At 37.3% G+C, this 576,716-nt stretch overlaps 1 protein-coding gene and 1 pseudogene across 15 annotated transcripts; one reads left to right on the top strand and one right to left on the bottom strand.

Annotated features, from left to right (window-relative positions):
• The first annotated feature begins 105,925 nt into the window (after positions 1–105,925).
• On the top strand, positions 105,926–420,880 carry EYA4 (EYA transcriptional coactivator and phosphatase 4). Of its 15 annotated transcripts, none has more exons than XM_063666612.1 (19): positions 105,926–106,062; positions 139,532–139,629; positions 243,792–243,841; positions 303,891–304,015; positions 313,801–313,893; positions 318,364–318,430; positions 319,651–319,793; positions 319,937–320,080; positions 322,090–322,169; positions 325,859–326,042; positions 335,683–335,819; positions 337,263–337,346; positions 361,084–361,173; positions 367,758–367,816; positions 367,915–368,075; positions 370,344–370,458; positions 374,935–375,056; positions 376,905–377,005; positions 420,813–420,880. In XM_063666612.1, exons 2-19 carry the CDS (start codon positions 139,597–139,599, stop codon positions 420,837–420,839), a joined length of 1,815 nt encoding a protein of 604 aa, XP_063522682.1. In that variant the 5' UTR covers positions 105,926–106,062; positions 139,532–139,596; the 3' UTR covers positions 420,840–420,880. The 15 variants fall into 15 exon arrangements, with proteins under 15 accessions (XP_063522682.1, XP_063522684.1, XP_063522681.1 ...); XM_063666614.1 differs by lacking the exon at positions 420,813–420,880 and adding an exon at positions 383,098–386,662; XM_063666611.1 differs by lacking the exon at positions 420,813–420,880 and adding an exon at positions 380,626–386,661.
• LOC129038239 (10 kDa heat shock protein, mitochondrial-like) lies at positions 365,408–365,772 on the bottom strand (annotated as a pseudogene).
• Positions 420,881–576,716: the final 155,836 nt, after the last annotated feature.

Consider the following 576,716-nt stretch of genomic DNA (forward strand, 5'->3'; position numbering starts at 1 on the left):
TAGGTTGCCAGGTGCAAGACTGGATAACTTAAAAGTCCCTCCCAGCAATGGACAAATGACCTCATTTAAAAATCTAATTGGAATAAACTTCACCCAGGCCAGACTCTCCTTAGCTTTAAAGGTTAACAAAAGGTGCAGAGATTGTAGTGTCTACATCCCTGCACCTCCAGAGAGTTCTCTAGTAACTCTGCCAGGAAGGTAGGTGGGCCCCTGAGCGTAAGTGAATTGGAACAGCCTGTTTTAAAACAGGCACCAGAACCTGGCTACAGAATGTTTACTGTGCAGTCTCCTGGAGTGACTAAGTGGGCAGGCATCTCCAGGAGCCCAGCCAGGAGAGCCCTGCTTTGGAGAGACACGTCCCCACCTCCCACATGCTCCCAACCATCACCCTCTCTGCCTTCCTGCCACTGGGTGTGCAATGACACAGGAGACAGAGTGAGTCCATCTGAGGTGCTATAAAATCCATCAGTGAATATGCAGAAAAAAGCTAAAACCGTGGGACCACAATTTATTTCCAAATTTTATGTCCTTCAAAATCATGTTGCACATTCCTGGTCAGAGGCAGCAGATTGTGATGTTGGTTTTCTGCTTGTGGAAAAATGCTGAGGCCCATCAGTATCATGGGAAATCCTTCTAGAGACTGCAAAGATTCTATTTTTTGGAGAGTGGGCCTTTTCCACCTGGCAAAACTGGAATTTCAAAGGTAGAACTCAGCCCTCTTCTCTGTTTTTGCTCTCAACAGACCTCAATCCTCTTCAACGTCGGGGGCTTTGGTCTGGGCTCTAAGAAATGAAACATATTCCCCAATGTGTTTTCTTTCCTTTTTAATAAAAATATCAAAGGCATACTTATCGGTGGCTGAGGAGGGAAAGCTGTGGCAAAGGCTATTTTTTAACTGGAACATGCTCCGTGTTGTGCCGCACTCATCCAGGGGCGCTGGAAGATTGATGGCTGGACATGTGGAGGGAACTGCCACTGATTGAAATCAGACAACTGCAAGCTGTGCAGGAGAGCCAGGGGAACCCATTTTAACCACAGCCGTCCAGTCTTAGCACATTTGGACAGGGCTCAGAGGAGCTGGGCAACACTAGGAGGCCAAGGGCAGAAGGAGGGGCCGGGAAAGACTCAAGGATGCACACTTCTCTGTGTCTCTAACTCATCTGAGCGTTTTAAAAAAGCACTGGGCAAGACAGAACACTCCTTGCCAATGACCAGCCATGGGCCTTGGGATTGGAAATGAAAAATAATCAGTCCGCTTGCACAAGCAGAGAAAAGAGATAAAAATGATAAAGCCTGCTGTTTCACTGACCGAAACCCCTGATGCTACTGTCCCTGAATTTTGCGCAGGATCCTTTTATTTGCTTTTCAACAGGCAGGGGCCAGGGAGGAAGCCATGGGAAATTGTCAGTGTGTTACTTAGTACCCATCACCAGGATTGTAGCCAGAGTTCAGCGTTGTTAACAATTGTGCAGCTATGCACTTGAACTGAGACATTTTTATTTCATTAGGGGTGTCGGTTTACAGCCATTAGCTAAGCAGATTGGCCAGGACCAAAAGGCTTTTTTTTTTTTTTTTTTTTTTTTTAATGTGTTATCGCCAGATCTCTCTTCTATTATTCAGGTCTTTAAAAAAAGAGAGAAAGGGAGGGAGGGCAGCTTTAAGTACATTATGTTTTGTGACTTGTCTCTATCCTCTGGCCCGAACAGTCTAAAGTAGGTTTTATTAGAAATCATTATTTAGATTCCAGCCCAGGAGCATTATCGATCGCCTGTGTATAATGGTTCCCAGATCACAGAAAGTAGCAGAGAGGGTCTCTGCTGGGCCGACATAATGTCAGTGACAATTCATTTTTTGCCAGTTAGGATGCTGGTTTAATATCCTGAAAAAGGCACTTAACACCACCCTTTCATAACATCTGTCAGGGCCCGTCCAGTGGCTTGTTTCTCACACTGTGGGCTCCCAGGCAGTTTGGGGCCTTTCTCTGAAACATGCTTCTCTCAGAGGCCTCCGAATTCCTCAGACATTCAACCATCCCCAGCCCCGGGGCCCAACACTCACAGACCAGCTGTTACAACTTTCCAGGACGCTCCTAAATTTTCTAAATGTGTGCCATATAAAAATAAAATTGAGGACGGTGAGTGTTCAGGAGCCCTGTGTGTGAAGAATATAACTCATCCGGCGGCTTGGGCCCATTATTTCCACATTCTTCTGCAGCTCTCAGTTTCATCTCGAGCCTCAGAGCAGTTCAGCGGGAAGCTCAAGGCTTGAGATTTGGGTCAAGTGATCTTTTCTTTTTTTTTACTTTTTCTGCCTTTCTTTCCTTTTAAAATCCTCCTTTTATTTGGAAACTTTTTTTAAAATACAAAAGTGTTGAAAGAAAAGTAGAAGATACTCTACACCTGAATTTAACACTTGTTAAAATTTTGTCTCTGCTGTAGTTTGTTCTCTCAGGCACACACATACACACTCAACACACTCACACGTTCTCATCCATGTTCACACACACAGTCATACTCACACACTGACACATTACCACACACACTCACACACTCACACATTCTCATCCATGTTCACACACACGGTCATGCTCACACACTGACACATTACCACACACACTCACACACTCACACATTCTCATCCATGTTCACACACACAGTCGTGCTCACACACTGACACATTACCACACACACTCACACACTCACACATTCTCATCCATGTTCACACACACGGTCATGTTCACACACTGACACATTACCACACACACTCACACACTCACACATTCTCATCCATGTTCACACACACAGTCGTGCTCACACACTCACGCATTACTACACACACACACTCACAGTTGCATGCAAAATCACATTCACATATTCTTCTTACACATACTCTTGAACTCTCTCTCACACGAACAGACACACCCATACAGTTTTTTCTTGACCATTTAAAAATAAGTGGCAGACATCCTGACACTTTAAGTACACCAGTGAGCATTTCCTAAGAACCATACAACAATACTTTATCACACCTAAGAAAATTAGCAATGATTTTGTCATATAATCTATGATTTATTTCATATTCATATATCCCCACTTGAGTCCAATAGATTTTTATAGCTATTTTTCCCGTAATCCGCAATCTAGTCAAAATGCATTAATTGCATTTGGTTGGTCTTTGTGGGTTGTGTTTTTTTTGCATGCGTTTTTCTTAACGTTGCCTTTTTAAAAACTTGAGGTTAGTTGTCTTATAGAATGTTCCTTCATTTTATTTTTGTAAGCTTTGTAAATGAAACATCACATACAGTTAAGTACTCAAATATTAAGGGAACTGTTCCAAGATTTCCTTTAACAAAGTAAAATAGACTTGTGTAACTTCTACCTAGACTGGGACATGGAATATCACCTGTATCCATAAGCATCACTCAAGCCTCCTCCCAGCCATTGCTCTCAGCAAAAAATAACACTATTCTGACTTTTATCATATAGTAGACACTTAGGAAATATTAGTTGAATGAATAGATTATCAAAGTTTTCATTATCTCCTGATGTGAATTTGGGCAAATTATACCACTTTAATGACCTGTCTTATAAAATAAAATGTTAATGGACACTTTTTAAAATCACTTCCTATTAAAAATAACTATATATTCTATGACAGTTATAGTAAATATTATCTATTATTAACATCAGTTTTATGTTTGAAAGACTGTTTCTTTACATGTTTCTATTTTGCAGTTCTCTTAATTCACTGTTTCATTTAGCATTAGTATTGAATAATAAGTTATCTCTGATAAAAGTAACAAACATATTTGTCTGAAAATATATTTACTATAATATTTTAAACACATGCATTTTTATATCCTTAAAAACAAGATATTTATTATAAAATGGCTACAGAATAAATTTCGTATTAAATCACAGTAGTGATCCTACTGCTTCAATATAAACTGCAGATCACTGTTTTCTGCAAGTGTTTCAAATACATTGTAATGTGTGGCTATTATGTGAGTTATGGAAACATCTACTGCTTCTCAGTAGTATTTAACTTCTAGGTTTGTTTGGATAGTTTGAATACTTTTTATCATTTTATGCTTTATTTCTCTTCTCTTGCTCATATAATAAATTACTAAATGGACTAAATCATTATGTAATAACCAAAAAATTGTTAGGCAGAACAATTGAAAACAGGTTCTTCATGAATAAGCAATGAAAGAACACATCGTACAGCCACAGACTTCATCTGAAGTCATCTCTTTGATGAATTACTTTTGCCAAGAAGTAAAGAATTACTTGTGTCTTTCAAAAGCAATATTCTACATTCATTTTAGTTGTTGAATCTCTGTGTTCATAACATATAGGAAGACATAAAAGGACATTTTATGCTAAAATTTTAATATTAGCGATAACATGACTGTTAAATATCCATTTTCTATTTATACTGCATATATAATGAATTTCTATCTGATTGATTTTGACTACAGAGGGATGGTAGTTATCTCTGTATTGTGACTCTTTAATACTCTGACAAATATTATTAGTGTTCTGACTCTGAATATAATTGTATTTTAGAAGCCAGCTTGTAACGCAAAGAGAAAAATTCAGAGTTGGCTTAGATTGACTCAGTCTTTGTTTGAATGCCACAAATTATAGTATCTAAGATCTGGACAAGAGGCATCATTTTGATGGAAAAAAATGACAGGGTTCGAATAAAATTGGGCAGATATTAGGATTTGATGTCACATTTTTAGAGAGAGAGTTATGAAATATGTAAAGCCCTAAGAAAGTAGGGCTTACCATCTCGTTTATGGAATGTCTAATCAACCAATTAGGGAGTTTAACCAATTTCCAACTTAAACCCAGTGGCACATGCCTATAGTCCCAGCTACTCTAGAGGCTGAGGCAGGGGGAATCACATAGATCAAGCCTGCAGTGAGCTGTGATTGTACCACTGCACTCCAGCCTGGGCAACAGAGCAAGATCCTGTCTCAAAAAGAAAAAAAAAAATCAGTGTTTCACAAACACACTCTGCTTTTCTTCGTGTATTCTTTTCATCTGGAGCATGACTTTTCTAAATGCCAACCACAGAAATCCTCCATAATCCCATGGAAATTTATCTCAAACACTCCTTCTCTCTTAGATATTTTCAGATGCTTTTTTTCAGACATAATTTCCCTCTTCTTTAAACCTGTATAGCAGTTTCTAACTCTCTCATTACAGAAATCAAATTATGCCATATAGCATAATAGCTTGTTTATTTGTCTTATTTTTACATTGAATGGAAGCTCAGGTAGTGAGTCTCACACTTAGGAATGCATAACAATTGCTAGTAAGAATTTAAACTACGCTACGTATTCCCAGGTCAAACCTCCAGAAATTTTTTTTTTTTTTTTTTTTTTTTTTCAGATGGAGTCTCACTCTGTCACCCAGGCTGGTGTGCAGTGGTGTGATATCGGCTTACTGCAACCTCCGCCTCCTGGGTTTAAGCGATTCTCCTGCATCAACCTCCCGAGTAGCTGGGATTACAGGCACCTGCCACCATGCCTGGCTAATTTTTGTATTTTTAATAAAGATGGGGTTTCACCATGTTAGACAGGCTGGTCTTGAACTCCTGATCTCAAGTGATCCACCTGCCTCAGCCTCCCAAAATGCTGGAATTACAGGCATGAACCACTGCTCCCGGCCCCTTAGAAATTCTTATTTAATAACCTGGGTGATGGCAAGGTTATTGACATACACATAAGGCTGTAGATGGTCCTAAAATCATATCTTGAAAAACACTCTCTCAGACCAGAAATCTTGTGTCTTTTTCACTGCACTCTGCATCCCTAGCACCACCTTGCATATCATAAATGCTCAGTGTGTAGTGAATAACTGGGTCAACACTGGTGCTTGACTAATCAGTCACCTATCTGCAGTAAAAGAAACTTCAAGGGTTTGCTCCCCACCTGTTGTCTACAATTCCTCAAACCTTTTCAAAACTCTCAGTGAAACTCTATGAGAAACCACCAGCAGAGACAGTTCTTTTCCAGTCTTCTTTCTTACCATGCTATTGCTATTCCCTCTCTAATGCTATTCCCATAGAAGCAAAGTACTTCCAAATCTGTTTGGTCTTATCCATGAAATAAGCTGAAAATTTCTCACAGTGAGAAACACTTGACTTTGTTACCATGCCAAAGTTCTCTGAATTAATCACACTGTCCACAGGTTGGAATAGTTCCATCAGTTTGAATTTTACAGTTATTTAAAGCTGAGCAGACAAGAATTGCTCAGCTCTGGAAAAGGAACTCACAGACTCTCTGAGGCATAATCAATTGGATTAGGAGTCTCTCTTCTGAAGCTGATTTTGTAACTTTGTCCCTTCTGAATTTTCCCAGTCATTTTGCCTTTCAAGCTCACTTGAAGAGAAGGTTCCTTTCTCAATGACTTAATAGATGAAAATAATTATGATGCAATTAACAGCAAATTTAATTGTAAACATTATATTTCTGTGCCAAATATAAACATGAAAAATTATAGATTTATTTTGCTTTCAGATTTCTTAAAGAGCAACAAAATTGTTTTCTTTGATTTAAACTAATGCTAAATACAATGCTGTGTTGTTCTTTGATATCACTAAGGCTTAGTGTGAGAATGTTTTCATTAAGGTAGAAAGCAATAAAGAAGAAAATTTGAAAAAGTGTGGCCTGATTGTATTACTACCTCTTTATCCTCTAGCAGCCCTTTCAATTAAGAAAGAAAAGCCATTTTACAAAGTCAAAGTGGAAAAACCAGGAAGCAGGAAATATTTTTAAAGTATTGTATTGTTTTTAAAAATTACCTAAAGAAAATGTGACAAAATGAATAAAAATTTAATTATACCACCACTGTTGGTTTTAAGTCAATTTTATGTCCTTATGAGAAGTTTTATAGACATTTTTCCACCTCAAAACACTGGCAATATAATAATCAAATAAATTTGTTTTAAGTTCAATAACAGGGGAGGTAGGATACTTGAGATGTTTGAACATCAAGATCTTACTGGGCTCAAAGAGAGGTACAAATCTAGGTGATGATGCCTATGGAATAATTTATTGATGGAAAATGTGATATAAACCTGTTTCTCCTTTCTATGAGAGATGCTTAGAAGGTTTCTGCAATAATTTCTATCTTCAGAACATATTTAGAACAGTCACAATAGTTGGCTCTGATGGACCATGATTTCATATACACAGTTTATTTTTTTGCCTTATTAGTCTTGAGATCATACATTCATTTAACAAAAAAAAAAAAAAAAGATTGAATTCTGCTGCCTGCCTGGAAGAAAGTCAAAGCAGAATAGCTGCCCCCAAAGGCTCAAGATCTAATGGAGAAGACTAAAAGGTAAAAAAATTCGGTCTATCAAAAGTGTAAGCAGAGTAGCTAAAACAGTGTGCCATGGGATTACAGAAAAGGCCGGCCCTCACTACTTGGTGAATTGGCGAGGAAACGACAAAAGTGATTTGAACTGAATCTCAAAGGATAAGCACGTGTCTGTCTGTTATGTAGGAGAGGTAGAGGCTTGAAACCAGGAAAAAGCAATGTTTGTCCAGTGAGCAGGCTTTAAAAGTTATGACTTTTTAGGGGGCTCCACGTTGTTCCATGTCGTGGGAACACTAGATGTATGTGGAGAAATTACAAGAGACCACATCATCAAAAACATTGTATGACATGCCAGGGAGCTGACTTTTTTCTCAGACCATAGAGGCTTTGAAGAATTTTAATCACGGAAGTGACATGATTCTATTTATTATTTTTTAAAACAGTTTTATTGAGATATTATTGGCATACAATAGACTATTTTTTACATGGAATTCTATAAATCCATATAACCACAATCATGATAATGAACATATCCATCACTCCCCTAAGTTTCCTTGAGGTTCTTTATAATCCCTTCCCCTTCTCTCTCTCCCACAATCAAACCCAGGAAACCACTGAACTACTGATCTGTTTTCTGTTGCTGTAGATTAATGAACATTTCCTAGAATTTTACGTGAGTGGAATCAGATAGTATATATGTATCAATATTATCCAGCCTCTTTAGTTTAGCACAATTATTTTATCCAGCTTCTTTAGTTTAGCACACGTCACAAAATATTAATATTTTGAGACTTGTCAGTGTTGTGTGTATCAATGTTCCACTCTCTTTTATTGCTGAGTAGTGCTGTTATATGGTTACACCACAATTTGTTTATCTATTTGCTTGTTGATGAACATGTGAGTTGTTTCCAGTTTTTAGCTATTACAAGTAAAGCTGCAATGAATGTTCATGCATAAGTCTTTGCGTAGACATGTGCTTTCTTTGTCTTAGGTATATACCTAGACATGAAATGGCTGGATCATGTGATAGGTCATGTTCAACTTTTTAAAATATTGCCAAACAGTTTTCTAAAGTGGTTATACTATTTTACATTTGCACCAATAGTGTATGAGAGTCCCAGTCTCTCTACATCCTCATCAGCACTTGGTGTGATTAGACTTTTAAATTTTAGCGGTCTTAATAAGTGTGTGGTGCTATTCATCGTGGTTTCAATGTGCATCTCCCTACTGATTGCTGATTTTGAGCATCTTTTCATGTGCTTATTTACTACCTGTATAACTTCTTTGATGATATGTCTGTTTAAATCTTTTGTCAGTTTTTAAAGTGGGTTTTCTAAAATTTTCTTATTGCTACTTTTTTAGAGTTATTTAGAAATTCTTGATACACATCTTTTGTCAGATATATGACTTACAAATCTTTTTCTCCCAGTATGAGGCTTGTTTTGTGAAAAATAAATGTTTTTAATTTTGAAGTTCAATTTATCCAGTTTTTCTTTTATGAATCATGCTTTTGGTATAATCTCTAATAAACTTTTGCCTAACCTAAGGTCAAAAAATTTTTCTGTTTCACATTTATAGTTTTAGGTTTTATATTTATGTGTGTGATCCATTTTAAATTAACTTTTTTTGTGTTGTGCCAGGTATAAATAGGAGTTCATTTTTAAAACTATATTGATATTAAATTGACCCAGCACTATTTGTTGAAAATATTATCCCTTCTCTACTGAATTGTTCTTGTCACTTTATCAAAAATCAATATTCCAACCTAACAGAAATCTAATGAATGCTCTGTTCAACAACAGCACAATACATGTTCTTCTTAAGTACACACAGAACATTTTTCAGGATAGACCACAGGTTAGGCAATGAGACAAGTTTCAATAAGTTTACAAAGATTAAAACCATGCAAAGTACCTTTTCCAACCACAATGGAATGAAACTAGAAGTTAATCACTGAAGGAAATATGGAAAATTCACAAATATGTAGAAATTAAATAACACTCTCAAATAACCAATGGTTCAAAGAAGAAATCACAACGGAAATTAGAAAATGCTTGAGACAAATGAAAACAAAAATGCAACATACCGAAATTTATGGGATGCAGCTAAGCAGTGATTGTAGAGATATTTATAGCTGTAAATGCCTATATATAAAAAGAAGATCTCAAATTAATAACCTAACTTTGTACCTTAAGGAGCTAGAAAAAGAAGAACAAACTAAACCCAAAAGTAGCAGTAGAAAAGAAATCATTGCCCAGAAAATTCTGAAAAAGAAAAAACAAAAGAGGCAGCCTGCTCTTTGACCCCCAGCATACTGGATATATTATACACTTAATGGCATCATCATAAAGAAATTTTATTGTAGGGTCAAAATAATAATAGATGTGTAGCTGTTAAGTACGGAATAAAGTTGACATTTGTATGTCATTTATTATGAAAGAAACTATGACTTTGGAGAACATCCATTTAACAGAACTTTACCTCAGAATTCTACACGCGGTGTTTCCATAGGACAGATGTTTTCTCTGAGGTTGTAGCTTATTACATAATGTACCAACGGGGAAAATATTCATTTCAACAGTATGTGGCCAATGTTTTTCACCATAAAATTCTGTCAGAGAAACAAGAAGTCTCTGAAATATACTTTTATTTGTGCATTAAAGGATAGATTGGAAGTTTTAAGGAGAAATTACAAGGCTTAATTCAGGTAGTTTTTTTTTAATACAGGCAAAGAAATTGGTTGACTTTCAACCTCATGAGTTTAAGAAATTGTGATTGTACCCAAAGTACTTTGAATTAACATAAAAATGAAAAGTCCTAGACATCTGTGGGATATGGGGAAAGCTGAGTAAAATCCAATTTTGTATGTATATGGAATGATTTTTTACTGTTCAGTTTCTGGGAAGAAAAAGGCAACTTCTATTATGGCTGATACACTGAAGAAGCTAAGTGATTATCCTAAATGAGACTGCCAGGAAAATCATTATGAGTTTTTATCATGTGCTATAAACTGTAGATAAATTTAAAACATACAAAGACATGAAAAAAGGATGAAGTTACATAACAAGTAAACAAAAATCAGATCTTTTAATTTTTCTATATACAGTCTCATTCATACAGCAGACAATGCCTAGTTATAAGTGTAACAAACTAGCTCCGCACTTTCCTCCACACCTCATTCACTGGCGGGGCTCAAAGCATCTTCAGCCACAGGGCTGGCTGTCCAGAGACATGGGCAAGAAAGGAAAAGAATCAAGACAGCAGAGGTAAGTTTGCAGGAAGGTTGTGCAGACAGGATCACAAACAGAGAATAGAACCAAAAGAGATGACTTCAAACACTGTCATGGGGAAGGGAAACTTTCTTTAAAGAGGACCATGAAGAACAAGGGTACCTGAGCAATAAGCAATGGAGATTCTAGAATTCCCTGTTATCCCAAATCTTTTCTTTTTTTTTTTTTAAACTCTAATTCCTTTGTAGATTTCTTAAAATCTTTCCCATTGACTTTCTTAAATTAAAACATGATTATCTTTTGGAAATTGATTCCTATATATTTAATTTTGCCTTCTTAGCTCCCAATTCAGTGTTTTACAAGTAGTAAGGACCTAATAATTGAGCATTTGGTGACATCCAATTTAAATGGTATGTAAATATTGTAGCAGTCAAATATATCCTTGAAATATCTGACTATGATACAACTCCTGGACATTATTGCGAGATGAATAGTCATAACTACCTGTTGCCTGGTATTAAGAATTTCTGAAGAGTCCCCGAGCTTCAGCCTGTGAGATTATGAACGCCATTCTTTGCAGGTGGTTTTTTTCTCTTATAAAATCTACACTATTGAGACATGACTTTGCAATCAGTGCACAGATTGGGCCTTCTGTAAGTGCAGCCAGGGGTTAGTGATATCTGAGCGCTTTCTGGGGTGCACCTTTCAATGCTCTGCTGCATCCACTAGGCATAGATTGCTGCATGCATTATATGGACAAAATGCATTTAAAAGTTTCTTTAATATTTTGTGACATTAAAAGTTGATGTTGTTTGGCTGTGTCCCCACCCAAATCTCATCTTGAATTGTAGTTCCCATAATTCCCACGTGTTGTGGGAGGGACCTAGTGGGAGATAATTGAATCATGGGGGCAGGTCTTTCTCGTGCTGTTCTTGTGATGGTGAATAAGTCTCACAAGATCTGATGGTTTTAGAAAGGGGAGTTCCCCCACACATGTTCTCCTGCCTGCTGCCATGTAAGACATGACTTCATTTCTTCTTTGCCTTCTGCCGTGATTGTGAGGCCTCTCCAGCCATGTGGAACTGTGAGTCCATTAAATTTCTTTCTTTTATAAATTACCCAGCCTCTGGTATGTCTTTCTTAGCAGAATGAGAACAGACTAATAGAAAAATAAACTTTAATCATACAACAGCTACCAAAAGCTTTTCTCCTAGGGGAAGTAAGGCTGATACTAAATCATCTTATTGCATATCATTGACCACAGAAGTTTTCCTACATGCACAATACTTCTCTATTCAGACTCCAAATATTATTTTTCTTTGAAATTTATTCTATCTTGTTAGATATAGAAGCTGAAACTTTCAGATCTTCTAGAAAATGTAACCAAATCATTCCAATAGATACTTATTACATTTTTAAACATGTAGACCCCATATTTATATTCAACATATAACTTCTCCCCATCTTGTGGGCATGCTTCCCCTAAATATCTACAATCACTCTTGCAAAGAGGAAAGACATAGTCTCATGCGTAGGAAAATTTATTTTAAAAGATGAATAACAAACTAAAATAGTAGTGGGCCATAAATTGTACTGATGGTGCACATGAGACTCAAGTTAGAATGACAAAGGATACATACTATAGACGAGTTCAAAAGTGTGGCATGTAATTGAGTAACTAATTTGCTTAACTGTAGCTGAATTCGATTCTCCCTTGAATGACCTAAATCCATTTTTTTCTCTTCCATCCTCTATTCCTCAACATTTCCCTCCAAAACAGAAAAGACTAAGCCCTAGCAGAATGACCAAATTGGTTTAATTATTGTTTTGTTTTGTTTTTCTAGCCTGTGACTATGGCATATAGAAATGCAAATTCAAGCCCGGGCACAGTGGCTCACACCTGTAATCCCAGCACTTTGGGAAACCAGGGCGGGCAGATCACCTGAGGTCAGGAGTTCAAGACCAGCCTGGCCAACATGGTGAAACCCTGTCTCTATTAAAAAAAAAAATACAAAAATTAGCCTGGCATGGTTGTGTGCACCTGTAGTCCCAGCTACTTCAGAGGCTGAGGCAGGAGAATTGCTTGAACCCAGGAGGCGGAAGTTGCAGTGAGCTTAGACCACGCCACTACACTCCAGCATGGGCAACAGAGCGAGACTCAATCTAAAAAAAAATAAAAATAAAAAAAAATAAAGAAAGAAAAATCTATCCAAAGCAATTCTTTGTAATCAGAAGTAATCTCTGAACCAATCGCACAGTTAAGCCTATATATCGATGTATTCTTCAAATTACTCAGGCTTAGAGACATAAAATCACTAAATTAACATAAATCCAATACTTAACCTATGTATTATCCAAGTTAATTAAACTCAAAAATATATGACCACTAATTAACGTGGAAGAGTCGTTCATTGGTTACAAGCCGTATTTGACTTTAGAATGTTGTCCTTTTGCAGCTATGCTTCATGAAAGAAGTACCTGATCATATTTGCTTTAGTAACAACAATATTTGACACCTATAGTGTTTTATATATTTTGGCAGCCCATATATAAACAAACTCTGAATCTTTGAGCACTATTATTCTGCTGGAATATACATGGCATACAAAACTCATGAAGGTGTGGCATTGATGTCCAATGCCACTGAATTGAACAAAAATATAATAAATCTTGTTATGACTTTAATGCTTCCAGAATGTTAAGACACAACAAATTTTATCCAGAATTAAACATTTTTAGAAATGCTGGCATAAATAAGGCTTTAATTCAAAAGCTTTCCTTCTCCCTTGCAGTAAATTATAGTGATTTTTTTTCCATTGTCCACTTGAAATATTTTGGTACTGAAAAACTGTTATTATACATTTCAGAAGACCACCCTCCTGGAGAGCACTTAAATTGCTTACTAGGAAAAATCAGGGGGAAGTTGATGAACCTGAGAACTTGAAGGGTGAATTATGAATTGGATGTAGGATATGTCTCGTGATGTAATATAGATGTGTCATCTACATAAATTAGAAATAAGAACATATTGGAATGCCTGGCAAGAGGTCTGGACAAAAGCAGAGAGCAGTTAGGTGTGGTCAGAGAGAAATGGAATGATAGAGGTCAGCAGGTTTTGGGATGATAGCACCCATGCTGGATCCAGATCCTGGCTTAGAGTATAAACTGAACTGCACCACCTGAAATGGAAGTTACAACTTCTGGAAAAGAAGACTGAATCATAGAGAATGAATAGAAGAGGGTAGAACATTGTAGTCACTCAAAAGGATCAAACAGAAAGGTTATCAGGATGATCCTAGAGCTAGCATTGAATCTATAAGTGACTTTGGGCAGTATGGCCATTTTCATGATATTGATTCTTCCTATCCATGAGCATGGAATGTTTTTCCATTTGTTTGTGTCTTCTCTTATTTCCTTGAACAGTGGTTTGTAGTTCTCCTTGAAGAAGTCCTTCACATCCCTTGTAAGTTGTATTCCCATGTCTACAAAGATGACAAAATTACCTTCCACCCCTACTACACAACTAAAGACATCCTAGGCCCATTTCTCCTCCCCCTCACCCTAATAACACTGGTACTATTCTCACCCAACCTTCTAGGTGACCCAGACAACTATACCCTAGTCAACCCCCTAAACATCCCACCCCACATTAAACCCGAATGATACTTTCTATTCGCCTACACAATCCTACGGTCCATTCCCAACGAACTAGGAGGTGTATTAGCCCTCCTATTATCAATTCACAATTTGTAGCAATTGTGAATGGGAGCTCACTCATGATTTGGCTCTCTGTTTGTCTGTTATTGGTGTATAGGAATGCTTGTGATTTTTTGCTCATTAATTTTTTATCCTGAGACTTTGCTGAAGTTGCTTATCAGCTTAAGAAGTTTTGAGACTGAGGCAGTGGGGTTTTCTAAATATACTATCATGTCATCTACAAACAGAGACAATTTGACTTCCTCTCTTTCTGTATGAATAGGCTTTATTTCTTTCTCTTGCCTAATTGCCCTGGTCAGAACTTCCAATACTATGCTGAATAGGAGTGGTGAGAGAGGGCATCCTTGTCTTGTGCCAGTTTTCAAAGGGAATGCTTCCAGCTTTTGCCCATTCAGTATGATACTGGCTGTGGGTTTGTAATGAATAGCTCTTATTATTTTGAGATATATTCCATCAATACCTAGTTTATTGAGTGTTTTTAGCATGAACGGGTGTTGAATTTTATCGATGGCCTTTTCTACGTCTATTAGATAATCATGTGGTTTTTGTCATTAGTTCTGTTTATGTGATGGATTACATTTATTGATTTGCATATGTTGAACCAGCCTTGCATCCCAGGGATGAAGCCGACTTGATCATGGTGGTTCAAGTCCACCATGTGCTTTTTGATGTGCTATTGGATTCGGTTTGCCAGTATTTTATTGAGGATTTTCACGTTGATGTTCATCAGGGATATTGGCCTGAAATTTTCCTTTTTTTGTTGTGTCTCTGCAGGGTTTTGGTATCAGGATGATGCTGGCCTCATAAAATGAATTAGGGAGGATTCTCTCTTTTTCTATTGATTGGAATCGTTTCAGAAGGAATGGTCCTAGCACCTCTTTGTACCTCTGGTAGAATTCAGCTGTGAATCCGTCTCGACTTGGGCATTTTTTGGTTGGTAGGCTATTAATTACTGCATCAACTTCAGAACTTATTATTGGTTTATTCAGAGATTTGATTTCTTCCTGGTTTAGTCTTGGGAGGGTGTATGTGTCCAGGAATTTATCCATTTCTTCTAGATTTTCTAGTTTATTTGCGTAGAGGTGTTTATGGTATTCTCTGATGGTAGGTTGTATTTCTGTGGTATCAGTGGTGATATCTCCTTTATCATTCTTTATTGTGTCTATTTGATTCCTCTCTCTTTTCTTATTAGTCTGGCTAGCAATCTGTCTATTTAGTTAATCTTTTCAGAAAACCAGCTCCTAGATTCATTGATTTTTTGAAGGGTTTTTTGTTTTTCTATCTCCTTCAGTTCTGCTCTGAACTTAGTTATTTCTTGTCTTCTGCTAGCTTTTGAATTTGTTTGCTCTTGCCTCTCTAGTTCTTTTAATTGTGATATTAGGGTGTCGATTTTAGATCTTTCCCCCTTTCTTATGTGGGCATTTAGTGCTATAAATTTCCCTCTAAATACTCCTTTAGCTGTGTCCCAGAGATTCTGGCATGTTGTGTCTTTGTTCTCATTGGTTTCAAAGAACTTATTTATTTCTGCCTTAATTTTGCTATTTACCTAGTAGTTATGTGGAAGCAGATTGTTCAGTTTCCATGCAGTTGTGTGGTTTTGAGTGAGTTTCTTAATCTTAGGTTCTAATTTGATTGCACTGTGGTTTGACAGACTGTTATGATTTCCGTTCTCTTGCATTTGGTGAGTAGTGTTTTACTTCCAATTATGTGGTCAATTTTAGAATAAGCATGATGTGGTGCTCAGAAGAATGTATATTCTGGTGATTTGGGGGTGGAGAGTTCTGTAGATGTCCATTAGGTCTGCTTGGTCCAGAGCTGAGTTCAAGTCCTGGATATCCTTGTTAATTTTCTGTCTCGTTGATCTGTCTAATATTGACAGTGAGGTGTTAAAGTCTCCCACAATTATTGTGTGGGAGTCTAAGTCTCTTTGTAGATCTCTAAGAACATTCTTTATGAATCTGGGTGCTCCTGTATTGGGTACATATATATTCAGAATAGTTAGCTCTTCTCTTTTTATTGATCCCTTTACCATTATGTAATGCCCTTCTTTGCCTTTTTGATCTTTGTTGGTTTAAAGTCTGTTTTATCAAAGACTAGGATTGCAACCTCTGATTTTTTTTTTGCTTTCCATTTGCTTGGTAAATATTTCTCCATCCCTTTATTTTGAGCCTGGGTGTGTCTTTGTACATGAGATGGGTCTTCTGAATATAGCATAGCAATGGGTCTTGACTCTTTATCCAATTTGCCAGTCTGTGTCTTTTAATTGGGGCATTTAGCCCACTTACATTTAAAGTTAATGTTATATGTGAATTTGATCCTGTCATCATGATGCTAGCTGGTTATTTTGCACATCAGTTGATGCCGTTTCTTCATAGTGTTATTGGTCTTTATATTTTGGTATGTTTTTGCAGTGACTGGTACTGCTCCTTCCTTTCCATATTTAGTGCTTCCTTCAGGAGCTCTTGTAAGGCAGGCCTAGTGGTGACAAAATCCCTCAGTATTTGCTTGTCTGTAAAGGATTTTATTTCTCCTTCACTTATGAAGCTTAATTTGGCTGGATCTGAAATTCTGGGTTGAAAATTCATTTCTCTAAGAATGTTGAATATTAGTCCCCACTCTCTTCTGGTTTGTAGGGTTTCTGCAGAGAGATTCACTGTTAGTCTGATGGGCTTCCCTTTGTGAGTAATCCGACCTTTCTGGCTGCCCTGAACATTTTTTTCTTCATTTCAACTCAGTGGATCCGATGATTATGTGTCTTAGGGTTGCTCTTCTTGAGGAGTGTCTTTGTGGTGTTCTCTGTATTTCCTGAATTTGAGTGTTGGCCTGTCTTGCTAGGTTAGGGAAGTTCTCCTGGATAATATCCTGAAGTGTATTTTCCAGCTTGGCTCCATGCTCCTCATCGCTTTCAGGTACCCCAATCAATTGTAGGTTTGGTCTTTTCACATAGCCCCTGTTTCTTGGAGGATTTGTTTGTTCCTTTTCATTCTTTTTTCTCTAATCTTGTCTTCATGCTTTATTTCATTAAGTTGATCTTCAATCTCTGATATCCTTTCTTCTGCTTGATTGATTTGGCTATTGATACTTGTGTATGCTTCATGAAGTTCTCATGCTGTGTTTTGCAGCTCCATCAGGTCATTTATGTTCTTCTCTAAACTGGTAATTCTAGTTAGCAGTTCCTGTAACCTTTTATCAAGGTTTTTAGCTTCCTTGCATTGAGTAAGAACATGCTCCTTTAGCTTGGAGGAGTTTGTTATTACCCACCTTCTGAAGCCTACTTCTTTCAATTCGTCAAACTCATCCTCCATCCAGTTTTATTCCCTTGCTGGAGAGGAGTTGTGATCCTTTGGAGGAGAAGAGGCATTCTGGTTTTTGGAATTTTCAGCATTTTTGCACTGGTTTTTCCTCATCTTTGTGGATTTATTTACCTTTGATCTTTGATGCCGATGACCTATGAATGGGGTTTTTGCATGGGTGTCTTTTTGTTGATGTTGATGTTATTGCTTTCTGTTTGTTAGTTTTCCTTCTAACAGTCAGGCCCCTCTTCTGCAGGTCTGCCGGAGTTTGCTGGAGGTCCACTCCAGACCCTGTTTGCCTGGGTATCACCAGTGGAGGCTGCAGAACAGCAAAGATTGCTGCCTGTTCCTTTCTCTGGAAGCTTTGTCCCAGAGGGGCACCCACCAGATGCCAGCCAGAGCTCTCCTATATGACATGTCTGTCAACCCCTGCTTGGAGATGTCTCTCCATCAGGAGGCACAGGGGCCAGGGACCCACTTGAGGAGGCAGTCTATTCCTTAGCAGTGCTCTAGTATTGTGCTGGGAGATCTGCTGCTCCCTTCAGAGCTGGCAAGCAGGAACATTTAAGTCTGCTAAAGCTGTGCCCATAGCCACCCCTTCTCCCTTGTGTTCTGTCCCAGGGGGATAGGAGTTTTATGTATAAGCTCCTGACTGGGGCTGCTGCCTTTCTTTCAGAGATGCCCTGTTCAGACATGAGGAATCTAGAGAGGCAGTCTGGCTACAGTGGCTTTACACTGCAGTGCATTCTGCCCGGTTTGAACTTCCAGGCAGCTTTGTTTACACCGTTAGGGGAAAACTGCCTACTCAAGCCTTAGCAATGGTGGGTTCCCCTCACCCCACCAAGCTTGAGCATCCCAGGTTGACTTCAGACTTCTGTGCTGGTACTGAGAATTTCAAGCCAGTGGATATTAGCTTGCTGGGTCCGTAGGTGCTGGGACCTGCTAAGCAAGACTACTTGGCTTCCTGGCTTCAGCCCCCTTTCCAGGGGAGTGAATATTTCTGTCTTGCTGGAGTTTCAGGTGCCACTGGGGTACAAAAAAACAAAACAAAACAAAACTCCTGCAGCTAGCTCAGTGTCTGCCCAAATACCTGCCCAGTTTTATGTTTGAAACCCAGGGCCCTGGTGGTATAGGCACCTGAGGGAATCTCCTGGTATGTGGGTTGCAAATCCATGGGAAAAATGTAGTATCTGGGCCAGATAGCACTGTCCCTCAGGGCACCGTCCCTCATGGCTTTCTTCGGCTAGAGGAGGGAGTTTCCCAACCCCTTGCACTTCCCGGGTGACGCAATGCCCCACCATGCTTCTGCTCACCCTCAGTAGGCTTCACCCACTGTCTAACCAATCCCAGTGAGATGAACCAGATACCTCTGTTGGAAATGCAGAAATCACCCACCTTCTGTGTTGGTCTCGCTGGGAGCTACAGACCAGAGCTCTTCCTATTCAGCCATCTTGCCAGATCCTCCCGATTTAGGATAATTTTTAAAAGCCCTAGGGTTTCTGAACTGGCAAATAAGCATTGGCTTCCACTTAAAGTTCAGCAGTGAGTTAACCCATAACAAGAGGGTCAGCTTGTCCTTTGAAGTTTCAAAGCCAAGCATTGACTTCTCTAGCTACAAAAGTCCAAAATGGCATATGCTTGCAATAGAAGGCTGTTTTGTCTACATTGAAAATCTGTTGTTTAGCATAGCCGTCTTTATTAGTGATCTTAGCTAGATCTTCTGAATAAACTTGCTGCCGTTTTTATATAAGCACTTACTGCTTCACCTTACACTTTTATGTTATGGAGACAGCTTCTTTCCATAAACCTCATGAACCAACATCTGTTAGTGTCTAACTTTTCTTCTGCTCTTACTCACCTCTCTCAGCCTTCACAGAATTGAAGAGAATTAGGCCCTGCTCTTTATTAGGTTTTGAAATGGAATGTTGTGGCTGGTTTGACCTTCTATCCAGACTACTACAACTTCCTCCGTATTAGCAATAAGGCTTTCACTTTCTTTTAATTTGCGTGTTCACTGAAGTAGCACTTTTAATGTCATTCAGGAACTTTTCCATTGCATTTACATCTTGGTTAACTGGTGCAAGAGGCCTAGCTTTCAGCCTATCTCAACTTTTGACATAGTTTCCCCACTAAGCTTAATCATTTTTGGCTTTTGATTTAAAGTGAGGGAATCTTCCTTTTGCTTAAACACTTAAAGGCCATTGTAGGGTTATTAGTTGATTTAATTTCAATTTGTTGTGTCTCTGGTAACAGAAAGAGGAGAGACAGTGGAATGAATGGCTGGGGTGGTGGAGGAATCAGAGTACACCTAACATTTATGGGTTAAGTATACCGTCTTATATGGGCACGGTTTGTAGTGCCTCAAAACAACTACAATAGCAACATCAAAGATCACTGATTACAGATCATCATAACAGATATAATAATAATGAAAAAGTTTGAAATACTGTGAAAATTACTAAAAATGTGACACAGAGACAAAATATGCAGATGCTGTTGGAAAATGGTGACGCAGGGTTGCCATACACCTTCAATTTGTAAAAAATAAAACAAAAACAATATCTGTGAAGCACAATAAAATGAGCTATGCCTGTATACATAATAACAAGAGCTTTATAGATGATCTACAAAATTGTTTGAAACACCAAGTTATCAAAAGAAGAATTGATAGCTACATGGGATGAGAACTAACATTTACTGAGGTCTTTTTATATGTTATTACATTTTTCCTAGCAACATTTGTGCAAGGTAGGTGATTAATAATGAATTTCGGAGAAAGAAACTAAAGCTACAAAAGATGATGCAACTTGTTCAAGATTTGAATTTAGATCTGTCATTTGGGTTAGCTCCAGAGTGAGAAATGCAGATGTTACCTCCCTTACTTGACGTTGATTTCCATGAAACTGTGTATGCCTCATGCCTGTTAACTCATAGTATCTATAGCTAAAAGGATAAAAGTAAAACCTTAGGAGAATGGTGTTGAAGCACTTCACTTTTCAGAGCTTTAGGAGTCCTTAGAGTTGCCTCAGAAACCATCTTAAACAGCAAAAGAAGAGCTGAGCTGATGCGGCTCTAAATCACTACCCTCACCTTAACCAGAGAAACTTCATTTTGTCTTTTTATATATTGGAATTTATGCTCATATTTTATTTGGAGGAAGGATTTCACTCCTACAAATAGTTTAAAAAATAGATACTAGGATTTCCGACAGGCAAACAACTTTCATGAATATTTTTAATGGACGATTCAACTATTGTAGAAAAAAAATCCTTTTTTTTGAAACCCAGTAATTTGCTATGGCAAGAAACAAATATTTCTTGAAAATATACATGCCATATTCTGTCAGTTGATCATAACTTTTTGTTATAATCAATGAGAGATGATCTTGTTACATAGGAGGAGACACATTTTTGAAAAACTAAGACCAAGCACCTACTGGACCCAAAGACTGGTACATGAGCACCTCTGTGAAATGCAAATGTGATCCTTCAGTTGTTGTCACAGTACTGGCTAGAAAAATGGTTAATGGTGAAAATCAGCAATAGCAGAAAAACAGGATACTGATGCAAATGTGGTGCATGATGTTGCTGCTCAAATACACTTCTTGACTACAGTGGCTTTATCTGCATGCATGGATGAATCAGAGAGGGAAATAAGACTAAGCTTCATTTCTCTGTGCAATCTAGCAAGGTATTCTCAACTGAGATTTCAAAAACATGTTGGAAGAAAGCTTACTACACTTTTATCCATTAACTCTAAAATATTAGTTTAAAACATTATATTCCAAAAATATTACATTTAGCAAATCAGCCATTTGAGTGTTTCACTTTGCCAGATTTTCTGAGCTTTGGTGACCCATCTTTCTATGTTAAATAGGAAAAAAAAGAATGATATATTTTAAGGCAGATTTTTGCTTCACTAAAAGCTAAAATGATTAACTCATGAACAAAGACCAAGTTGGACAAGAGCCTTTTTAATTTTGGAAATTTTTGTGGGAAGGCCTGGAAATAAAAAGTGACAAGTGAATGAGTTGGAAATTACAACAATAATTACACAACTTTGAACTTACCATCATAAATTGTAGATACTTGTTAGAATGCATACTACAGTTTCAACAAAGCAATGCTAATGGGGATAATAAATCTTAAAGTGAAGCAAGCAAGTATTTAAAATAAGCACTAGACTAACCAAAGAAAATATTTTAAATGAGCAATGCTAAATGAATCAAGTCCTTTCCAGGTAGCAGGAGTCTCTTGGATCTCATGGTCTGGAGTATACCAAATGGTTTTTGCATGTGCTGAAGTCCTATTTGTGAGTATTAGTAATGAAGCAAAAAGTAATAATGAGATAAAACATTAAGGAGTAATAAAAGTTCTAATACTACTTGGGCCAATGAGAAAAGGTAGAAAATTAGTAGGATGTTTTAAAATGGAACAATAAAAGAGAAAGGAATTGTAAGATACCTGGATCTTTCTTACAAATTCATCCACACGAAAGTGGACTTTTTTTTTCCTGCGACCAGTTACAGAATTAAATTTAAAAGTTTAAAAACATATAATGGCATCATCACTAAGTATTAAAGATAAATCTAAATAAACCTATAGTGTGCATATGATGTATAAATTCTTGGGCCAATGAACAATAATGAAATGATTGGTATATATAATGTGGTCATTCATTCCTTTAGAAAGAGATGTTCTTCTGTGGTTCTCTGTATTGATCCCTAACCATAAGGGAAGTAGAGCAATTGTTTTGAGAACATTAAGGTAGAACAAAAAGTAAAGTCTGCATAAGTTTTCTGCACCATTTTACAGATGTAAATAGCGCATAATTATTTAGTTTGTTTGTATTTCTCATTTTCCTTTCTCACCAAGTACAATGGAATGGCTAGTTTAAACCATTTAAGCCAATTTCTGCTATTTCCTCCATGGCATATGTTTGTGATGAGAAATCTGGCCTAGTTCAACAAGGAGGTTTACAAAGTTGGCAGACTCAGATGCTGTCTGTAAAGGGTGTGTTTAAGAGGGGGTGTCAAGTAGGGGCAGTGTGTATGCATGGGTGGAATTTACAATACTGAAAATTTTAGAAAAAAAGGGAAATGCCTTTGCTAACTCAATCATCTTCTGCTGACAGTAGCCTAGCCTTGGGGGAAAAGGAATGCATTTATGTGATTCTTTTCTCTAGTAAGCTTCAAGGTGATTCAAATGTGAATTTTCCTCTTTTACTTGACAGAATGCAATGAGCCAGATTTCCCCTTTCTCTTTGGAGGACTTGCTATTCCCAGAGCTGATGAATCTATGCAAAGCAGCCCCGCAGAACAGCAGAAGGCCATCCCAGAGCTTCTCACACACAGTCTCATTTTCAAATGCCAAGAAAGGAGAGCAGATGGTCTATCTGTACTTTGCATTTTCTTCCTCCTATAGGGGAAGTGTTCAGAGCCCAGTTCCGATTCTCTGTATTTCTACACATCAGCAAATAGTAAAGTGCATTTTAATGCCATGACTGTGACTGAGCTCATTAGAATGCTTCCTCTGTCTCTAGAGTCTTTATCTCCAGCTCAATCTATATATGCCATAGAGCCTCAAATGTTATAGCGCTGAATAAATACATATTGGATTAATAAATGAGTCTCTCAAACACCATAACCACACACAGGTTAACTGTTCAAAGATCAGCTAGGTTGCTAATCTGGTTCAGGCTCTCCCAGGACAGGTGGATCTGAACCTTTTCTCTCTGAAATACTGGAAGTAAGAAGGGTCGTTTTCCTCCATATGCATGTGATACAGGGAACTAAATACACAGGAGCAATGGGGAAGGTTTACCAGAGGGGAAGGCTGTTTGAAGAAAACCTAGGCATTACCATTCAGGACATAGGCATGGGCAAGAACTTCATGTCTAAAACACCAAAAGCAATGGCAACAAAAGCCAAAATTGACAAATGGGATCTAATTAAACTCAAGAGCTTCTGCACAGCAAAAGAAACTACCATCAGAGTGAACAGGCAACCTACGAAATGGGAGAAAATTTTTGCAACCTACTCATCTGACAAAGGGCTAATAACCAGAATCTACAATGAACTCAAATTTACAAGAAAAAAACAACCCCATCAAAAAGTGGGTGAAGGTCATGAACAGACACTTCTCAAAAGAAGACGTTTATGCAGCCAAAAAACACATAAAAATATGCTCACCGTCACTGGCCATCAGAGAAATGCAAATCAAAACCACAATGAGATACCATCTCGCACCAGTTAGAATGGCAATCATTAAAAAGTCAGGAAACAACAGGTGCTGAAGAGGATGTGGAGAAATAGGAATGCTTTTACACTGTCGGTGGGACTGTAAACTAGTTCAACCCTTGTGGAAGTCAGTGTGGCGATTCCTCAGGGATCTTGAACTAGAAATACCGTTTGATCCAGCCATCCCATTACTGGGTATATACCCAAAGGACTATAAATCATGCTGCTATAAAGACACATGCACACGTAAGTTTATTGTGGCACTATTCACAATAGCAAAGACTTGGAACTAACCCAAATGTCCAACAATGATAGACTGGATTAAGAAAATGTGGCACATATACACCATGGAATACTATGCAGCCATAAAAAATGATGAGTTCAGGTCCTTTGTAGGGACATGGATGAAATTGGAAATCATCATTCTCAGTAAACTATCGCAAGAACAAAAAACCAAACACTGCATATTCTCACTCATAGGTGGGAATTGAACAATGAGAACACATGGACACAGGAAGGGGAACATCACACTCTGGGGACTGTTGTGGAGTGGGGGGAGGGGGGAGGGATAGATTTAGGAGATATACCTAATGCTAAATGACGTGTTAATGGGTGCAGCACACCAGCATGCCACATGTATACATATGTAACTAACCTGCACATTGTGCACATGTACCCTAAAACTTAAAGTATAATAAAATAAAATAAAATAAAAAAGCACTGTGATAGCCCCTTTGGCTATTGTGAATTCATCAGAGCTAACAAGTCAGATAGGATGTGCTCAATAAGTATTTGTTGTTGATTAATGACTTGTTGATTACAGAAAATGAGCAAGGGTTTCTAGTCAGTCTGTTTGCACATTTTATTGATTTCCTTCTAAGCCTTCAATACTTGCCAAGTTAATTTTCAAGGGAACAGCAAGAAAGTCACTGATGCTCTGGGGGTTGGCACATAAATACAAAAGTTAACAGAGTTCTCCTAAGCAGTATCTTGATGTTCAGTGTTGACCTTCAAGGGAGACGGCTAGAGAGGACACTAGCAAAGCACAAGCAAATCTGTTTTCCCCTGAAGCTGGACTGTCGTCTGCAAGGCTCTTGCCATGTGTCATGTCCAAAAACCCAAATGGTTTTTGCTAGGGAGTTCTATGCAAGTGATGTCATGAGCTTATCTTGAGTCAAATTAGCAAGTGAATATATGAAGCTGTGATTTTGCAAAGTGAAACTCACTATGCGATGCTACCATTGATCATTTTCTTTTCCCTTGGGGATATGCAAATAGAAACAACAATTATTTTTGAAAGGTACATTCTTTAAAGAGCTTCTCAATGAAAAATTTACAGTAGTCCTTTGCCTTATCTGTGGTTTTCCTTTCCAAAGTTCAGTTACCAGCGGTCAACTGCAGTCCAAAAATAATGAAAAAGTCTAGAAATAAACAATTCGTATGTTTTCAATTATGCCCCATTATGAGTAGTGTGACAAAATCTCTCACCATCCCACTCTGTTCTAGGCAGGACATGAACCACTCCTTTGTCTAGTGTATCCATGTTGCATACACTATTCACCAGTTAGTCACTTGGGAACCCCCTTGCTTATTAGATTGAAAACACATAGCTTGTATAGGGTTTGGTACCATCTGAGGCTTCAGGCATCCACTGAGGCTCTTGAAACGTATCCCCTCAGATAAACGGGCACTTGTTGGATTCATAAAGTTGTAGTTTTCACATTAATGTCATAGCATTTCACATTTGTTCCTATTAATGTATTGAGTATTTAAATGAAAATGAAAGAATGGTTTAAGACCTAGAGTCCCAAATTTTGTTGTACAAAGATTTTAAGTGTCAAAAATTCCCTGTGCTGCCACATAATGTAATCAGTGATGTTTTTACTACTCCATGAATAAATTCAGAGATGCTTTTAATTATTAGTATCTAGTTAATCACAACATAAATTCATTATATGTGAAGCTAACACCGCATAAAGATAATGCTTGACTTTATTGGAAAGTGCATTGTGGACTATTCACAATAACTTGCTTGCCTGCTGGATTTTGTGGCCACAGCTAGAGACACATTAACCTAGAGCATGAACCAACCTGTGTAAGATAGATCTCATCAGTGTTTCAGGAGGCCATTAGACTGCCTTCTGTAGGAGAAACAAAGGAAATGGTGTCCCTGGATAAGTCTCCTTGCAGAATGCTGTATGTGTACACAGCAGGGCAGGATAAGACCACAGGCGCTCTGTGTGGGCATCTGAAGGCATCAGTCATGGAGTTTTCACCTCATCCATCATTGACTGTTTGCTGCCCTTACCAAAAAAAGCCACATAAACCTCTGTCCATTTACATGAATCCAAACAATTTTGGGGTTCAATTCATATTTCGGATAGGTTGATTGGAAACATTCTTCACAATAATAACTTAAAGAACATATTATATATATGTTTATTTTTATAAAGATTTTTGGAATTGTTCTAGCCTGTAAGTGAGAGTAATTAAATTTTATAAGTTATGTATATGATAACAAAACAAATATGGAATGAACAAACTTATAATCTATGTTACTTTTTTCATAGATTTAGAACAGATATTATGCTAAAGTTATGAAACACAAAGGTAAAATTTCTCTATTGATACTGACAAAAAGAAACTATTAAGAGAAATCCGAAAATGTAGAATCTCACTGACACATTGTGGAAATGTCTGATAGCTGATAGCTGGACATGTGCCCTTTGGTCCATTAGGGACCCAAAATCTTTAGCTTGCCAGCAGAATAATAAATAAGAACGTTTTACATTCCAGATTCAACTCGTTACAATAAGTTTTATACATTTATATAAGTTTCCATGAATAGGAAAAACATGAGAGAATTTAAGAAACAGAGAATGTGATTTATGATACGTAAAATGTAGATTTGAAAAATATCTCCAACAAATCTAAAAAATATAAACTTCAATACAGTTACATTGGCTCAATTATCATGAAGGTGAAAGCATTTATTAAACTATCAGCCTCAGAAATTGAAGACTAAACCGAACTACAATATATAATCTTGCCAGTTAATCGTTTTTTACTATGGCCATTGTCTTCAATCGTGACCTTAATGTCTTCAATAATAAATTCACTCGGGGAATCATTCTGGCAAAGATGTTTGGCATATATGTATACAGTCTTTGGGACTTTTTACAAGGACATCAAAGACAATTTTACAGCCAGCTATTTTTTTTTTTTTTTTTCTCAGACGGGGTCTTGCTCTGTTGCCAGGCTGGAGTGCAGCGGCGCTATCTCAGCTCACTGCAACCTCTGCCTCCTGGATTCAAGCAATTCCCCTGCCTCAGCCTCCTGAGTAACTGGGATTACAGGTGCATGCCACCTTGCCTGGCTAATTTTTTGTATTTTAGTAGAGACGGGGTTTCTCTATGCTGGCCAGGATGGTCTTGATCTCCTGACCTCGTGATCTGCTCGCCTCGGCCTCCCAAAGTGCTGGGATAACAGGCGTGAGCCACCATGCTTGGCCAGCCAGCTATTTTTAAAAACTAACCTTATTAATGTAATTTTTCACAGATTCAGAACAGTTATACATTACATATTATATGTCACATACTAAGTTCATACAACACTACATTTTATTTACAGTAAAAGTCCAAATATACATATCTTTGCATTTATTTGGTTTGAGTTTGAGTTATAAGAAATTTAGAACATAAATACAATCAAGAATCATTGAACAAAAAGTTATTTTCTTATTTCTACACTTTTTTTTCTCATTTTAAGTACCTTGTATTAACTTTATATGCATTCTGATGTATTATTATATTAGAATATAATACCTGAAAGTGGTGGAAAAATTCTAGCTCTTCAGGTATGATTGCAAAATACAAGTAAGTTATGAACTCAGTTACAAGACATTTTATACCCAAGTAATGTTGTATTTTAAATTAATTCTTTGAGAATTTAACTTGCTCTCTCAAGATATACTTATTAAATTTCTACCATAGTCTATGCATATCATAGATGGAAATATAAATAAGTCTACACCCTTATGGAGCTCAGGTCTACTAGATGAGATAAATACCCCAAGATAGCAACATATAGAAAGATAAGTTCTGACATACATGTACAAAGTGTAATGGAAGCAATGAAGATAAAACAATTATCAGTGCCAAGAGTTCAGAGATGGGACGTCTGAACAAAATAATGAATGAAGAATTTTCCTAACATGAAATAAGCTGGAGGATGGGGTGGAAGTAGGAGGTGGTAGTAGAAGTGGAGATATTCTAAGCAGAAGGCAACATTCTGAAATTATGTGTAAAGATTTCAAGGGAAAGTGCAAAATTCTGTCAATTTCAAGACTCAATTGATGGTCTCTCCCAGATCTTAAATTCTATTTCACATCTATTCATAAAAACATAAAAATTAACTTGAAAGCAGAAAATGTATTAATTTTCATGGAAAATTTTCTGAAAAATATTAGTCCATCCATAGAAAGAACATTTTAAAAACCAAACGTTTAAATAGCTGCCAACTCACCAAAGTCCAAGACTCAAGCTGATCTTATAACATGTAAGATCATGATAAAAATCTCATTTTTATTTCCCTCCATGCTATCTTAATGGGCAATGCCCTGACCTACACCAGCATGCCAGTGATTACCTGTTTCCATACTGACAAATTCTCCACAAGTGCTCAGTGTCCCAACAGGGGCTAAGATATTAGGAAATGTTCACATCCACAAAGGGATCAGAAATTCTTTTAAAACAAAAAGTGAATCACTTTAGGGACAGAGTGAGGAAGGTAAGGGAATCTTTCCAGCAGTGTGAAACGTACTTGCTAGCTAGAAAGTTGCGCTTGAAGTAACAATACTCAATCCTCCTGGAAAGGAACTGAAATCTCTCATTCAGTCTTAGTGGAATTCAATGCAAAATGGCTGAATCATGGGAAAATATAGACAGAGGAATGAACACGAGAATGGTCTTATGGTCTTCCTAGTCCTTAAAATGCCTCAGAGTCACTATGGAGCCACTCAAGACTTTGAAATTTTGTGGGCATAGAACCTTATTACAACAGGATTGGTTCCTCTTAGTCAACAGTGGTGGAGAGTGGATTCTTCTGGAGGATCATAATGTAAGCTATATTTCCAGGAGAACCAGGAAGTAATCCCACTTCCCTATGACCTCCATAGGACAGAACTTCTGATTTATCAAGGTGGCAGGCCACTGTTGCTCCCCTTTCTGTCCATCACTGTGGCCTCAGGCACAGTGGTTCTGCTCCATGCCCACCTGAGCACTACATCTTCAATCTTCTTCAAATAGAGCAACTGCTTCTACTGAGATGGCTTCTTCAATCTTCCTCTAGAGTGCCAGAGAACCAATCCTGACATTGTTTTGTCTTTCATTTTTCTTAATCTTGGGAAGATGACGAGGTGCTGAGATGCAAATAAACTAAAAACAGTCCAAAAATTGGACACAGACCAGAGAGAAGACAGAGCTTTAAAATATATAGACTAGAGATAGAAAGGAAGAAAAATAAAATTTATTCCACAGTAAAGTCTTGACTAAATCTTGATTAAAATTGTAATCCTTAATTGATCAAATTCACTTTTTGAAACTGCTTTTAAATAGGCAAATCATAACGATTAGCAAATCACAAGAAGAGTTTTAGAATGCTGCATTATTATCAATTTAAGGGTATGTACTTGAGCAAAATAAATTTATCTTACATTTCTACATTTTCTTTATCTTCTTTTACAGTTACAGCAAGAGACTTATTTGCAATTCAGAACACTGAGTAATAAAATATGTATTCATCAAAGAAAAATCATTAATATTCAGTACTATTGTGTTTATGAATATGTGGTACCACTTTTCAACATCAGTGGTTAAAATTTATAACCAAAATGTATCATTTCCCCAGGATTCCAAAGAGTTACAGTTTCACTATATGTAAAACTTGTCAAGGACACATTTAGAAGAATTTATTCTAACCCATTTTTAAGAAATAATTCAGCAATGTGATATCTATTATTATTAGAATTACATCCCTACCTCTGCCTTAGAACTTCTATTTTTCAGTCAGTCTTACTAGGCAAAGTCAAGATGATGTTTATGGTTTCAGGTTACAGAGAGTTTGGATTCCAAAAATCTCATTTATAAAAGGTTGTTCCCATTATAAATGGATCCATTCATTCTGCGAATACTTATTGAGTATCAACCGCCAGGCACTGTTCAATGTGCTCCCAGTACACCAGTGAGCACAGCAGCCTAAGTTCCATGGCCTTTGAGAATTACATTCTAGTGGTAGAGACATGATAAAACAGAATAAGGCCAAGGCAGGAGGATCACTGGAAGGCAGGAGTTTGAGGCCAGCCTGGGAAAGAGAGTGAGACCCTCATGTCTACTAAATAAATAAATTAATTTAAAAAAAAACTGGGCTTGCTGGTCCACACTTGGAAGCCCAGCTACTTGGGAGGCTGAGGCAAGAGGATCCCTATAACCTAGGATTTCGAGGCTGCAGTGAGCTATAATCACATCATTGCACTCCAGCTTGCAAGACGGACCAAGGCCCTATCTCTAAAACATCAAACAAACAAAGAAAAATATAATAAATAACAAAATTACATAGATGTTAAAAGGTGATAAGGACTATGAAAAAAAACAAAAATACTCAACATCAAGAGAAGGGTCGAGTATGCAGTGGTAGGATAGAGGGTGAGGGAGAAGTGTGGATTGAATTCTTCAGTAGGGTAGGTGGGATGAACCTCACTGAGAAGGTGAAAAGTGAGCAGAGATTTGAAGGAAGTGAGAGAGTAAGCCAAGTGGGTGTCTGAAAGAGCAGTGGCCCTGGCAGAGGAAAGAGGTAGAACAAATATACAACTCCAGCAGTTTCCTAAGGCAGCTGGAATGTCCCCAGATGATGAACATCAGAATTGGCTGCACCACTAGAAATCATATGACTGAACTTCTATTTTTCACAGATAAGGAAACCAAGGCTGAAATAAGGTCAATGACTTCTCCAGGATTCCATGTCTAGTTTATAGACGAAGCTGGTCTAGCACAGCTCCTAGCCCAGCTCTTCTGAAAGTCTACGTCGCAGACTTTCTTTCTTTTTACTTTTTCTTTTCTTTTCTTTTTTTTCCTTTTTAATTTTTATTTATTTATTTATTTTTAAGACAGAGTCTCCTCTCTCTCCCAGGCTGGAGCGCAGTGGCACGATCTCGGCTCACTGCAACCTCTGCCTCCTGGGTTCAAGTGATTCTCCTGCCTCCGCCTCCTGAATAGCTGGGACTACAGGCGCCCACCAACACGCCTGGCTTATTTTTGTATTTTTAGTAGAGACAGGGTTTCACCATATCAGCCAGGCTGGTCTCCAACTCCTGGCCTCAGGTGGTCTGGCATTTCGGCCTCCCAAAGTGCTGGAATCATAGGCATGAGCCACTGTGCCCAGCCTTCAAACTGTTATTGAACACTTCATTTATGATGCATGCTGTGTTTCCACAAAGTTGTAGATGCAGTTTTTCCTTAAAAAACTTGAAATCTAGATGTATACTTAAGATTGTATAAAATATGGGATAAAATTTAATAGTGAATAGATGAATATTAAATTGTTTCATAAAGTTTAGGCTTGAAAGAGTTTAATGATGGGAATAGTCAGTAACTGTGTGAGTCATCAGGAATGAGCCTTTTGCTGTGCTTTAAACGATAGGTCAAGTAGATGAGCAAGCATGCATAGAGGAGGAATTTCAAATAAGGAGAGCAGGGTGAAGTAAATTATTCAACACTTGGGCCCTAATACATTTCATGTGTGAAGAAGTGTGTGTTACTGGATTCAGAGATGCCTGCAATATTGTCCCTGCCCTCTCAGAACAGAGTGCATAATGGCAAGTGAAGAGGAAATACTATTCCATAAATAGGATGAGGTTTGCCTTAGTAAGACATTGACATCCAGTCACAGGTGTGATGAGTTTCAGTGCGTAGTAAGCCAGAGAAAAAGTAGACATCAATGATTTTAGAGGGAAAGGGACAACCATAGAAGCTTGGGAATTGGGAAGGAAGGATTTCATGGGCCTTCTGTGTTTATAAAGTAGGATCAATGCTTAAGATGCCAGGTAACAGGCCACTGGAAGTTAGAACCTGGAGTTACTAAACTTCTCAGTGAGGAAGTTCCAAGGGCATGGGTAAAATGTAGGAAAGCTGATAGTAGCAGATTAGGTCCTGGAGCTGTGTAAAGTTAAAATAAGAATTTTGGTAGTATTGCAATATCTGACAATGAGTTGGGAAAATTTTTCAAAGGGAACTAGCCCAGGCTAATCGTATAAAGTCCATAGATAATGGTCAGTGTACTAGCTGCACTAGAATATCCTGGACAGCAAACTTTTCAATATTGTAGATTTCTGAGCCCCAGCATCAGAGATTTTGATTGTACAGTCATGTTTAGAACCACTAGGATAGCCTATACTGGGTGTGATGGCATGAAGGAGGAAGTCAGGCTTGAAGAGTGGCATAAATCAATGGCAAGGCTGTGATGAGATGTAAAGACATGGCAGTGACCACATGCCAGAGCATCACTCTTAACTGATTTGAGTGAAGTCAATAAATGTAGAGCTCCTCAGGATGATGGCAAGTGCTACAATGTCTCGAGTGACGTTTTAATTAGGTCAAAGACCCTGCAAAAAAGATTTGGTCTTAGGTAAATTTAATAACAGTATTACAAGTGGCGATATAAAATGAACCAACAGCATTGATATTCTTTTTCATATAATTGCCCATGCTTTATATTGTCCCTTTACCCATAAAAGAACTGGCTTTAACTTATAAATCAGTCCCTCTTCTAGAAATGCCCAACTGGGCATTCCAATGTGTAAGGATGAATGTCATTGTTTCTGTTTTTAACAAATAAGTGCTAAGGAGTAATGACTGGGTTGAGTTTCTTACACGAAAATTCAGCAGCTATCTTTTCTTTGTGGGAAGAAAAGATTTAGCTAGCATGCCCAGCTAAAGAAGAATCAAAAGGAGAAAAGAGGAGTAGTCAGCACAGTGTATTATCAGTGGGACATGGGATGTTGGCTCTGAATCCACAGAATTGTCTTAAAGAGGGAGTATGTTTTTCTTCACTCACCAGGTTGAGTTACATTATGAGTATTGTGTTAGGGTTCTCCTGAGAAACAGACCAATAGGACACACACACACACACACACACACACACACACACACACATATGCATGTATATGGAGAGAAATATATATATATATTAAAGGAGAGATTATGAAAAATTGGCTCACACAATTATGGAGGCTGAGAAATCCCAGAATCTGCCTTCTGCAAGATGGAACCCCAAAGAAGCAGTGGTATAATTCATTCTGAGTTCAAAAGGTAGGGAAAGATGAGATGAGCTGTTACAGCTCAGCAGTGAAGCAGGAAAAAATGAGTGAATTCCTCACTTCTCATTTCTGCACCTTTTGTTCCACTTAGGCCCTCAGTGGATTGGATAATGCCCACCCAAACTGAGGAGGGTAGTCTACCGATTCCACCAATTCAAATGCTACTGTTATCTAGAAACACCCTCAGAAACACACCCAGAAATAATAGTTAATCTGGGCACTCTGTGACCCAGTCAAGTTGACACATACAATTAACCACTATAGCTACCCTTAATTATGAGCCTCAACAGACTTCAGAAAGTACCAATTTGAGGAGAGCCAGCCTTAGGCAAAATTGTTGTCATTAGAAAATGGCTATTAGCTACAATTAAACCCAGAAAATCATTTTTTGAAGATCTAGGCACTTGTAGGTTTACAGACTCCCACCTCTTCTTCCTGGTGCTGGTGTGACTCTATTCTTTCTTGGGCTCTGATCTCCAAACAGTCCTTAATTTCATTCACTGTTCTTGAGGTGGGATAAAATAAATGATGTAGGCTTGCTGAGTTTATTTCCAGTTAGCATCATCTTTTCTGCAGTAAAGATGCCTGAGGAGGCCCACCTTCATGCCAACGTGCAAAGTTCTACCTCCCAGGGTAGCCACCATGAGTTCTGTTGGCCAAAGTTTCTTAGACTCTACTCCAGGGCACACCAACTCTTCAAATGCCCACAAGTGGGCAGAGAGCTTATGCTATGAAGGCAACACCATGGGTTGCTTGGGTTCTATCCCACACACTGGGGGAAGTAAGTGGAGAGAGATATTTCAAGGCATGCTTAGGAGGGTAAGAGAAAAATACAATCATGTGAAAGAATGAGGCCGTCTCCCAAGTGAATTCAAAAATAAGTGCAGTGTAATGGTCTAACTACAAAGTCCACATTCCTTCCACTCCATTATACTGCCTCAGACTGTCTTCAATGCATTTGAATAGCTCTACCATGCCTCTCCTACCAAATTGTTATAACTCCATTATAACGTTAATATAATGTATATGGAAAGGACCAGCACAATGTATTACACATTTTCTTCTTTTCCTTTGATACTTTTCACACATGTCAATACTTATAGGTAGATTGATTGTAGCAAGTATTGTTTATTGCCTTTTTGAGATATAAGGGCAATTTAAATAACATTTATTTAAATTATATTATTTGTTAGGAGTGATTTGAAGTGACACAAAATTCTAACGGGACATGATTGTTCAATCTATAGTTTAAACACTTGCCACGTTCCTCTTGATATTGGCTTTCTTTGGAAAAAAAGACTGTTTCAGAAAGACCAGCTGCTTTTAGTCAAATTGGGCAAAACGGAATCTAAGTAACTTGCAAAGGCTATTGCATTTCACCATTCTTACTGAATCCTTTATTCCTATGCAAATCAAGCCAGGAAGAATCAATGAAGCACCACCTGGCAAAGATCCAAAGATTCACCACCCATTTTGGCTAACCTAGAGACTTTATTTTCTCTTGGCATGAATAGTCCAAGAACTGTAACAAATAAACCTACATCATCTAACTCTTCTGGATGTTCAGAATTAGTCTCAGGTCCAAGCTGAATTCAGGGTCATCACTCCTGAATTGCTTTTTAAAAATCACTATAGAAAAACTATTGCCAAAACCTTGGAACTTGACTAGGGAGCATGTGGGGAAAGAGTTGTTACCTAAAACACAGGAAGCTAAAATAAAAATAAACAATTTTTTTAAGGATAAGTATATTTTAAATATTACATGAGACACATGTATAATAAAAACATATTCACAGTTTATCTGAAATTATAATTTAATTGAGCTTCTTTTATTTTTATTTGGTAGCTTTGGCAATCCCAAATAGAAAGAGACACAATCTATAATGTGTTATTCTTTCAACTACAACAAATTAAGATCAGGCTTAATTTCTAGTTTTGGAGATGAAAAAAAATATTCCGAGCTGAGGTTGCTTACAATGTATCATGATACTTCATACCAACTTTGACTGTGTGGACAGCTTTCCATCAGATTCTGAGCTGATACTGATACCATCTGATGGCCTGTATAAGGCCCTTGTTAGTCATCAGGTAGGAATGAGTTCCAGCATCTCCCAGCATTGTCTGGAATAAAATCAGCTACTGTCCTCTGAGCTGAAAGGATGCCTTTTTATTATTGCCCAATCTCTTGAAGCATCCAGTCCCTACTTCCTACTGTTTATGACAGTCAGCATACAGTACTTTTTGTTCTAACAGGTGTATAATGATGTATCTGATTACTTACCACAAGGCATTTTGTTTTTCAAGACACTAACAGGATGTCAGTGTAAAGAGTTTGTTCCTACTTCAATATGAACTAATAATTTTTAAATCCTTAAACTGAGAATTTTTGCTAGATGTGTTTTGGTTTATCAGACATCCTAAGCACCAGGCACATTCTCCTTCTTTGCTTCCCTATGTTAACAGCAAAGCTAGCTTAATGTATTGAGCAGAGCCCTTGTTTAAGCTTGAACAAAAACTATCAGCTTTCTATCTGCTTAATTAAACCATAAAGTTGTACTTACATTCCATTGTGTGTAAGTGAAAAACGATTACTTCATGACATTATTCTTGTTTTTAAAAAAAACCACACACAACAAAATCTTTTCATTCAAATATCAGAGTAACAATGGTAGAAACATTTCACTACGACAAAACAGTTTTTACATTTTATGTATAGAATGTCAGTACAAGAAATACCTGTTGAAATACAAAATCAATGCTTAGCCAATGAGTGGGACAATCCCAGCATGTCTCCCGGGGCAGGATACAATACCTGACTGGAGACTCTATATAAATAACCAAACAATATTCATCATTGGGATACTGCAGTGGCCTCTTTCAAATCTCTATACTATATACACAATAAAATCTATAGTTTCATTGGATTTTTTAAAGAGTAGAGAAATACATTGTACCCAGTAAAACTTTTACAAAAGATGATGAGTACAAATCTTTTGGAATTACAAACATACATAAAATAAGATTGACTCCACTTTCAATGTCAGATATACTGTTTTTGAGAGTATTTACATAGCCTTCTTCCCACATCCTCTAAAGTTAGCAGCAAAATCACCATTGCTTTTGGAAAAAAAAATATTATTATTCTTTGTGAAACCCAACAAATATTCAGATTTTTTTAAAAATATCAATTACAAAAATTTGTACACTCAAAAAGTATATATAAAGCATATGGGCCTGTTAAAATTTGCCACTCTTCTTATGAAGTAGAATATTACTAATACTTTGAAGTCCTATACACATCTCTGAAAGATTCATTGATATTCTTCTGAATTTTAAAATTATCATTCTCTTGTATTTCTTTGTAGTTTTGATGGCAGCAGGGGCCCATCTGGAGCAGCCACTCCCATGACGCCAGCTGCAGCAGAGGAGGCATAGCCGGGGCTAAGCACTACATGGAGCTGGTGAGAGCTAAGCAGAGGTGGAAGCCCTACCCCCTTCTGAGTTGGCAGGGTGGGAGTCTTGTCCTCCCTGGGTGCAGCTGGGGCTGCCCAGCCACAGCACAGAACTGCTTGCTCCCATTGGCTGGCTTCTCCCTGCTCCCGGGACCTGCTCTGATCTCAGAGCAAAGTTGAGACCAAGCCTGGGCACTATCACAACCCGGCTGGGTGTGTGCACATCTGGGGCAGCACTGACATGCCAGCCCCCTGTGGCCTCAGCCCCCTCTGTGCTTTGGGCACTGACACGGACAGGAGGGAAGCCAAATGGGGGCACAGGGTGGCTTGGTGCTGGCCTGCAGGCACCCCTCCTCCACACCAACAGCCTGGGTGCCATGAATGTTGGCAAGAGGCAGACAGGCTCCTGGGTGGAAAGGGACGGGTCCCAGTGAAGCCCCACCTTCAAGTTGGGGAAGGTCTGAAACCTAGAGTCTGGGCTGCCAGCCCCACAGACCAGAGTGAGAACTTATGGTGCTTTTTCTAGGCCCACCCATGGCTGCCTATGGACCAATCAGCACATGTTTCCTCCTGTCTGAAGCCCATAAAAACCCTAGACTCAGCCAGACTTGGAGAGAGGATGGGATGATGACCAGCCATGGAGAGCAGTTACCCACTCCAGAGTCTCCTCTCTGCTGAGAGCTGAGCAGACATCAGGATTGCCAGCTTCAGTGAGGAGCTACCTACTCTGGGGTCTCCTCTCTACTGAGAGCTGAACACCCAACAGAATGGCCTATCTGCAGAGAACTGCTCACTCCCAGGTCTCCTCTCTACTGAGAGCTGACACTAATAGGGACACCCTGCCTGTGGAGAGGAGCTACCCAATGCAGGTCTCCACTGAGCTGTTCTGTCACTCAATAAAACTCCTCTTTGCCTTGCTCACCCTCCACTTGTTCTCAAACCTCATTCTTCCTGGACGCAAGATAAGAATTTGGGATCTGCTGAATGCCAGTGCTAAAAGAGCTGTAACACAAACAGGGCTGAAACACGCCTCTTGCTTGCCGCATTGTAGGTGACAAGAAGAAGAGAAGAAAGAAGGTGAGAAGAGCTGTGACTGTTCAGGGAACCCAGACCTAGGAGCTCTCTGAGCCAAGGCTGTAACACCTCTTTGGGGCTCTGAGGTTTCTGGCATCTTCAAGCAACTGTATTCCCCGGTGCCAGCCATGGAAGCTGCTTGTGGTATGCCTGGTCCAGCTGCAGCCTTACAGAGAGCCAGCACCTGCCCCATCACAGCCAGTGTGCCTGGCTGTGTGCAGTGGCCAGACCCCACGTTTTCTCACTCACACACCACTCACTGCTCTGCTTACCCTTGGCAGGGATGTGATCCAGGCCAATAGTGTAAGCCAAGTGCAACCTTCCAGGCCAAGTGGGCCCGGAGGGCCTGAGCAAAACTCAGGCAAAGGCACCACTGGCCACAGAGGTTTCTGACTGGTGAAACAACACCCCAAGGATCCCGTAACAATTTTACCACATATGTATACACCCTCTAAAAATATTGCTTTGTGTTTTATATATTTACCCTATTTTCTTTTTGATAGAATTTGAGTAATTTTCATATTTTGATACTTTGAGTAATTTTCATATTTTTATAACAAGGATTTTATGTACTTGGACTGGATGCAGCAGCTCATGCCTGTAATCCTAGCACTTCAGGAGGCCAAGGCAGGAGGATCACTTGAAACCAGGAATTCAAGCCAGCCTAAGCAACATAACTGGAGCCCATCTCTACAACAAAAAATTTCAAAATTAGCCAGCCCTGAGAGCAAGTGCTTTTATTCCCAGCTCCTCAAGAGGTTGAGGTGGGAGGATTGTTTGAGCCTAAAACTTTGAGGTTGTAGTGAGGCACGCTAGCACCAGTGCACTCCAACCTGGGCAACAGAACAAGATCCTGTCTCTTACAAAAAAAAATGTGTACATGATTCCCATGTATATGTGAAAACATTTATCTAGGAATGGAGATGCTCCCAGACTATGCACAGTTTAAACTCCTAGAAAATGCCCCAAAACTATCTTCCAAATGATGCATTTATTCTCTCCCTTGCAGTCTATAAAAGTTGTCATTGCATCACATTCTCACTAACCATTGATACTGTCAGATATTTTAAAATGTTTGCCATTCGGGATATAACATGACACCTCAACTGGATTTCTGGATTGCTAATGAGGTGAGCATCTTTTCCATTGTTGGTTGATCTTCTGGGAGTTTCTTTTATGAAGTGGCTATTCCAGTCTTTCCTCTTTTCTCTACTTGCCTATTTGCCTCTTTAAAAGTCAATTTGTAGAAATTCTTTATGCATTTTGAGCACTAATCCTTTGGCAAATAGAGATATTGCAGATATTGTCAACCATTTTGTAGTTTGTCTTTTCACTTTCTGTTTGCTGTTTTTGATAGTAAAATTCTCAGTTTTAATGTTGTTGAATTTATAAATATTTTACTTTTTAGTCTGTGTTCTGTATGTCATATTTAAGAAATTCTTTCCTGAATCAAAGGTACAAAGATATTCACTAATACTGTCTCCTTCTTCTTCTTCTCCTTCTCCTTTCCCTTCTCCTTCCCCTTCCCCTTCCCCTTCCCCTTCTCCTTTTTCTTCTTCTTCTTTTTTTTTTGAAACAGGGTCTTGCTCTGTCATCCAGGCTGGAATGCAATGGTGTGATCTTGGCTCACTGCAACCTCCACCTCCCAGGCTCAAGTGATCCTTCTGATTCAGTCTCCTGAGTAGCTGGGATCACAGGAGTACACCACTGCACCCAGCTAGTTTTTGTATTTTTGTAGAGATAGGGTTACCATGTCAGCCAGGCTGATCTCACTTGAACTCCTGGGCTCACCTGATCCTTCTGCTTTAGTCTCCCAAAGTGCTGGGATTACAAGTGTTAGACACCATGGCTGACCCACTAATACTGTCTTCTAAAAGTCTTGAAGGTTTATTATTTACATATGTTCAGAATCCATCTAGAATTTATTTATGGCAAAGTTAGGGAGTTTACTTAGTTTTTGTTGTCATATGAATAACCAACTGGACTTGTTTCATGTATTGAACGCTTTCCCCAGTGATCTGTTATTCAATCTTTGTTACATGTAAAGTTCCTATATATGCATGAGTTAGTCCATTGAAGTCTCTGTTCTGTGCCATTGGTCGGTTTGTTTATCCTTGCACTATATCATACTTTTAAAATTACAATTGCTTTATTATAAGTCATGATAACTATTAGTTCTTCTTGAGTACTGTCTTGACTGTATTTGCCATTTTGCTTTTCCATACATACTTTTTAAAACCAACTTGGAATTTTAATCAAATTTAAGTTAAATATCTTGATTATTTGGAGGGAATTGATATCTTCCTAATATTGAGTGTTCCTACCCATAAATATGCTTTGTCTCTCCGTTAACTTTTTAAAAACTGTCTTATATTAAAGTTTATAATTTTCTCAATAATAGTCTTGTATATATTTTGTTAGATTTATTCCTAGGTAACTATATATTATTGACAAAAATGTCTTCTTTAAATTTTTATTCTCCTATTCAACTAATAACTAGGTCAAATTGCAGCTAGATAGGAGGAATAAGTTTTAGTGTTTAATACCATTGTAGGATGACTATAGTTAGCAATATTATATTGTATTATATATATTATATTATATTATATTATATTATATTTTGAATAGCCAGAAGGAAAATATTGAATTTTCCCAAAACAAAAAAAAAAATAAATGTTTGAGATGATGGGCATGCAAATTACCCTCATTTGTCATTATACATGATATGTATGAAAATATCATTATGTATCCTTTAAATATATAGAGTTATTTTATGTCAATTTAAACAAATAATTTGAAAATACCAAAACATTTACTTTGTGTTTTGCAGTTGGTATATAGAAACGAAATTGAATTTAATTACTGATCTTACATCAGCAAAATAACATTACGATTATCAATTCTGCTAATATATCTTAAATTATTTAGGGTTTTCTATGTAGATGATCATATTATATGGGAATAATAAGAGTTTATCTCTTATTTTCCAGTCTGATATTTTATTTATTTTCCAATCTTATATTAGTCAAATCTTACAATGTACAATGCTGAATAAAATTGATCATAGCAGGTATTCTTGTTCCTGCCATTAAAGAAAATATTTAACATTTTACTATTAATATCATTTATTATAGGGTATTTTCAGATAGGATATTTACCAATTTGAGAAAGTTTGCAGAGGGATTTTGGTTTGTTTTGTTTTAAAGCATGAATAACTATTGAATTTTGTTGAGTGTTTCTAAATAACGGAGAAGTATATGTTTTTCTTTTAATCTATTAAAGTAGTGAACTACTTTAAGTCATTTTCTAATGTATTAATATTGCTTTCTTGAGATAAATACAATTAGTCATAATATAGAATCATTGCTAATTTCATATGATATTCTGTTTTAATTTTTTTCCATATTCCTGAGTTAAAATTTTAATTTCTCATACTTACTTCTGTGATTCTTTGAATCAAGTTAATTTCTTACAATACAAGTTAGGGAGTGTTCTTTCATTTTGGGGGACTCTGGGGCATCAGTGAAAATAGAGATTAACTCTTCCTTGAATATTTGCATATTTTATAGAACTCAAGATTAAAATTACTCTGTTTTGTTTTCTTCATGGTAATATTTTAAATCACTGATCAATATTCTAATATAATAGGACTTTTTAGATGTTCTTTTTTTGGCAGTTAGTTTTGGCTAGTTATATTTTCCTGGAAATTTGTTTAATTCATTTATGTTTTCAAACTTCTTGGCATAACAGTCTCTTATCTTTTCAATCTGTGCTGCACGTTAAAACATTTTTTTAGTTCCTAAATTGACTTATTCGTTGTCTTCTCCAACTCATTGATTTGCATACTATGCATGTATGTTTGTATGTATTATCTGTCTGGCAATTTAGAAGTTCTAAACTCTATTTCTATTCTGTTAGTGTTGACCCAAGAAAAGTTTAAAATATAAAGTACCTTAAGAAAGTCCACATTTCACTGCATGTTCTCACTCATAGGTGGGAATTGAACAATGGGAACACTTGGACACAGAGTGGGGAACATCACATACCAGGGACTGTTGTGGAGTGGGGGAGTGGGGAGGGATAGCATTAGGAGATATACCTAATGCTAAATGACGAGTTAATAGGTGCAGCACACCAACATGGCACATGTATACATATGTAACAAACCTGCACGTTGTGCACATGTACCCTAAAACTTAAAGTATAATAATAATAAAATAAAATAAAAAAATAAATAAAAAATAAAAATACAAAAAAGAAAGTCCACATTTAATCCATTTCTTTTCTCTTCACATGCAATTCTTAAAAATCAGAATGCACTGTAAACACCCTTCTCCCCAACTTACATGTTATACTTGTCTTGTTTTAATTCTGTTTTTTTAACCTCATATATTAGGCAATTATCATTTTATACAGTCAAATTCTGTATTGACAACCCTCCTATTTATCATTTACTTTTCCCATCATTTCTATTTGTACCACAGGATTTTCATTTTGAAACATTTTTGTTCTTAAAGTTTGGACCTTGGATGTTCCTCTAGAGTAGGTTGGTGGTAGTAAAATTCCTTAGTTTCTGTGTAAGATATTTTTATAGGCTCTTTGATATAATTCTAGATTTGCAGGTAATTCTCAGGACTTTAAAGATATTACCATGCTGTCTTCTAGATATTGTTCTTTCTATTGAGAGACCAGCCTAGTGTTCATTTCTTCATAGGTAATCTCTTTTTCCTCTCAGTTCTCTTTTAAATTGTTATTATACTTTAAGTTCTGGGGTACATGTGCAGAACATGGAGGTTAGTATACATGTGCCGTGGTGCTTTGCTGCACCCATCAACCTGTCATCTACATTAGGTATTTCTCCTAATGTTATCCTTCCCCTAGCCCCCCACCCCTCACCAGGTCCTGGTATGTGATGTTCCCCTCCCTGTGTCCATATGTTCTCATTGTTCAACTCCCACTATGAGTAAGAACATGCGGTGTTTGGTTTTCTGTTCTTGTGTTAGTTTGCTGAGAATGATGGTTTCCAGCTTCACCCATGTCCCTGCAAAGGACATGAACTCATCCTTTTTTATGGCTGCATAGTATTCCATGGTGTATATGTGCCACATTTTCTTTATCCAGTCTCTCATTGATGGGCATTTGGGTTGGTTCCAAGTCTTTGCTATTGTGAACAGTGCTGCAATAAACATACGTGTGCATGTGTCTTTATAGTAGAACGATTTCTAACTCTTTGAGTATACACCCAGTAATGGGATTGCTGGGTCAATGGTATTTCTAGTTCTAAATCCTTGAGGAATCACCACACTGTCTTTCACAATGGTTGAACTAATTTACACTCCCGCCAACAGTGTAAAAGCATTCCTGTTTCTCCACATCCTCTCCAGCATCTGTTGTTTCCTGTCTTTTTGATGATCACCATTCTAACTGGGGTGAGTTCTTTTTATCTTGAAGTTCTATTATTTTACTACAATTTGTCCAAGAGTGGACTTTTAAATATATATATCATGCTTGGGATTGTCCAAGAGTGGATTTTTAAAACTATATATCATGCTTGGGATTCATTGAATTGTCTCAATCTGAATATATTTCACTAATTATGGAAAGTCCCTGAGTACTTTATATATTGCCTTTTCCACATTTTCTCATCTTGCATTCTGGAATTCCAAACAGATACATGTTTCACATGCTTCCTTCACCTTGCATGTGTCTTAACTGATTTTAAATATTTCCTGTGTGTATCTCTGTTCTACAAACAATAATTTCTTATTCATCTTCCAGTTTACTACATCTCTCTTCAGCTGTGTCAAATCTTTCATTCAGCCTATCCACTGAATTCTATTAATTATTTTAGTTTTTATTTATAGAGATTCTATTTTTCTCCTCCACCAAAAAAAAAATTCCTGAACATTTGGGATAGTCTGGCATTCCTTTGTGATAATTTCCCTACCTTTTAAAAATGCATTAAGTATATTTATTTTATAATAAGTAAGTCTGTAGTCTTCGTGTATTTTATACTTTTGAATTGAGACCTTGTTTGTAGCACTTTACAGGGGTAATGTTTGTGGCCCTGATTTAATATGTATCCCCCACAGAAGATAAATGTTTGTTTCTGCCAGGTGGCTAAAGGCACTAGCAACCCAGGATCAATTTAAAATAAATTTTCATCTTGGGGTTTTTGGACCACACAAATAGAGTGAATTCTGGCTCAGAACCTGAGTAAATGCCTTGCTTGTGGTTACAAAATTTTCAGGCATTTTTTCCCCTATATCCGCAGCCAATTTTTTTAGTTTTTCTTTTGATATCGTATTTTTTCTAGTTAATTCTTTGCTAAAGATGTTGCCTTTTGAAGGTGCTGGCATCGTGGGGCCATGTTTAATTCAACTTCCCACCTGATCCGTCCATAGTCCTTATCATCTATATTTCATTCACTTGGTTCATTGAAAGAAAACTTTGGGTACCAGGGCCTGGCAGATGTCCCACTTGGCAGCTGTCCAATTTAGTGCTATAAAAGATCTCTACGTTTATACTTTCTTGTTCCCTTTGGCCTTTGTGAATCTGCTTCCTTTATTTCTTGCCAGAATAGTCAAGCATTTAGAAAGATATCTTTAAAAGTTTTATCTAGCACTTTTAGGATTTTTGTAACGGGGGTTGTTTGTTTGTTTTTAAAGACACTTAATCTGTGTATTGTCAGAAATGAAAGTCCAGAAACTATTCATGCAAGTAATTTAATAAGCTATTTCTTTTTTAAAATAGCTGAAGGAAACTTTATAATTTCAAGAGATATGAAAAAGGGTTACTGAATCAGGTTTTCACTAGTGCTGTGTTGCTTAAGTCACAACTGTGAAGGTTTACTCTTTCCATGTCTAAAGTTTATTTTACTGTAAATATTTTTGTCTGTGTTCCATCATGAATTGGCTTTTTCAGAAGTATATCCAGAATTCAGAATGAAATCTATTGTGTGTTCTGATTCCCACATAATTTAACTACGTAATAAGAACATATTCTCTTATCATGAAAACCAACTCATTTTTCTATCTACTCTTGAGGATTTTCATCTTTCAGTCTAAACTTTTGTGTGTGGATAGTAGACAGTTTGGTAGAAGGATGGTTATACTGGTGACTGTAGCAGTTAATAATCAGCACCCATTTGGTTAGGACTCCCAAATCACTCTTAGGACCATACTCCTGAACTTTTGAGTAGGAATAAAACATCCACATTTTTTGGTATAAATTATAATCCTTTTTTTTTTTTTCTGAGACAGAGTCTTGCTCTGTCACCCAGGCTGGAGAGCAGTGGTACGATCTCAGCTCACTGCAACCTCTGCCTCTTGGGTTCAAGCAGTTCTCCTGCCTCAGCCTCCTGAGTAGCTAAGATTATAGGCACCCATCATCACGCCTGGCTTTTTGTTTTTGTTTTTGTATTTTCAGTAGAAACGGGGTTTCACTACGTTGGCCAGGCTGGTTTTGAACTCCTGACCTCAAGTGATTCAGCCACCTCAGCCTCCCAAAGTGCTGGGATTACAGGCGTAAGCCACTGCACCCAGCCAATATAAATTATAATTCTATTAATTTTACCTGATAATTCTTTCAAGATGAATTTCTAATCTCAAACTACACATGTATTATAATCGCATGCCCCAACCTTACACAGTGGATCAGAATTTACTGTGTACTTTAAGAAAGAAAAAAAGATCTGTAACTGAAAGTAAAGATTATTAAAATGAAAATTAAGTGTTTCTCAAGTTTAGGATGAAGAATAGGACAATAGTTGAAAGGATAGGGTAGGAGAAAAATACCCCTTTTCCATCTGAGCTTTGTTTCACTGATTTATAGTAAGAAAACTGTTCTGCCAGTTGAACTGATCTGATGCAACTAAGTAATCTTTGCAGTTACTTTTACCTACTAACTTAGAGTTTTTACTAATCTTGTTATTGCATCAAAAAGCTATTGCAATCCTAATTATAAATATATTTCAACCTTCTGAAAATGGAATTAAATGTATTGTGATGTTTGTTTTGTGATTTTGATTATTTTAAAAATAACTATTATAGATGTGTCCACATTTGTAGTTAATTTGTATCCTTTGTGGGGCTTCATTTTTCCCACTAAAGAGCTTTCTTTCCTAGTAGCTAAAAGCAAACTTTTTATTTCATAGCCTATATATCCAATTTCTAATACAATACTTGGATTAAGAAAGTATTTTACAAATAAGATTTTTTTCTTCTTTAGGATAATTATCTTGGACTTTCCAGATTTAAACCATATTATTGCATCTTTTTATCCAGTTCTTAATATTTCACCCACTGGAATGATAACTCTACAAGACCAATATTAAACAATATGGGGATGGCCATCCTTCTTGCTTTATGCCTGGTTTAATTGCATTTTGTTTTACCAACAAGTATATACATTTTAACTGCATTAAAAGTATCTTTTAAATTCTAATTTATTAAAGTTTACTTTTAGTCAAAAATGAATGTAAAATATTATCAAATGATTTTTCAGAATTTATCAAAACGATCATGTAGTTTTTCCCTTTTGACTTACTACTACGAGTATTTCAGAAATGGATATCTAGGCCAGGTGTGGTGGCTCACGCCTGTAATCCCAGCCCTTTGGGAGGTCTGGAGGCAGGCAGATGGCTTGAGCTCAGGAATCTGAGATCAGCCTGGACAACATGATGAGACCCCCATCTCTACAAAAACACAAAAATTAGCTGGGCCTGGTGGCACGTGCCTGTAGTCTCAGTCACTCTGAAGGCTGAGGTGAGGGGATCACTTGAGCCCAGGGGGTGGAGATTGCAGTGATCCATGATTTTGCCACTGCATTTCAGCAAGAGTGACAAAGTGCAACCCTGTCTCAAAAAAAAAAAAAAAAAAAAAAAGCGGGTGGGGGACAGATACCTGAATTTACATCATCACTGTATTTCTGAAGTAAAACTCTTCCAGAACTGTAGTTAGCCCTTTCTTCTATAATGTCTCTTGTCCTCATTCTTAGATCAAGTTTTATCTGATATTCATACTTATAATTTACTGCCTACTTGGTATTTTACATGCCTTATCTCATTTAATTCTCACAACCACCATGAAAGTTAAATACCACTATCTTCATGCAACTATCTTAACATTTTGTGCACAGGAAATGAGGTTCAATGAAAGTAAAGCACTTGCCTGTTGTCTAATGGCTGGTTACCAAAAATGTCTGCTGCTAAAATCTGGGTTTATCCCATGACACTGACTGCTGAGCCTGGGATCAGGTCAGTGGAGATTAATATTTATTTTAAAGTTGTCTTCAGCAAGTAATGTGGCTACGAGCTCTACTGTTCTTACTTGCCAATGGCTAAACTTTATGTCACCTGGCTGTGCTGAGTGCCTTTCACCAGTGCCCTCCACCCTACAATCCACCACCCCTATCTCCAACCCTACCCTCACACAAGAATATATACAGCTATAGGGCTAAAGGGAAAATATACAAATGAAGCCAATTGATTTTTCAATGCTATAATACTTTGGGTGATTTAACATCCTGTGGAGGCTAGATAGCATCCTTGTGGCGTCACCTGCCTTCTTTTCCTAGCTTTGGCTTCATCTCTAACCCTGGCCAGACTCAGCATCCCCTGATCATATATGAGATTGCTCATTCGTATTATATTGTAGGATGTACTAACACCCATTAGTTCTTATTTTTCCAATTCTAAAAGTTCTACTACCAAAGTTACCTTAATATGACTTATTTTTATCTTCTAATTCTAAATTCCAGGAAGAGTTCTGGAAAACCAGAAATTGAAGCTAGCAACTAATTTACCCAATGTCCATGAAATTATTAATTCTGAAAAAGTTTTTTTAAGTGACTAAAAGACAAGATGTGCTTAACCAAGTGTCAAACTTACCATAAGGATATTAGATCTCTAGAAGGCAGTGGTATGTTTTATTAGCTCCATTATATATTCATCAAGTATGAAAGCAATTCTATACACTTCTTAAGGAAATGTTTGTGTGTCTATGGGAGAAATAAATAAAGTGCCTTTTAACCATTATAAATTAATCTTCTTTGAAAGGCAAAATCAAATTTGGGAGCTGATACATAATTATGTGATTTCCACTTTGAGGGTAGCATCTTGCAGTGCAATAATCTGTTTCTCAAACTTAACTATATTGTATACGTTGTCTTTGCCTGCATTGAGCTTCTAAGAAGACTGCTTCTTTCTTATGGGTTTTGGGGATAGGATGAAGAAGGACACAGAAAGGTAACAGACAACTGAAGAATTTAAAATAGAGGGGCAACACCAGAGAGAAGAAAAGCCATGTATACACTTCATTTTGATGAAAAAAAACCCTCATTTCTGTTACTTTTATGTTTTTAATGATAGAAGTGTGAAGACTACATGGATGATGGTCAACTTTTTAAGGAAACAGGATTATTCTTTTCTAGTCCTAAATTATTTGAAAACAGAGATCTTATCCTTCTCATCAACAAGCACAAGATTTTCCTCAGTAAATATGGTTTCATTTGATTTCTCTGCACATACATTTGTACAACTACAAATCAACTGCAATAGAGGCTAAGCATATAGGATGAAGGAAGGTAGTTTGATAATATGTACATGACCTCAGCATTTTGAAAGAATGTCATGTATAGAGTATGGCATTAGGGTTGTGGGATTCTGGAAAGCACTCCAACGGAAATAGGACTATCAGTAGTAGCACCTGTGAGCAGACTTCAATAGAAGCTGCATAACAAGCAGTGACAAATCAAAAACTTGCATTCAAAGCCCTGTGTTCATTGCATCTGTGTTCTTTGAAAAAAAAAGATGCGTAAAAATAGATGCACAAAATAACCCTTGCCCTCTAGGAGTTAACATACTAATTGAACTCATACATGTTATCTTCACATATCTTCAAGTATAGGGAGAAAAACCCTGTTCACCTCATAAATATAATCAATAACATCTCACGATTAATTACAGGAATGGTAGTGATAATATAAATGCTGACCAATTAATTTCCAATGAATACTAACAAATTAGTGACCAATAAATATTTTCACCAGAAAGCATACCAGAGAAATATATTTCATGTTTTTTGTGATTTCATAATAGGAGCAGGTTACCATTTTCAGCAATTACACATATCATATAAATATTTTAATAGCTGGAGGCATGTATGAAAATATAAAGACCCTATCAATATGCATTTGCTAGTTAGTTTACAAAAAATATGTGTCATCAGAAGGCGAAGAATAGTTAATTTACTGACCACGAATGTCCTCTTGTTTTCCCGAATTTCAAATTCTTATATTTTTGAACATGTTCTTAAATTACAAAAAGAACATAAAAATGTCGGGCTCAAAACAAAACACACTGCCAGAGCAGAAATAATAGAAAGATAACATATAACTGGAATTCTGCTCCTAACCCAATAATTCCCAACTATTAGTAAGAAGCCATAAACCTATACAGATCCCTTAGCATCCCTGGGTCCATTTGACCAGAGAAAGTTGGAGTTAGGTCAACGGGGTCTCTTTAGCCCTTTCCTACTTCTAAATTATACAACCTGTATGATGTCAAACTATAATACAGAGAAAACAACGCAGAGACAAACCTGTCACTCTAATTTGTCCCATGACAACAAATGTTGTTAGGCTTCAGATTCTACAAAGATAAACTGATGAACTCGAATTATCTTTTTAAAAAAAAATCCCTTAAACTTCTGAAATTTTATATTGTTTATGTATATTTGGAAGTATATTTCAGGGTACATTATGCTTTATTGTGGGTCAATAGGGGGAGCTCTCACATTGCTTTTTTATATATCCCACAACTAATAGAATTTACTTTACCTTAATTGCAAAGATTGGGCTGGATTATTTCATTACAATTAGGTACTTATAAGCCAGAGGCATCTCATTACTCACTACAGCAATATTAAGGTAGGCCATGTACTCAGCTGTGCCCCTTTAACTTTGAGGGCTTTTTAATCATCCATCAAAGCGCACGTTTGTTAGTCTGTTTAAACCATTGCAGAAGTCATTTTGTTTTCTGTTTGTTTTTTGGACTCCAGCTTCTTCAGATGAAGTTAAGGTCTATGTTTGATTTGTATTCAAACCTGTAAGAGTTAAAGGCAGGAGGAAAGGTTTATGGAGATTAAAAAGCAAGAAACCATTTCATTAGGTCTGTGCTTCTGTGGGTTGAACTTGCTACACACACAACTTGACCTGTGTACTTCAATTATTATTATTCAATTATATATTTCAGGGGTTTGGCATCTTTGTTCTTTACTGTTTTTTATTTCTTCGTGTGTTATATATAATTTACTTCCCTAGCTCACAGAGGATAAAAGCAGTTCATCACAGAATCTTTAGGAAGTTTGCCTTCTCTAATTGAAACAGATGTCCCTTATGTTAATTAGAATACGAAACATGGATTGTTAACTGTTAGCTTTCAAATGAAACTCATACATTAATGTTCAGGTAAAACGAAAATGAGACAACACAAGTTTAATAGACATTTCTTCAATAAAGTTGTGGTTTATAGTTAGGATGGAATTTTATTGCTTACTGTGATTTATACCTACTTTATCTAAAGGTTCGTGGTGGCCAACAAATAACGGCTCATATTTTTTGGCCATTTTTCCTTGAAAACACAACTACATTTTAAAATATGGAAAAGTAATTTATAAGGGAAATGAAAAAAGCTTACATGGAAGATTACATAAAATACATCTGTCTTTTCAAGCCATTGAGATATATAAACAACTCGTTAAAACCTTAAAATGCCAAGAGGAAGGACAAAAGATTCTTTTATTGCAATGAACTTTTGAAAAGATGTCTTTTTTTTTCTTTACTTTAAAGGAGTAAGCTTTTTACTTCACATCTAAAGATCTTGATTAAATTTTTTGTGTGTATATGTGCATATATTTTAAAATAATATCACTTGAGGTTCTTTCTTCCGAGGAATCAGTGATAGAGCAAATACATAAGAAAAATAAACATATTTGGCAGCCAAGAAGCTTTTTTTCAATGAAAATATAATCTTTTGTTTTTGACTGGAAAGGTTTTTCTTTTTATGTCAAATGAAATTTTAAGATCACCTATGAGTTTGGAACCAAATCCTTTACTGCCAAATCTGATTCCAATCCTTAAAATCCGTTTTTGTAATACTGCCAGCTATGCACTAACTTTAAATAGGTAGCCAGACATATTGGCAAAAATATACATGGTTAATCAAATAAAACGATGTAGCAGTTTGGAAACAATCAATCAACTTTCAGAATCTTTTAAGTATGAAGCTGCTGTGAAGACATCATGGCTTGCAGTGAAATATTGCAATAAAACTCCATAAGCAGCTGCTTTTGAATTCATCTTCTCCTTTGTTTTTAAATTTTCATAGACCTGCCTCTTAACTATGAATTTTATAAGCTTTTGAAAGAAAAAAACCTGGCAACCTACTATTACAACTAACAAAGAAACGAGAAATGGTAATACAGTTGGAAGCTGAACTCACTGCAAGCACTGCCAACTTGAACTTATCTAGTTAACTATTACTGTACAGATTGCACTTGAAACGGCTTTTGATGGCTGACGTTATTTTACTGAAAAGAATATGTGTGAAGGTACTTAAGTACTTTCTCTTGTGTTTTATAGCTTAAGTTTCTTTTCAAATAAAAGACAACATAATCTAAAAAATCCAGATATACAAACATTAGCAGATTTCATTTCTGTTACATGAGAAAACTATCACTATTCTTTAAATACACACCAATGACAAACCCACAAGACCTTCACTTATTTTTTTAAAATTTTATATTTTAAAAGAGGAACAAAAATTGCATTTCACAGATGAATTATTTATGAGATAATAATTCTAACCCTGCAGTTACATTAGAATGTTTTATTGCTTCTACTTGGTAGGCATTCTTCTTTATTGTAATCCTAAATGTAATTAATTTGTAATCTTAAGACTAGTGAACAATTTGGCTTCATCAAAACAAAATGTTTGCTATTATCAAATATTAAAATTCAATTAGAAAACACTGAAAAAACTATTTCCCCTCCTTTTCTGTGTCTGAGATCAATTTTGCTTATCTCAGTGGTGGCTAATAATGTTAGCTCCTAACAAATTGCATTTCTGTATAAGGTTTCTTTCTGTGTGTTCTTTGTGTGTTGGGGGTGGGGGTGGGTTTTCATTTTACTAAACAGTTTTAGTTTCTATTTTCTTTCTTTTTCTCATACTTGAGCTAAAATCTCTCCAGATTTGGTCATAGATGAAAATCTAAGGATGATGTCTGAAGTGTAGATGGGTATGTATTTGGAAAACACATGACTTACAGTGGTAAAATTTGTTTTTGAGCAATGTTCATAAACTATCACAGTGTTAGAAGTAATGCTGAATTCAGAACTAGAGAAAAAAAACGTGGTGAAATAGCTGATAGATAGTTTAAATATAAGAATGTCTGCATATTGAGTACTCTTGTTTTCTTTAATAAAAGCATAACCCTCATGTAAGTTAAAGAGCAGGTTATCATAAATAAATCCAAGACAAAAGAACAGAAATACCAAACCACTGGCTCACTCCCTGTTCCTCATGAGTGCCCTTGGCTGCCCCAACTCCTACATAATTTTTAAGGCCCAGCAGAGACTTCTCTGCCCAAATCTGAACCCACCCCTCTTTGTCCTCAACTTTGCCATGTCTTCCATATCCTGCCTAGGTCAGGTGACCTTCTTCTACACACTTTAATTCCCCTACCATACCTAATCATTGCACTTGCAAGTTTTATTTATGTGTTTACTTCATATCTCTTTGTTTCCAACTAAATTGTAATCTTCTTGAAGGTAGAATTGCCTTGTCATCTTTACATCCTCAGTGTTTCATATAATGCTTGTCTAAAAGTCAAGAAATGAAATAATGCATATCTAAACCACAATTTCCACTACTAAAACCTAACTACTCATAAGCGCAGACTCAAACACAGTTACGGTCGGTTTGGCTAGTGAATAGTAACCATATGAAAAGATGAGGGCTGATGAAAGAATGATAACTTGGTTATTCTAGGATCACACACTCAGGGTTCAGGGAGGAAGCAGTAAATGAGTCATGTAGCTTTGAAAAAAAGGATAGAAGCTGGATTTACAGAAAGCAGCCAATGCTCAGCTTCAGTCAGCTTTTTAGCATGAGGGGACATAAGTGGAGTGTTTGTTGCCAGAGCTGAAGACTTTTTAAGTAATTGCAAAATTTAGATTGTTTTAATGTAAAATGTTCTAGATCTTAAATTATAGCTTGATATTTCTAAAAACATCCTGTGAGCCAAGAAAATACGTGAACAAACTGTAGATGGCATGTGGGGCTATCAGTGACCTCTAAGTAGAGAGAAGATGACATAACCATCTTCCTTAGATTAAAAGGGCAACAAGAATAATGAAAACCCTTTCTGTCAAATTGGAAAAATACATTTATATTCTTATTTACATTTGCGTATGTTTAATTTTACACTCAAACTTATATGTAAACTTATAGTTATACTCTTATTTAAATGTATACTTATATTTATATGGCCAGATTTGGTAGGTTTCAGTTCAAAATGGAGAAACTGAAGGGCAGTTTAGACCTGGATGGCAACAAGAAGAGTACAATTGTAAAAATGCCGACCTTATTACTTGGGTTTCAATCCAAGTTTTTAGGCAGCTTATTTTTTCTGACCTTTAAAACCGCCTTTGAATTTCTGATAAACACAGAACGAAGCTGAAAAGAAAAGGTATTTACAACATCACCTTTGGATAACTTTAAAGCTGCTCAAGTATTTTTGCAGTGACGGATTGGGATGGAATGCTGGGAAAATAACAGCATTGGAAACAAAGCAGACGGGTTTTATCTCAACTTTTTATATCCAACTGAAGCACACTTCACCTGTGAATAGTGATTATTAAGTTTCTTTCAAGGGAAGGGGGCCTGTAATTCACAAATGCTGCAGGTGTGAACTCCTAGGAGGCTTTTCTCCAACTGAAAGGACATTAATCATTATTCATGGGTGAGATAGTCCATTTATTCCACAGCAGAGAAAGAATTCCTTTTTTATCTTCTTAAAACATGAGACCTTCAATTTTATAAGCTTCACAACAATAAAAGATTCCATCTTAGAATTACATTTATTAGAGGTTGTTCTTATATTGTGCTCGTTTTTTAAATACTTGAATTTCTTGGAGTTACTAAAATGTCAGTAAGAGTGTGTAGTTTAAATAGTAATTAATTACTTATTCAATAAAATTTCCATAGGCATCTGGTTATTCTAGACCAATATTATTAATGCCTATGCATAGGGAATAAATTTTATCAAAATGAAATCCAAGAGAGTGGTTGTATTGGATTTTGTTTGTATCAAGTGTTGCTTCAAATAAGCGAGTCACTGGCTGGAGTTTAGAAATCTTTTGGCTGCATAGAGATATTTGTTGTGAAAATCAGCTGACAGTGTAGATTCACAAACATCAGATTTCTTGACAAGCTGTTAGCGAATATTCTTATTTTATTCCTCACTCCATATATTTCACTAATTTTCTGTTCATTTTTTTGAATATTGAAAATTTATTAAGATATGTATATATTTTTACAAACATATGGCTAGTCTTCTTGCTTTCAAGCAATGGTGTGCACATGATATAAATTCTTGCAGTTCATATGTGCATCTGATTGATGGTGCAGGAAAATCAGATATTGTAAAGGTATAGAATCATTTTTAATTTGCCTTTAACACTTGTTATCATGGTAGATTCCAAAAAAAGAAAAAAAAGAAACTTTACTAACTAACTAGATTATGTTCAGAGAATATGCTGTGTAAAAAAAGAGATTATTTCTTTCCTGCTGAGGTACGGGCTACATGGAAAATATAATTGAGAAATTCAAGAAATTCAGTCATGTTAGGCAACGGATAGGTGGACAAAATTATGGCAGATATTGGAAGTTAAACTGTAAACATTAAATGAACAAATGTGACAACTAAATAGCTGCCTTATTCAATTTAGTCAGCTTGTCTACCTATATAGCAAAACCGTAAGTTAAATTTATCCAACTTTCAGTAATGTTTCACTATAAAACCAAAATGAAACTACAATTATAAATTTGGGTAGAAAAGATAGTGAGGTTATGGCTTAGGTTCATCCTGAAAAAGACAAAATCTGCTCTGTGGTTCAAATCTATAGAAATTGTATCTTGGAGTAAGCCTCATAAAAATAGAAAATCTATCTAGTTTTTATTTCTTTGGTTTTTCAATTTTATTTGGAAAATTTTCCCCAATATAGCTAATACACAAGTAAAAGTTAGGGCAAATTAGTGAGAAGATTATCAATTCTTTTCCATGGATGGGGAGAATAGGAAATATAGCTGCACAAGTACAAATAGCATACATTTTTTGTTCATTGGAAAGACATGAATCTCAGCCTTTTCTACCACGTATTGGAGTGAAACACCAACTTATTATCATGGGGGAGAATGGCTGCCTATATTCTATCAATCATCTGGGTGAAGAATTACAACATACTCCTATGGCTATGGCCAGCCATAAGGACCTAAATCTGAAGACAACTCATAAATAATAAACCATCCAATTATTTGACAAGGTCTTTCTATTTGCTAAGAAAACTTGCCCATCAAAATTTGTAGAGAATTGAACTATCTTCTCCAAAGGCAAAGAAAAGTCAGACACTGCAGACCCTCATGTGCCTCAGCTGTAAAATCCATGCAATTGCAAGGTCCATCTCAGTTGACCTCTGACTTCTTAGCTTCAAGTGGCTTCTTGTTGTCATTACTGCATTGTGGTGGTTTCTTCCTTAGCTCTGTAGTACAGCTTCTTCACTCCACATGAAACATGTTTACTGCCTCTCTCCCACTTGCTGTCTTCACTGTGTGAACTGAGTCTATTTTTAGGTCCTGCCTATTCTTCTGTCTCAGTCTTGGTCCTCAGAGAAGACCACTACCCAGGTCGGAGAGCTGTCAAAACAACTCACCAGTATCTGAGGTACACTTTCCCAGTCACTGAGAAATCGACTTCCATTAAAAAGCAAATTCGGGAAGGGAAAATGTATTTCACTGTTACATCTTTCCAAGCTTCACCATATCCCAACACAAATGAACTGGATTGTTAAATTTAAACACTGGGTCTGTATTCCTCCAGAATCGTAGGAGGAAGAGTGCCTCCCAAAAACTTTCTCAAAGTGAAGGAGAAATTGCTCTCAAATGCTAGTTATAAACGTGTAATCTGAACTCCAGCCACTCTACGGGGCAGCAGAAGAATTTACGATGTGCTAAATATTTCCTTTGTTCTTCCCAGTGGTAGCCTGCTGTAGCAATTAGAAAGCAACTGGCTCCACATAGAAACTGCTAGAGTTTTCTCAAGAATTGTTGATAACTGTTCAACAGGCTCAGTGAACAGGATTTTCTTATTGTGCAGAATTCAGATTTTTAATTTCCTTTCAAGGTCCTGTTTTCTAAAATACTTTCTAAATTTTTCTTCCTTCTTCCCTGCTGCCTTTCCATTGCCCTCTTTATAAGGAGGGAAGAGAGGTCAAGATGACTGCAGTAAACCAATGGAAGCCCAGGGTCTTCGACTTCTAACACTGCAATCCTTTTTAAAGCCATATAAAGGTCCTTTGTGTTGCTATCAAAAACACCTCTGACCTCCTCTTTCTTGTTTTCATATAAAGTGACAGCTCTGTCCCATCCTTCATAAACCCCCCCCCCCAAAAAAAAAAAAAAAAAAACCCTGCCAATACCATCCTTCTTCAGAAGCCAGACACTATTAATCATCAGCAGGAGGCAGTATGGCTTCAATTAGCTACATAGTGTTCAATAAATTCTCAGTTATTCTGAGTGTTTGTGTGTGTGTGTGTGTGTGTGTGTGTGTGTTTGGTGGCCTTAGTGCCGGACAATGTTCTAACTGCTTTACATGGATTAATTCTCTGAAGATGGTGCTATTACTATCCCCATTTCAGAACTGAAGAGATAGAAATACAGAGAAGCTAAATAACTTGTTCAAAATCACACAGCTCATTAGTGGCAGAGCTGAAAATTGTTCCAAAGTAAAGCGCCCTGACTGAGACAGCAAGTCTTTGAAAGGCAATTTGGCAGCATGGGTAAGGGCCAGATTATAACATCTGCCACTCACTCAGGCTATGTAATCCCAAGCAAGTTACATAACCTCTGTGTGCCTCAGACTCATGATCTATATAATAGGGTAACAGTAGTACCCAACTCACAGAGTTGTTGGTGAAGATTAAACGAGTAATACACATTAAGCGCTTAGAACAGTGCTAGGCATGTGTTAAGCACTATGTAGAGGTTATGTTTTATAATCCACACCAGTTTTTCAAAGAGTAATTCTTAGTATATACAGAAAATTAGCTGCCTTGGTACCTCCACTCTTTTTATTTAATAGGTATGACTCACCAAGCTAGTTGGAAGAGAGGAGATGAATGAGATACCGTATCTAACCTGCGGTGTATAATGGTTTCACGAAATAAAAATATGTACACGAATTATAGGAAAATATAATACATACTCTAATACATGCAGGTTAAGTTTTTTACATGACAGGGGGAGTGAACTCTACCTTTCAGATGGAGAGATGTTTAGGAAAGGCTTCTAAAAAGTTGGAGCCATAATCCTATGTATTATGAATGTTATTAGGACACTTTCGAAGATAAGCATTGAAGGAAGAGGAGGAATTAGCTGTAAGTGGGGTAGGAAATCCCAGGATTGGGAACAGAATAGGAAAGGCGGAAAGGAAGGAAGACATGGTGGATGCAGGAAATTGCTTGGTGACGAAGTATGTATGTGTTTGGATATTGAACAAAGCAAGGAAGATGTGACTAGAGACTTTCAGAGCCCAATTCATTCACTGTTGCCATTATTCTCCTGAAGGACCACCCTGATCAAGACCCTCCCCTATTAAAAGACCTCAGCATTTCTCCAGTGCTATGGTTTGAATTGTGTTCCCTCCAAAATTTATGTCGAAATCCTAAACCCCGGTACCTCAGAATGTGTTTGAAAATAAGGTTATTGTAGATATAATTAGTCAAGCCAGGATGAGTTCTACTGAAGCAGAGTAGATTTGTAATCCAATATGACTGCTGTCCCTATAAAAGGGAGAAATTTGAACAGAGACACACTCACAGGGAGAATGCCATATGAAGATGAAGGCAAAGATTAGGGTGAGGCATCTACAAGCCAAGGAGTGCCAAAGATTGCCAGCAAACCACAAGCAGCTAGGAGAGAAGCTAGGAACAGATTCTCCCTCAGAGCCTCCAGAAGGAACTAACCCTGTAAAAACTTAGATGTTGGACTTATAGCCTCCATAACTGTGAGGCAACAAATTTCCATTGTTTAAGTCACCTAGTTTGTGGATACTTCTTAACAGCAGTCCTAGCAAAACAATACACCCACCAGCACAACATTTATACTGCATTTTTAAATTTTTTTCCTTGGATTTTCTAAGATAACATACCAGGTTGCAAATTGTTAAGGAATGTGGGAAATTAATAGGGAGGTAAGAGGACTGTACCTACCCTAGCTTTCTTCTTGACATTCAAAACTGTTACGCTTCCTTCTCCAGCTGATGAGAAGCACTATGGCACTTACTACTCTGAGAACACACTCCTTATTCTCTTACATCCTTGCCTTTATTCTTATTTTTTTCTTACATGTAGAACATATTTTCTGTGCCCTGTAATTATTGCTCAGATTTCTTTGACTCATTCTCAAAAACCCAGCTGAAGTGTTCCCTCTTCTACAAAGCATTTATCTGAGACTGGCTCTTATATTTTCTTTTCTTTTTATGGTGCTTTAAATCATCTGTCACGTACCAGACAAATCAGCAAGTCTTCTTCTTGCCTTCTGACTCTGAACAAAATGTGCAATCCTTTAAAGCAGGGACAATAAGTATTCCATTCTTCATTTATTCTGGAAATTATTATTATGGTATTTGACTTATGGTAAATGTTTGTATATTCATTGTACTTTATAGTGAAACTCTTCTGAGCATAATTAGTGATTCATTCAGTAATTTAGTTCTGCATTATTGTGGTTGGAGTCCAATTAGACATAAGTTATTCCAGGTAACATTGTCCGTCATTTGCTGACAGCCTGTTTCTTTAATTTTATAATATCTGTTTTAATATTCTTATGTACTAATTCTGTCATCTTTTCATTGCTGGGTCTGTTTCTATTGACTGATCTTTCTCCTCGTTATGGCTTTTATTATCCTGCTACTTCGCTTGTTTGGTAAGTTTTGATTGCACGCCAAAGATTATAAATTTTATGTTTTTGAGTGCTGGATTTTTTTTGTATTTTAAAAAATGATTTAATCTCTGTTCTGGCATACAGATGAATTTTAGGAACCAGTTTTAAGATTTGCTTTTAGGCTTTACGAGTTTGGGTCCAGAATAGCTTTTAATTAGAAATACTTTATCTTCACTACTGATGCAATACCTTTGGAGGATTCTATGTCTCATGTACTAGGTCTTTGAATTCTTGCTGAAAACACAACTCATTGCCTCCCTTGTGTGAGCTTGGGAGTCATTTATCCAGATATTTCTTTCCAGTGGTTCTTTCTCTGGATTCTGGCATTTTCCTCTAATGTATGTATGGTACTCAGCCAAAGATTTAAGGAAGCTCCTCTGCAGATTTCTGGAGTTCTCTTTCTGTCCAGATTCCTTTGCTCTGAGTCTGCCACTTGAATTCTAGCTGCCTTAACCTCCTCAAACTACCAACTCTGTCTCATCTCAACAAGATCACTGGGCTCTCTTTGGGTTCATTCTCCCTGCACTATGGCCTAAAACCTCTCTTAGGCAGATAATTGGAGTCACTTCATTTGTTTTGCTTCTCCTAGGAATCACTGACTCGTGCTATGTTGTCTACCTCTTGAAAATCATGGTTTTAGAGATTTCATCTAGTTTTCTAGTTATTTTAGGCAGAAAGGTAAATTTAATCTCAGTTACTCTACAAAAGCCTACAAAATGGCTATAATGTGGTATTTGTAAACATTAATTAGAAAGTACTGTAAAGATAAACCGAAAATAAAATACTACATTTTCTTTCTTATAAGCTGAGGCTAAAAAATGGATACACATTTTCATAAAGACGGAAATAATAGACACTGGTAACTCCGAAAAAGTGGAGGGTAGGAGGGGAGCAAAGTTTGAAAAGCTACCAATTGGGTACTTTGTTCATTGTTTGGGTGATGGGTTCATTAGAAGCCCAAACCTCAATATCATGCAATATATCCATGTAATAAACCAGCACGTACATCTCATGAATCCAAAATTAAATTAAACTTAGAAGAAAGTACTGTAAAGAGTACCATGACTGAGCTAAATAAACTTGCTGTTTTGAGTGAAGATCTGCCATTATTATTGTTATTTTTTCTTTTTATTTAACTTTTATTTTAAGTTCAGGGTTACAAGTGCAGGTTTGTTGCACAGGTTAATTTGTGTCATAAAGGTCTGTTGTACAGATTATTTTATCATCCACGTATGAAGCCTACTACCCATTAGTTATTTTTCCTGATCGTCTCCCTCCTCCCACCTATCACCCTCCAAAAGGCCCCAGTGTGTGTTGTTCTCCTCTATGTGTCCATCTCTTAACTAATAGTAAACACTGTAAGAACAACATTGCGTCTGAATCTTTCACTTTATATTTGTTCCTCTGGAAGGAATATTTTTAAAAGTTTGGGTGAGAGATCTGCAAGAAATGGATAAGCATAGGGCTTTGGAGTCATACACACCTATATTCTAATCCTAATCTTCTCCCTCAAGTAACATTACCTATGGCTACTTACCCTCTCTGCCCCCTTTCTTCAATTGTGAAACAGAAGCTAACACAATAATTCTACCTGATAATAGTGAGGATTAAATGTCTACTACTTCTCTGCAGATTTTTTGGTGAATCTATTCTGAGGTCCGTGCAACATGATGGATCAAGAATTGCATGTGAGGTTCTTAGTCTAATCTACTCCATGATAGGCACAAGTAAATTTCCTTACACTTTTTCTTCCCCTCCAAATAACAGGGAATTTATTATATTTCCCTGTTGGGGAATGCAAGAGAATTGAAGTTCCAATGTCTGCCAACCTCCCAGATTTTGGGTGATTTTTCCAGACACTTCTTTGCTCAAAAGAATAGACAAATAAACTTGGTTCAACTACATTACCATTCTGGCTTAAATATGAGCCCAAAAGTACCATGATGAATTAGTCCATTTTTCATTTTGACAGGCTTTCTTCATATCATTTCTAAACTCTTCTTCCAGGAACCTAGCATATGATTTTGCTTATACTTAAGCCAATATTTCTCATACCTTTTATTCTCTGCTTTGCCAGCTCCTTCTATGAACAGATCCTTTACTGGGCTTCCCCCGGAATTCATTTGTGACACCTATGCAATATGCAAATAATTCCCAAATAGTCACTTTAGCTCTGCCTTTGAATTTTTGATAATGCTATTTAGTTACCTTTTATTGGAGGTTTATTCCTTGGTATCTCATTGCTTTCACCATTTCCACGCTATAATTTTAGTCACAGAGATTCATACTTTCTCCTTTAACATAGTTATCTAAATTCTCACACTATCATTCCATGACAATTACTCCTCTATAAGAACTCACTCATAGAAATGTTTTTCTCGCTAGTAGTGTTTATGGTAAAGTGTAAAGAGCATAGAATTTGCTGACCAAAATATTTGAGTTTGAATTCCTGTCGCAGCACATTATGGCCAGGGTGAATTCCTTAAACTCTCTCAGGGCCAATTTAGCCATCTGTAAAACAAGAATAATAATATTGAACTCATAGAGTTGTTATAAAAATTAAAATTAGATAATCTGTGAAGTGCTTAGCAGAGGAATCGTCATACAGAGGATGTTCAATGACTGTTAGCTTGCTTCCATACTGCATATTTCTAAATCCCAGAGCCTCATGCTTGCACATTGGTAAAAAATAACTTTCTGGTATTTTCTTCACTTCCAGTTTTTTTTCTTTTCTATTTTTATTAGCAGAAAATATTCTTCCTGAGCAAGGTTGTCAAGGATCGAATAGATATGTAAACATTGTTATGCATGTATATCAGTTAGGATGCCCTTGGCTATAAGTAAAACTATCCAAGCTTCAACAGTAAAGCTTAAACAGAATTAGTTGATGTAACAAAAAAGGCCAGAGATAGTGCAGGCTTCTGGGATGGCGGATTTTGTAAGTTACTTCCATATCTCTTTTTCTCCAACAACAGTGTTGATTTCATCCCAAGATAGCTCCTCTGGTGTTGGAAATTGAAGCCATGGGCTTCTCCCTCCTCCTTGTCCAACAGGAAAGAGAAATTAGTTTCCTATACCTTTATTGGCTTCCAGCAGAAATTTCCTTTCATGTAATTATCCAGAATAGGGTCATAAGCCCCTTTCTTCAAAAAACTATTGGCAAGAGAGAATAGGGTTACCATCAGCCAGGCTGACCCACTCCTTGAGCAGAGGAACATTCCTCACACTGTACTGCTGCTGTTTGGCAGAGGAAAGGCAGAAGGGTTGTTGGGAGTCCGTCGTGATGTTTACTGTCTGTCTTCATGAGGGCAGGGGCTTGTCTGCTCTGTTCACTGCTGAACTCTAGTACTCGAACAGTGACTGACATGTAGAAAGCATCCAGTAAATATTTGTTAAGTGAATATTAATTACTGCCATTGGATGACTCCATATTTCTTGGAACTCTATTGCTTCTCATATCAAATCTAATAAATAATTGCTGAATAAGCTCCCCATCAAAAACCTCCAGGTGCCCACTTATAATCTTTCCACTTATGGAGGCTCACTTTCTTCTCCATGTCTAACTTCTGTTATTTCCCATCACACACTAAGATGGGGCTCTGAACTTGACTGGAGTTTATGAATCTTTATGTGCTTTGCTTTTGTGTATTTCCAAAGTCGGAATGATTCTTGTGGCATACAGAATCATTCAAGTGGCATAGAGATTATTGAGTAGAAGAGATACTATTAATAAGCCAAATGATGTTGTTTTAATGCCAATTACATAGAATATTAAAACTCTAGCATATACCAGATAGACATGAGTAACTCACCTAACCTTCAGATTCTCCCTTTCCCAAACATTCTGATTTAGGTCTGAAGTGGTGCTGAAAAATCTTCATTTTTATTAAATGTTCCCAATTATTCTGATGAGAGTTAGATATATAAAATTTGGCTGAATGAGTAGCATTTAACTAACCTCTTCTCATTCCGTCAATATAAGAATAAAGAAGGAAGATTTAATGTCCAATGCTAAATGAATGAGTGAACGAATGTCTCTGACTCTATGAGTGACTGCTATGCAGAATTACTGGAGTATTAAAAATATATATTAAAAAGCGGCAGGCATGAACAGGTGAGGGGAAGAGCAAGGAGAAGAGGTACCAGATAGGGAGGCTGAGTTCTGATTGGGAAGGGTCTTGAATGCTGTGCTGAGGGGTTTGGATTTTTCTGAAATCCATGGAATGTCTTGAAGGTGCCTGAGCAGGAAGTAACACAATATAATTTGTGTTGTAGAAAGCTGACTTTGTCTGCATGTGATGGATTGGCCAGAAAAAGAAAGCCGTAGGCACAGAGGAGGATCACACGTGATCAAAAACCACAAATGGCTTCTTCATGACACAGGGGCAGGTGAGGCCCCTGAGGCTTGAAGGCTGCTATACTATGAATCAACATAAAGCAGGTATTGTGAGCAATTGCCTACGATTTCCACTTGGAGTCAAAATGATTCATCTCCATAAGACACTTGACCTCTAGTAGCTCAGTCCAGAAAATAAGGTTCTCAAGCATGAGACACTCTGTGTTAGGGCCCAAAATACAAAGGCAGCACAGGAAAACTTTTTTTCCCACTTATGGCATGATGAAAATTACAGATTGAACCTAGAAACTTATAAAATGCAGCAGATATTTTATATTAGCAATATGTCATTAGCATAATTTTAAAGAAAAAAAGGTCCATACACTGAAAGAATGGCTGAGACATATTATTGAAATGTGGAACTTAAATTGGAAGACAGACTGGATTCTCTGGTGCTGGCAGCATCAGGGGTCAGGTGTGAGGAAAGCCCTGGTGTTCTATACTTAGAGTGAAAGAAATAGGCCATTAAGGGTGGCCAGGAAACAGGCTTTCCCTTCATAGTGGAAATGCTCTCTGCCTTTGCCACATATCATTATTGACATTTTTCTTTTATCATCTTTCCAAAGAGTCCACTTGCTGGACAAAATGCTAGACGGTAAAATTGGTTCTTTCCTTTGGAGTGGAACCAAGGGAACGAAGCAAACTGATTCTGTACCCAGAAAGAAGTCAACGTGAAGAGCTAAAAGTTATCAGGAAGACAGAGAATATTGGATGAGACATGAGCTATTTTTCCTATCCTCTTAAAGGTTAAAGACAACTTTTTCTTGAACCCGGGAGGCAGAGGTTGAGGTGAGCCAAGATCACGTCACTGCATGCCAGCCTGGGCTACACAGTGAGACTTTGTCTCAAAAAAAAAAAAAAAAAAAAAAGACTTTCTTTTAAAATCTAACCCAATGCAGCAGTTGATTCTCTCCTCCCTCTCCCTTCCCCTACCTTCTTTATCCCCTCTTTTCTCCCCTGGCAAAACAATTCCACCCAAGCCCTCCCGCACAACTTGCACATCCAGTCACTCGAGGTTTTTACCAAAAACAAAAAGTTCTAAATTTATTATTTTTCTGAGACAGTGTCTCACTCTGTTGCCCTGGCTGGAGAGCAGTGGCATGGTGGTCACGGCTCACTGCAGCCTCAACCTCCTGGGTTCAAACGATCCTCCTGCCTCAGCATCCCAAGTAGCTGGGACTAGAGGTGCATGCCACCATACCCAGCTAATTTTTAAATTTGTTTGTAGAGATGGAGATCTCATGATGTTGCTCAGGCTGGTCCAGAATTCCTGGGCTCAAGCAATCCTCCTTCCTCTGCCTCCCAAAATGCTGGGATTATAGACGTGAGCCACCGTGCCCAGCCAGGTTCTGAATTTGAAAGGAAAGGATACTTTTTTCCTCTTACCATTGTATCTGCATAACTCTGTTATTTTACCTACTTTTCCTTTGTTTTTGCTATCAGTAAAAACAGAATTGAAAGACAGCAAAGTGGGGAGAGCATTATTTTCATAGTGATATCTGCCCCTCATGGGATTTCTTTCTCAAGTGTTCTTCAGTGTGTGTACTCCATGCTGGCTGCTGTGGTGGGGTGCTGGCACCTCTGTACTCAAAAAAGTGCACTCATCCATACATCTCACATTCTGAACGTTGAAATTTCAATTTAGCATTTCACAGGGGGTCCTTGAGCAACTTTTCCCCATGGTTCTAACAACTGTCATGTGAATATATTACCTTTAAAAATTGTTGAAAAGATGATAAATTAGGAGAATTTTTTCCAGGGTTGAACCACTTTTTTGGCTGTCTCCAGCCACGATCCTGCCTATGTCCCAATCATGAAAGAAAGCGTGCATTGAGTCTATGCCTGAAATGACTCTACCTCTAATGTGTCAAGCCACAGGGTAGAGAAGAATCTATCAAGTAGTCTTGTACTTGGGGTTTGAATAGCAAAAGCAAACCAACTGTGGAATCCAAAATGGGAGTGAGAGATAAAGAAGTGGCAGGGCCAGCTACTTAATTTGTGGGGCCCAGCATAAAATGAAAACGCAGGATCCCTTGTTCAAAAAGCAGGAAAAAGTGCCATTAAAAGGACTAAAATATAGAGCTTTTTCTTTCTTCTGTATTCTCTCTCTAGACTTACCTTGGTGTTTGTGATTTAGTGTTGTTCTAAGTAAAGTTAAAAATTTAAATTATTAACATGAATTTTGCCATGAATCTTTATAGGGTGCAATGCAAGTTTTAAATGCAAATGTAAAAGTATTTAACTCACATGCAGAATCACTGAAATAACACAGTTTGTATTTCATAGCTCTTACATGTCAGTGTATTTCATTCTTACCACAACAGTGGGAGTGCTTCACAAAACAAACACATACGCCACTAACACTGTTTTTTATTTCACTTGTTGATATGCATACATTCTTACCAACACCTTCTACCTTCAGCTTACCAATGGTACTAAGGAATCACTAGAAAGAAAAGAACGTATGGGTTTCCCCATCTTTCCCGTTTCTTCTAGGTCAGCATTTTTAGCATAAGCACTTGGTTAACACAGGGAGGAAACACAAGTAAGAAAATATATGGAAGAGTTCTTTAGCAATTGTGTTTTTTAGAACATCCTTGCCTTCTTTCTGCATTCATGTTCTGATTCTAAGGAAAACTATGCCCTCTTAGGGCTATTGAGTATAGACATAACATGCTTACCTGAGTATAGCCATAACATGCTTACCTTGTCCTCAAGAGTCTCACTGAACTCTCATGCATTGTGAATCTACTGGAATTCTTGTTCATGGGTGGCAAGGAGCAGTGTACCTGCATATTGAGCATATCTCTGCCCTGATGTGCATGTTTAATTTGTCTCATAAGACTTCATTTATAAAACATAAGTTCAAAAATAAAAGTCTTGAGAATTTCAAGATGGAGACACAGAGCATTATACTAAGTGTGGGGAACTGTGCACCTGCACAGAAGATGCTTGCCCAGGAAGCCGGCCCTGTGGGAAGCACATCCTGCCTTATCCTTCCCATTGCTGCCCCAGTTATCCTCATTGGTGGGCACCAGCTAGACCATCTCCACAGAATTGGCAGATAAATCTTGCCTTGTCTTTTCTTCCCCATTCCCATGGTTCTTCCCCACCTCCACCTGACTTTTTTTTTTAAGACAGGCTTTTGCTTTGTCCCCCAGGCTAGAGTGCAGTGGCACAATCACAGCTCACTGCAGCCTCGAATTCCTGGAGTTCATGAGCTCAAGCCATCCTCCTGCCTCAGCCTCCCGAGTAACTGGGACCACCACATGCCACCACTCCTGGCTAATATTTTTATTGATAATAAAAAATATAAATAAAATAAAATATAAATATATATAAAATATAAAAATAAAATAAAATATAAATATAAATAAAAGAAAATATTTTATTTTATTTATATTTATTTATATATATTTATAATATTTATATTTATTTTTATTTATATTATTTATATTTATATTATTTTATATTTATATAATTTATATAATTTATATTATATTTATATATAATATATAAAAATATATTTATATATAATTTATATTATTTATATTTATATTATTTATATTTATTTATAATATTTATTTATTTTATTTTATTTATATATTTTTTTTTTGTAGAGACAGAGTCTCACTATGTTGCCCAGGCTGGTCTCAAACTCCTGGCTGCAAGCAGTCCTCTCATCTCAGCCTCAGTAGTTCTTCCCACTTTTCAACACTTTTTTCCTCTTCACCCCAGAATCAGACTCTTCCTGTACTGACTGGAAAAAATCAGCTTCATCTGTACCTGCAAAAATGAGTTGTGGTGGTTTGAGGAAAAGACTCCCATGCTAGTAGACCTTCTTTGGGAGATATTTGGGAAATAGCAACTCTCATATGTTGAAGATAAAGAGTATTCTGTCATGTTTTTGGACTGTGTGCTGTGTTTGGAATCACTCCTATCAATATAGGTAATGAGGAGCTGCAAAAAAATTAAAATCGGAAAGGAAATCAAAAAGGAAATATTTCATTTTGGCAAAGTCCTTCTGGCATATAGCATGGACTTCAATTGGAGGAATTTATAATAATAAATCATAGAGGCTAGCTAAAGGGAAGCCATTGCTACAGCCCTTTGTAAAATGACAATGTTGCCCAACACTCTGGTACTAAATAACCCTATGATTCCCTGATTTCACTTATGCAGTGGGTATAGCACAGTCAAGACTTATTTGGTTAACAGCTTCAGGACTAAGGAAAATATCTCCCAAATAGAAGCAGCTGATGGCAGAAAGGAGCCAGAAGCCAGGAATCTCTTTAAGGAGCTTGAGAGAAGAGGATGCCTGAGCCAGTAGGCCTCGTCGTCACAAAATCACCTGGCAACTGTGACCCTCACGAGGTAACACAAGCTTGGGGGTGGTGCTGGAGCTTGTTGAAAAACACAGAGACTCTCCTGGGATATAAGTTTTTCAAGCCTAGCCCATCTCTGCCTCACTTCTAGATTGGGTTCTTCTGCAGTGCTTTCCCACTCCCCCAAAGTGACTCAATCTGAAGATGGGAGAAAGTTGGCAGAGAAAGCCATGACTGTTCCCTACAAAATCTGCACATCCTCATCAGTTCTTGAGAGCTTGCTTTCCTGCCCAGATGACTGAATTAATTGAATTCTTCATTCCATCCTATTTAGATCAGGGAGGAATCCTATTAGCAGAAACTTTTCCATGTAAATACGGACATAATCTACCCAGATTTTCTGTTTTTGTTCTTGGTTTGTTTGGGGGATTTTGTTTTGATTTTGGTTTTGGTTTGTTTGACAGGGTCGCACTCTCTCACTTAGGCTGGATTGCAGTAGTGTAATTGTGACTCAGTGCAGCCTTGACCTCCCGGAGTCAATTAAGCCTCCTGCCTCAGCCTCCCCAGTAGCTGTGACCACAGGTGTGCATCACCATGCCTAGCTAATTTTTAAAATTAATTTTTGTAGAGACAGGGTTCCCCTCTGTCGCCCAGTCTGGTCCTGAACTCTTGGGCTAAAGCAATCCTTCCACCTTAGCCTTCCAAAGTGCTGGGATTACAGGTGTGAGCCACCATGCCGAGCCTGTTTGGGTTTTTTTTTTTTTTTGATTTTTGTTTTGTTTAGTGTGGTTCAGTGTGTGTGTGTGTGTGTGTGTGTGACTGTGAATTATCTTCATACAGTGAATCAGGGAATTTGGAGAAATTTGAGAGGATAGTTACCTATATCCGGCTTGTGAAATTTCTTATTTGAATTAAAGCCATATGTGGAAGCCTGAGGGTTCTGTTGGGCTCTTATACCATATGTTTGGATTTTAAGAAAGTTTAGGTACTTTGTCTTAAGTAACAATGTCAGGATAAATGAAAACAAAACTGTGAATCATTATTGTTTTGTTTTATGTCAATCTTTCTTATTGTTAGCATAATGTGAAAAGTGCTAGAGGAATATCATATGCCTGCTACCTCATTTGGAAATTCCCATGTGTAAATTTCAAGTTAACATTTTTTAAATGAATAAATACAAATAAATTAAACTCTGAAAGGTAATTTGTTTTTTAATTCTACTTTTGAATGTGTAAAGGTGTCCAAGTCACTGTTCATAATTGGATGACCTAAAAACACCTTTAAAAGTTATGTTAAAGAGTTAATGTATTTAGAAAGACACAGAATGTTTTTTCCTCTAGAAGTTGATATTCTCGAATATAGAAGTAAAATTAAAATTTCAGCAGAATGAAAATGTATTCTATTCCACGGAATTATTGAAATGTATTTTATCCCATGGAATAAAATACATTTGGTGGAATATTGATGGGATTATTCCATCAATTCCACAGAATAAAGAATGAAAGGCATATACTTTTGTGAAGGTTTCCTCAAACCATGCCCCAAAGATACTGTAACTCTAGACTGCTATTAGTGATTAGATAGCAGTTGCAATTATTCCATAGTCAATTCTATTCAAATATTTCAGAACACTTTCAAAATAGTTTAACTTCAATACGTTCTTTTGACTATACCATTTTAAAATCAATATTGATTTTTAAATCCCTATGTATAGTTATTTGACAAGCAACATGACAACCAAATAACTGTAGAGGATCTCACTTCGACCACCTAGGCATCAGTAACTCAGGACACCAGGCTTCATTTTTTAAATTAGTTTGCCATATATGTCTGAAATGTCTTCTTATTTTACATGTTCTGCACAGCCCCTAGCAATGTCCCTTAGAAATTCTTAAAGATTGGTAAGTGAATAGACACTCATCCCATCTCTGTAAGAATCACAGGATCTGATAGACAGAAATGACTACCTTTCTCTCTGTCTCTGTCTCTCCCTCTCTCTCTTTAATGAAGCAGCTGCCCACTAAACTTGATCCCATATGGTCCTGTTTGAGAAAAGAAGGGGAAAAATTAAAATCAGTTCTCCCTAACTAAAGGAAAATTATATGTAAACATTTGAAAGGTCTTTTCCTACTTATGGCTGACATCTCTACCAAGGCCTTAATTGCCTGCTGGGCCTAACGGGTTATGTGCTTTTTTTAAGCTACATGTACTCTTGGCCAAGGACTCTCTGGGACATGCTGTGAGTGGTTTTAGATCACCAGTAGCTCTTGCTATTTTAGTCTGTGTCAATACTTGAAGTTGTAATTAATTTGGATGATCCTAAAAATCATAATTATTACAGTTCTGATATTTGATAAGAATAACTTACCTTCAGTTTTGGCAAGAAAGTCATGGCGCATTTAGCAGAAGGGCAAAAAAGTCTATGCAGTGACAATGAGTATCTCACATAGAAGCAGACCACAGAAGCCTTGATAGGGCTTAAATTGTCCTTGTAAATAATTTGTGGACTATTATGCACTTACTAGATTAACTGTGTTCTGCACTTTAACTGTATTTTCTATCAGTAATAATGTATGTCGCATTTATTTTGTTTTTCTTCTTAACTAAGAGTTCATTCGTGGACAATCTCTGTAGACAAAGCCAATTTTTGCTTTCTTGTATGTATACATGATATGCATAGCCACAGAATACAATATTTCACTTTTGTTCTGGACTAAACCACAGTAATAAAAACAAACTAGAATCATTGTTAGATTTTGCTCTCTCGCTCCTGATGTTTTTCCTCTTTTACTTCAGTTTCATTTGTAATGATTACATTTCTTAAAGGGTTTTCTGATTCTTCAAATTATAAAAGGAAAAAGAATATATATACAAGAGGAGAGCAGTTTGAGGAAATAATAGTAAACATCTAAGATGTTGAAGTTGGGCTTCTTGTTTGGATTTACCAGATCATTCAAATTATGAACACTGAAAGGAAAAAAAAGGCTTTTGCATGTGTAAAGAATGATCTCCGCAACACTGATAAACTTTTATAAGATCTTTCTAAAAATTAATCAAGAATTATACTTTTAGTATGTGTCCCTATTGGGGTGGCAGCAGGTTTTATAATAAATTGGTAGGAAAATATTTATTTAGATTCATTCGAATTATAAGTGCATAACGAAAGGAAAGGAAATGTAATTTAGAGCCAGAAGTTCTATATTTAAACAATAACTGTAGTCTGTGTCAGCAGCTTGACTTTTGATAAATTATTTTCTTTGAGCTTCAGGTTCTTAATCTATAAAGTGCAGGTAATAATAATAATAACAATAATCAGCTCTACAGAGTTGTAATGGGAACCAAGTAAACGCAAGAATGTTAAAGTGTATGTGTACATTTGTAAAAAATACTTAAAAAAGGATTAATATTCTACACTATAAAAATGGCTTCTTACTTAATAGAGTTAAAGGAGAAATAAATGACCACATAAGTACAGAGGGGGAAAGTATAAACTAATTTATTTTTGCTTCTTTTCTGTTTTTTCGTTATTAATTTTTTCATACTTACTTTCAAAAAGTTGATAAGCAGGAAGACTACTTTATTGTGCCTTTAATAAGTAGGTAGTAGTTGTGAAGAGGTAATGATGGCAGGATTTAAAAGACTGTGGTCTGTTTGCACCTATGGCTAACTCAGTGTGGCCAGATTGAAGTCCTTTTACTGCTCCATAACTCTGGTTGTTTCAACTATGAAATAGGAGTAGTCGGCTTAGAAAAGCTGATCACCCACATACAGGGCCCCTGACTCTCCTGAACCAGAGAGGCATACTCTCCTCTGCCTGGGACCCGCCAGACCTCTTAGAGGTCAGGCTCCCAATTGCTGGACACCTGAGCTGATCCTGGGTGCCCAGTGGCCCTAATTCACTTCCTTGGGACTGAGGGACTTGGGAGAAAAGGAAAGTTACTTGCTGGCAGCCCTTTGGCATGAAATATTTTCTCTACTACAGATGTTTCTGGCCCCATGGATGACAGTACCCATTCTTCATATTTCACAGGATGCCTTTTGTTACCCCTTGTGTATCCCCTTGATAAAACTTTTTAAATTAAAATTTGATATATTTTGGTGGCAACAATGTTATTCTAAAATATACTTTTGAATTAGTTTCTCCGGAATACTTCTCCAGAATACTCTCTAGAATATAAGCAGCCCTAGCTACAGGGGAGAGGTAGGGAGGAGACAAAAAAAAATGTTCTGGATTTAGTTGGCATTTTGGTTCTTACTTTCCAATACCTGTTATTTTTTTTAAATACTGAATTTAGATTTGTAAAATGAGTTGAGTATGGGTTGCACCTAATGTATTAGTTATGGTCTATTTTGGTTTTGTGGCATGTCCCATTGATATATGTCTTGGATATTCTCAAGTGAAAATTTAAAAGGGCATCCCATCGTTAGAAATATATCAGTGAATTTTTTCAACAATTTCCTTTTTTTAAGAGTACAATCCATACCCCTCAGTTCAATTTTATTTTCTCTAAATGTTCCATTTTTCTTTCCTCCAAATCCTATTGCTTTGTGTTTTTTCTTTCAAGCATACCTACAATAAAGCCATCTGTTGTCCAAGGGGTCATTCCTCCATGAATCACACTCTGTCAAAATTTTGAGGTTATAAATGTTCAGCTAATTGAGCAGTCTGACTAGCTGAATACTTGTAAGTGCTTTATAATATCTTTCAACACTTCAAAACCCTGACCCACTTAAACTCCAGAGTCCCAGAGCAAATGGGACAAGTTATTCACATGAATTCTCACTCTGATAAAACTAAAAACATGTTCATGAAATTTCCTCAGAATTTGGAATAAAGTGAATGTAGCTCTGCTTTTAAATATTTATTTTTGAGCTGTGTCTATATTATGCCAAACAAGTGGTTCGGAAGTAAAAAAACTTAGCCAGTCGGCCAATTATTTTGACCACCCTGTATTAAAGAATTAAAGAGCTAAATTAACTTGCTTTCCCCCTTGCCAACTTGATTGGGTGTTTTGGCATCATGGATACTTTTAGTTTCAAAGAAAGAAGTCTCCTCTCTCTCTCTCACTCTTTCCCCCCTCTCTCTCGCTCTTTCCCCTCTCTCTCTCTCGCTCTTTCCCCTCTCTCTCTCTCTCGCTCTTCCCCCCCCCCTTTCCCCTTCCAATTACTTTCATTTTCTTTATGAGTCTTCACAGAGATGAGACACTGGAAATGAATGCACAAATGCATAAACACTTACACAATTTACATGACAGCTCAAGCCACCCATCCCATGTAATTCTTAAGATTTCTGTGTGTTCCTAGGGGACTTATATTCCTGTGGTCTCTTCTGGCTTCAAGTTTCACATTTCACAGGATTCCAAGTCTCATTCCTGTATCAGTTCCATTCTCTCTGCCCTGCATGAAATCAAGCATAGAACTCAGCCCTTTTCCTTCATTCCCTCAAAAAAGTAAATCTGCTCACAAAACGTATTTTTCTTATAGCTGACTTTACTGAAAGTTTGGCGAGACTAAAGCAGTTTACAGAACAGTAACACAATTTTCAATATTGGATATTTCTAGACTTAAAGGTATGTTGGTGCCCACATCACATGGACTAGACTTCCTCTTATCCTTTACAAGAGAATCTCACTTTCTCTAATGGAATTCAAACTCAGCTCTGCATTGCCAAGGCACATGTAAAGACTAAGTGCATTTCTAAATATCTACTTCAGGACTTCCCAATTGTCTGTCCTTTGCCAGTCTCTTCAAGGGGTGTAAAAAATTTTACTGCACTCTTGAGAAATATCTGTGCTTCAACACACACACAGGTGCACATACACCACTGTCTCCACACTCACACCCCATAGAAAGTGGAAGTATTTATAGTCAGTTTAGTCAGTTTGGGTTTTAAGCAAAAATGTCTCTTGCATACACTTATATTAAATATTTAAAAGCTTATAGTTATTATAGATGGATAGTATCTTAGTGGACACTTTTGACTTACCCTCTAAGCTGGCCCTGGCTTATACCTCTGTCTTCATCCCATATCATGCCACATTAGCCTTTCTGTTCCTTGAAGGGCAAGCTCATTCCCATCGTGTAAAATTTGAACCTTGTGTCTGGAGTTGGTTCCTTCCAGTGGGTTCGTGGTCTCGCTGACTTCAAGAACGAAGCCGCAGTCCTTCACGGTGAGTGTTACAGCCCTTAAAGATGGCATGGACCCAAAGAGTGAGCGGTAGCAAGGTTTATTGTGAAGAGCAAAAGAACAAAGCTTCCACAGCGTGGAAGGGGACCAGAATGGGTTGCCACTGCAGGCTGGAGTGGCCACTGCTGGCTGGGGTGCCCAGCTTTTATTCCCTTATTGGCCCCTCCCATGTTCCATTTCTGTCCTATCAGAGTGTCCTTGTTTCAATCCTCCCTGTGATTGGCTACTTTTAGAATCCTGCTGATTGGTGTGTTTTACAGAGCGCTGGTTGGTGCATTTTACAATCCTCTTGCTAGCTACAGAGCACTGATTGGTGTATTTTACAATCCTAGCTACAGAGTGCTGATTGGTGCATTTTACAATCCTCTTGCTAGCTACAGAGTGCTGATTGGTGCATTTTTACAGAGCACTGATTGGTACATTTTACAATCCCCTTGCTAGATACAGAGGGCTGATTGGTGCATTTTACAGTCCTAGCTACAGAGTGCTGATTGGTAAGTTTTACAATCCTCTTGCTAGACAGTAAAGTTCTCCAAGTCCCCATTTGACTCAGGAAGCACAGCTGGCTTCACCTCTTACTATCTCTGTGCATCTCAGCAGACTGATGGATTCTCATGTGTTCCTTAGCTTGAATTTCTCCTTGTTAGAGGTGACTATTCAATCTATAGCAACATCTTCCCATCCCTCAGCCACTTCACCCAATATTATCTATAAAAGTCAGTTTTATTTTTTTAAAAGGAATGATCACACTCTGAGATTATCTTTAACTTGTATTGAAATAGTACCAATTCTCTCTGCCAAAAGGACAGAGAATCCTTTTCTACATACTTCTGAATATCTCTAGAATCCAGAAGTGTGGGTGATACTCTGTAAGTGCTTAATATATTTTTTAAAATAAAAAAATTATATTGTTAAGAAACAAGTAAAATTTGCTTGATAACTTTAAACCAAAACACATTAAATCTAATATATTTTAAAGTACATGTCATATTATCTGTCCCATAATTGTTAATATTGATTGAATAATGATTATTATAATAACCAGGACTTCCTGATGTTAACTTGATGATAAAGACCACCATTTACTATGTTCATATTTAGAATGTAAATGTTCAGAAGAAATAGTACTAGCCTGGGAATGAAAACAGCCTAGTTAGAGATTAGCATCATGGAATCCTAACCCAATATTCTCATTTAATGTTATGTCAACTGCAACACAGAAAAGCTATCTTGCACAATATTAGTGGCAAATTCAAGTCTAGAATCAGGTTTCTTAAATCTCAAATGACTAAACTCCTTCCTAAATTATGTCTTTAGTCCTAATCTAAGAGTAATCAGTTATTTCATGTTTTCATTTATGGAATAAGCAGGTGGAATTATATGATCTCACAGCATTTGCAGTTCAGTCATGCTCTTTCTCCCTTCTCCTTTGTTCATCAATTATTCCACAACTTTACTGGGAGCAATCTCCTTAAATTCTCATTCATATTGTGAAGCTCCTGCTCGATGATACCTGGCGTTGTCAATGGCTTTAAATGTCTGTTATTCAGGGGGCACTGGTGGCATCTGACAGCACAACAGAACTCATAGCTACTCAATCCCTAAGTAGGTAAAAAGGGATGGTTGATCATGGGCATGCATCTCTTTGGAGTACTTCCTGAATATTGCAGAATAAGGCTTATCCAATCAAATATAATGTAATAAGGTCAATTATAATCAAACCAAAGTTAAAGTTATATTTAGTATAGACCAAAGTTAAAATTACAGCACTGTAGGATGACATTGTTAGGACTTTTTGGCAATCAATGTATTTGATTTAGAATCAAATTGCCTTGTTTATCATGGGGAAAAATTTTGTCCTGTGTGTTTCCCCTGTTATCAATTGGATTTTCATTTTGCCTTCAAATGGAGCTGATTATCTATAAACATATGTATAAGAATGTCACAGACTAGAAAGAAATCATATTCACTGGTTTAAAAGCCCTTGGATGAATCAGATTTAGTCTGGTAATGCAGTATCTCACAAAAAGTTACACAACCCACCAGGTTAATTCAGTTTTCTATAGAATAAGGAAAACATTTTTTAAGAAAGAAATTGCATATAAGTAAATCTTCTAAACTATTATCTAAATTCAGAAACTTTAACTTTTCTATGGTTTGGAATTTCTAAATACACTAAGAAATTAAAAAAAATTATATGTGCTGTGTTCATACCTAAAGAGGACTTTCCTAACACTGGTTATACAAATGTGAGGAAAAAAGATAATAACTTATCTTATACACTGAGATAATTCCCTGCCTTGTACTTAGAATGGTTTTTTTGCAGATCTTAGAACATTTGACTAAATCAGTCTTGGCCTAACCACTGGCAAACCATAAAGAGGTATAGACAAGAAGAAATAGAATGGGATAAAATAATGGGACAAAAACTATGAAGTGTATTTCAGAGAAAAATAGAACAATTGAAATTTACTGTGTTTATATTATACAGTAATCAGTATTATCAAGGATCTATGGACTCTCTGGAAATATTCATGGGGGTCCATGAACTCTCAGAATTTCAAAGTAAATTTGTGAGTTGCATTTTTGGGGAGTCAAGAGACAATCTATAGTTTTCATCACATTTGTGAAGGGAATCTGTGACCCAAAGAAGGCTAAGAAGGACACACCACTGGCTCAACAGAGTATTAGAGAACATGCATCATAACGATAGAAGATAGTTAATTAAATCGGAATCTCCCTTCTTCGCATCTTCAGTTATATTTGACATTTTTCATTCCCATTTTTATATCAAGCTTAGGGATAGCTGAAGTATATGAGGATAATTTAGTGAGTGAAGACTCAGGGAAGAGCTTTAAGTAAAAAGTGAGAACATAAGATGTATTAGAAAATAAGATGTATTAGAAAAGATAAAAAAATACGGTTCAGCTCAATGGCAAAGTAATAATGGTTTTACACAAAAAAACCACAATATAAGATATGAAGCAACGGTTATTTATTCCCCTTACATTTTGTTTTCATTAGCAACAACAGCTAATTTTTACTGAGAGCTTACTATCTGCTTTAGAAGTGCTCAGCATATTTCTTTTACAACTCAGTCTTTACAACAAACCAATGGAAAAAAAAAAGAACTTTTTTCTCTCCATTTTTCAGAAGGAAACTATTAAGTTATCTTGTTGGATAAGGAAGGACATCCAAAAAGAGATGGCACTTATTTGAATCATCAAAGATCAATGTGTACATTTTTGGAATGATAATGGAGTTCAGGGTGGAAAGAAAGAAGAGCTGACAGAGAAGCCGGATAAGAAGTATAACAGCAAAGTGAGAATTCAGGTAGATATAAAGAAACCTCTTGAGACAATGTTGACTATAAGAAGAGACTGATGAGGAAGGCTTTGAAATTTTGTCTTCTAGAAGTTTTCACTAGAAGAGGGTTATGTTGCATCAGGATGAGACTCTACATGAAGGCTGAAGAATAGAGAACATTTTTTTCCCCAAGCCTCTTCCAAGTTTGATTTTTCAAAAGCTAACTCTTAAGTACCCCTAAGCAAAATAAATATTCATAATTTATAAATAGGTCAATGGTAGACTTTCTTAAGAAGCCTCTTGACTGTTGTTTTGTAAGAAGCTCTATCAATTTGAGGGCAAGGAGATATGGAGAGGAAATGTGTTGACTGGGAACACTCTAAGGGAAGGATATGGTGACATTCCTGTCCCTCAAAAGAGCAATAACCGCTTTGAAAATATGAAATGAGCCCATGGGTAGACCCAAACATGTATTAAAAATATACTGCAAAGAATCCAGCAACTCTATTTCTGGGTATATTCCCCGAAGACTTGAAAGCAGGCACTCAAACAAATACGCCCATGTTCCTAACAACATCATCACCATAGCCAAAAGGTGGAAGCAGCTCCACTGTCCATTGATGGTGGAATGGATGAATAAAATGTGGTGTATACAGACAATGGAATACAGCCCAGCCTTAGAAAGGAAGGATATTGTGACACATGCTACAACGTGGATGAACCTTGAAGACATTACACTAAGTGTAAGAAGCCAGTCAAAAAGGACAAATTCTGTATGATTCTACTCACATGAGGTACATGAAGTAGTCAAATTCATAGAGAGAGAAAGTGAAGTGGTGGTTGCCAGGGACCCGAGGGGGAAGAACATAATGGGGAGTTATCATTCAATTGGTACAGAGTTTCAGTCTGGGCTGACAAATTTCCAGAGATGGATGGTGAAGATGGTTGCAGAACCGTGTCAATGTAGTTAATGCCACTAAACCATACACTTAAATGATTAAAAGAGTAAATTTTATGTTACGCATATTTTACACCATATATAGTGAAATAAAGTATACATTTGTATATATAATAAATATAATACATATATTATGATAAATATAAAGTATATTTTATATTTATATATTAATATATTTCTATCTAAATATATACATAAATATATAATAAATATCAGATTAATATCATTAAAATATTATGTTTATAACATACACAAAATATATAACATATTTGGAAAAGAGAACAGAAGTTAAGTAAATTTATTTGATATTTTTACTCTTCAGCTAGGGTAGATTTCTAGTCCTAGGCTTCAAACAGAGATATGCAATTGAATTTCAGCCTGAAGAAGACAGGTTTAAAAATTATACATTTATAAAACATAGTAATTAATAGATTTACCTATGTCTGATCAACATAAAATTTTTACCTTAAATTCCTATATGTTATATAGCTTCATTTAAATATAGTTAAAATATTATATGAGTAATATCATATATCTCTTGTTATTTATTGAGCATAGTCAACTTAGAATTTTACTATCCAGATTGAAAATGTTGTTTGATATGGTTGAAGACTAGTGGCTTATGTGGTAGGAAAATATTTTACCAGGAACTCTTGACTAGTGGGGAGACCAATAAGAGTATTATCAACACTTTAAAATGGTGGTATAGTCACAGAGTGCACAGTCTAATAGATGGCTAACAATTTGACAAATATCATTTTTAAAAAATTAAATGCACTGGAATGTCTCCCTATAATGTTTTCCAGAAATCTAGGATTTTTTTTTTTCAGTGATATATGATCCTCTTTGGGCCCTTAGCCAGACCTTTAAAAAATGAACATTAGCTGCAGGAAAATGTTAAACGAAGGCATATTGTGATGAATTTCACTGTCTAGTATTTATTTTAAAGGGTTTAACCTAATATACAATACAGTAAAACTTTGCTTTCTCATACATAATGTATTAAAAAGTTTAGTCCCTTAGAAAACATTACCAATGAGTTACACTGAATAACAAATCCATATATACTTAGAGCTAGGATTTTGTCAGTACAGTTTATTTTTTCATAGCTGTTCTGAATGGATATTTTAAACTTAAATGGGTTTCATTTCTCCTCAGATAAAGCATCTTTAGAGAAGAAATTTTTAGGGAACAGATGAAATTTCATTACCATGCATGTGGTTACACCTTGTCAGAATTTAGGTCCTAAATTTCACTGTGATATTGATATTTGCACACATTTAAAGTGACATTATTTGGCAAAAGAACAAATATCTAGTTTGAGTTAGTGGTGCACATGGTGGTGACTAACCACGAACTACAAGGTTAAAACAATTTTTAAAATCACCTGTTAATGTGATAAGACCAGGCTCAGGTTTTCCCTAACCTCATTTTCAATTGGCCCTTTTGTTCAGCCAATAGGTGAATAAAAGTTTGCAATTGACAGATGTATTCTTTACTCAAATGAAAAGGACACAAGGGTAAAATATTAGTGGAAGTGGTTGACACCTTTGTGGACATTAATCCCTTATATTAAAATTGAGTAGTGCTTCTAGTATAACTGTACTTAGTTTGACTCCAAATCAAGGATTCCATTTACATGAATAAACTAACTGGATTGATCTTGTAAAAATCTATTTGTGGAAGAATTCTGTTCTATAGAATAATTTATTGAGTAGAAAGTGATCTTGGAATATCTCTCCATTTTGCCTATTACTCCTCTCTCAGCCCATCACTTCACATAAACGGAACACGCCAAGCTAAACAAATTCTACCAAATGCTTAGACTCACCCCTCCTTCTTATTCTCACTCTGCAGTGGTGTTCCCCACAGTTAATGAGTCTTCTGGGTCGCGAATCTAGTATTTAACATTTTCCATTTTGATTTTTCTTAAATTTTTGTGGGTTGACATTGTTGACAACCCTTAGTAATTATTTAAGACTGTTTTGGTTTTGTTTGATCCCTTGAAATTTGAAGATGGTCACGGTGTGGCACTGTTGCTATGCAATATATCCAGTCGTATCTTCTGTGCTTCAAAGGTCTTTTCTCCCTCCTTCTCCCTTTCTCCCATCCTCCCAACCCACAGAAAACTCTGAAATCTTCATTTGCCCTGTGCCTCACAGGAGCTGTTCTCTCCTAGGCCTCATGGAGCTTTACCCTGGGCATACAGAGTCCAGAAACCACAGTAGGGATGGAACCTGCATCCATACTTATTCCACCCACCTGAGTAGCTTCCTTAACACTGGAAACCTGCCTCTCAAATTTCACCTTCTTCCATGCCTCTGAAAGCAAATAACTACTGCCTCAGCAACACAAGATTACTATATTCTGTTTGGGCTCCATTCTTCATATAGTCAAGTTCAAAACAGCTCATCATTTTTCCTTTTCTCAAAAATTCTTTACCACCCATTGCCCAAAGCCTCAACAGTTTTCATGGCAAATTTTATCCATGTTTGGGATGATTACCAGTGGGAAGGCAATTCTCTTAGCAATTACTGCATCATGATCAAAGTTGAGATTTTATAGAATTCTTTAAAATTTTTAAATATAATTTACACGTAAAAATCACCTTTATAAAGTATGCAATTCAGTGGTTTATAGTATATCCACAAAGTTATGTAACCATCACCACTCCCTAATTCCAAAACATTTTCAGCATTCCCAAAAGAAACCCCAAACACATTAGCAGTCACTCCTCATCACTTTATCTCCTCAGCCTCTGGAAACTACTAATATACTTCCTGTCTCTATAGATTTGCCTATTCCAGAAATTTCTTGTACATTAAACCATACAATATGTGGTTCTTTGCGACTGGATTCTTTCATTTAGCATAATGTTTTCAAGGTTTAACCATGTCATAGCATGTATTGATTGGTACTTCATTACTTTTTATTGTGAAATAGTATTCCATCATTTGGATGTACCATATTATTTATCTAGTAATGAGTTGATGGGCATTTAGGCTGTTTCCATTTTGCAACTATTATGCCTAATGTTGCTATCAACACTCATGTACAAGTTTTGTGTGGATATATGTTTTTATTTCTCTAAATCGATCTGTGCATCCTAATTAATATATACCTAGGTGTGGCACTGCTGGGTCAAATGGTAATGCTATGCTTAAAGTTTTGAGGGACTACCAGACTGCTTTTCAAAGAAGCTACACCATTTTACATTTGCACTGCAGTGTTGAGGGTTACAATTTTTATATATTCTCACTAGCACTTGTTATGAACTGCCTTTTGATGATAGCCATCCTCGTGGTTGTGTAGTAGGATTTTGTTGAGGTTTTGATTTGCATTTTCCTGATAGCTAATAACAGTAGCATCTTTTCATGTGCTTTTATCTTCTTTGGAGGACTCTCTATTCAGATACTTTGCACATTTCTAATTTTTTTTTTTTTGCTGAGTTGTAATCATTATTTATATATTCTAGATACAAGACACTTATCCGATATATGATTTGCGAAAGTTTTCTCCTGTTCTATTTGTACTTTGTTCACCGTTTTGATCGTGTTTTTTTGGAGCACTTAAGTTTTTAATTTTTATGATATCCAGTTTATCTTTGGTTGTTGCTATTGTGCATTCATTTGGTATCATATATAAGAAATAATTGACAAATCAATTGTCGTCAAGATTTATAATTTCTTCCTTAGAGTTTCATAGTTTTAGCTTACATTTAGATCTTTCATCCATTGTGGGGTAATTTTTGTATGTGGTGTGAGTTACGGGTACAACTTTTGCATGAGGTGTCTAGTTAGTAACATTTGTTGAAGAGACTATTCTTCCCCTCATTGAAGTGTCTCACCATCTTTGTTGAAAATCAACTGATCATAACGTAAGGTTTTATTTCTGAACTCTCAGTTCTATTCCACTGATCTTTTTGTCTATCCTTGTGCCAGTACCACACTATCTTAATTACTGTAGCTTCATAGTAAGTTTTCAAATAAAGAAGTGTGAATCTGCTAACTTTGTTTTTTTTTTTTTTAAGATTGTTTTGGCTATCTGAATCAGTTGAATTTCCGTATGAATTTTAACATCAGCTTATCAGTTTATGCAAACAAAAGCTACAATTTTCTTTTTTTTCTTTTTTTGTTTTTTTGAGACGGAGTCTCGCTCTATCACCAGGCTAGAGTGCTGTGGCACGATCTCGGCTCACTGTAACCTCCAACTCCCTGGTTCAAGGGATTCTCCTGCCTCCGCCTTCCGAGTAGCTGGGATTACAGGCATGCGCCACCACGCCCAGCTAATTTTTGTATTTTTAGTAGAGATCGGGTTTCACTATGTTGGTCAGAATGGTCTCGATCTCCTGACCTCGTGATCCGCCCGCCTTGGCCTCCCAAAGTGCTGGGATTACAGGTGTAACCCACCACACCCAGCCAAAAGCTAAAATTTTCACAGGGATTATGCTGAATGTGTAATATCAAATTGGAGAGTATTGCTATTTTAAGAATATTAAGTCTCTCCATTCAGGGATGTCTTTTCATTTATTTAGGTCTTTAATTTCTTTCAACAGTGTTTCATGGCTTTCAGAGTAGAAGTTTCTGGCTTTTTTGTTGAATTTATTCCTAAGTATTTTTTGGATGTTATTGTAAATGAAATTGTTTTCTTAATTTCATTTTCAGTTTGCTCATTTCCACTATATAGCAATACAATTGGTTTTTGTATATTAATCTTGTATGCTGCAGCCTTGCTGAAATTATTAATTCTCATAGTTTTTAGTAGATTCCTTAGGATTTTCTATATACAAAGTCATGCCATTTTCAAGTAGAAATGGATATACTATGCCTCATTATTATTAGAAAAAAGGATCAACTTCATAACAATGTGCCTAGGTCCTACCTTTCCTGGCATAAGTGTAAATCTCCAGTTCTTTTCCTGCTGCTCTCCTCTTGAACTCTATTATCTGGGCAGACTGAATTTATTTTAGTTTTTTGAAAGTGCAATACAATTAATCCTCATTATTGACAGATTCTATATTTACAAATGCACTTACTGGCTGACATTTATTTGTAATTCAGAAGTCAATACCCCTGGTGCTTTCAAAGTCATTCACCAACATGCTCAGAGCAGTGAAAAATATGAGTCACCTGAAGTGCATGTTTCCAGCTGCAGATGAATGAGATGACGTTCTGTCTTCTGGTTTCAGCTCTCATACTGTGAACAAGTGTCCTTTGTGTGGTCGATTTGGTGTGACTTTTTTACACGTTTGTGGTTTTTGTTAGTGATTTTGCTATTTAAAATCATTCCCAAGCATAGTGCTGAAATGTTGCCTATCATTCTTAATATGGTTTGGCTGTGTCCCCACCCAAATCTCATCTTGAAGTATAGTTCCCATAATCCCCACATATCATGGGTGGGACCCAGTAGGAGGTAACTGAGTCATGGGGGCGGTTACCTTTATGCTGCTGTTCTCATAATAGTGAGTTCTCACGAGATCTGACGGTTTTATAAGGTGCTTTTCCCCCTTTGCTTGGCACTTCTCTTCCTGCCACCATGTGACAAAGGATGTGTTTTCTTCCTCTTCCATCATGATTATAAGTTTCCTGAGGCCTCACCAGCCCTGAAGAACTGTGAGTCAATTAAAACCTTTTCCTTTGTAAATACTCTCCCTAGGGTATCATTATTAGCAGCCTGAAAACAAACTAACGCAATTCCTAAGAGCAAGAAGACTGTGATACACCTTATGTAGGAAATACTTGTGTTAGGTAAGCTTTATTTAGGCATGAGTTATAGTGCTGTTGTCTGAGTTCAATGTTAATGAATCAACTATATATTTAAGTGTCTTTAAGCAGAAACATGCATCAACTAAAGTTATGTATTGCTTGGTTAACGAACTATTGTGACCAGAGACTTGTAGGAGTGTACTCCTGTGTTTTCCCTAGTGGCAATGATTTAGTATTTGCTAATTCAGTGTTCAAGGGGACTTTTTAGGACATAACTACTACAAATAACAAGAATCTTCTGTAAGTAAAATGATAATAATGACAATAGAAAGATAGCTAAAATTACTGAGTGTCAACTATGGACCAGGAACTATGTAAACAATTTATAGGCACTATCTTGTTTAATTCCCATTATTTTATTTAACTCATGAGACAGATATTATTATTAACCCCATCTCTTAGATAAGTTAACATTAATGTTAACACAACACAAAATTTCATTAGAGAGAATTACAGTATCTGACTAACACTGTAATTATTCATTACCTATAAACCTTCTGTGATTCGTGATGGGGAAGATGAGGGTTACATAGGGAGGAGGATTATGACTGTCCTCAAATGGAAAATGCCCTGATAGCCAATTAAAAAAAGACAGAACAAATAAATACACAATTTTCAAAGCATAATCTTATATTTCACTTAGAATTCTATCCCAGAGCTCTGTTAATTGCAATTGCAGATACCTACATAGAGCTTCCTATTGAGTTGGGGAGGGGAGAGGTGGGAGCCAGGTTAGCCCAGAAAAAAATAGGCCAGCCCTTTCTTAAGAAATATGAAGCCCTCAAACAAACATCAATTGATGGGACTTCATTTTTTAAATTCAAAACAGCCTGTTGATTTAAAGATATATGTTTAGATTTCAAATTATGAGGAGGTATGTATCTTCTTTAAAAAACGAGGGAAATTGGCTCTAGGAAGGAGAAAGAAAGGACTCACAGTATTAAATCTCTATGGAGATTAAGCAACATTTTTGTTGAAAGACAAAAGAAAGGTCTTTGGTGCCAAGAGGAACCAATCACTCAGAGAGAAAAGAAGTTGAATAGCTCTAGTTAACTTGACTTTTCAGATCTTGGTTTGAGGCCATCTCTGCTATTCTTGACTAAAAAAAGAAAAGAATCCACTGAGATTAAAAACTGCTGTGGAAACTGTGGTCTTTGTTGCAATCCAAGAGAGTAACAGGTCCCCCCAAAAAGAGATGAAAACAAATGACTTCTCAATTGCATATTCTTTCTTTAGAAACAGACAAAAATAAAAAATATAAGAGTTCCATTACAGGGCCTCAATACTCAGATCTAATACTGTTGAACATACAGAGAGAAGAAAACATTTTTAACTGGTATTAGAAACATATTCGACAGGATTTAAAGTCCAGGATATTTTATACTATTTAATTTATTTCTCAATCCTCTGCCATATTTTTTAACTCATCAGAAGGATTTCTAAAAAACACATTCTAGTTTAGGTGTCTACCATTTCTTTTATTTAAAATTTTATAATTTATATTATGATTATATTTTCAAATATTTTGAGGCATTCGTGGTTGGGACTATTTCTACAGTTCATGCTGTCATAGGTTTGAAGGGAAGTACCTAATAGTAATATATGACAGGGATTCATCAACTGTTTATGAAATAAGTGAATGAATGAATGAATTAATATAGGAAGTTGTTTTCATTAAACAAAATTAATTCTTCTATGAATAATGCTAATTAATTAAAGCTTTTGTATTTAGTATTGGAACTATGTTGACTTGCATTGAATTTATGATGACTAAAATGTTATAGTCCTCTTGGTAACACTTCACTGTTTAGAATCTCTACAGAGTGAATGTTCTATATGCATGTAATGCTCACTAACTTTCTTCCCTTCTCAGCTCCTCTCCTGGTGAATTGTTTTTGTTTCGTTTTATTTTTTAAGACAGGGAAGGTCTTGCTCTGTCACCCAGCGTGGTGCAGTGGCACAGCTGTGGCTCACTGAAGCCTCCATCTTCTGGGCTCAGGCAATCCTTTCACCTCAGCCTCCTGAGTATCTGGGACTACAGGTGGACACTCCTGTCCCTGGCAAATTTATTTTTAAGTTAGTTTTTGTAGAGACAGGGTTTCACTATGTTGTTCAGGCTGGTTTCAAACTCCTAATCTCAAGTGAACCTCCCCGCTCAGCCTCCCAAAGTGCTTGGATTTCAGGTATGAGTCTCCATGCCTGGCCTCCTAGTAAATTGTTAATAAAGAATTAATTCTTTATTCAGACCTATACCACACAACTAGCAAGGAAAGCGAGATACCATTCTGGATCATTAGAAAGAGTTCAATTAAACTCTATGAAACTTGGAATGACATCAAATTTATTTTCAGCTAAATTTAACTCTGAGTAAATTGTGAAAAAAGAGAGGTTTATTTTTAACCCTTACCCTCCAGATTTCCATTTTATGTCCCAGAATCTCTTTCTTCCATTGCCTGCTTTCACTTGCCTTGATCCAGGCCCTTTAAAGGATCCGTGTGCTACTTTCTAGAGGCAGCTACATCTACAATAGCTCTTCACCTGGGCCTAATGTGAGCTGTCCTGTGCTCAAAACCCTTTCAGATTCTCTTGCATCTTCCCATCTATATCAAAACTTTCTTCTGAGTTCCATAGTGTCAACACCCCACTCTCTGCTTTTCAAGGGGATTGCTAACTAATCTGATGAACTCAGCTTCATTGATGTGATATTCGGATTAATACATTTTGAAAGTAGTCTTCCCTTACCCCTTTGTAACAATGATTTTATTGAATAATAACATATAGTCAGAAAAAATGAATTAGTCATGAGTATATGATTCAATGAAGGTGAATACACACAAATAACCAGTACCCAAACTAAGGAACAGAATATTACCAATAGCCCAAAAGCCCTTTTCTAAGCACTATTGCCCCAAAAGTATGTATTATTCTAACTTCCCACAGCATATTGTCCATTTTTATACTTTACTTGAATTGAATCATATATATAATATATATATTTAATGATATATAATATATATTTAGTGATATATAATATATATATTTAATGATATATATAATATATATTTAGTGATATATAATATATATATTTAATGATATATAATATATATTTAGTGATATAGGTAATATATATATTTAATTTTATATATATATATATACTCTTTTGTGCTTCTTTTAACATTATGCTTGTGAGATTGCTTTATATTGTTTCATGTGTTTGTGAGGCATTCTCATTGTAAATATAGCATTCCATTGTGCGAATATTCCACAACTTAATTTATTCATTTTATTGTTAATTGGCATTTGGGTAGTTTTCTGTTTGAGGATATTATAAACAGTGCCATGAATAGTCTTCACATGTTTTATTTGTTTGTTTACTTTGTTTTGTGTTTTGGCGAACTTAACATTGCATTTCTGGTGAATATATACGTACGAGTGGAATTGTCTGTTCATAGAGTACACATATTTTCAGCTTTAGTAAAGATTTGCAAAACGTTCAAAGTTTTCCAAACTGGTTAACCAGTATATACTCCCTGTAGCAGAATGTTAGTGTGTCTGTTTTTCAAAATCCTCCCCAACACTTGTTATTGTTTGCCTTTTCCTATTAGTTATTTTTGTGTATATATAGTAATGTCTCACTATAATTTTAATTTGCTGATTGTTATTACGCTGACGGCAATGAAATTTAGCATTGTTCATGTGTTTCTTGGCTCTCAATGTGCCTTCTTTTGTGAGGTGCCTCTTGAAGACTTTTGTCTATTTTTCTATCATTGTCTTTTTTTGGCTAATTTATAGACATAATTATATTTGAGAAAGGAGCTTTAATGGTGAGAGCATGGTGGTAAGCAAGGTGTATAAAGCTGGGGAAAGATGTCTAGGCATATGGTTGTTTCTATTTCTAGGTACTTTCCTGTGTCTCAGCCTTACTGTGTACTTTCAGGTAACACAGGAACACAACTCCTGTCTTTAGCCATGTACACCCTTTGGACCAATATCCTACCTTAGAACTGATATTTACCATCCCAGTTGCACATTTATGTTTATTTTTTATCTTAAATTGGGACTGAGAAAAATCTGATTCGAAGTCAAGATTCTGCTGAGTTGGCATCAAATATCAAAATCCAAGTGGAAAAAAATTGCAGAGAACTAGAACAAGTGAGGGTAGAGTGGAATAAACATCTCAGCCTTAGCTGTCATGTCTCTTGGCCACGGATACCGCTATGGTAATGTTATCCTATGTGAGTGGTCACAGTAACCAAAAGCACAGCCTCACTGAAAGGCATCCAGAGGAATGAATTAGCCCACAGCATTTGGACCAGCTGGAGAAATTTTCCCAGCAGTGCTCCTCCAAAAAGAATGCAAACAGCAATACAGAGAATAACAATAATGCCAAACTATGAATGTTGTCAGCTGTATTTTCCATTTTTCTAAAACTTCTTACTTAGTCATGCGCCTACTATAACTTCCTAGGTTGAAAATCAATTTTTAATTCAATTGGTATAACGAATAGACCATTATACAAATGCTTGGAAAGGTGCTTGCAGGAATGCTGATTAGTGATCATTGCAGTTCATCCTGATTTAATATAACCCCAGATTCCAGGTCTTTATGCCTATGTATTTTTTACATAGTATCATCAATTCCAAGGCAATTAATTCTTTTTGGTTTTGGTTTTTGTCTGTTTTAATGTTCACTAATAGTGTGAGCCCACCACCACCAGACCACAGTAAGCCATCTCCCAGAGTTGTTTAACATTTCATCCCCAGAGTCTCATGGACCTGGGTTTGAATCTATGCTCTGTTTCCTACTTAGCAGAGTGAGTTGACTAAGTGACTGAACCTACCTAACCCTTAGTTTCTTCACCTGTAAAATGGGCTGAGGATAGTGTCTATCTTTTAGAGTTGTCAGGTTTAAAAGAGATTAACCATGTAACTCAGGATTAAGCACAGAATAAAGTTGGCTAATATTGCTGCATACTTAACTATATACAAATTACAACATACAGCTTTAACACATGGCATTTATCTGTAAACTTTGCTAGAATTTTGGTAATACTCTTCTTCATCTACTTGTATTTTAGTCATTGATCTTTTTAGAATAAGAACTTAGGAAAAGTAACTTTTATCTCTACATTAGATTTAGAGAAATCAATAAATTGATCTGTGCATCCTAATTAATAGGTGAGCAGAATTAATAAGAAAACTGCCTCACACAAGTTCCCAAGTGGCATAAATGTAAATGAAATCCTTTAAGTACTCAAAGAATCAGAGGCAACATTTTACCAAAAATATCCAAGATGTAAACATAAGCCAGCAATGGACTATAAACGCAACAGGGTGTTGACTAAGTATATGTATTTTTATCCTTGTATTTCCCCTTTTTGTTCACTTTCCTCTCCTGGGGTCCTTGGTTCTCCTGCTGATCCTTCCTGGTTTCCATTTATCTTCACCGTGATACTTCTCCCAGCCTTGTCCTTCCCAGGCCAGTCAAACACTGTATTTCCCTATCTCACATCTTTATTGTATGATATAGTCCTAAAATGTGGTCCACTTTGCTTTCACATTGGAAAGAGAAAACTTCCACTGAGTTAGTTTTAAAGATTATGGAACCACCTGTCTAAAGATATGCTCAAGTGAATAAGAAAATCTTGATTTGACTCAAAGGAACCAATTCTGAATGGTGGGGTTTGGAGAATCCTTTACAGAACTGCAAGTGAGACCATCTGGGGAAAATTCATTTTTTAATAGATCAAATCATTCAACCTATCAATGAGACTATACAGCCCGTGGCAATCCTAGTCCTGATTAAACATATCCACTAGCACATAAACATACGTATACACACACACACACACGCAGCATATTTTGTGTGAGTTCATTGAAATGCTAATACTTTTTCACTACCTGTAATTATGTCTGCTAACATGATTCCCATCTCACCCTCCCCCCATGACTTAAAAGTTGTTACGGAACACCATCTGAAAGACAGCCATATTCGCACACCCATGATAAGCTGGACCTTAAAAGTAATTATCCTGGATTAACACAGGCCCTCTCTATGCTAAATTAGCAGCCAGATCCAGGCACACAGTTGCTTCCTGACCCTCAGTTACACTTCACAGAAAACCTGAAGAAATCTGAGTAGAGCAGTCCCCATGCTATTGGTTTAATTTACTTACCATTTATAGCCCTGGCCTCAGTTGGGAAACAGATTTATTTAGTCACTAAGAAATTGATCCAACCTAGGTGCATATTAGGCAACAATTAAATGCTTATTCATTGGTTGGCAAGCAAGCAACTTTAAAAGGGGAGAAGAGGAAAATTAACACTAATGCTGGAGTAGGCCTTAGAGAGAAATCACTGACCTGCGTCCCCTTTTTCTGCGTATCGGGAAACTGAACACATGGAGATTAAATGACAACAAATGGTGACAGAAGTGAACCTTATACCCAGAGTTCTAGTGTAGTGCTCCTTCTATTATGATTTCTGGTCCATGTGTCAAAGGGAAAATACTAAGGGCAAAAGACACAGTTCGATACTAAAGCTACAAAATGTCGTCACAATCATTAGGAAGAACTGCATAGCTCATTGATAGATACATATCTTAAAATACATGTCGCTCTTTGGACTCTGTGGCTGAATAATGTTTATAATAGCCTCTACTATTACACAGTTTCCATTTATGTATTTCATCTTTGCATCTCTATTTACAAAAAAACCCCACAAATGTATTTGTTTCACAGATGGCTTACAATTGGATGATGAGATAAACCTAAATATGACATAGTGGCAGATAACCATAAAACAGTCATCACCCCCAGATTCACTTTGTTTTTATGTATGCCAGTAATACAACAACAACAACAAAAAGTTTGGAACAAAAGTTTCTCCATGATCCAAGTGGAGAATAGAAGAAGCTGTCTAATGCTATTACAGAGAATGCCTAGAGTGAGAAAATTGAGGCAATAAAACATGAAGTTATTTATCTGGTGTTAACACAAGGTTATTTATACTAAAGTAGTAGCTAAACAAGAGCTGGAAAACTTGGGAACATGGTGGAAGTAACTTTGGATGACAGATTGAAGTTAACCAATTTACATATTATTTCTTCTTTTATGTTCTTTATTCTGCTTTTTTGTAAAGCAGCAATTCATTGTCTGATGTCAGCATATTGCACTTAGTTTAGCACGGTTAACTGTATTAAACTTAGTTTAGATCTTCGTTTAGCACTTAGATCTGCTCACTGATTTAGAATCCATGGGCTTTGATATTATGTTACTTTCCATTTTGATTCAAGGGTGCTAAAATTCTGCTGTAAATCACTATTCAATTAAAAACTGATGTATGTAAACCTTCTAGTAGGAAACAAAATTGAAGCATTACAATCACTGAGAGAATACAGCCCTGTTGTCCTCTTGCACCCTTTAGAGAGTAAGTGAATCACTCCTAACCCACTCTCTTATAAACCAGACAATTCAGAGGACCAAGAGGCATTAGTCTTGCCTCTTCTTGGGAGGTTCACGTTTTCCAGTGAACACATGAGTGATCAGTCACAATCAGGCACAGATGGAATTCCCAAGACATGTGCTCCCTGCCATACTTAACCAGCACAACTTTTGCCCTTGTCCTAGGTATGCTACCATTCAAAATGACTGTATCAAAACTGAAGATGTTAGAAATGAAATGGAGAGAGTCAAAACAGGCTGCTTCCAAATGACAGAAACCCAAAGCATGGAAATTATGGGTATGGGAAAAATGTTTTCTTGGTTTATTTGATTAACAGTTTGCCACTGAGAAGAATTTTCCTTTGAGGTTTTTTATTCTGGGTAGTTTTTAATGTAATTGGTTTAAGTGATACCTTACTTAAATATATCTTAAATCTGCCACTAACTATAAAATTTTCATGTTCAGTCCAATTGACTTCAAAGTTATCCAAAATGCTTATTCCCAAGTGACACCTATCAGTATCCAGCTGTGTTCTTGATGGAGACTGACATCTGAAACCAACAATTAAAGTTACCCAATGCCAGGACTCTTTAAAGACTAAAGGGCTTTACAGTACCTATCACAGCAGCTCATAACCAACTTGTACCATTATTGCTTCTATAAGTGTGCTGGGAGGATTAATTTCTTGAAATTTATTTAGTGTTACAGAAATCATAATTTGCAGAGCCAAAAGGTCATTCTTTGCCAAATCAGTACATTCAAAGTAGTAAATTTCAATGAAAAACTAAAAGTATCATTGAATATTTGAATATTTTGTATGTATTCTCTAATCATCCTAGCCTCTTCTTTCATCTGTGTGACATCAATTAAGAGTTATTAAATTTAAAACTTGAACCGAAGTAGCATAAAAGCCAATTGTTTTATGAATACTGAGCCCTTAATAACTTTCACTTTGTGCACATACACACACACACACACACACACACACAGAGAGAGAAAGAACCACCCTCTCCCTCCCTCAAGAAACACTGCTATTCAGATTAAGGTATATCAGAGCAATTCTGTTGTTCCATGATATAGACCTCTCAAAAGGTATACAATCATGACTGCCCCAAAACATAGGAGCAGTGGCTTCAGGGAAACATAAGGAAGTATCAACACTATCAAGTTCTAAATTTGAGATTGGATTAATTTACTTATGTAACAAACATTCACTTGTTACAAATATTTTTTTTTGTACCTACTATGTACCAGGTCCTGAGCTAGTGTTAAATGACTATGGGTTATGGTTTCTGTCAAAAGAATTATTGTTAAAAGTGGGAAGTGGATATTCTTAGCTATGACTGCAACTAGAATCAGCATCTAACTACTTTATCTAACCCTACCTCCAGCTCCTTCTACCTCCTACTAATTGGGCAGTCCCCTCTCCAACTCCTCTTTCCCTTGATATGAAGCCATAAAGATAAATTACCAGGACCACACAGAATTGATTAGAGAGATTTGAAGACACTTAATAATGAAATTGGGCAATACAATTGTTGGACATAATATATCATCTCTCATTACAAACAGTTAAGGTGTTGAGTATCTGGCAGCTGTCCAATATGATTCCCAATTACTGAAAAGTTTTTTGAGGGGACTCTCAAAAGTGTAATACACTTATGAATCTCACTTCCAAATTATAAACACAAAAATGACATAAATAGCATATAAAATCACTGGTAAGGTAAATAAATGTTGAAACACAAACTAATTTGGAGAAAGAAACACCCATTTTTTTTGCTATTGCTTTTGCTTTTTATTTGTTTTAGGAGCTAAATTCTTTCTGTATCAAAGATTATATTTTAGATAATAGAACTGAAGGTTTTCTTTTGACATAGATACTAACTGATATCTAGCTGGAAAACAGAATAGGATAAATGGCACATTTAAGATTTGGTATCAAACAGGGTACTGGAATAAAGAATAGACATATAATATTTTTGAATATCTAAAGGGAGAAGTGTTCAATTAAGTATTTAATCTTTTAGGTGATATTAAGCCACTCTACTTTGTAAGATGCCAAGTAAACATTTGGAAGAATGTTTTAAGGTTGTGTGCATGAACAACTTATGCAGGTGAATTTCAGAATATAAATTGAAAGGCAGACTTAGCAGAAAGTACCACAAACAATACTTTGGGATGATGCCTTCTAAATTATTGGTTACAACCCTGGAGAAATAGCTATTGTAATGAGATGCTTTCCTGAAGACATTGGCCCAAGTGCTGGTGAAACCATCACATAGTATTTTGCTACTTCTTGACATTGTTAAGAAATATATTAGAAACATAAGAGAAACGGTTGCTATAGCCTTGCTCAGAATTATGGTTCACCTGCATCTAGAATGTGATAAGAGTTTTGGTGACCATACTTCATGAAAAATCTTAGGAGATTTGGGAAGATCCAAACAAAAGACAATTGTCTTTAAGGAGTTTTACATGTATTCATTTCTTAATGTTATACAACAGTTGAAGCTCTTCAGTTTCCTCACAAGAAAGTTCTGGAGGCCTTGTAGTAAAAGTTAATCAAGTAATAAAGTCATGAGGAAGCATTTAAGAATATTACAATGAGGGAACAGTCTTTGCAAGAAAGGAAGATTTTTGAAAGTACAGATTAACTCATATATAAGAATGGGTTATTAATAAAAAACTAGAATTTGGGGGTCAAATTAATAGGCAGAGAAGGCTGTTCTGTTTATTAGGCCATCTCAAATCTCAGGTTATACAGTAATTTTAAAAACAAGAGGAAATTCACAGATACTCATTTTCAAAATGGTGTGCATCCTTGAGAATATAAAATTCTCATAAGTACTAAGTTGAATGATCCCTTATGAGTTTTAACTTGAAAATTTACTTGTATGTTACCACTACTTTAACAGATATGCTGATGACATTAAAATAATAGTTTTGACTTTGAATGATTTAAGAGATCTAAGTGAAATATGGATTGAAAAAATAGAGACACAAAATATTATCTTTTTTGTTTGATCAAGAAAGGCACCAAGGTACAATCTGTAGACTTCATAACAAGTAGTAAAGTTAAACTAGGAATTAATCTAACTAGTTACTCATGGTGTACAGACCCGTGATAGTTATGAAAAGCTAACTCTTTCATATGAGCATACACTTCAAAGTTACAATGAAATGAAAAAGAAACTAGAGCAAGTTTTTATTTGTTTTGAAATACAACCCTCAATGAGGCATTGTTTGCACATTGAACTAAATGTATAAACAGTGCTGTTGTGGGTTTAATTTGTGAAATGTGTGTGAGCCTTGATGAGCTGTGATGTTTGCTATTTGGAAATAGAAAACTACTTTTAATTTTACGTACTCATCTGAGAATTGACCCAAACATATAGCCTGTGTAAGAGTAAATGAGACCCAGATTAAGATGGCATTAAACAGTTTATAGTAAGGAGAAACAAAACACAGCTTATTGCAGAATTGGAAACTACTGGTTTTAGCAACTGACTGGATGAACAGGGCCAAGGAATAAATGCACTTATTTCTACTTTTAGTGACTGGCACCCATTAACAAATAAAGGAACTTAGGGAGAGGAGTATCTTGTCTTGGGGAGGGTGGAGACAGACAAAAACATTCCTGTTTTTGTTATATTGAATTGTACATATTCCTAGGCATAAATACTCTTCATGATCTCAGGCCAGGTCCAAATGATACCTCCTACATTCCTTCAGCTGGAAGCAAATTCTCTCTGCTCTGAACTAAAATAGCATGTCTGTCAATGTTTCTCTTTAGGAGCTCAACACTTTCTCCCCAATGTAATGACAATTTTTAAATGTTCAATTTTCTGCTCTAGACCAAAAGTTTCTGGAAGACAGGGACTATGCGTGGTTCATCTTTGTACTTCCTTATTTCAAATAAGCATCCTTGAAGGCTAAGACCGGAATGCTAAGGAGTATCCACCTTTAAATGGCCAGAGAGGATTTAAGTGAAAAGACAAAGAAAGAATGGTCAGGAAGCTGGAATTGACTGAGGCCAGAGCAGACCCACAGAAGCCAAAGGAGAAGAAAATTCCAACATGAGACTTGTCAGCAAAGAACTGGTCCTCAAGTAGGAGAGCTGAGAAAAGGATTTGCCAGGGAAAGAAGACAGAAATTTGATATCCTGAAACCCAGGATGGAAACTAGGAAATGCATTGCCACCTGGTCCTCAAGTTCCTCTGGATTGGTGTCCCGGATGGCTTCTGTCCTGACAGTTAAAAACAACTTTTTGGCAATAGGGCCAATTTTGGGGAAAAAAGTATTAGATGTTTATGGGTTTCTTTTTTTATAAATTCAAAATTAAAATAGCTTCCTTGACTCTCATGGGGACAAATAACCTATTTTTATAATTTAGACTGCCTGCTGATTTGTTTTTGTTTTGCTTTTCCTTTTCTCTCAGAGGTTTTATTCCAAGATATGTTAGTTCCAGATAGTCCAAATTCACTTGATAGCTCAGATGAGGGAGATTATAAATGTGAAAATTCTCAAGGGATGCTCCTAGTGTAGGTAGATGAAGTAGCCATAGGTGTCAGTTGCTGTTAGTCAATTGTCTCTACCCTGGGTGGTGGTGCATGGGCTTTGCAGTGTATCGTGGGTTATGGGTTGTATGATGGTGGCAGATGTTGACACTCCATGAGCAGACAGAGCGTGGCAATACGGGGACTCAAGGCAGGGAGTTTTCATATTTGGAGTGCCTGGACTCAGATGGTGGAGCTGGCATTTGCAGAGGAGTTTTGCATTTCCTCTGTTCTTGTAGACAGAGGGAGGAAGAGGTCTGTAAGGGACTTGTAAACTTATTCTTAAGTGTGTGGCAACTACAGGGTATATAATCAGAGGAAATTTTAAGGTTTAAAAGTAGGTATAGAAGGTGAGGCTTTGGAAACCAAGAAACCGCTACTCCAGATACCAGCAAGTGGAGCCCTCTAGGGCAGGAGCTCAGACTGGCCCAGTGGCAACACAATTCCCCTTGGGAAGACTGTCCCCATTCTCTCACTCTTGGATACCTGGGTAGACCACTGCTTATCTGAACATTAATGAGAAAGAAAAATGCTACAGCAGTGTAACCACTCAAATACTCAGATGAGGCAGAACTGAGGAGCAATAAAACAATGGCCTCCCTAAAGTTTCATCTCACATGTGTATATATCTCTTTAGAAATTAAAAAGTCTCATTTCATCTTGAAATAGCAGCTTTAGGGATCATCTTCTCGTTTCAGATGGTTAACTATGGCTCACTTTAAGTTAAATCACATTAGCAAGACACTGAAGCTAGAATGAGTTCACTTGGTTCAACACAATAATAATGAGTGCTTATTATGTCCCCAGCCCTAGGCGAGGCACTGTAAATAGAGAGAGGAATTAAAGGCAGCCAACCCTAATCCTTCCTGTCTTAGTCTGTTTTGTGCTGCTATAACAGAATAGCTGAGACTGTGTAATTTATAAAGAAAGGAAATTCACTTCTTATTGTTCTAGAGGTTGGGAAGTCCAAAAGCATGGCAGCAGCATCTGGTTGGCTACTGCTGAGGGCCTTCTTGCTGTATCATAACCGTGATGGAGGGCATCACATGACAAGAGGGCAAGAGTGTGCATGTTAGCTCAGGTCTCTCTTTCTCTTCTTATAAAGCCACCAGCCCCATCATGGGGGGCCCTACCCTTATAATCTTATCTAATCCTAATTATCTTCCAGAGAACCCTTTGCCAATCAACATAGGAATTTGGGGATTAAATTTCCAACACATGAAATTTGGGGATACATATCAAACCATAGCATTCTGCCTCTGACCCCCAAAATTCATGTATTTCTCACGCAGAAAATACGTTCATTTCATCCCCATAGACCCAAAGTCTTAATTCATTACAGCATCAGCTCAAAAGTCCAAAGTCCAGTCTCATCTGTGAGCTTGTGAAATCAAGACAAATTATCTAGTTTCAAGACACAATGGTGGAACAGGCATAGGGTACACATTCCTATTTGAAAAGGAAGAAATTAGCCAGAAGAAAGAAATAACAGGCCCCAAGCAAGTTTGAAAACAAGCAGAGCAGACATTAAATTTTTAAGCTGAAAATAATTCAGCCTTAAATGAATTATTTGACCCCATGTGCCACTTCCTGGACACACTGAGGCTGGGGGTGTGTCCTCAATGCATCTGGCAACCCTACTCTTGTGACTTTGCTGGGCTCAGCCCACATGGCTGCTTTCACAGATTGGAGTCACACACTGATTCCTGCAGGTTTTCCAGGCAAGCATTGCATGTTTGCCAGTGGCCACACAGTTTTGGGGGCTTGAGGGTGGCTCCAACTCTGACCCTACACCTCCACTCAGCATTGTCTTAGTGAGGTCTCTCAGTGTGCTCTGCCCCTGTGACAAGTCTCTGCTTGGGCCCCCAGGTTTTTTCTATACATCTTTTGACATCAAGGTGGAGACTACTATGGCCCCACAGCTCTTGCATTCTGCACACCTGCAGAATTAGCATCATGTGGACACTGCCAAGGGTAACTGCTTACACCCTTTGAAGCAGCGGTATGAGCTGCATCTGGGCCAGTGGTATGAGCTGCATCTGGGTAGCAGGAGCCCTGAGCTCATTCTGAGAAACCATTCTGCCCTCGTAGGCTTCTGGGCTCTCTGGTAGGAAGGGCAGCTTTGAAGATCTCTGAAATACATTTGGGCTCTTTCTCCCATTATCCTGATGAATAGCCTCTGGCTTCCTTCTAGCAGTCTTTATTTTGTTTGTTTGAGATGGAATCTAGCTCTGTCATCCAGGCTGGAGTGCAGTGGTGAAATCTCGGCTCACTGCAACCTCCACCTCCCAGGTTCAAGTGATTCTCCTGCCTCAGCTTCTTGAGTAGCTGGGATTACAGGTGCCCACCACCATGCCTGGCTAATTTTTGTATTTTCAGAAGAGACAGGGTTTCACCATGTTGCCCAGGCTGGTTTCGAACTCCTGACCTCAAGTGATTTTCTCGTCTCAGCCTCCCAAAGTGCTGGGATTACAGGCGTGAACCACTGTGCCCAGCCCTCTAATTGTTTTTTGTATTTTGAGGCTGCAAATTTTCCAAATTTGTATGTTATTCTTCACCCTTCATAATAAATTCTGTCTTTAAACCATCTATTTGTTCTGAATCTCATCATAAGTGACCAAAAGTCACCACCCAGCATCTTGAACATTTTGCTGCTTAGAAATTTCTTCTGCTCGAAATCCTAGTTCATTGCTTTTAAGTTCCACCTTCTATAATGCCCCAGGACATGAACACAATACAGCCAATGTCTTCACTACTTTATAGCAAGGATGACCTTTGCTCCAGTTTTCAATACTTCGTTCCTCCGTTCCATCTGAGACCGTGTCAGAATTGCCTTTATTGTTCATACTTCTAGGACCATTCTGGTCATGACAACTTAAGTAATCTCTAAGAAGTTCCAGAATTTCTCCAGTCTTCTTTTCTTCTGAGCCCTCACCAGAATCTCTTTTAATGCTCCATTCATAACAAATAAGCTTTTTATAGCCTGCTCCTCCAAACTCTTTCAGCCTCTGTCCATTACCTAGTTTCAAAAACATTTCCACATTTTCATGTATTCATTATTAGCAATAGCCCCACTTCTCAGTACCAATTTTCTGCCTTACTCTGCTATAACGGAATACCTAAGACTGGGTAATTTATTAAGAAAAAATGTTATTTGGATCACTGTTCTGGAGGCTGGGAAGTCCAAGAGCATGGCACGAATATCTGGTTGACTTCTGCTGAGGGCCTTCTTACTGACTCATAACATGGTAGAGGACATCCATTGACAAAGAGGGCAAGAGTGTACTTGTCAACTCAGGTTTCTCTTTTTCTTCTTATATTGCCACTAGTTCCATCATGGGAGCCCCACCATAATAACCATATCTAATCCTAATTATCTCCCAAAGGACCCACCTTCAATCAACATATGAATATGGAATTTAAATTTCCAATATATGAAACTTGAGGGACACATGCAAACCACAGCACTTTCCCTTCTGTCTTTTTCTAATCCAGTCATCTCTCTTTTGTGCAGGTAAAGCTTTCTGTCTCAGTGGATTGTGCTCAAGCTCCCCTCTGGGCCACACACCCCCATCTTTCCATTTTCTCTTTTGAACTTATAAATTGCTTTTGAGATTATATTATGAAGCTAAAATTGCTTATCACAGATCTCAAATTATAGGACACAAGCAGACCACTTCATCTCTGCTAATGTGGAATAGTACAAAACAAAACATGGAATTGTAGAATACAAAAGAGAGACAATAAGCTTAGAGGTATAGCAAATTGCCCAAAGGGCTACATGAGTTGGCATTCTCTCAAAACAAATTAAATACCAGAGAAGGTTTCCTATCACACTAAATGTTTGCTGCTGTATTGGAATAGTGTTATAAACTGGAGTATTCAGACATCCTTCACTTAAGCAACTATTTTATTTTTCTTAAAGAAGGACCAGCAAGAAGGTCCTCACCAGATGCTGGCCCTTGATCTTGGATTTCTCAGCCCTTGTAATAAATAAATTACTTTATAAATTACCGAGTTTCAAGTATACTTGTATAAGCAACAGAAAATGGACTAAGACAGGTGGAGAGGATGGGGAGTATGTTCAGCTTGAGATGCTACCTTGACACGCAGGTAAAGATAACCAGGATTCTGGGAAGGACATTCATGTTCTTAAGTCACCTATTTAGAGGTGAAAGAAGAGATTATAGGATGAATCAAAGGAGAGAGCATTGTGAAGAAAGAGTAAAGAACCTGCATCTAGGTCCATTTTTGAGTGTCATTAAGAAAAAAGAGGCTAAGGGCATTGGCTCATGCCTGAAATCCCAGCACTTTGGGAGACCAAGATGGGAGGATTGCTTGAGAGCAGCAGTTTGAGACCAGCCTGGGCAGCATAGTGGAACCCTGCCTCAGCAAAAAAAGAAAAAAAAAAAAAAAAAAAAAAACAACAGGTGTGGTGGCATGTGCCTGTAATCCCAGCTATTCAGGAGGCTGAGTCCAAGTTAGGAACACTGATAAATTGCAACAATCTACTTGTATTGAATACTTCTGAATAAGAATATTATAATATCAATGAAAAGTATAATGAAAGCTTTTCAATGTGTCTTCTTTCCACCACATTTAATAGTACACTTGGAAACAATTTCTTCAATGGTTTTCTATTTTAAGCATATATTCTCGGCAGCCCCAACACACCTTAAAATGACTTTTCCTGTTCACCTGATTCCTTTATTCCACCACTTTCTCAAAAAAACTGATCAGCCAGTTAACAGAAGTCTGCTGTCAATAATACCAAATGCTTCCTGGACATAAAAGGCTGAAGATTCAGGAATGACTAATAGGAGACTATTGATGATACGTTAAAGACAGCAGTCTCAGTAAACGAACAGGAGCAGAAGTAAAATTTCTAGGATTAAGAAGAGTCACAAAGTAGAAGCACTGAGGGCTGATCACTTTTTTCTGAGGAAGTGGTGGAGTAAAGGAATCAGGTGACTATATGCCAATGAATTCAAAGGGACAGGAAAGTAATATTGTTCATATTTTGACTATCATTAATATTTTAAAATGTTCATTCAAAGTACTTGGGAAATTGATTAGTATGCCAAGAAGAATATTGTGTGAAGTGAAAATAGAAAAAGAAATTACATGTAAGTTGTTAGAATATGAAAATAGCATACATTGGTAGGAATTCAAAGTGAAGCAAAAATATAATGCAACCGAAGAAAAGAAATTCGGACTCATTCTAATATGTTAATGAGACCACACCTGGAACAATGCATTCAATGTGGGATACCTCTAACAAAAATGAACATCTAGGAAATTGGAAATAGTTCAGAGACAAGCAATAAGAATGATTATGGGTTTGTAAAGACTGAACTGCCACAAGATTAAAAGGCCTTCTATTTGTTTAACGTGGCTAACATGACTTAAAAGTGAGCATGATATCTGTTTATAAACATCTGAGGGCTGAGTGTAAGCATGGAAGAAGGAGTAGAGTTGCCTAATATGCTACTAAAATGATTCAACTGGAGAGAATTTTCAAGAGAAAATCTAAAAGTAAATATAATGAAGCTGTCTCCCAGAAAATGTGCATTTCCTTTCTTTTAGAGGCCCTGCCAAGAATGAGGAAATTTAGCAGGTCCCCTAAAGATTTGATTTCCTCACTTTCACAAACTAGTAGAAACCTTTTTAAGCTTGATCTGTCTGCACAAAATTACTCAGAAAGTGTGTTTATTTATAGATTTTAGAAAACCAGCAGCATAGGACTCTAGATTCTTGGGCAATCATATTTTATCTTCATTTATTCCTGTAGTCTGTCATCAGCAGAGAGGTAGATTAAAAGACTGTTCAACCTTGTTCATATTAAGGTTGGTCTTTAAAACTCCATACTTCCAAAGCTCAAATAGTTTGGCTTAGAATTTACTAAGAAACAACTGAATTATTGTATTTTTGAAAAATTGTGTATATTTCCAGCTGGAGTTCATAGATATACCAAAAGGTGCTCAACAGATTTACTTTGGGATTATTTCTACAAGCATCCAGTTCTCTGCATTCTTTTTCAATAAATGTAGTGTCTTATAGCATTTTTTAGCCTAAAATCTGTTCTTACTAAAGTGATGGCCTGGTTTTTCCCTTAAGGTTGCTTTTAAATGAAATTAAAACAAAAATTATGTTTTGGATCATGAGCTCCTAGAGCACTTTGTTTGTTTAATTTGACTTATACAAAATCTAATGCCAAAACAGTGCCATGCACGTTTGAAAAATAAACAAATAGTAAATGGTAACTGCAGAGGCATCCCATTCCAGAGGAGTTGGTTAAGGGAATTGCTAATAAGTGAATCTTATATTTCCACTGATTTACACTATAAAGTCATATTTTTTATCTCCCCACTCCTCCTAAAACACATCCCTTTTCAGACGGAGTTGAACATGTACAAATATTCTGAGAGCCTGACTTATGTCATGCAGGGCCCACTGGTGTTTTTGAATCACTTCAAGAATCTGGCAGCAGGTCTCTGACTTCAGTTTCCCCCATGTGTCTTTTTAGGCCCTTTGCGTTTCTCCCATTGTTCTACTTTCCCTCTCTTCTTCATTATCTGTACTGTATTGCACTACTGGGCTAATAGATGCTGGGGAAGGGTAATGAGTAACCGGTACAATATTTCAGGAAAGTGATTTGCTTTTTAAATGTGTATTTATGAATTGTTTGCATTTTACTACAAATAAGATAGTAAGTAAAACAATAAATAATACATGAATTTTAAAAAGACGCCTCAACTTCGGAGACTTCAAGTATATTTTAGACAAGAAAAGCAATAATTAAACAAGCACAGAATTTAAAAAGTAATACCTCAAAGTAACTTGGACTCAACATTTTGTTCCGGTAATGAAAAGGGGAGGCTTGAAAATCTCTCTTGGTGAACCTGAGGGACATATGGAATGTAATTCTTTAAACCAATGTTTCTCAAACTGTATGTGAGATAATTTTAGGTAGTACATGAGAAATAACTTTTATTTCTACAATATAGGTTCCTTTACAAGATCATCTTCTATTCATGGCGGGTTTTATTAGTTTTCCATTTATGGTGACTATAAAAAATGTCCTTTATCAGATAAACTTATTTAATAAAAATAATTTAAAGATACATATTAAGTCAATAATATTATAGGTGATATGGCTATAATTATAAAAGTGATATTCAATGTAAATGCTGGCAATAAGGCCTCATTTAAGCAAACAATACATTTTTGCCTTTATAACCCTAAAATTCTGTTTCCTATGTTAAACTTATTTCAAATGTGGACTGAAAATTGACGTTTTATCTGACACCTAGTGGTGTCCATGTTAATATATGTATATTTGAGACAACAATTAGAAGGTAGTAATATGAAGTCAAATAACTAATATATTATTCTGGATTTTAAAAATAATTTCTGTACATGTATTCTTATCTAGATGTACAAAAAACTATGCAGGAGCAAAGTGACCTTGAAAGCAAGGTCAGTGTAACTGAAAAATCTGACTTTAGAAGCGTACAAAGAAACATGCTAAGAAAACCAACCCTATATTTATGTTAACAATATGCTAAAGTATGAATTTTTATTTTATTCAAATTATGCATCTCACATCTTTATTTGTAGGTGAAACTAGCACCTAATGTTTTATGCCAAAATGAAATTCAAAATGTTGTTGCCTTTTGAGGACAGTATTAAATTCATCATTGTACTTAATCCTTACATGATATTTGCTATAGGCACAGAACATTCTTAGACACTATGATTCACAAAACATTTAAATTGCACATTTGGCTCGTAACATATTACATATTAAAAAGAATTACTATTTTTCTGAATACCATTAATACTAATAATAGTATCACAGTGACTAAGTGGACTTAAATAAAGGCTGGCTTGAAACTCAGGTCTGCCATTTATTAGCAAGCTTCTAAAAATTCTGAGCCCTTAGTTTTCTCACATGTGAAATGGAGAAAATAAATCTGCAAAGTTAATTAAATCTATCCACTGATATTTTTCTCTCCAGTGTATATTAACTGGCATTCCTCGTTAGGCCAGAATGTGCTCTCAACCATGCTCCAAATCCCCTTTGTGCCAACCCCACTGCCAGAACCCTTTCTACCTTGAGAACCAGAAAAGGAAACATTATGCCTGGCAATGCCTACACCCTCCAAAATAAATCTGCAGGAAAGAACACCCAGTAAGTGACGAGAGCAGCAACGACTGCCTTTATCATTTTAAATTTACAACACCACCTTTTCTAGAGCCTCTTAAGCATTGTAGATAATTCCCCACTCATTAAAAAATAAATTGTAACCATAAGTATTCAGGGTTGATACTGCTTTTGAATTGGACAGTGCTCATATCGGTTGCATAAGACCAACCTAAAGTAGAGGATGAAATCTTTTTTCTGAACCTTTTTCAGAACGTAACTTAGTGAATATATTAAAACTAAACTTTCTTTGAATGGGAGTAATTTCTACGGATTAATCTGTAATCTCTTAAACCACCCCTAAGGTAATGTAGAGGTTGTTGTATCATAGGGTTTGTGATTAGAGACCACTGGATTTGTCTTTGGAAAAGTCACTCATGATTCTTTGGGCTTTAGTTTCCTCATCTTTTATACCGGCTTAATAATGACCACCGTAGAGTTGTCATGGAAGTTAAATGAACTTATGTACCATAAGTGACCAATACGATGACTGACACTCAGTGATTTATCAATAAATTAAAACATTTATTATCAATATGACAGAGTGCCGCTAAAATAGACAATAGGTTTTTGGAAGAGGTGATTAAATGGATGCAAAATTTATGGACTGTTTATTCCGTCTACCTTTGCTGTGTCCCCTGGTTGTGGCATACACACGTGTGGGTATAGAATCGTAAATCCTATGTAGGCGCGTAATGCATGCGCAGAAGGCTTAGGCACGAAATGTCATTTCAGCAATGTGCCTAGAGAAGCTCTGACGCCGCCTTGGAAGTAAGTCGTTGCTGCCTGACCTTTGGGCGTCTGGGAGGGATGCCTATACCTGCACCCAGCACTGGAAGGGGCCCAGGCCCTTCCCAGCACAGCCTATCCCCAGACCGCTTAGTCCTTCATAACATATATCTCCACGGAAAAGGGTATTTCCTCCGGTCAGAAAAAGCGCCCTGGTCTGGTCTGGGTTGGTTTTTATTTCACGTTGTTGCAAGTAGGCGAAGTCCCTTCTGTCTCCTCCCTTGGGGTAAGTGGAAAGGAGTCCGGCAGGGGGCCCGCAGTGGCCTGCACAGGGGAACTGGGTAGCGAGAGAGTTCCAGGCAATTCCGGGGGCTGCCCCACAGAAGCAGGTGGGGATCGACAGTGGCTCTCCGGCCCAGGGAGGAGAGCGCGGTCGCGGGTCCCTCCCCTCAGCCTGGAGGCTGCAGCCGCTCGAGTCGACCCGGGTGGGGGCGGGGTGGGGGCGGCGCGGAGGGCACGGAGATTACGGCGGCGCCACCCGGGACATCCAGGGCCCCGAGGCCCTGGGCGGTCCCCACGCGAGATCTCAAACCATGACAATAGGCAGTCACCCGAGGTCAAATAAAAACCGAGTGGGTCCCCCGCGCGCCGCCGCCCCCCGCGTCCCTGGCGGCCTCCCCCGACGCCCCCGGCCGCCTCACGAGCCCGCAGTAGCCGGTGGCGACGTCGCCCCCGCCCCACCTCCCTGCGCAAGTGCGAGGCTGCCCGCAGCGCGGCGCACGCTCCGGCAGTTCCCGGCTTCGGCGCAAAACTTCCATCCTGTCCACGTGAAGTTGTCGCTGCCTTAGAGAGGGGGAAAGAGCTGCGGGAAAAGCTGGGGAGTGACGACTGCGGCGGCTGGGCGCGCTCTCTCTTTTTCTTTTCTTCTCCTTTCCCCCCTGTCGCAGTCCGGAGTTTTGGCTCCTCTCCTTTCCTCCTCCCCCTCGGAGCCGGCTTCTTCCCCCGCCCCGCTTCTCCCCGGCTTGTGTACGCTATTTGTTGTGGGGTGGCCGAAGGGGATGTCCTGTTTTCACCAGAGGCATAGCGCGAAGGGGAAACTTCGACACTGGAAGGAACGAGAATAAATACTTAATTACGGACGCACTGAACCGCGGCTGGGACAGACACTTCGGGAACCCGAGGCGGACCGGGCGACGAGGTGAGTGTCCCCTTCTTCCAACCCCCGCCCCAGGGCTCCCGGGGGAGCCTGAGTTGAGAGAACCCCCAAACTTTCCGGGAAAGTGCGCGAGGCTCCGCCAGGGACGCCGAGCGCTGGGTACTGAGGACGCGCAGCTGGACGGTGCGTGGGCGCCTGCGTCCCTGGGGGGCGCTTGGAGGCCGGGTGCCCCACGCCTGAGGGCCCGGGCCGCTCGGACCGCAGCGGTGCTCTCTGCCCAAGAAGACGTCCCCAAGCCCCAAGGGTCCCTTCCGAGCCTGCCTGTCCCTTCCGGGGTCGGCGCTGAGCCTGCGCGTAACGGAGTTCATCCAGCAGTCCAGCGCGCTGCTTCTACCTGCACCCCGCCTCCACCTGGCAGAGGCGCGAGCATCGGGGTCTCCCCCACATCTTTCTTATGACGTATATTATTTTCTGATGACCCCCTAGATGGTCCAGGCGCGAGGATGCTGACCCAGAGTCCTTCGGAGGGTCACAGGCGCCTGGGCTTTCCCGGTGCCGGGTGCGTGTGTACTTTAAAGGCTCGCGTTCTAATCTCCAGGCACTGATCGGACTTTTCAACTGCGGCGATCCCACTTTAATAGTTTTTATGTGGCGTGGACTGAATGTCTCCTGCAGTTTGCCAGGGTCGGTGAAATTAGAGGCGCCTTGTCAGAGCAGTCGCGTTCATTGGCTCGAGTAGCGGGTGCCATAGAAGGCTTATAACTTCTCCAAAGGAAGGGACCTGGCTGGGTAGAGCAGGTTTTTCTCTCCTTCCAAGCCTGCTGGATCTGGGGAGGCAGTGGGACTTGAAATGGTTCGGATTTTTAGTGTGGTGAAGCGAGGTTTGGAAGTAGACGTGTGTGCTTGTTTTATTCTGCGCCGCACAGCAACCCGAACTTTCGTTTGGTAGCACTTGAAAGAGTTTTCTCCCTTTGTTTGCGAGATTCTGAACAGCTCGGAGCGATTAGGGAATTTGCGGACCGAGTCCGGTGGCAGAGCTGGGGCGAAAGCGGAGAGCGCAATTTAATTTTTGTCATCTCTTCCCTGCTTGGGGGGATAGTGTCTCCCTTCACCACCACCCCTCTTTCTTCTTCCTATGAAGACAACGGATTTGCGCCTGCGGTGAGCGTGTGTGCGGGAGAGTGGTGTGGGGACTGTCCTCTCTCACCGCGTCCCCTGCGCCTCTCCCCGCCATCCCGAGCGGGCCTAGAGAGTCATTCATGAATCTTAACCTGAGGGCAGAGGAGGAAGGTGCAGGTCCCTCTGCCCTTTCTGCCAAGGTGCAGAATAGCGCCCGAGTGTGTGTTTTGGTTCCAGAGCAGTTCCACGTGGAGCAACTCCGTGTGTGTGTGTGTGTGTGTGTGTGTGTTGTGTACTTGATCTGTGAGGAGGTAACAGGAGTCTGGTGTTCAAACCCAGTGGGCCGTTGGCCATTAGTTTGCTTTCCTGGCTGTCATTACAGACACTTCCAAAATCTGATACCTAAGAGAACCAACAGGTTAGGTTTCACATTAAGGGCTCATACTTAACAGTTTTCTTTCTCCCTTACCCCTTTTGGCTTGGCACCCTGGGCTGAACGTAATTGTTGGAGCGAAATACATCTCCTGGAATATGGCATTTTGTTCCTCTTCTCATCTGCGGCCACTTTGTGAACCCTCGGATGTTTGTCAGTTTCAGTGCGGGCTCCTGCGGGATTTAGGTGGGAGTCTTAGGAGCATTTAACAACCGCGGGCTCCCCATCAACAGCTTCTGAAGTTTCACTTACACGTAGGTGACTGACAGGATTGAAAGTTGACGATGGTTTTTTTGTTTGTTGCGTTGTTTTTGTTTTTAAAACCTTAGGGAAAGGATTGTACTTGAATTCCTTTCCCGGGTACGGTTTGGTTTTAAGCAGAATCAGTGCCTCTTTTTTTTTTTTTTTCTTTTTTTTTTGTCTTTTAAAATATTGGCAAGCTTAAACCTGAAGAACCAAAAACTAGAGGGGGCGGGGAGAGAATCCCCCCAAAAAATATGTGATACGTGATACGAAGCGTTTTAGGAGACTGCATTCAAAGACATTTGTGTATTTTTAAAAATAACATTATCCCAAGAAATAAAAAGCAGTAGTAACAAGAGACAGATTGTTTTGTGTGGAGCAAGACTGCCAGAATCTGATTTTTATGGCAACAATATCGAAAGCAGATATAACTACACCCACATTTATTGTTATAAACCGTAAAAATAGTTTGTTCCACCTGATTAAAAGTTGTAAGTCATTCAGAGTTAAGCCCGTATTTAGAAATGACTGTACAAGAATGTTAAAACCTTTGACAGCTACAGCTTTGAAAGCAACATAATTAGATTTGTTGAAAATGGCTCCTTTCTCTGATTATTAGGGATATGTACTTGTCTTTCATAATAAGTAAAGGTCTACAATCAATATGGTTTTCAAAAGCCTGCTTTCCTTTGTAAATTTCCTGAAAATAGTATGTTTCAATATTTAAAGACCATTGTAACTACCGGTTGGTTCACAATTATAACTGAAATAAGATTTACTCAGTTGTTTTCTTTTTATTAGTATTTATTGAATATTTGAAATTGAATTTCTCATTTCCAAAATAAAACGTCTCACATATATGTATGTATTCACAATTAACACTTCTTTTAAGTAATATGTTTAAGTTTTAAAATTTTTAAAATCTTAAGATTTGTATAAAAAGGAGTGATTGTATAAAAAGGAATAATAATTATTATTAATTGTTAAGAAAAATAGATGCTGAATTTCAGAGGGCTTCTAGAAGCTGGAGAAAAAAATTGCATAGAAGTTTCTTTTTTGACGGGTGACTGGCAGATGAGTTACTTGTCATTTTGCTATAATTTTTTTTTTCTTTTAGTAAGGCTCTTTGGGTTAATAAAAAAGGAAAAACAAGTTCTCCATTTCTAAGAGTTTCCTTTTTGTTTATGTTGTACTTTGGGGTGTAAATAAATTTTACATAGCCACGGGAAATAGAGTATCCAATTTCATGTTTTCAATCTCTGTTGCAAGCTCTAAATGACTGATGTCGTGTCTAAAAATATATTTATATGGCTTGATATTTCATTTTGAAATTTTATGCACTGGAATTAGATTATTTAGAATTTTTAGAAAGGTAGAATGATAGAAAGACCATGACTATTGTTATAAAAAGTTAGAATGTTAGGAAGTTCACAGTCTAACTTTCAAATAATCAAACTTATTTTGCCCACAAAAACTCAGTTTTTATACAGATTTCAAGAAGAGGGGAGATAATCTTTTTCAATACTTAGTTAAGTGTTAAGTAATTTAAGAATGCAAGTATGTATTATGATTTCTCATTATCATTTTTTTCTATTAGGTAGATGCAAGAACACTGGACATTCTGTAAAAACAGGCCCCTCTTTATAAGGAGTTTATTCACCATAGTTCTGTATTGCAGCTGCTGATCATATTTCATGGAGCTGTTAAAGCACTTAAAACCTAAAATTAGGTACTGTCTGGTTGTAAATATTTCAGATCACTTATTTAAGAAATAAATAGAAAAGCGTGCTATCAAAAGTAGGAGACGTTTTAAATCCTCTCATTGAAGAGCTGAACAAACCTCTATCAAAACACCTTCTTCTTTTTTCAGTGAGAATATAATCTTGACAGTTTCTTTTTCTAAATGGATATTATTCTTACATGTACTAAATGCTAAACTCTTATAACGTGCCTCCCTGTAGAGTATCTTAAACTAATTATATTCAGAAATACAGTTGGGGGATTTTATTACAATGGTTACTAGGTGAAGGAAGTCAACACCAGGGGAATGGGGTGGCATTGCAGTGTACCTGCTTCTCTCATGAATTTTTCCTGCTGAACTAAGAAATGACATGCTGTTTCAGGCATTTGCCCTGGAGATGGGTGAGATGCAATATGTGTAATACTGCATCTTATAGTTAGATGTGTTTTAATGAAGGGGACACTGCATAGTCATTAAATCATTTTTGGAGCCAAACTTGGCGTCATTTAGCTTGAACTTAAGTGGAAGAAAATGAACAAGAGTTACACATTCAAAAGAAGTACAAGCAACTTTGATTGCTTTTAAGAGGTTTGAAGACTTTGTAAACATTACTGTCACTCAGTATTGCTTGTGGAGCTGTACATTAATATATGCCTTGGTGATATGTCATTTTACGCTTGAAATTTGTCATTCTTAGTGTTTCTCCATCCGTCTTTTTATTAGTAAAGAGATACTGAAAATGAACACCACTATTCTTACTCCCCTAACCCCTTTCACACCTCCAGAAAAAGAGATGAAACTGATTAATTTAAAACAGAAACCATTTTGTGTTATCAAAACCACATTTATATCGTGATTTGAGACAGTTTCAGAGAGTGCACCTCTGAGTCTCACTGTAACCTTTTTTGTCATTGAAAGGTGCTAATTGATCTTAGGGTACTGACACAATAGTATAGTTTGATATTTGAAACCTTTCAGAGTTGGTCTGGCCCTTTTCTTACCCTGAGATTTCAGTGCATGGATGATGAAGAAAGACACCATTCTAAAATACCAGAAATTCTCATTTTTTTCCAATATGAAATGTTTTAATACAGCATGTTCATATTTTTAAAGCTTTTATTTACATACACTAAGTAAATTTATTTTAACGTACTTTTGGACGGTAGGAGAAAGACCTATATGTTCTATTGTGTTAGAATTTTTAGTTTTTTTTTTTTCTGCACAGGTAGTTTATTTAGGTTATAATTTTTAGGCAAAGTCTGATTCCTATTATCACATGAATATTTTCAAAGTGAAATTGCATTAAACTAATGTGGAATAGCTTTCGTATCACCAAGGCATATATTAATGTAGATGTCAAATATGAGAGCATATTTTCTTGAGTATATTTATATCCTAAAGTGTATTTTTAAATAAAAGTGGTCACTTTAGTCTTTAGATAATTACAATTTGGCTGTCATTATTACTATAATATTAATCACTATCACCATCATAACATCATAGCTAGCATTTACTCAGGAATTTCGTGCAAAACACTGTTTTAAGCATTTATATAGATTAGCTAATTTTAATCTTCTTAACTATGTCATAAATTAGGTACTTTTGTTATTCCTGTTTTACAGATAAGGAAGCTGAGACCCAGTCATGCAGCACAATGGAGTCAGGATCCTAACTCCCCAGTATGAGGCCAGCACCCTTATCCTTAAGCATGTGCTGGGCACTTGCTTCCATCAGTCATATACCACCATTTTTAGGTGGTACCTGAACATTTTGTTTTAATAATACTTATGTTTTGTGTAAGGATAACTAGATATTAGAAAAATTTGTTAAATTTTGTATTAAACCTGTAATTTCATGGGCAATATTGTTTGAGACAAAACCAAAAAAAGTATTGAAGTCAAAGAAAAAAAATTAAGTATCTGAAGAAACATATTAAGTAACAGTGAATAAGAATATGGCCTAAATAAGCACAGTCATGAAGGCTGGACAGCAAATGACTGAATTTGGAGAAATGCTATATTTTGTAATGTTTCCCAATTATCGAGAACTTATGACCAGATCTTTTAAATATTTAACTCACATGTAGAATCTTCCTTTGCTTTTCAAGCCTTATCCAAATTGGTTAAACGTTATCAACTTTGTATTTTCTTTGTTTTTGTTTTATGTTGTTTTAATGCTGGTTTTGAATCTCAAATCTGCACATTTATGTTGAACCAACTAATAAGGCTTGAAGAGTTAAAGAGTGCATGATGGACTTCCGGAGGCAGGTTTAAATTATAATGGAGCTGCCCATATTTTGGAAATACATTCAATTTATCTGGTTATCGCATGTGTAAGGTTTTCTCTAGGTAAACACTTTTGTTTTGCTGTTAATAACCTGTTATACAATTTTATAGTATTTTTCCACTGAAGCAGTGGTTTTCATTTTTTTATTTACTTATATACTCAGCCACGGATCCTTTCATTTAAATGGAAACTGACGATATGCCCAGTAGAGAAATGTGCCACTGCTCTAGGTGAAGCAGGATGTAGGTGGCCTGAGAATGACTCACCAACAGTATCCTCTCACTGTGGCCGCCTCTGGAGTTCTCTCTAAGTGTCTTCAATGTACGGAAACTGCTGCAAAAATATTCAAGTCTTCTGACAAAAGGGGTTAATTCAGAGTACCTGCTCTAACATGTTCATGTGGCATCACTAAAAAACAGACTGTCAGATACTGTAAAATATCTCCCAGTGTGATATATCAGCAGAAAGGTGTGTCTACTCTCTCTTCTATAACTTGAGTATCCTTATTAACCAGTCTTCAAATTCGATTTAGCACTGAGAAAATTAAAACTGATCAAAATGTTCCCTATGTGTAGTTACAGGTCTGAATGAGGCACAAAGGACTTGTACCTGCAAAGGCTGACTTTATTAATTAGAACATCTTTCCTCCTTTAAAGACTTTAAGAAGAAACACCAGCAGTGGCCTAACTTGACATGACTTTAGATTTTCACATGTATTATTGCTACTATTTCTGTTATCCTTTCCCCTTTTGTTTTTAAAATGAAAGGGACATTTCTTGTGAAAGACTCCAATTAAATCATAAAAATTTACATTCATGTGCCATTAAGTTTAATTCTACTCACAAAAGCAACAGCACAGAGTTTGAAATTCTATCCCTAATCAAGTAGGTGTACCACATACTGGGAGGGCTCATTATCCACAAGGTCATATATACAATTCACAGACCTCTGCGTATACCCAACGGAGTGATCTATTCATTACATTTCACCTCTGACTTTGAACTCCCTAATGTTAAAAGATTTGAAAAGAGCCGAATGTTCTGATTAAGAGATTGAATATTTCTAACTTAATGTTTTCAGTATGTTGAAAGTGATGATGACTTGGGGGAATCAGCAGATCTCTACATTACCTAATTCTTTTCACTTATATTTGAATGCAAATATATATTTGTGTATGGCTATGACTCAAGTCATTCTCGCTAAATTTAATGACGTAGTAGGTGAATCACATTCAGATTTCCATTTGCAGGTTTTCCAGTAATCTCAAACAGTGCTTCTAGTAGGTAACTTAAGCATGCAAACCTCAATAAACCTGTCAAGAACGGCAATTCTACTGTTTTTTTTTGTTTTGTTTTGTTTTGCATTAACTTTAGTTGATGAGATGATGCTACTGTTATTTTTCTTAGTTGACTCATGAAGAATTTTAGTTTAGGTCTAGTTTTTTCCCTTAATTATTGACTTTAGTTTTTAAAGGTTTCATTCATGAAAATGGATAGCAAAGTTGTGGGTATTTGGTAAATGCTTGTTAAATGCTTTTTCATTATCAGTGTTGCTGAAGACTTGCAAAATTAGAGTGGGATGGATAGATTTCTTTTCTACTCTGCATAGCTTTGAAGACTTTGGAGCTTTTATTGTATCCTTATATTTTTACATACCATTCGCAGGAATATTTAGAGAGATAATCATTGTAACCAACGTCACAGGTCTAATCCTCAGGTATTCAAATTAGCTTTAGGTGGACAATTGTCCTATACACACTTGTTCATATTAATGTCTTTGTCATAACAAGTATAGTTATAATATCTTGATGCCTCTCCTGGGGGCCCATTCTGGACTGTGTTGGAGCTGTCTCTAACACTCTCTCACATCCCTAAGATATTCAACCACATTTGTTCATGATTTTTATGAGGTCCCTCCTGGACTTAAAATTCCTTAAAAAATTTGCCTGCTGCCTATAGGGCAAATTCCAAAATTCTCTGCAGGGAAGATAACCCTTCATGCTGAGAACCTTGCTCAGGTTGCTCTTCTCATCTCTTACTCCCCACTCACAACAACTCTCTTTTCCAGCTGTATGGAAGACTGCAGTTCTCAAATACACCTTGGACATTTCCACTTCATTTCTTTGTGCATGGAATGCTTTTTCTCTGGAAAACATCGCCCCTCTCCCCCTGAAAATATCTTTTCTACTGCTTTTTCAATACTTAAGGCGCAAAATGTTATCTCCTCTGGTAAGTTCCTCTGACCTCCAGAGTCTGAGTTGGATGTTTCTTTCTCGTTACTCCCAAAGCATCCAGCTTCTACATTTAACATAGCCCTTGCCACATTGAAATGTAATAGATTACATTAGTCTAAATCCTGCTTTAAGCTGAGAATTTACTGGAAGGATTAGCTGTATTTGTTATTTCTGTATTGCTAATGCACAGTGCACTGCTGGACATATAGTCAGTAGGTAGTTGTTATATTCCCATTGAATGAATGAGTAGAGGGACTGGGAACAAGAGCAGAGATTGTGACACTGAACATCCCCTCCTTGAGACTGGGAACAGTGAGAAGGGCAGTGACCATTACAAGATGGGACTACCTCAATAACAACCTCAGGGGTTTTTGGTATAAACCCAGTAGAATTGCAGCTGTGAACCCAGGCCTAGGTTATATGTATGTATACGTGAATGTAGAAATGTGTTTATTTCTTACCACTGGGAAGTCAGTGATCTGGTGGATAAGCCAAGGTTCCTGAAAATATCTGGAGATATGGTAATTTCATAGTACTTGAAATCTGAGAGACTCAGTTCTTCCTATAGCACAGTGAGTAAGTAGAAAGAATATGGGGGTTGGGCGCGGTGGCTCACACTTGTAATCCCAGCACTTTGGGAGGCCGAGGCGGACAGATCACCTGAAGTCAGGAGTTCGAGACCAGCCTGACCAACATGGCAAAACTCCGTCTCTATTAAAACTACAAAAATTAGCTGGGCGTGGTGGTGGGTGCCTGTAATCCCAACTACTCGGGAGACTGAGGCAGGAGAATCACTTGAACCCAGAAGGCAGAAGTTGCAATGAGCCGAGATCGCACCACTGCACTCCAGCCTGGACAACAGAGTGAGACTCCATCTCAAAAAAAAAAAAAAAAAAAAAGAAGAATATGGAGCCAGGCCACTTGGGTTCAGACCTCAGCTCTGATGTTGACAAGTTTGTAACATCAAGCACATTACTGAAACAGATTTTGCTTCAGTTTCTCATGTGTAACAGAACATGCCTCTTGGGGTTCTGATGAGAATTCAATGAGTAAATATATGTAAATATATTTAGAGTAGTGCTTGATATGAGTATCAGTTACTATTACTATGATTGGGTATCTTTCATTAGATTACCCCCAAATGTTCCCGAGATATTTAGAGCTGAAGGTCTTTTTTGGGGGGCTATGGATTGGTGACCGTAAATGAAGTGTCCAGTAGTCCAAGTATAAATCAGATACTGTGGGTCATCTTGGCAAATCCGAGGTTGTATTTGGAGCCTTAAGAGAAGAGAGCACTATAGGTGCTCAACAGTTGGCATTGGCCATTTACGTTGTGCAGTAGTATTTCTTTTATTAAATATTTCCGCATACAGTAATCTAGATTTTTTTAGAGCTTTAATCTGTGTGGTTCCTCAACTACTTTAAGCAATTGTAAGCACATTATATAATGGTAGTACTTTATAGCCAATATTTAAGTTTCCTCAGTTGCTTTTTTTTTAAGCCTTAAGGTACCAATTATGAGAATTTGTATAATTTTCAATAGTCAGTGGGCTTGATGAACTCAATGTCAACTTTTTAAAAGGTAGCTTTACATATTGCTATGATTCTTACCTTTAGAGAGACAGTAGGAGGTTATTAGTACCTCTACTTACAGAATTTATCACTTGGTCCTTGGATTCAGATATAATGGCTATGTGGCAGGATGGGGCTGAAGGAAAAAGGAAAGTTAAAATATTAATTTTCAAGGTCTCATTTTTACAGCTTATCTGGAACTGCTACCAGGTGTATCTGTATAGTTTTAAAAATGATAATATTAATGTTGTACCTGAATTCTTCAGTATATTTAAATAAGAGTTTTTCAAGCTCTGGTTATTGACATTTTGGGCTGGATAATTTATTCAGGGGATACTGTCCTGTGCCTGGTAGGATGCTTAGTGGCATCGCTGGATGCCAGGGAGCCTCCTTCCCCTGGGTAATGATGGTGTCTCCAGACATTGTCAGGTGTTCTTTGGGAGCAAAATTGCCTCTTCTTGAGAACCCATAACCTAAGCAGATCTTAATATCACTTGATATAGTCAAAAAACTCCCAGGGCTCTGCATAAGAGGATTGTTCTATTTCCAGTCGAGTGTGGAGAATCCTAATACCTTCCTCCCAAGTTTAAACATGAAGTCAAACAATTCTCATTAGTCTGTGTTGATAGATTAACTTTGCACAGAGGGGATTTACAGATAAGCTTCGCACAGATTGACCATCTCCAGCATATTTTCCTTTTCTGGAAATAATATGTGAGTGGGAGTAACAGAATACCTGAGAGAGAGTATGTAGGAAGTAAATATTTATTTGAATCATCTATGTGTCTGTTCTTCTGGTTATTTGTCAGTAGATACTTTGGATTTATTTTAAAATAATGACCATTACCTTTCCATTTCTGTGGGTAAATATTCAGTAATAAGAAACTTTTACTTTATTTAGTCTGTAGTGTTAGAAAAGTGAAGTTACCGATAATCACAACTGCTCAAGATTAAAATACTTAATGAGTTAAATTACTTGTTCATTTGTAATGAGAAATTTTCAAAAGAATTATGTGTAGCTTTCAGTTGTAACCACAAGTTCAAGATCTTGAGTTAATAACATTTGTATAGCTGGAAGAAAGTAAAAATAAATATATTACATGTAAAAACTCTCTTTTGTGAATTCTCAGATCCAAACTTTTAAATTCTCATTCTATGGGTTTGATGTTTACTGATACATTTTATCTATGAAATGATATATAATTGATGTAAGTAAATTTGACTGTTGTTTGGGCACCACCCTTACATAATTTAAGCGTATATGAAAGACATTTCAAAAATCACTTGAAAAGAACAAAATGGGAACAATAATGTTCACATAAAGTGAGAGAGGATAACTTTTCCCATATGAGTTTTGGGTTGAATTTCAAAATTATTCTGAAATATGAAACATTAATATTATAAATATATGATTAGACTAATTTTCTTAAGAGTTCTAAACAGTAGATAATTTTTATCTTATTAGAAATTGCAAAGATACTTGAAATTCCACACATATGCATTGTCTAATTTAGTGGTTTTACTTTAATTATATTAGGTAGATAATCATGGAAGCAGTCAAACTAACCTGGAGATTTCACGTCGTTTACTAATTGATGCCTAAGTAGGCAGGGTAGAGGTACTTGAAAACACACACACACACACACTCTCTCTCTCTCTCTCTCACTTCCTTTGATTTGTGCTTTAATTTTGAAATGTGTGCTTAGGTGGCAAAGTGGCTGCAAATACAGCATATTGTGTTTGACCAAAATATTTTTCTGTTTCCTAGGTGGAGAAGGACCCTGCATAGCTCCTTGTTAGCAGAGAGATAAAGTGGGTGCTGGGCAACCCAATGATAGGTGGGGGCTGTTCTCGGGGAGTGTTGCAGAGAATTTGAGACAGGGGTTTAAATCACAGATAGTGGAGGAGAGTTCTGCTTCATTCATGGACAGGAAGTCCAAAGAAGTCACAGCAAACTCCAGGTCCATCCAGGCACTTTATGCCAGATATTGAACAGGAAGCCTAGTAGCCCTTTAGTTACTGGAGAACGGCCAAAAACCCAGAGGTTCTATTTTTCCAAATGAGCACTTCCTGGGTTCATAAATCAAGGAACCCCGCAAAGTATTCAAGTCACATATCTCCTTTCTCAGGTTGATTCTTTGTATAGTGGATCCTAATGTGGTAAGACTTACTTATGAATGTTCTATTTCTTATAATGCCATCAGTCACTTCCTTTTTTTCTCCCTGGCATATTATTCTCACCACCCTTAACCTACTTGCCTGGTGCTCTTTTGCTGCCTACCTGGACAAAAAAAAAAATAATAATAATTTACTCATCTTTCAAGGCTTAGCTCAAATGTCACCTCCTCTGTGAAGCCTTCCTTAAGGCTCAGGCAGAATTAATTCTTTTCTCTGTGTAATACCATAGCACTTTTTTTGGACTATTAATATAACAGCACATTGTGTTGGGGCTCATTGTATGTGTGTGTCTTCTAGAGAGACTATGAACTCACAGAGGGGAGAGATCATATCTTTTTCCCTCTGTAACCTCAGCACCTGGGGATATTGATGGAAATTAAGTGACTGCATTATTCCATGCGTATCTTTAAAGGGCATTAGGTCCCAAACCAGACATCTGCAAAGGATGAATCCTGTTTACTTTTTGGAAAACTGGTTCTCTTTTGCTTGTGGTCATGAAAGCCGGTTTATTGGTTATTTTCTACTCCAACTTATTTAAAGCCTCATTTGTACCAAAGTGTTACTGATTTTCTAGTGGAAAAAAAGGTGTGTCTGGCATACATTGGTATTTTCAATAAACTGACATTTAAAAGACAGATTTCTCGTTGAGGTTTATGGTCTTCATAATTCTAGTTTTCTCCAGAAACAAACCTTGATCTCTTTGGTTGCCTTCTGCTAAGATCGATTTCATGTTATTTTGAAGAATTTTTAACCCTCAGAATTATAGATTTCATTTGAGAGAAAGCATGTTCTGTATTTGTTTGTGTCAGTGTTTCAAAATGTGAGGACCAAAAATCCCAGATGTATCTATTAAAAATATATGTGGCCTTTTGGTGAGGGAAATTACATCTTTTTTTTTTTCAGGCACAATTGAGGAAGGAAAAAAATTTTGTTTAGTTTTTAGTGGTTTGTTTTTAGACATTTTCCATACAAAGATGAGCAAGACCCTTCAAAAACCACCAATTTGCTTATTTAGGGGGGAAAATCTTCCTATGTCCAAAAATAACATTAAATTAAGATTATTGTTTCCAATAGTTTCAAAAATTGTGGTTTTATTTTCTTGTATGAGTCATTTTTTAGCATAGTGCAGTACGTGATTGCACTACATCATGACAACGCATATTTGCTCTATGTTTCAGTGGGTCACTTTATTTATCAGAGTCAGATGATCAGATGAGAAGAGAGATCTAGCCTAACCCTTCCATTTTGCAGATGAGATGCTGTATTATGCGACCTTAAGACCTTAAGTCATTTACTCAGAACAAAACAAAAAAAGAGAACTTCATGCTGGGGACACTTCATGCTCCCAACTCTACATCTTATCACTTTATTTTTATTTGTTTGTTTCTGATGAGGAGTTGAGAAAGCTGGAATCAGATTACCTTTGTGTATATCCAGGTTCTGCTACTCATCAGCTATGTGACTTTGGTCATGTAATTTTCTGAGTGGCTGTAAGCCATAGTTCCAGCATGTGTACATGGGGAATAATAACCGTACTCGCCTCATGGAGTTGTAAGGAATAATTGAATTCATGCAGGAAAGACACTTGGTTCAGTGCCTGGCCCACTATAAAAGCTCAGATTATAGTTTGAATTGATATCTTTGAATAAAATGCTGAGTGTATATGATATTCAGAGAGGGAAATTTATGCTGCTACAGCAAGTTTTTTTTAATCTGTTATTAAAAAATACAAATAAGTCATACTTTGTATAACATATTAAAACAGAGATGATAGAGGTTACTTTTGAGAGGAATGACCAGAGGGAGCAAGAGAGAGGCTTCTGGAATGCTGATTATGTCTTTTATCTTGGTTTGGTTGCCGGTCATGTGAAAGTGTTTATTCAATAAAAATTCATCAGTGATCAACTTTTGATTTACGTATTTTATTTTACTGTGCATATGTTATACTTTCTTAAAAAGTTTTAAAAATACGGATATATTTAAAGTAAAAAGTGGATTTACTCACTTCTTAATCTCTGCAAATCAGGGTAAGTTGTTATACTTAGGTGTGCATCTTTTCAGGCATTTTTTTTCTATATATGTGTAAATGTAAGAACTATGTGAGGATATAATTTATTTTCATTTTACATTTTTAACTCCAATAGGATCATTGATTTCCTTAAAACTTGCTTTTGATCTGCTGAATCTTGAATATTTTTCCACATCAGTACATATAGTTTTGGGTGCTTCTATTTAATGTATGCAGATATTTCATAATTTCACTGTTCCCCTCTTGGTGTGTCTTTACATTGCTTCCATATTTTTACTATTACTAAGTATGTTGCACTGATGATTTTTATGTCTCTTTGTACATCTGCCAAAAATATCTGTAGATAAAACTCTAGATTCAATATTAATAGATAAATATGTATGTGCATTTTCCATAGAAAATTCCAAAGTGCTTTTTAAAAAGATTTACGAATCTTGCATCTTTAAGGTAATATTCTCATCTTTCTCACAAAAACCAGGTGCAAAAATTTCAACTTAATTGAACCTTGTAATTATTTGTGCTCTGGTTAAGAAGAATGGTTATAGTAGTAAATTCCTTGAAACTCATATAGTAATTGGAATACTCCACTATGATTAGGATAAATAATTCTATTAACGATATATATTTAATATATACATATAATTTATATAATTAGTTTCTCACTTAAGAATATTTAGTATTCATTTTTATGAATGCATATTATATTTACTTATGGTTCGTAAGCCCAAATGGTAGGAAGAAATAAATCAGTAATATTATATTCACTACATTTTTTTTTACTTAGTACCATCAAATATTTACCAGAATTATTAGGAGAAATGGTTCTAACTCTCATGTGATTGGTGAGAACTTATGAGGAATGATATATTGTTATTCTAGTAAGAGCCTACTCTGTGCCAGGCACAGTTCTAAGCATCTTACATATATTACGATAGCTTTTGAACATAGAGATGAAAGGTATAGACATTGTATAAGTAATAAATGACATTACTCCATTTTAAATGTGTTGATAAATATTATTATACATGTCACAATATCAGTTATGTCATATCAATGACTAATTTATGAATGTTACTTATTATAATCTGTTTAATGTGAAAATAAAAGTTAATGCATCAAAATCCAGAAAATTGCTACTCAAGTGCTGGCTAAAGTAATCTGATAGATACAGTTTTAAAATGAAGTATATTAATCAGTTGATTTTATTGTTAGATTCTTATATGTAGAAAATTCTGTCTCCAGAATATTCAGTTCTTGTGGTTTTTGGTTAAGATTTTGATTAATCTTCAATGGTTATCTAGTGCCTTTAAAAAGTAGTCCAACTCAGAATAGCTAATGTATTCCTCTTGCATTGAATAAATATGGCTATCAATTTTTGTGGGTTTTTTTTTCCTGCAGAATTTCCTGTTATTCTAAGGGATTCAATAGGGCTTACACATATAAAACTGAAAATTATATTACTATGGGGAAGCTGCTTTGTGCCTTTGAGAAGGAACTCTCTTGCTAACTTAAGTACTGTATGTGTGTAGAATAGCTAATATTTTCCTCCCAAGAAATTTCATGTATGCAGTTAAAACACTCTTAAATTGATTAAGGATTTGTTATATATTTCCAGAAGCACTCAAGAGTACTTTTATGGTTATAAGAGTAGAGTGTATTAGAATGCCAGAAACCAATGAATACGCTAGAGGCCTTCAAAACTGTGCCCAACATTCCTGACTTTACCATATAAACATGTGGGGTAGCCTGGAAAAACAAAACAACTCTCCTTCCCCCAACGTAGGTGAGGCCTACGATGATAACGCTTCAACTGGCTTGAATATTAATTTGATACTTTTCTGTTAGAAGTAATTTTTATTACTTAGCAAATGAAATGGAGAGGTAATAAATATGACTGATATTTATTTCTCCAGTAAAGTATTATTTTACATCAGATTCGACCAGTTACCTTTATCCTTTTTGGAAAATGTATTATACAAACTACCACAGTATTTTGCCTATTAATCAGGGAAGCTAAAAAGCGTTTTATAAACATTGAATCAAAACTCTCACTGCTGTGAGGGAATTAAATTTCAAGCAATATACTCCTTTTATAGGGTGAGAAACTGAAGTATGGAGAAATTACAAGTTTTTCCCAAAGCTATACACTGAGTCATGGCAGACATAGAAATCTACAATTCTGTTTGCCTGATTCAATCTGAAACTTCATGAAACGTAATTTATCCATTTCCTGACATGTGCTTTAGAAGTATATTTCCTTATTTGCTTATTTATGCTCTTATTCATTCATTCATTCATTCATTCATTCATTCATGCATTTATGTACTATTGCCTATTTATGCACTCATTCACTCATTCATGCATTTTAAAAGAATCAGTGTTTTTGTATGATACAGTCTTGATTTAGGGACTGTGAATATTCTGAATTTATATATCTTAGATATTTCTTCAAAGAAACTCATTGCATTTTTTTCACGATCATGAAAAAGAAATTAAGACGTTAAGAAAACCAAGCTGGATTGTCCAAGTGTGGGCCATAGCAGTGTCTATGGGCAGCACCTGAAGCTAATTCAAGAGTGAATCTAGTTTGTTCAAGTGCTTGAACAAGAACTTGGCTGAAGCCCTGGAAGAGATATCCTGGGGCATAGAGTGGGGACAAGGAAAAACCATAGCACTCTTAGAGAGTACTATAAGGACTAGTATCCACATCTCTACCACCTGATGTCTTTACATTTGGTTCAGTCAAGAGAGAGGGGGCAAATTATTCTGCTTCTCATTCTGCCATCTTCCTGATTTCAGTTCTCACACTTTAAATTCTTTTTTATTGCGATCTTTTTCTTACTAGTTTAACCAGTATTTTCCCACGCTTTCTTCACCAAATTCATTTCTTTTCATAAGCTTGCGGAGTTATATTTTTTGATCGAACTGCTGGGGTTACAAATAATTTGAAATGAGGAAAATGTCTAGCAACTTCCCTCAGTCCAGTACCCTGTAACAGAGACTTCAGAGTATGCAGTGATGATACCTGCCCTCCTCCCTTTCTATAGAGAGTTTAGTGGGCAAGTTTTTTGGCTTGTTCTCTTGTTCTTTTCTTGCAGCCCCAAGACTTAGGACTCAGACTTGGTTTCTGCTTGTATGGCTCTCCATCTCTTCCCTTGGAAGAGTTCTTTCCCAGGGGGCTTTTTAGGTCCAAGAGCATTTGGACCCCTGGGAGATGAACTTGTAGATTCTACAAAGAACGTCCAAGTACCAGGCAAACCACATCTTCCTGTAGCTTAAACGTTAGTCTTTTTTTCCGCCTTCAATTTTACTGAAGAATAATTTAGTCTCCAACAAACAAGCAAACAGAACCCTAGGGTCTTTCTCAAAGGCGCATTCTTGCTGCTTTGAAGATTATCATCATTAATTTCTATTTCAGCTAATGGGTTTTCCTTTACATTTTTATTTGAGTATAAATGTGATACTTCAGTATACATTCATGTTGATCTATATTAACACGTCAATTTATAATTGAGTGATTTAAAAAAATAATGATGCACTATGACCTAGTTTGTATCTGCCTTCCACTTAATGCATTTCCTAAGCAATTATGCTTTTGTGGCTGACTGAATTCCCTCATAATTCCCTGTTGGGAAACAAAGATTTTTTTTAAATTGAAAAAATGGTCTTGTTAACCAGGGGCACCGTACTTAACTTAAGAGAAAAAGATTAGGAATGACATGAGTGACAGCATACTCCTAATATCTAACAGCCTGCCATACATGTGAAAGCAGGACACATAGCAGGGAAGCATAACGTTGAGTTGACTCAAAACACCAAATGTATTTGATACATTATATTCTGAATTCTTACAACTTCAGCCCTTTTAAAGGTCTTTGGATTTTTAGAAGCTATGAGGGCAGTTTTTGGTAAAGGTGGCCCTACTTTAAATTCAGTTACACAGTCAGTGGAATGATTTTTATATTCAAATGCTACAGGGGAATTTATTGAGAGGAAAAAGGGTACTCAAACTTTCCTGGATGCCTCAATTAAAAATCTGGATCAATAAAATTATCCTCAAGTGCCCCAAATTTAAGGAAGGCAAACAGCATCTTATTTAATTACATTCTTAATTAGTATTCACTATAGAAACAATTCAAATCAGTAACTTGGCATTAGGTGAATCAGATTTATTGCTATATTATATAACTGTCATGTTTACTTTGTTGTGTTTGGGACTCCTCCCTTCCCATAATGAAGAATATGACTCACAGGTGTCACACCTTGATTCCTGAGAAATTGATGTTATAGAAAAGTTTTTTGGAAAGATATAATTGTGATTTTGTTATTGTTTTTGTTGTCATTATTTTCTTTTATGGGGATGGGCACACACTTCTTGAGATTTACCAGATTTACCTTGTAGTTCATAAATTATTTCTTTAGATGTATCTAATTTGCTGTTTAGTTTGTTTCTTGTAAAAAAAAATTCAGTGAATATATTTTTAAAAACATTTTTATGGTTCTCTTCCAGATTTGTGTGTGTATTTTTTTCGTGTGTGGCTTTTCAATTTTATTTCTATTTCTTTTGTGTCTGTTTTAAGTATACCTATCTAGTTTTTTCCACATTGCTCTGTAGTTTCACATTCTTACATTCCTAATTTTTTGTTGTGGCTACTCTCTACTGTATTTTGTTTCTTTATGTAGCTTATAATTTTTTTTTTCTTTTTGAGATGGAGTTGTGCTCTGTTGCCCAGGCTGGAGTGCAGTGGCACGATCTTGGCTTACTGCAATCTCTGCCTCCTGGGTTCAGGCGATTCTCCTGCCTCAGCCTCCCGAATAGCTAGGATCACAGGCGCCCACCACCATGCCCAGCTAACTTTTGTATTTTTAGTAGAAAAGGGGTTTCACCATGTTAGCCAGGCTGGCCTCAAACTCCTGACCTCAAGTGGTCTGCCTGCCTGAGCCTCCCAACGTGCTGGGATTACAGGCATGAGCCACTGCACCTGGCCTGTAGTTTGTAACTTTTGGTGGATTTCTCTCTCAGAATCCTTCGTACTCTATGGAGCAATTTTGCATTCCCCATTTCAAACCTCTAGGTCAGTCTTTATTTTATTTTATTTTTCTGTCTTGAGGTTTCCATACCACAGATGCAGTAAACATTTAGAATTTACATTCTGCAAGGCTGAAGTTTTGATTTATCTCACTCAAGTGGTTATTTTCTTTTATTCTCTTCCCAAAGGCTCCATCATAGGACAGGCTTCTTTGCTGAGTCTGATGGTGGGCCGAATTTTTCTATCCCTCCTCCAATAAATGTGACAAACTTTTCAGACTCCTTCCTCTGTGGATTGCCTCTTGCTTTTGCTTCCTGCCTATTGCCATAAAAGAAGATAATGACAACAAAACAATAACAACACAAACGTAAACATACCTTTTCCTCTCAACTTTTCCATATCATCAATTTCTCATGAATTAAGGTGTGATACCTGAAAGTCACATTTGCCTTATCAGTTATATTCATATAGTTCCTTTGTCTTATTGATGTATCTCTCATATTATCCCTCATATCCACTTCTCCAGGCCTTTTTCCACCCCATGTCAGTCTAGATTCTCTTGGCTTCTCACTTGGAGCGTCACAGCAGCCTTCAAGTTGCCCCTTAACTCCACTTCTTGTTCATCTTGTTTGTCAGAAATCTGAAGTAGATGTGTTGTTGCAGTGATATCACATGTGCCATTCTTTGTTTTGGGGGTTTTAAGGCTTTTAAGTTATCAAAATATCGTAATAACCAGTTGTCTTAATTGTATTTTGTACTTATTCTCCTGCTTTTGCCAACTTAAAATGTCTTAACATCCTGTTAATAGTGAATGCTCATGCTTTCCTATTCCCTTTTTTTTCACATGTCCATCTATAATTGTTTATTGATTATATCAGTCTCTCAACACTAAAGGCACCAGTCACAACTTTGATGTTATACAGAATGACAACTAAAAGGTGACAAATCCTAATGACTTAATCGAGGTGTTGTTCATTTTTACAAGCTTAGCTGAGTTCAGAGAATTGGTAAAAGACTGGTGACTTTTGGCTACTATCTAATTATAATTGGTTAATGTAGCTCCTGGAGATCAGTTGTTAGTATGATACTCTTAGTTGAGCAGGGTTAAAAATAATTACATTTGTTTAAGGAATTGCAGATACTACTCTACTGTACAGCAAAGAATGTTAAAATGTTTTAATACAGTATATGAAGAGCAAAATATAAAAACAGGTTTTCTTCCACTCACTAGCAAGCAAAGTGGTCTATATTTTTGAAACATATTTTTTGTTTAATCATAATAAAATATAATACAAATGTTATTAAAAAGCCTATTTTATGGATGAAGACAGTGATATTTAGAGATATTAATTAGCTTTTCCAAGATCATACGTTTATCCAGTAGTAAAAGCAAGGATTCACAAGCTGATCTATTTTATTCGAGTCTTTACTTGGAATCACTAAACTTACATTCCCTTTAGCAAAACTATCCTTTACATCTCTAGGGTTTCAAGAGTTCAATGCTAAACTTGGGAGATCTATTCTTAAATTATCTCAAAGTGGAACACATTTTCCTCAGGAGGATCATAAAGTCATCAGATGTGTGGTAAGCAATATATACAGTCATATACTCTTCATCAAAAAAGGTTTCCAGGTTACACAGAAGAGAGATTTATGGCTGAGAAAAAGGCAGACTGCTTCTAAGAAAGGCTTCAAATATATTCTCTTATAGCAGGCTACAGGAGAGCCAGCTAGATGAACCATTACAGTGTGTACAAAATGCTCAGCAGAATAATTTCTCAGTACTGGTAGGGAAGAGCAATAGGAGTAACACAAGAGAAGGAAAGTCGGTCTGCAGAGTCTGCCTTAGTATCTGTAGGGGTGATGAGGTTGCTTGGGCTAAGAATTCTTTCACATGTCTCCCTGGGACAATTCACTCATAATTCTGTGTTTTCTAGGCTATCTAGGCAACCATCACCAATTAGTAAACACAAACAAAATAGAACACCTTGTTTGGACCTGCTTGTCAAAAATCAAGTGACCATAATTTATAATTCCAGGAAGACTTGCCATCGAATGAACTTATGACAAATGACCCAAATGATTGTCACAAAGTAGAGCTTGTTGTAATTTTTAGCATGAGAAGTATGAACCCCATTATCATTTTTTAAACATTTTGAGTTAAATGGACCGTTTTGCAAAGTCCATGTTCTATCTTTATAGACAGTTCAAAAATAGCTCAGCATCTAGTTTGTAGATTGGCTCCATTTAAGGAGCTTGAAGTCAGGCAAGGTGCTCATTACTATTCACCCAGATCTGTTTCTTGGATACCTCAGCTGTTTTTCTTTTCTACGGCCAGGGAGGAGAGTCATGTGCATAGTCCAAGAATGTGCATCTCCATGTCTCTGAACAGTTGGCCATAGAATTGGAGCTAGGTGTTCTTTGTTTGTGCCATTGGCTTTCCTCTCTGGCATGCTTCCCGGGTGGTTGGAGCCAGCCAGTGCCTGACCCAGCTTCACAGACCCAGTAATGAAATTTGGAGGGCAGAGTAGGTAACTAGGTACACAGGAACTGTAAAGCAATGCCCATCTGGACAGGTGATCACAGCTATAACTTCTCAATAATGTAACAGGAATATAAACTGTTAGACTTCCTATACCATTGTAGTGTAAAGAAGATAATTGCGGCACTATTCACAATAGCAAAGACTTGCAACCAACCCAAATGTCCAACAATGATAGACTGGATTAAGAAAATGTCGCACATATACACCATGGAATACTATGCAGCCATAAAAAATGATGAGTTCATGTCCTTTGTAGGGACATGGATGAAATTGGAAATCATCATTCTCAGTAAACTATTGCAAGGACAAAAAACCAAACACTGCATGTTCTCACTTATAGATGGGAATTGAACAATGAGAATACATGGACACAGGAAGGGGAACATCACACTCTGGGGACTGTTGTGGGGTGGGGGGAGGGGGGAGGGATAGCATTAGGAGATATACCTAATGCTAAATGGCGAGTTAATGGGTGCAGCACACCAGCATGGCACATGTATACATATGTAACTAACCTGCACATTGTGCACATGTACCCTAAAACTTAGAGTATTATAATAATAATAATAATAATAATAATAATAAAAGATAATTGAAGGCTGTGAGGATAGCTCACGAAATGCAAGGAAGAATTGGACAACTAAGCAACAGGAAGAGCAGAGAAACAGTGAGACTTTGGGAGTCACAAGATCTGGGTGCCTAAATTCTGCCGGGACTTTCTTGCCATCTTCATTTTTGCTCCTCTTTCTCGGTCAGTTCTCTTCTGTCTTTCCCTACAGACCAGCTTTTTTCCACATGGATATGAAATGTTTCCAAGTTTTATATCCTAGGGGTTTTGCCACTGAAGGAGGACTAGCCTGATATTTTCCCAGACTCATGCTAAGGAAGATGAATCATTAGGTCCAAGTAATTTGGTGTAACTGGAGAAGACTTGCAGACCCTACCTAATGGGTTAAGCTGGATATGCATCTGTGGGAGGGAGGTATGTTGTATGTGTGTAATACACATGCAAGCAAACCTTAATATTGTACAAGATATGCTTCTGAAAATTTACTTGCAGTTTGAAAATCTGGAAGCCAAACAATAGATCAACTGTTGTGAGTGTTAGAATTTAGTGTAGTGGCACTTTCTGTGGCCCAGGCAACTCTGCATAGGTAGAAAGATTCTTGAAAGCCCCACCCAGGTTGGAAAGGGTCTGTGTCAGAGGTCATGTGTGGGACTCTTCAGGCACCTGTTTCCCCATCCCAGGGTCTGCACATGGACTGGAACAAAAGTTTTGGCAGCTGCAACTTTTAAATCTTTTCCCAAGGATATGCTAGGGATTTAAAGCAGTAGGGAATGTACTCCCCCACTTTCCCTTGTTTTCCTTTTCACTGCAGCAAGAGGCAAGTATAGCCCTCAGCCGCGATTGTACCCTCACAGGTGACTCATGTACAGGTCCCAGGCTCTGGTTGCAGGACAGTGTGAGGCTGGTGACAGGGTGAGAGAATGCCGAGAGAATGGCGGGAACAATGGAACAGGACTGAGGGAGAAGGAAGAGGAATCGTCCCCAGAATTCCTACTTGGGACAGTGGTCCCAGGGAGCAAAAATCACCCCTGGAGCCCCTTCAAGGGGCCTTTTGGCAGAGCGGTACTACCGCTAGACGCTGCCATGGCTGCAGGTAGGACTGATTAAAGAATTTCTGTTTTTTTTCTAAGGACAGGGTAAAGCTCTGAATTGTTTTTAGAGACTACATTCAGATCTATACTTCGGAACCATCACTCTGGTTGCACTGTGAACAGTAACGTCCAGGGAGCAGGACTGGAGGGAAGGAGACCATTACGTGGCTGTTGCTCCTGCCCAAGCAGAGAACAATGATGGCGGAACTCCTGTACTGGCAGAGAGGAGAGAGAGGAGGGATTTGGCGAACTTTTGGAGGTATTGATAGGACTTGGTAATATATTGAATGTGGAGAGCAAATGGGCAGGGAGTCAGTGACAAAGCCTAGGTGTTTGACTTTGATGACTGGCTAAGCCTGTGCCTGTTGTGTACAGAATCTGGAGGTTTCGCAGCGTTGGTCCTCATTCCATGCCAGCCTGGTGTGGAGTTGAGATCTGTCCCCTCCACTCCATGTTCACGTTTCTTTAGCCGGAGCAAAGCATGCCTGGACAACCTAGGTTTCTTTCTTTCTTTCTTTTTTTTTTTTTTTTTCTCTAGAGAGATAGGGTCTCTGCTCTGTCACCTAGAAGAAGTGCAGTGTCGTGATCATAGCTCACTGCAGCCTTGAACTCCTGGCCTCAAGTGATCAGAGGATTAGGTGTATGTCTCTACAAACTTCTCAAACCTCCTTCAGCATCTCATTCCTTAAGGGACCTTACAGTCTCTCCCACCTGGACGGGGCCATGGTGCCTCATTCCATTTCTGAGAGTTGTCCTAAAACTTTATATAGAAACTTGATATTATGTATTTAAATAAGAAGAAATGTTGAATTTGTAATTCTGATTTTCTAAGACAAGAGTTTGTAGCTCACTTCTAGCAGAGTTAAAGAAAAAGATATGATGAATGGTCTATATTTAGAAAACTGCGGAAGAAATAATCTAATATGGAATGGGTGAGGTTGCTACAGGTTGGTGCAAAAATAATTGCGGTTTCTGCCATTACTTTCAGTGGCAAAAACCGCAATTGTTTTTGCACCAACCTAATAATACTGTTTGAAATTCTTCTTTTCTGGTGGAACAGTCTTGAGATAGAGCGGGAACTAGATTATTGCCTCATAAAACAGCATGCGGTTACTGTTATTCCTTAATCTTATATCTTTATTATGAGGTAATGCTTCTCTTACTTGATTTGGAGAATGTTCCCATCTTTTTCTCATATATTTGTGAAAACTAAATGTTAAAGGATTTAACATAACAACCATTGCTAAATTATGATGTAAAATAATACTGTGTCTGCAATTAGCCTAGGTAGTTTTACTTGGTTCAATAATATAAAATCACTAGGCTCATAATATTTTAGTACCTTAGTGTGATTGGCCAAGAAAAAAATTCACGTTACCATAAAAAGTCAAACTAAGTAACAATTAATCTAAATTTCAAGGAAATATAAAGCAAAGTATTATGTTGTAACATGGAACATTAATGTAAATAACTCCCCAACAGTTCATGAAATAGATTCCGAACTGGCAGTTGATAAAGAAAGGCTAGTTTTGGCTTAATTCTCTTATGCTCCAATATCTTTCCTGAAGTCTTATTTAATTTCACTTGCATTAGCAACAGTACTCTGAGATGGTGGTGCATGTGGAAAATTATCACTTCTTTCCTGACAATCAGTATCTTTAATTTAATTCTTCCATGTGCTCTCTGGAAATAATACATTCATACTTTGATGACATCTTAAAAATAATTTCAATGTAATAATTATACACGTGTGGTGAGTAAATTGTGTTCCCTAAAAGATACTTTTAGGTCCTAATGTCTGTATTTGGGAATGTGACCTCATTTGGAAACAGGGTCTTTGCAGATGTAATCAAGTTAAAATGAGATTTTACTGGATTAGGATGGGTCCTAATACAATGACTGTTGTACTTAAGAGGAAAATTTTTACAGAGACATATACACACACACAAAAGAAGGCCATGTAACGTTAGGCACGGAGGACATCATGTGACAATGAAGGCAGAGATTGGAGTGATGCATCTATGAGCCAAGGATGGCCAGCAACCCCCAGAAGCCGGGGAGAGACCAAAGGATGCTTCCCTAGGATCTCCAGAGCAAGCATAAATCTGCCAGCACCTTGATTTAGGACTTCTTGCCTCCAGAACTGTGAGAATAGATTTCTGTTCTAAGCCACCCAGTTTGTGATACTTTGTTATAGGAGTCCTAGGAAACGAATGCAACATGATATGTTGTAAATAAACAGTAGTTCTAAATGGTATAAATAATAATTTTAAGTATATTTTATTATTAGGCCAGGTGAGTAGGAAATTGCCTGGTAGACTAATTATCAATGTTGTATTTTCTGAAAAGTTAAAATATTCCCATTCAGTAAATAATACTTGTCTAAAAGTTTCTATCTGTATTGTCCTAAAACAAAGCAAAAATTAAAATGGAGTCAGTTATGTACCTGAAAAATGTGAAAAAGGAAAGAAAAATCTTTTAGGAAAGATTTTTCCTAAAATGGCTATACATTTGGGAAACAATTTTAAAGCTTAAATCATCTGGCTATTTGTTCCATTTTTTTGTTTACATTATCAGATACATTATGTATGATTTCATACATTATGTATGTTTCATTCAATCAATATTTATTAAATACCTAAAATTTTCTAGGCCCTGAGCTAGGTACTGTAGATAGGTAAATAAGACAAACATTCCCTTCCCCTAAAGAGATTATTTTGGCATGAAATTTAATCTTTAGAAGAAGCGAAAGAGGCCACTTGCAGAGTCTACTATGAAAATTCATTTTCACTATCTGCTGTAGTTTTACCTGATCCTGTGAAACCATTTTAGCATCATTTGGTTTTACTTTGTGCTTCTGTATTATATTGGAGAAAATAAAATTTTACTTATTGCACAGACAACATAAAATTAACAATTAAAGTATGTGAAACCAAAAATGTAATTGTTTATCAAATTTTTTTTAGTGTTTCCCATTCATCAGTATCCAAATACATTCTTAGTTTTGCATCCATGTTAGCATAGCTAAAATGTGGTGTTCTTATTTTTTCACCTAATTCACAATCAACAATGTTCACTTTTCCACTTTTTTTTTTTTTTTGAGACAGAGTCTCGCTCTGTTACACCCAGGCTGGAGTGCAGTGGCATGATCTTGGCATACTGCAACCTCCACCTCCTGGGTTCAAGTGATTCTCCTGCCTCAGCCTCCCGAGTAGTTGGGATTACAGGTGCCCGCCACCATGCTCGGCTAATTTTTTGTATTTTAGTAGAGACAGGGTTTCACCATGTTGGTCAGGCTGGTCTCGAACTCCTGACCTCAGGTGATCCGCCCACCTCGGCCTCCCAAAGTGCTGGGATTACAGGCATAAACCACCACGCCTGGACCCTCATCATTTTTATAATTACTTTTTTGATAATTAAATTTTATTATACAACTGACCATAATTTGTTTAATCCACTACAAAAATGAGGCTGTTTCTAGTTTTCATTGTCATGAATTATTCCGTAGTTTAAATTTTGCGGGTTTTTTTGGGGAAAGGTTACTTAGGAAAGTTAATACTGGGTAAAAGGGCTTAAACATATTTATAGCTTTTAAAGTACAGAGATGGATTGCTTTCTAAAAATATTAGAAAACTTGACATTGTTACTAGTTGAGGACACCGTGTTCACAGTGTTTCTGATATTAAGTATTATCAATATATAAATAGTTTGGACATTGAATATGTATACAATAATCCAAGAAACGTATACTTGTTGCTCAGATTTATGTATTTCAGTAACTGTGAAAGTGAACACTTTTCCATATATTAGTTTATTATTTATATTTTCTTATAATGAATTGTGTTCTCCTACTCTTTCCTAATCATTTAATGGGCATTTAAACTTCGCCTCACTAGTTTTTATGTCCTCAGTAAGTGTATATATAGTCACATTTATTTACTAAAGACATTTTCCATAATCTGTTGTATCCTTTTACTTCTGGGGCTGTTTTTCTTTATTCAGAAATGCAAAGGTTCTGCTTTGTTTTGTTTATGTAGGCAATCAATTGTATGGTCTCTTTGCAATCCAATGCAGTATTTTTGCCATTTGTGTAATCCATGTATCTATCAGAGTAAGAAGGAACATCAGATTTTCCTTGGAAAGAGAGCACTTGGCTAATTTGTTATCAAGGCAGTGAGGAGAAAATGGCTCTAAAGGAGGTGGCCAACCACAGTTCAGTCTGGGAGAATAGAGGGATTGACATGAGGTGGGCAGGTGTCAAGTCTTGGGCAGCTCTGTGCCTGCTGACCAGTGGCCAGCACTTACTATTTGCATGCATCATTTCCAAGGTGAACCTGAGCCAGAGTGGTCTTGGTTACTTGGGCCAGGGGACAGTTCACAGGACCAAGGATCAATGGGTCAGCTAGGAAAGGATAAGCAAGAAAGGGATTAGCAGGAATCAGGACCAGGCTGGGAGACCCAGATTTGATGGGAGGAACCAGTGCATCAGGAGGAGAAGAGGGAGAGTGGCAGGAGGAAGGTGGGCGTGTGAGCTAAGAGGCAAAAAGCTGGGCTTTTCCATCACGGTTTCTTAGCCTCCACACCCCATGCTGTCCCAACACAAAAACACCACCTTAAATCTAGAACTCTCTGCCTGCTTATCCTCCTGAATTCAAATGTGTACTGGTGGCTGGATACAGTGGCTCATGCCTGTAATCCCAGCACTTTGAGAGGCTGAGGCAGGCAGATCACCTGAGACCAGGGGTTCGAGAGCAGCCTGGCCAACATGGTGAGACCCTATCTCTACTAAAAATGCAAAAATTAGCCAGGCGTGGTGGCGCGCTCCTGTAGTCCCAGCTACTTGGGAGGCTGAGTCACGGCAGTCACTTGAACCCAGGAGGCAGAGGTCGCAGTGAGCTGAGATTGTGCCACTGCACTACAACCTGGGCGGCAGAGCAGGACTTCATCTCAAAAACACAAAACAAACAAAAAAAACCAAATGTGTACTGCATCAACTTTCAGTGTGCTTGATAATCCACCATATCCTATACACCCTCCCTTCCCTTTTCATATGCGGTTTAAAATTGTACTTTTCTTCAAAATGATGCTTTCCTAGTTTTGGAGTATTTTAAATCAGTATCTCACTGAAACTGTCACATTATATACATGTGTTATTATTATTTTCTGACTTTTAACTTTTAAGAATGAAAAAACATACCTTTGATCTGTGTCTCTGTTTATATATGCATAAAACTTTTGCAATTTACATTTTAAATTTCTCTTGTAATTTTTAAAACATCTTGTAATCTAATAAGGAAAGTAACGTGTACTTTGGAAAATATTGCAAAGCATAAAAGAAATTGAAGAAATTAAGACCATGCCTACTTGGATGCAGTAGGGAATATGTGACTGGATATATGTAAAACTGAGCAAAACATCTACTGATATTGAATATTCAGTAAACTGAATTGGCATCTGTATTAGGGTTCTCTAGAGGGACAGAACTAATAGGATATATATATATATATATAAAGGGGAGTTTATTAAGTGTTAACTTACACTTATTATTAACTTAACTTACCCTTAACGATCACAAGGTCCTCCAATAGGCTGTCTGCAAGCTGAGGAGCAAGGAGAGGCATTGCGAGTCCCAAAACTGAAGAACTTGGAGCCTGATGTTCAAGGACAGGAAGCATCCAGCATGGGAGAAAGATATAGGCTGGGAGGCTAGGCTAGTCTCTGTTTTTCACATTTTTCTACCTGCTTTATATTCACTGGCAGTGGATTAGATTGTACCCACCAGATTAAGGGTGGATCTGCCTTCTTCAGCCCACTGACTCAAATGTTAATCTCTTTGGCAACACCCTCGCAGACACACCAGGGTCAATACTTTTTATCCTTCAATCCAATCAAGTTGACACTCAGTATTAACCATCACAAGTCCACCCCTTGTCAACTTGAACCCATATACATCTCCTGAGATCATACATCATCTTCAAATAAAGACAATAGTAAGGTCATAATTATGCCTAACGTAATACAACTGTCCTTTGTATAACCGGAAATGCACCAATCCCCAACCCAAATACTATTACATAAAGTTAACAATATTTAAATATCGATATGAAGTCAATAAATCGTATGTCACATGATAAAGGAAAAGGAAATAAAGATATTTTCTTAGTACAAGTGTATACATGCACAAACATGTTTTTAACAAAAGAAGGAGGAAATACTCATGACAATTACAGTCCCCGTTTCTGCAGTGGTCTCGTGGTCGTAGCTGCTATTGATGACTAACTTCTTCTACTACCCATTCTGTATTCCCTTTGCCTTCAGCAAGCACCTCAACACATCATGTTTTTTTTTCCTTGTGGAGTGACCCAAACCTTCATTCCTGGGGGGTCTGGGCCATTTCTTGTCCTGCCTGGCTTGGGCTGTTGTAGTTTCCCATTGACCTTAATGATAGGGCATGGTAATACTAAGAGACACCCTAATGGATCTCCTGTATTCCATGCATACTCTTCCTTACCTCCGTTGTGGAGTAATAGACTGATTTCATCTTGAAAATCTGGGTCAGTCAGTCACCCCAGCCAACACTGTAACTCCCCTCTTAGCCTGCTGACTTAAAGGTAGGAGGAGCCCAAAGTGTCCCGGTGGCAATGTTAACATCCAGTTTAATGGAATTGCTGTTGTCTCTCCTGGTGGTAGTGTTCCTCCCTCTGGAACTAAGACCTCTAGGCCAGCAGAAGGTAATGTCGTGGGAACATTTTGCTAGCGGAAGGAAAAATTTTGCTAGTGAATCATTAGGGGTGATGGTGAGTGGTGCCACTTCCACTTTCACCCTTGATTCCTGAACCCGTGAATCTTGGCTATGGGAGAGACAGTGCCGTATATTGGATGCTGATTCAGAGCGTACATGGCCTTCTAGAGAACTTTGCCCCAGCCCTGCAAAGTATTGTCACTTAGTTGGCATTGTAATTGTTACTTCAAAAGGCCATTCCACCATTCTGTCAATCCAGCTGCCTCAGGATGATGGGGAACATGGTGAGACCAGTGAATTCTGTGAGCATGAGCCCATTGTCCCACTTCTTTATCCATAAAGTGAGTGCCTCGGTCAGAGGCAATGCTGTGTGGAATACCAAGATGGTGGAAAAGGCATTCCATGAGTCCATGGATGGTAGTCTTGGCAGAAGCATTGCGTGCAGAATAGGCAGACCCATATCCACAGTAAGTGTCTATTCCAGTGAGGACAAACCTCTTCCCTTTCCATGATGGAAGAGGTCCAATATAATCAACCTGCCACCAGGTAGCTGGCTGATCACCCTGAGGAATGGTGCCACATCAAGGGCTCAGTGTTTCTCTCTGCTACTGGCAAATTGGGCACTCAGCAGTGGCCATAGCCAGTTTAGCCTTGGAGGATGGAAGTCCATGTTGCTGAGCCCATATGTAACCTCCATCCCTGCCACCATGGCCACTTTGTTCATGGGCCCATTGGGCGATGACAGGGGTGGCTGGGGAAAGAGGCTGAGTGGTATCCACAGAATGGGTCATCCTATCCACTTGATTATTGAAATCCTCCTCTGCTGAAGTAACCCATTTGTGAGCACTCATATGGAATACAAATACCTTCCTGGTTTTTGATCACTCCGAGAGGTCCATTCACATATCTTTTCCCCAGATTTCTTTGTCACCAGTTTTCCAATCCTGCTTCTTCCAAGTCTCTGACCATCCAGCCAAAAACCATTGGCTACAGCCCATGAATCAGTATATAATCACACATCTGGGCATTTCTCCTTCATGCAAAGTGCGCAACGAGGTGCACTGCTCAAAGTTCTACCAACTGGGAAGATTTCCCTTCAGCGCTGTCCTTCAGAGATGTCCCAGAAAGGGGCTGTAGTGCTGCAGCTGTCCACCTTAGAGGGGTGCCTCCATATCATGCAGAACCATCTGTGAATCAGGCCCCAGTCTTCTCTTCCTCTGTCAACTGATCATAGGGAACTCCTGATAAGGGCATCAATGCAGCCTTGGGGAGAGAAGGTAGGGTGGCAGGAGTGGAGACCATGGACATTTGAGCCACTTCCTCGTGAACTTACCTGTGCCTTCAGGACCTGCTCAAACCTGATCACATATATGCTACTTTCATTTGATGATAGAATGCTACTCTGTACGACCCTCTTTATGGCCAGATGGGTCAGAAAGCTCCCAGTTCATGATAGCCAGTTCAGGTTGCATGGTGACTTGATGACTCGTTGTCAAACCTTCAGTTTCCACCAAAGCCCGGTAATGGGCCAAGAGCTGTCTCTCAAAAGGAAGATAGTTATCTGTAGAAGATGGCTGGGCCTTCCTCCAAAATCCTAGAGGCCTTTGCTGTGATTCACCTATGGGGGCCTGGCAAAGGCTCCAAACAGCATCCCTATCTGCTACTGGCACCTCAAGCACCATTGGATCTGCTGGATCATATGGCCCAAGCGGCAGAACAGCTTGCACAGCAGCCTAGACCTGTTGCAGAGCCTTCTCCTGTTCTGGACCCTAGGCAGTTTTATTTGGTAAAGTGAATGATTAAAGGTCTTGGGGCCAAAATGATCTCAACCTATTCTTAAACTTTAAATGGGTTAGAAGCCTGGCTCGCTGGCATAGAGCCGGGCGTGGAATATGAGTCCATAGTGGGCCACTTTTGGTAAGCAGAACTGGCACTGTGGGAGGAACTGAACGCCGGGTTAAGGCACCCAATGTTGATGCTCATTAGACACCCCACTCTTGGTACCAAAATCTGTATTAGGGTTCTCTAGAGGGACAGAACTAATAGGAGATAGATATATAAATATAAAGGGAAGTTTATTAAATATTAACTCACATGTTCACAAGGTTTCACAATAGGCTGCCTGCAAGCTGAGGAGCAAGGAGAGCCAGCCCGATTCCCCAAACTGAAGCACCTGGAGTCCAGTGTTTGAGGGCAGGAAGCATCTAGCACGGGAGAAAGTTGTAGGCTGGGAGGCTAGGCCCATCTCTCTTTTTCACACTTTTCTGCCTGCTTTATATTCGCTGGCAGCTGATTAGATTGTGCCTGCCAGATTAAGGGTGGATCTGCCTTCCCCAGCCCACTGACTCAAATGTTAATCTCTTTTGGCAGCACCCTCACAGACATACCTAGGATCAATACTTCGTATCCTTCAATCCGATCAAGTCGACACTCAGTATTAACCACCACAGTGTCCGATTGTTTCTTTAGATTGTAATGCTCTTTTCCATTTAAATTGTATTTTCAGAAATATTTAATGTCAGTAGATATTTCTTGAAATGTGACTTCGATGATTATGTTCATCTATGATGAACAACTTTTTAAATCTAAATTGTTTTTATTATAATCTTTTAATTTTTCTTTTTTAGAATTAGAATGTGAACACCAGAAATGTATCATTGCAATTTTAAATTACATTTCATTTTCTTGTGAATTTGAACACGGTTTTATGATGATTGAACATATTTCTATAGGGTGTGTGCCTTTCTGTTTGAATTGTAAGAGCTCTTTATATGTTAAGAACATCAGCCCATTGTGTTTGATATTTGCACAGGTATGTCTAGATTTTTCTGTGCCTTTTAATTTTCATTATTGTGTGTGCGTGTGTGTGTGTGTGTGCGCGTGTGTGTGTGTGCGTGTGTGTGCGTGTATGTGTTTTAAAAGAGAGAGCAAGAGAGAGGATTCAGGGTTACTTGGGTTTTTGGTGTGTCTTCTATTGCTACTATGATAAAATCCTCTATCTAGGGATTTAAAAATATATGCCTATTTTTCTTAGAGTTTTTCCACTTTAATTCATTTGAAAATATTTTAAGGTATTGTATGGAGTAAAGATATTTTTTGAATAGTTAACCAGTTATCTCACCATAGTGTATTACAAATTATCTTTCCCATGTTTATTTGTAATACATTCTTTAACACATTGTCTTTTTAAGGTTGGTCATGTATTTTATATTTTTAAAAAGTGAAGAGTAATTATTTTTCAGAAGAATAATCATCTGATAATTCAGACAAATTTTCCTGTAAGAGAAAGTTGTCATATTAAAATGCACACTAACTTTTTCAAATTATTTTATGTACTTTTGAAAGTAAATGGTTAATTCAAACTCTTGATTGTTAATCTATCAATTGCTTGATGACATACCTCCCTCAGCAGATAGTGTATTAACTGTTTATTGCAGACTGTGTTTATTGCAGACTATGGATATTTTTGTTGATCTGTAGGATTCCTGACTAGCTGTTCACATACCCCACTTTTTACCATGACACTATTTTCAAGATCGTTAATTGCATCAGATATGGAGACAATATTAGTGGATTTTCTTCTTGAAAGAATGCTCCTACAAGTTACTAATTACCATGCTATGTCTTGATATGTCTTTGTAACTTTACAAATGAATATAAAGATAACCTTTTTCCCCTTTGTTTCCATCTTCTTGTTTTAGATAGTCATTTTTACTTGAAGGAAGCTGCTTCTACTTGGGAGTGGCGGGAGAAGTGAGAAAACCACATGGAAGACTCCCAGGATTTAAATGAACAATCAGTAAGTCTTCATTCTCAGTTTTGCTGAAAAAAGTTGCGATAACACTACTGAAAATCATATGTAAAAGGGATATATTGTAAGAAGTAAGTTTTTCATTAAATATATTTTTAAATGATTTTTGAATTTTCTTTCAAAGACTGTGAAACAGACCTTTGGAGATTTATGCTGTTTCTGCTTAATGATGATGTCACATTTTGATGTCTGCCTTAATTTTCTACGTGGAAAACTAGTGGTGGAAAGACTAAGGCATTGAAATCATGATGCATGTTTTAAACAGTCTAAACAATTTTATATACTTCCTTTATTATTTTGTTTCAGATATGCTGGACATTGTTGAATATCAGAAGTATAAAAGGAGAAAGTATATTATTAGCATGCTTGTTAGTCATTTTAAGGAGGAAAGAAACCATAGTTCTCAAGGGCTTTTAGTATTTTATTAGATTCATTGCAGGACCAAGAATGCACCAGCTTGATGGCAATCCTTTTAAGATTCTGATTTCCCAAAGGGAAAGGCTCTTTGCAACCTTTCCTCCTAGCTTGTTAGTGGTGTCTCTGTGACAGTAGTTCTTTAGCGTGTGGAACTAGAGGCAGTGGGAGGGCTTCCCTCACACCCCCACGCCTTCACACTACTGGAAGCTGTCGTTTGAGCTGTTTTGCATACAGACAACTCATGACGTTACAAGTAGCAAGATGTGTGCTTACTGAGAGTGTTTTATGCAGTTTGATGCTGTTCCTTTTTTTTTTTTTTTTCTGATGCTGTTCTTTATTAGCTTATGTGATCATGACTTGATCTTACAGTCAAATGTTTCTCCATCAGGCAACTGAGGAAAAGATACTTATATATAATAATGTGGTTCTAGAAAAGGTATATGTGATGAGTTTAATTTTAAGAGGGATGTATGTTCTGGTGCCATTTGAAGTTAATTTGATTTGCTTTCTAGTGGATATTTTATTTAAAAGAAATGATAGCCATGCCTTTAATTTGGATAGACATGACCTTAGTCTAATTTCAATATATATTATATTATGATTTATTTCACATGGCATCATAGGAAAAATGTAACAAAAAATTATAAAGTGAAAAAACTATGAAATCTGTCAAATGGTAGAGATATATTCCTCTGGAATTGTGTGACTTCTTTAGTAAGGTAAACAGAAATGGCTATGGGAAGGCAAGGGCTTTAAAACTTAAAAATGCTGGTTATTGACTGTAAATATTCATAGCATGGACTCTAGCAAAATGGAGGTTAGTCATCATGACTGTTGGAATCAGAAGTCTGTCTTTGTGACTATGGTGGACTTGAATAGTTAGTAGTAAATGTTGACAACATCTTAGTGGTGATGCTTCATTAAATGAGTGCTGTTGATCTGAACTTTGTTCTAATACACCGAGGGTCACATACAAGTGTGTGTGTATATGCAAATGTGTGTATGTAAGTGTGTGTATATGTTAGAGTGACCAACGGTTTTTGTTTCCAGAGACTGAGGATTTTCTAGGGACATAGAACTTCCAGTGCTAAAGCAGGCAAAGTTTGGGGAAAACCAGGATGGTTGATTCTGTTAATTACTATAGAGTGTGTATATACTCAAGAAAGAATTTTGTTTTCAATGCAGTTGAGAATATATTTTTATGTTTAACACTAAAGTGATGTGTTACTAAAGATGCGTCATATCACCATTCACAAAACAAAGCACAGAACTTGTAAATCAGATATGGTGTCCTTCTAGTGATATTTTAAGGTCATGGAGCTCAATATTTCTTTTTAAAGTATGTTTTTAAAAGTTTCCAGTGATGCTAGTGAGCAGTCAGGTTTGAGAACAAGAAATCTAGGGAGACCTGCCTACCCTCTCAGCTTGAACCCATTTACTGAATTTAAATTTAAAACATGTAGACCAATGTATTCATCTCATAAATGTGCAAAGAGATGCTTAGAACTGTTAAATGACTTGCCCATGTTGGCATAGCTGGTAAGAGGCAGAGTTAGGACTTCACACAGTTCTTCTGACTCCAAGTCCAAAGCTCTCTCCATAACATCAACATGCCTCATTGCTTTTGGGTTATGCATATTGTGGCATTTATAGAAATGTCAAAAAAAAAGAAAAGAAAAAGAATCAGCCCCTTTACATGGAAATGATTTCTCTTTGAATGAAGTCTTTATATGACCCTAAACTTTGTGGAGTATATTAATGTCTCAAAGTATTTTGAAAAATGATAGCATTTATTAAGATATAGAACAAGTAGGGGTGGAATTAAAATAAAGTTCATAGTTAGATGAAAGTGAATTTACTCATATCATTGCTGTTTTAGTTCAAGGGGGATTCTTTGGGTGTAGACATAGCAATAGGAGTCATTTGTGGCATATGCGCCCTGCATCTAGCATTTTCCATATACTCGCTCCAATTCTTACCATGTATTCCTTCATTGCAATTTTTAAGGCCACCATTTTATAGATGAAACTATGACCTAGGGAGTGTCAAGTTCAAACAGCTGTTGAGTAGCAGAGATCAGAATTAAACCAACTTCTCTCTGGCCCCAAAACTTTTAATGGATTTTGCATGATACAACATAATATGGTAGTTAAGGGGGTGAGCTATAAATCAGACTTCCCTGTCACTTGAATGCTTTAAAACCTTTGGGAAATTACTTAAACTCTTCCTCCTCTATGGAGTGGAAGGATAATAAAAAGATGTCTTATGAAGTGCTTGCATATGCCTCACTTAGAGTAAACATTCAATAAATGTTAGCTGCTATCACAAATACCTGAGATTTTCAGATGCTCTTTAATGAGTATTCATTCATTCTAGCATATCCAGCTACTGACCAGACATCCCTTCCTGGAAATTCACAGGTCCACACACTCAGCAAATGAAAAATAAATTCACCAGCTCTCCTCCCCTCTCCCAGCTTTTCTTCCTTTGTCCTCTATGCCAGTATTACTCATCTCAGTGAATGGCATCATCAGCTACTGAATGGGTTATGGCAGAAAAGAGGTAGTAATCCTCCTTTTCTTCATCCCCCATCTCAAAGCTTTGTCCACTCTTAATGTTTAATGTCATTCAAAGCTATTCTTTTTGCTCGACCTCCCTTAGTTTAGTTGAGATCTTTATTTTATCTCTTGACTTTGTTTTACTTTAAGTTGCTTCTAGAGTTGTCTTCCTAAAATACAACCCTGATCACATCACTTCCCTCCTTTTTATCCTTCACAAGCCCTTTCTTGCCTTCAAAGGAGAGGCTCAAGTGTGTCATCAAGCATACAGAGCTTAATGCTTATGTATTTCTTCAGTTTTTTTTTTTTCTGGTTTCTGTCAGTTTCTGAATCTCCCAGGTTCTCTCAGGTCTCTATGCATTTGCAAGTGCTTTAACGTCTTCCCAGAGGGGTCTCTTTCCCACCAGGATAACCTGTAATTCTTGAAGACTCAGTTTAGGTTTCCATCCCTCTGAGCAGCCCTCTCAGACTACCTCCTTTCTTCTCACTCAATCAGCCCTACTGGTCAGGGTCGTCTGCAGTGTGCTGCCATAACCCTTTGGCATTTACCCCTAGCCCAGCACTTACCTGACAGGACTGAAACCCTATCTGTTTACTTGCCTATCTCACCACTAGATTATAAACTACTTAAGAGTAATGGTGAATCTCGTTCATCTTGTACTCTTACTTCTTAGCATGATTCTTGCCAGTGTTCAGTAAATGTTTTCTTCAATAGCTTTTATATACTTTTAGTGAGGTATGTTAATGAGTAGCCTGACAAATTTTAGAAAGCCAAAATGTTATTCTCAGAGTAGATTACTGACTCATGAATTTATATTCGACTCACTTAAAAAATTGCATAGAAGGTCGAACATGAATTTAACTGCATATGACCAAAATAAAGTTCAGTCCTTCATTTTTCCTCTAGTATATCTGGCTCCTATTTGACATTCTGGCTTAGAGGATGTAGAGAATTTTAAGAGATAAGCAACTAAAAAGAATATTTAACTTTCATAAATTTATCTGCAGTTCTATTTTAGAGCTTCATAATTCTTTAGAATTGGTTTAAGTTATAGCCAGTTACAGCTTATTACAGTTTTTAATGAAATGTTCTTGATAATAGAAATGGCTATGAATGTAGGTTATACCTAGCAATAGCTCCCTTCATACTGTGAAATACATTGTATTTTTGTATTCAAGCGGAGAATGAGCAATATTTATTATTTTTATAGCTTCTATAATATCTTTATAGATCAAGGTATTTTATAATCCTATTTTGGTGGTCCCGTATATTACTTCAGATTTTTTCTCATCCAAAACATTCATATCAACATGAGATGGAGTCTGGCCTAAATTAATGATCAAGCCAGCAGGTTTGAAAAGAAATATATTTTATTAATGTTAAGTATTGTATGTTATAAAGTAAAACATTCGTGAATATTAAGTAAAACTAAGTAAAATGAATAAGTTACGGTAGGATTGCTTTCCCTAAATGTTATGCATTAAGGGCCTGAACATTTGTATGTATTTCCACATTGTTACTAAATCAATTCACTTATATTGTTGGTGGCATGATTTTATTAGTGACATCTAAATTAACTCACATTCATTGGATTATGTTACATAGTGTAATGATTCTTTAATACTTCTGGAAATTCATTTCTATGTCCATTTGTAAATATAATACATTTCATATTTCAAAGCTATTCTATTCATTTTTATGAAACATATTCATAGACATGTTTCAGTAATACTTTTGGAAATTTGTTTCTACATACATTTGTAGATATGAATTGTATTTATTTGCCTGCACCAACCATGCTAATTTAATAATGTCTATTAAAATTCTAGAGCTAGTTTAGTAAATTAATTTATTTTTATCTCTCTCTTGTTTTTCCTTAGAGTACTCATGACTTTGATTAGTCCTCAGATCTTTGTTCCTAGAGATCCTACAGTATTATCTTCGATTATAGCCACTAGCCCATCTTTAAAATGTGTGCTCCTCTCTGTGTCAGATTTTTAACTATTGTATAGAGTTGAATTTGCCATTAAACTTATCATCTAGACATAGAACTTCAGAACCACCAATTTCTGACAGTGTTTAACCAGTATGCTAGAATATAATTATTTTGATTAATTTTTGTTTAAATCATTTTTGTATTTTTATAATGTGACATTATCAAAATCCTAAAATCCTATTATTCTATTGCTTTATTCTTGGGTACTCTAAACCCATTCGACAAGCAGGCATACTTGTACTGAATATCTTAAATATATTTTATTTAGATCTAAACAATGTTGGATTATTCTTTTTCAGGATCCAATTCTGTATCGAAGAACTTGACCTTTAAACTAGTTAAAAGAGTCTTGTTTACAACATGTAATTTTTATACTATCCAACTGAATAACATACTTCAGAGTTCTGTGGAATTCTCTTCAAAGCTCAATCAGTTTCAGAATTACTGTTAACTCCAAATTGCCAATTACAGCTTGACTTTGCAGTTATGTAATAGAGTACCTAAACTGAAGTTACAAAGTAGATGCATTCAGTATATTTTAATATTTCATAGTCATTAAGGCTTACTCTTCCTTTTTAAGCATTTTTAAAATAATGGTTTTTCTTTTTTCTTTTTCTTTTTTTGAGATGGAGTCTCGCTCTGTTGAGTACGGTGGTACAATCTTGGCTCACTGCAACCTCCGCCTCCTGGGTTCAAGCGATTCTCCTGCCTCAGCCTCCTGAGTAGCTGGGACTACAGGCACGTGCCACGGCGCCCAGATAATTTTTTGTATTTTTAGTAGAGATGGGGTTTCACCCTTTTAGCCAGGATGGTCTCAATCTCCTGACCTCATGATCTGCCTCCTCGGCCTCCCAAAGTGCTGGGATTACAGGTGTGAGCCACCACGCCCGGCCAATAGTAGTTTTATTGAGATGTCATTTTCATGCAATATAGCTCACCCACTTAAAGTGTACAATTCAGTGATTTCTAGGGTATTCATAGAGTTGTACAATTATTACCACAGTCACTTTTAGAGGATTTTTAATCAGTTGAGAAAGAGATCCCATGCCCATTAGCACACTCCCCATTCACCCGACGAGCACCCCTCAGCCCTAGACAAGCACCAATCCACTTCCTATCTCTATGGATTTGCCTATTCTGGACCTTTCATATGAATTGAGTCATACAGTATGAGAACTTTTGTGGCTTGCTTTTTATACGTGACATAATGTTTGCAAGGTTCATCTATGTTGTAGCATGAATCAGTACTTTATTCCTTTGTATGGCCAAATAATGTTCCATTGTATGGAGACACTTCTATTTATACTCTTTAAATAGAAAGAATATAAATTTGCCCCTGTTTTATGAGGTTACTTCTTTATTTACAATTATGTTTTAAGAGTCATTTCTGTATTCTAGATAAAAGTCCTTCACCAGATCTACACATTTCAAAGGATATCTCCCATTTTGTGGGTTGTCTTTTCACTCTTGATGGTGTCCTTTGATGCACAGAAGTTTTAAATTTGAGTCCAGTTTATCTATTTTTTTCTTTTGTCACTTGCGCTTTTAGTGTTGTGTATAAGAAATCTTTGCCTAACCCCGGGTCACAAAGATTTACTCCTATGATTTCATTTCTCTATGATTTCTCATCTGTAAGCCAGAACATGTGATATTGGACTTTCTATTTCTGAGTTGCTTCAGTTAAGATAATGACCTTCACAAATATTTACTCCTATGATTTCTTATATGAATTTTATAGTTTTCTGTAGTTTTAGCTCTTACATTTAGGTCTTTAGTTCGTTTTGAATTAAATTTTATTGAGGAAGATTTTTTTTTAAATTTCAACTTTTATTTTAGATTTCAGGGGTACGTGTGCAGGTTTTTGTCATGGGTATATTGTGTGACACTGAGGTTTGGGGTATGATTTATGCCAGCACCTAGGTAGTGAGAATAATACCCAACCGGTAGTTGTTCATCCTTTGTTCCTCTTCCTCCCTGCCACTTCCGGTAGTTCCCACTGTCTGTTGTTTCTGTCTCTATGTCCGTGTTTCCTCACTGCTCAGCTCTCACATCTAAGTGAGAACATGTGGTATTTGGTTTTTTGTTCCTGTGTTGTTTCACTTAGGATAATGGCCTCCAGCTGCAACCATGTGGCTGCAAAGGAGATGATTTCATTTTTTTTATGGCTGTATAGTATCCCATGGTGTATATAAACCACATTTTCTTTATCCATTCCATTGTTGTGGGCACCTAAGTTGGTTCCGTGTCTTTGCTATTGTGAATAATGTCTTTTTGATAGAATGGTTTCTTTTCCTTTGGGTCTATAACCAGTAGCAGGATTGCTGGGTCAAATGGTAGTTCTGTTTAAAGTTCTTTGAGAAATCTCCAACCTGCTTCCATAGTGGCTGAACTAATTTACATTCCCACCAGCAGTATATAAGTGTTTCCTTTTTTTCTGCAGCCTTGCCAACATCTGTTATGTTTTGACTTGTTAATAATAGCCATTCTGACTGGTGTGAGATGGTATTTCATTGTGGTTCTGATTTGCACTTCTCTGATCATTAGTGATGTTAAGCGTTTGTTCATGTTTGTTGGCCGCTTGTACGTCCTCTTTTGAGAAGTGTCTGTTCGTATCCTTTTCCCACTTTTAAATATTTTTTAAACTCTGAATTTTTATATTTTTGTGTGAGTTTATGAAGATTCAGCACAAGATTTCATTAATTATTATCTTCTATGGCCTTCTAAAATTATAATTTGATTTGTTAAAATTTTTTCTCAAATCTTAGACTATATATGACACATATATGTGTGTGTGTATATATATATGTATATATGGAGAGCCTCATATTATACAGAATATGGAGTGTGATTCTATGTCATTTGCCAAGATCTGGAGACGAAATATTACGTTTTCTTCTGTCAACTGTGATCAGCTGGTAACAGCTGTTTGTGTTAAGAAGGAACCTGTGGCTACATCCGAGCTCATTGGAAAAGTAATGTTATCAATTTGGTGTGATTTGCCATGGACTTGGTAAGGAAGAAGGGTAGCACCAAGCCTCATAACTGCTAATTCTGGTCTAGTGAGTTGTCAAGATCCCTGGGCAGTTGGTTTGGATAGTATAGATATAGATAAGAGCTATGATATCTTGTATCATAAGTCTTGTATCTCAACTTACAATTTACATATTGTTATCTAATAATTCTACCTTATAAATTAAAATGAAAATAATTTAGGCTGGGCGCAGTGGCTCACTCCTGTAATCCCGGCACCTTGGGAGGCTGAGGCGGGTGGATCACCTGAGGTCAGGAGTTCGAGACCAGCCTGGCCAACATGGTGAAACCCTATATCTACTAAAAATACAAAAATTATCTGGGCATGGTGATTCATGCCTGTAGTCCCAGCTACTTAGAAGGCTGAGGCATGAGAATTGCTTGAAACCGGGAAGCGGAGGTTGCAGTGAGCCGAGATTGTGCCACTGTGCTCCACACTAAGCGACAGAGCAAGATTCTGTCTCAATAATAATAATATAAAAAATAAAATGAAAATAATTTTTATGATAGAAATATAATCTATTTCTTTCATGGTTTAATACTCTTGATAAATAGAAAACATTAATAAATATAATGCAATGTCTGCTATAAGGTATATAACAAATGGAAAAATTCACTGCTGAAAAAAGTTAATGTTCATTTACCATGCCAAGTGCTTTATGCAACTCATCTCACTAAATCTCATAACGGCCCTTTGTGGAGGCTCTGTCATAACCTTAGTCTGAAGAAGAGTACACTGAAGCAGAGTTTAGGTATCTTATTCAGGGTTGTGCCAGCTTGGAAGCTATGCTGATGGAATATGAACTCACATAGTCTTTATTCCAGAATCCATACTGTTTTTTTAAATATGTAAGTTTAAGGGGTACAAGTGTGGTTTTGTTACATGGATATATTGCATGGTGATGAAGTCTGGGCTTTCAGTGTAACCATCATTTGAATAGTGTATATTGTAACCATTAAGTAATTTCTCATCCCTCACTCCCTCCCACCTGCCCACCCTTCTCCAGTGGTCTCCAAGGGTCTCCAGTGACTATTATTCCTCTCTGTTTCCATGTGTACATATTATTTAGGTCCCATTTATAAGTGAGAACATGTGATATTGGACTTTCTGTATCTGAGTTGTTTCACTTAAGATAATGGCCTTCAGTTCCATCCATGCTGCTGCTAAAGACATGATTTCATGTTAAACACATGAACTCACCTGCTTCCATCAACTTACATGATTTTCAGACCCTTCAGTCAACTTGGTGTCATAAAGTATGTATTAAAACTCAACTTGATCTTAGATTATTTATATGAAGATCAAATAACTTTAAATATCATGGGTTTGAGTGAGAAATTTAAATTATTCCACCGTGATTACAGATTAATTGTACAATCTTCGTTAATCACATATCTTGGCTCACTGCAACCTCCGCCTCCTGAGTTAAGTGATTCTCCTTTCTCAGCCTCCCGAGTAGAGTAACTGGGACTACAGGTGCACACCACCACAACAGGATAATTTTTGTATTTTTAGTGGAGACGGGGTTTTGCAACATTGGCTAGGCTGGTTTTGAACTCCTGGCCTCATGTGATCCACCTGCCTTGACCTCCCATAGTGCTAGGATTACAGGCATGAGCCACCGCACCTGACCCTATTGTAAATATTTTAACAGGCAGTCATAAGATAGCAGAATGTATGGAAATTGAATGGTAGTTCAGCAAATTCAATTAAGTAAGCATTTCAAGACTTCTTGCTATCCTCTAGAAACTTTGCTAAACTAGGGATTAAAAGATGAATATAATAATTCCTATTCTCCCCCTAAATTTTCATTTAGCATAAGATTATATGATACTGTGTAAGTTCTATTCTCAGTTCTTTCAAAACGAGACTTGGATAGTTAGTACTAATTCATTCAGTGAATATTTGTGGAGCACTGCTATATTTGAAGCATGGTTTTCATTGTTGGAAATACTTGGTGGACAAAATGGACGCATATTACTGTTCTTGTGGAACTTATTGTGGGAGGGGGAGACAAACAGTAAACAAATATAGTATGTCAGATAGTAATAAGTGCAAGGAGAAAAACCAAATAAAGCAGGGAGGAGGATAGGAAGTGTTGCGGGCAGCGTAGGTAGGTGAAGGGACAGCTGTGGTTTTCTGTTTTGTTTTTTCGTTTGTTTGTTTTTTGAGATGGAGTCTCACTCTGTCCCCCAAGCTGGAGTGCAGTGGCATGATCTCGGCTCACTGCAAGCTCCGCCTCCCGGGTTCACGCCGTTCTCCTGCCTCAGCCTCCCGAGTAGCTGGGACTACAGGTGCCCACCACCACACCCGGCTAATTTTTTGTATTTTTAGTAGAGACAGGGTTTCACTGTGTTAGCCAAGATGGTCTCCATCTCCTGCCCTCGTGATCTGCCTGCCTCGGCCTCCCAAGCTGCGGTTTTTGGAGAGTAGTTAGGGAGGCCTCACTGAGAAGATGTTGTGCAAAGACTCAAGAGAGGCAAGGAAGTGAGCCATGTGGATATCTGGGGAAAGTGGGTTTTAATTAGAGGGAACAGCAACCATGGGGTGGTAGCATGCAGGGTAGGTTCAAGGAATAGAAAGGATGTCAGTGTTTGTGGTAGTGATGAGCAGAACAAGGCAGAAATAAGGCTACAAAGGTAATCAGCATGGGCATGTGAGGGTGGAGGAATACATATTGTGTAGAGGTTTCCAGACCATTGTAAAGCTTAAACTTTTTCTCTTAGTGACATATAAAGCAATTGGAGGGTTTTGAGCTTGAGTATTGTGTGATGTGACTAAAGTTTTTAAATAACCACTCTGGCTTTTATTTTGAAAATAGACTATGATGACAAGAGCAGAGACTGGCTATTGTAAGTATCCAGATGAAAAATCGACAAAGTAGCATTGGAGGTAGTAAGTGGTTGCATTGGGGTTGATCTAAGATGACTTGCTGATGTATTGGATATGGATTATGATAGAAAGAAAGGTGTCAGAGATAACTTCAAGGTCTTTGTGCAGAGAAATGGGAAGGATGGAGCTGGCATTGACTGAGATAGGATGACTGGGGAAGAACAGGTTGGGGGTGCAGATCAGGAGGTCAGTTTTAGACACGATGGCAGAGGCATTGCTGTGTTTTCATCAACCCTCTTACCCTTCTTTTCTGGTGCATCTCAGTTTCCTTACAGTTCAGCAGGGCCATATAACTAGTGCTGGCCCATGAAATGTAAGGAGAAGTGATAATGTGGATCATTTTGAGAATGAGGCAGTGAGAAGCCCTGGAATGATTCTTTGGTCTCTGTGTTCTCCTAGGGTGACGAAGGAGGAGGAGGCCTCAGGGAAACAATGGGGATCCCCAGTTACGAAGAACACTGGATTGCTGGTGCACTGCATGGGGGGCACATTCTGAGGGGAGTGTTAACCAACTAAGCTAATAAACGCATGTGAAATTTTACTTTCTCTTAGGCATATGCGTCAGATGTAACCATTGGGAGCTCAGGGAAATGAGTTGAACTTGAAATATAAATTTGGGAGGCTTCAAGATATCAATGGTATTTCAAAACATTATATTTGTTGAAATCTCCAAAAGAATAAGTCTAGCTAGGGACAAATTAAAAGGACTAAGCCCTGGGCACCCCAGTTTAGAGAGCAAGGAGATGCTAGTTTACATAGATAGCTGCTTGATCGTAATACCCATAAGCAATGAGTTATGTCATAGACTGTATGTGGCCACATTCAGTGAATTTTCCTTCGAGGTGCTTTTTTCCAAATTTCCAAAAACACATATCCGGGTCACTGATTACTGGATTCACCTCTATCATAGCAGAAAGAGCACCATAAGCTATGAATAGGTATTGAGACAGTTGATTCACTTATTTGAGATTTCCATCAAAGTAACCAAAATCATGAAATATTTAGAAGAAAATTCAGTCAACAAATAGTTTTCATTTTTTCATTGCTTTGTTTGTAGATGTGATGTTTCTAGGCACTTCAGGTTAGGAAAGAATTAATCTAATTAGAGTTTTTTAATCTCAGCATTGTTGACATTTTGGGCCACAAAATTGTAGTGTTGGGGAGGGGTGCTGTCCTGTACATTGTGTTATTTAGCAGCATCTCTGGTATCTACCCACTAGATGTCAGTAGCACCCCCCTTCCTTTGTTGTGACAATAAAAAATGTCTTGAGACATTGCCAAATGTTTTCTCTGTGTGTGTCGGGGGGACCACAGATCTACATTACATCTGTTTCCAATGAGTTTTTTATTTATATACTTACTGCCTGCAAAACATTTGAGAAAGTTTACCTGAACATTTAATATAATATATACTATGCTAGGATATATTACTGAGGGAACTGCAATGAAAAGCCAAAAACATAATACAGAATTTAAGCAAGAAAGCAAAATAATATTGCAAAGGTAACAGTACTATGCTATCAGCATGGAAAATGTGTTCAATAAAAGACAAGAAAGGAATTATAGATAGATTAGGTTACACCTTCACTGGGTCTTGAAAGGCAGAATGAATTTGTATGGACAGAAGAGAACTTATCCTGGCCTGGGGAATATCAGGCATAAAAGCTCAGAGGTACCAAATATAAGGTGATAAGGCCTGCCTAGGACTGTGGCTAGGTTAGAATTACTGAATCAGAAGCTCTGTGGGCATGAGGATGTGAGGCAGTGGGAAATCTGGCTGAGAAGCACTGAGACTAGACTGAAAAGGACTTTGAAGCCAAGCTGAGATGTTTTCGTGTTCTTGGGTGGCCACCATGATGCTCATTACTGCACAAAAGACAGAGATGTATAAGATACAGTCCTGTATTTCTGGACTTTCTAACCTGGACATAATGGAAAATTACATATAATTTTTCAGCAAGAGATTAATATATTTAAAATGATGTTTTAGGAAAATTAACCAGATGGTAGGGAGATTACTGAAGGTGGGAAATTGAGAGTACGAGAGATGGCTTAGGGGATCTTGGAGGAGTTTGCGCATGAACTCAGAAAGGCTTAAGCCAAGTGGCTGGGCACGGTGGCTCATGCCTGTAATCCTAGCACTTTGGGAGGCTGAGGTGGGCGGATCACCTGAGGTCAGGTGACCAGCCTGGCCAACATGGTGAAACCCCATCTCTACTAAAAATACGAAAATTAGCCGGATGTGGTGGCACACACCTGTAATCCCAGCTACTCGGGAGGCTGAGGTAGAAGAATCGCTGGAACCCAGGAGGCGGAGGTGGCAGTGAGCCAAGATCGTGCCACTGCACTGCACTCCAGCCTGGGCGACAGAGTGAGACTCCATTTCAATAAAAAAAAGGCTTAAGTCAGGGATTGGCAATTTTTTTGAAATGTGAAAACAGCTGTAGACATTAAGTAAATGAATGGGTATGGTTGTGTTCCAACAAAATTTTATTTACAAAAGCATGTGGCAGGTGGTGGGCCATACTTTGACAACCCCTGGCCTAAACTTATGACATGATGGTGGAAAGAAAGACACCGAGGAAAGAATCAATAAAAGGAACTTGAAAATAAAGCTTTGCTGAACTTGGTAACTAAACCAAATAGAGTTAGTAGGAAGAAGGGCAAGGGGTGGACTTGGAGGAGGAAAAAGATTATCCTGGAGTTTCAAGCCTAGAAGATGTCATTAATAGAGTTTAGGAGCAGGTATCAATGACTTAAGGAAAGAGAAAGATGCGTTTGAATTGAGGACTTTTGAGAACATGTAAAACTAGCAATTGAAGAAGGCCTGCTGGGCCGTGGGGGAGAAGTCTGGGCTGGTTGTGTGGAACACAACAGTATTTTCCTTGAGGTGACGCTTTTAAGGGGAGATGGTATCTGAGGAAGGGCAGAAGGATGAAGATAAACATAGGAGACCAGCATGTTTGTGAAGTGCAAGGAGGAAGATGAACTGTAAGAAACTGAGAAAAGATAGGGACATGAGAACCAGTAGGATAATAGTGTCTTCAGAGCCGTGGCCAGGCTAACTCTCAGGAGGAATTGGTCATTACTGTCTAACGTTCCAAGAGGTCAAGCAGAATGGCACTGAGAAAGAGATTGTTTCATTTCTTGACCAGAAGGTTACTGGTGGCCCTTCAAAAGGAAGTCCCAAGAGAGTTGTGGTAAGAAAAGGCATCCCAGAGATTCAATTTAGAGAAGATAATGAGGAATTAAGAGAAAGTTTGTAAGTTTAAAGAAGAGAAACAGAACAGCAATTGAATGGAGCACCTTCTTCCAAGGGGAGGCTTGCTTGTGTTTGATGACAGATTTTGAGAAGGATTCAGTGGAGAATAGACTTCAAGTTGTTGCAGAAGGGATGATGAGGTTAATGGAGAACAGAAAGAAGGTGAACTAGCTGGAGAGGAGTGATACACTCTGACTCTGGAAATTGAAGAGAACGTGGATATCTTGGAATTTTCCAAAGTGCTCTTCCTTGATGCATTCTTTTTACAGGAGGCAAATACCTTTGTCCAGGCAAGATCAGGAAGTAGATGGAAGCAGGGTTAGCATTAAGGGCTTAAGTAGTATAAAGAAGATTTGCAGTAGCCATTGTCTTAAAAAAAAATAGTAGGTGATCTCCTAGAACTCAATACTTGGATTATTGAGACATACTCAGTTTTCTTTTAGCAAAATATCTCTCATTGACTAGGACTTAAGGCTGTAGTGCTAGCATTGAAAATTTATTTTATTTTGTATTGAAACAATTAAGAAGAGAAAGGGGAAAAATAAACACTTCTAAGATAAATGAATATACCTCTCATTATCTTTGGAAGAAACTATGTGGCCTGTTTTCCTTGGATATTAGCATCTCCAACAAATAGAAGAGCCTATGTTCGTAAATATGATTGGGTCAAATTTGACAATAGAGTCAGACTAAAGTTAGCTGACATTGACTTTAAAAGTACTTGCCTCAAAGTACTTGAAATTCAGTGATTTCATGTTTTCTTGGATTAGGGATTGATTTCTCTGCTCAGACTTCTTCAGAATACAAATAACTTTGTAAGGGCTAATCTGTTAAAAAGTTTGTGTTAACTCTCTTGGCAGGAGCTAGGATAGCAGGGTAGAAGGAGAACTGCGAAAACAAACAAACAAAGGAGAGTTAAAAATGAACGGGCAAACACTCCCTACTTACTTTGCTTTGCTTTCATTATTTTGCCTAAACTGTTGTGGTTGACACACGTGGACAGTAGATTATAACTAGGTTCTGAGCCCCAGATGCCCACAGCTAACACTTATGTTGTGCTCATTGTGTGCCATGGGCTAAGTGCTATAAATGAATGTATATATAATATAAATGCATTAACTCATTTAATTCTCATGACGATTTGATGAGGTGAGCTCTATCTCCCAGTTTCTAGATGAGGGATCGCCCAACTTGTGGGTAGGGGAGCAGGATCTTACCCCAGGAAGTGTGGCTTCAGAGTTGGCAATTGTAACTGCTGGACAAATTTGTTAGAAAAATGCCTTATTTATTTTTCAGTCCTCCACCTGACTTGTGCCTTCATCAAAAAAGTTTGAAATGTTTTCAGTTCATACATAAGAAGAAAAAAAAATTGATATGGGTTTGTTTTCCCCTATTAACATTTTCTTTAATTTACAATCTGTTGTATCAGACATGATGTGAAAGGAGGGGTAGACAACAACCTAGACTATATTTATTTTTCAACCTGCTGATGTGAAGAAAAAAGGGGAGGAGTTAGGTGAGATTTGGAGTATGTAATGGTTTTTCTACACTAGGGTTTTTAGGGAGATTCTAAATAGAGTACACTCTCATTTGTTTCACATTAAATGCCTTGCCCACTTAATCTCCTTTTCATATTGCCGTGCTTGATACAGAGGGCTCCAGGACTCGTTTGCTAGGTGGTAGGACCTTTAGAGATTACACTGTCCAAATCCGTTACTTTAACAGATGCAAAAATGGAGACTGAAAGGGTTTAAGCAGAGTGAGGACATTAACAACAACACTTTGTTTTGAAATGAGGTTTTTTGATTCATTCCAACCTTCACACAAATTTGAAAGCATACTTTTGTGTACAGTTTCTTAATATTTGGAAACTAACATCAGCCCCAGCCTCCCTGAAAACTGTGGTGAATTATTACTATATATAAAGATAAATGAAATAATTGCTTTTGAGTTTCTACTACAATTGGTGGATCAGGGTCATCTAAAAAAACTCAAGCAAAGGTGTGAAAACTTTATTTTGCATGTTTGTTTTTCTCCTAGTTATTATTTACTGCTCAATCAGCATTAACAGAAGAAAAATAATTTGGCTGCTAAGTTACTCTAGTATAGGATTTCAAAGGACCTTGTTAGAGAGAGATGTAATTTCATCCCCTGGGCCTTTTATATAACCGAGTGCATATTTGGGTTACTTCATTTTGACCCGGAATTAAACAATAGACTTAAGTTGTATTCAGGAAGTTAAAATATTTATTCAACAAAGATTTAAAAGCGTTTTACAGTTATTTCCAAATTCCTAAGGATATCTTTATAGCTTTATTTTCTTATTTTAGCTAACTCTTGTCTGAATAGCTCCTTCGTCAAAGAATTTTCTGTTTATTTCATAAATCTTATAAGATGTATGTATTTGATAACTACTGCGTATAATCAGTGTTTTTTAAATAAACATCTTTGGCAAATTGATATAAACATGATTTTGTATATTGCTTAACTACATATATAGGCCATAGTTTCGTTATGGTGCTCAGTAATGAAAAATATGGAGTAGATGTTACAAGTGGTAATAAAGCTAATATTAAAGAAAGTAAGGCTGAAGATGCCTAAGTTTAAAATAAAAAGGCTTTGCAGCTTCAGTTTTAGGAGGATTTTCAAAAAATGAAAGAGGCAAATAGTGCCAAGGTACTACCAACTCCAGCTTCCTAGCAATGCAAGGATTCTTCCTTTAGCCTCTTTAAAAAGTGGTCACCTCAGCTCACTCTCTCTAGGACTGACTGCTTCCCCTTTCTTCTGTGATTTGCATAGTATTATCCACATTGATTCATGTTTGGGGTGATTGTTTCCATCCTCACTGTGAGATTGGGAACTTCTTATTTTCTTTCCATGAAATAAAGTTTTCATTGGCTGGGATCCCAGCTAGACTGATTTTTTTTTCCTTATTTCGTTTGTTTGCTTAATATTTTAGATTTTGAAAGTCCTTCAAAATTAAAGTACTTACATACTATCCTAGGGCAATAATTTGTGACTGAAAATCTTTGTGAAAAATCCTAAGAGGTATTTAAAAGTTTATGTTAAGTCAGTTGTTATCAGTGGTTAAGAGGCCTTTCCAGAGTGCTTGTCCACTGAACATTTATATGAAACTTACTGTAATAGTATCTGCTTAATTTTTGGATGATGCAGACACATTCCGTTGCACAAAATTACTCTGCAAAAGTAAATCAGGAATCACTAATGATAATTTCAGGTTATGCATACTTATTTTAGAATGTTGAATCAATTTGCTAATCTTCAAAGGAGTAAATTTTACACCAATTGTGTCTGGTTTAATAGGCTTAATATTTTAATAATGCTAGAGTAATTTTTCTTCTTAGTTTTATTCTTACATAGTTGTTGGAATTATGTGTACATTGTTTTAATTCTTGAGCCTTTAATATCAAATAGCTTGAGCATTAAGGGAATTAATTGAAGGCCTTAGGATATGGGTGTTTATTACATGAACATGGATTGAATGTTGATGTTGGGATTTTAAATGGGAAGTTGCTTTGCTGTTAGATTCCATCACATTGAATGTATCAACATTTATCAAGGAAATTGGGAAGAAATGTACTCTCAGTCCCTGGTTGCTCTTTGTTTGTGAAAAGTAACAAATTTAGGAGTTGATCTAAAAGGAAAATTTTTGTGTTAATGTTTTTAAAACGTTAAAGCATCTTTAAACAATATTTTTGTCTCAGATGTCTAGGTGCATATTTATACCCCCAGAAATTTGAATAAGTCTGTTTAAATATTTTTGTCCTTTTCCTGAATGTCAACCCTTTGGCACAGTGTTTATATGTTAAAGCTTGAAGAGCAAGTAGAGATCACACAGTCCAACTCTGTCATTTCATAGATGTAATTAGAGTAAACTAAGGATCAGTCTGAGTATAATGAAGTATAAAAAAGAACTTGACACTCACTGTCACACAACACAGTTGATAGAAATTTGTTGGTCATTCATTGGCCACTGGTCATCTTCCCCCAGGGGTCTCTGGCTTGCACTGTATTCCCGTGGTCTCTTTCTCTGATCCCCTCTTGGATCTCCTCCTCTTCCTTAGGTGTTTTGAATTTCTCTTCTTTGTCTTCAGCATCCTCAATTCCTCCTACTTCATTTTGCAGAAATTTAGCTGTCTTTGTTATGCCCTCACCATCCAGTGTATGCCCATATAACTATGCCTTTTTCATCCAAAGACCCACTAAAAGATGACAGTGTTTTTATTTTTTATGAGACACATCACCTGCAGAATGATTTTTTTTCTATTACAGTTGACACATAGAAATGCATTTTAATTCACATGTAGACAAACATTTGATGAATTCCTTTTTTTGTATACTTGGGAAATAGGTAAATTTTCTGCTATCAATAATCTCTCAGAAACACTTGACGACTGAATACTAGAGTTAAAAATTATGAATGAGAATAAGAAAGGCAACATAGTATTTTAGGAGGGACATTATCCCACTCATTGAATTACCATATAACCTGTCATAGCACCTTAACTGCTCTGAACCTCTTTCCTCGTCTATAACCTTCATCCTGGCCTGCACTGGAGTCAGAGTTAAACTGTGTCTTGTAAAACATAAAGTTCTTTATAAATATAACCATTAGGGCCTGGGCGTATGCCTGTAATCCCAGCATTTTGGGAGGCTGAGGCCGGTGGATTGCTTGAGCCCAGGAGTTCGACACCAGCCTGGGTAACATGGTGAAACCCCATCTCTACAAAAACATACAAAAATTAGACAGGCATGGTGGCACGCACCTGTAGACCCAGCTACTTGGGAGGCTGAGGTTGGAGGATCACCTGAGCCCAGGAAGTGGAGGCTATGGTGAGTTGTGATCAAGCCACTGCACTCCATCCTTGGAGACAGGAATGTTTTATATGTATAAATATAGATATTATTTTTTATATATATATATTATATATATGTAATTCCTGTGCTCCCTAGGGTGATGAGATATATATATATATACACATAGGGTGATGAGATATATATATATATATATACATATATAACATTCTACTCTAGATATATATTTTAAAAAACTGTTAGATATTATGATATTATGAGTTGTGACAGTGATGATAATCATTATCTAAACTAGAAAGGTCTCTTTTTCCCTGGAAAACTATTCACAGGTAGGCTACTCACATGCTTATCCTCCTAAGTAGTGTGTTTATATGTACTTGAAATAACTACATAGGACACAATGTATATACTTTAGTCCACTGAGGAAAGATAAAGAAAAAGGATATTCTTGGTCTCTTGCTCTTTCTGTTTTTTTGTTTTTTTGTTTTTTTTTTAAGAGATGATCTTACTTCATTGCCCAGGCTGGAGTGCAATGGCTATTCACAGATGCAATCATAACTCCTGGGCTCAGGTGGTCCTCCCGCCTCAGCCTCCTGAGTAGCTGGTGTGTGTCACCACTCCCGGCTCAGTCTCTTGTCCTTTGTGTTGTCATTCAACATCGAAATACATTTCTTCTTCTTTTTTTAATTTTATTTGAGATGGAGTCTTGCTCTGTCACCCAAGCTGGAGTGCAGTGGTGTGACCTCGATTCACTGCAACCTCCTCCTCCTGAGTTCAAGTGATTCTCCTGCCTCAGCCCCCAGAGTACCTGGAACTACAGGCATGAACCACCATGCCTGGCTAATTTTTGTTATTTTATTTTATTTTTTTAGTAGAGATGGGGTTTCACCACGTTGGCCAGACTTGTCTCAAGCTCCTAACCTCAAGTAATCCACCTGCCTTGGCCTCCCAAAGTGCTGGGATTACAGGTGCAAGCCACCACAGCCAGCCAATTTCTTCTTATTGAAATGTAGATGTCAACATTGCATTTGTTAGATATTTCTTAACTTTCTCTCTTATTTGAGTATCTAACATATTGTATTTCTTTTGCTCTAGTGTAATATAGCTAAATTGCTAGACTCTGAATTAATATCAATAAACATTTATATCACACAAGATAGTAAGTGTTATACTAAATACATTTAAATGTTTTAAATGGTTTCAAAGTTAATATTTTGAGTAATATGCTATGGATGGAAAGCTTATTCATGACCAGTATAAGTTATACAAAATTAATGTTATACAAAATTAATGTTTCAAAGGATGTCTGAATTTCAAAAGGACTCTTCAAATGATCAGCTCCATAATTATATTTTTCATCTAATTTTATGTACAAGTGCTCCCCTAGGGTGGTGATAAGTGAAATCATCGATTAATGCTAGGACTCTAAGCTGACCTAGAAAAACAACATTTGAAGCTGTATTCAAAGAATTTCATTTAGCCTTACTAGGACAACTGTCATTCTCATGTAACATTTTAAAGTTTTGCATTGAGATTGGGCTTGAAATAAATGCCTGCATTTGCTCAGAGACTGTTAAGGAGGGAGATAGAGTAGGAAGTTGTCTCCAGAAATAAAATGATAAATGAAACCTATTGTTTATTGAGTACCTGCTAATTATAAACCACAGTGATTATATATGACATAATTTTTCATAGACAGTATATGTATGTATATTTGCAATTTTTATCCTTGCAAAAATGACAAGTATAATTGGGGTATTTACATTCTCTTTTTAAAGACAGGACAATAAAATCTAGTAAGGTTAGGATTTTGCCCAAACTCCTATAGAAATTAGCAAACATGAGATCCAAATCCAGGTCTGTCAGACCGCAGGGTCTTTGTTTACTCTGCTATATCATATTTATTATTCATTGATGGATGTATTAAACAAAGATTAATTCAACCCTTGCCATTGCCAGGAACTGTTATAGATGCTGAAAATACTGCAGTGAAAAAAGACACCAAGTTCTTGCTTTCAAATAATTTATATTCTAGTGAAGGAAACAGAATATACAAATTTGTCTAGTGGTGTTAAGTGCTACAGAGAAAAGAGCAAAGCAATGTAACAGGATCGAAAGTGATGGTGTAAGAGGTATTTGTACTGTATTGCTATGGAGGTCGGTGATCAGGGAAGGCTCCTTCTGTAAAACTGACATTTGAGCACAGACCTGAAGGAGGTAAAAGCGTGAGCTTATGGGAATACATGAGGAAACAGCCTACAAGCAAAAGGAAGAGCTCATGCAGTGCTCCTCAAGTGGGGACTTGGTGGCATGATCATGGAACAGAAACGAGGCCAGTGTATCTGAAGCAGAGTGAGTGTTGGGGAGAGAGTAGAGCACAAGGTCCGAGAGGTGGTGTGGTGTCAAAACCTGTAGACCTCGGTCAGGACGTTGGCTTTTACTCTAAGGGAGAAGTCAAGTCACTGGAAGGCTTTGGGCAAATGTCTGACATAGTGTGCCTTGTGTTTTAGATGGAGAATAGACTGTAGGACAATGGGGAAGGATCCAGGAGACCACTTAGGAGGCTGTTGCAGTAGTTCAGGCATGAGATGGTGGTGGCTTGAGCTGGGGCTGTACCTGTGGAAGTAACGAGGAGTGGTAGAATTCTGGATTTATTTCAGAGGTAGAGCCAACAAAATAAGCTGATGATGGATATGGGGTCTGAGGAAAAGGAAGGGTCAGTAATGACTGTCAGTTTTTGAGAAACTTTTCCTGAGGGAAGATGGGGAAAAAAGAGTTCAGTTTTTGTATGAGGTGGAGTAGGTTTTTTTTCTCCTCTATATGGCAAACGATTCCCAGCACATTTCTTAGCCTTTCTCCCTTTTCATTTATCATCTATTTTTTTTTTTATTTATCGTCTATCAGGTGTCCATTTATGTCCATGAAAATAGGTTTACCAATAGTCTTGTTCAAAGCTTCCATCTTACTGATCTTTATCACTTGACCTGTAAAATATTTTGTTGTTGTCATTGAATGTATCAACTAGCAAGACAGGTGTGTTAAATCTCCCACTGTGATGGTGGATTTATCAGTTTATCTTACAATTCTATTGTTGTTATATACATAATTGAAATTATGATACTGGATGCATGCACTAATTCTTGCGTTCATTCTTTCTGGTGAGTTCATGCATTAATTCTTCCTGGTGAATTAAACTTTTCTCAATATGTAATGCTCTTTATCAAATACCCTTTGTTTTAAGGTCCTTTTTGTTTTTTATGAATGTGTCTACACACATGATTTCTTTGGATAGCATTTGTGTTTCTGTTTTTGAGCTCCTATTGTCTTGAACTTTATTTGTGGGAATCCCTGGGGTCTGAATTCAGATTCACTTTTGTCAGATACTTGGAAACCCTATCATCTGGGGTTAGCTTAAAGTTTGATTTAGTACTTGTTTGGCTTCACAGATGGCATGAATTTTGATCCCAAATTGAATATTGTGGGCTTGTGGTTAGGAATTGTCAGGAACAGTGTTTCTTCTTTTCCTCCTCCCTCTGAGCCAAGGTCAAAACAGGCTTGTATCCCCATCATTGCCCTTTGCAAGATGGGGCTTTTCTAGTTTATCACTGAGAGTGCAGCCCTTCAAGGAATCCACTGTGATGTGACCATCCCACTTTTAATATCTGAAGTTGGACTCCTGGTTTTGCCTTACTAACAACCAAGTTTGAGTCCAGGGCAAACACAGCCTGTGCTTGCTCACCCTACAGAATTTTCAAGTCTTTTCGTTTTTGTTCTCTGAGATATTCCTTATTTTCCTGCCATCCCCACCAGGCATTAAAAGATACTTCATTTTTATATAATATTTTTCATCTGTTGTACTAACAAAGGTTTCTCTGAACATCTGATTCAAAGTAGTTCTTGCTAACATGCAATGTTGTAAACATAGGAGAGTTTGAAGCCAAACCTAGCACTGTGGTATCTGTTCAGCAGCTTCGTGGGGTGGATATTTTCAGGTTGCATGAAGATCCTGTTCTTCACAACCATTCACTCAGTGGTTTTAGCCTCCACTAATGATTATTGCGTGAATTAATTATTACACCGAGGCTACAATATGGTGATTTTCAAATTCTATTATTTCTTTTACATTTATTAGTTGCCATTTTTTTCTGTAAAGAAAAGAGTTTTTCCCCAACATCTCTTTACTTTTTTCTTGTCTTGTGGTCTCATGGATGATTTTTTAATTTGATCTGTTGTACTTCTTTACTATGATAATTATTGTGATACTCAAATTGTCTTGAATTTTAGGGTGGAGTCCCCTGAAGCCAACTCCTGTGCCCTTTTGCTGTGCTTCACCCAAGTCTTTGAGTCTATCTTTGCTTTTTGGCAGAATAAGATGTCCCAGGCTGCCTTTATACTTTCTCTGCTCCAGATCTGATGAATCCTGCTTTTTCTGATGGGAAGCAACATTTAGAAACCAAAATCAGAGTTCTGGATGTACCCGTTCCTACAAGTGCCATTGTATTTGGGCCCTTTTAGTGGAAAGAACAAGAAAATCTGTGCGTGTGTATGTATGTGTGTGTGTGTGTGTGTGTGTGTGTGTGTGTGTGTGTTTAAATCATAAGTCTGTATTGGTATTCTCAGCTGAGAGTTTATTTTCTCTAAAAAAGTAGTGTCAGAAATTATAGCATAGAGGTAAACAATCCCAGTTTTTTGATGTACTTTTGACTGTTTGACCTTGGACAATTTACTTAATTTCACTGTCTTTCTTAGTTTCCACATCTCCAAAATCAGAATAATAAAAATACCTCAAGGATAGTTGTGAGAAGTAAGTGTGTGGATTTATATAAAGTGCTCACAGCAGTTCCTGGCTCAGAGGATATACTTTTAAATTATTTGCTAAAAATATGAGGTCGGACCATGTGAAACTGCCACTATTTGACCGTCTTTAACCTACAGAAATAATTTCATGCAGTTCATCCTGATAAATGTGAACACCTTCATTGACCGAATGCCTTTTAGGGGCAGCACCGTTTGCTTTAAGGTCCATTTTGCTTGTATCCACAGCTCTGCTGTGGATAAAGATAAGTAAAAGAGTCTCTGCCTTGAAGAAGCTGAGAGATTAATAATAGAGCTATAAATAAAGTTTCCTAGCACTGTAGTGCTTCTGCCTGTGGTGGGGGAATGAAGCAGGACTCTTCTTAGGTTACCACAAGGAACTTGGGGGAAGGAGACAAAATCTGGCAGTCTGCTGAACAGGGCGGAATTTTAGATTGAAGACCTTAGAATTAAGGTGGGACTCCAAGTGGATGTCCTCAGGGAGTCACTTAGGAAAATGATGAACCACATGTGTGCAATAATGTGTGCAATTTGACACACAGTTTTAATGCAGACAAAAATCTTTAATAATCATGAAGCTATTTCCATAATATGAAGAAATTTAATATATGTTAAAATTCTATGTATTTCTTTGTTGTTTTTCATTTTTAGAATTTTCTCTGTGTCTTTCTTATGTGCCAGAAACCCAACCTCAGAGCGGTATTTTCACCATTGAGATGGTGCCATTAAACACTTAAAATCGGCTGGGCGTGGTGTCTCACGCCTGTGATTCCAGGACTTTGGGAGGCCGAGGCGGGTGGATCACAAGGTCAGGAGATCGAGACCATTCTAGCTAACACGGTGAAACCCCGTCTCTACTAAAAATACAAAAAAATTAGCCAGGCGTGGTGGCGGGCGCCTGTGGTCCCAGCTACTTGGGCGGCTGAAGCAGGACAATGGCGTGAACCTGGGAGGTGGAGCTTGCAGTGAGCCGAGATCGTGCCACTGCACTCCAGCCTGGGCAACAGAGCGAGACTCCGTCTCAAATAAGATAAGATAAGATAAGATAAGATAAAAAAATAATAAAATAAAATAAAATAAAATGAATAGAATAAAATAAAATAACTTAAAATCAAGCTAATGTGATTATCCTTCACAATAGCACCGCAATTAGAAGTTTATATGATGATCATGTTAAGATGAACATGGGGATTAGGGGTGCTAACTTTATATATATACACACACACATATACACATATACATATGTATATGTAAAGAGCACTATATATATATATATATATATATATCTTTTGACTACCCCACAACCCAACTACTAATAACCTACTGTTGACCAGAAATCTTACTGATAACGTAAACTGTTTGTTAACACGTTTTTTGGTGTTACGTACATTATGTACTGTATGTAAGCTAAAGAAAAGAAAATATTAAGAAAATCATAAGGAAGAGCAAGTAGATTTACTGTTCATTAAGTGAAAATGTATTATTGTAAAGGTCTTCATCTTCATAATCTTCACATTGAATAGGCTGAGGAGGAGGAGAAAGAGGAGGGGTTGGTCTTGCTGTCTCAGGGATGGCAGAGATGAAAGAAAATCCACAAGTGAGTAGACCCACACAATTTAAACTCATGTTGTTCAAGGATCCACTGTAGTTTATTCCATGATTCTGTCATCGTCTACTGTTAAATATTAATGTAATGAGAGTAACACAGAATTAACACAAATATGTGGCTGAAGATACCTGATCTTCCTTCAGAAGTTAGTTTCTTTTACTGGCCAGTATTTAATCTCTGTATTAATCACAAATATTTGTAAAAAATATGTTGTTGTTATTATTATTATTATTATTAGAGATGGAGTCTTGCCCTGTCACCAGGCTGGAGTGCAGTGGCACAATCTCAGCTCACTGCAACCTCTGCCTCCTGGGTTCAAGCAATTCCCCTGCCTCAGCCTCCTGAGTTGGTGGGACTACAGACGTGTGCCACCACGCCTGGCTAATTTTTCGTATTTTAGTAGAGACAGGGTTTCACCATTTTGGGCAGGCAAAATGTATTATAACTTTGTTTCTTGTAGGCATGTTGCATTCTTATACTGGCTGTAATTATTTTCAGAAGTGCTTTAATTGACGAAAGTGTCAGAATGGAGAAATATTATGAAACTCTTCTCATAAAGTGCCTTTTATAACTTTTAATGAGCACAATAGTTAGATGGTTACCACAGCTGGTCTGCTTCCCTACTGTATTCCATGTGTCCAGTTATTTTCCCAGTCCTTATGAAATTAAAAGCAAAGTTTTTGCAAAGTACTAAGAAACATCTTGCTAAAGGCCAACTCTAGCCAGGCCTTGACTTTTCGTATCATGTGTTTCATATTTTACACACTTTGACTGTAATGAGACTGGCATATCGATGTGAGTCACGCTGATGAACAGGATGTGTGTTTGTGTTTATGTTCTGTATGAGGATTTTTTGGAATATGTGAATTATTATAATCATAAGAGTATATTAAACCATCTTGATAAGAAATTTTAAACATGTAAACTATTCATTCAAAAAAACATTTACAGAGAATTTCCTTAAGGAAAACATGATGAATGGATGTTTATCTTTTAAACATTGTATGATTGTATTAATCACACATGATGAAAATTCTATCCACTGTTATCTTTGGCTGGTGAGTTTTTCCTTTGTGTACATTCTGAATTTCCAGGTTTTTCCCTTGATGCACCAGTATGACTTTTATGATTATCAAGATTTTAGTGGATTCCCGGATGCCTTTTATTTGGTGAAGAAAACAATGTTCTAATACAAAGTGAATGAAAATAGCTGCACATGTGATATTAATAGCCAGCATTTATCAAGGAATTACTGCACATTAAGCACCTGTTAAGTATTCTACATGCGTTATTTAATTTAATCTTCACACAATTGTATAAAGAAGATGCTATTTTTATTTCTATTTTATAGGGAAATTGGAACTTGGTGATGTTTAATAACTTGTACAATATGAGAGCTACTAAGTGTCGGAACTGGGATTTGGACCTACCTTCAGAACCCAAGCTCTTATCTACTGTGTTACACTTGATTTATTCTGATGGTTTTCATTGATGCTTTCATTTATGTGACATATTTTTGCTGGGCTTCAGGAGCAGAAGAATGAATGTGACATATCCCATGCTCTGAAGGAGCTTGCAGTCTACTTGATTAGACGGTCATGGAGCTGTGGGCAGGCACATCTGCCTGGGACGAAGAGAGAGGAAGCATCAGGTTGACTTCTTGGAGAGTGATATTTAGGCTTAGCTGGTATAGAAAGGGAGAAGGGTATTCCAGATATTCGGGGAAGTGAGGACAGAATTTGCGAAGCAGCAGTTTTTGCAAATGACTCAGAAACCAGATTTTGAAAAGCCTTGGATGCCTAGTGAAGGAGTTCTGGGTTTTGCAGTGTGAACACTGGGGAACCATTAAAAGAGTGTAAGCAATAATAGAGTGAGATTTCCTTTTCTGTTTTATTTTTTGCTGTTTTTTTAATAAATAAATAAATAAACCAAAGATTTCTCTAGCAATGGTGAAGAAGTTCTGTTTTAGAGTGGAGAGTTTCCAGTTAGGAAGACCATATTGAAGGCTGTCTGTCAGGAGTCCAAGGTCAAAGTCCTTATGGGATAGGAAGAGATAAAAAGGTTTGAGTGCCTGGGATTTCAATCTAATACTAAAGTTGTACAAAAATTCATAACACTTTTGGCAGTATATTCATTAATAATCATTTCTCAATTGAATGTGTTTGGAACTCATTCAGCCAGAAACTTTGATATTCTAGAAACAAAATTGTTTACAGCAAACAATCGGTTATGCTTGTTTTTGTAGTCTAGCTCTTAGCTTCTGCAATGAAGTTAAGACTTTTAAGAAAATATATACACAGTAGACACAAACACACACATGCTTACACACAACTTACTATTTATCAGCTTACACTAAGTCTCAAATTGGTATAAGTTTTAAAAGTTAAGATCTTAAATCTTCATGAACAGATGATAGTATTATTATAATGTGACAATAATAAATTTATTTTTATTAAATGAAAACCTTTTTGAAAAGTTTGTAGAATTTTAAATGTTTGCTATAGTCAAGAAATATTACATTAGCAACATCAACCACAGATAAAAGTTTTCTATTATTTGCCTAATCCAGGGGTTTGCAGATTTTTTTCTTTAACACGACAGAAAGTAAATATTTCAGGCTTCACGGGCCATGCAGTCTCAGTTGCAGCTGCTTAACTCTGCTATTGCAGGATGAAAACATCCACAGCCAATATGTTAATGAACAGATGTTACTGTGTTCTAATAAAACTTTATTTCCAAACACAAATGGCAGGATTGATTTGGTATATGGGCAGTTATTTGCTCTATAGTTTTGTTTGTTTACTTGTTCTTGATTCTTAATTTTATAATGATGCAGGCTTACACCGAACAATACTGTGTTTGGTTCTAGTAGATGCTTATTTTAACCATATTGGTATTCAGTGTATTCTCCGTGATGCTTTTCCCCTTAGTGACATACATTAATTTTATATTTGATAGGACTAGATACATTAATTTATTTGTTTTGGCCTTTATGTCTTCTTGTCATTTGGATTTCATGGTGACTTGACTGTGGTTTGTTCTTTGTAATTATTTCAGATATTCACTTAACTAGAGAGGTTGTTCTGTCTATCAGAAGGCTGATTGGAGGCATGTGCTGGAGCTAGACCAGTGTTTTGCAGCCAGTGGTATGAACCTGGAGAGACCAAAGTTTATAGCCTCCCTCTCCACTGCCTCCAAGATAGTGACTGTGACTGGGCTCCTTTCTTTCCTTCTTTTCTGCCTTCCTCTGTTTCTGGGGTTAGTTGTAGATATTTTGAATACTGATACACAGTAAAATTTTAGTTTAGAAACACAAAATTTTGGGGGTTCATTTAATTGATGGAAAAGAGAATATTTCACTTTATCCTTTAATACTTGGTTTAGGAATAATATTTGTTCTCTGTAATAAAAATCACATGTTACAATATAACAGTTTCTCCTACTTTAAACTCACTTGATTCATGCCATCTTTCCTTATTGCCTCAGCCTGAAGTGGTATCTCATGTGCCATGGTTCTGTTAGTACTTTTTTCATATCACTCCTATGAAATTTCTATGGCACTAAATTTAATATGAGATTATTAGCTCCTGGCTGGAGGTGAAGGTGGGGGTGGAGTGGTGGGTACAGGGGTCAGACAGGGAAGACTTGCCTCCTTTATCTTCAGCCGTTCCTGGAGTCTAATGCGTTGCTTCACATGCAGAAGGTTCAGATCAGTATGTGATGATGGAATGAATGGATAGATATTCCACTTGAAGGAACAAGGGTGATGAGTGTGATATTGTTGCTAGCAGTAAATTTCCCTCATATGCCTTAAACACATAAAACTTCCTAGTGGGTTTTTGTGGCCATCATTTAGCTCACCCTTAACTAAGCATCAATCCTGTCCTAAGTATTATTTTAGATTCTGGGGGTACATACTCAATTACTTAATTATCTAGTGGGGAAGACAAACATTAACATATTATTTTAATAAAATGTGGCAGGTGCAACTCTGGGAGCTGTGCAGGATTCTCTGGAGTCTAAAGGAGGGCACCCCACTCTGTTTCAGGAAGATGGACAGTCTTTTCTGTCTCCTACATTCCCAGCCAAATCCTGAAATATGCGCATAGGCAAGCTAGGGAAATAACAGGAAGAAGAGCAGAAGAAAATTTAGGCTGAAGGGCTGGCTTTAACAGAGGTGGGTGAGACAATGAGGTACAGACAAGGAATCTCAAGCTGTGTTGTTGGAGGATAAGTCTGGAGAAATACACTGGGGTCAGCTTCTGGAGGGTTATGTGTATCATGGTAAGGAGACTTGAACTTTATCTTGAGAGGAGGTAGAGCATACAGTGGTCAAGTGGCCATTGTAGAGTTTCACCCTTGCCTCTACATTTTCTGAATGTCAGACACTTTTTCTGTTTTTCTCACATAAAATGGGGATACAAATGATCTATCTTCCAGGGTTTGTGTATTCATTCAACAGTGAATTTATGAATGCCTACCATGCTCCAGGACTCTCTAGGCCTTGGGAATACAGCACTAAACATGAGATAAATCCTTTTTCCAAAGAGCTTATATTTCTGAGTGTAGTGGGGAAATAGATAAGAAACAATATCAGTGAAATATATAGTCTGTTAAATGGTGGGTGGAGGATAAAGAATCCTGGGACTAGGTTAGGAGCGAGGAAGAGGGAAGGCTGCAATTTTAAATAACATTGTCTGGAAAGAATTATTTGAGATGACAATTGAATGAAGACCTGAGGACATAGAGGTCCAGTTAATTGAGGGTATTTGAGGGAAGAGCGTTTTAGAGGGAAGAGCAAATGCAAAGACCCCAAATTTAATGCCTGACATGTTTGAGAAATGCAAAGAGTCACTAAAGTTGGGGCAGTGGGAGTTATAGTAAGTGATGGGGTCAGGCTAGTAGTGGGGGCCAGAGTTTGTAGGTCTTTATTGGTCATTGTTAGGATTTGGAGTGAGATAAAGCCACTGGAGAGTTTTGGGCAAGTAATAACATAATATGTTTCATAAAGACACCTTGGCTGCTGTTTTGAGAATAGCCTAGCTAGGGCGAGAGCACGAGGAAGACCGGTTACAAGGCCAGTTTTTAGGAATGGAGTGGTGAGCAGTGGTGCTTGTAAGGAATTAAATAACTTGTAAATCACTTCATATTTACCATGTGCCTGGCAAATGGTAAGGAATTAATAAATGTCAGCTAGCATTTGACTGTTAAAGCTTCTATCTGTGCTCAGCAAACAGGGTTTAATTCTTTTTTAATCTTTGAGTTTCACTTGTAAGGATAGGAACTTCGCTGGCTAAGATAATAATTGCTATCATTTAGCAAGAGCATTCATGGTGAGTTAGCATTGTACAGCCTCCTTAGCATGTTTTCTCCTAATCTTCTCACTAACCCAAGGTGGTAGCTCTCTTTATACCAAGATCTATGCTACATGTGATACCACTGGCGAAGTTGAAGGTATTCGGGACCACAGAATTGCTAACTGGAAACTAGGTCTGTCTTTTTCAACTATGTCCATTAGATTGCATCTGATATTCAAAATTTCAAGTAGATTCTATCAAGGAATAAAATATGTAAGGAAAGAAGCATATGAAGGACATGTCTGTTGTATTTCTGCCATTATTGGTAACTCTTAAGTAATAGTGATTATATATGTGCTTAATAGATGTCATTGTGTGTGTGTGTGTATTTGTTCTTCTAAATGGTATGTTTCATATGATCACAGACGACATTGGGCCAAATGTAACCACTTTTCCTGGCAGTTTTAATGGTGTTGCAAGAGTCTGTGATGCTTCTGGGTCCTTTTCTGTCTGATGTAGACAATGCATTCATATTGCGTGATGATTAGTACAAAGTACAAACAAGGAGACTAGAGAAAAGAGAGGCTAAATGACCAAAGATACTTACCGAGGTAAGTGGCAGAGTTCCTTTGAGAATTCAACAGATTGGCTCCAGAGCCCGTGTTCTTGCTGAGTACATCACCCCAAAGGAAAACTATAGGCACAGGGTATTAGAAGGGACCTTATAGACAGAGCTCTTCATTTTGCATGTGAAAAACTGGGGTTCTGTTAAGTAGAATCTGTAGCCAGTAACTGGTAGAGCCAGTACTGTAATCTGTGCCTCTCACTTCCATTACCCGGCACAGCCTTAATTTGATCAGCTGTTTTTCCAGATGAAAAGTGTATTCTCCAAGGGAAGAAACAAATACTTTCTTTATTCTCTTAAAGTTTGTGAGTGGCTGAATGTTTTAATGTGAAGATTTATTAAAAATTGAATCTTTAATTTGAAAATCGGATTTGTATCTTTCAGTTGTTTTATATTTAATCATATTGAAAAATCAGCAAATTTAGATTCTCTCATTTGTTTCATGTTCATTTATGATAGCTAACATTTTTAAAAACCTGATATTGTAGCCATATTTAAATAGTTATTTCTACAAATCAAATATAAGGAATAAAATATGTCTTATTTATAACTCACAAAAATTTAAATCATAGAAGAATTGAACTTGACAGAGATCCTCAGTAAGAACTTTAAAAAAAATAAGTGTCACATGTATTTAATCCATACTTCCCAGTCATTGCAACAAAGCAGGGAATGATTTATGTAGAAGGAAAACATTTTTTTGTTATTTTTGTAGTGGGGCATTTATTGCACACACAGTAAGTGTTATAACCAAAACAAATATACAATTGGGACACTGTGTTTAAGTTATCTTCTGTCATGTACTATATAAACCAACAATAGTTTGAAATGTATTTAAGCCACCATCTGGGACAAAGCAAAAGCTGTTCCAGGATCCAGCACATGATGAATGTGAGGCGAGTTTCATTAGGAGCCTCCTAGCACGTTTCTGCATCCTGAATCATTTCTTCCATGGTTTGAAAGAATTCCAACATCCGTCCTAGCTCCCTGAGGTTTTGAGTGTTTTTAATAGATCATGACATTTTTTGTGGCCTCCTAAAGAACTAAATCAGTGAAGTTAAACATTATTGCATTTAGATTTCCTTTTAGTCTGGAGAGATAAAATTCAAGTTTGTATCTTTTAAAAGCTTCAGCAGAAATGCCCCATCTGTTGGGAAAAATTCTTACTGGGATTTGACAGTTTGAAAGGAACAATTTCTCTTTTAAAGATGACTCACCTTAATTGAGAACCTATTGCCATGATAACAGGTAGCTATTTAATCAAGTACCCATTAAGTGCTATGGGCTGGAGGCAGTTCAAGCTTTAATACTAATCTGGCATTCTAATCCAGATTTGACTGGCTGTAAAGTTTATGTGAGTGTTTTTCTTTCAGGAAACTGTTTGCTGCCTTATCCCTATATAATGACAATAGTACAAGTAGTGATAGTTACTGAAGCCTTACCATGTACAGGCATGGTTCTAAGCACTTTCTAAAAATTATCTCACTTATTCATAAGAACAGTCTTAAGAAGTAGATACATTTATAATTCCCATTTTACCCGTGAGGAAATTGAAGATTTGAAAGGCTGTAGAACCTGCTGGAGGTTACATGGCTAGTGATATGGTTTTGCTGTGTCACGACCCAAATCTTATCTTGAATTGCAGCTCCCTCCCATAATCCCCGTGTGTTGTGGGAGGGACCTGATAGGAGGTGATTGAATCATGGGGGTGGGTTTTTCCTGTGCTGTTCTCATGATAGAGGATAAGTCTCATGAGATCTGATGGTTTTTATAAAGGGCAGTTCCCCTGCACACGTTCTCTTGCCTACTGCCATGTAAGATGTGCCTTTGCTCCTTCTTTGCCTTCCATCATGATTGTGAGGCCTACCCAGCCATGTGGAACTGTGAGTCAGTTAAACTTCTTTTTCTTTATAGATTCCCCAGTCTCAGGTATTTCTTCATTAGTCCATGAAAATGGACTAATACAGCTAGTGAGTTCTAGCCTTCTAATTTAACTTTCATGCCAATGCAGGCATTATTCCTGTTTTTACAGATGATATAGCTAGGATCAGAGAGGTTAAATAACTCACCTAAATCACATATGTAATAAATAGAAAAAGAAGCTGAATCAATGACTTCTAATTCCAAATTCAGTAATTTAAAAGAACTTCAACTTTTATTTTAGATTTGGGGTACGTGTGTAAGTTTGTGACATGGATATACTGTTTGATGCTGAGGTTTGGGGTCTGATTGATCCACTCACTCAGGTAGTAAGCATAGTACTTCAATCATTCTCTCTCCCTCCTTCCCCTTTCTAATGGCTCCCAGTGTCTGTTGTTACCATCTTTGTGTCCAGGAGTACTCAGTGTTTAGCTCCCACTTGTAAGTGACAGTATTTGGTTTTACCACTTATAAGATGCGGTATTTGGTTTTCTGTTACTGCATTAATTTGCTTAGGATTATGGCCTCCAGCCACATCCATGTTGCTGCAAAGGACATGATTTTGTCTTTTTTATATCTGCATTGTATCTCATGGTATATGTGTACCACATTTTTTTATGCAAATTCAATAATTTTTAAAACTAAAACATGTTCCTTCATTTTCAACAATTATATGTGTTTTTATGCATAGAAACTTAAATACAACTATGTAAAATATTTAAATGTTTAATATATAACTTAAAAATTTTTCAGAGAGGTATTTTTTTGAATTTTTTTTAATCTAAATTGAATCAGAGAGGAAGCAAGGTTGTGACTGTGGATATGACTTTTCATAACTACCAAACTTTCTGTAGGTGGACTAGAATATTATGTTCACTTTTTAAAACAAAATATAACAAAAAAATAACAAACACAGAAAAGCACTTGAAATATTGTGTTTTAAGAGATTTATGTACAATTTTGCTATGCTATTGTCCAATATGATACAGTTTCCTTTAGTAGTTACTTTAAATATATTTTTTATTATTAAAACAATATAATATTCTTTTATAGGTTATGAAAAAAAACCCCTAAATGGTGAAGTTAAAGATATTGAAGTTGAGGTTTAATGCAGAACTGCACTTGTTTTCAGGGAACAAATGTCAATATATTAAAGAGTTTTAGTAGAGTCTGATAATGGTTATATGGTGATCCAGAAGTACAGTAATGATTCTCTTAAAATATTCAATTTTAACTTATTAGGCAGTTATGGCTTCTTATATATACTATAAGCAAATGTGGTAGAAACATATTTTGTTTTCATAAAAAATTTCTGTTTTAAAGCCTTCTAAGACATTTCAAACAAATCCTTGTTCCCTATTCTGATTAAGGCAGTACTACTCCAAAATATTTAGGAGTGGTTTTCATTAATTTGCTATTAATCTTACCATTCTGGCTTTCTTTCCTCAATAGAAGACTAATAAAACCATGTACTCCAGTAAGATAATGTACTAACATGCCAACATGCCTCCTTATTTGAAACCAGATCTCTTTTTCTCGTTTGAAAGTTGTGGATCTTAAAGTTCTCTGGCACAAGGAAGGCAAGCGAGGTTAGCTATGGAAAGAAGATTGCACAATTAAACCCCATTGTAATGTAGAGTCTGTCTGGCCTAGAGCTTCATCTTATTCTTGTAATTATGAAACAGTATTCTGTCCTGATGAAGAAGGTAGCGGGGAGAAGTTTCTGGGATTTGTAGGAGAGTAGAAAAGAAGGATATTTGGGAAGGATATTTTTTAAAAAGAAGGATATCTCTATGATTTGCTGACAATTAACAAGTCTTAAACAGACAATCTTCCCTTAATATGAGGTTTTATGTGATGTTGTGAGGGAGCCTGGTATTCACACCAGTGGCCTCAGTTATCACACAACAGCGAAAGTGAGGAGGTCAATTTTACTTATTTGGCAATTTAACGTGAAAGCACTGGGTTGTGTTTTGATAATTCCTGCCTTATAAGGATGGTCAATAATTTCTACTTGCAAAAGGAAAGGAAGCCTTTTTCTTAGCAAAATATTGATTGGTGAACAGGAAGAGATCTTAGTGCCTTGTTATTTCTCATCTGTGTATTTGTCGTCTTATTCTGACTTGAAAACTACTTCACTATCTATATGATTATTTTGGATTCTGAGTAGTTACTCATTTATCTCCCACCAATATGTTATTGCAACATGTGTCTTCTGTTACCCTCCCCACATCAGCTAATCATTTGACATATAATTTTAATATAGTATGCTAAGATACAGATTTAGTTTGAAGTTTAATATTTTTCTTTTAGCTTTGGTGAGTGAATTATTAATTGCCATTTTAAAGAAAAATGTATCATGTAACTGACATGAGAAATGATCATCAAATATTTGATGATAGTTTTTTGAGGACTTACGAACTTGAATATGGCACTAAGATTTGGTTAACAGTATTTCCATTGATTTCAAGACTTCAGTGACTAAAAGATATTTGGAGGAGTCCTGGGGAAAACTAAATTGGGAAAAATGCTGAAAAGAAATTTGAAGCATTGCAGATTGTAGCAGAGTTATATGATTTAGATGTCTTGTGTTTGGCCAAATCAAAAATTCAAAAATAGATTTCTGAATACTAAAGTATTAGGATAATTTAACAACATGCCTACCGTTAATTTTCTAGGAAACAACTTCATGTGTTATGTTTTGAACTTTCCTTTGTATTAGATTTCCAGAAGGACTTATATTATTCTTGTTTAGTTTCCATTTTTTAGAATGTTTCTTTTGATGATCCTGTAACTCTCATAAGAGCTCAGACTTTTTCCCTATACCTATATTTGAAGTTGTCTTGTTGTCTCTCTAGTATTTCAAGCCTAAACCTAGGTTTCACTATTTTCTTCTTGCTTATTCTCCACATACATTCTCTTAGTATTACCATTAGCCAGGCTTGTCCATTTATCCCTCAGTCTGTTCCAAGCCTGTTCACACCTTTCCAGTTCTACTGGCTTCACATCTGCTACTGCCAGCTTGTGATAATCCCTCTCTGGACCATGGTAGTTGCTTCTGGCAGTGTCCCTTCCTTCCCCTCTTTCCTGTGGCATCTCTTCTTTATACAATGGAAGTAGTAATTTTTAAAATTTAATTTAATTTTTATTTATTTATTTATTTATTTTTAGACAGGGTCTCATGCTGTTGCCCAGGCTGGATTGCAGTGATGCGATCATGGCTGACTGCAGCCTCTACCTTCCAGGCCCAAGCAATCCTCCCACCTCAGCCTCCCAAGTAGCTGTGACTACAGGTGTATGCCAGCACGCCTGGCTAATTTTTGGTAGAGACGGGAGTCTCCCAGTGTTGCCCAGGCTGGTCTCAAACACCTGGGCTCAAGCAATCCTCTTGCCTCAGCTTCCCAAAATGCTGAGATTACAGGTCCGAGCCACCGCACTCGGCTTAAATTTTAGATTAGATAACATCTACCTCACCTCCAAAGCCCTTCAGTAGCTAGCTCCCTGTTGGACTCTAAAAATCCCAAATCCTTACTGTGGCCGGCAAACCCTGCATGGCCTGCTTCTCCTGGATTGTAAGCTCCACAAGGACATTCATTATCATTCAGGAATGTTCATTAAAACACTTGTGTCCAACACCGGCACTGTGCTGAGTACTGGATTGTAAGCTCCACGAGGACATTCATTATCATTCAAGAATGTTCATTAAAACACTTGTGTCCAACACCGGCACTGTGCTGAGTACTGGGACATAGTAATAAATTAATAAATAAGAATGAGAGAAGAAAAAGAAATGGAAAACAGGAACACCTGTGGACTCTAGTCATGGAACTTCATCTACTGGTAGAATAGATATTATCCACATGATTGCAGAAAGATCTGTTAAAAGTACAACACTGATAAATGCTGTGAAGAATAGGTTCATGATTTTATGAAAGCAGGTAACAGTGAAGTCTTACTGAGATAGTCATGACTGAGGTGATGAGTGGGAGTACAGGAGGATGGGGTGTTTGTGTGAGTGGGGAGAGGAGAGAATATGCAGGGAGGGGGTTTTCTAGAGGAAAAATCTGCATGTTCAAAGCCTGTGGGGGCAGGAGCAGACTGTGGCTAGAAGGCAGGAGCAGTGGTGGTTACCTGCTGTTAAGGATTTCTAATAAGCTGAATGTGGAGAGGGGTGAGGAAAAGGGAGGAATTAGTTGGCTTTTGGTTAAGCACTTGGGTGGATCTTGGCAAACATTAACATTTGGAGAGGTTCAAGTCTTAGTGGTACTTGTGTGTGTGTGAGAGAGAGAGAGACGCACACACACACACACACACACACAGAGATAAAGCAAGAGAATATGAGATCTACCTTAGGCAAATCACTTAACCTTTTGAATTGCAGATTCCTATCTCATTTGAAAAACACACCTAAAAATGCCTAACTCATTATGGTGAAAGTCAAATGGAATTGTAAAAATACGTTATAAACTGTGAGTTGGTATTGGTATACATGTAGATGATTGTAGTTACTATTTCTCAGATATTTCCTTGTATTCCTCAATATTGGTTTGCAGCCATTCAAGCTGGACTATCATTTTGATATTCTTCCTCACCATATAGCTTTGCTCAAGACTCCACCCTCAACAACGAAGTAAATGTTTTAACTGGAGCTCTAACTCTTTAATAGCTTCTTTGCTTCCATCCTCTTTTTCTGCTTCTAAGAAATTTATCTTCTCTTCTTAGTCTTTTTCTTACCACCCTTCTCATTTTTTTTTTCCATTCCTTCCATCTTGGGCTATATTTCACTTTCAGAATAGGACTTTCTTCCATTCCCCTGTAGCACTGAGCCTAAGACTATGCCCTCTTATGTTTACTTTGCCTTTCCTTGTTGGGGAGAAGGGTTTAGGATTAAGCATAGGTGTATCCACATCTCCTAAGATCTTTTAAGATTATATTTTATTTTCATTTTCTTTTTAGTAAGCAGGTTCTCTTATTTAAAACCTCTCCCCAAACTCATGTCGATAACATTTTATTACTTTTTTAAAGATAGAAGTTACATATTGGACTTATAAGGTATGGGAGTGCGAGGTTGTGGGAGAGCTTGATTTGTTAACTTTTTGGTTTACAATGAAGGAGATGCTTCCTTTTTTTATGGATAGAAGGACATTGCTCCTCCTCCTGTGGAGTAGGAAAGTTTGCTCCAAGCCAAGTATGCCTCCTTCCTGAGGACTGAGGAATAGCTATCTGCCTGTGTCTATTCTTCACATTGCCTGTGTCTGTTCTTCACATTGAAAGTTAGAATAGAGGTGGAGATTGAGTATCTAGCCACATGAAGTGATTCTTACTGTCATTCATATTTAACATTTATTGCCTTTATTTTGGGGAAAAATCATTTAGATGGAAGACTCCTCTCTTTTTAATTTTATCTCCCATTCCAGCTGATCTACAGTATATTTTCTAGGAGAAAATAGATTTAGATACTGATTAGGATAATTTAATGAAATATAAAATCTGTGTGAGGTTAGTTGTTGCTATTCCAATAGGAAAATCAAACTGGATTCAGTTATCTTATTGCTAAAATATGCTAACCAAGATTCAGCTATTCAGATAACTTTAGAGCTGTAAAATATATTTTATAACTCTGTTTTTCATTCTTTCATTAATAATACCTGCAGTAATTCCCTGGCTTCTTTTCCTTACACAGTTGTTAGAGTAGGACTTTGTCTTCTGTCAGTTTCATTCATTTCATTATTGTATTTAAGCTGACTATAGAGGAATCATGTTAGCAAATGTATATGAATTATTTCTCCCTTTCCATGAGGATCTTTCTGATGTCTTATTTTTTTTCTGAGAGAGGCTGTGCATTGACTTTGGTTAGAAATGGTCTGTCTTTTCAAAATAACTTTTATGTAATTAAAAATGGCTAAACCCTAATATGAAGCTGTTATCTTGAAAGCTATTTCTATATTTAAAAAACCTTATTTTAAGTTGTAGAAAGCTTGTATGTTTTATGTTAGTATCTGAGTAAAGCTATCAATGGAGGTACATATGTGGTTAAAGTGATGAAAATATCACTACGGTTAAATCATTCATCTGTTGCAAATTACTTATGACTTCTGATATAGATTAAATGAAATGCTAGAAAAAAATATAGATGAGAAAAATATAAGTAGCACCGTATGTGCCAATGTATGACTGTATGCTTGTATATGTTATACACAAAAGTTGTTAACTTCTGCAAAACTTTGACCATTTTCAGTTTACATTGTTAATTTTCATTTATTTGATTTAGAAAGCCCATTTAAATATGTTCTTAAATGAAACCTAGTGACAAAATGTGTGGAAAAATAATGGAAACATCTCACAGTTAAATATTTTTGTTTTTAGATTAGTCATGCATGTCTTCTTTCCTGTAGTGTGAATGGCAGAAAGTTAACTATTCATGGTGTAATTTGTGTGAAAACATCTATACTTGCATATTTATTTTTATTATTCTATTTTATAGGTAGCATTAATTGTCCAACATGGTAATAAAACATGTTTTTCCTTCAGGTACACTGGTATAACTTGCCTTCTGCATGAAAATATTTCAGTTTATCAAATCATACTTTTCAACTAAAATTTGGTTAACATAGAAATGTTACAACCATAAAAATCAAGCGCTAGTATTAAAAAAGGTTAATTTTGCTTTTGATTTTTACTGTCTTTATTATCTTTAACTGTCAAAACATGTTTAGCCCATAAAATATTTAATAGGGTAATATAAAGTACTGTATAGTACCCTCCTTTTAGTAGCTGGTGGTAGGAACTCCAAACCAATGGAAATTTCTAGCTGAAATTGGAATCCATGAAGAACCAAACTCAGGATCCACCTTGTTTTCCTTTCTCATCTAATATGGATGTGTAACTTGGGGTAGTGACTGACTTTTTAATACAACTTTAAGAGAACATTCTATATAAACTGTTGCGTCTCCCCAGCTACCCTCAGTGAAAACCACATGTCTAAGCTGAGGGGAAATTCACCCGCTGGAATGGAGCCAGTCTTGGAGAACATGGTTGATGGAACCCCTGAACAATAAAGATCTGTGATTACTGAAGCAGCTCAGAATTTCATTTTTGAGGCCACGAAATCACACTTGGCCTACACAGCTCTGTAGTCAGGGGAGGCTGCAGATATTATTCAAGGCAGCAACCACAGAGTCTGTTTTTTATAGAATATTTTCCCAGTGCTTTTGGAAACTCATCAAGTGTTAAAACTCAGTATTTTCTGGGAAAGTTGAAGATTTTTCTCTCCTTTTATGGCAATTTCAACCTCAAGGTGAAATATTTCTTTAATTATGTGTAAACTTTATTTTTTAAGTGAGAAAATTACATTAAAATTACAATTTTGTGGGACATTATTAAGCAAGAGGGGAAAAATCTACCTTTATGTGAGGTTGGGTTGTCAGATATTTTTAAATTCAGGAAATTTGCTGAGAATTCTCCTTCCAAAATAGTAAAAGAAAATTAGTGCAAGAAAAGTGCTGCTAAAAGAAAAGTGGGAAGATACTGAAGCAATGTTGGGAACAGAAATGATTAGGGTGACTGAAGCAAAGTCATAGAGCCTTGAAATAGACGTAAAAATGTAAACCACGGAGACAAACAGGAAGCTTGTGGAAGTGAATGATGGTGAGAAATGTGTTCTACGGTAAGATCATGAGGTATATGGATGCTTATTTTACATTCATTTTAAAAGCATTTTTCCAACTGCTAAGATTTATATTATTGGAAAAATGTTTTGCATCTTCTAATAGAAATTCATATTGGAATAGAGTGGCAGCCACAGTGTGGTAACTTCAAAAAAGGGGGTGATGTAAAATCAACAGGCACAGAGTGTTTTTTGAAGTGTCAGCAGCAAGGTCTGGCTAATGGGAGCAGGCTGTGACACTAGGCAGCGTGTACTCCAGAAAGCACTTCTGCTTTCCCGTAGGGCATCCCGCAGACCCTGGCTGGGCTCAGCACCACCTTCTTGTTGATGTCCCTGTGTAGGTGGGTATACAATACGTATTCTGGTCAAGAGGCTGTCCCTAATTCTCACTTCAGTAAGCTGAAAACTCCCTAATTCTCTTAAAAGCCTGAAAGCTTTACGTTTTTCTCAGCAAATAGTTGATATTAGTGAAGGCCTATTTAGAGATTTCTTTCATATTATAAAGTATGCTGATGATCATAGAAAAAAAAATAAGCTGCATTTATTTGTTCCCTAAATTCTTAGGTACAGTCCTCCCTGTGCATAATTACAGTCCCCAAGGTAAAAATCTGACAGTTCTACTTACATAATAGTTACATAATCAGCTGCTTAAATAGGTTTTAGCTATTAGCTAAAATAAATAAATGCTAGAGCAGATTTTTCTGGGCAGTGAAGTTGTCTTTTTGTAGCTGTTGAGTACTAGAGTTCTTTTTAGATAACCTGATAGTTTAGAAAATTAATACTGAAACAATTAATTGAAATTGACTTCAACCTACCAATTCCACAACTGTCGTTTTCTTCTTTAGTTACTTTCCATTAATTGACTACGCTACCCCTCTTTGGCCCTGCTGTGCTTGTGTATGGCTATTTATTCATACTGTGTTTTGCCTCTCATTCATGCCACACCAACAGATGTAGAAAGTGTCCATCTCTCTATTTTCCTCTGAAAACACGATTTTGATGCATCTGGCATGGCCTTCTTTTTCCTTGTGCATATTAGTTGAAGGTACCTGTCAGCTGGAGCTAGGGCTCTTACCACTTCCTAACTGCCTTGTGTTGGCGGAGGGATGCTCTGGAGCCTTCCCTGGGTCCTAGTGGCTTACTAGGACCTAGTAGTTTCTTCCTTTGGCCTGCATAGAAGCCTAGCTTAGCATAGAAGCCTTCCTTCAGCCTGCATAGAAGCAAAGCTTTACTCATTTTGGACCACTGAGGCCTCATGTGAATTCTTTGTCCATTTTGGATCAAAAAAGGGAATGACAAAGAGAGACAGAAATAGAGGTTAGAGAGACAAGAGTCTACACCAGATAGTGTTCTCACCTTCAAACAGCTGCTCAAAACTGTACAGCTCCATATGTTCTCTTGGCTTATCAAAAAGTTAGAAGGCTCTGAGACATTAAGAAAGAGATACTTGTGGGCAGCTCATTTCAATAGCTCATAGCACAAACCTGTAATTACCGAAGGACAGGTGTGTGCAGATCTTCATGATGCTTTGAAGAATCTCAAGTTCATTCGAGAACATTGTTATAATGACCCATATAAATAAACAGCCAAAGATTAATTTAGCTGCCAGGTAAGCAGTGACCAAATTGAGTTTTCAGTAACAAACCCAGTCATCATTTCTCCTGGGTAAGCACTGGAACCAACATACTTATGATTTTGTTATGAATTATTTGTGTATGTAATTAATAATAATGTATTTCTGCTCTCTTTGGTTTTGTATAGGAACTATTCAACTTTAACACAATTCTAAGTTAATATTTATTCTTGTTATATCATTATTTGGAAAATGTGCTTAGATTAATAAATGTAAAAATAATCATAAAATAATACATCTCAATATTCTGGAGTAAAATTGTTATTAAGTGTATGAAATAAAAAACAAGTTATGTCTTCTCTTCATCATGTCCTTTCTATTCCCAAGGTAATAATCACCTAATAGTTGGGTATCTGAATTTCTATATGATCATTCTCAATCTCACTCTCAATCATCTCCCCTTTTGTCCATCCATCTAGCCCCCCATTCATCCATCCATCCATAGATTCACCAGTTCCCCCATCCTCCCATGCCCCCATCCAGGCATCCACAGATTCACCCATCCCTCCATCCTCCGGTGCCCCATCCACCCACCCATCCACCCATTCCCTCATCCATCCATCCACCCTCCTTCCATTGATCCATCTACCCACCCATCCATCCACCCTCTTATACAAGTGCAGCCTTTATCTCATAATGAAACTTGCTTTTTAAATGTAGTTTTGAAGATAAATAATACATATTTGTAGAAGTCACTTGTAATTGTTTATTGACCTACAATTCAGGGAAATGATGTCCTGGTGCTTTATTTCTTAGCATGTAGTTATTTAGTTGGGACTTTTTATTTTTCCTGAAGCATGGCAATTTGTGAGCAATTTAAGTCTCTGTCTTGTGGTAGGGGTTGGACCCTTCTGTGGGTGTGACTGTTCTTTTTTATTGACTTCGCTGAGGATAGAACTTAGGGGAAAATTATGAGAGGAATTACCACAAGTGTAGAATCGGAATTTTAAATCTGAAAAGGCGTGGAGATTGTTCAGAATTTGATGTAAACATTTTTCTGGCAGTGAATGAACTGTTAAAACTGTGGTTTGCTGGTGGAGGTAAACAAAAACCAAAGACTTTCTCTTTGCTTGTCCTAATTTCAGATCCTAGTTCGCTTGGTGCCTGCGTCTTCATCTTCATATCTATTCTGTCCTTCCCATCTGATAAAACTTGAGGTTGGTTTATTCTGTTTCCAGATGCTCTTTTTATTCTGCTACCCAGAACCCTCTTGGTTGAAAAAGTAATTTTAAGCCATTCTTTTTTTTTTTTTTTTTTTTTTTAAATCATCCAGAGTCTCCTGAGCTAATTTAGTTCCTTTGGCAGCTTTGACTGCCCTTTTAAACATACACCATACCTGAATGGGTTCTGTACCTCTATAGATGTTGCTGACACATATCACTCATATTTATTTTTGCCTGGTACTCTCATTTGTATGTAAGTGTGTTCCTAATGTTGAGTTTCCTTCCAAGTCCTGAACTGTGTTTTCTACTTTCTTCTTCCACATCCTTTGTACTATTCATGCTTTTTACGCATGCACTATATTAATGCAATGATCTGAGCATAAAGTACTATTTTTCTAAAGCTCATATGAATCTGTGGAGTTGTGTCCAAGCAGTGAATCTGGTTATAGGAGGCCACATTTACAGCATTTCTGCTTAACAGCCTGTCCAGCAGGCAGCTCCGTGCTGTCTAGTAAGTCCTCATTCTGATTTGTATGGTGTAGATCCATCTGTGCAGAATAAAACTTCATCCCTTCTTTCCCTCTCCCACCTCTTCTATCAGATTTTAGACCTCAGAAAACCTCTCTTCACTGCTATAAGAGAAGAGGGAAAAATTCATCCCCAGGGCTTTTCTCCAAGCTTTGAGGATATTCACATGGTGGTATCTTTTAAAAGATAGAGAATTTCAGAACAAGGCATAAGGCGGAAGTTGTGACTCTGCACACAGAATTAGCAGTCAGAATTTAGAGGTGCATAAGTATCTGTAATTGCCAGGAAACTAGATGAGTAAAAATCTTCCCTATGATTGCACCTTTTTTTCTTACTTCATAGCTCTGTCAGTTTTTACTTTGTATATTTTGAGGTCATGCCACTTATGCATACAAGTTCATAATTATTACATCTTGGTGGACTTCTCTTTGCTTGTTGGATAGTGTCCCTTTTTTTTTTTACCAGTATTAATGATTATTTTTAATTAAACTTTATTTTTTTCATATCAACATTGCTGTATCAGCTTTCTTTTGGCTAGTATTACTTTGATATTCTTTCTAACCCCATGTTCTCACTTAAAAAAATTGTTTTGCGTGGTTTTGTTTTAAGGGTGTCTCATCTAAGCAGAATATGTCTTACTTCTAATTTTTTTCTTTTCTTTTTTTTTTTTTTTTTTTTTTGAGATATTGCTTCACTCTGTCACTCAGGCTGGAGTACAGTGGTACGATCAGAGCTCACTGCAGCCTCAATCTCCCAGCTCAAGCGATCCTCCCATCTCAGCACCCCAGAGTAGCTGGGACTATAGGTGTGTGCCACCATGCCTAGCTAATTTTTTTGTATTTTTAGTAGAGACAGAGTTTTGTAGCCCAGCTGGTCTTGAACTCCTGAGCTCAAGCAATCCACCCACCTCAGCCTTCCAAAGTGCTAGGATTACAGGTGTGAGCCACCATGCCCAGCCTACTTCATAATTTTAAAAATAGCTCTGATAATTTCTGTATTTGAATAGCGAGTTTGTTATTTATATTTATTGTATTTGTGTGTATGTATTCATATTCTATTGAGTTTTTGATGACCATTCCTTTTTTTTTTTTTTTTTTTTTTTTTTTTTTGCTCCTTTTTTCCCCAACTTCTTGCTTTCTATTGGATTGTTAGGGATTTCTGTTTTTCACTTTATTTCTCTCTGCTTATTTGAAAACTATACAGCATGGTTTTCTTTCTTTAGGGGTCACTTTTCCACCTTTTAAATATGGATAAATTTTATACATTTAAAAAATTTAATCTGTATTTATGTCTTCTTCCTGAGTGGACCTTAGCATGTTATAAATGCTCACTGAATGATTCTCATTGTTAATTAGAGTTTGGTTTTATCTTTTTAAATGCAATGTAATTACTTATTTTAGAGTAAACAGTTAATTAAATCTATATTTTACTTGTTTTTTTTCTCTTTTATCTTGTTGCATTCTTATGGATTCATTTTTCTTTTTTGTTATTATAAATTCAGGGAGTACATGTGCAAGTTTATTACATAGACATATTGTATAATGATGAGGTCTGGGCTTCCAGCATACCCATCACCCAAACAGTGAACATTGAACCTAATAGGTAATTTTTCAGTCTTTACCCTCCTTTAACCCTCCCCTCTTTTTGGATTTCCCATGTCTATTAATTTCATCTTTATGTTCATGTGTACCCATTGTTCAGGTCCCACTTAAAAGTAAAAACATGCCATATTTGATTTTCGGGGTTATTTCACTTAGGATAATGACCTCCAGCTCCATCCGTGTTGCTGCAGGAGACATGATTTCACTCTCTTTTATGGCCTCCTAGTATCCTGGACTCATTTTTCTACATACTGAGGTGTATCCTCAAGTAATTGATTCAACAGTGGTCTAAGGGTGGGTGGCTTTCTTTTAATTTTAGTTTTGAATAGAACTAAATCTAGACATAACAGTCTAGATTACAATTTGTTTTCTTCTCGGCACTTTAAAGATATTGTCCTATTGTCTTCCGCCTAGGACACAATAAACAAAAATATTTTTGAATGAATGACATGTTGTTGCTAATAAGAATCTGCTGTCAGTCTGTCGGTTGGTCCTTTGTTAGTAACCTGTTTTTCTCCCTAGTAGCTTTTGCTACTTACTTAACTTTGTTTATAGTCTATTATGTTGTATCTAAGTATTGATTCAGCTTTATTTGTCCTGAATCCTGTGTAGGACAAATAAATTCTTGATGTCAAGAATTCTAACTTTATTAAAATTCTCAACTTTTATATCTCCAAATAGGGTTGCCTTGTCTTTATGTGCAGTCCCCTTTTCTGCAATTTTTATCAGATAGATGATGGAGCCTCTCAGTTGTTCTGTGCTGTCTGCTCATTTCAGCAGCTTTAAATTTCCTTTCTCATGTTTTAAATTTATAATGCTTATATCTCCTATTCTTTTTACATTTCTGCCAGTTGTTGTTTGCAGAAGTTTTACTTTTGAGGGAGGAAGACAAGGAACTTTCCCCCTAACTACCTATTTGAAAATCCTAAACAAACTTCCATAAAAATAATTTCATGTGGAGAAAAATTCATGTTTTAATTGTTTAAATCGGTTGATCTTGTTCACTGTATTTCTTGGGATTAGAATGTATTTCTGTGTGTTTTGAAATTTTGGTATGCCAGCTTGTATTTGAGTTGGAGGATTCCAGCAAAAGTCTTTTCTTTCCCCCACAGCATCTTTTCACATTAGATGAAATTGGGTATGAGATGGGAAAAGGAGCACCACACGAGTTCAGTTTCATGGAGTCATCCTAGGTGTGTCCTCTCTACTGTTTGAGCTCCCTTAGCCTCATGGTCTCAGGAGCCAGATTCTTTCCTGCTCTGGACATAGAGGCCCGAGGGCCCATGGTCTCTCCTCTCTTACCGCTTTCCCACTTCCTGCCTAAAGATGTTTGCCATATTTAAAAGATATCAGTTACAGCCCTATGACTTTGTATATTTTCAGATTGTGTTTATCATTGCTATGGATTTTGAGCCAGAGGGCTTATGTCAGTGATCAAATGTGTCATCTTGTTTGGAAGCAACTTGACTGGAAGTTGAGGCTAGACTTGGGAAACAACTGCTGAGAAAAAATTTAAAAGGGTTAGCATTGATTATTGATCAAATGACTATATCATTTAATATTCACACTCAGATACTTTTGAGAGTGACAGAAGACATTATTAGTAGTGATATAGGATTATAAGTGTAAGCCAGAGCTATTACAGGAATGTAGAATTGTGTGGTCATTGTGCTATAAAAGGACTATCCTCTTTAAATTTTTAGAAAGGAATATTTATGATTCAATATCACAGTTATTTTTACTGATGTCTGTATGCTACCTAGAGTTACAAGACAGCTTTTTCTATAAGAAACACATGATTATTATATAAATATAAAGGCCAAGAGTCTTTGAAAACATGGAATATGGAGCCGAGAAAGAAATGTGGGTATGAGTAAATCTGAAACTAATGTTAGTCATGAAGTTTTTCAGCAATATGTACCATTCCCTCTTTAAAATATTTATAGTATTACATCTCATAGTAGCTGAGCCTAATTTTCCAAAAAACAGCCAGAGGAAGAATGTCAGCAGTAGGAGTTAATTTTGAGGTAAAGTTGATGGGCACATTGTATCATAAGACTATGTCTTAACTACTATAACCTACTATAATTCCTAATAAATCTTGTAAATAAGCATATATGAAAAATTTATAGTGGTTATGCCTTGCAAATACAGAATGAACCAATATGTAGAATTTTAATTACCCCTAGTAAAAGTAAAGGTTCATGTTATGCAAACACATTTCAGACTTTCTTTGAGTTGCAAAACTTACACGTGTACCACACCTGCCTACATGTTTTGTCACTGGTGAGATGTGACAAAATGATCTCTACTTACCCTATCTTTGAAAGCCCATGATTCTAGTGATTGTTTCTAAATATAAATATTATCAGCTTCTCAAGACAAAATTCATTTTATTCTCTATATCTATATCAGTATAAAATCCATGTGTGTGTGTGTGTTTGTGTGTGTGTGTGAGGATTAAAAACTCATGATGAATAACAGGCTTTAAATTTTTTTATTCATTAGCATATTTCCCCAAGCCAACATAATTCTTGTTTTTCTCTTTTTAGAATAAGCTCCTGCCATCATGTTGGTCAGATAGAAGAAGAGCCATCTCAACTTTTGTTTGTTAGAGGGTTTCAATTATTTAATAAGTGCAAGTAATTAAGACATTAAGAATTAAAGTGGCTCCAAGAAGAGCTCTGAGACTCAGAACTGCAGAATGTTGCCTAGGTTTCTGAGTTTGAATTTCAACAGAAGTGTGAAAAGTTTCTGCTGCTGCTTCCTTCAAAAATTTTTAATAAGATGTAGTATTTTGACATATTAATCTGAATTGAGACTGAAAAAATACATAAACTTTGGTTAATCAGATCAATTGTCAAATCCAGCTATATTGCTGTTTCATTTTCTACTAAAATTTGAGTTATTCATATCACCAAATAGCTCAGCAAAAATGTTTAGGTTTTGCATATATGTAATAAAAATAGTTGATAATAAGGTTCTAGGGGAAGCAAGGATTTTGGGTGTGTGTACATATGTGCGAGAGAATGAGAGAAGGAATAGGAATGTATCAGGATAGAATGCTTCTAAAACCTCATTTTCCAGTAACAGGTTTGATATGCTAATGCGGTCAAAAATAATAAAGAAACTATAATAGCTATTTCTGTATTGTTATAAATGCTCAATAGTCCTGCTCTCAGATTACAAGATACGCCTCAAGGAAGAAGTAGTACAAACACAAAGTTCTTAATATAGGTCCATAAGAAGTGGCATGATGTAATATCTGGATATCTAGGTGGCCACTCTTATTTCTCACACAATAATAATGAACTTTTTGGGATTAAAACCCACTCTCCATTAAATTTTTAGAATTTCCATCTCCATGTGAAGAAGTTTGAGTATTACTGATTTCTTCTTCTTTGGAAAATCAGCCCTTCAGCTTTTCAAAGACAACTTGAAAATTGGACACCAATTCATATATAATGCATATATATTCTCCACTGCTGTCCAAACAGTCATTTTGTAGCTTCATAGTAGAAATATAGTTAAAATTCTTAAATTAGGGAAAGCACATGAATTATTATATAGTGCATCTCTTTATATGACCAAAAATTATGCTGTATTCTAGCAATCTGGTTATATTTTTGAATAGTATCCATAATTACAGTATTTATTTAAAATTCCATTTAAGCTTCTGTAATTTTTAAGGAAATGGAAGAAATTTAGAATCTTGGAAGATCTTAAACTTCTGGTTTTGTTGGTTGTTTGTTTTCTGGGGTTACTTTTGGCCAGGAGGCAGAGGGAAGTGTTATATAGTACTTGATTCAGCAACATTCTATTTTCAAGTATTTTTTATTTTAAAAGTTTTTTTATGTATTATGTACAATATATAACTGCAATTCCTATTTTGGTTTTATGAATTCTTTTTTCTATTTTTATGAAGTAAATCTATAAAGTTATTCTATTATGTGTCTGAAATATTGAGAAAGAGGATCCTTGTAAAAGTGGAAAGATAGGAGACCAATACCAGGTTGTTTCTCTGATCCAGGCTGGTTCTCAGCATAGCTCAGGACCCTCAGTAAATGCTTCTTGAGTGGAAGGTTGCATGAACTTCATCGAGTATGGATTCTTAAAAATAATAATAAATTAAAAGAAAGCTTTTCATTGGGAAATCGGTATTTCAAAAACTCAGATTAATAAATCCAGTCTTTTCTTTCAAATTTTGTTAGTTTTTCTTGAAAATTTATGGAGTATATTTCAAAAGCAATTTTTTTTTTTTTTTTTTTTTTTTTTTTTTTTTTTTTTTTTTTGAGACAGAGTCTCTCTCTGTCCCCCAGGCTGGAGTGCAGTGGCACAATCTCGGCTCACTGCAAGCTCCACCTCCTGGGTTCACGCCATTTTCCTGCCTCAGCCTCCTGAGTAGCTGGGACTACAGGCGCCCACCACCATGCCTGGCTAATTTTGTGTATTTTTAGTAGAGACGAGGTTTCACTGTGTTAGCCAGGATGGTCTCAATCTCCTGACCTCGTGATCCGCCCGCTTTTGCTTGAGCCACCGTGCCCAGCCTCAAAAGCTATTTTGATAGAGGTGGTGTAATCTTCTAAAGCCAGCTGGCATATTTATAGGATGCCAGGCTAGCCCATCAGATGAAGTGTCCATTGTGGCAGCCACAGATCCACATCAGATGGGAAGAGTGTGATCAGTGCGGCATGCATGTTTAGTCAGGTAACAATGGGAGCTGTACAGGAAGAGGATTATTATTCCAAGAAGAAAGGACCTATATGATCTTGTGGAAGGTAAACATATCCATAGGGAGGGAAAAATAATATATACGTAGGGAGAGAGAACTGAAATATCATCTTATTGGTGTAAACCATTTTGTTAGTATCAGCATTATTATTGTTGATATTCACATCTGTATGATCCATCTGATCAGGATGGGTTAGCTGTCAAGTCATCAAGATTGACTTTATGACATTTTTATTATCTGTCCTTTCAAACCTTACGGTTCTAAATTTTCACTGTTTGCATGCACTTTCATGTATAAATCTGCATCTGGAAAGACTGATATTTCTCTAAGGCAGGGGTCAGCAGATGTTTTTTGTAAGGGGCAAGGTAGTAAATGTTTTCGACCATAGAGCCATGGCTGCAGTTACCCAGCCCTACCATTGCAATGAAAAAGCAGCCATCCACGAGGTGCAAACGAAAGGTGTAGCTGTTAGCTTCCTGTTGGCTCAGCTGCACAAATAGGAGCATGAAGCAGGCTGTCGTTTGCCGGCCGCTCCTTGCCACATCCTCCTCTGTCATTAGCTACCGGTCTTGGGGTTCGTTCTGCTGTATGCTGCATCTACAGGTTCCTGTTTGGTGGTCTGCCTCTTTGCTTCTTATGCCTCACTGACCTTCTTGTAGGAGAAGCTCGTGGGGACTTCCATACATCTTTCAAGTTCAGATTTGGGAAGATGTGTGTCACCTCTGCCCTTCTTTCCTGTTCCTCACATATGGAGGCAGTGATGCCTTTCACCCTTCTGGCCAGAGCAGCCTGGTTCCAGAGCCAGCCTTGACCAGAGCTTGACCCATACTGGGGGAACTTAGCTCTGGAAGCTCGCAGGGTGTGGGATGAGTGACTGGTGCCAGGTAGGTCTGGGGAGATAGAGAGATAGTTTGATAATCCCAGATCCCAAAACTGAAATGCTCCAAAATCTGAAACTCTTTGAGCATCAATATGACTGTCAAAATAAATGCTCTTTGGAGCATTTCAGATTTTGGATTTGGGATGCTCAACTGGTATAATGCAAATATTCCAAAATCTGAAGAAAATTGGAAATCTGAAACACTTCTGGTCTCAAGCCTTTTGGATAAGGGACAACCTGTATATACAGAAAGAGAACTGAAATAATGTGTCTTTTTGGTGTGTGTTATTGGTGAGGACCATTTTATTGGTTATCAGTGTTACTATTGTTGACACCCACATCTGGGCAAGGCTGTGTAACTGGCAAACCGGACCCTCCACCCTCTCGGGTTCACAGGCCTTTCTTCCTCTGCAGGGAGTGGGACCTTGCCGGCTTGCCTGGACACAGGGCCTGATTGTTCCCCAGAGTCCTGGATTCCCTTCCTCATCCCTTCACCATGACTGAAGTGCTGCTTTTAATGGGCAGATTGCCGTCAACTGACTCTGTTCTTTAAGTACTGCTGACGTCGTCATCTTCCGTGTGCTGCCCAATTACATGATTCCATCTCTTGGACGTTACTAGGCTCTCAGAACTGGCCTGACCCAAACCTCTTTGCACTTTCTTGCCACCTTCCATCCCTCCTGCCCCTGTGCCTTGACCTCTCACTGACCCTTGTTCCTGAGGGCTCTTGCCTTCGCTGTCAGACCTGCATGAGTTTTGCCAAAATACAGATTCTTTTCAGTGGAGTGATATATAATTTGATTTTTTTGTTTAAACTCCTACATTTTATAGTCATTGGTAGTTAAATTACAAATAAATCTTACACTAAAATTTATTTTATTTTATTTTTATTTTTTTGAGACAGAGTCTCGCTTTTTCACCCAGGCTAGAGTGCAGTGGCATAGTCTTAGCTCACTGCGACCTCTCCCTCTCAGTTTCAAGTAGTCCTCCTGCCTCACCCTCCCCAGTAGCTGAGATTACAGGTGCCTGCCGCCATGCCAGTCTAATTTTTTGAGTAGAGACGGGGTTTCACCATGTTGTCTAGGCTGGTCTCAAACTCCTGTCCTCAGGTGATCTGTCCGCGTTGACCTCCCAAAGTGCTGGGATTACGGGTGTGAGCCACAGCACCTGGTCTTTAAAATATTTTTTTAAGGAACCTAATCATCAATGCTCAAAGATAGTCAAAATAAATTAAAGCCATAGAAAAGGACCAGTGGGGCCTCAAATTGGTCATGGAACATAGGGAGAAATTTGAAATTAACAAAATAAAACTAATGCTAATTGGATTGTTTCTCCCGGAGTAACAAAGACGTATTAGGAGGATTTCTGCTCCTAAATTGCCTTTTACCATCCTAGAGTCAAAATGCTTGATCCAATTCAGTAAGTGGAATTGTACAAGGGATTAGTGATGCTTTACCTTTTTATATCAGAAAAATTCTCAGAAATACACGTAAGTGGAATTTATTCTTTTATTATAAAATCAGTCTATAGAGACTCCTTCCTATGTTTACGGATGAGAGAGAGGAAATGATAGATGCTTAAAAGATTAGTTAGGAAGCCACTGTGATTGTCCAGATGATAGCCTGGGCAGGATAGTACAAGCGAAATGGAAAAAATTCTTAGAGACTATAGAGTCGTCAGTGTCACTTTCATATGGGCCAAGTTGATAAACTTTTAATAAAGCTAAGGATTATTTACATAACCAATGTAATTCTCTGGGATAAAGGTCTGAATAAGTTAGAGTCTTTGGGAAAGCAATCTTAGAGCAGAGGCTAAGAGCGGTGCCAAGAAGTCAGGGTACCTGATGTTAAAGCCTAGTTCTATACCTTAGTATGGGAAGATTATTTAACCTCTCTGTGCTTAGTTTTCTCATCTTTAAAATAGTGCAGTGAAGAATCAACAATATCATAGAGTTGATTATGTGAGGATTAAATGAAACAATACAAATAAGACACTTAGAACACTTAAAATATGTTATCATTATTATTGTTATTATTTGGAGTCACATACACATGGTTTTAAATCACTCCTCCACCATTTACTGGCTGTACGGCTGTGAGAAAATTAAATAAACTCTCTAAGTACCCTTCTCTTTATTGTGGGGTTGATTGCATAGGATGGCTTTAGGGATTTGTTTAGATCAGTGTAGGTAATCTTCTAACACATAGAATATGCTCAATAAATGGCAGCAGTAATTTTCATTTCCTAAAGAGAAAAACACTTGGTTTAAATAACCTGATTGATTTTAGGGAGAGAATAAAATATATGTAGAAGTGAAATCTATCTACTATATGTCATTTATTCAAAATTAATTTAAGATTTCCTTCCACTGGCAAATATATTTAAATGTACTGACTAATTAAATTCTGTTTAGTATTTTGTGTGGATAGACAAATAGATACAAACAAACAAACAAACAAACCAGACAAATGCATATATAAAGGATTGTCTCTCCAAACCCAATATTGATAAATTTTTAAATCTTGAAGATGGATCATTTTGATGAAAACACAGGTTTGCAGAAGATACTAGATTGTTATGGGTAAATGTATGGCTTATAAAAATGGTACTGGATATTCATGCAAAAGCTCCCATCTAATATTAACTTAAACAAATCGAAATTAAATTCATTTCAACAAATAGAGGGCCACCTGAGTGCAAAGAAATTTTCCCACTCAGTGTATTTCTGTGTATCTTTTATTAATTTGTCTAAATCTTTTTAAAACTTTTAAGCAGAAGCCTCTCTTAGAGTAATATGATCCTTCACTTTAAATCTGAAGTTAAATTTCCTTTTATTTGCTCCAACTGTACATTTCTCTGGTGTCAACAACAATTAATTCTAGTAAAATATGATTTGATGATTCTTAGGTCTGTTTTTATATCATCCAAACTTTTTAAAGTTGTTAAGTTTTTCTGAACTTATTTTTTCCAATGTGTATTTTCCCAACATAAATAGGATCCACATTAATAGTCTTATTATGTGCTAGCAAATCCATGCCCAGTCTAGAGTGCAATACTCCCAGTCTGTTGAGCAACTACTATGCCATTTTTGCTATAGAGGAATAAAGAAGAAATTATAATGTGTAATCTCTCATGAAAGAGCTGAAATTCTGGCCAGAGAATTTGAAATCAAATGCCAATTTTTGTTGCATAGTTTTGTTTTGTTTTTGCAGTTTTGGTAAACCTTTGATACCATGAGTATTTACTACGAGTGAACAAGTCACAAGCCTCAGTTAATACAAAAATCTCAGAAATAGTCATTATTGGTTGAATAATTAACCTAGATTATTTCTGTGAGAAATGTGAATGCCCATGAGTGATGTTACATTGCATATGTCTTCTAGTAAAACTGTTTCTAGTTCATACTGATAAAATGAAATATAATGGTGCCTGGTATTTCTCAAAAGGCCTCATATTTCCCCATAAATAACCTGAGTCTAACATACTTGACATCTGCTGTTGTAGTAGTGTACAATATATACTTACATATAAATTGGCATGGTACAAATCACATAAGAACTAATAGGAATTATTTATAGAAGTGAATGGTGACGTGATGTCAAATAATTCTGAAGTGGTGTGTTTGGGATCAATTCTAAAGGAGAAGGAACATGATTTGTCAAAAAAGGAACTCAGGTTGCATAGGAGTGAACAAGAGTTGTCTAAGAAAGATGATTGATTTGGGCCAGAGTCAGGAACTTGACCATTTAATGAAACAATGTACAGTGAGGCAGGAGAGCAGGAGAGAAAAAAGAAAAGGAATGGAAGGTCTCAAGAGAGTTGGAAAGGTTATCTATAAGAACTTCCTAATTGTAGCAGCTGACTAAAAGTGGAACGAGCTTCCTAGCAAAGTTGTGATATCCACTGATAGAGATAATGAAGTCAAGAGCATCTCCTTATAGGATGTTGTTTACGGAATTTATACATTGGATAGAAGACAAACTAGATGCTTTCTAAGATACGTTCCACCTCTGAAATGCTGTGATTCTCCTATTTGTATTGCTAATTAGCCAATGAATATGGTGTGTGAAAGATATGACAACACAATTGATTGCTCTGTAATTATAAATTACCCCCTCTGCTAATTACAATGAAGTTTTTCGAAGATTTTTTAAATGAAGCAGTACAATTCTTTATGGGAAGATTATGTCACATTTTCCAACTGATTTTGTAAATCCCATTTAAAAAATCTCCTCTACTATTAGAAATGACAAATATCAAAACTACAATTTTAGACTGAGATTTATATATATATGCTTTTTGGGGGGCATAAGAAGCATTAAAATAAATGAAGTAGAATAAAAGCTGTATGTTTAGCTGGTAATTTTTGGAATGGCACAGATTTTGTTATACACTGTGGTATTCAAAAAAGCCCAGATTTGTCCCAAGTAAATAAAGAAATGTCTTTTAAATGTTTTCACCTCTAAAAGTCTGGTTTGGTGGTTTTAATATTTTCTTATGTTGCTATATCAGGGTATGTATCTTGTACAAAGGGTGGCGAGAACAGTATGTTTACATCCGTGAAGTATGTGGTAACTGGAAGGGCCTAAAAATTGTGATTTATGTTGGCTCTTGGCAATTTTTTTAAAGTACATTGACTTTGTGAGAATTTTTATATAAATAAACAAATTCTGGTTTTCATTTCTAATGCTATTTGATTATTTTGTATAACCAAACTGGTTTTTTTTTTTTTGCACCAGAAGTAGTGTAATGATTAATATATCCCACCTCATACTTATTTTAAAGATGAAATTTTAGGTTTTTAATTCAAAGACCCCATTGTATTCTTATCCTATAAAATGAATGGGCTCTGTGCATTAAAATTTTTACCAAATAGATATGGTTTTATGAAATGACAAAATGACTAAAGGATGGCTCAAAATCTCTAATGGACTTTTAAAAATTTGTGAAATATCAGAAATCTTGGGAATGTATGACTTTGGAGAAGGCTAATGCATAGTAGTGATCAATATCATTTATTATTAGCAGAATGGCAGAACCCAATAAATAATTCACTTTCTTAAGGACCTACTGATACCTAGTGAATCCTTGTGTCATCATCAGCATTATTTAAAAGATGGCACAGAAGGAAACATCTGGGAGCCAATTCATCATTTAATTAAATTATCCTGTAACGAAATCTTCTGTAATGAGATTAATTTTAATTATTAATCAGGAGTTGACATGGGCACAACACATCATTAATAATAAATGAAAGGCTTTGTCTGTTCCATTTCTAAGAAAGGACCTAGTTTACTGCAACGGTGCTTTTTATACAGCCATGCTGAGTCCTCACAATGCAGCCATCCAAGAAGATGGCTTGATTTTTATTTCAGAACCTAGAGAGAGGATAATTGACCAATACCTTCAGATTTGGATTCCAAATTGTTGAAGCAATTTTTAATTTAAAAAATATTTCGAGGATGTCAAGAATAGAAAATGCTTTTTCAGAGTAAATTTTGGGGGTAAATTCCTAATTCAGGGACAAAAATGTTGTCTTTTAAAGGCCAAAAATAGGTAATGTAGTCACATTTTGGTATCAGCTATAGGTATGTTATTGTGCTCTTGTGTGGATGGTCTGTCAGTTCTTGTCCTCGCCCCAGATCTGCCCCAGTGGGGTCACTGCCTCCGACCAGGGTTATATGGGTAATAAGGAGATGGCAAATCAGTGGACTTACTTATAATTCAGTGGGAACTCAACAGTGCCCCAGAAGTACTAACTCTCTGTGTGGTCACCAAACAGAAGCCTTCCTGGAGACTCTGGCCATGTCACCCAATTCTTGTGGCTTCTTCTTTCCCTTAGTTGCCTGAATGGAAGATGGCCGTATAGAGGAGGCTTGAGTCCTGTTCTTTGAAGCCAAGGAAATCAGAGTTAGGGCCAAAGTAACAGGAAAGCAGACAGGGTCTTTAAGAACAAAACAAAACATAACCTGTTTGTCTCATCACCCTTAATTAAAGCTCTTCTTTGGGTTTCTAATTTCATCTGAACTAAACTCTAAAATCTTTAACAAGGCCTCTCCCACTCCTTCAGCTTTTATTTCAGGCTATCCCTGCTGTGCCTCATTTTCCCAGTTTCTCTCACCCCTGTGCCTTCTCCTCGGCCTACATATTCACTGTGCTACACTCTCTGTGATATTATTTTGGCAATTGGAAAGTGCCACGACTTCTTCCACTTTGAGGCTTTCTTTCTTTTTTTTTTTTTTTTTTTGAGACCAGTCTTGCTCTGTCGCCAATGTCGCCAGGCTAGAGTGCAGTGGCTTTATCTCGGCTAACTGCTACCTCCGCCTCCCAGGTTCAAGCTATTCCCCTGCCTCAGCCTCCTGAGTAGCTGGGACTACAGGCATGTGCCACCACGCCCAGCTAAATTTTTTTTTTTGTATTTTAGCAGAGACGGGGTTTCACCATGTTGGCCAGGATGGTCTCAATCTCCTGACCTCGTGATCTGCCCGCATTGGCCTCCCAAAGTGCTGGGATTACAGATGTGAGCCACTGTGCCCAGCCTGAGGGTTTCTTATGTGCAGTTGTTTAGTCAGTTCAGTTTCTGCTGCTTTCTCTTGGATCTTTTCCAGATGTGCTCCTAGGCATCCTTTAGGCCCTAGCTTAAATGTCACTTCCACTGAGAAGCCTTCCCAGATACCCAGTCTAATTTCTTCCGGTTTCTTATATTCTCTCATGACATCCATTGATTCTTTCAATATTGTGCTAAATTATTTTAGACCTACCATGTGCCAAGGCTTTTGCTTTCCTTCCTATAACTTATCAAAATGTATAATTATATAGTCATCCTCTGTGATTATTGATTTATCTCTCCCACTAGACTGTAAGCCTTGAGAAGGCAAGGATCATGCTGAAACCTTGGCACCATGCCTGGTACATAGTATTCCTTAATGAATACTTGATAAATGAATGAAAACAACAGAGATGAGAACTTAACAATTTAATCTGTCAGACACTTGAAGGAGCCCCCTTAAGAGGCAATGTATTTTCCATCCATGGAAATGTTTAAAAAGAGACTAGACAACTCTGTGTTAGATTTGCCTCCAGAGAGAGGACTGACATATGAGAAAGGAAATTGAAATAGATGACCATAACAGTTTACTCTAATTCTGTGTGGTGGTGCTTCCAACAGCTAGGAAATAATCAATCAATAGTTGCTTATTAATTGACTAAGACAGTATATCTACTTGGTGACAGTCTCAATATTTGCTTTCTTGAAGAAATTGAATATTTTTTCTAATTTATTCTTTAAGCATTTATTCAGAATACTGTGAAAGCTGAGACAACTGGTTCAATATTTTAGCCACAGCAATGTCTAACACCAAAGAATTCCTGGGATTCTTTTTTTTCTTTTATTTTATACTAACTGTGTTAGCAAGAACACTTGTCTTAATATATTACAGTAGTGATAAATGTATAGAAAAGGGAAAATAAGTAACATGATAATTGTAGTGAGTAATATCTGATTAGTTTGTACTGTAAATTTTGAGCATTACTACTATGTAAAGACAAACTTTTTGCAGATAGCTAAGCTAATCTTGCCTTCTGAAAAAAGGTTTTTTTAGGGTAAGGAACTTTACTAGTGGGCTGTGTGTATACTAAGGAAATCTTTCTTTTAATTGGTAAAATTCCACTGATTGGTAAAATTCCACTGCTCTCAGCTATCTTTCAATCTTGACCACTTAGTGTAATTAAAAAGACAGAGCAGAACAACATTGAGCCTCCTTATAGTTCTCCAGCCCATTTTGCCATTCAGTCCGTGAAAGTGAGTCAGTCTTGGGGAGGATATTTCCCACATGGCTTAATAACTTTAAACTTACAAGACAACAGAAATTTGAATTAGCAGATGCATATGCTAAAAGAAAAACATCTTTTTTAAAAAATCCGATTTTAAAGACTAAATTGTCCATGATGTGCCTCAAAGGCACATAGGGACAGAATTCGTGTAACTCCTCACATTCCTGTGCCTGAGAGAAGAGAGTCAAATCACTAGTGTTTTGGAACCAGAGATTTAAAACAGCCTAGTCCAGAATGGAACTTTTCTTTCAACACGATTTGTTCATTTGCAGGTTAGTGGTAATAGTAAGACTGTCACAGTAGGATTTTTTTGTTGTTGTTCTTGAGGGATATCTGGAAATTGTATTAGTAATTGTGATTAGCAGGCTCTGCCTGAATGTATTTTCCTGCTACCATGTGTCTAGTTGGCATGTGTCACCAGGGCTGAACATTTTAGCACAAACTCGAAGTTGTATTGTGTTTCAGTAGTTTTCCTACATGAGTCTGCATTTGCCAATCTACCTATTTGATCTCTCTTAGCAAGGAAAAAAAGAACCCTAGTGACCTGCACCAAATGCTTTATAAAATAGACTATTGAAAATAAGCCTAATGAAGGCTTATTTTATTAAGGCTGTATTATGTACTCTGAAGATCTTGGTAAGTATTAGTATAAATATTAGAAATAATACCTATATAAAGAATGTTTTATGATCCAGTTGTCTTTGGTTGAAAATTTGCTTTTACTGCTGAAATTTAAAAATCAAGACAGCAACTGAGCTACATACAGCTCTAGCTAATAAATAATACTCTTTAGCTAGTTTTAGGAATGAGCAGTCATCAAAGTGCTAATTGATCATTTGATATAGCTTTTGCTATGGTACAATGTGTTTGTTATGTGAGAGAATTCTTATTCCACAAAAGAAAGGATAATTATATTTAGCTATGGCTGATGACCTGGAAGAGGCCTTTTTGCATTTCCTTTTTTCAAGATAGTTTATTGATCTGGATCACTAAGAGAAAATTAAACATCTGAAAAACAAAAAACTGGAAGAACTGCAGTAGTGGTTCAGCAATGCACCTGTGTATACCTAGGGCTTTGCTTCTCCTTTTTGGTTAATTACAGAAGGACTCAACAATAAGTGCTCAAGACTTTGATTGCTAGTTTATACATCTTTATACATACTTTCATTCTATCTTTAAATTGTCCTAAACATAAATGAAAATAACTAGTAACATTATTCATCGGGTTCATTTAATTTGTTCAACGGATATTTATTGAGGGTCCTACTAAATGCCAGACACTGTTCCTGATGAACAAATGACCGACTCTGTTCTTGCCTTCATGTTGCTTCCAATCAAGTTGTTAAGAGATGGATAAAGCAAATAACCATGCAAATAAGTATACAATCCAACTGTCTTAAGTGCTGCAGAGTTATGTAAGTAGTTAAATGGTTTCTCTGAGGAAGGGATTGATTGAAGACTAAAACTAATAAATAGGAATTAAGTAGGAAGAGGTTTTTGGAGAGGACATTCTAGGTGGGGGAAATAATGTGCACACTCTGTAGGGGGAGGGAGCATGGTGCATTGTGAATGGAACCCCGAAAACAAAGTGAAGCATTTAGGTGCAGTAAAGGTATGCGGGTAAGTAGGGGCCAGGACATCAAGCACTTGTAGGCCACATTTAGGCCTACAAGTGCTTGATGTCTTTTTTGTCTTCATCCCGAGAGCAAGAGGAAAGCTTTAACAAGTTAGAGAGACAGCGAGTGAGCATTGCTTTTAGCAAAGGTGACTTTGGCTGTACTTGTAGACCATAGGTTAGAGGCATTAATAAAGGATAAAACATAATGATTGTGATTTATTATAACACAAATGGAAGAAATTAAAATTCATGAATCCAAAATGATGCTTGAGGATTGGGTAGGGTAGAGGAAAGCTCTGCTTTACAGAAAAATGCCAACTATTATAAATAGAAAGAATGATGGAGTGTCCCCATTTTTGCAGTTCCCAATAGGATAACTGATCAGGGTGTCATTAACAGATGCTAAAATTGTTAGAGGAATGTTTTTGGGGAATAATATATTCCTGTGGTGCCAAAATACTGCTCTAAAGACTGTTTACTAATAAGAGAGGAAAAAATGTGACTTTACAGTGATGATATATCAGGGTCACCACTTTAATCAAGGGATTAGATCTAACTTCACAATTAGTGGTACAGCCTGGTATCACAGATTGTGTGATGTGATAGAATATGGAGTACCTAACCTTACAAAGGAAGTGTTTCTACAAAAGAAGAAAAAAGTCAAACCTGACCACAATCAAGCCTCTAAACAGAACTCTGCATCTGTAGAGAATGTAAGAAATGGAGGATGAATTAAATTATACCATAAGGTGAGACATTCTATAAGAATCCTGGAGTGGATATTTCAGACGAGATTAAAGACATGCAACAGCCAAACAACCAATTGTATTTTGGTTTTAGAAAGCTATCAAAGACCTTCTTGGGACAATTGGAGATATTAGAGGATTTTATGGTGATGTTAATTTTTATAGGTTTGATAGGAGATCATGTATATTTACTGGTGAAATCTGACATATGCAACTTACTTCCAAATGATTTAAAAGCAATGATACATATAAGATACAGATAAAATAAATATGGAAACATGTTAAGAACTGTGGAATTTTGGAGGACAATATCTAAGTGTTCATTGTACTAATCTTTCGATTTTTTTATATCTATGAAAATTTTTACAATAAAAAGTTGGAGAGAGAGAGTAGATGGCAGGCTGGGTAGTTACTTGCTTCGCCCTATGCATCTGGCCGAAAACAGAGTTTCTGGTCCTTGGCTAACTACAGCTGTTGGTTAAATCTTTCACCAACTCAGAAAGTCACCCCAACATCTAAAACCCCAATCTGCGAAGTTCTCCAGGTTCTGAATACATGCTGTGCTGACATCAGCAGCATAAATGTGTGTTGTGTGGTCTGAGTCTCAGTTTGTGGATACCTCAAGTAGGAACCTGGGACTTAGGATTGAATAGTGTCTGTAGCAGAGAGAGTCTTTGTGCTTGGTTTAAACTACACAGAATGGATGGCTGTGGAACACCAGTGAGGAGGCTATGCGGTAGACCTGATAGCAGAAAATGTGATAGCTTCATACCAGGATGCTGATGATGAGAGAGAGAAGCACAAGATGTGAGAAATGAATAAGTTTTAGGTGGTAAAAACATCACTGGACTTCATATTATATTGTTAATGGGGGAATAAGACAGAGAGGGATTTAATGCATGACTCGCTGGTTTTTGATTTGTATAAATGGAAGAATGTTGGTGTCAGACACAGAGGTCAGAACTCTAAAAGTGGGCAAGTCTGGGAAGAAAGACCCAAGGTTTGGTATTAGACATCATGGGTTTTGCAATCAAAATGGAAATGTATCATTTGTATATATTGGGTAGTTAAACACAGCTTAGATGGAAAAACAGACCTTCAGAAAGTACTGTAGTACATCAATTTTGCACAAAGTAGCACTAATTTGATACACATCTCCAATTGCTCTCACTTAAAGCAGTTTCAAGACAAATAATAAATTCTTTTTAATGGCAACGTTGTAAAAAGCACTTTTCTATGCTGTTTATTCTCTAGGAAACTATGCTATATAAAAATATTATATAAGCTATTCCTTTTCCAGAATTTGTTCAGATATAAAGGGGAACATTCATTCTTTGTAGGAGTTAGAAAAAGCTAAATACTTACTTTAGAGCTTACTTTGTGGGCTTACCATCTAGTCTTTAGCTTAAAAATTATCAAAATATTTCTACCACAAGTAATAGATACCCATTTTAGAAACATTGAAAATTTTTAATGAGTAAATAGAAAAAAAAAGTCACTCAGTTTTACTAGCATTTGATTTAGATAATTTGTACTCATTTTAAACTCAAAATCTATTTGTGCCTTACATGTAGTGAATGAAATAATTACTTTTTGTACTATGTGTATTTTACTATAGTTATTGAATGAGAGGTAACTAGATGGTTTATGTCACTTCACTTGAATGTGTATTTATATTCCAGGATGGCTCTGTCAGGCAGTTTTCTACTTATTTATGTTGATAACAATTCATACAAATTAAGCCTTTTATTTTTACCTCTAGAAGTTAGATATCATAATCATTCAGTGTCTATTAAAGCTATAGTCACAGAAAAATGTTATGAAACCATGAATCGTGCTACAACACTTTGGATGTGTCGTACTGTTACCCACTGTCACAAATAATTTAAAATAATTTCTAAGGAAACATCATGGCAGCCCCAGTTGGTGGTGCTTAGTGTTTAACTACAGCATGATGACTACAGAAGAGGTAACAATTTTAGTTCTTGCTAAAACTAAACAATATTACATGGATGCACATACACATAATACAATTCAGAAAATTATCACCAATTGCTTCTTTTTTTTTGTCTTCTCAGGAATGGATTATGTACTAAAAATATAAACCCTTGAGAATCAGGTTTATCCTGTAAAGAAGGTGATGTCTCTGGGCATCACTTGGCTCTTTTATAAATTGATTGTCATTTCGTTTTTATCATTATCAGAAAACCTTATTAGGTGCTGAAATCAGTGCTGGGGATGCAGGGTCAGGTAAGGAAAGCATGTGCTGTGTATCAGGAGACCTGGGTTCTGTGCATACTGGGCCACAAACTTGTCATATGTCTCTACATAAGTTATTATTGGTGAAATCATTGTTTGGTGAGAGTTTGGATAGCCTGTATAGGGAACTAGCTAAGTAGTTGGGAAAAGGAACTGAAGCAGGACAAGGTAATAAAGTGCATCAAGATAGACCCCAGGCCCGTTTTGTTAGCATCTCTGAAGGAGACAAGTTCAAATAGCAAGTTCAAAGAGCTGGTAGAATGAGTGGAGCTGTATATTCAAAGTACCTAAGCAGTTGCTATGAATACCAGTGTGAGTGTTCACTGTTTGCCTTTAAAGACCAGCAAGTGTGTAATGGTTGCAGTTAGGTCAGACTGTATGGATAGAGGTAGTATAGAGCCATTAGTGGAAGAATATTAAATTTGTTTGTTTTTAGAATTGGGGAAATATGATAACATGTGTCTGTAAAGCAGAGGTTGTCCCTGGAGAGGAGAAGGAAATATGCAAGAGAAATGGGGGGAATAAGTTATACTTGCTTATTGGAAAAATTAGGCTCTGAAAGGATGACCATGGATTCTTGGCTGCCTAATGAAACACAACAGCCAGAAAGGGGCTGTGGTAAGTGGTCAGGGCAGAATGCTCAATAGAATTGTGGTTTTTGAGTTGATAAGAAGAGAAAACGTTGTATTTAGAGAGGGCCTATTAAGAGTTCTAACTTGGTTGAACTCTTGGTTGATTAATAACAAGTTAGGACAAGTCCAGGTAGGTGTTTATAGGTAGCCAAAGTGGATAAAAACTGGGAGGACCTTGACTTTGAGGCAGCAAAGGATTGTGCTTACAAGGCAGAAAAGCTCAGTAACATGATGTCAAATCATCAGGGACGGTGGCCAAGGATGGATTACAGAGGTGCATAAAGTAGTTGCTAAAACCAACAAGTAGGTTTGGAAGAGTGCTCCTGGGATTGATAGAATTTAGCAACCAGTAGGGGTAGAGGTTAGTATTAATATAAGTGGTGAAAAGACTTAAAAGAGAAGGGGAAGGTACATCACAATATCAGAAGTAATCATATCCATTACAGGGGTTAAAACGAAATTGTCTCTAATGTTAAGACTGTATATAGGCTTAATGTGTTAAAACATGGGCAAAAGTTCATTCCATGCTTTTTCTGTGTACTGGAGGGATTGTAGGTATAGACACAGAAAAACCATTTAAAAGTGAAGCAACGGATGGTATAATCCTGTGTCCTGTTCTTTGCCAAATTGATTTTGGACTATCCCTCTGAATGCAAGAATGGTTCTTCTGCTGCCTTTGCCTCTTTTCACATCTACATAAAGTAGTGCTTACATTTGTTTGGCGTCAAAAAATAATAAATAAATGAACAAAATATATGGCATGTCAGATGATGATAAGTGCTACAAGAAAGATGCAGCTGAAAAGGAGGTGAGAGAGAGTTAAAGTAGGGTAGGTGAGCCCCATTGATAAGGTGGTGTTTATACAGAGACTTCATAGACATGAGAAAAGGAAGTGTATGTGTATCTGGGAAGTGAGCATTCCAGGGAAGGATGTGCACTGGCCCCAAGGCAGAACTGTGCTTGAGAACAGAAAAGAAGCCAAGAGGCGGCAGAGGAGGGAAAGAGAGGAGAGGGACTCGAAGCTGAGGTCAGAGGGAGTGAAGTTTTTGATACCAAGCCCTGTGGGCCAATAAAGACCTTGCCTTTTGCAGTGAGTCATATGGAAAGCCACTGGAGGATAAGATCAGAAGAGTGGCCTGCTGATCTAACTTTTCAAAAGAATCCCTCTGGCTGCTGTGTGAAGAAAAGAATCACATCCAGGTTGCTCAGCCTGTGCCACTGAGCAGCCTGAAGTTAGAAGGGGTGGGAAGGAGCAGTTAAAGTGTGAATGTATTCTGAAGATTTAGCCAACACGACTTGCTAATGGACTGGATTTTAAATGGAAGTTATTTATCATGGAGCCCAAAACTTAGAAAATGCTAAAGTCTAGCTTCTATGTTTATACTTGCTATGGCATAGACCCTGGACATGAACCCTGGGTTTGAAGACCCAGAACATGCATTTTAAGAGAAGATCTTGCAACCATCCAAGGAAGATTCTGCAAATTGAGGAACTGAGTAAACACAGCAAACAGTTGCCTAGGCTACCTGAGGGAATAGTTCACAGGTTAAAGTAGAAATAATAGTTGCTTTGATCAAAATGTGGCATGAGTATAAATCCTGGCTTTTCCACTTACCTTTAAAATTTAAATTACCATATAGGTTAAATTCATCCACCTGTCCATCAAATCATTTATCCATTCCACTAACATTTAGTGGATACCTACCATGTTCCAAACACTTTCTAGATATGCAGGAATAAAGCATGAACAAAACAGATGAAAATCTCTGTGAATTATTCTGAGAGATGTGGATGAAACATTAACAGTGGAGCCCTTTATGAAATCTACTATAACATTAAATTTTAAATTCCAGCTGGATTTAGCTTTATGGACTTCCAAATAAGAATAGCCTAATAAATTCTAGTTTAAAGGTGTAACATTGAACAGAATTTAGAAAATTCTTTTCTAATGTTGAAACAAAGGACTTTTGCAATAGTTGAATAAAAAAAAAAACATTGACTCACAAATGAATAGCTAGTGGAGGGCAGGATTTCTAGATAAGCAGGACAAACAGTCTCCACTGTTTCTCACCAACTATGGAGCTAATGGGGACGGTGGCTTTAAGCCAACTACCACTTAAGGGGAAAAAAAAAACTTACCATTCAACAAGTGAAATAGTTAGTGTGGAATGGATAGCATCTTTGAAATTTGATTTTCAGCAGTCTCCCCAAGTGACTGAATACATTTTTTCAAACTATTTACTTTTGTATCATGTCTTCTCATGGTCAAATTCAGGATGAATTTTATGACAGGATTTGGTCTAATGCTGCTGAATTGTCTCATAAATGTCTTGACAAGTCATTTGAAACGTGCTGTGCCTCTAAAAAGGCTGACTGACATGAAAGCACTAACTTGGAATCATCAGGGCTTAAGAGTAACTGATGGACCCTAAGGCAGAGCCCCAAATCAAGATCATAAAATTACAGACAGTGAGTTGAAATTGAGACCAGTCTAAATTGGTACCAACTTCTGTGGGTTTCTTCAGTAGCTGGGTGGAGTCAGGTGGCTGGTGCCATGGAAGCATTTTGGATCTGGTACCTACTGGCTACAATTCATTGTTAGATTCAAGGATGTGTCCAGGCTTTGGGAAGCCCTTCTGGGGACTGGAAAGGGAGGGTCCAATACCCAGAAGGGCTTCCCAAAGCCTGGGCACATATTCAGAGTCCAGCCAAGTGGGCTGAATTTCAGGACAATTTTCTGGGTCCATCCAAGGGAAGGAAGCACAGATTCAGATCGGAAGGTGTAGCAAGGGACAGGAAAGCCTGTTTTATAGTGAGCTCTAAGCTTCCGTCATTCATTACCAGGATTACCTGATAACATGGTATATTGCTGCCATCCAGTTTAAGGTACACACTGCCTTATATATATATCATTCTTTATATTTCTCTGGGCTTAACTGAACTTAGCTTAAGGCACATGAATTTATCATTCATACAATAATTATTTAGCATTTTTATATCTGGGCCTGGCTAGGATTAACAGGTATTGACCAAGAGGATTTGAGATTTCTGAAATCTTTAATTAGCATAACCTAAATCAACAACTAGGATTGATAGAAATTAAAAAGCACTGATTTATTTCAAAAGTGAAAATTTCTTTATATTTTGATGCAATATTTTTAAAATATGGTACAGATTTGATTCCTAGATATTTACTTTACTAATAGTTCTGCATTTTGAACACCATTATCTATATTAGGCATATTGACCTTCATGATTTTTGTACAATTAATTTTTGCTTAATTTATTTTCTAATTTATAGAGATGTGAACAGTTGCCATAACTATGAACATTTACAGATCAATGGCTATTGGAGTTATTTAATTTATAGGTGGCTCAGAAGGTGGCAACCGTTTCTTTCAAATGTTATATGGACAGTTCTAGAATGTGTGCAGATATCCTGGGGAAATGGAGGGGTGGGTTTCTTTACAGAAAAGAATGATCTGAGATCAACCTAACAAAAGCTTGGTTGTGAAGAAATCTATCAGAACAAAATTGTACATATGAAAAGATATGATTCTTACATGTGACTCCTGAACTGTATTTACCAGGATGAGCCTGTGACCTTTCTTTTACTTTAGATTTACATAATCTTTCTTGACGTGGACTTAGAATGTACAGTTTCACGGGCTTGAAAGACTAGTAGTCGGACGAAGTTGTATTCAGATGAACAAACCATCTTAAGCATGTTCTGCAATGTCCAGATAGAATTAATACCAATCCAAATTCATTTTTCTCAGAAAGTTTATTATCTTTAAAAATCTTATCATTAGCAACCTTTGAATCTCAAAATTATAGTCTTAGAACATTCTACAAGTCTTTTATTTGTGCAGTTCCCTAATTATTACTATTTTTACAAAATAACAGCTAATATTTATTGAGTGCCTCCTGTGTCACTTCACACTAAGTCCTCCTCATGATTTATTTCCTTCTGTCTTCCTATCACTTTCATCTGGCAGGTATGCTCATTTTCCTGTTCTCGGGCAATAATTTGCCCCAGGTGGCTTACCTGGTGAGTAGCAGAATGAGGATTTCATGTCCTGTTGCCTGGCTGTAGGCTTTGAGTCTTAACCACACACCGTAAGGCACCCAGAGTGTGAACTTTCCATATGATGCAGACCGTGTTTCTGTTTCTGCAATTCTGCATTTTATGGAAGTGGAAGCATTGTTTTAAGGATGATGTGTGACCAAATTACATTTTAAAAATCTTTGGTAATACTGACATTGTAAAGATGAAGATCCAGTCCCTGCCCTGTGGAGCTCCAGGTTCCTAGAGAGACAGTTTATCAGATAATTGCATTGTGTTATTTCAACGGTCAAAAAAGAACATGGCAATTCTGTCATGGGGAGGCCTTTGGAGAAGACCAGATGCCTGAGATCAAGGGAGAGCAAAATACTTCATTTTTGTGTAACATTCTCCTGTGCAACTTTGTTCCATATTTCATGATATCCTTTTCATATCTAAATTCACATGGACTTCTGATTGTGCTGTGTATTCCAAACCGTGCATTTCCCCAGTTTCATTGTGTTTGCTTTCATATGCTTTTCCATTTCTCTTTACTACTATGTAAAACATGTATTTTACTTTATTAGGTTCTTGAGGAAGGGTAATTATCCTTTTTAAATTTTTTTTTCAAAATATATAACTGCATTCAACTCTTCTTTTTCTGACTTCTGAGATTTAAAATGTGTTAATTATACACTTAAAATGGAGATTTACACATCATTCTCAGTAAACTATCGTAAGAACAAAAAACCAAACACCGCATATTCTTACTCATAGGTGGGAATTGAACAATGAGAACACATGGACACAGGAAGGGGAACATCACACTTCAGGGACTGTTGTGGGGTGGCGGGAGGGGGGAGGGATAGCATTGGGAGATATACCTAATGCTAGATGACGAGTTAGTGGGTGCAGCGCACCAGCATGGCACATGTATACATATGTAACTTACCTGCACATTGCGCACATGTACCATAAAACCTAAAGTATAATAATAATAATAATAATAATAAAATGGAGATTTACAGTGGTAATGTGCATTTAAAATGGTGATTATTCATGCCTTCCTGTGTCCTCCCCTTTTGTTTTGTAGCTGTACTTAATAGGAAATACAGAAAAGGGCAAGAGGATTGCCCAGATTTAATACAGTGTCTAGTAACAATTATCGCTAACCCCTATTATGCATTATTCTATGCCAAACACTGTTGCCAGCATTTTTCATGGATTATTTTATTTACTCTCTTTAACTTTATGCATAGATAACTGTTGTTATGCCTATTTTAGAGATGATAAAACCAAGGCACAGAGTGGTTAAATAACTTGTCCCAAAGTCATGTACCTAGTTAGTGGCAGAGTGAAAACATGAACTGAAGAAGTCTGATTCTAGATACTGCATGTTTCAAACTTAATTGGGGCTTCTCAGCTTGGAGGCAAATCTGTAATTTATGAACCAGCCATTCATAAATATTCAGTAATCATTTCCTGGCTCACATTAGAGAATTATTTTTCTGTATGATATGGTGATGTTTAAATGTTATAAAGGGGAGCATATTGGATAGGTCAAAGAGTAGGTCAGAAGTTAGGTGTGCGCTTATTCAAATCTGGGTTCTGCCATAATTAGTTGTGTGACTTTCTAAAAATCAGTTCCTTCCATCCTTCAAGCTCTCGGCTTCTTCGTTTGGGTGATGATTAAGTATCACTCCTTCAACAGTGAATAATGCAAACTTTTCTACTCATTCTTGCTTAAGCATAAATTTTGAAACCTTCAGACCCATGTGGGGGGCACTCTTCCATCTCCATTACAAATCTTCCTCCTCATCTCTTCAAGCAGTATTTTTTTTTTTTTTTTTTTTTTGGAGATACAGTCTCGCTCTGTTGCCCAGGCTGGAGTGCAGTGGTGCAGTCTCAGCTCACTGCAGCCTCCACCTCCCGGGTTCAAGCAGTTCTCTTGCCTCAGCCTCCCGAGTAGCTGGCATGCGCCACCATGCCCGGCTAATTTTTTTGTATTTTTAGTAGAGACGGGGTTTCACCATATTGGCCAGGCTGGTCTCGAACTCCTAACCTTGTGAACCACCTGCCTCGGCCTCCCAAAGTGCTGGGATTACAGGCATGAGCCACCGTACCCAGCCTCAAGTTTTTAATGTTGGATACTCCTTTGGTGATCTCATCCAGCCTCTGATCTTTAAATACAATTTTTTGTAGGGAAGATTCACACTTTTACCTGCAACCTAGACCTCTTCCCTGATCTGTAGACATCTAATCCATTGGCAATCCTGTTGGCTCTACCCTTAAAATATAACCAGAATTTAATAAATTTCTACATCTTTATTGCTACCAACCTAGCTCAGAGGGCTTCATCTCTATCTCGGTGATTGCAGTAGCCTTCTAACTTGTCTCCTTATGGTATATTCTCTGCACAACACTCAAAGTAAGCCATTAAAAGATTAAGTCAGATCGTGTTGTTCCTCTGCTCAAACCTGGCTTCCAATCTCACTCAAAGTCACAATCTTTACAGTGGCCTTTGAGGCGCTACACAAACAGGCCCTTAGTTGCACCTTTGAAATTGTCTCTTATCTGTCTCCTCCTCGGTTAATTCACCCTAGCCAAAATAGCAGGATGTGGTCTTTGAATACACCAGACATATGCACCTGCCTCAGGGCTTTTGCACTTACTTTCCTCTATGCCTAAAACGTTCATCTCTTAAGTATTTGTATAACTCACTCCCTCAGCCCCTTCGGTTCTTTTCCAAAATATCTTTTGAATAAAGCTTTCCCTGACTACCCATTTTATAATTGCATTCGTTCCTCAACTGCTGGACACTCCTTACTTGCTTTACTTTGCCCAATAGTAATGAACATTCTCTAGGTAGCATAATAAATTTTAGTTTTTTTGTTTTGTTACTCTTTTCTGTCTCCATCAATTAGTATATCAGTGTTATGAGGGTATAGATTTTGTATATTTTTATTTCAGTGTTGTATACTTAACCACCTAGGACAGTCCTTGACACATATTATGCACTTAATAAACATTTGTTGAATTCATGTATGAATAAATGAATGAATGAATGGTGTTTAAGTTTTATTAGGAACTTTTATCTTCTTTTGAAAATGATAGCAAGTTAGTTTTGGTCTCTTTTTCTGATAGCTAGGGCCTATGAGTGAATGTATGCTGAAACAAAATGCTTCATGATCCAGGCCAGAAATGTAAGTGTATGAAATGCTTTGAGTGCAAATAATATAGGAATGTGGGGGCTGTAATAAACCACAGGGTTAACCCCTCATCAGTGGGCTACATCTCATTGCTGTCATAGGCAAACAGTGCCTTGCCATTTGACTTAGAAGAAGCATCTGCAAATCCAGATTTTTATGAGAGCTCCAGCAATTCATAAATATTGATTTCCAATTCAAAATTTTGTGCGGGTAAAACAAAACATCTTCCAGCAAGATTCAACTTGTGGACTGCCAATTTGAGAGCTCTAGTAAAAGAAGTATAAACTTCAGACATCTATTTTACCAAACCTTACCTGGTTTAAAATGTCATCAGAAAAGTTTGTAAAATAACTTGAGTAGAAAATGTAGGACATGAAATACCAATCAAATCAAGAATGTTTGATGAAGAATAATTCCTAGAATCTTTTTTGCAGTGTTTCTGGCTCCCTTTGCCATTTCTCCTGTTTGCTCTTCATTCTGATAAGGGCCTGATCTTTGACGTTGACAGTCTAATTGAACCAAAAAATGAACAAATAAAATTTATTGAGTTCCCATTATGTGCCATGCAGTGTTCTAGGTGCCAGGGTTACAAGAATGAAGACAAAAGTACACCTTGGTATGAAACTTCCATCCTACTTGGAGGGGAGAGAAAGGTGACACATAATGTTCAAATTAACTCGTGAAAAAGATAATTTTACATAGACGTAAGTGCAATAAGGACATAAAACAAAATGTTCTGATAGAGAATGCTGGGGTTAGGTGTTGGCTAGTTTACACTAAGTGGTTGATGAGGTTGTGTTTGAGATGGGGACTTTTGAGCACAGACCAGTTGGCAAGAAAGGCAACCATTCAAATATGCGGGCAGAGCTTCTAGACAATGGGGATATGAGATGAAGAAACCATAAAGCTGAAAGGAACTTATTGTGCGTGGAGAACAGCAAACTGGACAGAGGAGCTGGAGTGCAGTGAGGGAGAGAGCTGAGCTGGGTGAAGTTAGGGAAGTTGGCCCCTGTGGCTCTATTCTTTGTTGTTTGCTCTCTGTATCTTTTTCGTACTTCAGTTTGCTACATCTTCACATTTGCTGATCTTTTCCACTTCAGTGTCAAATGTGCTATTAATCCAGTCCAAAGAATTTATTTTTATTTTAAATGTTCTAATTTTAGCTTTAGAAATTGCATTTCATTCCATTTCTATACATTTCATTTCTTTTTTATTATATTCATGTCTTCACTAGATTCTTGAATATATGATAATATCAATTATCAATTCATATCAATTTCTTCAGATTATATTATCTCTGTTATTTCTGGGCCTATTTCTAATGACTGATTTTTCTTCTGCTTACATTTTCTTTGCATGACAAGTAACACTTTATGAGATGCTGGATATTTGGCTGTTGACTGTCTGGGTTTTATTGTCTTTTTTATGGAGTGTTAAACCTTGTTTTAGAAAGCCATTAAGTAACTTCCGAATCAGCTTAAATTTTAGAGGCTTGTTTTTAAATGGTATTATAGTGAGGCTGCTGAAGCCCTTAATCTAGTGTTAGTTTTGTCTTACCATTAAGGTGTGAACTTTCAGGATCTCAGTTGAATGTGTCCAATATTTAGTGAGGCCTCTGTACTCTGGCTGGATAAAATACAAATGTCTTCTAGCTCCCTGTAAACTGCATATTGTTAAGATTACAGCTCATTAATTGGCCCTTTCTTTTGCACAGTCTTGTTGTGTTTCAACCTATGTATATGCAGTTCAATATTTAGCAACTATATAGTGAGTCCCCATGCGGATTTCTGGAGCTCTGTGTTTACTTACTGTGTTATCCCCAGTACCCTGCCCTGCAGATGCCAAGACACCTTAACCTTCCAGAACTCTATCTGACTGCTTAACTGAGGATACCCCCTCCCACATCGCAGTCCAGAAAGCTACTGTAGACAGACAGTTGTGATAACAGTGCTGACCTTCTTTGTTTCCCTTCTTTCCTGGATTACAGTCCTCTACTGCCTTTGTCTAACATCTAAAATCAACCATTTCACTTATTTCTCTGGATTTCTAAATGTTTCATTACAGGAGGGGTGTTGGGTACAAGTTCTTTAACATGGTCATGAACCATGTTGAGAAAGATTCTTTTCCGATAACATTTTATTATGGAAATTTTCAAATGTGTACAGAGGTAGAGAAAGGAACCTAATGAACGCTTATACCCACCATCCATCTTTAACAATTAGCTACATGGTGCCAAATTTGTTCACCTGTACCTTCTTCCCAGCCCCTTACCCATCTAGATCATAAGGAAGAATTTAAAAGAATTTAAAATGGCAAAACTTAATGCTGTGTTAAAGAAAAAAAAAAACAGGAGAAGATAGTATTTATTGAATCTCTTCTTTATTTATTTGGTACTTATTCTTGAACTATAGATCTCAATATATTTTATTATCACAGAAACCTTACAGCTTAATCTTTTTGAATGCTGCCAAATCTATTTTAAATAAAGCTTTGATTTGCATTTTTATTTTCATTGCCCAAAGCTTTACAAATAGTCTGATAGTTTCAACAGTTTGTATACCTTATGCATCATCTTGTGTATACAATGTGATATGATTTGGTTGCAACTGATAAAACGCAGTAACCTCACAATTCATTGGCTACCATAGATTTGACCCGTAATATCTTGTTCAAAAGGAAGTTTGTGTTGACTTTTTTTTGTTATGAGGAGGAGCTTAAAAGGTAAACAATGAAACAACATGGAAAATGTTTTAAAACAATATAATACTTAATATTAAGTGAAAGAAACTACACACTTTCATCTACATTTCATAAATGGTTAAGAATGTCATACGTACATATAAAATTGGTAAAACAGATAATTTGAATCTTAAAAGGAATCTAGAAAAAAATTAAGTTAGTGATTTTTCTAACAGATATGTGAGAATATATTTTTTCTTTTAAAAATTTATTTGACACTATTTCATCAGAAAATACAAGTTAGAAATCATTAAAAAGAAAATAATTGGAATGTATTGTTAATGAACATATCCAGCTGACTTAACTTACTAATGCATGATGATAATGAGACCAGAATTGTAGCCGGATTGAAAGGAGAATGACAGAAACACAGTGAAAGCCAAGCTTAATAAAAGGAAGAATCTTGCAAGACAGAATGAAAGTTGGAAAATCAGTCGCCCGTAGCAAAACCAACAAAGTTAATACCACTAACAAAGCTTCACATGTCTTAGCTCAAAATATCATCAGTGACAATTGTGAAGAGTTGATCATCTTGTCCCAACACTAGTGATATTTCCGGCATGTATCTACAAGTTCAAATGATAGTAAGTTCATAGCTTATTATACTTGAAAACAAGCATATATTACAATAAAATATCACTGTGGGTAGTAATTTCTTTACTTTGGAATAAATTTCACATGTAAAAACCATGTCGGTAAGTTGTGCTGAGAATGTTTATTCTCCCACAATGAAGATAACTTTCCTGAATAATGTATCATGATAGTTATTGCATTATCCTCTGTGTCTACTTGACCCATAAGTTTCTCAATGATCTGTTATTCAAGATTCTATTTTTAACATCTTGCCAGAGAACAGCATTGTCATGTGAGTATGCCTGTGCTTCCATGCTATGTATGTGTATGTGTGTTATAAAATGATGGTTCTTTAGTTCTATTAGGTGACAAATGTTGAGATGAGTGAAGACTGCCCACTTTCCCTTCCACACTTTGCTTCTAGGTAAGAATGAAAGAAATGTCAAACCAAATTCTGGCTTACATATAGATATTTTTTGAACATTTCTTGGCAAGCAAACACACATAAAAAATAGCCCTATATTTGTTCTGTAGGATCAAGGACACTTTAGCTCTTATGTCCTTTTAGATGTTTTGACCATTACCTGGTATGAAAACTCCAGTTGAGATAAATGTAAAAATTCCAAGACCAGATTCTCTCACCTTATGTCTAGCATCAGGCAATTAGAATCTTCTGTAGTTCATGACTAGGCATAGGAATACTTAAAAAGACTTAGCCAAACACATCCTCTTAAAAGTGAAAGCTGCAGGCTTCTCTAATTTTTACACTTGATTTACGTAAGGGTGGAGAGTATTGCTAAAATATTTTAGTGATCTACTTATCTTGAGTAGTTTTAACTTCTATTAAAATGAGATGTGTGAGTTCATTTCTGCCATTCACAGTGCTAGTCAAGAGGCTAGTTTTCATCAGTGAAAACCCATTTCTGACATTAAGTATTCTAATTTTCAAAAAGTTGTTTGTTGATGGAAATTCAGATAACCAGAAGACTTTTAGTACTCATGTGAGGGAAGGTGGGCTTTATGATGAGAATGCTACCTTTCTGTTGTCACATTTTTGAATAGAATGCTCATAGCACCTACAGTGTAGCTTATTCTAAGTAAACCATGTATAATTACTGGATGTGTTATAGTATTTTTAGAAAATTGCAGACATGATAACTGCATTAATGTTTGTGGTATTAAGAACAAGGTTATATATGCTTTAGAAATCCTTATTTACAGCTTCTGTGACAAAATGTCACTGAAATTCTTGAGTAAGTCTTATATAACTATGAATTCCAGAGACGCGGAAGTTGTTATCTTTAGCTACTAGGAGTGAACATACTACCAGTAATAATAGTTACTGTTATTATTATTATTATTATTGGACATCATGGCAGTGATGGTGACATTGTTGAAAAGTCATAGCAATAATAATTGTCCTATTAGTAATAATAGAGGAAGAAGATAAAGACTAGCTACTGTTTCCTGAATGTTTACTCTGTGCTATACGTTTAAGGTTCACATGTCATTTATTCACCAGAATAACTCAGGTATTGTTATTTTATCTTAATTTTTCTGATGAATAATTTCACACAACTGTTATGCAGCAGAAAGGGAAAACAAATTCTTTACTCTCTGATTCTAAATATGTACTAATTTCCATTGCCTTATATTGCTTCTTTTTCTATAAAACCTTTTATAAGAATTTCCATGAAAATTTTAAAATACATTTTTGTTAAGACTTCTGAACAAGAATAGTTTATAGAGAAAGAAAGGAAGAGTTCTTTAGTTTATTAAAAATTGTGCCAGGGAAAAATAAAAATGTGGAAAACTTTATTTCTGTTTATGAAGGCATTCAGCTTCTGTTTAATCAGGTCCATTGAAAACAGATTGAGGTGTGGTATTTTGTTGTTGTTGTTGTTTTTTCACACGAAAGTTTGTGGGAAATCTTAAAAACAGAGTCTTTCTATACAACCTTGATTTTCCCCAGAACTTCTCATGAAGACTGCTGCCACAGCTTTTAGACAGTAGAATAATAAATCTACCTTTTGTGTACATAGATAGCCTAGTAAAGATTCAGATAAATGGTTTTGAAAAATAGTTTCTTTTTTTCCTTTCTTTTTTTCTAACTTTTATTTTAAGTTCAGGAGTACAAGTGCAGGTTTGATACATAGGTAAACTTGTGTCATGGAGGTTTGTTGTACAGATTATTTCATCACCCATCTCTTAAGCCTAGTTCCCATTAGTTATTTTTCCAGATCCTCTCCCTCTTCCCACCCTCCACCCTTCCAAGAGGCCCCAGTGTGTGTTGTTCCCCACTATGTGTTGGTGCATTCTCTTCCACCCAGCAATCCCATTACTGGATATATACCCAAAGACATATAAATCATTCTGTTATACAGACACATGCATATGTATGTTTACTGCAGCACTGTTCACAATAGCAAAGACATGGAATCAACCTAAATGTCCATCAATGATAGACTGGATAAAGTAAATGTGGTACATATACAGCATAGACAACTATGCAGTCATGAAAAAGAACAAGATAATGTCCTTTACAGGGACATGGATGGAGCTAGAGGCCACTATCCTTAGAAAAATAGTTCTCTAATGATTCCAGTTTCCTGGGGATGAACCTTACTCTTAAGCTTACTTGGGATGGCTTGTCCTTATTGATTGCTATATGAGTACCTTCTATAAGATCTCTAAAGAGATTTGTATTATTATTTGTATTCAAAGATTAAGCTTCTTATGTTGAAAAATCGTTTTTATGTTATGTATGTCAAGAATTCAGGATATTGAATGTAAAAAGCAATAAAAATAAAAGAGCATGCTTTTATTAGAAATATAATTCTCAAAATTTCAAAATTGTTATATTACGTAGTTGCATATTGTCGTAGTCAGCTCAGGCTGCCATTACAAAATACCACAGACTGGGTAGCTTAGGCAATACAAATGCATTTCTCACAGGTCCGGAGATTGGGAAGCCCAAGATCAAAGTGCCAGCGTGATCAATTTCTGGTGAGGGCTTTCTTCCTGTCTTGGGGGTTAGGGATGGGGAGAGAGAGAGAAAGAGAGAGAGAGAGGGAGAGAGAGAGACAGAGAAAGAGTGTGCTCCCACTTGCTATCTGGTGCCTCTTGTTATAAAGGCATTAATCCCATCGTGATGACCCTGCTCCTCATGACCTCACATAAGCCTAATTATCTATCAAATGCCCATCTCCAAATAATCTCACATTAGAAGTTAGGGCTTCAACATATGAACTTTGGGGCAATGCAGACATTCAGACCATAATGAACATCGTCAGTTTAGTATCACCAACATTAAAGTCGAGTTATACTACTTATTTATAGTTTTTCACTCAAATGGAGTAACCCATGTACATTATTAAAATTGGTGTATTTTACTTATGTGAATACATATGTTGCTGTTTCTGATGGTGATGTGGTCATGTTAGGGAACTTCGTGCTTGACTAGAATTCCATGGTACTTTTCCTAAATACATTTGTTTTATTTCTGAGGTTATTATTTATTATTTATAACTATTGTTATGAAAGTTATGCAGAAGATAGAAGTTGAATGCTGCTGAAGTGATTGTAGTGTCTACTCAGTTACAGATTTAGTAATAGGAGCCATTATTATGAAGCGAGCCTTATAATAAGATATAAGGACCAAAGAGTATAGTGAATGTGAAAGAGTTATCAGCATAAGATTGCTAAAGATTAGTTTACTATCTATTAGCATTTGAAGTGTCAAAGCATTATTCAGTGTTTATATATATATTTTATTTTTATTTTTTTTGAGACGGATTCTCACTCTGTTGCCCAGGCTGGAATGCAATGGCGTGATCTCGGCTCACTGCACCCTCTGCCTCCCAGGTTCAAGTGATTCTTTTTGGCTAATCTGAGCCTTTTTGAACTGAGATAGTCCTATTTTAAGAGTTCATTTTCTATTATAAAAGAGCAGAAAAACCTAACTAGTCTCTTTATTTATGCATAAACTCTACCAGTTTTATTTCCTAGCAAAGAAAAGGGGGGACCTTTGTATTATTCTCACAAAATGTATTTTGTGGAAATATCTGAATGTTGTTGAAGTAGCAAAATGAACTGTAGAGAGGTGAATTGTTTTGATCTAATTAAATTATGGTACCTAATCTAATTGTAAGATAATTTTTGAACTGAAGAAATTATTCAGAAAAATTCCCCAAATATCCTTCCATTCTCACACTATACATTTCAGAATTTCACATAAATCCAAACACTTCCATTTCCAGGTCAGGTCAAAAAATCTAAACTGTTTGGTTTGTAGCAGTTTTCACAGACACAGGAGCCCATTATCCAGAAGCAGCTGTCTTACTAATACTTATTTCTCTTAGGAGGCACTCCACACAAGCAGGGACTCCGCTGGTGTTGTGTTTGTTTCGTATTAATGGTTAAGGGAAGGTAAAAGGGTCTTTCTGATAGTTTTTCCTGTGGCACAGATTTTGCGCCATGGTAATGCTTATTGTCATTTTGGGAAAAACAGTTTTATATATATAATATGTAATCATTTTGATACAGTTCTATAAAATTATATATAATATGAAATATATATTTGAGAAAAATAATTATCTATATTATCTATATCTGTTCAGACCCTGTTTATCTAAAGTATTGCTAAGTCTTGCTACCATATAACATTTTCCTTTCTTTATGGTTTGAATTAAAGCAAATGTTAAAGGAAAACAAACCCTGAAGCGAACCTCCCGATAGCTTCATAGCTGCTGTTTACTTACTGTTAATTTTATTGAAGTTTATGCTTCAACAGAGCAAAACACAGTGGTCTCAAACTAGTTTAATAGAATCCCAAGTGTTTTTAGTAAGCCCTCTGAACAGAGCTTTCTCTTTAAAGTAGGGGTAATCTAGTGTATTGGAAGGTACTGGACTTGTATCAGAGGACTTGAGTTTGAATCTTGACTGTTGAGTATCATTGTTGTGACCTTGAGGAAGTTGCTAAATATTTGAATTTTCAATTATTTTCCTCAGTGAAAGTGAGACAAGAATGATCTCACAGGCGCAAATGAGAAAATTAATAAGTTAATTTTAAAAACTCCCTTTTTGTTGGAAATGCATCTATAAAGTCATACTTCTATATGGAACTCACAGTGAAGAGGAATCATTGAATGTAGTTGGGATTTTCAGATATTCCAGGTTTTACCCATTTAAAGCACCAAACATTTTTTTCTAGTTGAACTATTTTGATTGAGCATTTTTCTAAACATTATTTTACATGTATCTGCTTTGTAAAATGCACGGATATTATTGCCTTACATTTGTATATTCATTCATTAAGTCTTTAACAAAAATTTGTTGAGTGCTATTCTGCTCCAGGCACTGTGCTAAGCCTTGTACATAAACTGATGGAAAAATGGACATACAGACTGTATGAACTAGTAGGAAGACACGCACTCAACAGGTAAAACAAACACACATAAATGATACACACATTGTGATAACTGCTAAGAAGAAAAACGAGAGGGCACTATGAGAAGAAACAGAGGGGAAAAACTACTGTAGGGTGAGTGGTCAGGAAAGCTCTCTCTGAGAAAGTGAAATTGAAGCTGAGATCTGAAGGATGAGAGCCAGCTGCCTTACAGAATGCGGGGGAGAGCATTCCAGGTACTGGAAACGAGGAAAAGAGGCCTCATAAGAAAAAAAAGGCCTTTTTTGTTTTCAAGAAACTGACAGAAATTCAGTGTGACTAGAACACAGGAAACAGGGAGAAGACTGGTGCTGACAAAAGATACAGAATCCTGTATAGTTTATAAAACATATTTACGGCTTAAAGTAACCAGTTGAGATGCAGAAGACTTTTTTTGTTTCCATGTATAGACACTGAGGGTTAAGGGGGCTCACTTGCCCAAGGTCACCCTGCTGGGAGGGGAGGATGAGAGCTCCAGCCTCCTTTGACCCCTAGTCCTAGGCTCTTTGTGCTGTGAAAACTTCCTAGCTGAACGGTTTCATACTTTTCTGGTGTCTGAGGCCATTATTATGTAATCAGTCACTGAAATGAAACCCTAATGGGCTGTTGAGGTGTGAAAGGCCCATTGCCCTGTAATATCTTTTGAATTCTGATGTCTGAAACATAGTTTTTCTGTCTGCTGTTGGGTTGATTTCAGCTATTCCCTTATCTGTTTTTGAGGAGCTGCAGACATAGAAACCAACATGTTTAGTTTATTAGGCACGTGTAAAGTAATAGCCAATGGCTTCTGTGTGAGAGCCCATTGGATTGTTGTAATATCTGTTGTCTCAGTAGGTCAGGCAGTGATGTTTGACTATTCCTAATTGTAAAATTGATTTTACTTTGAAAATATTTGACAAAAAATAAATCATGTTTAAATGAGGGAGATATTTACATAAAGTTGTTGATGTCTGAGGAGCCACTCTTATCCCATTCTCTTAAGAGTTTTAAATCAATTGTGAATAATCACAGGAGTTAGACAAAGATGACAATACCAGGTTTATTGTTAATAAAACCAGACTGGACAGCTGTCCATGAACCTAAGGCCTAAATCATGCTTCCCCTTCTTTACCCAAGCTGAACTTAACAAATGCAATCAGACCTCTGTCTCCAGAACCAGAAGACAGAGAAAGAACGCTATGTACATCTGGAAGGCAGGCTGCATCTGAAGAAGGTAGCCCAGGAAGGGTTAATGAAACCTGCCCTCTGACCTTTTCTTCTGTTACTCATCAGAAAGGAAAGAAGTAATACCTGATACTCAAAAGAAAGTTTTTATTTTATAAAATGGAACAAAATATGAGAAAAGGGAGAAAATGGTTTCTTCTACATTAAGGTAAAAGCAAACCTTTATGATTTAATTAGACAACATTTACAAGTAAAGGTATTATGTCTTGTGAACATACATACTTAATATCAAATAGGATAATTTCAGTGTTACGGCTTAGTAGGCTAGGAGTCAGAGACTTCTTTTACTTACTTTATTATTTAGGAGAAGCCGTAGAAGGACAGTGAGCTCCAGTTTCGTCATCTGTCATAACGAGTGCTATAAATACATGCTCTGTCTGAGAGAAACAGATGCTGCTGTGGCTATGAAAGGGTGGTAGGAAAAGAGAATGACATCTGAGTACCTACTGTATGCCAACCAATGTGTTAGATGCTTTTCAGGATATCTTGTGTTATCACCATAATCAAACAAGTGTTATTTTCATTTTTCAAAGAAATTGAGTGTCAGATTCTACAACAACCATTTTTTGAGCATTTATGATAAGCCAGTCTCTGTGAATACAGTGGTGAACAGGGATACCATAAGAAAGTAGCATTTCAACACAGATATGGAGAGTGAGGGGAGCTGGGCACATAGAGGGAGGGTTGCCTGGTCATGTTCCTCTCTAACCAGCTTTCCCCTACACCCTCCTCAGATGCTTCCCGGTGTCTAGTCAGAAACTGGGATGGCATTCTCGATGCTCCTCTTTCTCTTATCCCATACACCCATATGTAGAAAGGTCCTGAAATAGGATACATATTGGGACATTTATGGAATAGAGAGAAGAACATCATTTCTTGTATGCTTTGAGAGTTAGAATTGTGTCCTAAGTGCATAGGGAAGACACAGAAGCGCTTTAGACTGGAATATTGTGAACCTACTCTTGGAAGAAGGCAGTTCTCCGTGGGTCTCTCACATTTCTGTATGTGTTATGAGTAATACCTGATACTCCAGAGTTCCTCCAGACTAGATTGGGTCACTGGCCTACTTGTCACAATGGACGGATCTGAAGCTGACTGTTAGATTGTCAGAAACATCTCCATGTCTGTTGTTGTCACAGACTCTCTTTTCAAGGATGTTTGTGAACAACTTTAGAAGAAAGTGATAGTACCTCCCTCCATAGCAAACAGCAGGCATGCTTACTGTTCAGAATAATAATAAAGATAATGTCTTCCTTTAGAACCAAAGGCAGGCATGTTTACTGCCCATTATAAAAAATATTTGATGTCCCTACATTCAGGGTTGTTTTGCTGCAATACAGTCAATTGCATGTACAGGTGTCATGTCACCTTGAGGGAACTGGGGATCAGAGAACTGTCACAAGAAAATGCTGATACCTGGGCTTCCTTTATTGGAAGTAATAAGTCTCATTATTGTGAGTAATAAGTCTCTGACTGAGAAGTCTTGTGTATCCTGCCAGCATCTGTGAAGGTGTGGCAGGCTAACTTGTTAGCTTGTGAATAAGATAAAACTCAAACCCTTCGTAGTTGTTGGCAGTTTTAGGGATGAGGATGGGGTCCTGATAGAGACATAAGTTTCTGGAAGAGAAAGGATGAAGACCTCCTGGGCCAATTGATGAGATTTGAGAGGAATCCATGGACATCATTAGTGAACATGTTGATCAACTTGTTTGGTCAGTTAGGGAATAAATGACCCTCCATTTTATTGTCTGTTGGTGAGGAAGAATTGGAGAGATGATTGTAATCCAAGTACCTGGAAATAGGTTCAAAGTCAGCTGTCTGAAAGGTGCCCTGGATGTTGCTAGTCCTGTTCCAGGCATGGAGATGTTTTTGACAATCTAACAGTCAGCTTCAGATCCACCCATTGTGACAAGTAGGCCAGTGACCCAATCTAGTCTGGAGGAAGGTTCTGACCCTCTTTGTAACAACAGTTATAATTTCATGCTCTGGCATACAAGGAAGGAAATTTGTAACCACTATAGGTAGAAACCAAGCAAATAACTATAACCTTGGGTGGTTCACTTAGAAGATGAAGGTGTGGGGTGTGTAATACTTGTTAAGGAAGTATTAACCCTCAAGGTTCTTTTAGTTGCACCATTTTGCAGCTTATCCCCTCCTGTAGACTGTCACACCAACCTTAGATTCACTAGGAGACTTAGAATTTCTTAGAGTGGGGCCAGGCTGCTGTGAGGGAGCTTTGGTTACCTTGGGGGAAATTTCCTTGGAAGAGAAAAGCTCCCATAGGAAGCCATGGATGAGGTATTGACTAGTCTTTGGGCCCTTATTGCCCTAGAATGGGTTTGTAATGCTGATGAAGATTACCTATTGGAAAATGAGAAACTGACCTAATGAAATCTAGACAAATTCTTATCGTCACCCCTGTTGCCTCGCAAAACTCTCATAATTCTTTTGGTGAAGCAGTGATAGAACATGAGATGTTATAATAATGGGGCAGTAAATGCCCTCAATTGAAACAGGCTCCTTAAAAAAAATAGCTGCTGCGCAGGTCAAGCCCAAATCAAACAAATGGAACAAATTCTATAGCCACAGCCAGAAAGTGGTTATGGCTGCTAAGTCTAGGGGTTCCCAGAACTGGAATAGATGGTGTCTGTAATGATCTTGCTGCCAAATACAGAGCATTGCATGGAATGAAAATAGTAGAAGTTTATTTGATTGAGCCCTGAGCCAGCTACCAATCAAGACTGAAAGTAAATACATCTTGTTTACTAACATAGAACTGTTCTCTCCCTCTCTGCCCCTGATCCCCCCTCCTCGGATTCTACTTCAGCTTTAGCTTCTTTAAGGAGGAAAGAATGGAGCTGAGTTCTGTCTGTCCTGAAAGAGGACCACAATTCTTACATGCCTCTCTCCAAGTATGTTGGGAAACTCTGGTGAGGGCAAAGACTTAAACTTTTATGGCTCTGTGAGATACACATTAAGGAAGTATTAACTGGCCCAATTTATCATCCTGCCCAGTCCGATGAAGGAGGGGGATAGCTGAATTCAGCCATGGTGGTTTGAACATGGTTTGCAGTGGGGGAAGGAAGCTAGCCGACCTTATGGGTGGGGCCCTTTGTTCCAATTAGTGTGTCTTTGTTGTAGCTTCCCCTGCTGAACTGTAGATGACTGTATTATGGATGTTTATGAAGTCCAGAGGGGAGTCTCCTGACCAGGAAGAGTTGCAAGTACAGAAGTGCTTCTCCCTTTGGGGCCCCACAACCCTAATGACCTCTTTGGAGCTTCAGTTCTCTATGACTGATGGTTTTGCTGATTGGAGCCTCTTGCAAAAGGAAGCAGCATTCACCCTTGGAGTTCTGGACTCATAGCTCTGAGGTTCAAACAGGTATATTCCTTTAGAAAAGGGTCCCTTCTAGTTAAACTGAATGCCTGGCCCATGGAGACCTTGTAACTCTTTTTTTTTTTTTTTTTTTTTTTGTGACGGAATCTTGCTCTGTTACCCAGGCTGGAGTGCAGTGGTGCGATCTAGGCTCACTGCAGGCTCCACCTCTCAGGTTCACGCCATTCTCCTGCCTCAGCCTCCCCAGCAGCTGGGACTACAGGCGCACACCGCCATGCCCGGCTAATTTTTTTGTATTTTTAGTAGAGACAGGGTTTCACCGTGTTAGCCAGGATGCTTTCAATCTCCTGACCTCGTGATCCACCCGCCTCGGCCTCCTGAAGTGCTGGGATTACAGGGGTGAGCCACCGCGCCCGGCGAGACGTTGTAACTCTTGAGCCTGATATTCCTGCTTTGGGGTCCAGTCATACTCATTGAATAACAAGGGAAGGGCCCAACAGGCCTGGGTTGTCAAATGGAAATGGCAAATTTAGGAATGCAGCCAGCCTGAGGCAAGCAGCATCTTAACCTCACTTGAGAAAGTGGCAGCTCTAATCTCCCACTCTGCTGCCTGATTCACCAAGGTTCCCCTAAGTGCCTGGGCCTGCCTCATTTATGGATGAGCCAACCTGAAACCTAATGGTATCCAGTGGGTTATGTTCAGCCTCACCATCACCTACTCAACTAGAAATGGACATTGTTTCTGTGCTCAGGGTTCACATTCAAGGAAGTGCTCTTAGCCCTGGCCAGTACTCCCCTTAATGAATCTTGCTGTGTTTTTACTGTCTCTGGAAGTGTTGCAAGTGTTGCCAATGACCTAGTTGTTCGGGCTGCCACTTGAAAATATGCCAGCTGGGAGATTATAAACTCCCCTCTTTGGGGCCACAAGCTGTGGAAATGGTTGGGCTGTCACAGTTATTTATATAAATGGTAAGGGCCCATTCTCTGATGAAAAGCAATGGAAATCAAGCTGCTGGTTCCACTTGCACCACCCAGATTGCCACCACTGCTGCCTCACTTCATCAGGGTGCTGGACATGCGACACACCCACAGCACAGACTGGGCACAAGGTGAAGGACTATGTGTTTCTGATATCGAGGTGACTGGCATCACAGACTTGGGGCTCCTGCCAATAGTTGACCTGTTTATCTCAATGAAGGAAGACACATTGTATGTACAGGGAGTTACTTCTGCTGATTCTTAACAGATTTACTGCATTTGACTCCTCTTGAAACTGGCGGTGGTGCCTCACTGCTGTTGACACATTTTCAGGTTATGAGTTTGCCAGGTGCATTCCAGTTAGTCAAAGCCAGTGGTGTACCTTTTATTGCAGAAGCCAGAGCTGATAGTCAAAGTATTTGATAGTCTTTCCATGCTCCCTACAGTACATAGACACTTTGTATTGTTGAATGTTGGAATGGCTTCCTAAAATCAACTCAAAAAGATTTAAAACTCTACCTGCCTAATCTCCTCCTGATTTGGACACGTTAATAAGACAGTTGGGTCATTAAATGCAACTGGCCCAGTTAGGGATCATCCTCTTTTTGTCCTTTCTTGGTTATGATCAGGATGAAAGAAGAGAGAGGTTATATAGAACTATTTTGAAAATTCAGGATATCATCCTGACCATTCCTAGACATGATGAATCTTTCTTTCTCCTAATACCTATCTCAGGCCAGACTGTTTGGTACATCTGCTGGGTGGCAGCCTGGTCAAAAGATGGAACAGGAATTCAAATTTATTCTGGTTCAGCCACTTGAGTTTTCTTTTTGGATTGCATTATCCTAGGATATTGATCACTTGGTTGGGTTAACTGCTCACCAATCGCCCCCAAACCATGTGTCCTTGAGTCTTCTTCCTGTATTCATGAAACTGAGGCTAACTATCATGTTAGCTTGCACATAGGGTAAAATCTCAGACCTTTCATAATTCTTGACATCTACTTACGTATTGAAATAGCTTTAGCCACTTCCTGCAGAATGGATTGAAGAGTAAATGGTACAAATGGGGAGTTTATCGGTTGTACCAGGGGATTTTAATTTATGGAGGTGACTGAGTGACAACATGGAGAGGCCAATGCCATCGAAAGATTTTTTTTATTACTTACATTTCCCAAGAGGAGTGGGGGCACTTACATTAAATGTAAGTAATTTTATTACTTACATTTCCCACGACGGGGCACATGGGGAAGCACTGGGTTTGGTCAGGACACAGAAGAAGGAAGGGAAAGCCTGGGCCATAGCCTTTACTTGGGTTTCTGTGGGAAAGGGAAGGGCAGAGGAAACAGTTTAGGACTGGCTAATTTGAGTAATTTCAGTGGGCTCTGGGTTGTAGGGGTGATATCTGGTTGTCTGGTACCTGGCCCTGGGAGATTTAGGGAAGGGGAGTATTGATTTACTGATGAGAAGTTGATAAAGGAGATGGTTGAGGGTGTGGTCTCTGGATTGGTTAGTTGCATATGAAGGGCATGATCCCAGGCCAGCCCTTTGCACTAAGAATTGGCTAGCTCTGGGAGGATAGTCTCTTCCCATTCAATGAGGCCACAGATTCCAGAACATCAGAATACAGAAAATAATGAAATCAGAGTTGATATAACTGGCCTCGTGATAAATGGATGCCAAATAGACAAACACAATATAAGAAAACACAGTTTTAGAGGAGAGAAACTGCTTAGGGGGTTACTGTAATAATCCAAATAGGAGATGACATTGGTTTTAACTAGAGAAGTGGCTGGAGAGATGAAGAGAAGTGAACAGATTTGAGACATATTTTGAAGCCTGCATCAATTCAATTTGATGATGAATTTAGATATAGAGTTTGTGGAATGGGAGGACTCAGTGACTCCTGTTTCTGGCTTTACCTAAATGAAACATTTTGGACAGTAAATGTAGCATTGGTAGAGAAATAATAAAGAGTTCAGCACTGGACATGTTCAAGTTCCATATGGTTGTGAGATTATTTATGTAGAGGTATAAGTTAGGCAGGAGAGTGAGAGAGTTTAGGACTAAGAGGATGAATCTCAGGTGGTGATAAAAATTTAGGAACCTACAGTATATAGACAGTAGTTAAGGCATGACACTAGATGAATTATCCAGAGGGAAGTGTAGAATTTGAATGACTGGGGGCAGATCATGCATTTGCCCACAGCCCCACCTCCATTTGACCTGCTTCTCTCTTTTAAATAACCATCTTGGCTTCTGAATGTACGTGAGCTTGTCAGCCTTAATAGGCAAAGAAGGAAGACAATTAAGCAAATGGCAAACGAAATTGTTGCATTGATTTCTACATGGTATTTGTTATACAGTGGCATGGACATGATTTCTTAAGTGTTTAACTAAAAATAGTCCATTAGGTTTTGGATTTTATATTCTAATGTAGATAACACATCAGTAACCTGGCTAAGGAAGCTGCGGTGGCTGTTTAGTTTTGATTGCACATGGTCTTTTTCAAAGTAGCAATTTAGGAGCTTATTGAACATACAGAAATTATAAATTTTTTCTTCCTTCTCTAACGCTTGTCAGTAGTTATCAGAATTATATGACTATACTTTTGTTTTTTCCTTTGTTCTCCCATGTTGGCTCTGTTTTATCTCCTAATGTCAAATGTCATTTCTTGGAATCATTCAGGAAGTTATCTTTTAGTTAGTTTGCCAGTAATGAAAAGTGGCAAGAAATGCTGTAAAAGAACCTGGAGGTATTTCACAACTTTGGAGATGAAGGGTGCTTGATAGATTACTAGACAAGTAATCTTACTAAACTGCTCACCAAGTGCCCCCATATCCTGGATCCTCGGGTCTTCTTCCTGTATCTGTGCAACTGAGGCTACTGTGTTAGCTTACAAGTAGGGTAAAATCTCAGACTTTTCGTAATTCTTGCCGCCTACTTATGTGTACTCATGCTGAGAAGAGTAGAAGACACGAAGAAAGGAAGTATGTAAGCAGCTTCCTTGTGCTAAGAGTTATGGAGAGGTAGTAGACAAGGTAAATGTAAAGGATGCACCTCATGAAACTGCAGTAATTAATTAATTTTCTTGATTTTAAAAATATGTATATATGTAGCAAGACTTCTACCAAACTTAACAGGTGTCATGACCGACTAAATCCTGATTCGCATATTACTTTGAAGGATATTCATGCATCCAACAATTACCAGTGTAGCACTGACAGTGGGCAAGTACTGCTATTTAATGTATCAGCTGTCAATTGTTCATAATAGCTTCACTTTTATCAGAATGTGGGGCTGACTCTCATCGATTGATGGACTCAAAAGCACTGTATAGAGGTTTTGGAGGTCAGGGTGCCATTTGCAACATTTTGAAACCAGGGAAATTAAGAATTTACCCATAGTAAGGCTGTACTGGTTTTTAAGAATATCCAGTTCCTTTGATTTTGGCTATCTTATTAACTATTAATAATTTTTACCTACAGGATGTCATAATAATTAACAGCATTGACTGATAACTATGTGCTTGGTTTTAAACATGGGGTAATGAAAACAGTTATTGTTAAATAAAATATATTTGGAAGATGGAGTCTTTCAGAATGTGTGGTTCATATTCAAAAATAAATACTGGTACTCTGAGATGGAAACCTCTGTGTTTGTTCCCAGGTCACATAATTAATTGGTGGCAGTATGCTGGAACCAGAAGGGCATCCTAGACATCTCTGTTTATAAATGTTATTAAAAATCATCTATGCAACTTTCCTACTTGGTTATAACGGTACAAAGTAAAGGGATACCCTTTACTTCTGTGTTTCTAGGAACACTTTGGTGTCCTGGTGTAAGCTGAGATAAAGATTATATTTCTCATCAGAAAAAATATAGTTATTTGTACTCTTTAAAAATTGAAACTGCAAATGACATTTGTTTTCACGTTTATATTTGTAAAGTCTTCACCACACTTTGTTTGTTGTTCCTACCTCGCCCCTCTTTAAGATTAGGGAAGAAAATTACAATCCACCCAGGCTTCTTTAATGCATGAAGAACTTATTCTCCCAGAGTTTTAGGCAAGGTTCACTGGGCCTCTATTGTAACAGGAACAGACATATAGTTTGCTTCAATGAATGTTTCTTGAGCTCGTAAGCATTTTGAAAATATTGAATGACTTACAGTCCCTTAAGAAATTAGCCATTTAAAAAAGCATATTCAGTTGAACTTTAAAAATATCATTTATACCACAATACTCAACAAACTCTAACTCCTTGAAAATATTTGGCTGCAAAGACATTATTTTTAGTGATCCTAACCATACTAGGAACAAAGAATTGCATCTGTCAAAATGGGATCTCTGGCGCTCTAAAATAATCCACATGCTTTGTGAACTTTGATGGAGTCAGGCAGCTCTCTGTCATATAAATATCATACTGGCATCAAAAGCTGGGCTGACCATGTGCTGCAGGTGGAATGCACACACTCACCCAGTTTCACAGCAGAAGCAGCTGACACTAGTAGGGAGACAGCACCTTCTTCAGTTCCTAAGGCCATTGGGGCCTCTGTGTGCTGTCCAAACCTGAAATAGGTAAATGATTCTTCATTCAATCCTCCCTTGAAAATGAAAATGACTTCAGTAAATACTTGTGCTACAAATTACTCAGATGCAATATTTACTCCTTTCCTGTAGGTCACTGTATCATTTAGAGCCAAACTGCAAAGATTATGAGAAAAAAAGAAATAAACTCAGAGTTAGATAAACAAATTAGAGACAGGAAATGCTACATTGAAATACTGTCTGAAGAACTTATGAAATGAGTGTAATCTTTCTTTTGAGATCTGTAAGACACATTTTTGAAGGGATGAGAGATGAGAGTTGCAAGATACCGTTTTCTTTAGAGAAAATAATTATTTTTCATAAGCTATTAGAAAAAAGGGAATGTTAATATCAGATAATAGCATTATTATCTGATTTTATTATCTAATCATTAAGGATTACTCACATTATCCTTATCTCTTGAATTTAGCTATTCTTGTTTCATTTTCATTTCATTAGAAATTAATATATCCTCTTTCGTAAACATGAAAGACTTTATTTTATAAATTATATTACATAAAATGTTAACATTTGTGTGAGCATTTATAATTGTGTTCATCCCTTCAGTCTGCCTCAGATGAAAATATATACAAAATAAATTAAATAAAAATGCCTGTAATTATCCTTCCATTTTGTTGACATACATGTGTGCCTAAGACTAGAAGAGAGCCCTGTACTTTTTAGAGTGAAGTAATAATGAAAGTGAAATCTTACATACCTTGTCTCATCCAAAAAAACGAGAACAAACAAAAATGTAAAATGTTGGTAGGGAACTTTAAATGAATACCATCCTTATTGATATTAACTTGCCATAAAGTTTTTCTCCTACAGAAATGTTTTGCTTTAAAGAAATTTAAAGTAAAACTTGCTTTTTGAAAATTTAATTCAGGGATTTAATTCTGAGTAGTTTACAACAATGGGTTATGAATGTATCACCATGACAGCAGGTTGCTAGAGTCTAGGAGTCAGGAGATGTGGCTTCATTAAAAGCACCTCCAGATAATGCCCTACGTTAGATTTCACTGAAAGACAGGAGCTGCTGATGAGGGTGACCTCTGACATCAAGTAATCTTACTATCAACAGAAGGGCGTGGAAAGCCATTGGTCGGAACCAGGAGTGTTTACTATCCAGGTCTCCTCCTATTTAACCTACATAACTGCACTGCTCCTGGAGCCCTAAGGTTCACGCCAGAGCAAGGTGCTTTTAAGGCTACGTGGGTGTTGGTTAGAGACTATAAACCTCTCAGAGCATTCTGTAAACCTCAACCCAGGTTTCATTCTACTGACAATGGAGACTGGAATTTATTGGCTGTTGAACTTCACACACACGCACTACAGAACTGACTTCCAAATACAGCTGGAATAAATTTCAGGTTTTGGGATTTTGAATGAGGTAAGTTGCATTTAGCTTTTGGTTGAAGCGTTATCATTATTATTATGTTCCATGGGCAGTCACACATTTAAGTGTAGGCAGTTCTATCTCAGAGAAAAATATTTTTCTTGTTAAAATAGGTTGTTTAGATTTTTCACAGTTTTTTAGTACAAGGATGATAGAAGAAACTTGTACATAGGAACTGAGCAAGCCAATCAGTTAGAGAAAAGCCCTAATCTGTTTATGGCTAAAGTTTGAAATACACTTCATCTTTGTTTACTTTATAAAATTCAGCTATTCAAATTACATTATGTTAATGTTGGGAGAAATGCAGGTAACGTGATAAGTGATAATAGATTACATTTCACTACAAAACTTTTAATAGTCAACTTTGTTTTCCCCTAATAGTACATGCTACTGCAGGATTTTAAAAAACTAATACCAGCTATTTAAATGAAAGGCTTTTTTTCTGCATAATTTGTTTTGAAATCTGTGCTGAATTTGAACTTTTCATTAGATTTGAGATGTAGTCATCTTGATAAATATGTCATATTTTTAAGAGAATGAGTGTTTCCCTCCATTTATGGAACTATTTTTTTCTGAAACCATAATAGTAAGATCAAGTTTAATTTTAACTTTTTAAAGAATCCTGAAGTGTTTAGTGAGGTTTACCTTCCTTTAGATGTGTACTGAGCACATACTTTGATTTAAAACCTTGATGTGGAAGCCTTTGGTATGCTTTGGTTTAAATTATTTAAATATATCTTTGTGTCTTTCTCAAGAAGAAAAAGTGTAAATTGCTGTTTTGCTGCATCAGAGGGTTGAGATGTGGGAGAATTGTCACAATAATAACAGTATTTGTTTTGTTTAAGACAATTGAGGGAAGCTTTGCTGTGTTGGGACTATTTTATTCTTGTGAGAACAACACAATTCAGGCGAAGAAAATATTCTCTATTCTAAGTATTTGTGAGTACTGATTTACTGTCAGAGGTAGATAGTTAGGGAATCTGCTGGAAGAAAGGGAGGATAGATTATCCCAGCCAATAAGTTTTCCTGTTTGGTTTACAGGGTCTACTGAGCATCAGTCAGCACTATCCAGTTTCCCACTTCTTTTCTGAGTTGTAGGTACTATTTTCTGAAATACTCTGCAATTGAATAATGATGTTACACTACCTTATTTTGCATTTTGTTTGTTTTCTAACTGAAAGTTCACTGAACCACTAAAATATTACTTAACAAAAATGACCAAGAAAAGCAAATACCAGTAACCATATAATGGGTTCTAACTTTTTGCGGGGGGAAGAAGAGGGACAGAGAGACCAATTTTTTTATCTCTACTTTGGTTTTTCTCTTTTCTTCTCCAAGTTCCTTATAAATTACTCTCGTTAGCAGTTTCAAAATTGTATGATCTAACTTTCTGATCCTGTAGCAACCCTGTGGAGGAAGGTGGTTGTGTGAGTCCAGGGGCGGCACACATTTTGCTTTAGGGAAATGGTGCAAGCCAAATTTAACAGGTAATGCAGCTGTTGAAGAAATAGAAAAGCCAGATGACTTCCTACATGTATTGAGGAAACCAGGATAAATTGTCCTTAGAACCAGCTCCCAGAAAGCCATTTTAAATTGAGGTCAAAGAGGAAGAAATTGTGAGTCTATCTCAATTATTTATTAGGTTTACCTAGAATGAGACCTTCACTGCAGATATACCTAATCTATAATTCCTATACTCTTTAACCCTTGAGCATTCCTGCTGTATGAATCCCTTTTACATTTAGACTGCAGAGTGTATTTAATTGTTTATGACAATCCAGAATTTAGGGACATAAAAATTGTGAAATTAACTAAGTTTTACTTTCATCTAAGGAATAAGCTTCTGCATATAAAAATTATTGTAATAAATTTCTTAGTTTTTAGTTGAAGTTACACAGTTAATGTTGCTGTTTCTTCTGACCACATGCTTGTATGTGTGAAATGTTTCACATAGAACTATTTTCTCTTCAGCTCTTAGTTTACAGGTAATTTAAATTTTTTTTTTTAATTTGACTTAATTTGAGTATTTCTACTCAAACAAATCATATAATTTGCATTTTTGGTGCGTAAATTATGCTACAGTCAGTGTTTTATTAACTCTACTAATGAAGAATTTTATTTTAGTATTAAAACCTGAGAAGAGGTGATTTGTAATCTTTTTTTATAACAATGGTTATAGAACAGAGATTTAATATAAAACTACTTTAAAATAGATTTTAAAACTCAAAAATGTTGCTACAATGTTGTGGAAAATATCAGATTCAATCCAGCATGCTATAAATACATTTTTTCTTATTGTATAAAGCTTAATTTTAAAAATAAAGAACTTGATGCCAACATTCTTGAATTTTCTCTTTATAAATGTTGCTATTTTAATGGAAGATGAAGAAGATAAAATTTGTAAAATTCAAAAATATGCCTGTTTTACATAATTATTTTATCAATGTATTATTCTAGAAATATTTATATTTTGTATAAATTAATCTACAGATATATAGAGATATATGTTGTTAAATTTAAAATTGCTTTAAAATTTTGTGTGCATTCTATCAATTTGTTTTTAAAGTTAAAGAATTTCTGATTTTTAAAAAAGTTATGGTGATACTATTGGGCACATTAGGAGAGTTTTTATATATACTTTGAAAATGTTTTTTAAAGTTTAGGCATAAATATGTACTTATACAGACATACGCACACAGATAAACTTTAACAAAACTTTTGCACATGAATTGAACAATTTTATATTGGTAAGTGAGACAGCCTTTATAGTCAATTATTGTTCAAATTGAAAAGATTAGTTGTCATTTTTACTTAATAGGCAAATGATGGTATACTAGAGTATATTACATGATGATTGATATTTTATGTTTGGAAACATATGACATGTAACTATGCCTGTGGCCAAATTCTTTTGAAGTTTAATGACCAAGATGAGCTGCATTTGTTAAGTGGTAGAGCACTGGCTTGTCTGGGCTCCTGTTGTGCTTGGCAGATCTCGATAAATGGGTGAGTTTTTCTTAACCTTGTGGCCAAAACATTCCAATAGCTTTAAAAAATTTTATAAAGATATAGAAGATGTTGCCAAAAACATGAGCAAATTTTCTCTATTTAGGGGACTAGGGTAAATTTTTAAGATGATTTTTAAAACAATATTTGTGAGAATTCGTAAATATTCACTTTAATGCAGGGAAATCTAAAGTTTCTGATATGTGATACTGCTGGAATTCTTTCCTGGTTCATTGCGAAGCTGCACAGTAGTCAGCAATTTTAATTTAGCTGCAGAAGATTCTACCAAATTAACATTATGATCATTAAGTGATAATTCTTTAGTTTAGAATAAAGTATTCATTTTGCTCTTTTTGTTATTCTAATACATTGTAAAGCATTTATCCATCTTTCTTGTGACACCCAGGATGGCAAAGAAACATATAAACAAAAGGTATAAAGAAGACCAAGATATATGAGGAAGTATCTCTTTAGGTATTTGTTTATCATGCACATTTGTGAGAAAAAAAATTCTTTTAGCACTTATGTATAGTATTTATGCATAGTATCAAGGCTGGACAATCTAGTCTTTTTTCCAGTCTTAGAGTGGGAGCTTTCAAATGAGCTGTAACATGATATGTTAAAGCATCTTATGGTTCCTTTTGTGACATTTTTAAAAAAGTACTGTGTTACCTTTGCCTGCCCCACTGGGTAATAATGAAAAAATATACCATTAGAAGGAGTTTGAAATTTTCCTAAATAATTCATAAAGCCGATATGGCATTTATGACAGGTGAGAAAGGACTGTGGCATAACTAAGGAGAAAATGTGCTTTGGAATTTTAAAGGTTAATGTGGTTTGACATTTGGTTTAATACTTACATACTGTACATAAATAATTGTGCTTTGTTTTTCTGTTATTGTTGCTAAGTTGCTTTTTGAATATATTCAGCCTTGCTATGAACTCTCAAATCACTTGAAAGCTATTGTGACAGTTATAGTTGATGAAGAATTATAGACTATAGAAGTTTTTCCACTTAAAACATAATTCCTCCCTAGTGCGTGATTTTGTCTAACCTCCCTCCCCCAAACCAGGGTCCTGGAAGGCCCTCGCATTAAAGGCCAGAAATCAAGTGAGATCTTGCCTGTGACAGCCCAATACTAAAGGAGTAAAACAATTTTGGCTTCAGGTTTTTGGTGGTGGATTTTTATTTATTAATTCTCTAACTCCACTATTCTTAATAGGTATGTTATTTTGTCTACTGTTGCACTTAAAATAGAGTATTCGATTGCATCTTTGATGTGTAGCAGTTAAAGAAGGGTTATGGCAGGTTTTCTTTGAATGGAAGTAGATGCAAACTTCCAGGTATGCAGTAGAGTCCTCTCACTTTTATAGTCAATAAATGGTGATTTGGGCTTTTAGGAACACGGTTTTGTTTTTGCCAGGGAGAAGCTTGGTTAAGGAATGACAAAGAGGTTGAAAAGTGATATAGTAAGAAAATGGAGGAATAAATAGACTTCCCTAACTACATGAAAAGAATTTCAGAAATGTATACATTTTACAGCTGCAAGATCTTTGTTTCTAAGGAAAACAAAGACACTTTATTAAAAGTTTTGTATTATTTAATAATTGGATCTTTACAAACTGTATTTCTAAGACTTTAATTTTTTGATCACCATTTGGCAAAATGACATTTTATTTTCTTTGAAAAGCCTCTCGAATTTGTATGAACACATTAAAACAGAGATATATTTTTTAAAACTCTTGGTGACAACTTTTGTGTTGCAAAGATTTAATGTTTCGAGTTTTTAAAAGTCAAGAAGTATAACATAAGTGAAAGATAAATGAGTCGTATTGAGAAGTGTTGACACATTTTTAGCCAGTTGAGAAAGTGCATCTCCAAGTTTATATCCCTATGGGCCTAGCAGTATACCAATCCTGTGATGATCTTCACAACATAAATCATATTTACTTGGATCCAAAAATAATCATAGGTTATCACAGTAAAGTGGACATCTTTTGGGAAGTCCTTGAGTGGTATTAACTTTTAAATATTATATTTAGGATATGAGCATATATTTTCTTTCACAACTGTACGTAAGTAAACTTTGTAATAATTTTTAGTAAAAGCTTATATTGTAAAAATTGTTTATGTTTTGCCTATTTCATTTATTACATTAGGACTCAATTTTTAAGTTAATACTTACTTTTACAATTTTTTATGTTCCTTCATACATTCCTGAGGTATGTAATAGGAAAGGACATATGTAATAGGAAAGGGTATATTTTAATTCATATGTATTAAATGCTGCTAACTAGAAACGAGGATGATCTAGGGCAGCCCATCAAACTCTATCAGTCGGTTATCAATTTTTAAAAAAATTGATGTGATAAGGGCCAATCAATTGAGATGCATTAAATAAGAACATGATAGCTATTCCTGGAATAAAGCTGGAATAATTACTTAAAATACTTTTAAATTACATTATTTAACTTAAAATTCAAATATGGATAACTTGTATTAGAAAATATGAAAAATGTCACATAGCCATGGACATTTCAAGAAGTCTTTTATTTTCACTAAATTAGAAGCTAAAGGTAACTAAAGTTAGATACCATTCTGCTTTATCAAGCAATAATTTACAACAATTTTATTCAACCCAGTCATAAAATTCATTTCCTAAAGTATGCATTCATGTAAGACTCTAAGCATTGATATACTACAGTTTTTTGAAATAAATATCACTTATTCAGTCAGATTCACATCTTAGAGAATTCACATTCGAATTGCCAACAAAGCCGACAAGTCTACATTGTTGTTGACAGTAATTCTGTATCGTTTTCTATGTTTACAAAGAGTTTGGCATGCAATAATCTGTAATATAATCTCCATTTTTGGAAAAAATATTTTTATATCTGCTTATCCATGTTTTCCTTAAGCAATAGTGCATTTAATCTCATTTACATTATATTTTATATTTTCTACACAATTCAGTGAAGAAAGTCTTACCATCCATAAGAATATATATTAATAAATTATTTATTACATAAACTTTCATTTGTGAGATTTTAATCTAGAATTTATAGATGCTGAATCCACCTTTTGTTATCAGTGTTATAGTATGTCCTAAGACTCAATTATTAACGCTCATTTCAAAGCAAAATGAAGTTCCAAAAGAGATCTTTTGAAAATGTCTTCTTACATTATTCTATTCTTTACATTTTTTATTCCCATTAATGTTTCAGGATTTGTAATCAGAACTATTCACTAGAAGATAATTGGGATAATTGAGCCCAGCTATTTTAGAAGATGCTAGATATAATAAAAGAACCTTGCTCTTATTTGCAAACTTTTTTTATGAGTTAATTCTCCTCAAAAGATTGTGAGCTTCTCAAAGCACCTAGTGGTTTGGAAACATTAAAAAAATTAAGATTGATTTTTATATATGAATGTAATAGTCATAATTCCAAAGAGTCCAGAAATTATGGTATTTTGTATATATTTTTTCCAGATATTGAAAGTATTAATTATTCTCAATACCAAATCCCACATTCTTTATTTTAAAGTATACTTTATGTTACTCATGTAAATACAACCTAAAAAGCTTGAGGGGTGAATAGTATTGTGAAATAAGAGATGCATAGTGTTGTGTAATAAGAGAAATTATATTTAAAAATAATTGTCTGACTAATGTAATAATACTGACCAGTCCTCTCTACTCCTTTATTCTGCTTTATTTTCTTCTCAGCACTTACCACTGCTGGCATTGTATTGTTCATTTACCAGTTTACTTATTTCTTGTATGTCTCCTCCGCTAGAATGCATGATCAGGGCCGATAGGTGTTCGTTGGTCTAGGTGAGTGCTGTTCAGTAGAAAAATGATACAAATCCTATGCATATTTTAAATTTTCTAGTAGTCACACTTGAAAAGTAAGAATCAACAGGGGGAATTATTTTATTTAACACAGTATACCCAAAATATGATTTTACTCTCAATATCAAAAATACTAAGATATTCTACTTCCTTTTTTTCGTAGTAAGATTTTGAAATCTGGTGTGCTTTTTACACTAACAGCACATCTCAGTTCAATTCATCTACATTTCAAGCTCTAAATAGCCACGTGTGGTTAGTGGCTCCTGTGTCAAACTGCTTACGTCTAGTTCATCTCTGTGGCTGGAACACTGCCTCGGATATCTCAGGCATTCAGTAAAGCCTTGCTGAATGAGCAAATCTTGATATTTTGGACAGAAAAAGAAACAACCCAGAAGTTGTTTTTCACATTAGATTTTTTTTTTATTTTTATTTTTTGGCGTTTTTGGGGTGGTGGCGGCAGTAGATGCTAGAGATATCTGGATAATTTTTTCAAAACTACTATTTATTTTGCTTACATGGAGTTTAAATGTTACTAGTTCTTGGTAAAAACTGGTTACTTCAGTAGTCTAGTTTAAAGGATTCCTTTAATGACTGATGTATTATAAAAGCAACTAGTAGGTTCTTCTTTGAAAATTGTTCCACAGAACTTTAATTTCCACTCAGTTTTAAATGGGAGATACTAGTCAAGGGTACAAAGTTTTACTTATGCAAGGTGGGTCGTTCCCAGAAATCCACTCTACAGAATAGTGCCTATAGCAACAATATAGGCACTAATATTGTATATTTTAAAATTCACTAAGAGAGTAGATTTATATTATGTTCACACACACACACAATTTGGGAGGAAACTTTTGGAAATGATGGATATGTTCACAGCATAGATTACAGTGATAGTTTCACAGGTGCATTCTTATCTCAAACTCATCAAGTATACATTAAATAGGTGTACCTTTTTGTATATCAATCATACCTCAATAAAGTGAGATTTTAAAAAGAAAGAAAAGTAAACTAATGAACACAACTGGCAAATGTAGCATAGGAGAGAATGAAAGGCTTGATGTGTGGCCTTAAGTTGTAATTCCAGCCTTACTAGTGTTAGCTGTGGGATATTAGGCAAGTTGTTGAACCTCTTTGCACATAGTTTTCTCATTCATAAGAGGAAGATTTTATTCATCATACCTATCTACATGCGTTAAATGAGATTATATATATACATAGTCTAGCAGAGTGAGTGGAAAAGAATATTTGCTTAATAAATGGCAGTAATTGTTATTGTTATATAATTGAAATCAAATTTTAAATATTAAGATGTTTTGATCTTCATTTTGAACATTTTTAATTCATATGTTTATGAATTTTAGGTTCTTCATAGGTTCTGGTTAAAATGCCTTCATAGATCTGGATTTGAAATTTGCTACATAACTTGCTTTCAGGTTGTTTCTGCTTTCAGTGTTACTATATGGGAACTGGGAAGAAAATTGTATATATCTAAGCACTGTGCCTGGCAAGTGGTAAACACTCAAAACTTTTAGCTATTATTCATCCATTCCTTCATCTAAAAAATTTAGAATTTTGATATTTGTGTTTTCATTGAATACTAATAGTTACTTTTCTTAAAATAGTTAAACATTTAACTCTTTTTCATGGTGCTTGGAATTTTCCTGTATTTTTGTAATTTCTCTGAAGAGATATTGCATAGGTTAAAGTTCACTTTATTTGCAGCAAGTTGCATTCATTTACGCTATTCATCCTTTCTCTCTTGGTGTGTGTGTGTGTGTGTGTGTGTATTTCTATGGAAAAATTTTCAACATTTTTTTTTTTATTTATTTGCCTACCCCCTTGTGTGTCTTGTGAAAACTAGGATTTGAATTTCACTTTTTGGCATGAAATTCTGACTCATTTCTTGACCTGCTTGTTTTCCACTTCATTCAAAACACATTCAGAAGTAAGCCTGGGGTGATGGTGCATGCCTGTAGACCCAGTTACGTGGAAGGCTGAGACAGGAGGATGGCTTACACTAGGGAGTTTGAGACTGTAGTGCACCATGATTGCACCTGTGAATAGCCACTGCACTCCTGCCTAAATGACAGTCATTGAAGGTTCTATATGTTTTATAAGAATATTCTTTCTTATATAGCATATATGGTTCAGCACTTGCCATTTAATGAAGTCTCAAATGGAAGAGTGTGTTCAAATTAGGTAAAACTATCCATTTGCCTCTAATTCTATGATCAAAACCCTAGAAATATCTTTCTTGATGATTCCTTTAACTCCTCTACCTTAATTCAGAAATAAGATAGAGTTTTGAAGTAATTTGAAGATGTCATAAAATAACCTTTTTGGTCTTCGGTATTTCTAAACTTTCTTTTCAAATACAGATAAAAAGATCTGATAATATGCTAGTTAATACTTCAATCAATTACAATATTCTGTCAATTCTATCTCAGAAGTGTTTGTCAAAAACACCCTCTCAGTTCACCCCATGGCTCCTGTCTTAATTTGAGTCTTCACCATCTCTCACTGACAGATTGAATGGTTCAAAGTAGCATTTGGGGAACACCTACTCAGGGCTGGGGATATAATGATGTACCAGATCAATGCCACCTCTGCTTTCATGGAACTTCTACTATCCCTTTTGTTGCATTAGGCTTTTCCCAACTTTCAGCCCCCACCTCATCCCCCTTCCACATTAGCTTCTATAGCATCTCTACCCAGTTTGTTTTTTACAAGCTTTCAATTGTCTTCACTGACCAAAGGTTAAATTCCAAATTCTTTACCATATATAAGGGCTTCATAATATGCTTCCTCTGGCAAACTTCTTGACACTGAAATACCTACCATTTCCCACATACAGTCTCTGAAGACTCAATTCAGAGCTCACTTTCTTCATTGCCTTCTCCATCTTCCTTTGGCTGGGTTAATTTGTTCTATGAACACTCACAATACTTTAGATAGACTTCCCCTAGAGTAGTCATGGTATCCTAAATATTATTCTTCTCTCATTTGACCAAGAACAAATGAATGAAACCTCTAAAAATAACCACTCTGCTAAATGGTTATTTTAATATCTAAAGGAATTTCTAATTCATTCTTTCATCACATGCCTGTTAAGCAACAGTTATAAGTCTGGGACTCTGTGGGTACTAAATAGCAAAAACCCTGTAGATGTGTTCTCTGCCTTTACTTACTGTTACTACTTCAAGAATAAATTAAAACAAGCAGAACTTTCTAGTAAGTTCTTTGGGGTAATTATGCTTTGGAAAGCCGTGGGTGTTAAAGACTAAAAAAAGTTAAATGAGAGGAAGCTTGTCTGTCTCCGACTTTCAGTTGGGAGCATATGTCTAGTTTGTGGTGGTCTGGAGCTTCCTCAGCCAGTCCCAAGGTCCAGTCATCATGGTCTTGAGGAAAGTGACGTTCACCTGGGGATAATTTCTATGTATTCATTGGGCAGTTCATATAGTTTTTTGGTGATAAATCATAGGCAAGAACCAGTAGGAAAGAAGGTTCTTTTTTTTTTCAGATATGCTTTCCTGTTAATTCTTGTTTTCCTCATACAAATTTAATGGACATAAGACTTGTGGGATTTGGAGTGAATTTTAAGTTTACATTTTTAAAAAAGTATTTCCCCCTCCCCACCCTTTCCCCTTTTCTCCTCCTACTCCTTATTCCTCTTCCTTCTCCTCCTCTTTTTCTTCTTTTTCCCTCCCCTCCCCTTCCTTCTTTTCTTCCTTGCTTCCTTTTTCCTCCTCCTTTCTTCCTCTTCTCCCTCTCGTCCTCCTCTTCTTCTTTCTCTTTTTCCTTTTCTTCCTCTTCTTTTCCTCATCCCCTCCTCCTTCTCTACCTCCTCCTCCTTTTTCTTCTCTTCTCTCTGTGAAACAGTTTTTTTTTTCTGTTTTCTTTTTTTGCCCCTCCATCTCATGGTACTGATTACCATGTTAAGGACATAGAAGACATTACATAATAAAACAGGATGACAATTTCTTTGCTGGTCAGTTTTATTTTCCTATTGTGTAAGTGTATACACAAGATGCAAAAGAGACTACAGAGTTAATCAAGAAAATAATTGATTTCCCAGATTATAAAAAATGTCTAGACTTTTTATTAAAAGCAAACGACAGGGATTTTTGAAAATGTCGGGTTTTTGTGAGTTTGTTTTTTAAGTGTTCTTCTGAGACAGAGGAGGAAAAAATTACTTTGTGAGTTGGAAAGACAATGCTGTATCTTCAAAGCTTAAGACTTACTTTTAAGTGGTACTGTTCATATTGCAATTCACATTGCACACATGTTCCTCATGGTATATATTCAGTAGAATATTTTTTTGCTTCCAAACCACATATTAGAAGTAAAACTCCTTGGATTCCATAGGTTGCATAGTTAAGTTATTGAAATATGAACACCCAGAAATAGTGGACTTATAAATGTATATTGTACATTTTTCATATTAACCAAGAGATTTTTGAAGTTTAGTCTACTCTGCATATACTTTTAAGACCATAATAATCAGATATAGATATATGTGCTTGAAGTGAAATTGTGAAAAGCTATGGATTTCACCATCTTTAGAGGATGTACCACATACTTTTGTCCAGAAATAGATAGCATGGCCTAGAAGTATGAGTTATTCTTATCCTTTACCTCTGTGGGTTAAAAGCCACAAAGTTGAAATATAGTCTGCAAGATATACTGAAGATATGTGTGAAGCAGTGCTAAACTTAATTGATATGTTGAGACATATATAAAACATACAGCCACTAGACTGACAAAATGAAAATTAGTGTATGAACATTTTAGTTAATGCTGTGCTTTGCATCAAAACCTGGTGTTTATTATTATGTGCTTTTACTAGGAGACAGAAGCAGTATCAGTTGGAAAAACATTTCTTAGTGAATTGAGAACAGTATTGCTTTCTAGTTCCTAAGTGGGAAACCTGGTTCTTTGGTTTCTTTGTTCCTGGTTAGGCTTATCCCCAGTTATTTCAGCTGAACATTTTACATACTAATGGAGTCCAGGGAAGTGTATTTGGCAGCTGTTCATGGGATAATAATGAAATACACTATTTAGTACTGTATGCTGCTGCTGTAAAGTGTGGGGGGTATTTTATAGAGAACTTAGTGAACAGAGCTGTATCCACTTTAATAGTGTGTGAACCTGAGTGAGGAAGTCGTATTTTCATATGAGAATAACTAGTACTCTTTTCTTACAGGTAAAGAAAACGTGCACAGAATCAGATGTTTCAGAATCTCAGAATTCCAGGTACAGTAAAATAAAGACCAAGACTCCACTAAGGAGAATTGCAATTTTGGAGAACTAGTAAGATGTTATACCTGAGACACAATTGTGATTTGAAACATTGAGCTTCTTGAAGAACTTATCTTTATGGAAACTGTATATCGTGCTGGCTAGCGTACCACTACTCATAATATTAGTAAAAAGGACTGTGATTGAAGTCAGTTTTAAGGAACAATAGTGGAAGTATCTCTAGAAATATGTGAAAAAAAATCCCTTGGCATTAAGTTAATCTTCATTTTTTTGTTCTTATTTCTTTTTATAATGTTTTGAATCTAAAATTGTGCCAGATACTGAATAACTGTCAAATCTGTTTACAAAAAAAAAAACTATGATATTTCTTTTTCTTTGCAGTGAAACATTGCTAGATTTTGAGAATGTTGTCAAATTAGGAAACTCACAGTTAATTTGGCATTCTCGTTTGGATTGTTTGGAGCCTGTGGAAATGATGAATTAAAGTGGTCAGACCACTTCATATAGGAATTTAGCACCATTTAGTTGTTTGTGGTTGAACCAGATGCCCAACAGATTTTTTTAGACCTACACATTTTCATTGCTTTCATTTCAAAGTCCAGGCTGCAATTTTGAATGGATAAGTAAAAGTATCGTAAATACTATGACAATAATAAATACATGCTCTTACTATGCTGTGAGTGATATGACTTAACCTGTGCGTATTCAATTGAGAGATGGGTCTTGGTTTATTTTGTCCCACTTGCTCCAGCATATAGTGCATGTAGTGATTTTCTTGGTACATGAAAACATTGCATATCTAGGTAAAATGTTAATGGCCAAGGCCAAGGTGGGCAGATCACCTGAGTTCAGGAGTTCAAGACCAGCCTGGCCAATATGGTGAAACCCCATCTCTGCAAAAATACAAACATTAGCCAGGCATGATGGCGGGTGCCTGTAATCCCAGTTACTCGGGAGGGTGAGGTGGAAGAATCACTTGAACCCTGGAGGTGGAGGTTGCAGTGAGCTGAGATCGTGCCATTGCCCTCCAGCCTGGGTGACAGAGCGAGACTCCATCTCAAAAAAAAAGAAAAGAAAAATATTTAATGGCCATTATGTTTTTCTTTTTGTAGAGTAAGTGTATCTTATGTATAGTCTACTTATAGTTTGAGTAACTCTTGTTTTGTTGTATGCAGTATGATATTCCTATAATTGATTCCTGTACATATTATATTAAAATGATTGCATATGGATTTTCCCTTTGGATCATGAAGAGGATATGATATGATATCAGATTTTTGATCTTTGATCTTTGTTCTGTGTAATTAGCTATCAAAATGGAACTAACTAATTTTAGATTATTGGAGCATTAGGAAATGGATGAACCACTAAATGTTTTCCTACAAAGCAGAGTAGTTCTAGGATGTGCGAACAGAAGGGAAGACTGGGGCTCTATTCCTTGGAGGCACCTCCTTCCTAAGTATTTGCAGACCTATATAAGTGACCTACCTATGACTTGCTTTGTAAGGATGATATACATAATTAGATAATTTTTGCAAGCAGCTGGTCTTGGGAGTTAGGAAAAATGGAACAACATAAGCATCCTTATTATTAATATTTCATATCAAAATTTTTTAGCTTTGAGGCTACTCAGGATTTTTGGACAGATAATACTATTAAGTAAATTTTAAACTAACAGAAAGCAATCAAACTGATTAATTGTTCATAGTTGGTATCAGTAAGTTGGAGAAGAAATAGAAAGAGTTCAGAGCTCAGTGTATTTAAACCTGGAATTAGGTCATTCTTTTTTATCTAGAAAATCCCAGCCCATGTGGCCTTAAAAATATAATTTTATTTTTAAGAAAAAAATAGTTTTTTTAAAGACTGCTTAAAATATATTTGTCATTTAATAATAAATGTCTCTCTAAATGGAAAAGTAGCCAGAGTTCCTGGAAATCAGCAGTTAGTTGCCATGGATTAGCTGCTGCTTAAAGTTTCCTAATCTATAATATAAATGGGTAAAATCAGGCAAATCAGTTTCTAAGAACTTCATAACTTTGTGATATCAAAAACAAGCAAACAAATACAATAATTTTTCTTAAAATGTGAGATGGAAAGACCTTCAAGAAGACCTAGAGTCATTTATTGGTTCAAGTTTGCCCAGACATTTTGATAGTGACAGGTCTCCTCTCCTGACCTGTGGTACAATGGCCAATCTCCACACTCTGGTCAGTATCTATCAATAACATAAAAACGTGACTGTTCTTGGATCCTGTATTTATTCACCAATATTAGGTCTGAGAGTGCCAGAACTGGCACTTAGTTAATGTATTGATGGAACACAAGGAGAGAATAAAAATACACTGAAGAGCACTCGGCACAAAAAGGACACAAGAATTTACTGAATAGTGAACAAATTATATGCATGTACTGAGGTTCAGTTTTTGTAACCTGTCAAAAAACAAAAAAAATGACAACCAACCAAGAAAAATGTCTCTAATATAGACACTAGGCAGCATTATTTTAACATATACATATATGGGTACATTCTTTTTTGCTCATTAAGAACCACAGGGCCTGACGTGGTGGCTCATGCCTGTAATCCCAGCACTTTGGGAGGCCGAGGCGGGCAGATCATGAGGTCAGGAGATCAAGACCATCCTGGCTAACACAGTGAAACCCCGTCTTCACTAAAAATACAAAAAATTAGCCAGGCGTGGTGGCGGGCACCTGTAGTCCCAGCTACTCAGGAGGCTGAGGCAGGAGAATGACGTGAACCCAGAAGGTGGAGCTTGCAGTGAACTGAGATTGTGCCCCTGCACTCCAGCCTGGGTGACAGAGCAAGACTCTGTCTCAAAAAAAAAAAAACCCACAAAATATATATATTTTATTTATATATAGATATTTATATATATATATGTATTTTCTCTCTCCTCTGTGTGTGTATGTATGTATCTCTCTGTGTGTGTGTGTGTGTGTGTGTGTGTGGAGGAGAGAGAGAGAGACAGAGAGAGAGAGAGAGAGAGATTCAGATTGAGATTTAAAGCCCGGGGCTAGGTAGTTTTATTTTAAACAAATATCAAGTAAAGAATTGAACTCAAAATTAAATATTGTATCCGCATAAAATGTGAGCCAGAGACCTAGTGCCTAAAAAATGCTGCCTCACTTGGAACCTAAAGCTAATATCATTCATTTATTTAGTTAGCTTTATAGTATGTTGGTTTTGGATTTGAAATGATTAGAATAAATGCAGATGGAAAGTGTTTTTACAGTAGGGAAATAATTAAATTGGGTGTGGAGACTTTGACAAGAGAATTCTTGAAGTGACATATGTGTATCAGCAAATTCTTTTTCTTGCTTGGCCTTAATTCTTTTGGGAAGAAATGCTTGGGCTGCAGATGTAATGGTATATTGGGAAAAAGAATTTATAAACCCATGGAGTATAAGGCACCAAACTATCTTCTTTGAAATAGCATTACATGTATATAGTATAAGCCAGACGTCAGGGATAGTATTTTTTCCCTGTTTCCTAAAGCTACTAAACTTGATGTCATGTGGAGAGGAATATGATGTGCTTTGTGTAAAATTTGACATTCCTTAAATGTTTTTCTTTTTTTGCTTTCCTCTGTGTTGCTAACCATGTCCAGGATGTACTATTGTTCCTAAAATAATGTTAACCATAAAATGAATTTATGAGAAAAACAAAATTAATATCCTTACCCTAAAATTAAGTTTGTTACTAGATAGACCATCTTAAAACATAACCTGAAATGATATTTTGCATTGATGTTTTTTTCTGTCTTCATGGTGAATTTATTTGTGTCAATTTGGGTCCCATTTGACTCATCACCGAAAATACATGGTTCTTGTTTAATGTAATAAATAGCTCCTGGACAAATGAATTTTACAGCAGAAGTTTCCATGAATCTTATTTTTTTAACTCCTCTACTTTCAGTCCTTTTTATTTCTGATAATGAGGTGAGGAAATAATTTATCTCATTCCTGTATTGCATACTTTACAAATATCTTAGGGTGTCTCTGTGTTAAAGTAGTCCCTATAACACACAAATGATTTCTCTGTTGAATTTCTATTTCTGTTTCTCTTTGCTTTTTCTCTCTTGGGCCACTGACTAGCATTTTCATCAAGAAGAGATCAAAGACATAGGAAGGAAATAAAACTCAAAATAGGAAATTTTTATTTTATACTTGTTTTGTTAATTAGAGAGTGAATAGAAATAGAAATTGTGGTGAAACTGGACTGTGAAGTGACTTATCAGGGGTTAAGCCAGCTCTTGTCCTTTAGTAGCTTTGTTTCATCCTGGCCACAGTGTCACAAGTAGAATATAGTAAGGAGATCTAAGGAGAATCTTAAAATATAGGAAGAACTTATGGTATGTATGAGCTAAGATGATAGTTTTTCCACATGGAGAATAACAAAAGATTCTGTGGCTAGTGGGGAGGATTGACTCTTCTCCACTTTGTAAGTTAAAGAAATTGAGTTTGCTGAGAACTTAATGATTACCTGAAATTAGCAAAGGCCTTGGCCTGTGTCTTCTTGCCCTAGTCTTTACTAACTTTCCAATTATTAAGAGAAAGGCAAAATGACTTTCCAGTTTTTAAAGAAGCATTGGAATTAGTTTCAGTTTAATATGTAATATTTAAGTGAGCCTCAGGGAGTTTGTCTATTCAATGTCTACATGCAACAGCTTAAAAAAATGGAATTCCTAACTCCTATTATGTAGACAGTTGTGATTTAATAACGTTTAATGTATTAAATTATACATACTTATTTGCTAGTAAAATAATTATTGCAATACTTCCAGAAGACTGAAATGTTTATCTGCATATACTTGCCTATCTCAAAATTAAGTGCTGTATCGTTTTCAAAGCAGGGGAAGCTGAGGGCTCCTTTGTGAAACATGCATAGTATTTCACTGTGTCACATCAGAGGTCCATCTAGCCCAATATTCTGTCTCCAAGAAGTACCAAAAATCATTACTGCCAGTTTGCGTTTTTCTCAAACCTGGAAGTTTGGAATATAGTTCTAAATACCTTAGATTCTCTCAATAACACGATCTGGTTGTACAGTCCACAGAATTAGGTAACCAGTTCTTGGACTTAATTATATTATTATCATATATTATCTTTTTGACTAATGAACCCAGGAAATTACTAATCACAATGCAAAGTAATAATTAATTCCTTTAATTATTAAAAACCACCTCTTTCAAATTATAAGGCATACTTCCCCTGAAAATGATGGATATTCTAATAGGTAAATATTCTAAGAGTGTGATTTAATTCTCATGTCATTTATTTAACCTGAGTCATATTATAGCTTAATCTTTTTCTTCCCAATTTGGAAAGTGTTTTGTCTTGTTTCAAAATCTGGCCTCATGTGGATGCTTCTCTAGTCTTTTCATCATTTTTGGCTGGCATTTACTGGAGATTTTCAGAATTTGTTTTACCTTTTCTGGGGTGTGCTGACAGATTCCTGCAGATGTGGATGCAGATGGGGCTATGAATGAGGGTGAGTGATGTCCTCTGTTTTGCTGTTAATTGTGTCTTTGATAGCTGACCTATCTTGATCCTTTGTTCATGGTGGCATCCTGTGCTGATTTCCTCAGATAATTGTTTGTGGTGTCTGCCAAATCACTTATTTCAGTGATAATTGCAGATTTAAAAAACAGTCTCGGCCGGGCACAGTGGCTCATGCCTATAAACCCAGCACTTTGGGTGGCTGAAGCGGGTGGATCACCTGAGGTTGGGAGTTCGAGACCAGCCTGGCCAACATGGTGAAACCCAGTCTCTACTAAAAATACAAAAATTAGTCAGGCATAGTGGTGGGCACCTGTAATCCCAGCTGCTTGGGAGGCTGAGGCACGAGAATCGCTTGAACCTGGGGGGCAGAGGTTGCAGTGAGCCGTACTCATGCCACTGCACTCCAGCCTGGGCAACAGAGTGAGACTCAGTCTCAAAAAAAAAAAAGTCTCAAAACATAGACTATTGTTTCCTAAATGTCTTATCACATATGTGCCCAATCGGCCCTTCCAGTAGCTCATTGGGAACTCCTGGTAACTTATCTTTATTGGTCAGTGTAGCTGAGTGTTATTTTTGTACACTTGTTGATTTCTTTCTGCACTTCCCCTGTAGAGTTCATCATTTTCTAAGATTAAATGAATGAGCAAATGAGAATAAAATAGTACATGTCCCTTCTCATTGTTACTCAGAGAATAGTTGCTTATTATGTGTTTAAACTGAAGAAGACTCATCCTAAAACCCGTTAAGGAAAAGGGATAGGCTGCAACCAAAAGAAAGAAGGGCCTCACAGTGGCATTTCTTCATTCACACCATGTTTATTTAACCTTTGCCTCGCTGTCTTCAGCTCCCTAGGTTTTATTCTTGATGCTTTTGCTTTTCTTTCATTTCATACTTTTTCACGTATAATCTCTGTTTACAACTCTTGATGTGGCCCACAGTGCCTAGCATGCTCCGCCCACGTCCTTCTGCTTCTGCTCAGTGTGCATGAGCTGCTGCTTATTAGGAGGTCTGCATTCACCACTGTTACTCACCTCTCTCCACAGAGGCTGGGACTCTCCTACCCTTTCAGTTTCTCCTTTCCCCTCCCACGTTTGCTTACCTACATCATTTCAAATCATCTTCCAGATGTTTTGCGCCCGTTGCAGCACTCTCCCCTTCTCTAATTAGAGACAACTTAATGGTTATTCATTTCATTAGTATAGAGACTTAGAGTTTGATTTCATACATCAGGCATCTACAAACTGTGATCTGAAAGGAGAGATTGCTAGGGACAGACCTTTAAGTGGAGTGGCCGCCAAACTCCTGAAGAAGCTCAGTGCTTTAGGGAAGACTTCCCTAGCCAGCCGACTAGTCCAGCCCCACCGTCATAAGGCCACAGGGTACCATGTTCTTCTCCTTCAGAGATTCTGCATTTGGTAAATGCCTCCTCAGTTCACCAGACCATAGGCTCTACAAGGTTAGAGTTCATATCTGCCTTTGTTCACCATTGCCTCATTAGTATACAACACAGGGCCTAGCACATAGCAGGTCCCCAGTACATATCTGTTAAATGAATGAATAACTTCCAAATACACAAATCTGGCTTGCAATTGCTCCTGGAATATCTCTTTTAACCACAAATCCCTAGTGTAATTTCATTAGGGATTTCTCTCTGCCATCTCAGCTCCACTTGTGAAAAATTGTAATTATACTTCTTTCCCCAGGGTCTTTCCTTTCTAGTGATAAATAATTCTCTCAGTTGTCCTGTCTCAGAACTTTTAAGCAATCTTTGACTTCTTGCTCCCTTTCCTAATCCTGGTGGTCATCAAGTTGACATTCAGCTATAGCCCCCCAATTTTCTATGAAACCATGTTTTTTGAATTTTCCTCTGCTGTGCTTTTTGAATCTCTTTATCCTGCCTCATCTCACTGCCACTATGAAAGTTCAGAATCTTGCCACCTTACCTCTGAATGAATGCAGTAGGTCTTCACATGGCTTACTTGGGTCTAGACCCTGCCTTTCTCTTCTGCCATGACTGTCAGAGAGCCTTTCTTAATGACACTTTCCATATGGTGTTGCCCTGTTGGTCAATTGATCAGGCAGTATTCAGTAGACAGAGTATATACACAAGCATGAGCAAATAACCTTAAAAATTTATTTGTGCAGGAAGTAAAAATGTGAAAATACACTTTTTGTGCCTAATTACTGCCCACAAAAGGTCAGGGGTTTTCTGGGCTACCTGTTGTCCACTCTCCTAATTCCCTTATTTTTATTTTTATTTTTTGAGACACACTTTCACTCTGTCACCCAGACTGGAGTGCGGTGGCAGAATCTCGGCTCACTGCATCCTCCACCTCCTGGGTTCAAGCGATTCTCCTGCCTCAGCCTCTTGAGTAGCTGGGACTACAGGCGCCCACGCCACCACACCCGCCTATTTTTTGTATCTTTAGTTGAGGTGGGGTTTTGCCATCCTGGCCAGGCTGGTCTCAAACTCCTGACCTCAAGTCATCTGCCTACCTTGGCCTCCTAAAGTGCTGGGATTACAGGCATGAGCCACTGCACCTGGCCCTAGTTCCCTTATTTTGCTCTGTTAAATGTTGCTTGAGTCTCATTTTGTATTCTACCTATAGTTCCAAACTGACATAGCAGTGCATGGCTCTAACATTAGTCCCAGAACATTCTAGGAAAAAATATATACCAGTTACATAGGTATGGTTTTCCATCTCCCCTGCTGTCTCCATTTCCTATATATATCATAGAGTAAAATCGTGTATGTGTGAACTCTGTGGCCACCCAAGAGCATCTATTTTTAGGTAATACTTATCTGGTAAGTTCTACAGATGAAATCATTTCATTAGAGGGATAGAGGAGAATAAGAGCACCAGAGTGCAGTTTGAGCACTGGGGGTTAGTGTGGTTAGGAAGGGCTTCATAGAAGATTGGGGGGCTATAGCTGAATGTCGAAGAATAGATAAATTTTAAAGAAATGAAGGAAAGAGAACTCACAGTGAGGTACAAACAAACAAACAAACAAACCAAAAAATCCCAGGAGCTGAAATTGAGAGGTATGGTTTTTGGATAGTCCCACTTGATCCATGTGAAGAAATAGTAGATGAGATTAGAAAATTGGGGTAGGTTAGCACAGCTTGTGGCTGGTTTAGCTTGCTAGTTGTTTTAGTTAGGGCTCTTATTGGTTGCAGCTACTGTTGTCAGCCAGTTGAAGCAGAAAAAGGAAGTTTTAGTATCCATTATTTTTTTGGTTTTTTTTTTTTTTTTTTTTTGAGACGGAGTTTCGCTCTTGTTGCCCAGGCTGGAGGGCTGGAGTGCAATGGCACGATCTCGGCTCACCACAACCTCCACCTCCCGGGTTCAAGCGATTCTCCTGCTTCAGCCTCCCGAGTGGTTGGGATTACAGGCATGCGCCTAAGCAGAGGATTGATTTCTTAACTCGGGAAAAGAGGGCTTGTTGAATCTCAGAAGGTATGGGAGACACAGATTATCTCCCTGTTCCTCTCTTGTTCATCTCTGTCCCCTTTGCTTCACCATTCTGTGTCTTTTATCTCTCTGGTTGACCAGCCTTATTTTTCTCCAGGCCCCACAACAAGAGGAAAATGCCCATGTGACACTGCTCCTGATTTTATACATTTGACTTCTTTAGCCACCCAGATAATAGATTCCTCTCTTTTTCATTATCTCAGTTCCAGATTTCTAGGGACAGGAATGTTTTCAGAGAGGCAGGGTCACAAAACAGAAATGTGGCTTTCAGGAGCCACCTCTGGGAGCCTATGAATTGGGTTGCGAGGAGCTTTCAAGCAAAGGATGAGGGTAGATAACCCACAAGTGCCCTCTACTTTCTACTCCTTCCCTTCCCAGGACATTTTTAACCTGCCAGTTTTATCCAGCACCTACCCCTCCCTCATCCTTCACTTTATAATCCAGCCTATATAAACTAGCATATATCAAGGAAATTGAAAATGCACTCCCCCCTTTCCTAATTAGAGACAATTCAATGGCTATTCATTTTACTACTATAGAGACTTAGAGCTTGATTTCATAGGTCAGGCATCTACAAACCGTGATCTGAAAGTAGAGATTGCTGGAGACAGATCTTTAAGTGGAGTGGCAGTGAAACTGCAAAGTAAGAGGAACTCAGTTCCCCTCTTTATATAAACTCTTGTACCAATTTTTGCCCTCCCTATACCCATCCCCAAGCTGACCAGTTCCTATTCAAGGGACGCAGTCTTCTCTTCGGCTCTCAAATACCAATTCAAATGCAAATTGTTTCTCCATTTCCTGTGTTTAGTTGTTAGATAATTGTCTGACTAATGCCCTCAATTTTGCCAAAATTAGTGTCTAGGTTTCAGCTATTTAAAAAAAAAAAAAACAATGTTCAAACATACCTGCAGAAAGACAATCAGCAATCAATAACCTAGAGCCCAGATTTGAAACTTGGCAAGCTCTCTTACAGGTATTGAGAGCTCACCAATGGATTTCTGATCAGGTAATGATATAATTAAAATTGTACTGGTGATGACAGATCAACCGTGACTCAGGTGCTTGGAGGCAGGGAGACCAGCTATGAAACTTACTTAAAAGGTTGGAGAGACACTTAGCAAATTGTGGTTATTTTGGGGAGGCATTACACACTATTTTTTTCATAGCTTAAACACGTTTTCCAAATTTTCTACAGGAGATACTTATTTCTTTTGATTTAAGAACAAATACATGCATATAAAGCATGAAATAATAGATTTGGCTTGAAATAGGCATGGTGGCAGGGGGAAGGATCTGATCTCTTCTTTCTGTCAGCTTACATTGTTCTTTAGAGATGAGAAAATGCCTGTCTTCCCCACATGTATTTAGTGATTAATTCCAACAAATGGCTGTGTTCCTGGTCAGCCTCTCCTACAGTAAACTGAGCTCAGAAATCTTTGTGGTTAACAGTATAAAACTGTCGTTCTGGAGACTGTTAGCTGCTTTGAATTAATTTGGTCAGAGTAATTCCTCATGTAAAGCAGCATTTGTGCAGTGACTTCTATCCAGAGGACCTAAGGAGCTAGAATAAGACTCTGCTTTGCATCACAGGGGTAATTAGAATGTTGTCAATTGAGGGCAACAACTGTCTCTGAGTATACTCCAAGATTGCTTAGGGGTTATTAAGCTTCATAAATCCTTATTTTGCACTTAGAGCATCTGTAGTGCAGAAGTTCTAGACTCAATGTGAGTAGAAACATAGAAGCTTTTGTGGTCCACTTCATGCTTGGCCAACTTGAGATGGTAATAGAAAGGGGGATCTAATGGTTTTCCTCTCAGTAGTTCAATTAAATGCTTATTCTCCCCCTTAAAGGTACTATTTATTGAACATCTACTGTGGGTCAGGCACCAAATGCTTGAGATGCGTCAGTAAACAAAACAAGAGCATACATGGTAAAGGAGTATGTTAGAAGGTAATACATACCCACCAATTGAATAAAATAGGGAGGATCAGGAACACTGCGGGGTGGGGGGGGAATCGGTTGTGGTTTTAAATTGGGTGATATTTTAGCAAACTTGAAGGAAATGAATGAGTGAGCCAAGCAGAGAGCTGGTGGAAGTACACTCCCTTCAGTAAAAGCCTGCCTGGCATGTTCAGGTGACAGAGGAGGGAAGGACAGTGTGGCTAGAATAGAGTGAGTCCAGAGTTCAAAATTTGAAATAGCAATATTCTAGAAAGAGCTACTATTTCTAGTCTTTTCCATATTTTGGAAATATTTACTTGTAATTTCAATAAACCGTTTTCAAATAAATGTATTGGACTAATTGCCTCTTTTGTCACTGCTACAAGATGGGGCTGATCCCCAACCAGGAACACCTCTCTCTGCCACACCACACACATCTTCTAAGACTAGGGCTCTCTCCTGATCAGAAGGCTTCACGATTCTTCACCAGTGAGCTTGAAGCCTTAAGCCTTTTTCTAAAGTAGTGTTCTTAAAGTTTCAGTCTTAAATATAGATGAGGGCTTAATAGAGATTCCAAAATTTTGATTTGTAAAGGTACAGAGATTCTGCTTATTATCTTACATTTAATCATCACATTTCAGTTGTCTTAGCAACCTACACAGTATTCTCATTTGGTTTTCAATAAGCCAATGGATGAATGGGTTCTTTGTTCATGTGTTTATGAATTTCTATCACCTGATACTTGAAGTCTTTCAGGCATGCTTACTGTGCCAAATAACTGTCTTTATATTCCTAAAATTCATGTAGCTAAAATTAAGCTCTCCTTTTTCTAAATATTTAAATTTCCAATGAGAGAATCTCCAACATAAGAATAGTTGGGAAAATGTATATATAAGCTTGTATTTAAAAAATACTTTTGCTTTAGTTATAATTAATTTCCAAGGCTCCACAGACTTGGCAAACTCAATTGTCTAGCAAACCTCACCCATACAGACATATTTGAGAATTACAGAGACCAAAAAAAAAGCCTATGACAAATCTAGGCTTCATAGAGCTATCTCTGAGATGTTGTCTCAGAATGTTTTGTCTTACTGAATGCACAGTTTTAAATTCTAAGTGAAGGAATATATCGAAAATGTTTAACAAAATACCTGCCACCATATTATGTGAATTTAAATGACTGCTCTTATTACAAGTAGGCATAGTGATAGTATTGACAAGTGACAGTCTAATGACAAAAAGGAGACAAAAATAGCGAAGCATAAATGTAAGAATGCAAAATGCTTAGTCACATGAGGTATTTTGGCATGAACACTGGAAGCCCAGTATGCTTTAGTAATCCCTGAGGACACTGATATGCCTTAGTACTGTGTGATGATTCTCACTAGTGTTGGTCACCCTGATTTTCTCAGTAAAAGTTAAATTACATTTAACATCATAACATTTTAAAATTATTTATATACAAAATGATCCCATTAAAATATGCTATTGCTTAAAATGACCACAGCTCAGCAACACACAATATTTGACTAAACCATAATGACCAAATTCCTTGAAGGTTATGGATAGATTAGGTTATCTAGAATTATTCCTTTTTCATGCTAACATGAGCAACTCAAGCATCTGGATCACTTAGGGATTTTTTTTTTCTCTCCAATCCAGGTCAGGTACAGTGTGTGGCACACTGTGTGTGGCACATAATGGGAGTGCAATAAATATTTATAATAGGAATGGATGGATGAATGAATGAATGAGGAGCTAGTTTTTATATTTTGGGGAGAGAAGTGGCAAGTTCTTTAAGTCTTTACCTACACTAGTCTCACTACCATATGCCATATAAGAAGGTTTAAATGTCATCTGTAAATAAGATCAAATCTAAGGAAGACCTCTAAGTTTGGGCTGTGGTGGCTTCCGCCTGTAATCCCAGCACTTTGGGAGGCCAAGGCAGGCAGATTATTTGAATTCAGGAGTTTGAGACCAGCCTGGCCAACATGGTGAAACCCCATCTCTACTAAAAATACAAAAAATTAGCCGGGCGTGGTGTTGCGTGCCTGTAGTCCCTGGTACTCAGCAGGCTGAGACAGAAGAATCTCTTGAACCCGAGAGGTGGAGGTTGCAGTGAGCCAAGATTGTGCCATTGCACTCCAGCCTGGGTGACAGAGCAAGACTTCGTCTAAAAAATTAAAATAAAATAAAAACCCTCTAAGTTTGCTCTAACAAGTAGAGTAACTGTGTATCCCAGCTTACCCCATGTAGAGTCCCAGTTTACACTTGGTATCTCAGCATCCCTTTTGGATAGAGAGTTTACTTTCAAGAAAGTCTTGTTTGCATGACGAATTTAATGGTTATCCTAATTAAAGTCATCATGTCCTTACCAAACGTTTTTGAAATAAAAATGTAATAATCAATGAAAAATTTCCCTTTTTCTATCTCCCCCTTTTTCTCTCCCTTCCCCTTCTTTCCTATCTTAGGATGACTTTTACCATGGGCATTGCACTTTTATCTTTAATACAACACAATATGTGAAAAAGCTCTTTGAAAGGAAACATGACTTAGGAAATAATTGTTCCATTTTTTTAGGCTTGGCTTCCATAGGAAGCTCTTCTAATGCATTCTGTCATGTGATTAATTTGTCAAAATTCCATACCTCTCAGAAATAATATAATCTTTTCAAGAACATACACAGTCTTATTACATGAAGTGATACAATCCTATACTATTTATCTCCTCTGTATTCTTCATTCTTTCATTTTCTATTATTCTTCAAATAGAAGAGCTAAAGTCACAACTAATGGGGATGTTAGAGATCATGCTAGAGCCTGGGAAAAAATGATTAATGTGGTTTGGTGGGATGCCAAAATAGATGCGCCACACCCTCCTCGGTGCAACAGCTGTTGTAGTAAAGACTGAAGGCATTACATGGGAGCATCATGTCTGACATCGAATGGGAGGCAAAATTGTCTACTGTGGCTGAGACACTGACATTTACATATTCTTAAACATTATGTTATGTGTGTGCTGTTGGGGTGGTTATTATCCTAGGTTTTTCTGATTATTTATAGGTGTTTGTTTTAAAGAGAAACAATGATGAAAACCATGGTATAGAGAAAAAATGAGGAGAGGGTGTGTTTGTGTGTGTGTGTATGTGTGTGTGTGTGTGTGTATGTGTGCATGCATGCAACGTGACTGGAAGTGTGGATTACCCATCGGTATTTCTCCAAAGGGGATTTAGAAGGGTTAATTCTTTCTATGCAGGGCCGACCAGCACATGACAAAACTATCCAGCCATGCCTTTTTCCAGATCTCAGTAGCAGTCCCAGTCACAGCGAGAACCCCAGACTCCCTGCTGTGTTTTCACACTCTCCTGGCTACCCAAGAGATGCATGATTTTCATCAGAGGAAGATACTGTGTATCCTAAAAATTCACATCTCATGGACTTAAAAGGATCTGGAAAATACAAGGCTTAGAAAATGTTAGTGAAGCAGACCTTTTAACGGCCCAGAATGAATCACTCAACTTGGCTGGAAAAAGCATTCTCTTCTATAGCCTCTGACAATGAACCATGGCATGGCTGCCCAGATACTTAACATTGCAACAAGGGCATCCACATGACAGTAGGCAGCAAAGCACAACCCCTCAATACCTTAGAAAAGCAACTCACAGTCGGTTTCCCAGTAACATCATTTGACTGTAGGTGCTGCTTAGAAAGAGTCAATAAGCTCCAGATCCTGAATTCAAAGCCTTTTCCTGACACTGGAAGAAGAGCAGTGTGAGGCTTCAAATTGTTTCCAAAACTCCTACATTTCCAGCATCTTTTCTCTTTCCATTCCATTTCCAATCAGCTGCGTTCCATCTAGCAAATTCTTGATATTAGGGCATACAGATTTTTAGAAAATTGAATTTTATTTCATGGAAAGATTATTTTTTCGTGCAGTTAGAATTAGTGATCTTTGAGGAATGTTGGGAATAGTTGGCTTTTCACATGTTGATAACTGCTTCTTGATTTATTGTTTATCAGTGCTCTAAACAGGGTTTGGAAAATATTTGGAACTGATTCCTTTTATTTGCCTATATGATATATCCCCATGTGTATTAGTTTTCACACTGCTGATAAAGACATACTCAAGACTGGACAATTTACAAAATAAAGAGGTTAAATGGACTTACAGTTCCACGTGCCTGGGGAGGCCTCACAATTATGGTGGAAGGCAAAAGGCATGTGTCACATGGGGGCTGACAAGAGAAGAGGGCTTGTGCTTTTTAAAACCATCAGCTCTCATGAGACTTATTCACTATCACAAGAACAGCATGGGAAAGACCTGCCCCCATGATTCAATTACCTCCCACTGGGTCTTTCCCACAACATGCGGGAATTCAAGATAAGATTTGGGTGAGGACACAGCCAAACCATATCACCATGTTTCTTACAGTGCATTGTTTTGTGTGTCTTTTCCCTTATGGCCATACATTGTGAATCCATATAGTTAAAGCAACTGAGTGGCCATTAAATGTTTTGTGCTAAATGTAAGAGATAAAACTGGAAAAAAAGGACAGTGCAAGATATCAGCCCTAGTCGCCTAGTCAAGAAACAGAGGAATCGCGAAAGAAAGCTTATTTTCCATGTTTGCAATTCCTGGGAATGACCAAACTGGTTTTGCAAACCATGTGAATTGAGTCCATGTGTATGGTAGGGGTGAGGGAGTTATTGAGACTAGTTTATTTGAGATATTCTGGGTGTCTTTTACTTTCTAAATATTCTTACTCCTTTTCTTATGGGGAAAAGAATTTTATGCAATAGACTTTCATTAAATTGAATTTTCACAACCAAATTGAAGCTGTTATCAGTTGGTTGAACTCTTGCTAACTGAATGACTATAAGGACAGGTTTCAATTTCTTCTTATTTAGGGAGTCTGATTTTTTTCAGCTGCTATTTTTTTTCCTCATATTTTCATGTTGCCTTTATCCAGTTGGCTGTTTATATTGTCAGTAATAAGAGTTAGAACTTCTAAGTCTGACATGTGTTTTTTATTTCAAAGACTTCTACTAAAATTGTTTCTTTTGCATGCATGCTGTGGAAGGCTTGCTTAAAAACTTTGAGAAGACTCTAAGTAGATCCCAGAATTTCGCTAATGTGGACCTTTTCTTTGGTAAATTGGCCATCCTGTAGAAAGCGAATGGCAGTTTCCTAAAGAAAATCCTAATATGGCTTCTTTGAAAAAAAAATGCCAACATGCAGTGCCAAATTGTATTTAGTAAAACCTTGTCCCCAAATAAAACCAGGGAAATAGGCACAAAGAAGAGAAACAGGATACATCAGTGCGTGTTGCAGGAGGGTTGGATTTGTTGAAAGATTAATCATAAAGTATGTGGACAAAAGTGAATTAAATAAGTATAAGATACAGTGTCACTACCTATTTATTCATCTTTTAGCTAAATATATGCCTTCCCATGTCTGCGAACTTTTCCTCTCTTATTTTGACCAGCACCAGCTCAGCTCTGCTGGTGCCCACACCAGGTCATGCTAAATTCAGGTCAGCATGCAAAGGGAATCAGCCTGCTTAGCTAGTGGATTTTCTAGGCATAATTTATACATATATAATTTTCAGTGTCAGGCCAAGCATTTTCATTTTTATAATTTCTTCTTTCTGATAGTAAACCATTTAATTCGGAGCAAATATAAATGATTCCTAATGAAGCACAAGTGAACAGAAGGAAATTACTTTTGTTAAACTAGTACTTCAATGTATTTTTCTCTCCCTTTCAAGTAGAGGATGACTATGAGAAACTGATACACAGTATTACTCATTATCTGGTTAGTTCACTAGATCAAGATGTTCGTGTGTGGTGTAGAAAGGTGGAAAAAGTTAGAGAGTTAAAAACAGGTTGATACAAGCTGTTGAGAAAAAAAAATACAATGAGGCCACTTATGTTTTAAATCAAGAATATGTTTTCAGTGAAAGTACTTTCTAATGATTCACAGAAGAATGTTGTCAACTTGGACCTCATCTGCTGAAAATCCAAGTGTAAGTCATTATATGGCATTGAATTCTGGCAGGAGTCTATGCTGTGATATGAAACAAAAGTTCCCATCAAATGACAATACTTTATTTTTCTGCCTTTAAGAGTAGTTTTCTGACTTTAAAAAATGTTAACAGCGTTTTTTCTCCTTCACATTACAAGGATAAATTGGCAACGTGCCTGTATGATTTCCAGAGTAGGTTTCTTAAAATAATTTTGATGGAAAGGTAATTGTTTAATGTCAGTGTATAAAGTTCTGCCGTAGTTTAAACAAAATTAAATAAGAGAAGACACAAAGAGGAGGTTTTGCATAATTACTGGGAAAACATAGAAGGAACAATTAGATAGTTAGACCTGAAAAGAAGTGAACTAGGGTTTTCAAATTTCATACTATTCATAGAGTTCCTTGCATTATTCTCTGACATCACTTGATTTTTATGTTTCTGAGTTTGCAAATCAGAATAGCAGCATATTTATCTATTAATACATATTTATAGCTTTTTGCACTTATATGTTTTCTATTCAAGAGTTTCATGATAAAATGAAATACACTGAATACATATTATGTGCAAAACAACACCATTACAAAAGTATACACCGATACAGATGCGAGTTAGAAAATTATATGAGGAGGGGCGCGGTGGCTCATGCCTGTAATCCCAGCACTTCTGGAGGCCGAGGCGGGCAGATCAAGAAGTCAGGAGTTTGAGACCAGCCTGGCCAACATGGTGAAACCCTGTCTCTACTAAAAATACAAAAATTAGTTGGGTGTGGTGGCACACACCTGCAATCCCAGCTACTCCAGAGGATGAGGCAGGAGAATTGCTTGAATCCGGGAGGTGGAGGGTGCAGTGAGCCGAGATTGCGCCACTGCACTGCAGCCTGGGTGACAAAGCAAGACTCTGTCTTGAAAAAGAAAAAAAAAAAGAAAAAAGAATTATATGCTTATATTGCAAGCCACTTTGCATAAACAATCTGTTCCAATATAGGATTTCATTTAGCAAAATTCATGAAAATAGACATAGTGTTTGTGCCCTGGACATCATGTTGAAGGGTATCCCAGTCAATTAAAGGATAGTAATAAAGTATACAAATTATTATGGATTACCTTATTTTTTAACAATGTTATTTTTAAATACCGTGGAGATATCTTAAATTGTTATTTAGAATCTACAATTTAACATAAATTTGACTGAAGTTGGCACCTGCTTCTTTATGTTAAATTGTAGACTTTTTCTTGCTCAATTGCCATAAATTCTAAAAAATTCTAACTTTTTTGTGTAACAATGGAGAGAAAGTTTGAAATGGTTCATATGAGCAGCTTTGATTTTAGAATGAGACTGGGGACACAGCTCAAGGTTTCCTATTTTGTCCTGTCCCTCTCTTCTGGAATCAACCCAAGTGCCCATAGTGAATGAATAGGTAAAGAAAATGTGGTATATGTACACAATGGAATATTATTCAGCCATAAAAAGAATTAAATCCTGTCATTTGCAGCAACATGGATAGAACTGGAGGTCATTATTTAAGTGAAGTAAGCCAAGCACAGAAAAGCAAATATCACATATTCTCACTCCTATGTAGGAGCCAAAAAAGTGGATCTCATAAGGATAGAGAGTAGATTGTAGATTGGTGGTTACCAGAGGCCGGGAAGGGTAGGAAGGAAGGAGGGATCCAAAGATTTTGGTTAATGGGTACAAATATACAATTAGATAGAAGAAATAAGAGCTGGTGTTCAACACGTCAGTAGGGTGAGTATAGTTAATATTAATCTTTTGTACATTTCAAAATCTCTAAAAGAGAATAATTGGAATGTTTCTAGCATAAAGAAAATACAAATATTTAAGATGATGAATATCCCAAATACCCTGATTTGATTATATGAATGTGTCAAATTATCACACGTACCCTCAAAATGTGTACTTCTGTTATGTACCAACTTTAAAAAGAAAATAACATCATATAACAACTATAGCCCTTAGATGCAAAAAGACCTGAGTGCAAATATCATTCCCTTTCTTACTAACATCTAAGTTTCATATAGTCTTTTAGCTTCATTATTTAACCCCGAAATCTGGTACCATCCTCTTCTATTTTCTTGATGACTAAATTAGATGGTGTTAGGTGTACTGTTTGACACATAGTTAACAATGAATGAAAGATAGTTATCTTCAGCCTTTGTACAAATAACTCTTGAGAAATATTAGTCGATCTGTTGAAATGTGGCACAATCCAGGGCTCACCTCTCTCAGAATCATTAGCCTTACTTAGATTGAGGGTATTTCCCTGCATACCTCTCTCTAATACCAGAAACTCAATATTTTAGTAGTCACAGGGAAAAGATGATAGCAACAGTTCCATGGTGAACTGTACTGCTTTTTCTATTCTTTGAGCATAACCACAATGAATCAAGAGGAAAAGGGGAGGGAACTGAGGAGTTGCCCACCAGCTGTTTCTACTGACTGTGGGAGGGATTTCCTTTGCCCTTTTGTTCTAAAAGATATCTAAATCATTTCAGCAAAAACCCATATTTTAAAATAAAAAAAAAAGATCTATATGATTCTAGGGGGACACACACACACACACACACACACACATACCCCTTCTTTACACCATTGTAGAATTGTAAAATTAACATGTACAGCTACCAAAGATTACATCATGACACAGAAGGATTTCTAATGGCAGTACTTAATACCTCTCCAGAATACCTTATGAGGGAAAACCACTTTGGTACATCTGTTGTCACTGAGTGGTGAGCACTTCTTATATTATCTTTATTCTCTAAGTAGTTGCTCTTCGTTATTTATTCATTGGCTGTCTAAATACAGCACTTACCCTTTTTATTCCCTGTCTGATTTCTAAAAATGCAACATTCATAAAATAATTCAGTATTATTTAAAAATTTCTAAAGTGAGAATCTAGCTATATATCTGGAGGCTTAAACTCAAATTGTTTTGTTACCAACACAAATGTTGAAATCTACTGAAAGAGTGTAGTCAACTTTTCCCTGAGCAAATTCATTTTGATGAGGCACTGTAGGAATTTTTGTCTGGAACTGGGTATCATTTGCTTACATCTCTGTCTAGTCTACTGATTCAGGGAGCTGTGCAATATAAAGATGAAATGTGATACACACACACACACACACACACACACACACACACAGAGCCAGGAGAAATAAAATATGAACCTAAAAGAATAACAGAATGAATCTGTTTGCAAATGTAGTAAATTCCCATGTTTATAGAGAAACAAGAGGGAGGGTAACAGGGGACAAGACCAGTAAGAATTAGGGAAGCGCATGGCTTATAGAATTGTTCATTATCTGATGTTTCCATGAATTGTGACAATCTAAAAGTGGAGTCCCAGCCCCTCCAGCACCCACTCTACCAACTTGGGCCCTTCATTGCCTCAGTTTTATCAATTTTATCATGGGGGTAATAACAACGCCTGCTTTCTACAATTGTTATGAGGATTAAATTAGCTATAACTAAAACACTTCCAACAGCATCAAGTGCTATTTTTATTATTTCCATTACTAATTTTGTGTTTATGCATTTTGTGGAAAAGGAAACATGAACATTGTGTGGTTCAAATAGCCAAAAAAATAAAATTAAAATGTGATTGCACTAAATTAGAATTTATGTGATTTTATTGCACCTGAAGGTTAATATGATTCTGGGATTCTAGTAACAAAAAAGCTTTAAAACCATCTTGATTTGTTTATACAGAAAAACAGGAATTGGCCTGATAGAGAATGAAAACTGTGAAATAGCTGGCTGTCTTGCTTTATTGATATTTTTCATAGGCTTTATTTAACTCCCAAAGACCTAGCCTAAACAATAGTATTTTTAGAGGACATAGTCACATAAATAATCTTTCTCATTTTGCTTTAAATGCCTGCTTTAACCACAGGGGGAAAAAATACAACTTTGTTCTTGTATGTTTAAGTCAAGGATAGTACACATACTATATAATGTTAATTCCATATTGAAATGACCATTTGAAGAAAGTGTTCATTAAGAAAGATTACATTTACTTCAAGGAATTTCCTTGATATCAAGCAATATTTATTTTTCATAATTGAGCTTATCTGCCTAAAATAATCCACTCAAATCTGGATAAATCATAGTCTTCTATTTGCACATTCATCAACTAAACTCTCATACAAAGAAGGAAGCCACTCTGCAAATCATATTTCTGAACCGGGAATTATCTTTTCCTGTGATGTTTTTTGTTTTTGTTTGTTTGTTTTTCTTTGAGATGGAGTTTTGCTCTTGTTGCCCAGGCTGGAGTGCAAATGGTGTGATTTCGGCTCACCACAACCTCTGCCCCTGGGGTTCAAGCAATTCTCCTGCCTCAGCCTCACGAGTAACTGGGATTACAGGCGTGCGTGTGCCACCATGCCTGGGTAATTTTGTATTTTTAGTAGAGATGGGGTTTCTCCATATTGGTCAGGCTGGTCTCAAACTCCCGACCTCAGGTGATCCACCCGCCTCAGCCTCCCAAAGTGCTGAGATTACAGGCATGAGCCACCGTACCCGGCCTCCTGTCATGTATTTTTAACAGGAGTGTCTCAGGAATTTAAGCTCTTTATTTGGACTGACTCCCCTGTTCACTTATTTTTCTCAGTTCAGTGAGTGTTGCCAATAAGAGAGAGAGTAGACAAAAAAGACAAAGCACATCATCTATTTTCTAATGTGGATGTTACTCAGTGATGAGGGGAGAGCAGATAAGATCCCCAGTTACCAAAGTGATTAATAACGTCATTCTGTCCATTGACACTCATTCAGCCAGTGTTTATTGAAGAGCTTTGTTTGTCTCTGTCACTGTGATCCTACAGGAAAGACAATACCTCCTCTTAACCAAGGTTGACAAGTAGCTACTCCTAGTTTAATAATTTTTGTAAAACTTTCAGAGCTGCTTTTTTTTTGTATTACAAATTTACTACATTGGATCTACTACACTGTAGATTCTTCAGACAGAAAATACATATGGTCATGCTAAACAAAACAAAAATAATCTCTAGTTTCAGCACCCACAGTCTTCTAGTCATAGAGAGTAATTCCAGTTGTTGGCTTGAATAGTAAAGCTTTTTTCTAACACAAAACATTTGAGACTAGTAACTTCCTATGCATTTAGTTATCAGTTAATGTAAGTCTATGTGTAATAAATATGACTTTCATTGAGTTTCGGGATGTCCTTCGTGTTCACGTGTAGCCCTGCCTCATCACCCACCTTACAGTGGATTGCTTGTATCCAGTTTCTAGTCTCCTTGGCTCTTCGCATGAGGAGAGAGAGAAATGGGAAACCCTAATTCCATGTTCACTTGATTCAACATCTACGATTTCATTCTATTTTAAAACTCTACCCTGGCAGTACCCTGCTTACTCATTCGTAGCCGCCTTCAGACATGCTATTCTCTGCTTGAACATAGTCGCTCTTAGTTCCTCAGCTTTTATTTTCTCACTTAGGAGCCTGCTTCACTGAGAATCATTTCCTAGTGTCACGATTCTGAGATGCCTTTTCCATCCACTCCTTCAGGCTCCTGTGCTCACCATGCCATGGCCTCAACACACTGTGCTAGAATATTGTTTTACCCACTGACTCCCTAACTGGACTTTGAGTTGGTGGGTTGCATTTTATCTGTGTTCCAAGGATCTTAGCCATCTCCTGGCACATGGAAGTGGTCATAAAATATCTATTGGATATATGAATGAATAAATGGACTGACATCTTGTGGCAACATCCTTCCCCCAATAAAAACCAGAATGGAATATACTTGTAGTCCAATGGTTCTGACTGAATAACATATTTATTTTGGTGGCAGAAAATGCCATTGTTTGGAAAAACTCAAGGCCATCTACTAACTTCTGTATTCTTGCATTGTCGTGATGATGTGACTGATTTCCACAGATCTCATAAAAATCATTCTCGGTATTCTATATTCTATTTCCTATGTATGAAAGGTGAATACTCTTGAGTCATTAATTCAACAAATTAACTCAACAGTTATTTATTAAATGTCAATTATGTTCCAGGCACAATTTTAGGTGGGGCTACAGCAAAGTATAAAACAGACAAAAGTTTCTCCTTTGGGGTTTACATTCTAGTGGAGAGAGGCAAGCAATAATAAAGATTAATATACAAAACAGTATATTAGAGGTGGTAAGTGCAATGGAGAAAAAGAAAGCAGGAAAAGAAGACAGAGAATGAATGGGGGGAAGGGGGTGACAATTTTGCATTGCCTGGCCAGGGAAGGCCTTAGTGAGAGCCAGGTCTCACTAAGGAGGAAATGAGGGCTGGGTCATGCAGCTGTCTGGGAGAAGAGTCCCAGGAAGAGAGAACAGCATATGCAAAGGTCCTGAGGTGAGAGCATGTCTGTTGTATTTTAGGAACTGTGTAGTCAGCTGGAGAGCAGAGAGAATGCTGCTAAATTCTATTATCTATCTATCTGTCTATCTACCTACCTATCTACCTATCATCTATCTATCTATTTAGTAACATTGTATCAGATTACTTTGTATATATATTGTATAGGCTGTCAAACTTCATTCATATTTTTATTTACTAATTGACCAGGCAGTTATTTACCACCTAGCATGGGCCAGGTTCTATCCTAGGTATTTTAAGGAAAGTAAAATCTATTAGATATAGTTCTTGCCCAAAGGAAGTTTACGAAATAATCAGAGAGATAAGACACATACAGGACTCATGACACAAGATGAGTTCTCATAAGGAAATGACTACTCATCGGCCAGAGAAGCAGCTAGAGAATGACATCCAGGCTTCTTGGAAGAGATGGCATCAAACTGCACCTTGAGAGGCATACAGTGCCGACAGCACATCATATGCAATGGTGTAAATAGGGGCACACCCACTGAGTCACTGGCAGTGCAGGATCTGTGAAGGCAGGAGTGATAGGTAAGGTCAAAAGGAAAGCTTTGGTCAGCATTTGAAAGCCTTTGAATGAGTATATATTTTGTGAATTCTCTTCATTAAAAATGTTCTAAGATTTGTCATGATGTTCAGTGCCTTGGTCTTCATAATTCTCTGTTGCCCTCACCTAATTGCCAGTATATTTTAGTTAAATTCAATTAGGTATTTCAGTTAGCTATATACATTTTTCAAATTGAAAGCTGTTAACAGGTTGTATAAAACCTGTTTCTTATACTTTAACAAAATAATTTCCAAGTGTACTATATGATTTTTAATTCTAGAAGGTTTTCTATTAAAATGAAAATGAAATGTGTGAAATCTGTCTCTTATTATTTCAGTCTTCTATAGGTTTTCAAGTGTAAATTAGGGAGAAATGCAGAATAATTTAAAATTAAAGTTACTTATAGAGAAAACTGAATAGAAAAATAGTGTGTATATAGCATTTGCTTTTCTAGAATAAAGTAAGCACTTATTTAGCTTTTAAGTTTCAGCTGTATTGTCTGTCTTTCTCTTGAGCAGATTTTACATACAGCTGGTATGACATATCTCAGTGTAATACATAATATATTACTAATGTCTTTAAATTCAGAAGATAAGAAAAAACTTTGAGATCAAGTTTTTAATTTGGGAAAGGTCTAATTAAACTCCTTACATTGGGATATTTGAGTTAATTGTTAAAATGCTAATTCAGTTTATCAACCACTTGTTATCACATAGTTTTATCAACCTACACTGTGAAATAAAGGAGTCTAGGGTTTTGTTTTTTTTTTTTTTTTGGAAGGAAACGTATTTATCACATAGTTTTATCACTCTACACTATGAAATAAAGGAGTCTAGGGTTTTGGGGGTTTTTTTTGTTTTTTTTTTTGGAAGGAAACGTATTTATCACAAGAGGTTTATTTAGATTATTCTACATATTCTCTTTGGGAATTTGTAGTGTTTCTTAAAGTTGGACTAGATGTTGAACGGGAGGATAGGAGTAGAAGGCGACGGACCCTACAGGTGCAAACTCTTCCCAAATCACCAGGGCTTTGGCTCTTACTCACTCACCCCCGCCTTCCTTGCTCTTGGAGCCTTCAGATTTTTCCCCAGTAGCTTCACCTTACAGCAAGCTTAGCAGAAGCAGTTCCACAGCATGCCAACCCCCCTCACTTTTGAATAACCCAGAGACTCCCTGTGCCGCAGATAACATGCAATCATGAATCTTCTCAGCTTCAGCAATTTTCGTCTTCTAAATTCAATTAAGTTGAGCCCAGTAAGAATTTGTAAATCAAACAGTGAGATCTATATAGATTCAAATTCAACTTAGGGTTCTGATGTTTGTTACTAATTTTCAGGAAAAAAAATAAAAGAAAAATACTGCTGCTATTTTCTGAAGCTTCCTTATAAAGGTATTTCTTATTGAAACCAACTCATATTTCTTAAATTCCTAGACCACTATCTGTCACGCAATTTGAGTCTGTTTTCCAAATGGTAGAGTGCCAGAGAATCAAAAGCTGCTTGTTTTGCTTGCCTGATTTTCTCTAGCATTCTTTGGAGGATGTAAAGTATGGGGGGAAGAAAAGGAAACCTGGCTTATGTTAAGAGCTGAACATGAAAAAGGGATTAGGCAAAGCTTTAACTTTTTCATTATGCAAACTTTCCTGAACTATAATACATATCTTTATAGAGTTTTATTAATTGTTTTGGCTGCAGTTTGGATTTTGCTAAAAAGTATTTACTACTAAAAACTTCAAGGTTGTTACTAAACACATCAAGCATTTTACATTTGGCCCCTTTGCGTGGTGAACAGACCGTCCTTCCTCCATCTTTTGTTGGGGAATACCTGGCTGAAGGTCTCAGTGAAAAGCTAGGAAGATACTCCTCCTCTGAGGGAGACATCTGGCTTCTTGGCTGATTCCACGCACACTTTTGTTAATGGGCTCAGATTTCCCAGAATTCTTTTATGTGGTTACATTGTAGATGGACTGTCTGCATATTCTTGTCCTCTTGAATGATTTATGTAGAGGTTAAAAATACATATATATTTGGTCTGGTTCTTAGAATCTATGCGTAAGATTAAATGAATCTCAGCAAGTTCAGTTTTGGAAAAAAAAATTAAATTTATTATTACAAAGGCAATCTAGTAGAGGATGTAGATTCTCGAGCCAGAATGCTTAATTTGAAACATGGATTTACCACTTGGTAGCTATACAGTGTTGGACAAGTTACTTAATCTCTTTGTGCATTCTTGGTTTCCCTAACCACATACAGGATGATAATAACAATATCTATCTACCTCATATGTTTCCATGAGGTTTAAATGGTTTACACTGTCAAAGCTTTTAGGACAGTGCCTGGCGCGTACTAAGCACTCAGTGAGTGTTAGTCATGATGTCATGATTATTCATGGTATTCACCTGACAAGACTATGTTCTCATTTGTATATGATTTAGGATTAAATTTGGGATTAATATTGAGTGGTTCAGTGCTAATTTTGATAAGGCTCATGGAGGTGTGTGGTCATTTTTAGTGGAGAGTAACTTTAATTCCTTTTTACATAGTGAAAAAAAGAGTTCACCTTCCACTCACTAGACTTGATTTTGCAGACTCCCTGTTCTGATCTGGATTTTATTATGAGTGAAATGAAGTTAGTGACTCAGTGGTCCATAGGTCATTAGTCTGTAGCTGCTCTGTTACATGGAAAAGTCCTGAATGATAAAGGTCCACTCAAGGGTGGATTGGCAAGGTAATTTAGAAACCTGTATTATTCCCAACCAAAAATACAGCATAAAACCTTCTATTCACTATCCAAAAAGGAAGTGAAAACAGCACCGCATAGAGATGTATGCACTCCCATGTTTATTGCAGCGTTATTCACAATAACCAAGATATGGAAAAGAGTTGAAGTGTTCATAGATGGTTGAATGGATAAAGAAATTGCAATATATATACACACAAAAAAAGAAGTGTTATTCAGCCTTAAAAAGGAGATTATGCCATTTGTGACAACATGGATGAACCTGGAGGACATTACGCTAAGTGAAATATGGCAGACGCAAAAAGAAAAGTACTGCATGATTTCACTTATATGTGGAATATATGTACTTTCTATAGATAGGTAGAAATTATATATAATTTCTGTTCCCTTCCTCAGGGTAATTTAAGTGGATATTTTAAAATAGAGGGCTATTAAGCTGTTGAAACATTTTGAATACAACTATAACCTATGTATATCTCTATATGTGGAATCTAAAAATAAAAAAGTCAAATACATAGAAACAGAGGGTAGAATGGTAGTTACCAGAGACGGGAGGAGGGATGAGGAGGTGTGGATCAAAGGTTACAAAGTTACAGTTACGTAGGATGAAGAAGTCTAGAAATCTAAAGCACTGGTGTGAAGATTATAGTCAATAATACTGTAATGTATACCAGAAATTTATTAAGAGTGTGGATGTTAGAAAATCTTTCACAAAAAGAAAGGTAACTGTGAAAGAAAGGATATGTTGTCTTATCATTTTACTATGTATATGTGTATGAAAACATATGTTGTACACCTTAAATATATATCCTCCCCCCATATAAAATTTCTGTTCCCTTCTTCAGAGTCATTTAAGTGGATATTTAAAAAATAGAGTTATTAAGCTTTTGAAACACTTCAAATACGTCAGCCTATGCATATTAAAATTTTAATGCAGCAAACTTACTAATATTTGCAAAACCAGTTTAGACAAAGATAATATATAGATATATAGTCAGATTCTGACCATGTCCTAAGTGTTCTTAGTACCTGTTGATGAAGAGGTTTCATTAATTTAATGAGTTGATAGTGTACTAAAACTTGTCTAAGTAAATGGTTGGCGTCCTTGAAACTTCCTATTGAATACAACATAAGTAAAATGTTCATGTAAAATAAATATTTTTCAGATAAGGATGTGTTATTGGTGGTTCTTAAATATAAATTACTTGCTGCTGCTTTTTAAATTGGATATAAACTTTAAAGTGAACAGCATTGTAGGAAGTTGAAGAGGAAGAAAATATATTATTTCGAGAAGGTATTATTTAAATCTGTGTAAATCCAACTTAATTAAGGACATTGGATAATTACTGTTAAGGTCACAAATTTATAAAAGTTTACAAACTAACATGAAGTTTAACAGCTTTTTTCAAAAGTAAGGATTGTGAATTGACTGAAAGAGTTCCTCCTAACAAAAAAAAAACTTCTGTATTTTTCCATAGAACTAAGGTCTTAATTCCTTCTATCAATCATGTATTTTCCCCGTTTGCGTTGAAGGCTCCCTACTCTGTCCTGCAGCAGCAGTCCCTCCTGTTGGCAGGGCTTTTCTCTCCTCCTGGGGGCTCCCTGCAGTTCACTTCAAACAGGGCTCTGGTTCCCTAGTGGGCCTGTTAAATTATTACCCCCAGGTGTTGATTCACCCTTGGCATTGTTGCATTTTACCATTTTGTAGAATTCAGGCATGGGGGAAGGGGAAGAGAGTTGAAGAAGATCAAAGTAGCGGTACTGAAGTTGGAGCTTTAGAGGTGGGGATGAGCCCTCAGCCCCTCTGCTGTTCCTCCCTGCCCTTCCCTCACCTGACCCCAGTCTACCCCCACCACCCCCTGACTTTCTGCCCTCTCAAGCCTAATCAGAATACAGAGGGGGCTATGTGCTTGAACTGTTTACTTACAAGCACTTTATTTTTACTTTTGCATACAAGCAACAAACAGTTTAACACTGCATGATGTTTTATTGTATAGCACAATTGTATAAACAGAAGATAACAGATGAGGACTTACTATTTTTCTGATTCAGTGGTTTTTGAACATACACTCTGTTCTCTGTAAGGCACTATGGGGGAAGGTTATGATGAGCAGGAGACTCCCTGTTCCCAGGCAGTGCTGAGTGAAATAGTTAATAAATTTTTATGGAGCGGGACCCAATTATTACTTGTGTTATAAGAGCACAAATATGAAACTCCATGAGAAAAGCACATCAAAGGGAAACACCAGCATGGTTTTTAAATATCTGTAATCAGTAAAGTTTTGCATGTTCTTTTTAGAAAATCTAGAAAATACTCAATTTATTAAACTGAAAACACTGTCACTCTACCCAGAGTTAACCACACTTTGGCACATTTAATTTTCCGTATATGTGTGTGTGTGTGTGTGTGTGTGTGTATATATATATATATATATATATTTGGTCTTTTTTTAATTTTTGTTTCATAAAATGTATGACTCAGTCTATCTTGCTTTTTAAAAACTCTACATTATCTTATGAATATTTCACCACAGAATTGAAAGTTATTTGCATAATATATCACAGAGTACATAATAATTTATGTATGTAATCATTTTCTTATTTGGGGATATTTCTGTTCCTTTCAGAGTTTATCCTCTTATAAATAATTCATTGAATATATTTGTGCATAAATCTTCTCATATTCCTGATTTTCTTAGAGTGAACTTCTAGAAATGCAATTTCAGGTCAAAGGCCATGCATATTTTAAAGCTCTTGAACATTTTGTCAGGTAGCATCCCCTCAAGCTTATACCATTGAAAAGTCAAAGCCAGCATGGCAGAGGAGTTCTTGTCTCATGCCTGTCAGCACCTTGTTTTGTTGTTGTAAACTATAATTGTTGCTGTTCTGTTCCCTTCTTCAAAGTCATTTAAATGGATATTTTAAAAAGTAGAGGGTTATTAAGCTTCTGAAACACTTCAAATACAACTTCAACCTATGCATATCTATTAAAAGTTTAATGCAGCAAATTTACTAATCTTTGCAAAACCAGTTTAGACAAAGATAATATATAGATATATAGCCAGATCATGACTTTCATGATGTAAGTGTTGGTTAAGTAAAATTATGAGTTTTTTAGTTTGGCAGATTTTCAATTTATTTTTAAAAGTACAATATACAAACAGAAAATTATACATATCATAAATATGCAGTTTTATGAATTTTCATAAAACTGAATACACCCATGTAATCCATACCCAGAGAAGACATCGAATGTGATCAATTCCCAGAATCCTCCCTCATGCCCTCTTCACAATCATACCCCTTCCTGACTCAACACTGTAGATCAATATTGCCTGTGTTCTACTTTGTATAAATGGAATTTCATGTAATGTATGTATTTTTTGTGTGTCTGGCTTCTTTTGCTCAACTTTGTAAAATTTATGCATTTTGCTATGTGAGAGCATGTGTTTGTTATAGTCTCCATTTGTTTTTGTTTTGTGGCCCTAATGTTGAGTGAGACCTCATTAAGATGTCATGTCTTGATACACCTTACACGGTCTCTGAATGATCTTTGCTTGTTTCCTATTCAGCATAGATCTCATGGCTCACCTTTTCAACCACTGATCTTCCAACAATCTTAAGTTCCTATCCCCTTTTCTCTTCATCTTCTTTACATTGCGCCCTTTGGCTGTTGGTTGTTTTTGCTGTCCTCTTCATTGGACTTCCCTTGGTGTGTTTGAAGTGGCTACTTCCATACTCACCACAGCCCAGCACCTGGATGTGGTAAGGACAGGGAGAACAAGCCTACGCACCTCTCTTACACTCTCTCCCATTAGATAGGATGCAGTCGTGTGTACAAACCTACATATAAGAGATATTCTAAAGTGCAGAATTATGGTTGGGGGCCCAGGAGCACAACTTAAATCCTATTTATTGCAAAGGAAGAAGGAAATCATAAAATACTGGGGATAACTATGAAATGTGCTAGAAAACTCTACCAATTTGTTCTTTGCTCTCAGCTAGGCCATTAATCCTGCCTGGCAATTATTCTGTTTCACAAACAACTCTCTTTCATTTCTAATAGTGTTTATTTAAAAACTTCTCCACTCTCCTTAAACTTACTATGTTTCATCTTGCCTTCATATTTCCACATTTGAAGTTCCTGACTCCCACTTCACGGATATACTAAAAGCCTGTTCTGACACAATGTGCCTCATCCTGTCAATGGCCAATTCTCTCTATATATATTCTGGGTCTCCTACCATTTCAGAGGTTACCAATAACTTTTGTGTTAACCTAGTGATTTTTTTTTTTTTTTTAGTCCTTTACTTTCTTAACCTCTGCTAAATTTATCACTATTGATGTGTTCACTGCTTCTTAAAATACTCTTTTTTTAGCTTTCTAAGACAATACCTTTCTGGCTTTCCTGCCATCTTTTGAATCTCTCTTTTCTGATATCATGTATATGTTCCTCTTTTATGCTTATCCCTTAAGCAATGTTGCTTCCCAGGGTTCTATCACTTGTATCTTTTTACCTACCACACTTTTCTGGGGTGACCTCTTCCATACCCATAGCTTGAATACCCAGTATATGCTGGTGAATCTCAAATCTCTGTTTCCAGCATAGATCTCTTCTGCGAAGCTTCCTGCTGACTGCTGGATATCTCTACTTGCATATCCCTTGCGCATCTTAAACTCAACATGTCCAGAATTGAACTCACATGCATCTGCAAAGGTTCTCCTCTTTCTTTTCTTCCTATCTTGGTGCATCGTGCCTTCTTCATCACAGAAATCTGGATGTCCATCCTGATTCTTTTTTCATGCTCTCTCCTCATATTTAATCAATCATAATTCCCTAGAAAAATGTGTCTTCTTAAAATTTCTGGAATCTATTGACTTTCATTGATCTCTACTGTTACTACTCCAGTTCATACCCATAATCTGTCACCTTGGTAGTGGAGTCTCTTGATCGTTTCCCTGCATCTGGCATAGAAGCTTGACTCTTCAGTATGGTGTCTGAGTAACAGATCACATTCTTCATGGATGTGACAGTTGTGGCTGCTCTTTGGGCTTTGTTAGGCATAGGCTAGACTGTTAGATAGACATCTTACAAATCTCTTCTCCCCACAGTGCCTTACACCGCACCTTGCCTGTATTAATTGCTCAAAAATACTGTTGAATGCATGGTTAATAAAAGTTATTATTGGCATTATTCTGTGGACTTTTTTCTTTGACATTTAACATTTAAATGTATACAGATGCATATATATGCACATACATTATATATACACACAAATATTAAACTATACATATGTATTCTACATACATTTCAAATATGCGTAATTGATAAGTCAGTACACAGATAAGTTGTATGAAATCTGAAACATGAAGTTAAAGTTTTATGCAACATGAGTGCTTTATATTTTAGACAGATTAGCTGGGGAAATGGTAGTCCAGGAACTAAGCACAACTCTATAAACAAGGGTAACCAAATAGATATGAGGGATCTAGAGATAAATATTTTCAGGTTAGAATACTGTATATTTCTTTTTTTTTTTTTTGACATATATTTGAAAAGAGAGAAAACAGTAAACCCAGGAGCAGTAATTTCTAAAGTAATAAAGATTTACTTACATGGCCTTCTATTCCTTTTGTTGATAAGGATGAATAGAATGATATAATGCCCTGTTCTCTCCCTCTAGTTTCTGGGCCACTGTTATATTGTCTAATAATATCCACTCATAGGACATGGGGTGGCCTTTCTCTCTTTTTATAAGGGTATAATTATCCAGTAGAATGTTAATATTCCTTTCATCAATTTTTAAAATTACTTAATTTCTTTTGTTTCTATAGGTATAGGCCGTGCACGGCCTTACAAATGAGTAAGGGATACAGCCCAGGAGCAATGTCCAGTTGCACTGTTTTTACTTACATAAACTCATGAACAGTGTGTCAGCCAGCTTTACACACTGTGACTGTGAGGGATGTATTTTCCCAAATGTTACTGATCCTTTATTGAAATGGAAAATTTAGTTTGCATGTGGAATAATTTCCCTTTGCAAGTCAATTGTGATTTATTAAATTTCCTTGTCCTTCACAAGATGTCAATGGTGTTATCTCTTGATACACCTCAGGACACGTCTTGTCTGTTTGTCATCACTAGGCTTTCATGATATACAGCCTTTATGATATGTCTTCCTGAACTCTGAACTCTTGTAGGAAATGGATTCTATCATATAAAACTCAGTATCCTCCGAATATGCCTCAGATGAAGTAGATTTCAGATAAATATTCATAAGTTAATGAGATAATTTTATCCTGTATGAAAATAATTCTGAAATGGAAGACAGCATGTAGATACACCGTAAATATTGTTCGCTCTATGTGGACATCTCTCCATGGCAAAAGAAGACTCAGACAAACCAAACCATTATACTACCTCCAAAAAAGTCTGTGCAATTAAAAAACAGTGCGACACAATGCAACAATACATCCAGCCATGACAGTCTGAATAGGTGCAATCTCATTAAGGCAGAACACCCCCATGACTGCTTCATCTTGCATCTGTGGTGCCTAGCATGGCAGCCCATACACAGTGGGCATTAAAGATAGACGTTCATGAATGAATGAATAAGATGCCCCACATTTAAAACTCAGAAAATATGTTTTATGCTATTACTTTTGCTTGAGGTCCCATTTAGCATGTGTTATGTGTGAAGGTGGGAATAGTGGCATTGTAAAATCGAAGGAGTACATTTTTGAGGTGATTGGCCATAGTGGAAAAGCTGTAGGAACCTATTTGGGTAAATGACACCACTGTACAGGAAATCTCTAAAGAGATCTGTAATTCTTGGCTTTAGTACAACACCAAAAAAAAATCATCCATACCTTATTATGCAGAAATTTCCCATTATTAAGAGATGTTAATAGTGAATATGCATTCATATTCACTATTAAGAGAATGAACACTTATTCAGTATCCCCTCTGGGCAGAGCTGACAACATATTGATAAACATCCCGGTGTTAGGCAAAGACTATAGAAAGAAGGGGTACCTTGTGTAAAATATAAGTTTTCTCTCCCGATTATGATTTTTGCCATTACTACAAACAATATGTTGCATTTGCATACAACTTACAATTTTGAAAGCATCGTCTCAAACATAACATTATTCTTCACTCCATCTTTCTTGTTAGGTAGGACAAGAGCTATTTTTCTGGTTTTATACATGAAAGCCTAAGTAATGTCTCTCACCTGGGAAAAAGTAGAGACAGGACTAGAGCCCAAGCCTTCCAGGCATCCATTCTTTCTGCCTGCCCACTTAGACTTAAAATAAGACTCTGACAGCAGGCTCTTGAATTTACCTTTGCTTATATTATAACAACATCCAAACCAGGGACAACCTTGATGACCTTGACCAACTTTAACACTTGTGTAAATAGAAGAAAAATCAACTTTGCTAAACTTGTGGTGTGCCCATAGGTGACAGTAAGCTAAAATGCTAACTCCATGGCATAACTGCATTTGAGCTACATGCAGACAGATAGAGTTGATGTTTGTCATGGTATGAGCCCAGGGAATCAGACAAGTACTTCTCTAAACTCTTCCCACTCAACTTAATACAAGGTAAGCAGGTCCTGCACTAGTTCAAGGACCTGCTGCACACTGTATACAGAATAGGGTACTGTTTAACAGCCTTTTTTATCTGTCATACGTTTCTTTTCACTTACTACTGTTGCTACAGCCTGCCTCCATGTCAAGCTTCGCTGCAGAAAGGAGATGGATAGACACCTTTAAAGAATTATTCTTCCTCCACTTCTTCCCTCCATTTGGCTTCCTCTTAGACTGTGCCTCATCTCAAGTGAAGACAAGGCTGGTTACAGCCTAATTATGCAAGAGGTCAGAGTGAGATGTGGGGTGTCTACCTTTATCTCTAAGCAGATGCACTCAACCAAAGTGTGCAGAAAGAACTACTGCTGTTCCTACTACATGCTGATTACAGTTGCACCTGGAGCCACATTCCAGCATCAGTATCATTCAAATTGTCTTAGTTCTAGCCAAGAATTCTTGTAGAACCTAAGAAGGAGAGCTGATCAGACTACCAGCACATTAACTCAAACATGCCATGGAGTCTAAATAAATCAAGTAATATCATACTTGGGATAAGGTTTAATATACTGAGTTTGTGGGCAAGCCATGATGTTTTGAATCTATTCCATATGCCTAAAATTTGGTGATGATATGTCTTATTTAGCATGAGTTCTCAAGAGTAGCCTTAGACATTGTGCATTTCCGTGTCTTGATATTTGGACATCTTCTTGTGGGTGTCCTGAAGCTCTTCCTCACTTTGAGGTGACATTGAATTGCAAAGTCCAGACTTTTCTGAAATTGAGAATCATATTATGGGATGGGATTGAAACCATGGTTTTCTATTGTTTTGCTTAAAGCTAACTTTGAACAACAACAGCTCAGCTTTAGAAGGTGTTTTGCCTATAAAACCATTCACATAATCAAAAGCTGAACTGTATGCAGGATCAGCTTAATCAAGACAGAGTTATGGATAGCCGTATACTTTCCTAGTGTTTATAGATAGGATTGTGAATTTGGAAGGGAAACCCAGTCAGCCTAAATTACTTGTGTTATAACTGAACAGTTCACTGTTTTCCATTATAATGGGGTTTTGAAGATATGATATGCCTACAAAACTTTTTTGTTTTTAAACTTACTATCTTTTTTCATTAGAAAGTATGTAAAAGTTTTAGTATCAGTGTTTTTTGCTTTGAAAGGGAATACAATTATTAATTTTACCCGTTTCTTATTATGATATTGCAAACAGATAACAGCAGAGACAAATATACATGTGTACCCACTTGCTACCTATATAAGGCCTTATAATCATTTTATATTCACTATAGATCATAAAAATAAACACTACAAACTCTGATGAGGGTCTCTATACTCCTCTGAGATATCGACCCCATTGCTCCTTAAGAAAAATACTATCCTGAATTTAGAAGTTATCATTCCCATAAGTGCACTCACATTACATTTTAGTACATATTTATGAATTCAGAAACAATATATAATATGCTTTTGCCAGTTTTAAAAAATCCACATACATATAAAATTGTATGCATAATGCTGTGACTTTTAAAAATCTAACATTATATTCTTTATATTTATTCCTATTAATACATGTAACTCTAGCTCATTTATTATAACCGCTGTATAGTATTTCATTGTAATTATATGGCATAGACTATCTATGCTCTCTTTTAGATAGACATTTAAGTTATTTCTAATTCTTAACTCTTAGAAACAAACAATGTTATGGAATAATTTTTCTGGAGTCAAAACAGAAAAGAGGAATTTGGGGACTTAGTGCAAGGTACTTGCTTCACCATTTATTGTGTAGTACAAGTTTTAATAACAGTAAATTAAAGTATTAGAATGTGTGCATTCAATAATAACATTTTATTAAAATATTTCAAAGATTTCAATAAAAATTAATAAATACAATTGGTAGAATATCCCTCTGCCCGCTATTGGCTTTGCTGCCTCCTTAGTCTTTAGTTCCCTCAACCCAGAATACCCTTGGAATTGCCCCTTCTGACTTGGCTGGCCCTGTAAGGGCTTCCTGTCTTCCTGCTGAGTTTATGCAGCTTTGAGTGAAGCTCTTTCTGTATCTCTGGCAACAGTTTTGTTTTCTCTCTCTACCCACCTTGCCCACTCTCTGACTACTTCCCATCCCAAAGGAGAGATGTGTTTTCAGATGGCACTTCTCATCTCTACTCAGCCTTTTTTTTGGAGGGTGAGTGGCTAGATGTGGGGCGATGGGGAACACAAAGGGAAATGCTAAGACACGAGGGGTTTTCATGAGTGGTAAAATGACTGGAGGGTTTGCAGGAGGGTCAGGGAGGAGAAAGAGTAAGGAAAGGGGAAGGAGAGAGGGAACAGGGAAAAATCTAGGAGGGGTGGACTAAGATGTTATAGTTTCAGATATCAGTGTTTATGCAAAATACACAAAAATATATGCTAGTACTTTAAAATGGCACCTATTAATGGAAAATTAAAAACCAGTGTTACAGTTAGTAGTCGTGTAAACACATTTTCAACTTTACTAGATAATGTAATATTTCTTTCCAAATTGGTTGTACCAATTTACATTCCCAACAGCAGTGAGAGAATTACGCATTTTACCGCACTCTAGTTAACGTTTGACCTTTATTTGATTTTGTAATGTTTGCCAGCCTGATAGGTTTGATACAACGTTTCATTGTTGTTTAAAGTTATAATTCATTCACTGATTATTAGGAGAGTAGTGAATACTTGTCCAGTGCATTTTTATAACTTTTACAATTTTTAAAATAAATTTTATTACAAAGGTAGTATAGTTTTATAATATCATTAAAATCATTAAAAACACAAGCAAGCAACCATAAGCCGCCACATAAACGTACCTCAATTTGACATATGTATGTGCCAATGAAGCCATCACCACAATCAAGATAATTAACTTATTCATCAACCCCAAAAGTTTGCTCCTGCCCCTTAATAATTTATTCCTCTCTACTTATTGTTACGGGATCTTTGGGGTGTCAGTTTTCTAGCCAGAAACCTCTGTGACCATGGTGCCTTTACCCAGGTTCTTGTCCTGCATCCAGGAAGAATGAGGTACACAGACAAGTGAAGGGTGAACAAGATAAAGATGAGCTTTATTTAGTGTCACAACAGCTCAGAGGAGACCCACAATTGGTAGCTCCTCTCTGTAGCTGTGTCATCTGTGGAGTGTTCAGTTCTCAGCAAAGAGGAGGCTCTGGAGAGAGTAGCCTCTCTCTGCAACTGGTTGTCCAGATGTCTGCAGCTCTCAGCAGAGTGGGTAGCTCCTCTTTCTGCTGGTCGTCCTGTTGTCTCTCTGCCCCCTTCGGCCATCCTCTGGCTGTCCTATGCCCTGCTCTGGCTGAGCCCAGGGCTTTTACAGACCTCAGAGGGGAAGAGGGAGGAAGTGCCTGCCAAATGGTCCATGGGCGGCCATTGGCGGCCCAGAAGAGGCACCAAGACTGCCCATTCTGGTCCGCAGGACTGGCATCCCAGCCCCCAGCCTTCAGGCCCTCCCTGGCCTGAAGGTGGGGCCTCACTGAGGACCCTCCTCCTTCTGCTCAAGAATCAGTCTGCTTCCCACTGCCATTCATGGCCCCGGTCTCGGCCCCAACCCCTGCTCTGATCTTGGAGCAGGTGCCAGGAGCAGAGAGAGGCCAGGTAACGGGAGCAAACACCCCCCAGCCTATAAGGATGGGGGTCCTTCCTGGGGGCCCCGAGGGTGCAAGTGGCAGAGACGACCCAGATCCTGCACCTGGGAGGGCAGGCACAGCTGCACCCAGAAGCTCCCACCCTGCCAACTTGGAAGGGGCAGGACTCCTACTTGTCCCCAGCTCCTGCGTTCTCCATGGAGTGGGAGGCCCAGGTCTGCAGCTGTGGGTCAGGCGGCTGCAGCTGCACCCAGGAGGGCAGATCCTGCCTGTTCTTGGCACCCCCCAAGAGCACAAGGAGGCTTGGATCCACAGCCGCAGTTTGGGTGGCTGCAGCGGCATCCAGGGAGCTCCCCAGAAGGGGCGGGGCTCCCACCCACTCCATGGAGTGTGCATCCCCAGCAGTGCCTCCCTGCTACAGCTGGTGTGATGGCATCAGCTACTGCCATCACTACCACTTTCCTCCCTCCAATCTCTTGGCAACCATGGATCTTCCTTGATAGTTGCTTTCAGAGCCTTCTGTGTTGCAAGTGTGTATCAATGGGTCATTCATTTTATTGCTGAGCAGTATTTCTTTGGATGGTGGTACTACAGTTTATCTATCCACTCACCTATTAATGGGCATTTGTGTTATTTCCAGCTGTTTAATTGACCACTTAATCTTTCACAGAAGAATATATATATGCGCCTGTAAATTTTGTCATATGCAAAATGTTAAACAGGAAATAATCCCTGTTATTATTGTAATCAGTGCCTGGGACAGGACATGCATAAGTATTCAGTAAGTAGGTGTTAAAGGAACTTAGACATGTTTTGGCAAAATCTGCAATCTAATTAGGAAAACAAAGCAAGCAGACCTAAGAAATTAAAGTGCACAGAGCAGTTGAACTGAATGGAAATCAATAATATAATAATATCCATCTTTTACCCAAAGGTCATGACACCCCCCCAACCTCGCCATCAGCACTTACTTGGAAGTCTCCCTTCTTTCAGTTCAAGGCATCCTAAATTAAATCACTCATCTTTCACTGAAAACAGTCTCTCCACTTTCTTCCTGTTTTGTTCAAATCTTTTCCTAACTACTGAGTTCAAAACCTGAATTATTTTTGTAGTGTCCCTCTGTTCACATTTGATTAGTTTCCAAGTTCTGGTTATTCTGCTTCCTAAATGCCCCCACTTTGTTGCCACTATGACTGCTTTAGTTTAGCTCTAACCATCTCTTAGCTCAGCACTTAGTCATCTATCTTGCCTCCTTGACTGGTTTTCCACTCTCTAATTCAGCCTCCACATGGTCATCACACACTTTTCTGAAGTGTGATTTTGGCCATGCTGCTTTGTTGCTTCTACCTCTCCATTTGCTCCTCATTGCCTGTAGGCTAAAATTCAAACTTCGTGGGATAGCATTGAAGATGCTCTATGCTTTTCACGCCTTCTCCCTGACCTCTATCATGCAGAAATATTTAACTGCTTGCAGGAACGTGAACACACTATGCCGTTTCCCATCTCCATGCCTTTGAATAAACCTGTCCATCCATCTTCTGGAATGTTTCGCCAGCTTTGACCAGGAGAAAACTCAGAACTCAGATTTGAGCCTTCTTTTATCTCCTGTATACATGTACATTTACAGAAAACTCAGTAAAGTTAACCACTCCTCATCTATGCCAAGCGTCTACAACACTGCCCTTACACTGTTGCCAGATCTTCCGTGCTAGACTGTGACCACAGCAAGTGGCTTTTTACCTTTGAATCTAGTAACGAGTACAAGAGCAGTTACCTAATAGGTACTCGGCAAATATTTTGGGTGCTCAATAAATATGAGTAACTCAAATTATGGTGCTCAATAAATATGAATAAATGAACATGTGACTGAAATAATCTGATCATCAAGTTGTAATATCCCAGCCAACATATGCCTCTTGTATTTTACTGGTTTTCACTTGTCACCACCACCTCAGTCAAAAACCATTTAACTTTCTTCCTGAGTTGTTGCATCAGCTTCCTAACCTATGTCAGTAAATTATCCCTCTTTTCTAAACTATAGTAACACAGATTAACTAAACTAATCTTGCAAAGACTGCTTTAATTATGTTATTTCCTCATTAGATTCCACTGCCTGGCTTTCAAAAGCTCTAGCTACTCTAATAATCAAACTTTTTTCTATTGTATAACACAGTCTCCATTTCAGCTAACCCATTCTTCCCACTTGCCCATAGCAAGCTCTGTTTCTTCCAGCTTGTGTTCCAGTGCTCACATTTATCCTTTTGCCTGAATACCCTTGTCCTCTCTTCCCATCTGTCTGAATTCTACTGACTATTTATGCCTTGCTAAAGTTGGCACCTGCATCATATCTCCTTTCTATGTATATCTATATCTATATCTATCTATTTATATCACATCTCCTTGGAATTTCTGAACTATAGCAATTTGCTATTCAAAGCGAATAGCAGTTACAATGTATATATTTTCTCTATATATATCAGAATGCATATTTTCTCCCCTACCCTACACTAGAATATATGCTCCACAAAGGCAGAGAATTTTTGTCTGTATTGTCTGTAAAGGAAAGCCAAGGGCTGAGACACACAATATTTCTTAAATAAGTGAATGAAAGTATGAAATTAACAGTTATGTGGTGCTGGTTCAAATGATCCTCATTTCCTTGGAAGAAAAGCACTTTGAAGAAAGTATGAACAAATTTGAATCTCTGAATTTTAAAGTATGTGATACTTTAGAGGCAGTTTCTTGAGTGGAATCACAAAACCATATTCACTTATCTAAAATGTAGCATTAAAGTTCTGAATTTTAGAACCACTTCTGAACGTCATGATTTCTGTACAAGATAGTGTCAATCACGTTTTCTGGAATTTTTATGCATTAGTATAAATTGAAATTAACTCAACATAGTTCTATTACAGATGTGGATAAATGGAGCATGAAATGACATGAGAACATTCTACTCAAAGTAAAAAAGTAGATTCAGGTTCTTGGATACAGATTAGTGTGATGATATCTATATTTTGACAGGGGTAAGGCCATTTTGCAAGTCTTTCCTAAACTCCGTGATTGTTAAAAGGAAAAAATTAAAGCTCACTCTATTGAAGTCCTTAGCTCAAAATTTGACACGCAGTAGATATGTGTTAAATAGTTGAATGGAAGCCATTGGAGAACTGTTTTTTTTTTTTAGGGGAGGGGGACTTCAGAAGGGCAGTGACATAGTTCCAGTTGAATTTGAGAAAAAAATTATGGTAATTGTCTAGAGAATGATATAGAGAGAAGACAGAAGATAGTAAAACCAGGAAGTTCTTTGTTCATTCATCAAGGTTCAGTTATAAAACACCTACTACTTGGTATATACCTAGGGCTGAGTGAACAACTAAGATTCTAAGTATAGCCTGCTGGAAAAATTTAGATGAACAATTATGATGACAAAATTTAAGAGTGATTAGAGGAAAGGAGTGAACACTTTGGAATCTATTCTGCTAGTAGTGCTGATTGTACTTGGTGAACTGTGTAAAAATTGAGGGTTTGAAGACACACTCCAGTGTCCTGATTTGAGAGACCAATTTAATAATATAGTTAGAGATAAGAGTATGAGAAAGTATGAAAGGAATGATGATGGGGTTGGTTGTGGACATATGAAGTTAGAAGAGTCTATGGAAAATCCCTGTGGAGATAACCAGTATAGAATTATAGGTAAGTTCTGGTGCTCAGAGAGATATGAGGGCTGAGGAGGGATGAATTTGGAATTAATCAACAAAACATAGTTGTTGAAAACATAAATCCATGTGGAATTTCCCCAGAAGGGTGCTTACCTCGTTGAGATGAAATAAGGGCTGAGGCTGCAGATAAGGACAGCAGAATGTTAAGAGGACAAGAATGACACTCAAAGACAGCACATCATGGCCAGATGTGACGTCAAGAAACCAGGAAAGAGTAGTTGTATCACTTAAGATGGTTTCAACTACAAGTAATAGAGAACCTGACGCACCCACTTTTAAACAATACTGTAATTTATCTGCTCTCATAACTGGAATTCCAGAGGTAGACTGGCCTCAAGAGTGGTTGATCCAGGAGCTCAATAACTTCATCAAGAAACCAGTTTCCTTTGTCTCCTTTTGCTCTGCCATCCATGGCTGTGAATTTGTCCTACATCTGTTTCTCCTCTGGGGATAGAATGACTGGTAATACAAGTCAGACTACATGCTCCCTCCTTTATATTCAGCAGAAGAGGCAGTTTGATTAGGAACCTCTCCTAGAAGAATGAAGAGGAACTTACCCCCAAGTCTCCAGCAAAGTGCTCCTTCTGTCCCATTGGCACAAATTTGGTAAACTAATGTTTCCCAAAACAATTATTAATTTAGATTAAGAATTAGGCCTCCATCTTCTGGGGCTGAGGGTAGATTTAGCTTCTTTTTTTTTTTTTTTTTTTGGTGTGTGTGAAATGGAGTCTTGCTCTGTTGCCCGGGCTGGAGTGCTGTGGCGTGATCTTGGCTCACTGCAACCTCTACCTCCCAGGTTCAAGCGATTCTCCTACCACAGCCTCCCGAGTAGCTGGGATTACAGGTGTGTACCACCACACCCGACTAATTTTTGTATTTTTAGTAGAGACGGGGTTTCACCATGTCAGTCAGGCTGGTCTCTAACTCCTGACCTCGTGATCCACCTGCCTCAGCCTCCCAAAGTGCTGGGATTATAGGTGTGAGCCACTGTACCTGTCCAGATTTAGCTTCTTTTGAGGCACCAGCCTTTGCTGGTGAGAGGTGAATACCTGAATAAAAATTAAGATTCTGTTAGGTAAAAGGAAGTGAGACAGTTAATGCATAGCCAGACAACAAGGAGCACTACAGAAGCATTAGTAAGCTTAGGAGGGAGAAAGGTTGAAGAGAAGTTATTAACATTGTCATATACCAAACAGGGGTCAAGGGAAGAATTAAGAAGAGGTGGAAAAATACCCATGAGAGCAGTAATTAGAATGTGACCCCAGAGACACACCATGGATTCTAATTAAAGTGGATAGAGGGTGACTGTGAGGGGAAAAGTAGTTATGAGGAATTGAGTCTAGTTTCAAGATTCTGAGTTTTGAAAGGAACGATAAAGATAATAGCTAGAGGGGGAAATAATGAGAATCAGGGGTTTCTTTTTTGTTTTGTTTTCATGATCATCAATTAAATGTTTCAAAGTTAGTCAGTGATTTCTAACTGGGCTCTGATGAGGGGGCTTTGAGTGACCAGTTGTATGAACTTAGTCAACTTGTCAAGTCTCTTTGACTTCTCATCCGTTGAAAGGGAAAAAAAGAAAGCTGTTTTCTATCCTATGGAGTTGGTGGATTTCAGAAATATTTTTCTTCAGTTTTATTTTATTTAATTTATAATTTCAACTTTTAGAATCACAAGTTACATGTGCAGGTTTGTTATATGAGTAGATTGTGTGATGCTGAGGTTTAGGGTATGAATGATCCCATCACCCAGATTGTGAACACAGCACCCAACAGTTAGTTTTCAACCCTTGCCCGCTCCCTCCTTCCCACCTCGATTAGTCCCTAGTGTCTATTGTTCCCATCTTTATGTCCATGAGTACTCAATGTTTAGTTCCCACTTGTAAGTGAGAACACACGGTATTTGGTTTTCTGTTCCTGCAGTAATTCACTTAGGATAATTACCTCCAGCTGGTACATATATACCATGGAATACTACGCAGCCAAAAAATAATGGAATCATGTCCTTTGCAGAAATATTTTAAAGAAGAGAATATTGTTTGTATTTTAGGTGTGTGTGTTTAGGAGATATTTTAAATGTTATACTCCATCAAGGCTTCAATACATTTGGGGGAAACAGAAAATAAACTAATTTTACTTTCTACCTCATTGTTTGGTCTTAGGCTAAAATCCATGTTTTATGGAGAATGCAAGAAATTTTTAAACTTCAGGTAGAACTGTGTTTTTTACAAATGTATAGAAAGCATAGTGCCTAATGCATGGTAGAAACTCATTAAATAATTATTAAGTTATTCTACTTTTCATATTTAAGGATGAAAAATATTAGAGATTATCCATCAATCAGATTATAAAATTCTTTATATTGGAGAAATTTCTTATACCATATTTTTTATTTGTCAGAGAATTGATTCTAAAAAACAACAAAACTATGCCACAAAAAAAAAAAAAACTAGTAATATTGAGTAGTGCAGCAAAACCTGGGTAACTAAGTCTAACTAGGTAGGTTAATTGAAGTTACTGGAAAATTTATTCATACATTCAACAAGTGTTCATTGAGCACTTACTATGTGACAGGCATTGTGCTAGGCTTCTTGCTCTCATAGAATATACATTCTAGAGGGAGAGCCAATTAAATAAATTAATATACAATATGTCAGGGAGATAATTGCCTTGAAGAAGAATAAAATGAGATAATGGGATAGTAGGCAATTAGTACAAATATTTTCATTTTGTATGAGGAGAGCAGGAAGGGAATCTCTGAATAGGGGATGTTTGAGCTGAGACACAGGACATGGAGGATGGCTGGAAGAACTGTGTTCCTGGGAAAGGGGAAATCAAGTGCAGAGGTCCTAACCTGGAAACACATTGGGTGTGTTTGACAAATAGCAGGTTAGATTGGGGAGATGGGATGTAGGGAATTGGGGCTCTGTGAGTGAGGGGAATCACCTAGGAGATGAGGTCAAGAAATGGGGCATCAGTGTGCCATATAAGGAAGCAAGGCCTTAGAGACTGTGGGAGGAATTTGGGAACTACTCTAAGAGACATGAGAAGGCATTAGAGGGTTTAGAACAGAGGACTGATTGCATTGAGCTGATTATTACTCTAACTGCCTTGGGGAGGATAGGCTGTTCTAGGGCAAGTGTGGCTTGGGGAGATAAAGTTCAAACAACTTTTTGTTCAAACTTTTTGTTCAGATAAAGTTCAAACTTTTTGTTTCCTTGATATATATAATAAAGTAAAGCTACCTATTCAGGGAGTTTGTCCAAATAATAGCAGTGTCAGATCTACTATAATAAATAGATGATAATGGTTTGTAATTAGCAAAGTAACTATTCATATAGAAATCATTCAGTTGATGGTAGTTGACTAATCACTCCTCGTGCAATCTTACTCTTGTATTTGATGAACTTTGTTTTGAAGCCGGTAAAATATGAAGTGCACCGTCCCTCCTCAGCAGGAACAAATTACCACAGATTATTGAGATCAGTCTCCTTAAAATTAATGTTATTATAACATTCTGTTGTAGAGAAAGAATTATATCGCAGGTATTTTTGTCAAGCTTTTAGGAACTGTTGGGAGTGCTTTAAATTTATCACATTGTGTGTTCCCCTTAAATGTTCATGGTTGGAACACATCTAATTTTATGCAATATTTAAAAACTTTTTTGGCAGTGAGAGTCATAGGGCAGAAGTTACAGAATGATTTCATTTTGGAAAATAAGTGAAAAGTAAAGATAACACGTGAGCCCAATAAAATACTCCATTTTCTTGATTTTTTTTTTTTTTTGCCAATATCTTTCTCATGAGGGCAGACCGTGGTGCATTATTCCACCCCCGCCCCCAGCATTTGCAAACCACCAGTCATTTCCTTAGGGACCTTAACAAACGGAAGCATTGAATTCTCTTCAGTCAGTGGTGCCTCCCACCTGGGAAAAACACAGCTCTGTAATTGAATCCCAGCATATGCATTGTCATCCCTCCTGCCTGCTCTCCTGGTGCTACAGCAAATTAAAAGATCTTCAAGGCTCAGCCTGCCTCCCAGCTGCCAGCCCCGGTAGACATGAGGGAGCCAGCAGGGACCAGGTGGAGCAGTTTTGAGTTGCACTAAACACACGGCACAAGGAGATTGGCCATAACTTCCCAATTGAATATTTATGCCAGCCCCATTTCTCATCTTGCTCTTTGGCACTAAACACAGGGCTGAGCTCCTGCTGATTTCAGGGGCGCTGCATTGTGTTTGGATCAGCTTTGTGAAGTATTACACCAGATGAGAAATGGGCCCAAATTCCTATCACTAAGACGGCTGGTTGACTTTTTTTTTTTTTTTTTAAAGGAGACTATCATGTTATAGTATCAAAAGCTGGGGCAGTGAGGGAGTTCCCTGACATCTCCTGACACTGCTGTTCCATGAATCGTACACAACTTCAACCATTGCTTGCTATGGAGTGGAACTTTAATGGCTCCTATTCAGGGATAGATAAATATACTCTGATTTGTATATTACTGCATCTTCGTCTTTTTTTTTTTTTTTTAAGGTTTTATTTTTGTTTGCTAAGGTCAGGGACTTATCACAGGGCCCTCTCATCACATTTCACATTCTGATCGCTCGTGGCAGGTGCTAACTTCCTTGCTCTCAAACTGAATGGGTTGAGTAACCTCATAAAGATACAGAATGTCTTGGCAGAGAAAGGAAAGGACTACAGAATGCCTGTCTATGGAAGAGTCTCAGTGTTATTTAGTTATTAGTTAGCCCTGTAAACCCAAGAAGATATTTGAAAACCCATCTACACACACCCATTAACTTTTTCTAGGTGGTGGATCACAGACTTAAATTCATGTTCCTGATTCCTAATCCATATTGTTATCTAATAAAAGCACATTCCTTATGTAGATTTTATCATGAAATTTGCTTAAAAAAATCATTCTCTTCAATTGTATTTTTGTATAGCATAATAAACTATAGATCAGTGAACCACTGAACTTCTTGTGAATTGCTGGTTCTAAAATGAAATTCTCAAATGATTAAATTTAAATAATGAGGAGGCAGTGATAATGAGAAGCCAATGTAAGTTCTGTAGGCAAAAGACATGCCAGAATAACCTCATAGTCTTTTGTGACAGCAGTACCAGAAAGGAAGAGCAAAGACATGCATTACACTTAGAACACAGAATTCTGCAAAGCGCATGCCAGAGGCTCAGATATTTATGAGAAAAAGACAGAAATTGGCTCAATAACTATTCCTGATGAACTGATATAAATGTGGAGGTATACCTCTAGTACCATCTTTAAGACCTGTCCTTGGCATTGTGCTTTTCAATATGACTACAGGCATGCGCCACCGCGCCCAGCTAATTTTTGTATTTTTAGTAGAGACGGGGTTTCACCATGTTGGCCAGGATGGTCTCCATCTCTTGACCTTGTGATCCGCCCACCTTGGCCTCCCAAAATGCTGGGATTACAGGCATGAGCCACTGTGGCTGGCCAACATGTTTATTGTGAGGGCATTGAGGGCATGCTAAGAAAGTTTGTAGGTGAGATAGGAACTTCACTGGGAAAGAGGACATTGAACAGCAGAATCAGAATCTAACAGACAGGCTGAAACAATGGACTCAAGTCCAACAAGATGGCATTTAGGAGAAACACATGAAAAGCTGTTCACCCGGGTCCCAAATGCCAACTGCATGTGTAGTGGGTGACTGGGAGGACCCAGGGCTCTCAAGCGTCACATGGAACAAAGACTTGGTAATTGCACTGGCTGGGTTTAGGCATGAATTAGGACTGCACAGTGTCTGAGGACAAAGCTAATGTACTCTTCAGTCTACACTGACAAGTGAGAGTTGTAATAGCCTTGCCATATTTTGGACTACAACTGTATGACTATGGGGACCACTGTTAAAGAAGAATCCTGGAGATCTTATGGAAGAGAATGCTAGGAAGGTAAAAGAGTTTGAGATGGACTGAGTGGACTGAGGGAATTGGAGATGCCCTCCCTGAGAGAGAAAAAGATCTTGGGCAAGACAGGTCATTGATGTGTGAAAGACTGTTATATGAAAGAAGGTTTAGACTTGACCCATGACAATAAATGAATTTTCTTGGACCAAAGTTTCAGGGAAGCCCTGGATAGAAAACTTTCTAATAGTATAAGTTATCTGAAAATGAAAGGGCTGCCTCTTAAGAAAATGATTTTCTTGACACTACAAGTTTTCAAATAGACAAAACAGGCTGTTTTATTGTCTGTGTTGTAGAAGTGATTGTAGTAATAAAATTTGTGAAGGACACGCTATAGGCCAACCTTTGGATACTTTTTTTGTGTGATCTTATTTAATTCACACATTAGCCTTCCAGAGGATATTATTATCTCCAATATTGAGACTAAGGTCCCATGACTGGTAAATGAGGCAGAGTTTAAAATTCAGGTTTTAGTTGACAGTAGAGACTCTTAACACTGCTCTCATAGCCTTAAGCACAATACTGCATTTTGCATTTGAGGACATTTAATGTCCCTTCAGAACTGGAAATCTGATCATTTTAATAGGTTACCACCTTTTTTTTATACATTATACCAATGCTTTCCTCTTGTTAGTACGACATTCTAGTATTGGGAAACCTAGATTTGTTTGTCCTGTGAACAGTTTGATCTTTACTGGTAGAGTCTTTTCTTAGAAAAAAACAGTGATATGTTTCTTAGTATAATTGATGGCATTAAATGTTGTGATTGTGGTCTTATGGCTTTACTCCACTACTTGCTAGAGGAAAATAATTTTCTGCTTCATTAATGATGGTTTGAACTGATCTGACAGAAACTGAATCCTGTGCCATTCAAATAATGCTTGGAAAATCCATTGGATTTTTGTTTATTTCTTTGTTTTCCGATTAAGGGGGACTTTTAAAAACAAAAATTTAGGGAAATGCTTCTGGTTTTCGGAAACATTTATTCACATTTCTTGGGGGTGGAGAGAACTGACATGTTTTAAATTTGTTAGAGTCATAGTGAACAAAGGGGAAGAGTTGCAGGTCTCAAGTCTAGAGCTGTAGGCCCTGGAAAGGAAAAATTGTAAAAGTGTCCAGAGAACAGTGTGTTCATGGCTTTATTTGCTGTTACTCCGAGGCCTGAGGTCACCCTGGCAGATGGGTCACTTGCACTGCAAGCACTCATGCTGGCCTCAGGGACAGGGATGAGGTCACTGGCACATTTCAAGAACAGCTTCCTTTCTTTATGCATACACCACTTTCCTGGTCCTTGTTAAGGGTCTCCTTCCTCCTGCGGTTCCCATCTCCGCAGCTGACCCCAGTTCTGACTGTGTCTGGGGAAATGGGTTGGTGAGGGCCTCCTTCTGGGACTATCTGTCCACCTGATCAGTGATATAGACACTGTGCAGCGGAGAGGAGCCACATCTCCCAGCCCGCCTGCCAGCAGAGTAACTGGCTCAGGGTTACAAGCTGTGACAAGTGGTTTTTGGATCCTAATCTGAAATATGTCGGTTTAACATGACCTGGCATTGTTACCTGATGTTTTTAAATGCCCATACTTTTTCCAGAAAGTGGGAACTGATACACAGCAGTGGCATGCCCTACTAATTTTCATAAGATCTAAATTGATCAGGATGCTTTATTACTTTTTTTATTCCACAATATCTTTTTCCTCTTTGACTGTAAAGTACACATGCACGCGTGTACACACACACAGACACAAATGTGCACACACACACACACCCTTCACTCATTTGGGAGATCTAACACTGCACATATAAATATTGAAACTTCCAGGCTGGGCACGGTGGCTCACACCTGTAATCCCAGCACTTTGGGAGGCTGAGGCAGGTGGATCAGGAGGTCAGGAGTTCGAGACCAGCCTGGCCAACATGGTGAAACCCCGTCTCTACTAAAAATACAAAAATTAGCCAGGCATGGTGGTGTGTGCCTGTAATCCCAGCTACTCAGGAAGCTGAGGCAGGAGAATTGCTTGAACTCGGAAGGCGGAGGTTGCAGTGAGCCAAGATCGTGCCGTTGCACTCCAGCTCTGGGCGACAGAGCAAGACTCCGTCTTGAGGAAAGAAAAAAAAAGAAATTTCCACATGCATTTGCATCAGAGAACTAATTCCATCTCCCCTTACCTAGCCCCTTGCTCTCCTGCCTAGCCTGTGGGAATCTTTGAAGATTCTTTGTATTCTAAGAACAATCCCAAGAAGCAATGTTTGCTGAACTAGACTACATTTGACTCCACATAACCAAATGACTTTATCTACATTTTTTTCTATTCCTTTTATTCATTAGCATCCACTAAATATACTCCACTATTCTAGGAATAGGGAAAAAAAATTCATGAACAAATTAGAAAACGATCCTACCCTGATGGTGCCTTACAGTCTAATTATGTGAATAGAAGCTGTTGTTGTTATTCTTACTTTTCAGGTAAGGAGAATTGAGGCTTATGTCACATAGGAAAAAAAATTATGAGCAAGTCTTGCCCTTAAAATCATTCTGATGGTCAAATGCAAATTTGCTATTTTGGTGGACTCTTGAGAATGTGGGAAATAGACCCATGTCCACTTTATGCAAAGAGAAAAAGCTGGCATGAGTGGGAGTCTTTGAATATCAAGACTGCTTTTGCATTTCTTGGGTTGTGAACAACTGATGGAGTCAACTTATAAATAAGCAGGACCATGACTCATTACCAGGATCTGTACAGAATGAATCATGACTTCTGAGTTCGAGTAGACTCTAAAGTGCACAGTTTTAAGGCTTCCCCTTTCTTGGGTTTGAAGAGGATATTTCAAATTATTAGAAAGAAATTCCATCTATGCTACAGAAAAATTGCGGGAAAAAAAATCCCCAGAAACTAGTTGTGTGTCTTTACATTTTTCTTTCTTTTCCTTTTTTAAGATTTTGTGTTTATGACTAAGTTCATTTTTTATATTGTCTAGAAAGATGCTAATATTCAAATGGCCTCATGACATAAGGACCACTAACAAGGGGTTGAAATAAACATCCTGGAAAGAAAGAATGACTACCTTTAAATATTATGGGCAGTGTAAATTTGGCAGAGCAGATCCTTATATTGACTTTAGTAACCTGAAAACTATTCAAAATGTTTTATTTCAGGGATATGCATTCCTGATTGTGATTTCACGGTGTGAATGAAATAAAGTCACTTAAATTGATAGAAACAGTCTGAGTTCTGGCATCAGATAAACATGAGTTCAAGTTCTGGTGCTGCTACTTTCTATCTGTGTGACCTTGGGACTGCTGTGTATCCTCTCTGAGCCTCAATTTCTTCATCTATAAAATGTGGAAAATAATATGTGTATTAATATGTTATTTTAAAGATTAAAGGTGATAATATATATATGAAAAACCAAACACAGAATGTGTCGTACTGTATTAGTCCATTTTCACACTGCTGTAAAGAACTGCCCAAGACTGGGTAATTTATAGAGGAAAGAGGCTTAATTGACTTACAGTTCCGCATGGCTGGGGAGGCTTCAGGAAACTTATAATTATGGCAAAAGGTGACCGTGAAGCAAGGCACCTTCTTCCCAAGGTAACAGGGAGGAGAATGAACGCAGGAGGAACTACCAAACACTTACGACACCATCAGATCTTGTGAGAACTCACTCACTATCTTGAGAATAGCATGGGGGAGACCACCCCCATGACTTGATTGACACCTCCACCTTGTCTCTCCCTTGACATGTGGGGATTATAAGGATTACAGGGATTACAATTCAAGATGAGATTTGGGTGGGGACACAAAGCCTAAACCATATCACATACAATATATACACAGTAAACACTGATACCCATTAATCATTTTCTGTTGCTTAAACCTAAGGTAAAATTTATAGATTTTACATTCTGTATAAATTGGAATTAAAAAGAATCTGAAGTGTCACAATTAAATTAATCACAAAACATATAAAAGGAAATACAGGAATATTTTTGCCATATTCTTGGTAGCAATAGTGTATCTCTGTTCTCTGAAGACTTTTAGTTGTAAGAAACATTGACCTACCTAAATGAATTCAAGCATAAGTAACTAAATTGTAAATATCTAGATAATTGCATTTCGGTTTCCTGTGGATTGGAATGTAAAATGCCAAGGCTATTTTTATTTTGAGGTTTTTGTTTTTCAGGGGTAACATTTTCTGTTTCTTCTCTGCTCCTTTCTATGGTGTGTGCTCCATCCTTTTATTCCTGACCAATGTTCCTTCTTTACTCATCTTGTATGTGGTCCAGATTGGCTATGAGCCCCTACACTTCTTTGTGGCTTCAGTGATATCATTAAGGAGATACCTCCCCCAGGATCCCTTATTCGAATTCATCAAAACCCAGCTAAGAATTTCTGATGACATTTTCTAGAATCTTTAAGTTTACATTAATTTCTATCTGTTCCACTTTATGGACGCTTACTGTACTTTAATTTTCTATTCACAGGACGCTGCTTTGTCATTTAGAGGGTAAACTCCTTGAGGGTAGGGCCATGTTTTCTTCACTCAGCAATCCTAACACCTGTGACAGTGCTTTACATGTAATAAGCAACCATTAATTTGTTTGATCATTTAAATTAAAAGTCTTGGCCGGGCACGGTGGCTCACACCTGTAATCCCAGCACTTTGGGAGGCCGAGGCGGGCATATCATGAGGTCAGGAGATCGAGATCATCCTGGCTAACACAGTGAAATCCCATCTCTACTAAAAATACAAAAAATTAGCCGGGCGTGGTGGCAGCCACCTGTAGTCCCAGCTACTCGGGAGGCTGAGGCAGGAGAATGGTGTGAACCCAGGAGGCGGAGCTTGCAGTGAGCCAAGATGGCGCCTCTGCACTCCAGCCTGGGTGACAGAGTGAGACTCCGTCTCAAAAAAAAAAAAAAGTCTTTGGGTTGGGCGAGTCTAGTAGAAGATAATGACATTACAAGCATTTAGCATTTACTGTAATTATCAGGGGTGTGCTACAGATACTACTTGGTACTGTTTTTGAACTCATCTTTGTTCTTGGATTTCACATCTCTTTTTCTTCTGTTTGTTCCATGATTGGCAAATCTTCTGATTCCTGACTGCCATTTAAACTCATTTATCCCAGTTTTTCACACTTAAATTCACCTTGTCACACTCACATGCTTGATTTCACAGCTGTTTCTAAGATGGTTATGGCTTACACACCATTTCACTCATTCATTTATTACTGAAATGTTTCTTGAGAAACTGCTTTTCTTGAGAAACTACTTTTTCAGGCAGCTTTGCAGGCAATAAGGATATAGCAGTGATTCACTGGAATGAAATAATACAAATTAAAATCAGCAAAGGAAAAAGGCATATGGGGCAGAGTTCAGGAGAAACCAAGAGTTTATTTCCAGTTGTCTTCTGTCCAGAGTTGTACAAATAGCACTTATTTGTCCCTGCAACAATGTGTGACAGTACATGCAGAGTGTTGCCAATGGTGGATGCTTATCCAAGCCTTAGTGCCCAGGGGTCACTATTATTGGAGGTCAGTTACATAAACATGTCTGACCACCCATGTGGCTGACCTTCTTTACTGTTTTTAGCCCCTTCAGAAGTCAGAGTGATTCTGCGTGGCCCAAAGCCCCCGCCAGGAATCACATTGTTAGCATCATTGTTAGCATAGAGTGTCTGGTGTGGCCCAAGGCTCCAGCTAAACACAGGTACTCTAATAAGTTAAGATATTCCAAGGGCTTAAAGATTATCTCCCAGGAATTGGTCAAGGGACAAACCTTTCTTTTGAATGTGCAGGGTTTGGACGATACACTTTTTACTGCACAAGGGCTAACCTCACTTATTTTCTTTCTTCTCTCAAGGACCAAGCCCTGTGCCATCTAAACAATTGTTTCCAATGTTGTTTCCTCAGTTTTAGTTTTATAGTGGCAATATTAGGTCCCAGTTACTCTATCGTAGACAGGAATTATAGTCAAGTAATTTGAAAAACTCTTTATAAAATGTTATTTCATTCTTATTACTGCCTTTCTATGCTTTTGAATATATTCTATCATGTGCCTATATAAAAATGTACATAATTCATTAGCACATATAAATGACACCTAAATAAATATATACACACATATTTGAGGTGCTTACTTTTTTTATTCAATTAACAATCTAGTAGTTTGGAAGCTACTGAGTTTGACAGCTGTTTATTTGCATCTTTAATAGGAAGGGCACTTCAGGAGTTAACAAAGATAAATGAAAAATAATCTTATTATCACAGACATCCTGCGGCAGCTTCTTTTTTTTCATTTGTTTTCTAGAAGAACGTGTACACAAATGACAGTAAGTTAAGACAGAGTGTGAAAAGTGCTGCAGAGGAAGGTAAAAATAATATAACAAAAATATGACAGTATAACCAGGTCACTTCTGGTTTTGAGGACCAGAAAAAGCTTCATGGAGAAAGTAGCATTTCTGAGGTATTTAAACATTGATTAAGATGGTTTTCAGGAGCTATCAGACAAGAAAGATGCTGTGCAAGCTAAAATTGTGAAGGGGAAATTGTGACAATAGTAAAATAATCATTTTTGATACAAGAAACTGTATACTAGGTGATTACTTGAAGATAAAGCTGAATGGAGAGTTGTGAATGTCTGGGTAAGGCATTGGGACAGGATAGTACTGATTATATTTGTAAAGAGAAGACATATAATAAGAGCTAAGTTTGGATTTCTCGGAAATCAGATATAACTTTATTTTTGTTCCCCTCTATGCATTTCTTATGATTGGCTTTAATAAAGCATTCTGTTATTTTCAGAATTTGACTGATGTGTTTAGCTGTGGCTTTTCTTTTTCCTATTTGATGTTCGTGGCGCTGTAAGGCTCTGGGGTTGATGTTTTTCATCAGATTTGGGAAAATTTTGACCATTGCTTATCCCAATATTATTCTGGATCATTCTCTTTCTCCTGTTTTTTTGATAATATTACACAGGTTACTTATATTCAATTAAGTTTCCACTCCCACTTTTTTCCTCTGTGCTTCAGTTTGGATAATTTGCATTGGCCCGGCTTCAGATATCCTGGTCCTTTCTTTTGCAATGTCCAATATGCTGTTAAGTCCACTCAAATAATACTTATGTAATATATTGTTATTTTCATTCTAGAAATTTTATTTAGTTCTTTTTTAAAAGTTTCCATTTCTTCTCCCTATGCAATATAGAGATACATAGTGTTATAAATAAAGTTTCAGTGCTGCAAAAGAAATGGCACTCGAATATAAAATTTTCTTTTTAATTCTCAGCAAGGCAACGTACTTCTATAGAAGGGTGCGCCCTTACAGATGGAGCAATGGTGAGTGCACACCTGGACAACAGAGGGAAAGGGGTTCTTATCCCTGAGGCACGTAGCCCCTGCTGCCGTGTCTTTCCCCTATTGGCTAGGGTTAGATGGCTAAACTAATTGCGATTGGCTAATTTAAAGAGAGTGACAGGGTGAGTGGTCTGGTGGAAAAAAAATGGTTATGCAGGGTGGAGAATAAGTCAGGGCGGAGCAGGTAGCAGGTAATCGGAATGAGTTGGGATGGAGCTGGTAATCAGAATGAGCCAGGGTGGAGCAGGTAATTAGAATGAGTCAGGGTAGAGCAGGTGATTGAAATGCGTCAGGGTGGGGCAGGTAATCAAAAAGGGTTGCTTTATGAGGAAGTTAAGTTTAAAAGTAGAAGGCAAAGAATTGAACATACTGACATATTGATTCTTTAAAAAGAAATTTAGAACTCATATCTAACAATACATATATGTTTATATATATGTTATATACATATATGTATTGATCTATATATGACAGATGTATATATGGCAGATATGTATATATTAATACCTATATATGGCATATAGATATTCATATACCTTTTGTGTGTATCTTTTCCTATAAGTTATTTAATATATTCACATTAGTTTTAAAATCCTTATCTGCTAGTTTCAACACTTGGGTCATAAACAGGTCTGCTTTTACTTACTGTGTTTTCTGTCCACTAGGAGTCGTATTTTTCTGCTTTTTGTGAGGTCACAAAATATTTATAATATTCTGAACATTATATACAATAAATCAATAGAGATTGAAGCATAGTATTTCTTTTGTGTTTTATTGCCCCCAAAAGTGGTAGTTCTTTCCTCTGGCAGTTAAGGTGAGGATCTGTTCACTGAGACTCTTCCTAGAGTTGAGTTTAACTGGAGCTAGACTGTGATTAGCCCAACTTCCATCCCTCTGAAAAATCACTGCTTTTATATTTCAACATTTGAACTGGAGAGGCATTGACTGAAGTTATAATTTTTTAGTTTTTTTTTTAGTTAATATTTTTATTTAGTACTGGAAAGGTCCTTATACGTGTAACTTTGGTAAATTCACTCATTAGTTCTAGTAGTTTGGGGGTTTGGGGTATGAATTTCCCAGAATTTTCTTTATAAACAATTAAATCATTTGTGAATTAAAGTTTTTTCTTTCTAAACTTTGCTTATTTTATTTCTTTATTTTTGTCTGGTACTGGCTAAGATTGCTAGTAGAATATTGTGGTGAAGTAGGAAAAGCAGATGTCTTTGGCTTGCTACCGAAATAATTCAGTATTTCATCATTGAATATGATATAAGCTATAGATTTTTCAAGAGTGCTTTTATCAGACAGAGGAAAAATACTTCTTTTCTTAGTTTGCCAAGAATTTGTATCATGAATGGATGATGAATATTGTCAAATTTTTTTTGCACTCATGGAAATAATAATATGTTAATATGTTGAATTACATTGATTTCCACATGTGAAATCAGCTTTACATTGCTGGCATAAAGCGCACTTGGTCATGATTTTTTTCTATTGCTGGGTTTGATTTGAGAATATTTTAAATTCTCAAATCAGTATTTTAAATTAAATATGTTAAATATTTTCTCTTCTATGTTTATAAGAAATATATATCCATATTTTCTTTTCTTAAAATTGTTCCTTTCTGGTTTTGGGGTCAGGGTAATTCTGGTCTCCTACCATGGAATGAAAAGTGTTTCCTTCTATTTTTTCTGAAAGAATTTGTAAAAAAAAATCATTATTAAAAAAAATTTTTTTTTTTAAATAACAGTAGCAAAAAAAGTTTGCTAGTATTTATTGATTGAACCATATGGCCCTGGAGGTTTTTTTGATAAATATTTAATTATAAATTCAGTTTTTTAATCAATGCAGGACTATTTAGATTTTCTATTTTAATTGGATCAAGTTTTATAAATGTGTCTTTCAGGAAACTCACTGATTTTGTGTGTCTTTGAATTAATTGGCATAATATAGTTTATAATACTTCCTTATTACCCTTTTAAAATCATTAGTATCTCTCATGATCATGTTTTGGATTTGTACATTTTCTCTATTGTTCACAGATTTTGTTTCAATTATTTCTACTCTTTATTGTTTCTTTCTACTTACCTTTTAATTTCCTTTTCTTCCTCTAGTTTCTTAAAGTAGAAACTTAGGTCACAGATTTTAAATACTTCTTCTTTTCTAATATAGCCATTTAAAGATATAAACTTCTCATTAATCACTACTTTATTTGCATACCACAGTTTGATTTGATATCTTTTCATTATCATTTTGTTCTAAATATTTATTATATTTACTTGTGTTTTCTTTCCTTTGGTTCACAAATTATTTAGAAGTGTAGTGTTTAATTTTCAAATGTTGGAGATTTTTTATATATCTTATTACCATTGCTTTCTAAATTAATTCATTGTGGTAAGATACCATATCCTGTAAAATTTCAACTTTAAAATCTATCAATATTTACTTTATAGCCCAGCTGTAGCCCAGGTCTGTCCTTTTGACAGATATTCCATGTGCACTTGAAAATAGTGTGCATTTTATAATTATTGGGTATTAGTGTCCTGGAACTGTCAATTAGGTCACATTGGTGATAACGCTTTCCAAATCTTATGTATATACTTTTTAAAATTTATTTTCGTCTACTTTTCTTCTGTTGGTTACTGTGAAAAGTGTGTCATAAAAGCTCCAACTATGATCATAGACTTATCTGTTTCTTTCTTTAATTCTGTCAGTTTTTGCTTCATGTATTCTGTATCTCTGCTTGTAGGCACATGTTACGTCTTCTTGAATAATTTATTGTTTTTCATCATTTTCCAATTCCTTTCTTTATATTTGCTAATAGTCTTCATCTTGAGGCCTATTTTGTGTGATATAATATTAGCTTGATCATCTTTTTTATGTTAATTATCTGCATGGTATGTCATTTTCCATTCTTTGACCCTCCACCTATTTGGGCCATATCACTTTTCAGGTTCCCAGGATGAAGTTGCTGAGATGTTTCCTGCAGGAGTTTATTTGGATTGTGCTCTCAGTATTAGTTCCTTTTGAGGGGCATGAAGGAAGCAGGGCTGGATTAAGAGATATTGATCTGTAGTAGAGTTGCAGCAAAGGTCTCAGCTAGTCTTATGAGAGGCCCTAGACTATGGTGATCCTTAGGGTAAGAGGGAATAGTCATTTTACCCCTCCATTGACCAGTCAGTAGATGAGGGCTGCCCTCAGAAAGAGTGTGCTCTTGGGCACAGTGACCTCCTTTAGTTGAGGGCAAGTTTTGGAAAGGAACTCAGTTGAAAGCTGCCAGTTGGTAACACTCTCAGCAGCTATGGGAATGAGTTCTTCAGGATGTCTGGGCAGTGTACTATATATAGTAGCACAATATGCTGATATTTAAAGTGCTTCTCTCGTAGATCCTCCGTAGTTAGGTCTTGGTTGTATAATCTAACCTGACCATAGTCGGCTTTTCACTGGAGTGTTTAGTCCATTGATATTTAGTGTAATCATCAATGTGTTTGAGTGCGAGTATGCCATCTTGCTTTGTGTTTTCCATTTTTCATATATATTCTTTGTTTCCTTCCCTTTTTTGGCTTCTTGGGGTTAATCGAATTCTTTAAAATGCTATTTTAATCATTCTGTTGGCTTTTTGTTATACCTGATGGTATTTTTCTTAACATTTAATGCTAGGGATTACTCCATGTACCCTAAACTTAACCTCTTATCCAAGTTTAATATAACACCTCATGCCAAATGAAAGAACCTTGAAAAATATAATTTCACCCCACTGTTTGCTGTTGTTGTCACATATTATATGAGTCCCTGTATACAATGCAATTATTTTTGCTTCAATAGGCTGTCTTTCATGAATTAAGAGAAAAATAAAAGATAATCTTATATTTACCTAGATATTTACATTTATGTTATTCTTAATTCTTTCCTGTAGATCTGAGTTTTCCTCTGGTATCTTTTCTTTGAGCTGAAGGTCTTCCTTTAGTATTTGTTATAGTTCAGGTTGTTGGTGAGAAATTCTCTCAACTTTTATTTATCTTTATGTTTCTTTCTTTCATGAAAGCATGTGTAGCTTCTTTGGGCTACTGCACAGTTCTTTTTCCTAGTTTCCTTTTCTTTTTCTTTTTTTTTTTTTTTTTTTTTTCTTTTGAGACAGTCTCGCTCTGTCGCTCAGGCTGGAGTGCAGTAGCGCGATCTCTGCTCACTGCAAACTCCGCATCCCGGGTTCACACCATTCTCCTGCCTCAGCCTCTGGAGTAGGTGGGACTACAGGCGCCCGCCACCAAGCCCGGCTGATTTTTTTTGTATTTTTAGTAGAGACGGAGTTTCACCGTGTTGGCCACGATGGTCTCGATCTCCTGACTTCGTGATCCACCCGCCTTGGCCTCCCAAAGTGCTGGGATTACAGGCGTGAGCCACCGCACCCGGCCTCTGGTTTCCTCTTCAAAAGATGGTCAGCCCTTCAAGAATCCCAAGTTTATTTTATCCCAGTTGTCACATAATCTCTGGAGCAAACATAAGTCAAAGTCCTATTCCTGAATGTATACTAAAAGTGTTACAAAACCAGCTGTCAGGACTTGGGCTCATTTTTCGGCTCTCTGGGTCAACAAGGTCAGCTGGAAGCTTCTGCTTGATTTTGAGTTCACACTTTATTTCTAGCTACTGATTTCTTCATTATTGGTGGCAGGGGATGCTAAATGTGGATAATTAAACATTTTCAGCTCTCTAGTGTGTAGCTAAGGTGATCAGTTTAGGAGGGTGGGTATGCATATCAGCTTAAATTGCCAAGATGACAGAATCTGCATTTTTATTTACAGTATTATATGGAACAGTCATAGGATTATTTTTTGTTATTTTTATATGTTAGTAATAACATAATATGTTTATTTTTATGTTAGTAATAACATATGTTTTCCATATTATGTTATAATATGTTATAATAACATGTTATGTTATTACAAACAGGTTATGAGGCTTAACTTACTAGGGAAGCTTTCCTTATTTATTTATGCATTTGTTTATAATGAACTGGCATGTTCATCTGGTTGACTAAGTCTTAGATACTGGTTTTAACTATTACTGTGAGATCATGTGGTCAATAGAATAATATTTGTAATCTATTAAAAAATAACTGCTGCAATTTCAACTTTTCTCTGCTGCTTACTGCTCTACCAGGTCTATGGAAATGCAGGACCTAGCAAGTCCTCATACTCTTGTTGGAGGTGGTGATACTCCAGGTAGCTCCAAACTGGAAAAATCTAATCTCAGCAGCACATCAGTTACTACAAATGGGACAGGAGGTAAGTGTACTACCCTGAAGATACCTAGAATCATATTTCAATGTTTGCTTTAATTTTACTTATTAGGGATCTGCTAATAAATAAATTTCTTATTATCAATAACACAAATCAGCATTATATCCAAGGTATATATAATTAATGTTGATTGTTTTGATGATTTTTGCTCCTCCTGTATAGCTGGGAACATTCACAGAGAATAGATAGCATTGAGCAACATTTCAAGGGCCTTGAGCAAGGCTTTCTTTTTGTATTTGCTCTTGTAAATATTCCACGAACTTTAGAAATTGAGGTCAAAGGATTTCCACCCTGGTATTAGCAAAAATGTCTGTATGTGCGTGTGTACACGCTTACTACTTTTTGGTTTTATTTTGAATTATAAAGAAAGGTTACCTCAACATTTTTCTTAAAAATGTTTTTTCTTAAAAGTGCTTTTTTAAAAAAACACATGGTTTTGGAAATACAAAAATACTCATATCTGCTGCATTTTCTTTTCAAAGAGAATAACACCTAACATTTATTTAAAAAGGAATCGCATTTTTTTCAGATAATTTCTCATTCTGTTAGCCCATAATTATGCCACAACATATGACAACAATAATAGCTATTACTTCAGATATTCTACTTTATTATTTTTATAAAATGTATTCAACTTGTCAGAAAATATGGTCCAATTTTTATATCAGAATGTGTATTTATAGAGAGATTATGTACACACATATATAGACTGTATTTTAAATTATTCACAATTTGAAATTTTGTAGATCCAACTAGCCAATAAATTTAGAATTATATGACATTTAATTTAGATATTAGCATTTGCCACATCATATTTTCTTTTAAATTTTAGATAAATATCTGTGAAATTGATACACCTCTTCCCATTTATTTTAGAATAACGATGCAATCTAAAATTTTCTTTGTAAGGTTGTGTGCATTGCAACTTATCTATTTAATAATGTTTCACACCAATTCCCTTGTAGATTAACATTTTCCTTGTTTATGATGTTTATGTGTCTCTAAATATGCATCTATAATTTCAGCTAATTAATTATGCAATTGCAAATGTATGGAATATTTAGTGATGAAAACTAGAGTAAGGTACATTTAAACCTTAAATTGGGTACAAATAATAAAATTTAAAAACTCAAGCACTCTAGAAACAGACTGGTGAAGTTCACTAATCATCATGTATATATATTTGACTGAACTAAAACAGACCTCCTGATAAACTAAAATGTTGAAGTCATACAGTGCAGTTATAATTTTGGCTAAAAGGTCAGAAACCAATGCAAGCATTGAAGATTATTCATATCCACTCAGCAGGCATTCAGACAATGAACTTTTATACTGTTCCTGTTCTCAGGGGACAACATGACTGTTTTAAACACAGCAGACTGGTTGCTGAGTTGCAACACCCCCTCTTCTGCAACAAGTATGAGAGATGCTGGTACACTGCATGTATTTGGGTGTGTGGATTTGCCCCTCTGGATTGCTGTCTGTTGCTATGTCTATGTTTGCATCTCTTTTCTGTGTTCAATACTTAAAAAGGAAAAATGAACATGCCTTTTAGTTGTTTATTGACAGCAGTTGGTTATGATTTCTTATCAATTTGTATTCTTAGATTTTTTTAGGTCAGTAGTATTCTTTTCTTAAATTTTTCATAATTTCACCTAAATGATGCATATATTGGTTTTCTAACTATTTATCAGTTTATTACATGATTAATTTTGCCCAACAACTGCCATGTCAAACAGCAATTGAAGCAGATTGGCCATGCATGTAAACTTAATCACCTTCGTAAACCCATAGACTTTCATAATTTAAATTAAATTCTCAATTAAGGAAAGATATTTGCTACTCTACAGACTTTGAGAAATATTCCAAAGTATATAAGGTAACATTAATAATCAATATCCCCTCACCTTAAAAATTATCAGTGATGAAAGCTATACATTTAAAACTAGAAATTAATATTGGCTTTAAAATTTTTTTGAACTATGGATATTAACTACATTCATACATACACACATATAAACAAACTTTCTCCTAAATCAAATTCTAATATGCTAAAAAAAATCAATTAGAACAAAGCCATCACATTTTTGTGGCACCACCCAGTTGTAGAATCAAAAAGGAGCTCATGCCTATTGGAAATGTGCATCACAAACAAGCAGTTAGAAAAGGCCCAGTTTGCCTGGACCTTGCTCTATCTCTGATGAAATTAGAATATATGATCAGTGAAGAAAAAGTACTTCAATATGCTCATTATTTGTATTTGTGTAGTTTTAGTTTTAATGTTTTTCAATTTTATACTTAAATATACTTTTGGTACTTAAAATTATGTTGCTAGACTTTAGATACTCTTAATTCTATAGCAGGGTCTTTTTCTCTAAAGGGCCAGATAGTAAGTATTTTTGGCTTTGTAGGCCACATGTCTGTGTTTCAGCTGCTCAGCTCTGCCATCATAGTGCAAAAGCAACATAGAAAATATGTAAATGAATAAGCATGGCTATGGTCCAATAAAACTTTGTGGGCCCTAAAATTTAAATTTCATATAATTTTCATGTGTCATGAAATATTGTAATTTTGACAACATTTTAAACATTTAGTATGTAAAAAAATGTTCTTAGCTTACTGGCTGTGGTCTGTTCTCAAACAGTGTTTAACACAAGCAACATTATAATAGTGAATATGTGCAATAAATAGTAATTTACCTCTGATCTCAACCGGAAACATTTCTCTAAGTGGTAAGCATCAAGCTTTCCTGGTTCTTAATGTCAGTGTTAAAACTCGTGAGTCCATGGGAGAAGAACAAGGAGTTGTGTCGTCAGGGCCACCGTGGATCTGGATCTTAGCACTACACTTACTGGCTGTGTCACCTTGAACAAGTTACTTAAGCTCTCTGAGCTTCAATTCCTTTCTATAAAAGGATGATAATAATACTTCTTGGCAAGACTTTTGTCTTAGATAATGTACATAAATTGCTTAGCAATAAATATCAGTATATCTTCCTTTAGTAATGCAATAATAGGCAACAGCTTTTTAAGGAAAATGAAAATATGCATTGTGTTAACAGACTCTCCATTTGGTCAGATAAATTTATTTGCATTTAGAAATGTGTAAACTGGGCTAAAGAAAGCAAACTTTTGGTAACAAAATGTTAGATAAACTTTATTAATAATGTAGTCCTGGTAGCATATTATATGAAACTTTTAATGAATTTTTGAAATGGAGTCTCGCTTGGTCCCCCAGGCTGGAGTGCAGTGGCGCGATCTCGGCTCACTGCAAGCTCCGCCTCCCGGGTTCACGCCATTCTCCTGCCTCAGCCTCCCAAGTAGCTGGGACTACAGCCACCCGCCACCATGCCCAGCTAATTTTTTGTATTTTTAGTAGAGATGGGGTTTCACCGTGTTAGCCAGGATGGTCTCGATCTCCTGACCTCGTGATCCGCCCGCCTCAGCCTCCCGAAGTGCTGGGATTACAGGCATGAGCCACGGTGCCGGGCCAAATTTCAATGACTTTTTATGGTGGGTGTTGGTGACACAGACTAAGCATTTGTTGCATGATCTCTTCTATTAAGAATAAACTATTTTATTTTTAATTCTTGGTTTTTATTGTTGGAATTGTATCACTTCACAAAATTAAAATAAAAGGCAAAAGAAAAGAACTAATTTAATAGTTTTTCAAGATCATTCCAATAACTTGAGATGTTCAAAAAGATTATTTATTTATTTATTTAAGACGGAGTCTCACTCTGTCTACCAGGCTGGAGTGCAGTGGCACCATCTCGGCCCACTGCAGCTTCCACCTCCCAGGTTCAAGTGATTCTCCTGCCTCAGCCTCCTGAGTAGCTGGGACTACAGACACACGCCGCCACGCCCACCAGGCTAATTTTTGTACTTAGTAGAGGCTGGGTTTCACCATGTTGGCCAGGCTGGTCCTGAACTCCTGACCTCAGGTGATCTGACTACCTAGGCCTCCCAAAGTGTTGGGCTTACAGGCATGGGTCACCACACCCAGCCTAATTTTTTTTAATTGATAAAGTAGATGGTATCACCTTTAGATTTTATCGTACTACATTGGTGCTCTTTAAGTATGTTGCAATATTCTTGAAAGTAAGGTGTTTCACTACCTTAATCCTAATTATATAATTACATCTGCAGATTTATATGGAACATAGATTTTCCTTTGAAATTGTCAGCACTTGTAAAATTATTAAAGTGTAAAATATAGAGATAGCATAAATGCAAGCATACCTTAGCAAATAAAGCAGAGGTCAGGCCTTGTGGGCTGTCTGCTCTCTGTTGTTGCTATTTAGCTCTGCTATTGTTGCACAAAAGCAGCCATATACGATACCTACACAAATTAATGTGATTGTCTTTAAATAACTTGACTTATGAACACTGAAATTTGAATTTCATTAAAATGTTCATGTCACAAAATATTCTCCTTTTGATATTTTTCAGCCATTTAAAAAGGTAAAAACCATTCTTAGCTTAAAACCATACAGAAACAGGCCACGGGTCAGATTTGTCCCAACACCTGATATAGATCTATATGCGTATACAGAAGTTATGTTGTACATATAAGAATGCATGCCAATTATATGAACATTTACTTCCAGATATAGGTAATTCTAGATTCTAATTTGCTTAATGGTGTCCGGATTCATGATGAACTACACTTTATATACAAAAATACTTAGATCTATTGGGAGGGCTAGGGCAGTATCTAAAAGAGTAAATTTTCACTTTCTCACTTAATTGAAATGTATCAAGTTCCTATTATATGCCAAGTTCTATGCCAGGAAATGGGAACCCAGTGACCTAAAGAACACGATACCAGCCATCCAGGAACCAAAGTCTAGCAGAGGGAAGCAGACATGAAAATAATGAATGCCATAATGTGTTCAAGGTGGATGAACAGTGGAGGGAGGGAATATTTGATTCTACATGGAGATTAAGAAACAACTTCAAAGAAAAGGTTTGGGGGAATAGAAATCAGACATTCTGATCAGCTTTATTGTTTTTTTCTATATTTGATATCGATATAGAAAAGAATCTTCTAGAATTTTTACTGTAGAGACGATTAACTCACATATAATGAATTAGTATTTGTGCAATAGAGCTACCTACTGCTGTGTGTCGGCTCTTTTGTAGATTTTTTTTTAGAATAAAAGTCATAAATGACTTCATCAAATTATTTTACAAAATTAAATACTTTATGGGTAGTTAGGAATGAAAGACACTTGGTAATCGTGGGTTTTTGAATGAATATATTGATCCAAACAAGCATAAATCATAGGCTATACTGATTATTAAAACCAGTAGGCAATACTTTTACTGCTTCCCTGCAGTGTTATAAATTGTAACTTTCCTGATCTAACTCTTTCTGAAATTCTTTGTAGAAACTAAGCTGTCAAAAGCCTCTGTATGTGATTTTTGTGGTTCAGAAAGAAGTGTATGTGGAATTACATATATGTAGTTTTTTAAATGGACACCTTAAACTGGTGCACACACACCTTAATCTATGTTTAAACTACACTGATTTATGAAGATTAAATGTAAGTGTAAATTATGTGGGTTACCTTTCGAGGATGAAGCCTGAATTGCAACATATGAATATGAACATTGAGTTATGATAATAAAATAGACTTTCTCTAAAAGTAATTAATTGACATTAATGTTATACTTAAATTCTAAAGATAATTTAAGGGGACAAGAGTAAGATTGCTTTAAAAATAAGTATATGGCAGTAGGGATGAAGGTTGGGATGTGAAGACAGGAAATCTGTGATTTAGTAGCCATTACTGGTACCCGACAATAATTATGTATGACCTTGATTTAGTCTATAGATAATAATTATTTTTAAAGCTAAAAAAATGGAAAAGCCAATCATGTATGTTTATTTATTTTTAGTATTTGGCTCTATCAAAAACATCCAAATTGCAAGTAGCTAACTAGTGGGGAGGGGGGCCTTGACAGTACAAGGATTTCTTAACGGTTCTAGACAAAGTGCTATAGAAAGTAATTTTATTCCACTTTTAGCAAAATGAGCTCTGACTCACTTACTTTGAAGATATAGAATAATAATCCCACAAAACTCTTCAACCTAGGACATTAAAATATCGTTGTTTCTTTTGAAATCAAAACATTTGGTGTGTAAGCTTGCATTTGGCTGAGAAATACGGTGCTTGTCTTCTATAGAAGGATTTTGCTTCCATTTTATTGCATGTAATGATTTTGGATGCTGTCCTGAAAATAAATTAAAAGCCCCATTTAAACTTCATGTTAATTTAAGAAAGACAAAATATAGCTTAAAATACATTTGAACAGTCAAGGAATAGGCACTGATAATTATTTGGAATAAGGATTTTTACAAGTTAATAGTAATAAGACTAGATTTGTCTTACTAATGAAGATTTTTCCAATAGTGTCTTGCATATATTTAATGAAAGTTTCCTGCCACTAGAAAAGTATATAGTGGATGTAATTTAAAGTGCAGAAACAAAAGCAAGATAAAAGAAAAAAGAATACATTTCAAATATATTTGTAGCTTCAGTGAAAATAACATAAGTTTTCCAAGCTTTATCTATAATTATTATATAATGTTTACTTTCTACTAGTTAACTGTTATATAAATATCAGGATAATACTTCTTCGTATTCTAACATGTCTTAATAAATCAGCTAATAATATAAGGAATGTCTATTCATTTCTCTATTTGAGCTTTCTACTGCTGAAAACAATAGTTGTTTCTTATTACCTAATATTACTGCTTTTTATTTAGAAAAATCAAACCAAAATAACTTTGGAACTTACTTAGAGGTCAAGAGGTGCTTGTTGATGCTCACTTAATGTGAATGCAGTTTATTTTCTGTGAGAATAAATGTTTTATTTCTACTTTTCCGTTTTGTTCTACCCTTACTTGCATAGGAAAAACAATTTTACATTAACATGTACCACTTTCCCTCAAATGTTAGCATCCATTTTGTTGAATTATTACTTTAAAATTCAGGCATTTTATTAAAGCTAGCACATCTTGCTTTTTACTCCTTTCTTCATATACTTTCCCAGGGATGCCTTTTTCTCAGTAAAATGAACCTCCTTTGTCTATCTTTGACTGAAGGCAAACCTTTAAAATTTTAATGAGAGATGTTTCCAGTATAATGAATTAGACCAAAAACTCACTCTCTCCTTCCTCTTCTTTCTCCTTTTGACCTCCCGAAACTTTCAAATTAAAGAGATTATAATCAAAACCAATACTAAGCTTTTGAAATTGGGTCTCAAAGTTGAAATTCAAAGTAACAAAACTAATCTTCATGTCTGGCTTCTAGACCAGTTTCGTTAGACACAGCTCACATTCTGCCACCTCCATTCGCAAGTAAAATCTATATTACAATTAGTATAATAAAGCTACTTTTGCAAATATTGTTCATAGATATAGATATGCATAAATAGGAATTTAGCTGCAAGTAGAAGTCAGAAGCTCTGATAAACTGTTTCTTAGTTTTGCTGAAGGCTTTGGGCCATGACTTTTTGTCATAAATGTTAGAAGTCAATTGTAAACATTGCATGAGATGGAGTAGCCTTTATACCCATCTAGATTATACTCTGCATTATCTTCATACGGACAAAAGGAATTCTTGATTAGCTAGTGCTGCCTGAGAGGCAGTGTGGTTTAGAGTTTGGATTCTGAACACGCACCACTTGGTCTCAAATTCTAGCTCTTACAAGCTTTGTGACTGGGGAAGTTATTTAACCTTTTTGTGCCTCAGTTTCCTTATCTGAAAAATGAAGATGATGATGCTATCTACTGACTGTTGAGAGGAGTAAATCAGTTAGTAGGTGTAAAGGGCAAGAGCAATGCCTGGAATGTATCAAGTTCATTTTAAGGGTGTGCTGTTACTGTTACCTAATTTCAAATTTGCTACTTCTTGTTGTCTTAAAATATCCCATGAGAAAGAAATGGGAAACATGCCTTAGTATCCTATTCCAGTATTTTGCAGTTTTTATTTTCAATGAAGTATTTTTAATTATGCTATCTAGGAGATAACTGAATTCTCATCGTGCTTTGGGCCTTTGAGAAGAGGCACTGTCATGAGCATAAGCTATTTTCATACCTGAAGGCAGCCTGATATCTTGGAAAGATCCTGCATATTAGAGCTAAAAACCTGAGTTCAAATCTTAGCTCTACCATCTCCTGCATTGGAACTTATGCAGGCTCTTCAGCCCCCCTGAACTTCAGTTCCCTTGTCTATAAAATGGGTATAGTGATTTGTATTAATTAGAGTTGTTTTAAGGATTAGCTAAATGTACATCGTCTAGCATGTAGCAAGCTCTCAATAAGTATTAGTTTTACAGTAGTAAATATAAAGGTGATAAAATGATTTTGTAATGATAGGTTTAGTTATTGATAAGGTATAACCATAATAGGGATTACTGTGCAAATTACTACTGAAAAGTAATAACCACCAATTCATTATTTATCATTATATAAATAGACTACTCTTCAGATCATTGTTGCTCTCAAAAGATAAGTCAAACTTGAGTTTGCTTTTTTGCTAAGAAAAGTAATCGAAGTTTCTTTACTTTCTGTTTCCAACATTTACATTTCTCCTCTGAATCTTCCAACTGATCATGTCATTAATAAATAACGGATACTAAATTAACACAGAGCTCACTGAAGGTCTAGTTAATTCTGTTCATGTGGAAAAGAGCATAATCATTGCCGCATGGTTTTCTATCAATTAATTTCTTTTCTAACAGAATAACATTACTGACTTGTGTGATTGGTGGGTACCCTATGACTGACTGTTCTTTTTTGCCCTTTGGCTAGTCTTCAGCTTTCTTCTTTATAATTTTCTGCTTGCTTCTAAGTTATTTAACTGTATTGTTCATTTCATTTATGACCAGGAAACACAAGAGGTGTTAAGTAGAAAATAGCTAAGTTTATTTCCTTGCAGCTATGATATATGTAGTAAAGCTTTGCCAACAAAGGGAAAATATGGTGTGACCAAATGGGTAAAACTTTATTATCACCCCCCATCACCCTTGTTGCATCTAATAATGATAATAATGTGTACTAGGCCACTTTGTTACCAAGCAAAGATTTTGCCAAAATACACCACTACCACGTAGAAATAACATATTAAACGAGTTTTCAAAAGGTGTACTTGCTGCTGTAGAAGTCATCTCTTTTTCTATGCTTATCTCCATAACATATTAAAAATTGTTATACCATTAAAGTATGAAGCCCAACACCTTATAGCTCGTGAGTCTTTTTTAGAGCTTCATTGAGTGCTTCATTTTTCATTCATTGTGTGAATGAGCCCATGGTTTCTATACTTTTATATGTCTCTATTGTATTATTATGCGAACTTTAAAAATATCTTCCTGGGAAAAATAAAATATAAGCTAGTAAATTTCTTTGGTATAATTTTGATTAAATGTGCTGAAGACTGATGATGATTCCTTTTTTCCTATTGACTATATGAGAGTGTGTTTAGGTGAATTAAAAATACAAATATGTGTACTGCTGTTTCACTTTTTAAGGCTGACTGCCTTTAAAAGCTGGATTTGAGAGAACTAGCTTGGCCAGAGGATTTTAGATTAAATCCTCTAAATGCATGCCCGTTTAGAAGCTAAATTAACAAACTCTCTTCATCAGCTTCTCAGGCGTTCTCTTGCATGCCCGTGGTAGCTAGAAATATCACTAGTAGAACGGACAGAGTCTTTGACATAAATTTAGAAGCAAAACTCACATGTACTTATTCTTCTACGTAGTGTCTCTTCTTGCAGTCAAAACAGAGCCCTTGAACAGCAGTGAAACCACAACCACGACTGGAGATGGAGCGCTTGACACTTTTACTGGGTCAGGTAAAGCCTTTAGCTCGTGTGTCCTTATGTACACATGGGGGTGCATCCACATCCTCCTCCTTGGGAATAAGCAGCATAAGCATCCAAGCTCTTAGAACTTTGATCCTTATAAAGTTAGAAACAAATTCTTATTTTTTTGAGAATTAATAGTCATAGCAGTATGCATTGTTATAAATTATATTTAGAATAATTTTGCTTGATATTTTAGTTGACAGCCAAAGTCCCATGACTTTCTTATTACGGATAAGTAAACTTAACTTCCTTCAAAATTATTTTATGCAGTGTTTAATTAATTTAATAATTAAGTTGTAGTAGCTGACCTTGCTTCTTCAACTTACCCATTTGAATTACATAAAAACTGCCTTCTGTTTAACATTCAAGATGTAAAACTATCCATTTGATTCCTTCTAAATAACCTTGTTTCCTCTCTGGGTTTAAAAAACTCCTCCTGTGTAAGCAGCTGAGTGACAAGTATTAAAGGTTAATGGGCTGCAGGAGAGCACATGCTGGTTGCATTAGAACCCAGCCTCTGAGAGCGCTCGAATGCTTCAAAGAGAACAATAGCATGTCTTTAAACATCAATCCCTTTAAATTTAAATAAATACCTGATAACTCCCAGCTGGGCACAAAGGGCATGAATTAAGTAGACTTAATTAAATTTTTTTTAAGTTACAATATTTCTTTGGCTTTTTATCTGGTGAAAGGATTTTTCTAACCTGAGGAGGAATGGGTACATCAGAAAGAAGAACATTAAACCTAGGAAAGTATTTGTGGTAATTGAATCTCGGTTCTGTTATTCTACTTTAATACATTTTACATTTATCTATATGCTCATGTTATAAGGATTTTTTTGTATGTTTTATGTAAAAATAGTTGAGATATGTCTTAGAGTATTATATCATTATAGCATATATTTGATTTTTACAGATGATCTAATTTCATTAGTTCACACCGATTAGAAGCAGTTGCCATATATTTACATAAATATTAGTACTCCAGGAAAGAAATAATAGTATATAAACTTTGCATAGAGACTCATATGTACTAATCCACATCTTTTGTAGCAGTTTACCTGCCTCTCAGGAGATAGTTACCATTTCAGTATTCTGTATTGCACACTTAACATAGCTTTTGTAAACTTTCTGCAAAATAAATCTATATGAACAAATTGTTAAGGAAAGGAATGGAGTTATTAACTTATTGCTGACCTACTTCAGTCATATACTACAAGTTAGGTTAATTGAAAGCTGAATGGCAAAACTATAAAGTGTTAGCTCCAGAAGGAATTTCAGAACTCTCTGATCCGTTTTGTAGACAAGAAAAGTTAAAAGTGGTTAAGGCCATACATTCAAGGCCTCACAGCTGGTCAGTGGTATAAATGAATCTAAAACCATGTCCTTATGATCATTCCCTGGGTCCTTTCTGTAATACCCCATCAGAAAATAGATGGAAAAAGAAATAGGCATGAACAATCATCCTGTCTGAAATTCACTCATATTATCTTTGTAGATATTTTCCCAAAATTTTAAAGAAGTATCTAGGGACGTGCTGTCCAATAAGGTAGCCACCAGTCATATGTGGTTATTAAAATTTGATAAAATTAAAAATTTTGTTTTTTATTTTCATTTTCACAGCAATAATGCAGTAAGTAATTTTTATTAATCGATTTTGAAAATCATCAAGTACAACTAGAGGCGTTAAGTTCTCAATATTTTCAGCAACCAAAATTTAACTGAATTTCCAAGTTTAAACATATTTCAAGTGTTTAACAGCTGCATGTGGTTAGCAGCTACCATATTGGACAGCTCAGATACAGAACATTTCCAACACTGTGGAAAGTTTTATTCCACAGCAGTGATCCAGGGCAGGGATTATCAACATCAGCACTGTTAAAGACTTGGGCTAGTTCTTTAGTGTGGGAAAGCTGTCCTCTGCACTGTGAGATGTTTGGCTGCATCTATCCCAGAATGCCAGCAACACTCCCCCAGATGCTTCTTTACTAAAGAAGCAACCAAAGATGTCTTACTAAAGACAACCAAAAATGTATCCAGACTGTTTAAGTGTCCCCTGGCAGGCAAAATTCTCACCCCCACCCACTTCTCATCCCGTTGAGAGTCACCAATCTAAGATGGCATGATACTAAGAATGAAACCTTAAAATTGCTTTGACACCATCAGATAAACTGACAATAGACATTAAACATGTATTTAAATTAATTTTCAGGGCATTTTGAAAACAAGCAGTTTTGCTTACTGTTGTATGCAGAAATGATGGAATGTAATGAGTGTTTTGGGTAATGTTTATGATTCATCAAATGACAGTGGGGAATAAAACGAAGTTCTTTCAAGTTTGTACAAGATATTCCAGAAATCATTCTGGAAATGAGGCTGCCTTTTGTGGGAGCAGTCTTTACTTTGATCTGCATAATTTCCACTCACTTTAATCCAATTTTGTTGTTCTTTTCAGTTATCTGCAAATTTCTGAATCAGAACAAAATGTATATATTTTAGTAAAGAAGCATAAACTTTCCTACGTGAACATCATAGTTTTCTGAGCCAAAGGTTTTCAGTTCTATTTAGAAAATGAACATATAGATGTTAATAGAAAATTGTAAAGATTAGTTGAGCCTTTATAGTGTTGTGAGTACATTATTCTAATGATGTTTAGATTTATCATTAGAAGAAACATCCTATATATTCAGAATTGAGTTCATGTATATGGGTTTTTTCTGAAATGTGTAATTTTGGTCTATGTCTTATTTATAAAAGGTTACTATAATGAATATTTATCTTCATTATTCAGTGTGTCTTTGGACAAGCCTTCTATTTCACAATATTGATAATAACTGATTAGTATAGCCCAAGTCTTGAGTGTACCAAGGAGAAATTCTGTAAAGAAGAGACGAAAGAATATTTAATCAAGCCTCATTTAACTATATTTCTGTTAGAGTATTTGGTATTGTGAATCGATAAATTAGAATGAATATCTTTGTAATAACACTATTTTTATGAAGTGTACATTTAATGTCCATTGTGTAGTAGAACAAAGAGTCTGTTTTCATTAAGTTGATTTGAAAATTTAAAATGTTCTTTAAGTTTTGATAAATATGTAGAAAATTAATAGTTTATTGGTCAATTTATTTTCAATGATACATATCAAATTCAGTTAAGTTTTGGTTGCTGAAAATATTTAGAAGTAACACCTTTAGTCAAATTTGATGATTTTCAAAATTGACTGATAATATTCTTAAAAATATACTTACTGCATTATTGCCATGAAAATGGAAATATTCTTTCCATATTCAGAGCTTATAGGCAAAATAACATTTTAAACACATTAAATTATGCATGTTTGTGAAGCAGATCACAAGGGTACTTGTGATATATATAGAAATATATCATGTTCCATAAAATAGTTAGCAACCTAAACCTATTTGTCACTTTTACAATTCTAAAAGTTTCACTCCAGAATTATTATGAACAACTCAGAAAGGACATAGTACTTTGAAGTATAACTATGATTGATTAGACTAAACTAATTCCAGCACTGCATTGTGTACTACTTTAATCTTTTTGAAAAGTGAATGAACAGCAGATGGCCTAATAAAGACACTCTGTGTGCTCGCTCAGTGTGGATTGGCTCTAAGAGAACTGGCTCACACTTTAGAGTCCATATATTTGCAGAACATCTGTCTTAGTCAAGGCAGATAGTTAAAGGAAAGAGAAACTTCCAAGCTTTTGGATATATTCCAGTTTGGGGCTCCATGTTTGGATGAACTGTTAATAGGACCTCACTTTCACCTTTAAGTTCTTCTCAGAAAAGTATTATCTCTAATAGTTCGAAGTATATTTGTAAATATAATTGCTACTGCATTTTGTGATTGTGTTTTAAAGAAATCACCTGTGCTTTCTTTAATTATTGCTGGAATATTTTAGACTGCATTTTTTAATTGTTCATCTGATGGGTAAAATGAGAGGAAATAGAATAAAATAGTATTTTACCATTAGAAAATGAAGTTTGGAACATCACACTCTTATTTTGTATTGTGTTTCAATTAGAACAGATATGGAGGAAGAGCAATATGTATATATTGCCATCATATTTGGTATTTTAAAATGTAAAGTTTGCAAATTTTAAAAATTTACTTTTATATTTTGAAAGCTTAATTAGCCTATAATCAAAGATATTTATTCATAGCATATTAATATATAAGAGCATGCTAATGATTTGGAAAAATGGAAGAATGATAGAGGGAATGATTTGTGAGACAAATGTTTATTTCATGCTTTTTGCACAAAACTCAAAGCAGTTTAATTAGGAGAAAGTGTTTAGGCAGCTGTTTCTTTTTAGAAAATGAATTTCTGGAAACATGTATTTAACATGGTAATTTCTTCAAATTGGTTATGTACACTCTAGTGAAATGTATTTATGAAGCAACCTTTGGTGCACTGGTATTTTTGTGTCTTACAGTAATTACAAGTAGTGGCTACAGCCCCAGATCAGCACATCAGTATTCCCCACAGCTGTATCCTTCCAAGTAAGTGGTCAGTAGATTCTTTCTGTTTTATTAGAAAATTTTTCCAGTGTTATCTTTATTAATCTGTATTCACACAATATGACAACTTTAAATTGGCAAACATTTATGTCTATACATGTATTATAGATGGTTGGATAATACTTGGATAGATTAAATATATAGATAAATATCCTGTACAAATTTGAAATGGAGATATCCACATTTATCTTGATGATTCCCTTGAATATTTGTATATACCTTGAGAAAAATATCAAGCTCAAATTAGAATACATTGCATTTTAATTCAAATTCAAAAATGCTGGCTGGTTAAAAAATCTAAAGAGATTACATTTTATCTAAATGTCAACACTTCATAACTAATTCCATCATTGAAATTCTTTTGTTGGATTTCCAGTTCTAATAAACATATTTTTGAAGAATATGCTTTATTGTTTTTATAACTAATATAGTCACTTTATTGAGGACAGTGGTAGATATTTCTTAAGTTTAACTATATTGGGTGTATATCTGAATTGATTTGGAATCAGCCAGACGTGCCAAAATTTTGTATTGCTGATAACATACACATTTAAATATAGTATGTTATTTTCTGCAGCATCTAGAGTGTCTGCCTTTACATATATATAGACTGAAGGTTGGATATCCAATGGGGAACATGATGTAAAATGTGGCATGATGAAAGGAATGATGTTCCTTTTTTTTTTTTTTTTTTTTAAGGAAGCTTCCTACCTTTCTTTTTCTTTTTTTAAATTTCCAATTCTTGGGAGCGAATTCTTAGTAGGGGTTTTAAATAGACTTTCATAGTCTTTGCATAACATTAAGTCACGCATGGTGAGTGTGAATTTGCTCATGAGCATATTAATTAGCTAGTGTGTGCTCCATTTTCCTCTTCTATATATTAACTGGAGTGCTATTTCAGATATGAGCAAGAATTGTAGACCTGGAAGAGACACAGGTGTAATATCTAAATCAAATTTCTACTTTTACAGGTGTGGTATAGACATAGGGAGTTTAAATCATTTGTCTGTGGTCACTAGATTGGCTTGTAGCAGAGCCTGAGCTCCTGACATTCAGACTGTTGCATTTTCCTATATTGTTAAAATTATATTGTAGATAAAGAGGATTACTTCCTGGATATTACAGGGTTTCACTGAATGTAGGCTGTCTAAATTAATACACAGTCTTTGTTGCCACAGTAATGCTATTTTTCTGATATTTAGGCCCTATCCACACATTCTTTCTACACCAGCAGCTCAAACAATGTCTGCCTATGCAGGCCAGGCTCAGTATTCGGGGATGCAGCAGCCAGCCGTCTACACAGCCTACTCACAGACAGGACAGCCCTACAGCCTGCCCACATACGGTATTTCCCATCTTCTGTTTTCTTCTTTAGTTATAGGCAGGTAATCCTGCTGGCTGGTAGCTTTGTATTCTATTGTAGGTTACAACTTAGAAGGAAAATCATCTTACTAATTAAATGGTTTACACATTCATTTTTCTGAACAGATTTGGGTGTGATGTTGCCAGCCATCAAGACAGAGAGTGGACTTTCCCAAACTCAGTCCCCATTACAGAGTGGTTGCCTCAGTTACAGCCCAGGGTTCTCTACCCCACAGCCAGGACAGACACCTTATTCTTACCAAATGCCAGGTAAGTAGCTACACATGAAACATGTTTTGGGAGAACTAATTCTTTGAGTGAGACTCATTGGCTTCAGACTAGGAATATCCGATCCTGAAGATAGTTTTAAGCTTTATCACAGCTCACACAATTTCTAAAGAAAGATAACTAGACAGAAACATGATGAAATGGTTGAGTATACGTCAGGAAACATGACCTATACCAAACTTAAATACTTAAGTTTAAGCTGTGTAACATCAGCAGGAAACCAAGTCCAAGCAAAGCAACTTCCAAGCCAGACACCAGGTCAGCCACACATTTGGTGTCTACTTAAGCAATTTAAAAGATCTGTAGCATAAACCAGTATTTTCTTTTCACTGTTCCTGAAGTATGTAATGCTGTTTTGATTATACTTAAACTTGAATTAGCTCTTTTCTAAGTTCCATTTATTATTGACCAATTGAGGATTTTTTGTTCATTCCTAAAATTCCTCTCTCCTATTGACACTATATTGCTTAATAGGACTATTATATAATATTTACTCTCCAATCCTCCATATAGGCATATAGGATCATTAAATTTTTTTTAATTTTAGACTCCTATTAAAATTGTGTTTTATCTTTTTTTTTTTTTTTTTTTGAGATGGAGTCTAACTCTGTTGCCCAGGCTGGAGTGCAGTGGCACGATCTCGGCTAACTTGCAACCTCCGCCTCCTGGGTTCAAGCGATTCTCCTGCCTCAGCCTCGTGAGTAGCTGGGACTACATGTGTGCACCACCACACCCAGCTAATTTTTGTATTTTTAGTAGAGACGGGGTTTCACCATGTTGATCAGGCTGGTCTCGAACTCCTAATCTCAGGTGACCCGTGCACCACGGCCTCCCAAAGTGCTGGGATTACAGCCGTGAGCCACCATGCCTAGCTGTGTTTTATCTTAATGCAATAGTTGCCAAAAGAATTTTAGTGACATAGTAAAAACTTTAAAAGCTGGTTACTATCTGTCAATTTGTCTGTACTACAAATCACAAATTTGGGGCTATATTAACGTATTTGAACCAACTGGTATGACATTTTGGTCAATTGATTCAAATGAAATAATTACTTAGATATGTTCAGCTGGAATAGCAGTGCTCTTTTTTACCTAAAATGTAGGTTGAAACATATTTGAATGCATGCTATAGCCACAAAAATTCATACAGCTTCAGTTAGCTACGTGACAGACAGTATTTTTATTTTTTTCACAAATACTTTCATATTGGTTATTCCAGGTCAGGTCAGTGGCACTGATTACATAATACATTGCTAGTCAAAACACATTGATAAAACAAGTAATCAGCTACCTCAATAGCCTTTCATTTTACTTTTTGACAAGCACATTCCATAAGGACTTTTTTTTAGGAAACCTGTAATTGGCAGCTCACTTGTTTTTGCCCTGATTTGAGAAATCATTAAATTTCAGACCTTGTAGTAAAGTTTTAGAAAGCCCTCAAACCCTAGATTTGTGTAGCATAAACAGTTCTCCCTTGAGTCTGAACCCTAATTCACAGCTATTTTTGTTCTAAAGAAAAGACAAAGGGAACAAAAGTACAAGGAGTTGCTAAATGGGGTTCTATATGTTTATTTCCCATGCTAAAAACCCTGTACAAATGTTGAACTCAAGTGATTTTTTGCATGTAAATGCAGTTGATATGATTTGAAAGTTCCAGTAGTTTCCTGGAGGCAGTCTTAGTCTGTGTAAGATTTTATTCTTTGCATACCCCTGCACTTCTAGACTCTTAACCCTTGAATGTTGGCCTCACTCCTTATGAAGACTGTTCCCATGTGCTTCTGTTTAGCTCAACAGATTCAGTAGGAAAGGGTTTACCAGCTGTTACAAGAGGGGGAGAGCTAAGCCTGTTTTCTGTATAAATGTCTCAACTTCAAATTTCACTGTCTTCACGACAAATTTCCAAGAGTTTCTCTCACAGAATTCTGCAAAGTGAAATATTTTTATCATTTTACAAGGAATACTTTTAAAATGCGATTTGTTTTTTACCTCTAGGTTCTAGTTTTGCACCATCATCTACTATTTATGCAAATAATTCAGTTTCCAATTCAACGAATTTCAGTGGTTCACAACAGGTATAGTAGCTTTTTGTGTTTATGCTTTTTATATGTATTTCAGATTTTTGAAGAGTACTCTCAGGTTGCCATATATGTGCATACTCTCCCAGAATAAGGCTTCTTTATTTAAAAATTATGATAGCATTTCAGGATAGTAAAAAATTAGCTATCTAGAATTCTTGGAATATGTATTATTCTGGCTATTTTAGATTTTTTGATTGCTAAAAGTTTGTGCTTTAAATGTTTATGCTGTAGTTGTTTTAATCATTTGGCATGGAATTACAAAATGTATTGGCTATTTTGCTGTCTTAAAATATACTAAGAACAATTTATTTTTCTTGATAAAGCAGTTATTATAATGAATATTAATTGGTTGAATCAATATTAATTAATTAAAATCAGTCATAAGATTATACTACAGACTATATAACATTTTCAGTCCTAAAAAGGGTCCTTTGTTACTAAACAAAATTCCTCAAAGACTGCTGTTGCCTTTTAAATAATTTTTCTGTTTTTTAGTTTTATGAATACTTTTAATAAATGTTTGATTCCCACTTTCCTGACAGCTGCAACTTTTTGCTTTTGTCACTGTGCGTGCCTCTAGTAGTCTTTAGTCCTCCTTCTAATTATGTTTTCTTAATATTTTTATGAGTTTTAAAATCTAGCATGTTAGAATTATGCATGAAGCAAGAGTGAATGTCCCTGAATGAGTGAATCAGCTCAGAGTGAGATGAATTCGTGATATATGTTGACACTTCCAAATCTTTTGTCCTTATTTTTTGATTTTCAGCCACGTTCAAAGTAGTTGAGATTGAAGAGTGGCTGACTTCTGGTCTGGCAATACACTATTTTACTTTAGCATAATTGCTAGACATTTATATATTCTAAAATGTAAGTTACTGTACAAGTGCTTACTTTTTAGATTTACTGAAGGAATTGTATCAATTGCTTTATTTTAGTTTTATTGATATCACAAAAGGCAGAAAGGAAATTTTGATCATTAAAATCGTGTGGAATAATAATATGTTTGATAGGATTAAACGGTGTAATTTAGCATTAGGAAAATGTCTTAAAACACTAAACATCAGAGCCAGTGTATACATTTTATTTTTTAAAATTGAGATTTTTTTTGTAACTTGATTTTATGCATTTATTTATTGGTCCAGCAAGCATTTATTGAGCACTTGCTATATGTTAGATTTTTGGCTAGGGATTGAAGATTCAAAACGAGTAACTCATTGTTCCCTGCTCTTCAGAAGGATTCAGTCCTCTGAAAGAAACAAATATGAAAATAAGATGGACAGAGGGTGGGATATAGTGAATATAATAACAGAAATATACACTAGGCAGAGTTGCACTATAAAGGAAAAACTGCTCTGCCTCTATTTGGGAGGATTAAGAAAAGATTTGTAAAGGAAAAGAACATTTATTTGAAAAGAGTTAATCATAAAACAGATCCGATTCTCTGTGAAGATTTAAATATAGTGGATCCCAATGTAAAATGTAATCTGTATTTGGGACCATGGCCTGACCACCAGTTTGTTGTTTTGGCTAATACCTATTGAGTGCCCATAAAGTGTTAGGAATTGGTCTGTATACTGGGGCACATGAAGGTGGGGCTGGAGTAGATCGGATCTGATTCCTGCCTCATGGAGCTTACAGCCTACTGGGACAAACAGACAATAAACCAGTAAACACACAAATAAATACAGAATTAGAAAGAGAACAGGGCCTGCTAAAACATCAACTGAAGTATAATTTTGAATAGGGGAGGTTTTATATAAGGCTTCTCTATGGAAACCACATTTAGGCCAAGACGTCTAAGAGGTGAAGAAGGAGGACAGTGGTGTTTCAGGCAAAGAAAGCAGCGTGTACCAAATCCCCGATGGATGGAAAACTTGGTGTGTCACTGAACTTAAAAAAAGAAAAAAAAGGCTGGAGTTTAGTTCGTGCATGAGGCAGAAGTGGGGAAACAGATTTGCAGAGATAGGTGGGAGCCTACTCACGTAAGGCCTCGTGGTTTACCGTAAGGAATTTGGATTCTATTCCAAGCCCAGTGGGAGGCTATGATAGGATTTTGAGCAAGAAAATTACATCATTTAATTTATGTTTTGAGAAGATAACTCTGCCACCAAGGTCTTTGGAGAAAGTCAAAAATGGAAACGAAGAGATAAATTTAAAAAGGAATACATTGCCTGCAACAGGAAGAAAAGGTAGTTTGGACAAGGGGATGACAGTGGAAATGAAAAGAAAGTGAGATCTTTGAGATATGCTTGAATATGAAAAGACATTATATTCCCCAGTGGGGAATAGCCTGGACCCTTCCAGTATGTAACCTCATCCTCTTCTGCAGGAATTAGTAGGCTAACAGAGAGCTTCAGCACAGATGTTTGACTTAGGCACTCTGGGTTCAAATTCTAGCTCTGAAACTTACTAGCTGTGTGACCTTGTGCAAATCACTTAACCACTCTGTGCCTTAGTCCCCTTCAATGTAAAATGAATATAGTATTAAGACCACATAAGAGATTATGAGGATTAAATGAGTAAATATATTTGAGCCCTTAGAACAGTGCTTTGATACAGAGTAAGCACTATGTAAACGTTTGCTACCACTGTTTTACTCTGAGAGATATTGCTAGGAACTTTGTTTAAATATGATGAGGTTTTTGTTCTTGGCTCACAAGTGGTAGTGGGAAACATTGGATCTTGAAATTTTCAGACTAATAGAATTTTAGTTTTCTGCCATATTACTTAATCCTTTATGATGATATACATATTTACTTATAAAGATTATTTCTTTTATTTTTTGGAAACCACATCAAATGTAGATCTTTGTTTCCTTTGGAACACATTTCATCAGGGGATCTTAGTGTTATCAGTGATGACCAAGGATTTGTCATCACTGATAACATTTTGGGCTGACACATGCTAGATATATTAAACACCAATTATCACAACAAATCCTTACTCATCATCCTACTGTGTAAAAGGATTTTGAATCATTTTAAGGTTCTTAAAATTTTTAAATAAAAAGCAGGTCAGGGGTGTCGATACAGTGCTTTCATTTTTCTCTGTAACAAAGGAGGGAAACTAAATCATTGAAAAGTTCACTAAAGACTTTAAGTCAAGGCCTCAGGTGGCATATAGTTTGTGAGAGGCTGGGTAAAAAAAATAATAATATTCATCTTCTTTTATTTACTTTTTACCTCCTGCCAAGAAAACAGAATTATCAGTGGTAGCCCAGAAAGGAACAAAAATCACAAAAATGCAGACTGAGGTCTCTGTGGAGTCTAGGAGGGGCAGCCCCAACTCCTTGCTGGTGATGTTAGAAGATGTATAAGAACTGATTTTGTGAATATGAGCTGATTCCATCTCCTTCTTTCCTCTTCAAACACGTAGTGCCTGATGATGTAAATCCTTGAATAAGTAATCATCAGGAGCAAAGTGAAGCATATGCTAACTTTAATCACATTAAAATTTGTGTACTGGACCGCGTTTGCCAAAACAATAGGGTATTTCACTACTATGTGCTTGTAAGAAATGCCCACAAAGTAGTCTCTGCTCACTAGGATCACCTCAAAGCTGTGGACTTAGAAACAAATGGGGCTGAGTACTAATCTTTCAATTACCATAATGACTGGTTTTCTTTGGACAGTATTAAAGAGTGATTTCTCTTTCAAACACACACATCTCAATTATTGTTTCAGGATTATCCATCCTATACAGCCTTTGGCCAAAACCAATATGCACAGTATTATTCAGCATCAACGTATGGAGCGTATATGACATCAAATAACACAGCCGATGGCACACCCTCTTCGACCTCTACTTATCAGTTGCAGGAATCTCTCCCAGGACTGACTAACCAACCAGGTACAGATCTTCACCCAGGTGAAATACTTTTATATGTTTTGCAATATCTAATAACATGGAGAAAGAGGACATTCCAAAAACATGGCTGAAAGCTCCCAGATAATTGTGCTGATGTTTAATCTGTTAGCATGACTGTGTAAGACGAGGCTTTTCTGGCATTTCAGAAGATCCTTCTTTTAGGTATGGGACAGATAGGCAATTTTAATCACTAAATGATGGTGTACATATGAATATGGAGCTTTTGCCAGACTCATTATTCATTTGTGAAGAACTTGCAACAAAGTTGTAATATTATCTTTCTTGAGTATGACTGATATTATTTCCTTTATGCTAAAGTGACTGCATAAGCCCTTCACCTTTGTAAGTTGTCAGTAGCTGTAGCCAGTGAACATTTCCTACATTCCTGGGATTTGTAGAATCAGTGGTAGGTAGTTTAATATCTTTGTGTGATCAGTGTGTATTTAAAATCCATTGTGTGTTTCATTATCTGAAACTTGCAGTATTTGAATTGCATTTGCGACACGTAATTTGACACAGCTGAAGTATTTAAAGTTAAAAGCAAATGTAACAGAGACTCAGTATAATCCTAAGAAAAGTTCCAGGACTTTTTGGAGAAATTATTGAGATGATTCTAAAATCACAAGGAAAGGTGGATGAATTAGAATATTCAAAACTATTTTTAAAAATAAGAACAAAGTTTGAAGACTCAGATTACCTGATTTAAAGACTTATAATGTACAGTAATCAAGAGAGTGCAAAAGGATAGACACATAGAGCAATGAAACACAATGGAGAGTCCAGAAACAGATGCATATATATGCTAGAAAACGGATTTTTGAATCAGGATACAAAGGCAATTGAGTGGAGAATGAATAGTTTTTTTCAACAAATGGTGCTGGAACGATTGGACATCTATATGCAAAAGAGGAAAGGATCTCAACTTATATACAAAAATTGTGCACATGTACCATAAAACCTAAAGTATAATCATAATAATAATAAAAGAAAAAAAACAACAACAACAACAACAAAAAAAAAAAAAAAAAAAAAAAAAAAAAAAAAAAAAAAAAAAAAAAAAAATTAACTCCAAATGGATTGTAAGCCTACATCTAAAAAGCAAAACTATAAAACTTCTAGAAGAAAAAAATGGTGGAAATCTCTGTGACCCTGGGCTACATAAAGATTTTATAGATATGACATTAAAAACACAATTCATACAAGAAAAGAACAGATAAAATTAGATTTCAAAAAATTGTAAAGAACTTTCGCTCTTCAAAAGACACTATTAGAATAAAAAGACAAGCTATAGATTTGGAGAAAATATTTATAATACACATACTGATAAAGGAATTATATAAATATATAAAGAACTCTCAAAAGTCACTAAGAAAAATGAGGTTAAGAAATTTTTAAAATATCATTAATTTGTTCAAGTGTATTTTTCTGCCTTCAGTTATTTGCAAGATCCAAATTCATCTCTACTTCTTTCTTATTCAGCTTTGGGTGGGAGGGAAAATAGGCAAACATGGTCACAATACTGTAAACTCTTTCTAACTGGACCAGTGGGGCCAAGATGACTCAATGCCATTAAACGATTATTTATTGAGTGCGTATTAGGCATCAGCGCTGTGCTAGAAACTGATATTTCAGCAGTAAATGAGCTTTTTGCACACCTTTGGCTTTCATTTGACAAGCAAGACAAATATCAAGCAAGTAATTACAAGAAAGGGAAAATGGTAGGTCATATGGGGGATATTAACAAGTGAACTAATTTGGACATAAAGTAAAAATGAAACTGATATTTTAAGCAACAGCCAAGATATGTTTATATCATGGATTGATGAAATGATAACATTCATGATTTTTAGTTCCCTGTTCAGAATATAATCTTTACCTGTGGGTCCAAGGAATAATTATCTAGTAGATATAGCTTGTCTTTGATGCCCCTACAGTTTAGTTTCTTTCCCCTTATCTTCCTTTTATATCCTTCTACCTGTGGGTACACAGCCCCTTGGAATTTCTGGTCCTTGTCCCTTTGGGGCTCTCTGTTTTGGCTTTTCAGATAGCCTTAGCCTCCCTGGGTATCTGTACCTCTTGCAGGGCCAGGATCAGGGTGAGGTCAGTGAAGCACCTAGAGCACAACATTTAAGGTGGAACTCGTTCTTGGGGTAAATTTTGTGCCCTAGGCGCCTTACTCATTAGCCCCAGCCTAAATCACATGTTCCAAATCTGTCATGATCCTCTTTGGGTCAATACTTGCGTGGCATCAAGGATCTTACTTTCATTCAAAGAATGAATTATTTCAGAATCCTTGCTTAACAAGCAGTGGAGATACTTTAGGGAAGGAGATATTTGACGACCTCTTATCACCCTGTGGAAGTTTTTTCTCAGTGATCAATGTGTGAGGAAAACAAGGTAGGGTGAAACCACAGAAGTATTTAATTATCAAGATATCAGAGACTGAATGATGGACAAGACCAAAAGGGTGTTTTTTTAAATTTGCTAGACTACAGCTACCAAGAATGAAACCCATTTGTGTACTCAGATATGGTATATGCTACGTGGAGCTTTGTGTAAAATGTTGCTTTTGCTCCAATTTCCATATAATCACGAGAAAACTTCTCTGCAGGAAAAACACAGATGGTTACTTTCCTTATTAGAATAATCAGTATTGAAAATAGCTATTTTATTCCTCTGAAATATGTTAAATGCAGGCAGGTAGATATTCTGAGTATGTGACTTTGGATGTGACACATTCACATATGGAATTCTGACATTCACTATCAGAATGTTGCAATTTCATCAGGCCTCCATTGGTTGCTAAGGTCAAGAAATATGGTTTGACATCATTTTCAGATTTTATTAGTCTGTCTGTTGAATTTAAAGAAGGAATTAATTCTACTTATAACTATGTTATTCTCTCAACCAAAATCGTAACAACACACATATCTGGGTCTTTAAAGAATTCTGACCTCAGACCTTCAGTCAATGTAGTTTTAAGTTTAATTTTGCATTTTCAGATCTGGCATACGGCCAAAAAGCAAACAAGTTTATAACTATGGAATTTTTCTTTATTATTGATGGAATCTGATGTATTTAGTTCAAGGGCAAGAAAAGTATTTCCCATTGACTGGTTCTGCATTTTGGACTTAAAGTAGAAACCTAAAATTAAACCCACAGTTTTTCATAGAACAGTCACTGCTGAATTCTACTTTTATAATGAAAACATACCTTATGGTCAATAAGAGACAGCAGGTTGTTCTGATTTAGAGATAAGCCTAATGAAATAAAGTGGGATCTAAATATCCAAAACTTAAAAGGTGCAGTTATTCATTACTGTACTGATTAAAGGATAATTATTCAATCATGTATAGTATTGGGTCAAGAAAAGCCTAGGGCGATTTTGTAATGAATGACGTTACTTGGAAATTGCAAATAGCATTCCATTATTTAATTTACCTTATTAGGTAGTTTGACAGTGGATTTAAAGAAACACTACCATGCTGATTAAGAGCAGACATTTTACTTCATTCTCTTTCTAAAGGTCTTTCTTTAAAGTGAAATTTATATTGGGTATATCAGATTTTTTATTTGTGTTAAGAAAGTTTGAGGACAGATTCGCACATGAAGATGAGAAATATTTTTATAGTGCCTCCTTTTCAAATATTTTAAACATCTTTAAAATCAAATACAGTTAGTCTTGTATAACAATATTATGTTTTACCCTGACACTTTGACACACATTACAATACATTAGCTAATTGAACCTAACAAGGGCTCTAGAAAAGTAAAGGATAGAGTAAGATCATTTCACTCTCTGAAAAGAAGCCAGTTTGTTAGGCAGAACACAGCAGTCTTTTGATAACTTCATGGTATTTCACGTAAGGAAAGGAAGGGAAGCAAAGTGCTAACTCATCTAATGGAAACTAACAAGAGGATTTAGATAGAAAGGACCACATTCAACTGGTCTACCAATTTACATTTTCCCTACCTGTGGCATTGCTGTGCCCTTGTGCAATTACCTGAGTGAAATTTGGCAGAGGCACTAGAATTAACAGCTTTCTCCTTTTAAAAAAAAGTGTCAACAAATGTTTAATGACTGGTTGAGCTCAAGTTCCTGGTTTTACCCTTTATCAGAAGAAAGGATAGCGCCTTCAAAAGGAATAGAGGTCAGTACAATTCCACCTGGGTGATTGCTCTAGGAGCCCAGATGTATCGCATGGCCTCTGCAGGGCATGCTCTTTTGCTTCTGTGAAGTTCTTTCAGTGAATTCTTTGGCCCTCCATCTCACAGAAATTATATAATGCCCATGTGACTTTTATTTTAATTTGTTGTTTAACTGACAAATAAAAAAGTGTATATATTGGTGCAGTGATGGGAACCTGTAATCTCAGCTAATCTGGAGGCTGAGGCAAGAACATTGCTTGAGTCCAGGAGTCTGAGTCTTTAAAAAGAAATTTTATCTATTTTTGTGTATAACCCATTGTTTTGAAATACATATACATTGTGAAATGGCTAAATTGAGCTGATTAACATGTGCATTACCTCACATGCTTATCATTTTGTGGTGAGAACCCCGAAAATCTATTCTCTTAGCAATTTTTAGAAATACAATACACTGTTACTACATATAGTAACATGATGTACAATAGATATCTTGAACTTACTCCTCTCGTCTAGCTGAAGTTTTATATCCTTTGACCAACAGCTCCCCAGTCTCCCTCTCCAGCCCCACAGTCCATGGCAACCGCCATCTTACTCACTTCTTCTATGAGTTCAACTTTTTTGCACTCCACATATAAATGAGGTCATGTAGTATTTGTCTTTCTGTGCTTAGCTTATTTCACTTAACATAATGTTCTCTAAGTTCATCCTTGTTGTCTCAAATGACAGGATTTTCTTTTTTAAGGCCAAACATTATTCCATAATGTACATATACCACATTTCCTTTGTCCGTTTATCCATTGATGAACACTTAGGTTGACTCCATATCTTGGCTATTTGTGAATAATTCTGCAACGAACATGGAAGTGCAGATATCTCTTCAACATACTGATTTCATTTCCTTTGATATATACCCAGCGGTGTGATTGCTGGATCATATGATAGTTCTGTTTTTAGGAACTTCCATAGCGTTTTCTATAATGGCTGATATGGTTTGGCGGTGTCCCCACCCAAAATCTCATCTTGAATTGTAATCCCCCTAATGCCCATGTGTCAAGGGAGGCAGTTTCCTCCACGCTGTTCTCCTGATAGTGAGTGAGTTCTCATGAAATCTGACAGTTTTATACATGTTTGGTAGTTCCTTCTGCTTTCCTTCTCCTTCCTGCGGCCTTGTGAAGAAGGTGCCTTGCTTCCCCTTTCCCTTCTGCCATGATTGTAAGTTTCCTGAGGCTTCCTCAGCCATGCTGAACTGAGTCAGCTAAACCTCTTTCCTTTGTAAATTACCCAGTCTCAAGTAGTTCTTTATAGTGATGTGAAAACGGACTAAATGGCTGTGCTAATTTACACCCCCACCAGCAGTGTGCAAGATTTCTGTCCTCCACAGCGTCTCCTACACTTGTTATCTTTCTTCTTTTAGATAATAGCCATTTTAACAGGTGTGAGGTGGTATCTCATTGTAGTTTTAATTTGCATTTCTTTGATGATGAGTCATGCTGAGCATTTTTCATACACCTGTTGTCATTTTTATGTCTTCTTTTGAGTGATGATCATACCAACCCATTGCCCATTTTTTATTTGGGTTATTTGTTTTTTACTATTGAGTTGTTTAAGTTCCTTATGTATTTTGGATATTAACCCTTTATCAGATGTATGGTTTGCAAATATTTTCTCTCACTCTAGTAGGTTGTTATATGACTCTTTTATAAGTAGAAGCAGATCTAGGTTTGACCTTCTGGTAACCTGAAGAGTCCATTGCTGTTTGCCTGAGAAAGTATAGCCAAATGGTTAAAGAAGGAGTTCTGCAGTCATACCAGTGTTGCATCATACAAGCCATTTAGTTTTGTTAAATTAGTTCCCACTTCTCCAGTTTCTCCATTATTAAAAGACAATAATGAAGGACCTAATTCACCGGGTTGGAGTGAGGTTTAAGTCAGACACACACATACACACGCATATATGTACACACACATAAATATATATAATGTTTCATAATAAAGAGCTTTGACAAATCAATAAGAAAAAGACAAACAGCCTAGTTTTCCTAATGGGCAAAAGATTTAACAGTTACTTCATTAAAAAGAAGATATCAAATGAGCAAGAAACATGAAAAAGTATTCTTCATAATTACTCATCAAGAAAATTCTAATTAAAACCACAGTGAGATACCATCACACACCCAAAATGGTGAAAATAAAAAACACTAACAATATCAAGTATTGACAAGGATGTGGAACAACTGAAACTCTCATTGTGGTAAGAGAGTAAATTAATACTGTCTTTAAATTAATAAAAATAAGCAATGGGTTAGCATGGTCGTTAATACACTGGAAAGAGAGTAATACACTGGAAAAAGGTCAATGTCTGTTAAAGATGAACATATGCCTTCCCTCTGACCCAGGAATCACATTGCCAGGTATACATACCCAAGAAGAATTAAGAGCTTATATCCACAAAGACATGTACAGGAATGTATATAGCAGCTTTATTCATAGTAGCGTAAAGTTGTGAATAACCCAAATGTCCATCAACAGAATGGATACAGTGTAATAGATACAGTGTAATATATATACATGAAGAAGTTCTAGCCACATTAAGGAAAGGACAACTGCTATCCCGGGCTAGAATATGGATTATCTCACAGCAGTGAATGAAGCCAAACACACATTTCAATAAAAAAAAATTTTTAAAGAGCAGTGAATGACATGTACTAAGGGGTGAATAAATGTAGAGTTACCCTTCATAGTTTTCTAAAAAGGCTGTCTTTATCGCCATCAAAACACTTCTGCCCATATTTTGTCCAAATTCTTAGAGCCCTTTTAAGATCCTTCAGTAATTTGAAAAGCATCAATGGGAATAAAAAGTCTTAGGTTTACTGAAACCCAGATACATCCTATAACCACAGTCTTTTCTCTTTCCTCTTCTGCTCTTTTCACCCCTTTGCTGTGACAGCTGCTGGATCCCAGTTCATTTGAATAGCAGAATTATTCCTGCTAAACTCCTCCTTTATGGACTCAGCCTACAACCACGCATGACTGGGGTTCCTCAAGTTTTTGTCCTTTCAGCTCTTGCACTGTGGCAAGAACAAGGTTGCCTTATGATAGTTAACACCTGAAAATTGATCTATAATGACTATAAGGAGAAGTTTTATAGAATGTCATCCAAAATGTTTTTTAAATGCATGCTTAATAAGTGAGGGTTAATTTTAATCACCATTTTATTTGAAAGCAGACACTTGGTTTGTGGGATATAGTAACCTTAGGAAAATTCTGTTTCAAAAATAATTAAAAATGGAACTTTTTATGTGATTTTATTTAAAAGTTGGTGTATGTTCAGATGTCTAAAGACTAATTTAATGCCTATGCAAATAAGGTGAAACATGATTTACTATAAGACAAGGCTATATTCAACCCCATAACTTAAAAACCTTATTACTATGCTATCTACTGTCACCCAGGTGATAACATAGACCCATGAAATGAACTATGCTGGCAATATTTTAAGTGCAAATAATATTTGGAGCACAGGCATATTTTTTTGATCATGTGCTGACATGCACAGTGTTTCCCAAAGAAAATGTTAGAGGTTACCCATGTAAAAATTACTATTTCTCAGAAAAAGTGATGCCTAGTTTGGTCAGATTTGTTTATTTAGATTAATAACTGCTTGGTTTTCCTCAGAATTGTTTTATTTTAATTTTTAAATTTAATGATAAAAAATGATAGCCATAATATCTGTTTGTTTAAAAATCATGTAATTTAAATTTAATGTAGTTTGCCTTCTGTCTTGGAAATTGTCACTTTATACATACAATTTAAATCAAATTAAATATAAATCAGATTTATCCCTCAATAATCCAGAAAGCTGCTATGAAACTGAGATTTAGAGAGATTGAGTAAAATGCTTGTACTCATATAGTAATTCTGACTCTTCAGCTTGTTATACTGTATCTCATAGTTGCCTCAGTTTATCTTAACAGTTGCTCCTACAGGTTTGCTACTACTCAGTACTCTCTACCTCCTAAGATACTTTCTCACAAGCTTTAATCATTTCAGAGTTTTAGATATCTATGGGACATACAGAAGTCAATTAGATTCTGAAACTGAATTAAAGTCTGAAACTTAGGATGTGGCCTAGTTGGAGGTATAGGTTTACGTATGAGTCATTACAGAGAAGGTCATTAACACATGAGAGAGTTAAATCCCCCAGATTGTGTGGAGTGAAGACAGTGATCAGAGGATGGAATTCTGACATACTAGCTCATAAGGAATGGGAGAAGTACAGGAGTCCATGTTTTCTAGATGGAGAAGGACTGATCGGAGTGATTCTAGAACTAGGAGAGTGCAAGGTATCAGCTGTCAAATAATAGTTTCAAGGAGGTGCTGCTTAAGAGAATCACACACAGCACAGAGATCCTGGAAGACAAGGACTGAGTCTGTCTATTGCATTTGTCAACAAGGTGATTTCTGGGGACTATTAGCAGGAGTATTTTTATTGCATTTTGGGGAACTGAGGCTAGATTATGATAAATTGGATATCAATAAGTGGGGACAGATGTGCTGTCCAGTGCTGCAGCCACTGGCCACACATGACTCTTGAGCACTTGTCATGTTGCTAGTGTAGACTGAGATCTGCTATAAGCATAGAACACTGCACAACATTTCAAAGACTTAGTATGAAAAAGAAAATGTAAAACATATCATTGATAATTTTATATTGATTACATACTGATATAACATGAATATATTGAGTCAGTCAACACATTGATTGATTACATACTGATATGATAACATGGATATATTGGGGCAATTAACATAGAAGTAATACTAATTTTACATATCTCTTTTTACTTTTTTTGACATAGCTGATAAAAAACTTTAAAATTTTATATAAGATCACATTTGTGGCTCACATGGTATTTCTGTCATATAGCACTAGTATGCACTATTCTAAGAAGTTTTATTTAAAAGAGAAAATGGAAGCAAATAGTATCTAGATGGAAATTCCAGGTCAGAGGGAAGGATTTTTTAACTTCTCAGTGACCCCAAGAAATGGGAGAGGTGGAAGGGAAGATGAGAGAGGGTTCGACTAATGAAGCGTGTCTTCCTAGGAGGTGGGGTTGGGAGTCAGGTTTGCAGGTGGAGGGATGGAATTGATCCAGAAGAAGACATCTCATTCTCTGAACTGTGACAAAAAAGGAGGTGAGGACATATCTAAATGGAGATAAATATGTAAGTGAAGGTATAGACAGGAAGTTGAAGGCATATGGTGTAGAAAAGACATTCAAGTTTAATAGATCACATAGATTAAAACTAGTAGGAGTTTGTGTAAACTACAAAAGTTCTGACTGACTTGTGTGTGCTTGGGATTATAAATCTCTTTTTTGCCATAAGGATGTTTCTATTGTATAAGAATTTGTTAAGATAATTAATAATGAAGACTCATACTTGATCTAAAAATGAAGTGCTATTCTTGACGTAAGTCATGTTATCTATAGGAGAGTTCGATACCATGCAGAGTCCCTCCACACCCATCAAAGATCTTGATGAGAGAACCTGTAGAAGTTCTGGGTCAAAGTCCAGAGGAAGAGGCCGGAAAAATAATCCTTCCCCGCCTCCTGATAGTGACCTGGAGGTATGCCTACTCATTCTTAAAGATTGTAGTATGATGCTTTATTTTACAGAATGATACATTCTCTATCTTACAGTTCTATTATGTTTCAAATTTAAAAATCAAGATATATCATGAATTGAATGGACCTACTTTGTGATAGGCATTTTACAACTCTGAAGTTTGAGATTCCATCCATTATAATATTAAAATTAAAAACAAATAACAGTATAAAAATGATATTGATTTACAGATTATTGACCTGAGATAATTGCAAGTTTTGATCTAAATTGGCACCGACAAATTTTAAAACTATAGCCATTGTTTGTGGGATACTTTTCTATGTAGCACTGTGTTCGATAGCACTAAAGTAATGGAAGATGTCCAAATGGGTCATTAAGTTTAAAAAGATGAAAGTAATTTGTATAGAAAGAAAAATTCATCTTCTAAAAATAGGACGAGTTTCAATCACTTAATAATATGTATTAAAATTTGTATATCTGAAAATTTTACTATATGTTATTTTTCTATTTATGAGTTCTTTTGAGATATATCTGTACTAAGCAGGGTTGATTTTTATTATAAAACATCAGTAGAAACTATTCTTAACCATAATATGTTACTTCTTACATACCACATACTTCAGTTAAGAAAAAAATTGAACTTCCAGATTTAGTAAAATCAAGTGACAGACCTTGTGATTCTTTATAAGAGATAACTTCCTTTTCTTGAACAACAGCAACAACTTCACATCTCCTCAAGAACTTGACAGGTGATATAAATGAGAGACTGGGCTGAGTTGCCCAGCAGATTGTGAGGAGCTCAGAGTGTAGGCCCATTCTGAGGGACCTGCCTGTCACTGCCACGTAGGAATGGCAGCCAGCCTGGCTACAACTTCTAGTTGCTGTGCTACAGTCAAAACCCTGAAGTTTGTGGGCAACTGCCTAGTTTTCAAATGTTAATTCATAATTTGAAATCCTTCAAAACTCCAGGGAGGCCAACATATCTGCTGGCCTAATATGACCCCAGGATCCATACTTGACAATTCTGTTTAGCGGTCACTCATTGATTCTTTTAAATATTTCTTTAAAATCTAATTCTTTGCAGAAATTGTAAAAGTTTATGAATCCCTAAGGTATAAAACTTTAAAATATGTAGAGTTTCAAGCATGCTTCTATCATGAAGTCTGAATGTATCTCTTTTTCGTGTTAACTACAAGTAAATGTGTGGATTAATTTATTCAAGCGAGGACATCTGACTCTTAAGCTTATAATTTGTATAATTCCTGCTTCTCAGGCTTTATAGGAGTTAGATTTGGCAAATTTGAGAAACAAAAAAAATGAATAGTATTATTTTCTATTAAATGATATCAAGATGATCTCTAGGAAGGGAGACATTTTCTGCTTATAAAAAGATTTCTGTTTCCTTGGACTTTTTAATTTTCTGATATTTATTTTTTGTCTTCAGCGTGTGTTTGTCTGGGATTTGGATGAAACCATCATTGTTTTTCACTCACTGCTCACCGGGTCTTATGCACAGAAGTATGGCAAGGTAAGAAGTCAAGAAACATTACTTCAAGAAATCTTGTTAAATTTTTTGTGTTTAAAATCAAGGGCCATTTAAAAATGCTTTTAAGTGTTTTCTTATTGCAGTCTGTGAAATCTCTTAATTATCTATTTCTAGTGTCTTATAGTTCTTTAATGTGAACTGGCAAATTTAACAAAGCTAATTATAAATTGAATGCCTTGCTATTTCTTCAAAAGGACTGAGTTTTCTACATCAAGACCAAGCTTCTTAGTCTCACATAATTATTTTAGAAAAAAAATTGTAAACCGAAATGGACTTTAAAACATTATAAAATCATATATTATCCCCAGTAAAAGAGCTTTAAGAAATTGTTTGAACTAATTTGTTGCAATTTTATAGCAATAGCGAGTAATCTTTCATCTGACAGATCTTTTGGATTTATGAATGTTTTTCTGTAACTTGAGTACACATATGAACAGCAACCAAGGTAACACCCCCTCCCATATACAAAGTCAGTGATAGATGGTCTCATGCCTCACCTGCCTTTCTCTCTTGCTATTGTTTTTATTTTTTATTTTATTTATTTATTTATTATTATTGTTACTATTATTATTATTATTATTATTATTATTTTGAGACGAAGTCTCACTCTGTCCCCCAGGCTGGAGTGCATTAACACGATCTCGGCTCACTGCAACCTCTGCCTCCCGGGCTCAAATGATCCATCTGCCTCAGCCTCTCGAGTAGCTGGGATCACAGGCACCCGCCACCATGCCTGGCTAATTTTTGTATTTTTAGTAGAGACAGGGTTTCACCATGTTGGCCAGGCTGGTCTCAAACTCCTGACCTCAAGTGATCTGCCTGCCCCTCGGCCTCCAAAGTGCTGGGATTACAGGTGTGAGCCACAACGCCCAGCACCTATTTTTATAGTTAGCTTCTTATAACATCATTATTAGAAACCTCTGTGAGTCCTTCTCCGAAGACTGATGCAACTCTAAAAGGCTTTTTGGCTGGAAACACAGCTGTTTAGGCATAACTGTTTATGTCTTAGACTCTGTAGGGCTCATAATCAAACTAAAGCCAACTCAGAACATGTTGGCTTACTGTCAGTTACTATACTCAAAGTTGTATCTTTGGTTCCTTTACAAATCACGCTTACAGAAATGTCTTCCTATGTCTTCATAGCATTCCATTATTTTATAATATCTCATGTTCATGCAGTTTTTAGCAACTATATTAAGCTTTGTCTTCTGACAAGTAATGATAAAATTGCGTTGAAGTCTAGTCTTCCAAAATTACACTTTGGGTGAATCTGCATTGTCATTTGGTTTTGGTATAGGTAATGGATATTGCTAAACAGATGTGAAGGTAACAATTTTGTTTAACAACCATTTACAAGAAGTGTTAGCCCCTTTATCACAAGTATCATCTAAAGCAATCTTCTACAAAGTAGGATGTATACATGTACACCAGACATACAAGACACTCCATTGGGATAAAGAAAGGAAATATTAGAATGAATACCACATAGACACATACATTTGTATCTCGTATTTATTAATTTTTATTATCTGTTTCACAATGCACATACTTTATAGATACATTGTCTTAGCTGTGCTGCTATAACAAATTACCATAGACTAGGTGGATTAAATAACAAACATTTATTTCTCACAGTTTTGGAGGCTGAGAAGGCCAAGGTCAACTTGTCAACAGATTGAGTTCTGGTGAGGGCCTGCTTCCGGGTTTACAGATGGCAATCTTCTTGCCATGTCCTCCACCTCATATGGTGGAGAGCAGAGAGAATAGGAGAGAAAGCAAACTCTTGTGTCTTTTTATAAGGGCACACTAATCCCATTCATGAGGGCTTTACCCTCATGACCTAATTATGTCCCAAAGGCTCCCCCTTCTAATGCTTCTCACATTGGGGTTAGGATTTCAATATTTGAAATTTTATATTATAAATATAATTATATTTTATTATATATATTATAAATATATAACATCATAATTAAAATATAAGTATATAATTTATAAGTAAATTATACAGAAAGTTGGAGTACACACTCAATATTCTACTGCTGATTAAGTGTGCAATATAAAAAGTTTCCAGACTATAATCTGAAGAATTTCTTCTAAGTCGTATTGGCTTATCAGAAGTACACAGTAAATCCTGTTGAGCTGATTGCAATATTTTTGTGTGGCTAAGTTTCATATTAGGTAAGTGTTTAAAATAAACAATCTAATAAGCAGATTGGCCCAAATAAAGATCCCTTCAAAATAGTCACCATGAGGGGTTACACCTAAATATCCATGTTGCCCCCATTGTACCAAATCAGTGGTAGAACTCATCTTTTGGAATTATCATTAGCCTTTTAACATGTTTCCTGGCTTCACATCTTTATCCTTTTGTGGTCATTTTGATCTTTTTAAAAATAGAAAGATCATTCGGACTGAAGGCAGTGAATAAGGAGCATGGTAAAACTGTCACTGTATATATTTGTTTGTTTTATTTTTGTAAAAAATACCATAGAGTAATGAAGCCGCCTTTCTCAATTTACTCATAAACTGGCTTTAAGAGCAATTCCAAAAGCAAAGTTCAACTTCTCTCAGCACTGCTGTGTCAGGGAAATAAACCTGTCAGCTCCCAGGATGTCGACGGGACATGCAGCACTCATTTCAACACACAAGTTTTATTTTTTCAAAGTATTGCCCTAAAAGGTTTTTTTCAAATTCAAAATAGAGACTCTCTCTGCATGCTCTGTGCTTCTAGAAGGTTAAAACCAAAAGAAGGAGAATACCAAAAGGGTGGGGCAAAGCAAGGGGAAGAAGGAAACTAACCATTATGGAAGGCTCATGATGTGCCAGGCAGGAAGCATCCCACAGGATGAAGGGGTAGGCTGTTCTCTCAAAGCTATAGATGAGGAAACATATCCAGAGAAGTAATAAAAATGTGTCCACAGCCACACAACCAGTCAGTGGCAGAGACGAGTCCTGGGGCCCCAGATTCTTTGACCCTGAAGCCATGTTCTTTCTGCCATAACACATCGCATGGCCTGGACAGTTAATATACCAGGAATGCAATAGAAAAGTAATATTTCCGAACAGGAGTAAAGACAATTAATGAGGTACTGCATAGGCAGATGGGTGAGTTCTCTTTTAAGTTGTAATTTTAATGATCTTCTCTCAGACACTTGGGATGTGTTTTCATCAAGAGGTAAAACTTAAGAAATATTCCATGAAATAGAATATGGCAGACAGTAATCAGTACCTGCTGGTGGGGCAGAATACAGAAAGAATCAGAGGCACTATTGGAAGGGGATGAGAAAGATAAACTTACATTTATAGGATACCTGTCCTGTGGTTCAGCCGATGTTTGACATTTTAGAAGCAATAGGGTGGTAGTGAAAGGCAAAAGCTTTTGAGTCAGATAAACTTGAGTTTGAAAATCCAGTTCTGATGCTTACAGCATTCTGACTCTGGCAAATTACTTAAATCTTCAGTTTCAAAATCTGTAAAATGGGAATAACACTGTTAGATTGACCACATTGAATAATGATGTTTTTGCTCAGAGCAATTTAAGAAAACTAAAGTAAAAGTGTTTTTAGGCTATATTTTTTCTAATAAAAATAAAAACATCCTTGTCGAATTCCATGAAAAACAACTTATATTGCCTTATTTATTGAATTATTACATATATTTTTCTAAAAGTTGTTTTATCATTGACAATTTACTTAATGTAATTCAGAAAATTGGCACTGCCTTTTAGCCAGTAATAAATTAATATCTTGGCATATTGAGAAGTAGCTAAATAAGGCCCATCTTATGAAGCTGTGGACCACAGACACCTCAGGGTTCACTGCAGATGGGACAGAGATGACGTTGGGTAACTTCAGCTTCACCGCAAACCATAACTGAAAAATGGTAAACTAGAGCTCTTCAGACAGACTGCATTCATTTAGCAAATATTTAGTAATATCAATAGACATGCTTCTTGCTCTCATGGAGCTTACAAACCAAACAAAAAACAAAACCAAAAAAACACATTTCAGGTATTGGTAACTTCTGCGAAGAAAATAAAACTAGGTCGTATAATGAGGGACTAGGGTATGTGACTGAGGAAGTGACATTGGTACTGAGAGGAGCTAGCCCTACAAATTAAGAGAGTGGGAGAATTGGAAAGAGCATTCCAGCAGTGGGTGCTGATCTTCCGGTGTTCCAGGAATATGAAGTCTAGTGTGGCTGGAAGGTTGTAAACAAGAGAAAGAATAGTACAAGGTAAAGGGAAGGAGGTGGAACAAGTTGGCAAAATAGAAACCTCCACTGATTGTCCTCCCTGCAGCAACACCAAATTGAATAAGTATCCACACAACAAAAGCACCTTCATAAGAACCAAAAGCCAGGTGAGCAATCACACAATACCTAGTTTTAACTCATATTACTGAAAGAGGCACTGAAGAGGGTAAGAAAGACAGTCTTGAATTGCTGACACCACCACCCCACACCAGTCTTCCAGCAGCAGCCAAATGGCACAGAGAGAGAATCTGTGCACTTGGGGGAGGGAGAGCTCAATGAGTGTAGGGTTTTGCATTGGAACTCAGTGCCCTTTCACAGCAGAAAGCAACACTCAGTAGAACTTAGCCAACACCCATGGAGGGGGCATTTAGACCAGTCCTAGCTGGAGAAGAATCTCCCATCTCAGCTGTTGGAACCTGAGTTCTGGCAAATCATCACCACCATGGGATAGAGTGCTCTGGGGTCCAGGCAGTTTAGGCCACAAGGACCACAATTCCTGGACAAGTCCTGCTGCTCTGCTGGGCTTGAAGCCAGTGGACTCAGCAGACACATGACCTGGTGAGACACCAGCCAGGGCAGCCAAGGGAGTGCTTGTGCTACCCCTCCCTCAGGCCCAGGCATTACAGCTCACAGTTCCAGTAGAGATGTCTTCCTTCCACTTGAGGGAGGAGAGGAAAGAGTAAAGAGGAATTTGCCTTGCAATTTGGATACTAACTCAGTCACAGAAAGAAAGGGCACCAGGCAGAGTCCTGAGGCCCCAATTCCAGGCCCTGGTTCCCAGATAACATTTCTACACACGCCCTGAAGGAAGCTTGCTTCCTTGAAGGGAAGGATCCAATCCTGGCAAGATTCATCACTCTTGGGCCCTGAATAATCAACAGTAGTAGCAAGGCAGTACTTGCCGCAGGCCTTGGGTGAGACTCAGAGATGTGCTGGCTTCAGGTGTGACCCAGCATATTCCTAGCTGTGGTGGCTATGGAGAGGGACTCCTTTTACTTGAGAAAAGAAGGAAGAATAAAGGGGACTTCCTCTTGCAGTTTAGGTACCAGCTTGGCAACAGTGGGATAGGGCACCAAGTCGGCATGTGGGGTCCCTGATTCCAGGCCATGGCTCTTGGATGGCATTTCTGCACCTGCCTTAGGTCAGAGGGGAGCCCACTGCCCTGAAGGGAGAGCCCTAGGCATGAAAGCCTTTGCCACAAGCTGACTGAAGAGCCCTTGGGCATTGAATGAACATCTGTGATAGCTAAACAGTACTTGCCATGGGCCTGGAGCAGTCAGTAGTGGTCATGGGAGAGAATTTTCTGCTTGTGGAAAGGGTAGGGAAAAGTGGGAAGGACTTCATTTTGTGGCTTGGGTGCCAGCTCAACCACAGTAGAATAGAGCAACAGGTAGTTTCCTAATAGAGCACCAGGTAGATTCCAGATTCAGGTCCTAGCTCCTAGATGGAGCCAGGCTCTCTAGACCCACCAGGGACCAGGGGAACTTGACACCCTGAAGGGAAGCATACAAACTTGGCTAGCTTTGCCACCTGCTGATTGTAGAGCCTTGAGCAAACATAGGTGGTAGCCAGGCAGTGGTTACCACAGGCTTTGAATGTGACCCAGCCCTGTGCTGGCTGCAGGTCTGATCCAGCACAGTCCCAGGGTGGTGGTCACAGAGGTGCTTGTGTCACCCTTTCCCCAGCTCCAGGCAGCTCAACACAAGAGAGAGACCCCATTTGTTTGGGAGAAAGTAGGGGAATAGAACAAAAGTCTCCGCCTGGTAATCCAGAGAATTCTTTGAGATCTTATCCAAGACCACCAAGAGGGCATCTCTATGAGTCTGCAAGAGCCACAGTATTACTGGGCTTGGGGTGCCCCCATTTAATACAGATAGCATACAGTGACCAAAAACTTAGATCACAACACCCAAGTTCCTTCAAAGACCTCAAAAGCCTTCCCAAAAAGAACAGGTATAAAGAAGCCCAGACAGCAGCGACTCCAGTAAATACCTAACTCTTCAATGTTCTGACACTGGTGGGCATCCACAATCATTAAGACTACCCAGGAAAACATGACATCACCAAACAAGGCACCAGTGATCAATCCTAGAGGGATGGAGATATGTGACCTTTCTGATAGAGAATTCAAAATAGCTTTTTTGAGGAATCTCAACAAAATTCAAGATAACAGAGAAGGAATTCAGTATCCTATAAAATAAATTTAACAAAGATATTTAAATAAAAAGAATCAAGCAGAAATTCTGGAATTGAAAATGTAATGGACATACTGAAGAATGCATCAGAGTCTCTTAACAGCAGAATTGATAAAGCAGAAGAAAGAATTAGTGAGCTTGAAGACAGGCTACTTGAAAATACACAGCCAGGGGAGACAAAATAAAAGAGAATAAAAACCAATGAAGCACACCTACAAGATCTAGAAAATAGCCTCAAAAGGGCAAATCTAAGAGTTATTGGCCTTAAACAGGAGATGGAGAGGTGGGGCTAGAAGGTTTATTGAAAAGGATAATAACAGAGAACTTCCCAAACCTAGAGAAAGATATCAATATCCACATGCAAGAAGGTTCTAGAACACCAATAAAATTTAACCCAAAAAAGACTACCTCAAAGCATTTGATAATCAAACCTCAAAGCCCAAGAATAAAGAAAGGATCCTAAAATCAGTGAAAGAAAAGAAACAAGGAGCATACAGTGGAGCTCCAGTACCTGGCAGCAGACTTTTCAGTGGAAACCTTATAGGCTAGGAGGGAGTGGCATGACATTTTTAAAGTGCTGAAGGATTAAAAAAAAAAAAACATATTTTCCCTAGAATAGTATATCCAGTGACAATATCCTTCAAACATGAAGGAGAAATACTTTCCCAGACAAACAAAAACTGAGTGATTTCATCAACACTGGATTTATCCTACAAGAAATGCTAAAGAGAGTTCTTCAATCTGAAAGAAAGGGATGTTAATGAGCAGTAAGAACTCATCTGAAGGTAAAAAACTCACAGGTAACAATAAGTACACAGAAAAACACAGAATAGTGTAACACTGTAATTGTGGTATGTAAGCTACTCATACTTTAAGTAGAAAGACTAAAAGATGAACCAATTAAAAATAATAACTGACAACTTTTCAAGACATAGACAGTAAAATAGGATACAAATAGAAACAACAAACAGTTAAAAAGCAGGGGAACAGAGTCAAAGTGTAGAGTTTTTAATTAGTTTTCTCTTTGCTGGTTTGTTAGTTTGTTGGTTTATGCAATCAGTGTTACATTGCCATCAATTTCAATTAATGAGATATTATTTGCAAGCCTCATGATAACTGCAAATCAAAAACATACAACAGATACACCAAAAATACAAAGCAAGAAATTAAAACATACCAACAAATAAGTCATCTTTACTAAAAGGAAGACAAGAAGGAAGAGGAAACCACAAAACAACCAGCAAACAAATAACAAAATGGCAGGAATAAGTCCTTACTTATCAGTAATAACATTGAATGTAAATGGACTAAACTCTCCAATGAAAAGACATAGAGTGGCTGAATAGATTAAAAAAAAAAAAAAAAAAAAAAAAAAAACCGTGACCCAATGATCTCTTGCCTACAAGAAACACACTTCACCTATAAAGACACACAGAGACTGAAAATAATGGGATGGAAAAATATATTTCCTGAAAATGAAAACTAAAAAAGAGCTAGAGTAGCTATACTTATAATCATCAAAGTGGATTTTAACACAAAAAGTAAAACAAAAAAACTATAAAAATTAGACAAAAGAAGGTCATCATATAATAATAAAGGAGTCAAATCAGCAAAAGGATATAACAATTTTAAATGTATATGCACTCAATATTGGAGCACCAAGATATATAAAGCAAATATCATTAGTGCTAAAGAGAGAGATGAACTTCAATACCATAGTCACTGGAGACTTCAGCACCTGACTTTCAACATTGGGCACATCATCCAGACACAAAATCAACGAAGAAACACTGGACTTAATCTGCACAGACTTAGACCAAATGGACCTAATAGATATTTACAGAACATTTCATACAACAACTGCAGAATATACATTCTTCTCCTACACACATGGATCATTCTCATGATAGACCACATGTTAGGCCACAATACTAGTCTTTAAAAATTAAAAAAAATGAAATTATATTATGTATCTTCTCTGACCACAATGGAGTAAAATTAGAAATCAATAATGAGGAATTTTGGAAACTATGCAAGCACATGGAAACTAAACAATAACTCCTGAATGACCAATGGGTCAATGAAAAAATTAAGAAGGAAATTAAAAATTTCTTGAAAGAAAAAAATGATAATGGAAACACAAAATACTAAACCCTATGGAATACAGTGAAAGCAGCACTAAGAGGAAAGTTTATAGCTGTAATTGTCTGCGTCAAAAAAAGTAGAAAAACTTCAAATAAACAATGTAACGATGCATCTTAAGAAACTAGAAAAGATCAGAGAAGAAATAAATGAACTTGAAATGAAAAAAATACAAAAGATCGACAAAATTAAAAGTTGGTTTTTTGAAAAGATAAACAAAATAGACAAATCTTTAACCAGCCTAGCTAACAAAAAAGAAGAGAAGACTCAAATAAGTAAAACCAGAAATGGAAAAGGAGACATTACAACCTATACTTCAGAAGTTCAAAGGATTCGTAGAGGCTACTGTGAGAAACTACATGCCAAGAAACTGGAAAATCTAGATGAAATGGACCAACAACTAGACATAGAAAGCTGTCAAGATTGAATCATGAAGAAGTCCAAAACGTGAACACACCAATAACAAGTAGAGATGGAAGCTGCAGTAAAAAATACCCCAGCAGGCCCAGCGCAGTGGCTTATGCCTGTAATCCCAGCACTTTGGGAGGCCGAGGCGGGCGGATCACGAGGTCAGGAGATCAAGACCATCCTGGCTAACACGGTGAAACCCCGTCTCTACTAAAAAATACAAAAATTAGCCAGGCATGGTGGCGGGCGCCTGTAGTTCCAGCTACTCGGAAGGCTGAGGCAGGAGAAGGGCGTGAACCCGGGTGGCAGAGCTTGCAGTGAGCCAAGTTAGTGCCACTGCACTCCAGCCTGGGTGACAGAGCGAGACTCTGTCTCAAAAAAAAAAAAAAAGAAAAAAAAGAAAAGAAAGCCTGGGACCCTATGACTTTACTGCTTAATTTTTCCAAACATTTAATTTTTCCAAACATTTCTAAACATTTAATTAAGTTAGTGCCACTGCACTCCAGCCTGGGTGACAGAGCGAGACTCTGTCTCAAAAAAAAAAAAAAAGAAAAAAAAGAAAAGAAAGCCTGGGACCCTATGACTTTACTGCTTAATTTTTCCAAACATTTAAGGAAGAGCTAATAGCAACCCTGCCCAAACTATTCCAGAAAACAGAGGAGGGAATATTTCCAAACTCATTCTACAGGGCTATTGTTACTCTGATACCAAAACCAGATGAAGACACATTAAAGAAAGAAAGCTACAGACCAATATCCTTGATAAATATTGATGCAAAAATCCTCAACAAAATACTAGCAAACTGAATGCAACAACACATTGAAAAGAAAGATAATTCATCATGACCCGAGTGGGCTTTACCCCAGGGGTGCAAGGATGGTTCAACATATGCAAATCAGTCAATGTGATACATCCTACCAACAGAATGAAACACATAAAGATTATTTCATCTGATGCTGAAAAGTATTTGTTAAAATTCAACATCCTTTCCTGACAAAAAAAAAATCTTCGAAAAACTGGGTATAGAAGGACAATACCTCAACACAATAAAAGCCATATATGACAGACCTGCAGCTGATATCAATCACACAGAATGGGGAAAAATTGAAAACCTTTCCTCTAAGATCTGGAACACAACAAAGATGCCCACTGTCACCACTGTTATTCAGCATAGTACTGGAAGTCCTAGTTAGAGCAGTTAGATAATAGAAAGAAATAAATGGCATCCAATTTGGAAAGGAAGAAGTCAAATTAGCCTTATTTGTAGATGATATAATCTTATTTTTAGAAAAGCTTAAAGATTCCATCAAAAAACTATTAGAGCTGATAAAATCAGTAAAGTTGCAGGATACAGAATCAACATACAAAAATCAGAAGCATTTTTATATGTCAGCTGTGAACAATCTGAATAAGAAATAAAAAAGTAATGCTATTTATAATAGCTGCATATAAAATAAAATTCCTGGGAATTAACCAAAGAAGTGAAAGATCTCTACAATGAAAACTATAAAACATTAATGGCATTAATTGAAGAGGACACAAAAAAAATGGAAAGAGATTCCATGTTCATGGACTAGAAGAATCAATATTGTTAAAATGTCCATTTTACCTGAAGCAATCTATCAATTCAATGCAATCACTATCAAAATACTACTGACATTCTTCACAGAAAAAAACTATCCTAAAATTTATATGGAAACACAGAAGACCCAGAATAGCCAAAGCTACCCTGAGCAAAAGGAGTAAAACTGGAAAAATCACATTACCTGACTTCAAATTATAACACAAAGTGATAGTAACAAAAACAACATGGTACTGGCATAAAAACAGACATATAAAGCAATGAAAAGAATAGAGTACCTAGAAGCAAATTCATGCATTTACAGTGAAATCACTTTTTACAAAGATGCCAAGCACATACATTGGGGAGAAGACAGTCTCTTCAATAAATGATGCTGGGATAATGGAGATCCACGTGAAGAAGAATGAAACTAGACCCCTATCTCTTGCCATATACAAAAATCAAATCAAAATGGACTGAAGACTTAAATGTAAGATCTCAAACTATAAAACTACTACAATAAAACATTGGGGAAACTCTCCAGGACATTGGACTGGGGAAAGATTTCTTGAGCAGTACCCCACAAGCACAGGCAACCAAGCAAAAATGGATAAATGGGAGCCATCAAGTTAAAAAGCTTCTGCACAGCAAAGAGCACAGTCAACAAAGTGAAGAGATAATCCACAGAATAGGAGAAAATATTTGCAAACTCTCTATTATACAAGGGATTAATAAGCGGAACATATAAGGAGCTCAACTCAATAGGAAAATATTTAATTATCTGAATAAAAACCAGTCAAGAAATTTGAATAGATATTTCTCAGAAGACATACACATGGCAAACAGGTACATGAAAAGGTGTTCCCATCATTGATCATGAGAGAAACTCAAAACTACAATGAGATATCATCTTACAACACTTAAAATGGCTTATATCCAAAAGACAGGCAATGCCAATGAGGATGTACAGAAAAGGGAACCCTCATACACTGTTTGTGGGAATGTAAATTAGTACCACCACTATGGAGAACAGTTTGGAGGTTCCGCAAAAAACAAAAATAGAACTACCATATGATCCAGCAATCTCATTGCTAGGTATATACCCGACAGAAAGGAAATCAGTATATCAAAGAGGTATTTGCACTCCTATGTTTATTTCAGCACTTTTCACAATAGCCAAGATTTGGAAGCTACCTAGGTGTCCATCAACAGATGAATGGTAAAGAAAATGTGGTACATATACACAATGGAGTATTATTCAGCCATAAAAAATGAGATCCTGTCATTTTTAGCAACATGGATGGAACTGTACTATTCAGCCACAAAAAATGAGATCCTGTCATTTTTAGCAACATGGATGGAACTGGAGCTCTTTAAGTGGAATAAACCAGGCACAAGGTGACAAACTTTACATATTCTTATTTATTTGGAAGCTAAAAATTGAACTAATGGTGACAGAGCAGAACGATGGTTACTAGAGGTTGGGAAGGGTAGTTGTTGAGGGGTGCAGTTAGTGGGAATGGTTAATGGGTAAAAAATATAGTTAGACAGAATGAATAAGATCTAGTATTTGATAGCACATCAGGGTGACTGTAGTCAACAATAATTTATTGTACATTTAAAAATGACTAAGAGAGTCCAGGTACAGTAGCTCAGGCCTGTAATCCTAACACTTTGGGAGGTGAGGCAGGAGAATCACTTGAGGCCAGGAGTTGGAGATTAGCCTGGGCAACATAGTGAGACCCTGCCTCTACAAAAAAAAAAAAAAAAAAAAAAAAGTTTTTTTTTTTAAATTAGTTGGGCATGGTGGTGCATGCCCGTATTCTCAGCTACTCAGGAGGCTGACGTTGGAGGATCATTAGAGCTCAGAGGTCGAGGCTGCAGTGAGCCATGTTCACACCACTGCAGTCCAGCCCAGGTGTCAGAGTAAAAAATAAATAAATAAAATTATAAAATAAATAAAAGAGTTTAATTGGATTGTTTGTAACACAACAAAATGATAAACACTTGAGGTGATGGATACCCCATTTACCCTAATGTGATTATTATGCATTGTATACCTGTATCAAAATATCTCATGACGCTGGGTGCGGTGGCTCACGCCTGTAATCCCAGCACTTTGGGGGGCCGAAGTGGGCAGATCACCTGAGGTCAGGAGTTCAAGACCAGCCTGGCCCAACATGGCAAAACCCCATCTCTGCTAAAAATACAAAAATTAGCCAGGTGTGGTAGTGGGCACCTGTAATCCCAGCTACTCAGGAGGCTTGAGGCAGGAGAATCGCCTGAACCCCAGAGGCAGAGGTTGCAGTGAGCTGAGATGGCTCTACTGCATTCCAGCCTGGGCAAAAAAAAAAAAAAAAAAAAAATCTCATGTATCCCATGTGTATATACACCTATGTACCCACAAAAATAAAAAATAAATACTACAGAGATGTATTTATTTATTTATAAATAAATATAAAGAAATATATTTATTTATTTATAATAAATATAAAGAAATAAATATATATTTATTTATTTATAAATAAATATATATTTATTTATAAATAAATATAAAGAAATATATTCATTTATTTATAAGAAGAGAGAGGTAGGCAAGGGCTGGACCAGGCAAGGACTCTTCATTATGGTAAGGTGTTTGGGTTTTTTCTGGTTGCAGGGGGAAGCTGTTGGGGAGTTTTAGGTTTATCATTGTCTGCTATGCAGAGAGTAGAATTTAGAGGAATAAGAGTGGACACAAGTTGACCACTTAGGAGACACTATGCAGTAAGAATGGCCATGCCTTAGATAGGAACAGTGCTTCTGAAACTTGAGTGTGTGTCACAGTAACCTGCAGGGCCTGTTAAGCACAGATTGCTGGGTTACAACCCAGAGTTTCTGAGGCAGAAGGTTTGGAGTGGGACCATAGGTTTTGCATTTGGAACAAATTTCCAGATAAAGCTGATGATCCTGGGCTGCATTTTGAGAACCACTAGAGTGGAGTATTTCCCAGACTTTTTTTCCTTGAGCAAACTAATGAACATGTTAATTAATAGTCTTTGAGGAAAGGCCATGGTCAAATAGATTTAGGGAATGCTTACATTTTATAGCCATTCAATGCATGTTATCATATTAAAGGTCTTGAGATGTTTAAAAGAATCCTCTATAACTAGGTTTAATCCCTCAGTTCCCTAATGTCATCAGTAATAACCTTGAGGACTGACTGAAATAAGGTCATTCTGATGATTAGTTAAGTCAGGACTTTGCATTGCTAATAACAAAAGAAGTGACCAGAACCATTATTTCTGGGAGGCGGGAAAAGACCTTTATAGTGTTAAGATTGTCTAAGCTTGAAATTATTATGGGTCCTTAAAATTATTATGGGTCCTTAATTATTTTCATTTCTTAGATCAGTCTTATTTCCACAATATGCATTTTAGAGTGTAACATTTTCGTATAGCATAGTGATTTTTTTGATTATTTTAGCCAGAGATTCCTCTACACACATATGACCGAAAGCATCACTGTATAGAACATCTAAGGGCAGAACCGCTCTAGGTAAAATGTACAGATGGGGGACTGGAGAGCTCTCATTTCCCCTACATGACCACCCTTCCCCGTCATTCTTGGTCACCATGAAAGGTGTTCCTGAATCCTGGAACTTGCTCAGAATACAGCCTGGAAGGCAGTCGACTAGCTGAAGGAGCACTGAGCTAAAAGTCAGAAGGACCTCCTGTGCCTGGCTGTGCCTAAGGGCAAACTGTTTGACCTCTGAGCCTGTTTCATCTGAAAATGGTTATAATTTATTCCTTCCAGGGGTTACGGGGTGGCTTAAATGAGATAATGTACATATATAAAAATGACACTACACAGTGAAAACTATCATCTACCTCCTAGGTTAAAGTTCATAAAAATATACCTTCTTTCTCCAAAATGAGAAATAACTAAAGGCAGGTGTTTTCAGACCTGCAAAGTCAATGTTTACTCCTGCAGCATGTGAAGTGGCACTGCAGTGGCCTCAAGTATAGCGAGCTGGGAGCTGCACTATGAAGACCAGAGATGTCAATCATATCCTGAAATTACCATACCTACCTACATATCTACCTGTCTTTCTTCCTCTCCCCCCACCCATAATTAGTGGGCAATACTGAGTGTCATTTTTGACTGGTTACTGTGTGCCTGGCCCTTGGCTGAGTGTCCTGTGAAATGCATTCTCTCATTAGCTTTTCCCATCACCCTGTGTGATTGGTACTACCATATGTAGCTCGTAAGTGGCAAGGTCAGTGAAATCCATATCTCTTTGGCAGGTTCTTAATCTCTATATTCTTTTGGTCTCATGTTCTTTCCCCACAACCTATAAAAATAAAATGTGTGGATCGCAATAACGTAGGCATGACCTTTTACCCATAAATTGTCCTAACTTTTGTGTTTTAATTAAAAAAAAACTTTTGGAAAATTCTACTTCCATTTATAAATTAAATAATGTGAATTTCCAAAGCATCTTCCTAATGGGTTATCACTTTTTGACCCTGTTCAATTGTCGACACTGTCTTTTCCAAGCAGAACTATTCCTGGACATTTCTGATGATGGTGAATGAGGAACCTTACTATCTGAGCCCTGCTGCTATGAGGCTGGTGATGGGTTTTGCAGCTGAGCACCAATTGCAATGTACAGTTTCTGTGCTGCAAAACTCTAGAATAGGAGCTTGTAAATTTGACAGGATGTAGTCCAGGAACCATCCATCATGTTAATTTCTATTCCCTGATTGTGTACATCATTTTACCTGATAACTTGCAGTGATTCCTTTTGTTTTCAGGGGAGGGTGAAGAACGCTATATAAATTGTGCTTTAGGGATTTGGTTTATCTTGGATCATTAATGTATCATGTGCTATGAAGCTATGATACTCTAAAGTTATTCCACAGTAAGGACACAGAGGAAATAGCCCAATTCAGGGAGAAAAAAGTGAGGGAACTGAAGGAAAAGTGAATGGTTCCCTGATAATGTGAAACTCAGATTCAGGTTCCCCAAACTGCTTATTTTAGACAACATCTCATATTAACAGCAGTGCTGGTGAAATAATATGTTCGTCAGAATTAATCAATTGATTGCTTGTATATTGAACAGTCTACACACATTTGTGCAGAAAAATACTTCTAACATAGCATTTAGCTGGATTTTAAATGATAGGCTAGTCATGAAGATAAATGCTGATGTTTGTGCATTTGAACTAAAGAAAACCAACATGGTTTAATAGAAAGTAATAGAATTAATCAAGTGTTAGAACCATGGATCTGAGGCAATCCTAATGGCAGTGCTAACAAACACCATATGCTTAGAGGGCTGTGGCTTTGGAGGGAGAATGACCCCGAGTTCAAATTCTACCTCTCCCTCCTACTACCCATGTGACCTTGAGTAGTTTATTTAGCATTTATGAGCCTCAGTTGTCTTGTATATAAAATGAAGAGAATAATAAAAGTAGTAATTTGATTCTGAGGGTTAAATGAGTTAATGCATTAAAACTCACCACAGAATAAACATTCAGTAAGCATAACCTATTTATTTAGTTTCAAGGAAATCTGGAATACAGGAAACTGAATTTTTCTAAGGAAATTTGCATTTTATATTTGTATCTGTTATTTTACCTCATAATATGAGTCAGTCAGTGTTGCAGAGAAGTAGCACTATGCCAGGGTGACGAGAGAGTGGTTTTGGTATACATTATATAAAAGGAATGATTACAGAATTTACAAGCCTCAAAAAATGCATAATGTTTTTACTGGTAGCTTATAGTAAGTTTGATTGTGTGTGCATGTGTATGTATATAGTGTGTACATAAATATCATACATATGCATGTGAAAATAAAGCCAAATCAGACAGTGACATATCTCAAACTCTTCCCTAGGGAATTGGGGAATCATTGCTACCTATTGTCACCCCTTTCAGAGCTTTGTGTTGAGTATATGTTTATTTTGAGAATTTCTTTTAAAAATTAAATGGAATGGCTCTGCGTGATCTCATAAATAGCCAAATATATTACTAACTTTTATTTAAGCCCATCTTTACCAAGTAATTGCTGGAATTATGTTAGAAAAGAGGAAAGATCTTGAAAGGACATCACATTGATTAACTTGAAGCTAATATACCAGAGAGATAATGGTAACTAATCTCTTAAAAACACATAGAGCAGCCTTCCGTAACCTGCCCTGAAGTTTTCAGTTCCTTTGATCTCAGTTGATGATCATTTAATCTCATATCTTGAGAAGGTGGGGGATTAGAACATTAACTTACCTTAAGTATTCTTTAATCATCATCAACCCTCTCCTAGGCATTTCCTCCTATAGCCGTCTCCTAACGTGTCAATCACCTTTCTCCCGGAGTCCTGAGGAGCCTCGTGAGGTGTGTGTATTTGCCACCTCTGTTCTGCCACTTTTCTCTGGTCCCTGTGCTTTCTAGCCCATCCTCCCACAGTCATTCTCACCAACATAGTATTTTTCTTTCCATCCAAGTACCATGTTACACTGTTGCCATGTAATTCCCCCCTTGAAGTACATTTATTCTGTTATTAGTTTAATACATTTGGATTCCCTTCTGATTGAAACTGTAGAAGCCTCTAGTGGTAAGTTGTGTGATGATCCCCTTCATCACACAATTTAAGCTTGACAACATTAACTACTGTTCAACTGCAAATATGTTGCTTACACTGAACACTTGAATTGTGAGCAAAATCTTTTAATTCAAAATGTGCTAGCTTTTTACCTTTACCAGCTCCCCTGCAGGTAATTGGCTACATCACTAAGAAAAAGACACCATCAGACATTTGGTCCTTGAAGTTAAGTCCACAGAATGATCTTTATGGAGGTGAAGGGTGGAAAAGGCACTCTTCCTCATAAGCAACTCTAGAGAAGTCTAGTTCCCGAGAAATTATACTAAGCCACAGTTCTACTGAGTGATCACACTGGCTCAAGTCCAACCGTCCTGTGGAAGCACCCCAGAGGCTTAACTCTTGGAAAGCCAGAAGGTCATGCCAGCTCTGATTTTTCTTAACTATCCCAGTCTCTCATTATAATAGCTTGTAGACTAGTATTTATTCAAAAGTAACATGTATATGAATCACCTGATAATCTTGTTAAACTACCTGGCAAACTAGATCTGGGGAAGGGTCTACAAGTGTACATTTCTAACAATTCCCAGATGATGCCAGTGGTGCTGGTCTGTGAACCACACTTTGAGTAGCAAGATTGTCATCTGCTGACTCTCAATCTCGTTTGTACATTGGACTCATTGCAGAGCTTTAGCATGACTGATGTGTGGACCCACCTCAGATAATCCGATTTAGTTGGTATGGGGTGTGACCCGAGCAACAGGCATTGTGAAAGCTCCACAGGTGTTTCCCATGCATGGTGGAGTCTGAGAACCCCTGTCTTAGATGCCATCCTCCCAGCTTGGAGTCCTCCTTATGTACCACTATAACCCCACTTTTCCATAATGCCTCTCTATCCTTTCCCCATTATTTCTCCATCAGAAAACCGCACTGACTGCCTGTGCCTCAGCAGCTGAATGTGGCCACAAATCTCAAGTGGGTGCAAGCGCTCTTGGGGTCATGAACTCTTCCTATTGCAGGTTTTGAAGAGCTGAAGGGAGAGCAAGCGTATCTCTCCCAATTCTGTACAAACCTCCCCAATTACTAGGGGGAAAAAGCAAACAAATGAATTATGTCATCTTTGCACCACCAAATCCGTGCCCCCTACATCTGTAGCCATAGATGTCTCTTGCACCTCTCTTGCACCCTGGTTCCGTGCTCCCTCACCTACCCAAAGAATCGACTCCTGAAAGGACTTCTTTCGCTAAAGTTTCTCACTCTCCTAGATTCTTCCCATCACCATCGTATCTGCTGTCACATTCCTGTCATTAGAAGAGCTTCTTGAGCCCATTTTCCCCTCTGGTGACTGCTCTCTTTCTCTGCTCTTTCCAGCTTTGCCATAACATGACACTTGCCCAGTCTGAGGAGCCACCTTGTTGCCAAATCAAGTGTTCCTTCTTGGCTTATCTTGCTGGGGCCTCTCACGTACATTCAGTGGAGCACTCTTGCATTCTTAAAATCCTTGTTTCCTTTCCCTTCCCTGGTCAGGGTCCCTCTTCTCATACACAGACTCCTCACCTCTGGGCTCTGTGTATGTTCGCTACCATCGCACCTGTTCATACTTAGCTCCCTCACCTTTGTCAGGCCTCTGTTTCTCTCTCTGCCATTGCCTCCTGAAAGGGGGCTTCTCTGAATTTGCTTTAAATTAGCCCTCTCCACTCATCCTCATCACTTCTGTATCCGCTTGTCCTGGTTTTTCTTTCATAGCTTTATCACCACCTGAAATGCTTATATTCCCTTGTTTCTTGTCTGTTTATCAGATAGCTCATGCAGTAATAATATAAACCACATAAAGGTACGGGCTTTGCTTTTTTGGTTATCTGCTCTCTGCTTGGAATTTGAACATGTCTAATACATAATTAGTCACTCAATAAATATGCGATGAATAAATGAATGTTCCTGAAACCATTTTCCAGTTCCTCCTAAGAATTTGTAAGCCCACTACCTATCCATCATAGACAAGTATCACAATTGTAAAATTTCCCTTCTGATTTGTGACTGAATTTCATTTTATCTCTTATGATTTAAAGAGTATATGTATTCTAAAAAATCCAGTAACTTTTTCCACCTTGGTTCATGGAGCTGGTCTGCCTTCTTTCTTCCGTGATGAACTTGCATATCTTCTATCTTTGTGTGCACATGTCTACACATATGCTACGGGTCCCAAAAGAAAAACTGTTTCAAGAGGTTGATGTCTTTAAAAAAAAAATCCTTAGTTTCTTTAAAAATACATAATTGCTGCCTCTCCAGAGATATTTTTATAGTGCGTCCCAGCTGATGGCCCAATGCAGGGCAGAGGCCCATAGACAGACAGTCTGGCTCCAATTTATGCTCTGTGTTCACATGGCTAATAGGCGTTAGTATTTTGATTTAGAGAACTGCTGTACTGGATCCTGCCTTGGTTATACACTGGCAACATCTGGCTTAGAACCACACATTTAAAGGCCAAGAGCTATTTATTTTCTTCATCTTCCTCTTCTCTCTCTCTCTCTCACACTCTCTCTCTGTCTGTATTCAGTAAAATGTCTGGGGAATAGTTTCAGCATTTTGATAGAGCAGTACACAACAGACTAAATTGGCAGTAATTCAATTTGCCTCCTATTAAACTCTGTTGTAGACACTTTGAACCTTTTGGAACTGTTATAATATGTATAATATATATCAGAACTTCAACAAAACTCTGTTAGTGCCTTTATTATCCCACGTTTTTCCTCTATCCAAGATTTTGCTATCACCTCATTTTAGACCCTAAACTCAACACTCACCACACTTAAATGCAAATAAAAAAAAAAGCAACTCTTGATTCATAAGGTGCCCATAATTCTACAAACATCTAATGAAAATGAGCAAACATCTCTGTATAAAACTTGGGTTCAATCCAGAAGTATGTTTCATTCTCAAATGCTTGATAAAACAGTGGAATTGCAGGTGCTGGCAGCTCCCTCACAGCAGTTTGGCAAGATGGAGGGTGCCCAGCGTTGCTAAGGCTACACCCACCAAATGTCCAGTCATCTTTCTGGGATTCTTGGATCTGTGAGTCCTTTAGCTGGAAAAATGCAGTGCTGTAATCTGCTCACTTAGAATTAGCTGTCCCAGTGACTTAGTAAGCTGGAAAAAAACAAAATTAAAATTAGATATTTGAAAGTAAGCCCGCCCCAGACATTCTCTTAGAAACAAGATCACCACCTCTTACAGGCATGGTTTTCCTTGGCTGATGGCGTGACTATCCCTGGTCCATCTGTGCCAAGACTTTGGCATGGCTGACGAAACATCTCTCTTTCAATAGGCCTTGCTCTCTGGAAACCTTAGTAAAATACAGCTAGTTCACACTCCAGCAAACCACAAACCTAAACTTTCCCAGTTACAAATGATATTTTGCCAAAATGCTTACTAAGTCCTGGCTCTCACAGAGTATGTGATGTGGAATCTCCACAGCTTGAAAAACAAATGACCAGCCCTCCCAGTGCCGTGGGGTTGCATTCCAGTGGAGTGCTCAACAACAGTTTTTATCATACCACATGCCATGCTTGCTTGCTAGCAGATTCTTGCATTTTGCTTTTTTTAAAAAATTATGCTTGTTTGCATGCTTATCAGATGTACAAAATGCATTCTTCATGGATTTTCCTATCACTGTTTGGGTAGCACAGAGTTACGTACTTCAGAAGCATGGAATTGATCAAAGTAACAATCAAAAGGAACAGTATGTTTTCTTCCATCCCCATAAATCTGATCTGTAAATGCAAAGAATGTGAAGAATGAACATAAGAAATTCAGTAATTGTATTTAAAACTTAAAAAGAAAAATTGGCAAATCATAGGATAAGAGCCTAACCAACCTGGTCTCCAGAAGGAAAACCTTTTAAATCAGATATTTCTGAAATATATATCTTTAGGGCAGTAATCATCAGAAACATAACAGAGTAGTGTGGAGCTCAGTTTTATTGTCTGGCATCAGTGAACATTCCTCAAAAGCACAGAGCGTCACTAATGGAATTATATGTTTTCATGCTATAATTACATTTGATTTTTCCTGATATTTCTGTAGACTTTGTTCATGGTTCCATGACTAGGCAGAATAGTTTCATAGAATGTCCTCAGCCTATTTAATGCCTAGTTCCCCCAACCCTGCCAAAAAGACAGAGACTAGTAATAGGAATTTTTCAACCAAAAAAGACAAAATGTATTTTTTTTTAATTTACACAACCTTTAGAGATTTTATTTCAACAAAAACATGATCAACAAAAATGAAGAAAAAAGAAGATTTTACACTTGAAGGAAACAGAGCAAGGGGCCCTTCTGAGCTCTGAAACCCCTTGAGACACAAACTGGCACTTCCTAATATTTTTTTCTCCTTTGAGATACTGTTTCACTCTGTCACCCAAGCTGGAGTACAGTGGCATGATCTTGGCTCACTGCAACCTCCACCTCCCAGGTTCAAGGGATTCTCGTGCCTCAGCATCCTGAGTAGCTGGGATTACAGGCACACACCACTGTGTCCAGCTAATTTTTGTATTTTTAGTAGAAACAGGGTTTTACCATGTTGGCCAGGCTGGTCTCGAACTCCTGACCTCAAATGGTCTGCCTGCCTCAGCATCCCAAAGTGCTGGGAACACAGGCGTGAGCCACCATGCCTGGCCTACTTATTAATAATTTTATTCTTGTTTTGAATGAATGTTTGTTGGCTAAAACAGAACCGATTTGATCTTTGGGTATATAGTCCCAAATGGTTCTGTCACCTGAAGACGGATGAATCCGGCAGCACAGTCAAGCTACTGGATGACAAAATACCAGGAGGCCATCAGGTATGTGAAGAGTCAGCATCCATTCCCGAGAAATGAGAATCTCTGCCTAGGAAATCCACATAAATCTCTAAATGAGAAGATGTAAACAATTAGAAAATTATGTTGAAATCCAGCATATTATTATCTTGTCTCTATCTTCACTCACATCGTCTTAGTTTAGCTCTCGTACCCCAGTGACCCCTTAGCACTCAATGCCTTTTTCTTAGCATTTAATTCCTATTCTCCAGGTTTTCATGGCTACAGAACACAGGATGACATCTCAAATATGTTTACACTTTAGGGCTTCCCCCTCAAAACATGATGAAAGGAAATATAGGAATAAAGTGGGTTATCATAGTGGAGGTGTGCAATGAAGAGTGGTTTCTCCTTGCAAATGGAATCAGTTCAGGGTGTAGATGAATCCTGCTTGGCCTGACCTGGGTTGCATGTTCTTATCATAAATTGAGTAAAGTTTGCATTACATTTCCCCAAGTTGAGATACATTTCTTGAAATGCCAACTATTAGAACGTTGAAAACACAATTTCGGCTCTCTCTTCTCAAATCCCTGCAGTCTGGCTCCTGGCCCAGCCACTCAACCCAAATCACCCTCTGAGGTCTTCCAAAATAACTTCCCAGCCAAAACCAATAGTATCCTTCTAGACTTGTCAGCTTTATTCAAAACCTTATTCTTCTCCCTGCTAACACCCATCTGGTCTCAAATTTTAAGGGTTTGCCCCTTCCAGGTTTTTTCTTTCCCTTATCTTCGTAGTTTGCACCTATGAGCAGTTCTTCTTTAGACATCATTCCAACTTTGATAATTTTAAACACAATGTTTGAGCATGAATTACTTCCCTATTCCGATCCCTATCCCCAAATGCTCCTTTCTTTTTAGTCTTATATCTCTTGATGCTAGGCCTTCAGCTGCAGTTAATTATGGTAAAGTAACAACTCTGGTCTTGATTTTCAACTCCTTGCTGCTGTTTAATATCTTGGTTTCTGTAAACAAAAATTGAGTCATTTTAACTCTTTACTGACCCCCATCACTTTCATTAACTTCCCAAAGCATATATTTTTTACCTGGATTACACTTAGAGAGCTAATGTTCTTTTAGCTATTCTCACCCCTCCCTTCTTCAACCTTAGTCAAATGCAGGTTAGACCAAACTCTACACATGTTTGGATAGGGAGATTCCTCTTACCTTGTCGATAAAAATGCAATTAATAATTAAGTGATGGTCGCACCATCCTCTGCCAGCTCTTCCTGTTTCACCTCCAGATAACATTCTCTACTCAAGTCCTATAAATACCCAGTTGACCTATTTTTCTCTATCTTTTAATTCTCATTATTTGTCATTATTCTTAAAAAGGCATCCTTTCTTTTTAGTAAGTTTGCTCCATTCTTCAGCACCCCAACCAAATACCTTTCTCCAGAATACTTTCCATAGATGATATGTAAACTGGGTCATATGAACTAGCTGATTCCCTTCCTCCTTCTCTCCTGAACATACAGCTTTATGTGAAAATGTAGGCTGAGTCATCATTATATATGTTTGAATTCCCAGGTGTGTCTGTGCATTTGGTATGTCTGAACCTTCTGGAAAGTCACCTTTTTGGATAACTGAGAAATCTTTTGAATCTTCAGTAAAAACCCATGCAGTCTCCTCCCTCTTCCACCACAGCAATATGTGCTTAAAATATTTTTAATAATAAGTGCTTACTGAAATTTTACCTCATTATGTGTACATTTTCTTTACAGGATCCCCCCATGGCTGTAACCCTTGGACTCCGCATGGAAGAAATGATTTTTAATCTTGCTGATACTCATTTGTTTTTTAATGATTTAGAGGTAAGAATTTTACAAGGTACAAATAGTTGTGTCCAACACCAGACCTCTTAGATGGTTTCTGTATCTGCAGATAACCTCGAGAAAACAGAAAGATAAAAATTCAGCTCAAGAGAAGCATAAAGTTCTTGTCAAGAGGAAAAATTTTATATACAAATATAAGCAGAAAGTTAATTTGTGTTCATGAATAATACATATGTAGAACAAACATGTCTCCGAAGAGGAGATTGTTGGCTTTGCTGTCCTTACTGTCCACAGCTGTACATGACTCTTGGTTCTTTTAGTGTTTCAGCTACAACAGGCTTGGCACCTTTGGAATCAGCATTAGCTCTTCCAGATTATTAACCCGGAACCTATCTAGGTTAATCACTAAACGATATTCACAGACACTATTCATGGTGATAGCATGGATCAATTAATTTTGTGGATAATCTGAAACTTTACTTTAGCTAACATTATCATTCCTCGTTTCTTTCCCTTCTGGATAAAACAGTGCTAGAACTATTTAAGCACATTTGATGCATTTAAATGCATTTATTTTCTCATTTTAAAAATTATGTTTCTATTTTCAACCTCAAATGGCAAGACAGTGTCTAAATGGCAAATAAGAGGAGTAGAAAATAAAAACAACAGCAAAATGAAACGACCCAAGGAAAAATAGCCTCAGAGTAGTTGAATGTGTACTGCAATAAGGTATGCCATCTGTGTGCTAATGACCTAGGTTATTAGACATTCAGATAATAGAATTCGAAATAACTAAGTAGTTCAGGTTCTTGGCAGAAGTACTTCTCAGTCAAGCGTAACTATGCTGAAATAGAGATTTCTCTTTCATTTTTTTTCAGATGGCATGTTTAAATTTATTTTTTATCTCATAGTTTCATAATTAAAGTTTTTATCTATAGTCATATTATGAATTGAGAGGGAGATTACTACTGCTGAACCCCTACCTTTTTCTAGATATTTTATGTTGGACTTTCCATTAATTACTTAACAATGTATTGAAGTAAATGTGTTTATCACATTATTTATGCAAGGGAGAAAGTGTATGGTCCACAACATACAAATCACATCCAAAGTTACCTGCTATCTAAATGGTAGAACTGGAATTTGAAGCAGATTTGCCTGATTCCAGGGCACATACTTCTGACCCATCCTTTGCTGAAAATTTTACAAGTGTGTGAGAAGGAAAAGCCAAGTTATTGAGTTACTTAAATAACTTTTTTTTTTAATACTTTAAGTTCTGGGATACATGTGCAGAACGTGCAGGTTTGTTACATAGGTATACACATGCCGTGGTGGTTTGCTGCACCCATCAACCCGTCATCTACATTAGGTATTTCTCCTAATGTTATCCCTCTCCTAGCCCTCCACCCCATCACAGGCCCCAGTGTGTGGTGTTCACCTCCCTGTGTCCATGTGTTCTCATTATTCAACTCCCACTTATGAGTGAGAACATGCAGTGTTTGGTTTTCTGTTCTTATGTTAGTTTGCTGAGAATGACGATTTCCAGCTTCATACATGTCCCTGCAAAGGACATGAACTCATCATTTTTATGGCTGCATAGTATTCCATGGTGTATATGTGCCACATTTTCTTTATCCAGTCTATCATTGGTGGGCATTTGGGTTGGTTCCAAGTCTTTGCTATTGAACATTGCTGCAGTAAACATACATGTGCATGTGTCTTTATAGTAGAATGATTTATAATCCTTTGGGTATATACCCAGTAGTGGAATTGCTGGCTCAAATGGTATTTCTAGTTCTAGATCCTTGAGGAGTTGCCACACTGTCTTCCACAATGGTTGAACTAATTTACACTCCCACCAACACACCAGTTAGAAAGATTTTTTTTTAAATGACAAGGTCTTAAATCCAGTTTGAGTTATATTTGAGACATGAGAGTAAAAATGAGTGGTTCAGTACATTCCATAAATGTGTGTGCTGAAATCTGTGTAGTAGCATTTTGCTGTTGTTGTTTTTCTCTACAGTGAGTCATGTTTTTACTGAATAATACAGTTACTGTCTGTTTAAAGAAGCATTCTTTTTTTTCTACAGTGGACAGTATGAAAGCTCATATTAGTTTTAGATAACAAATAATAATCACCTCTCTAAAACCTGATTTAAATTGATCCTGCTACTTATGAATACAGAATGATTTTATATGTATCTGATAATAACAAACACCTTAACCTTTCCAGAACTTGAATTTTTTACATACAGCGATAACTTTTGGGGTTAGTTTTTCTGTTGATCAGTATGGATGAGTTGCATTGTAAAGAGGATCTTAATATTATTAGTCTTTTCAAAGGTGTAAAAGGAAAAAAGAAATTTTATGTGGTAGTATCCAAGTGAAAGTGCTTATTTCATTTGGTTAATTATTTTTTACTGGAAATAAGTGGAATAAATGAACTTTTAGCTTTTGTAGTGGCGCATTAGAAGCCAGATGGAATAACTTTGCTACCCAACTTTTAAAAGAACACTACAGTGAGAAGGTGAAAGTAACATATAATGAATTTGTAACTAACTAGCAAGTTTGAAATGAATATTGGTATATCAAAAACATGTTGTAGTCATGTATGGCACTTAAAGACATTTATTTTAGTTCAGGTACTATGTTATACGTATTTCAAAAATACCTGGCAGGATCTTTGGTAGAAGTAGTTCATGAGAAAATACTGGTATTGACTTTCTCTTCTCTGAGTATATAGCTTTTTAGTTGTGTTTTAGAATGTGATAAGAATTTCATTTGACTCAAACCCTAGAACTTAGCTATTCAACAAATACTGTACTTAATCAATAAAATAATTGAGTTTCTGCATATAAATTGAACTCTCACTGTACATGCGTGCCACACAAATGCTTGCACATCCAGATAAAGTGCCCAAGGAAACACAAATGTTTTTTACTGACTTAACAGGCACTAAAACTAATAGAATCAAAACAGTAGCTTTCAAAAGCAGTCAGTACAGTTACATACATAGCCCCCTATCCTTCTGCATCTGACTTTGAAAGGCAGTTTTACTTTCACACAACTTTTTATTTCAATAAACCTCTTATAGCCAAAAATTGTCTTGGGCTCCATAACTGGAATTAAATGATTTCTACTCTTGTTGACAAAAAGAATTCCTCAAGAGCGTAACTCTAACATTAGCTTATTATGTTGTCATTGTTGATGTTGAATATTTAAGCTCTCAGGGTGCTTTTTTTTAAAAAGAAAAAACCGAACCATCTAATTTGACACTCCAATCTTTCAGTAGATACTGCAACATATATAGTAGCAGCTGTTCCTCACATAATTCCTTAAAAGATACAAATTTAAATCCTCCTAATAGAGACTTCACTGCATCCTGCCCAACTACAGAGAAGGCAGATGCCCAAACTACCCTCCCCCAACAGAAGAGAATACTGTGTGTTTAAATAAAGTGCTATTTCAGTTAGAATAACCTCCAGAAAAGAAGTCTCCAGGAAGTTTGAGATGGCAAAAGTGAGAAAAGACTGCTGTGAATTATAACTGATAAATATCAGTAACAACTTTTTGGTCACTTTGTAAGACAAAATTAAAGTATTTAAAGTTAGTTCTAGAATATTTTCGAATGTTTGAGTTCTACTAAAATTTGTTAAAGCCAAAACATTACAGTGTTTTTAGTATTTCACTTTTTGGTCAAAATGATTCTTACAAAGTTTCTCAGAGTGAAAAATAATTGAAGAACAATTATTTAGCTTTTTCTAAAAATGTAAATAATGGAAGTTCAGGTTTCTTTCACTGGACCGTAATCCTTAGGCAACCGTCCGGAGTCAACAGGCATAGTTAACTAGGCATAAATTTAAAGAAAAGTTAAATTTGGAAAAACCTCAAATATAACTTCAATTATGGAGCTTATGGTCCAATAAGTGTGATATACTGTTGTCCTCAGGAGTAAAAGATAAGTTTTTGGGCAACCTATGTACAAATTAATCATGCAAGTTAATACTTAATGTCAGAGTAATTTCTCTAAAAATTACGATGAGAGGGTATTATTACCAGGGAAATTTACAGGGATTCCTCCACTTTTTTGAATGTCATTAATTTATTATAAAAGAGAGACACAGAAGTTATTCACCTGTGGAAAGACTTCAGAGCTTCAATGTCATTAATTTATTATAAAAGAGAGACACAGAAGTTATTTACACGTGGGAAGATTTCAGAGCTTCAGTGGAATGGGCAACTTTGTGTGACACCATTTCAATAGTGATTTATTTCAGTCTACGGACTTTCCAAGTATGTCACCATCTCTAAATAAGAAATAGTCTCATCATTTAGAACTACTTTGGTGCCTCCATATTCTGGGAGAAAAGCATTATTTCCAACCCTTATGCTAATGGGTAAAATCTCTCCACTCTTTTCCTTGAAGCCCTGTCCAGCAGTTACTATCATTGCTTGCAATGCCTTTACTGGATGTTTTTCAGGAAGCATAATGCCTCCTTTGGTTACAGTTTGGACTGCACTCCTTTCAGCCAATACTTGGTCAAAGAGGGGAAGACATTTTCTAAATACCTGTCTGGCCAGGCCATTCCTTGGGCAGTCTCTGCACTCTTCTCTCTCCCTTCCTTCCACTCTTGACATAAATATCTTCTTACTCTCCTCACCATTTAGAATGCTTTTATTTTATATCATCATAACTTTGTGTTAGAAAATTTAAATGACTGTGGTAATCCTGTAAAGAATTAGCATTTGTCCCGACTTCTCCCATTTATTTAAGAAAGAATTGTGGAGTGATTATTCTATGCTAGATTGTGCTGTAAATGTGGATGTAACCTGGTGAACCAAATGCCACACTCCAGGGCACTTCCAGTCAGATTAAATTTCGGGACCCATACGTGTAGGTGGAGATTTATTCAAAACTTACTAAACCTGTAATTTCTGTAAATTATATGAACTTTAACTTACCTGGATTTTCAAGTTACGTACACAAAAGGTACTGATTGGGCTAGTCACTGAGTTTTGTATATTAAAGGAAGCCTGAGTCAACTCTACCACCTTTAAACTGGAACTGGATTAAACACTTTCTGTGTGGAAATCTGGAGACTAGATATGAAATATTTGACTGCCAGATACTTTCAAGCCCAATAATGAATATAAATAGTAGGTGAAAAACCTTTGTTTAGTATGGTGTATTTTCAAATTTAATGATTCTTTTAAAAAATTAATTTTGAATGCTAAGTACTATGTATATAGTCAGAAGCTGTGAGTATGACAAAAATACTTTGAGGGGGACTAAGGAGTCCCAAGATGTTAAACCATACCTACTCTGAGGTTAATATGATGTAGTTATTTATTATAAATAATTTATTTTTATTTATTATATATTTATTATTCTGAGAACTAGGCATTTTAAATGCCCTCACCAAATTTCACCTTTAGATCTTGTAATATTGCACTGGAACTTTGCAGATTATTTGAAGGTGGACTAAGACTCAGAACAGCAAAGAAGGATCGAATCCTTATCCAGAAAAGTTACCATTTGTTCTGAGCACACAGTAACTTACAATCAGGTCAGTTGTGGCCGGGCACAGTGGCTCACGCCTGTAATCCTAGCACTTTGGGAGGCCGAAACAGGCGGATCACGAAGTCAGGAGATCGAGACCATCCTGGCTAACACAGTGAAACCCTGTCTCTAGTAAAAATACAAAAAAAAAAAAAAAAAAAATTAGCCAGGCGTGGTGGCGGGCGCCTGTAGTCCCAGCTACTCAGGAGGCTGAGGCAGAAGAATGGCATGAACCCGGGAGGCAGAGCTTGCAGTGAGCCGAGATCGCGCCACTGCACTCCAACCTGGGCAACTAAGCGAGACTCCGTAACAAAAAATAAATAAATAAATAAATAAATCAGGTCAATTGTGTGGGTATACTTATATAAAGTTTATTTTGCTTGGAATTTTGTAGCACATTTGAGATGATAAATCTTCATTATTTCCCTTTTACTTAAAAGTAGTCTTTTTGATTTGAAAATTTAAAAACTTGACAAAAAGAAAGTGTCAGTTTCTATGATCATTACCGTTTTTCTGTGTCAAAAGACTAGGACCTTGAAATAACACCAGCATGGTTCTTTCATGGTTCCGGTCCAGCAGGAAGGCATGGAAATTCCACAGGATACCATAATCTGAAGGCAAGCCCCTCTGTTGCCGCTCAACAAATGATAAATAATAGTAACCATCTGAGGTGTTCAGACTAAGTTTTGTGTATCTTCAGATCACCCATGCTTAAGTATGCACAACAGAAATGGCTGGAAGGGAACTCAAATGTTTATGAAGATTCAAGAGAATTTCTTATCAATAATTTTAAGATTAAATTTTTTAAATTGCTCTAAAGAAACTCTCATGCCGTATATTTTCTCACCTCTCCTTTCTATGGAACTCTTCTGGATTTAAATTTTGTGGGGTAGAAATGGTGCTATTTCCCAACAGAAGAAAACAAGAGTGAGGCAGTGAGATGGACGGGCACATGCTGCCATCTTCTGGCGATAGTCTGATCAGATGAGAAGATGGGAAAACCTTCAAGCATGGTAACGAGCATCATTTAGAAAACAAATAACTTTTCCAATGTTTTTAACAGGAGTGTGATCAAGTTCATATAGATGATGTTTCCTCTGATGATAATGGGCAGGACTTAAGGTAAGCTATGCCTTTCAGTATGCTGTTTCCTACAGAAATTTGGCTGTGGAGTTTTGCACATGTAATTATTTCTTTTTAATGTATTTTGGGTGTTACAGTACCTACAGTTTTGCAACTGATGGCTTCCATGCAGCTGCAAGTAGTGCAAACCTTTGTTTGCCAACAGGTGTAAGAGGAGGGGTTGACTGGATGAGGAAGTTGGCTTTTCGTTACAGAAGAGTAAAAGAATTATATAACACCTACAAGAACAACATTGGAGGTATGTGTGGCTTTTTCAGTCTAACAAAGGTACTCTGGGTATAGGTAGAATTCAATCTGTAGTTTCATGTTAAAGATGATTCTGCTGTAAAAGAAACAAGCAAAAGCTCATATTAAACCACATTGAGCCAGAAGTTTCTTAGAATTGGTGGGAAAAAATTTAACTACAAAATAAAACATGCACCACCATCACATGAATTGGGAATTCTTTGTGTAACCTTGTGCCCAGATGTTTGGTCAAGATTTATAGCAGGGCATTTAGTTGACCCTTTATCAACTGGTTCTTGGAGCATTATCAGTGAAAACCAGACAGAGGAACTGACCGAGGCAACGGGAAGAAGACCTTTCTCAAGAACAGAGCCTCAATCATTGAAGGAGGGTGGTTAGCAAGCATTATCTTTCCAGAATCCCATCAAAAATAAATATAAACGGTTATTCATGTCATTTCAAAGACTTTCAACAGGTTTATTTTATCTCTTAAAAAAATCATGTTTTATGACAGTGTATCATTCTCATGCATAGTGTCAACTATGATTATCATAGTTTTTAAAAGTTCAAATAATCTGTAGGTAATATCCAAACCATTTTATACCCCTTCGTATATTTTACAGGTGATATTAAAACCTTTGATATCAAAACTGTGATCTGGATGTGCTTCTGTATATAAAATAAACCTTGAAGATGTCTTATTAGAATCAATTTTAGGTAAACAAGATTCCTAAAATTTGCTATTAGGTCACATCAGACTAATCTCCCAGGATTTTGTTTCTTTATGTGCTTCTCTTTTTTTCTAAAAAGGAAGAGTAATTGAGGAACATAAACTAGAATCCAAAACAGAATGATACAGCTAAATATACATGTGCATACTATACCTACATATATTCATATATATCATAGAATACAATATAGTAAATAAAATGTTCATATATAGTATATAATCGTATATATCCATATACATCATGAGGGTGGGGCTATGTGTCTGGTCACCTTGTATCCCCAGTGCCTAGCAGTGAAACACATAAGAGATGCTCAATAGATACGTAATAACTCCAAGAGAACAAAAAATGTAGAGCCAAAGAGGATAATAAAGTTAGCAACAAAAGGGAGCTTAGATATGGAAGACATTCATTTCCAAAAAGAAATTGACCCCTGCAAGCTGCTGACTGACTTGCATGGGGTTCTGGGGAGAAACTCTGATTTCCTGATTTGCTCTAGTGCTCTGTACATGATGCTTTTGTAAAATCAAATAAGTAGATTTTCTAGTTAAAATCAATGGTGGATAATATGTTTAACTTTAAAATAAATATCCCCTTGGGAAATCTGAGTTAATTTTTATCATTCATCATTTCCTTCTTGCAGTGTATTAATCACATTATTTTAAGTTAACAAGAAGACTAAGAAATAATCTTGTATCTTAGAAACTTTAAACAACCACGAGTCTACTTTCTGTCATACATGAGCATCTCTTTGTTATAATGAGGACAAATGAGACTTGCTAGAAACTATAAATTTTGATTGAAGAAACCATACAAGTGTGTATGTGCTCCCGATATTCTAAAACACAATTTCAATAAGAAACTTTCCTTTTTAATGGATTTACATGATATTGTTTTATCATAAAAGCAAGAACTGGATCTTTTAAAATAAAAAATTAGCACATCTATCTTTTTTCTTATAACATCAATATTATAATTCATGATTGTAACTGTAAAATTCTTAATTTCTTTTTACATAGCAAAGTATTTATAGTAGCATTAGCAGTAGTATTAGAAACATTTTAACAGCTACATATGATGATGCCATTGTTACTGTTTGAAAGTGGAAATGATTGTGATTATTAAGAAGCTAAACGTTTTCAGACAGTCAAAACATTTGGGATTTGTGTCCCTAGGTTGGTGAAGCCCAACTATTCCTCCAGACCTCAAATATCACAGTCCCTTGGAATGAGATCCAGGCAGGGGCATGTTCAAAGCTCTTTAGCTGACTGAGATCCACTGCACCAGGTTGTAGGATCAGCGAGGGCAGAGACTGGGGCCACTTTTCACTGGCACTACCTGAGACCTAGAAGTTCAGTAAATATTCATTGAAGGAATGAATGGATAATCAATTCAGAAATGAAGGATCAATATGGACATAAATCTGTATCTCTCTGCATTTCTGATATATACTGAAATAAAAATGATCTATTCCAGACAGAAGGGAATCTAAACTAGATATTCTGAGAAAATATTCATCTCTCGACTCTGCCTTGGTTTTTTTGGTGTTGCAGGACTCCTTGGCCCTGCCAAGAGGGATGCCTGGCTACAGTTGAGGGCAGAGATTGAAGGTCTGACAGATTCCTGGCTAACAAATGCACTTAAGTCTTTATCAATTATTAGCACTAGGTAAGTGGAATTGTTACCTTTCTATGTGTATCGTATTGAAGATTTAGTTCTAATTGTACAACATAGAAAAAGTATGTTAATTCCTAGATTGTTTTAGACTTTAAGGGACCTAACAATTCTGAGTTCAGTGATTTTTTCAATTTCAGTGCGTGTGCATGAGAGAGAGTGAGAGAGAGAGTGTGTGTGAGTGTGCGTGTGTGTGTGTTGGGATGAGAGAAAGTTGCTGCTTCTCAGAATAAACAGAAGACCCTATCTCACCACCCATCTCTTCTCATAGCAACTGATAATCCCCACAGAATGGTTACATACTTCTAATGAAAAAAGAAAGAGAACTCAGTAGGTGGCAAAGTACAAGGGGGTGATGGCAAATATAAAACAGTACTGTTTATACAAAAATGCATGTTTTAGGTGTTAGGCCATATGGATAATACACATAATGTAAGCATATCAGAAAAGCAAGAGAAAGCTGTTGAAAAAATTCTAACCATTTTGTTGTTTGAACTAAACAGTGAAATTCTGACTTGTGTCAGTATACAGAGCAGAATTAAATCGATTTGTAACCAGTTGTACAACCAGGTGCCAAATATGCTAGTTCATAAAGTGATGTAAGTCTGGAACATGATAGCTGGTAAGGTAGATTTGAATCTCTGTACTGTCCGCTTCCATGATTTTATATCTGAGTTAGGTGAAGAAATAAAAGCATGCTTAATAAGTGGGAGCTAAATGATGAGAACTCATGGACACATGTAGGGAAACAACAGACACTGGGGCCTACTTGAGGGTGAAGGGTAGGCGGAGGGAGAGAATCTGAAAGAGTAACTGTTAGGTACTAGACTTAGCACCTGAGTGATAAAATAATCTGTATAGCAAACCCCCGTGACATAAGTTTACCTATATAGCAAACATGCACATGTATCCCTGAACCTAAAATAAAAGTTAAAAAAAGAATCTGTCAGCATTTCCATTAAGAAAAGATGAATGGGCCAGGTGCAGTGGCTCATGCCTGTAATCCCAGCACTTTGGGAGGCCGAGACAGGCGGATCATGAGGTCAGGAGATGGAGACCATCCTAGCCAACATGGTGAAACCCCATCTCTACTAAAAATACAAAAAAAAAAAAAAATTAGCTGGTCGTGGTGGTGCACACCTGTAGTCCCAGCTACTCAGGAGGCTGAGGCAGGAGAGTTGCTTGAACCTGGGAGGCGGAGGTTACACTGAGCCGAGATCATGCTACTGTACTCCAGCCTGGAGACAGAGCAAGACTCCGTCTCAAAAAAAAAAAAAAAAAAGTAAAGAAAAGATTAATGAGAACATGCAGTATTTGCTTTTCTGTTCCTGTGTTAGTTTGTTAAGGATAATGGCCTCCAGCTCCATCCATGTCCTGGCAAAGGACATGATCTCATTCTTCTTTATGGCTGCATAGTATTCCATGGTGTACATGTACCACATTTTCTTTATCCAGTCTATCATTGATGTGCATTTAGGTTGACTCCATGTCTTTGCTATTGTGAATAGTGCTGCAGTGAACATGTGTGTGCATGTGTCTTTATAATAAAATGATTTATATGCCTTTGGGTGTATACCCAGTACTGGGATTGCTGGGTTAAATAGTAGTTTTGTCTTTAGATCTTTGAGGAATCACCACACTACCTTCCACAATGGCTGAACTAATTTACACTCCCACCAAATGCCACATGTTCTCACAAGTGAGAGCTAAATGATGAGAACATGTGGACACATAGAGGGGAACGACACACACTGGGGCCTTTCAGAGGGTGGAGAATGGAAGGAGGGAGAGGATCAGCAAAAAAAAAAAAAAAATGGGTATTAGGCTTAATACCTGGATGATGAAACAATCTGTACAACAACCCCCCCATGACACAAGTTGACCTGTGTAACCAACCTGCCCTTGTACCCTTGAACTTAAAATAAAAGTTGAAAAAAAAAAGATCGATGAATAAGATGACAAATTGTTAGTTTTAAAAAAAGAAGAAAAAAAGCATGCTTAATAAATGTATGGGGAACACAGCATTCAGAGGAAGATTTATTTGGACTAATCGAATCAGAATGCAGAAAAGCCTGACAGGGCAAAAAAAAAAAGTTAATATTAAGAACATGAAAGTAAATGAATAGTTGTCACATCCTGCACAGCTCCTGACCCATGGCACAGGCAGAGCTGCATGGATAGCAGAAAGTCCAAATGGAGAGCGGAGGGGAAGTAGCTTCCTGTGTCTGACTGGGGAAGCCATGGCAGCTTAGTTTGTTGGTGGTTCTAGGCACCATATTCCAGTGGGGGCTGTGGCAGGGTTGAAGCAGCCTGTGTCAGGTGTGGTAGTGACGGGTTTGGACTGTGGGAACCACATAAAAGAACCTTTGTAGGGACATGGATGAAATTAGAAATCATCATTCTCAGTAGACTATCGCAAGGACAAAAAACCAGACACCGAATGTTCTCACTCATAGATGGGAATTGAACAATGAGAACACATGGACACAGGAAGGGGAACATCACACTCTGGGGACTGTTGTGGGGTGGGGGGAGGGGGGAGGGATAGCATCAGGAGATATACCTAATGCTAAATGACGAGTTAATGGGTGCAACACACCAGCATGGCACATGTATACGTATGTAACTAACCTGCACATTGTGCACATGTACCCTAAAACTTAAAGTATAATAAAAAAAAAAAAGAAACAGATGGAAGGAGGAGCCAGAGAGCTTAGTCAGAAGAGTCATGTGCAGAACCAAGATTACCAATTTCAACTGTTTCAGACATTAGGCTGAAAATCAATTAGATTTCTCCCTGTGTCTGGAAAGGAAAGAACTGGGACCAATGAGTAGGAATCCTGCAAGGGAGATTCTGGCTCTATATAAGGAAGAAATGTCTAAACCGGTTGAAATGGGACTTGCTATCTCATGTCCTCTGTAATTGGTGACAAGAGAGACCAAATGTCAAGGACGCTGGAGTGCGAGGACCCCTGAGCCACTGACATGATGTGTAAAATGTAGTAGAGTGTGCATTTCTCTGAGAAGGAGGTTGATAGCTTTCATTGTTTCTAAAAGATGTCTTCTATATAAGTTAAAAAAGATGATTACATTATTAGATTATATATACTATATAATATATACAGATTAATTATTAAACAGATGGCTTTAAGGCAACTAAAGGAATATGTGATATTCCAGAAATAAATAAAGATATAACAAGGAAGGGAGGAGAAAAATAAATCAACATACATTGAGTAGTTACATGCTATGGAATTTGCTGAGTTATCCACATATATTACCATATTGATACAATTGCAGTTTTGCCATTACTTTTAATGGCAAAAAACAAAATTGCTTTTGCACCAACCCAATCGTTTTCACAAAATGCCTGGAATGTTGGAAAAACAGATGCTTTGTTGAATTATGTATTAGAACCCCTAGCAAAATTAACTTACCCTCTGACCCTAATTATTCTGTGAATATAGTCTCAGAATAATCAAAGATGTAAGAATATATTTTGGTAGCATTACTTATAATATTTAGAAATCAAAAGCCACTTAAGCAACTGAATTTAACTTTAAAAAATTCTGGTGCATCTACATGGTAGAGTAGTTTTTTTTTTTAATTATACTTTAAGTTCTAGGGTACATGTGCACAATGTGCACGTTTGTTACATATGTATACGTGTGCCATGTTGGTGTGCTGCCTATTTGTTTATATCTATTAACTATTACTCCCATCTCCCAACAAAACAATGTATAAAAACTACTCTACCGTGTAGAGTATATACATGTATAAAACTACTCTACCATGTATATACTCTACATTGTTTTGTTGGGAGAGGGGAATAATAGTTAATAGATATAAGCAAGTAGGCTCATGATATAAATACATAAAGTAGAATGCAAAATTGAATATATAGAATGTTCCCAATGGGAAAACAAAATCTGTATATGAACAGAAACACTGAAAGTAAATGCATGAAATGGAGAAAGCAGTTTTCTCTGGATGGTTAAATAATAGTTAATGCTTTTTGTTTTCTTCTTTATATTTGTCTTTTACAGATCTTCCTGTTACAAGTATATACAGTGTTTGTAATTTAAAAAGAAATGTAACTCTGAATATCACACAGTGCAAGTCATGAAAGTTCATATCCAAACCACATCTTGAAACTTTAAAAGCCTGTGCTTTATTTCATTCTACCATGTTTTCATTCTGTAACATTTACCTACGTATGACTTTTAATAGCATATTGTTTTGACAAAATATTTTGTAGAACTTTAAGCATCACAGTATAGTCATGGGTTTGTATATTCTTCTTAATAATCTGTCGTTATTGGAGGAGTGTCTGTCTGCTGATTGGCAATAGTAATGAATATTGAAAGGGACCATTAATTAAGGAATTTAGAGACCACAGTGACAATTTTAAATCTATTAGAAGTTATTTAGTATTAGAAAACAAACATGTATATTTCCTCCCTATTTTAGGAGTAACTGCGTAAATGTCTTGGTAACGACAACCCAACTGATCCCAGCACTTGCGAAGGTTCTACTCTATAGTTTAGGAGGTGCTTTCCCCATTGAGAATATTTACAGTGCAACTAAAATAGGTAAGGAAATTATTTTCAACTCTGTATGGAATGTGTCCACATCTGTGTGTCTCTGCATAGTTCCCTTTTTCAGCAATTTCACTTAGTACATGAAACAAATTTGGATAAAGTTCAAATTACAAAGTCCCCTGCAACTCATTTGTACATGTATGAATTTTTTGAGAACTGTTGCCTAGTGACATTAAGAACTCAGTATCTGAGTATAGATATTTCATTCTTGTATTTCACAGAATATTACAGCCCATGTTATCTAAATAATATGTAATATCTCTAGCCATAGTATTTAATAGTTTAATTAGTATGGCGTATAACGTTGCATCCTTGCATATGCAGTAATCTAGATCCAAGATAAAAATACAGTTTTGGCTTTGCAGGGGATTCTTTGATGGATTGAACGAGTGCCCTTAATTACAGAAAAAAATTAAAAGAATTTTATGAATCAGAAAACATAATAGGAATATTCATAACACATGAGTGACTGGAAATCTGCATTTCCAAAAATGTGCAGTAGCAATCAAAGAACCACAACCTTGTTTATTTAGATAATATCTGCTTGTGGAGCCATCTTTGATTTTTAAGTGCATTTCTCGCAGACTCCAACTTCTAATAAACATTCAAAAGCAAAATTTCATCAACTTCTGCCGTATTGAAAGACTTAAAAGAAAACTGATGTATTCCACTGTCTGTCAAGGAAATACTTGGGAAAATAAATGGGTTGTGTAATATACCTTGAAGGTCAACAAACTTAGGCTCTGGCACATTGACAAGAGAAGTTCAAAATCCTAAAATCCCCCACCAAAAATAACCTGCCCTAGGCTTTGAGGAGGTCTGATGTTGGCCCTGGCAAAAGGAGCCTCCAGTGGCAGCTGTTTCAAGAGTACAGTTAAGGAGAGCCAAGCTTCCGTAGGGTAAATTTCACATTGTCATAAGCACTACAGTTCAGAGCCTGGATATCAGTACCATACATTTTTAATCAAAATGTGTGTATTTATGTCAGCAGGACTAATAGAAAGAAGGTAATTTTGCTTTTTGATGAATCAAATAATTTTATAGCAGAATAAACGTTTATTTTAGTAAAGACAATATTCTTTCTGTTGGCGCAATAGTTCCTTATATTCTTTAATCTGAAACAAAATCATTTTTATTTTTTCCTTTAAGCTAGTATTTTTTGGAGTTCTGAACCATCAGATTAAGAAAAAAGGCAGAAGTAGCCATGGCTGCATGAACATTGTGGGAGTGAAATTTAGAGAATAATGCCAATGTTTTAAAAACAAAGAATATGTAGAAATTCCACGGTGATGTTCCCGTAGTGCAATAAGAGGATACCAGTGTTGTCAGTACTGTGGCCCAGTCAGACAGCACCCTTAGCAGAAGTTGTTTGAGCAGGCTAACTCTCACCCACTTGAAGAAAGGAGTTGTTTATCAAGGTAAATTCACTTCTTGGTATTTCCTCTTTTTTTAGCGGTGAACCTTCAGTTTTTCTCTAGAACACATTTAGCTGACTTGTCTATGCTACTTAAAACTGATTTACAGAATTAAGCAAACAAAGGTTAAAACTTATAGTTGCCTGTAAAGTTGCCCCAATACTCTGTTGGTGGAGAAAAACATACTAATATTTTCTCTAGGTCAAATGCTTAACCCTACTGATATTTTTGGAGTGTGAAACACATTTGTTTAATCATCTGTCCGAAGTAACGCCTTATGTTATTCAAATATGTGTTGATTTCATAAACCCAGAGGTTGTGAGCCAGCTCAAGTGATGTTCAAGAGGCATTAACTTAACACTTTATGAATCTTTAAGTTAATGAATGCAATGGCTGGAAGAATAAGCAGTGCATTGTTTTTCAGGCAAGGAAAGCTGTTTTGAGCGTATAGTGTCCAGATTTGGCACTAACATAACTTATGTTGTGATTGGAGATGGCCGAGATGAGGAGCATGCCGCTAACCAGGTAACTTCACTCTGAACTTTATCTCATTTATCTTCCAGGAAAAGAAAGTTGCTTTGAACGAATAATGCAAAGGTTTGGCAGAAAAGTAGTGTATGTTGTAATTGGGGATGGTGTAGAAGAAGAACAGGCAGCAAAAAAGGTAACCTGTCTTAAACAATGTTGGTGTGATACTTCTAATGCAAGCCTTTTTGTTTGCATTCCTGTAGTTTGGCCCAATGGCAGCTTGACAAATGGTTTAAATTTATAGATGCAAAGCAATAAGAGCATGAGAGGGTCAATACTTACATTCAAATAAACCATTTGGAGTTTAGCATTTTTTGCCTGAAATTTGATAGGAAATGCAGGGAAATTTAGTTATATTTATTTATGTGTTTGAATGTATATACATATAGTAAATATATATAGTAACATACATATTTGTGTGGGTATGTATATACATGCTTATATAGATACATATGTATATATTAATACACATACAATGTGCACAGATATAGATGAGCCAGGGGATCTGCAGGAAAGATTGGGGGGGAGAATAACCATTGTTAAGCACATGAAATTTAGCAAGATAGAGATTAATGAGCTCCATACAAAAGTCATGTGAGTAGTTCATGAGACCTGCATGCCATATGGTCCTCATGAGTGCCTGGAAGTAGGCATGCTCCATGATAAGGAATGCTGAGATTTAATAGCTGAAGAAAAACTGCTACAAGAGATTTTAGTAAGTGCTACTGAAATGGGATGTATTGCTCAGATCCTTTTGCACCAACTTGTCTTAGCCGTAATGTGCCTCACATCTCCTAGAAGAGTTTCATCTGTTTTGGTGAGCCAATGGTACTTGATTGAAGCCAAGCAGCTGGCTTTGAACACATTCAGAAGATCCCATAGGCCCTAAGTATTTTAATAAGCCTTTTCATCTGGCCCATATTTCTGAAGAAGAAACCAAGGCAATTAAAAACCATTAAATGGTGGGTTCAACATCAAAAGAAGAATGATATCAGGATAGGCCCTCATCACCAGACTGTCAGTCAACTCCACCCTAAGATCTACTGCTGCCTTCACCGAATGATAGAAAAATATCATCTAGCCAAGATAAAAGTGATAGAATTTACAAAACAAAGCCAGATGATGAATTAGTATTTTTAAACAATGACATGCCAGCCTATACTGTTTTACATAGAAAAAATGTTATCTGTATCACCCTAAGGAGATTTTAAATCATCATCTAATAACCTTCGCCATTTGCATGTGCTGGAGTGTTTACCTGTTTTCAAAAAACAGTCAACATAAACAGTTTTATAGAAAAGCTTACGGCTATAAGAGAAAGGAAATGATGTATGTTTCTAGTCGACTTAAATCAAGCAAAATGGAGAGAAGGAAAGCACTTCCACTTTAGAAGTTTTGGTGACGTATTGGCAGCCATACTTGCTTTTCGATTACATTTAAGAGAGTGGGTTCAGGCTCTGCCTCCCACAGAACACCTCAGCCTTCATTAGCAGTGTCAATGACCCAAGACATCACACTAGCCCCAAGCACGTCCTGTATGAGGTCAGGGCTGCAGCCTCAAGAAACACAGCTTTCATTGCTGACTACTACTTCAAATGCTTCCAGTCACACTCAACTGAAATATCTTCTGGAGTTTGTCAATGTCCTGAGTCCATGCTGTGATTTTTCTTATTGGCACCATAGTTATACACAACAAAGAGCAGCCAATGATTAGTAATACAGCCCCACTCCTGCTAAATTTATGTGTCTTTTAGCCTATACATATTAAATTCACGTATATGTAGGTAAGGACTAATACAATTCAATTTTCCAAACCAGTAACACTATATGCTTTTGACAATTAAAACTTAACCGACTCTGTTTTCCACAGCATTAATGTTTAGATTCGGTTTACCATTGTTATACCATCTACTTTGTACCTAAAACTTCAGGAGGGAAACGCATAACCCTGAATGGAAAAGAATCTCAGATAGAATGCTATTTCCAAATGGTTGTTTATGTAGGTACAGTTTTGGTGATGGTGAAGGCTTATTATTCTATTTTAAAACAGAGGTGGTTGGTTTCTCTAGTACCCAGAATGCATGCTTTTCTTTGGATGTAGCGGTAATCGCATGTGCAGAAATGTTAAGTACTGTTTTGTTTTTACAAATAGATCTGAGCTGAATGAAAAAAATGTTACTTCTATGTGAATTTCAGTGCCTTAATTTGACCTAGACATATTTTGTTTGAGAAATTTAAGAAGAAATGTCAAAGTTTAGGAATAGGAATGTCTAACTGTGCTCTTCTGTAGAAACATATAATATTAATACAAGCTGTATATGTAGTTTGAAATTTTCTAGAAGCCACATTTTACAAAATTAAAGAGAAACAGAATTAATTTTAATAACATGTCAACCCAGTATACCCAAAATAATTGTCTTGATATCTAATTAATGTAAAAATTATTGAAGTCATGTTTACATTCTTTTTTGTTTGTTTGTTTTGTTCTAAGTCTTTGAAATTCATTATGTATTTTAAACTGGACTAACCACATTTCAAGTGCTCAATAGCCACATGTGGCTGGTGGCTACCATAGTGTGCAGCAAGGAATTATATAGCAATAAGGATTCTTATGCTACTTAGTTCTTAAATAAAACATCTTTTGCATGTTTTATATCTATATACGCATTTCTCTTATATACATGAATATTTTATACATACATATGTTAGAAGATGTCATCAGCCCAAACTTACAAATCATGCTTTTGTTTTGTCAGTTCCTGTAGTGCAGGGTTTTTTCTTTTTCATTATCACCGCCAGTGGGGACTCTTTAGACAGTTTTTTTCTAACTACTCCCTTTCATGAAATTTTAATGTCACATATGTACTGTATACTATTATAGTATATCTTTTGAAGGCCACAAACCACGGTAATGTCTAAGATTTTCTGCCCCAAAAGAGCTCATTTGTGTCCCTTGGGAGATGATATCTTCCCAATTGAAAATGTATGCTAGAGTACTCAATTCTACACCAATTTCTCTCAATTCTACACCAGTGAAATAAATCAGGTCGACTCTACTGGCTTAAGTTATTGGTTGTCCCAGACAAGTAAGAAAGTTATAATCCCCACGTTTTTTTTCTACTTTATATAGTCCTGCTTCAAATTATTTTTATACAGAAAGGAATTCCCCCTCTTTTCTTCCTAGATTAACAAAATTAAGAAGTTTGTCATTTTGTTTCATTTTATTTTTAACTGAGAGGCCCGTAGGCGTGATGCACTGATTAAAACTTGCTTTCCATCAGCCAGGTAGGATTTTGATGCCCACTTGCTTTCCCAGATGTTGATGTTGGTAGCGATACTTCCAGAATAAATATTAAACTATCTAAGAAATGTTAATATTTGCTATTATTCTCATTAAAATCCAGTTCAGATCTATTTCTCTGTTACTTTGACAGTGCCATATTGGTGCTGCCAAGCCTTCACATGTGATCATCCGCCTTTAAACTCCCTCCCCTGAACTTGGGTGGACCACACATCCCTGTGTGTGCTGCTGCTTCATTGAGATGATGGTTGTGATCTCTCTCCGTGCCTCATTCCTTCCCCTTCTCTCTCCCATCCCTCCTTCTCTAACCACACAGCACAACATGCCCTTCTGGAGGATATCCAGTCACTCAGACCTCCTGGCTCTCCACCAAGCACTGGAATTAGAGTATTTGTAACTGTGTTCTTTAGCCAGAGATCCATTTTTTATATTTCAAGTACACTGAATTTTTATGTGTGATTCAATGCCTCTGGCTCTACACATATAAATTGTCTTAATGGATGAAATCATATTTGGAATAAAAATTCCAGAATGAAGAATTCAGATTGCTGAATGGAGTTAAACTTTAGTGCTACAGAAAAGAAACTCTATGGTCTTATATTTACAACACTTTAATGGGTTTTTAAAAAATCTGTGGAGGTTGCTGGTACACACCAAATGAGTCCAAACTGGAATGAGCAGCTTTAGCAAAGAACTCTTACCCTGGCAAAGCAGCAACACACATGCTCCGTCTGACAAGGTGGTCAACAACATTCCTCAAAATGGGAGATCTTCTCAGCCCTGAGGTTTGAATCTGACTTTAGCCTACCTAGCCCAGAAAATCTGAATTGGAATGCACTCAGACTGTATAAGGACAGTCCTATTTAGACCTGTAATTTGTGTAAATTATTGATGAAAATAATTTACTGTGACTTTAGTAGCAGCTGACTTTCAAAGTGGATGCAATTTTTCTTTCATTTCTTGGGGAGGGGAATGGGAGGGGAAATGGGAATATAATATTGTCTCTTTTTTAAGTTTGGCAAACAGAATGTTCATACTGATGTGTTGTGCCTTAAAGACAAGACAGCATTTGTGTGTTACAATGTAACTTTGGTTAAAATCTCTGTAGATAATGAAAAAAAAAAAAAAACCTTTGTGATGATTCTTAACATGACCAAATTTAAAAGTCAAGCTCTCAGAGCTTAATTACCGCATCAGCAAGAAACTGAGTATTTTTTGCAATAAGAAAACAACAATAATAAAGGAAAGCTTGTGTTTTATTTGGGTTCTTAATAATTCCAATAATTGTATGAGGCAACTATTTGCGCATCCAACCATGAGCGGAAGGTTTGGGAAAGACTGTGGGACCTTTACTTAGAAAGTGAAATGTACGTAGAAGTCTCAAGTACCCCTTCTACAGTTTTACTGGAGAAAACTAAGAGCCATATTCATGACAACTTGCACAGTTTTGAGGTTGAGACTTTTGATATGTGTAAGTTGCATAGAGGAGGATATTATCATGCAAATCATGAGCAATTATCACATTAACTTTTTTAGAATATGCCATGAACATGGCATAAAATTCACATTGAGTGCACAGGGCTTAAAATAAAGCTAAGCATGTTTATTCCCAATGCCATTGCAAAAATGATAATATCATCAGAAATGGAAGGCAGATCTCCCAGATGATGTTTAATGAAAGCAATGAGTCTATGAAAATTTTACCTAGAATATCATCATAAATTAAATTAGCAAGTGAGCTGAATCTTGGCAGTGCTGCTGAAATGACAACAGTAAAATCATACCCGGTTCTCTATCTGAATACTTCAATGCAGGTTCTCCTCATGACAGACTTGCATATATTAGTTTCTGCCTGTATTGTCACTGCGCAATGGATGGCATTCATTACAAGAAGAGCCCATCATCGTTGTGTTTGCATGGTTTTTTTCCTTGTGTGTAGCCCATGCTGGGAACATGATACAGGTTCTCCTCTTATTTCCTATGACATGATTTCCCTTGTGGAAATTTAAGACTTTAAGAACTAGAGTATTTTTATGGTGTCTCCACCTGCAGTTCTGTGTTTAAAATGTCATAATGTGGATCCTGGAGTCAGGCTACTAGTCAGTGCCCTTAGCCAGAGGCTGGTTCATGAGTTCATCAACTGAGGCCTCTGTGGCTTCAATAAAGTCTACATTTTGCTCACAGATCACAACATTCACTGTGGAAATATGATTTCATTTCTTTAGGCTACAAACCTGTATTTCTTTACTGAATGCTAAGGCCATGTTTGTACTGGGTGGAAAGATACTGAGATCCCAATTTTGTACAAGATTGTGATTTCATTATCTAAACCTTAAACTTAATCCTTTAAATTTTGTAGCTTTTGGCTGCCTCTGCCCCAAGTACTATTCCAGGCAAATTAAAGTTGGAATACTTTTAATAATATGAAAATAATGATAGTAAATCTTATACTTCTGTTGGCCCTTAGCTTGAAAATAGCAGTTAAAAAAATTTAAGTGTTGCCTTGATTATCAGTACTTAATTATGTTGTGCACTAAAACCTTAAATATTTATTACTGTGAATAAAAACAAATTATCTTTACTGTATAGCTGGTTTCTTTAAATGACAGAATTGTGGCATTACATCTAAATTTGTAAGTCTTTTCATATCAAACAAGCAAGGCTTTTTATGCTGCTAAGTCTGCAGGTGCAGAAAGAAACACCCCTTGGAAGGGCAAAGAGAAGCTGGCTAGTTGCATCACCCCGTGCAGTTTCTCACACACATCTCTTTTTCTGATTCTGTGTTCAGAAGAGTCTGCTGGCATAAAACCTAAATGCAAGGTTGACGGAGAACAGCTTGTCTGGCACAACAATGGTGCAGGCCCACGAGCCAGCATCACAGCTTGGCCATGGGACGTTGAGTATGCACGAACTAGAACTCTTCCCTTCCCACCTTAGGAACAGAAAATCCTCTTCCTTTCTAATCTGAAAAACAAAAACTGAACTAACGAACACAAAACCAACCCCTTGGCAGTTCCCACCTCCTACTGACATATGGAATATTGTGCCTTATTGTAAATCATTTGAAAAATGTTCTGTAACTAAAGTGGGTTTTCGGCTATTATGTATACAGCTTGGTATATTACTATGAAAGATAACCACCTTGTGTTGCACCTTAAAAATATCAAGACCATGTAATTTCAGTAACAAAATAGGTGGCCTGGCTACAGTATTATAGCATACAATTAGGACACTATGCCCCTGCAAAATTCTGTAAATCAAATTCAGAGGCAAAGACATATTTTAGAATCATACAGTTTGCACACAACAAGCAGGTAATAACTGTCTAAAAATGTTTTTTCTCCTTAGTCTGCAATGAGCTAAGATTCAAAATAGTGTCAACAGCATGCTCCTATATGAAGTTGTTTTTTTAAAGCACATTTGTTTGTTTATGACAAGCCTACATTCTCAGTGAATATGGCATTTAGTATTTCTTTTGAAAACAAACTTAAGCATCATGAGCCAAAGTTGCATTTTGACTCCCAACTACGGTAGCATTATGGACATCTCACAATGTCAAGGGTTTCTGTTATGTATTAGTAAAGTATAGATTATCGGGGCCTACATAATTTAAAGAAATGTAAATTAATATTAAAAGCTTGTAAAAATATGTATATCTTTACTATTTCTCAATAAATACCTTTGCAATTGTTTTCATTTCCTTCACCCTCCCATGTTGTAGAGTTTTTGTGTGTTTATTTAGCTTGGTTCTAAATCATGTGAAATTTGTATTTAGGTTTCTGGTCTTCATAACTTTTCTTTTTTATGCCTAAGTTGCATAATTTTCAGTTAAAGCAAAATGAGATGTAATACAGTAAAACGTCACTAATTATGACTAAAAGTGGGCTGCTTTACTGAAAAGATGTCAGTTGCATAATTTTTTATACACAGGTAGCTACATTCAAGTAAGTATAATGCATAATGTAGCCACAATTCACTAATGATAAGGTAATTAAAATATTTAGACCTATTAGAATATTTAAAGCAAGTATCGTTTAGGTGAATATGGGACATAGTTTATAAGTATCTTCAAAGAGGATAAAAAGGTAGTTTTCTGTAACAGATTTAATAGCTCCTTTATTGTCTGGTGTATAGTATTTATTTATTTGTGAATCTGTTGTTCACATGTAAACCAAATGCAAATTTCGGATCAACCTCTGCTCATTCACAACCTTTAAAAATGTTAGCCTCCAAATTAATGGTATTTAAGTGGAGTTATGTGGCAACATTCTAGTAAGCCTTACACCATCCAAAAATCAATACTGATTTACAGGAAAACAATGAAAATGTTTAAGATAAATTTAATATGTAAACTTCTTTTGTTTTCTCTTGTATCCAGTTGCCATTGAAATTGAATTTATGAGAAAGACTAAATTATACATATCATATCCCAGCTCCCCACTGAACTCCAAACAAATGTATCTTGTTTGCCTATTTATATACCTGCTTGGAGGAAAGGATCTCTCAAATCAACATGTCCAAATCTGAGCTTGTGCTTCTGCGCCGGCCTCTTCTCACCTCTCCCATGACTACCGCCCTGGCTGAAACCAGCATCCTTTCTCACATAGATCAGTACATCAGCTTCTAGCTTAGTCTCCCTTCTGTGGCCCTCACACCCTTTCACCATCTCATCACACTAGCCAGAACCATACTGTGCATCAGAGGATATCTCTCCTCTTCTTGGAAACCACCAGCTCGCTTGGCACAAACACCAGTGACCTTTGCAATGGCCTGTAAGGCCCACAGGCAGCATCCCTGGTGAGCTCTCCCTTCCTCTGTCTCACAACTCACTGCCAAACTGGCACCTCCGTGTTTGGCACATACCCGCACCCACCCACCTGCTGCAGGCCTTTTGCACTCACCATTCCTTCTACTTGAAAAGGTTTTCACCCAGATCTTTGCATCACCTATGCCCTAGGTTTCTTCAGTTCTTAAAGAACACCTTTTTGCTGTAAAGGTCCTCCTCTCTGAAATTGCACCTGCTTCCCAACACCTCTAGCATTTTCCTTCTTTACTAAGAAAAAATACTTAGTTTTTAGATTAATCCAACATGATACACATTTATTTTTTGTGTTGTTGATTCATCCATTACAATGTATAAACTTCAAGAAAACACTTGCATGAGCATGATCTAGAATTGAAGAGATTTAAAGTGGTAGAGGACCATGTGTGATGGCTCATTCCTATAATCCCAGCACTTCGGGAGGCCGGTGGGAGGATACTTGAGTTCAGGAGTTCAAGACCAGCCTGGGCAACATAGAGAGACCCTGTCTCTCTCTCCCTCTCTCTCTTTTTAATAGCCAGATGTGATAGTGCGTACCTGTAGTCCCAGCTACTCATGGTGCCAAGACGGGAAGATCGCGTGAGCCTGGGAGGTGGAGGCTGCAGCGAGCTGTGATCACGCCACTGCACTCTAGCCTGGAAGACAGAGCAAGACTGTCTCAAAAAAAAAAAAAAAAAGAAAAAGAAAAGAAATGATCGAGCTAGATTTGAAAGGGAAAAGGAGAGAAGAAAACATACACAGGACCTGTGTAAGTTTTTATACCTTAGCTGGAGTATTTGCTGGCCTAATAATTTATGAAAATAAAGAGCAAGGATGGCCATAAGCAAAGATGTAATTGAAGAAAGGTTATATGTGACCTGAGAATGATCGTCTGGATAAAAAACGTTTACAATGAATCAGTGATTGCCTCCTTTATACTCCCTTTTTTCCCTTTCATAAAAGAAAAAGTATGCAATATTAGTAGGCTTAATTGACTTAAATTACTTAAAGCCACACACACACAAACATGTAAAAATCAGATCTCTCTGCAAACTGTGGTTCATGATTCTGAGTCCCTGAAACAAACAAACAAAAAAAATTAAAGTGTCGGATGTTGTTTAGTTAGCAAAAGAGAACCATTTATTTTTGGATCCAGGGTCTTGCTTTGTTGCCCATGCTGAAGTGCAGTGGCACCATCATAGCTCACTGTTACCTCGAACTCCTGGACTCAAGCAATCCTCCTGCCTCAGACTCTGAAAGTGCTGAGATTACAGGTGTGAGCCACTGTACCCAGACTAATAACCATTATTTAACATCTCTGCATGGTTTTGTATACTATTTAAAAGTTATTGGATGTAATTCTGGCAAAGTATGCACGTGTTCTAATACACAGGTCACTACGCAAAGCAGTCTACATTTGACTGGGCCAGAGTCAATTCTTGGGATATACTGCAATCAACAAAGATGCCCTCTCAGAGCCTCAAGGGGAAAATGTTCATTGTGCCCAAGTTCTGACTTTCAATGGAAATAGTAGCCATTATTCCTTAGCTTTTTCTTCATCCACAGAACCTTCCAGGTCTGTGTTAGCACACAGTTTGAAAAATCTCCAAACGTAATATGCTAAAGAATCTCTGACAATGCATATAACGCTATACAAGCCAGATGACTATTTTCCCTCCCAACAAAATGCCTTTTGATTGCAGCTTGCAGGGACAGTGTCTGTATGGCTAAAGGGCAATGCATTGTCCTTTGTGGTCATGAAATCTTAGATTTGTGTGCCTTATGTCTGCTATGATGTTGCCATTTTAGTTTTCTGGTGAGCCTTCAGTGAAAATACATAGAATTGAAAGAGGGTGTACTGGAAAAGGTAGAGGGACCACCAAGTAAATCATCCTCCACAGAACCACAGCAGAGTACTGCTGACCTTAAACTCATCACAGTCCTGACCCTTAAGTTTCTTATGCTTTTCAATGTGGGTGACTCAAGATAACGAATGAAGGGTGTTAGCAGGGGATAAGCACAGGGGCGTGGTGAGTCACTTGCAGAGAAATCTAACCAGCCCTTAAAGGGAAGATTCTTGGAGAAAATTAGTCCAAAGCTGAAGCCCCAAGGACAAAACTGAGAAGCCCAGAGCATTTGCAGGACTGGATTGGAAGCATCTAAGCAAAGTGGAAAATATGTAAGAGAATACAGGTAAGAGGGAGAAAGGAAGAATGGTGTAGTCAGAGAACTGCAAGTAATTCTTTTTTCTGAAGCATGGAGTGAATAAAAGGAATAGTAAGAAATGAGACTGAAAAATAAACAAGGGCCACTTGGTGATTTTAATACGGCATCAACCAATTTCAGTTTTACTCGGGGATCAGTAGGTACTGAATGAAAGGTTTGTTAGCAGAGGATTTACGTGTCCCAGTTTATATTTTATAATAGTTACTCTGGCCAGGCTGAGGAGAGTGAGGGATCTAAGAGGCTGGTGCAGGATCCTGGAGAGATTCCTGAATTAGGTGATGGGCATGAATATGAGACAGTACATAGATTCAAAGAAATTAGGGTATTAAGAGTACCTTAGGACTTCGCAGTGGTTGCTTCTTCACCTCATGTCCTCAGGCAAATCCAGCCTGACCTCTAGGTTTCTGGCTTGGGCAGTTTGGTAGATTGTAGTGCAGTTTGCTGAGACCAGAAACACAAAAGAAGTAAAAAGATACTACTTGCTGTTTTTATGGTAGTGGGTGATGCTTGTTGTTGGAGCGAGATACTGAGACCAGTTTCTGGAATTGTTAATTTGAAGGTGGTGGTATCCTCAAATGGAGTTGTCCAATGCAAAGTTGAATTTGTAGTAACTTCACTATTGTCTGTTAAATACCTTGCCAGGTCATAACTGAATTACTTGGAGCACAGTAAATAAAACCCTAAGTAATTTGATTATGTCACATCAGTTAATCATTTAAAATCACTTACAATTTGTGCAGACTTGAGACAGCATAGTGGAAAGGCTAGGAATGATGACAATAATATAGTGTGTGCATGTCTGATGAACACCATGGAAAATTATTTGGGGTCACCAGTTGATTTAACATCATGCTTTCCCATCTCCTGCATTACCCCAATTTCCAGTAGATAAAGTAGTAACATACCTGGATTTACAACCCTGAAGAAATCCAAATGCCTCTATGAGCTTTTCATCAGTAACTTTTGTACAAAAAAGTCATCGCCAGCTTATGTCTGCTTGGAAACCAATATGACATCCTAATTTATTTCCCAAAGAAAACATTAAAGAGCTTCACAGCAGAATGACAGATGATTTAATCACCTATTTTTAGACAGATTAATGTATTCCAAAAAAAATATGGTGATCATTAAAACATACATTTATGGTGGAATAAACTATTTCATAAGAGCGGGCAGTAATATCTGGTACGTGAATAGGAAATAAAGTTAATGCCAAACACACACCTATAAAACCATCCTGTTTGGCTCATGAAATTATTTCTACATCAGTTATGAGAACAGCAGGAGGGTGGGATGGAGCCACTGATGAGGGCAGTGAAGAAAAAGTGGTATAACATCACCTTTTACACTTTCATCTACAGTTTTACAAATGATGAGTGCATCTTCTAAATTTTCATCACCCACTGATTTTCTGAATAAAACCTACTACCACAAACTGGCCACTTTTGGCAGCACATATTGTTGCCATGCATGACTCAAGAATTCGTTTTAAAGAAGAGAAAAGGGAATGTTTTTCTCATTTCTGTCTAGGCAGAATGGGGATATTTATCCATGTTCCCTCTTCTTATCCTTGAAGGCCCTGTAATTGTTTTATTCATCCAACCTCAGCACCATCTTCTGGGCACAGAAGCTGGTACCACTGTAGCAAGATGGGGAATGGGAGCATGTAGGATGTGATGCTTTGATTCAGTCACTCGCTCTGTAGCCAGCTCTTCAGCGAGCATACTGAAAAGAAGAGGAAGGAAACTAACATTTGAAGAGACTAATCAAACTAACATTTGAAGAGGCTAATCAACTAATGAAGAGACTAATCAATGCTTACCTTCCCATATATTACCTCATTTAATTATAACACCCACGAGAGTCAGAGTTCTCAGTCCAATTGTATAGTTGAAGTGACCTCCCAAGATTATACAACCTGTAGGTAGCACAGACAGAATTGGAACTTAGTCCATTAGGTGGAAATTATCTGGACTGCAAAATAGGCTCCATATCTTCTGTCCATTGACTTCAGTTGAGTTGTTTAGCACTTGAAGGGGTATGATCTGAGGAAAAGTGCCATCAAGAGCAGGTGAGATTGCAAGCAATGGAGTTAACTGTCACTGTTTTTTTCTCTCTGTGAACGTAATTGCCATCCAAGTAACTCCTATGTTGCCTATGTGAGAAATGGCCTTTATGTAGTAGGAATCTTAGTTCTGCAGATAAGCGGTAAAAGGACCCTAAGCTGATTATTTGACTTGGTTATTGGAATTATATCCAGTCCTACATGAAGGCCCAAGAGATAACTATTCAATTAAAGCTGCTCAATTAATTTGCATTTAAGTTAAGATACATTTTGCAGATTCCTCCCTTTCAAAACACCTTTAAGCATGCATATCAACTGCTCTTAATACAACAGACTTACAGGCTCCCTAACCTACAGCATGGTTCCAAGAAGGGTACTGGACAGGCTTCTGATTAGAGTGGGGAATTAGGAAGGTTCTGGGGCCACCTAATATAGGAAAAATGAACCATGATGGAGCATTGAGGAGTCAGCATGATTTATGATTTTAGGAGTATCTGAATGGAAGATGTTCAGAAGCAAGTTCCTAAAGGGTAAGTGGAGAAAAGCTGTGTAGCCAAGTTTACCTCTGAAATTCTATGGTGGAGATGTTTTTTTGTTTTTGTTTTTTTTGTTGTTGTTGTTTTTTTTTTTGAGACGGAGTCTTGTTCTGTCACCAGACTGGAGTGCAGTGGCGCAATCTCAGCTCACTGCAACCTCCGCCTAGTGGAGATGATTTTTTTTTATTATTGTGGTAAAATACAGATAAAAGTAACAATCTTAACTGTTTTTAAGTGTACAGTCAATGGCATTAAGTACATCCACATTGTTGTGCTGCCGTCACCACCATCCATCCACAAAACTCTTTCATCTTCTAAAACTGAAACTCTACCCATTGAACAATAACTCCCCATTCTCCTCTCCCCTTAGTACCTTGTAGCAACTCCTCCACTTTCTGTCTCTACAAATTTGACTACTTGAGGTACCTCATATAAACAGAATCATATAGTATTTATCCTTTTGTGACTGGCTGATTTCATTTAACAAAATTTCTTTCAGGTTCTCCTGTTTTGTAGCCTATGTTAGAATTTTCTTTCTTTTTAAGGCTGAATAATAATATGTGTGTATACTATATTTTGTTTCTCTATCTTTCCATTGATGGGCACTTAGGGTTGCCTCTATCCTTTGGCTCTTGCAAATAATGATGCTATGAACATGGGTATACAAATAACTGGGTCCCTGCTTTAAGTTCTTTTGGATATGTACCCAGAAGTGGAATTGCTGGATCATGTGTAATTCTATGTTTAATTTTTTGAGGAACTACCATACTTGCCATACTTTCTATGGCAGCCACACCACTTTACATTTCTAACAATAGTGTGCAAAAATTCCTTTTCTTCACATCTGCACCAACACTTGTTATTTTCTGTTTGTTTTTTATAGTAACCATGCTAATGGGTGTGAGGTGATATCTTACTGTGGTTTTAATTTGCATTTACCTAATGATTATGGCATATTGGCCATTTGTATATCTTTGGAGAAATGTCAATTCAGTCATTCGCCCATGTTTTAATTGGGTTGTTTTTGTTGTTGTTGTGGAATTGTATATTCTGGATATTAACTCCTCATCAGATACAAGATTTGCAGACATTTTCTCCCATTCTTTGGGTTACCATTTCCATAGTAAACTTGACTTTTGTGTGTGTGTACAAAGCATCCCTCTTTTTAGGGAACTACCATACTCCTGGGCATATGGCTGAACCCTAGCCAGTCAACATATTCCACCCTCTTTGTCATACTTATTTGCCCAAGAATGGGCTCAGGACCCAAGCTAAGCCTATGAAAACTCACCCCAAGACTTTTCTCCAAAGTCATTGTGAAAGATGCACTGTCTTTCTGGGATTAGGATCTCTGGTGACTATGTCAGCCTAAAATGCCAGAACCGTCTTTCCTACCACATTAAGAGAGAATCTGAATATGAAGCCAACATGTGGGAAACAGCTCAGAACCCATGCCCTGTTGATGCTGTCAGAGAATTTGGTTTTAGGATGTCAGGAGACAGAACTTCAACTCAATGACCATGCCTGGAATTTCTAGTTTTGTAAGCCCAAAACTTTTTAATTCTTTTTTCCTTGAACTTGATTGACTTTAGTTTCTGTCATCTGTGGTCAAGAGAGTATGCATGAATGTCCAGTTGGAAATGTTAATTCTTGGAACCAGCAGCTCAAAGCATGCCCTCTAGTCAGTGCTTAGGATTGATTAGAATAAAAGATGTTAAAGAAGAAAGGATGATGGAGTCGATTACTCAAATTATAAAAAGTGAGTTTGGGACTCCTGATTGTATTATTCCCTAGGTCTTCTGCTCTTTCCAGCTATATAGTGGCCAAGACATGTGAGACTAGGAAGAGATGGATAGTTATTTGTAAGGAAAGGGGCTTCAAATGTCTCACAATAGTTTAACATTGTTACTTTAAAATATTTTCCCCTCTAAATTGTGGTGCTTTGGATGAATCCTGGCACCTCACTCTGTGTCACCCTGCGATTTGGCCACACCTCTTAAGAACACAGATATCCAGGACTAGAATTGCAGTGCTCCATCTGTTTCTCGCATTCCAATGCCATCCCATAACCACATCAAATTATCTGTGAAATGCAATTTAGAACTCACTTAGTGAATAGGATGCCACATCCTATGACCACTCCTTAATTTTTCTTCTTTGGAAAAATGTGTGACCTATAACCCTGACCCATGACAGTCCCACCCATAGGCAAGCAATGTGTTAAATAGAAAGGGCACTGCTGAATCACGTTAAGCCTCCAACATTCTGCTTAACAGGACTAGCGTAGTAATTAGGAGTGTATAGGTGTTCCTTTTCTCCCATTTCTAATGTAACTCCAATACACCCATACTGGCACGCATACTGAGAGCTTATTTACCATGCTTTTTGATCAACCATAACTTTTTTTTAAATAACTAAATGATAAATTCTAAAAATAAGAGTTTCTATTGCAACAACAGACAAGACCTTAGTGCTAGAAAGCACATCATCATGTCAATGAAACAACAAATCACAAGCTTGACAGTAATGAAGGTGTTGCTGAGACATTTGTCTGTCTTTTTACAGGGCAATAATTCAAGTTTGAAGGCACGTATTTATTTAATGTTATGTCTAGGAATAAGTTGCCTTCCTAGCCTGAAATTTCCTTCTTTACCCAATAACAAAATTGTACATAATTAATGAGTGCATTCTTTGTGTTTTGTTTTTTTAAAAAAATGGTCTAGCAGAATTTCCTTCTGAACATTTAGTTTAATCATGTTTATTAACTACAAACCATGAGGTACGTGCCAACTCTGACCATAAAATGTTCTATTCTGAGGCTGTCTCTCTGTTTCTGAGGAGAATAAGAAGTCAAATGTCTTGAAAATAACCAATCCCATCCTGAGAAAACCTTCCAGTTACTTTCTCTCCTTGGATTTTGTTTTTTATTAAAACAAGCTAAAGTGAAATAAATAAAACAAAATGATCTGTAATGGTAGAGGCAAGTGGAATGAAAGTACATTTTCCATTCAAAACAATGTACACATGAATGTTTAAATTCATCAGCCTTTCACTGTGTAATAATGTGACATGTTTACAGTGTTGAAGGAAATCAGGTGTTTTCATGCTAAATGAAAATAAAATTTATGTACTGTTATTACCATATTCTTTGCCTGGTGTTTCTCACTCTATTCATCATTAAAGGCTGCTCAATAAATACTGTGCTAACTGCCTGTGTGGATGTTATGCAGTAATAACTCAGAATAAACCATAAATAACCACCCACCAGCGCCTTGGGGAGAGTCAAGGCTTTAAGAGGGAATGCTTGCTCCCCAGTTGCTAGATGGTGAAAAACAGAGCCCTAAGTCGATTTTCTGTCCATAGTTGATACATCAGAAGCAAGGCTTAGACCCCAGTATTCCACCTTAAGACAAGGTCTTTGTCCATCATCATCTGAGGAGCTGAGGAAAGCAGTGGTCTAAATAGTGTGATTTTAGACATCTGAAGTTTTCTTCTACACAACTGTTATCAGAAAACCTCTTGGAGGATTACTTGTCTCCTTGTGTGTTAGTTCTCTATTGCTGCATAATGAATTTCTCCAAAATGTAGCAGCTTAAAACATCAAACATATATTATCTCACATAGTGTTAGAGGGTCAGGGAGCTGGAAGCAGCTTAGCTGGACAGTTCTGGCTCAGGGTCTCTTAGAAGATTAGAATCAAGGTGTCAGCCAGGACTGCAGTCACCTGAAGTCCTGATGGGCTGGAGAATTCTTTCCCAAGCTCACATAAGTGGTCGTTGGCAAGAATCAGTTCCTCCCTGGCTCTTTGCTGGAGTCTTCAGTTCCTTGCCACATAGGCCTCACCATGAGAATAGTCACAGCATGGTAGCTTGCTTGCTCACAAAAAGAGATCCAAGAGGAAGAGGTAGAGCAAGCTAGCAAGCGAGCACCCAAGATGGAAGCTGCAGTCTTTTACCCTAACCTCAGAAGTGGTATACCTTTTGCCATATGCTATTTGTCGTATAGCTCAAGCATGGTACAGTGTGGGAGGGGGCTACACGGGATGTTAATACCAGGATGCAGGGGATTGCTGGGGCTACTTTGGAGGCTGGCCGCCTCCCTCTAGGATGAAGCTGGCACTGACACAAACAGATTGAAAAGTGAGATGAATCGGCGCAGTCAATTGGAAAGAGCATATTCAGAGTAGGATGTACCTGAGTCATCCAGGTAGCAAGAGTGCTTCTTGCTACCTTGTGGTAATTACCTCACTGAGCCTTAAACTTCTCATCTCTAACCATTACCCATCTCTTGTGGTTGGCTGTGAGAGTTAAATGAGATAATATTTAAAGAGTCTGCCTTCTGTGGGGGTTCCTTTAAAGGAAATTAACAATAAAACAAATAACAATAAAAACAAAAAAAATTATTTTTTCGTAAGATAGAAGAAATCCAAAAATAGCATGCCATGTATTTGGATGATACAGTATCCTCAGGAATGGGGAGACATGAGGGTGCTGGCAATGTTCCAGAAAGGGTAATGCTTTCATATTGTCTCTGCTCCTATTGTTTTCTACTGAAAAGTAAGGTAATGGTCCTGCTTCACTGTATCAGCCAGGGTGCTCAGGAAGTGTAGTTGAGTCACTTCCCAAGTGTTTATTGAGCCCCAGTGTGCCAGGCACTACTAAGACTCAGCTCCTAACATCATGTTGCCCTTCATCCTGCCTGGGGGTGGAGAGTAGATGAGGGGACAGGCACAGAGACAATTCTCACCTTAGGTGGGAGTTTGAAGAAAGAAGTGTGTGTGTGCAGAGGAAGGAGGGCCTGACCATCTGGGCGAAAGAGGCAGGTCTTCAACCAGTTCTGGGCACTCAAGCAAGGGAATGCCTGCTAGAAGGGGCAGTGGCAATGTGGGCAGGGAAAGGGGTGGTGGCCTACTCCCTGGAATTCTTCTTAGGGTTCATTGCCAGGTTAGCAAATACAAATGCAGGACATCCATCTAAATTTGAATTTAAGGTAAACAGTAAATAATGAAATATTTGGGACATTTACTAACAAAAATATTATTTGTGTATCTGAAATTCACATTTAGCTGGGTATCTTGTATTGTCTCTGGCAACTCTATCTGGGGGAAAACATTTAATTTGCCTAGAGTAGTGGAAGCTGAGGCTCCAGAAGAAGGCGGCAGAAAAGATTAGGAAGGATTGTGAATGCCTGTTGTGAGGCGTTTGAATGTATTAATAAACCAATATTGGATACATGCTGGAGGGCCAGTAGGTTTTCAGTGGAGGAATGTCATGGTCAGATTCATTTCAGGTAAGACCACTCTGGTAGCTGTGCGGAGAATGGAGGGAGGTGGTGGGAATGGGGTTGAGGGCTGCGAGAATGGTTAGGAGACTTGCAATAGGACAAGACATAGAGGAAATGGACTTGACCCAAGCCAAACTTAGGTAGAGCAGAGAGGCAGGTGGAATCATGTCTAAGGGCAGAAATTGGTGATGGAGCATTTATTTAGTAGGACACATCTTTTAAAGGGCTAAATGAATTATTCCAAACCTTGGCTGTACATTGGAACTACATAGGAGGTTTAAGAATACTGAAACCATTCTTATTGATACTGATTTAACTAGTTTATGTTGGGACCTGGACAATGGTGTTCTTTTATTGCCTGGATATTTTAATGCAAAGTCAGGATCAACAACTATTAATAAACTATCTTATCTTCTTATCTTTTATTATTCCAAGGAATGTCCAATTTTCTTGACAGTACACCTGAATGACAGCACACTGTCATCATGAAGCAACTTAACACACCCTCCCTGACAGAGCAATGTCAGGCACTTTCATGTGCCTTGCAGGTGAAAAACTGGCTATTCCTGCCCAAGAACATTAAAAGCCTATTTAATTTATTTTAATCATTTTATTAAGAAACGAGGTCTCATCCTGTCACCCCCTCTGGAGTGCAGTGGGACAATCATAGCTCACTGTAACCTCGAACTCCAGGGCTCAGATGATCCTCCTGCTTCAACCTCCCAAGCTGGGACTGCAGGTGCACACCACCACACCTTTGATTTTTTTTGTAGAGACAGGGTTTTGCTACATTGCCCAGACTGGTCTCAAACTCCTGACCTCAAGTGATCCTCCCGCCTTAGCCTCCCAGAGCGTTGGGATTACAGACATGAGCCACTGCACCTGGTCCTATCACTTACTTTTAAAAATATATTACCTCATTCCATTGAAAAGTAGGAGGGGAACAGAATCAGACTTGGACCCACCTAAACATCCACATGTGCCTTCTCTGCCCCCAAGCAGTTGGTCCAGAAACTGCAGGCATTACACTCTTAATTTCTACTTAGACACAAATCTCCAGAGAAAATACGTTAAAATGTCTGAGTTGGCACAGTTCATAGTTCATTAAATATCCTGCAGGAGAACTACCTGATTTTCACTAAGCTCACGTTGATTGGTTATAGTGTCTACATGTAAGTACCACTGCCTCTTTTCAATGATTGGATTGTTTAGGGCAGGTGTCTTCAATCCGTGGGACTGTTAGGAATCAGGCCGCACAGCAGCAGGTGAGCGGCAGGCAGGCGGGTGAGCCAGCACTACTGCATGAGCTCCACCTCCTGTCAGATCAAGGTGGCATTAGATTCTCAGAGGAGTGCTAACTGTATTGAGAACTCTGCCCAAGAGCGATCTAGGTTGTGTGCTCCTTATGAGAATCTAATGTCTGATGATCTCAGGTGAAAGAGTTTTATCCCAAAACCATCCTCCCGCCCCCATCTGTGGAAAAATTGTCTTCCAGGAAACCAGTTCCTGGTGCCAAAATGGTTGGGGACTGCTGGTTTAGGGCAATAGAATGTGAGCTGTCCTTTAGTTCTTTCCAGGTCAGGTGGGTGTTCCATTTTAAGGCAAAAAGAGAGTAAAGGAGCCTTTTACTTGGTTTCATGTCAGCAGCCTGGTGTCTGCCTTTGACAGAGATGCACTGTGGACACTTACATTTGTATCTTAGGGTTTGTTTTTTACTTATACAAGATTTTTCCCAAGATTTTTAGCAATAGGAATGCTCTAATTTCTATAAAGTGAGTTTCAGTTCATGAACAACTGTAAAAGCCATATATTCCAATATGTTCTAGCTTATTTCCTTCTGGCTAAAGGCATGCTCTTCTTTTTGCCTCTCAACCAGATCGTCCCTGAGGTCAAAGGTTGTAATATGTGCCCCTGCCTGAGGAAGGAAGGAATGAGTGATTTGAACATGTGAGATTGTAACCAGTCAAAGAGAACCAAGATATTTCCCTGTTACACATAGGACCATGGGTTTACAAGATGTTTTGATGTTTAGTCAAACCTGAAATGGATTTTAAATTATACAATTTATTTTTTCTTTCTTATTTTTTTGTCATTAGAATTCCTTTCTTTCTTTGGAGACATTTTAATGTCATTTGTGTAAAAGAAGAAGCTGAGAGTAGTAGCTTGAAGTATCCAGTGATAATCATTGTGAAAATGTTTAAGTGATTCAGTATTGGCAAAGAGCTGATCGTAAGAACTCTACTCTCCAAACTTGATTCTAGTGAATATATGGAGATTAAGTTTAAAGAGTTCAATGAACTTGACATACAAATGATGCTTAGTAACTGTTTTGGAATTCTAGAAAAAAAATAAAAATAGTGTAAAAAGACCAGTAAGTGGTGATAGGAAAAGCACTGGATTCGGAATCAAAAGACCTATTGCTTGATCATATTGTACTCTCTCTCTCTCTCTCTCTCTCTCTCTCTCTCTATATATATATATATATATATAGTTACAGAAGTGGGAAATGAGCATAAGAAAAGGAATATGTTACTTCTGTTTCCACAGACGAAATATTTTGACATCTGACATTAAAAACTTACTGATCAGTTTATTCAACAAACACTTATTGAGTACCTATTAACATCAAAGGAAGCAGGCCTGGCCCTCTAGGGACTTTGGAGACTGTGGAGGGATACAATTAGGATCACAGGCAACCTCAATGACCTGGAATAAGTGTTATAATAAAAGTTACATGGGGTAGTATATGGAATTGAATGCTATTTCCAGTTCAATAATGTTTGAGGTGGATTCTCTTTCAGCCATGTTAGAAAAAAAAAACTAAAACGGCTTCCACATCTTACATCACAATATAAACAGTGTAATGGATTCCAAAAAATGCAGGCCTTCTGTTGATCCCGTGCAGAGAAAGCATATGTGCTTAGACATATGTGTTTAGACATCCACTTAGCAAGCATTTTGTCAGCCTGTCAGGACCAGCACCACAGCTGAAGCACATATAGCCCCAGACATCAGCTGTAAGGGAACCAAATGGTGCCTTACCAAAAATTGCCTTAGAATTCAAAGTATTTAAACAGTATGACAGGCACAACCAATCGTTTACAAGGGAAAACCCACAGCACATAGGCATAGCCCCTAAGTGCAGTAAGGAACCATTCTGAATTTAATTAACTTCAGTACTGAATTTAAAATCTTCCACGTAGGACAAAACAGTGCATACTGCCATGAAAATAAGCAAAATGAAAAGATGCGTTAGGCGTTAGCCAAATTGTGGTAGATTAATTAGTCGGTAAGATCACACAAATTAAAAGCATTTGGCAATTTCAGAAATCTTTGATTGAATAATTATCTTTCTATCGTTATGAGAAGTTAAAAAAATGGCGACACTTTTATTTTATTTTATTTATTTATTTTGAGACGGAGTCTCACTCTGTAGCCCAGGCTGGAGGGCAGTGGCGCTATCTGGGCTCACCGCAAGCTCCGCCTCCCGGGTTCACGCCATTCCCCTGCCTCAGCCTCCTGAGTAGCTGGGACTACAGGCGCCCGCCACCACGCCCGGCTAATTTTTTTGTTTTGTTTTGTTTGTATTTTTAGTAGAGACGAGGTTTCACCATGAAAAAATTGAGACTTAAAAAAAAAAAAAAAAAAAAGATTTCCGGAGAAGTAATGCAGTGAAATAGCTCATTAGATTGTTACTGAATTGGTCTTGTATTTATTGAGAATAATTAAAGAAAAACTGAAGACACCATACTCCCAGGAAAAGCCCAAGAGTTCTATAGCTTTGCTAGCCGGTAAAGAGTAGAAACTAGTTTTAATCCTGTTTAATCAATAAATTTCAGTTCAAGGGCTGTGGTAACAAATAAACACCAGAGCTGATTTTACACTTACCTAACCAATTAGTGACAGCTTGCTGCAGAGAACACAATTCTCGAAGCCAGCCAATCAACAGCAGCCTTACATATTTAAAGTCAGCCAGTGAGTGGCACATCCTCTCTAGAGAATATGCTTCTAAGGCTGAAATCAACCCACCCTGTCACCCACACAAAACATTGCCTCCCAGACTGCGGCACCCTTCTCCTGCCTCTGCCACCAACACAACACAAAACAACTCTTCCCCAAATCCTTTGTAAGGTCTTTCTTTGCTCAATGAAACTGTGCCTGGACCAGCAAAGCTCTTCCAAAGTTCTTCCTTCCTCAGGCAACACATTTAGCTTGGTATATTTGGGATTCAGTGTGTTGGTCTCTTCCTTTTACGCTGTATTCACGTTATTTGAAATTATAAGATGAATCTTTATTTACCACTTTATACAGGCTTGTTTTTCTACATATCGATCTAGGTTTTAATGGTAAAAACCGCAATTACTTTTGCATCAACCTAATATTATGTCAAAATAGTTTGTTTAGGAAACATTCCTTATTAATTATAGGGTCAGACCCCAGGGTAATATCTATCAGCTTTTTACAAGTTTATCTTAAATTTTTTTTTCTTTCGTGTCTCCAAAATTTAGCATTTCACTTGAAATTCCAAACTGGAAACATCTCTTCCCCTTCCTATCTTTGTTTATGCCATATCATATCTTTGTTTATGCCATACCGTCCACCTAGTTCTCCAAACTATCAAACTTTAACTTAGTATTGACCCTTACTTTTCCCTTTTCTTTTGAGGCTTATCAATATTATATGTAAAATGTTCTTCAAAACTTTCCTTAATTCATTCCCTTGGCCATATCTCTAATTAAAGATTTTAATTCTTGTTTGCCAAGATGATTATTAATAGAGTTAAATTGTTTCCTGAAGTCCCTGTCCTTCTAATACATCCTGCATGAGCCCACCAGGGTGATAAGGAACAGAACTGAGCTTGTCTCTCTGCGTGATGCCAGGATCTTTTAACAGACCAAGTGGAGACTTCTTAGCATGGCACTGTGGGACCAACACTCTCTGGGTTCTATTGACCGCAACAGAAGATAATAAATTCCCAGTAAATGTTGGTTTTAAAAGATTTTGTTTGTATATGGCCTAGTTTCTACATGTAGACCTAAACGTATTCATAGGACTTGCAGAATTTCCCTATAGAAAACTCATCATCCTGTTAATCCACTTGACCCTGACCTTTCAGCACTGCCTAAATTAAGGTCTGTACATTTCTCTGAGCAAATGTTAGCCTCTGGTTTCGTTTTCCTCTCTGCTGGGCTCTCACTGAGCTATTCTTACGAGAGAAGGCCAAGGCATTCCACAGTAGATGTTTGCATGTGTTTCTGGAGGAATGTTTCTGGGACTTTCTTATCGTCACTGGCATTTTAGAGGAATGACTTCTTAGATGGCAAGGGAACCACATGATTACAGTATGTTTGCCTTGGCAGTTGTTAGCATTTCTTTGGCAGGTAGTTTCCCCACCTCCTGATTGGGGAAGTGGTAGTTCAAAGAAATATTTATTGAGCACTTGCTGTATGTCAGGTACCATGTTAGAAGATAAGGATACAAAGACAATTAAAACACAATGAACCCTCACAGTTTGCACTCTAGTAATGAATGAGCTGGGTATAAAAGCAAATAGTAAAGGCACTCGAAGAAATGTTGTACTACGGAAGCACAGAGGGTAAGGAGGGCTTGCTGGAGAGGTGCTATTTGCATATGCATGCATATATATATATGCATATGAGCACATATGAATGTACATGCTGCCTAGAGAACACACCCATAGAAGGGGGACTCTAGGAAGGCTCTGCCACTAGGAAATCTTAAGAAACTATTTCAAGTCAACAGTTTTGATTTATCTTTAAAATGTCTGTCTCAATAGGCCGTTCAAATGCACAGATTTGTTTGTCTTGCTTTGCTTTGCCAGTTCTATACAGATGGTGTACTATGCTACCACACTTTTTTGATCTCTTCAAGCCAGGGTTTATGCACTATAAGAATATGTATGTTTGCAAAAGCAAACACCAGTAATCATACTGAGGCCATGCTCCTAAGAAACTCCAGATTCTTCCCTTGGACAGAGAGGTGGGGTTCAGACAACAGACCAGTAAACACGGTAAGGTCGAATAAATAGCAGAGCGTTGTGTAAGCCTGCTGGTCCCTTTCTCTAGTGGTGGCAACCCTTTGAATTGCTGTCTCTTGTTGACAGTGCCTTTGTGTCCACTTGACTTTTACATGCCCAACTCCCTGTGTCAGGGAAGGGCACTCTAATCCCTCCTGCTGAGCTCAGGTCGTTAAATACTCGCCCTACATTTTACAGCTTCGACCCTGTGACAGGGGAGCTGACCCCAGCTCAGTTCCAGGCACCCAGCAAAATGGGGATTAATAAAACCAGCCCTAGTGTAGCCAAGGGCTCTACAGCTGCTTCTTGCAATTAGACTTGTCATCATTCTCTTAAGAAGCCCCTGTTGATTTTTAAATCCTAATTGGCAGGAGACACCTGTTTCCCAATGGGAAGGGATCATTCATTTGCAGCAGGCACAGGACAGAGGCTGAGGAGCTGTATGAACGAGCACAAATAGATGCCTTTGCCTCAAATCTGTTTGCTGCCCCTTAGAGTTTCTTTGTTGCTCTTGTTTTTCCTTTTACTTCCTTTCTTTTTTTCTCCAGAACGGCACATACAGAGTCAGGCTGAACCTTGGGAATAAGTAAGCATTCAGCTCAGAATCTTTTTTCAAGCAAGAACTTTCCACTGGCCCCTCCTTAGAGGATCCTCCTTACCATCTGGCAAACCCCTCTTGGCATGAGGAGATTTCCTGGCTATTTTTTTTTGCCAGAATCCTGGTTGTCATTCATTCCGGTATTTAGGTGTTCATTAACTGCTTGCGAGCTACTTAGACTCTAACTTATTTGTGTCTATGAGGATTATTGAGTGTATTTTTAGTTCCTGTCTTCACTGAGCTTGCATTCTAAATAGAGGGAGGCATTAGAACTGCATGTGGTAATACATGTGCAATATTCTTGTCCAACTACCATATTTGAGACGGTGCCTGTGTATAGAAAGAGAAGTAGTAAAGGTTCTGGGGATAGTTTCCTAGAGGTTTGAGCATTTTGATTTTCTCTAAAACTTATTCTCCCTAGAGTTTCTGCTTAGATCTAAGGTTTTAAGTTGTCTAAGCGGTATTAAGTTAGGCTCTTTAGCTGGGAGCCTCAGTAATGTCTGATAGAATTCACTGTGACCCTTTCCCTTAATTAATATCAATGAATTTTTTCAAATTAAGTTTCATTGTTATTTATAACTCTCTGATCATTAGGGCAAATATATGGGATGATAAGAATAAAATAACTGCACAAGAATATGAGGAAACTGTGAATCAGCAAATATTGCAAAGCAATAGAATCACAGTTCTCGTTTTTATGCATCAAGCATTTATTGAAAACCTAGTATGTCAGGCTGTATTCTAGCCTTTGGACCTCTGTTGGGTCACTCCAGGTTTCAACTCAGCTAGTAAGGACTGTCCTCTTAACAGAACTTTGCAAATAGCCAGTTAAGCCTGCTTGTCAACCTTGCCATGTCCTTGTGGGCTTCGGTGAAATTAGGCAATCAGGCAAGACCTATTCCAACAGAATACCAGTATAATGTCCTTCAAATGCAATACAATAAGTTCAAATAATTTTATCTGCCTCATTTTACTGACTATATGCCTTGTTTTACATCTAATTTTACAAGATTATATGTCTTGTTTACTTACAATGGCACTGTCATTACCATTGCTGAAAAAAATAAAGGAAGTAAAAGACCGAATTATTGCCCTTGAGAGGTTTGTGTCTCAGTGGGTGATGTATACATAGTAAGAACAACCACCTCTGAGTGCCAGTTCTGCACAAGGGTTTAATTGAAGGCATGGTTGGAGCTCATCATACTCCATGACAACTATTCAGGGAATGACATTGTTATCAGTAGTGTGAAAGTCTCTTAAGAGCCTAAATAAATGGTCCTCAAAATGCAGTGTCCAAAAAGATTACTCAAGAATCTCATTAAAATGCTGATGCCTGGGGCCCCAAACTCAGTGATTCGGTTCACTGAGGAGTGAGTGGTACGTGGTGGGGGTTAGGAATAAACCTTTAAGAAGCACTTTCAGTGATTTTGACACAGGTAGTCTGCACCCTACACTTTAAGAAACTATGAGACCCTCCCCTAACCTTAGGGCCCTTAAGAAACTATGAGACCCGCCCATAACCTTAAGGCACTTTGGATAAGGAAGATTACAAATGGAAGAATAAAATTACAGAGCCATTTCTACCTCCTAGATCTTTCACTTAAGACCAAGTGGACTTCACTGTTGGATGTTAAAGTACTCCTAAGGCTCAAGAGTTCCTACTTGTGGTCTCATCTCTGTAATTCCATCTGAAAAGTGGTTGGCCACATATCTGCCTTATTATATCTGGTCCGTTAAAAAAAACACTGGAGGTCTTCAACTATTGATATGGCCTTTGACTTCCATGGTCCTTTCCAAGATAAGGCCCTGAGCTGAGAATGGTTCAGAGATCAGTTATTGCCATATAAGGAGGGAGACAGGTTGAAAGCTCCTTTGAAATGTTTGGAACAAAGTGTGAAGCTTTGCAGCCTCCGTGTGTTTATGATGTAAGCAACAGTGAGTAGCACAAAGAACTTAGAGGAGAATCGGTGATTCATTCAGGAAGAAATAGCTTGCACCTGTGAGAAAGCTGAAGACGCCACTTGGCATTATTGGGGTGCTGCCTTAGCTGGAAGGCAGGCTCTGTCCCCATACGAACCAACAGCTTGTAGCTCTTAAGCGGCCCTGGGCCTCTCTCACTGTTATGTTTTGCTTTTGGAATGAAAGCAAACTTGTGACTCACTTGAGAGCTGAGGGGGAGGTATGTGCTTAGTAGCATTCAGTCTTGGCAGGAGGGCAGCCGGCTGAGATGGGATGCAATCTAATAAGAACATGTGTTCTTACAGTATGCCTCATGGCCAGGCCACTTTATCTTCAGTAATCCCAATCTATGTCCCAGAATCACATTATTTGGCCATAGACCAGACCCCGTGTATTCTTGGCTGGAGGAATAATGAAACGTGATCTCAAGACAAGATAGGATCATGAGCCGAAGAGACACTGATGAATTTTTCTCCCCAACAGCACAACATTAAATGTAACATTGCATCAGGAAAATGTATTTAACATGCCAGTAGGGAAGACCAAACATTGCCTTCTGTACATGGAATTCTGCCTCGATAGCTTATGTTTGCTGACAGGAACAAACTGATGTTAGGGATAAAAGAACATCAGAAAACAAAAGCTTCAGTTGTAGGCGGAATAGCCCTAAGTGTATTGCTGTTATTACAGTAGTCATTCATCTTGGAGAAGGTATTGGATGCTATTGTACATGTCATCCAAAAAGCCATTTATCAAGAAAAGCTCTTAAGGGTACAATAATGTTAAAATTCAAAACTCTGTGTTTAGAGAGTATGGTGAAAGGGACGAGGCAATGTCTGGAGCTCAGTATGGTCTTTCTGGTCCTGCTTTGAGTAAGCCCAGTGCAGTGGGCCAGTCTCTGGGATCTAGGAAGGGTCACTCAGAGGGCAGCCTTCAAGAAGGCTCTGGGGCCGGGCGTGGTGGCTCACGCCTGTAATCCCAGCACTTTGAGAGGCCGAGGCGGGTGGATCACGAGGTCAGGAGATCAAGACCACCCTGGCTAACACGGTGAAACCCTGTCTCTACTAAAAATACAAAAAAATTAGCCAGGCGTGGTAGCAGGCACCTGTGGTCCCAGCTACTTGGGAGGCGGAGGCAGGAGAATGGCATGAACCCGGGAGGCGGAGCTTGCAGTGAGCAGAGATCCAGCCACTGCACTCCAGCCTGGGTGACAGAGTGAGACTCTGTCTCAAAAAAAAAAAAAGAAGGCTCTGGGCAGGCTGAATCCCTGTGGCCACTGAGGATTAGAAAGCAACTGGTGTTGGTTCCACTAGTGGGGAAAAGAATCAGTTGCTTGGCTGGAAAGCCTGACTCCTCACTTTCTTGCTATAAAATCATGCGTGTGTCATGTAATCTCTTAAGACAACGATAGTTCTTTTCCAAGTCCATCCTCCCATGGACTACGGTTTATATTCTGGCCCACACTGCAAGGAACCCTTTGCAAAATACAAACTATCCTTAAGTTCAATGTTTGCACTGATATTTATATATTAATAAATTGGGCAAGTAAAAGTCATGGCTGCACAGAATAGAAAACAAAATAGCACAGAGTGGCAGGGCATGGGGTGGGGGTGCGAGGAAATCTTGTTAACTTCATGTGAATATACCTAAGAGGGTCCCAGCAGAGGCATTTGATTACCTTGATGGAATACAGTTTAAAAAGTACCTCCAAAGTTAAATTTCAAAAAAGGAAAAAAGTGTATATTTTATCTTTAGGTTTTGGTTCTGTATCTACAGAGAATTAAAGTTTTCTTTTTTGAAATGGAAAACAGCAATGAAATTTATTTTTTTCACTAAATGACCAGTAACCTGTGACAAATTTCATTTGCTCTATGGTGAATACAGAGTTCTAGAAAAGGTAAAAATAGTCGAACACTGCCACCTGCTGTCACTCTTCACACATCTGCTGGTAGGACTTGGATTTTATTTGGCCTCTCTCACACAGGAAAAGATCTATGGTAGTGGCTCTCAATGTTCTTGCGTTTTTTTGTTTTTGTTTTTTTTTTTAATTTTACTGTAAGTTCTGGGATACATGTGTAGAACGTGCAAGTTTGTTACATAGGTATACATGTGCCATAGTGGTTTGCTGCACCTATCAACCTGTTATCTAGGTTTTAAGCCCCACATGCATTAGGTATTTGTCCTAATGCTCTCCCTCCCCTTGCTCCCACCCGCTGAAAGGCCCTGGTGTGTGATGTTCCCCTCCCTGTGTCCATGTGTTCTTATTGTTCAACTCCCATTTATGAGTGGGAACATGTGGTATTTGGTTTACTGTTCCTGTGTTAGTTTGCTGAGAATGGTGGCTTCCAGCTTCATCCATGTCCCTGCAAAGGACATGAACTCATTCTTTTCATGGCTGCATAGTATTCCATGGTGTATATTTGTCACATTTTCTTTATGCAGTCTATCACTGATGGGCATTTGGGTTGGTTGCAAGTCTTTGCTAATGTAAATAGTGCTGCAATAAACATAAATGTACATGTGTCTTTATAGTAGAATGATTTATAATCCTTTGGGTATATACTCAGTAATGGGATTGCTGGGCCAAATGGTATTTCTGGTTCTAGATCCTTGAGGAATCACTACACTGTCTTCCACAATGGTTGAACTAATTTACACTCCCACCAACAGGGTAAAAATGTTCCTATTTCTCCACATCCTCTCCAGCATCTGTTGTTTCCTGGCTTTTTATTGATCGCCATTCTAACTGGCATGAGATGGTATCTCATTGTGGTTTTGATTTGCATTTCTCTAATGACCAGTGATGATAAGCTTTTTTCATGTGTTTGTTGACCACATAAATGTCTTCTTTTGAGAAGTGTCTGTTCATATCCTTCGCCCGGTTTTTGATGGGGTTGTTTGCTTGTTTATTGTAAATTTGTTTAAGTTCTCTGTAGATTCTGGATATTAGCCCTTTGTCAGATGGATAGATTGCAAAAATTTTCTCCCATTCTGTAGGTTGCCTGTTCACTCTGATGATAGTTTCTTTTGCTGTGCAGAAGCTCTTTAGTTTAACTAGATCCCATTTCTAAATTTTGGCTTTTGTTGCAATTGCTTTTTCAACTGGCTTCAGAATCAACTGGAGGGCTGTGAAAATACAGATTTCAGGGCTCCACCTTCAGGGCTTCTTACTCGATAGGTTTGAAGAGGGACTCCAAAACTTGTATTTCCTTTTTACTTTTCTTTTCTTTCTTTTTTTTTTGAGATGGAGTCTCATTCCAGCCCAGGCTGGAGTGCAGTTGTGCCATCTCAGCCCACTGCAGCCTCTGCCTCCCCGTGTTCAAGTGATTCTCGTGCCTCAGCCTCCCAGGTAGCTGGGATTACAGGCGCCTGACACCACACCTGGCCAATTTTTATATTTTTAGTAGAGACAGGGTTGCACCATATTGGCCAGGCTGATCTCAAACTCCTATCCTTAAGTGATCCACCTGCCTTGGCCTCTGAAAGTGCTGGGATTACAAGCACGAAACTTGCATTTCTAACAAGTTCCCAGATACTCTTCCTGTTGCTGGTGCAGACACTGATCTATATTTAAATGCCAGGGATGCCCTTGGTTGCTGGTGTATAGATCTCTTGACAAAAGAATTCAGCTTTTGTAGCTCTATGAAGATTTACATTTCATTGCTTATTCTAACTTATCTTGTACCTCACATAGGAACAGTAAGTCAGGTGTAAAAGACAAATACAAAAAGAATTGATCAGAAATGCAATCAATCAGGCACTTGGGTTACTGTGCTTGAGGCTGAATAGTTATCACAGAGGAGCATGAGATGAATTAGGCTACAGGAGATTGTTTATATAAAGAAATAGTTTGGCCTGGAATGTGAAAGACCTGTCCATATATAAAAGAACTGCTTTCAAACAGAATGGATAGTGCTAGTCTTTGAAGGTCTGGGCAGAGTCCCAATTTTCCTGCCTTTCTTTCATATGCCACATGTTAATTTGTCTTCAAGACTCATTGACTCTGAAAAGCAGATGGCCAGAAGTGTGAAATTTTGGTGGTATTAAGTCCTATCATTTTTGTCATCACCTGTGTTTTCAGTGAAACTGGAGTCTTCATTGATTAAATAACTCACAACCCAAAGCTGTACTTTTAAACTTTGGACATGTATAAGAAGAGATGAGATGTGCTTCGGCATCAAACTTTTTCATTGTAATAAGACACATAACATTAAATTCACCATTTTAACCATTTTTAAATGTAAGTTCTGTGATGTTACATATATTCACATTATTGTGCAACAGGACTCTGGAACTTTTTCATCATGTGAAACAAGTTCTACGCACATGAAACACTAATGCCCCTCCCCATCCACCTAACCTCTGGCAACTACATTTCTAATTTCTGTCTCTATGATTTTGACTACAGCGCTATAAATAGTTCATATGAATGGAATCACACAGTAGTTGCCCTTCTGTGACTGGCTTATTCACTTAGCATAATGTCCTTGAGGTTCATCTATGTCGTAACATGTGACATGATTTCCTTCTTTTTTAAGGCTGCATAATATTCCATTGTGTGTGTGTGTGTGTGTGTGTGTGTGTGTGTGTGTGTGTGTATCACATTTTTATTATGCATTCATATATCAATGGCTGCTTGGGTTGCTTGTACCTCATGGCTGTTGTGAATAATGCTGCAATAAACATGAGTGTGCAAATAGCTCTTTAAGATCATGCTTTAAATTTGTTTGGATACATATGCATGAGGGTGATTGCTGGATCATATGGTAATTTAATTTTAAATTTTTAAAATTAAATTTTAAAATTTAAATTTTAAGGAAGATTTATACTTCTTTCTATAGCAACGGCACCATTTTACATTCCCGTGATGGTGCAACAAAAAGGTTCCAGTTTCTCCTCATCTCTGCCAGCATGCTATTTTCCTGTTCTTTTGATAGTGACCATGCTAATGAGTGTGAGGTGATATCTCATAGTGGTTTTGATTTGCATTTCTCTAATCATTACTGATGGTGAGTGTGTTAGGGTTCCCTAGAGGAAGTTTATTAAGTATTAACACATGATCACAAGGTCCCACAATAGGCTGTCTGCAAGCTGAGGAGCAAGGAGAGCCAGTTGGAGTCCCAAAACTGAAGAACGTGGAGTCCGATGTTTGAGGGCAGGAAGCATCCAGCATGGGAGGAAGATTTCTCCTTCTATGCAAAGTGCACTACCAGGTGCACTTCTTGAAGTTCTGCCCACTGGGAAGATTTCCCTTCACTGCCGTCCTTCAGGGATGTCCTAGAAAGGGGCTGTAGTGCTGCAGCTGTCCACTTATGGGTGGTGCCTGCATATTGTGCAGAACCATCTGTGAACCAGGCCCTGCTCTTCCCTTCCTCTGTCAGCTGATCACAGGAAACTCCCCATGAGGCCATCGGTGCAGGTTGGGGAGAGAAGGCAGGGTGGAAGGAGTGGAGACCCATGGGCATTTGAGGCATTTCCTCGTGTAACTTACTTGTGCCTTCAGGACGTGCTCGAGCCCGATCGCCTATATACCACTTCCATTTGATGAAGGAATACCGCTGTGCACAACCCACATAATGGCTAGATGGGTCAGAAAGCATCCAGCTTATGATAGGCAGTTCAGGTCACATGGTGACTTGATGACCTATAGTCAAACGTTCCATTTCCACCAAAGTCCTGGTAACAGACGAAGAGCTGTCTTTCAAAAGGAAAGTAGTTATCAGCAGAAGATGGCAGGGCCTTGGTCCAAAATCCTAGAGGCCTCCACTGTAATTCACCTATGGGGACCCACCAAAGGCTCCAAACAGCATTCCTATCTGCCACTGACACTTCAAGCACCATTGCATCTGCTAAGTCATATGGCCCAAGTGGCAGGGCAGCTTGCATAGCAGTCTGGACCTGTGGCAGAGCCTTCTCCTGTTCTGGACCCCACTCAAAACTGGCAGCCTTTCGGGTCACTCGATAAATGGGCTGAAGTTGCACACCCAAAATGAGGAATGTGTTGCCTCCAAAATCCAAAAAAGGCCCAATAGACATTGGGTCTCTCTTTCTTGGTTGTAGGAGGGGCCAAATGCAGCAACTTATCCTTCACCTTAGAAAGAATATCTTGACAGGCCCCACACCACTAGACCCCTAGAAGTTTTACTGAGGTAGAAGGTCCCTGAATTTTAGTAGGATTTATTTCCCATCCTCTGACACACAAATATCTCACCAGTAAGTCCAGTGTGTTTGCTATTTCTGGCTCACTGGATCCAATCAGTCATCAAAGTAATGGACCAGTGTGATATCTTCTGGAAGTGAAAGACAATCAAGGTCTCTCCAAATAGGATTATGACTCAAAGCTGTAGAGTTGATATACCCCTGAGGTAGGACAGTAAAGGTATATTGTTGAGACCAGCTTGGTTGGGGAGACTCTAAGCCAGCAGCGCTAGAGGAATTAAAGACCCACACACAGAAATATACAGGTGTGAGGTGGGAAATCAGGGGTCTCACAGCCTTCAAAGCTGAGAGCCCCAAACAGAGATTTACTCACATATTTATGAACAGCAAGCCAGTCATTAGCATTGTTTCTATAGATATTAGATTAACTAAAAGTATTCCTTATGGGAAACAAAGGGATTGGCCAAAATAAAGGGATGGGTTGGGCTAGTTATCTGCAGCAGGAGCATGTCCTTAAGGCACAGATTGCTCATGCTGTTGTTTGTGGTTTAAGAATGCCTTTAAGCAGTTTTCCACCCTGGGTGGGCCAGGTGTTCCTTGCCCTCATTCCAGTAAACCCACAACCTTCCAGGGTGGGCATTATGGCCATCATGTCACAGTGCTGCAGAGATTTTGTTTATGGCCAGTTTTGGGGCCAGTTTATGGCCAGATTTTGGGGGGCCTGTTCCCAACAGTATATTGCTGGCCTTGCCAGCTGAAGGCAAATTGCTTCTGGTGGGCCTTATGGTCAGAAATGGAGAAAATGCCATTTGCCATATCAATGGCTGCATACCAGGTACCAGGAGATGTGTTAATTTGCTCAAGCAATGAAACCACTTCTGGTACAGCAGCTGCAACTGGAGTCACCACTTGGTTAAGCTTATAATAATCCACTGTCATTCTCCAAGATTGATCTGTCTTCTGCACAGGCCAAATGGGAGAGTTGAATGGAGATGTGTTGGGAATCACCACCCCTGCATCTTTCAAGTCCTTGATGGTGGCACTGATCTCCACAGTCCCTCCAGGGATGTGATATTGTTTTTGATTTACTATTCTTCTAGGTAGAAGCAGCTCTAATGGCTTCCATTTGGCCTTTCCCTCCATAATAGCCCTCACCCTACCAGTCAGAGAGCCAATGTGGGGATTCTGCCAGCAGCTAAGTATGTCTATGCCAATTATGCATTCTGGCCCTAGGGAAATGACCACAGGATGAGTCCAGGGACCCACTGAAGCCATTGTAAGTCAGACCTGAGATAAAACTCCATTAATTACCTGACCTCTATAAGCCTCTACTTTAACTGGATACCATAATGACGTTTTGGGTCCCCTGGAATCAATGTTAGCTCACTGCCAGTGTCCAGTAGTCCCCAAAATGTTTGATCATTTCCCTTTTCCCAGTGCACAGATGCCCTGGTAAAGAGCCAAAGGTCTCCTTGGGAATGGATGGGAGAAAGATTCACTGCATAAATTGTCAGTAATATTGTGGGGTCCTTCCTCAAGGGACCCAGCCTCCCCTTCATTCAAGGGGTTCTGGGTCTGTAAACTGGCTCAAGTCTGGAAATTGATTAAGAGGCCATGATGATCTGTTTTTATAATTCAAATTAGTCTTTTGTCCATGCGACCTAGAAGTTTTCTGCTTATATAAATTAAGTAGGAATGCAGTAAACTTCCTATTAATTTCACTTCTAGCAACACCGTGATTAATTTGTCAATGCCAGAGCTCTACACGAGTCACACTATTCTGATTGCTGCTTTGCCTCTGCTGTCCATGATGGTAGCTATGCCCACCTTGCCTTTGACGGTTGAGTTCCGCCAGTTGGCCCCTGCCACCTCATGATCCAATTATTCCTATTGTATTTAAATTTTGTAGTTGAGTGAGTGTGGTTCTCACAGTTAGATCTGACATACAGAGCAGAGCACCCACAAAGCTCTTCAAAGATGCAGGCACTGCCCTCACAAATCTATTTCACAGGGCATTGGTCAAGAGTATATCTTCTGGACCCTCCCAGCTGGGATGAGTAGGTCTAAAGTGACTAATCCACTCCACCATCCTGATCTCCTTAAGTGTTTGGATCCCTTTCTCTACATTAAACCAAGGGAGATCAGGCATTTCCAGCTGGGTCACAGTGGGCCATCTTTTAATCCATATTCCAGCTAACAAAGCAAATAAACTATTAGAACCTTTTTGTAACTCCCCAAGCTGCAACATTAAATGCAGAATCCATACTTATTGGGCCCAAATCAATAAATTCAGCCTGATCCAACTCTTACATTCCTTCTATCCTTATCCCACACCCTTAATATCCATTCCCATGCCTGTTCTCCAGATTTCTGCTCATATGAATTAGAAAACTCAAGCAGTTCTTTTTGAGTGTAGCACACCTCCTCATGGGTCACACTTTGAACCTCACCTCTAGGGTCCCACCAGGACTTTAGTCTAGAAGCAAACAGGAGTGTTTGCAGTGGCTCCTGAGGAGAATCAACATCATCTTGCCTGACAACTGCCTCAGGGGAGGCCATCACTCTTGCCTCAAACAGCACAGGGTTTATCTCCTTAGACAAAAGTGGAAAGGCTGATGGCAGCATGGGTCAGGGAGGGGATGTTCCACTACTTGGGATAGGGAAGCTGTTTCTTCTGGCAAAAAAGGTTCATCAGAGTTTACAAACTCAGTGTCCCCAGCTTCATTAGGGTCCTCCCACACGTCCCTATTCCAAGTTACAGGGTCCCATTCCTTTCCAATCAGTGCCCTCACTTTAACAGTGGACACCTGGCAAGGCTGTGCATGCATCTTTTGTTGCAGGTCAGCCACTCACATGATAAGAGTCTGTGTCTGTTTTTCCCCAATTTCAACTCTTTCTCTACAGGAGCTAAGACTCTCACTTAGGGCAATCTTAGCAGATTTGAGGCTCAATATCTGCTTCTGAAGCAGAATCCCTGAGTTCATCATTTTCTTTCATCACTTTGTCCACTGAACTTAGGAGCAACCAATCAATTTCATTATGTTCCTTTGTTCTCTACATATGGTCAAAGGTATTATGTATAGAGTCATTAAACTCCTTGCCTCTCATGAGTGGTGAATCAGGAGTATTAAATGCATTTACTTTGCATAACTGTCTAAACAGTTTCCGCCAAGCACTATTAGCGTTTTCATACTATTAGAAGTAGAGTCCTTAGCATTTTTTGGTCTAATCATATTAAGCAGCCAACTCCAGAAACCCCAAAACCAGTGAAATAACTCCATTCTTAATATTCTATTCCTCTAGAAACACTCCTGATACCAAAATGTGTATTCGTCAGGGCGTCGGGACTCTATAGAGGGACAGAATTAATTTTATATATATGTGTATATATATATGTGTGTGTGTGTGTGTGTGTGTGTGTGTGTATATATATGTGTCCCTCTATAGAGGGACAGAACTAATTATATATATATATGTATATGTAAAAGATAGTTTATTAAGAATTAACTCACACAATCACAAGGTTCCACAACAGGCCATCTGCAAGCTGAGGAGAAAGGAGAGTCAGTCTGAGTCCCAAACTGAAGAACATGGAGTCCAATGTTTGAGGGCAGGAAGCATCTAGCATGGGAGAAATATGTAGGCTTGGAAGCGAAACCAGTCTAGTCTTTTCATGTTTTTCTGCCTGCTTTATATTCTGGCCACTTTGGCAGCTGATTAGATGGTGGCCACCCAGATGAAGGGTGGGTCTGCCTTTCCCAGCCCACTGACTCAAATGTTAATCTCCTTTGACAATACCCTCACAGACACACCCAGGATCAATACTTTGCATCCTTCAATCTAATCAAGTTGACACTCAGTATTAACCATTGCACTCAGTATCTTTTCTTATACTAGTTGGCCATTTATATATCTTCTTAGAGAAATGTCTATTTAAGTTCTTTGCCCACATTTTAATCGAGTTATATTTGTTGTTGTTATTGAGTTGTGGAATTTCCTCACATATTCTGAATAATAATCTCTTATCAGATATATGATTTGAAAATATATTCTCCCATTCCAAGGGTTGTTTTTCACGCTGTTGAGTGTTCTCTTTGTTGTGCAAAAGTTTTAAGTTTCATGTAGAACCATTTGTCTATTTTTAGTTCTGTTGCCTGTGCTTTTGATGTCATATTCAAGAAATCATTGTCAAATACAATGTCCTTAAGCTTTTCTTTTATGTTTTCTTCTAGGAGTTTTATAGTTTTAGGTCTTGGTTTTAGGCCATTAATCTATTTAACTCATTGTGAATTAATACTTTTCTATGGTGTAAGGTAAGGGTCCAAATTTATTCTCTAGCTCAGCTCATGATAATTTTATGTCAAAGTTTTTAGTTGCTTCTTAAGCTGCCCAGGTGTCATTCTGAAAGAGATCTATTTTTGTTTTTTGGGTTTTGTTGTTTTTTTTTTGAGACGGAGTTTTGCTCTTGTTGCCCAGGCTAGAGTGCAATGGCGCGATCTCAGCTCACCGCAACCTCTGCCTTCCGGGTTCAAGCGATTCTCCTGCCTCCGCCTCCCAAATAGCTGGGATTACAGGCATGTGCCACCATTCCTGGCTAATTTTGTATTTTTGGTAGAGATGGGGTTTCTCCATGTTAATCAGACTGGTCTTGAACTCCCGACCTCAGGTGATCTGCCCGCCTCAGCCTCCCAAAGTGCTGGGATTACAGGCATGAGCCACTGTGCCCGGCTTGTTTTTTGGGGGTTTTTTGAGATGGAGTCTCGCGCTGTTGCCATGCTGGAGTGCAGTGGCGCGATCTCGGCTCACTGCAACCTCTGCCTCCCGGGTTCAAGCGATTCTCCTGCCTCAGCCTCCCGAGTAGCTGGGATTACAGGCACCACACAGCTAATTTTAGTATTTTTAGTAGAGATGGGGTTCCACCATGTTGGCCAGGATGGTCTTGATCTCTTGACCTCGTGATCCACCCATCTCAGCCTTTCAAAGTGCTGGGATTACAAGCATGAGCCACTGCGCCGGGCCAAGATCCAGTTTATTTTATCATGGCTTCATTTTTTGTCTTTCTAAGTCCCTTCCTGGTTTGTCTTTTATTTCCCCCAATCTAAAATTTTAACCTTCCCGCTCCTATTTTTTCCAGATTATTCACAACAGGAGGGATTTGTGTATACTAGACTCAAGTTTTGCAGTTGAAGAACATGTATACAAACATAATACTAATAATAATTAGTAGTAGTAAAATAATTGATAGAACCCACAGAGCTTTCTCAGTGGATTATATTTTTTTCGAGTAAGTTTCGTCTATTTTTCAACTCAGGTTTTTCTCAAAATGTGTTAAACATAATTTAACATCTTATATGGAATATAATTTGATATACCACTGGTTTATGAAAATGTCAATTTCACAAGGGTCAATCCAATATATTCATGAAGGAGATGTATCCATCATCATCATCATCATCATCATCATTTTTTATTAAGCACTATGTGCCAAGCATTGTGCTGAGTATCTGATATATTTCTTTGCCTTACCTGTTAGCAACTCCACAGCTAGTCCTGGAAAATGTTCAGGGCAAATTATTAGATAGTTATTTGTTTAATGAAGGAATATTGCCTGTGTAACTATAACTGCCCTTTAAAAATAGATTCTGTTCACTGAAAGTCCATTTTGTTCTCCTGAACATTTTGCGTTGTTTGGGATATACAATGATAGGACTGCATCTCAGTTAAAGAGTAAGAGTTGGAAATATTTTGGGGACAGCTTGATTGAATGAGAACTTAAAGTTCCTTGGGGTAATAAGGTGGGGGATAATGCAACAAGATGTAAAGGGTGGTGGTGAGAAAAAGGAATAAGCAGATGTCACGTGCCTAGGACCTTGAGAGGCATAGAACAGATTCTCATGATTTGGAGGTCGAAGTAAACAACAACAAAAAAGCATCCAGTATTTCATAGTACAATTAGTTTAAAAGAGCTGTCACTAGTTAATAATTACTAAATAAGTTCAAATTATTTTTAAAGACAATTAGATGAAATCATAGAACAATAATTATTGGTTTAGTTATAATAGTTATAAATAACTATAGACTTAGCAAAGACATAATGTTTAAGTGAAATATGGCAAAATATTATGGTATCTGTAAAAACCACATCTCTAAGCATAGTTAATGAAACAGGAAAAAATAGAATATTTAGTTGTATAGGCCCAATGAGCCAAATTATAACAGGGAAAACTGGAAGGCTGTACTTTAAAATGTTAACAGGCTCTCTGTAAGTCACCAGATTATAAGAGATCATCTTCTTCCTTTTCTGTAGTTTCTAAATTTTCTACAATGAGTAAGTTTCAGTTCCTTAAGATTATGATTTTTAGAATTTAATTCATAAAGCATCGTTTTAATTGTAAAAATAACTTTTGAATAATGTAAATTCACAATTTAGGAATATATGAGTAACTAACAAGTATTATAAAAATAGAATAGTGCAAAATCAAGTATAAAGAAGCTCTCAGATTTTAGTTTGCCAAAAGATCTAAAATTATCTCATGTATTAAGTATTCCATAGCATTAAGCCTTAGAAAATCACTAGAAGAATAATCCAGGGTTATAACTAAAATTCCACCAAGAGAGGTTAGTTTATAATTCTTAATAAAACCAGTAACAAAATACAGTAACAACATAACAAATACCAAAATAAATACAAATCTTTATCTACATTAGCATTTTCTCTAACCATCTAACATACCTAGTCTAGATCAAAGATTCACAGCCTAAAGAGGGGTTGCAAAATTATTACAAATACTACAAATACATATGGTCATCTAACACTGTGTGTAGTCTGAAAAATACCACACATATGCACTATTGTTTTCTAAATATATGTTGATGATATGGAGAATAGCAAAACAATTATATTTAAAAGTTTTACCAGGTTCACATAGGTAATATATCTTTATGTTCCTAATCAATGTGTATTATGTGGGAATTTGGCTACGTTTTCAACACTGGATGTGTGCATCCTCTACAAAAAAACAGTAAGAACCATATTTTGATACAATCTAGGAAATCAGTTATTAATTGAATATTATATGGGACCAAGAACAATTTTTAATTTTGTTAAGTGTTATAATGCCATTGTGGTTATGTTAAAACATTGTTATGTAGAGGTGAAATAATATAAGATTTGCTTTCAAATATTTCAGCAAAAAAAAAAGGAAAAAGTGATAGGCAAGCAAATATAAACTATTGATAGTTTTTGAATCTGAGTAATGGTTATATCAAGGTTATATGGTACAATTTACTCTACTTTATGAATGTTTATAATTGTTCATTGATATTAGAAAACTTGAAACTGGGTCATTATACTGAAATCTTGGTGACTGTTGAATTAGGTAACTTTTAAAAACAGAGCAAATAATTTTTTAAGAAAAAGAAGTGGGGAAAACTGTTTAATTTTTTTTTCTCAAAAGGGTTATCTCAATTTTTAAGATACCTTTTAACCTGTTGGTAGCTCCTGTATTAATATCAAGATACAGTTCACATGACCAAGGAGCCAGGTTATCAAGAGTGTATATTCTACTCCTATACCTTGTGCATAGTCAATTTCTGGGCACAGAGCTAAACATCTCAAAACAGCAATAAAAGGAACAACCTTGGGTGATTCCTTACATACTCCCCAAAGAAGATTAGGAAGGATAAGAATCATCACTAGGAAAGGGCTGAATGAGAATCTATCTTATTCCTCAGGTATTAATAAAATATTGGTCTCAGAAACACAGGATTATAATTTTTGTAAGAAGTAAACCAACTTAGATAATTGTAACAAATCCCAATAGGCAAATGGTTTATAATTTTTGGAAGTAAAACTTCCCATTTAAAAAACTAGAATTGATTCTGTTCAAATAATTGTACCCACAGAGTAAGCACAGTCAACAAATTTACCAAGATCAGACACCATCACTCAGATAAGCAATCTAAAAATATTCAATTCTGCTGGGGGATGGAGGGGGGAAGAAAGAAGCAAAGACAAAACTACAGGTATTTTATTTAATTTGAGTTTTACTATATTACAATTGTTACTTGTGCCTAATCAGAAATATATCTTGAGGTCTAAAAGTTTTAGAGTAATTATTATTTTTAAAATAAAAATGATAAAAATGGGTCTCCCAAAAAGTCACGAAGTGGCATCTATGATTTTCTACTTCACCCACCTAGATAACCCACCATCAGAAATCAGTCATCATTCTCAGTGCTGACCACCAAACCTAGATTTTCCTCCAAAATATAGCACACCTGAGATTTATGGACAAAATGAACTTATAGCTTGAGTTACATGTTATAATATTCCAGGGTGCCTCTTTTGAATTCCATTTTGTATACTAAACTAAACAATATGGAACATTTTCCTAATTGGGGTACTGTTTCTTCTTATTTTTAATTTGTTTAAGCTCCTGACAGCCCATCTCCAACAGAAACTTAAAGGCTAGCCATGTAAGTGAATATAAATGGATTGACCTGGTCTCAGTTTATCTACAATTCATTTATTAGAATGTACCTCAATCACTCATCAATTCATTCATTTACTCAGCAAAATATTGATAAATCACCTTTAAAAAACACCACAGGCACATCCTGTGCTAAGTACTAATAATACAAAAATAAATAAGAAGACATGGTCTCTGCTTTTAAGGGGCTCTAATAACAAATGAAAACAGTAGATACAAAAACGACTAAAAAAACTCCAACAAGGGCTATAGTAGAGACATAAACAGAAGTGATTTCAGAGAACATAATGAGAATGTATTGTGAACTAGTTCATCTCAAATTAATTAAAATAATAATTGTAGGATTCTGGAATTGTGTATGGGTCTCTAAGCTACAAAGAGGGAGAGGATGTGTAGGTGGAGAAAAGCAAACTAATTTTCAAAATACTTTACTGCATCATTCAACCCAGTGTTCCGGGGGTCTTTGGGCTCTGAACCAACTTGAATTGGGGATATGAGTTTCGTTTGCAGGATGTCAGTTTCCTAGACAGTGGCATAGGCCATGAGCATGCCAAACAAAACAACAAACAAACAAACATAAAACACGGTGGGTGTGGAAACTTGGCTCTGAGTTTCTTCCATACTTGCATTTATTAGGGCAGCTGCTCTTTCAGTCTCTGATTCACTCTGCTTCAGATCCCAGTCCCTTTTGGTTTTCTCTATTTGTATTTAATAAGTGAGTCCTGGATCCTTTAATGCTAAATAATAGGCTGCATAGGGCACTGCCTCTGGTTATTACTTCGTCCATTACAACTATGCCCTAATGCCAGGCCTACTCCTGGGGATACTGCTGGCCACTTAACCCTTGGGGTAGAGGCAGGGAGATGCCACCCCATGGCACTGCCACACCCAGAGCTTACACTTGGCATTGTTGCACCTTTTCCAGCACTGACCACTCTCCCTGCATTTTGCATCCTCTCATTCCTGTTGCAATGTCCAGAGCCCTCATGATGCTTCCTTGCTCTCTGCTTCACATACTTCTTCATTCTCCCCAACCAGCATTTTCTGAACAGTACCCAACATTCCAGACTTTTCCAACCCCCTCTTCCAGTTTCTGATCCTCATTTAAGTGAATGCCTCATCCTACCAAGGATTCAGTTTCTGCAGAGGAAAGTTGACTCATCTATAAGTCTCTAAGCAAAGAGAAAATAAAATAAGTTTTAAAACAACAGATTGAAATCTCTGCCACTGAGGGCTCAACACGACCCTTTATGTAGCAGCGCGGGGCGCAGAAGGAATTCAGGGACCCTTTTCCCACTTGCAGTGACTTTTGATGCATGTGTTTCAGTAGCTTCTGGAGATGGGCTACGTGGAAATACAAAACGATTCTCAAGTAGATTTGAGACAACTCCGAGGAGTCTGAGAAATTTGGGGGAAGAATTTGAACTTGCCTGCAATTCCCAAACAGTAGAGGAAGCTGGTCCGATGATTACTTGCAGGTTCGTGTTGTCCGTGAAAAAAACAAGTTTGATTAAATAATCAGCAAAACCTGGATAGTCAGAAAAGACTTGAGAGCAAGTGAGAAAATTCCAAGTATCCCCGCCATCTTTCTTTTAGCACCTAACACAGTACATGACACATAGAAGGAGCACCACAGATATTGTTCAATGACACGCTGATTGCACTTACTGCTCTCTGAGGCCAAAAGATATAGGGTCAAACGTTTTCAGCAGAAAATAACTGGCTCAAGGCTGAGGAAAAACAACAGTAACACGAACCATAGCAAGGAAATCTAGGCTGGGCGCGGTGGCTCACACCTGTAATCCCAGCACATTGGGAGACAGAGGCAGGCGGATCACATGAGGCCAAGAGTTCGAGATTAGTCTGGCCAACATGGTGAAACCCTGTCTCTACTAAAAATACAAACAAACAAACAAACAAAATTAGCTGGGCGTGGTGGCACACGCCTGTTATCCCAGCTACTGGGAAGACTGAGGCAGGAGAATCGCTTAAGCCTGGCAAGCGGAGGTTGCTGTGAGCCGAGATCACGCATGGCACTCCAGCTTGGGCAACAGAGCGAAACTCCGTCTCAAAACAACAACAAAAACCTAAGGAGTGAGATAAGAATAAAGACGTTTCTTTATTCCTCATAAGAACCCCTCACCAGGTCCTTCCCTAGAAATAACCTAATTACTGTTAAAATTTATTCAGTTAAAGTAAAAAACGCTATCAATCCTTTTCTTTCCTCCTTCCCGTCATTATTCAGGTTTCTGAAAGTCTTCCCACTAGCAATACCTCAGAAGGACACCAGAGGGCGATGTATTTTAACTGTTCGGATTCTCTCTAAAACCCCATCTTTCTTTTTCAGAGTCTCGAATCTCAACTGACAAATTAACCTACGAACTATTCCATGAAATAAAGTAGAAGCAGCATGCCTTGTAGAGAAGCCGTGGTATAATGTATTATACTTCAATATTAATATTGTATTTTACACAGAATTTCTGCGAACTGCATAAATACTGATGATTCCAAGCCTAAACAAGAGGGGGAGCACAATCACAACACCGTGGAGATTAGGTGCTTAAAGCTTTCGAAAACGGCAGCCCGCTTTGTTACTGTGGCCAGTTCCTGGCTGAGAACAGGCTCCTTTTAGGCACTACCTACTTGATACGTGTGATGTTGTCACAAACATCTAGAAAAAAACATTATGCATGTGTATATTTGTACAAATTATGACCCCCTCAAAAACCTATGATCAGTCTCTCAAATGTTAACATTACAAATAGTATTCCATCATTCCTGACTGCAATTGACAGGAGTTTCACTGAGAAGTGAGGATCAGAGCTTTGGTGACTCAGCTCTTTGTAGTCACCCCAGTAGGGTGTGTCACATGAGGGCCACGGAGCATGTATCATCCTGAGGAAGGTGTTTAAAACCAGCTCCCCTCGATGAGACAATCTCAGCGCTCCCTCTAGCTAAACCTGGCCTTATTGCCCTAACTCTAGTACACCAGATTTAAATATGCTTCACATAAAATAAATTTGTCAAAAAGTACTAGAAATTAAGCACTTAGAAGCAACATCCAACTTATTAATGAAACTATAATTTTTCCTCAATATCTCAGCAATGATGAAGTAAACTGACTTTAGGGTGAAGTTAAAGCATTATTTGCCATATATTTTTGCAATTCTAGCCCTCTTTAAACCTCCTTGTAGAAAGTTATTAGCCCAATGTCCATAAAACCCTTCTAAAAGAAGCTAAGATCATTCTTCTTCCCCAGAACCCAAAGTTGTTTGTGTTTTCTGTGAAGATATTTTTAATATTCAGAAATTACTCTGTGACTTGCAAAATACAACTGACTGAAAATATATAAGTAGTGGAAGGAATTCTAACCTATAAATAAAAACCTCTTAAGTCTCAAAACATTTTAAGTAATTTTAAAACACTTTAAAATTTTAGGAAATAATTTATTGAATTCAAATAGTCAGCAATTACTGGTAATTACTAACATTAGCAAAATCACTGAAGACTCAACTAAATTAAATCTATGAAAGTCTGGGATTTAAGAATAATATATTTATAATTTCTACAGAGGACAAGCCATAAATATTTTAACTTGAGAGTCTCACATATGTAACACATTGTGAATTAAATTAATCAAAACAGTTGCTTAAAAAATTAACGATGTTTGAGGTGTCATGGTAAAGATCATATTTTAATGTATCAGAAAGAGATTTGATACTTGACTAATTTCTTTTAAGTGCATATTTCTTGAATATCATCCAACATCCCAGAATCTTATTTCCCTCATCTGAACCAACAATTAGAAATAGAGCAAATATTATTAGACAACAAACATGAAAATATATTCAACTTCATTACCAAAGAAGTGCAAATTACAACCTATATAAGAAAAATATAAAAATAATGAAGTATTTTAAAATCAATGAAATATATAGTTTTAATGAGCACATGATGAAACTAGTATATTCATACATTGCTAGTTTTAATACATATTAAAGCAGTCATTTTGTAAAACAATTTTGCAACATAGTTCAAAATATAGGATTCCATTCATTCAGCAAGTCCAGAAGTAATTACTGAGCACCTCCAATTCACCGATTTAGGGACTGGAAATACAATGACCAGCGTAAAGTGACACACCATCCCCATGCTCATATTGCTTGCTGTTCGGTGTTATTTTAAATTGAAAGGAAATAGTTGTATGCAGGTGACTATTCTCTGATATTCTCTGAACATAATCTAAATGCCTAACAGTTGGAAAGGCAACAGTTAAATTTTAGCTTATCAATATCCTATAAAACTATATAACCAATAAAATGAGAATTATGAACAAAGCAATTAGAAAAATGTTTCTGACATAGGATTTGCTGAATGAAAAATAGGAATTGATAATGTGCCATGCATGTAAAAAAAAATATGTATAGAAAAAGTCTGGAAAGGAACATTAGAAGAATTTGATGAATTCAATATTTTATATCATGTTCTCCATTACTTTTTGTCACAACAGTTTTATATAATCATTTGAAAATATTAATAACTGAGAAAAATAACATCTTTTCTATAGTGGACATCATAAAACTTACTGTGGCTATCTCACATAATTGTAAATATCTAATGTGTTTCTTGAATTAAGTTTCATAAGAATTCTGTATAGTTTTTTAAAAATTGAATTTTGATTGTTTTTTGGAAACCATTTAATCTGTGAGATAATTTTTTGCTACTTACATTAATCTAAACATACTTTATATATCATATTTTTCTATTATTCCCTTATTTGATATTATTAATTTCCTGGGGTCAAATGAGTTTGGAAATGCCAAACTAATAATGTAAAAGTACTTTGAAACCTGTAAAATGCTTTGTAAATGAAAGATTCTATTATTGTAATGAATGGCTCCTTGATTCATCTTCTTGGGTATTTTTTGTTTCTACTAAGAGGGTTGCCTTAATAAGATTTTTAACTTGAAAAATCTTTCTTCTGTTCCTTCTCTTTATGAGTAAGAAAGAATGTGAAGACATAGTTGGTTTGTTGTGTTTAAAACACTTAGAGAAGACTGGATAAAGTAAGCCCTTACACCATGAGAATGGTAAAATATCATGCTCACAGGGTGAGCCACACACATCACACACCGTGACATTGCCTGAACCTAGACAACAGGGGAAAAGCCATTTTCCTGCAATTCCTGAGCAGAAACAGAACATCTGAAGTTAGAAGGAAGACGTGTGCAAGGTGGAAGGTGCAGTGGGATCACACAACCCCTATCTTCGGCGTTTCAGAATGAGAGAAAGGAATTTTAATTGAAGGGATAATGAAAGTTTTGTTTTCTATGTTTTCTGTTTATGTTGTATTTGTTTAGCTACTTCTTTTTTCCTACAATAAAAAGCTGAGGCAGGAGGTTACTAAGGATATGGGGAGTTGTGATTTGAGAGGAGAAGAACTCGCAGAGCTGACAAGGAGACCTGAGCAGGCTGGAGAAGGAACTTAAAGGAAGAGACTCAACTCCTTAAGAACCACTAAAAACAACCCACATGACATAACTTGTCCTATGACTATGGAAGAAATTGAAGTTATAGTTTAAAACTATCTGAAAAAGAAACTCCTGGCCTACATGTTTACACCAACAGATTCTAGTAAATATTTGTGAAGAAATACAATTCTGGGCTGGGCGCAGTGGCTCACGCCTGTAATCCCAGCACTTTGGGAGGCCAAGGCGGGTGGATCACCTGAGGTCAGGAGTTCAAGACCAGCCTGGCCAATATGGTGAAACCCCATCTCTATTAAAAAAAAAAATACAAAAATTAGCCAGGCATATTGGCGCACGCTTATAATCTCAGCTACCTGGGAGGCTGAGGCATGAGAATTGTTTGAGCCCAAGAGGCAGAAGTTGCAGTAAGCCGAGATTGTGCCACTGCACTCCAGCCTGGGCGAGACTCTGTCTCAAAAAAGAAAAAAAAAAAAAGAAAGAAAGAAAAGGAAAGGAAAGACAATTCTGCACACTCTTCTAGGGTATAGAAGAAGCCTAATGCCTTATATGAAAGTTAACACAAAATGAATAAGAGATCTAAATATAAAACATGAAACTATAAAACTAGTTTTGGCTTTCAGTCAGCTATAACTAAATGTACTATAACTAAACATTCTTCCCTTCAAGTCACTTCTTTTTGAACCCATTTTTTAATCTATAAATTGGAAGACTAACACCTCTTAAATTGTTACCTGGAAATTATTGCAAATATCAAAAGAAAAAGTATATGCAAACTATTATTATTATTCTCTGATAATATTCCCTAATCTTTAATTAGGTCAGATGCATCAATCAGATATTAGTAAAGAGTATATTTCATGTAGTTTTGAGTTCTTGAGGAATACCAAAATTCAGGGAAAGAAATTTGTCAAATCTAGATGATTTGCCAAGTTTAGATGACTGAATTAACAGTAATAAGTAGCCCTATATTTTTAGAACGTATTGTCCTCAGTATATGCTGAATAAAATCAAATATATTTTCTTTTGTATTCTTTATGGTTATGTACACCTGATTGGTATACTCTTATAAAGGGATTTCTAAATTTATTATTATGACCTATGTTATTAGACCTAGTGGGTTAAAAGAAGGAGGCATAGGCTGGGCGCGGTGGCTCACGCCTGTAATCCCAGCACTTTGGGAGGCTGAGGTGGGTGGATCACGAGGTTAGGAGATTGAGACCATCCTGGCTAACACGGTGAAACCCCATCTCTACTAAAAATACAAAAAAATAGCTGGGCGTGGTGGTGGGCGCCTGTAGTCCCAGCTACTCGGGAGGCTGAGGCAGGAGAATGGCGTGAACCCGGAAGGTGGAGCTTGCAGTGAGCTGAGATCGCACCACTGCACTCTAGCCTGGGTGACAGCAAGACACTGTCTCAAAAAAAAAAAAAAAAAAAGGAGGCATATAGCTGTGAAGAAAGATCATTCCAAAGTGTTTAAAAAGCTGTAGTTTGCTGGAGAGCAAGGGAATCTAGCTAAAGCGTCTTACAAAAATTCAAAGGATGATAAGACTTCCGCTTCCAGGAAGATGAAGTAGATGTACTTTTCTGTATTTCTCTCTCTAAGAAAAACTAACTAAAATTCCTGGAAATTGTATGTAAAACAAAACAAGAAGATCCTGAAAGAAGAAAGCAGATTAGTCAGAAACCTCAGGAGTGGAAAATTGACATGTTGGTGAGTTACCTGTTTGTTTGTTTGATTTTTGGCTCATATATTCTAAACTGGATTCAGGAGAAGCCGGAAATGCTAATAAGCACGAACAAAAAAGCTCTGACTATAGCCTGTGCTCCCCAGCCAAAAGGCCAAGATAAGGTCAGTCTAGCAAGAGAAAAAACTTTTAGAAAATAACTGCTCTTCTGTATCTAAACACCACACACACAAACACACACACACATACACACACATAGACAGACACCCCTGTGAACTCTCCCCAACCCACGATAGAAAAAACAAAGGTCAGAAGAGACCTAGTTGGGAGCAAAAACTCTGACCCTCACTCAGTAGTAACAAGCAGCCCCCTTCTTCTTTGGTGTCAATAGAAACTGAGTGGAGATCCTGGACTTCTACCACAACCTGGCAGTAGATAGGCAGTATCTGTCACTTCCTCTGGCAGATAGTGTTAGAGGAAGCCAGCTTAAAAAAAAAAGGTTTAAAGATGATTCAGAGTCTCATAATCTAATATCCAAAATGTCTAGATTTCAATTAAAAAATGTGTCATACTAAAAACTAAAAGATCTCAAATTCAATAAAAAAGACAATCAGAGATGAATTATCTCTCAAAGATTTTAAAGCAGCTATGATAAAGTGCTTCAACAAAAAATATAAATGTGCTTGAAACAAATGAAAAAATAGAAAATGTCAGCAAAGAAATAGAAAGTTTCACTCAGCAAAAAAATAAAGAAGAAGAACCCCGTGGAAATTTTAGAAATAAAAAAATGAAAACACAGCAAAAGAAGAAGAAGGAGAAGAAGAAAAGAAGAAGAAGAAGAAGAAGATACCCCAGCAATTTAAGAGGTCAAAGAGGGAGGATCACTTGATCCCCAGAGTTGGAGACCAACATGGCTAAAATGGGGAAAAAAATAATTAGCCAGGCATGGTTGCACGTGCCTGTGATCCTAACTACACAGGAGGCTAAGGGGAGAGGATCACTTCAGCTGGGGAGAGGTAGAAGCTGCAGTGAGCCATGAGTATGTCACTGCACTCCAGCCTGGGCAACAGAGCAAGATCTTGTCTCAAAAGGGTACATAGGTATGATTCCATTTATATAACATTCTTAAATCCCCAAATTTTAGAAATGGGAAACATATTAATGGTTGACAGAGTTAAAGAATGGAATGAAAAGGGTAACATGAGGGATCTCTATGCTGATGGAAATATTCTGTGTCTTGACTCTGTCAAATTAAATAACCTGGTTGTAATATTGTATTATAGTTTTGCAATATGTTACCATTGGGGGAAATTGGGTAAAGTGTACAGGAGCCCTGTCTGCATAATTTTTCAAAACTGCATATGAAGCTATCATTATCTGAAAGGAAAACGTTTAATTAAAGAACAAAGCATTCAAGCTAATATAATATTATTTTCTCTTAACAAATAAATTATGAACAACTTTATGCCAATACACTTGACAACTTAATTGTAATGAACAATTCCTTGAAAGACAAAATTTACCATACCTGATGCAAGAATATATAGAAAATATAAATAGCCCTGGGACTATTTTTTAAAAACTGAATTCATAGTCAAAAGCCTTCCCACAATGAAAACTCTACAACCAGGTAGATCTTTGGTTACTTCTGTGAAGCATTTGAGAAAGAAGTAATACTAATGTTACAAAACTTTCTTTTAAACAATAGTGTAGGAAGACTGTTACTCAACTTACAATGTCAGTATAACTCTAATATCAAAACCCAACAAGAACATTATAAGAAACACAATTGTTACCAAATTGAATCCAGTAATAACTAAAAGGACAAAGCATAATAACAAAGTAGGGTTTATCTCTAGTGATACTGTTTGGCTCAGTGTCCCCACCCAAATCTCATCTCAAATTATAATCCACACATGCTGAGGGAGGGGTGTGGTGGGGGGTGATTGGATAACGGGGGCAGTTTCCCCCATGCTATTCTTGTGATAGCGAGTGAATTCTCATGAGATCTGGTAGTTTAAAGGTATGTGACACTTCCCCTGACCCCAGGCTGCCATGTAAGATGTCTCTTGTTTCCCCTTTGCCTTCTGCCATGATTGTAAGTTTCCTGAGGCCTCCCCAGCCATGTGGAACTATGAATCAATGAAACCTCTTTTCTTTATAAATTACCCAGTCTCAGGTAGTTCTTTATAGCAGTGTGAAAACAGGCTAACACACCTAGAATGTAAGACTGTTGTAATATTCTTCTAATACTTAAAAAAGCACAGACGCCTCCATGGTTGAAGCCTGGTGCTTACAGGGATGTTGGGGACCAGGATGAGAGAAGTCTCCTGATCTCTTGGATGAGGACCTTCATCCAGAAGTCTCTGCCTGAAAACCAAGAGGGGAGGAAACTAGAGTCCAGTTATGGGAACGCTGCTACCCTTCAGGGAAGATGTGAAATAAGATCCATTTTTGGAGTTATTTATTCTGATTTTTGAGAGTGTCAAATGTAGTTTTCAAATACATAATCTTTTGAATGTTGTCAGCTTCTACTCTTCCAAGAAATAGGTTAGTTTAGTTCATTATTTAGAACAATGCGATTATACCATACATCAACTTGTTTCTGGTTCCTTCCAGTAGGAATTTCTCCCATATCTTGACCTGTGCTCCACTTTCCCATGGACTGCAAAGCCAAGTGCTATTTGATAAGATGGAACCTTCCTCCCTGAGACATAGGCGCAGAAGAAAAATTTTGGTTAGCCAGTTAAATGACTATTCAGTGCTACAAACATCAGGGAAGTGGAACCTTCTAAAGAATTGCCAAAGCTTTGTTGTTGCAATTCCAGCTTCTCTCTGCCTAAGCTGAGAGATTCAGGATTCAGATCTATCTGGGTAGTTGGCAGCCTGAGGGACAGAGAACACCTATGGGGAAAAAAAACTCATGCGAAGGAAATGGTAAAGTGCAGTAAGACCATGGAAGTGGAAATTTTTTTTTATTTTAGTCCCTAAGATGGTCCTTCTGTCCAGTTCCTGTGATCCAGTATTAGAATTTTAAAAAAAATCTAATTTTTAAAAAAAAATTTTAGCATTAGAAAATTAAAAATTTTAGTATTAGAATTTAAAAAAAATTCTAATACTGGATCACAGGAACTGGACAGAAGGACCATCTTAGGGACTAAAATAAAAAAAATTTCCACTTCCATGGTCTTACTGCACTTTATTGTTTCCTTAGAATAAGTTGTTTTTTTGTTTTTCCATAGGGGTTCTCTGTATAGACTGGATTAAGAAAATGTGGCACATATACACCATGGAATACTATGCAGCCATAGAAAATGATGAGTTCATGTCCTTTATAGGGACATGGATGAAGCTGGAAACCATCATTCTCAGCAAACTATCACAAGGACAAAAAACCAAACACCGCATGTTCTCACTCATAGGTGGGAATTGAACAATGAGAACACTTGGACACGGGAAGGGGAACATCACACACCGGGGCCTATTATGGGGTGGCGGAAGTGGGGAGGGATAGCATTAGGAGATATATCCAATGTTAAATGACAAGTTAATGGGTGCAGCACACCAACATGGCACATGTATAGATATGTAACAAACCTGCACATAATGCACATGTACCCTAAAACTTAAAGTATAATTAAAAAAATTATAAAGAAACATATTCTTCATTTCATTTAAATTAGAATATCTACAAGAACTGGAGATCACCAAGAAGCTCTGCTTTGTAGGCTGCTTTGTAGTGCAGGGGTAGTGAAAAGGCTGTGTTGAAGCCAGGTGAAACACAGGTGGGCACTACCCTGAGAATGGATCTAGATCAACCAACACCTACAGGCAGAGAAAGAGAAAGCATCAGATTGCTGCATGGGTGGCAGGCATCACTTGGCAGCCAGAGCTATAGAAGAGAAACATGGGAGATGCCTGTAGAGCAAGAAGAGAAATGTGATCATGGAGAAGCAACATTAAGAGGCAAGCATAGGGAGGATTCCAGGAAGATGGCAGAGTAGGAAGCACCAGGAATCTGTCTTCCTACTTAGACAAAAATTGCACTGGCAGAATCTGATATAACTATTTGGGAACTCTGAACTCTACTGAAGGTTTACAACTTCCTGAAGAAGGCTTAGACAGTAAATTGTGATTAATTTCAGTCAATTTTGGCTCTTAGTACAAAGAGAGAATCTTGAAACTGGCAAGAGAGAAGCAACTTGTTACATACACAAGATTCACAATAAGATTATCAGCAAATTTTTCATCAGATACTTTGAAGGCCAGTGTTATAAGAAAAAAAATCTGCCAACAAAACTTCTATATCTGGCAAAATTTTCATTCAATAGTAAAAGAGAAATTAAGACATTCTCAAATAAACAAAAACTTAAGGAGTTTGTTACCATTAGCTGAGCCCCCAGCAAATGCTCAAGGAAGTTATTCAGGGTTAAATGAAAGGACATTAAACTACCTCAATGCCAGGTGAAGAAATAAAAATCTTAATAAAGATAAATACATGGGCAATTATAAAAGGTAATATTATTGTGACTTTAGCTTGGAGCTCCACCTTTTGTTTCCTAGGTGATTCAAGAGACTAATACATTTTTTTAAAAGTATTCGTCTAAAAGTTAGGGCCAGGCGTGGTGGCTCACGCCTGTAATCCCAGTACTTTGGGAGGCTGAGGGGGGTGGAACATGAGGTCAGGAGATCGAGATCATCCTGGCTAACACGGTGAAACCCTGTCTCTACTAAAAATACAAAAAATTAGCCAGGCATGGTGGCAAACGCCTGTAGTCCCAGCTACTCAGGAGGCTGAGGCAGGAGAACCCCTTGAACTTGGGAGGCAGAGGATGCAGCGAGCTGAGATTGCGCCACTGCACTCTAGCCTGGGTGAAAGAGCAAGACTCCATCTCAAAAAAAATGAAAAAAAGTTAGTGTGATTGTAACTTTGATTTGTAATTCCACATTTTGTTTTCTACATAATTTAGGAGACTAATGTATTTAGAGGGATTATTAGCTTGTGTTTTGGGGCACATCATATATAAAGGCACAATTTTCTGATATCAGTAACCAAAAGTGGTGGAGATGAAGCTGTAAAGGAATAGAATTTGTGTACATTATTAAACGAAAGCTAATATGAATTCAGGTTAGACAGTTATAACTTTAGGATATTATATGTAATTCCTATGGTAATCACAAAAAAATCTATAGAATATATACAGAAGGAAATGAGAAGGGAATTAAAATATTTCACTTAAAAAAACTAAACACAAAAGAAGAGAGCAACGTGGGAAATGGGGACCAAAAAAACTATAAGCCATATAGAAAACAAAGAGCAAAATGACAGAAGTCCCTCCTTATCAGTAATTACTTTAAATGTAAATGGATTAATTAAGCACCCCAATCATAAAACAAAGATTGTCAGACTGGAAAAAATCACGTGATCCAATTCTATGCTGTCTGTAAGAGACTCACTTTAGATACAAAGACACAAATAGCTTGAAAATGAAAGGATGGAAAAAGATATTCCACATAAATAGTAACTTAAAGAGAGCAGGGGTGGCTATACTAATATCAGAAAAGGTAGACTTTAAATAAAAATGGTTACAAGAGACAAAGAAAGACATTATAGATATTAACAAAAATGTCAATACAGCAAGAAGAAAAAACAGGAATATTTACATGCCTAATGACAGACCTAATGACATTAAATTATACAAAGCAAAGCATATCAGAATTGAAAGGGAAACAGACAGTTCTATAGTAATAGTTGGAAGCTTCAACACCCCACTCTTAATAATAAATAGAACAAACAGAAAATAAGTATCAAAATAGAGAACACAATAAACCAACTAGATTTAGCAGATAGATACAGAATATTCTACCCCAAACAACAGCATACACATTCTTCTTAAGTGCACAAGGGACATTTTCTAGGATAGAAAATATATTATATTAGGCCACAAATTAAGTTGCAATCAATTTAAAAAGATAGATATTATATAAAATAGCTGATCCTGATGCATTGAATTTAGAAGCCAATAACAGAAGTAAAACTGGAAACTTCACAATTTTGTGGAAATTAATCAACACTTTTTTTTTTTTTGAGACAGAGTCTTGCTCTTATTGCCCAGGCTGGAGTGCAGTGGCATGATCTTGGCTCATTGTAACCTCTGCCTTCTGAGTTCAAGCAATTCTCCTGCCTCAGCCTTTGGAGTAGCTAGGATTACAGGTGCCCGCCATCATGCCTGGCTGATTTTTTTTGTATTTGTAGTAGAGGCAGGGTTTCACCATGTTGGCCAGGCTGGTCTCAAGCTCCTGACCTCAGGTGATCTGCCTGCCTCCGTCTCCCAAAGTGCTGGGATTACAGGCGTGAGCCACTGGGCCTAGCCACAACACATTTTTTAACAATGAAAGTCTCAAAGGAGAAATCATGAGGGAAATTAGGAATACTCAGAGATAAATAAGAGCAAAACACAACTTGCCAAAACTTATGCGGTGGAGTGAAAACAGTGCTAATGGATAAATTTAAACACATTAAAAAACAAAAAGATCTCAAATCAATGACCTAACTTTACAACTGAAAGAACAAGAAAAAGAACAAATTAAACTCAAAGCTAGCAGAAAGAAGGAAATAATAAAGATTAGAGCAAAGACAAAAAAGATAATAGAAAAACAATACAGGAAATTAATAAACCCAAAAGTTAGTTCTTTGAAAAGATCAACAAAATTGACAAACCTTTAGCTAGATTGACTAGGAACAAAAGAGAAGAAGTAAATTACTAAAATCATAAATGAAAATAGGAATATTACTATCAATTCTACAGAAATGAAAAAGATTATAACAGAGTAGGTATTAGGAACAATTGTATTCCAACAAATTGGATAATCGAGATGAATTAGACAAATATCAAGAAATACAAAATTTACCAAGACTAAATAATGAAGAAATCGAAAATACAAATAGTTCTACAACTAGTAAGGAGATTGGTCAGTAAGCAAAATTCTCCTGGCATAAAAAAGTCACCCTGGACCTAATGACTTCACTGGTTAATTCTATCAAACATTTAAAGAACTAAAACCAATCCTTCTCAAACTTTTCAAAAAAGTTGAAGAGAAAAATCACTTCCTACTCATCAGGAACTAATTGTGAGGCCAGCATTACCCTAATATCAAAGCCAGACAAGATTGCTACAAGGAAAGAAAACTATAGACTAATATCCCTATGAACATTGATGTAAAAATCCTCAACAAAATACTAGCAAATTAAATTTAATGACATGTTTAAAGCATTATACACTATGACCAAGTGAGATTTATTCCCAAAATGCAAGGATGGTTCTAAATACAAAAACTAATCAATGTAGTAATATACCACATTAACAGAATGAAGGGGGAAAAACCTTTATGATAATCTCACTTGAGGCAGCAAAACCTCTCACAAAATCCAACATTCTTTTATGATAAAAAAAAAAAAAAACACTAAACAAACTAGAAGTAGAAGAAAACAACTTCAACATAATAAAGGTCATGTATAAAAAAAACACAGAAAACATCATACCCAGTGATGAAAAACTAAAAGTTTTTCCTCTAAGATCAGAAATAAGACAGAGATGTTCACTTTTGTCACTTCTACTCAACATAGTACTGGAAGTCCCAGCCAGAGCAATTAGGCAAGAAAAAGAAATAAAACACATCCAAGTGGAAAAGGAAGCAGTAAACATTTGAATTAGTTATGTTTGTAGATAATATCCTATATGTACAAAACTCTAAATATTCTGCAAAAAACCCTGTTAGAGCTAATAAATGAATTCAGCAAAGCAGCAAGAAACAAAGTCAATGCAAATAATTAGTTGCATTTCTGTACACTAAAAATGAACAATTTCAAAATGAAATTACTAAAATTTGTGTATAATACCATCAAAAAGAATAAAATACTTAGGAATTAACTTTACCAAGCAGGTGAAAGGTTTGTACAATGAAAATACAAAACATTGCTGAAAGAAATTAAAGAAGACATTAATAAGTGGTACTACATCTTACATTCATGGACTGGAAGGCTTAATATTGTTGTCAATATTACACAAAATGATCTACAGATTCAAGGCAATCCTTATCAAAATCCCAAGGATTTTCTTTTTCTGAAATAAAAACCCATCCTAAAATTCATGTGGAATCTCCAGGGACCCCAAATATCAAAACAATATTTAAAAAGAGGAACAAAGCTAGAAGACTTACATTTTCTGATTTCAAAATGTGCTACAAAGCAACAGTAATCAAAACAGTGTGGAACAGGCATAAAGACATACATAGAGATAAGTGAAATCGAACAGAGAACTCAGAAATAAACCCTCACATACATAATTAAATGATTTTTGACAAGTATGCTAAGACTAATCAGTGAGGAAAAGACAGTATTTTTAACAAATGGTGCTGGGAAAAACTGGATAACTGCATGCAAAAGAATGACGGTGGACCCTTACTTAACAACATACAAAAAAACAAGCACAAAATGGATCAAAGATCTAAATGTAAGAACCAAAACTATGGCAATCTTAGAAAGAAACACAGGGCGGAAGCTTTACAATATTGAGTTTGACAATGATTTCTTGGATATGAACCAAAGCCATAGGCAACAACAACGAAAATAGACAAACTGAACCTCATAAAAACTGAAAAACGTGTATCAAAAGACAATATCAACAGTTAAAAGGCAACATACAGAATGAGAGAAAATATTGCAAATCATGTTTCTGATAAGAGATTATCATCCAGAATAATATAGAGAACCCCTCCAACTCAACAACAGAGAAACAAACAATCCACTTCAAAAATGGGAAAGAACTTGAATAGACATTTATCCAAAGAAGATATACAAATAAACAATAAGCACATAAAAAGATGTTCAACATCACTAATCATTAGGAAAATGCAAATCAAGACTACAATGAGATACCACCTAATATCCATTACGATGCTATAATAAAAAAGATTCACAAAATAAGTATTGGTGAGGATGTGAAGAAATCTGAACCCTTGTGCACCATCAACGAAAATCTAAAATGGAACCATTGCTGTGGGACACATTATGACAGTTCTCCCCAAAATTAAAAATAGAATTACCATATGATCCAGCAATTCCACATCTGGGTATGTACACAAAATAATTGAAAGCAGGGTCTTGATATTTGTACGTCCATGCTCATAGCAATATTATTCACAATAGCTAAAATACGGAAGCAATGCAAGTGTCCACCCACAGATTAATGGTTAAGCAAAATGTGGTATATACACAATGGAATATTATTCAGCCTTAAAAAAGAAGGAACCCTGAGGAAATGATGCTGCATGAAATAAACCAGTTGCAAAAAGATAAATACTCTATGTTTCCACTTATATGAGATACTTAAAGTAGTAAAAATCATAAAGACAAGAAGTAGAATGGTGATTTCCAGGGCATGGGAGGAGAGGGGAGGGGTTCTTATTTAATGGGTATAGAGCTTTAGTTTTACAAAATGAAAAGAGTTGTAGAGATGCATAATGGTATTGATTGCACACTGTTATGATTGTTTTAACACCATTGAACTGTACACTTAAAAATGGCGAAGATGGTAGATCTTATGTGTATTTTTCCACAATAGAAAGTATTGCAGGGGAGTTGAACAGAGGAAAGACATGCACAGGAATGAGATTCCAGAGGAATTTCAGGTGGCCTGGAGCTCTTGGAACTCTCTGTTTGGAAGAGTTTTGGAAAAATTATTATTTTTATTTTTATTGTCTGGTACCAAAGCTTGTAAGTCAGTGAGCAGGGTTTCTATTTGTATTCCCAACAGTGCCTAGCCCACTCTCTTGCTCCTGATGGCAAGTCAGTAGCTATTTACTGATTAATGATATATTTTCTTGATTTATTTTCTTAGGTAGTCTTTCTCTGCAAACCAGGAGAGAGGATTATGATTCTGGGATTATGGAGAAACTACAAGGATGTGCTATAAACCACTGGACTTCTAGTCTGGGAAAGAAAATAGCAATTAAATGAGAGGGGCTATTTGGAAACAATAACTATTTAAGTTATTTCGGCTAAGTACCAGCTGGGTTAATGCCAAATGGTTTGGAGTTCTAATTATCATAGATAGAACTATTAGCTGAACTCCATCATGAGAAGAAATGAGGTTGTTTTGAAAAAAAACATGAAAAACTAAACAACTTTTAGCTAAAATACAAGCAAAACATGCTGTTTTTGCTATACAAGTGGTTTTGCTGACGATTTTTGTTTTGTTTTTTAAATTCCTATTTATATAATAAACATCGGTGTTTATTTTGAATGGTATGGATAACATGGTAAGCATTCATTTGGTAGTCAGGTTGTGTAGTTGAATAACATCTCAATAAAATTCAAATGCCAAGTTTAGCATTTTCCATAGACAGTTACATTTGTAGTTGTGACATACTTTTTAATGAATATATGAATAGGAAAACTGTAAGGTTTCATGTGGATAGCCAAATCCAACTGCATTATGGGCATTATGGATCTCTGACAGGTGATTTTTTTCTCCCTGTGACACTTCCAAAAATTTCTTAATCACTAGGTGTGAATTTCATGTATTTCCCTATAGGACTTTCTCAATAGTAGGATTAAATCCTCAGAACACAAAAAGCCAAAAGAAAAGCTGCAGAATGAGAATGCCAAAAATCAAATGGAAAAAATAGTGATAAGGAAAATATTAAGAATTCCACTTTAAAAGCAAAACAATGATTCCTTTTAATCGAATATAGCTTTCAAGTCATTATCTCTTCCCTGAACGATTGCAATAGTCTTTTTACTGGTCTTTGTGCTTCCAGTTTCCACTCACTCCAATCTCTCATACACTACTCACAAATTATCTTTCTGAAGTTCAACTCTGATCCTGTCATTCCTCAGCTCATAAACCTTCAATGACTCTTCATTCTCTGAACTATGAAGTATACACTTGAACCTGGCATTCAAACCCCAAACTTGCTGTCCAACTCTTTTATTTTATGACTCTTATAGTCCAATTCCCTTTATGGCCTTTATAGTTCAATCAACTGGACTAACTCCTGTTTTATGTGTGTACCCTGGATATTCCTACCTCCAAGTATTTGATCCCCTGGTTTCTAATACTGGAAGTTTCTGCATATATAAGTCCTACTCAATTTTACAAGCTGAGTTCGCATACCACCTGTTATGGACTGAATTATTTCTCCCCAAATTTTATATGTTGAAGATCTAACCCTCAGTGTGACTGTATTTGGAGGTAGGAACCTTTAGAGAGTTAATTAAGGTAATTAAAGTTAAATGGGGTCATAAGGGTGGGGCCCTAATCCAATAGGACAGATGTGCTTATATGAAGAGGAAGAGACACCAGAATCTTTCTGCATGTGCACAGAGGAAAGACCATATAAGGACACACCCTTCAAAGAAGGTCACCGTCTACAAGACAAGAAGAGAGGCCTCACTGGAAAGCAACCCTGAATGCTACTTGACCTTTGATTTCCAATCTCCAACACTGTGAGAAAATACAATTCTGTTGTTTAAGCTGCTCAGTCTGTGGTATTTTGTTGTGGCAGCTGAGCAAACTAATACACCATCTCCTCTGCAGTTCCTCCCTGATCATCATGATTTCCCCTTCCTCTCTTCTCCTGGCATTTGATTTGTATCTATAAATTAGCACTTATCACTTCCCAGGATTAATTATAGTAATTTAGTGTAGCATTTAATATTCGGTTTGGTCCAAATAAGGCAAGACTTCATTGTTATTTAATGTAAACGCAATTGGGATCTCTCAGTTTAGGAATTTGGGTATTTAGATTCCTTGCTCAAAATGATCCAGTCTTAGATTCTGTTTTTTGGTGTTTGCCCAACCTAGCACTTTCATCCTTAAAGTCACCTAATTGTTCAAGCTGACTGATAAAGCTCAAATCATACATATTCCAGTAAACAGGAGAAAGGAAGTGAGAAGGAAAGGAATATAAAGGCCCTCTTCTCAAACGAATTAGCTCCCCTTCGAAAGCCTTCTAGAAATCCCAAACAATACTTCTGCTTACATTTCATTAACTGGAATCTAATAATATGTAACACCTAATTGCCAGGGGTGTGCAGCCATTTAGCTGGATGTTTAAAAGAGACATTTATTAGTAAATAGCAGTCTCTGTCATATTTACATTATTTGTATTACTTCTAGAAGCCTGTAAGTTCCTTATGAGCATGTTAATTATATTTATGCATCTTGAAAAGTATATATCACTAAGTACAGCCTACTCATCTCCTGCTACCTGCTCAGATTTATGGATATCTTAAGTCTTTTGATAGTAACACTGTTGTTATGCTATAAATGTTGTATTTTATGTTGAATTTTCTCAAGATGGGGAATTCCACTCATTGCTTACTAAGGTAAGAAAGCCTATTTGTCTAAACCTTTCCACAGGCAGCAAATTCTTAGTATGGTAGTATCTCCTTTTTTTTTTTTTTTTTAACTTCACAAAGGATCGTAAGAGCAGATCTTTTTTTTTTTAAACAAAGAAAATAGCTTGGGTATATTTCCAGGAGAGAAAATCCTTTTCTATTATAAATTTGATGACTTTAGCACCATCAGATGATCAGGCCTCCCTTTCCTCCCAGGGACAGTGGTGAAGAGGAATGGGCAGGATGCTTTTTTTTAATATATAAATTGCTTAAAAGCCCATCCTCTTCTTTGGGATGATGCTAAGTGCAAACTACTTGCCCTGCTCCTTAGATTGTTGTCTATCAACTCTTCTACTTTTTCTTCACTTTGCTCTCTTATACTCCAAACCAGCATTAGAAATCATAAACCAAGGTGAAGGGTAGGTGAGACTGACATTGGTGATGGGGTGGAGTTATGGGAGGGGTTAATTCCCACTCTACCGATCCTTGCTTTGGTGTCCCAGTTTGTGGAGGTACAGGGTACATACGACTGCATCCGGCAGAGGCACAATTCGGAAATGGAACTAGCTACCTCCTTGTCTTCAGTTTTAGAGTTGAACTGAGCCAATGGAAGGTTGATTTAATGGTTGTCCTAATGGACAGATGTTAAGGCTCCCTTTAGACTCTTCTAGTCCTTAATTCTACTCACAAGGGTCTAAGTCTCTGTCGGACTTTTCTCTGCCAAAGACATCCTGAAACAAAACACAGTCTCTCTGGCATGGCTCTGAACTCCACCTTTCTCCTGTGAGTACAATAAACACAGAAGTATTCATGCCCTTGCAAGGGATCTTTGCCAGGTCTAACAGAAACACCTAGAGAAATAGAGGCATATCGGTGTGTTTATACTAACTCCTCCCTTCTCCAACGTATCCAATCAGGTTTATAGCAAATAACAGATGTTGTTAATAATCTAGTAAGAACCACTACTATGCCCATTTTCCCAGGAGTGCAACTGAAGGATTTTCTGTGAATATACTAACAAGTGACAAATTGTTCACGTCTATTTTCATGAAATGTTTTGACTGCTGAAGTTGTTCTATAGCAGTTCATTAAAGGACCCATAAAATATGTAAGTTTACATTTTATAAAAAGATCATCAGGAATTTCTTGGCTGATAGTATTTCTTGTATTAAGCATCTGTTTTCTATTTTCTAAAGGCTTGCAGCAGTGGTTGTCCAATTGTATATTAAAAATAGTTGATTTAAGTTGGATGAAAACATTGTAACTTCTTATTAAAGATTAGTAACCCACCAATGAAGCTTTCTTAGAAGGCAACCAGCAATGTGTATGTAGCACATCTGGTTTCAAAATATTAAAAAATGATAAACACCCACCGATACAATCCATCTGTTCTATCTGCATAATTGTCTTATTTTTAAAACTAGGACATGCACTGAGCTTAACATTACACAAAGATGAAGAATTTTGCTTCTCCATGTCTAGGCAGTAATGAATGATTGAGGTCAGCTTTGGAGGAATGTCATGTTTATGACTACATATGTAGGCATTCTGGAAAACTAGCTAAAACCTTATTACAACATAAAAAAGCCTGTCCTTCCCTTAAAATTGCAGGAAAAATCAAAGGGGATCGAATATTAAAAATCACTGACTAATATTTTTAATCGAAGAGAGTCAAGAGTTCAATGAAGACTATTAGTTTAACACTATTAATATCAGCTACCATTTATTAAACAGTGTTTAATTTGTGCCAGACACTATGTCAAGCACTTTACGTGCATTGTCTCCTTTAGTCCTCATAACAACCTCTTCAAATCCCATTTTAGAAAAGAAAACTGAAGCTCAGACAGTGAGGTGGTTTATCCAAGGCTACATGGCTAGGGCATGGTGAAGCCATGATTTCCATTTGGGCGGCATGGCTTCAGTGCCCATTCTTTTATGCTCTCAGTGATATGACACAAAATATCTTTCAAAACAATTTAAGTTTCCTTAGAGTTAATAGTTTTTTTCTAAAAGCTATTCTCTTAAATATTAAGAACTTCTCTCCAACCTGCATCTCATCCATAAATTCATTATATGATAACATGAACAATGATAATAATAATTAACATTTGTTAGTGTTACTGTGTTTCAGATATTTTTCTTTTTTTTTTTTTTTTTGAGATGGAGTCTCGCTCTGTCGCCCAGGCTGGAGTGCAGTGGTGCGATCTCTGCTCACTGCAAGCTCCACCTCCCAGGTTCACGCCATTCTCCTGCTTCAGCCTCCCGAGCAGCTAGGACTACAGGCACCCGCCACCATGCCTGGCTAATTTTTTGTATTTTTAGTAGAGACGGGGTTTCACCGTGTTAGCCAGGATGGTCTCGATCTCCTGACCTCGTGATCCACCCACCTCAGCCTCCCAAAGTGCTGGGATTACAGGCATGAGCCACTGCGTTCGGCCTTCAGATACTTTTCTAATCTCTTTACAAATTAATTCAATCCTCATAACCCTACAAGATACGTACATTTGTTTCACCTCCTCTTGACCCTTTTCAAATAAGAAAAATGAGGCATAAGAGTTAAATGACTAACTCAGATCATATAACTAGGACGTGAAGGTCCTAAGATTTGAACTCAGGAACTCTGGCTCCAAATCTATACACAAAATCATTATACATGTACCACCCATATCCAGGAGCCATGCTAAGTGGTAGGTATTCATTGTTGAATAAAATGAATTCAGCATTGTTGAATTTTATTCAACAATGAATAAAACATGGTCAGCCGGGAGCAGTGGCTCAGGTCTGTAATCCCAGCACTTTAGGAGGCCAAGATGGGCAGAACACCTGAGGTCAGGAGTTTGAGACCAGCCTGGCCAACATGGCAAAACCCTGTCTCTACAAAAACTACAAAAAATTAGCCAGCCGTGGTGGCTTGCGCCTGTAGTCCCAGCTACTTGGGAGGCTGAGGCAAGAGAATCACTTGAACTCAGGAGGCAGAGGTTGCAGTGAGCTGAGATCACGCCACTGCACTCCAGCCTGGGTGACAGAAAAAGACTCTGTCTCAAAAAAAAATAAAATAAAATACAAACCATGGTCAGCTTATTTCAGTTAGCATAATGTTTTTAAGGTTCATTCATGTTGTAGCACATATCAAAACTTCAATCTTTTTTATGGATGAATAATATTGCATTGAATAGATATATCACATTTTGTTTATCTATTTATCTGTTGATGAACACTTGGGTTGTTTTCACCTTTTGGCTATTGTGAAAAAATGCTGCTATAAACATTGGTTTACACATAATCTGTGTGAGTCCCTCTTTTCAAGTCATATATACATATATGTATATATATACACACACACACACACACACACACACCCACACACACACCCCTAGGAGAAATAAAATAATGTAACAGTAAAAAGAAAAAATTATCCATACCTTTGGGGGAATCACATTTTAGTACAAAATGACAGAAGTTTAAACCAGTGATTAAAATAACATGATATTTGCTATATTGGTAGTTAATGTAGGGTGCTAGGAGAACTAAAAAAGGATTAATCTGGAGCACAGAAATTCAGAAAAGACTTCACAGATGACATTTGAGCAAATTCTTAAAGGATGAGCAGGTATTCTCAAAGACAAAGGTTGCGGCTAATAGGATTGAGAGTAAAGAAAAGGCAGGAGGGTGGAGAAAATATTTCCAACCAAGGAATTCTCATAAACAAAGGCTCAAAAATGTGCCCAAACCCAACTGTGATGGTTAATTTTATCTGTCAAGTTTCTGGGCCACAGGTTTCCCAGATATATGGTCAAACATCAATCTAGGTGTATTTGTGAGAGTATTTTCCAATCACATTAGCAACTGATTGATGGATTGCCCTCTAGGGAGGGTAAAGCAGTTGCCCTCCCTAATGTGGGTGGCCATCTAATCAGTTGAAGGCCTGAACAAAACAAAAAGGCTGATCCTACTGCAAGAGGAAACTCCTTTTCCTCGATCTGGGACATTGGTCTTTTCCTGCCTTCAGACTTCAATTGGGACATTGGCTCTCAGGTCTTAAGCCTGCTGGCCTTTGAATTGGCACTTACACCATTGGCTCTCCTGGGTTTCCAGCTTGCTAACTAGAGATCTTGGGACTTCTCAATCTCCATAATCACGCCAGTACCTTATAATAAATCCCTTTCTCTCTCTTTCTTCCTGTCTCTCAAATATGTTTGTACTCTGTTGGTTCTGTTTCCCTGGAGAAACCTGACTCATACTGACACATTATAGTTTGGCATGGCTATATGTGAAGTCTGTGAGTGGAGGCAATGGGGTATGCTTCTTCATAGTTTCTAGAATTAGAAACTTTACACTCACTTTGGACAATTCTCTCTTCTTTATCTATTATGTTTCCAGATTCTGTTGACTGCTCTTCAGAATGATATCGTAGTTGTTGGCTTGTTATTGTAGCACCCAATGTCTTTGGCATTTGACTCTACCTTAGCTTTCAGCTCCCTCTTCGTGCCCATACTTGATCCCTAGCTATTACTGGCATGTTTCATCATATGCACTTCTCTCCCTTGGTTAACTGTTCACGCTGCTTCCTCTTCCAGTGTTGCCCTTTCCCCATCTGTCTGACTTAAGTCATGCTTAAAGGTTTATGAAATAATGCTACCTCATAAGGGTGGAGAGTTCTATTGCTGCTCTGTTCACGAATGTATTCCAATGTCTAGGATAGTGACTGCAACATGAGAGAGAAAGAGAGAGAGAGAGGGTGGGCGGCGGGGGGTTGAATGGTAATAAGCTGACAGCATTCAGAACCTGGGATAAATTGTCAGAGCATTTCTGTTCCACCCATACCCTTCATAGTTTGGTTACACGAGCTCAAATTCATTTGGGTTTATGTCACTTGCCACTGAAAAGGCTCTGGCTAATCCACTATCTATAGACATTTAGCCATTAAAAGTATGGAAAGAGCTGTGTTACAAAAAAATTAGTCACAAGAATGAGACTCCAGCATTCTCTATTGCCTCATGCTCTTCCAATCCTTTAGGATGTGTAAACACTAAAATTCTCCGTAATCAGAGGACCACTTTGAGCATTGGAGAATATCTTATCTCTGGGTGCATTTTTTAAAAAGGATGTTCACTAAAAGCTAAAAGAAGCACTTTATAGTCAATTTATGAACCAACTACTCTTTTAAGATAGCAGACTGTCATTTCATTTGAAATGGAGGCTATGCATTGGCTCATGTTTGTTTGTGCCTAAAATGATGTTTTACGTTTATCATAAAACAAGTCTCATCATCACATTACTTATTTATTCCACTAGGTTTGATTCCTTTGTACTACTAAGAAGAAATAATCATCTCATCACTTAGGACTTCCATAATTGTTTTGTTTTGCATAACAAACTATTTTAATATTTAAAAAGAAATATTATGGCTAAATATTCTTTTGGTTTGCATAAAAAGAAAATCAGACCCCTTTTCAGATATAATACATGTGAATAGAAGTTAGGATTATTATAGCTCTGAACTCCTGTTTTTATATCCTTATTGCTTTACAAGTGAATTGATGAAATAGCATTCTCTTCTAACCAGAGAAAATCTCTAATTCAGAATATGCTTTCAAATCTTTATAATAAAGATGATTTTTCTGGATGAGCATTCATGCATAATTCTCCTCAAATACCCAAGTTATAAAATACAACTTTAAAAATAATGTTCTGGCAGCCCATAAATACGGGACCTATTTCAAAATTACATTTCTACTGGAGCCATTCCTCAGGTTGAAGGACAAAAAGACAGAAAGCAATAATCACACAGAAAGAATGTACTGAACATTATTGCTTGGGCTGCAATTAGACTTTGGTATGAATAATCCAAAATTCTTCCTTACATTAGTTTCATGTTGGTACTACAGGCTACAGAGTGCCCTAAAGAATGATTTCCTTCCTCGTATTACAGGTAAACCATAAAACAATATGAGACCTATTGTCTAAGTTACCTCTAAGTCTGCCTTTGAAACCTAAGGTCCTTACTAAGTTCTCTCATTAGGAAGGACATCCTCCTTAAAATTACTCACCCTGTCTTCAACATGATATAAATCATGTGAAAATCTTCTGGTTCCCTTCCCCCCTAGTATTTTGTTTCTCCTTTTTAGAATGTAAAGAGTCTTCACGTATTTTACACATTTTAAGTGCCAAGCATCTTTATTAATAAGGGAAGCACAAAAGTCTTCAAAGAGAGAAGCAGAGGTGGAGAGAACAAGCCACCCCTGGAACTGGATGACTGCATGGGCTCAAGACACGGACCAGAACACAGGCATCCTGGCTCCCAGTTCATAGTTCTTATTGACTTCTGTGTTGCCTTCCTCTTTTTAGAGAACAGTTCCACATAAATATATAAAGCTCCCCAAAGTTTATTTCAAAGCATATCTCTTCAGGTAAGCCAATGAAAAAACTTGTTGTCATTAATAAGCCTATGAACAGAGGTAAGCTGGTGCTTTGTTAATAGGAGTAGATTGGAGATTTGTAATACCGTGTTTCTAGGCCCCATGCTCTGAACTGCCACAGAAAGTCATTAACAGAGTCCTTTATGCTTTAATGGTTCTATAGCTGTTAGTAGTGTGGGAATTTTTCAGGACATTCAAATTTTCTTCAACCAAATAATAATATCTAGGAATGTTCTTTGGTATTCTAATAAAGCGATTGCTTAAATTTCTCTCAGTGATGTTATTTAATGCAGTGAAAGGGGGAGAATGAAATAATGATCTGTAAGATATGAATATTCCAGAATCTCTTAATATTTACTGATCTCTTCAGGGGGAAGCTCATAGTTTTTCTCTTTCCTGCTTCTACCTTTCTAAAATCCTTCAGTGGAAAAGGAGTTGTTTTTGGTATTGATTGACAAGTTTGATTATTAACATATTCTCTTTTCCAAAATTCCAATAAAGCTTCTGTTGTGACAAAAATAGATAAGAAACCAGCAAGCCCAATTTTATTATTTATACATTGTCACTATTGTCCTCATTCCCTTTGCATGATATTTGATTTCAAATATCAGCCCAGCCATATTTTTATTTATAATGCAGTGACATTATCAAGATATAGATAGCTGAGCCATGAAATACCACTTTTCTCAAATAGTAGTTTGATAGCAGGAAATGTTAAGGCTTTTTGATAGAGAAACAATGTGTTATGAATTTCCCTCACTACATGTTTGCTTACGCAGTATATTTCAAAAGTTTCTCTATAATCGTGTGTGTAGGCATCAGATCTTGGAACCAGTGAAAATACAAATACTTTAGAATACATGTTAGGAATATCTATTTTTCCCAAGCTCAGAAGATAAATAACAGTATTTTAGTTGTTGCTGTTGCTGCTTAGCTGTTATTACTCTTATAAAAGTATGCATGCCTGCTAATTTTTGTAGCATTCATGGCAAAATCTATGGCTCTAGATCCTATATAACTATAGTTAAAAGTACAACCCAGTGGCCTTGGTCATTCCACAGTAGGTAACGGGGCAATTGTCCTAAAGGATTTGGATGAATTTTATAGGAAAAAAAACTGTATTCATTGTACAGGAGCAGAAATATGGCCGACCAAGTGGAATATAATTAGCAATTCCATAAATGTAAGGACAGGATTTTCTGATTTAGAGCATAGTAGATGCTTAATAAAAAATTGTCAGATAAAACAGAGTGAATGAATGAATCAACTGATGAATTATAGATATACTATGAAAACATCAACTTCCAGGAGTTTCATTCAGAAAAACACAATTTAGAACAATGTAGGTGCCTTTTCCCAAGAAAGATAATGCCTCCTGCATATGATGCAAAACATACAGTTAGGATTGACTGAGATGGGATGCAATGCACCAAATGTGACTTCAGGTCTTTTTTACACAAAAGTTATAAAATATAAATGGAGGTCCATTTGGTTTGTGTTGTTTGGATGTTCTCTTCCCTGATAGAAACAGAAAGCATCCCGATAACTCTTTCAGCACTTGAGGCTTATGAGAATATATAATCCAAGTGGGGCAGCTGAGCAACTGTATTTACTCAAACTGGAAGAAAAGAAGCTCCATGAGAAAATATAACAATTTCAATGTCATTGCAGGGCTTTTCACTATGTTTTAGCTACAGATTGAAAAAACACTGCAAGAGAAAAGCTGAGGTTAGATCCAGGATAAAATGAGTCATGTTTTAACGACTGAACGGAACCTTCAGATTATGGAAACACAAGTGCATTTATGTCAAGATTTGTGGACTGGGTGGACGACACTAGACGATCACTGTCTTGATAGGCCATTTTTTATGAACCAATTTCGGTTTTTCCTTTTACTACAGCAATTGTTATTCTTGTAAAATGATCTTTGAAAAGTAGCATTTTCCTTGTCTTTGTAACCTCACATTAAGAAAACACCCATATTTCTACTTTATTTATCACAGAGGAAGGCTGACTCCCAACTTTAGAGAGAACAAAGTTATAGTCTTCTGAACACATGGGTGGTAATTTGAACTTGACCTAACAGAGTCAAACTTACAAGTAGCCTAACTTTCAGAGATAGAATGCACACTCTAAAGACAGAAGGCTATTTTATCGCTGTAACTTTCAGGATGGCATACATCTTTAAAAACATATCCGAAAGGTGAATCAGAGATTATCATGAAGGCCAGTCTCTACTATAGCTTTCTTATTTTCTATCCATTACACAAGAGTTAAACAAAGTGTTTGAATGGAACATTTAATAACAAAAGACATTTATGATGTTTACTTAATGTTTTGGACCATTAAGCATCAATGACATGAGTTATTGTATGTAATATCTAGCCAAAAATCTTTTGACCAGGCTACATTTTACTACTCTTGGAGCTGCCAGCATCCCGATTTGAAAAAAAATCTGTGGTCGAATCCTAGTTTTCTCAGAGGACTTTGGATTTGAAAGTATCTCATGTTGCCAGAAAGTACCTTTTGAAGTTTACATTAAGATGGATATTTATTTATTTTTTCCCTATAACAATGACAGTGGTTGAGATAAACTGTTTAATTCTAAATAGAAAACACATCTGCTGTGTCTGCATTGTTTGTGGTTGCTGGAGGGGTGACAATTTAAACCAAGTAGCACACATGACATTTTAAGTGAGATGTTGGGTGAGGGCTCACAGCTGCTGACAGTGTCCTCTTCTGTTCAGCTGGGTTCAGCGGGGCTGCGGGAGCCAAAGCCCCCATTAGTGAGCCCACTGTGAATGGACAGCTCAGGGTGTCTTGGCTTTCCTTCATTCTCAGAGTGGGAGACAAGCAAAGGAGGACTTAAAACCTGCTGCTTTCCTTAGTCATAGTTACCTGCTCATTTGTTAAAAGAAATTTAACATACTTTTTCCCCAAACCTACCCCCCAAATCATATTGGTTTTCTTTACCCCCAAATCATATTGGTTTTTGTTTAAGAATGTACAGAATATGCGGACTAACTTAGAAAGTGGATATCTTTGTTACATCAGTTTCTTCTATGTACTTTTCATGTTTCATTAAAGCTTCAAATATTTCTTCATATAGTCTTTCATACTTCTTGTTACATTTATGCCTAGGTGTTGTACATTTTTGCTGCCATTTGGAATGTGATCTTGCTTATCTTTATACTTCAAAGCTCTTGTTTGTATGAAGGAGAGTTAATGATTTTATACATTTTTATTGTAACCGGTAGAATTACCGGTTTTTTATTATTTCTAATTGTTTTTCAGTTCATGTTCTACAGAATTTTCTTTGTAACTTATGATAATGTTACTTCCTCTGTTGTAAATATTATACTCTTCATTTAGTTCACTTGTCAAGTCAATTATTAAACATTTCCAAAAACATTAAATGATAATGGAGATAGAGGGCATATTTATTTTTTTCCTGATTTATAGAAATTTTCTCCTATGGTTTATCGGTAAGCCTGATGCTCCTTTTGGTTTCATGGATTTATTGTTCACATTAAATCTATAAAAATTTTAGAATGTACCTATAAAAGATAAAGATATTTTAAAAGATGTAACTAAAATATTAATAATAATTGTTACAGTTAATAATAAAATAATATCAACTAGTCAATAATCAGATTCTAATTGTCTCATAAATATCATAAGGAATTTTTAAAAATCAGCGTCAAAAAGATCCACATATTATGATTATTCAATATTTCTTATGATCTATAATCTCTTTTTTTTTTGAGACGGAGTCTTGCTCTGTCGCCCAGGCTGGAGTGCAGTGGCACGATCTCGGCTCATTGCAAGCTCCGCCTCCCGGGTTCAAGCCATTCTCCTGCCTCAGCCTCCCGAGTAGCTGGGACTACATGCTCCTGCCACTACGCTTGGCTAATTTTTTATATTTTTAGTAGAGACGCGGTTTCACCATGTTAGCCAGGATGGTCTCAATCTCCTAACCTTGTGATCCACCCGCCTCAGCCTCCCAAAGTGCTGGGATTACTGGCGTGAGCCACGGCACCTGGCCAACTATAATCTCTTTTAACCTATAGGTTCCCCACTTCTAAACTTTCTGTCTTTATTTTCTTACTTTTTAAATTTTATATTGAAGAAAGTAGATTATTTGTCCTGTAGAATTTCCCAAAATCTACATTTTGCTGACTGCATTTCCTTGTGTTATCTAACATAACCCCTTGTCATCTATGGTTTCTGTATGTTGGTAGTTTGATTTAAAGTCCTGTTTATTTACTTATTTATTTACTCATTTAATTATGGTCATGGTGTGGTCCTCCCTCAGGAAGCACATAATATCTGGTTGAATTTCTCTTTTGTGATCAGTGCCTAGATCCATTAGCTTATCAGTAATGATGATTTTCTAATTCTATTGTTACTTCTTGTAGGGGCTGAATGTTTGTGTCCCCCCATCCCCAAATTTATATTTTGTATGTTGAGACCCTAATGTGATGGGATTAGTCTTGGGAGGTAATCCAGATTAGATGAGCATGGATTTCAGGGTAGAGCCCTCCTGAATGAGATTAGTGTCCTCATAAGAATCTCAAGAAAGCTTACTTCCTTCTTTCTGCCATGTGAGAACACCATGAGAAAACGACCATCTATTGGCAGTGAAGTGGACTCTCACCAGACACCAAACCTGCTGGTGCCTTGATCTTGGACTTCCCAGCCTCCTAGACTGTGAGAAATACATTTCTGTTGTTTATAAACTACCCCTTCTGTGATATTCTGATATACCAGTCCAAACAGACTGAGGCAGTTCTTTATTCAGTGGCTGGAGTTTTTCTATAAGAATACATATTTTTAAATTACAGGCTTTTCCCCAAGACAATTACCATGCTTTGGTATGCAGAAGAAGTAGGTTATGTGTGTTTCCCTTGTCACCACCCAGACTATTAAAAAGATGTGTACTCTAAGGGTGAGATATATAATAAAGTTGATCATTTTTCCCACTTCATCAAAGAAGTTGTAAAATGAAATTAGCATTTTATTTTCAATTTTTAAAATTCTATATATTTACAGATTTAGGGGGTACAAGTGCAGATTTCTTAGTGGCTCACACCTAAAATCCCAGCACTTTGGGAGGCTGAGACAGGAGGATCACTTGAGTCCACAAGTTCAAGATCAGCCTGGGCAACACAGCAAGACCATGTCTCTACAAAAAATTTTAAAAATAAGAAAACTAGCCAGGCATGTTGGCTCACATCTGTAGTTCTAGCTACTCTAGAGGCTGAGGCAGGAGGATTGCTTGAACCCAGAAGTTTGAGGCTAAAGTGAGCTATGACCATGCTACCATGCGCCAGCCTGGGCAACAGAGAAAGATCCTGTCTCTAACAAATAAATAAATAATCCAAACAAACTCAAAGCAACTGATATTAGCATTTTTAAAACTATGTTTGCTTAATGTTAAAAAAATACAATGACTATAGGCACAGTTGGTGACCACTGACTTGATTCCTGCTGAAGGTTCGAAGTCTTACTCACCTTTGCTTTTACAACATGTGTCAATGTCAACACAGTGAAAAAGTGAAATAATTTCTTAGTGTTATTGTGATCATAGCTTTGACCTGTGAATCTCCTGAAATGACTTGGGAACTCCCAGGAGTCTCTGGACCACACTTTGGAAACTACTTCACTGGAGTATTCTCTTCACTGTTCCAGCTCCATTTTCACCAGCTGAACCAGAGCTCACTGAAAAGTTAACTTCTCAGAGCACTCTCCAAGGCCACCCAGTGCAAAGCAACTATCAATATCAGATCAAAATATTATGATATGATATCAACACATCAATATCACATCAAAATATTTCAATTATTTGTATAGTGCTTATAATCATCTCATAATTTTCCTGATTATTTTGGATTTTTCTTTCTCATCTAACTAGGACTAAATTATTTGAAAAATGGGCTATTTTTTTCTGACCTATTCATATTTGCTTAACAACTACATAGAAAAATTCCTAGCATATAATAGACCTTTAAAAATATTTGGTGAGTGTTTATTAAAGAGTATTAACTCACATGATCACAAGGTGGGATCCCACAATTAGGCCATCTATAAGCTGAGGAGCAAGGAAGCCAGTCTGAGTCCCCAAGCTAAAGAATGTGGAGTCCATGTTCAAGGGCAGGAAGCATCCAGGAGCGAGATATAGTCTCAGAGGCTAAGCCAGTCTCATCTTTTCACGTTCTTCCACCTGTTTTTATTCTGGCCACGTTGGCAGCTGACTAGATTGTGCCCACCCAGATTAAGGGTGGGTCTGTCTTCCCCAGCCCACTGACTCAAATGTTACTCTCCTTTGGCAACACCCTCACACACACACCCAGGAACAATACTTCACATCCTTCAATCCAATCAAGTTGACACTCTATATTAACCATCACAGTGAGGGAATCAACAGAATGTTGATAGTTACTTAGAAAACTGATGAAAGATTGTACCAGAAGTAAAGGTCACTTACGAGGAATGGGTCTTAAGATTTCAGGAGCTTGCTGTTGGGCAGTAGAGTTGGAATAGCTGATGACAGATTTTATGTTCAAAAGATACTTTTACTGGTAACTATGGCTCTCATTTGGCCAGCTATCTCCCCTTTCCTTTTCAGATTTATTTGGCTTTTATATTTCACATTTCGAGCTAATCATATTGAACATGCTATATTATTTCTACCCATTCCTATACCACTGTTGATGTAGTAATATGACTCTGGAACCCAGAATGGCAGTAGGCTATCTCATCTCTCATTCTCTGTCCCTCTCTGAACATCTCTGTTTATCTGTACTCTGGTGTGTAGAAGATGGAGGCTCAATAGCCCTCAATTCTAAAATGTTTATTCTACTCAAATCCTAAGAAAAAGTAATTATCACTGACTCCCAATTCTCTAGAAAGGCAGATTGGGAAGATTCCCTCAGCCACACTGGGAAATACATGAATATCTGTGCCCAATTAACTGTAGCCAAAGGATCAGTGGTAAACACAAAAACATGGCAATGGAGATCCCACCCCATGACTGCAGAGAGGCGTTCTTAGGGATCAACATGAGCTAGGCAGAGAGCCCAAATGATGTCTTTTACAATTTCTAATTTATTTTGTCAATGTTTTTAATAGAAAAATCTTAAAAATTACTTAAAACTTCATTTAAATAAATAAATTTAAGTATATGTGGCAAACTAGCTATGCATTATGCTTGCTACAAATAAAAAGCCAAGAAGCCTTTATTAATCCATCCCATAGAGAACATGGTCTTACTTGCAGGCCATTACAAGTATACTTGGAAGTGTACTTGAAGAGTGGTGTGAATATCCCCTTTCTCTTCCTCTCTGGTTCTTCTCAGTCCATAAGAAATTCTTTCCTTTGGGTACATTCTTCTCTCTATTGTATTATCTTTCTATTTTTTATTTTTTACTCAGGATACAAGCTCCATCCTGCTGTAAGCCTCTGCATCCAGCAGGCACATCCTCTGTCTCATGGCTTTGTAAATATCGGTGTTCTCAGACACTGTTGTCCTGGATGTTTGCTGTTCCTTAGAAAGCAGAACATGTAAGAAAAGCATGCACTCTCCTCTGCTGATACTGATTGTCTTGCAGAAATCTTACAGTGTTATTTCTCAAGGATCCCTCTGCAACCACACAAGTTGCTGAATAGAACAGTAAGAGAAAACCATGTGGTCACAGTGATTTATAAAAGCTAGTGAGTGCACAATTTTCACCCTAAAATGTAAGCAGAAGTGTTAAAAGAGATACAAAAATATCTGCTGCATCTTGGTCCCATATTACCATAACCTTATTTAAAAAACTCAAAACCTCTGATTGGGGAATGTCTGGGAATGTCTTAATTGTCATTCCCACAATTTTTTTTTAACCAAAATATCCACAAGCCTAGAGGATTATCAGAGTGTAATTAAATATGCACTGAAATGTTAAGGTTCTAGTTTCGGAACTTGTTACTAAGTCATAATATTTATGAAAATTCCTTCTGAGCCTCAGTTTACTTTTTCACTTTCATGTATTATGTGCCTAATAATATATGCCCTACTTATTTTGCAAGGATATCATGAAGATTAATCAACAAATTTTATGATAAATACTTTGTAATTTTTTTGAGAGAGTCAAGCTCTGTTGTCCAGGCTGGAAGTAGTGGTGTGATCTCTGCTCACTGAAATCTCCGCCTCCACAGTTCAAGCAAGTCTCATGTCTCAGCCTCCCGAGTAGCTGGGATTACAGGTGTGCACTAACACAACAGCTAAGTTCTGTATTTTTTAGTAGACATGGGGCTTCGCCATGTTGGCCAGGCTAGTCTCGAACTCCTAGCCTTAAGTGATACACCTGCCTCAGCTTCTCAAAGTGCTGGGATTACAGGCATAAGCCTCCACACCTAGCCAATACTCTGTTATTTATAAGATGTTATATTTACTACTGGCTTGTAAGTTCTTTGGGTATAGGAGCCTATTCTTGGTTATCTTTACATTCCCTCAGGACTTAGCCAAGTAACTGATCACAGGCAGGGCTTGATGAACATTGAGTAATGAGTTAATGAATCATTGATCCTGTCATCATTTTCTAACTTGTTGTCCAATTGTCTTAGTTTATTTTGTGCTGCTATAATAAAATACCACACACTGGTAATTTGTAAAGAAAAGAAATGTATTTCTCACAGTTCTGGATGCTGGGAAGTCCAAAATTGAGGGGCCAGCATCTTGTGAGGGCCTTCTTGCTGTTAGTCCATGGCAGAAGGGCAAAGAGGTTGAAAGAGAGGCAAGAGGGCCAACCTCATCCTTTTATAAAGAACCCACTCCCAAGATAATGAATCTGCTCCTGCAATCACAGCGTTAATCCATTCACAAGGGCTCTGGTTAGGTCCCACCTCCCAACACATTGCATTGAGGATTAAGCTTGCAACACATGCTTTTTATGGGACACATTCAAACAATAGCATCCACCATGGTAGACCTTTTTGGACTCCTATTCTTACATTACTTCATATCTGCTCTATGCTTACCAATCTCTTTCATCTAAGTTAATTTACTTTGACCTATATATTCTGTTGATGAATGTCAACCATACATCCATCATCTTGGACACTCAGAGGAAGGAGAAAAGTCTATTAACTCATGTCTCTACATGATATAAAGGTGTTAATACAAAGCTGCTACAAACTCATAGAGATTTTAGACTATTAAACAGAAAGATAAAAAGACGATAGACAGATGATAAATACATAGATACAGATAGATAATTGATATAGCCTCAACATGAATAAAACCCTTAAGAGAGAGTCTTGTGTTTATAAAAATACCATCACGGTGTGCTTTATGTTGCACATTTTGTCACTTAAGGAGTTATTACTCCATGCTGCAATTAATTTGCCCCCAATATATATTATCCATCATACAATGTTCCCTGAAATGTGCTCCCATTCACTCTGTTTTGTAATCCCCAACAGTAGGGTGCTCTTAGCTTAATTTCTCTTTATCCAAAGGTCTATGATCTCTGAAGTCTTCACCAAAGCAATCGATTCAATAATTCTATTCAAACGTTTATAGTCTTCCTAACGGTAAAATATGGGTTTAGCTAAGATATTCTATTCCTGATTCATAGAATATAAATGAACACTTTTGATATTTGAACTTACAATTTTATTAATTCACTTGACAAACATTTATGTGTGTCAGTCACTATAAGAGGTTCTGGGAATGCAAATATTAATGACATGAAAAGTCCCTGCCTTCAAAGACTTTAGAATCAAGAACTGAGAATGATTGCTATTTTGTTCAACATCCTGTGTAATGACATGGAAAAAGTTAATTGATTTAAGACACTTGAAATTTCGAAATAACTTCTGAAAAAATTTACTTTCCATTTATTACATACTAAACATGTCAAGTGTATTATATGAATTGTCTTATTTAATATTAACAACAATTCTGTTAGGTAAGTTTTATTGTCCTTACATTTAATTTACCCAATGTCAGCGAATAAGTAATAGAAAGCATTTTTGAACCCAGTCTGTATGATTTCAAAAGTGAAACTGTTAACTTCTATTTTATGCCATCTCTGATATTTTTAAAATGATATTTCTTAAGTTCCTTTCATGACTGGAGCTGACATCTCTTACCAAAAAGTGTGCAGCCTTCAACAACTCTTCATTGGAGATCTGGGGTCACATCAGAGAACAAACCAGCTGATGAGACACTATTATAAACCCTGGAGTGAACAAGATCTGCAATGAAGGGTAAAACCTAACAAGTTTATTTAGAATAACCAAAAATTATTTTCTAAATTTTACTTTGAGAAAGCCCCATTACCCTTTTGTAATGATGACAGAAACAGAAACATTAAAGGAAAACATTGATAAATATGACCATGTAGGGATATAAACATCTGTATTAATCAGGGGTCCTCAGAGAAACAGAACCAATAGGATGCATTTTATATAGATAAAGAGATTTATTATAAGGAATTGGCTCACATGATTATGGAGGCAGGCAAGTCCTAAGATCTTCAGGGTTATTTGGCATGCTGGAGACCCAGGAGAACAAATGACTTAGTTCCAGTCCAAATGCCAGTGGGCTCAAGAGCCGGGTAGAACCAGTGTTTAGGTTCAAAGGCAATCAGGCAGTAACAATTCTCTGTAGCTTGGGTAAGGATCAGCATTTTTGTTCTCTTCAGGCTCACAACTGACTGGATTCACATTAGGGATAGCAATCTGCTTCACTTAGTCTACCAATTTAAATGTTAACACAAACAAGTGGAACAATATTTTACCAAATATCTTGGCACCCTACAGCCCAGTCAAGTTGACACATAAAGTTAACCATCACAAGATCTAAAATATCTAAAGGTTAAAGACAATCCATAAACAAAACTGAAATGCCAAAAGTAAGCTTGAAAGACATGGCAACACATAAATATTACTAATATATGAAAATCATGCTATATTAGTCAGGGTTCTCCAGATAGACAATATCAATAGAAGATATGTTAATAGGTAGCTATAGAGATGATGTAGACAGATGATATAGATTTGACATAGATACATAAGGAAGGATTAACTAGGAGAATTGGCTCATGCAATTATGGAGGCCGAGAAGTTCCAGGATAGGCTGTCTGTAGGCTGGAGACTGTGGGATGCCAATAGTATGGCTCACTCTAAGTCCGAAAGCATCAAAACCAAGGAAGCTAGTGGTGTAACTTGAAGACAAAGGCCTGAGAATGCAGGGATTGGGAGCTGCCACTTGTGTAAGTACTGGAGTCTCAAGGCCAGAAAGCCTGGAGTTCTGATGTTCGAGGGCAGGACACAGAGGAGAGTGTCTCAGCTCCGGGAGAGTGAGAGAGAAAATCCTTTTCTCTCATTTTTTGTTCTACTTGGCCACCCAGCTGATTGAATGGTGCCCACAACATTGAGGGTGGATCTTCCTCACTCAATCCTCACTCATGCCAATTTCCTTTGGAAACACTCACAGACACATCGAGAAGTAATGCTGTACCAGTTTTCTAGGTATTCCTTAATCCAGTCAAACTGACCCATAAAAATAACTATCACAAATGCTTTCAAAATAGGAAAAGTAGACAAATGAGCAAAAAATATTAATAGGAAATTCACAAAAGAAAAATATATGAATGGCCAGTAAATATTGGGCAGACAAGACTTAGTGTCACTTAGCTAAGAAGAAAATACACATTAAAACAAAGTGTTTGGAAAATTGGTGGTAGCTATAGTTTACAAAAATATTAGAGAAATGGGCAGTCTGATTGTCTACAAGAAACAACATTGTATTTTTTTGTAATTTCTTTTTTTTTTTTTTTTTTATTTTTATTTTAGGTTCAGAGGTACATGTGCGGGTTGCTTATACAGGTAAATTACATGTCATGGGGGTCTGGTGTACAGATAATTTTGTCACCCGGTAATATGCATAGTACCTAGTAGGTATTTTTCCTGATTCTCTCCCTCCTTCCACCCTCCACCCTCAAGTGGGCCCTCAGTGTCTGTTGTTCCCCTCCTAGTATCCATGTCTTCTCACTGTTTTGCTCCCACTTATAAGTGAGAACATGCAGTTTTCTGTTTTCCGTTCCCGTGTTAGTTTGCTTAGGATAATGGCCTCCAGCTCTATCCATGTTGCTGCAAAGGACATGATCTCATTTCTTTTTATGGCTGTGTAGTATTCTGCGGTGTATGTGTACATTTGATTTATCCAGTCTTCTGTTGATGGGCATTTAAGTTGAGTCCATGTCTTTGCTATGTGAATAGCGCTGTAATGAACATAAGCGTTCAAGTATCTTTATGGTAGAACAACTTATATTCCTTTGAGTATGTACCCCATAATAGGATTGCTGGGTTGAATGATAATTCTGTTTTAAGTTCTTTGAGAAATCACTACACTGCTTTCCACAATGGCTGAACTAATTAGGAACTAGTATAAGCACCATTAGGAACTTGTTAGGAACTAGTATAATGGCCATTCTGACTGGTGTGAGATGGTATCTCATTGTGGTTTTGATATGCATTACTCTAATGATTGGTTAATGTTGAGCATTTTTTTTAAATGTGCTTGTTGGCTGCATTTAATCTTCTTATGAAAAGTGTCTCTTCGTGTCCTTTGCCCATATTTTAATGGGGTGGTTTTCTGCTTGTAAATTTGTTTAAGTTCCTTATAGATTCTGGATATTAGACCTTTGTTGGATGCACAGTTTGCAAATGTTTTCTTCCATTCTGTATGTTGTTTGCTGATAGTTTATTTTGCTGTGCAGAAGCTCTTTAGTTTAATCAGATCCCATTTGTCAATTTTTGCTTTTGTTGCAATTGCTTTTGGCATCTTTGTCATGAAATATTTGCCAGGTTCTGTGTTAACAACAGTATTTTCTAGGTCATCTGCCAGGATTTTTATAGTTTTAGGTTTTACATTTAAGTCTTTAATCCGTCTTTGAGTTGATTTCTGTATGTGGTATAAGGTAGGGATCCAGTTTCATCCTTCCACACATAGAAACAACGTTTTTGTGAGATTTCTGGAAGGTCATTTGGTAATATGCATTAATACCTTCAAGATGAAAGTTCTAAAAATTTGTCTTAAAGAACTTACTAAAGATGGACTGAAGTTATATACAACACTGTTAAAAGAATGTGGCACTATAATTAAAGTAAGAAATTGGGAGGAAGTATTCACCAATAGAGGACTGGTTAACTTACAAATGAACTATGGTTCATCCAGATGTTGGAATACTTACGCAGAAATTTATGAGATTAATGATGGGGAATGATGTTTACTATATATATATAGTCTCACTCTGTCACCCAGGTTCCCTTGACCTCCCAGGCTCAGGTAGGTGATCCTCCCATCTCAGCCTCCTGGGTAGCTGAGACTACAGGTGCACACCATCATGCCTGGCTAATTTTTTCTCTTTTTTGTGGAGATGGAGTTTCACCATGTTGCCCAGGCTGGTGTCAAACTCCTGGGCTCAAGCAATCTGCCTGTTTTGACCTCCCAAAGTGCTAGGATTACAGGCATGAGCCACTGTGCCCAGCCTATTCATAATGTATTAAGTAAAAATATAAATACATAAAACAGGTCACAAAAAAACATGTCTAGTTCTATCATATATGTGTTGTGCATGGCATGCACACATGCATGTGTGTGTGTTTGTGTGAAAGATTAGTTGCCAAACCCACAACTGTATCTATGTATAGGTGATGGCATTACAGGTACTTTAATTCTTTTTTGTTTGCTTCGATAACTATAATGAACGCCTATTACCTGTTGGAATTTTTGCCATGTAAGAAATTTATAAAATAAATTACCTTGTGATTTGATCTACGTTACAGATACTTGATACTGCATATGAAATAGCCCACCTTTTCTCAGTTCCCATTTTATGTGTTAAAATTACAGAACATCCACATTTGTGTTACTGTAGATGTTGGTCAAGTTATTAGTCGACATTTATTATGTGGGAACTGTGTACATGACTATAAACAAAACATAAAGATCTGGAGGAAACTGAAGCAAGAAGCCCAGAGGAGCTGTGGTGCAGATGGCCCTTTGGCAGAAGCTCTACTAATGGGCTGAGATCAGTGGCATGTTTACTGCATGGACTCCTAACAAATGGATTTGGCCAGTCTCAAGGGGCCTCTTAGGCCTCAGTTGGCAAGCAGGGACAAGAGAGTAGAGTAGGTGATGAGGGAATGTAAGGCCACTGCCTGCATCCCCTTAAAAAAACTGGAATCAAGGCCCTACACAAGGTGGAAGCTGGCACAAGTTGCTAAAAGGTTGACTACTTTGTCTATCAAAGCAGCATTTTCTATTTTAGGCTGGACATTCATAAATACTAGGAACTACCTCAAAAATAGAAAGAGAAAAGGCTTTATAATTAACAGAGTTTATTTTCTAGCAGAATGCAATCCTATCTTAGTCCTAGAGTCTAATCTATTTAGAGATTTCTTCTTGCAGGGCTGATGGGAAGTGCAGTAGTTGGAGACTAAAGTAAGAAATGAAGATTGAGGCCGGTCGCGGTGGCTCACGCCTGTAATCCCAGCACTTTGGGAGGCCAAGGAAGGCGGATCACCTGAGATCAGGAGTTCGAGACCAGCCTGGCCAACATGGTGAAACCCTGTCTCTGCTAAAAATATGAAAAATTAGCCAGGCATGGTGGTGCAGGCCTGCATTCCTGGCTACTTGGGAGGCTGAGACAGGAGAATCACTTGAACCGGGGAGGCAGAGGTTGCAGGCCACTGCACTCCACCCTAGGCTACAGAGTGAGACTCCATCTCAAAAAAAAAAAGGAAGAAATGAAGATTGAAAGCTAGTCTAGGTCCCACCCAACTGTGATACATAGGTATGTTCTTTTATTTCTTGTGTCCTGTGGAGACCTATCCACCTTTTTCATGTCTTTCCTCAGGTCCCTTTTGCTCTTCACACACACGAAAACCAACAAGATCCCTTGACTCTAGATCAGCAATTCACAGTGTGGTCCCTGGTCCAGCAGCGGCATCTGGAAACATACCAGAAATATAGATTCTCAGGCCCCACCCCAGACATACTTAGAATTTCTGGGGGTACAGCCCAGCAATACATATGTTAACAAACCCTCCGAGTGATTCTGTTGCACACTCAAAGTTGAGAACCACTGATCTAGATGATGTAACTTTCATAGTTTCTGGATAAAAGTAAAACAAGTAGTAAATCATTGGAGCACTGACCTGTGTAGTTGAAATTCCACACATAAATTTTGACTTCCCAAAAACTTAACTGCTGATAGTCTACTTCTTACCGGATGCCTTTCCAATAACATAAACAGTTGATCAGCACATATTTTGTATGTTATATATGTTAGATACTGTATTCTTAAAATAAAATAAGCTAGAGAAAAGAGAGTGTTAAGAAAATCATAAGAGAAAATGCATATATAGCACTATACTACATTTATTGATTCCACAAGTTTAGGTTGTCTGTTGACAAGATGAATTGTCTGTTTGAAATGGCAGCAACCGCAGTTGCAGACCTGAATCTACAGTCCGTATAAGGCAATTCAACTTTTTCTTGTGATGTCATGACTTTGCTTCTTGGGAGTACTCCAAGTGTCACTAATGGCGCTTCGTGTCGGCTCCATGCTGTTATTCACGGTTTACGGTATCACACTAAACACGATGACAAATACAAGAGAACCCTGACAGATCACTTTGTACTGCAATATGCAATTTACTGGAGAGGCGAACTTCTCAGCGGAAATGAGGAGATGATGTGCGTTTTTTGGTCACTTGGCATTTTAAGCAGATACTCGCAACACTGGAGCTCACTGCAATAGCAACAGGAGGAGGCTACAGAATTATTACAGCAGTACAGTATGTAGTATGGCTAGTTTTATGCAGTTATGATTTAATACTGCAACTTTACATTTCTCTTGACTGCAAATGGTGCCATAGGTGGTCTGTAAGTGTTTGTGTGCCTACGTTTTGATAAATTTTAAGTTATCTTATATTCATGTATATTTTATGGTCATAAATGATAAAATAGACTAGTATCTACATGTTTTTTATGTGTTCATTACACATCTAATGTTTTCTTAATTTTTTCAATATTTCTAGGCTATTAGGTTCATCTGTGAGCTTTCTCAAGTTGTTGCAAATCTCCAAAAATTTCTTCAAAATATTTATAGGAAAGAAATCCACATATAAGTGGACCCACATAGTTCAAATCTGTGTTCAATGGTCAACCGTATATATACTATATGGCACATAGAGAGAGAGTTGTATTTTTTTAATGAAAGACTGCTTATAATATTGTCATCCATTCTAAGATTCCTTATTTGCTAAGATGGGGGACTTGAAGAGAAGGAAGATCAATGGGAAGACTCTCCAACTCTCCTAGAGTTATTTCACAACCATTTCTCCTTTCTCAAATTTCCTGTGCTGTCTTTCCTATCCTCATTCAAGTGGTCACCTTCCTTATTTCCCTCAGAAATACTCACAGAAGCTGTCAGAAGGGTTACGAATCAACACTCACGTGCTCGAACCCACATGTCTATCAGCCAACCTCGGTGTGGCTGGACCTCACACACTGTTTGCCCTTCTGTGATGGATGAACTTGTGTTCTGAATCCCATCCTGTGACTCACCCCAGTGTACCCTTTGTCCTGCGTCATTTGTTAATCCCTTTCTGTTAAGTCATTCACATTAGCACACAAGCATGCTATGTTCACCATCTTAAATAAACAAAAACACCTCCTTTTGCCTCATATCCCCATATTCCTTTCCAGCTATTGCTCCACCTCCCCCCTCCCCACTTTGCAACAAAATTCTTCAAAGGAGTTATTTATACTACCGTCTTTACATTCCTTTCTTTACCTTCTCTTTTGAAGCCACTGTAAGCCAGCTTTCATCCCAATCACTCCACCAAAACTGTGTTTCTCTGGTCACCAGTGACCTCCACATTCCAAATAACTTGGGTTTCTTTCCATCCTTAGATTACTTGACCACTCACATTTCACAGTTACTCGCTCTCTGTGTCTTGAAATACTTTTTTTTTTTTTTAACTTGGCTTCTCTTATATTCTTCTTTCTCTATTTTCCTTCTACTTTAGTCATCATTACTTTAGTTTTTCTTAATCTCTTTTGCTGGATCTTTCTCATCGTCCCCACAACTTCCAAATACTAAGCACCCCAGAATTAGTCTTCCATCATCTTCTCTTCTATCTACTATCAGGAAATGGCTTACAAAGCCAGTGCCGAGGCTTTGAGTACACAGATGAATACCAAATTTCTATCTTTAGCCTTGATCCTCTCTCTGATATAGGCTATGACCTTTGCAATATTTCTACTGGAATATCTAAAGGTTGTCAAAACCTTCCAGTCAAGACTCTCAGGGACACACACCAAGGCCTAGCTAGCTGGTACCAGGACAGTTCCCTGATGTCAGGGGTTACTTTTCTTTCTTAAAGGCATCTCAGACTTGAAATATCCCGTACATGAGTCATTATTTATCTCTCCCTTCTAATTCCCACTAAACCTGTGCCTCCCAAGTCTTTCTCACTCATAAATTAGAAAATAAATTATCATGGCTAAAGTGTTTTGTGAGTCCTCAGGCTTCCATCTAATCTATCAGCAATTCTGTTGACTCTACCTTCAAATCGTGCCCCAATGCTAACCATGTGTGATGCCTGTCACCCTAGACCATACCACAATCATTTCTCACTTAGGCTAGTGCAAAGACCTCCTTGTTGGTGTCTCTGCTTTGATCCGTGCCCCCTTACAATCTCTTCCCCATACAGCAATCAGAGTGATTCCCATAAATTATAAACCAGATTGAAGTTATAAACCAGATTGTTACTCCTTTACTTTAAACCTTCTACTGGTTTTCCTTTTCACTCACAACAGAAGCCAAAGGCCATAGCCTACAAGCCTCATGGGGTCTGTGTCCATGCCAATTCTCTGACCTCATTCTCTCTTTCCCCTTGCTCAGCCTGCTGCAGTCCCGTCAGCCTCAAACATACCAAGGACATTCCCACTTTCAGGACTTTGCTGCACTCTTTGTTCCTAAGTTATTCTCCCACTTATCCACACAAGTCCTTCTCTCCTTGCATTTGGGTTCCTTCCATATATCACCTTATTAGAATGGCTCTGCCTGATCACCCATCTGATTATTCATTTTCCATTTACCCTATTCTATTCATCATGGCAATTGTCACTACCTGACATTTTATTTATTGTTTACTGTCTGTCTCTTCCCACTAGATTGTTAGCTCCCTGAGTTGGGACAACCTCTTCCATTGCTGTATCAAAGCATTGCCTGGCATAGAGTGGATGTGCAAAGAACATTTCTGAGTGAAAGTAGACATAACTTAGAGAAAGGCCTAAATGTCACAGGTCCTGACAGCCAGCCTTTCTTTGATGCACTAGAGAAATGTAATGCAAAGTTTGGCAGAAACTTTGGGGGAAAGACCCTCATGAACAAAGACAGTGAGCAGGAAAGGCAGCATGGGGCAGCAGGATGGAGCCAAGAGTGCCACAGTATGGTGGGGCCTAATGGACAGCGAGGACACAGGCTTTGGGTGCCCATTCTCCAACCACCAGCTGAACAGTCTTGGACGAAGTAGCCTTAGTCTCCCTAGCCCTCAGTTTCCTCATCAGTAAGATATGGTTTAAATAATTAAGACACTGGATATTCTGATCATAAAAATATTATACCTAATTTTTTTGCGTATCGTATAATTAGTGAAACTATGGTTTTCATTTTCACATTTCTTTACAGTTATCCACTTTGTTTCCACCTCCTCTCACCCTCTCTCCCTTCTCATCTCCTATAAATGTGCTGTTACCTCCCATAGCACCAAGATTACCTACCCCAAGCAACAGACTCCTGGTTGGTTAGTCATTTTAAAGCGTTTTTTTGCCAACGCCCCCAATCCAACATGACTGCAGGCTGTTAATTCTGTCTTAAAACCCCATTCTGCTCTGCCTTTCCCACCTCACACCTGAATTATTGTGGTTATCTCCCTAGAATCATCTCCAACTTCCTCCCAAATCGTCTCCATTCACCCAAATGCAACAGGCATAGTTCTTCAACGGGAAGAGTTTTCATTACCTCAGTCTTTGGTCAACCCCTTGGGTCATAACCAGTCTTTTCAAGCTAATTAATGACTAGTTCCTCCCTTTCATGCCCTCTCTGCTCAGCATCCGTTATTCTGTCTCCTCTCCAGCCATCTCCAGTGAGTTCGGAAATACTTTGCAAGTTGTTCTGGTTCTCACCTCTGTGCCTTTGTGTATGTTAGTTTCTCACCTCCTTTGGAATTTAAAATAAAAATAGCCATTTCCTTTAGGAAGCCTTTGATTGGCTTCACCTACTTCTTATCATAGATGAGCAGAACAGCAGAACATCTGAGTTGTAAGCAGATTCCTCTATGCTGTGTTGTCATGGAGATGGCTGGGCTCCGCTGCTGCATCATCCTTAAGGCAAGGGGTCTTTGCTGAGGCTGATAACACCATGCTGGAGCCCCGCCTCTCTTATAAGCTCCTAACACTGCTGCAACCCTCTCCATGCTCCTTTCTCTGGAAGCCCTCTGCATGCTCCTTCCTCTGTAAGCCCTGCAAGCCCCTAATATCACTGCAACCCTCCTCCATGCTTCTTCCTCTGCAAGCCCTGTGAGTTTTCAGATGAGCTTAGGCTTTTTGAAACACGAACCAGAAAGTGATCTGTCTTCCACTCTGCCACAGGGCCAACCCCTGAGCTGGCTATCTGTGTAAGTCACAGGAGAACAGAAGAAAAAAAGTCAAAATATTATCTAACCCCAAGAATATGAGGCAGCTTTTGCTGAAACATATACCTGTGTGATAGTTGATAACACAAAATTATCCCCTAAGGTATTTAAAGTGGATTCACAATGGAAGGTTTATTTTATTCCACTTCAGATAGACAGAGTCTGGCTCCCATAAATCTTATATGACATTATAGGAAACTGACCCATTTGTACTTGGCCTGAGTTCTTAGACTTTGGAAATATATGTAACATCTCCCAGTATAAGCTGAGGAATATATGTAAGAATTAATTTGTCATGATCTCTTTACATTTCTGACACGAAGATTAAAAAATAGAGTAATGGTTTGAGACAACTGAAGGTTAAACTTTACCCTTAAATTCACAGGAAACTTGTCTTAGAATAAGTGATAATTGTGCCTGGGAAACTATATAGCCTGAGGGCAGGCACTGGTGTGTGAAAACAAAGTAGAAGAAAAGCTTATCCAGAAAGTGGGCTGGATTGCAGCCTTTTGTAGTATGCAAAAGTTCAACAACTAGAATGAAGTGGAAAAGTACATACTTTATCTTTTCCTAATTCTGAAAATATTTTTAAGTGCTTTTATGCTCCTGTTTCTGTGTACTTTGTAAAACCAACAATACATTGCTTCTTTATAGTAATCACATCTGTGCAACAGCTTTAGGAAGAGCCTTACAAGTTCTACAACTATTACTTTTTCAACACATAAATGGTTGGCAGACTGATTCATAGATTCATTCCTTCTTCATTGGCCCTACAAAGGTTTATTGCTGCTAATTTTTTAAAATGTGGTTTGAATCCTTTGTCTCTCTGTCTGAATTTTTACTTCGGACTGAGTCAAGTTTCTTTTCAGGCTATTTGAATACATTTTGGTAAAGGAAGACTGCTCATTAAGGGCAGCAGACATACTGGTTTCTTTGGTTTTGTTTTATTTGTGCTTTTCTCCTGGAGTGTGGAAAACATGAAAGGAGTATAAGATCACAGAATTTTAAAGTGGAAAGAAACATCCTAATCTGTAGCTTTTTCCTTTTTTTCAAATACAGACACTAAGGCCCACGGTAGGTCATTGACTGCAAGTTGAACATCCTGTTAATGATAAAATTGGGAATAGGAAGCAGACTATCTCCATTCTGGTCTTTTTCAAAAATCCCCCAGGATGAATGTTTATCTTGTTTACTATCTTATCTCCAGGGCCTAGAAATGAGCATGTATAGGACACAAAAGATATATCATAAATATTTGCTGAATGAATGAATGAATGTCCAAACCTGGATGAAGCTATCAATGACTTTAGAAATGATCTTGAAAAGCATCCCTGGGGTGGCTGGCAAGATGACTGAATAGGAACAGCTCCAGTCTCTAGCTCCAGGCAAGATCAGTGCAGAAGGCGGGTGATTTCTGCATTTCCAACTGAGTTACCCAGCTCATCTCACTGGGACTGGTTAGACAGTGGGTGCAGCCCACGGAGGGTGGGCCGAAGCAGGGTGGGGCATTGCCTCACCCAGGAAGCACAAGGGGTTGGGGAACTCTCTCCCCTAGCCAAGAGAAGCCCTGAGGGACTGTGCCACGAGGAATGGTAGTATCCATCCCAGATACTACACTTTTCCCACAGTCTTTGCAACCCACAGACCAGGAGATTCCCTCAGGTGCCTGTGCCACCAGGGCCCTGGGTTTCAAGCACAAAACTGGGCAGCCATTTTAGCAGACACTGAGCAAGCTGCAGGAGTTTTTTTTTCATACCCCAGTGGTACACGGAAAGCCAGCGAAAGAGCACCAATCACTCCCCTGGAAAGGGGGCTGAATCCAGGGAGCCAAATGGGCTAGTTCAGCGGATCCCACCCCCACAGATTCCAGCAAGCTAATAAGATCCACTGGTTTGAAATTCTCGCTACCAGCACGGCAGTCTGAATGCGACCTGGGATGCTCCAGCTTGGTGGGGGGAGGGGTGTCTGCCATTAGTGAGGCTTGAGTAGGCAGTTTTCCCCTCACAGTGCAAACAAAGCCGCCAGGAAGTTCCGACTATGCTGAGCCCACCAAAGCTTGGCAAAGCCTCTGTAGCCAGACTGCCTCTCTGGGCAGGGCATCTCTGAAAGACAGGCAGCAGCCTCAGTCAGGGGCTTATAGATAAAACTTCCATCTCCCTCTAACAGAGCACCTGGGGGAAGGGGTGGCTGTGGGTGCAGCTTCAGCAGACTTAAATGTTGCTGTCTGCTAGCTCTGAAGACAGCAGCGGATCTCTCAGCACAGCCCTCGAGCTCTGCTAAGGGACACAGTTGGTCCTTGACCCCCGTGCTTCCTGACTGGGAGACACCTCCCAGCAGGGATTGACAGACACCTCATATAGGAGAGCTCCAGCTGGCATCTGGCAGGTGCCCCTCTGGGATGAAGCTTCCAGAGAAAGGAACAGGCAGCAATCTTTGCTGTTCTGGAGCCTCTGCTGGTGATACTGACGCAAACAGGATCTAGAGTGGAACTCCAGCAAACTCCAGCAGACCTGCAGCAGAGGGGCCTGACTGTTAGAAGAAAAACTAACGAACAGAAAGGAATAGCATCAACATTAACAAAAAAGACGTCCACACAGAAACCCCATCCAATGGTCACCAGCATAAAAGACCAAAGGTAGATAAATCCACAAAATGAGGAAAAACCAGTGCAAAAAGGCTGAAAATTCCAAAAACCAGAACACCTCTTCTCCTCCAAAGGATCACAGTTCCTTGCCAGAAAGAGAACAAAACTGAACGGAGAATGAGTTTGACGAATTGACAGGCTTTAGAAGGTGAGTAATAACAAACTCCTCTGAGCTAAAGGAGCACATTCTAACCCAATGCAAGGAAGCTAAAAACCTTGAGAAAAGGTTAGAGGAATTGCTAACTGGAATTGCCAGTTTAGAGAAGAACATAAATGACCTGATGGAGCTGAAAAACTCAGCATGAGAACCTTGTAAAGCATATACAAGTATCAATAGCCAAACTGATCAACTGGAAGAAAAGATATTAGAGATTGAAGATCAGCTTAATGAAATAAAGCATGAAAAGAAGATTAGAGGAAAAAGAGTAAAAAGGAAAGAACAAAAAGCTGCCAAGAAATATGGGACTATGTGAAAAGACCAAACCTGTGTTTGACTGGTGTAGGTGAAAGTGACAGGGAGAATGGAACCAAATTGGAAAACACTCTTCAGGATATTATCCAGGAGAACTTCCCCAAACTAGCAAGACAGGCCAACATTCAAATTCAGGAAATACAGAGAATGCCACAAAGATACTCCTCGAGAAGAACAACCCAAGGACACAAATTCACCAAGGTTGAAATGAAGGAAAAAATGTTAAAGGCAGCCAGAGAGAAAGGTCAGGTTACCCACAAAGGGAAGCCTATCAGAATAACCATGGATCTGTCAGCAGAAATCCTACAAGTCAGAAGAGAGTGGGGGCCAATATTCAACATTCTTAAAGAAAATAATTTTCAAGCCAGAATTTCATATCCAGTTAAACTAAGCTTCATAAGCAAATGAGAAATAAAATCCTTTACAGACAAGCAAATGCTGAGATATTTTGTCACCACCAGGCCTGCCTTACAAGAGCTCCTGAAGGAAGCACTAAATATGGAAAGGAAAAACCAGTACCAGCCACTGCAAAAACATGCCAAATTGTAAAGACAATCAACACTATGAAGAAACTGCATCAATTAACAGGCAAAAGAACCAGCTAGCATCATAAAGACAGGATCAAATTCACACATAACAATATTAACCTTAAATGTAAATGAGCTAAATGCCCCAATTAAAAGACACAGACTGGCAAATTAGATAAAGAGTCAAGACCCATCAGTGTGCTGTATTCAGGAGACCCATCTCACATGCAAAGACACACATAGGCTCAAATTAAAGGGATGGAGGAATATTTACCAAGCAAATGGAAAGCAAAAAAAAAAAAAAAAGCAGGGATTGCAATCCTGGTCTCTGATAAAACAGACTTTAAACCAACACAGAACAAATAAGACAAAGAAGGGCACTACATATTGGTAAAGGGATCAATGCAACAAGAAGAGTTAACTATCCTAAATATATATGCCCTCCCACACAGGAGTACCCAGATTCATAAAGGAAGTTCTTAAAGACCTACAAAGAGACTTAGACTCCCACACAATAATAGCGGGAGACTTTAACACCCCACTGTCAATATTAGACAGATCAACGAGACAGAAAATTAACAAGGATATTCAGGACTTGAACTCAGCTCTGGACCAAGTGGACCTAATAGACATCTACAGAACTCTCCATCCCAAATCGACAGAATATACATTCTTCTCAGCACCACGTGACACTTATTTTAAAATTGACCACATAATTGGAAGTAAAAGACTCCTCAGCAAATACAAAAGAACAGAAATTATAACAGTCTCTCAGACCACAGTGCAATCAAATTACAACTCAGGATTAAGAAACTCACTCAAAACCGCACAACTACATGGAAACTGTACAAGCTGCTCCTGAATGACTACTGGATAAATAACGAAATTAAAGCAGAAATAAGTAAGTTCTTTGAAACCGATGAGAACAAAGACACAACATAACAGAATCTCTGGGACACAGCTAAAGCAGTGTTTAGAGGGAAATTTGTAGCACTAAATGCCCACAGGAGAAAGCAAGAAAGATCTAAAATTGACACCCTAACATCACAATTAAAAAAACTAGAGAAGCAAGAGCAAACAAATTCAAAAGCAAGCAGAAGACAAGAAATAACTAAGATAAGAGCAGAACTGAAGGAGATAGAGACACGAAAAACCCCTTCAAAAAATCAGTGAATCCAGGAGCTGGTTTTTTGAAAAGATTAACAAAATAGATCACTAGCCAGACTAATACAAAAGAACAGAGAGAAGTGTCAAATAGACACTATAAAAAATGATAAAGGGGCTATCACCCCTGATCCTACAGAAATACAAACTACCATCAGAGAATACTAAAAACACCTCTACACAAATAAATTAGAAAATCTAGAAGAAATGGATGAATTCCTGGACACATACACCCTCCCAAAACTAAACCAGGAAGAAGTTGAATCCCTGAATAGACCAATAACAGGTTCTGAAATTGAGACTGTAATTAATAGCCTACCAACCAAAAAAATCCCAAGATCAGACAGGTTCACAGCTGAATTCTACCAGAGGTACAAAGAGGAGCTGTACCCATTCCTTTTGAAACCACTCCAAACAATAGAAAAGAGGGAATCCTCCCTAACTCTTTTTATGAGGCCAGCATCATCCTGATACCAAAACCTGAAAAAAAAGAAAATTTCAGGCCAATATCCCTGATGAACATCGATGAGAAAATCTTCAATAAAATACTGGCAAACCAAATCCAGCAACACATCAAAAAGCTTATCCAACACGATCAAGTTGGCTTCATCCCTGGAATGCAAAGCTCATTCAAAATACACAAATCAATAAAAGCAATCCATCACATAAACAGAACCAATGACAAAAACCACATGACTATCTCAATAGAAGCAGAAAAGGCCTTCAAAAAAATTCAACACCACTTCATGCTAAAAACACTCAATAAACTAGGCATTGATGGAATGTACCTCAAAATAATAAGAGCTATTTATGACAAACCCACAGCCAATATCATACTCAATGGGCAAAAGCTGGAAGCATTCCATTTGAAAACCAGCACAAGACAACATAGTATTGGAAAAACAATTCAACATAGTGTTGGAAGTTCTGGCCAGGGCAATCAGGCAAGAGAAAGAAAGAAAGGGTATTCAAATTGGAAGAGAGGAAGTCAAATTGTCTCCATCTCCAGATGACATGATTGTATATTTAGAAAACCCCATTGTCTCAGCCTAAAATCTCCTTAAGCTGCTAAGCAACTTCAGCAAGGTTTCAGGATACAAAATCAATGTGCAAAAATCATGAGCATTCCTACACACCAATAACAGACAAACAGAGAGCCAAATCATGAGTGAACTCTAGTTCACAATTGCTACAAAGAGAATAAAATACCTAGGAATACAACTTACAAGGGATGTGAAAGACCTCTTCAAGGAGAACTACAAACCACTGCTCAAGGAAATAAGAGAGGACACAAACAAATGGAAAAACATTCCATGCTCATGGATAGGAAGAACCAGTATCATGAAAATGGCCATACTGCCCAAAGTAATTTATAGATTCAATGCTATCCCCATCAAGCTACCATTGACTTTATTCACAGAATTAGAAAAAACTACTTTAAATTTCGTGTGGAACCAAAAAAGACCCTGTATAGCCAAGACAACCCTAAGCAAAAAGAACAAAGCTGGAGGCATCACGCTACCTGACTTCAAACTATACTACAAGGCTACAGTAACCAAAACAGCATGGTACTGGTACCAAAACAGATATATAGACCAAAGGAATGGAACGGAGGCCTCAGAAACAACACCATACATCTACAACCATCTGATTTTTGACAAATCTGGTAAAAGTAAGCAATGGGGAAAGGATTCCCTATTTAATAAATGGTGTTGGGAAAACTGGCAAGCCATATGCAGAAAACTGAAAGTGGACCCCTTCCTTACACCTTATACAAAAATTAACTCAAGATGGATTAAATACTTAAACATAAGACCTAAAACCATAAAAACCCTAGAAGAAAATCTAGGCAATACCATTCAGGACATAGGCATGGGCAAAGACTTCATGACTAAAGCACTGAAAGCAATGGCAACAAAAGCCAAAATTGATAAATGGGATCTAATTAAACTAAAGAGCTTCTGCACAGCAAAAGAAGCTATCATCAGAGTAAATAGGCAACCTACAGAATGGGAGAAAAATTTTGCAATCTATCCATCTGACAAAGGGCTAATATCCAGAATCTACAAAGTACTTAAACAAATTTACAAGAAAAAAATAACCCCATCAAAAAGCATGCGAAGGATATGAACAGACACTTCTCAAAAGAAGACACGTATGCGGCCAACAAACATATGAAAAAAAACTCATCATCGTTGGTCATTAGAGAAATGCAAATCAAAACCACAATGAGATACCATCTCATGCCAGTTAGAATGGTGATCATTAAAAAGTCAGGAAATAACATGCTGGAGAGGATGTGGAGAAATAGGAATGCTTTTACACTATTGGTAGGAGTGTAAATTAGTTCAACCATTGTGGTAGACAGTGGGGGGATTCCTCAAGGATCTAGAACCAGAAATACCACTTGGCCCAGCAATCCCATTACTGAGTATATACCCAAAGGATTATAAATCATTCTATTATAAAGACACATGCACACGTATGTTTATTGCAGCACTATTCACAATAGCAAAGACTTGGTACCAACTCAAATGCCTATCATTGATAGACCGGATAAAGAAAATGTGGCACTAACATACCATAAAATACTATGCAGCCATAAAAAAGGATGAGTTCATGTCCTTTGCAGGGACATGAATGAAGCTAGAAACCATCATTCTCAGCAAACTAACAAAGGAACAGAAAACCAAACACCGAATGCTCTCACTCAAAGGTGGGAGTTGAACAATGAGAAGACATGGACAAAGGGAGGGGAACATCACACACTGGGGTCTGTGGGGCACTGGTAGGCTAAAGGAGGGATAGCATTAGGAGAAATACCTAATGTAGATGACAGGTTGATGGGTGCAGCAAACCACCATGGCACATGTATACCTCTGTAACAAACCTGCACGTTCTGCACATTTATCCCAGAACTTAAAGCATAACAAAAAAATAAAAAAAGAAGAAAAGCACCCCTATTCAGAAAAGGAAAAGAAAATCCTATGAATTTGTTATGGTCCCAGGTCTATTTCTGGTTAAACATTATATCCAACGTGATGAAGCACTGGGAGCTCTATATCGGCTCTCTAAAACATACTGTGTTAATACAAAATAAAGGTAGTTCTAGATTCTGAAGTTTCTCAGACTCTCGTAAATATCTCAATTAATCAACAATGGGAACTTAAGAGTGCTGAAATTCCTTAAGTTTAGTAGATTCCATCTGTATCCTTAAGAGAGTCTCAGGGAAGACCCCAGTGACTGGCACTTGTAGGCTCTAGGACTAAACTGCTGCTGGGTCCCATTTTTCATGGCAAATGGCCCAGCCTAGGATCCCTGCTTTGGAAATTTCAAAGTCCTTTCAGTAGACAAAGCATATAGTTATAGGACTAATTATCAGGATCCTGAAGAGTTTCTTTGTTTTTAGGCAGGGTCTCACTTTGTCACCCAGGCTGGAGTGCAATGGCATGATCACAGATCACTGCAGCTTCAACCTCCTTGGCTCAAGCAATCCTTCTTCCTCAGCCTCCCAAGTAGGTGGGACCACAAATGTGTACCACCATGCCTGATTAACTTGTTTTATTTTTTGTATAGTTGGAGTCTTACTATGTTGCGTAGGCTGGTCTTGAACTCCCGAGCTCAAGTGACCCTCCCGCCTCAGCCTCCTAAAGTTTTGCAATGACAGGTGTGAGCCATCATGGCTGGCCAGGAGCCTGAAGACTTTCTTATGTCTATATGCTCACATAAATAATGAGTGATAACAACCCAAACTCAATATTAAGAACTTTTAAACAGTCATCCCCCTTCCAAGTTAAAGGCTACAGTTTTGTTCAAATATGCATCTGGGTCCATCTGAGGATCAGTCTCAGGAGGAAAACCATCTTCCTCCACAGAAGCCACAAGACCACGGCTGAAGGAGATAGTGTGTCCCTCAGTGGCTCCTGCACCGTGATCAGATGTCAATGAATCTCTACCTATTGTATATGATGAACAAGAAAGAAGAAATTCTCATTATAGACATGCTTTCCCTAGTGTACAAAAGAAAGGATGGTAAATGCTATTGCAAAATTACATTAGGGAGAGTCAGCCTATGTTCACCCCTCACACCCATCCTGTGTGCCAGAATGAGAAGTGTTCAACATCTCTAAAGCAAGAGAAGAAATCTGAGGAAACCCTGCCTCATTCTGTTTCAAGTTAACATAGTATCACACTGTTTCACACAGCTACCTATTGCAAATTCTGACAGTAGCATTTCTACAGTTCATTTTAACAGGGATAATGATTATTTGCCAATGCAAAGCAGAAGTTGCAGTCTAAGTTAAATTTTAAATCAGAGCAAAGGGCACACAAAATGAATTCAACTGGGAATTATAAGAGGAAAACATGAATTTAGGCTGACATTGTGGGGAAAGATTTTTTTCTCAAAGAACCAAACTTTGAAGAATATTAAAAAAAGCATTGAGTGAAGCAAGCATTATAGATGGGGAGAAAAAGAGCCATACACAAGAATAAACATGCCTCTGTGAAAGGTGGAATTATCTCACCTCGTTCTACTTTCTCAGCAGTTGGCACTCATGCTACACTTAGTATGAATGCAAATAATCAGCACTTCATCCTTGTTCTTTCATATTCAAACATAATTATACATTATTCATATTTTAAACAGCTGGGTAGAAGGTGCTCTAATTTGCTTTCTACTTTTCTCCCCTAGCACTTGATCATTATGTCCTGTACACACAGTGAGAGCCCAGTAAATACCACTGGTCCACTGAAGTCCCACGAACCATTTTTAAGTTATTGGAATGCATAACCAGAACCTTCCTGGTCCCAGAATTATAAAACAGTGAGACCTCAGCCATGCCTCTCCAGCACAGAGCTTGGCTCCTAAGCAGGGCATCTGCTTTTGTGATTCTTTTTTTTTTTTTTTTTTTTTTTTTTTTTTGGTGCTTGTTTCCGTTAGGTTGCTTAACCTCTTTGCATCCCCATGTCATCATTATTAATATGCAAATGATGATGACAATAATATTTACCTCACAAGCTTATTGTTGTTTGGAGAATAAAATATAGATATAGGTATAGATATATGAAATCAATAAAAATAGATATCCTTTCCTCTCCCCATTTCTACACTGTAATTCAAAGTCCTGCAAGGATTGACCAGCACCAAGGTGACAGAAAAATAGATCAAGAAGTGCAGTGAAAATCTCATCAGTATCAAGATAAGGTCTTACTAACTCTTAGATATAGCAGGTAAAGACACACACTTATGTAGAGGTAAGAGTTCAAGCAAAAATAGTGCAACACTTGGGACTTGGAGAAGACAAGATCTCAGTGCAGGCCTGCCCAGGAAATACCAGTTCATTTACACACTAACTCCTCATCCTCAGCTTAAAAATCTTGGGAGCAGCTGTGTATTTTCTCGTTGTGTCCAAAACTCTGTCCAACTCCCTCTTGACCCATTGTGCAGTTTGGCAGTTTGCTTCACATTCTGCTCATACCTTTTTTTTTTTTTTTTTTTTTTTTTTTGCAGAGAGTGCCTGCCTGTGGAGACCTCAGGCACATCCCACTCCAGTAGCTACCCAGGCGGACTTCCACTGACTCCTTTGCCCAGCTCCCATTCATAGACTTTTCTTTTGACATTCTCCTGACTCGCCAAAGGACTCTTCACCTCTTTTCTTTCATTTGAAATGGAAGCAATTGTGTTTAACTACATTTTCCCTTTATGCTTTTATTCCTGTACACTTATTTAATAAGTGCAGTGCTCTTTTACTCCTTAAACTCATCTGTGATTTTCCATATTTTAGAAAGTGAAATGAGCAGTTTTGCTTCAGAGATTGAGTCTGAGAAATGGTTATCTTTTAAAAAATAGTCTGGGGAAAGTCCTTCTTTCACATTTTATGTCAGAATCCTTTCTGTTGTTACTAATTTTCTAACTGGTGGTAGGATGAGGAAAAACTGTTTATTTTAGTCTGCTCCTGTGTGGTTGTAATGGATACTCCTATTGGATTACAAACACAATAATGAAAAAGGCAATGATTGGCTTCCACTCTAACATATAGAACTAGGGAACTGAGCTGCTTCTGAGTCATATTTTTTAAGAGTTCATTTGCAAACCAGTATAGTAATCAAAGGCTCCTTCCAAGGGAACTGAATAAAGATGGAGTCATGCACCAGAAAATATACTGATTGCCTACTTGGAAACTGACAAATTAACTATGATGATGAACAAAATTAATGTAGGGATCTAGCTCTATAACTTGCATGGGAAGTACGTGGATGTTGTGTGTGTGTCTGTGAGTGCATGTGTGTGTGATTATATCCTTTCATCCTCAAATATGGAATTACTATGTGCACCCAGAGCTAGAAAGATCAATGTTTGTACAATGGTTTGTTCATATTCATTTTCTTTCAAACCACTTTCACACTTATAAGGCCTTCCTGAGTGTGCCTGTCTTATCAATCCATTAAGCAACTCTTTATTCAAATATTCAGGTTTGATCACATCTCTCAAAACTAACCACTGGACCCCCTTTTCCCTACAAGGTAAAATTAAAAGTCCTTAACCTCCCATATAAAAAGAAAACTGAAAATCCTCATGATACAGAATCTGCTTCTCTGTCAAAGCTCATGTTGCAGACACAGGTTTTAATCTGATATTCATTCCCAACTGTTATTCTCCTTTACTACTCTGAAATAGAACCTGAAAAGCTAAACTGTCACTTCCCTAACCTCCCTTTGGATTAGGGGCTGCCACGTGATACGATGCTGGCTGAAGAGAGAATTACAAGCAGAATCAGTGAAGGCACTTCTAAAAAAGGCTTTTGTTGTCCTTAGGAAAGGAAAAAAGTTATGTTAGTGCCTTCCACTTCCCCTCTTCCTCCTTTTTCCTGACTTAAAAATAAAGATAAGATGTCTAGAGCTACAGCAGCCATTCTGTGACCATGAGAAAAGGGCATTAGAATTGCAGAGACACTGGCCCTGATAGTGGATCTGCTGAAAAAAACTTCCTGACTATATTAGAAAAATGAATCCTTGTCTGTTTGCTTAATTTGGGTTCTCTATTATTGTTGCAGAATGGCAGCCTAACTGACATACTCATCCTCCACCATTCATATTTCCATCAAAATTTATGCTCCAACAATATTTTGCCCCAATTACTCTCCCAGTAAGTCTTCTTGAGACACCTCAATCCAAAAATTGTTATTAATAATTATTAATTATTCCCCCTTCTCTAGGTTTTCTCTTTATTTTGAAGATACTTTCATTATTGAACTTCTCACATAGTATTATCATTTATTTACAAGCTTGGGGTTATAAATAGACACTAAATAAAATATTGTTGGGTGCTATGGAATCATTAGCTATGTACAATGTTGGAATCCTGGGAGGACACCAACATTAAGAGCATAAAAGTTTGGCTTGTAGGATTGTGCTGCATGGATACTACTTGATTTCACCATCATTCATATCCTATTGCATCCTCTGACACTCCATTGCTAGGGACACATCTTGCTGAGAAATACTTGTGTCATTTGCTTGTGACTAACTAGGAAATACAATGTTCCTTATTGACTAAACTTTTTGCAAGGGGGATGAAAGGATGCCATGCTGTTCCTCTCCTTGACACCTAGGCAGAAGCTCTTTACTTCTCTTCCTGGGAATACTTGTTCCCTCTAGTCTGTCTACAGAACATCCTTTAAGTTCCAGGTCAAGGAATACCTCCACAAAGAACTCTTCATTTCCATTCACACTCCAGAATTTATTGTTCTTTCGTTGAATCACAGTATTTTACATGTGCCTCTATCATGTTATGCTGTATTTATTTATTTACATATCTGTCTTTTCTAAATACAGTAAGCTCCTGGATGCAAGGGTTCATGTTTGATTGATATTCAAGGTTTAAGTATCTGAAAAAGTATCTCTCACAAATTCTTGTTTAATGAAACGATGGCATTCACTTTATCAACTTACCAACACTTTTCCAAGTAAAAGGCAAGAGAAAGGTCATATACTTTGGAATATTTTAGAGGTTCTAAATTTCATGGATTCCATCATTTGGTGTATAGAATTTAAGAATAAAAGACTAAACTATAATTTGTAAAAATAAAACACTACAAATCATTTTGGAGAGGCAATGAATTGTAACGGGGGTTTAGTTCATCAATTACCAGCTCAGGTAATCGCAAATGGGCACATTCTGTGAAAGTGTATATTGTTGAAATTAATCTGTACTCTCATCTTGTGTAATTTTTCCTTTCTTTGCATTAAACAAGATTTGTATTTGTATTATGCCCTTTGACCAGAGTCTTCAATACCACCCACAAACTATTTAGGCAGTGCCTCAGGAGAATGAGCTCCTTTGCATGAAAAACATCAAAATGTAGAACATGTACCCCATAAAGTTTCTATAGGACATCACTGTGCAACTCAGTCATGAGATTTTTTTCCAGTTGGATATTATTAATTGTTGCAATTATTATTATTGAAATAGTCCCAAAAGATTGCAATGTGATTAGGGCCAAAAGAACAAACATTTTAGCAAATATATTGGCTGCTTATGGAATAAAGTGCTATTCCACAGCCAGCTTTTTGTTGCAAACCATGTTATGTAAAAAAACACAAGCTCCCCAAAATGGACATGGGCCTTCACTATCTTTCTGGATTAAATTATAGCATCTTTCAAATGATTTTTTTGGTATGTGTGCAACTCTATTTTCATTATGAAGAAAAAAAATTTGGATATGGGCTTTGGATAAAATTATGGCCTCATTAAGACACGAATAAATTACATATGCCCCATTAAAACTTGTCAGTTTAATTCAGATAACATTTATTTATTATAAGGGTTTTAAAGGTTTATAGTTAGTTTCCACATCATTTCACTGCACTTTACTTACCCTCACTTAAAATTCTTTTTGTATGGTGAACTGTATAGTTTAATTTTTATTTCCATTATTTTCCTACTGAAAGTTAGATTTTAAAAATGCTGTTATTTTCCATTCGTCTCATAGGTGTCTATCACGCACTAGGCAACATGATTTTCTTAGAATTCCCAATGGGCTCTGTGCTACTTATTTCCATGTACTGTGTCGACATATGAATCTTGAGGGAAACAAATTTACTTTGTGAAATGTATTTATTATGTGGCACTGTGTCCTATGCCAAAGCAATTCAAACAAAGGGCAAACAAAGGACTATGTCTTCTAACAATTCTAACATTTTAAAAAACAAAAAGTTTTTTTCTTTTTTGTTTTCTTGAAGATAGGGTCTTGCTTTTTCATCCAGCCTGGAGTGCAGTGGCCCGATCATAGCTCACTATAGCCTCCACCTCCCTGGGCTCAGGTGATCTTCCAGACTATCACCTGATACTCAGTTTAGCCTCCAGAGCAGCAGAGAGTAGAGATGTGCACCACCATCCCAGCTAATTTTTGTAAAGATCCCAGCTAATCTTTTTGTAAAGATGGGTTTTGCCATGTTGCCCAGGCTGGTCTCAAACTCCTGAGCTCAAGTGATCCACCTGCCTCTGCCTCCCAAAGTGCTGGGATTACAGGCATGAGCCACCATGCCAAGCCTTCTTAATATTTTTGTACACTAGAAAAGTACTTTTAGTTTTATCTCACATGATTTAGCTGTAGAGATGAGTTTATCTGATGTATGAATTTCTCTATTTGTCTCAATAGGTTACAAATATATAAAAGCCATTTATTTGTCAAAAGCTATTGAAAGTAATAGGTATTTCCAAATATAACAACATGCTATAAGGTAAGAAGCAAAGGATTTGGAGGCAGGCAGATGTTAATTCCAATACTGAATCTGCAATTTCCCAGCTATGTGAGTCACAGTTTTCTCATCTAATAAGTGGGGGGTTACAATAAATGCCTTGAAAGATTGTTGCAAGCTGTATTAGTCAGGGTTCTCTAGAGGGACAGAATTAACAGGATATATATATGTGTGTGTGTGTGTATATATATATATGTGTGTGTGTATATACACACATATATATATACATATCTCATATATACCAATAAATATGAGATGTGTGTGTGTGTGTGTGTATATATATATATATATATGAGAGTTTATTAAGTAGTATTAACTCACACAACTGCAACGTCCCACAATAGACCATCTGTAAGCTGAGGAGCAAGGAAGCCAGTTTGAGTCCCAACACTGAAGAACGTGAAGTCCAATGTTCAAGGGCAGGAAGCATCCAGCATGGGAGAAAGATGTAGGCTGGGAGGCTAAGCCAGTCTAGTCTTTACACATTTTTCTACCTGCTTTATATTCTGGCCACACTGGCAGCTGATTAGATGGTGCCCACCCAGATTAAGGGTGGGTCTGCCTTCCCCAGTCCACTGACTCAAATGTTACTTTCCTTTGGCAGCACCCTCAGAGACACACGCAGGAACAATACTTTGCATCCTTCAATTCAATCAAGTTGACACTCAGTATTAACTCAGGGTTAATGTTCAATGTTCAGGGTGTCTTCTGGTTAACACGGGGGCATTGATTGAGAGGAAATGGGATCCTGCAAATTGAAATATGGACATACGTGCAGATCCCATTGGAGGCTGGGACACTGAATCCTTAGATTCTGCTGAGCCTTCTTTGCTCATAGAAACAGCGCTTTTACACCTGAAATTAGCACTGCTTTACCTAAAGAAGCTGTAATGACCTCCCCTAAAGTAGTTGCCTTAAAATACACTATTGATTCTCCTCAGGATTCACCTCCACCACCCTTCTTTGCTTTTACACTTATAACAAGACTCAAGTCCCATCAGGCTCTGAAAGTTGAAGTACAAAGTGTGACCCATGAGGACATTAGCTATTCCAAAAGCACTGCACAATTTTTCCAACTTATACAAACAGAAATTCAGGGAATATGTGTGGGAATGGATCTTAAGGATGTAAGATAATGGTGGAAGGAATGTAAAGCTGGATCTGGCCAAATTTATTGATAAGGCCCCCCTAACAGAGATTCTGGATTAAATGTTGTAGCTTTAGGGGTTAGAAAAGGTTCCAAGGGTTTGGTTAAAACACGTATCCAAAGTTGATGAAAAAGGAAGTCGAAATTTCAGAACTGCCTTGATATACTGTAGAAGAAGATGTTCCATGGCATAGGGAGACTGGCATATTAGGGTGGATTTATCATGTGAGACCTGCTCACCCAGCCTGGAAGGGCACACCTTTCACTGTGACTTTTAGGAATAAATTTTTCAGGGGAGCTCCAGAATTCTCGAAAGGCTTTGTAGTCCCTCTTCTCTGTAGGTCACAAATTAGCATTGGAACTACTACTACCAAACTGGGATCCCTCAATGCAATGGGACAGTGGGATCTTGGGGCAGCAGGGACCAAGTGGTGGCACTAAATTGTCAAATATAAAGTAGTCATGGTTACTGCAATGCAAGAGCACATCAAAGCAATAGTCAGAATAGTCTGATGACAGAAATTTATGGTATTGGCTACTTTGTCATGATGTACCTAGAGAAGAAATATGTGGGAAGTCTCCTAAATTCTTGTTTGATGTGTATAAGCAAGCAAGTTCCAGGTCTAGTGAGTAGACATCTACCACAGGGAATCATGACCTCTCAATAAATTTCCAGACTTGAACCAGTTTACAAATCCAGAACTCTTTAAATAAGAGAAGGCAAGGTTCTCTTGAGGAAGGACCTTGCTACCATGCCAAAAGTTTATACCCTTAATTTTTTCTCATTCTTCCCCAAAGAGACCTATGACTATTTGCTAGAGTGACTGTGGATTAGGGAAAGTGAAGTGATAAGACTTTGGAGAGAATTGCTGGATTTGGGCTGTGAACTTATACTAATTTCCTGGAGATCTCAAACATCACTGTGGTCTACCACTCAGAATAAGGGCTTATGGAGGTCAAGTGATAAATGGAATTTTAGCTCAAGGTCCCTGAACACATCCTGTGGTTATTTCACAGTTTCAGAATGTGTTAATGGAACAGACATATTCCACAACTGGTAGAGTCCCTACATTTATTGTGTGACCTGGGAGAGGTCAGGGAATATGATAAGAAGGGCCAAGTGGAAGCTACTAGAACTACTTCTACCTACAAAAATGGTAAACCAAAGGCAATACTATATTCCTACAGGGATTGCAGAAATTAGTGTTATCATTAAGGACTTGAGAGTTTCAGTGGTGGTGATTTCTACCACATCCCCATTCAACTCTCCATTTTGGCCTGTGCAGATGGAACTTGGAGAATGACAGTGGATTATCATAAACTTAATCAGGTAGTGGCTCCAATTGCAGCTCCTGTACCAAACATGATTTTATTGCTTGAGCAAATTAGTACATCCCGTTATACTTGGTGTGCAGCTATTATGGTGGTAAGTGCTTTTCCTACATTCCTGTTAGTAAAGACCACCAGAGTAGTTTGCTTTCAGCTAGAAAGGGCAGCAATACACTTTCACTGTGCCACCTCACTGTATGCCCATTCTCTAGCTTTATGTCATTATATAGTCCTCAGGGAGCTTGGTGGCTGTTCTCTTCCAAAAGATATCATGCTGTTTGTTTCATTGCATTGATAATGTCATGCTGATTGGACCCAGTGAGCAAGAAGTATATATATGTGTATATATATATACACACATATAGAAAATGATATATATGTGTGTGTGTATATATGTATAGCAACTACTATATATATATATACACACACACACACACATATAAGACATTTGTGATTCAGAGGATGGGAAATAAACCCGACAAAAAATTCAGAGGCCTTCTACCTCAGTAAAATGTCTAGGGGTTCAAGTCCAGGTGAGGTGGCTCATGCTTGCAATCCCAGTGTTTTGGGAGGCAGGGGTAGGAGAATCACTTGAGGCCAGGAATTAGATACCAGCCTGGGCAACATAGTGAAATCCTTTCTCTAACAAAAATAAAATTAACCAGGCGTGGAGGCACACACCTGTAGGCCTAACTACTCTGGAGGCTTGAGCCCAGAAGTTAGAGGTTACAGTGATCTATGATCATGCCACTGCACTCCAGCCTAGGCAACAAAGTGAGACCCTGCCTCTAAAGAAAAAAAAAAAAAATCTAAGTGATGTGGGAAGCTAAGATACCCCTTCTAAGTTAAATGATAAGTTATTGAATCTTGTCCTTTCTGCAACCAAAAAAAGAGGAACAACACCTATTGGACTTCCTGACTTCCTTGGACTTTGGAGGAGACATATTCCTCATTTGGGTGTGCTACTCTAGCTTATTTACCTTGTGAACTGAAAAATTAGTATTTTTGAGTGGAACCCATAAGAGAAGGCTCTGCAATGGACCTAGACCACCATGCAAGCTGCTCTGCCACTTGGGCCATATGATCCAGCATATCCAATGGGGCTTGAAGTGTCAGTGCCAGAAAGAAACGCTGTTTGAAGCTTTTGGAAGGCAGCTAGAAATGAATCACACCTTAAGATCTTGAAGCAAAGCCATGTCATCCTCTGCAAATAACTTTTCTCATTTTGAGAAAGAGCTTTTGGCTTACTACTGGGCTTTGGTAGAGTCTGAACACTTAACCATGGGCCACCAATTCACCATGAAACCTCAACTGCCCAACAAAAAAATGTGTTGTCTGGTCCACCAAGTCCTAAAATTGGGCAGTGATATATACATTTACGATGCTTGAGCACGCCCTGAAAGCACAAGTAAGTTACATGAAGAAAGGTCTCAAATGTTCATGGTCCCTACTACTGCTACGTTGCCTTCTCCCTCCCTGTACATATCTATGCTACAGGGGGAGTTTCTATGGCCGGTTGATGAGAAAGAGAAAAACTAGGACCTGATTTATAGATGATTCTGCACAATAGGCAATGTCTTAGTCCTTTTGTGTTGCTATAACAAAATACCTTAGACTAGGTAATTTATAAAGAACAGAAATTTATTTCTCATGGTTCTGGAGGCTGGGAAGTCCAAGATCAAGGCATCAACAGTTTGGTGTCTGGTGAAGTCCCTGTCTTTGCTTCCAAGATGATGTCTTATTGCTGCACCCTCCAGAGGAAAGGAACACTGTCTTCACATAGTAGAAAGATAGAAGAGCAAGAGTGTGCTCATTTCAACTTACCACCATTCATAAGTGCAGAGCCCTCATGATTAAATCACCTCCCAGTGGCCACACTTTTTAATACTACTGCATTGAGGATTAAATTCCAACATGAATTTTTGAGGAAACACAATAATTGAAACCATATCAGCTAGGTACCACCTGGAAATAGACAAATGCAGCACTACAGCCCCTTTCTTGAATATTCCTGAAGGACAGTGGTGAAGGGATTTCCTTGCAGTGGGCAGAACATCAAGCAGTGCACCTGATTGTTTATTTTGCTTGAAAGGAGTAATTGCCAGGGGTTTGGACAGATGATCAGAGTCCTGGAAAAAAACATGACTGGAAAGTTGTTGACAAGAATTTCTGGGTGGGGGAAGTATATGAATAGGTAGGCCTCTCTGAATGGACAAAGAATGTGAATATACGTGTGGCCCATGTGATTGCTCACCAAAAGGTGACCTCAGCAGCAGAGGATTTTAATAATCAAGTAAATACTGATTCTGCGGATACCACTCAGCATCTTTCTTAGACACACCTTTGATCGCCCAGTGGATTATGAACAAAGTAGCCATAGTACTAGAAACGGAGATTATGCATGGGCTCAGCAACATGGATTCTACTCACCAAGGCTGACTAAGCTATTGCTATTGCTGAGTGCCCAATCTGCCAGCAGAAGAAACCAACACTGCCGCAATCCTGCAGGTTGATCAGCCAGCTACTTGGTGACAGATTATGTTGGACCACTTTCATCATAAAAGGGAAAGCACTTTGTTCTTTTAGAAAAAGTCACTTATTCTGCATATGGGTTTGCTTTTCTTGTATATAATCCTGTTGAAACATACAGAATGTCTTATCCACAATCATGACATTGTACAAAGCAGTGCTTCTTATCAAGAGCCGCAACGGTCCCATGCTCATGGAGTTCACTGGTCTTACCATTATACCCTATCGTCCTGAAGCAGTTGGTGTGACAGATGGCATATAGCCTTTTGAAGATACAGTTGCAATGCCAGCTAGGTGGTAATGCCTTGTGGGGTTGGGGCAGGAGGCTATATGTGCTCTAAATCGGTATCCAACGTGTGGTATTTTTTCTCCCATAGCCAAAATTCATGGGTCCAGGAATCGAGGAGTAGAAACGGGAGTAGCTCTAATCACTGTTATCCTTTTTGATCTACCAGCAAAATGTTTGCTGACCTTGGGCTCTGCTGGTCTAGAGTTCTAAAGGAAGGAATGTTTCTACCAGGAGACACAACAGTGATTCCATTGAATTGAAAGTTGAAACAACCACCTGGCCACTTTGGGCTCCTCATGTCTCTGAAGCAACAGGCAAAGAAGGAAGTTTCTATATTGGTTTGTGTTACTGATATTGAATGCCAATGGGGATCTTTCTACACAACAGAGATAAGTTGGAGTATGTATAGAATACAGTAAATCCTTTAGGGAGCCTCCTAATCCTCATGCTCCGTGATTAAAGTTAATGGAAAACTACAACAACCCAATTGTAGCAAAACTGCTAATGGTCCAGATCCTTCAGAAATGAAGATCTGGGACATCCTTGCAGGTAATAAAAAATAAGCAGTTGAAGTGCTTGTTGAAGGCAAAAGGAATACAGAATGAATAGTGGAAGAACATAGTTATAAATATCAATTACGGCTAATGATCAGCTGCAAAAATGAGGACTATAATATAGATTTTTTCTTATTATGAATGTTTGTATATATATTTAGCAAATATTTTTGTGTTCTCTCCTCTCTTATCCCCTTTTCATCTAACATAGGCTGTATTAATAATAGTTAACTTTATATCACAATATTTATATTATACAATATCAAGGAGAAAAGTGAACAGTACCCAAGACTTTGCATCCTCTTCTGAGGAAAGCGTTAGTGTGGTTTTGGTGGCATGGAAGATAGTTGTAACATATTAGATGGAAGTATGACTTTGCCATTATTTTTATTTGGAGATTAAGTATGGTTCCAGAAAATGTGTATGGATGTAAAATTGGCAAGATGTGGACTGTGATGGTCAGTTTTACCTTGCAACCTGGCTAGGCTATAGTCCCCATTATTCAATCAAACTTCAATCACAATCTAGCTGTTGCGATGAAGGTATTTTGTAGATGTGCTTAAAGTCAATCATCAGTTGATGTTATGCAGGGAGATTATCCCAGATAGTCAGTGTCAGCCTGAATCAATCAGTCAAAGGCCTTAGGATCAGAACTGGGGCTTCCTTAAGGAAAAAGAAATTCTGCCTGTAGATAGCAACTTGAAATTATGCTCAGGACTCTCAGCTTGCCTTTCTTGATGGTTTGTCCTGTGGATTTCAGACTTGCTTTGGCATCCCCAAGAATTGCACAAGTCAATTCCTTGCAATAAATCACTTCGTATCTCCTACTGATCTTGTTTCTCTGGTTGAATCCTTACTGATATAACTAAAAAAACAAAAACAAAACCAAGAAAATACCAAAAACTTCCTTGTCTTATAATCTTTCTTGTGTCAATATTAATTTGTTTACTCAGTTTCTTTCGTCTTTAGAGAATAAATTTATTGAAATCAAGATCTGGATTTCTCAAGTCTTTGAAGCACTAAGCACAAAGCCTTGTCTAAATGTATGCTCAGTGAACAATAGCTAAAGAAATCTCAGTTTTAAGTTTTTCTCTTGTTTTCCGGTTTTCATTAACTATGAAGGACTTGATCTTGAGGCAGATGTGGCTGTGGAGGACAAGTAAGTATTTCAGGCTTAAAATTACATTTCATTCCTAACATGTTTTCATTTGTAAATTATTCTTTGTCTCCACTAATTGCCACAAAAAGTAGTCTTACAAACGGCTTTCAAGTGTTACTAGGCCAATAGTAACTGAATTTCTATTTCTAAATTTATTGCCACAACTCACTTTTCACCTTAAATATTTTTATTCTAGCCTTTCACTTTCTTTCATTCCAATTATCTTGGCTGATGTATTCATAAGTATCTTCCTTCAGAAAACTTATCTAGGCAATTTGGTACACATTATTTAAACTGAGGAATTCATTTTCTCACTTATTCATTCATCCCTCAAGTAATTACCAAGTATCCACTATGTATAAGGCACTAGGCTACATAATTTAGTGTGTCAGGGCTTCTTAATTACCTAATCCAATTATTATCCTGTGACAAAAACTAGTCATAAAAACATAAAAACAAAAGCCTTTGCCCAAATTTGCCCAATTAAGTGTTTTCATGTTGGTTAATCTTTGAGTCTTTCTCCCCTAAATTTGGGTTAGATTAATTCTATAAAAAAGGCTAAGCACATTTTTGAACTGCCCTTGTGGTTTCTCTCTACAGCAAACAGACACACAAACACACACACCTAAGCTTTTCTAGATGTTCATATTACTGAAAATGAACTCATGCACCAACATGGATAGACCATTTTGACGTGTCCATATAACATTGGCCGTAAACAATCACGTATTTGCATAAAGTCTGGTGCTATAGTCTTTCCATTTTTATTCTTTTCAAAATATTGGAAGAAATAGCAGTCAGACTTCCAGAGAAATTTCCCTTTGAGGGTTAAAATCATGTGCTCCCCAAATCCAGTCTGGAGCCCTCCTTCTCTACCAGGAAAGACCAGATCAGAGCAACATTCTGAAGTGGATCCATCAGATGATATTGACCACAAAGAAACAGCCATGAAGCCTGCAGTAGTCCCATGCCTGGAGTCATAACACAAATAATATCCTAGAAATGCTCCACCCTGCCTTGGACGGGGTCCTGGTGTGAGATTATTCTGCATTCCATGCTATAGAGGGCTGTGTTGCAGTCAAATTCCTGAGCATGACCACTGCCACAATGCAACTGTTTACTCCATCTCTAAATATCACATCAACATGACCTTACAGAGGTATTTGTTTGTGTGACTCCTCATAGCAGGACCTTCTCTGTGGCTGGGACATTATGAGCTGTTAGTAAATATGAGAGTAATAGGAGAAGAAGGAAGAAAATTGAATGCCAAACAAACAAAAAGAATGGGGAAAAAGGAAGGAAAGAAGAGATGAAAAAGAAAAAATATGACAATAATAAAAGTAACATCTAAGGGCTTAATGTGTGTCAGGAAATAGTCTAAAATTCAAATGTTTACATGTTAATTCACTTTGTCCTCATAATTTCCTGGAAAATGTTACTATTATTATCTCCTGTTTCTAGATCAGGAAACTGGGCACAGAAAAATGAGAAAGCTTGCAAAGTTAAGGAGGAGCTGGGATTTGAACTCAGAAAGTCTCACTGCAGAACCTGAACTTTTAAATACTACACTCTACTACCTCTAAATAAAAAGCAATAACAGTGAAATTAAGTGGAAAAAGGTAAATAATTGGAAGAATTTACTCAATAAACATTTCATTCAATAAATATTTATTAAGCAATTCAGAAAGATACAACTTCTGTAATCAAAGAGCTCACAATTAAGTGGAAGAGAGAAAATGAAAGAAACAGAAAATGAAAGAAAGCAACAGAGTAAGAGATTACAGAAGAACTTTATGCTGTACCAGGTCTCAGATTCATACCGGAGAAAGCAGCTATATCTGCCCAGGGAATGGTGTTGCAAGAGTTTCTACAGGAAGCAATATCTGGGCTGATTCAGAGAACCAACACTGGCAGCCGTAAAAACTGTGGGTTGGGAGAGGTGAGGCCTGAAAGGGGAACAATTAGGGTCTGCTGTAACACAGCATGTGAGAGCTGGTGAGGGCCAGGCAGGAGCATTGACAGCTGGATTAAAGAGGGTGGGAAAAACTGAGATTAGATTAGGAGGAAGAATTGTCAAGAACTCTTCATCAACATTAAGAAAGGATGTTGTGAGATGGCTCCCAGGTTTCTGACTTGGGCAACTTGATGATGCTGCCAATTCACCCAGAGAGGAAACAGAGGACAAAGAGAACTTTAAGGGTATTAGAAGAAGAAAGATGAGATAAAGATGATAAGCTATTGATTTTTGAGTTTGAAATCTCCATAAAGCTTCTAGGTTGAGATGTCTAGGAGCTGTATGGCAGAGTATACAAATCTGGCCAATATTAGTATATCACTTGCAATTAAATCCTTCAGAGTAGAAGGAATATTGAGAGAATATGGGTAATGAAAGAACAGCAAAGGATGGAACTCTAGAAAACAGTGCACAAAGGACAAAGCAGTTGAAGAGTAAGATAATCTATCACTCAAACCAAGGGGACTTCCACTTACAAAAAGATCAGTAATGATGTCAAATGCAACAGATGGCCACTTAGAATACATAAGGCGAAGCATTTGTGGAATTTGCTGTCAGGTGATTATTGGGACCTAGAGCCTAGAGGGCAGGCTCTTGAAGAGAAGAGGATAACTTTTCCCATAAAACAAAAAGAAAACAGAAGAACACACAAGATAAAGATGAATCTGTCAGTGTTTTAAATGGAGGGCAAAAGGTGAGGATAAACTATGAATTAGAGAGTGAACTTCATACTGAAATGTCAATGGAATCAATGACAGTGGTGAATATTTGAAATATCCACTGAGGGAAAAGGACAATTTAAAAGGTTGCCAGATGAAAAAGAAGCCCACTTGGGACTGAGAAGGATCAATTTGCAGAGGCACTGATCTGTGTCCTATCAGACTCCCTTCAGCAATCTCCCCTCACAACAGGAGTTTGTGATTAGAGGGTGGGAACTTGGGTTTTAAGAATTCGTGGTGGAACATTATGAATGCTCAAAAGGAAAGGAAAAGAGTTAATGAGAAATGTCTATTTTCTGATTATCAATTGTTAAATTAAACATCTATTGATCACCTGTGTTGTGCTCTGTGGAGGGTGATTATTCAACTAATCATAAGCTTCACTGAGCACCTACCATGTACTCTATACTATCTTAGGCACTGAACTTTCAAAGCCGTATGACCCCTACCTTTACGGTGCTTACAGTCTAATGGAAGAATCACATAAGAAAACCACAACATCAAAGCAATGTGGAAGGGGCTATGATAGAAGTAGGCCCAGGATGCTGGTGGATTGTAGAGAAGGGAAGTCTAAAACCAGATTGGGAAAGGAGGGAATGAAGGAAGATTTTCTGATGAAGCCATGCCTGAGAGGTAATGACAACTAGGAGTTAGTCAGATAAGTGCTTGGGTGAGGCCTAAGAAGGCACTTATGAAGCTGAGAAGACAAGGAGGGCTAGATCAAAATAAACTTTATAAACCATGTTAAGGAATTTGGATCTTATCTATTCATTATCCCTTTTTAAATCATATTACTCCTAACAGCAATTGTGAGCAAGTATTTATCCTCTGAAGATAGAGGACCATCACCTGAAATGGTTGTTGCTCATGTTAAAATTTCTGGAGCTTCCAGGTTTAAAGACGAATGTGAATTTTGTAACCTACTCTATATTATATCAATTTTAGTAGACTTTGAATTATTTACCTTCAAATAAATTAATCTTTAAGAAGATGCACCATGGTCCTCCTGGAGCTTCTTTTCTGTGAATGATGGCTGTAGGTGAAGAAGAAATCATTGAATTATTTTAAGTAGGAATTGCATAATCAGATTTCTGTTTTAGAAAAATAGCCTACCAACGTGTTGCTTGGTTTGGGAAATCAAGAGAAGGATGTGAGAAGTCGCTGGAAGGCTGCTGCAGCAACTCAGACAAGAGATAATGAGTTCCTCGGTCCTATCAATATGAGTAGAAAGAAAGACACTGAGTGAAGAATTATTAAGGCAATAAGAGTGTCAATGACTTATGGCTATGGGGAGTGAGTCAGAGAAGTCAACACGACAACCAGGTTTCTGGTCTGACTGCTGTTCCCTAAGATAGCAAATGGGGGAGTAGAGTCAGGGCCTGAAGATTAGAAGCAATGGTAAGTTCTGTTTTGAACATTGCCTTTGAGAGCCTTGTGGGACATCCATGTGCTGATGACTGACATGCATTTGGGCACATATATCGGAATGGCCACATGTGGAAATTGAAATCCTGTGGGGAGATAAGGCCATCCAGGGACAGGTCCTCAGAGTTTATAATGTAGTTGGAGAAATGACTCAGAAATCACAAAATCAACCAATAAGTGGGTCTGATCAATCTGTTCCAACTGGCTGTGGAGTGCTGATGGCACAGGGAGTTAGGGACTGACTGAATTGAGGTGAGTTAGTGAGGGAAGGAACACCACTGAGATCTATTACAGACCTCAGAGCCCATAGTCCACAGCATCATCCTGAACTGAGAGCCACAGACACAGGCTGCACCTTCTTTGCTGTTTAACCTTGTCTAAGTTCATATCACCAAACCATCTGCACCTGCCCAGAACAATGAAGGTGCCTTATAGTCCTTGGGATGACCTATGTACAAGAACTTGTGAGGTGTGAAGACAATGCAATGAATAAGTGGTCTCTGAGCGTGTGCTACGAGCATTGAGATGATGCCCATCTTCCTGTTACTGGTTTGGCTCTGGCATGCTGTGGCAGCTGGAAGGTGTTTCCATAGCAGGTGGCGAGAATTCCTCTGCTTCTGGGTACTACATGACTGACCGTGCAATAGAGTTCCATGAATTCCTCTGCTTCTGGGAACTACATGACTGACTGTGCAATAGAGTTCCATGAATTCCTCTGCTTCTGGGTACTACATGACTGACTGTGCAATAGAGTTCCATGATACCTTCCAAACCTGAAGTCGCAGATTTGAGATACTTCTAACAGGGAAAGGGAGCCTTGAGGACAGTTTTTATGTGAGTATATTTTAGTATCTAAAGCATTTCAGTAGCTTCTAGGGGCAATAAGATGCAATATATAAAACTAGATTGTTCTAATGTTGTGTTTATATAGGGCTTTCCCAAGTACTCCTAGACAGAGGAGAAGAGAAAGGGGGAAGATTGCAAAATGTGCTCCCTGCACTCCATTCTCATTTCAACCTCTGGGCTTTGCATGTCAGAGCATGAGACCCTGAGGAACCAGTGTCTGAGCAAAGACAAGGTTATGATTACTGCCACGTGAAAATGATGTATCCTGGACATCAGGCTCTGGGGAACAGTAGGCAAGTCAGATGGGTCAATAGATGGTAACAAAACAGTTTATCTCCTGATAAACTGGAGAGCTATGAGGTATGACTGAGATGAATTTCTGGATTCTTTTACATCATGGGAGATGTATGGTTATTGTTTTATAGTTTTTCAATTTTAAAAGCGGGCATGAACTGAGGAGGAGAGTTGTGAATAGCAGACTATTTTTTAATTTATATGCCAGGAAAAATGTGAGAGGATATGGAAATCTAAAACTTATAAGGAAATGTAAGTCACAGGCTCTTGTAGCTCTCATGGAAACTTTCTTTAAAATGGTTACTTTTTCACTTTGGAACATGTCGGAGGGTTGAGCTTTTTATATGACTAGATTCAAAATGAAATACATTAAAAAAATAAAATGCCACCTAAATGGGCTTGTAGGTAGAGAAAAAAATTACATAAAACCTTACACTTTCAGTCACATCTGGCCGGTCAGCCTTGTATATAACTTTTTGTAGTCTTCATTTTTTATTCTACAAAAGGACAGTTATTTAAGTTTTCTACATTGAATATGTCTCTCTTTTTGTAATCAGAAGAAAACAATGCAACCTCATTAAACAACAAGAATACTATAATTGTTACCAAACTCTCCGTGTTTCTCAAGCAAGTTTCTTTTTTTTTTTTTTTTTTTTTTTTGAGACAGAGTCTTGCTGGAGTGCAGTGGCATGATCTCAGCTCACTGCAACCTCCAACTCCCTGGTTCAAGTGATTCTCCTGCCTCAGCCTCCCGAGTAGCTGGGATTACAGGTGAATGCCACCACCCCAGGCTAATTTTTGTATTTTTAGTAGAGACAGGGTTTCACCATGTTGGCCAGGATGGTCTCTATCTCCTGACCTCGTGATCTGCCTGCCTCAGCCTGCTACAGTGCTGGGATTACAGGCGTGAGCCACCACGCCCAGCCCCAGGTCTCTGTTCTTTATAACTGATATGAGAGCTAGACTCAAACTATCTCAGCAAATGGTATGTCTCCTGAATGGCCAAAAGCAGATTTGCTTTACATGGTTCACCTGTGAGTTCTCTGTAATTCCAGTTTCCAAAGAGTCTTAATCTTGGAACTTCTAAAGGATCAAGATTTATGTGGCCATAAGCGAAACAGTTCTGGAATGAATAAGATCTACAAGTTTAGAAATCCTCGGGCTATTCTCTAAACAAAGATGTGGGAAACTATTAATGTTTATACTAAAGATTCCACAGTGTGGGTTTTTTTTTTGTGGCCATTGTAGGATATGAATGGTTATGTCCTCTGCAATCTCTATATAGTTGCCTTTATGCAGGGTGCCCCTACCTTGTAAGACATGGATGTGGGAGAAACTAGAGGGGTGGCTTACCTACTTTAGTCATAAAAGGAGGCCACTGTCAAAACACACACACACACACACACACCCCTTCTCAACCGTGGTTATAAAATAGCAGCTCTGAAGATCTGGAAGGAAGAAAGAAGTAAATCAGCTGACCTTTATAATATTTGACTAGGCTGACTTATTCATTAGACACAATAAGCCCAGTGCCCAGGACCCACAATCTTTTTGGGAGTCAACGAAAAATATTTTATTTTCATTTAAAGTCAGAAGAAAAGAAAACCAAACTTTTAAGTTGAAAAAAAGGCTTTAATATGTAATATGAGTATATTCATCTTTATACCAATGCAGTCATAAACCATAATTATCAGTACCTTTTATGAAGGAAGTTGCCCATACAGGAAAAGGGGCTAGGGATCCTGAAAGTTATAATGTGGCCTGATCACTATACACCATTCAGTTGGCTGCAGAGACCCTTTTGAAAATAGTATCTGAGCCAAGCCTCCCCATTCCAGAAGCAGGATGCTTGTGAAACTAGAATCTTATGTTTCATTACTAAAGAAGTCAGTTAACTTTCTTCAGAGGAAAATTATTCCATAGCAACCAAGCCATGTACCAAATACATTACTTGATCATGAAGTGAGATCAAACACGAAAAATTTTACATTGTTAAATTCAAATTTATTGTCTCTACAGGAAAAAATGATTAAGGATTCCATTTTTTTTAAATTAACTTGTTATAGAATTTGCTATTTTAACTAACTACCATGAAACTTTGATTTGGATAAAAACATTGAATTAGCTCATGATTCTCTGGGTCAGAAATTTGGCTTTCAGTGGGGCAGTTCTGCTGATCTCACCTGGGCTCACTGCAGTCAGTCGGCACCTTGGCTGTGGCAGGCGCTGTCACTCACAGGCTGGTAGTGGGCAGGCTGTCTGCCCTTCAGGGTGCCTGAAGTAGCCTCTGCTTCAGTCTAGTCTGGGCTTCCTCACGCTGCAGTGGAAATGCTTCCAGTAGCAAGAGGGCAAACCTCTGCTTGTGTCACGTTTTCCATGTCTGTGGCCAAAGTAGGTCACATTGTCAAGATTAGATTCAAGGGATGGAGAAACAGATTTCAGCTCTTGATGGGCGTAGTTACAAAGTCACTTTGCAAAGAGCATGAATGCAGGGATGGGAAGAATTGGTGGCCATTTTTTTAACCATCTACCACACCTCTTCCTTCAAAATTCTCATATCAACACTTCTGCCAAGTAACCTGCCTTTTGAGTTTTTATTTCAGTTCAACTGTTTTACAGTTTAAGCTAAAGCTTAGCTTGGTTCCTGGGAAATAAAAATGGAGATGCAATTGAAACAAGTTCAGTATTTCCTTTAAAACCACATTTTATTTTATTTATTTTTTCACTCAAAGAGGTTTATTAAGCTCCTCCAACCAGGCAACATAGCACAGTGCCTTGGGAACAAGATTCCTGGGTTTAAAACCCCAGTTCCACCATTTACAAGTTGCATGATCTTGGGCAAGGTTTCTATTTTTCTTTATTTTTTTAACTTTTATTTTAGTTTTGGGGGTACATGTGCAGGTTTTGTATATAGATAAGCTCGTCACACGGGTTTGTTGTAAAGATTATTTCATCACTCAGGTTCTAAGCCTTGTACCCAATCATTATCTTTTCTAGTCCTCTCCCTCCTTCCACCCTCCACCCTCACGTAGGCCCCAGTGGCTGTTGTTCCTTCCCTTCTTTGTGTTCATGGGTTCTGATCATTTAGCTCCCACTTATAAGTGAGAACATGCAGTGTTTGGTTTTCTGTTCCTGTATTAGTTTTCTAAGGATAATGGATGGAACATGGATGGGACTCCAGCTCCATCCATGTTCTCCCAAAAGACATGATCTTGCTCTTTTTATGGCTGCATAGTATTCCATCTTGTATATGTACCACATTTTCTTTATCCAATCTGTCATTGATGGGCATTTAGGTTGATTCTATTTACTATTCACAATAATTTTTGCTATTGTGAATAGTGCTGCAATGAACACTCACGTGCATGTGTCTTTGTGGTAGAATGACTTATATTCCTTTGGTTATATACCCAGCAATGGGATTGCTGAGTCCAATGGTAGTTCTGTTTTTAGCTCTTTGAGCTATTGCCATACTGCTTCCCACAATGGTTGAACTAATTTACACTCCCACTGATATGCTTTAGCTCTGTGTCCCCATCCAAATCTCATGTAGAATTGTAATCCCCATGTGTTGAAGGAGGGGTCTGGTGGGAGGTGATGGAATCATGGAGGTGGACTTCCCTCTTGCTGTTCTCATGATGAAGTTCATGATGAAGTTCTTTTGAGATCTGGATCTTTAAAGGTGTGTAGCACTTCCCCCTTCGCTCGCTGTCTCTCTCAGCACCATACGAAGATGTGCGTGCTTCTCCTTTGCTTTGTACCATGATTGTAAGTTTCCTGAGGCCTCCCCAACCATGCTTCCTGAACAGCTTGCAGAACTGTTAGTCAATTATACCTCTTTTCTTCATAAATTACCCAGTCTCAGGTAGTTCTTCATAGTAATGTAAGAACGGACTTATTAGTTTTTACTACTAAAATTTGAAATTTTATTTCTCTAATTCTTATCTCTGACTACAGTCTAGGGATTTTTTTTTCCCTCTCATTTTTGAAATTTAATGGTAACAGTGTAAAATGATCATGCTGGCTCAAGTTGAATGCGTGTGCTTTTTTCAATTAAATTCCTTGTTTCAGGTTTATTCTTTTTAACTTTCATGATATTAATGACTTATTACATAAAATTATTTTTATAATTGTTTAAATCCATGGCTTTATATTATAAATGATGACCTGCTGTTTCAAGATCCTTAAAGGACAGTTTCCAACTTCATATTCCCAACCTGTACCTTACCAAAGCATACTTGCTAGTTTTATATTTAAACAATATGTAGCCCTATGACAATGCCAAGATTTCAGCATGCTACATAGATAAAGGTCTTGGACTTTGTTATCACCCGGGTTATGAGTTTATTAATAATACAGTTACATAGAAGTTATACACTGAATATGAAAATAATGTCAAAACACAACTAAGTTAAGAACTATTTTATCAGGGAAGCATAGTGGCTTTCCACTGATATTTACATTTTAATTAGTTAGAAATGTTATGGCTTATAGTTTGGATAGAATATAGGTGAAATGAATAATGTCTACACTTGAAAGTGGGCTATTAAGTCAGTGGCTTTGTGATGTAGATGAAATAACAGCCTTATTTGTACTAATTTACAGACTCTTCCTTGAACTTTCTTTGCGAGGCATTCTAGCTAAAGAAAAGCAAAGTCGTTTCCTACTATCCTCATTCATTCAACCCTTATCTAAAATGAAAACCATATTTTTTAGTTAGAACTGATAAACTGAAGAGTTGGTGATATTTGTGGATTGATTGTTTTACAGATTTAATCTCATTCATCCCTCTTTTCTGTCATGAGATACAATAAAGCTAAAAGACATGGAATGATATGTGTTTATGTAGATTGCAAATACATATGTAATTTATTTAAAAACCAATTAATATGAATCTTTTATTAAGACCAAACATATGCATATACATTTACACACACATTTTTAAAATGCATGCATATATGCTTCTGTGTGTGTGTGTGTGTTTGTGTGTGTGTTGATATAAAATTCACAAGGAATCCTAAAAGACTTTTTCATCCCAGGTAGAAGATACAGAAAGTCTACTTTTCATTAGGTCTCATTAACTGCACAGGAGTTAGTCAACAAATATTTGTGGAATAAATTGATGTATTAGTAATAAATGTTTTGTAAAATAGCTAAGGCTTAAGAGTGTAAGTCTTCATTATCCGACTTGTTCTGTTCTGAAAGCCTTTGCTTCTGCATGGATATTCTGCTTGCTGAAGAGTGTCCTTGATAAAAGCCTAGGATTTACTACCTGTGAGTTACATCTCGAAAGGTTCTCATCTGACTGTACCTTTCGCACCCACTCTAGTTCCACCACATAATGTATAAATAACTCAGTGAGGGGAATTGTTTAGACAAATAAGTGGTTTGGAAATACTAGCTAGCTGCACATGCGCTTTCCTTCAGAGTACATTAATGAAATTAACTCACACTTCAGTGTGCCTTCTAGGTCACCAATTTATGAGCATCGGAAACCACAGTCCTGAAAGCCTAGTTGGATGAGGTTAGGTATGAATCAAGGAAAGATTTTGTTTTCTTTTTTTTTTTTTTTTTTGTAAGCAGCACAGTGGAAAAGAAAGCAGAGTTTTGTGGATGGCTTTTTACGTTTTTCACATATTTATTAAAATTTCTCTAGGGACAGTTTGGTCATCCATCTATTGAAAATAGTAAATATAGGCTGTGGTGAACTGTGGTTGCACCACTGCACTCCAGCTTGGGTGACAGAGCAAGAACCTGTCTCGAAAAAATAAATAAAAATAAAAAAAATTAGCCGGTCATGGTAGTGTATGTCTCTGTGGTCCCAGCTACTAGGGAGGCTGAAGTGGGAGGATCACTGGAGTTAGGGAAATCAAGGCTGCAGTAAGCCATGATCACGCCACTGCACTCCAGCCTGGGCAACCAAGTGAGACCCTATCTCCAAAAAATGAATAAATAAAGAAAAATACTAAATATATACAAATTACCATATTTGAATTGATTTTTTTTCTACCCCTAGGAAGGTAACAAATAGTGATAATTTCCTCAGTCTGGCTATTTGTAGGTATAAATGTATACATATTTATTTATAAATGTATATGACTCAAAGGCAGCAGAAAAATAAAGATAATTTTGGAAGATGCAAATTAATAAAGAATGTTAAACCATTAGAATTATCCAGTGAAATAATTTTTATAAAAGATAAATACCATAGTGCCCATCAGGTGAGTAGAGTTATGCTTTACCATTTTTGTTTTAGTGAATTTTAAATATATCTTCAAATAGATCTCATAATAGATCTACTAGATGTTGAAATAGTGAATAATTCAATTAGAGTTATCATTTTGCATGCAAGTTTTCATAAAATCATCTGCCTTGGCATAATGTTTTCATGTCTGTAATAATCTCAATTTTAAATTTTCTTTTAGTGTAGAAGTATAATTTCACTTTCATTTCTTTTCCCTTTAATCGTATGTTTATTTCATGAAACATGTAATCTCCAGAGGAGTGATTCAGCAGACTGTGATATATTCATGTAAAAAGTGCAATAGTTTCACTGCTTTTGATGAAGAGAACTATGTAGAAATATGGAGAGAAGTGATATGGAACTAAAAATTCACATTCAGAGTAATGTATGAACTTGGAAGAAACTAAATAAAATTTTACAAAGGAGAGAGTTTGTAGGTAGTGATTTAGGTCCTTGAAATAGTTTTAGTTTTTATATTGTTACCAGTAAGTTTTTTCTTTTAGTCTTCTTTGACCAAATGCCTAAAATATATGTATACTATAATTGAATGTTTGTTAATTTCCTAATTCATTTGCTGTATGATTAGCCACCACATTTAAATATGCTAAATGGAAACATGTGAAGAGACATTTTCTCAATAGAAAAGAATGAAATGAATTTTGTGTTTTGCTTAAAACGGTGTTTTTGTTTGTTTGTTTGTTTGTTTTTGAGACGGAGTCTCGCTCTGTCACCCAGGCTGGAGTGCAGTGGTGTGATCTCGACTCACTGCAAGCTCCACCTCCTGGGTTCACGCCATTCTCTTGCCTCAGCCTCCCACGCCCGCCACCACGCCTGGCTAATGTTTTGTGTTTTTTTTCTTTTAGTACAGACAGGGTTTCACCATAGCCAGGATGGTCTCGATCTCCTGACCTCGTGATCCGCCTGCCTCAGCCTCCCAAAGTGCTGGGATTACAGGCGTGAGCCACCGCGCCCGGCCAAAACAGCGTATTTTAAAAAATTTTTTCAGTTCATTAAAACTTCAAACTCTAGTCCTAGTGATAATAATCATTTTGATAGCATGTATTTTCTCATTTGATATAACACATATTTTTACTCCAAAAAACAAATTTATTTAGATTTTTTGTTTCTGTATATAAAAAAGATTGTGGAATGTCAAAAAATAAATGTAAGCCCCAATTTAGCAAAATAAGTGAAATAATCCTCAGCCATGGCAGCAACTTAATAATTTGGAAAGACACTTTGTCCTTAATATGTAGCTTCTAAAGTGTGGATGTGATACCCATGATCACTGGTACCACTGGTGTCTGCTGTGCATATGCTGGATGCACTTTGCAAATGCTACCTCTAATCTTCATAGTACCTGCATTTTACACTTGCAGAAATTGAAACTCAATGATTAAGTATCTTACTCCAAGTAATCCAGTCTCCAAATATATGTATCCTAAGAACCATCAAAGATATTATTACAATCTTCACAGCTTTGCCAGTTTATCTTCTCAAAGACTGCCAATAATACCTACCATGAACTTCGTCTGCAAAGATCCGCATTATTTAGTGAATATTAAGATCCGCATTATTTAGTGAATATTAAGATCCGCATTATTTAGTGAATATTAAGGGTAGGAAAGCAGTAAGATGGGCATTAGGAGACATGTTCTAGGCCTACTTTGCTACCAGCTAACTATGTGAACTTGGACAATTAGTTTCTCTCAGCCTCAGTTCTCTTCTTTAAAAATGTCAGGGTTAAGCTAAAGGTTTACCTAACTCTAAACGTTTTCTTCTAGCTTAAATATTTCTTTGAATAGGGATTTCTTTCTATGGGAAAAAATAGGACTCTCAATGTCATGTTGAGGGAGCTCTTGCAAAGCAAAAAGTCCTTATTGAGAGGCAACTGTGCTTTGACTCTTTGCCATAGGAAATCCTCTTGTTTTTACTTGCTCCTTCTCCTTAAACATCATATTTATCACACATGAAAGTGTATTATTAACAACTTCCCTATTTAATATTAATGGACAAAAATCAGGTGCTGTAGAATACTGACCTTTGAGGAGTAGGAGTTATGTACATTTAAGTGATTTATCTTTAAAAAAATTATTTTAAGGCCAGGCACCATGGCTCAACCTGTAATCCTAGCACTTTGGGAGGCCAAGTGGGGAGGATCACTTGAGCTTGAGCCCAGGAGTTCGAGACCAGCCTGGGTAACATGGAAAGACCCTGTCTCTACAAAAAATAAAAAATTAGCCAGGCATGGTTGTGCATGCCTATAGTCCTAGCTACTCAGAAGGCTGAGATGGGAGAATCACTTAAGCCTGGGAGTTCGAGGCTACAGTGAGCATGATCACCCTACTGCACTCCAGCTTGGGTGACAGGGGAGAACTTATCTTAAAATAATTAATTAATTAATTAATAATTTTAACAAGCTCATAAGCCAATATGAACATATTTAAATTAGCTATTATCTTTATGATTTTTATTATTATGAGAACTAAAAATAGTAAAATAAAATGAAGTTGTTTTTCACTTTTATTTGCCTTCCTGTGTTCTTATCTATATGAGTATATTGTCTCCCCACAGTCCAATTGACAAATCCTTACAGGATTTTGAAACATTCTGCCTGTACAGGATATTGACTCAGTGTCTAGCTAACATGCCGGTTTTCAAAAAAAAAAAAAAAAAAAATGCTTAACGGGAAAATGTTGCATTACCCCCAACTCAGCCATGTTCTTCCGGCCCTAAGTTTGGAGCCCTTGACTTTAACCTAGCTGTGCCTTTTGTCTGATTAGGAGGGGCTATTTATTAGGAGTCACACAAAATAAACACGAAAAGTTTGCCATAAAATATGACAACCACTTTAAATAATGTTAACTTAATTAAACTTTAAACTTTATTTATATAGTTTATGGCTCTAGTGTGAGCTCTTCTCGGATGTTTACTTCAGTGGAAAATCCATCATGTGAGTGCCTTGAAAGGAATTAATCCCCTTACCCCTGGCACAGAGCTCAGCTCCAACAATTCAGATCTAAATATTTAGTGATGGATGATACATGTTTATGGAACAGAGGGCAGCATGACATTTAAATGTGAACTGCGGTTTCCATCATGAGCATATGGTTGAAAAGACACTGGAAGCTGAAGTTATGCCAACCAACGGAAGTTGATAAGTTTTTTTTTTTTATGCTTGCCTTTTTTTTTTTTCTCCCTTTTGTCCATCCCATCTGTTTCCGAAGTCTCTTTAACAAAACTATTCTTACAGTCAACTTTCCAGAAAAGAAGTTCTGCTGACTCTCATGCATTTGGTAGTGCATCCCATGGTTAAACTAATAGCCTTGCTGGGTGTCAGCCAAAGGTTACAGGCCTCTCAAAATATTCCTGGAAAAAAAAAAGTTTATCACTAAACCGAAGTTTCTCATTAGTAACCCTGTGGTGTCTAATCTGTGAAATTACATGATTAACTCCTTTGCAGAGTCTGCTGCAGTTAGAGCTTGCAATCCCACAGGAAGTTATTAAAAGTATCACCAAGATAATTCTCTAGCTTTGTACTTGGCCCCTGGGGTAAAGGAAATAGATCATTAGATGAGTACTTTATAATAAAGTCATAGATCACTCACAATTATTAAATGACTGTCAAGGAAGATTATTATTTTAAAAGTTGAGGACAGTGTGATTTGAAAAACAAACAAAAACCATGAAAGAATTTTTTACTTCCTTTGTTTTGGAAAAGAAATGGGAAACATACTGTTTTCTCCCCCATGCTGTTTGAAGTTGATATTTTAATGTCTCCTTCACACACAGATATCTTACCTTGTGCTTTTTCTTTTTTTTGTCTAATGTTGTTTAATTGTTCCTTAAATGAAAGACATGTTTCTTATTGTAAGTAAATAAAAGATGCAGAAAAAAGTCAGAGAAAATAGAATGGAGAAATATTTCATGAGTATGTGCAAATAGCAGAAAGAGCTTTCTCCTATAGAAGACATGTGGCCATGTGCATGGTCAGTAACTCACTGGAGGTTCTTAGAGATTATTCTAGTTACTCATTTGATACAAAAAACAATCTTTATTAGCCAGGACGCTCTGCTCTTGATAACAGTAGAATACAAATATACCAATCTTACAAGGAAAAGCAATACCAGATAGCTCTCATTATTAGTCCAAATCTGCTACACAGTGCAGCTGTTCTTGGTAAATTCAATAAGATATTGGCTTTTTGAGCTATACTCTGGATTCTGAATCTTACTCTGGTCCAGACAGAAATGTTCCATGTGTCTACCTCTTATTTTGCTTTCTAAAATATTTACTGTAACTTCTTTATTTAAAAAAATCCTAGTTAATCAAGTACATGATTTCTTTTGAAACCAATTCTTGACCAGGCTGGAGTTTTATAATAAAAGCCTTGTGAGTTATCGAACCAAACCATTCAGATGCCTGAGTTTGACTAATTACACTGGCACTTGGCACTGGCTCAATAGTGATGTTTAAAGATGCTGAGTGGACTCAGTAGAAAATGCCTGTCATGTGAAAAAATTCTTGTACATATAATGCCAAACGTTTTACAAATTCCTGACTGTCAGACCCACTAAAGGGGACAAAGCAGGACACTGGTAAAAGATTCATTGTTTTTTGTTTTGTTTTCATTCCCTATGATTGTCTGAGTCTAACCAGAAAAAGAACATTATCCTACAATTTCATTAAAAGGAAGTACATGACAGTTGAAAAAGAAAAAGAAATCCAGACTTTCCATGCAACACTTGGACAGCAGTTTCTTTGAACAGTTATATAATCAGCTTCTGATATGTAGAATATTACTTCAAAACAAAAAAGTACACCAATCCAAAGCCTTAGTTTTATTCACCATTTCAGGTCCATAGAAGCATAAAATGCAGTGTAGAGATCAACAGAGACTCTATTAAAGACTGATGCAGAGGGAAATTCTTGTATTAGAGATGACCTTCTGTGCTTTCATATCTCCCTCAGGGGCCCAAAAAGGACACTAATAAGGTATGCATGAAAAGACATCTAGTTGCCACCCCAACACCATTTAAAGCATGTGATAAGATGTGGCTGTGGTGGTTCTTGTAGTAATTCTTAATCACTCTTGTCAGGGGTGCTGACTTCCCAGGGTTGTCAAACTGCCCATGCAGAGGGCCAGCTTGAGATGCAAAGGGGACTTCTGGGGTGTGATTTGAGGGCTGCAGAACGGATGCCCACCCAATACATCTGCCTCAGTCGTAAGCCATGGTGCTGGGAACTCCCGGGAAACCATTCATTTCTTTAATATAAAAATGGGAAAATGCACATCTGTGTTCAGGGTTAGGAAAAAATGTAGAGCCACAGACATTCATGAGTACATCAGTGCTAATTAACAGGTTACATTAGTCACCCCAAAGAGTCCTAATTCTATATCTTATTTAATATCTATTGACCATTGACTATGTGTCAGGAACTGTGCTGTTTTTATATTAATGCATTTGATACATACAACATGCTTATGAGGTAAACACCATCATCTCCCAATTTTACAAACAAAAACAGGAGTAGAGAAATGGGACGCAATTTCCCCAGTACTATATAACTGAGAGATGATAGCGCCAAGATATAAACCAAAGTAGTCTTAGCCAAGGACTATACTTATTGTTTGTACTGCTTCTGTGTGAGGCACTGGATGAGGCTCAGAACAGATGGGTTTGGAGAGAGCATAAGAAGCAAGTAAGGGCCCACTGGAAATTCTGTAGGTGGAAAGCTGTCTCCAAAGGCAAAAGTCATGCTGCTGTTGGGGACTTGAGATAAGAGAAGGAAGACTCTCCAAGGTCAACCTTGCCTGCTATACCATTTTTCCCGTGATTACCCTGGCCTGCTTTCTGTAGGAATCCCATCATCACCCTAGGTCCACTACACATGACTTTGCTTCTTAACAAAGAAGAGCAGAATGCAGAAAATATCACTGTCATAATATCACAGAATGCTGGAGGTATATTAACTTAGATAGATGGTTTCCCTGGTCTCCATCCAGATGAAGAAACAAATCACCCAGAAAAGTTAAGCAGTTTCCCCAACGTCCCCCAGTGTGCTAGTCCCAAAACTCAAACTAGAAGCCAACTGTCTACCATGAAATGATTCACATCTCTCCCATACCCCATCCTCTTAAAAAAAAAAAAGCATCTAATGTGATCTCTGTGTATCTCGACAGTGAGTTCTGCTTCTTATGAAATCCAGTAGGATTTTCTCTGTGCTCTAGTTGCATGATTTCTATCATTAGAAGGATGGCATCAGCATAATCCCCATAGATATATGACTAAAGTAGTTATATTCAAATGCCCAGGCTTACTTAATGGGCTTCAAGAACCAAGCACTGGGGAAGGAGCAAGTTAGATCACACTTCAAGGTCTCTTAGCATCTTTCTGAAGGCAACCTGCTAAGTTCATTCCACAAATCACATACACATAAGTTATGAGAATTTATTTGTGATGACAGCTGTGATGTTTCTTTGGACCTGCCATAGACATCAATGTTCTGTGAATGGTCTAATCAGCTCCATTAACTGCTATTTTTAGTGGGCTTTGGATTCAGACTTACCTAAGTTCAACCCTATATCCCCCATTTCCCAACTAGGTAAAGCTGGATAATCTAATTGCCCTCCATGCAGAGCCATTGTGGAGTGAGACAAACATGGTCTTCAGAGCTACAAAGACCTGACTTGAATTCTTCTCCCCCTACTCATTAGCTATAGATGATTGGATAAGTTACTCTACTTTTCTGAATTTGTGTCTTCATCTGTAAAATATTGCTATGACTCCTGCCTCTTCGAGCATCTAATTTTCAAGTACGTGGTGAGAATTAAATGAGATTATATTTTTCAAATGCTTGGCACAGTGCTGAGCACAAAGTATATACACAGGAAATGTTGATTTCTTTGTCTTTTCCTTTCTGAGTCTTAGTCCCCATATCTGTAATCAGTGAATAATATAATTTACCTTGGGAGGTTTTGTGTCATTTCACAAGGTATGTGAATACATAAAGAACCACACACTCACTCAGTAGAGACTGAAGATAAATGAGTTGCAAGGAGCCTTGTTGCCAAGTCACAGAGGACTGAGCTTGGGTGCCTACAGTTCCCCAACCAGAGTCTGGAGTCAGAGCAGAGCTTTTGATCTCTGTAGAGATGCATCCAGCAGAGGGGGAGGTGGGGACACATATAGTTACCAAGTGGCTCATCTGCAAAAAGAAGGTGGACACAAAAACCAAGTAGAACCATGAAACAGAAAATCTCCAGTAAGGGCTAGCAAGTGTAAGGTCCCTGGACCATCCATAAGAAGGAAGATGGAGGATGCACTGGGCTTTACTGGGCACTGCTACGTAAACATCACAAAATATAGTGCTAAGGAATACTGGACACAACCAGCCACCCACACAATTGGAGTGTGTGATGGTTGATACTGACTGTCAACTTGAGTGGATTGAAGGATACAACGTATTGATCCTAGGTGTGTCTGTGAGGGTATTGCCAAAGGAGATTAACATTTGAGTCATTGGGCTGGGAAAGGCAGACCCGCCCTTCATCTGGCTGAGCACAATCTAATCAGCTGCCAGTGGGGCTAGAATATAAGCAGGCAGAAATATGTGAAAAGAGAGACTGGCCTAGCCTCCCAGCCTACATCTTTTTCCCATGCTGGATGCTTCCTGCCCTCAAACATTGGACTCCAATCTTCAGCTTTTGAACTCAGACTGGCTCTTCTTGCTCCTCATCCTGCAGACAGCCTATTGTGGGACCTGGGGATGTTGTGAGTTAATACTTAAGAAACTTAATAATACTTAATAAACTCCCCTATATGTGTGTATATATAGGGAATTATATATATATATATATATATTAATTAGGGAATATATATATATATATATTCCATTAGATCTATCCCTCTAGAGAACCCTGACTAATACAGATTTTGGTACCAGGACTGATTCTAAAGAAACAGAATATTAAGGATGGAGTTTTTCTTGTGGGTTTTGGGGTCTCTGGAGTTGGCTGCTTAATATGATTAGACCAAAAAAATACTGAGGACTCTACTTCTAATAATATGAAGAATGTTGATAGTCCTTGGCATGAATGGTTTAGAGAGTTATGCAAAATAAATGCATTTAATACTCCTGATTCATCACTCATGAGAGGCAAGGAGTTTAGTGACTCTATATGTAATACCTTTGACCATATAAGAACCAGCGAACATAATGAAGCTGGTTGGTTGCTCCTAAGTTCAGTGGACAAAATGAGGAAAGAAAATGATGAACTCAGGGATTCTATCTCCAGGCTTCAGAAGCAGATACTGAGCCTCAAATCTGCTAAGATTGCCCTGAGTGAGAGTCTTACCTCCTATAGAGAAAGGGCTGAAATTGGGGGAAAACAGACACTGGTTCTTATCGTGCAAGTGTCTGACCTGCAACAAAAGGTGCATACACAGCCTCGCCAGGTGTCTACTGTTAAAGTGGGGGCATTGATTGGAAAAGAATGGGACCTTGCAACTTGGAATAAGGATGTGTGGGAGGACTCTGATGAAGCTGGGGACACTGAGTTTGTAAACTCTGATGCAACTTTTTTGCCAGAAGGAACAGCTTCCCCAACCCCAGTAGTGGCAACATCACTCCCAAACCCATGCTTCCCTCAGCCTTTCCACCTTTGTCTGAGGAGATAAACCCTGCACTGCCTGAGGCAACAGTGATGGCCTCCCGTGAGGCAGTTGCCAGGCAAGATAATGTTGTTTCTCCGCATGAGACACCCACAACACCTCGGTTTGCTTCTAGACCTATAACTGAAGTCCCAGTGGGCTCCTAGAGGTGAAGTTGAGAGTGTGACCCTTGAGGAGGTATGCTACATTCAAAAAGAACTGCTTGACTTTTCTAATTTATATAAACAGAAATCTGGAGAACAGGCATGGGATGGATATTAAGTTGTGGGATAATGGTGGAAGGAACATAAGAGTTGGATTAGGCTGAATTTATTGATTTGGGCCCACTAAGTAGGGATTCTGCTTTAATGTTGCAGCTCAGGAAGTTAAAAAAAGAGTCTAATAGTTTATTTGCTTGGTTAGCTGAAATATAGATTAAAAGATGGCCCACTGTGAGTGAGCTGGAAATGCCTGATCTCCCTTGGTTTAATGTAGAGGAAGGGATCCAAAGGCTTAAGGAGACTGGGATGGTGGAGTGGATTAGTCTCTTTAGACCTACTCATCCCAGCTGGGAGGGTCCAGAAAATATACCCTTGACCAATGCCTTGTGAAATAGATTTGTGAGGGCAGCACCAGCATCTTTGAAGAGAACCTGTAATTGCTCTTCTCTGCATGCCAGGTCTAACAGTGGGAACTGCAGTCACTCAACTATAAAATTGAAACACAGTGGGAATAATTGGATCCCAAGGTGGCAGGAACCAAGTGGCAGAACTCAACCATCAAATGCAAGGTGGGCGTAACTACAGTAATGGACAGCAGAGGCAAAGAGGCAATCAGAATAGTCTGACACGTGTAAAGCTCTGGCATTGGCTAATTAATAATGGTGTTCCCAAAAGTGAAATTGATAGAAGCCTACTGCATTCCTACTTAATTTATGCAAGCAGAAAACTTCTAGGTAGAATGGACAAAAGACTAATTTGAATTATAAAAACAGAGAGTCGTGGCCCGTCAACCAATTTCCAGACTTGAACCACTCCTGCCACCCTGGCTTCTCTTCCCTAGCCTGCACCAATTGCCTCATGGGGAGTTTCCTATGATCAGCTGACAGAGGAAGGGAAGACTAGGGCCTGGTTCACAGATGGTTCTGCATGATATGCAGGCACCATCCGAAAGTGGACAGCTGCAGCACTACAGCCAGTTTACAGACCCAGAACCCCTGGAATGAAGGAGAGGCCAGGTCTCCTTGAGGAAGGACCCCACTATATTACCAACAATTTATGCAGTGAATCTGTCTCCCATCCTTTCCCAAGGAGACCTCTGGCCTTTTACTAGGGTAATTGTGCACTGAGGAAAAGGAAATGATCAGACATTTTGGGGACTACTGTACACTGGCTCTGAGCTAACATTGATTCCAGGGGACCCAAAACGTCATTGTGGTCCTCCAGTTAAAGTAGGGGCTTATGGTGGTCAGGTAATTAATGGAGTTTTAGCTCAGGTATGACTTATAGTGGGTCCAGTGGGTCCCTGGACTCATCCTGTGGTCATTTCCCTAGTGCAAAAATGCATAATTAGCATAGAGATAATTAGCAGCTGGCAGAAACCTGACATTGGCTCCCTGATTGGTAGGGTGAGGGCTATTATGGTAAGAAAGGCCAAATGGAAGCCATTAGAGCTGTCTCTACCTAGAAAAATAGTAAATAAAACACAATATCACATCCCTGGAGGGATTTCTGAGATTAGTGCCACCATCAAGGACTTGAAAGATGCAGGGGTGGTGATTACCACCACATCTCCGTTCAACTCTCCCATTTGGCCAGTGCAGAAAACAGATCGATCTTGGAGAATGATAGTGGATTATCATAAACTTAAACAAGGGGTGACTCTAATTGCAGCTGCTGTACCAGATGCGGTTTCATTGCTTGAGCAAATTAACACATTTCCTGGTACTGGTATGCACCTGTTGATTTGACAAATGTCTTTTTTCTCCATTCCTGTCCATAAGGCCCACCAGAAGCAATATGCCTTTAGCTGGCAAGGCCAGCAATATACCTTTACTGTTCTACCTCAGGGGTATATCATCTCTCCTGCTTTGTGTTATAATCTTATTTGGAGAGATCTTGATCGCTTTTCACTTCTGCAAGAAGTCACACTGGTCCATTATATTGATGACATTATGCTGATTGGATCCAGTGAGCAAGAAGTAGCAAACACACTGGACCTATTGGTGAGACATTTTCGTGTCAGGGGATGGAAAATAAATCCAATTAAAATTCAAGGATCTTCTACCTCAGTAAAATTTCTAGGGGTCCAGTGGTGTGGGACCTGTTGAGATATTCCTTTCAAGGTGAAGAATAAGTTGCTGCCTTTGGCCCTTCCTACAACTAAGAAAGAGGCACAATGCCTAGTGGGTCTTTTTGGATTTTGGAGGCAACACATTCCTTATTTGGGTGTGTTACTCTGGCCCATTTATCAAGTGACCTGAAAGGCGGCCAGTTTTGAGTGGGGTCCAGAACAGGTGAAGACTCTGCAACAGGTCCAGGCTGCTGTGCAAACTGCTCTGCCATTTGGGCCATATGACCCAGTAGATCCAATGGTGCTTGGGGTGTCAGTGGCATATAGGGATGCTGTTTGGAGCCTTAGGCAGGCCCCCATAGAGGAATCACAGCAGAGACCTCTAGGATTTTGGAGCAAGACCCTGCCATCTTCTGCAGATAACTACACTCCTTTTGAGAGACAGCTCTTGGCTTGTTACTGGGCTTTGGTTGAAACTGAACGTTTGACTATGGGTCATCAAGTCACCATGTAACCTGAACTGCCTATCATCAAGTAGGTGCTTTCTGACCCATCTAGCCATAAAGTGGGTCATGCACAGCAGTATTCCATCATCAAATGGAAGTGGTATACAGGCGATCTGGCTCGAGCAGGTCCTGAAGGCACAAGTAAGTTACACGAGGAAATGCCTCAAATGCCCATGGGTCTCCACTCCTTCCACCCTGCCTTCTCTCCCCAACCTGCACCGATGGCCTCATGGGGAGTTTCCTGTGATCAGCTGACAGAGGAAGGGAAGAGCAGGGCCTGGTTCACAGATGGTTCTGCACAATATGCAGGCACCACCCGAAAGTGGACAGCTGCAGCACTGCAGCCCCTTTCTAGGACATTCCTGAAGGACAGCGGTGAAGGGAAATCTTCCCAGTGGGCAGAACCTCAAGCAGTGTACCAGTTTGTATATTTTGAATGGAAGGAGAAATTGCCTGATGTGTGATTATATACTGATTCATGGTTCGTAGCCAATGGTTTGGCTGGATGCTCAGAGACTGGAAGAAGTATGATTGGAAAATTGGTGGCAAAGAAATTTGGGGAAGAGGTATGTGGATGGACCTCTCTGAGTTATCAAAAACTGTGACAATATTTGTATCCCATGTGAGTGCTCACCAATGGGTGACCTCAACAAAGGAGGATTTCAATAATCAAGTGGATAAGATGACCCATTTTGTGGTCACTACTCAGCCTCTTTCCCCAGCCACTCCTGTCACTGCCCAGTGGGCCCATGAACCAAAAGACCATGGTGGCAGGGATGGAGGTTATGCATGGGCTCAGCAACATGGACTTCCACTCACCAAGGGTGACCTGGCTATGGCCACTGCTGAGTGCCCAGTTTGCCAGCAGCAGACACCAACACTGAGCCCTTGATAAGGCACCATTCCTCAGGGTGGTCAGCCAGCTACCTGGTGGCAGGTTGATTATACTGAACCTCTTCCGTCATGGAAAGGGCAGAGATTTGTCCTCACTGGAATAGACACTTACTCCGGATATGGGTTTGCCTATTCTGCATGCAATGCTTCTGCCAAGACTACCATCCATGGACTCACGGAATGCCTTATCCACTGTCATGGTATTCCATACAGCATTGCCTCTGACAAAGGCACTCATTTTATGGCTAAAGAAATGCGGCAGTGGGCTGACGCTCATGGAATTCACTGGTCTTACCATGTTCCCCATCATCCCGAAGCAGCTAGATTGATAGAACAGTGGAATGGCCTTTTGAAGTCACAATTACAATTCCAACTAGGTGACAATACTTTGCAGGGCTGGGGCAAAGTTCTCCAGAAGGCCATGTATGTTCTGAATCAGTGTCCAATATATGGTACTGTTTCTCCCATAGCCAGGATTCACGGGTTCAGGAATCAAGTGTGGAAGTGGAAGTGGAAGTGGCACCAGTCACCATCACCCCTAGTGATCCACTAGCAAAATGTTTCCTTCCACTAGCAAAATGTTCCCATGACATTACCTTCTGCTGGCCTAGAGGTTTTAGTTCCAGAGTGAGGAACGCTGCCACCAGGAGACACAACGATTCCATTGAACTGGAAGTTAAGATTGCCACCTGGATACTTTGGGCTCCTCCTACCTTTAAGTCAACAGGCTAAGGAGGGAGTTATAGTGTTGGCTGGGGTGACTGACCCAGATGATCAAGACAAAATCAGTCTATTAATCCACAACAGAGGTAGGGAAGAGTACGCATGGAATACAGGCAATCCATTAGGGTGTCTCTTAGTATTACCATACCCTGTGATTAAGGTCAATGGGAAACTACAACAGCCCAATTGAGGCAGGACTACAAATGGCCCAGACCCCCAGGAATGAAAGTTTGGGTCACTCCACCAGGAAAAAAAAAACCCACGACCTGCTAAGGTGCTTGCTGAAGGCAAAGAGAATACAGAATGGGAACAAACATCTCTGTCTTAAACTATGGAAATATTTTTAAAAACCTAAAAGAATCCCTGTAAGTGTAAATTCCCCTGCTTTTTAAAATTAGAATGATTGGGAAAACAGAGTGATACTATTTCTCATGACTTACTCTGAGATGCTCTTTTAAAAAAATTAAGTTTGAAAGAATAACTCATCAGCTCATATCCCTGATACCTGCTCCCATAGACACACAGACACACAAACAAGTTAAACTTGAATTTAGACAAATAAAAAAAAGTGAAGTATGTCCTGTGAAATATGCTCCATTGCGTGGGGCATACTTATACTAAAAAAATTATTCTTTGTTTTTTGACATTTTGATTTAGCTGGGTGATCTTGCTAAATCTGGTAACAACAACAGGCGCACACACTTACAGACACAGACACACAAGAAGATCAGTAAAAGAATCTTTTAACCCACTAGGCCTACCATAAAACAAGGTTTCAGAAAGCCCCTGCCATAAACTTCTAATTAAATCTTTGGAGCTAGGAGTTCTACACATCACTGATACAGCATGATCACCAAACTCTCTCCAGTACAAATAATATGTGACCCCAAATTAATCACTGATTTTTTACTTCCTTTTTCTTCTTATCCTCACCTTCCTCTCCCATCAGCAGATTCCTAAACACTCATCCCTGTTTTGCTCAGCTATGCCCTACTAGCTACCTATGCCTTTATCAGCCCATTGGATTCTCATCCTAATCCACAATACTCCCAAAGTACTCCTTCCTCCTCCCCACCTGAGCCAAGACCACCTTTGGTGCTACCTAAACTTATCATCCAGTACAACTACCTGTCTCCATGCTCATCAATGTCATCTTCAGATCCCAGCTTCCTCTGTGACTCAGCCCCTGACTTAATTTTGTTGTTTCTATTTGAAATCCCTACCACTAATGAAGATTTGCTTTAACCTCCCTATTAATGGCTCTTAAAAAACTTTTGCCTTTGGCTGGGTGTAGTTGCTTATGCCTGTAATCCGAGCATTTTGGGAGTCTGAGGCAAGAGGATCACTTGAGTTCAAGAGTTTGAGACCAGCTGGGGCAACATAGAAAGACCCTGTCTCTATAAAAAATACAAATTTAGCCAGGCATGATGGTGCACTCCTGTAGTCCCAGCTACTTGGGAGGCTGAGGTGGGAGGATCACTTGAGCCTGGGAGGTTGAGGCTGCAGTGAGCTATGATCACACCACTGCACTCAACCTGGGTGACACAGAGTGAGACTGTGTCTCAAAAAAAAAAATTCATTTATTGGAGTCCTTTGAATTTAATTCCATTTACCATTACCCTACTAAATTATTAAGTTTCCCTTTGGCACATAGGACACTCAGTTTCACATAAAACCTTGACTTCAATCCTCAGACCACAGCCTCTTTACTTCCATCAGCCTCCTCAAGGTCATTCTCAAGGAACCTGCACTTTTGCTTCTTTCCTCCAAGCTTCCCTGTGGTCCAGCCTGGCTCACTGTTTTGAGTTGTATAATCTTTTGGCACATCTCTGTCATCACACTTGCCAATCTCAAATTTAAGATAACTCTAACTTTTCTGTCCATTTTAGTTTCTACCCAGTGTCTTTCATAAAAGAGCATGAGGAATTCACACATAAAGAAAACATCCCTCTTCCCCAAGTCAGGATTTTTCTGGATCTTTAAGCTTCTTTCTTTCCTTCCCTTTTGCTTTGCCAGGGAAAGGATTCTACCACTTTTGCAGGATGGTCTTTCCTCATCTGTAACCTTGCTAAATAATTTCTCTCTTTTATTGCCATCAAGCTCTTTCATTTATGGCATCCTTTGCCTCTGCTTATAGCCATAAGAAATTCTTCTTATCTCATTCCCTCAATTCCTGGATTTTTGTTAACTCTATGTGAAATGGAAATAGAAGAAAATTACCTAAATATGATAAAAGCTACTTACAAAAAACCCTGGCATATGAAATAAACATTGGGATAATTCCCACAAAAAATCACAACTGAGGAAAAGATATCTACTAATGCCACTATAATTCAACATCATTTGGGAGGCACTAGAAAATGCAGTAAGAAAAATGAGATAATCAATACAACTATTGAAGAAGAGGGCACATGTTGTGGGAAGTCAGGGACCCCAAATGGAGGGACCGGGTGAAGCCATGGCAGAAGAACGTGGATTGTGAAGATTTTATGGACATTTATTAGTTCCCCAAACTAATACTTTTATAATTTCTTATGCCTGTCTTTACTGCAATCTCTAAACACAAATTGTAAAGATTTCATGGACATGTATCACTTCCCCAATCAATACCCTTGTGATTTCCTATGCCTATCTTTACTTTAATCTCTTAATCCTGTCAGCCGAGGAAGATGTATGTCACCTCAGGACCCTGCAATAATTGCATTAACTGCACAAATTGTAGAGCATGTGTGTTTAAATAATATGAAATCTGGGCACCTTGAAAAAAGAACAAGATAACAGCAATGTTTAGGAAACAAGAGAGATAACCTTAAACTCTGACTGCCAGTGAGCCAGGCAGAACAGAGCCATATTTCTCTTCTTTCAAAAGCAAATGGGAGGAATATCACTGAATTCTTTTTCTCAGCATGGAACGTCCCTGAGGAAGAGAATACGCACCTGGAGGTATAGGCTTATAAACAGCACCTCCAGGTGTGCCTGTCTCTTATGGTCGAAACTGCAGAGACGAAATATACTCCAGTCTCCCATAGCACTCCCAGGCTTATTAGGAAGAGGAAATTCCTGCCTGATAAATTTTGGTCAGACCAGTTGATCTCAAAACCCTGTCTCCTGATAAGATGTTATCAATGACAATAGTGCCTGAAACTTCATTAGCAATTTTAATTTTGCCTCAGTCCTGTGGTCCTGTGATCTCGCCCTGCCTCCACTTGCCTTGTGATATTCTATTACCCTGTTAAGTACTTGACATCTGTCACCCACACCTATTCACACACTCCCTCCCCTTTTGAAAATCCCTAATAAAAACTTGCTGGTTTTTGTGGCTTGTGGGGCATCACAGATCCTACCAACATGTGCTGTCTCCCCCAGACGCCCAGCTTTATAATTTCTTTCTTTTGTACTCTGTCCCTTTATTTCTCAAGCCGGCCGACGCTTAGGAAAAATAGAAAAGAACCTATGTGATTTTCAGGGCAGATCCCCCGATAGGGACAGTTACTTTTACATACCTAAAATATGATTTTATGCCCAGAATACTTAGAAAATTTAATATGGTTTGGCTCTGTGTCCCCACCCAAATCTCATTTCGAATTGTAATCCCCACATGTCAAGGGAGGGACCTGGTGGGAGGTGATTAGATCATGGGGGTTGTTTCCCCCATGCTGTTCTCATGACAGTGAGTGAATTCTCGGGAGAGCTGATGGTTTTAAAGTATGGCACTTCCTTGCTCTCTTGCTCTACCTCTCTCTCCTGCTGCCTTGTGAAAAGGGTACTTGTTTCTTCTTTGCCTCCTGCCATGATTGTAAGTTTCCTGAGGTCTCCCCAGCCATGTGGAACTGTGAGTTAATTAAATTTCTTTCCTTTATAAATTACCTAGTCTCAGACAGTTCTTTATAGCAGGTGAAAATGGGTTAATACAACTGATACAGTTTGGCTGTGTCCCCAACCAAATCTCATCTTGAATTGTAACTCCCACAATTCCCCGTGTCATGGGAGGGACCCAGCGGGAGGTAATTGAATCATGGGGGTGGGTCTTTCTGTGCTGTTCTCCTAATAGTGAATAAGTCTCACAAGATCTGATGGTTTTATAAATAGGAGTTCCCCTGCACAAGCTCTTTCTCTCTCTTTGTCTGCTGCCATCCATGTAAGATGTGACTTGCTCCTCCTTGCCCTCTGTCATGATTGAGAGGCCTCCCCAGCCATGTGGAACTGTAAGTCCATTAAACCTTTTTTTCTTCCCAGTCTCAGGTATGTCTTCATAAGCAGCATAAAAACAGACTAATACAACAACTATATTAAAAAATTAGCAAAGAAGCCAGATAAAAGAAAACAATCACAAAAACAGATCTTCTTTATATTAGCAATGAGTTGAAGATCCAAATTGAAAAATAAATATTAATTAATAATAGCAACAAAAATGAAAAAGATACCCAGGAATATATTATATAAGAAAAACACAGAATTTAGAAAACGAAAACTAAATAATAATAACACTTGAACACTTAGGTAAATATATCTTGCCTCTGAATGAAACAACATTATTTTTAAAGTGCAATTCTTCTAGTAATAATGAATATGTAAATGTAATCCAAAACCAGCAATAATTTACTGTAATCACAATCTGGTATATTTTGTAACTAGATAAAATTAGTTTAGAATTTTTATAAAAAATAAATCACTGCGAAGAGACACAAATATCTTGAAAAAGAGGAAAATTAAAAGGTAAACATACTTTAACATATATTAACGTGTTATAAAGCAAACACAATTCCAAAAAAATATATATTTATCACTGGAATACAAAAAAAATACCTAGGAATACATCTAACAAAGGAGGTGAAAGATCTCTACAAGGAGAACTACAAAACATTGCTGAAAGCAATCAGAGATGATATAGACAAACGGGAAAACATTCTATGCTTATGGACTGGGAGAATCAATATTGTCAAAATGTCCATGCTGCCCAAAGCAATCCACAGATTCAAGGCAATTCCCATCAAATTACCAATATCATTCCGCACAGAATTAGAAAATAGTATTCTAAAATTCATATACAACCAAAAAAAAGAGCCTGGCTAGCCAAAGCTATACTAAGCAAAAAGAACAAAGCCAGAGGCATCACATTACCCAACTTCAAACTATAAGGCTACAGTAATCAAAATAGCATGGTACTGGTACAAAAACAGACACATGGACCAATGGAACAGAATAGAGAACCCAGAAATAAAGCCATAACCCTACAGCCTTCTGATCTTTGGCAAAGTTGACAAAAATCAGCAACGGGGAAAGGACTCCCTATTCAATAAATAGTGCTGGAATAGCTGGCTAGCCATATGTAGAAGATTGAAACTAGATTCCTACCTTTCACTATATACAAAAATAAAGTCAAGGTAAATTAAAGATTTAAATGTAAGACCTCAATCTATAAGAATCCTAGAATAAAACCTTTGAAATACTCTACTACTGGACATGGGCCTTGGCAAATAATTTATGACTAAGTCCTCAAAAGCAAATACAACAAAAACAAAAATTGACAATAGGGACCTAATTAAACTAAAAACTAATAGTAAAATAAACTATCAATACAGTAAACAGACAACCTACAGAATGAGAGAAAACATTTGCAGACTATGCATCCAACAAAAGACTAATATTCAGAATCTATAAGCAACTTAAACACATCAACAAGAAAAAAGCAAACAACCCCATTAAGAAGTAGGCAAAGGACATGAACAGACACTTCTCAAAAGAAAACATATATGTGGCCAACAAAAAAAAACTGCTCAACATCACTTATCATCAGAGAAATGCAAATCGAAAGCACAATGAGATATCATTTCATACCAGCCAGAATGGCTATTATTAAAAAATCAAAAAATAACAGATGCTTGAAAGGTTGAGGAGAAAAGGGAATGCTTATACACCGCTTGTAGGAATGTAAATTCCACAGCCACTGTGGAAAACAGTTTGGAGATTTCTCGAAGAACTAATAATAGAATTACCATTTGACCCATCAATCTCATTACTTGGTGTCTACCCACAGGAAAAGAAATCATTCTACCAAAAAGACACCTGCACTTGCATGTTTACTGCAGCACTATTTACAATAACAAAGACATGGAATAACCCAGGTGCCCATCAATGGTGGATTAAAAAAAAAGTGATACGTATACACCATGGAATACTATGCAGCCATAAAAAGAATGAAATCACATCCTCTGCAGCAACACAGATGCAGCTAGAGGCCATTATCCTAAGTGAATTAACGCAGAAACAGAAAACCAAATACCATGTGTTCTCGTTTTTAAGTAGGAGCTAAACCTTGGGTACACATGAATGTAATGCTGGGAACACTGGGGACTCAAAAAGTGGGGAGGGAGGGAGGAGAGCAAGGCTTGAAAAACGACCTGTTGGGTACTATGCTCACTATCTGGGTGACAGGTTCGATAGAGGACCAAACCTTAGCATCACGCAATATATCCATGTAACAAACCCACACACATACTCCCTGAATCTAAAATAAAATATTTTTTAAAAACCAAAAAATTTAAAAAAAATCAGTAAAACAACAGAGTACAAAAATAGATCCAAATACATACACACAAATGCTTAAAATTTGCAAAATTTTAGCAGGGAGTATTTGAGAAGCTGAAACAGCATGATGATGATAATAATGATGATTATCAGAACTGTGTTATTTTGGGTGTCCCCGAAAGGGAGAGCAGAGACAAGAACCTGGCTGCAGGAAGTTTATTTGGGAGTTGGCATCTGGGAGAAGTAAGGGGGAAGTAAGACAGGAAAGAAGGAAAAGCCAACCTAAAGATGCTTCATTGAGGTTGCTGCTTTGCAATCAATTTCTCTGGGACTGCTTGGGACATGAGCAGAATGCCTCTCACGATTGTCCCCCTAAAGAATGACAGAGGGGCATACACCTACCAGTTACTACCCCTCAGTGGTTAAAGAGTGTCTCCAGACATTAAAACTTCCCCACCCCCACATGTGGGCCGCACTTGAATGAAGGAGGATAATAGAGCAGACGGCATGTGCCCTTGAGGTAGGACACTGTCGGGTGAGGTTTGCATGAGGTTGTCTGCAACTGTGCAGTGCAGCTGAACTAAACTCGGAGGCTGGTCATGGGGATGCTGATATGATGTGGGAACCAGAGGCCCATAGTGTGCTGGAAAACATTTAGCATAGCAGCCTAACTCTACCAAATAGTCACCCTGGAGAAATCATGGGTAAGGGCATTAGGAAGTAGCTTTCCTTAGTGATAAGCTGCTTCTTCATTGTAACCTCATTACATACCATTACGGTATGGCTTGATTCTATGTAGTGAGTCCCATTGGGTCACCTGAAGAACAACTGACCACCAATGAAAAGGCCAAGATATATATAATTAATTTCCATAATGGATGTTCTCCTGACTCCCAAATCTAATTTTACAAGGTGCTTCCAGTATTCTTGTTTTTTGACTTGTTATTATAGGGGACATTTTGGGTAACATACCTTCCAGATTAATAAAAAATCATGGATGTTCAAATGTTGGATTTTTGACTTTCAGCTAAAACATAAGCATTTCTTAAGCATCTTAGTACAAATGAATCAATGTTACAGTCTCAGAAGTACAAATGAATCAATGTTACAGTCTCAGACTGTTGGGCCTTGGGCCTGTTCATTCAGCAGCCCAGCATATGTCAGATTAGAAAAAAAATCTAAGAAAAATTTAAATACAACTCAAAGAAAGAAGAAACCTAGTTCCCATGAGCTTTTCAAATATGAGAACAATAGACTCTGAGGCTTTACTTGAGGGGTGAGGGTGACAGGAGGATGAGAGTCAAAAAACTACCTATCGGTTACTATGCTCACTACCTGGGTGCCAGAATCATTTGTACAACAAACCCCAGTGACACGCAATTTACCCATGTAACAAGCCTGCACGTGTATTCCCTGAACCTAAAATAAAAGTTGAAAAAGTAAAAGAAAAGAAAGATTAGTAATAGCAATTTCTCTGGAGCAAAATTATAGTACAAGAAAATAAAGTTGGCAAAAGAAGCAAAGTATAATGAACACTGGAAAATACTAGGTTATTAATACTCTCCAGAAAATACTTGTCATTCTTATGGTAGCTAAGATATTTGTCATAATCTGGTTTATCTTCAATCATGACTGACTATTCCTACATGGATTCTACTTCTTAGGTTCTGCTGCTCATTTCCTCACCTGAAATGTCCACCCTATTTATCTGTGTCTATTTTATTTATTTATTTGGGGGACAGAGTCTCTGCCTGTTGCCCAGGCTGGAGTGCAGTGGTGCGAGCTCGGCTCACTGCAACTTCCACCTCCTGGGTTCAAGCAATTCTTGTGATTCAGCCTCCCAAGTAGCTGAGATTGCAGGCACGTGCCACCAGCCCAGCTAATGTTTGTATTTTTAGTAGAGACAGGGTTTTGCCATGTTGGCCAGGCTGGTTTCAAACTCCTGGGCTCAAGTGATCTGCCTGCCTTGGCCTTCCAAAGTGCTGTGGTTTGCCAGACAGATCTCCCCTTAAGGGCTGAGGCCCTCATTCTTCCAGATGTCAAGGTGTTGGCTGCTAACAGCTCACAGATGAGTTCCTCTCTGGACATTGCTCTTTGTAGATAGGAGCTGCCTTAGCCAAGGCACAGTCCACATCCAGTGTAGTAAAGAAGATTGGCGTAAAAAGGATTGGCATACTTGCCTAGATTCAGGACAACACTGACAGGTCATCTTAACTCCAGGGGATCCTTGAGGCCTCCATTAAAACTGAATCATAGTTTAATTCCCTGCTTTGCCCAATTTTGCATCCCTCACTCCTCACAGACATTTCTCTCAAGAGCACTCACCATTAATTGCTTGCACACAAATTTATGCTTCAGCCTGTTTCCTGGAGAAGTTGGAGATCACAAAAATGTCTTTGATATTATCCAAATAATATTACTTAATGCTTTAGTCTTTTTTGTGTTTCATACTTGAAAATAACACTCTGATACATGGTAGCTACCAAATCTAGTCTCAGAAGGAGGAATAGGAAATTGAACCACAGGATAATTTAATTGACTGAATTGACCAGCTTTATTGGCATTATTCATTTTGTCACAAAAAGTAAAAATTAATCAACATAAGCATAATTAACCATTACAAATAGCTATATTACACCAATTATAAAATTAAGTTTATGTTTTCGTTTTTTTTTATGTATATATTTTTTGAGACAGAGCCTCACTCTGTCACCCAGGCTGTAATGCAATGGCACAATCTTGGCTCACTGCAACCTCTGCCTCCCAGGTTCAAGTGATTCTCCTGCCTCAGCCTCCTGAGTAGCTGGGATTGCAGGTGCCTGCCACCATGCCCAGCTAATTTTTGTATTTTTAGTAGAGATAGGGTTTCACCATGTTGGTCAGTCTGGTCTTGAGCTCTTGACCTCGTGATCCGCCCATCTCGGCCTCCCAAAGTGCTGGGATTACAGGCATGAGCCACTGTGCCAGGCCTATGATTTTTTATTAATGGGATTTAAATTATTTGGTTTAACAGTTCATTTTGCTTGTAACTTTTAAGCTATTTATGTGAAAAGACAGATCATAACATTTAATCCATAAGCATCATAGATGTAAGATTTTAAAATGGTATAATCATATCATTTCTTATGAGAGCAGAGTTGAATTACCAAAAATAACAAATTTATTTTTATATAATGTAGTTACCTTTGTAAATGTGGACTGTAGTTTCTGGCCATCGGAGTGTTCATTGGGTTGATGATGCATTAGCTTTGTCAGGAATACTGTGCTCGTGGAAAGTAACACAGTAATATTTTGGTTTTAGTCTAACATAATAACAGATTGTACTAGAGAGTATCTACTGACCGTCTACAGCAATCCCTCCTCCTCCTTTCTTGTATTTCAGGTGTGTAAGACTAGACACTGTGTTTCTGAAACTCTTGCAACTGGAGAGATGATTTTGTCCCCGGGTGTGATTTAAGTGCTCTCAGTGAAAAGCGCTCTCATGAGATTTAAGAGGTGGAAGGGTGGGAAGCCCCCATGCCGGCTCATCAGGAGCTCTGGGGTCTGCAAGGGCCAGACTCCATGTTCCTCTGTCTATCCCCAGCCTCCCGGGTGTCGGTTAAGAGGGCAGCAGTCTCCTGACCAATGGATTGAAGCTGCAGTGGTGCAACTTGGAAACAAATGTCCAGTTGCAACCCGACTACTGCTCTTCTAGCCTTTCCACTGGCTTTATAAACACAAGATTCCCGATGTAAACCCCATGCACTTGAACTGCTTACACTAGTTTCTTGATCTTTTACCGAAACCTGACCGATACATTTTCCTACCTACAAAAAAAAGTCAACCTGGTTTTACTTAAACCATGACTACTGCTGTTAACACAAATGAATAAATAAGTGCATATGTGACAATTTGCTCTCCTTCCTTTGTAATGTAAGAAGGTATTTCCTCTCCATCAAACCACTTTTTGGGGGAGATTTCAGTGTATTTTTCTGGAAAAAAAAAAAAAAGCCTGCTGAGATAAGTGAGAGCTAAGGCTCTAGAATAAAGATGAGCCTACAGACCTCTTCTCCTGAGAGCACTCAGCACTAATTGCTTTCACACAAATTTCTGCTTCAGTCTCTTTCCTGGGGAAGCCGGAGGCCACAAAAATTTCTTTGATACCATCCAAATAATATTAATTGTTTGCAAATAATTAATTCCAAATAATTAACATTAAGAAAATGCAACCAAACCCAAAACATCCAGTCCTATCACCAGAGATAAGAACCCTGAGATCTTACACCTCTTACTTTGCCTCTAAGACAGCTGTGTCCAGTGGATGAGGCCTGTATTAGGGCATTCTTTCACTGCTGTATAGAAATACCTGACACTGAGTAATTTATAACAAAAGAGGTTTAACTGGTTCAGGGTTCTGCAGGCTGTACAGGAAGCATAGTAGCATCTGTCTCTGGGGAGGCCTCAGGAAGCCTCCAATCATGACAGATGGCAAAGGGGGAATAGGCACATCACAGGGAAAAACCAGGAGTGAGAGAGAGAGAAAGCAAGGGGGATATGCCACATGCTTTTAATCAGCCAGATCTCCAAGAGGTTACTCATTATCATGAGGACAGAACCAAGGGGATGGTGATAAACCATTCATGAGAACCATCCCCATGATCCAATCACCTCCCACCAGGCCCCAACTCCATTCCTGGGGATTACAATTCAACATCATATTTGGGTAGGGACACAGATACAAATGATATCAAGGCCTTAAAGTCAGGTAGAAACTGACAAGGATGGGTCACAACTGGACCTTCCAAGCTGAAGTTTCTCCTCAGTCAGAAATGAGAGACTAGCCACATGGGTTCTGGCAAACCTGGCTCTGTAAGACTCCAGAGGTGGAAGGAGAGAGGTTGTCCACACTGCCAGATAACTGCAATATTGAATGCAGAGCCCTTGTCTCCGTCAGCAGTTGTGCCTTCACCACTATGCCCCATGCCTGATTCCTTCTAGACAGAGCATAGGATAGTCTAGCAGACACGTGGCTTAGCAAACGACTCATCTACTGTAGACTAACTGATGCCTAACATGCAAATATGGGCTTGTAACAGTGATAATTAAAATAATGATGTCTTTGAAAGATTTCTTTGACTTAAAATAGAGAAGAGGCTTCATCATTCCTACAACACTGACTTTCTCCTAGATGCATTTTCCTAAAGGTGACTGGGAGAGCAATACTGAAGTATGGTTTATCAATGACACAAGCCAGCCTATGATGGGATATTACACAGTGGACCCCAAATATGATATATGTTATAATAAGAAAAACATTTAAAATTGTTAGTATTGAGCTTAAAAGAAAAACACTTCAGTCAGAGGATCTGGGTTTGAATCCAACCCAATTCCACATTTACAGGTTATGGATCCTTAATAAGTTACTTAACCTTCCTGAGCCCCAGCTTCCCCATCTCTAACGCAAGGGGATTTTAGAGGTTATGTAGGCTCCAGAAAGGCAAGCTGATTTGTTCTCAGCTATCTCCCCATAATTAAGCATTTAACTCGGCACAGTGTAGGTTTCTATTCATATTTGTTGAGAATGAATGGACAGTTACCTAGTATAATTGTAATAAGGATTAGAGAAAATACAGGTAAAGTACATGGAACATAGAAAGCCCTCAATCAGTAATTGTTTCTAATATGAAAAGCCCCTAGTCTTGAGTCCTCCTTCTTTAATCCTGAACGATCCTTTTAATCTGCACACATTCTGATGAATTCACATCACCTAATGATGCCATGCTTGTCTCAGCCCAACTGCAGCCATCTTGAGCCTTATCTGGCAGAAATTAAGACTTAACTGTTAATATTCACACCAGCTCCTCCTCCTAGGCAATCTGAACCCTGCCTCTTCCAAGATGGGTGCCCATTTGACATGGCAATTGTCTTTAGGTTCAGATAAGACTCAGAGGATGGGATTGGTGGGGACAGTCCCTGCCTTACAATTGATTGGAGCCTGTACTGAAGTTTGGGGCAGCACAGATGGTAGCAGTGTGGGTGGGGCCTGTTCTTTTGACTTTAGAAAGACAAAGGAGACTACACAGTAAGGAATTCTGGAGCAGAGTCTCAATCCAAGAGTCCAAGGCCTGGGTGTCTCAGTCTCAGCCTCCTCAGCCTAGTGCTGACTTCAGGCAGCAGCAGAGGAGACACCATTAACCTCTGCTGCCAAGGATTGTCTCTGAGGAATCCCAGATAAGCTGGCAGCCTCCAGATTCTCTCCCCAGGAAGGTGTGAGGAATTCAAGTCTTGCTTGAAGACCCTTCAGCTACTGTGGTTAAAGTATGCCATGCCTGCTGGCTGTTCTTTACCTACAAGAGTGTGTGTTTGCTGCAGTGTGGAAAAACCAAGGCCGAAGTCTCTTCTAAGTAGAGTTGCTCTTGAGATTTCTGCCCCTCCTACTGGTTGTCTCTTAATCCAAATTTGATGTAACATTCCATCATCCACTTGGTCTGCTGATGTGGTAGTATTAATTGCTCAAATATCATTTCATGTGGGCAGGAAAGGCCACAGGTTAGAGAAGGGATGCAGGCGAGAGGTCCTCCTGCATGGTTGGCTATTATTAAAGGGGCGTTGTCACTAAGGGGTTGTTTTATATCTCCAAAGGTCAGTAGCAATGTGACTGAACTCTCCTTCTGGAAATCCTCCCATCTCTAAATCTTACTCCTGCAGGTGGGTATAATTCTGGAAATTTTATAACTTTTCTTTATAAGGAAGTCACAGGGTAAGAGCAGAGTTGGAAAGAGATGACGATATAATAAAGGAACTACAAAAGAAGTTCTCTCAAATTTGTATGTCAAAAGAACTTCCCTTGTCTTGTATTGTTTATTTTCTATAACTAAAATAATAAAAGGTAATAGAGAATCAGAGGCACAGGATTTCAAGCAGTATTTTATTTTTTTTCTAATCTCCTTGCAGAGTTGACTAAATCATTTTAGAATATTTTTGCTTAAAGTTTCCAAAACTCTTTTGTAATTTTTCTCTCATTTGTGTTTTGCTTTATTATTCTTTCATTCTGTGCTGTAATTGTTACAAGGTCCATTAATCCCGGCCTCATGCTTTATTAGGTAGAACAACAGCCTCACAGATGATTGTTAATAGTTTAGTAAACTTTCTCTGAAGTTCAAGGCTCTACATGTATGAAACTGAATTCCTGAAACAAGTGTCCTCTATGATCCCTCAGTACAAATCGTGCGGTCATGATTGCCTTCTCCTCCAAAATGAGAAAAGTGGCCAGAGCCGATATTAGAAACTTCATGTTTTGTGTTGACTGCTACTGATTTCAGAATCTTAATTTTGCTGTCATTTTTGAAGATTACCACAATTTTGTTAAATAAGCAAGCTTTAAAAATTACATATGCTAGTTTCATCTTAATCATCAAATTTTTTATTGAAAATCAAAATAGAAAAAGATTCTAAAGATAAAAAGAACAAATACTTAAATGCACTGTCAACTCTATGGTAAAGCACTTTTTGACAACAGCCACAAACAGGTCTGTAAGCTACAATAATTCACTAAATTGCTTGCTGCTTTACAATCGCTGGCAGGAGAGGAGAGGGAAGTGCCACTAGGGCCGAAATAAAGCAAATTGAAAGCCATATAAATAAAAAGCATAAAGCATTGTAAATTCATTGTAATTGGAGTGGTTTTGAGAGGGATAAAATATGCCACCCATCTGCTTTAAAGGAAGGCAATTCAAACATCCCATTCATTAAATAAAATAATAAAAACAAATTTTAACTTCAAGATAGAGTTAAGAGAGTCGAAGAGGGAGGAGAAATAGACACGCAAGGAGACCACACACAGTCACATAGGGGAGATAAAGAGAGAGGCCCCATGGAGGAAGAGACACACAGCCATTAACACAGAAAGGAGAAAAGCAGGGCAGATTTTCACAGAGAAGGACCTTCATCTGTGATCTGTGGTCTTTGAATTTTTGATCCTTGAAACCCATGAAGTTAGCGCAAGCTTTCCACAGAAGCAGCAGAGAGCCTTGTCACCTGGGGCTCCTGGACTGTGGGCTGAACTTTAGTCAAGAACCAGATGGGATTCATGGGCCAGCCCTCCCAATTTCTTGTTTGTTTGACCAGATGAGTAAAGTCTATCTGCTTACACCAATTTCCACGAGAAAGAAGGCTCACATACTCTGCTCATTCCCTTGTTTCTAAAATGTCAAATGTAAAGCTGATGTTAATATTTTTCTTTGAAAAAAACACAAAAAAAATCAATGCTATTTACTCTAAGAACCAGTATGGTTTCTAAAGGAGGACATGAAGGAAGAAGGATGTTTACTGGTTTTATATGTATCGTTTCTTAAAGAATTTCATTGAGAACATTAAGCCCTGAGAAAAATATGTCAGAGAGAAAAAGAGCAGAAAAAACGGGAGAAAAAGAAGCAAGCCACAAAAGCAATAGCCACCTTGCACAACCATACACCTACAAGCCAGGGAAAGCAAGGAGATGCGGGAGAAAGATCAGTGGAGCCACCTGTGAGGTGAGCAATCTGTGCTCCTTCCTGCATGTGCACGCCTGTCCTGGGCCTTCCACATTGAAACGATGCATTTATGTTTTGTTTTGTTTTGTTTTGTTTTGTTTGTGAGACAGAGTCTCGCTCTGTCACCCAGGCTAGAGTGCAGTGGCGCAATCTCGGCTCACTGCAAGCTCCGCCTCCTGGGTTCACGCCATTCTCCTGCCTCAGCCTCCCGAGTAGCTGGGACTACAGGCGCCCGCCACCACGCCTGGCTAATTTTTTTGTATTTTTAGTAGAGACGGGGTTTCACCGTATTAACCAGGATGGTCTCGATCTCCTGACCTTGTGATCTGCCCGCCTGGGCCTCCCAAAGAGCTGGGACTAAAAGCTTGAGCCACCGTGCCCAGCCTTGAAACGATGCATTTAAAGATGAAGCTGATACAAGTTTACATCATTTAGAGATTTTTAAAACAGCTTTTTTGAGATGTCATTGACATACATAAAGTGCACATATTCAAAGTGTAGAATTTGAACTATTCCTACAAAATAGGGAACATACTCAACACTCCCAAAGGTTTCTTTGCACCACTTCATAATCCCTTCCTCCAATACCTCCTCACCTCTCTTCTGGTAATGCTGATCTGTTTTCTGTCAGTTTACATGTGCTTGCATTTCTTAGAACTTCATAAAATTGGAATTAAATAGGATTTAATCTCTCTTTTTTTGCTGACTTCTTTCACTCAGCCTAATTACTTAGATTCATTCATATTGTAGCATATATCAGTAGTTCATATTTATTAATGAGTAGCTTTCCATTGGATAGATATACCATATACCACAATTAGTTTATGCATTCATCTATTGATGGCAATTGGAGTTGGTTCCACATTTTGTCTATTATAAATAAAGCTTGAATGTGCATTTGTGTGCAAATCTTTATAAGGACTTGTGCTTTCATTTTTCTCTTGGGTAAGTAACTAGGAGAAGAAATAGATCACGTGATAGTTATATGTTTAACTTTTTACAAAACAGACTGGTTTCCAAAGTGGTTGTGCTATTTTACATTTCCACCAGCAGTGGGTAAGAGATTCACTTTGCTGCCACAATGTGGTGTGGTCAACTTTTAAAATTTTAGCCACTTTAATAGGTCTGCAGTGGCATCTCACTGGGGGAGGAGGGTTACCAAACTACTTTATTTGAAAACATAGTATACATGAAAGAACTTAAATGGATGTCTTAGCACAACTTATAGAAAAAGATAAAGATAAACCCAAATGAATGCACTGCCTTGGTGGAAGTCACTCCCTTGGCTATGAGGGAACCAACCTAAGGTTAAGCTGTCAGCATCACTGTCTCTCAGGGTGAGCTTGTCGAAGACATACTTGGCCATGCCACATTCCAGGGCCCCTATCTCATGCAAGCTGGTTTCAGTGGTCACTCATCTTTACTGGATTTTACCTACCCATTCAGGTAATGAACATCAACGAAGCCACACAAATGGGGGTCTGTTTTTTTCACTGATCATTTGTAGCTGATTCATGCTTTTATTCAAATGCAACATATTCCGTTGCATTCGGCACACTCTCCCAGTGGCCATGGCCTGGTTTCTTGATATCCTGAAGGAAGATTTGGCCACTCTGTTGGTTCTGCAGCTTCAACAGTTTCTCATCATGTCCCCTCTCCTCATGAGATTGGTGAGGAAATTGTCAAAGTTTTTCAAAGCCACATAATCGCAGCTAAAGTAACAAGACATTGACAGGTAGATGGGGAAGTGCTGAGTTCAAAGTTTATCTGGTGGCTGACAGTGACCTCCAAGTTCTGGTGGTAGTTCTTGTGTACCTGCTTGGGGGACCAGTCACCATAGCAGGTGACGGGGAACTTGGCGCTGTCCAAGGGATCCATGAGAAAGTTCTAAGCAGCCAGCCATCTGGGTGGGGAATGAATTGAGAGGAGGACCAGGTTCCATGGAAGCACTTTGAAAGTAGGAAGACACTCTGACCTCTGAGAAGAACCTCTGCTCCATCTTATTGTAGATTTACTTGTATTTCCTTAAATATATTAAATATCTCTCTTGTGCTTATTTGCCATTTATATATCTTCTTAGATATGGTGTTGGTTTAAAACTTTTGACCATTGGAAAAAATTAGGTACTTTTTTCTTATTATTGATGTTTAAGAGTTCTTCATGTGTTCTAGATATTAGTCTTTTATCAAATGTACGCTAGGCAAAGATTTTCTCTCAGTCTTGGTTTGTCTTTTCATTATTTAACAATGATTTTCAAAGAATTTTTTAAATTTTTATAAAGTCTACATTATTAATTTGTTCTTCTATGAATTATGCTTTCGGTGTTGCATCTAAGAAATCTTTGCCTAATCCAAAATTACAAAGGTTTCTCCTATGTTATATTCTAGAAGCTGTAGAGTTACAGGTTTCACATTTGGATTCAAGACCCATTTTGCATTAATTTTTGCATATAGTGTAACATACGGATTAAAGAGTTTTTGTTTATTTATTGCACGTGGATATCCAATTGTTTCAGCCCTTTCTATTGAAAAGACTGTCCTTTCACCGTTGAATTACCTTTGCATCTTGGTTGAAAATCAATTGCCATTTTCTAGACTATTTTATTTCATTGTTCTATTCTCTATCTTTGTACCAATACCACACTACCTTAATTACTACTGCTTTATAATAAATCTTAAAATAATATGGTATTTGGCCAGGCGCTTTGGGAGGCCAAGAAGGGCGGATCATGAGGTCAGGAGATCGAGACCATCCTGGCTAACACGGTGAAACCCGTCTCTACTAAAAATACAAAAAAAAAACTAACTGGGCGCGGTGGCGGGCGCCTGTAGACCCAGCTACTTGGGAGGCTGAGGAGCAGCTACTCGGGAGGCTGAGGCGGGCGCCTGTAGTCCCAGCTACTCGAGGAGGTGGAGCTTGCAGTGAGCCGAGTTCGCACCACTGCACTCTAGCCTGGGTGACAGAGCAAGACTCCGTCTCAAAAAAAAAATAATAATAAATAATAATAATAATAATAATAATAATAAGGTATTTGTGCTCTAACTCTATTTTTTGTTTTCAAAGTTGTTTTAACCATTCGAATAGACTTGGAGTTAATAAAACCTACAAAAATCAAAACCTCGCATTTCCTCCCAATTCTTATGATGCTAGCACCTTTAATTAGGAATTGAATTTAGGTATAACTAGATGCATATAAATTTATGTTATCCATTTAGCAGTCTTGTTATCCCATACCCAGAAGCTGTATTATTAGGAGAGTCCTGTTAGGGAGAATAGTCTCCAAACAGGAAGAACAAACTTGGGTTAGAGGGAGTTAAAGCTTAAGATGGAAAATAAGAAAATGAGAGCACATTTGATTATCTTTATTCATATTCCAATTCCAAAGACACTATATTCAGGGCACTGGAATAACCTGGAGATGTTATCTTTAAGGGACTGGTAATACAGCTTAAAAATTGTTTATGTTTTAGGAAGAAACTAGAACAACAGAGATTAGCCCAAACTTCTACTTTACAAGAAGAGAATGACACCACAGGCTAGAACAATTAGTCAATTGCTGGAAATATTCTACGATGTAACATTAAATAATTCTTTGTATTTAAAATTTTTTTAAAATTTGTGTACTTTTAAAAAATAACTTTCGGCTCATGTTGTGTTGGAGTACTAATAAACCAAAGTGGACTCAGCAGGCTTTCTGCTGTATATCCTTATTCTGGCATAAATCACATCAGTGTATGGTAGAATACTGGAACTCAGAACATCTGCCTAATGAAATACATAATAGTAATAAAGTGAGAAGACTTTAATAAACAAGATGGAGACTCAGAAAACCTGTGAGAAAGGCAGACATATTTGCTTTGTCATGTAAAAACTTGAAATGTACAACAAAAGAGACCATAAAGAAGCTCTAATGGAAAAAAGTCTGACGGTGTTTAGAAAAAAAGAAAAAGAGAGACACAGATAAGAGGGAAGAGAGAGAAGGAGGGACAGAGAATAAGACAAGGGGTGGAGGGAGAGAAGGAAGGAAGAGAGGGAGGGGAGGAGGGAGGAAACAGAGATGAAGACAGAGATGGAAGGAGGAAGGGAAGAAGGACAAGAAGAAGAAAACGATAGAGGTGAAAGAAAGAACATCTACAAATTGATTGAAAAAATTAAAATTACCCAACAGAAAAACAGGCAAATAATATTAATAGGCAAACACTGTCAAAGAGGTATACATAAGCGAATAGATTTTTTAAGAAAAACTCAAATTTACCACTAATGAGGGAAATGCAACTTAAAGTGTCAGGATGACAAAAAGTTAAAAGATTGATAATATCCAGTACAAATGAGAATGAGAGGAAGTTAGTACTCTCATGCACTGGTTTAGGAAATATTTCAAGAAAGGAGTCTAGAAATACTATTAAAATACAAACTGTATGTTGCCTTTGACCCAGTGATCCCACATTTGAGATTTTCTCCTACAGGGAAAAGAAAAAAGATTATTATACAAAGTTTGAGTTTATTGAAGCATTGTTTATTGGGGCAAAATACTGGAAATAATTAGACTGTTTATGAATAAAAGCTAATTAAATAAATTATAGAAAATTAATAAGATAGAATATTGGGCACTCCAAAAAATGAGTTGGAGGAAAAATCCAGAGAGCTGTCTATAATACATTAAGTGGAAAAAGACAGGTTACAGATTCATGAATAAATATGCTCTCATTTTACAACATGTTTACATCTGTTTATATATGTTTGTGTGAATGCAGAGGAGTGATACATTAGTTATCTACTAGAGGTGGGTTTGGAAAAAGATGGAGGGAGGGGTGAGATTGTAAATGACATTCTTCTTAGATCTGTTTTCTGTCTAACATACTACATAATATCAACTACAGAGTCAAAACAAACATATTTGTTCTTTGGAATCATTACAGTCAAACAAATGCTTTGAAAATTGAATAGAGAAGAAAATATTGAAAAGCACAGTAAGAAATAGACAACATGTTTCCTGGACTGAAATTAGAATGGTGCATTTGACTATGTACATATCAGTGATAATAATATAGCGAAAGAAAAGTTGTATCAATAGGAGTGGAGGATGGATTAGTGATTGGCAAAGGACCACAGAACGATGGTGTTTATTGAGCCAAACTTAGGCAATAGAAGCTCAGCTCAATCAAGCTCCCAGCTTACTCTCAGCGAGTCTGTGTCTCTTGCAGAAGTGAATTTTTAAGACAAGTTTATCCTAGCCCCTTCTACTTGCTATAATCCCACACTTACAAAATAACCTAAATTCTAAGTGGTTTTCTCATATGCTTTCCTGTTGGGTGAAAAGCCAACTGATATTATATACCAGGATATTTGATATTTTAATTTGCATGTCATTATCTCATAAATTTGAAAAATATGAGTCAGTCTCTCAGAATCTGATCAACTCCAGGGCTTAAACAGCAACAAATTTTTGAATCTGTGAAACTGAGCACCAACCTCCAAGCCTTAGTAACCTTTTAAAAAATTTTTTTGAAACAAGGTCTCACTCTGTCGCCCAGGCTGGAGTGCAGTGGCACGATCATGATTCACAGCAGTTTTGGCCTCCCTAGGCTCAGGTGATCCTCCCACCTCAGCCTCCCCAGTAGCTAGGACTACAGACAGGTGCCACCATGCCCAGCTAATTTTTTGTCTTTTTACCAGAGACAGGATTTCACCATGTTGCCCAGGCTGGCCTCAAATTCCTGGGCTCAAGCAATCCTATCACCTCGGCCTCCCAAATTGTTGGGATTACAGGTGTAAGCCACTGCTCCCAGCCTCGTTGATGACTTTTCTAAGATCACAGCCCGGTGTGAGGTGATGTCTAGGCAGCCGCCAGTCTACATCACCAGTTCCTCTCCCACTACCTCCCACATATCTCAAAGGTAGACCCTCAGTTTTGCAGGTCCAGAAACTTACCGTTTGCATTTTAGAGTTAATCAGACTCAGATAGACTAACTCATATTTTCCCAAATGACAAAATATTGATAATAGTGTCTCCATGTGCCCTTAACAGCAACTACTCAGTTACAAAGATGCTAATGAGGTGGAAATCTAGAGCAAGATCACATCTTAAGTGGCCTGAGGCATAGAACAAGTAAGCTGTTTCATCCAGAAATCAAACTTCATATACCTCAAAAAGCAATTGATCTTCACTGATGTCTCAAAAACAAACCAAAGAGAGAGTAATAGAACATAACCTATGTCAAAATTCCTAAAATCCCCTGCACTTGTGTCTCTCAGAGTCTGCAATCCCAGGCAATTGTCCTCATATCTTTCTCTTCTCATAAAACTCACCCCACAAACTGCTTATGTGAGCTCAAACTCGTCCCTCAGTATCCTGCTTTCTAGGCCATTTCTGGCTCTCTGCAAAGAGCTCCTTGTCTTTCTAATGTAAACCAGTCTACAGCCTCCTGCCTTCTAGTTCTCTTCTTCCCTTAGCATAACAAAGGCTCAGGACCTGAGCAGGACAGCAGGCTGAAAAAGATATTAATATTCATACCTATACATTAATACTTTTCTCTGTCCCAGAGAGAAATTCCCATAATGGCAGTGGGAAGCTTATTAGATGAGCCAGCTGTTCTTGGGTGGCCATTTTCAGTTAAGTGACATGCTAACATAAATTAAGCATATGTGGTTTGAGAACTGTTTTGTAAAGAACTTCCTTACAAGTGAAGCTAGACATTTTTTTTTTTTTTTTTTTTTTTTTGAGATGGAGTTTCATTCTTGTTGCCCAGGCTGGAGTGCAATGGCGTGATCTCAGCTCATTGCAACCTCTGCCTCCCAGGTTCAGGTGATTCTCCTGCCTAAGCCTCCTGAGTAGCTGGGATTACAGGCATGCGCCACAACGCCCAGTTAATTTTTGTATTTTTGGTAGAGATGGGGTTTCACCATGTTGGCCAGGCTGGTCTCAAACTCCTGACCTCAGGTGATCCACCTGCCTTGGCCTCCCTAAATGATAGAATTACAGATGTGAGCCACCAAGCCCAGCCCACTAGACAAGTTTTAAGGTCATGTGCTTCCCAACATGAAGAGTTCAAAAATAGACTGGAGGACCATCATCCTGGGTGTTGTGGAGGAAATTCCACACTGAGTGAGTGGTGAATGCCACTGACCTGGAAGGTGATCCTGCACCAAAAATGGATGGTTTTTGGACCAGTCGTCATGGCATAATTACAATAGGTGAGTAATTTCCACACTCTATTTAACAGTGTTCCAACATCCCTGTGTGCAAAGAGATAGCATTATATATTCTGTTTCTTTACTCACTTCTGCCCTAGCAGAATACCACCAGGGACTGGATGAACAAAATTCATTAGGAGGTTAGCATTAGTTTAAAACTCAAAGGTATTCTTTCTCCATTCTTTTACACTCTTGCTCATATAAACAGATATTGGTTTGGGGTGATTCAAGCCACGTTTCACCCCTGACCAGCGCATCCTTCTATGGGAATTTTTCCTTTGCTCACATGAAGGGCCACGTGAACTATTTTGGAATTCTGCAAGATGCAGCAATAAAAATGACTTTGGCTCAACATGTATGCCTGTGGAGCTATCTACCCCAGATCAAATAGTTTTCACTCTATAAATAAATGGTTGACCTGTTCATTTTAGCCAGCTTGTCTAAACATGGCAGTTTAGTAGAGAAGGGATCCAGATTTCAAGTGCTGAGGACTTACATATATTGCACACATTTGCACACATAAGCAGCTTGTGTACACACACATGCACAAATGGAGCCAGAACGCATCCTGGCATTCTTCTTCCTCTAATCATCTTGGGAGCATCTGGATTCTGCAGAGGGATCACTCAGTGAATAATCAGTGCAGGGAGGAAGAATGATCCTAGGATTTTTTTCTAGAGCACCTCTGGTTCCGTAGGCATTACAATGAAAAATGGGGCAAATACCAACCTCAAACTGCACTGGCTATTTAGTTTTCAGCCAGAAAAGCAAAGATGGAAAAGGGGAGTACCTGTGGCCAAATGTCTGTGATTACTGCGGTGGCAGGCTTCCAGAGACACCAAGCCTTAACTTTGTTTCATCAGGATACTTCCTAAGTTGCTATTGAGAAGTATTTTCAACAATCTCATTTTTATTAGCCGTTTGTGCCCATTATAGTTTTCTAGTTGCTAGTTGGTTATGGCTTTAACATAAATAAGGTTCTAAAAATGTCTCACATGAGTAGTTGCAGAGCTGGGTATGCTATTTAGACCATATAAAAAGCCCATGCAAAGGATTTCCCTTGTAATGGGACTCTTTTATATTTAATAGAACTGTCACATAAACATATACTAGCATTTAAAATGCAGTTTCTGGGCTATAAAATAAACACCATTTCTAATATTGCTGTTGGCTTTCACATGCATGGAGCTCAGTTCATTAAATGCTCTTTACTCCATTTATGTGAAATTTGCTTTTACCATCAGAGCAGCAGATAAAGTGCATTATCCCTTGAAATGCAGCCATGATCAAGGACAGAATTGTGAAACTCAGACATACCAAATTTTTTATGTAGATTCAAACAAATTATAGTTAATTTTAACACCTTGTCTAACACCACAAATCTGGTAAGCTTCTAATGAATTATTAAGGTTAATGATAACAGCATTTGTATATAGAAATATAAATGTGAACATACCACACAGAAATGCTTATAGCTGTATTTAGAGATATATTCATATTCAGTGTTTGCCCGAAAGTTGTGTAGTAGCAATACTTCATTTATATTATAAATTAAAATAAAGCACATTTAAATAAAGTGACTGCATTGACTATTTTCATAAACTTAAGTAATAATTCACTACAATGGGGTCTATTATCTCATCTGAAAAATGAAAGATAGTGCTATTCACCTGACTCATAGTTTCCTTATAAATGAATTAAAACATATAAAGTTCTTAGATCATTGCCAGGCTTACAATCAGTAATCAATGAGTGTTAGCTAGCACTGTTATCGCTTTTTTAGAACTTTATTTTAGAGGCACCAAAAGTCAATATTTTGTTGCATAGGTTGGAAAATTTTGGCTAGAAATCATGAGTGTAAATTTTGTGATAGGTAGAAAATGCTATGTTATTTGTAAATACGTATTATCAATCAGTCAATCTAGATCAATATATCCACTCAAAAATATTTTCTTATATTTAGTTTTTATGAAATTTGAGGAGTTTGGGAGAACCACAGGATACAATCACTGTCTTTAAGAAATTCATGTGACCATGAAGAAATTAATACTATTAATGAATTTTAAAATAATATAATTAATTAAAAAAAAACACAGTGTCACTACCAAATGGTTGGGAAATTATTGGCACTTTGACACATGTTGTAGAATAACTGGCTATTCCTAATAAGGCAACACAGAAAAACAAACCTGGTAAATTAAAGACCTAAATATAAAAATTAAGACTGCAAAAATTTTAGGAGAAAAATTAGAAGGATATCTTTATGATATCAGGACAGAGAATAATTTGTTAAATCAAAACTACACAGGAAAAGATGTTTGAAATTTAACAATCAAAATTTAAAATTTCTGTGTGATAAATGACAACATAAAAAAATTAAGACAAGTTACAGACTAGAAGATATTTGCAGGCATATTAAAATCTCCTTTCTCTCAAATAGTATCTGGAGTTCCTCATGTATTATAAACCAAAAGACAACCCAATAAATAGTGGGCAAGGAGCTCACAGAGAAGAAAACACAATGGCCAGTAAATATATAAAAGTACTCTCAACCTCTCTATAATAAATGGTTATGCAAACAAAATAACAATCATAGGGTTTTTACTTTTAATGATAGCTGACTAACTTGCATGAAACTAAATATTTTAATGTAAGACAACAAAAATAACTGGAAACTTTTTAAAAATCAGTTTTAAGATGTCACAGAACATTCAAAATAGTTAGGATATTAGGAACCAATATTGCAAGGAGAACAGAAGAACAGTGATATAAGATCAACATTTACTGTTGCCTGGACCATAGAAATATTTGCCAATCCATAACTTTTGGCCAAGAGGCTAGAGGTCTAACAAAAACTGGTAACTAGAATGAAAAACAGTGGAGAATTTTGACAGTCTCAAAAGCTGGGGAGAATAATACTGGAGTTCAAACCTCATCATAGGTAAAATACTCCAGACATTTCCTTTAAAACCCAGAAAGTCTATACTCTTGGGCTAAGGGAAACGGAAATAGAGTACTTCTCACTATTATTAAAACAAACAAACAAAAAACAAAATAACCTTGAATCAGTTCAGTACAAGATCAATTAAGTTTACCTATTTCTCTTCTAATTGGCTATCTGCCAGAAGCAAAAATTTGTCCTCTGTGTAGAAAATCAGCTACATCAGGAGCCTCATGTTATCTTTAAATCTTTTCATATACAGTGTCTGACATCCAGTAAAAGTTATCAGTCATACCAGACACAGAATCAAATCACTGAAAACAAGGAGAAAAACTTGGGATAATAGAAATAGATCCATAGGAGATCAAAATATTAGTTATCAGACACAGATTTTAAAATAATGTGATTAACATGTTCAAGAAAAATATATGACACAATAGAGTTTTTCAGCCAAGAAACAGAATAAAGAAAAAATCAGATAGAAATTCTACTTGGAAAAATAGAATAGCCAAAATAAAGAACTCAATGGATTGATTAAACAGAGGACTGAACACTGCTAAAAAGAGAATTAATGAACTGAAACATATATAGGCAATTATTCTTGCATAAAAGCCCACTTTTTCTAATGTTATATAACTATATCAACTTTCTTTTGGTTAATATTTGTGTATACATCTTTTTATTAATTTTTTTCTCTTTTAAATTTGCTTTCAACATTTCTATGGCCTTACATTTAAAACGCATCTCATGTATGTCATAAATGTCTGGCTTTAAAAAAAAACTGGCAAATCTTTTAATCACAGTATTTAGACTGCTTACATTTAATTAAAACTCTCATATATTTTTGTTTAAATTGACTATCCTACTATTTACTTTCTTTTTGTTCTGATATGGTTTGGCTGTGTCCCCATCCAAATTTCACCTTGAATTGTAATAATCCCCACATGTCAAGGGCAGGGCCAAGTGGAGATAATTGAATCATGGGGGAGGCTTCCTCCATACTGTTCAAGTGGTAGTGAATAAGTCCCTTGAGATCTGATGGTTTTATAAACGGGAGTTGCCCTGAACAAGCTTTCTTGCCTACTGGCATGTAAGACGTGACTTTGCTCCTTATTCACCTTCTGCCATAATTGTGAGTCCTCCTCAGCTATGTGGAGCTGTAAGTCAATTAAACCTCTTTCCTTTATACATTACTCAGTCTTGGCTTTGTCTTTATTAACAGTGTGAGAACAGATTAATTTTTTTTATTTTTCCTCAATTTTAGTCAAGTATTAATCAAGTACTATTCCAGTCTCTATTACTTTATAATTCATTTTACTATTCTTTTATTGATTACCCTAAAGATTAAAATATACATTTTTGATTTATTACTTTTTAATATTTATTATTTTTGCTATGTCCCCAACAATGCATATACTCTTTTCCCACCTTTTGATCTATTAGTTGTCATGTATTTTACTTATTCAAATATTGTAGACCATACAATGTGTTAAACAATATATTAGCATTTATTCAATTGTACTCATATAAAGTATGTAATTTTCCATGTTTCTCACCCTCCCATAGTTTCAAAACTTCTTTTCTGTTCATCTAAAAATGTTTTCAACTAATTTTAATTAATGTATCATTTTAAATTATCAGTTGGATCTTCAGGTGGAAAATTTGATTAACATTTTCATGACTGAAGATAAATATCAATAGAACTTATCACATTTAGGCTAGCTGAATTTTTAAGTGAAGCAACTTCTTGGACTTGAGTTTGTTTAATGAAACAGAGGTCTTGCATAGTTTTTCTCTTCACATCTTTTCTAGGTGAACATGGGGGACAGAAAGGGAACCAGAGAGACCCGGTTATAGTTTTACCTTGGAGAGCAGGCTAAGATGTGGGGTAGAAAGATTATAGAAGCAAGATTTTTCAATTGGATGTCTAATTATTTTTAAGGCACTATCTTTCTCTTAGCCTGATTTACATTAAATCCAGACACACTGTCTTTCATTAAAACAATTTTTGGTAACACTAAGTCAGAATTATTAATAGCTTCATCATTCTTCTTATCCAATGCTGAAACATTCAAGATAGACTTTTAAATTATTGGTACTGAAAAAAACTCATCTCCTTTATCATTTAAAGCTGGTGATTTCCCAAATTAACACTTAGCCCTTTCTTTAATGAGACACACAGAAATAAAAGGGAGGTAGAGACTTTTCTCTTGCATTTGGACCAAAATGACTTTATTACTTAGTATAGTTAAAATCATCAAAGACAGCTTCCATGTTTTAACAATGGATTCTCTGCAGTTTATAGGGATATTGTTCTACAGAGGAAAAACAAACTGAGGACTTTTATAAGAGGGCATTCTTGGTTCAGAGTGCATTATAAATGATACACTATCACTTTCAGACCTGATAATAAAAAGAGACAAGGTTTTAATGTTAAAACACTAAAATTGATTTATTGATATTATACTTGTCAAGTACAGGAGGAACCAGCTTATAGTGTTGATAAGGTGAGCATAGAATATAGTTTGGTTATAGATACAGTTTATTATGCAATGCAATTTCAAAACCAATTTCTTGAGGGTTCTCTGAGGGTAGACTGAGTTGAGGTAGCCCACTAGAACTGGATCCTGAGTAATCTGGAGAGTAATAATGACCCCATCTGTTTCAGCCAGCTAAACTTCTCTACCTTCATACCTAAGAGTTCACATAAATGCATGATAGCCAAGCCTGCCAAACTAATTAATTACAGTCAGTTTTGAAAGGACTGAAATGAAATTTTGATCAATTTCATTCTCCAGCTCTAATCTCTTCTCCAATTTATTTTAGTCTAGATTTCTCTAAAGAGAACCCCTCATACAAAGCCTTACCTACAGATAGTTTATTTGGGGAATGATACAAGTGAGAAACGGAGGGGGCATGAGGATTAAGACAGGAGAAAGGGAAATAATCCAAGGGTGCATGTTGAATTGGCCAACACCATGGAGGGCTGATGCACCATGTAGCCAGGAATTTCTCAGAAATCTCATGGAACATGTCTCAGAATTGTCCAAACAGGGAACAAAAAAAGAGAAAAGCATTTATGATGTGGCTCCATTTCCCCCATTAGTAAAGAAAGCTCCTACAGATCTGTCATCTCTGCAGTTCTGGTTTGTACATTCATGAAAGCTAAGTGGGTTCATGCAAACATCCTGTGTTGCAGCATCAGAGATGTTCTGGGGAAAAAGTGACAGCAGTTCTGAGTGAGGTGTTGTCAAGAAGCTCCTGAGGAAAGCTGGTGGATATCTACATGGAAGATATGAAGTGACACACAAGAAAGGTATGATGTAGTCCATCCTCTGTGTTTTTTAGATGCAGTTATGACCCATTAAGTCAAGCCCATCATAGGCTTCCCTTCTAGGTCAAAACCAGCAGCAGTATCTGTAAGGACTTTATACACATGGCTTATTGTGACAAGCTACTGCATTTGGTTCTGAGACTGAAATTGATATTTCTCATCTCACTCCTCCACTACCCATTCTAGAAAGCTTTCATCCTTTGACAGCGCCTTAGCTTGCTTAGTGTGGTGACCTAATTCTTCTTCCTTAAAGAGTCTAAGCCTTAGTAACTTTCCCTTTTCAAACTATGGTTGTTACATATCCATTCACCATTGTCACTGAGCACAGAAACACCAAGAGACATCCCAGAAATACCTAGTAGTCGAGATATACCTCTCTCTGTTCTCATCATGTAACAGCAAACCTACATCTTCAGTGCAATTAGAGTTGATTACTTTAGGTTACTCCTTTTCTTGCTGACATGGGAAGCCCAAAGTGGCTGGGTGCTAGTTGGAACTTTAAATTCAGAGTACTCTTTCCTATGTGCTTTAGTGGAAGTGTTCCCTTCCCTGAGAACTGGGATACTTGATCTGGCAGAGCAGAAATGGGAAACACAAATTCCCAAAGAGGGTCACCATGATGGCGAGGGTGATGGGGGCAGGTGAGCCCCAAAGTGGAACTTAGTTCATGAGGGTTCTCGGCTTTTCCCAGGAAAAATTCAAGGGCAAGCCAGAGGTAGAAGAAAACAGCTTTATGGAAAACTGTGTTACAGCTCTGACAGTGTTACAAGTCTGTGATTACTCCTGCAGATTAGGGCTACCCCACAGGCAGAGAGTAGCAGCTCATGGCAGTTTAGCAGTCATATTTATACACACTTTAAATTGTATCCAAATAAGGGGCAGTTTATGCAGAGATTTCTAGGGAAGCGGTAGTAACTTTTGGGTCACTGGGTCATTGTCACAGAAAGGGGTGGTAACTCCTGAGTGTTGCCATGGCAATGGTAAATTGGCATAGCACACTGATGGGTGTATCTGATTGAAAGCTGCTTTCACCTTGGCCCTGTTTTAGCTAGTCCTTAATCTGGTCCGTTGTCGCAGCCCTGCCTCTGGAGTCAAGTCCCACCTCCTACATCAACAGGATCCGGTATTTCTTCTGTGCTTTGGTTCCCAGACCCAAGTATTCTAATGACTCTGCCCCAAACATCCAATACTGGAGGAGCAAACATACCACATCCTAGACAATGACAACCCACTTTGCTGGTGCCTCAGTTGAGCTGCTTCTGAGCAATAAGACTTATAGTCTGGTACCAGATGCCCCTTGTCATAAAATAAGCACCTTGATCTCAGCCACTGCTAGTTGGAATACCATACCAACGATTGGCATTTTGTAATTCCTTGCATGATGGTGCTGGCTGAGGCACTGCAGGTAAGAAAAGCAAACTCACATCCAGTGTGGATGTTATTTCTGGTCAGGATACATCACTGCCCCCTCTGGGGTCTGAGACAGATGTCTGGTGTCTCGAAGGATCATGCCACATTCAGGTTTCCAACCAGCTTTTCTCTGAAACATTGTCACTGAGGTCCCAACAGCAGACACTCAGACCCTATAAGGGCTCAAGAACACACTAGGAACTGCTTTTAAACAGCAAGTTGTTGATTCTCTGCTACAGCAGGTATGCCCCAGCTCTAGGTTTCTGATGGTAGGTGTCTGAACTGTGACTCCCCTGATGGAGCTTGCTAGACTTTCCACCTGCATCCTCATCCACCGTGGATACTTTTAGGACTCTCAGATCTGCTGATACAAATGGCTCAAGGGTCACGACAACTTTCACTGAGTCTGGATCTGGTACACAATTCTCCCTCATTCTGGGTCCTTCTCAAAACTGGTAGCCTTCTGAGCCATGTGACATGTGAGCCAGAGCAGTATTCCCACATGCAGTAGAAGCAGCCTCAAAATCCAGAGGGCTGAAAAGCATCACAGTTCTTTTGTAATGAGAATGGCTGCAAGAAACAGCAAGTTGTCCCTTATCTTAGAAAGGATGTTCCATTTTGCCCCAAACCACTGGACTCAGGAAAACCTTCTTGGCCAGGCACAGTGGCTCATGCCTGTAATCCCATCACTTTGGGAGGCTGAGGTGGGCAGATCACAAGGTCAGGAGATTGAGACCAAACATGGTGAAACCCTGTCTCTACTAAAAATATAAAAAAATTAGCCAGGAGTGGTGGCGGGCGCCTGTAGTCCTAGCTACTCGGGAGGCTGAGGCAGGAGAATGGCGTGAACCTGGGAGGCGGAGCTTGCAGTGAGCCGAGATCGTGCCACTGCACTCCAGCCTGGGTGACAGAACAAGAGTCTGTCTCAAAAACAAAACAAAACAAACAAACAAAAAAACCTTATTAATGTGACAAGCCTGTAAAATAAATCAATGTTTATTTCCTGTCCTCTGCTGTTCATCAGTTTTACTAAGTATCCAAAGTACTTTCCACTCTCTGTTTATCCTGTACAGTTAGCATGATGTAATCGTGTTGTGGACAAGTGTTGTGGACAAATAGAAAACATTAATTGGGTAATTGGGTTTTAGATATGATAAAATGGTTGTAACAACAGACTTCTGTGTAATAATGTCCATCCGGCAACTACAAATGTAATTCTTGTGAAGTAAAATATAAGACAGAGGAATATGAATGAAGACATTTGATATGGTTTGGCTGTGTCCCTATCCAAATCTGATCTTGAATTCCCATATGTTGTGGGAGGGACCTGGTGGGAGGTAAATGAATCATGGGAGCAAGTCTTACCTGCACTGTTCTCGTGATAGTGAATAAGTCTCATGAGATCTGATAGTTTTAAAAATGGGAGTCTCCCTGCACAAGCTCTCTCTCTTTGCCTGCTGCCATCCATGTAAGATGTGACCTGCTCCTCCTTGCCTTCCACCATCATTGTGAGCCTCCCCAGCCATGTGGAAGTGTAAGCCCATTAAGCCTCTTTCTTTGTAAATTGCCCAGTCTCAGGTATGTCTTTATCAGCAGCATGGAAACAGACTAATACAATATTAGTTTTCAACATATTGTAAAGATGTGATAAGGTCATCTAGGAATGAATTTGTCCTCAGAACAAAAAGACACAAGAGAACAGTAAACCAACTCTGTCCTTTTAAGCTGTTGCATGTCTTTATGCTGTCTCCATTTTTTAATTAAAGGATAATTTTTAATTCTTTTAAAATTAAACTGAAGGCAGTGCACTGGGATCTACATGTTTGGAAAATAAGTGTGAATAAGTACAGTTTCAGAGGCTGGGCACAGAAGCTTATGCTTATAATCCCAGCACTTACGGAGGCTAAAATGGGAGGATGGCTTGAGGACAGGAGTTTGAAACCAGGTTAGGCAAATTAGAGAGATCCTGTCTCCACAAAAATAAAATAATAATTAGTTGAGGGTGGTGGCACATGCCTGTAGTCACAGCTACTCAGGAGGTTGAGGCAGAAGGATCACTTGAGCCCAGGAGTTTGAGGCTGCAATGAACTATAATTATGCCTGGGCGACAGAGGGAGACCCTGTATCTAAAAAAAGCAAACACACACACACACACACACACACACACACACACACACACACAATTTAAGGATCGAGGAAAGTGAAAAGAGGTTGTCAGCTTAAGGGCCATCGGCATAAGTCTGCCTGGGAAACAGTAGTTTATCCACGTCCTGGGAAGAAGACTGTTTTGGTTTAGCCAATTTGATGAGACATGTTTGGTATGGGGAGTTAGCTTCCAGGGTAAGGCCATAAAGCTGATGCATGAGATAAGGTAATTTTAAAAATATGTTTGGGAGATCTCAACAAGCCAGCTAGGGAGGAGAAGGAAAAACACAAGATTGGTGAAGAAAAGAAACATAATGGGGAATGGCAATTCAACAAGAGGAGATAAACTGAAAAATTTCCAGCAGAAGATTGTGGTGGGAAGAGGGGATAAGGATAATGGAAAAGAGTTTAAAGTTCAGAACTTTATATTTAAGTTAAATAATCTGCATAAATAAGCCTCTTGCCTTGCCCCATTTGCTCTAAATCATCAGTAAAGGTCTATGACCTACATTGGCTTTTTGTGAGTATTTTGAGAAGAAATTAAGGCAGGGGGCTTGTCTTCCCCATCAGGATCAACGGAAGGTATACAAAAGAAAATAGAAAAAAAGAAAGGAAATAAAAGAGAGAATTTCTCAGAAGTAGAAAATCAGAGATAGAAGTGTGTAGATTCTGGGGGAAAATGTTTATTATCCCATCCCACACAAAAAGGATGGTGGGGGTGGAATCCAGGAAAGGATTCCAGCTGATATCTGGGTATCACCTTACCTGTATTCCTAAGCAGCTAACAATTGTTTTTATTAAAGAAAAAACAGTTTTAAAGAAAGTGTTTATACTGAGTCTACCATACATATGTCAAAGTGCAAAAATCCCAAGAGTACAGCTCCATAAATTATCACAAAGTGGAACATACCCATAAGACCACCCAGATCAATAAAGAGATGGTTACCAGATCCCCAGAAGTTCCCACCCTACTCCTGCCTCCTCACCCAACATAATCACCATCATGAGTTTTAAAACCATAGACTAGTTTTGCCTTTTTTTTGACTTTCATGTCAATAATTTCATAGCATACCTTATGTCTGCCTGGCTTCTCTAGCTCAATTTTATGATTGTGAGAGTCATTCACATTGTACTGTGTACCACTAATTTTCATGGTTGCATAGTATTCCTTTGTATGATTACCACACTTTATTTATCCATTCTACCGTTGACAGTCATTTGAGTAGATTCCAGTTTTTGGCTGTGGCACATCTTTTGGTGAACATATGTTCCCATTTCTAATGGGGTACATACCTAGAAGTGGAATTATTAGGTCAAATTATATATATATGAATTATATATAATATATAGACAATATATATATAAAACACTCTAGTAGATAATGCCAAATAGTTTTTAAGGGGTTGTACCTATTTATACTCTGGCCAGCAGTGTATGAAAGTACCAGCTGCTCTGCATCTTGACCCATCACAGTCTTGTCCATCTTTTACATTAGCCATTGTGGTGAATGAATATGGTATTCATTGTAGTATTAATTTGCAATGCTTTGATGATTCATGAAATTGAGCACCTTTTGAAGGATTTATTGGAATTTTTGATATCGTCTCTTATAAAGTACCTACACAAGTCTCTTGCCTATTTTTCTACTAGGTTGTCTTTTTCTATTTGATCTACAGTGTACTCTGGATATGAGTCTTTTCATATTTATATATGTGTTGCAATTATTTTATCTCATACTGTGGCATGTCTTTTCACTATGTATTTTCAACTTTTTATTTGGAAATAATTTTAAACTCATAGAATATTTGCAAAAAATAGTAAAGAGAAATCATATGCAGCTTCTCCTTATGTTAACCATTTACATAATTGTAGTACAATTAGCAATGCCAGGAAATTAACATTGGTACAATACTATTAACCAAACTGCATATGTTATTCTAATTTCATCAATTTTTCTTCTAATGCCATTTTTTATTTGTTTATTTCAAGATGTAATCTCAGATACCAGGTTGTATTTGGTAGTTATGTCTCCTGAGTCTCCTCCAAACTATGGCAGTTCCTCATTCTTTCCTTGTCTTTCATGGCCTTGACAGTTTTTATGAATACTGATTAGTTTTTGTAGAATATCTGTTAATTCGGTTTGTTTGATATTTTCTGATAGTTATATTGAGATTTTGCATTTTCTGGCAAGAATACCATAAAAGTTATGTTTAGTTCTCAATGTAACATACAAGTAGGGAGTACATGAGGTCAATGTGTCATATTACTGGTGATGTTAACTTTGAACACTTGATAAAGGTGTTTTCTACCAGGATTCTCCACTGTAGTTATTATCTCGCCCTTTTTAATTGATAAATATCTTGGGAAAGATACTTTGACACTATTTAAATATCTTTTTTCTTCTCAAACATTTCCCCATGAATCCATCAGTGCATCTTACCTGTAACAATTATTATTGTGGTATTTGCCTAATTTTGCATTTACATTTCCCTCTTCCATTGACATTTATTAATTAAATTTATACTGTAAGGTGGAGCTGTTGCTTCTCCTCCTTACAGTATATTTATTTATTTGATCAATTATTCATTTATGTAAGTATGAGCTCACAAATTATTTTATTCTATAGGCTGTAAGACAATACAATCATTATTTATTTTGTTGCTCAAATTGTTCCAAATTTGGCTATTGAGTGCTTCGTCCTATGGCCTTTGGCATGCCCCATCTTTTGTGAGTTCCTCATTATTTCCTGGCACCAAGTTTATCTTGTATTTTTGCTGCTCACTCCTGGAATTAACCACTTTTCCAAGAATTATTTATTTTATTGGAGAATGGTGTTTAGAAACCAAAAACTGGGTGTAACACATGCTCATTGCTACTGGGATGTCATTACTCCTAGGTCCTCTCAGCAGACAGAGCTGTGAAATACATGTATGTGCACTGACAGATTCATGCACACACATCCATATTTATTTCTATGTTTAACTCTCTGTATGAAACCCTGAATTCATATGGATAGCTCTGATTCCAACTCAACACCGGAACATTCATTCTAGATTTCCCTTTTTCCTTATTTTTATATTCTTTCTCCAATAGTGAGAATCTGGCTCTCATTATCTATTTACAATATATGCACTTATTTACTCAATCATAGTATACACATAAAAGAGCTATAAAATTGCTAATTCAAACTTCTATTAGAAACAGATTTACTAAACAGAGTACAGTGTTTTTGTATAATTATTTTTGTCTTTAGCTTTACAGCAGCCCATAAAAATACTGTTTTGCCAAGGTTACTTACGTGAATTCTTTCGCACCCCCTTTGGTGTGATTATTTTGTTAATTTTTAAGATGGCTAGGTTCATTTGTTAGTGTTCATATTCCATTTTGGATCTCCTTACGTCTCAGTTGATTCAAATTATTTATTTACTTGAGTGAGGGAGGATATGTAAAAACTGTCACTATCTTCCTAAGAGGCAAAGGCATACAAAAAGATACGTTTGGAGAAATGTTTCTCCCTTCTCATCCATGTTAATACATTCTCTTTCCTACTTTCTTTCCACCCCTTTCTCGTCGCCACCTGTAGGTAACCCGTATCTTTAGCTTCTGGTTTACTATTTTTAATTTCTTTTGCACAAATGAGCAGATACCAGTGTGTTTTCTTAAATCCTTTTATTTTTTAACAAAAAGGTGGCATAATATAGACACTCTTTTGTACTTTGCTTTTGTCACTTATCCGTATAACCTGGAAATCATTCTAATTGGTTCATAGAGAGCTCTTCCTAATTCTTTGTTTTCTTTTTCATAGCGGCATAGTACTTCATTATGTGGGTATATCAGATTTATTCACCCACTTTTTTATGTTTTGGTATTTCATTTATTTCCAATATTTTGCAACTATTGTTATATCTTCTGCAGTTCCCCACCAACAATGTATGAGAGTGTCTGCTTTTCCTAGCCTAACCAAAGAAAGTGTCATTATGTTTTAAATCTTTGCCAATATGATAGATGAGAAATAGCAGCTCAATGTTTCATTTCTCTTTAATTAGGCTCAACATTTTTTATATGTTTGAGGGCCATTCTCATGCGGTTTTTGTGGTGAATCATCTGTGGCACAGTATGTAACATTTGTACATTAGTCTTCCACCATCATTCCTGCCATTAAGTCTTCAATGTACATCATTATGTTTTAAAATGCTCACCCTCAAACTTTTGCTGAAATTTTCCCAGTCATTACAATGGTAGATTCCTCAAAAAGGGCTAATTAGTCCAGAATTTCCTAGATTCTTGTAAGTTAAAACTGTTTTTCACCATTGCACTCCAGCCTGGTCAATAAGAGCAAAACTCCATCTCAAAAAAAAAACCAAAAAACAAAAACAAAAAAACTGTTTTTCTACAGCCTTGATATTTGAAGTACAGCTTAAGAACCAGGATACTCGGTATGGAAGAAAGAAGATATGGTTATATTATTAATTGGCTAAATAAAATATTTATAATACTAAATTTAAATCGGAAATATTAGTACAAATGTATAAGGTATCATATTTATGTGTGTACATGTAAGTATGTGTGTGTCTACATATATTTCTCTGTACATTGAGTCTTAGAATCATTGATTAATGCAGTTAGGAATGAGAATCTCTGGTGCCCATACAGATTATGTTTTTAAAATACTTAAATTAGTTCAGGAAATGTTCAAGATGAGACTGAACCTTCTTGTCATATCTGATTGATAGCTAGATAGCTAGAAATCTGTCAAAGCACTAGTGTTATGTCCAAAAGACTGAGGAGCTAACTTGAAAGGATCTTACTGTTCAAAGATGGAATAGCTTGAGCTTAAATAAAGATAATAATTACAGTGGATTGAAACTTATTAAATATATTTAAATCCATGAGTTGATAATGATATCCATGAGCTAATTGGTCACTTTTAAGGTAAATAGGAAACCAATTCATTAGCCAGAATAAAGATAATGACAGGGAAAGATTCAGGAATTTATATTTCCTTTTTAATAACTGTACCCCAGGGTAATCTAATAGGTGATTTTTTTTAAAAAGTCTCTCCTTAAAAAGCAAAGCTAATAAGTAGGAATTGACTGAGACTTCTGATTTCAGCCTGGGCATGTAAGAAGCTTGGAAATCATCACTCATGTATTTACAAGAAGAAAAAGACTGAACAAACTGAAAGTCATTGGCTCTCCATCAACATTCAGAGGACTGAAGCTGCATGGCAATTTGACACCCTGAAATCTGGAGAGACAGATGGATACAGAGAGTCACAGCCAAGATCTCACCGGGAGCAGATGCCTCTGGAGCCACAAACTGGTAAAAACACTTCATGGTAATTTTGACAGACTGCAGGAGACTGAATGAATATGGACTAGTATGAGAGTTAGAAAGTCCTAAGGGCCACAGTCTTTCATGGGTCTTATGTACAGGAACCGCATCATGTTCTACCAGTGAAGATATAAGAAGAATTCCCTCTAGATTCTGGCAGGGGGAAGGGAAAAGTGATCTCCTCTCCAAAACTCATAACCCCATTCTAATCATGAGAAAAATATCAGACTAACCCCAATGCAGGAACATTCTACAATACTAAAAACTCTGAAGGTTATCAAAAACAAGGAGTCTCAGAAACTGTGACAGCCAAGAGGAGCCTAATAGAAATGATGACTAAATGTATTATGGTTGTTATGGATGGAATATGTGTATTCTTCCTAAATTCATATATGTTGAATCCCTAACCCCTAATGTGATAGTATTTGGATATGCAGGCCTTTGAGTGATAATAAGAGTTAGATGAGATCACGCAGGGCCCCCATGATGGGATTAATGCCCTTAAAAGAGACAACAGAGAGCTTGCCCTCTCTCCTTGCCGTGTGAGGGACATGGGAAAAAGGCAGCTGCATGCAATCCAGGAAGAGGGCCCTCACCAGGAATTGAATCAGCTAACACCTCGATCTTGAACTTCCCAGCTTCCAGAACTGGAAGAAAACAACCCACTAGTCCTATAGACTGATCTTTTTGATAAACATAGAAATTGACCCTTCTGGTCTTAAGGCTTGAAACTTATATTTGTTCTATCTGCGTTCCTTCCTTTGGACAGGACCTTTAGGCCTCTAAATAAAGTATTAAAGAAGTGAAACTCACCAGATCACTGCACCAGATGTGGGACCCCTCATTCACCATGATTGCTTCCTTGCCCCTCCCTAGTTCTTGTTTTCTTACACATTGTTACCTTTCTCACCTGCTATATAAACCTCTAGTTTAAGTCAGTCAGGGAAATGGATTTGAGACTGAACTCTCATCTCACCTCCTATCTCCTCAGCTGCAGCATCCAATTAAAGCCTTCTTCCTTGGCAATACTTGTCTCAGTGATTGGCTTTCTGTGCAGCAAGCAGCAGGACCTAGACCAAACCCCTAATGTTTCGGTAACAGTATTATGGTGGCCCAAGCAGACTAAGATGGGATCCTGCCACATAAAAAGGGTATTAAGTATAGTTAATAATCTTATATCAATATTGGTTCATTAATTATAATAACCATACTGTACTATCGTAAGATAGTAACAGGGGAAACTGGTTATATGGAGAGAAGGGAATGTAGGCACACTGTACTATCGGCCCACTTTTTCTGTAAATCTAAAACTATTCTAAAAAATAAAGTGTATTTAAAGTTGAAATATAATAAATTAAAAATAATATGTGGAATTTAAAAAACTATCCTTTTGTAACCCAGAACTAATTGATCCAGGCATATGGCATCAATAGTAGCTCAAAATACCTCCCAAAAAAGACAACCAGACATTATTTGCTTCCTAATGAAATAACACTTCGTATATCTTGCAAAAAAAAAAAAAAAGGTTTCATTTAAGTCGATCGAAACTTTGAATTCAAGCCAGCCGCAGTGGCTCACAACTGTAATCCCAGCACTTTGGGAGGCTGAGGTGGAAGGACAGCGCTTGAGTCCCAGAGTTCAGACCAGCTTGGGCAACATGATGAGACCCTAACTCTCCAAACAAAAGAACAATCAAAAATTAGCCAGGCATGTTAGTGTGTGCCTGTAGTCCCAGCTACTCAGGAGGCTAAGCTGGAAGGATCCCTTGAGGCCAGGAGTTTGAGAGTGTGAGGCCACCATAAGCCCTGATCACACCACTGCACTCCAGCATGGGCAACAGAGGAAGACTCTATCTCAAAAAAAAAAGACTAAATTCATCTGCCAATTTGCAGAAAATACAGAGAACAGAGAAACATGTTGAACAGCACCATGAATATGCACTCGGCAGGTCCAGATGGTAGAAACTACAGGGCACATGTCCCAGATTCCTCAACAAATAAACTGTAAAGAAAATGACAGAAGAGGACTTTGTATTATGAAGAACCCAAAATTCATTACATTTTAAAAAGGCTAGACTAAAAAATACATTAAATATCTTCCTTCTTTTTCAATGGTCCAGCATCCAAATCCCTGTGTAATGTTTGAGGACTTTGCATCATGAGTCAGATATTCTATTTACCAATCTCCTTTGGGAATAGGGATGGGAACATGACCTAGATGCGGCTGGTCAGATGACTCCACCAAAATCACCTAGACTTTCTACCCTGTCATCAAGTGTCAAGAGAGGTCTGCACACTGGGAATAACCACCAGCTTCTCCAAAAATCTCAACTCTATAAGAAAATGTGGCACATATACACCATGGAATACTATGCAGCCATAAAAAATGATGAGTTCATGTCCTTTGTAGGGACATGGATGAAATTGGAAATCATCATTCTCAGTAAACTATCACAAAAGAACAAAAAACCAAACACCGCATATTCTCACTCATAGGTGGGAATTGAACAATGAGAACACATGGACACAGGAAGGGGAACATCACACTTCGGGGACTGTTGTGGGGTGGGGGGAGGGGGGAGGGATAGCATTGGGAGATATACCTAATGCTAGATGACGAGTTGGTGGGTGCAGCGCAGCAGCATGGCACATGTATACATATGTAAATTACCTGCACATTGCGCACATGTACCATAAAACCTAAAGTATAATAATAATAATAATAATAATAAAACATATTCAGACAGACCCTAAAAACCCAAAATAAGCAGACATCTCTTCCAATAAATGCACTGAGTCTGAGGCCACTCTCTCCCTGGGTCTTTGCTGCCATTTTCAGGGGCCAGAAAGGACCTGCAAATTGAGCCTAAGACACAGCTACCCCAAATTTATTTTCCTCTAGTCCACACTCTCTGCCTTGAATCCATCCAGGAATATTCTCATTTAGCCCTTTTTCTCTGTTTATGTCAATTAGCAAAAAAAGCCCCATGCTCCCAGTTAACCTCCTTATCTCTTTATTCCCCATAAGGCTTAGCACATCCCTCATTCTTTCCTCCCTCCCACCCACCCTCCCCAATCCCAGAAATCATTTCCTTGTGCCTTCTGAAATGGTCCACGTGCCATATTGTATGTTTTGCAATGGCTACAACAAGATCTCTCATTCCTATGCTTCTGCAAATCTTTGCTTGAATGTCAGCCTTTTCATGATACCTTCCTGACCAACCATTTAAAAATTGCACATGTAAGCCCCTCTACATCCACCCTTCTTATCTCCTGTAATGGTTAATTTTATCTGTCAACCTGACTGTTTTACTGAAGAACTCTAACACATTCCGCTTACTCTGCTCTCCTTTTTTCTAAAACATTTATCACTTACAATCATCTTACCTAACTTACTTCTTTATGGTATCCATTGGTATGGTCTGTCTCCTAATACCTCACTCTCCCCCACCCTAACCTAGAGTACAAGTTTCAAGAGGGTGGAAGCATTTGTTTATTTCCTTCAGAGATATTTCTCGAGTAGCTAGAATGGAGTCAGGCACAGTCAGTTTCCTGGGACTGATTCTGCAGCCATCTCAATGATCTTGTAAGTCAGACAAAATCCTTTTGAATAATTATTTTTCTGTTTAAGTCACCCAGTGACATCTCTGTTTCTTTGCTAACAACTAAGAACACCCAAGTATTGGTCTTTGGAAAATGGATGAGGAAATTTCTGAAATATTCATAGGTTCAGAAAAATATCACTAAAACTGAAAGAGAAAATATTACAAGAGGAGGTGGTCCATCTAATTAACAATCATCATATGATGCTGATGAGACAACTGATCAAGAAAACTCAGAGTGGAGAAAGTCACAACATGTGGAGATTTAAATATCCTTTACATTTGATCCAGCATCACCTAGGCAGCCTACCACTTACTTCCCTTTGTAGAACTGGCCAGGAAGACACAGCAGAGAAAAGACCTCTCTTAAAAAGCCATCCCTGGGACTAGTGTAATATAAAAGGCCATGCCTGGGAAAGCCCCAGCATGGATCCATATGGTTTGTGAGTCTTTTTCCCTGTGACATTTTTATGAAGGTTATGTATATGTCCCGTTCATCTTCATTCTCCCGGTGCTAATTGCTGTCTATTGGACCCTGCTACTGTGTACAGAGACCACATGCTTCCCCTGACACTGCCCCGGCTGCGGTGTGCCACATGGCCCTGCTGTCCTCAGATAAGAACCTGCTGCTGTCTGACCACAACAGCTGGAAATGTTCTGCCTTGAAGAGCTTATCGTGTGGACACTCAAGTTGAGCTATGACAGTCGACAAGCACACAAAATGAGTGGATTCTCTGGGGGCAGTGTATGGCAACTGAAAGCTTCCCATGTCCTGTTGGACATAAGCTTCATGTTTGGAGTTGATAATGAGGTTTTGCATGGACACTTCCTGTGAAGAAAGCATTGTGTTGAAGGCAGCAAAAAGTTCAAGAGAGACATGACCGCAATTTCTCTAACAATCGGACTTTCTCTGAGCCTCTCAGTTATTTATTTCTCCTTGTCGAGGAGTAGAAAGAAATGAAAGAAGATAACCCTTAACTTCTTCCTTTCTCCTTTATGTCCTTAATATGATATTTGATATATACAAAAGAATATGTGTGACCTCTTTATGAGTCATAAAGTGTCCACAATCCAAGAATTACTACATCGCCAAAAATTAGCCTCCACTGGGTATTCTTTCTTAGCCCTCCCTCTCTGCCTCCCCCAACCCAGGATGACCAGGATCCAAAGTTTTATGTTTTTAATTTGCTTGCTTTCAAAAATGATTCCATCACATATGCCTATATCTTAACAACATAGTGTTTAGTTTCTGAGTGTTCTAAAAGTGGTATCGTACTATCTATAGTATTCGGGACTTGCCTTTTCATCACTTAACATTTTGTTCTAAGTTTTATGCATGCTGCTCTGTGGTCATTCACCTTCACTGTTGTGTACTAGGCCTTTGTATGACTAGACTAGGTTTATTTATTTGTATCCCTGTTGGCATTTGGGTACTTTATCACTTTTTAGAAGTCTGAACACAGTTGCTGTATTATTCTGTTTTCACAGTGCTATAAAAACATACCAGAGAGGGTAACTTATAAAGAAAAGAGGTTTAATTGACTCACAGTTCTGCATGGCTGGGGAGGCCCCAGGAAACTTACAATCATAGCAGAAGGGGAAGAGGCACCTCTTACATGGCAACAGGTGAGAGAGAGAAGTGCATGAAGGAGGAAAAGCCCCACACTTATCAAACAACCAGATCTCATGAGAACTCACTCACTATCATGAGAACATCATGGGGGAAACTGCCCCCAAGATCCAATCACCTCCCACCAGGTTTCGCCTGCAACTCATGGGGATTATGGGGATTACAATTCAAGATGAGATTTGGGTGGGGATACAGAGCCTAACCATATTAGTTGCTCTAAACATTCTTGTCCTTGGCTCCTCTATGTCCACCTAAGAATGGACTTACTGGTTATTTGCATGTTTTGCTTTACAAGGTAGCACCAAATTGCTTTTCCAAAGCAATTGTTCTACTTTACCAGCAATGTATGAGGTCCCATTGATCCACGTTCTCTCAATATTTGGTATATATGATTACTCAGAAGATTTGTTCAGTGAGAAGGAAGAAATTTTCTCTAATGTGAGCGAATGAACTAGCTAATGCCACTCAGGTTGAGAAAGCTGCTACCAGCTACCAGGCTTGCACTAGAGATGCATGACTCCTTTTTGTTTTAATATGTATTTTTAAAAATTTATTTATTTTAGAGACAGGATCTCACTCTGTTGCTCACGCTGGAGTGGAGAGGGGCAATCACGACTCACTACAGCCTCGACCTCCTAGGCTCAAGTGATCCTCCTGCCTCAGTCTCCAAGTAGCTGGAACTACAGGCGTGTGCCACCACACCCAGCTAATTTTTTTTGTTTGTCTGTTTTTGAGACGGAGTCTCGCTCTGTCACCCAGGCTGGACTGCAGTGGCGCACCTCTGCTCACTGCAAGCTCCGCCTCCTGGGTTCACGCCATTCTCCTGCCTCAGCCTCCCGCGTAGCTGGGACTACAGGCGCCCGCCACCACGCACGTCTAATTTTTTGTATTTTTTTAGTAGAGACGGGGTTTCACTGTGTTAGCCAGAATGGTCTCGATCTCCTGACCTTGTGATTCGCCCGCCTCGGCCTCCCAAAGTGCTGGGATTACAGGCGTGAGCCACCGCGCCCGGCCCACACCCAGATAATTTTTTACTTTTTGTGGAGATGTGGGTCTCCCTATGTTGCTTGGGCTGGTTTCAAATTCCTGGCCTCAAGTGATCTTCCCACCTGGGCCCCTCAAGGTGCTGGGATTATAGGCATGAGGTACCATACCTGGCCTTAAGATGCATTATTTACACTTGTCAATGCAGTGGTTCCTTAGGTGTGGGACATGCCAGAAAGTAACACGTGAATCACTCAGTTGGAGAGAAAACACAGATATACTTCTTTCATGGACCATTCTAGAACTCCCCATCTTGGAAGAAAGATAATTTTAGGGCTCCCTGACCCTTGCACTGATGATAGAAAGAACATAAAGCAGGTGATATGTTTTCTAGATATCTTCACTGCTCTGATGCTGATGATAACTCTGTGCTGATGTCCCTAAGCTTATTCCATCATTCAGAACACTCAGATTTGCTTTTTTCAGGAAGGAGTGTGTGTGTGTGTGTGTGTGTGTGTGTGTGTGTGTGTGTGTGTGTGTAGATTTGAGAATACAGGCTTCAGTTTTCTCCTTTTACTGGCATTAAAGTATGTGTGTTATCCTCAGAAGCAAGGCATCAACTCAGTAGTGCCCTGGTCTGCTCTGTACTAGTGAGAGGCTAGCATCCTGGTCTAGGTTACATGTAGGAGTTTTGTATAGTGAAAATTTCAAGTTAGGCAGGAAAAAGGACAAGGCAGAAAGGCAACTGGAAAAGCCATAACACCAGTTAGTAAGTAGCCAGTTAGTTGACTCACACTTGAGGCTAAATCAAATCTCATTTTGAGAAAATTTAGGCAGACTCAGATTTGCTGATTCACTTACATGCATTTAATTTAAAGTCAGAACTTTTTCTTTCAAATATCAAACATTTCTATATTTGGAAAATCCACATTTAGAGCTGCAATTTCTAGTAACCAAGTGGCTGATTCATATTACACAAACACAAATTTTAATGTTTAGTAAGTTTTCTGCCTCTAAAGTTTTTCAAAAGTCCTGGAAAATACATGATATATTCAAGGTCACAATTTGCTCTTGGGATTTCTGAAAATATCTTTGCTGATTTATGGCACAGTAGCCCTTCTCAAGCAGAAGAGATCTTGCTCATTGGGTATGCACACTTGGATAAAGATGTCCTTTTGTAAAAATGGAAATATTTTTCTGTTGAAAAAGTAGTGTAGAAAAGAAGGAAACAATGGAATTGACAAGCTAAAGAAGATTGTGAATTGTGAAAATTAAATGCTATGGCCAAAAGATACTTCCTCTCTTGTTCCTTGTCATGAGAAGTATGTACTTGTGTAATAAATAAGCTATTTGCCATGCTTTTTATTCCCTGACTTTTAAATTCACTAAATGTTTTCCAAATTAAGCAAAGGAAATTGGAAGATAAATTTATGACTACAGTTTCTGGGGAATAAACTTGAGGCCAGTTGGATATGACTTGAGTGAAGTAACGGTGGTGCAATAGAGCAGTGAAATCAGAACAGTCTAACTAGCCAATAAGGATGAATCATAATGCAATATAATCCTAGGTTTGGAGGGATTTTAAAGGCCATCTAGCTCAGCAGCATGATTTATACCATAGAATATTTTAGCTCAGCAATAGAAAACCAAAATTGTGAAGTTTTTTTTTTTAGAACCAATCCAAATTGTTCTGGCAAAATCAGACGTGTATTCTAAGCTCAAATTCCATTATATTAGTTTTTTGATCTATAATCTGTGGATGCACCACAAATGGAATCAAGGGGCCCTTTGAAGTGGAATGCAAAATTTTGTGGGATTGTGTGCATTTACGCTTTTGTCTGATACAGTAAATATTGATCAATATCACACAAATAAACAAAAGCTCTTTGGGATTCTCAGTATTATAAAAATGTTTAAAGGAGTCCTGAGATCAAAGAGTTTGAGAACTATTGTTTTATACATTACTGTTATTTTTCATTTCCTCCACAAAATAAATTCTGGTACAGTCACATGCCACATAACATTTCCGTTCATGACAGACCACATATACAACAGTGGTCTCATAAGATTTTTATACCATACTTTAACTGGGTGGAGTTTAGCTGCACCTACTGGAATTTTCTCAGAATAATATGGAGATTGTTGATACAACTTAGTCAGATAATTGGAATGAAATGAACATCCAGAAGGCCTGTAGTGACAGTGGTGGAAGTAGTTGTTACACAGACAGCTTGCCACCAGGTGACCCTAGCTGGCTCTAAATGAAAATGCTTCGGAAAAGAAAAAAAATGGAAAAGTAGAATGGCAGGAGAAAAAACATGAAACACAGGAGACACAAATCTCTAGAGGCAAGGGTATTCTAGATGTTTCTCATTGCCACTGCTTTTCAAAACAAAGCACTAAAGGAAGACTGCTGTGGCTAGAATGTTTGCCCCCTCCTAAACTCATGCTGGAATTTAATTCTCACTGTAGCAATATTAAGGAGGGCCTTTACAAGACAATTAGGTCATGAGAGCCCTGCCCTCATGAGTGGATTAAGACTCTGATTGTGGGAGTGGGCTCCTGATAAAAGGATAAGCTCATCCCCCATTTGCTCTCTGTCTTGTGTGCTCACTTGCCCTTCTGCCATGTTACGATGCAGCAAGAAGGCCCTCACTAGATGTAGATCTTGGACTTCATCTTAAACCAAATAAATCTCTTTCCTTTATAAATTACCTGATTTGTGGTATTCTGTGGCAGTAGCAGAAAACAAAGATCCTTTATGGATTTTTTTGTTTTGCTGGAAAATAACATTTTAGGAGACAGCTGTTTTGTAATTGACCTTATGGGCCTTAAAGCTTGAGAACCATATTTATATTAAATGCAACTTCACATTCTGTCACAGTTTCTGTTACTGCTTTCACAAAGAGTTAATTTAAAATACTAAAAAGAAGAGAAAAGTAATTTCTCTTCTGATTTTCTACTATGGGAACAAATTGAAAATTCAATGATGCAATGTATTTACAGTAATGTGTATATATATATGCTGTATTTACTTGTGTTCACATAATCTAAATTAATGAATGTAGTAGGAAAAGCATGTTTGAAGTCAGGCAGACTTATGTTTGAATAAGTGTGATCTTGGGAAAGTACTTAATATTTCTTGATATTTGCTTCTTCATCTATAAAGTGGAATGTGAAATAGCTCCCTAGCAGAATTGTGGTAAGATTTGGAATAAGAGATGTAAAGGACCCTAAGCACCACACTGGAAACAGGCATAAACTCAGTAAGTGTTTGCATATTACTTTTATTGCCACTATTACTAATTCATTGTTATTGCTGATGATTTAACAAAAGACTCATTTTAAAGTATGGGTAAGTAGATTTGACAATTTTTCTAGGAGTGCATTCAAAAACAATATGACACTAAAGCAAGTTGCAGAAAACCACCATAATGCTCTTATCATCAGCAGCACTAAACATATGTTTAGTACACACTATCCATAGAAAACATCTAGGTCTCAAATATATAATAATTTAGAAACAAATAGCTTGTTCTTAAGAAATTTTATAAGCTATATGTCGAAGGACAATGTGTTAGTTGTGGAAAGTGAGAGCCGTAACTTCTTAAGACTCCACAATTTAAAATTATCAACAAAAATTCTGATCCTGGGAAAAATCGGACCTACTAAGCTGTGTGTTGTGAAATGTAATATTCAGTTTACTATTCTTGAGATAACATTTCTTCAGAATCTCATATATATATGATATATATATATATACCATACATATAGAAGAATACTTAATATTGATTAGGATTCTACTACATATAAAGGCATATTCTGTCTTAAAATTAATTTTAGCAATAGGTACAATTTGAAATTTTAGCTTCTATTTATTACAACAAATTACTAAAACTTGTGTCATTCTTTTACTTACAATTTTATATGATACTTTTTAACCTTATGATAATAATTATTTGAATTCTTTTTTATGAGCATATGGACAGGAAGTGCAGTAAATGTTTGCATAAAAATACAGTTGAAATGTTCCTAGTCTTGGCTATAATTCTTGGCATATAGTATATGTTAAGAAAGTATTTGTTGGCCAGGCAGGTGAATATGAGGTCAGGAGTTCAAGACCAGCCTGGCCAACATGATGAAACCCCATCTCTACTAAAAATACAAAAAATTAACTGGGCGTGGTGGCGGGTACCTGTAATCCCAGCTACTCGGGAGGCTGAGGCAGAAGAATCTCTTGAACCCGGGAGGCGGAGGTTGCAGTGAGCTGAGATCAGGCCACTGCCCTCCAGCTTGGGTGACAGTGCGAGACTCTGTCACAAAAAAAAAAAAAAGTGTTTGTTGAATCAATTATTTATCTCTTTCCACAGTGAAGCAAAACAAAAAACATAATATTGACCAATATTAACAGTCTGTTAAGATCTATCAAACTGCTGATAATACTCAGTTGTATAAATAATATAACTTAACAATATGGTTCTTTTGTGCCTTTTTCTAGTGAAGAGAAGGTGAGAAAATCACAGTGTCTTATGAAAATTAAGTTATTAAAGCCATTCTCTAATCTGATTTATTATTCTAATAATAGAATAATCATACTAAAATAAGGGAGTCTTGTGGATATTTTTTAAAAAGGTTTCTGCAGGGCAAAAAAGTAGACATGTTTATACATACAATCTTGTGATGTTGTCAAAAGAAAATTTTTGGAACTATAGTCATTCTACCAAATCTAAATTAGCATCAAGTCACATATAAATTCAGTAATAATGTTTGAAGATTAAAGTGAGCTATGGATTTTATTATTTGATCTAGCCTAATTTTCATTTAATTTTGCTAATGGCTGGTATAGGTAATAAAATGATATGACCATGTTTAGAATTATTCATAATACTTATGCTAATATTGAAGACAGTTTCAGAAGAGATTTTCCTGAAGACAGTTAATGCAATAACTGAACAAGAAAATCTAGTTAGAGTGAAATTTCAAAGAGATTAATATACTCTAGTCACTTTTCTTTCAGAAAAGACTTATGTTTTAGAATGAGACTTCTTATGAGGAGATGATGGTGCACAGCATTTATTAGTCATGTGACTGTTAAAAAGCATAAGCATACCTTAACATCATGGCATTTACCAGCTGATACTAGACTTTTGTGTCACTTAGCGTGTACAGACCTGAGGGCTCTGGGTATGGACTCTGAATTAGTTGTCATTGAATCCTCCTCAGTCTATGACAGTGACAAATAGGCATATAGAGGACAATTAGCATACTTCCTAACTGGGCTTGATATATTTTTATAAGGGGCAACAAGCACGCTTTGCCTGTTCCCCTGTATCCCATGCTGGAGCTGGAATCAAGGAGCACTTCTTCCAGAATCCCTTGCCAGAAGGATTCTGGTTCAGAGCTTGAGAACAAGAGGCATTTACATGGAGTGTGAAAGGCTGAGGGAAGGCAGAGCCATTACTACCCCTCTAGCAAGTGGCTTTGACAGATGGTACAGTTCTGTTGTGGTGTGAGCAATTTCCTTCAAATCACTCACTGATGGTATGGGCAGCTGAAATCTTGACTGTGGTTTCCTGTGATTTCTGAAAGCTACTGTGGGTTTCCTCAGCAACAAATTCTGTGTATTCTGTTTATTACTGCTGGTAATACTTAAAATTGTTTCTGTATTGCTGAGCCATCTATGAGTTAAAATGCTTAATAAAGTATCTGAATGACGTTACTTCAAGATGACTCACTAATCAGGGATGAACCAAGAAAATTAACAATGAACTCAAAATAAGGCAACCTGGTTTTGTATACAAATCTGCAATCATACAAGCATAAGTCAAAAATGTCATTCTACACATGTGTTTTCCTATTTGTCAAATGTAGATACTTAGAAAATTCTCACTTAATTCACTGAGCTTACATGAAGATTAAAACCATAACATTGAGGAAAATGTTGTGAAGACCGGAAACTCAAAGTGTCATATTGACCTACCACATTTATAAGTTTAGAATATCTCTCTTGTTTTCCTTCAGTTTAATTATTATAATAGCCTAGACTAACTCAATCAATCCCCTGATAAAATTAATGTGAATCTTTAATATCACTTGAATTAATAAAACTCAATTACACGTAGCATATAGTAATCAAAATTCTGTAGACTTAAGTATACGGCATATTTGTTTATAACAAAATTTTACTATATCCTCAAGCTTCTACTTTAAATCTCAGAATGTAAATATAAAATTCAGAAAGTCTGTTCTCAAATGCTTCCCTCTTCTTCATTATTCTATATTTATTGGAGGCATATAATTCATTTATTAATCATTTATTTATTAATGATTTTCTCAAATTTCTGTACTAGTATTTTTTTCCTTTCTATAAGGTTCATAGTAATTGCCTTCATCTTTAACGATATTTTATACATAAGTCAGACTCATTCATTATCTTCAACATCATCCTACTTTCCCTACTTTCCCTAATTCACCACCACTATATCTGTTCACTATATTCATTTCTAATTAATTATGTGAAATGTACATATTTTAACATAATATAGTTATTAATATAATATTCTGATAGAACACATTGGTTTTATTTCATCCTTGAAAGTTTCCATGAAAATCACCTTCCTAGAAATAGAAGAGCATGACAATAACAAGCCCTAAACCTAAGTTAAGAAACCTGAATCCTAGTTCTGCCTGTGTCATTAACTATGGACCTTGGGTAAGTTGCCTAACTGTTTTGTTATCTATAGAAGTTAAGTCATTAGACCATAACATTTCTTTCTTTTTTCTTTTTTTTAACTTTTATTTTAGGTTCAGGGGTACATGTACAGGTTGGTTATATGGGTAAACTTGTTGCACAGGGATTTGTTGTACAGATTATTTTGGCACCCAGGTACTAAGATTAATACTCAATAGTTATTTTTTCTGATGCTCTCCCTCCTCCCACCCTCCATCCTCAAGTAGACCCCAATGTCTATTGTTCCTTTCTTTGTGTTCATGAGTTATCATTTAGTTCCCACTTATATGTGAGATGTATTTGGTTTTCTGTTCCTGTGTTAGTTTATTAATGATAATGGCCTCCAGCTCCATCCATGTTCCTGAAAAAGACATTATCTTCTTATTTATTATGACTGCATAGTATTCCATGGTGTATATGTACCACATTTTCTTCATTCAGTCTGTCATTGATGGGCATTTAGGTTGACATCATGTCTTTGCTGTTGTGAATAGTGCTTCAATGAACATTCACATGCATGTGTCTTTATGGTAGGATGATTTATATTTCTCTGGGTATATACCCAGTAATGGGATTGCTAGGTCATATGATAGTTCTGCTTTTAACTCTTTGAGGATTGGCATACTGCTTTCCACAATGGTTGAACAAATTCACACTCCCACCAACAGTGTATAAGCATTCCCTTTTCTCTGCAACCTCCCTAGAATCTGTTATATTTTGATTTTTTAATAATAGCCATTCTGAATGGTGTGAGATGGTATCTCATTGTGGTTTTGATTTACATTTTTCTAATGATACTGAGCTTTTTTCATAGGCTTGGTGGTCACATGTATGTTTTCTTTTGAAAAGTGTCTGTTCATGTCCTTTGCCTACTTTTTAGTGGGGTTGTTTGTTTTTTGCTTGTATTTGTTTAAGTTTCTTATAGATGCTGGATAATAGACCTTTGTTGGATGCACAGTCTGCAAATATTTTCTTCCATTTTGTAGGTTGTCTGTTTACTCCATTGATAGTTTCTTTTGCTGTGAAGAAGCTTTTTACTTGAATTAGATCCCACTTGTCAATTTTTGCTTTTGTTGCAATTGCTTTTGACATATTTGTCATGAAACCTTTGCCCATTCTTATGTTGAGAAACGTATTGCCTGTGTTATCTTCTAAGGTTTTTATAATTGGGGGTTTTACATTTAAGTATTTAATTCATCTTGAGTTGATTTTTGTATATGGTGTAAGAAAGGGGTCCAGTTTCAATCTTCTGCATATTACACCATATTATGTCTAAGTTACTTACAGCTGTAAATTTTCTTTTTATTTACATATTTATTGCACATATACTATTGCAAATTTTTGCAAAATGTTTGTACTAAGTACTATGATAAAAATTGTTTAAAAGATTCATAAAGCCTGTTTAAACAGTCTGTATTCTGGAAGGGGAGTAAGATAATTCAAAATAGTTGAATGGAGGAAGAGAGAAGGGAAGGGACCTCTTCATTCTTGTTCCTCATTGTACATGCAATGAATTACACAAAGTCTGATACACAATAATAATAATAAATATTGAATAAATCAATCAATATAGAGAAGGCATAAATGTGCACTAAGTTGCACTTACATAGACTGAGTCTTATTTGATTATTAAAAGTATAATTCAAATTCTGGGTACCAGCTATTAATCTCAACTCCAACTCCATCATTTTATATTATGATTCCTAATTAATTGTTTTCTCCACTAGTGATAGTAGCCATGCCCAAGGAATGAAAAAAATCTGAGAAAGAAATATAGTCAAATGGACTATGAACTACTTAGTACGGATACCAGTTCAGCTGGTTAAATGATTTGATATCGATTTTTCAGATATTAGTTGTGTTAGTCCATTTTCATGCTGCTAATAAAGACATACCCAAGACTGGGTAGTTTATAAAGAAAAGTGGTTTAATTGACTCACAGTTCAACATAGCTGGGGAGACCTCAGGAAACTTACAATCATAGTGGAAGGGGAAGCACACATGTCCTTCTTCATATGGTGGCAGGGAAGGAAAGAATGAGAGCCAAGCAAAGGGGGAAGCCCCTTATAAAACCATCAAATCTCGTTATAACTTACTATCACAAGAATAGCATGAGGGAAACTGCCCCATGATTCAATTACCTCCCACTGGGCCCCACCCTTGGCACTCGGGGATTATTACAATTCAAGGTGAGATTTGGGTGGGGACACAGAGCCAAACCATATCATTAGTCATAGTAATAACTCTAAAATTTGACCCACATGGCTGACTTAAATCACTACTCACAAAAAAGGTCTTACTTAATACTTGTGTAATATGAATTATTATTCAATAAAATATGTTGTTATTAATAATGATAAAATATTTTAAAAATATAATTGCAAGAATCTTTTTTGTGTATGTGGAGGGGAGGACTCTAGGAGCACTGCAGTTGGATTTTCCCTTATTTCATCTATAGCCATTTGGTCTTACCTTAAAGGCAGCATTAAATATTCTACCTCAGATAATACAAAAGATTTTTCCTTTTATTTTTTCCTACTTTATTTTGGTTTTATTTTATATAGTTAGAGAGTGCAACATGATGTTTTGATATACACACACATTGTGAAGTGATTATTACAACCAAGCAAATTAACATAACCACCATCTCATATAGTACCTTTCTTCTTTTTGTGGTAAAGTAGTAAAATCTATTCTCTTGGTAAATTTCCACTATACAATGCATTAACTATAGTTTCCATGTTACACTTTAAAACTCTAGACTTATCCATCCTATATAACTACAAGTTTGTACCCTTCAACCTACATCTCCCCATTTCCCCCCTCAGCTCCCATCCCTAGTAACCACCATTCTACTCTCTGTTTCTATGTATTTGATATATATTTTTTAGATTCCACACATAAGCAAGAACATACAGTATCTTTCTTTCTGTGCCTGGTTTATTTCACTTAGCATAATGTCCTCCAGGTCCATCCATGTTGTGGCAAATGGCAGCATCTCTAATCCTGCCATTATATTCCTGCCCATAATATTCTACTATATAATGGAATATTCTTCAGCCTTAAAAACATTATTTATTTTTATATATATATATATGGTGTGTATATATATATATGGTGTATATATATATATATGGTGTATATATATATATGGTATATGTGTGTGTGTATATATATACCATAACAATTGTGTGTGTATATATAGATCACATATATATGCATATATAATTGTATATATATAACATTGTCTTTATTCATTCATTCATTGATGGTCATTCAGATTGTTTCCATATCTTGGCTAGTATGAATAACGCTGCAATGAACATGGAGTGCAGATGTCTTCACAAGGTGGTGATTTCATCTCCCGGAAGAGGGAGTGTAGGTCATATGGTAACTCTATTTTTAGTTTCTTTAGGTACCTCCACATCATTTTCTGCAATGGCCACACCAATCTGCATTCCCACCAGCAGTGTACTAGATTTCCCTTTACTCCGCATCCTAGTCAACACTTATCTCTTGTCTTTTTGATAAAAGATATTCAAACAAGTGTGAGGTGATACCTCATTTTGGTTTTGATTTGTACTTCCCTGATAATTAGTGATGTTGAACACCTTTTCATACACCTGTTGGCTATTTCCGTATCTTCTTTGGAAAAATGTCTTTTCAGGTCCTTTGCACATCTTTTAATCGCTGTTAGTTTTTGTTTTTGCTGTTGAACTGTATGAGTTTCTTACATATTTTGGATATTTACCTTTTATCAGATATATAGTTTGCAAATATTTTCTCCCAATTGATAGGCTGCCTTCTCAAAAAGTTTTTTTCAACAAGAATCTCAGAGGGAACAGACTAATGCACTAACTTTAATCTGGTTTCATCATTAATTCACCTCCTCCAAATTTCTTTACATTGAACACTAAATTGAATTCATTAATCTTTTCTGCTTCCAATGTATATGTTACATTTTTAAACAATTCTTGCTATCCTGAAGCAGCAACATTAAATTCTTTTTCTCCCCCAAATTACAGTTTTAGATGACCATTTATCAGGTATATATTAGAGTATAGTGCAATTTTTAGAAATTCCATTTGTTATATGCTGTTTGTGATCTTTGCACAGAACTTTCATTTGTCACAGGATTTAGCTCTCAGCAGTGTTTAGTTTTTAGGTCTTCAGAACAAGTCAATCCATATTCAGACACCTAATGACATAACTTATGCAGTGCAAAAGACTTGACTGCCCTCTATCAACCTCTCTTTAGACAAGTCCTTTGAATGTAGTAGGGTAACATATAAAAAATGTACCTCTTGGCAAACCTCAAAGTTTCCTTAAAAACATGACTCTATGGCTTAGACTTAAACACATTTGGCACAATGTCAGAAACTTCTAGAATATTCACTTATCCAACACTTGCCCAAAATAACCAATGTCCAAATGAGTCTGTGGATTTGTTTTGAAATCTGTTCAAAACTAAAATGTTAGAGACTGGTAACGCTAAATTCCATGAAATGAAAAAAAAATCCTACAACATGTATGACCAAAAATCATGGCAGTGTCTTTCACAGGAAATGAAAAAAAAAAAATCCTACAACATGTATAACCAAGAATCACGGCAGTGTCTTCCATAGGAAGCTCCTTTCTAGGTACAATGAAAACATAATTTATAAAGTAACAAATTATCGCCTGCATCGTTTTTAAAAATATAATTGTAAAACAAATAAGAGCTGATCAGGGGATCACCTAGCATTGTTTCAGTGTCCAGTTCATTTGAATAAGTACTGACTAATTTTAAAATTGAGATCTTAATTTATCTCATTAAGATTTATCTTGTGTTTTAAAAACTGAATTGGACACTTCATCAATCATTTTGCTTGTGAAAGTCCCCGAGGTGTTCCAATCCTTATTCAAATAGAATTTTATCATGTATTCATTTCCATTTCAACTTTATTATATTACTTCGCCTCTATAAAAGAAATCTTTATGCTACCATTAATTTCATCTTAATTAAGTGCAATTAGTATACTGAGTTGTTGATTTCAAATAACTTTCCACCTTTCCATAAAGCAAAGATTTACGAAAAGATAGTAGGCACTCTGAAGTTCAGGATATAAAATATAAAATATTTTACAAATATTTTAAATTTCTAAGTGCCTATTTGGAAGATCCATTCCTAATGACCTAATTTTTTTTAGCTTTTAGATGAATTAAAATAAATTACCAAAATCTACGTGATTTTGGCTACTGATCTTTACCATAGTTCATTATAAATGAAGTCTAGATACTCATCATAAATCCATGTCTGAAATATGGATGCTGATATAATTAGTTAATATAGGAATTATACTGATTTTAAAATGTACATGAAAAGCCTTGGAATACCATAAAACATGAACTAGCCAAATTATCCATGAAAGTATGCATCTCTCAAATGGATGTTAAATGAATGGTTATTATTTACAAAGGGAGGGCTAGGTTATCGAAAGGCATACCCCATAAACATGTAGGCTTAATAGATTTGCCTTATAAATGTCAATTAATAGAGAATTAAGATGGTTATTATGCTTCTGCTAGCCTGAGATTAATCTCTGACAGTGGAGAATGAAAGGAACTTGTGATTTCTGCATTGCCCTGGAGGCTGACCTCATCTTCTACCCTTCAATCCCCCATAATATAAACAGGCATGCATAGGCTGATGCTTCTTACATCAGATTTTTCAAACGCTTTTGACAGCAATCTACAAGAAATATGTTTTGCATTGCAATCTAGTGTGGGCACACACACACAAACACAATAAAAATAAAATAATTCCTACTATTACTACAATTGACATACACATATTTTCTCTATTATTTTATCATATTCTATTACATTTTTTAAAATGCTGTTTTCATACCACCAATTTCATGACACTTAATTGGTCATGGACTAGAGTTTGAAAAACACTGTCCTAGACCATATTTGTTATGGCTGCTGTCAAGAATTTATCATAGAAGATGGGCAACTTAGAGGATGACGGTCTGGAACACTAGCAATAGAGGCTTCTCACATTAGCTCAGGGTCAGAGATAACAATGGCCTTGACTGGTGCTCATGTACCTCCTAGGTTTTAAGGGTTTATATGGTGCTTTTCAACTTAACCCTGGCAGAAAAATATTTGCTAAAAGTCATCTATGGCTCTTTTCTCCTTTTTGTTCCTTACATTCAATATTTCACCAGCTCTTCTGAAATATCTCTTGGACTTTTCCTTTCCTTTCTATTACCTCTGTCTTCACTCCAGCCCAGTACCTTATCACCCAATACCTAGATCATTGCAGCAGCCCCTTGTTGCTCACCCATCTGCAACTACTGCAAGATATATCTTCGTAAAGCATTGTTTCAATTATTTCATTCATTCTGATTAGAACTCCATAACGATGCTGTGCTTCCTAACATGTGAGGAGAGCAAACGAGATCAACATTTGCAGAATATTTACTTCATAGAAGGAATTCAGTTGTGTTCTTTTTCACTCAGTATTTTCTGTAATTCGCAAAACTATCCTATAAGATACATAATAATTAGCTTGTCTACAGTAATTCGGAAAGAAACAGAATTATAGCTTTCTAAAAAACAACCACATGGAGCATTTGTATTAACTTCCTATTGCTATTGTTCTCTGAAAAGTACAACGAATTCAGAGAACAAATACCACAAACCACAAATACAAATATAAATTTACTACCTTATAGGGACAGGAAGTCAGAATTCCCACTAAGCTAAAATGATGGTGCTGGCAGGCCTGCATTGCTTCTGGAGGCTCTAAGGAAGAATCTTTGCTTTTTCAGCTTCTAGAGGCTGTCCATGTTCTTGGGTTTATGGCCCCCTACCATCCTTAAAGCCAGCAATCATATTTTTCCAATCTCTACTACCATGGACATCTTCTCTGACTCTCCTGCCTCCCTTTTATAGTCCTTATAAAGGAGTAGAAGAACCAATGTGATAACATTATGCCTACTCAGACAACCTAGAATAATCTCTCCATCTCAAGACCCTTAACTTAAGCACATTAGCAAAGACCCATCTTCCAAATAAGGTAACATTTGCTGGTCTCAGGGATTAGGACCTGATATCTTTGGGGCCATCATTCAGCCTCCTGCCAGCAGAATAAACATTCTTTTTTAAGTGTACATGAAACATTTATTTAAATAGACCACATTCTGGTCCATAAACCTAGTCTCAATATCTTTTTTAAAATTTGCAATATACAAACTATCTTTTCTGACAAGAGGGAAATTAAACCAGAAATCAATATGAGAAACATATCTGAAAAAAATCCTCCAAAAACTAAAAGTTATATGGTGCTAAATCATTCCAAGATCAAAAAATAAGTCACAAGGAGCATTAAAAAATATTTTTAACTAAAGAAAATGAAAACACAACATCCAAAAAATTTTGGGATGTTACTGAAGTACTGCATTAAATGCTTATATTACATTAAAAGTGTCAAAGTCAAATAAAAATACAGACACAAATCTCTAGGCAAAACATTTTTTCTGGGAATGCACATATATAAAAACAGAATTGCAATTCGGGTCATACACACAGACCAGGGTAGTCTTTGGTACATTCAAAGAAGAAAAGGTTGAGAGTTTTATTAGAAAGAGAAATGTTACATATTGTTTTGAAAGAAGGCTAGGGCCAAGAAAGTTTGGCACTAGCAAAGTTTTTGGGAGCTGGCAAGCTCTGATTGGTGAATGATTAGAGGCATGGCACGTCGTTTAGCAGCTACTAGGTAAACTGGTACTGGGGCTATAGCAGACTGTTTCAGTAGTTAGGCATGCAGATAATTCTTGGAACTGGTGCTACATTCCCTGAGTGATTTTTCCTCCTGGCCCTTAACTCTGATTTAGTTCGGTATGACAAGAATAACACAAGGTATATAATTAATTTTCACAAAAGAAAGGTCTAAAAATCAATAATCTACATTTCACCTAAAGAACAATAAAAAGGGGGGAAATTAAACTCAAATAAGTAGTAGGAAGGAAATACTAAATATAAAATCAGAAATCAAATAGTTTATATCTCTAAATGCCTATTTTGGGGGTTCATTCTTAACGACCTAAAGAAATTTTTTACCCTTTGACTGAATTAAAAACCTTACCAAATTCATGTGATTTTAGCTACTGGAGACCACCAAGTTCATTACAGATGAAGCCTAAACTACCCATCATAAAAGCATGTAAATTACCTAGAATAGCCAAAGCGATTTTTAAAAAGAAGAATAAAGTTGGAGGACTTAAACTATCAGATTTTAAGACATGTTACAAATATAAAGCTCTAGTGTTAATATTAGATTTAGTATTAATATAAAGCTCTAATAATCAATAAAGGATGGTAGTGGTATAAGGGCATAGATAAAGAACAGACATACAAATTTGAAAAGAAGATTTCAGAATAAAATATACATATATAGTTGAAAATTAAGTATTTATACCATGGAATACTATATAGCCATAAAAAAGAATAAGATCATATCCTTTGCAGAGGCATGGATGGAGCTGTAGGCCATTATCCTTAGCAAACTAACACAGAAACAGAAAACTAAATACTGCTTGTTCTCATTTATAAGTGGGAGCTAAATGATGAGAAGACATGGAAACATGGAGGGGAACAACACACACTGGGGGCTTTTGGAGGGTGGAGGATGGGAGGAGGGAGAGAATCAGAAAAAATAACTAATGAGTACTAGGCTTAATACCTGGGTGACAAAATAATCTGTATAACAAACCCCCACGACAGAAGTTTGCCTATGTAACAAACATGCACTTGTACCCCTCAACTTAAAAGTTAAAAAATAAGTATTTACTAGTTATTAATCATCAATTTTCAACTATATATATTTTACTTTGGACTCTCTTCTTTCCCATTAACTTCTACATATTATATATATGTGTACACATATATATAAAGTGTGTATATGTATACATATATACTTAATTTTCAACAAAGAATCCAGGACATGCGAATGTGAAAAGGAATGTCTTTTCAATAGATGCTGTTGGAACCACTGGATATTCATAAGAAAGTAAATGAACCTAGACCCTTAATTGACACTATACACAAAAATTAACTCCAAATGAATCAGACTTATATGTAAAAGTCAAAACTATAAAACCTCTAGATTAAAACAAATCCAAAATCTTTGTGACCTTGAAGTAGCCAAAGTTTTCTGAAATAGGATACAAAAAGCATGAACCCTTTAAAAATGTTGACAAATTGGATTTATATAAAAATTTAAAATATCTGCTGTTTGGAGAACACAAGAAAATAAAATATGAGACACAGAATAGGGAAAAAACGTTTCCAATAAATGTGTCATACAGACAAGACATCAGGTTTAACAAATAAAAACAAAGAACATCCACACATCCAGGGGTACATGTGCAGGTTTGTTCCATTCACATTATGGATACACAGCAAATGATTTTTTGAGCCTAAGTTTGTCTCACGTAATATTAGGACCATATATTTACTGACACATTATTCATTGTTTATCTGAAAGTCAAAGAGAACTGGTTGTCCTGTACTTTATCTGGCAATCCTGCTTACAGACAATGTGTATTCAGAATATACAGAGAACTCTTGATATGATTAGAAGACAAGCAACCCAACAGAAATTGAGCAGGGGATATGAAGCCAATGATATGCTTAGCTGTTGTTAGTGGTGGAGATGAAAAGTTCTAAAACCACTTTGGGAAACAATTTGCCAATCTCTTATAAAGTTAAACTTATACTAGTCATACGACTTCATAATTTCACTCCTAAGAATTTACCCAAGAGAAATGAAAATATATGTATTCACAAAGACTAGTAGACCAATGTTTACAGCAACTTTATTCATAAATGTCAAAAACTAGAAACAACCTAAATGTCCATCAATGAGTAAGTGGATAAACAAATTGTGGTATACTGATACAACTGAATATCACAAAAAGAAACTACTACTCATGTACACAACAATGTGAATAAACCTCAAAAATATGCTGTGCCAAAAAAGCCAAACACAAAAGAGTCACATTATATTAATTATATTGACCCCTCCTTCCCCACAAGGAAAACAATCTAACCTAAGGTGAGGCAAAGCAGAGTCATGGTTATCTGGGTTGGGGAGTGAGGGTGGGAATGAGAGGCAGAGGTGAGATAGAAGCACAAAGAGCACAAGGGAAGTTTTGGGAGTGATGGAATGGCTTCATATTTTGTGATAGTCACACAATTGCTCAAATCAGTCAAAACTCATCAAAGTGTACAACAAAATATGTGCCTGTTTTCCTATAAAAATTATAAATTATATCTTAATGAAGATAATCAAGAAATAAAGATATATGTCATAAGTCATTGTAATAACCAGGAAAATAAATATCTTTCAAATCAGTAGAAGAAAATTTGGTTTAGCCAAAGAAATGGAAAAAGGTAAAAATACAGAAAATAAATTCAAGCACAGTGGTGCACACCTGTAATCCCAGCTTCTTTGGAGGCTGAGGTGGGAGGATCACTTGAGTCCATGAGCTCAAGACCAGTCTGAGCAATATAGTGAGACCTCATCTCTAAAAAAAGTGTTTTTTTGTTTTTTGTTTTTTTTTTAATTTGCCAAGTGCAGGCTATTTCCACCTGCTGGGCTGAGGTGGGAGGATCACTTAAGCCCGGGAGTTCAAGGTTACAGTGAGCTGTGATCATGCCACTGTACTCCAGCCTGGGTGACAGAACAAAACTCTGTTTCTGAAAGAAAAAGAAAAGAAAATACAGAAAAGAAAGTATGGTAAACAAAAACTGTGAAATGAAATTACAGAAATAAATTTCTACAGTGTGATAAGTGAGTTCATCAAAACTCACTTGGTTTATCAGGAAAATTTGATACAGTTGAACCAGTTCCTTCTAGGACCCTGCAATCTTCCAATTTTCCTTCTACTTCATTAACCTGTCCTTAATCACTCATACCGATTTCACCTCATCTCCATGGTTTCTGAATATTCTAGTACTCCAGATCTCAAACCTTGAACCTTTCCTCTTCACTGCACTCATTCATTCTGTGATATCATTCTACCCCAAGGCTTTAAATACCATCAACAAGCTAACAACTCTTAAATGTACATCTTCAGCAATTTTCCATTGAGCCCTTAACTTGTGTGTCTAAACTGCCTGCTCATTAGTTTCTTCTGAATGTCTAATTAGAATCTCAAACTTAGCATATACTGAGCAAAACCAAAACCCAACCTCTATCCTCCTCTCAGACCCACTCTTCTTGCTGTCTCTTGCTGATATTGGCAACTCTTTCCTGTTGCTTAGGAAAAATTAAAATCCTTGAAGTCATCTTTGTCTCTGCTTCCTCTCACAACACATCCAATCCATCATCCAATCCAAGCTTTCCAGCTCTGCCTTCAAAATATATTCAGAATTTCATCACTTCTTAGCACCTTCACGTGAGCACACTGGTCCAAGCCATCACATTTCCTCACCTGTATTATTTTATCAATCTTCCCTACTTCTACCCTCTAGAATTCATTCTCAACAAAAAAAATAGAATCTGTTAAAATGTAAGTGGGATCACATCCATCCTCTGCTCTAAATCCTGCACTGGCTTCCAATCACAGTAAAGTCCTTACTTGGTTGTACAAGACCATATGCATTCTGGCCTCCCCTGCCTTCTCTGCGTTCATCTCTTACCACTCACCATTCAGTTATTCAATTCCAGGCACACTGGCCACTTCTTTGTTCCTCTAGTTCACATCTGGGTTTTGGCAATAGTTTTTTCTTCTCCCTAAAATTCTCTTTCTTCAACTGGACCCTGACTCACTTTATTGCCTCTTTCAGGTCTTTGCTCAAATCCCACCTTATCAAAGAGGACTTTTCTGATCAATGTCCTCCTCTCACTACTTTCACTTTCCTACTTTATTTTTCTTTATAACATTTATCATATTACTATATATTTTACTTAAACATTTTGGTGAGGCTGTGTGTCCCATCTAGCACACACATTCCACAGAACAAGGATTCTTATCTGTGATCAATGTCTGACACACAGTAAGCATACATAAGTATTTACTGAATATATGAATTACTTTGCCTAAAAACGGAGACATTCAAAATTGGAATTTAAAACATTCAGAGATATTTGCAATAAACACACACTAAAAACTAACTAATATAGAATACTTAAAGGAATAACAAAGATATACCATAAAAATATGCACCAAAAGAAAACTTGGCCTCAATTAAGATGGAAAACATTATAAAGCACTGAGATGGATACTCTTACAAGTAAAATAAGTAACTGATCAAAAAGTTTTAATTATCCTGAATAAATATGCATGTAACCATGTAACTTCAAAATATAAAAAGGAAAAACTGAAATAACTATGGAGAGATATAGGCAGAACAACAATGGAGTTACCAATATTAATGAATATTATCTTGATTATTAAAGCAAATAAAAAATAAATGAAAATGTAAATATGAGTACCATTATTACAAAGCTCATAGTAATAAAAAGATTTCCTGAAATATTTATAAAAATTTCATGCTCTGGGCCACAAATAATCCCAGGAATTCAAACTCAAAGAAACTAAATTCTCTAATCATAATACAATAAAAAATAAAAACCATTAACAGTAAAAAAAAAATCAGAAAAAATACACAAGAAAACAATGTACTTTATTAGTAAAGATTCAATACAAGATGCAGAAACACAATGAGTTACAGAATGACGATTTATTATAGAAATTAAACCTCATTGTAGGAGGAAGTGCGGAAGCAAATTTCCAAGAGGAAAGTTTGGAGACTAGAGGAGCCCCCAGTCAATCAATCTGAGAAGCCTAGCATATTTTGCCATCTAAATCAGACTGGAAGGGGAAGACTCCTGAAAAGGTCTATGAGAAGCTGTCCTTTTATGTTGCTAACACCTCTATGGTTTTGCTCCTAAGAATCTGGTGATGGATCTGCCATTGCTATTAGTCAATAGGGTCAGCAGTTGGGAAGAGCTGGGTGTGAAGCAGACAATACTGAAGATAAGCTGGAACCCGATGCCACCTATGTCTCTGTCACTGCAGCTAAGCACAATAACTGTCAGATCATAATGACCACTCCTCACTTCAGCTTTCCAAATCTCACACAAACTCCTCTTTTGACCAACTCTAGACAATATGGAAACATACAGGGAAAGGAATTCTGAGAAACATAGTTCCAATTTGACCAAGCTGACACAGTGCAAAGTACTACAGACACCATTCATTATAGTAACAAAAACAAAGAAACAAATAGAATTTAGGAATGAATCTAAAAAGAATGCACAAGGAGACTTCATGGATAATTGTTAAAGTTTAATTTTAGAACATAAAAAAAAATAAAAATAAAATCTCAATAAATGAAGAAAAGATTACTATGTTCATGGATGGAGTGACTTAATAAAGATAATGATCTTGCTCCAAATTTACCTACAAATTCTTTACACTCCCGTATTAGCCCATTCTCTCATTGTTATAAATAACTGAGACTGGATAATTTATGAAGAAAAGAGGTTTAATTGACTAACAGTTCCTCAGGCTGTACAGGCAGCATGGCTTGGAGGCCTCAGGAAACTTACTGTCATGGCAGAAAGGCGAAGGGAAAGCAAGCATGTGTTCACATGTCAGGAAGGGGAAGAGAGCAAAGGGGAAAGTACTACACACTTTTAAACTACCAGATCTCATGAGAACTCACTCACTGTCATGAGAACAGCAAGGGGGAAATGTGCCCCCATGATCCAATTACCTCGCATCAGGTATATACTCCAACACTGAAGATCACAATTTAACATGAGATTTGGGTGGGGACACAGAACCAAACCATATCAGCTCCCAATCAAAATTCAAAATGAATATTTTAAAGACCCTGACATATGTATACCAACAACTGTGTAAATAACTATTCAAAAAAGAGCTCAGTCAATTTTGGTAAGGAGGAACAAATAGGAGGGACTCCAGCCTAGCCTGTGAGATGTTAAGATGCACTACAAAGCCATAATAATAAAAACAGTATGATATCGATAGAGGAATTGACAAATAGATCAGTGAAACAGAATAGAATGCTTGCCAACAGGCCAACGTATTTATGGAGACGTTCTACATGCTAAATATTGTACTGTAAATCATTGAGAAAAATGGATTGCATAGTTGAGGGGTTGGGAAAATTGGGGCTTATTTTTTGGAAAAAAGTGGATTTCAATCTTAAAACATATGGCAAATATGAATTTGAGATAAATACTTAAATGTGAAAGGTAAATCTATAAAGTTTAAAAAGAAGAAGAATGCCTTTGAAACCTTTAGAACTTAAGATGCTAAAAACATGAGCTCTAACTTGAAAAAAAGATGAATATTTATTAATTCATTGCAATTACATTTTTCAGTTCAACACAACATACTACATACAAGGTTAATATGTGAATGACAGATTAGTAGACTATATTTGTAAATATCTAAAACTGATGAAGGATTAGTATCCAGAATATATAAGGAACTCCTGCAAATGAAAAATAAAAAGCAAGAAATGTAAAAGAAAACAAACAAATGATATAAATTGGCAGTAAAAACATTCAATATATAGAGATATTAGCCTCACTCAACGTCAGATAAAAATAAAATAATAATGAGGTACCACTTTATGCCGAGAGTTTGTAAGATTTAGGAGGGTGGAAACAGAAATTTCATGCACTGCAGGTGGGAGCCTACCTACAGGCAATTTCTGTCCATCTGATGACCCAGGATTTCCACTCAGGGGTATACACCTGAAAGAACTGAACAAGGATACGCATTATGGCACCAGTTGGGGGCATCTTAAGTGTTCATAACCAGGAAATGTGGAAGGGTATTTGGTAGATGTATACCTTGTAGTGTTATGTACCAATTAGAAATAAAACCAATAAATGTGTACATAACATACGAATAGTTCTTAAAAAGCATTATGTTGACTATTCTGAAAAAAAAAAAAGAATAAGCAAGTTTGGTTGTTTTTGTTTTTGTTTGAGATGGAGTCTCACTCTGTCACCCAGGCTGGAGTGCAGTGGTGCAATCTTGGCTCACTGCAACCTCTGCCTCCCAGGTTCAAGTGATTCTCCTGCCTCAGCCCCCTGAGTAGCTGGGATTACAGGCACCTGCCACCAGCCCTGGCTAATTTTTGTATTTTTAGTAGAGACGGAGTTTCACCATGTTGGCCAGACTGGTCTCGAATTCCTGACTTCGTGATCTGCCCGCCTCAGCCTCTCAAAGTGCTGGGACTACAGGTGTGAGCCACCGCGACCAGCCTTGTTTTTGTTTTTGAGAGAGAGTCTCGCTCTGTCATCCAGGCTGGAGTGCAGTGGCATATCTCGGAGTCAACCTCTGCCTCCCAGGTTCAAGCGACTCTCTTGCCTCAGCCTCCCACATAGCTGGGATTACAGGCTTGTGCCACCAGGCCTGGCTAATTTTTGTATTTTTAGTAGAGACGGGTATTTCACCATGTTGGCCAGGCTGGTCTCAAACTCCTGACCTCAGGTGATCCACCCACCTCGGCCTCCCACAGTGTTGGGATTACAGGCTTGAGTCATTGTGCCTCGCCCAAGAATAAGCAAGTTCTATAGCACAATGCTACTGTAAATATAAAACCCATATATACCAAAGCTATATATATATTATGAGAATATGTAAATCTAAAATGTGTACATCTATCATAATAGCATATTGCACCCCATAAATACATATGATTATCTGTTGATTAAAACTTAAATTATTTAAAATGTGCATATATATCCAAAGATATAGATCATGCACTACATGCTGGTCTAAGGAAATATAAAATAAAACAACATAGAAACCCCTATGGACTGAGGATGAGAGTGTGCCATGAACTGAGAAAGATGGTTAATGCAATTATCTACTCTCTGAGAACCGAAAGAAAAAAATTAGTGAAGTGTTCCCAATGAGC

Source organism: Pongo pygmaeus, chromosome 5 (genome assembly GCF_028885625.2).
Source record: "Pongo pygmaeus isolate AG05252 chromosome 5, NHGRI_mPonPyg2-v2.0_pri, whole genome shotgun sequence".
Taxonomy (NCBI): domain Eukaryota; kingdom Metazoa; phylum Chordata; class Mammalia; order Primates; family Hominidae; genus Pongo; species Pongo pygmaeus.

Coding starts and splice junctions, on each gene's coding strand:
- EYA4 (XM_063666608.1), top strand. CDS start 139,597: ATGGAAGACTCCCAGGATTTAAATGAACAATCA. Junction 139,630..243,791: donor AGGATTTAAATGAACAATCA/GTAAGTCTTCAT, acceptor CTTTTCTTACAG/GTAAAGAAAACGTGCACAGA. Junction 304,016..313,800: donor TACTACAAATGGGACAGGAG/GTAAGTGTACTA, acceptor TCTTCTACGTAG/TGTCTCTTCTTGCAGTCAAA.